The sequence below is a fragment of the Rhinopithecus roxellana genome, chromosome 20 (assembly GCF_007565055.1).
Source record: "Rhinopithecus roxellana isolate Shanxi Qingling chromosome 20, ASM756505v1, whole genome shotgun sequence".
Taxonomy (NCBI): Eukaryota; Metazoa; Chordata; class Mammalia; order Primates; family Cercopithecidae; genus Rhinopithecus; species Rhinopithecus roxellana.
In genome coordinates, this window is record NC_044568.1 from 13,145,980 (window position 1) to 13,633,566 (window position 487,587).

Consider the following 487,587-nt stretch of genomic DNA (forward strand, 5'->3'; position numbering starts at 1 on the left):
TGGCAGGCCTCCTTGAGCTGCTGTGAGCTCCACCCAGTTCGATCTTCCCAGGGCTTTGTTTACCTACTTAAGCCTCAGCAATGGCGGGCGCCCCTCCCCCAGCCTCACTGCTGCCTTGCAGTTAGATCGCAGACTGCTGTGCTAGCAATGAGGAAGGCTCCGTGGGCGTGGGACCCTCCCGGCCAGGTGTGGGATATAATCTCCTGGTGTGCCCATTTGCTTAAAGCACAGTATTGGGGTGGGAGTTACCCGATTTTCCAGATGTTGTGTGTCTGAGATCCCCTGGCTAGGAAAAGGGATTCCCTTCCCCCTTGCGCTTCCCAGGTGAGGCGATGCCTCGCCCTGCTTCAGCTCTCGCTGGTCGGGCTGCAACAGCTGACCAGCACCGATTGTCTGGTGCTCCCTAGTGAGATAAACCCAGTACCTCAGTTGAAAATGCAGAAATCACCTGTCTTCTGTGTCGCTCGTGCTGGGAGCTGGAGACTGGAGCTGTTCCTATTTGGCCATCTTGCTCCGCCCTTCTATTGTTGCTCTTAATAGGAAATTATGGAAGGTTTTTCTCTATCTTTTAGGTAATTGGCCTAGGAAACAAAGGTTCTGTATTTTACAAAGATAATTCTCTCGGTTTTATGTTGTCTTTATTAGGTTTTTATGATTTAAGAAAACTGAATCGTCTCTATTAAAAAGAGTTAAAGTTTTTCTACAACTATAAGTTTCTGTATTTACCTTTAAAGTTATTTAATTGACATTCTGTTTAAATGAATGATCATTATTTCTCAGTGACCTGCAATCCTATTTTGATCAAGTATTTTAAACTGTTGGTATTTTTGACAAACTTCTCAAGATCAAATTCTAAATTGTCTTTTCTTGACCTCAAATTAGTTTTGAGAGTTTCCAGATGGGCCTTTAGAACACATTAAAAGGATTATCTCTCCTTACAGAAAGAGAGACGTGAAACCAAATGGGCTTATTTTATTAACTTATATTTTCAAATAATAAGTAATGCTAAACCTTTTTGAGTTATATTTGTATAAATGTCTTATTAATATATGTTCCAGAAATTGTATGAAATGTATATAAATCCAATACTCTTGTTATAATGCTATTAGTCATAATTCTACTTATTATCTTAAAATGTTGTATGCTACAGAAATAACCAAATCTCCTTATAAATTGCATCATTATTATAATGAGTTCTCATCAGATCTTCAGCCATGGCTATTTTAAATCTTACCATCCACAAAGAGTTCATTGTTTAACTCTGGTACTTTTCTAAAAGCTATTGCAAGCAACTGTAAACCTAAAGTATTTTCATCTTCAAGGAGATTCATGGAAAGGATTCTGACAAGTACAGGTTTCTGGTAACTTTAAAATGATACCATTAAACTGGGTGAGAATTCAGAACTCTAATGAATAAACTGATTGGCTTCACGAACTGTTAACTCAACACCAAGCAGAACAAGAACTAATTGAGTACCAAGGAAATGATTTGGCAGAGTTTCATGCTAAATTAGTCAGTACTGAAATTATTAAAATATTGAAGGTGAATGAGCCCCATAAGATTGATCCAAGTCACATTACCTATGGTAACCTATTTAGTAAACAGTGTTATGCACTTGAATTAGAGAAACAAAACTGCTATTTGAGAGGATGTAAATCCAATATTAAGCATCAACTCATGAAGAACCTGCCTTGTCATTTCTAAGTCCTTAAATCTTCCATCATTAAAAGCTCTGGATTCTTTGGTTCACCATGGAGTAAATAAAATAATACGAATTATGGGGAAAATGGTGGAGTAACTATTCTAAAATTGCTAAGTGGTTTATAATCAACATTGAGTTTGTCAAACTCATAATTCTGATAAGACAATAAATACCTCAGGTGACACATTTCTGGCATCTGCTGAATTATTTGAACACTTTCAGATGTATTTCATTCAATTGCCACCTTCAGTGCTTGTTTCTTGGTGATATAGAAGCTTTCCCATGCAGGAAGGCCAGTGCTATAATAGTAGCTAAAAGATTATTGGAAAATGTGTTTTTCTTAAGGCATTCCTGGAAAAATCTCCAGTGATAGAGGCACTTGTTTCACTAAATAAGTTATAAAACATTTAAATAAGATATTACAAACCAAATGGCATGAAACAAAGCTAATTAAATTGACTGAACTGCCTTGTCCAAAAAGTATTACAGTTGACCTTGATGATAATTAGATCTATCCCCAGTTGAAAACGCAGATTGCCACCTTATAAAATAGTTACTAGAACCCCAATGCCCCTAATAACAGAACCTCATATGTCTTACAAATTCTGACATGCTCTTATAAACTGTGACATGACCCAATATTGCAAGGCTTTAATACGTTATGCCAAAGTATGTTTTCACCAGGTAAAACAAGCCCTTTATGACCCACCAAGTGATAATGACAAGACCTTTTACCATCTAGAACCCAGAGACTGGGTCTTTTAGAAGAGAGACTAATGGAAGAGTGCCCTTGAACTCCATTGAAAGGTACCATACCGAGCCCTTCCTTACAACAAAACTTCAGAGTTGGTCAGAAATGGTGGCATATGCCTGTAATCCCAGCTACTTGTGGGGGCTGACTCCAGGAGTCTGAAGCTAGCCTGGGCAACATAGGAAGACCCTGTCTCTTGAAAAATATCAAAAATTTCAGGACCTCAAGTCTTGGATCAAGATCTTTCAACTCAAGAGTGTTGTCTTAGTTTGTTCTCTGTTGAAGAACTGAATACCTGAGACTTGGTAATTTATAGAGAAAATAAGTGTATTTATTACAGTTCTAGAGAAGCTGTGAAGTCCAAGGGCATAGTGCTGGCATCTAGTGAGGGCCTTCTTGCTGTATCAAAGCATGGTAGAGGACATCACACCCTGAGAGGGAAAGGTTATGTCAACTCAGGTCTCTCTTCCCCTTCTTATAAAACCACAAGTCCCATAATGGGGGGCCCACCCTGATAACCTTACCTAATTCTAACTAACTCCTTAAAACCTCACCTCCAAATACCATCTACATATGAATTTGGGGATTCAGTTTCCAAACATAAAATTTGAAGGACACATTCAAACCACAACAAGGGCCACTCCATACTCTTTGGACTGTACATCTTTTGATATTTTCAAGGCAAAGCTGACGAGGAAATATTTTTCCCCAGAAGCAGATAGAATCCTAGACATGGAAAGTTTTTTCTAGATCATGGATCAAGACGTCTCTCCTCTGTCACCATGAAACCTTCATCCCCTTTCCTATTTTCCCTGCGTTTCTTTTAGGTTTATTCATGGCAAGATAATCCAATAATTAAGATTTCATAATCAGTGTTGGGGGGGCGTCCAAGATGGCTGAATAGGAACAGCTCCAGCCTCCAGCTCCCAGTGTGAGTGACACAGAAGACAGGTAATTTCTGCATTTTCAACGGAGGTACTGGATTCATCTCACTGGGGCTTGACAGACAGTCGGTGCTGGTCAGTGGGTGCAGCCCAAACAGCAAGAGCTGAAGCAGGGCAAGGCATTGTCTCATCTGGGAAGCACAAGGGGGAAGGGAATTCCTTTTCCTAGCCAAGGGAAACTGAGACACACAACACCTGGAAAATCGGGTAACTCCCACCCTAATACTGCGCTTTACCAAGGGTCTTAGCAAACGGCATACTAGGAGATTATATCTCACATCTGGCCCGGAGGGTCTCACACCCACCGAGCCTCCCTCATTGCTAGCACAGCAGTCTGAGATCTAACTGCAAGGCAACAGCTAGGCTGGGGGAGGGGCGCCTGCCATTGCTGAGGCTTAAGTAGGTAAACAAAGCCGCCGGGAAGCTTGAACTGGGTGGAGCCCACTGCAGCTCAAGGAGGCCTGCCTGCCTGCCTCTGTAGACTCCATCTCTGGGGACAGGGTGTAGCTGAACAAAAAGCAGCAGAGATCTCTGCAGATGTTAATGTCCCTGTCTGACAGCTTTGAAGAGAGCAGTGGTTCTCCCAGCACTGAGGTTGAGATCTGAGAATGGACAGAATGCCTGCCCAAGTGGGTCCCTAACCCCTGAGTTGCCTAACTGGGAGACATCCCCCACTAGGTGCAGACTGACACCTCACACCTCACACGGCTCGGTACACCTCAGAGACAAAGCTTCCAGAGCAAGAATCAGAGAGCAACGCTTGCTGTTCAGCAATATTCTATCTTCTGCAGCCTCCGCTGCTGACATCCAGGCAAACAGGGTCTGGAGTGGACCTCAAGCAAACTCCAACAGACCTGCACCTGAGGGTCCTGACTGTTAGAAGGAAAACTAACAAACAGAAAGGACACCCACACTGAAACCCCATCAGTACATCACCATCATCAAAGACCAAAGGCAGGTAAAATCACAAAGATGGGGAAAAAGCAGTGCAGAAAAGCTGGAAATTCAAAAATCAGAGGGCATCTCCCCCTCCAAAGGATGCAGCTCATCGCCAGCAACGGAACAAAGCTGGATGGAGAATGACTTTGACGAGTTGAGAGAAGAAGGATTCAGTTGATCAAACTTCTCAGAGCTAAAAGATAAACTACGTACCCAGCGCAAAGAAACTAAAAACTTTGAAAAAAGAATGGAAGAATAGATAACTAGAATAACCAATAAGAAGTCCATAAACGAACTGATAGACATGAAAACCATGACAAGAGAACTACACGACAAATGCACAAGCTTCAGTAACCGACTCGATTAACTGGAAGAAAGAGTATCAGTGATTGGAGATCAAATGAATGAAATGAAGGGAGAAGAGAAGTTTACAGAAAAAAGAGTAAAAAGAAATGAATAAAGCCTCCAAGAAATATGGGATTATGTGAAAAGACCAAATCTACAACTGATTGGTTTGTCTGAAAGTGACAGGGAGAATGGAACCAAGTTGGAAAACACTCTGCAGGATATTATTCAGGAGAACGTTCCCAACCTAGCAAGGCAGACCAACATTCAAATTCAGGAAATACAGAGAATGCCAAAAAGATACTCCTCAAGAAGAGCAAGTCCAAGACACATAATTGTGAGATTCACCAAAGTTGAAATGAAGTAAAAAATGCTAAGGGCAGCCAGAGAGAAAGGTCGGGTTACCCACAAAGGGAAGCCCATCAGACTAACAGCAGATCTCTTGGCAGAAACTCTACAAGCCAGAAGAGAGTGGGGGCCAATATTCAACATTCTTGAAAAGAATTTTCAACCCAGAATTTCATATCCAGCCAAACTAAGTTTCACCAGTGAAGGAGAAATAAAATCCTTTACAGATAAGCAAATGCTTAGAGATTTTGTCACCACCAGGCCTGCCTTACAAGAGATCCTGAAGGAAGCACTAAACATGGAAAGGAACAACTGGTACCCAGCCATTGCAAAAACATGCCAAAATGTAAAGACCATCGATGCTAGGAAGAAACTGCATCAACTAACGAGCAAAATAACCAGTTAATATCATAATGACAGAATCAAGTTCACACATAACACATAACAATATTAACCTTAAAAGTAAATGGACTAAATGGTTCAATTAAAAGACACAGACTGGTAAATTGGATAAAGAGTCAAGACCCATCAGTTTGCTGTATTCAGAAGACCCATCTCACATGCAGAGACACACATAGGCTCAAAATAAAGGGATGGAGGAAGATCTACCAAGCAAATGGAAAACAAAAAAAGGCAGGGGTTGCAATGCTAGTCTCTGATAAAACAGACTTTAAGCTATCAAAGATCAAAAGAGACAAGGCCATTACATAATGGTAAAGGGATCAATTCAACAAGAACAGCTAACTATCCTAAATATATATGCACCCAATACAGGAGCACTCAGATTCATAAAACAAGTTCTTAGAGACTTACAAAGGGACTTAGACTCCCATACAATAATAATGGGAGACTTTAACACCCCACTGTCAACATTAGACAGATCAACGAGACAGAAAGTTAACAAGGAGATCCAGGAATTGAACTCAACTCTGCACCAAGCAGACCTAATAGACATCTGTAGAACTCTCCACTCCAAATCAACAGAATATACATTCTTCTCAGCACCACATTGCACTTATTCCAAAATTGACCACATAATTGGAAGTAAAGCACTCCTCGGCAAATGTAAAACAACAGAAATTACGACACACTGTCTCTCAGACCATAGTGCAATCAAACTAGAACTCAGGACTAAGAAACTCAATCAAAACCGCTCAACTACATGGAAACTGAACAACCTGCTACTGAATGACTACTGGGTACATAACGAAATGAAGGCAGAAATAAAGATGTTCTTTGAAACCAATGAGAACAAAGATACAACATACCAGAATCTCTGGGACACATTTAAAGCAGTGTGTAGAGGGAACTTTATAGCACTAAATGCCCACAAGGAAAGCAGGAAAGATCTAAAATCAACACCCTAACATCACAATTAAAAGAACTAGAGAAGCAAGAACAAACACATTCAAAACTAGCAGAAGGCAAGAAATAAATAAGATCAGAGCAGAACTGAAGAAGATAGAGACACAAAAAAACCCTTCAAAAAATCAATGAATCCAGGCATTGGTTTTTTGAAAAGATCAACAAAATTGATAGACTGCTAGCAAGACTAATAAAGAAGAAAAGAGAGAAGAATCAAATAGACGCAATAAAAAATGATAAAGGGGGTATCACCACTGACCCCACAGAAACACAAACTACCATTGGAGAATACTATAAACACTTCTACACAAATCAACTAGAAAACCTAGAAGAAATGGATAAATTCCTGGACACACACACGATCTGAAGACTAAACCAGGAAGAAGTTGAATCCCTGAATAGACCAAGAGCGGGCTCTGAAATTGAGGCAATAATTAATAGCCTACCAACCAAAAAAAGTCCAGGACCAGACTGATTCACAGCCAAATTCTATGAGAGGTACAAGGAAGAGCTGGTACCATTCCTTCTGAAGCTATTCCTATCAATAGAAAAAGAAGGAATCCTCCCTAACTCATTTTATGAGGCCAGCATCATCCTGACAGCAAAGCCTAGCAGAGACACAACAACAAAAAAAAGAATTTTAGACCAATATCCCTGATGAACATTGATGCAAAATTCCTCAATAAAATACTGGCAAACCAAATCCAGCAGCACATCAAAAAGCTTATCCACCACGATCAAGTGGGCTTCATCCCTGGGATGCAAGGCTGGTTCAACATATGCAAATCAATAAATGTAATCCAGCATATAAACAGAACCAAAGACAAAAACCACGTGATTATCTCAACAGATGCAGAAAAGGCCTTTGACAAAATTCAACAGCCCTTCATGCTAAAAACTCTCTATAAATTCGGTATTGATGGAATGAATCTCAAAATTATAAGAGCTATTTATGAGAAACCCACACTCAATATCATACTGAATGGGCAAAAACTGGAAGCATTCCCTTTGAAAACTGGCACAAGACAGGGATGCCCTCTCTCACCACTCCTATTCAACATAGTGTTGGAAATTCTGGTTAGGGCAATCAGGCAAGAGAAAGAAATAAAGCATATTCAATTAGGAAAAGAAGAAGTCAAAATGTCCCTCTTTGCAGATGACATGATTGTATATTTAGAAAACCCCATTGTCTCAGCCCAAAATCTCCTTAAGCTGATAAGAAACTTCAGCAAAGTCTCAGGATACAAAATTAATGTGCAAAAATCACAAGCATTCTCATGCACCAGTAACAGACAAACAGAGAGCCAAATCATGAATGAACTCCCATTCACAATTTCTTAAAAGGGAATAAAATACCTAGGAATCCAACTTACAAGGGATGTGAAGGACCTCTTCAAGGAGAACTACAAACCACCGCTCAATGAAATAAAAGAGGACACAAACAAATGGAAGAACATTCCATGCTCTAGGATAGGAAGAATCAATATTGTGAAAATGGTCATACTGCCAAGGTAATTTATAGATTCAATGCCATCCCCATTAAGTTACCAATGACTTTCTTCACAGAATTGGAAAAATCTGCTTTAAAATTCATATGGAACCAAAAAAGAGCCCGCATTGCCAAGACAATCCTAAGTCAAAAGAACAAAGCTGGAGGCATCATGCTACCTGACTTCAAACTATACTACAAGGCTACAGTAACCAAAACAGCATGGTATTGGTACTAAAACAGAGATATAGACCAATGGATCAGAACAGAGCTCTCAGAAATAATACTACACATCTATAGCCATCTGATCTTTGATAAACCTGACAAAAACAAGAAATGGCAAAAGGATTCCCTGTTTAATAAATGGTGCTAGGAAAATTGGCTAGCCCTAAGTAGAAAGCTGAAACTCGATCCTTTCCTTACTCCTTATATGAAAATTAATTCAAGATGGATTAGAGACTTAAACGTTAGACCTAAAACCATACAAACCCTAGAAGAAAACCTAGGTAATACCATTCAGGACATAGGCATGGGCAAGGACTTCATGTCTAAAACACCAAAAGCAATGGCAACAAAAGCCAAAATTGACAAATGGGAACTAATTAAACTAAAGAGCTTCTGCTCAGCAAAAGAAACTACCATCAGAGTGAACAGGCAACCTACAGAATGGGAGAAAAATTTTGCAATCTACTCATCTGACAGAGGGGTAATATTCAGAACCTACAAAGAACTCAATCAAATTTACAAGAAAAAAACAAACAATCCCATCAAAAAGTGGGTAAAGGATATGAACAGACACTTCTCAAAAGAAGACATTTATACAGCCAACAGACACATGAAAAAATGCTCATCATCACTCGTCAGAGAAATGCAAATCAAAACCACAATGAGATACCATCTCACACCAGTTAGAATGGCAATTATAAAGTCAGAGAAAAACAGGTGCTGGAGAGGACGTGGAGAAATAGGAACACTTTTACACTGTTGGTGGGACTGTAAACTATTTCAACCATTGTGGAAAACAGGGTGGCGATTCCTCAAGGATCTAGAACTAGAAATACCATTTGACCCAGCTATCCCATTACTGGGTATATAGCCAAAGGATTATAAATCATGCTGCTATAAAGACACATGTATACGTATGTGTATTGCAGCACTATTCACAATAGCAAAGACTTGGAACCAACCCAAATGTCCATCAGTGGCAGACTGAATTAAGAAAATGTGGCACATATACACCATGGAATACTATGCAGCCATAAAAAAGGATGAGTTCGTGTCCTTTGTAGCGACATGGATGCAGCTGGGAACCATCATTCTCAGCAAACTATCGCAAGAACAGAAAACCAAACTCCGCGTGTTCTCACTCATAGATGAGAATTGAACAATGAGATCACTTGGACACAGGAAGGGGAGCAGCACACATCCGGGCCTATTGTGGGGAGGGGAGAGGGGGGAGGGATAGCATTAGGAGATATACCTAATGTAAATGACGAGTTAATGGGCGCAGCACACCAACATGGCACATGTATACATATGTAACAAACCTGCATGTTGTGTACATGTACCCTAGAACTTAAAGTATAATTTAAAAAAAAGAAAGAAAGGCATACAAATTTGAAAGATAGAAGTAAAACTGCTTGTATTAATAGATAATATGATTGTGTGTGTTGGAAATCCTAAACCATTTAATAAAATTATCTACTAGAAATTTTAAAAAAATTCATTATCAATAACTTCTGCAGGGAATTTAACTGAATGTTGGATATGTCATGTTAAATTTATATCCTACATGATCTTAGAAATTCTCTGATTCACCAGTAACAAATTTCACTAGTATCCCAAATTTGACTGTGTTCAAATTGCACATCTGGTCCTTTCTGTGGGGTTAGGTTTTTAGATTCATGTATTCAGATTCCTTGTTTAAATCTGTGAGTAGATAAAATTGACAGGATTTTGCAGTAAAAGTATGCCAAAAATTGAATGAGAAAACAAAAAAAGGATAACTTGACAGTTTATAGACAAACCTGGAACTCTAAACCCTTAATTGTCAGTTGCGTGCAGTCATGTAATGTTTCAATAATGGAATCTTAGACAAATATTACTAGTGCTTCTTGGTGACCACCTAATGCACAAGTATCCCACAGGGGACTGTCCGTTGTGCCCCTCTAGGATGTACTTTTATCTGTGTGAGATTTAACAACCAACCATGTAAGTGGGTAATTTCATGTCTCAATAAGTGGAAAATAAGGGGCCAATGTGTATTAGGAATTCTAACAGTATCACTGTCATTCCATAATCAACTGACAATTAAACATTAGTCTGCACCTTTAAATTTGCACTATAGAATAAAGAGAAATTTGCCAGCAGGTAAAAATTCCTCTAAATGGGCATCTTTTGGTAAAATCCTCCTTCCCTGGTTTGGTGTAAAATAAATAAAGTTATGATTAGAAATCTATCTTAAACAGTAGCTATTATAGCTGACTCTACTGCAAAATGCTATGGTAGCCCAGCAAATTTCTTTAAATTCTGTTGCTAAAGTTGTTTTAGATAACATGATTGCTTTTAACTATCTGCTGACTGAACAAGGTGAAGTGCAGGTGATAGCTACACCTCCACTGTGCTTGAATAAACATGTCTAATATGGTAGAAACTCAGTTGCAAGAAATCTATAAATAAGTTTCTTGGTAAAACAAGTACATTCCTCTTCTGTGTCATTTTTGATTTATTTGATTTTGATTGGTGTGATTCATAGTCTCTTAATATTATCTTCATGATGCCATCATAATAGTCTCCCTGGCATGCCATATTCTCTCAAGACTCTTAAATGTTTGTATGCAGCCAATTGTTATACATCAAATGGTCTCGCTCTGGTTAGAATAATGAAAACATGAAAAGAACATAAAGAATCATCCCACTGGTGACATTATGAATTGTGAATTCCATGCTGAAACCAAACAAGCTTATTATAATAATTACAAAGAGTGGTGTCAGTATACAAAATTGTGGTCAATCCCTCAAAATTGGGAGGCTGGACAAGGGGAACATGTATTAAATTGAATTAAATTTAGGCTATAGCTGTCTTTATACATAGTGAACAACCTAACTTAAGCTTATATTCTTGTAACAAAAACTGAGTCTCAGTCAATCACAGCAGCCAAGCTTCAGCCAATCACAGGCTGTCAACAGATTACACCATGCCCAAATAAGGCAAATACCCAACTGTAACCAATTGAGCTGTTCCTGTTCTCCCTTTTTCTGTATAAATACTGCTGTCCACATTGCTGGGTGGACTTCTCTGAACTTCTGGTTCTGAGTGAAATCCAATTCAAGAATTACTTTTTACTAAAATTAATTCTGTTGCATTTAATTTGTCTGAATTTTTTCTTGTAACACATAAAATAAACCAAAGAAAACACCATAAAGCAAACTATAGAACAAGAAAGGGGAGAAGGAGGAAGAAGGAAGGAAAGAAGAGGGAGAGAAAAATAGGCAGTAGCGGTGACAGCCTTAAAAACAGAAAGCACAACATAAAATAGGTCGATCTAAGACACAGCTATTTTCTCAGTAGTGTCAATAGGATAGCAATGTTTCAAGTAAGCTTTACATTGAAATTACACACATCCATTGTAAAATTTAGTCCTTGATTTCTTTACCAAAAATCTGCATATTTAAATTAACAGATGTGGAATGGCCATATAGACTATGACAGGCTTCCCTTGGCCCCCAGAGACCCCAGTGGGGCATGCAAGGTCTAGTGACGCTGTCTATAAGGCTAAGGCCCTACCTGAACTGAAAAGCTCAAAATTTCCACGGTTCCATATGGGTCTTACAAGAAAAATGTGCATAAAAAATGAGTGCCCTTAATAAAAAATATTTATAGACATCCCAGGCTCTCCAGCACTTGAGACAAACTCAAGGTCAGCAAGGCCACCTTCTAATCCAGTAAAAATAAAAAAAATAAAAATAATAAAATTAAAAAAATTAAAACGTAAAAAATAAAAAGCAAGTTTATGACCAGATATCTCTGAGTAATAATACTCCTGGCCCCAGCTTCCCACATTCCAAAGACCTCCTCATCCTGCAAAGATAAGTTCACCTCTCATAGTGCATGCTGTCAGCACCCTTCCTGCAACTCCTGGGCACTCGCCCTTTCCATATGGGCCAATGGCTTCTTACTACAAGCATCTGGACAGTTCCCAAGGGTTTTCTCTGGCTATAGGAGCATGCTCAATCCACATAAGGGGCAGGACAGAACTGTCAGGCAGTTAATGCCTCAGGCACCAACTCTGTCAATGAAGAATGGGAGTGGATGGGTAATGTCCCAGGTCATATCCCTTGAGTAGATAATGTACATGTAGGTATAATGCAGTCTTCCAGTGATCCCTAGTGGGAATAAGTAGCAAGCTAATCATTTTGCCCCTGTATTGTCTGTCTTCCCATCCTTGTCTTACTTCCCACTTCCCTTCTGGTACATCTTGAGTCATCTCCCAAATAAATTGTTTGCTCTAGAATCCCTGTGTCAGGACCTGTGGGAATCCCCACATTAACATACTTTTTTAAAGAAGGAAAAGATTCAAAGATTGGATCACAATGTACAGTCCAACTATATGTTACACATAAGATATTATCTAAAGCAAATTTCGTAAAAAAAAAGATTGAAGTAAAAGAATGAGCAAGACATTCCAGGTGAAACAAACAAAAAATGACAGAGTATAAGTGAGGTCACAAGTGAAACAATGAATGTTCAACCTTAGAAACACTTCAGATAGCATTCTCTAATTGCAAAGCAACAAAGCCAAGACTACTAAGAATGCACCAAAAAAGAAATTCACTGTGCCTGAAATAGCACTGTTTTTGGATAAAAGAAGAAAACCGGCCAGGCGTGGTGACTCATTCCTATAATCCCAGCACTCTAGAAGCCTGAGGCTGGTGGATCACAAGGTCAGGAGTACCAGACTAGCTTGGCCAAGATGGTGAAACCCCGTCACTACTAAAATCACACACAAAAAAAATTAACGGGGTATGGTGTCAGGTGCCTCTAATCCCAGCTACTCAGGAGGCTGAGGCAGGAGAATCACTGGAACTTGGGCAGCAGAGATTGCAGTGAGCTGAGAATGTGCCACTGCGCTCCAAGCTGGGTGATGGAGTGAGCCTCCATTGAAGAAGAAGAAGGAGAAGAAGGAAGAAGGAGGAGGAGAAGAAGAAGGAGAAGAAGAAGAGAAGAAGAAGAAAAGAAGCAAAGAAGAAGAAGAAAGACGAAGAAGAAGAAGAAAGAAGAGAAAAGAAGAAGAAGAAGAACAAGAAGAGGTAGACGGAAAAGGAGGAGAGATTAGGATCGGGCGAGGAGGAGGAGGAGATGGGGAGGAGGATCGGAAAGAATGAAGGAACGAGGAGGACATTCTTAGGACGAAGCCGGAGGGCGAGGAGGAGAGGGGAGGAAGGGAGGGGAAAGAAGGGGAAGAAGGGGAAGAAGTCCACATCAAAATTTAGGGTTATCTACAACAATGAAAAAATGTGCAAGAGAACTTATAGAATAAAGTAAAAACAATGCATATGGTATTTTTTTAATTATACTTTTAAGTCCTGGGCAGAATGTATTATACATGTGCAGAACGTGCAGGTTTGTTACGTAGGTATACATGTGCCATGGTGGTTTGCTGCACCCATCAACCCATCATCTACATTAGGTATTTCTCCTAATGCTATCCCTCCTCTAGTCCCCCACCCCCTGACAGGTCCCAGTACGAGATGTTCCCCTCCCTGTGTCCATGTGTTCTCATTGTTCAACTTCCACTTATGAATGAGAACATGTGGTGTTTGGTTTTCTGTTCTTGTGTTGGTTTGCTGAGAACGATGGTTTAAAGCTTCATGTATGTCCCTGCAAAAGACATGAACTCATCCTTTTTTGTGGCTGCATAGTATTCCATGGTGTACGTGTGCCACCTTTTCTTTATCCACTCTATCATTGATGGGCGTCTGGGTTGGTTCCAAGTCTTTACTGTTGTGAACAGTGCTGCAACAAACATATGTGTGCATGTGTCTTTATAGTAGAATGATTTCTAATCCTATGGGTATGTACCCAGTAATGGGATTGCTGGGTCAAATGGTATTTCTGATTCTAGATCCTTGAGGAATCGCCACACTGTCTTCCACAATGGTTGAACTAATTTACACTCTCACCAACAGTGTAAAAGCATCCCTATTTCTCCACATCCTTTCCAGCACCTGTTGTTTCCTGACTTTTTAATGATAGCCATTCTAACTGGCGTGAGATGATATCTCATTGTGGTTTTGATTTGCATTTCTCTAATGACCAGTGATGATGAGCTTTTTTTCATATGTTTGTTGGCTGCATAAATGTCTTCTTTGGAGAAGTGTCTGTTCATGTCTTTCACCCACTTTTTGATGGGGTCGTTTGTTTTTTTCTTGTAAATTTGTTTAAGTTCTTTGTAGATTCTGGATATTAGCCCTTTGTGAGATAGATATTGCTATAATTTTCTCCTATCCTATAGGTTGCCTGTTCACTCTGATGGTAGTTTGCTTTGCTGTGCAGAAGCTCTTTAGTTTAATTAGATCCTATTTGTCAATTTTCACTTTTGTTGTCATTGCTTTTGGCGTTTTAGTCATGAAGTCTTTGCCCATGCCTATGTCCTGACAGGTATTGCCTAGGTTTTCTTCTGGGGTTTTTATGGTTTTAGGTCTTATGTTTAAGTCTTTAATCCATCTTGAGTTAATTTTTGTATAAGGTATAAGGAAAGGATCCAGTTTCAGCTTTCTACATATGGCTAGCCAGTTTTCCCAGCACCATTTATTATATAGGGAATCCTTTGCCCTGGCTTGTTTTTGTCAAGTTTGTCAAAGATCAGATGGTTGTAGATGTGTGGTGTTATTTCTGAGGCCTCTGTTCTGTTTTCTTGATCTATATATCTATTTTGGTACCAGTACCATGCTGTTTTGGTTACTGTAGCCTTGTAGTATAATTTGAAGTCAGGTAGCATGATGCCTCCAGCTTTGTTCTTTGTGCTTAGGATTGTCTTGGCTTTGTGGGCTCTTTTTTGGTTCCATATGAAATTTAAAGTAGTGTTTTCTAATTCTGTGAAGAAAGTCAATGGTAGGTTGATGGGGACAGCATTGAATCTATAAATTACTTTGGGCAGGATGGCCATTTTCACAATATTGTTTCTTCCTATCCATAAGCATGGCATGTTTTCCCATTTATTTGTGTCCTCTCTTATTTCCTTGAGTAGTGGTTTGTAGTTCTCCTTGAAGAGTTCCTTCACATCCCCTGTAAGTTGTATTCCTAGGTATTTTATTCTCTTTAAAATGTATATACTATTAAACTAGAAAGAAAAACAGTAAGTTATATAAACCTCCAAACATTTTTAATACACAATAATAAACAAAATGAGGAAATCAAAGCTAAGGAGTAAGTGGATACACAAGCAAAAATTAGTCATTTTAAAACATAAAAAAACTGACAGGCCGGGCGCAGTGGCTCAAGCCTGTAATCCCAGCACTTTGGGAGGCCGAGACGGGCGGATCACGAGGTCAGGAGATCGAGACCATCCTGGCTAACATGGTGAAACCCCGTCTCTACTAAAAACTGCAAAAAACTAGCCGGGCGAGGTAGCGGCGCCTGTAGTCCCAGCTACTCGGGAGGCTGAGGCAGGAGAATGGCGTGAACCCGGGAGGCGGAGCTTGCAGTGAGCTGAGATCCGGCCACAGCACTCTAGCCCGGGTGACAGAGCGAGACTCCGTCTCAAAAAAAAAAAAAAAAAAAAAAAAAAAAAAAAAAAAAAAAGAATCTAATAAAGAAGAAGAAAATATATTTAAAAATAAATACAAAATACCAAGTGATGGTGAGGAAATAAAGAGATAATTCAAAGGATCATAATCATTTTAATTAATTTGATGTAAAGACTGGGACGAAATAAGTCCCTAGGAAAGCATCATCATGCTGACCCAGGAAAAGGCAAGATTCTACACACACTAATTTTAGAAGTAATTCAGAAAGTAATCAAAGAGCTAGACACCCAAACTGTAGAAGACTCAGATGATTTCACGAAGGAAAATTACCAAACCTTCCCAGGACAGATAACTACTACTATTTAAACGGTTCAGAGTCTAGAAGAATATTTTCAGCTTCTTTTTACAAAACCGGGAAAACTTTGACACCAAAATCTGAAAAAGATAGCATAGGAAAAAGAAAAAAACAGAGCAAATCTCACTTATGAATAGTCATGCAAAAATCTTGAATAAAATATCAGCACTTAGAATCTGGCAGCATACTAAAAGAGTAATATACTAAGATTTAAAAAGCAAAGATAGTTCAACATCAGGACTCACTACAGTCACAAAACTTAGAAAAACAACATAATCATCTATACATTTTTCTCCCTAAACATTGCTGGTAAAGGTATTGAATAAAACACAATATTCAAAAATACAAAAAATAGCCAGGCATGGTGGTGGGCACCTGTAATCCCAGCTACTTGGGAGGCTGAGGTGGGAGAATCTCTTGAACCCATGAAGCAAAGGTTGCAGTGAGCAGAGATTGCACCACTGCACTCCAGCCTGGGCAGCAGAGCAGGACCCTGTCTCAAAAAAATGAATAAATAAAGAAGAAAGAAAAAAGAAAAACCTATGTAAAGAAAAGAGTCATTATCATGTATAATAGTGAATCACCAAAGCATTCCCTTTAAAGTTTGGTATAAAATAAGATGATCACTGCCACTATTTAACATTGTTCTAAATGCTTTAGCAAGATACAAAAATGTGATAGCTAACACTGTTAAGGGGAAGAAAAAAATCATTATTTGTATATTATGTGATTATATAACCATGAAACACAAGAGGATCAATGAAAAAGCTATTAGAAAAATATAGAGAACGTAGTAAAGTGTATATTTAAATTTTATATGCAGATAACAATATCTTTCTATATACAAATAATTCAATTAGATCACATAATGAAAGAAAAATCTCATTTGTAAGCAGAAGTTTAAAAAGATAAGCTATCAATAGGAATAAACTTTAAAAGGTGCAGAATCCATAAAAAGAAAACTTTAAGGCACTAAAGAGAAACATGAAAGAAAACGCAAATGAATGGAAATACAACGGTGTTCTTGGAAGGAGAATTGCGCATTGTAAAGATGTCACTGCACTCTAAATCAACCTATAAATTGTATATAATCTCAATAATGTATCAATAGAAGATTTCTTGAATGAGTAAAGCTCATTCTAGAGAACTATAAAGCTACAGTAATTAAAATAATTTGCTCCAGGTGCATAAAACAGACAGAAAAGAATAGTGAGGCTAGAAATGAATCTAAAGACATATGAAAATGTATTATGTGACAAAGGCAGCAGCTCAAACATTGGAAAAAAGATGGATTCTTTTCAGTAAAAGGTAGTATGACAACTGCCTTGTCATGTGAGGAAAAAAATCCAGATGCCTAATTCACTTCTTACCCCAAAATGAATGTTGAATAGATGAAACATTAAACCAATCAAACATTTAAACATCAAAAATAAAATTAAAACACTAGCTAAAAACATCAGGTAATTTATTTATTTAATATTGGAACAGAAAAGACCACTCTAAGCATGATAGAAGACCCAAAACCCACAAAAAAATTTTTTCTAATTTGATTTCATAAAAATATAAAATGTCTGCACAATAAAATGACCAATACAAACAAAGTTTAAAAACTGGAAAAAGAATTTGTGACACATACGCTAAATGGCTAATGTTGTCTAAGAAATTCTTACAACTTAATGAGAAAAGTTCAATAATCCAATAAGCACATGTACATGAAATATGAAATACGCAATGTGGTTCACAGGGTAAATATATATAAAACTTTTAGGAATGTGCAGAACATGACATATAATTATAGAAATGTAAATTAAACCACTAAAAAATACCATTATTTTCACCTGTCAGATTGACAAAAATAGAAATGCTGCTAAGGATATGGAGGGAACCTTCATCCTCAAATACTATCAAGTGTTTAAATTGACACAAATGCCATACAATTTTCCAAAAGTTTACATGCATATAACCTTGACCCAGCAATTGCACTCTAGAAACATATCCAAGAATTCATCCTGGAGATATATTCACATATATGCTCAAAGATACATACACAAAGGTATCTACTTAAGAATTATTCCTAAGAGCAAAAACTGGAAACAATTCAAATGTCTTACGATGGAATTTTTTTAAGGTGAAATATAGAACTACAATGTAAGTAGTCTTTACAAAGAATGATATATTTCCCATTATGCTGATATAGAACTATCCCCATGAGATATTGAATTTGAAAGAAAAAATAAAGCAAGGTGCAGAACAGTATATATTCCATATTCCCATCTGTTCATATATCTTTGAAAGGAACTAGCACAGATGATGGATTCTGGGAAGGGTAGAAGGCTGAAGATCATGTACGGAGGGAATCTTATTTTCATTCTATATGCTATTATATGGTGTGAATTTTTTACTCCATACCCACATAATTTCAAAAAACTAAACACTGTTTAAGCAAATAAATAACAAAAAGAAAGTCTCTTTGAATGATCTGCAAAGTAAATTAAGAAAACAGTTCCATTTACTATGCCATCAAAAGAATAAAATACCCATGAATAAACTACACCAAGGAGGCAAAAAACTTATGCACTGAAAACTACAAAACATTGCTGAAAAATTAAACACCAAATAAATTGAAAGACATTCATCTTCATGGATTGGAAGACTATTGTTACGTTGTCAGTACTATCCAAAACAATCTACAGAGTTAATGCAATTCCTGCCAAAAATCTTAGTGATATTATTTGCAGATACAGAAAAGTCCTTTCTAAAATTACATAGGATCTCAAGGGACTCTGAAGCATCAACACAATTTCGAAAAAGAAGAACAAAATTGGAGATCTCACACTTCCTAATTTCAAAACTTATTACAAAACTATAGTAATCAAAACAGCATGGTACTGGCATAAAGACAGACATATAGACAAAGGGAATAAAATATAGGGCTGATAAGTAAACTCTTGTATAAATGGTCAAATGCTTTTCAATAAAGGTCATTCAACAGGAAAAGGACAGTCTCTTCAACAAATGATGTTGGAAACACTGGATATCTACATATAAGACAATGAAGTTAGATCCATATTTTACATCATGTATCAAAATGAAGTCAAAATGGATCAGAGACCCAAATATAAGAACTAAAACTCTAAAACTCTTGGTAGAAAACATGGAGGAAATGCTTTATGACATTGGATTTAGCAAGTATTTCCTGGATATGATACCAAAAGCACACAGGCCAAAAAAAAAAAAAGTAAAACTAGATAAATTGTATTACAACAGAATACAAAATTTCTGTGCATCAAAGGATATAATCAAACGAATAAAAGGGCAAACTATAGAATAAGTAAAAATATCTGCAAATCATATATCTGATAAGGGACTAGTACTCAGAATACAAAAAGAACTGCTACGCAACTCAAATGACAATCAAAAAGAAATAAACCAATTTAAAAACAGGCAATGTTATTTATGGGACCTAAAAATCAAAACAATTGAACTCATGGAGATACAGAGAAGAAGGATGGCTACCAGAGGCTGGGAAGGGTAGTGGGAGGGTCAGGAGAAAGTGGGGACAGTTAATGGGTACCACAAAAATAGTTAGAAAGAATGAGTATGACCTAGTATTTGATAGCACATTGGGGTGACTATAGTCAATAATAATTTAATTGTACACTCCTACATATCTAAAAAAGTATAGTTGGATTGTTTGTAACACAAAAGATAAATACTTGAGGGATAAATACTCCATTTTACATGATGGGATTATTATGCATTGCATGCCTATATCAAAACATCTCATGTACCCCATAATTACTGACACCTACAATATACCCACAAAAATGTTTTAAATAACATAAAATAAAAATAGGCAAAGGACTTGATAGACATTATTCCAAAGATGATATCCAAATGACCAATAAACTTATGAAAAGACGTTCAACATCACTAATTATTAGGGAAATGCAAATCAAAACCACAGTGAGATATCACCTCACACCCATTAGGATAGCTACTATTTTTTAAAACCCCACAGAAAATCACAACTCTTGGCAAAAATATGGAAAAAAAATAGAATCTTGTTAGTAGAAACATACAATGGTGCAGCTGCTGTGGAAAACAGTATGGCAAATGCTCAAAAAATTGTGGTCCCATAATTCCACTTCTGAAGATATATCCAAAAGAAGTGGAAGCAGAGTCTCAAAAGTATCTGCACATAGATATTTATAGCAGTATTATTCACAATAGCCAAAAGGTAGAAGCAACCCAAATGTCCATGAACAGATGAATGAATAAACAACGTGTGGTATAGGCATAAAATGGAATATTATTCAGCCTTTAAAAAGGAAGGAAATGCTGACACATGCTACGGTATGAAGGAAACTTGAGGTCATTATGATAAATGAAACAAGCCCATCACCAAAAGACAAATGCTATATAATTCCACTTATATGACATACCTAGAGTAGTCAAATTCACTGAAACAGAAAGCAGAATGGTGGTTGTCGGGGCTGGGGGTAGGAAATTGTTGTTCAACGATAGTTTAATAAACAGTGTTTCAGTCTTGCAAGACGAAAACGTTCTGGAGATCTGTTGCACAGCAATATGAATATAGTTAACACTATTGAACTGCACATTTAGAAATGGTTAATATCTTACATTTTATGTTGTGCATTTTTTACCACAAAAAAATATTTAAGTAAGTCTCCAGATCCAAGGGTTTTATAAGTAATTTCCTTTCTTTCTAGGTCCAGCAAAATATCATTGTTGCCATCATCATCATCACCAACATTTCTTGAACACTTACTATGTATGCATTACCTTATTTAATCCATTTAACAGCCCCACAAAGTTATGTAGTGTTTTTTTATGGAAACAGAAGTCAGACGAGTTATGTAACTTGCCCCAAATCAACAATTAACAGTTTAGACGTGGGCCCAGCTCTATCATTCCGAAACTTAATGCATCCAAACAACCACTGCTCCTGTTTGACCACTCCTCCTTCTCTGGCTCCCAGGAATTAGGATGTGGGGTGGAAATGAGAGCAGGAAAGGCAGGCAGGAAATACCCAGTTGTTTTTGTTTTTCAGGCACTTCCACTTTCAATGGTCCCACTGCATCTTAACCCTGCCCATCCATGGGAGGTTTCAGGTGAATTAAATCAGACACGTGTGGCAGCCCTGGGGAATTAGATGAAGGTCTTATTGTATTAGTCATTTTTCCTGTCATCTCGAATTAGTGTCATGTTAGCTTAATGCAATACTAACACGATACAGAAATGTTAGCATATTACAGACTACTCAGTGTGTCAAGTAAGAACTTTATTATATTACTCTGCCATTGATATTTCAAAGAAGGAAGAAAAACATGGGTGTGCCCGTAAAACAGAGTCAGTTAACGCCGAATCCAAGGAAAACCCCCACTTTGGAAGTTGAACTGGAGAAAGGGTGAGGGAATATATGAGGTTATCTGATTCTAAGATCTCTAATAGAATACATATTAAGGGAATGCTAATATAAGTATCTTCTGATAATGCAACAAGGAGGATAAATTCCTTCTTCACTGATATTTTCAACTTGGTGCCCTCTTCCCTAAATCATTGACAAAGAGCGGTTCCAGAACTGATGGGTAATGAACCCCCACTTTGACCAAATGTTAGAGCTTCAGTTCTAATATGAAGTCTAAACCTCTGCTAAGTGGATAACACATTACTGCTGGGTACATGGCAGGGGTTCTTACCTTTTTTTGTGGGGGGGGGGGTGACGGAGTCTCACTCTGCCGCCCAGGCTGGAGTGCAGCGGCGCAGTCTCGGCTCACTGCAACCTCCACCTCCCAGGTTCACGCCATTCTCTTGACTCAGCCTCCCGAGTAGCTGGGACTACAAGTGCCTGCCACCACACCCGGCTAATTTTGTTTTTGTGTTTTTAGTAGAGACGGGGTTTAACCGTGTTAGCCAGGATGGTCTCCATCTCCTGACCTCGTGATCTGCCCGCCTCAGCCACCCAGAGGGCTGGGATTACAGGCGTGAGCCACTGCACCCAGTCAATTTTTTGTATTTTAGTAGAGACGGGGTTTCACCGTGTTAGCCAGGATGGTCTCGATCTCCTGACCTCGTGATCCGCCCACCTTGGCCTCCCAAAGTGCTGGGATTACAGGCGTGAGCCACCGTACCTGGCCAGTTCTTATCTCAATAGATTTTCCGGGTTCTAGTATTGACTTTCAAGTGATGATCAGATCCCCCGAATTTGTATGTAAAATTGTGCATGTGCAAATGGCTTTTGTTTTCTTGGCAAAGGTCTGAAGATTCCGCGATCCGGGGCCCCCAGCCGCCGCCACGCCACCCCCCCGGCGGCTGGCGGACCCATGAAGGTGAGCCCAAATAGTGTGGCCCCTCTGAATTAAAGGTGGATCAGGAAACATTAAGCTAAAGTGAGACAAGGAGTTATTCTAGAAGGCCTGGGTACTAGTCCTAACTCTGCCATTGACTTCCTGGGTGACATTAAATCACAACTGCCTTGAGGACTTCGTCCAAGAAGTAGGAATAATTGTAAGTATGTTACATACCTCACAAGGTTTTGGTGAGAAATAATGGGATATTATATTGAGAGGAACCTCAAAAAGGACAAATAATCCTTCTAAAAAGCAAACTATTAGACCAGGCATAGTGGCTGATGTCTGCAATCCTAGCACTTTGGGAGTCCAAGGCAGACAGATCGCTTGAGTCCAGGAGTTCAAGACCAGCCAGGACAACATAATGAAACTCTGTCTCTACTAAAAATACAAAAACTTAGCCAGGTATAGTGGCACATGCCTGTAGTCCCAGTTACTAGGGAGGCTGAGGCAGGAAAATCACTTGAACTCGGGAGGTGGAGGTTGCAGTGAGCTGAGATTGCGCCCCTGCACTCCAGCCTGAGCAACAGAGCGAGATCTCGTTTCAAACAAAAAAAAAAGTAAACTCTTAAGACTTCCTTGAAAAATTATCATCAGCTTTCAAGAAGGAAATATTCTCATGTACAGATCATACAGATTTCTTGTTTGTTTTGTGTTTTGTTTTTCAGGGTTCTCTATTGACCAGGCTAGAGTACAGTGACATGATCATATCTCACTGCTGTGTCAAACTCCTGGGATCATTCAATCCTCTCACCTCAGCTACTCAAGAAGCCGGGACTACAGGCACGTGCTACCACACCTGACTAAGTTTTTAATTTTTAGTAGAGACAGGGTCTCACTATGTTGCCCAGGCTGGTCTCAAACTCCTGGCCTCAAGTAATCCTCCTGCCTCGGCCTCCCAAAGTCCTGGATTACAGGTATGAGCCACTATGCCCAGTCTATCAAATAGAATTCTATAAGGGCCCTCTTGTTTTTCTCAAGGTAACAAATCTTTGGTTCTTCTACCTGTGGGGACATAGACACAGCACTGAAACTAATTCCTGATGGAATAACCTAGTCTAAGATCCAAACAGAAAAAACAATTACCAGCCACTCTGGCCAAGAGAGATCAAGGCAATTTCTCAAAGTGAGCCCAAGGCTCCGCAGGCATGCCAGGGAAGGATATTGAACAGAAGGCAGTGCGGCTCTACTATAAATGTGCAGTTCCCCTTAATTAAAAATCTATTAGCAAATTTCCTGATAGGCCGTTGGTATTTACAAATATAAACTAATAGCTATTTATTAGAATGTTTATTCTAAGGCCTTCAAATGAGTTTTTCCTTGTAGTGTGATAATTGTTCAGATGGCTTCCTGCTGATTTAATTACTTCAATTAGCGAGGATTCTCCGAGATGCGTTTCCCTCAGCTTTGGATCCTCTGTGTTGTTATCACAGGGGCCTCATTGATTGTAGCTTGAGGGCCAAGCTGTATCTGTGCCACCCACCACCAAATATCAATGTTGAAATAGTTAAGTCAGTACGAAGAGAAAGTAAAAAGAAATCAGGCCCGCACATTTGTTTTCCACCCCCTTCTTCAGAGACAGAGGATGCTACGGATCCCACACCACTAGGCTGAGTCTCTTTTGGCTCGAAAGGTTGGGCTTGCTGTGTTTAGTCATCCGTATTTTCACCTCTTGCCACCTTGTCATCAATGCTGCACTTTAAAAGGTTAGAAGCCCAGTGGAGAAGTATTATGGCTGACCAAAAGAGCACTAGGCTTAGTGCCTGACAACCTGAATGTGGTGGTTCACATTCAGGTCCGCCAATTCTTCAACATACGAAGAGGTGGTATCTAATTGCCCTCCCCTTGAGTGTGGGCTGGGCTTAGTGGCTGTCTTCTAAAAAATAAAATGTGGCAAATGTGACCCTAATTCCTCTACCTTCAAATCCCAACTTGTATTTAAAACAAACAAACAAACAAAAAACAGGTCAGGCGTGGTGGCTCACACCTGTAATCTCAGCACTTTAGCAGGCTAAGGTGGGAGGGTTGCTTGTGACCAGGAGATTGAGAGCAGCCTGGGCAACATAGCAAGACCCCATCTCTACAAAAAAAATAAAAAATTAGTTGGGTGTGGTAGTATGTGCCTATAATCCCAACTACTTGGGAGACTGAAGCAGGAGGATTGCTTGAGCCTGGGAGGTCAAGGTTGCAATGAGCCCCGATTGTGCCACTGCACTCAGCCTGGGTGATAGAGTGACACCCTGTCTCAACAACAGAAAAAAAGAAAAGAAAAAGAAAAAATATTCCAAATGTGACAATGTATGACAGGATCATAAACAACATCACAGCTTTCCCATGCGCTGTCTCTCAGGTTATCTGTTCTGAGTGAAGTTAGCTTCAGTATCATGAGAAACTCTGGAGAGGTCCATGCAGCACAGACTCGAAGCCTGCTGCCAACAGTCATGTAGCATGCCATCTTGGAAGTGCATCCTCCAGCCCTAGTCAAGCCTACACCCTGACCAACAGCCTGACGGCCACCCCCATTAGAAACCTTGAGCCAGAACCACCCTTCTGTTCATCAGCAAACATTTACTAAGCTCTGGCTATGTGCTAGACAGTGTTCCAGGTTCTAGGAACACAGCAGGGACAACTCAAAGAAGGTGCCTGCTTTCACGGCAATAACATTTTAATAGAGTAAACTAATAAACAGATAAAAGCAAATGGAGTAATTCTGGAGAGTGATAGCATTGAAAAGAAATTAAATAAGATCATAGGATAGAATCTACACGGAGAGGCCAGCAGAAGTCTTTCCAAGGGGTGACACCTGAATTGAGATTTGAAAACATGTAAGACCTGGAAAAGAGCATTCTGGATACAGGGAACAGCAAGGGCAAAATCCATGAGGCAGAAAAGAGCTTGGGAATTAGCACGGTGGTGAGCAAGGAGATAGTGCTATGTCATAAGGTCCAAGAAGGTGTTGGGGGGACCAGAACCTGCAAGTCTTCATACGCCAACAGAAAGAGCAACTCTAGTTCCAGGGGAAATGGGAAGTCCATGGAGGGTCTTAAGCAGAAAGGTGCAGAACCCAATGTGCATCTTTCAAAGCTTGCTCTGACTGCTATGTAGAGGTGTGCTGCAGGGTGGGTGTATTAGTCTATTGTTGCATTGCTATAAAGAAATACCTGAGACTGGGTAATTTATAAAGAAAAGAGGTTTAATTGGTCCATAGTTCTGCAGGCTAGACAGGAACTCCTGCCTCTCTTGAGGGTCCTGGGTACATTTCCACCTGGAGCAGGAGCAAGGGCTATATGACCTCTAGAGGACACTAGGTTTCCAAAGTTCTTCTGAAAACAAGAAATTCTTGCATCTCTTTTAATATCCTTCCTCCTTCTGCTTCCTTTATATTATGTTGCTTTTGAAAATGTTTGCTCTCGGACACTTTGAAGCTCTCAATAATTGGTGCCTTGGGGTTAGTCTGCACAGGGTCTGAGTTTCAGGGCCAGCTGTGAATGGTCTGTCCCTCCTGGACCTGCCTTTTTGTCGTCAGTTGTATCCTTGATACCCATTAACTTTCCCACACAACACAAGTAGCTACCAGGCCCCACCTCCAACTTTGGAGATGACATCTTGACATGAGATATGGTGGAGAGACAGAGTCAATCCGTATCAGAGGGCAAAAGTGAAACTCTGAGATTGGTTAGACTCAGTGGTTCACTCAGGAGGTCAAAGGCCACAGCTAGTCTAGGGTGGAAGTAAGGAAGATGGGGATAAGAAACAGATTTGAGCTAAGTTTTTAATGTAAAATGGATATGACTGCTGAGGGATTGGACTCTGGGAATGAAAGAAAAGGAGGAATCAAAGAGAGTTCTGATTTGAGACCTGAGCAACAGGAAGGAGAGTGGAACTAGTGCCTGAGATGTTGAAGATTCAGGTAGGCACAGGCTTGACTCCTACCTGTATGACTTGGGCCTCAGCTGGTTCCAGCACCATGGTCAGTGAGGCCAGGCTTATGCATCCCCAAGGACCAAAGAAGGTCAATACGCCATATAATGCTTTATAATTTGCAAAAAGTGCTGCAAAATACGTTACTTATTTGAAACCCACAACAATCCTATGGGTTAATCAGGTTACTGTTTATGTCTCCATTTCACAGATAAGGAAAACTGAGCCTCAGAGAAGCTACGTGGCTTGTGTAACATCACCAGCTACAAAGAAGCCATACAGGGATTCTTAAAGAGGGAGCTGCATGTTGTCTCCTGCATGTTCAATGTCCTTTGATCCTGCCCACTAAATAGCAGTGGAAACCTCCTCTCACTCATCCACCCACCCAATCATTTTGACAACCAGATGCATTTCCAAGCTCCTCCGGGGGCGGGAGTGGTAGGGAGGGAGAGAGGAGAATAACACACACACACACACAATTTGAAAGAAAAAATAACCTTATCCATCTGCTCCCTCCCTGAATTAATTTGTTCATGGAGCACTTCCTCTTGGCCGGGCACTTGCTTGATGTTGAGGTTACGGAGAAGAATCAAACCCAGTGCCTAACCTCAAGGACCTCTTAGTCAGGTAAGGAGCTTGAAATCCCTGCAATATCTAGAGAAAAAATTTACAAAGATTTCCTAGACCTGCTCTCATGCAAAAAACCTACAATGTGTCACATGAATTCCTTCCCGCTGATGATAAACAAATATCAGAAGTCTGAATACACAAACACACCACACAGAAGAGGCTTCTGGAACCTCGGGCAAAATATTATAATATTTTCATGGGCTGCCCAAATTCTAAGCATTAGATTTGATGAACAGCTTTATTGAATTTTGTGGATAAATATTTAAAGCCTTCAAGGGCTTGTGTAAATCACACCTAGGCAAACGCACTTGCTCACAGCACCATCTGCTGGTAGCTACTTGTGTTGTGCAGGGAAGTTAATGGGTATCCAGGACTCAACTGGGGACAAAAAAGTAGGTCCAGGAGACAGGCCATCTGCAGCTGGCCCCGGAACCCAGATCCTGTACAGATCAACCCCAAGGCACCAATTTTCGGAAGCTTCAAAGCATCTGAGAGGAAAAACGAGATGGTGGAAGCAGAGGGAAGAGAATATAAAGGAGATGCAAGGATTTCTTGCTTTCAGAAGAATTTTGGAATCCTAGTGCCCTCCAGAGGTCATATTGCCCTTGCCCCTGCTCCAGGTGGAAATGTACCTAGGACCCTTAAGAGAGGCAGGAGTTTACAATCCCCCAGGGTACAATCTCTCAGGGTCTTCTGTTACATGGCTTATAATACTTTCCTGACACTTATCATATAGAGAAATATTGCACAGCTCTTTTAAAATTATGTCCTAAAAGTATACTTAATGGCATGGTCAGATTGTATAGTGAGAAAAAAAATTACAAAACAGAATGTGTGTGTGTGTGTGCGTGTGTATGTAATCAAAAGGGTATGCACCAAAGTATTCACAACGGTCATCTGTAATAGAATAAGGATAATTTTTCTTCCTTGTGTTTGTCTGTATTTTCCAAATTTTCTCTAATAATGCCAGGCACAGTGACTCATGTCTGTAATCCCAGCCCTTTAAGAGGCCAAGATGGGAGGATTGCTTGAGTCCAGGAGTTCAAGACAGCCTGGGAAATATAGCAAGACCTATCTCTACTGAAAATTTAAAAATTAGCTGGGCATGGTGGTAAATGCCTGTAGTTCCAGCTACTCAGGAGGCTGAAGTGGGAGGATCACTTGAGCCCAGGATGTTGAAGATATAGTGAGCCATGATCTCAACACTGCATCCAGCCTAGGGGATAGAAATGTCTTATAAAATAAAAATAAATAGCAATTAAAAAAAAAAAGCCCTAATGAGCATGTATCCATTTTCTGAAAAGAAAAAGAAATTTTAAGGAAAAAATACTACCCCAAGAATAAATTATTTCTTCTCTTTCTCCAGCTGTGTTGCCAATTTCCTTTGGTTGTATATTTGGGGTAACTAGGGTAATATTAATAAAAATGCAATAATAATAATAATGATACATGAAAACAGCAGGGTCCCTGGTGAGGGCTCCACCCTCGGGCCTGTGCCCACAGATCTGAGTGAAAGCAGGCACTCCTGTTTTTGCACCAAAATATTGCATTTTCCAAGATCGCTGTGTTCCACCACACCCTCCATCCTGTACCCATATAAACCAGAGACCCTAGCCGGCACACACACAAGTGACTGAACATCAAGACCAGCAGACCAGCAGGCCAGAAACAGTGGAATGACGCCGCAGAGGAAGAGAGAAGAGGAGGAACATACGTCTAGACACTGAGGGGAGTTCAGCTAGGGGAGGTTGGAGAAGAGTCCAGCTGCTATGTGGCCCGATTCCAGGGGAAGACCACCTTCCCACTTCCATCCCCCATCCAGCTCCCCATCTGTCTCACTGAGAGCCACCTCCACCACTCAATAAAACCTTGGACTCATCCTTCAAGCCCATGTGTGATCTGATCCTTTTGAGATACTGGGCTAGAGCTCAGGATTCTTTCAGGTTACAGAAGGCTGTCACACTGGCCCTCTGCCCTTGCAATAAGGCAGAAGGTTCATTGAGCTGATTAACACACAAGCCGTCTGTAGACAGCAAATCTGAAAGAGCTTTGTAACACACACCCACTTGGGCTTCGGGAATCACAGACACCCACCGCTAAAATCTGCCATGGGGCCAGAGCGCAGTAGTGCTTACCTCAGCCTCTGCACTTGCCCATCTGCATGCTCCCCCTAGGAGTTTGAGCTGCTGCAGGGTGACCAGGCAGGTGAGCCACACCCCTGTCACACACCGTGCGAGGGGAATCAGGGAACTCTCTTGTTTCAATAACTCACAATGGAGCATTTATTAGTGAATGTAGTGGATATGAAGCTCCTAGCTCAGTGTGTGGCACATAGTAAAAACTGAGCTATTATTATCATTACTACAACGTATTATCAATAGCCTTCCCTAAAATATATAGAACACTGACCTCAAAAAGCTCACGGTTTTAAGAGGAGAGAGAAAAATAATATATAGAAAGTATCTAATAACACAAGAAAAAAGTGACATTTATTAATCAAACAGAAAGTAATGCCCCTCAAACCTCAATTCTAGGTGGACTCTTTTGGTTACAAGAAAAAGATCCACTCACCTAGCTCATCTGAGAAATGTCCTCAAAGGTATCTCAAGGAACACACAGGTAAGACCCAAAGCACAGGTAGGCCCCACAGGAACCAGAATTGGGAAGCCAAGAAGAATCAAGGTTCCCCTTTTTCTCAGCTTCAATTCTTTCTTTCCTCACCTCAACTTCTTTCAATGTATCTGCTACATCCTACTCTCTTACTAAACTGCATCCTCTTGCACAGAGCTTGTTGTTGCCACTCCCAAGCTGTCCCTACTACCCTCTCCCTGTGCACAAGAGCTAACCAGCTCAGTTTCTGTCTTTCCATTCTAAATTTTTGAGCGGAGAATGTAATTGACCTGGTTCATCACATTCCTGCACCAGAGGATCCAAACCATTTATTACTGGCTACCCCCTGGATGAATTATCCTTGGATCAGGTACTCAACTCTGGTGCAATTGACTTGGTAAGAGGAATTGGGTCACATGGTACGAAACATTCCACTGCAAGCATTCAGCTGGGGTTATGGGTGAGGGTATGGGCACAGAAAGCAATCGCATTTCTGGAATGACATTTCAAGAACAGCACTCATTGATTTCCATTTGTTTTTCAAGGTTTATTTCCTATCTGTCCTCATAGACCTGCTCTTCTGTGAATGTTTGATGCTTGATTAGCAATGAAGAAAATGTCTTTTGTCACAGGTCAGGTTTCCCAGGCAGCAGATTAATCTGCTTAATTGGTTTTTTTGTTTGTTTTTTGTTTTGTTTTGTTTTTGACATGGAGCCTCGCCCTGTCTCCAGGCTGCAGTGCAGTGGCGCAATCTCAGCTCACTGCAACCTCTACCTCCTGGGTTCAAGCGATTCTCGTGTCTCAGCCTCCCAGGTAGCTGGGACTACAGGCGCATGCCACCACACCTAGTTAATTTTTTGTATTTTTAGTAGAGACAAGGTTTCACCATGTTAACCAGGATGGTCTCAATCTCCCAACCTCGTGATCCGCCTACCTCGGCCTCCCAAAGTGCTGGGATTACTGTGGCATGAGCCACTGCTCACGGCCTAATCTGCTTAATTGTTAATCTGCTCTAGCAGAGGTACCATATCTGGTATAGTGGCTGCAATGAGGGCTACTGTATGGTTGAAGTGGCAGTAGTCCTCTGCCATCATCCAGAATCCATCTAATTTCTGCAAGGGCCAGATTTTGCAGAGGCTGGACTTTTGCATTCATCTGGATTGAAGATATGGCAGGGACCACCATCTCTGCCATCCTTCAGTAGCACTAATTTCTCCATCCCCCTTGGGATGAGATATTATCTTTAACGGACTGGCTTTACATGCATTAGGAAGTGAGAAGCAGTTTCAGAGCATTCCACTTGCCTTTCCCCACTATGATAACACCTCCCCTATAGGCCAAGGGCCAAAAATATGAGTTAAACAAGTACGAAGAATGTCTGTCCCAATTACACATTTGAGAACCTGGGACATGACTGGGTGAGTCCATGGACCTCATGGAACCATTGTGAGCTGAACTGTAGCCAGGACTTCATTTATCACCTGGTTTCCCCACTCTAACAGGGGGGTTATGATGGCACTTTGGGCCTCCGGGTGTCAACGTCAATTAGGTTCCTGTGTCCAATAATCCTAGAAATATTTGGGCACACCCCATTTCCCTGTATACAGCTACTCAAGTAAGTGTCCATCAGTAAATGTGGGAAAAGCCTGGAGGAATCATTACTGTTTGTACTTGCTGTGATGTTGCAGGGTCTTTCCTCCTGAAGAACCGGCCTTTCACTGGGTTTCAGGTTTGAAAACTGTCCCATCTCTAGCAAACATGGGCAAGGGATTGATCCTTATTATTGGGGGTGATTATTCTCAGCATCCTGATTATTCATCCCTGATTCCTTTTGATTGTACAGATTGAGCAGCACTCTTGTTGCCCCGGAGATGCCATTGTCCATAACCATTCAAAACTCTCTGCAGGAAGGGTCTTCCTGGTTGCTCCTGCATACTTCCCAGTCATTATGGTAAACGTCTACCTGACGGTTAAATGTCACCATCTGGCCTCTAAAATCCCAGAGTGCTAACTTCCCCATTGCTATTGGTAAGCCCAGTTCTGTTATGGCCTTTCCTACATTTAGCCTTGACCTGCCAAGGAGCCAACACTGTGCTTCTAAGCGATACTGGTGTCCCTCTTGCCAGCACACTTAGTTTTTTATTTTAGTTTCAGAGGGTACATGTCCATGTTTGTTACATGGGTAGATGATGTAATAGTGGGGATTGGGCTTCCAGTGCACCCATCATCCAAATATTGAACATTGTTTCAAATAGGTAATCTTCCAACCCCATTTTGCATTTCCCAGTGTCTATTGTTTCCATCTTTACGTCCACGTGTACCCATTGTTTAGCTCCCACTTATAAGTGAGAACATGCAATATTTAATTTTCTGCTTCGGAGTTAGTTCACTTAGGATAATAGCCTCCAGCTCCAACCACGTTGCTGCAAAAGACAGGATTTCATTCTCTTTATAGCTGCATAGTATTCCATGGTGTATAGGTACCACATTGTCTTTATCCAACCAGCTGTTGACAGACACAGGTTGCTTCCATGATTTTGCTACTGCGAATAGTGCTGTGACAGACCTACAAGTGCAGGTATCTTTTTTATATAATAATTTATTTTCCTTTGGGTAGATATTCAGTAATGGGATTGCTGAGTTAAATGGTAGCTCTATTTGCAGCTCCTTGAGATATCGCCATGGTGTTTCCCGTATATATTGAACCAATCTACATTCCCACCAACAGTGCGTAAGCATTCCCTTTTCTCCACTTCCACGCCAACACCTGCTGTTTTTTTAACTTTTTCATAATAGCCATTCTGACTTCACCAGCACATTTCTTATTTCCTTACTAAATAGTCTATCTTCCAAACCTTTCCATGGCACATAATAACCTGCAAGACTTTCTGGCCTTAGTCTGAGCCTTTCAATCCTATTTCCACCATCTTGTACATAAATCCTGGCATTTCCACCTCTCTTACCATGGGTCATCACTTTTTCCATGTCTCTAAAAATCATCCTAGTAGCAGGTCCACACCATCTCCTGGGTAACTTCATCATCTTCTGTTGCCTTCTCAACAATTCCATCATCTGCATAATCATTTTGCATTAAATTCCCTCTTTTTAAATACTTAAGGTGTTTCTGCTTTCCTGGTTAGACATAAGTGATTCTCCATTCAGTATCTCCAAATCGAAACTCCCTGAGGGAAGGAACCGTCTGTTCTCCATCTTGAGGCATCTAACTAAGCACCCGACATTTAGTTAGTGCTCAGTAGAAGTTTGATTAATTTACTGGCCCATATTTACATGGAGGATAATTTCTCTAGTTACAAATATCTGCCACTTGTGTAGTGAAAGGCAATTTCTTTAACATAAAGATGGTAAAACACTACCCCTTGAAATAAATAATTAGAAATATCCCTGTTTTCAGTAGAAAGGAGCATTTTAGATTACTTTTAAAGATAATGAACTGGCAAACCCTCCTTCCATTACAGTTGTGTTTATATGCCTGTTTTAGTCATTAGCAGAAAGTTTCTTGCCAAAACTCCTGAAAATCAATTTCCAAAGTCACCCCCACAATATAGGCACAATTTCCTCTTCTCTCCCATCCCTGTGACTATTACACAGTGTTTGTCTTTCCACCATCAAGTCTTGAACTACAGAAAACCTTAGCCATTGATTTCCAACCCTTTTATTTTATAAGTGAAGATGCAAAAAGATGCAAGGAAGATAAATGATTTGTCCAAAGTCACAAAGTTAGGAAAAGCCAGGACTAAAACTTAGGTTTCCTGACTCTTTGCATGGTTTTCTTCCCACCACCCAGCCTGCCCACCTTCCTGGAATCACCAGAAAGCGGTTACAGTATTGCAGCTTAGTGAAACATCAAAGAAGACAATCTTTTCATCCAAGCCTCTGGAAGTCCAAGCTATGTCAGTGACACTTTGAGAAGTGTACTTTTGATCTGTTCAATATATATTTACTGAATATTTCAATTACCACATATTGTGGTAATTCACTTTGGATACAGAGTGGGGAAATGGGGGCATTGTAAAGAATAGTAGTGGTAAAAAGAAGAGAAAAATAAGAAAAGGAGAAGAAAATGGAGGATGAGGAAGAGTGGTAGAGGAAAAGGAAGAGAAGTAAACATGTGGTTTCTGCTCTTGTGAAGCTTTGAGATCAGAGCTTATGTCTATAGAAGCATTTGGAAAGTAAAACTTATCAAAAAAAGTCACACTAGAACACAGAAACCAAGGGTCAGTCTAATTCAGGGCTCAGCAGTCTATGTGCCACGGACCAAATCCAATTTGCAGCAGGTTTTGTACAGCCTACAAGGTAAGGTTTCTACGTTTTCAAGGAATGTAAAGCACACACACAGAGAGAGAGAGAGAGAGAGAGAGAGAGAGAGAGAGAGAGAGAGAGAAAGAGAGAGAGAGAGAGTTGACCCAGAACCTAGGTGGCCCACAAAGCCTATAATACTTATTATTTTGCCCTTTTACTGACTCCTGGTCTAACGTCGAAGAAATACAGATTGAGCATTTCTAATCCAAAAATCTGAAATCCAAAATGCTCCTAAATCTAAATTTTTTTGAGCACTCACATAACATCACAAGTGAAAAACTCCACATCTGACCTCATGTGATGTATCACTGCGAATACTTTGTTTCATGCACAAAATTACTGAAAATATTGTATAAAATTATCTTCAAGCTATGCGTATAAAATGTATATAAAACATAAGTGAATTTCGTGTTTGGACTTGGGTTCCACCCCCAAGATACCTCATTATGTATATGTAAATATTCCAAAATCCAAAAGAAATTCAAAATCTGAAACACTTCTGGTCTCAAGCGTTTCAGATAAGGAATGCTCAACCTATATTGAGTATTCATTGGATTTGCCTTCCCAGCATGCATTTCCCTCCCCCCTTCTCAGACGTATCTTCTAGATGAGATGAGACTGGCCTCACCTCTACCTCCACTGTGAAGCATGAGTCTACTTAAACAAATTCTCCTTCCCTGTTGTAACATTCAGGAATAGGTACATGGCTCCACTCTGGCCAATGTACTTCTGAAATCCATAGAGGGAAAGAAGCTCTCTTTCTCTCTGGAATTGGAACCGGAAGGGTGTAAGCCTGAGCCACTGGAGTCCATAATGTGGAGACAAAAGGGCTTAAAAAAACGAAGCAGACCAGTCCTGGTAATGTATCCGGAATTAGTTCCTTCCAGTGGGTTCTCGGTCTCACTGACTTCAAGAATGAAGCCACAGACCCTCCCCGTGAGTGTTACAGTTCTTAAATATGGTGTGTCCGGAGTTTGTTCCTTCAGATGTTCAGATGTGTCCCGAGTTTCTTCCTTCTGGTGGGTTTGTGGTCTCGTTGGCTTCAGGAGTGAAGCTGCAGAGTGTTCACATTGAGTGTTACAGCTCTTAAAGGTAGCATGTCCAGAGTTGTTTGTTCCTCCCAGTTGGTTTGTGGTCTCCCTGGCTTCAGGAGTGAAGCTATGGACCTTCGCAGTGAGTGTTATAGCTCATAAAGGTAGTGCGGACCCAAAGAATATGAGCAGCAGCAAAATTTACTACAAAGAGCAAACGAACAAACCTTCCACCATGTGGAAGGGGACCCAAACGAGTTGCTGCTGGCTGGGGTGGCCAACTTTTATTCCTTTATTTGGTCCCGTCCACATCCTGCTGATTGGTCCATTTTACAGAGTGCTGATTGGCCCGTTTTTACAGAGTGCTGATTGGTGCATTTACAAACCTTTAGCTAGACACAGAGTGCTGATTGGTCCATTTTTACAGACTGCTGATTGGTGTATTTGCAATCCTTTAGCTTGACAGGGAGTGCTGATGGGTGCATTTACAATACTCTAGTTAGACAGGAAAGTTCTCCAAGTCCCCACCTGACCCAGAAGTCCAGCTGGCTTCCTTTCTCAGAAACATTGTTTCACTTTTTTGCTTGTAGGTTCCTGTCACTTGCAACCTAAACAGTCTTCAGAAGGCAAGAAATCATGATAAATAGTATCTATTCCGTCCCTTAATCAAGAAGGAATACTCAGGGTACTTTCCTAAATCTTGTATTATTCTGGAAATGTTACCAACCAATGGACCCACTGCATAGAAGCCAATACTATGGCATAGAAGCCAATACTGTGACGTGCATAGAAGCTGATACTATGGCACCAGCTTTTGAAAAAAAGAAAAAACTTTATTGCAAGTCGACTAGCAAGGAGACAGGAGGCAATGCTCAAATCTGTCTCTCCGAGCTGGGATCTGGGAGCAGACTTTATAGGCAGAGCATAATTATGCGGGAGACAGGAAAATGCAACAAGGTGTGATTGGATGGGCCATGCAAAGAGGCAGTGGTGGAATCTTGGCTCTTAAGTCTATATTGCTACAAAACAGGGCCCCCCTCGTTTCTTAATTTGGTCCCTGTTCCTCGATCTGAGCACTTAGGCTCCACATGTGATTGATATTTTTGTTGCTGCTAGTTCTGGAGTCATGAATTGGGCATGCTTTGTTCATCTGGCATGCACACCTTATGTGACTTGCAACCTGTAGGTCCACTGCACTTAAAAACTGTTCATCACTTTGCTGCATTTCATTACTGACAAAGCTGAACAAGATTAAACTGGTCCTGCAGTTCCAGAAACTGCTAAGTTGTAGACCAATGGAACTACAAGGTCCAAGATTTCTTTCCTTTGTGTTACCTTTATACACCACATCACGGCACACCTCCAAAGCCTGCTGATACCTCAGAAGCTGCACCATTAAAAACATTCATCAATCAACCCCTGGTTCCAGTGAACTTTACTTGGATCCTCCCCAGTGCGTACGTAACATTTGCAAAGTTCTTTGAAATGGGAACAATTCTGAAGATTTTATTCAATTCTCCAAGGCTTACTTTGTAGTAGTAGCAGCATTTTCACATTGTAGCAATGAAGCACTGTTTTCTCTCCTGGGAATTCGTTCTATTATCTAGGGTTTTCACTGCCAGATACTTCCTCATTTGTAACAAGATTTTGCCTTTCTTAATTTCAGACAACATTAGAAAATTAAAGCTGGAAAAGACTAGCAACCATCAACTCATGTGTTTCCCAAAGTATGGGACACATAACACTGGCGGGTGTCAAGTTAATTCCAGGCATAACGCAGACATAGACATGGCATTAAATACTTCTGAAATGTCGTGTGTCAAAGTTATATTCCCGCCTCAATTTTCTTTCCCTCTGTTGATTATTTTAAAAAAGGAACATCTTAGCCTGGTGTTAATATATCTTTAGTGACTCTAGACTTACTAATCTCCTTTTTTCCCATATAGAGAGCCAACCTCAAACCTCACCTTCAGCAGGCCACAGTATCTGGCTAGAACTTCCTCATTTTGTTACTATGTAATTACTTTCACACTTACATTCTATTTACAGAAAAATATACTGGTTTTCCACTTATAATCGTGATATAAAATTCTTTTTAAATAAAATATTTATGTTTTAAATGAGGCTATTTAAAGAATATATTAAGTACATTGCCCAGGTGTTTTACAAATTTGACAAAAATTTAAGATGAGTAATTTAGTCTTTGTAATCATTGATTTAATGCAACTCCTTTCTTTTTTTTACTTTTTTTATTTTTTTTAATTGTTTGTGGGTACATAGCGGTTGTATATATTTATGGGGTACAGGAGATGTTTTGATACAGGTATGCAATATGAAATGAGCATATCATGGAGAAAGGGGCATCCATCCCCTCAAACATTTATCCTTTGAGTTATAAATAATCCAATTACATTCCTTCTTTTAGAATATACAATTAAGTTATTAATGACTATATCACCCTCTTGTGCTATCAAATAGTAGGTCTTACTCATTCTTTCTATTTTGTTGTACCCATTAATTATCCTCACCTTCCCTTCAACCCCCACTACCCTTCCCAGTCTCTGGTAACCATCCTTCCACTGCCTATGACCATGAGTTCAATTGTTTTGACTTTTAGATCTCACAAATAAATGAGAACTTGCAATGTTTGTCTTTCTGTTCCTAGCTTCTTTCACTGAACATCATGATCTCCGGTTCTATCCATGTTGCTACAAATGACTGGGTCTCATTCTTTTTTACACCTTAATAGTATTCCATTGTGTATATGTACCATATTTTCTTTATCCATTCATCTGTTGAGTTAAAACACTTTATTATCAGAGGGCCATATAAATCCTTATCTTGTTTTATTTCATTTTAGTATATTTTGCCTTTCATCATGATTCCCCCTCCCATTCCCTTCCACTTCATAATGGCACTCACTTTAATGTGTTTGGCAAATGTACTCATATTCGTATGTGCCTTTGGAAAAATAAATGGCATTGTTTTATGTTCATTTTTATGTACATACATGGAATTTTGCTATAGATCCGATTCCGGTGCTTACTTTTTTCTTTCAATGATGTTCTTATGAATTATTTACTTTCATTTCTTGTAACTGTAGCATAATATTCTACAGCGTGCATCTACCATTTTTTTAAATCTAGTCCCCATTAATGAACCTCTAGGTTGCTTCTAATTATTTCTTGCCCCCAAACAATGCTGTAGTGAGTATCCTCATATAAGTTTCCTTGCACACTTATATGCCATTGTCTCTGAAGTTTTACCCAAGAATGGGATTGCTAGATAATACAATGCTTAATTTTACTAAATGCTACTGGTTTGTGCTAAGAACATCTGGATACGTTTCAACTATCAAAGAAATGCATACAATTTTCCAATTCTCAACATTCTTGTCAACATTTGTTATTCTTTACATTTTTAATGTTTACAAATCTTACGGGCATAAGGTGGTGTCTCCTTGTTGTCTTAATCTGTATTTCTCTGATTGAAAGTGAGGTTGAGCATTGGTTCACGTACTTGTTATTGATAGAGATTTCCTCATCTGAAAGTTACCTGCTCATAATTTTTTACTTTTCATCTTTCATGTTTCTTGTTCATTAAAAAAAAAATAGCTCCTTGTGTATTCTAGATATTGACACTGTAAAAAGTATCTGCCAACCCGTGTCCCTCAGTTGGCTATCTATGTGATATCCTTTGTTAAACAGAAATCCTTAATTTTTGTTTCTGCTTTCCTACCCTAAATTTACAAAGATGTCCTCATAGGTTTTCTTCAATTATCTTAATATTTCACCTTTCACATTCATGTCTTTAATCCATCTGGAGTTAAGTCTTGTTTATGATGTGAGTTAGAAATCCAGTCTTATTTTTTTCCACATACAGAAGTCAGCAAGTTTCCCCAAAACATCTATTAACTGATCCATCTTTTACAGTCAGTTTGTGGTATCATCTCTGTCATATAAATTGTCCCATATATACATATGTATATACATATATAGCAATTATTCATAAGTCAGAAGAGAGTAAATCTAAAGTGTTTTAATGTCTTTGTATTATCCTAGAAAAGAACAAAATAACAATTTTCAGATTTTAACAAATTAAAAATTCATGATATAACTGCAACATATTGCATAAATAGATATAAATTCTAGACTAATAGTAGGGGTAAAATAAACTACTGTATTGATCCAAAAGAATGCAAGAAAGGAGATAAAAATACACATACAACATATGGAACAAATGGAAGTCACATAGTAAGATTGTCAATCATTACATTAAATATAGATGGACTTGTCATTCCAATTAAAGACCAAATCATTTCAACTGGATATGGTTTTAACAGACAAATAAAAATTGTATACATTTATAGAGTACAGTATGGTATTTTGATATATGTATACATCATAGAATGCCTAAATCAAGCTAACTGACATGCGTATTACCTCACATAGTTTTTTGTGTGTTCAGAAGACTTAAAATCTACTCTCATAGTAATTTTTAAGCGTACAATACATTGTTATTAACTACAGTCACCAGGTCATACAAGGAATCTCTTGACTTACTCCTCTGGTCTAACTGAAATTTTATACTCCCTAACATTTCACCAATCCTCTCCCATTTCACGGCCCCTGGTAACCACCATTCTACTCTCTCCTTCTATGAGTTCAACTTTGTTAGATTCCACATACAAATGAGATCATGTGGCATTTTTCTTCTGTGCCAGGCTTACTTCACTTAACATATGTCCTCCAGGTTTATCCATGTTGCTGCAAATGGTAGACTTTCCTTCTTTTGTGGCTGAATAGTGTTCCACTGTGTATACATACCATGCTTTCTGTATTAATTCATTTGCCAATTAACAATTAGGTTGATTTCATATCTTGGTTGTTGTGAATAATGCTACAATGAACACAGGAATGCAGACATCTCTCAGACATACAGACTTCATTTCTTGTAGATACATGCCCAGTAGTGGGATTGATGAATCATATGGTAATTATACTTTTAATTTTTTGAGGAACCTCCATAGTGTTTTCCATAATGTCAATTGGACATTTTTAAATTGTTTACAAAAGGATATCTAAAACGAAGAATAAAGAAAGTTAACATGATTTTCTGCCCTTTATTTTTAAAAGGGCAGAAAAAATACATCATACAAGCATTAAATTTTAAAATACATTAGTATCAGACAAAGTAGACTTTAAGGCTAAAAGCCTTATTATAGTGATAAAATTTTCAATTCTTCCCAAAGATACAGTAACTAGAAATTTGCATGCGCCGATAACATAGCCTCAAAACATATAAAGCAAAATTTGACAAGATACAAAGGAGACAAGTACACAATCACAGTGAGAGCTTACAGAACAAACAATTGAAAGAATAAGCTTTCATTGATGGCTTACAGAGCAAACATACAAAGACCAATAAAAATCTAAAAGATTTGAACTATACAATCACAAAATTGACTTCATGGACTTCTATAGAACATTGCAGCCAATAACTGCAAAAAAAATGCATATTTGATATGGCTTGGCTTTGTCTCCACCCAAATTTCATCTTGAATTATAGTTTTCATAATCCCCATAAGTGGTGGGAGGGCCCGGTAGGAGGTAATTGAATCATGGTGACAGTTTCACCCATGCTATTCTCATGATAGTAAGTTCTCACAAGCTCTTATGGTTTTATATGGGGCTTCCACCTTTGCTCAGCTCTCATTCTTCTCTCTCCTGCTACCATATGAAAAAGGATGTGTTTGCTTCCTCTTCCATCATGATTGTAAGTTTCCTGATACCTCCCCAGCCATGTGGAACTGTGAGTCAAATAAACCTCTTTCCTTTATAAATAACCTAGTCTTGGGTATGTCCTTATAGGAGCATGAGAATGAACTAATACTACATTATTTTCAAGAACATATGTATGCTTTTTTGGAATATTTACAAATACTGATGGTCCATAAAACAAGTTTCAAAAACATGTCTAAGACTTTAAATCATTATCATATGTTTTCTGTTCCTAATTCAATCAGGCTATATATCAAATATAAGTGAAAAAGAAAGGAAAATACATGTATTTGTAAATCTAAAAATACACTTTTATAAAGATCCATAGGACAAAAAATTACAACAAAAAGTTATACACATTTTGGCTGAATGATAAAATGATATCGTTCTGAGCTTCAGATAAACTCATGCCTTAAGAAAAATGTATAGCTTCTTAGAAAAAGAGAAAGATGGAAAAAGAGCTAAATATATACATCAGTAAGATTTTAAAATAACAGAGGAAGTCTAAAACCATATAGAAATGGAAGTTAACTAAATAAAAAAAAAATCAACAAATAAAACCAATGAATCCCAAAATTAATTCTAGGAGAAACTACTAAAACTAATAAACCCATATGAGACTCCAAGAAAAGTGGATAGAAGGCACAAAGAAAGTCAGAAATTAAAAATCAGATGTCACTACAGATCCTATTAAAGTTGAAAAGATCATAAGGGGATATTATGATTTTATACCAATAAATTTAATTGATGCAAAAATACGGAACCAACCTAAATGCCCATCAACCAATGAGTAGATAAAGAAAATGTGGTATATACATCATGGAATACTACTGAGCCATAAAAAGGAATAAAATAATGTGTTTTGCAGTAATTTGGATGGAGCAGGAGGCCAGCATTCTAAGTGAAGTAACTCGGGAATGTAAAATCAAATATCGTATGTTCTCACTTATAAGTGGGTGCTAAGCTGTGAGGATGCAAAGGCATAACAATTATATAATGAACTTTGGGGACTTGGGGCAGAAGGATGGGAAGGGATGAGAGATAAAAGAATACATACTGGGTACAATGTACACTGCTCAGGTGACAGGTGCGCCAAAATCCCACAAATCACCACTAAAGAACTTATCCATGTAATGAAAAGCTACCTCTGCCCCCAAAAGCTCTTGCAATAAAATAAAATAAAATTTAAAAAATAAAATAAATTTCATTGAAATGCACAAATTTCAACAAAAACTAACATAAAAAGAGGTGGAAATAGAAAATGTGGATAGTCAAACATTCAATTACAGAAAATATTCATTTTCAAATACAGCCATTAGCCTAAATCACAGAGAAAAGACAAACTGATGATCTCTGGGCTAACTCATGTTACAGACATTTTTTATGATCCTAATTTTTGGTTAACTCTGAATGACTTTATACTAGCATATGTTCCTCAGTTGACCACAGATTCCACCTTCTGTTTCACTGATTGAAGTTACCTTCTGATGCCCTTATGTATTTCGGTTTATAACCCCAGAAAAAAAACTAAAAACCATTGAAATTGTTCTAATTTCAAATGGGTGCATAAAAAGAGATCTAACTAAGTAGGAGTCAAACGATAAGAATACATGGAAACAGGGAGGAGAACATCACACACCAAGGCCTGTCAGGGGGTGCGGGGCTTAAAACTTGAATGATGGGTTGATGGGTGCAGCAAACCACCATGGCACATGTATACCTATGTAACAAACCTGCATGTTCTGCACATGTATCCCAGAACTTAAAGTAAAATTAAATTAAATTTAAAAAAGAGAGAGAGATATAGCTAATGCTGCTTTTCTAAACTTACCAAATTTAGACATTTACAAGTACCTCCAAAGGAATTTTTTTCGTTTGGGGGAAGTTTTGAGGTATGACATAATTATTATATGTCACTGGACCCATCTGCATGTCAATAGACTCCTTCCAGCTATGATACTTAACCATAGTTAGCCAAACTGCAGTGATTAGAGGGAACAGTCCTCCAAAATTCCCTTTATTTCTTTTTTTTTTTTTTTTTTTTTTTTTTTTTTTTTTTTTTTTTGAGATGGAGTCTCCATCTGTCATCCAGACTGGAGTGTGGTGACACGATCTCGGCTCACTGCAAGCTCCGCCTCCAGGGTTCACGCCATTCTCCTGCCTCAGCCTCCTGAGTAGCTGGGACTATAGGCACCCACCACCACACCCGGCTAATTTATTTTTTTTTTTCATATTTTTGGTAGAGATGGAGTTTCACCATGTTAGTCAGGATGGTCTTGATCTCCTGACCTCGTGATCCACCTGCCTCGGCCTCCCAAAGTGCTGGGATTATAGGTGTGAGCCACCGCGCCCAGCCTTCCCTTTATTTCTAACACCAACTATAAGTTTGGTAAATTCCAAAACTACCCTCAGCTTTTATAATTCCCCAGAAGGACTCAGAGAACTCATTGAAAGCTCCTATATTCATGTTGATGGTTTACATGGAAAGGATACAAATTTAAAACAGCAAAATGAAGAGATACCTAAGGAAGAATCTGAGGGGTTTACAAAGGGGTTTCCGTTGTCAACTCCTTGGAGTCAGGATGTAATACTCTCCCAGTATTGATATGTGTCAATATGCAAGGAGTATTGCCAACCAGGGAACCATACCCAAGCCCCAGAGCTCAGAGATTTTACTGAAGCTTCATTGCACAGGCATAATTGATCAATTGATTGTCCAAGTTGCTGAATTCAGTCTCCATGTCAACTGATAACACGGGATCCAAACCCCTACTTTTGACCACACGACTGGTCTTTCTGGCATGGCCCACACCTGCCCTAAGACTATGGGTATGGCTGGCCCTACCCTAAGATCTAGTGTGGCCACCTACCATTCTAAACAATTACACTCTTGTCAGGTATAACGTAGAATACCTCCCAGAAGCTGAAGGCTAAGCCAGACCTCTCCTTAGTCAAGGCCAAATTCTTTACTACACAGTACTGACAAATAAATGATGATCCTTAATTCAATCTGACTCCTCCTCTGGAGTCAGATCTATCAACCCATTTATGTATAGACAGGACAGCTTGCAAAGGGGCCAGTTTCAATAAAGGGGCTATAAAAAAGAACAGAGAAACCAAAATGCAAAGTATTACCATCTCACTGTATTCGACAGGAGACCTTGCCTCATGATTCTTAATATTACATCCCTGAATAACTCACTTGAGATCCCAGCTGATTGGCTAAGGTAATGTCAGCAAAATAAAAAGGTTAAGACACACTGAAAGCTCACTCTGCCTCTTCCTATTAACCGCAGTTTTAGCATTACTTTCCTTCCCCAGCAATCTATGTGGGGAACTGAAGAGATCTTTACTACAGAATAAGCAACTTTATACCTTTGTTTCATGTCTGACACCTTTCAGAAGAAAAAAATAATAATGTAACATGTCTCTTCTATTTAAGTTGCTTGACAACCAGACTACCCAACCACAAAGAGATCGTGGGTGTCATAGAAACGAGCCTTGGGATTTTTTTATGGTACTAGTCACATAATATCCTTCAATAAAATGGTCATTTGCCTTTTAAACATCAAACTTAAAAATTCTTATTTGTCAGTGATTATATATTCTCTGGAAACACTATTATGAAATTCTTTGAACAGGAAGCACTCTTTGTGAATTTAAAACATGATTTACATATGGGATTTTTAGGAGCATAACATGATACACAGTAAGATCCACCTTGCTGATTTGTTTAGCACACCCTTTTTTTCATAAATGGCATAATGGTAACATTTAGCCCAGGTTGTGTTTGAATTATCACAGATTGTGAATTAAAGGCATCTCTGTTTGGCATAGTATTATGCACGGTGAGTGCTAAATAAATATTTGTTGTATTGAATTGAATTTGTGCATGCTCTATTATACATTCATGTTAAAGCTCACAGAACTTGAGATAAGAGGCTAATGGGCTGAATGGGTAAAATGAGTTCAATTGTTCAAATCCAGGAATCTACATGAAAAGATACTAATTCATCTGCCATGTGTTTTGTTGAGGAAAAGCACATTTGATCAGCACTGATAAGACAATAGAACAAATCACAGAGCCTGTGTCACTTTTTTTCCAAATCCACAGTAACATATATATTCATCTTGTCAGATTGCTATATAAATAGATGAGGTAAAACAACATGGCATTTGTTGTACTTCAATTACTTTCTTGTATAATGTCAAGAAGTAAAAGCTAACAAACCATAACTTTTCTTGACATTTCCTCCTCAAGTGACCAATGATGGATTTGCCTTTAAAAAGCATTCATCATTTTAAAGAAGGGTAGAGACAGTAGATTTCTTTGTGTTATTTTTTTTCCCATTTTTTAAGCCAGTGGTTAAATTGAAAAGCCCAGCTCTCCTGCAGACGGGAACCAAACCTGGTTGATAAGATTACATGTTTCTAATCCTGGGGGATGTTTGAAGTCATCCAAGTAGAGAGGGCATTTGCTGTCATAAATGGTCCAGAGATAGAACTGAATTCCCAGAGAGGCCAAGAGGCCACCCTCACCATCACAGCCCCCTCCTTTCCTCTGCCTTCAACCTACATTCCCATTAAACAGTGTACACTTTGCCAAGCAAACCTTTTTATGTGGCCAGATCTGACAGCCCAGCATGATTTTTAAGAACACTGGCATTTAAGTTTGAGGTGCATAGTTTCAAATACCATTTCTACCATTTACCAGCTCTGTGACCTCGCTAAAATTACTTATGTTCTCTAAACCTGTTACGTCTTCTGTAAAATAGAGACAATAATATATTATTCACAGAGTTATTGCAAATGATCAAATGAGATAGCATGTTTAAAGTACTCACTGCAAAGGCTGCTCAAAAAAGAAAATGCACCGATTAGCAAATACGTTGTAAGCTTTATGAAGGCAGGAAAAATGTCAGGTCTAGTCACCATTTCTATCCTCAGAGCCTAGTACAGAATTTGGCCTGTAGGTGCTCAGTATTTGTTGAAGGAATGAGTATATGTATATTATTATAATGTTGATTTTTATCATTAGTGTCCTTGGATGCCAGGGATCGGTGTATTAAAATAATAATTATAGTTACCATAAATTAAGCATTAATAAGTCTAGACACCTATGATTTCATATTTGTTAAATCATTTAATCATCACAACTACCCTAGGAGATACGTGCTATTATTGTTACAATTACATAAATGAAGAAATTGAGGCACAGAGAGGTTACATAACTTGTCCAAGATTACAGAGCTAGTGTGGAGTGGAGCAGGGATGTAAGCCCAAGTGCAAAGCATTAAATTATACTCTGCCAGGAAGTAGAGTAAGTCATTGTTCAAATAATAATGGTAATATACTTCTTCTTGTACATTAGAAGTGATAGTTATCTCAAGTTTTTCTTTTATTTAACATTCACAAAGACCCTGGGAGATAATCATAATTACCCTCATTTTCCACATAAGGAAAATGAGGCACAAGTTGGTTAAACAAACACCCAAGAACTCAGAGTTAGAATGTGGCCCTTCTAGGATTCAAACCCAGGCCTGTCTGATTACAAAGATATGCTTTTTAAGCACTATGTTTTAGAACACAGTAGGATAGTTTGAGGATGAACCTTGAATTCCAGTTTTTTCAGATTTCCTATTGTGCTAGATATGGCAAAGATTGCCACCTGTTCACCAATATGTTTCCTTTTCTTCCTGGGCACACAGCTAGACTACATTTCCCAACATCCTTAGCAATCGAGTGTTGCCATGTGACTGATTTCTAGCCCATGAAACATGAGGGGAAGTGATGCATTTTGCTTCCAGGCTTGACCTCTAGATTCCCTCCACACTTGTTTCTCCTTGCTCCTTCCCTTTCTCTGCTAAATACAGAAGAGTATGACCAGGTTTTGGAGCAAGGGTCAGAAAACCATGTCCCAAGACCCAAATTCAACCTGCCACGTCTTTTTGTAAGTGATGTTTTACCGGAACAAAGCTAGGCTATTAATTCATGTGTTGTCAATGACTGCTTTTATGGTACAATGGCAGCATTGAATAAAGGTGACAGAGACATTATAACTTGCAAAACCTATAGCAATTATGATCTGGTACTTTCCACTGTAAAAAAAAAAAAATGTAACTTCAGCTCTAGGGAATGGCAGAGCCACAAGATGGAAGGAGCCTGGGTCCCTGAATAAACCTGCCAACATGAAGCAGTTACTAAGTAAGAAATAAATTCCCATGATGAGTTATTACATTCCTGGGTCTCTTTATGAGAGCAGCTGTCCTACCATAACTTATTTGCAGGACATTCTAGTTACAGAAATAATTACTTCCTTCCACATTCAATAGGAATCACCTCTTTGGTTTCCCAGAATGAACCAAATTTCTTCTCCACATCATGCAATTCTTATTTCTCACCACCACACTCAGTAATGCAGCCACTTTCCCCCTTTCTGAGAGCATAACACACAATCATCTCTATTGCACCCAAGAGAGACCTGCCAACGTCAATGTTCTATCTGGTATCCCAACTTATTGGTAATTTTTTGGTTTGTTTGACTTTTTTTTTTTTTAATTTGCGGTTTCAAAATTCCAAAGAGAAACAGAATCGCAGCACTTATCCAATAATTCTGTCTGTGCTGAGAAATAGGATTCTGGCAAGCATAGAAAAAAATATATTTTTATTAGTATGTCCAAATCTAGAATGTAATAAAACAGACCTTTCAGAAGAGGAGAGAAAAAAAATCCTTAGCAAAGGGAAGGAAAGCCAAGAGCAGATTACTTACTGCTACAGAATCCAATATTGCAAAGCCCTTTTTTTCTTTTCTATGCCACATTTTTAATGTCTCTGTGAGCTCAGTGTGCTGTGGCTATCAATCACAGGAAACTACTGACATTGTGAAACTGCTTTTAAGATATACAGAGTTTTCAAAGCCAAAGTTGTCCGAAGAATAAAAATCTTCAGATATTGTACATTTTCAAAAATATCTATTTGAACACCAAGCTGAGTAATGACCAGCTGTCTTTACTCTGTAACTGTTTGACAGAATGCATGAATATTGTTTTGTAGAAGACATTAAACATGGGAAACAAAAATTTTGTATGAGGATTGCCAGTTCTGCTATGGTCAATGCTGTGCCCTGAATGTTTGTGCTCTCCCAAAATGTGTATGTTGAAACCCTGACCACCAAGGTGATGGGATGAAGAGATGGGGTTCCTGGGAGGTAATTAGGTCATGAGGTCAGAGACCTCATCTATGGGATTAGTGCCCTTATGAGAAGACACCCTGAGAGCTCATTCCCCGTTTCTGCCCGGTAAAGACACAGAGAGATGTTGGCCATCTGCAACCCAAAAGAAGGTTCTCACCAGAAATGACCGTGCTGACATCCCGACTTTGGACTTCCAAGCTTCAGAACTGTGAGAAATATGTTTCTATTGTTTATAAATCCCCCGGTCTATGGTGATTTGTTATAGCAGCCGACATGGACTCAGAAAGTTGGTCTTGGCTGGGCATGGTGGCTCATGCCTGTAATCCCAGCACTTTGGGAGGCACAGGAGGGTGGATCACGAGGTCAGGCGATCGAGACCATCCTGGCTAACACAGTGAAACCTCATCTCTACTGAAAATCCAAAAAATTAGCCGGGCGGTCCCCTGTTGTCCCAGCTACTTGGGAGGCTAAGGCAGGAAAATGGTGTGAACCCGGAAGGCAGAGCTTGCAGTGAGCCGAGATGGCGCCACTGCTCTCCAGCCTGCGCGACAGAGTCAGACTCCGTCTCAAAGAAAAAAAAAGAAAGAAAGTCGGTCTTTCCATGTGTGGGAAGCCAAATCCACATTGATGCTGAGGCACTGAGAGTGTACAAATCAGAATCAAATTAATTTGGGAGTAGACAGCGTCCTCCAAATTTTACTTGGATGCTCAGGAAATTTTGATGTTTGTCAGGAATATGTGGATGTAACTCCATATGTGGATATGAAGTCAAGTCTGCTGATATGGACTAGAGCCTGTGAGAATTTGCATTCTCTTCTTGGTGGTCCAGGAAGACCACCTAGAAAAAATATATTCTCATCATCAAGGGTTACCATCAATATTAATCATTCTTTCATTCAATAAATGTTGAGTTACTACTATATGCCAACCATCATTCTACACACTGGGAACATGATGGTGAATTAAACAGAATAAATTCCGTTCTTCACATGGATCACATTCCAGTCGGAAAATATAGAAAGTAAATAAATAAATTATAGATACTGAAACAGAGCAATATTATACAGAACACAGTTTCTGACGACAATACAATAAAATTCAATAATGAAGAGAAAACCAGAGAAACTTTATCTGTTTGGAAATTTTGAATGTACAAATATTATAAATTCATGGATCCAGGAAGAAACTGCAAAGGAAAGCAGGAAACATTTAAAACTGATTGCCAATGAAAAACACTACTTATCAGGACTCACAGAGTGGGATTAAAGCAAATATATATATATAGTATGAAATTTAATGAGCTAAGCATCCAACATACCCGAAAATGATATTAGGAATAAAAAGGAAGCCATAAATGCAGATATAGCAACATTAGACATTAATAAGAGTATACTATAAAAATTACGCCAATAAATTTGAAGATTTAGATAAAATGCGTTGGGCGTGATGGCTCACACCTGGAATCCCAACACTTTGGGAAGTCAAGACAGGAGCATGGCTGAAAGCCAGGAGTTTGAGACCACCCTGAGCAACACAGCGAGACTTTGTCTCTACAAAAACTTTCAATATTAGCCAGGTACAGTGGTGCACACCTGTAGTCTCAGCTATTCAGGAGGCTGAGGCAGGAGAATCACTTGAGCCCAAGAGTTAGAGGCTGCAGTGAGCTATGATTGCACCATTGCATTATAGCCTGAGCAAGACAGTGAGATCCTGTCTCTAAAAAAGAAAAAAGGAAAAGAAAAATTAAATTAAATGGACAAACTGCTAGAAAAATATAACTTGCCAAAAGCAAGTCAAGAAGAAAAAAATTAAATCAAATAGATTAATGACATTAAAGAAATTGAATAAGTAGCTAAAATATAGCCACAGAAAGAAAAATGTTAGATGGTCTTGCAGATGAATGCTACCCAACCTTCAGAAACATGTCATACCTTTCTTATGTAAATTTTAGGGAATGCAATAATGGTAATAATAGCTAAAACTAAAAGGTTGGTTGCTATGTTATGAACACTGTTCTAATTGCTTTATTTATTTTAACTGTTTTAATCCTCAAAACATACTTTAGATGTTGGTATTTTCATTTTCCTCATTTTCAAATTAAGAAACTGAGGGGCAGAAATTCATGTGGAGGTCAGAGTGGAAGCAGGTATGAGAGGGTCTGGCAGAAGAAAACATGGCTGCCAAAGTGTTTGAGACCATCAGCAAGTTTGACCTGGCCTTAGCTGTTGCAGGAGGCCTGGTGAAAGGAAATCTGCCTCATATAATGTGGATGCTGGGCACAGAGCTGTCATCTCTGACCGATTCTGTGGAGGACAGGACATTGTGGTAGGGGAAGGGACTCACTTTCTCATTCCATGGGTACAGAAACCAATTATCTTTGACTGCCCTTCTCGACCACATTGTGTGCCAGTCATCACTGGCAGCAAAGATTTACAGAACGTCAACATCACACTGCGCATCCTCTTCCGGCCTGTCGCTAGCCAGCTTCCTCGCATCTTCACCAGCATCAGAGAGGACTGTGATGAGCGGGGGCTGCCATCCATCACGACCAAGATCCTCAAGTCCCTGGTGGCTCACTTTGATGCTGGAGAACTAATCACCCAGAGAGAGCTGGTCTCCAGGCAGGTGAGCAACGACCTTACTTACAGAGCGAGCAGCCACCTCTGGGCTCATCCTGGACGACGTGTCCTTGACATATCTGATCTTCAGAAAGGAGTTCACAGAAGCGGTGGAAGCCAAACAGGTGGCTCAGCAGGAAGCAGAGAGGGCCAGATTTGTGGTGGAAAAGGCTAAGCAGCAGAAAAAGGTGGCCATCATCTCTGCTGAGGGCTACTCCGAGGCAGCTGAGCTGATTGCCAACTTACTGGCCACCGCAAGGGACCGCCTGATAGAGTTCCGCAAGTTGGAAACCGCGGAGGTCCTCGCATACCAGTTCTTACGCTCTCAGAACATCACCCACCTGCCGGCGGGGCAGTCCATGCTCCTCCAGCTGCCCCAGTGAGGGCCCACTCTGCCTGCACCTCCGTGGGCTGACTGTTTCAATGACTTTTTTTTTCTTTTTCTTTTTTTTTTTTTTTTTTTTTTTTTTTTGAGATGGAGTCTGGCTCTGTCGCGCAGGCTGGAGTGCAGTGGCGCGATCTCCGCTCACCGCAAGCTCCGCCTCCCGGGGTCACGTCATTCTCCTGCCTCAGCTTCCTGAGTACCTGGGACTACAGGCGCCCGCCGCCACACCCGGCTAATTTTTTGGATTTTTAGTGGAAACGGGGTTTCCCCGTGTTAGCCAGGATGGTCTCGATCGCCTGACCTCGTGATCCGCCTGCCTCGGCCTCCCGAAGTGCTGGGATAACAGGCTTGAGCCACCGCGCCCGGCCAGCTCCGATGACTCTTAACACCGCCTTCCTTCTGCCCCCACGCCAGAAATCACTGTGAAATTCCATGACTGGCTTAAAGTGAAGAAAGTAAAAGTAAAATCACTTCAGATCGCTTATTAGTCTATCAAATGAAACTAATTCTTCTCACATCCATCTACTTTTTTATCCACCTACCTACCAAAAATTGCCAAGTGCCGATGCAAATTGGCTTTAGGTCCCAATTTGGGGCCTGCTGGAGCTCTGACCTGGGCACCAGCATTTGGCAGCACGCAAGCGGGGCAGTGTGTGATGGACCAGGGAGCACAGGTGTCCGCCTGGGTCCACGTGTGTCCTCCGTCCTGTCGCTGATGGAAGATTTGCAGATGAGGGCACATGCCGCTCAAATGAGAAGGCAGGCCTCCATCTTCCCAGTGGTTCCTGTGCAGATGCCACTGAAGAGAGGTGCCGGGGAGGGGCAGAGAAGAAGTGGTCTGTCTCTTACCATAAGGCTGATTCTCTTTAACTGTGCGACCAGCAGAAGCAGGTGTGTGTGAACTGGGCACAGATTGCAGAATCTACCCCTGTTGAGGTGGGTGAGCCTGATTGTTGCCCCCTAGGGTCCTAAAACTTGAATGGACTTGGATAGTGAGAGAGGAGGCCTGGATCCAGATGTGAGTCCTGTCAAAGACTTCCTCTCTACCCCCCACCTTGGTCCCTCTCAAATCCCCGGTGGAATTCCAACTTGAAGCATTGCATCCTGCTGGGGCTGAACGTGCCTGCCAAAGACGTGTCCCCGCGGAAGGCTCCCTGGTTCACAGACTGCCCATCTCAAGGGCTCTGTGCCTGTGCTGGGAAGGAAACAACCACAGGAAGGAAACAAATGTGTATAAACTGCTGTCAATAAATAACACCCAGACCTTCTGGCTCAAAAGAAAGAAAGAAAGAAAGAAAGAAAGAAAGAAAGAAAGAAAGAAAGAAAGAAAGAAAGAAAGAAAGAAAGAAAGAAAGAAAGAAAGAAAGAAAGAAAGAAAGAAAGAAAGAAAGAAAGAAAGAAAGAAAGAAAGAAAGAAAGAAAGAAAGAAAGAAAGAAAGAAAGAAAGAAAGAAAGAAAGAAAGAAAGAAAGAAAGAAAGAAAGAAAGAAAAGAAAAAGCAAGGAAACTGAGGCAAAAAAGATTAGGTTTAGTTGCTATAAGTAGCTAAAATAAGAAAGAAAAAGGGAAAAAGCATCATTTCACAAGACTAGCAGATAGAACTCTGACATGAAAACCAGACAAAGACAATACAAGAAAAGAAAATTATAGCTTAAACTCACTTACAAAAGTATTAAAATTCTTTTTTTTTTTTTTGAGACAGTCTCACTCTGTTGCCCAGACTGGAGTGCAGTGACATGAGCTTCGCTCACTGCAACCTCTGTCTCCCAGGTGCAAGAGAATTTTGTGCCTCAGCCACCTAAGTAACTGAACTACAGGCACATGCTACCATACCTGGCTAATTTTTGTATTTTTAGTAGAGATAGGGTTTCATCATATTGGCCAGGCTGGTCTCAAACTCCTACCCTCAAGTGATCTGCCTGCCTCAGCCTCCCAAAGGAGTGAGATTGCAGGCATGAGCCACCACATCTGCCCACAAAAATTCTAAATAACACATTAAACCAAATCCAGAATTGCATAAAATATTTATTCACATTATGATCAAATAGGATTTATCCCAAGAATGCAACTTTGGTTTAACATTTTAAGAATCTGCTAGCATAATCCATCACATTAACAAACCAAAATATATGATAATCTCAATAAATGCAGAAAGGAAAGAACTTTTAGCAAACTTGAAATATTAAATAGAAAGAAAACTTCCTTACAATTTAAGTAAGACATCTGTCAAAACCCTACAGTGAACATTACATCTAAGGCTAAAACATAATACACATGATACACATGTGGTCTCCTTAAAAGAAGCAACAAAGGTGGCTGTTACCCCCTTACACTTAGTATTCTACTGAAGGTCCTAGCCAGCATAATATAAAAGGGAAAACTTATTTTTTAAATATAAGGAACAAGAGAATAGGAAGACAAGCCACACACTGTGACAAAATATTTGCAAAAGCTATATCTGATATTTAAAGACTGTTATGCAAAACATGCAAAGAGCTCTTGAAACTCAACATTAAGAAAATGAACTACCAATTAAAAAATGGCAAAAGAGCTGTACAGACACTTCACCAAAGAAGATATACAGATGACAAGTAAGCATATGAAGAGATGCTCCACATCGTATGTCATTAGGGCAATGCAAATTAAAAGAACAATGCAATGCCACTATACACCTATTAGAATAGTCAAAATCTAAAAGACTGATAACACCAAACACTGGCCAGGATGTGAAGCAACAGGAGCTCTCATTCACTGCTGGTGGGAATGCACGATGATGCCACCACTTTAAAAGATGGTTTGGCAATGTTTTATAAAACTAAATATGCTGTTACTATGTGATCCACTAATTATACTCATTGGTATTTACACAAATGAGTTGAAAATTTAAGTCCACACAAAAATCCACACATAGATGTTAATGGCACCTTTATTCATAGTTGCCAAAACTTAGAAGCAACCAAAATGTCCTTCAGTTGGTGAATGAATAAACCAGCATTCCAGAGGAAGGAATATTATTCTATGCTCAGAAGAAATGAGCTATCAAGCCACAAAAAGACATAGAAGAACCTTGAATTATAATTCTAAGTCAAAGAAGTCAACGTAAAAAGCCACACACTGTATGATTCCAACTATATAAAAGGCATAACTATGAAGACAGTAGAAAGATCAGTTGTTGCCAGGGGTTAGGGAGGAGGGAGGGATGAGTAGGCAGAGCACAGAGGATTTTTCGGGCAGTGAAACTATTCAATATGATACTATAATGGTGGATACATGTCATTAATCATATGTCTAAACCCATGTAGTGTCCACCACCAAGCTGAACAGTAATGCAAACTGTATAGACTATAGGTGATAATGATGTGTCAGTGTAAATCCAGAGATTGTAAGAAATGTACCCCTCTGGTGGGAGATGTTGATTAGTGAGTGATATGGTTTGGCTGTGTCCCCGCCCAAATCTCATCTTGAATTGTAGTTCCCATAATCCTCACATGTGGGAGGGACCTAGTGGGAGGTAATTTAATCATACAGGCAGTTATCTTAATGCTGTTCTTGTGATAGTGAGTGAGTTCTCACAAGGTCTGTTGGTTTTATAAGGGGCTTTCCTGCTTTTTGCTCAGCATTTCTCCTTGCTGCTGCTATGTGAAGAAGGATGTGTTTGCTTCCCTTTCTGCCATGATTGTAAGTTTCCTGAGGCCTCCCCAGCCATGCTGAACTTTGAGTCAATTAAACCTCTTCCTTTTATAGATTACCCAGTCTTGGGTATGCATTTATTAGCAGTGTGAGAACAGACTAACACAGTGAGGGAGGCTGTGTAGGGGCGGGGGAGCAGCGGAAGTGTGGGAATTCCGGACTTTCCACTTGGCTTTTCTGTGAACCTAAAACTTCTCTAAAAAGTAAGATTCATTTAATATATATATATATGAGATTAACAAACAAGCTCATTTTTCATAGACAATATGATTATCAAGGTAAAAAAAATCCCAAGAGAATACACAAATTACTGAACCATTAAGAAAGTTCAATAAAAATATTTGATACAGGTCAATATTCAAACATAAATACCATTCCTATTATAAGATACAAGAAATCCATATAACCAATAAGTGATTAACATCAAGACTATAGACCAGGTGTGGTGGCTCACACCTGTAATCCCAACACTTTGGGAAGCCGAGGCAGGTGGATCACTTGAGGTCAAGAGTTTGAGACCAGCCTGGCCAACATGGTGGAACCCCATCTCTACTAAAAATACAAAAATTAGCTGGGTGTGGTGGTGGGTGCCTGTAATCCTAGCTACTCAGGAGGCTGAGGCATGAGAATCACTTGAACCCGGGAGGCTGGGGTTGCAAGTGAGCCAAGATCGTGCCACTGGCACTCCAGTCTGGATGACAAAGTGAGACTCAGTCTCAAAAATAAACAAAAAGAAGACTATATACTGATGCCAATAAATCAATAAGAATAAAACTCAATAGAAATCGTCACAGTATATGAATAGGCAATTCAGAAAGAAACTTAAATGACTAAGTCTCATTATTAATCAGGCAAATGAAAATTAAAAGTAAAATGAAATATTTTCACATGCATCAGAATGAAAAAAATCTAATATCAAATATTGGCAAGGATATGGGGAACTAGAAAATCTCAGGCAGGGAGTAGATTGATAGATTTTTGAAAGAAATAATTGGTAAAAACCAGAAATTTTGCATCGAGGTGTTAACCTTAGAGAAACTCTTGCACAGGTGCAAGGATATAGTTTATAGTATGTACTACAATTATTGCCTGACATATCAATCTTCTCTACATCATGATATGAAATGGATAACCCAGGCTTTCCTTGCCTTCCAAGAAAATGTTCTGTGTTTCAGTTGCTTCAATTATTTGTTTTTCTTATAGTAGGATTAAATCTGTCCAAAATTGATACCCGGGTGCTTTCTGCCTTCTCTCTTCCATAGGCCTTCTCCCTTTTCTGCGGGGCTATTATTTGAAATTATCTAATACAAGCAACCAATACTGTGATGCTTATGCTAATTTTATAAGCCTTTGCATCTGCGTAGGCCCTACCAGGTCCTGTTCCTAACATTGTACTGTTTTGTATCTGCAAGGTGTATTCATGGGCATACGGATAGAGGCTGTATTCAGTACAGGGCTTTCAAACCAGACTGCACATTAGAGTATAAGTAGAGAGTTATAGTTGTTTTTTTTTTTTTTAAGTAACACTGGTTTTCAGGCCCCAGTACTAAGATTTTGATCTAGGTGGTCTAATTGGGATACTCTGGAGCTAGGGTATTTATATTTTTTTAAACTACCCAGGTGCTTTTAGTGCTCACCAGAGTTTAAAAACCACTTTCCTGGACTGCAAGGCCTCAGATGCAGATACAAAACAGTACAATGTTAGGAACAGGACCTGGGAGGGCCTAGGCAGATGCAAAGGCTTATAAAATAGTGTGTCTTTTCCTCTGCAATAGGCAGCCTTGCCATCTGGCTTAGCAGAGAGTGAGCATAGCCACATGTTACCAAACATGAATTTAATGCTTTTCAAAGAACTGGTATATATTTAACAGGAAAATACTACTGAACAATATTTAACCTTTGATCTAAAAATTCCTTTGAAGGATTTCTCAAATCATCAGCTTTGGGATATTAAAACAATCAGAGGTTATTAACAAAGATCAGTTCTAGTGTTTTCGTGTCTACTTGATTTAAGAAATCGGTAAACCTGAGAGTAATTAGGATAGCCACTAACAAACTTCATTTATAAAGTACTGAAATCCTACTTAGGAAAAGCACAGATGTGCTTCTGGGAAGTTGTGTCCACTTGGGAAAAGCCCATCTTCCTATTCTGCAAAGGAACGTGAAGGTGTTTATGTTGAAATGATACCGACATTTATTTATTGAGATAGAAAAATCTTAATGACACTTTAAGTTCTTTTTTTTTAAAAAAAAAAAAAGCACATTGCAATTACATGTGCACTATGATCTCATTTTTAAGAATATTTTATTGATGCTTGTATATTCATCAAAAGTAAACAGTAGTTATTTTTTATTTTTTCCTACAATAAGCAAACGTGTTACTTATGTTTTAAAAGATAATTTTCAAAAATAGGTAAATCATAACTGTCATATAGATATAGAAATGAACCTGTGTTAAAGAGTTTATTTTACTCATACTGAGGGAAGTAGAGAGATGTTATATCCAAATAAAAGGTTAAAAAAATGGCACAAATTTATGGAGAAAATAAATGTTGAAAAAAATGAACAGAGGGAGGAAAAACTGATTTTTCCACAAGGGCAGAAAAAACCAACCAAACCTACTAGATAGAACAGAATTTGCATGTGTATCATTACCTACAACTTACAGAATTAGAAAATAGAGCTAAGACAATAAATGGTTAAAAATCACATAATGACGTATTTTTGTATGTGTAATAAATTATTTTTAAGAAAACAGTCACAAAAACAAGGGTTTCAGGACAGCCTTAGATCCATGTTTCAAGGCTACCACTTTCTAGTGGGCAAGTTCCTAAATTTTTTCTTTGCTGTTGCCTCAGTTTCCTGATCTGTAAAATAGGCTAATAATCCCTACCACACAATCTTCCTCTGAGGATTCAATGTAAAGAGCTTACTGGTCTGGCACACTGTGAGCACTCAATGCGCTGATGGTATAATCTAGTGAAGTACAATGCCTGGCACATAATGGTTGCTCCATCAAAATTGAATGGATGAATGAAGGAATGAAAATATGGATTCAGCTACTGCTTCCATGATGGCACTGGAAGGCTTCAGTGTTGTCACCAGCATGGTATCAGTCTCACCACTGCTTGGGTCCCAGACTGCACCACAGCCCCTCAGAAGACCTGGGTCCCCAGATTACCTTTAGTGCCAGAGGTCTGACTGCAGGCAGCTCCCCAGCAGTGGAAGAATAGAACCTCCATATTAATTCTTTCTGGGAAACTTTGCTAATTTGTAGCAGCTGGACAGTATTCCTTATTAAGTATTCCTTTGTCAGCATACACATCACATCATTTTACTACAGCGGCAGAAACTCAGCTTCAAATTCAATACAGAAAAAAACACCTGGATCTCAGTCTTTCAATGGCTTTAAGGCGACCAGAAGTGCCTGCTCCTGAGTAGACCTCTGGGCAAGATGTTCCTGCCCTTTGGGACGTACAACTGGGCTTTCAGCTATGATGATGCCCTCAAGGATTCTACACCTAGGACTCGTCCTTCATCAGACATGGGCAGCATCCTCTGGAAGTCAGTGATTCCAGATAACAAGTATCAGCACCCTACCAAGGTAGATGACCCACCCATGACACTATCACTGGCCATTGACAGTACAGACAATGTCCTGCTGGTGAAAACTAAATCTATCCATTCATCAGAAATTATTTGATCACAAAACAGACCCAGAAGAGCACTTAACATTTTGAGCAACAGGCAGGGCTAAGAGATCTTGGCCACATACCCTCCAAGAGGCTAACCCTCAAGAAGACCAAGCACCTTTGAGTGACAGAAGCACTCCATGAACTAAAGCTACAGAGTGGGGAGATAACGAAAGAAGAGAAGCTCAGTGTATCAGCCCAGTCCATCCAAGCAGCACTCCCCACTCATCCCCTAAGCAGAAGCCCAAAGGCCAGTCCACTGTGGTTCTTTCACATCTTTACCTGGCCTAAATCCAGCACCATGTATTCTGAAAGTGGAGGTGAGGAAAGAAACTGATCATATAAATGGAGCCTCCTTGGACCAATATCTCCAGAAGTATGATCTGGGAGATTTTGCCAGCCAGAGATACAGAGGAACCCAGAAGCCCTCCCCTTCCTCCTGCCCAGTAGAACTGATCTATGACCAGATCACCTAAATAGCTGAAGATTAAGAAACCTTCAAGTCACCCAAGATAAACATCTCAGTGATGGAAGAGAAGAAATAACCACCAAGGACCCATAACCTCAAACCTTATGACTTGAGTATACTCACATCCACTGCTTTCTAGAGCTCTTTCTATTCAAGTAGCTCTGGATAGAGGGTATCTTGTATTCCACTCTCTTTTACCCTGGATCTGATATACAAAAGTTATATTTTTTTCTTAAAACCTCTTAAACTGAGGCTAGAGCTAGAGACATCACTACTTTTTTATAAACAGTACAAAACTTGTCTTTATTGCGTGGAAGAATCATTTAAAGACAAATGCATAAGAATAACTATAAATATGTTAATGGGTACACAATATTTAAAGGTAAAATTTGTGACATTAATGGCATAAAAGGGTAGTAGAGTTATAAAGGAATAGAGTGCTTGTATGTGATTTAAGTTAAATAAGTAGCAATATAAGGTAGATTATCATAACTTCAGAATGTTATATAAGACATACAGAAAACAAATAGCAAAATGGCAAAAAGTAAGTGTTTCCCTATCAGTAATTACTTCAAATGTAAATGAATTAAACTCCCCAGTCAAAAGACAAAGAATGGAAGAAGTGGGGGAGACGTGAGAAGTAGGATCCAACTATATGCTGTCTATAAAAGATGCACTAAGGACAAAGATAGGTTGAAAGTGAAAGGCTGGAAAAAGATATTCAATAAAAATGGAGGTCAAAAGAGAGCAGGAGTAGCTATACTGATATCAGACAAAATATACTTTGAGTAAAAGCTGTTACAAGTGACAAATAAGAACTTTATATAATAATAAAATTGTCAATTCACAAGGAAGCTACAACAATAAAAAACATATATGCACCAAACACCAGTGCTTCAAAATATATGAAGGAAACATTGACAGAATTGAAGGGAGAAATAGAGAGCTCTACAATAATAGTAACAGATTTTAACACCCCACTTGCAAAAATGAATAAAACAGCCAGACAGAAGATCAATAAGAAAATAAAAGACTGAAACAACACTTTTGACCAAGTGGACCTAATAGACATGTAGAGATCACTCCACCTAACAACAGCTGAATACACACTTTTTAAAATAAACATGGATCATTCTTCAGAATACCCCATATAATAGGCTGCAACACAAGTCTTAATAAACTTCCGAAGATTGAAATTCTACAAAGAATCTTCTGATCACAACAAAATGAAACTAGAAACCAACAGCAGAAGGAAAACTAGAAAAGTCACAAATATGTGGAAATTAAACAATATACTCTTAAACAACCAATGAGTTAACAAAGAAAAAGAGAAATTAGAAAATACCTAAGATGAATGAAAATGAAAACACAGCATAACAAAATTTATGGGATGCAGTGAGGGCAGTGCTACGAGGGTAAGTTACAGTTGTAAACACATTTTTAAAAAGAACAATCTCAAATTAACAACCTAGGCTGAGTGCAGTGGCTCACATCTGTAATCCCAGCACTCTGGGAGGCCAAGGTGGAAGGATCACATGAGGTCAGTAGTTTGATACCAGCCTGGGAAACGTAGTGAGACTATATCTCTACAAAAAATAAAAATAAAAAATTAGGGCCGGGCGCGGTGGCTCAAGCCTGTAATCCCAGCACTTTGGGAGGCCGAGACGGGCGGATCACGAGGTCAGGAGATCGAGACCATCCTGGCTAACACAGTGAAACCCCGTCTCTACTAAAAATACAAAAACTAGCCGGGCGAGGTGGCGGGCGCCTGTAGTCCCAGCTACTCGGGAGGCTGAGGCGGGAGAATGGCGCAAACCCGGGAGGCGGAGCTTGCAGTGAGCTGAGATCGGGCCACTGCACTCCAGTCCGGGCGACAGAGCGAGACTCCGCCTCAAAAAAAAAAAAAAAAAAAAAAAAAAAAAAATTAGGCAGGCATGGTGGCATGCACCTGTAGTCCTAGCTACTCATGTGACTGAGAAAGAGGATTGCTTGAACCAAGAAGTTCAAGGCTGCAGTGAGCTAGGATCGTGACACTGCACTCTAGCCTAGCAAGACCCTATTTCTAAATAAATAAATAAGCAAATGACCTAATTTACACTTTAAGAAACTAGAAAAAAAGGAAAAAAAAACACGAAGCTAGAAGAAAAGAAACAAAGAAGGTTATGCCAGACATGGTAATCCCAGTACTTTGGGAGGCCAAGGCAAGCTGATTACCTGAGCTCTGAAGATTGAGACCAGCCTGGGCAACATGGCCAAACCCTGTCTCTACAAAAAAAAAAAAAAAAAAAAAAATTATCCAGGTGTGGTGCCACATGCCTGTAGTCCCAGCTAATTGGGGGGTTGAGGCAGGAGCATTGCTTGAACTCAGGAGGTAGGGATTGAAGTGAGCCAAGATTGTGCCACTGCACTCCAACCTGGGTAACAAAGTGAGACTCTGCCTCAAAAAAAAAAGAAAGAAAGAAAGAATAAAGATTAGAACACAGATAAATAAGATAGAGAATAATAAAGCAATACATAAATAAAATCGAAAATTAGTACTTTGAAAATATCAATAAAATTGATAAACCTGTAGATAAATTGACTAAGAAAAAAGAGAGAAGACTCTAATAAACAAAATGAGATATGCGAGAGGGGCCATTACTACCTATCTTAGAGAAATAAAAAGGACTATAATAGTATTAAGAGCAATTTTACAACAACAAACTGGATAACATAAATGAAATGGACAAATTTCTGGAACACACAACCTACCACGACTAAATCATGAAGAAATAGAAAATCTGGATATGTCCATAATTAGTAAGGAAATTGAATCTTTAGTCAAAAACCTCCCAACAAAGGAAAGCCTAGTATCCAGAAGGTGTCTTCTGGTGAACTCTACCAAACATTTAAAAAAGAATTAACACTAATTCTGCTCAAACTCTTCCAAAAAAATGAGAGGGAGGAACCCTCTAACTCAATCTATGATGACAGCATTATCCTGATATCAAACCAGACTCTACAAGAAAACTATAAAACACTATCCCTTATAAATATTGATGTAGAAGTCTTCAATAAAATACTAGAAAGCCAAATCCAAGAGTGCATTAAAAAGATTAAACAACATGACCAAGTGGTTAGGCAAGGATGTTTCACCATATGAAAATCAATCAATATAATATACCACATTGAGAGGGTGAAGAGAAACAAACACATAATTACTTCAGTTGATGTAGAAATAACACAAACTGACAAACTGTGTTGACAAATTCAACACATTTTTATGATAAAATGCTCAACAAACTAGGATTAGAAGGAAACATCCTCAACATTACAAAGGTCAAATACGAAAAACTCACAGTCAACAATATACTCACTGGTGAAAGACTAACAGCTTTTCCTCTAAGATCAGGAACAAGACAAGGAGGCCCATTTTCATAACTTCTATTAAGCATAGTACTGAAAATCCTAACGAGAGGAGTTAGGCAAAAAAGAAATAAAAAATATCCAAATTGAAAAGGAAGAAGTAAAATTTTCTGTTTACAAGCAACATGATCTTATATGTGGAAAACCCTAAAGTTTCCATTTAAAAAAAAAAAAAACTTTAAGTTCTGGGATATATGTGCAGAACGTACAAATTTGTTACATAGATATACATGTGCCATGATGGTTTGCTGCACCTATCAACCCGTCATCTAGGTGTTAAGCCCTGCAAGCATTAGGTATTTGTCCTAATGCTCTCCGTTCCCTTGCCCCCCAGGCCCCAACAGGCTCTGGTGTGTGATGTTCCCCTCCTGTGTGTTCTCATTGTTCAACTCCCACTTATGAGTGAGAATATGTGGTGTTTGGTTTTCTGCTTCTTGCTGGGAATAATGGCTTCCATCTTTATCCATGTCCCTGCAAAGGACATGAACTCATTCTTTTTTATGGCTGCATAGTATTCCATGGTGTATACATGCCACATTTTCTTTATCCAGTCTATCACTGATGGGCATTTGGATTGGTTCCAACTCTTTGCTATTGTAAATAGTGCCACAATAAACATACGCGTGCATGTCTTTATAGTAGAATGATTTATAATCCTTTGGGTATATACCTAGTAATGGGATTGCTGGGTCAAATGGTATTTCTGGTTCTAGATCCTTGAGGAATCGCCAAACTGTCTTCCACAATGGTTGAACTAATTTACACTCCCACCAACAGTGTAAAAGTGTTCCTATTTTTCCACAGCATCTGTTGTTCCCTGACTTTTTAATCATCACCACTCTAACTGGTGTGAGATGGTATCTCATAGTGATTTTTATTTGCATTTCTCTAATGACCAGTGATGATGAGCTTTTTTCATATGTTTGTTGGCTGCATAAATGTCTTATTTTGAGAAGTATCTGTTCATATCCTTTGCCCACTTAGTGAACAGGCAACCTACAGAATGGGAGAAAATTTTTGCAATCTACCCATCTGACAAAGGTCTAATATCCAGAATCTATAAGGAACTTAAACAAATTTAAAGTTTCCGTTAAAAAAAAAAAAAAAAAAAACAGGTATGGTGGTTCATGCCTGTAATTCCAGGAACTCAGGAGCCTGAGGCACAAGGATAGCTTAAGACCAGGAGTTCAAGACCAACCTGGGCAACACAGCAAGGCCAGGCACAGTGGCTCACGCCTGTAATCCCAAAATTCTGGGAGGCCGAAGATGGTGGATCACCTGAGGTCAGAAGTTTAAGACTAGCCTGGTCAAAATGGTGAAACCCCATCTCCACAAAATATACAAAAATTAGTCGGGCATGGTGGTGCATGCCTGTAATCCCAGCTACTTAGGAGGCTGAGGAAGGAGAATTGCTTGAACCCAAGAGGCAGAGGTTGTGGTGAGCTGGGATCACGCCACTGCACTCAGCCTGGGCAACAGAGTGAGACTCCGTCTCAAAAAAAAAAAAAAAAAAAAAATCAGCAAAGTTCCAGAATACAAAATCAACATGCAAAAAGCACCTATGTTTCTACACACTAATAATGAGTAATCTGAAAAAGGAAACTATTAAAACAATTCTATTCACAATAGGAGCAAAAAGAATAAAATAAGAAATAAACTTGGCTGAGCAGGCAAAAGACTTGAACACTGCTATAAAACATTCCTGAAGAAAGCTAAAGAAGGCACAAACATTTCTGTCTTTGGCTTCTGTCAGCAATGTTTTGCCCAGAAATAAACTTTCACATATATGGTCAGATGATCTTTGACAAGGGTGCTAACACCATTCAATGGGGAAAGAACAGTATTTTCTTTCTTTATATATAATTTTAACTTTTATTTTAGGTTCACGGGGTACACGTGCGGGTTTGTTACATGGGTATATTGTGTTACACTGAAGTTTGGGGTGCAAAGGATCCCATCGCCCAAGTAGTAAGCATAGTACCCAACAGGTCATTTTTCAGCCCTTGTCCCCATCTTACAGTCCTTCTCTTATAGTCCCCAGTGTCTATTGTTCCCATCTTTATAGTCATGTGTGCCCAGTGCTTAGCTCCTACTTATAAATGAGAACACACAGTATTTGGTTTTCTAGAACAGTCTTTTCAACAAATGATTTTGGAAACATCCGTATAAAAAAAAAAGAAGTTAGACCCTGACTTTATGCTATATACAAAAGTTATCTCAAAATGGATGAAAGATCTAATTGTAAGAATTAAAACTGTTAGAAGAAAACATAGGAAAAAGCTTCATTACATTGGCATTGACAAGGATTTCTCAGGTATGACATAAAAACTACAGGCAACAAAAGAAAAACGAGAAAAGTCGGACTTCATTTAAATTAAAAACTTTGTGTATCAAAGGGCACTATCAACAGAGTGCAAAGGCAATTCATAGAAGGGGAGAAAATATTTGCTAATCATATATCTGTAAGTAATTGATATTCAGAATATCTAAGAACTCCTACAACTCAACAACAAAAAATCAGCCTAATTAAAAAATGGGCAAAGTACTTGAATAAATATTTCTCCAGAGAAGATATACAAATAGCCAGCAAGCACATGAAAAGCTGCTCAACATCACAAGTCATTAGAGAAATGCAAATCAAAACCATAATAGGATACCATTTCACACTCATTAGGATAGCTATCATAAAAGAAAATTTTAATGGAAAACAATTAGTGTTGACAGGGATGTGGAAAAATGGAAGCCTTTGTGCATTGCTAGTGGAAAGCAAAATGGTGCAGCCGCTGTGGAAAATAGCATGGTGGTGCCTTGAAAAAAATAAACATAGAATTACCATATGATCCAGCAATCCCACTTCTAAACACATAACCAAAAGAATTGAAACAGGGACATGAGCAGATATTTGTATGCCCATGTTCATAGCAGCATTATCTACTACAGTCAAAAGGTGAAAGCAACCCGAGAATTCATAGACACGTGAATGGGTAAACAAAATGTGGTGTACACATACTATGAAATGTTACTCAGCCTTACAAAGGAAGGAAATTCTGACACATGCTACAACATGAACCTTGCTAAGTGAAATAAGCCAATAACAAAAGGATAAAGATCGTAAACGTTTACTTATATGTGGTTCCTAGAGTAGTCAAATGCTTAAAGATAGAAAGTAGAATGGAGGTTGCCAGCGGCTGAAGAAAGGAATGTAGAGTTATTGCTTAATGGATACAGAGTTTCAGAAGGGAAGGATGAATTCTGGAGATGAATGGGGATGATGATTGCATAACATGGGATTGTATATGCCACAAAATGCCACAAAATTCTACATCTAAAATGGTGAAAATGATAAATTTTAGGTTATGTGTATTTTGCCACAATAAAAAAGTGTTTATTGACTACATTCTTTTTAAAAATATTTTCAATATTGTATCCAGATTTTTACTTTCCCAATCACAGTGACCATTCCCATATTTTGCTCACTGTATCTCCTCTTGAGTTAGGTTCTGTTTAATTTGCACTCTATTGATGAATGTTTCTTTTTTGATTTTTAATTTTTGTGGATACATAGTAGGTGTATATATTTATGGGGTGTATGAGATATTTTGATACAGACATACAATGCATAATATTCACATCAAGATACATGGCGTATCTGCCCCATCAAGCATTCATCCTTTGTGTTACAATCCAATTGTACTCTTTTAGTTATTTTTAAATGTACAGTAAATTATTCTTGACTATAGACACCCTGTTGTGCTGTCAAATACTAGATATCATTCTTTCTATCTAACTATATTTTGTACCCACTAACCATCCCCCCAACCCCCAACCCAATACCCTTCCCTCCCTCTGGTAACCATCCTTCTACTCTCTATCTCTGTGAATTCAATTGTTTTAAATTTTAGCCCCCACAAATAAGTGAGAATATGTGAAGTTTGTCTTTCTCTGCCTGGCTTATTTCACCTAACATAATGACCTCTAGTTCCACCATGTTGTTGAAGATGACATGATCTCATTCTTTTTGACAGCTGAATAGTACTCCATTGTGTATATGTACCACATTTCTTTATCCATTCATCTATTGATGGACACTTAGGTTGTTTCCAAATCTTGGCAATTGTGAATAGTGCTGCAAACATGGGAGTGCAGATATTCCTCTGATGTATGGATTTCCTTTCTTCTGGGTATATATCTAGCAGTGGAATTGCTGGATCATATGGTAGTTCTATTTTTAGTTTTTTGGGAATCTCCAAACTGTTCTCCACAGTGATTGTACTAATTTACATTCCCACCGACAGTGTATGAGGGTTCCCTTTTCTCCACATCTTTGCCAGCATTTGTTATTGCCTGTCTTTTGGATAAAAGCCATTTTGACTGGGGTAAGATGATATCTCATTGTAGTTTTGATTTGCATTTCTCTGATGATCAGTGATGTTGATCACCTTTTCGTATACCTGATTGCCATTTGTATGTCTTGTTTTGAGAAATGTCTGTTCAGATCTTTGGACCATTTTAATGAGATTATTAGTTTTTTTATGGAATTGTTTAAGTTCCTTATATATCCCAGCTATTAATGTCTTGTTGAATGGATAGTTTCCAGATATTTTCTCCCACTCTGTGGGTCGTCTCTTCACTTTGTTGATTGTGTCCTTTGTTGTGCAGAAGCTTTGTAATAGATAAGTATTTCTTCAATAGAGGCCTATGGATTCCTGAAGGGGGCTATGGATATATACTCAGCCCTCACATATCCCTATGATATTTTAAGTGGTGTTTTACAAGTATTTGTAAATAGTAAACATTTTACATCTGACTTACCTGGATATCCACCTTTGACCTAATTCTCCCTATACAATTTCTGTGCCTGAGCTGATGTTTGGGCACTATGTTAGTAGTGATCTATCAAAGAAAAAATAAAGGCAGACTGCTTCACTAAAAGACGCTTTCAACATGAAGGCCAGTGGGGATATGGCAAGCTGTGAGGTGAAAGTTCCACAGTAGTTAGGATGGAGACATGTTGTGTGGGGACCAAGTCATTACTCAGCCCCCACGAAAATGAAAGAACCCTGATCTGAAAAAAAAACTAGAGCATGGCAGTGTGGCCCAGATTCATTCTGTATGTGACAGTGTGGTTTCTGCAAAACTATTTTTTCTATCATCTTAAATTAACATTGCTAATTACATGCCTTAATTCATAGTTTTTTTTTAATGTGAAAATCTATTTTAGGTTTATATGAATGTAAGCCATAAACTTAAGGAGTATATAAAACAATTTAATATTTGCATTTGTTTATACTTATGTAGGTAATGTTATAATAAAACCATTTTTAATTTTTTAAACGATGGAAAAGGACATATGAAGATTTTGCAACTTGCATAGAAACCAGCGGACAGCGAGTGATTCAGATACAATATTTATAATTGCATTATTAGATTTGAAACTCCTTTAAATTTGAAGAGTCTGGATTTAACTGACAAGGAAACATGTGAGAAGCAATGGAAATGGATTGTAAATGTCAGCATCATGTTTGATCATACCAAGGTGACCTTAAAATGCCATCTTATCCACTTTAATTTAACAAGGCTGATTTCCTAAAATATCAAATATTTGATATAACCAAGAATATATATTGAACTACTGGAACAAATAGCTAGAAGATATTTCAGTTGTCCCACTTGAAAAAAGCAAAATGTAGGCAAACTCTTCTCAACATGGGTGGTGGAGAAGGAGGTGGGGCAGTCCTCCTTAACTGGCAAGTTTTATCTTTCCTCTTCATTGAAAGCGGGGAAAGCCAACCTTACCCAGACAAGAAGAATGTTTTCTTTTACAGGATTTAATCTAAGCAGCCCTGTTCCCCGCAAGTACCTACCACCAGCATGTCATTCCTTTATTCAGACACCACAACAACTCTTCCTTTTCTTAAATACAGTTTCCCTGGGAAGAACTAACACATTAAATTCTCAAAATCTTAATGGAAAGGCTTCAATCAAATTGCTTTCTTCCCTGAAAAGATAAGCTAGATATATAAAAGATGGAAGGAAGGAGCTAAAAATAAATAAGTAAAAATTGTTTAATTACCATGTATTGAAAGCCAATTCCTTACTAGACACTATAGGAGCTTTACGTGCTGTTTCTAATTCCTACAACTCTTTCAGGAAAGTTTTATTTGCCCATTTCACAAATGAGGAAACTAAAGTAGAGAACTAAAATAACTTGCCCAGTTACACTAAGGGGAGGAGCCAGGATCTGAACCCATATCTGACTCCAAATCCTGTATTCTTTCCCCTACACCTTCAGCACCGAAGATAAATTCCTTCTGTATCACGGTTTTGCTGAGAAAGAAAATCCCAGTTGGGACATCAATCCCGGTCACCTGGACTTCGTCCCTAAAAGTATGTCTGAAATGGGCCTCAATGAGGAGAAAATTGTAAGATCACCAATCCTGTATCCTTTGTATCTTTAAGGGTGACACTACCCTATCCTGTTGTTTATTATTTTATTGTTTTTTGTTTACTATCTCAGCTGGGAGGGCTGGACAAAGGGAGCAGTTTTCACTTGGCCCTCCCCATTACAATTGCTCCTACCCCACGGTTTAAGGACTCAACTACAGAGCATGTCAGTCCTAGTTATACATCTGGGGACCAGGAAGATAACCACTGCATGAGAGGTAGGGGTCTGCAGATGCAGTGGGCTCCACTTATTACCTGGTCGTCATATACCCCCACTCTAGAAGGAGGATCAAGGTGACACTATAGATCTCTGGGTGACAACATCCACTTGGACACTAAGGCCAACATTCCTCATAATGTTTGGGTCCCCTCTTTCCCCAATGTACAGTCACTCTAGTTAGTGACTGTAGGCCCATTTGGAGAAGGACTGGGAGAATCATTTGCATGTATGCCTGCCATGGTGTTGCAGAGTCTCTTCTTGGAAACCTGATCTGTCCTTCAGTCAGTGCATTCTGAATCTAAAAACTGGCTCAGATCTGAAATCTTTATAATAATATAATAACAATAAGCAAAAAATCCTTATTGTTTTTTATTGGAGTCCTTGCCCTGAGCCTTATTCTGGTCATCCATCATGATTTCTTCTGGCAGTACAAGCTGATAGTGCTTATGTTGGCTCCATATCTGCTTTGCCTCCAGGGATGCCATGTTTTATGCACAGTCTCCCTAACTCTCAGAGGTCCTATACTCCAACCCCTGCCAATACTTCAACTGGTAGTCACAATGATCATTGCATTCACCCAACACTTAGCAATTGTCACCTAACTCCATTGTTCAGTTGATCTGACTTTCGCCACACTTCTCAAACACCTGATGCATGGCACTGAGTAATGCATTCCTTTCCACTCCATCCCATTTCATCATTGGTAAGAGTCTTAATAACCAACCCTACCACCTTGTGCCACAGGCTGGCTGTGCTCCACCAACAACTAGTAATAAAATCCTCAATGCAGGCCAGATGGTAAGCAATCCAACTCCCGTGCCCTATCTTATTGCCTGCCTTATCAAATCACTCCTAGCACCAACTGTCATAGGTTGGGTTCTCTGGAAGCAAATGCTGGAACAGAGTTTGACATGCAGAAATGATTCATGCAGGATGAACCCCTGTGGAAAGGAGGAGAAGGAAGTAGGATGGGGCACAGGGAGAAGTTGAATTGCAATGCAGGCTCATTAAAACTTGGTCAATATATAGCACTATGACCAGAATTATATCACGGGGGAACCAAAGTAGCCAGGCCTTTTCCCCCTGCCATGATCAGTCGCTGGACATTGGCCACCTCAGGAAGGGTGTGTCATTGGGTAAGAAGGCTTTCTGCAGCTTAGGCAAACCCTGAAGAAGTTGGGAGCAGAAGCCTGTCTATGGACAGTATTCCCAGCACCTCCTGAAAAAAAAAGAGTTCTTCCTTCAAAAATATCTGACTGATGTATCTTTGTGTGCATTACAAACATGCTGCAAAGCAAAAGACAACTACTACATGTAATATAGTCAAATATAATACTGAATAGAAGAAGCCAGACTGAAATTAGTATATACCATAAGATTCCATAAGGTTCCGAAGTCAGGCAAAACTGATTGAAATGTTGGAATTCAGAATAGCTTTCTCTTTCAAAAGGGCATGTGGACTGGAGGAAGTCCAAGGAAGGTTTCTGGGGTGCTAGTCCTGCTTAACTACTTAATCTCATGCTGGTTGCATGAGTGTATTCACTTTGTAAAAATGCATTAAGCTCTCCAGATACAAGTTGTGCCCTTTTTAAATACTCATATTGTTTTTCAATAAAGCATGCTTATCAAGAAATAAAATGAAAGATTAAACATTATATTTCAAGGCATGGAAAAATACATAACAATTTCAAAACCATGATGATTTTTATTGCCAAAGTATAAATGTTGGGGTTTTTTTTAACATTTTAAGAGAATAATAGTATTACTTATATGTGGATATTGCAAAAATCTTTTTTATAAATTTATTAAATACTAAGCTATTGCAAAAACCTTGACGGTGGTCCTTGAAAGACTGAAGTTGTTGGACAGACTTTAAGCAAAATGTAACATATTGCCTTTCTAGAATTCTCCTCTTAATGGTGTGGATGATTCCAACATGCAGCCATGCTCTGTTAAAAGCGCTTCTAACTTCTGTTAGAAGATGTGTGTCTGATTCCTAATTCTGTTTGTCACTTAAAACTGGATATCATATGATCTCAGCTCATCTCTTTCGTGGAGGAAATACAAAGCAAAATATCAGGACTGGCAGATCAATCCACTGAACGTTCTCTTCCTTTTATGGTTTTGATTTTTGCAAACCCCTGATAGCAAAACCATTTCTTTGTGAATGTTTATACCTGTTTGTTTCTCTGTCCATTTCTGAATGTCATGGGGAGATATGCAAAATGTGAAGAGAAAAATACTCACTTCAAACATCCTATTTTATTTTTACCATTTCAGGGAAAAAGAATGTTCAGAGGCTCCAAGAGAGAACACGGGGATCAACAGACTGTGCACTTTGGCTGAAGTCCCTAAGACACACACACACCCCTTATTCCCCAAGTCTTTGGTCATTGAATTTGACCAAGATAACTTCACCTAGGCTTGGCACAGTGGTTCATGCATGTAATCCCAGTACTTTGGCAGGCCAAGGTGAGAGGATTGCTTGAGGTCAGGAGTTTCAAACCAGCCTGGGCAACGTAGTGAGACCCTTTCTCTACCAAAAAAATAATAAATTAGGCATGGTGGTGCATGCCTGTTGTCCCAGCCACTGGGGAGGCTGCAGCAGGAGGATAACTTGAGCCCAAGAGTCCAAGGTTACAGTGAGTTATGATTGAGTGGCTGTGCTCCAGCCTGGGCAACAGAGTGAAACCCTTTCTCAAAAAACAAAGTATAGGCTGTCAAATCTGACAGCTCTGGATCTGGTCCCCAGCTCTGCTATTTACAAGCTGTATGGCTCTGAGCAAAGTGTTCAAATACCACACGTCAGTTTCTTCATCTGTAAAATTGAAACAATAACAATATCTACTTCAAAGGGTTGTTGTGAGATATAACAAGGATAATGCAGATAAAAGGTTTGGTGAAGTACTTGCAAATAATGACTGATACGGTTTGGATCTGTGTCCCCACCAAATCCCATGTCGAATTGTAATCTCCAGAGTTGGAGGCGGGGCCTGGTGGGAGGTGATTGGATCGTGGGGGTGGTTTCTTTTGAGTAGTTTAGCACCATTCCCTTGGTGTTCTTCTCCTGTTAGTCAGTGAGTGAGTTCTAGTAAGATCTGGTTGTTTAAAAGTGCATGGCACCTCCCCCAACCTCTCTCTTTCTCCTGCTCTGGCCATGTGACTTGCCTGCTTCCCCTTTGCCTTCTGCCATAATTGTAAGTTTCCTGAGGCCTCCCCAGAAGCCAAGTAGATGCCAGCATCATGCTTCCTATACAGCCTGCAGAATCGCGAGCCAATTAAACCCTCTGTTTTGTTGTGTTGTGTTGTGTTGTGTTTTTTTGAGACAGAGTTTCATTCTTATTCCCCGGGTTGGAGTGCAATGGCACGGTCTCAGCTCACTGCAACCTCCACTTCCCAGGTTCAAGTGATTCTCCTGCCTCAGCCTCCCATAAACATCTTCTCTTTATAATTACCCATTCTCAGGTATTTCTTTATAGCAGTACAAGAACAGATTAATACAATGACATGCAGTAAATATGTCTGAGCTTCTCACTATGTTCCAGGCACTTATGAACCACCAGGGATATGATAATGAGTGGTTATAATAAATGCAGTTCTCGCCTCCATGAGATGTATTTCTCATAACCTCTAATACAATAGGGAGTGCTGCATATTCAAAGTAAGAGAGATAATGGCTGCAAATCATTCAACATGCTGGACCATAATACAGATGAAAGAGTAGCAGAAGATGAAGACAGAAGGCAGCGGCCAGATCCCAAGCAAGCTTGCAGATTATGCTAAGGGGCTTTTATCCTGCAGGCCAAAGAGAGCCATTGAAATGTTTTAGGGAAACTAATTAGATGGTTTTGAAAGTTTATTCTGTGCTGTAGAGGAACGTTGAATGTGGTTAGAACCAGAGGTAGCGGTACCACTTAGGAACCTGTTACCTTGCAAGAAATGATAAGGACCTAGATCAGCAAGTGGCAATGATGATTTAGGGAAAGGAAAAGATACTTAGATGGACATACAGGAAGAATGGACAGGATTTGCAATAGCTTGAATGTAGACCAGGGGGGCTTAAATAAAGGATGTTCAATAGTTAATCTCGCACCTCACACCCATTTGGATAGCCACTATCAAAAAACAGAAAATAAGAATTTTTTGTGAGGATGTGGAAAAATTGGAACACTTCTGCACTGCTAGTGGGAGTATAAAATGGTGAAGATTAAAGGAGATAAATTACCATCAAGCCAGAATTTTATATACAGTGGGAAATACCTTCAAAAGTGAAGATGAGGATGAGGTGGGAGGACCGCTTGAGCCCAGGAGTTCATGTCCAGCCATGAACATGGTCTCTCACATAATGAGACCCTATCTCTTACAAAAAAAAGTGAAGTCTATATTTTTATCTCGGTGGTCATTGCAAGGGTTTATTTATGCTCAAAATTTCATTAAGATATATAATTAAGATTTACACAATTTATTATTCGTACATTATATCTCAATAAAAAGGTAAAAATAAAAAAGAAAAGGAAAATAGTGAAACTACTATAGAAAGCTGGGTGTGGTGGCTCATGTCTGTAATTACACTTTGGGAGGCCAAAGTGGGAAGATCGCATGAGCCCAGGAGTTTGAGACCAGCCCAGGCAACATAGTGAGACCCCATCTCTATTTAAAAAAAAAAAAAAAAAAAAAAACTGCTATAGAAAACTGTATAGAGGTTCCTCAAAAAATTAAAAATAGAATGACTATATGACCCAGCAATTTCACTTCTGGGTATATGCCCAGAAAGGGTGAAAACAGAGATCAGAACAGGTATTTGTTTACTCATGTTCATAGCAGCATTTGGCAATAGCCACAAGGTGGAGTCAACCCCAGTGTCCATCAACAGATGAATGGATAAACCAAATGTGGTATATACAGACAAGGGAATATTAACTGGCCTTTAAAAAGAGGACATTTAGACATATGCTACAAGATGTCCATATGAAGACATGTTAAGCAACATAAACCAGTCACAAAAGGACAAATACTATATGACTCCACTTACATGAGGTACATAACACTGTCAAATTCATAGAGACAGAAAGTAGAATGGTGGTTACCAGGGGTGGGGGAATTGGAAGTCATTGTCTAATGGGCACAGAGTGTCTGTCAGGGAAGAGTTCTGGAGATGAATGGCAGTGATGGTTGCACAAGAGTATAAATGTACTAATACCACTAAACAATACACTTTAAAATGGTTAAGACGATCAGTTTTATGTTATGTTTATTTTATCATGATTACAAATTTTTAAAGAAATATTTATTTTAGGCTGGCCACGGTGGCTCATGCCAGTAATCGCAGCAATTTGGGAGGCTGAGGTGTGTGGATCACAAAGTCAGGAGTTCGAGACCAGCCTGGCCAACATGGTGAAACCCCATCTCTACTAAAAATACAAAAATTAACCGGGTGTGGTGGCACATGCCTGTAGTTCCAGCTACTCAGAAGGCTGAGGCAGGAGAATCACTCGAACCCAGGAGGCGGAGGTCGCAATGAGCCAAGATTGTACCATTGCACTCCAGCCTGGGCAACAGAGTGAGACTCGATTTCAAAAAAAAAAAGAAAGAAAGAAAAAGAAAAGAAATATGTATTAAAAACAAAAAAAAAAGAATCAGCCAGCTGGGCACAGTGACTCATGCCTATAATCCCAGTGCTTTGGGAGGCTGCAGTGGGAGGAACGCTTGAGACCAGGAGTTCCAGACCAGGACCAGCCTGGGCAACATAGCAAGGCCCTATCTCTACAAAAAAAGAAAAGAAAAAAGAAAAAAAAAAGTCAGTGAAAAAAGGAATTGATCCCAAGTTACTGGATAGATCCTAGTTTTATTCTCCAAAATAGAAATCTGGAAAGAGGAACACATTTTTCACCTGGAAATTGGAGGAATCCCTGAGATGCTAAGTTCACATTTACACTTACCATGTGTCTGAGGTATCTGTGCAGCATCCAGAGAATCAGACAGAAAAAGCAGGGCAGAGGGGGCCGTAATAAAAACCTATTCAGTCATTGAGGCCATGGTTGAGGTTGTGAGAGTGGCTGAGATCATCCAAGCAAAGTGCCAAGAGTGAGAAGAGGATGAGAAAGAAGCCCAGGACTGGGCCTAGTGGCTCACACCTGTAATCCCAGCACTTTGGGAGGCCAATGTGGGTGGATCATTTGAGCCCAGGAGTTCAAGCTTGTTTCTACATTGCTGATTCTCTTGAGTATGGCCAACAAAAGAAGTTTATGAAATTGGTTTTGGGGACACCACTTTCTTCTGATTTTCTTCCGCTTGTGCCACTGGGTCCCTCTTTCTCTCCTCTCCCTTTAAGCTTCTGTGTGTCTTTAGGCTCTCCTCTCCCTCCTCCTCCCCCTTCTCCTCCTCCTTTTTCTTCTTCCTCCTCTTCCTCTTCTTCCTCCTCTTCCTGCTCTTCCTACTCCTCCTCCTTCTTCTTCTTCTCCCTTCTTCCTCCTTCTATTTCTTCTTCCTCCTTCCTTCTCCTCCTCCTGCTGCTGCTGCTGCTGCTGCTGCTGCTGCTGCTTCTGCTTCTACTTCTTCCTCCTTTTTTGAGATAGGGTATGGCTCTGTCCCCAAGACTGGAATGCAGTCATGCAATCTCAGTGCCACTCCACCTCCCGGGCTCAAGCAATCTTCCCACAGCGTTTCACCGTGTTGGCAGGCTGGTCTCAAACTCCTGAGCTCAAGCGATCTGCCCGCCTCGTCCTCCCAGATTCTGGAATTACAGGTGTGAACCACTGCGCCGGCCTTTGCCTCTTTCATTAGGACATTTGTGACTACATTTAGGGCCCACACTGATAATCCAGGATAATCTCCCCATGTTAAAATCCTTAGTTTTTTCATATATTCAAAGCCTTTGCCATATAAGGTAACACTGATAAGTTCCAGGGATTCGGATCTGATATCTCTGGGCCTGTTATTCAGCCTACAGCGGTCTTTGACAAAAGTTTTTCAGGTTTCTATGAACTGATCTGATGTGGCCCTCAGTGTTCAGGACAGGAACTTATTTACTTACTCTTATTTCCCTTAAACTATCTAAGAAGTAAGTAAAAATTAGAAGTAACACAAAACTGGGGAAAAAAAGAAACTTGCATATTATCCCAAAGCAACATCCATTAGCTTAGAGGGGCCCAGAGTTTATGATGCCCACAAAGTCTCTTTCCCTAAAGTAAATGTTTCCCCAACTCTAACATTCATACAACACTTTCAAATTATTGCCTCAATAGAATACCACCTATATTCTGCATAACACTATTATTATTTACATAATACTTTCATTAAAGGTACTTTCTTTTTAACCTAAATAAACATGGTTTTAAAGAAAATGTTATTTCACTGTTGAAAGGGGAACATGGATATCACCTATCATAAAATACAATGCAAACTAAATATCCAAAATTCCAGATAGATACTGTGGCCTGCGAAGGCTTTGAGTCCGAGGCCTGCTCTCGTCAAACGGAAGATTTTGGCCAGATGCAGTGGCTCGCGCCTATAATCCCAGCACTTTGAGAGGCCAAAAAGGAGGATCACTTGAGACCGGGAATTTGAGACCAACCTGGGTGACATACAAGATCCCATTGCTACAAAAAAATACTTTGTTTTTAAAGGAAGATTTTCTGCTGGGCATGGTGGCTCACAACTGTAATCCTGGCACTTTGGGAGGCCGAGTTAGTTGGATCACTTGAAGTCGGGAGTTCGAGACCAAACTGGCCAACATGGCAAAACCCCGTCTCTACTAAAAATATAATAATTAGCCAGGTATGGTAGCGCATGCCTGTAATCCCAGCTACTCGGGAAGCTGAGGCAGGAGAATCACTTAAACCCAAGAGGTGGAGGTTGCAGTGAACCAAGGTCGCGCCACGGCACTCCAGCCTGGGCGACAGAGCAAGACTCCATCTCAAAAAAAAAGGAAGATATTGCAGGTGGTAGATGTTAAACTAGCACTCCCTGAGACTTTCTCCTTAGTATAACCAAGAGTGAAAGACAACTGAAAAAGGAATGACTATCTCTCCATTTCAATGTTACAAAACTCCCTGTCTACCACCTCAAATGTGCACCACTCATTCACCACTTAAAATGTTCACACTGTAGACTTTAGGAATCCTTGCTCCTAGCAAAAAACGGGGTTCTGCAATCCACCCAGCTCACCTCACCTTGAGTTCTATCCTATCCTCATCTCCTGTGTCTATCTCTGAGAAATAGAAATTAAGAAGCAAATTAGTTATTCAGTTCCTACATCCCCACCCTCTGAACCTCAGTTTCCTTGTCTGAAAAATGGGGCTAATAGTAGTACCTTCCATAGAGTCATTGTGATAATTAAATCAGTTAAATATATATGTATTAGATACAATAATATATAATATGCAATTATAATATGTAATAATACATAATATATAATTGTATATGTAATTATATATAATCATAACATAATTATATATGTAATTATATATAATCTTAACATACAATTATATATGTAATTATATATAATCATATATAATTATGTAATGATGTATAATCATATATAATTATGTAATTATATATACCAATATATAATTACCATATTATTGTATTATTGTAATTTACAATTATTTATATACATAAATAATTCATAAATATTATTTATTACTGTATATAATATATAACATTATATACTATGTTATGTTTATTATATATTACATATTATATATATTTCATATATACAACATTTAGATTAATGTCCAATACATAGTAAATGCCATGTATCTGCTATATTAATAACTATTATTATTATTCCCATCAATTGGGCATATAAATTTCTTTTTTTCCCCAAAAAAATTGTGTTTTGCCTTATGCTAAGCTCTGTGGGGACCAGAAGAGGAATAAACCTTTGTTCTTGCCTTTAATTAACTTATAATTTTATCAGTGGCAAGTGAATAACACACCAAAAACTAAAAATAAAACAGTTCTATAGCAATTTTTTTAAAGCCTATGCTAGAAGCCAAAATCACACTAAGGGCAGATCAACACTGACCCATGGGCTGTTCTCTTTTCCATCTGCCTCTGCAGATCCACGCTGTACCCCGTCTCCCTGCTCTGTGCCTCCAAGGATCTGACCCCTGTGGTCTGCAACACCCCAATGCCTTGTGCTCTTCTAGTTAGAGCCAGCCAATGGGAGGCACCAGCAAGAAATGGGATGGTGAGAGGAGAGAAAGGTTAAGATATTTCCTCCCCATTTCTCCCCTCCATAGAGCTGTGCCTCCAATAGTGGCTGCCTCTTCTCCATGGCTGCAAGCCAGCCCAACTCCTGTCCCTTTATTCCTTCCCCTCACCTCTTCAGGATTCCGGCTGTTGCTGGTTTCTGGAGATCTCAGCATCCTTTATTGGTCCCTCAGCTCTTCCTACACCTCTGTGAAATAGTTCCTTCATTGAATCTCTTCAGTCAAATCTTTTGAAGGAAATTCTGCTTCCTGCCAGGATCATGACTGATCCAAGAACTACAGGGCAGCAGTAACCTGAGAATTATCTAATTACTCTAATGACTCGGAACACGGGTGCTAAGGAACATTAAGAATTTGATGTGTAAGATGATAGAATGATCCAGACTTGCTCTATTTGTCAAATTATCCTGTAGTAATAACAGTGATGACTGCCGTGTTTTGAATATTCATTATGTAGCAGGCACTTTATCAAGTCCTTGTATCCTTGGCATGCCTCGTCTCATTTAACCTTCCCCCAAACCAGTAAGTTTATTAACTTTTTTTTTTTTGAGACGGAATTTCATTCTATCACCCAGGTTGTAGTGCAGCGGCACCATCGTGGCCGACTGCAGCCTCGACCCCCACCCAGCTCCAGTGATCCTCCCACCTCAGCCTCCTGAGTAGCTGGGACTTCAAGTATGCACCACCACACCCAGCTAATTTTTTAATTTTTTGTGGGGGTGAGGGTCTCACTACATTGCCCAGGCTGCTCTTGAACTCTTGGACTCAACTGATTCTCTTGCCTCAGTCTCCCAAAGTACTGGATTACTGGCATGAGCCTCTGCGCCTGGGTTAATCTTAATTTTAAAATAAAGAAATGGAGATAGAGAGAGGCAGGGTTGCAGGGACAGGGTATGCAGCCTCCCTTCTGCTATGGTGCTGCTAGATGTGAGACATCATAAATATCAGAGAACTAGGAGAAAGAAGTACCTTCACTGCCTTTTATCCTGAAGCACATGATTGCCTGAAATTTTTTTAAATATATTGTCCTCAACAATGTGTTATTTTCCAAAATTCCTCAGATTTGCTCTCTCAACTATTTTAGAATATTTGAGTTAAAACAAATGGGCAGGAGAAAAAAATGCATATATATTATATATATATATACACACACACACATAGTTTTTGAAAACTGATTATATCATTTAAAATCATTATTTGACTCAATTTGCTAATGTGATTACCCTATTTCTTTCTAGGTAGCTTAACACTAACATGCACTGGTGTAGCCCTCCTTTGCTGGCAGGGTTCTCTCTCTCTCTCTCTCTCTCTCTCTCTCTCTCTCTCTCTCTCTCTCTCTCTCTCTCTTGCCTTTTTCCCCATACCCACCCCACTCCCCTGGCTCTGGACTTTACCCTCCAACTACCTCCTTTTCCCCTAAAGAACATTTTGTCTCCTATTTTTTTCAATTATTGTAACAAAGGCTTTCAAGTAAAGCAAACAGTGCTGTTTTCTTCTCAAAGCCAGCTGTTCCGTGACACAAAGTAACAGTGATACTAAACATTGCTAGCAATTGTTATGAAAATGCATTTCCCTGTATCCTGTTGTCATGGCAGCTAAAGATCAAGACATGCCTGCTACAGACAGCAATTTATACTGATTTGAAAGACTGTTTGGGGAGAAACACTAAAATGTATAATCGAATGCATTTGAAACCGTGGCCCGACAAAGTACAATATCAGTTATTCAAATAACATTTCTAAAGCAAAGAACATCATTTATTTCAATCAATGTTGTGTTCATTATCTATGCTCGCGGAATTAACTTTAATTTCCAACGCACTGGCAATTTTATTATTTTTCTCTGCATTCAGAATCCTCCTATTACCTTTGCTCAGGCACTGACCAGCATAACAGACAGCAGCACCCAGTTACGTTGTGAGACCCAGAGCTGCTATAGCATTTTTTTTTTCTCTATGGCTTCTTTGTTTGCTGGACTGGGGGCATCCCTTAGGCAAATTTCTCCCTTGGACAGTAACTGCTTGAAATATTGAAGCATGACCAATTCTCCTTCATGCAGATTGTAATATCACTGCAAGATACTGTACCATATACATCACGTTTTTGCTTCTCCATGACAGAGGGGAAGCAAAGTACAGGAATAAGAAAAATGGAGGTTGGATGATGCCAAAGACAGACTATAAAGGGTTTAGATGTAAATAATTGAGTACAAAATACCACTTTTATTAACAATTTGGATGGTGGTTCTTGTCCCTAATCCTTTTTATTGGTTATCCCTCAAAATCACCCAGGGAGACGCCTGGCATGTGGCAGGCAGGGAAACAGAGGCATGGGCGGATTAAGAGACTATGGTCACAAAACAGATCAGTAGCCGAGCCAGAATGAGAACTCAGATTTCTGACATTCCTGAGCCATTGTTCAGCCAGTGGCCTCCTGAACATGGGTCTAAGGAATTTCATTGAGATTGTCTAAAGCTTAACTGACTGCCACCCCTCCAAAAATAATTAGTTACACTACTTTTCCCATAGCCGTGTAATGCACACTAACATTTTAGCCTTGACCTTATGAAACTGACTTTCATTTCACTTCAGGATGGTCACAGATTTCATCCTCTCTAATCCTGCCCCTTTAAAATTGGCATTTGCATGCCAGAAGCAGCTAGTAGCCTCCCATAAGGTCCAGCTTTCCCTCTTAAACTGCGCACTCAAGTCAAATGTATACATCCACACTTAGCATGGGATACTGCATTCATGTAAATCACCAGTTCACTGTATCTCCCCTCATTCTTATCCCAGATTTCACAGGACCTTGTGAACCTGGTCACATAGTTGAAAAAGGAAGCAGCAAAAAGTGTCATTTACAGACTACATCTGTGCATTGCACACTATTCCAAGTATACTGCACATTATTTTATTTTTTGAGACAGGGTCTCACACTGTCACCCAGGCTGGAGTGCAGTGTGGCACAACCATGGTTTACTGCAACTTCAAACTCCTGGGCTCTAAAATCCCTCCCACCTTAGCCTCCCAATTAGCTGGGACTACAGGTGTCCATCACCACAACGAGCTTTTTTTTTTTTTTTTTTTTAGAGATGAGGTCTCGCTATGTTGCCCAGGCTGGTCTTGAACTCTTGGCCTTGAGCAATCCTCTCACATCAGCCTGGGGTTACTGGAGTGATCCACCATGCTCAATTATTTTATTTTATTCATATATTTATTTATTATTTATTTATTTATTATTTATTTATTTATTTATTGAGATGAAGTTTCACTCTTGTTGCCCAGGCTGGAGTGCAATGGTATGATTTCAGTTCACTGCAACCTCCTCCTCCTGGATTCAAGTGATTCTCCTGCCTCAGCCTTTTGAGTAGCTGGGATTACAGGCGCCTGCCACCATGCCTAGCGAATTTTTTGTATTTTTAGTAGAGACAGGGTTTCATCATGTTGGCCAGACCGGTCTCGAACTCCTGACCTCAGGTGATCCACCCACCTCGGCCTCCCAAAGTGCTGGGATTGCAGGCATGAGCCACTGTGTCTGGCCTTAGCTGATAATTTTAAATAACACGCTAAACTAAGTTATTATTCAGTTCTATAGATGAGGAAACTGAGGTACCTGGAAGTTAAGTAATTCATCCAGTGTAATACAGCTAGTAAGTGGCAAAGTCAAGATTTGAACACATTTGCTTGGCTCCAGAATCTGTGAGCTCAACCACTATTGTAAGTTAAGCTGCCTCTGGGACACAGAGTGGTTAAGAGTTTAGGCTCTGGGACCCAACAAATCAAGGTCCATATCCCAGTTGCACACAAGACCTTGGATAAATAGCTTCACTCAATTCCAGCTTGATGGGTTATAATAATTATGGCTAGATTTGCTAAATCAAATCATTGGCACTGTACCTGGCACATAGCAACTTTCTAAAAACATTAGCTGCCTGCCATTGTTAAGAAATGAACAAGTTCAGAGAAAATGAACCAGGAGGTCTAGCCCACAGTAGAATCGTCCAAGGAGGAAATCGACATGGGGAAAGAATGCATTTCCCTACGCAGTCCTATCCCTCCCACTAAAGGGTGGGCCAGAATAGAAGGAGAAAAATGAAAGAAGTGGGATGGTGTGACAGAGGAACAGAGAAGCTTTTTCAAGTAAGAGAAGGCTGTCTGTGTTTTGAACAAATTAAGAGAAAGAAGGTGAGTCAACACAAGACTTGCTCTGTGGATGAAAGACACTCTAGTGAGCTAATTTGAAGCAATGGCTTCCCAGGGTGATTGAATTAAACAGTCTCTTCAGCCAAACAACCAGTTCTAACTGATTTTTTATTTTTACCAAGTCGTTAGTTGCCTGAATTAAGCAACTAACTCCTTGGCGCAATGCGATCATTTTTCCTCTCTATCTTTATCTACTCAAAGACAGACGAGTTTAAATTTCTCTTTCAGGAAAGAAACATTCTCTCATAGGAAACCATAAAGCCAGAATAAAGCTCCAATTTCCATGTGGCCAAATTCCCAACATTAGGAGTCATGAAATCACTGATACTGAACATTCTTCTAGGATATCTTCTAATCACTGATACTGAACATTCTTCTAGGATATCTTCCAGCATAAAATGAGTATCTTACAAGACCCCCACGATCTAGAAATTTTCCTGTGGTTCTAGTCTAATGTTAACCTTACTGTTTTCCTGAAGTCCTGCTCTCTCTCTCTCCCTCTCTCTCTCTTCTTTAAGGGACAGGCTCTCACTCTGTCTCCCAGGCTGGCATGCAATGGTGCTATCACAGGTCACTATAGCCTCAACTTTCTGGGATCAAGCAATCTTCCCGCCTCAGCCTCCTGAATTGCTAGGACTACAGGTGTGCACCACCATGCCCTGCTAATTTTTTTTAAATTTTTTGTAGAGACTAGGTCTCACTATGTTGCCCAGGCTGGTCTCAAACTCCTGGCCTCAAGTGACCCTTCCACCTGGACCTCCCAAAGCACTGGGGTTACAGGTGGAAGCCACCACACCTGGCCACAGTCCTGCTCTTTAAGAAATTAGAGAAAATATAGGTGCTGAAGTCTGATCTAACAGTCAAAGACCTGAAGACTAAGACTCAAAGAACTGAGGTTGAGTCCAGGTTCTGCTACTCACTGCATGGCCGAAAGCCTTGTCACCTCCCTTTATGTCTGGTGTCTCATTTATAAAATGACCACTTATCAGCTTTAGGATTCTATGATTTTTGTGAACTCATTCTATGAGAAAGATATTCTTTGATCAGTAGATACTGTCTATCGCATGATTTATTATTGAGGGGGCATCATTTTCATGGTTGGTAGTTTTATATGATAATCACCAGTCCCTAGGAACTTAGAATAATTTCACCATCAAAATTTTCCATTATAGTGGCATTATAGCTCTGTTTCAACAAGCTTGCTCAAGTAACTTTTCCATTGCAAATTCACATGATAATAGCATTATAAATGGCATCTCCAAAGACTTCAATTAAAATTGATTTGTCATTGTAATCTTAGCTAATAATGGTATGGTAATGGCATTATAATGAGGAGATCAAAGACTTACATTCAAATTATTTTGGCATTGTTATCCTATATTCTAAACGGCTTTGAATAGGCTGTTCTATACATAGATTTGAAACTGTTGTGTCACAGTGATATGAAAAGCTAAGAGACTAGGTAATGGAATCATTCACTCTTTTTCTCCAAAGCCCAGCTTGGAATTCCTTCTACCCTTTTCATCCCCTGTAAAGGTGCAGTTCAAACAAAGCTTCAGTCTAATTCCCCCTATCCAGCATCATAGGGCAAAAGAGATTGAGAGGATGCTAATGAGTGTCTAGAAATGCTGCTCTCAGCTGAGGCTGGAGCCAGCACAGCTCACCCTCCTTAAGTAGATGCTGGGGCCTGAGTGCTCCTCTGCTCTGGACTGAGGCTGGGTCATACTGAACTGGTGGACATAAACCAAACCTGAGCTAAGGGGTCCTGTTAGGATAGACAACACTTGTGCTCCTTCACAAGTGGTCATGCCTGTAATCAAGATCCTGCAGCATCTCAAGTTTACTGTCTCTTGTTTCTCTCTTCCCTTGTGGCTTTGCAGTAGTGACCCTTTTTTAAAGTCATTTACTTTTCCTTCTTTCCAACTTTTATTTTAGGTTCAGGGATACATGTGCAGGTTTGTTACACGAATGAATTGCATGTTGTGGGGATTTGGTATACAGATTATTTTGTCACCTAGATTAAGTAGAGTACCCAATAGGTAGTTTTTCGATCCTCACCCCACCCTCTACCCTCGAGTAGGCACTAATATCTATGGTGTCTTCTTTGTGTCCATGTGTACTCAATGTTTAGCTCCTATTTATAAGTGAGAACATGTGGTATTTGGTTTTCTATTGCTGTGTTAATTTACTTAGGATAATGATCTCTGGTTCCATGCATGTTGCTGCAAAGGACATTTTATTGTTATGGTTGTATAGTATGTCATGGTGCAATGTACATGCACATTTTCTTTTCTTTTCTTTTTTTTTTTTTTTTTTTTTGAGATGGAGTTTCACTCTTGTTGCCCAGGCTGGAGTGCAGTGGTGTGATCTCGGTTCACGACAACCTCCATCTCCTGGGTTCAAGTGATTCTCCTGCCTCAGCCTCCCAAGTAGCTGGGATTACAGGCATGCACCACCACACCCAGCTAATTTCATATTTTTAGTAGAGATGGGGTTTCTCTATGTTGGTCAGGCTGGTCTCAAACTCCTGACCTCAGGTGATCCAACCGCCTTGGCCTCCCAAAGTGCTGGAATTACAGGCATGAGCCACCGTGTCCTGCCACATGATGCACATTTTCTTATCCAGTCCACCACTGATGGACATTTAGGTAGATTCCATGTCTTTGCCATTGTGAATAGTACTACAATGAACATATATGTGCATGTGTCTTTGTGGTAGAACAATTTATATTCCTTTGGGTATATACGCAGTAATTGGACTGCTAGATCAAATGGTACTTCTGGTTTTAAGCTCTTTGAGAAATCACCAAACTGCTTTCCACATGGCTGAACTCATTTACATTCCCACCAGCACTGTATAAGCATTCCCTTTTCTCCTCAACCTCACCAGTATCTGTCACTTTATGACTTTTTAATAATAGCCTTTTTGAGCTGTGTGAGATGGTATCTCATTGTGGTTTTGATTTGCATTTTTCTAATAATTAGTGATGTTGAGCATTTTTTCATATGCTTGTTGGCCATGCGTGTGTCTTCTTTTGAGAAGTGTCTGTTCATGTCCTTTGCCCATTTTTTAATGGGATTGTTTGTGTTTTGCTTGTTAATTTGTTTAAGTTCCTTATAGTTCTTGGATATTAGACCTTTGTTGGATGCATAGTTTGTGAATGTTTTCTTGCATTCTGTAGGTTGACTCTTTACTCTGTTGATAGTTTATTTTGCTGTGCAGAAGCTCTTTGGTTTCATTAGGTTCTATTTGTCAATTTTCATTTTTGTTGCAATTGCTTTTGGAGTCTTCATCATCCAATCTTTGCCATGGCCTACATCCAGAATGGTATTTCCTAAGTTTTCTTCCAGGATTTTTATAGTTTTAGGTTTTACATTTAAGTCTTTAATCCATCTTGAGTTGATTTTTGAATATGGTGAAAGGCAGGGGTCTCCAGTTTCAATCTTCTGTGTATGGCTAGTCAGTTACCCCTGCACCATTTATTGAATAAGGAGTCCTTCCCTCATTGCTTGTTTTTGTCAACTTTGTCAAAGATCAGATAGTTGTAGGTGTGTGACTCTATTTCTGGATTCTGTAACCTGTTCCATTGGTCTATGTGACTGGTTTTGTACCAGTACCATGCTGTTTGGGTTACTGTAGCCTTGTAGTATAGTTTGAAGTTGGGTAGTGTAATGCCTCCAGCTTTATTCTTTTTGCTTAGGTTTGCTTGGGCTAGTCAGGCTCTTTTTTGGTTCCATGTGAATTTTAGAATACTTTTTTCTAATTCTGTAAAAGAGTCATTGGTAGTTTGACAGGAATAGCATTGAATCTGTAAGTTGCTTTGGGCAGTATGGCCATTTTAGCAATATTGATTCTTCCTATCCGTGAGCATGAAATGTTTTTCCATTTGTTTGTATCATCTCTGGTATCTTTTTTTGGTTTTGTTTTGTTTTTGAGAAGGAGTTTCACTCTTGTCACCCAGGCTGGAGTGCGATGGCACAATCTCAGCTCACTGCAACCTCTACCTCCTGGGTTCAAGTGATTCTCCAGCCTCAGTCACCCAAGTAGCTGAGACTACAGGCGTGCACCACTACACCGGCTAATTTTTTTGTATTTTTAGTAGAGACGGGGTTTCACCATTTTGGCCAGGCTAGTCTCAAACTCCTAACTTCAGGTGATCCATCCGCCTCAGCCTTCCAAAGTGATGAGATTACAGGGGTGAGCCACTGCACCTGGCCATCTCTGGTATCTTTGAGCCGTGTAGAGATCTATCACCTCCCTGGTTAGCAGTCTTCCTACATTGGTTTTTTTAGGGACAGGGAGTCAGGTGGATATTGTGAATGGTATTGTGTTCCTGATTTAGCTCTCAGCTTGGATATTGTTGGTGTGTATGAATGCTATTGATTTTTGTATATTGATTTTGTATCCAGAAACATTGCTGAAGTTGTTTACCAGATCTAGGAGATTTTGGGCAAAGACTATGGGGTTTTCTAGGTATAAGATCATATTGCCTACAAACAGAAATAGTTTGACTTTCTCTCATCCTATTTAGATGCTTTTTATTTCTTTCTCTTGCCTGATTGCTCTGGCTAGGACTTCCAGAACTATGTTGAATAGGAGTGGTGAGAGTAGGCATCCTTGCCTAGTTCCAGCTCTCAAGAGGAATGCTTCCAGCCTATGCCTGTTTAGTATGATGTTGGCCATGGATTTGTTATCAATGGCTCTTATTTTGATGTAGTTGTGACCCTTGAGGGCATTGAGTTGGGTTGAATCCTTTGGCTTTTGGCTGACTGGCTATGAAACCAGATGTGTTTATGGTTGTTTTTGTGTTTACTTGTTTACTTTGACAGAGACTTAAATGAAATGGCAAGGAATATAGACTCAGTTCATATTTACTTTGCAGAATATTGTATGATTATAATATTATTCTAGTTTAGAGAATATTATTATTTTGGATGACACTATAACCAATAATCAAGTAGTTTTTACTACATGACAGAAGCTATCCTGAACACTCTAAATAGAGTTGATTCTCATTATTCAAAGTAGTTATGTTCTATAAAGTCACCACAGACACTGAATTAATGAATACTGAATCATTGCTCCTAGAGGAAACACAGAGTTAAGTTCCTGTTAGTCTCTAATCAAAACATTTTGACAGCTGATCAATACAGAACATTGTTTCATGGGTGTTTCCATTTAAAGACACCTTATTTAGTAGATATTGTTAATTCATCCACATTGAACTAATGACCAACAGCACTACAACTCATACCAGAATGAAGCTTATCTAATAAATCTATTTTCTACATAAGAAACACAACAGCCTCCTGGTGCATAGAAACAATAGACAGCACTTGAGCATGATGCTTGAGGGCTATTTTCAATGGCAAAATCTTTTTTTTTCCATGTTATTTAATGAAATAACTCAGAACAGTAAAACATGGAGCAGACAATGATGCTTTGCAGCAAATTTGCACCTGTTTGGACAACAGATTGAGGTCAAGACCCCTTTGAGTTCAGAGAATCTCAGCTTCTCAAAGTTCTAGCTAACCAGTGCTGGGAAGGGAAGCTACCACAATTGATGAGAGGAGCTGGATAATAAAATAAAAATAAGGACACTCAAGATGTATTTACCCTTTAAGACAGGTATTCAAAAAGCATAGTTCTTTAATTTCACTTCTGTCCGTATTTAGTCAACTTCCACCCTACCTGGCACTTAAAGATGGCTATCTAGATTTATTTCAAAAGGTGAAAGTGGAAGCAAAATTGATTTAAAAGTATTCTTTTTTATTATTATTATACTTAAGTTCTGGGATACATGTGCAGAACATGCAGATTTGTTACATAGGTATGCATGTATCTATTTCAGAACGTGTTATTGGTCTATTCAGAGATTCAACTTCTTCCTGGTTTAGTCTTGGGAGGGTATATGTGTCCAGGAATTTGTCCATTTCTTCTGGATTTTCTAGTTTATTTGCGTAGAGGTGTTCATAGTCTGATGGTAGTCTGTATTTCTGTGGGACCAGTGGTAACATCCCTTTGTCATTTTTTATTGTATCTATTTGATTCTTCTCTCTTTTCATCTTTATTAGTCTGGCTAGCACTCGATCTGCATTGTTAATCTTTTCAAAAAAACAACTCCTGGATTCACTGATTTCTTTTCTTTTTTTTGAGACAGAGTCTCGCTCTGTCACCCAGGCTAGAGTGCAGTCATGCGATCTCAGGATCTCAGCTCACTACAAGCTCCGCCTCCCGGGTTCACGCCAATTTCCTGGCTCAGCCTCCAAAGTAGCTGGGACTACAGGCGCCCGCCACCATGCCCAGCTAATTTTTTTGTATTTTTAGTAGAGACTGGGTTTCACCGTGTTAGCCAGGATGATCTTGATCTCCTGACCTCGTGATCCTCCCTCCTCGGCCTCCCAAAGTGCTGGGATTACAGGCATGAGCCACTGTGCCCAACCAGATTCACTGATTTTTTGAAGGGTTTTTTGTGTCTCTATCTCCTTCAGTTCTGCACTGATCTTAGTTATATCTTGTCTTCTGCTAGCTTTTGAATGTGTTTGCTCTTGCTTCTCTAATTCTTTTAATTGTGATGTTAGGGTGTCGATTTTAGATCTTTCCTGCTTTCTCCTGTGGTCATTTAGTGCTGTAAGTTTTCCTCTAAATACTGCTTTAGCTGTGTCCCAGAGATTCTGGTACATTGTGTCTTTGTTCTCATTGGTTTCAAAGAACTTATTTATTTCTATCTTAATGTCGTCATTTACCCAGTGTCATTCAGGAGCAGATTGTTCAGTTTCCACGTAGTTGTGCAGTTTTCATTGTGTTTCTTAATCCTGAGTTCTGATTTGATTGCACTGTGGTCTGAGAGACTGTTTGTTATGATTTGCATTCTTTTCCATTTGCTGAGGAGAATTTTGCTTCCAATTATGTGGTCAATTTTACAATAAGTGTGATGTGGTGCTGAGAAGAATGTATATTCTGTTGATTTGGGGTGGAGAGTTCTGTAGATGTCTATTAGGTCTGCTTGGTTCAGAGCTGAGTTCAAGTCCTGAATATCCTTGTTAATTTTCTGTCTCGTTAATCTGTCTAATATTGACAGTAGGATGTTAAAGTCTCCCACTATTATTGGGTGGGAGTCTAAGTCTCTTCATAGGTCTCTAAGAACTTCCTTGATGGATTTGAATCCAGGTGCTCCTGTATTGGGTGCATATATATTCAGGATAGTTGACGCTTCTTGTTGCACTGATCCCTTCACAATTATGTAATGTCCTACTTTGACTTTTTTGATCTTTGTTGGTTTAAAGTCTGTTTTATTAGAGACTGGGATTGCAACCCCTGCTTTTTTTTTGCTTTCCATTTGCTTGGTAAATCTTCCTCCATTCCCTTATTTTGAGCCTATTTGTGTCTTTGCATGTGAGATAGGTCTCCTGAATAAAGCACACTGATGGGTCTTGACTCTATCCAATTTGCCAGTCTGTGTCTTTTAATTGGGGCATTTTGCCCATTTACATTTAAGGTTAATGTTGTTATATGTGAATCTGATCCTGTCACTATAATACTAGCTGCTTATTTTGCCCATTAGTTGATGCAGTTTTTTCATAGTGTCTACGGTCTTTACATTTTTGTATATTTTTGCAGTGGCTGGTACTGGTTTTTCCTTTCCATATTCAGTACTTCCTTCAGGAGCTCTTGTAGAGGAGGCATGGTGGTGACAAAATCCCTCAGCATTTGCTTGTCTTTAAAGAATTTTATTTCTCCTTCACTTGTGAAGCTTAATGTGGCTGGATATGAAATTCTGAGTTGAAAATTCTTTTCTTTAAGAATGTTGAATGTTGGCACCCACTCTCTTCTGGCTTGTAGGGTTTCTGCAGAGAGATCTGCTGTTAGTCTGATGGGCTTCCCTTTGTGGGTAACCCGACCTTTCTTTCTGGCTGCCCTTAATATTTTTTCCTTCATTTCTTTTTTTTTTTTTTTTTTTTTTTTGAGACGGAGTCTCACTCTGTCGCTGGGGCTGGAGTGCAGTGGCCGGATCTCAGCTCACTGCAAGCTCCACCTCCCGGGTTCACGCCATTCTCCTGCCTCAGCCTCCCGAGTAGCTGAGACTACAGGCGCCCGCCACCTCGCCCGGCTAGTTTTTTGTATTTTTTAGTGGAGACGGGGTTTCACCGTGTTAGCCAGGATGGTCTCGATCTCCTGACCTCGTGGTCTGCCCGTCTCGGCCTCCCAAAGTGCTGGGATTACAGGCTTGAGCCACCGCACCCGGCCTTTTTCCTTCATTTCAACCTTAGTGAATCTGATGATTGTGTGTCTTGGGTTTGCTCTCCTTGTGGGGTTCTCTGTATTTCCTGAATTTGAATGTTGGCTTGTCTTGCTAGGTTGGGAAAGTTCTCCTTGATAACATCCTGAAGTGTGTTTCCCAACTTGGTTCCATTCTCCCTGTCACTTTCAGGTACACCAATCAGACGTTGTTTTGGTCACATAGACCCATTTTTTTTTAAGGCTTTGTTCACTCCTTTTCATTCTTTTTTCTCTAGTCTTGTCTTCACACTTTATTTCATTAAGTTGATCTTCAATCACTGATATCTTTTCTTCTGCTTGATTGATTCGGCTATTGATACTTGTGTATGCTTCACAAAGTTCTTGTGCTTTTTCAGCTCCATCAGGTCATTTATATTCTTCTCTAAACTGGCTATTCTAATTAGCAATTCCTCTAACCTTTATTCAAGGTTCTTAGCTTCCTTGTATTGCATTACAATATGCTCTTTTAGCTCGGGAGGAGTTTGCTATTACTCAACTTCAGAAGCCTACTTCTGTCAATTCGTCAAACTCATTCTTCATCCAGTTTTGTGCTCTTGCTGGTGAGGGGCTGTGATCTTTTGGAGGAGAAGAAGCATTCTGGATTTTGAAATTTTCAGCCTTTTTGTGGTGGTTTTTCTTCATCTTTGTGGATTTGTCTACCTTTGGTCTTTGATGTTGGTGACCTTCAGATGGGGTTTTTGAGTGGTCGGTTTTTTTGTTGATGTTGATGCTATTGCTTCCTGTTTGTTAGTTTTCTTTCTAACAGGCCCCTCTTCTGCAAATCTGCTGGAGTTTGCTGGAGGTCCACTCCAGACCCTGTTTGCCTGCATGTCACCAGTGAAGGCTGCAGAACAGCAAAGATTGCTGCCTGCTCCTTCTTCTGTAAGCTTTGTCCCAGAGGGGCACCTGCCAGATGCCAGCCAGAGCTATCCTGTGTGAGGTGTCTGTTGACCCTTGCTGGGGGGTGTCTCCCTGTCAGGAGGCACAGGAGTCAGGGACCCAGTTGAGGAGGCAGTGTGCCCCTTAACAGAGCTGGAGCACTGTGCTGGGAGGTCTGCTGCTCTCTTCAGAGCCAGTAGGGAGGAACATTTAAGTCTGTTGAAGCTGCACCCACAGCCGCCCCTTCCCACAGGTGCTCTGTCCCAGGGAGATGGGAGTTTTATCTATAAGCCCCTGACTGGGGTTGCTGACGTTCTTTCAGAGATGCCCTGCCCAGAGAGGAGGAATCTAGAGAGGCGGTCTGGCTACAGCAGCTTTGCCAAGCTGTGGTGGGTTCCACCCAGTCCGAACTTCCCCAGGGCTTTGTTTACACTGTGAGGGAAAAACTGCCTACTCAAGCCTCAGTAATGGTGGACACCCCTCCTCACACCAAGCTCAAGCATCCTAGGTCAACTTCAAAGTGGTGTGCCAGCAGCAAGAATTTCAAGCCAGTGGATCTTAGCTTCTGGGCCATGTGGGAGTGGGATCTGCTGAGCAAGACCACTCGGCTCCCTGACTTCAGCCCCCTTTCCAGGGGAGTGAACGGTTCTGTCTCGCTGGTGTTCCAGGTGCCACTGGAGCATGAAAAGAAACTCCTGCAGCTAGCTCGGTGTCTGCCCAAATGGCCACCCAGCTTTGTGCTTGAAACCCAGGGCCCTGGTTGTGTAGGCACCCAAGAGAATCTCCTGGTCTATGGGTTGCAAAGACTGTGGGAAAAGCATAGCATCTGGGCTGGAATGCATGGTTTCTCAAGGCACAGTCCTTCATGGCTTTCATTGGTTAGGGGAGGGAGTTCCCTGACCCCTTGTGCTTCCCGGGTGAGGTGATGCCCCACCCTGCTTCAACTTACCCTGTGTGGGCTGCACCCACTGTCTAACTAGTCCCAATGGGATGAGCCAGGTACCTCAGGTGGAAATGCAGAAATCACCCGCCTTCTGCGTTGATCTCTCAGGGAGCTACAGACCCGAGCTGCTCCTCTTCAGCCATCTTGCCTGGGAATCAACAGCAAGATCTTTAACAAAAGCGCTAAAATGCAAAAGGAAAAAAAAAGGCACTAAATAGACATGAAACGAACCTGTGTTTATAGTATGAGAGCTAAAACAAGAAGATAGAATGTTGCCTTGTTCAACTTCATCTAGGAACATGCATGTATGTTGAGCAACTCAGCTTTTTCACTTCTCTGCAAATGTCCATGAGTGACCACAAAATTGCCAGAGGTATTCATTTAAGGGCTACCAATAAATTTTAGCAAGTAGGAGAATTCATGAATGCAGAATCCATAAATAATGAAAATTGACTGAATAATAAGGTATTTAATCTTTACACCAACCCTGTAATTTAAGTATTATTATTATCCTCATTTCATAGATAAGGAAACTGAGGCACAGAGAGACTAAGCAATGTGCTCAATGTGCAGTTTTAATTCAAATTCATTGATCTGGTTTTGTTTCTTTTTAAAACTAAATAAGTCACTGCTTGGTATTTAGTGTAGGGGCTTTTTTTGTGTGTTTGTTTGTTTTGTTTAATTAAAGAGATCAATTCAGAAAAAAAAATAGCATGGCCCTAGTTTTTGGATGGGAGGAAGGATCTGGGGACCTTAAATTTTTCAGGCCTTTTAATCAGGCCAGGTTGGAGAACAAACAAGCAGAAGATATAGCAGACACTGCCAGTGCTAACCCAAGTCCATCCCTACCCGCTCTCTCCTGATTGAGGGCCAAGCCTCTGTGTGACTCTGTGCTGAGGATAATGCCTCCTCCTCCATCCCAGGGGATGAATCTCAATTAATATAGGCCATATACACAGAGGGCCAAGCCTCTGTGTGACTCTGTGCTGAGGATAATGCCTCCTCCTCCATCCCAGGGGATGAATCTCAATTAATATAGGCAGATCTGAACAATTCCATTTCCCTAACCAAACTAGTTTAGGCAAGAACATGTGTTGCAATTCTAGCCAATGACAAGCAAAGGAAAATACACTGCAGGACTTCAGAGAAAGGTTTTCCATTCTAGAAGAGATATCTGAGAAGAAACGGTTTCTTCTCCTGCCTCTGAATGTCACTGTATGAGAACATGATACTGGGACCCACTGCAGCCACCTCATGACCATGAGGAGACAAGCTAGAATGGCAGAGTTGAAAGATGTACCCTAGAAGATGTCAATGAAGTACAGAATTAAACAATCCTAAAGACACTCTGCCTCCAACCCTGTGGCCATCTGATATAATGAACCCCTACCTGTTTAAGCTGCTTTTAGTTGGGTTTTGATTCATAGAAATTTTAGGTATCCTAATGGTATCCTAATGAAACCCTGTCTCTACTAAAAATACAAATAAAAAGTTAGCCAGGCGTGGTGGCAGGCGCCTGTAATCCCAACTACTCAGGAGGCTGAGGCAGGAGAATCGCTTGAACCTGGGAGGCAGAAGTTGCTGCGAGCCAAGATCATGCCATTGCACTCCAGCCTGGGCGACAAGAGTGAGACTTTGTCTCAAAAAAAAAAAAAAAAAAAAAGGATCGCTTGGAAATTCATTAGAATGGAGAACTGGATGTCATTAAGTCACAGAAATTGTACAGACAGAAACACAAAGAGATTGAATCCTGTTTAAGAAGAGTAACGTACTGATTGCTAAGAGCTGCTGAGAGGACATAAATGGCCAAGGAAACTTTCCCTATTCAAAAACATTTTGTAATCTAGTTTGCTGAGAAAACCAAACATAGCCATTTCAAGAATTTATGTGCAGAGAAACAGTAACTTCCATTTAATTCTACCAATGTTAATGCATGCAATACATGTGGTAGGGGGTGTGTTGATGAATTAAACATACTCTCTATCCTCAACAATCTTTTGGAGAAAATTAGACTGACAGGTAATTATAATTCAAGAAAAATTGTGGAAAGATGTTCTGGGAGAAAGATAAGTGAGAGAGTAATTTCTTTTGACAGAACCAGGAAAGCCTCATGTCTCTCCACTTAAAATTCTTCAGTGGTTTCCAATTGCTCTTCATTCATTCAGCTAATATTTATTCAGCAATTACTCTAGGGAAGCACTGGTCTAGGTGCTGGGGACAAACCAATGTGCAAAGTCCCTGTTCTTATGAGCTTACATTTAAATAGGAGGGAGATATACAATTAACAAATGAGTCAATATCTATTATGTCAAGGTGATAAGTGTTACTGAGAAAAAGCAGGGTACAAAGAGTGGAGTGCTAGGTTTTAGGGTGCTATTTTGTTTAATTTTTATTTTTAGTTCCAGGATACATGTGCAGGATGTGCAGGTTTGCTACAAAGGTAAACGTGTGCCATGGTGGCTTGCTGCACCTATCCACCCATCACCTAGGTATTAAGCCCAGCATTCATTGACTATTTTTCCTAATGCTCTGCCTCCCCCCGCCCCACCCCAGACAGGTCCCAGTGTGTGTTGTTTCCCTCCATAAGCCCATGTGCTCTCATTGTTCAGTTCCCACTTATAAGTGAGAACATGCAGTGTTTGGTTTTCTGTTCCTGCATTAATTTGCTGAGGATAATGGCTTCCAGCTTCATCCATGATCCGGCAAAGAATATGATCTTATTCCTTTCTATGGCTACATAGTATTCCATGGTGTGTATGTATCACATCTTCTTTATCCAGTCTATCATTGGTGGGCATTTGAGTTGATTCTATGTCTTTGCTATTATGAATAGTGCTGCAATGAACATACGTATACACATATCTTTGTAATAGAATGATTTATATTCCCTTTGGTATATACCCAGTAATGAGATTGCTAGATCAACTGGTATTTCTGGTTCTAGATCTTTGAGGAATCACCACACTCTCTTCCACAATGGTTGAACTAATTTGTTTTCCCACCAACAGCATAAAAGCATTCCTGTTTCTCCACAACCTCACCAGCATCTGTTGTTTCTTGACTTTTTAATAATTGTCATTCTGACTGGCATAAGATGGTATCTCATTGTGGTTTTGATTTGCATTTCTCTAATGATCAGTGATGTTGAGCTTTTTTTCATATGTTTATTGGCTGCATGGATATCTTCTTTTGAGAAGTGTCTGTTTGTGCCTTGCTCACTTTTTAATGGGGTGTTTTGTTGTTGTTGTTGCTTTTCTAGTAAATTTGTTTGAGTTCCTTGTAGATTCTGGATATTAGACCTTTGCCAGATGGATAGATTACAAAAATTTTCTCCCACTCTCTAGGTTGCCTGTTCACTCTGATGATAGTTTATTTTGCTGTGCAGAAGCTCCTGAGTTTAACTAGATCCCATTTGTCAATTTTTCTTTTGTTGCAATTGCTTTTGGCAATTTTAAACAGGATGGTGAGAAGCTGCCATTTGAACAGACAGCTTCTGAAGGAAGTCAAAAGTGAGCCACATGTGGATATCTGGGGAAAGTGTTCCAGGAAGGAGGAACAGTAAGTGCTAAGGCCCTGACGCAGACAATCCTGGCATACTAGAGGAACAGAAGCAGGTCAGCGTACCTGGAACAGCATGAAGGATGGGAAATCTGTGGGAAGCGAGACCAGAAAAGCAGTCGGGGCAGAGCCAAATTTACCATGAGGTTAATGAAGCCGTGACAATGTGCTCAGAAAGTCATAATCTGTTATAATCTGCTAAAGTAAGATATTTATTTTCAGCCTCGGAAAGTGGCTCACACTGGTAATCCCAACACTTTGGGAGGCTGAGGCAGGAGAATTGCTTGAGGCCTGGAGTTCAAGACTAACCTGGGCAACATAGTGAGACCCCCATCTCTACCAAAAATGTAAAAATTAGCTGGGTGTAGTGGTGCATACCTGTAGTCCCAGCTACTCAGGAGACTGAGATGGAAGGATCCCTTGAGCCTAGGAGGTCGAGACTGCAGTGAGCCATGTTCATGCCACGGCACTCCAGCCTGAGCCACAGAGCAAGACCTTGTCTCAAAAAAAAAAAAAAAGATAGGTTAGCCACAATCAGTTAAAAAATGCTGTTTCTTTCCACTCTGCCTTCTCCATCATATTTCCCTCCATGCTGTGTCTTTAGAGAAGCTGCATGTATTTGGGACACCAGGCTAAGAGGAAATTCTATTGGTGATATATTTGGTCTGGGTTCAGGGGGATATGACATATTTATGTGGATCACGGTCACTCCCATGACTAGCTGTCTTTCTGTAGGAGTAGCTCCCAGGATAACTTCTGTAGGTCAGCACCCAGAATGGTGACCCAAAGATGCAGAGCCAGATGTCCAGTGGGAACAGAAACTCAATCTACAGAGCCCTGGTCTGGAATTCTGTGAGGAGTGGAGAGTACAGAAGCAACATGGTATTAAATCCACAGAACCAGAAGTCATCTTTAGAAAATATTCCCAACATCTGATGTGCAAACTCATAAGTAGAATTTGCACTTCTCATTGAAACTTAATCAAAATGGAAGTTCTCTCCCATTGGGAACATGCCCAAGACTGCAGAGACTACAATGATAAATGCACTTCTGTTGATGGAATCTCAAGAAATAGAGTTTATCAGGCAAAGGCGCAAACCAGAGGCAATGCTACAAACAGCAAGTCTATCTGTGTACAAAGCCACCTACCATCAATAATAAAAAACAAATTTCAAACAATCATCCTAGAGGAAAAACTGAATTATCTTGCTATTCTCTCTATTGAACATATTATAATATCATTGTCCTATGGAGAGGCAATCAGAGAGTATGCAGACAAAGAATGTAGCGGGAATGTAACAGAGGGGGTTTTCAGGCAGTTCATTAATAAAAAACGTTGTATTCTTTTTCTGGATTTTGTGAGGTTTCTGGTATTTGTCAGCTTTTCAGTTTTTGTAATATGTGGTGAGTTCTTTCCTCACACTAAAAATACATTCACTTTCAAGCATTACTTTGTACTTTGAATTTTGTTGTATTTATCTTAAAGAAGGCCCTCAAATTGTTTCAGCTTCAGGTCTCAGAAAACCTGGGTCTTTCCTGAGTCAGAACCATTTTGAAGGCTTATGAAGCACGGTGCCAGAAGCCCTGGGACAGTTCAGTGGTGATTCCTAGATCTGGGGATTTCACAGACCAGTAACATTTCCAAAAAAAAAAAATTTGTTTTTGTTTTTGTTTAAGACAGAGTTTCACTCTGTTGCCCAGGCTGGAGTGCAGTGGCATGATCTCAGCTCACTGCAACTTCCGCCTCCCAGGTTCAAGTGATTATCCTTCTTCAACCTCCAGAGTGCTGGGATTACAGGCATGCACCACCACATCCCGCTAATTTTTGTATTTTTAGTAGAGAGAGGGTTTCACCATGTTGGCCAGGCTGGTCTCGAACTCCTCACCTCAGGTAATCCGCCCACCTCTGCCTCCCAAAGTGCTGGGATTACAGGCATGAGCCACTATGCCTGACCTCCAAAAAAATTTGTTTTGAAGGGATCAATATTTGATTGCTAAATGTAAAAGTAAAAAGCCAGATAAATGAATACTTAAACCAATCATGTCTGTAGTGGAGATGATTTTATTTTTTAAATAGTTCTTACATAGAAATATAGTGAAATATTTACGGATAAAATTATACAATGTCGGAGTTAAGTACAGTGGCTCATGCCTGTAATACCAGCACTTTGGGAAGCCAAAGTGGAAGGATCACTTGAGTCCAAGAGTTCTAGACTAGCTTGAGCAACAGAGCAAGACCCCACCTCTACAAAAAGTAAAAATAAATTTGAGCATGGTGACACATATCTGTAATCCCAACTACTCAGGAAGCTGAGGAGGGAGGATCGCTTGAGGCCAAGAGTTAAGGGCTGTAGTGAGTCATGATTACACTACTGCACTCCAGCCCAGGTGATAGAGCAAAATCTTGTCCCTAAAAGAAATAAAATTAAAAAGTAATGTGTACACTTAGTTTTAAACTAATCTAACAGGGGAAGGGGGATGGGAAGGAGGTCAGATGAAACAACATGGGTCATCTGTTGATAATTGTGGTTATTGTGTGCTAGGTTCATGGGAGTTTATTACACTACTCTACTTTTGTGAATGTTAGCAATTTCATAATGAAAGGTAAAAATTAGCTTGATCTAACATACCCATAATTTCATAAAAGACATATGAGCACTCCAAATTTCTGGAGGCCATAAAGTACCATCCATTACAGTGAATAAGTTTAACCTGGTGAAGCACTATACTGTGCTTATTTTTGTTTTACTGTTTCACAGTCAATCCACAGAAATTCATCCTGATCTGTTCAGGAATAATCTACGTGGGCATGGGGTCAAATTGTCAGCTTACTCTCAAATGATTCAGAAAAAAAAGTTATTTGAATTGTACTTCCAATCCACTGTAAGTTTATGGTGTGTGTGTGTGCGCGCACGCGCGTGCGTGTGTGTGTGTATGTGTGTGTATGTGTGTGTGTATGTGTGTGTATGTGTATGTATATGTGTGTGTGTGTGTGTGTATCTGTGTCTGTGTGTGTATGTGTGTAGCAGATCCAGGGTTGAATGTTGTGCTTTTCCTATACACATTCACATTACTATGTATGTCACGTAACCTGCCTGCACCCTCAGTTTCTTTACCTGAAAAGTAGGTATAATAATATATACTTTGGCCAAGGGTGGGGGCTTATGCCTATAATCTCAGTACTTTGGGAGGCCAAAGCAGGAGGATCACTTAAGGCCAGGAGTTCAAGACCAGCCTAGGCAACATAGCAAGACCCCATCTCATTAAAAAAATTATAGTTAGTTGTGTGTGGTGGCACACACCTGTAGTCCTAGTTACTTGGGAGGCTGAGGCAGGAGGAACTCTTGAGCTCAGGAGTTTGAGGCTACAGTGAGCTATGATCACATCACTGTACTCCAGCCTAGGTGACAGAGATCCTGTCTCTAAAAAAAATAATAAAATAATAATATGTACTTCACACAGTTTAAGAATTAACACAGTTTAAGAATTAAGTAAAACAAAAACTCCTTTTGCACAATGTGTACATTCTACATATTGCTGTGGCCAGGTTGAAGTACACTAGTGTGATCAAAGCTCACTGCAGCCTCATTCCTGGGCTCAAGTGATCCTCCCACCTCAGCCTCCCAAAGTGCTGGGATTACAAGCGTGCATCACCATGTCAGGCCATTGTCTTTTTTTAAAAGTTTAAGTTTTGGCCAGGTGCCAAACTTAAGTGAGCAGTGGCTCACTCCTGTAATCCCAGCACTCTGGGAGGCCAAGGTGGGTGGATCACCTGAGGTCAGGAGTTCAAGACCAGCATGGCCAACATGGCGAAACCCCATCTCTACTAAAAAATACAAAAATTAGCTGGGCATGGTGGCATGTGCCTGTAATCCCAGCTACTCTGGAGGTCAAGGCTGGAGAATCACTTGAACCCAGGAGGCGGAGGTTGCAATGACGAGATCGCGCCACTGCACTCCAGCCTGGCTGACAGAGAGAGACTCCATCTCAAATAAATAAATAAATAAATAAAGCTTGAGTTTTGAATGCATTTCCTGTACAATGATGGTAGAAGCATGAATTGGTACAACCCCTACAAAGGACAGTTTTGCAATACCTTCTCAAATTATACATGCCTTTGCCTATGGCCCAACAATCCCAGTTCCAGAAATATATCCTATGATAATCTTGCATACATGTGAAATGACAGATACACAAGATATTCATTGTAGTATCTTGCTTTTAATTACAAACACTGGAAACACCCTTAATGTTCATCTCTAGACTAATTTAAATTACGCCATCTTCATACAATGCAGCTGTGAAAAAGAACCAGGAAATTGTATACCAATATGAAAAGATCCTGCCGGGCACAGTGGCTCATGCCTGTAATCCCAGTACTCTGGGAGGCCAAGGTGGGCAGATCACCTGAGGTCAGGAGTTCGAGATCACCCTGACCAACACAGAGAAACCCCATCTCTACTAAAAGTACAGAAATTAGCTGGGCATGGTGGCACATGACTGTAATCCTAGCTACTCGGGAGGCTGAGGCAGGAGAATCGCTTGAACCTGGGAAGCAGAGGTTGCGGTGAGCTGAGATCAAACCATTACACTCCAGCCTAGGCAATAAGAGCGAGACTCTGTCTCAAAAAAAAAAAAAAGAGAAAAATAAAAGAAAAGACCCCTGATGTAAATTGTTTAGTGAAATACATAGAATGTAGAACGTGTATATAATTTGCTAACTTAGGGTTACAAAAAGGAAGGAAAAATAAGAATATATGTTTGCTTAAATACAATGTAAGAACATGTAATACACTAAAAAAAGAGGTTCTTGTTTTCGTTTTTTGATTTTAAGAAATGGGAACTTTGAAGATGTTGACTAAGGTTGAGACATTTTGCCATATAGTTATTTATGCTTTTATTTTAAATTGCATAAATGCATTCAAAAGTTAAGTTTTTAAAAAAAAAAAAACGGCCTAGCATGGTGACTCACACTTGTAATCCCAGAACTTTGGGAGGCTGAGGTGGGAGGGTCCCTAGAGCCCAGGAATGAAACTGCAGTGAGCTATGACCATGCTACTGCACTTCAGCCTGGGCAACACGGCAAGATCATGTCTCAAAAAAAAAAGACAACGTGCGTAAAAAGAGCACTCATGGTACATGGTACAAAAATAAAGGGAAGTTATTATGATACTTACTCTTACTGCCGTCGTCTTAATAGCATTATCCTGTAGACCTGTACTGTCCAATACAGGGGCTACCCAGCCAGATGTCGCTATTCAGCATATAAATGCTACCAGCCCAGCCGGGCGCGGTGGCTCAAGCCTCTAATCCCAGCACTTTGGGAGGCTGAGACGGGCGGATCACGAGGTCAGGAGATCGAGACCATCCTGGCTAACACGGTGAAACCCCGTCTCTACTAAAAATACAAAAAACTAGCCGGGCGAGGTGGCGGGTGCCTGTAGTCCCAGCTACTCCGGAGGCTGAGGCAGGAGAATGGCGTAAACCCGGGAGGCGGAGCTTGCAGTGAGCTGAGATCCGGCCACTGCACTCCAGCCTGGGAGACAGAGCCAGACTCCGTCTCAAAAAAAAAAAAGAAATGCTACCAGCCCAAACAAAGATGTGCTGTCAGGGAAAAACACATCCCGGATATTGAATACTTGGATGAAAAAACTGTAAAATATCACAGAAGCCATTTTTACATTGATTACATATTTAATTGAAAATATTTTTGGTAGACTGTGTTAACTACAATATTATTACAATTAATTTCACCTGTTTCTTTTTACTTTCTTAATGTGCCTACCAGAAAATGCTAAATTGCCTGTGGGGTTCACTATGTGGCTTGTACCATATTTCCATTAGAGAGTACTGCCTTGTTCCATCACATGCTGGAACTCACACATGAGAGATATTTCATCTATGTTTGTTAAGGTAGTGAGTGAATAAATATCCTGTGACAATCTCATAGTGTTGATAAGAACACAGAGGAGAAGATTTAGTGCTGTTCAGATTGCTGTTTTTTTTTTTTTTTTTTTTTTTTTTTTTTTGAAATGGAATCTCATTCCGTCGCCCAGGCTGGAGGGCAGTGGCCCAATCTCAGCTCACTGCAACGTCCGCCTCCCAGGCTCAAGCAATTCTCCTGCCTCGGCTCCCCAGTCCCCACCCAGAGTAGCTGGGACTACAACCGCCCACAACCACGCCTGGCTAATTTTTGTATTTTTAGTAGAGACAGGGTTTCACTATGTTGGCCACGCTGGTCTTGAACTCCTGGTGTCATGTGATCCGCCTGCCTCGGCCTCCTAAAGTGCTGGGATTACAGGCGTGAGCCACCACGCTCGGTACCGACTGCTTCTTTACATTACCCCTGAAACCAGAAGCAAATTCTCCTGTCAGGGCCACCTAGTTGCTGTCATCATAGATATACACAGAGAACTTTAACAAATTTCAATGTTCTCTCAATTACAATCAGCAATTACCCAGTATGAAGCTTACGTGTTCACTTCTTTCACACCGGATTGTTGGGAGTTGTTGAAGCACAGCTGCCAGTAGAAAATGCTCACCTTCCTCTAGAGGTTTGTGAAAGCAGAAAGCACTTGCAGAATCCCATCCAGAAAAATATTTTATTGTTCAGTTCAGAAAATGAATCCATCTTATAAAACTCACAGTCACCACACACATTACCACATTGCAGAGTCATATGGTGTAGGAGAAAGAATACCAGCTTTGGAGTCAGATATGAATTCAAATTCAGGCACTGTATTAGTTTGCTAGGGCTGCTGGAACAAAGTATCACAAATTCAGTGGCTTAGACAACAAAAATGCATTGTCTCCCAGTACTGGAGGTTAGAAGCTCAAAATCACTGGGTACAGTGGCTCACACTTATAATCCCAACACTTTGGGAGGACCAAGCAGGAGGATTACCCGAGACCAAGAGTTCAAGACCAGCCTAGGCAACATAGCAAGACCTCATGTCTACGGAAAAAAAAAAAAAAAAAAAAAAAATTTAATTAGCCAGGCATGGTGGTGTGTACCTGTAATCCCAGCTACTCAAGAGGCTGAGGTGGAAGGATCACTTGAACTCAAGAGTTTGAGATTACCGTGAGCTATGGTCACACCACTGCACCCCAGCCTGGGTGACAGACAGAGGCCCTATCTCTAAAATAAGTAAAATAAAATTTAAAACTTTAAAAAGGCAGTTCAAAATCAAAATGTTGGCGGGTTTGTTCCTTCTGAGGACTATGAGGAAAGATTCTGTTCTAGGCCTTTCTCCTTAGCTCACCAATGACCACCTTCCTCTGTCTCTCCACATCATCTTCCCCCATGCATGTCTGTTTCCAAATTTCCCCTCTTTATGAAGACACCAGTGACATTAGATTAGGGCTCACGTTTAACGACTTCATTTTAACTTGATTACGTCTGTAAAGACCCTGTCTCCACATAAGGTCACATTCTGAGATCCTGGGGGTTAGGACTTCAATACATGAATTGGCGAACACCATTCAGCCCATAGTAGTCTCCATCCTTACCAGTTGGGTGACCTTCACTAAACTTCTCTAAGCCTCAGTTTCCTTGCCTGTAGAATGAGGATAATAATAGGTTCCTGCTAAACTCGCATTGAGAATGGGAGATTATACATGTAAAGCAGTTAGTTAAGCGGATAACCCTGGGACTGCTGGTGTCATCTTCACCACCACTTGGAGACTCCCTGTTTGAAAATGAAACCAACTGCACTCCAACCTGGGCAACAGAGAGAGATCCTGTCTCAAAAAAAAAAAAAAAAAAAAAAAAAAACAGAGAGAGAGAGAGAGAACTTGGCCGGGTGCGGTGGCTCACGCCTGTAATCCCAGCACTTTGGGAGGCTGAGGCGGGCGGATAACGAGGTCAGGAGATTGAGACCATCCTGGCTAACATGGTGAAACCCTGTCTCTACTAAAAAATAGAAAAAATTAGCCAGGGAGTGGCGGCGGGCACCTGTAGTCCCAGCTACTCGGGAGGCTGAGGCAGGAGAATGGCGTGAACCCGGGAGGCAAAGCTTGTAGTGAGCCAATATCGTGCCACTGTACTCCAGTGTGGGCAACAGAGCGAGACTCAGTCTCAAAAAAAAAAAGAGAGAGAGAGAGAACTTACAAAGCAGCTCTTATACCCATTTCACAGGTATAGGAGCAGCCTAGATTACTTAGTAGAAAAGCAAGGATTTTATATCATCACACCTTTCTAACTACAAAGAACATCTTGCCCCTTTATTAAACTCTGCTGATCTCAGGGCATGGTGGCAGCTTCATGAAACAGAGGCTTTGTTGTGAGTATCCAAAGGATTCTGAAAACACCCTGAAAGATACAGAATGCTCTACCAATGCCAGACACCATATAAAACCAAAAATCGACTTCTCAGATCATTATGTAGCACCCCTACTGGAATTGGTAACCCCTAAATTCTCTCACAGGCCTGAATTTCTATTATTCTATAGGCATACAGTATACAACTCTAAAGAAAAATCCCATAATCTATTAAATCCTGCTTCTTCCCGGATACTTTCACTTCTAAGCAACAATGATTTCAACAATAGAAGGGATTTATCAACTCCTATAATGAAAAGATCTAAAAGTCGATTGTAGCCAGGCATGGTGGCTCACATCTGTAATCCTAGCACTTTGGGAGACCAAAGCAGAAGGATTGCTTGAGCTCAGCAGTTCAAGACTAGCCTGGGCAACACGGCAAGACCCTGCCTCTACAAAAAAATTAAAAATGAGCTGAGTGTGGTGGCATGTACCTGTGGTCCCAGCTACTTGGAAGGCTGAGGCAGGGGGATCACTTGAGCCCAGAAGGTTGTGGCTACAGTGAGCTGTGATCATGCCACTGCACTCTAGGCTGGGTGACAGAGTGAGACCCTGTCTCAGAATCTTAAAAATTAATTAATTAATTAAAAGTAAATTGCCACCAAGATCCGGTTTTCTTCTGTCTCTCAGTTCTGCTTTCTGCAGTTCAATTTCATCCTAAGACCAGCTCTCCTTGTCCGTTTGCAGGCTGCAAACCTGCCTCTTCATATACAACCAAAATGTTTAAAAAACTCTTCTCCCAGAATTCCCTGAAAGCATCCTGAGATTCATTCTGATTGGACAGTGTTAGGTAACATGCTCACCTCTGTACCAATCACTGTGAAATGAAAATCAGGATGAAATGTAGTGGTTGGTTTAGTGGGTCGTGTACTATACCAGAGGAACCTAGCAAGGAGTCTTTGACTTCAAAATTGCCAAGTAGAAATTAGGGGCTGTTAGAAAGAGGGAAGGAAAAGATGCTCGAAAAGCATTAAACATGTGTCTATTGTGTCTCTTTGTGTTCCTATGTGTCCACTATGAAGCCTTTAGGTTTTGGCCCTTCCTATCCCACATATCTGATTTGCAACTGGTTTGGAGCTTCCAGAACACCCTGATCCAGCCCCTAATTAGCTCGATTGCACTATATTTTACCATCTAGATTTCCGTTCACTGAGCACATCAATCCTCCACTTACTCATTTATGATTCAAATTAGTAAGACCCTTTGAATAGCTTAAATCTCTCCACAGAACAAGCTTGTCTGTTATCTGGAAATATATGGTCACATGAACTTATTCAAAACACAACATTTTCTCATTATAATGAGACATGATTATTAATGGCAGAGTGCCCATCAGAAATGAAACTAATCCTTCATTTTGTTCAAAATAAATGTGCTCAAAAAGGTACAGAGATGGTAAAATTAATTTGAGGGTAATCAATTCCTGAATTCTAAATGAACATAATTATGTAATCATTAAATTATTTAATGGGCTTCATTAAGCTTATTTCTGGCTTGGGTGTCACATTTTTTATCCCAATTAGCTCAAGTGCTAAAATTAATTCTTTATTACCAGTAAGAGCACTAATCCAAGTCAGGATGAACATAGCTGGGGTCTGCGCAGCTCAACCTAGAGACCAAGATAGGTCACCCTTACCCTAACAATGGGGTTCACAGTGTCACTACAAATATAGCAAACCAAGGTTTGAAGAAATAGCACAGGCAGGTCAGGTCCATGGCAAATGTCTGACCTGCTTCCAATCAAACAGGACATTGTTGGATTCAATCGGGGGAAAGCCTATAAAAAAAGACTCCCAGAAGAAACCTACATGGAAGCCACATCAATGCCATCACCAAGAATGCGCCTCTGCGCCTCGGCATTACTTAGAACAGGAGAAATCTGGGTGTCTCACAAACCTGTGTTCAAATCTCAGTTTTGCTAGCGGTAAACTATGGGACCCAAAGCAATTTATGCAACCTCTCTGAGCCTCTGTTTCCTCATCTGTAAATGGGGATGATGAAGTAAGTAAGTATGTCTCAGCGCTGTTTACAAGGATTAGCAATAACGTGAGACCAATGGAACAGAATAGAGAACCCAGAAATAAGGCCACACATTTACAACCATCTGATCTTTGACAAAGCTGACCAGAGAACGCAATGGGGAAAGGACTCCCTATCCAACAAATGGTGCTGGGATAACTGGCTAGCCATATGCAGAAGACTGACACTGCACCCCTTCCTGACACCGATACAAAAATTAACTCAAGATGGATTAAAGACAAAATCTTCTTATAGTTTTAAGACTATTTAAAGCTATTAAGACGATTTTAAAACTATTTTATAGTTTTAGTAAAACCTAAAACTGTAAAGCCCTGGAAGACAATACCATTCTGGACATAGGAAATGGCAAAGAGTTAATGATAAAGATTTAATGGTGGCCGGGAGTGGTGGCTCACGCCTGTAATCCCAGCACTTTGGGAGGCGAGGCGGGCAGATCACGAGGTCAGGAGATCAAGACCATCCTGGTTAACACGGTGAAACCCCGTCTCTACTAAAAATACAAAAAAATTAGCTGGGCGTGGTAGCGGGCGCCTGTAGTCCCAGCTACTCCGGAGGCAGAGGCAGGAGAATGGCGTGAACCCAGGAGGCGGAGCTTGCAGTGAGCCGAGACTGCACCACTGCGCTCCAGAATGGGCGACAGAGCGAGACTCCATCTCAAAAAAAAAAAAAAGAAGAAGATTTAATGGTAAAGACACCAAAACGAATCGCAAAAAAGAAGCATTTGACCAATGGGATCTAATTAAACTTAAGAGCTTCTGCACGGCAAAAGAAACCATCAACAAAGTAAACAGACAATCTAAAGAATGGGAGATGGGGAGGCCGAGACGGGCGGATCACGAGGTCAGGAGATCGAGACCATTCTGGCTAACACGGTGAAACCCCGTCTCTACTAAAAAATACAAAAAACTAGCCGGGCGAGGTGACGGGCGTCTGTAGTCCCAGCTACTCGGGAGGCAGGAGAATGGCGTAAACCCGGGAGGCGGAGCTTGCAGTGAGCTGAGATCCGGCCACTGCACTCCAGCCTGGGCGACAGAGCGAGGCTCCGTCTCAAAAAAAAAAAAAAAGAATGGGAGAAAAATTTTGCAAACTATGCGTCTGACAAGGGTCTGATATCCAGTACCTATAAGAAACTTAAACAAATTTACAGGAGGAAAAAAACCCCATTAAAAATGGGCAAAGGAGCCGGGCACAGTGGCTCAAGCCTGTAATCCCAGCACTTTGGGAGGCCGAGGCAGGCGGATCACGAGGTCAGGAGATCGAGACCATCCTGGCTAACACGGTGAAACCCCGTCTCTACTAAAAATACAAAAATATTAGCCGGGCGTGGTGCCGGGCGCCTGTAGTCCCAACTACCCGGAGGCTGAGGCAGGAGAATGGCGTGAACCCGGGAGGCGGAGCTTGCAGTGAGCCGAGATCGCGCCAGTGCACTCCAGCCTGGGCGAGACTCCGTCAAAGAAAGGAAAGGAGGAAGGAGAAAGGAGAAAAGAAGGAGAAAAAGGAGAAAGGAGAAAAAGGAGAAAGGAGAGGGGAGGGGAGGGGAGGGGAGGGGAGGGGAGGAGAGGAGAGGAGAGGAGAGGAGAGGAGAGGAGAGGAGAGGAGAGGAGAGGAGAGGAGAGGAGAGGAGAGGAGAGGAGAGGAGAGGAGAGGAGAGGAGAGGAGAGGAGAGGAGAAAAGAAGGAGAAAGAAAAGAATTACCCATCAGATACAAATCAGATACAGTGTTCACTATTTGGGCAATGGGTACACGAGAAGTCCAGTCCCCACCAGTGCGCAATATACCTATGTAACAAACATGCAATGTACTCCCAATTTTAAAATAAAACAAGTTTAAAAGAAAGAGTATGGGGTCTAGAGGCAAACTGCCTGTATTCAAATAAAACAACCAATTTCTAGCCACGCGACTTGGGACAAGAAAATTTCTCAAAGCCTTGATTATCTCATCTAAAATTGAGGATGATAATAGAACTGAGTTGTGATTATTTAATTATGTAATATATGGAAAGAGCGACTTACAGTAAACACTCAATACATGTTCTCCATTACAATTACTGTTAATTATTAATAGCAGTAGTAACATCAAAATGCAGGACACTATCAGATATGTTTCCTAGACTTTAAGAAAATAGAGATATTTAAAGTCAGACAGAAAGACAGAGCTTTTTCATTCATTGAACAAACATTTTTTGGCACCCAGTATGTGTCAGACACTGAATTGACATGTGTCACAGGAGAAATATTGCGGAATTTTTCTTTTTTTTTTTTTTTTTTTTTTTTTTTTTTTTTTTTTTTTTTTTTTTTTTTTTTGAGACGGAGTCTCGCTCTGTCGCCCGGGCTGGAGTGCAGTGGCCGGATCTCAGCTCACTGCAAGCTCCGCCTCCCGGGTTTACGCCATTCTCCTGCCTCAGCCTCCCGAGTAGCTGGGACTACAGGCGCCCGCCACCTCACCCGGCTAGTTTTTTGTATTTTTTAGTAGAGACGGGGTTTCACCATGTTAGCCAGGATGGTCTCGATCTTCTGACCTCGTGATCCGCCCGTCTCGGCCTCCCAAAGCGCTGGGATTACAGGCTTGAGCCACCGCGCCCGGCCGGAATTTTTCAAGCTTATTACACTAAATGGCCTTTTATACCAACCAAGTTAGAAAATGTTTCCCAACATGTTCTCAGGAGGTGGTGACAGAAAAAGGCCATGGGGACACCTTCCAGGTGAGAAGCTACCTTCCCTGTTCATACATCAGATCAGCCCCAGGTCACGGTTAGAAATGCAAATGCGGGGCTCAGTGTCACAGCCAGCGTGGCCTTTCAGTAACTTGACATAGCCACACCAGGGACCGAGCGCCTCTGTGTTCCAGAACAGGCTTTGTTTGTCTTTCCATATTACATCCATTATGGATGTCTGACATTGAAGGGATGCTTCAAAATTAAAATCGCACATAGAAGCTTAAAAAGCAGTAGTTGACCTCTTCTTTCTCTCTCTTTCTTTTTCTTATTCTTTTTAAACTATTTTTTGTTTGTATGTTTTTCTTTTTTTTAGACTGTCTTACTCTGTCGCCTAGGCTGGAGTGAAGTGGTACAAATCTCAGCTCACTGCAACCTCTGCCTCCCAGTTTCAAGTGATTTTCTTGCCTCAGCCTCCTGAGTAGTTGGGACTGCAGGTGCATACCACCACACCAAGATAATTTTTGTATTTTTAGAAGAGACAAGGTTTCGCCATATTGGCCAGGCTGATCTCAAACTCCTGACCTCAGGTGATCCACCCACCTCGGCCTCCCAAAGTGCTGAAATTACAGGCATGAGCCACCACCCCTGGCCCTTTTTTTCATGTTTTAAGAGCCAGAGCTGCTGTTGGAACTCAAATGAGATTCCCTGAATTAAATCAGATGTAGATCTTAGATGGGCTGGTCCATCCTCATTCATCCTCATACTTGGGAGAAAAGCAAGGGCCAGATAGACCTTACCTCACACAGGCTAACCCCTCCACTAAAGCCTCTGTGTTCTGAAAGAAAGCTCTTGACCTGTGTTGCCAACAGTCACAGCTACCAACATTAATTAAACAAACATTCTTTAGCAAAGCAGGCACTAAGCACTTCATCCAACCTGTTCTGGGACTTGATGAAATCCCAGCCTTCTGACCTTTCAAGTGCTCTAATCTTTCGCTGTATGAAAGTTTATTCAATGCAGATTACAGCAAGATTTTACAAATTGTTGGTTAGAATCATTATGATCAGAAACCTTTTAGACCAGTGGCTGGACACAGGACTGATGAGGGATCCAGTTCCAGTTCAGATGCCATCCCTGAAGGTACGAGCTACAAACCTCGCCAAGTTCATGCAAACGAGAGGAATGACTCTGAGCTACATATTTTAGCCCAAACTGCATATCTGAAGCTCAGATTTAACATTCAGCAGACTAATTAACAGTCACTAGATTTGCCAGTAAAAATCCATTTTTGATACCGTGTGCTAATTAGCAAATCTTTTACTGGTGATCTAGAAAAGACAGAAGAAATGTTGCAGTAGCCACCTCTGTCTGGAGTCTGGTTCCATGTGATAGAGTGGCAGCCATTCACTGCAGAGTGTACATGCTGCTCGTGTGTCACCTGACCACCAAGTACACTAACTGGCACATGCCTTCTCTCCCACTAATCATGCTAAGGTATTCTGAGGCCCGGCGTGGTGGCTCATTCCTGTAATCTCAGCATTTTGGGAGCCCGAGGCAGGCAGATCACTTGAGGCCAGGAGATCGAGACCATCCTGCCAACAAGATGAAACCCCAACTCTACTAAAAATACAAAAATTAGCCAGGCATGGTGGCATGCGCCTATAGTCCCAGCTACTCAGGAGACTGAGGCAGGAGAATCACTTGCGCCCAGGAGGTGGAGGTTGCAGAAAGCCAAGATCACACCACTGCACTCCAGCCTGAGCTACAGAGCGAGACTCTGTCTCAAAAAAAAAAAAAAAAAAAAAAGAGAGAGAGAGAGAGAACAAACGAACGCCCTCCCTCAAACCCTTTTTAAGGGTCCTAATTCCATGCATGAGGGAATCACTCTCAATGACATAATCACCTCCGAAAGGCCTCACCACTTAACACTATCACAGTGGCAATTACGTTTCAAGGCATGAATTTGGGGTGACACATTCAGACCTTAGCACTGGATCACTCAGAATTAGAATACTGTGTTTTTTTCTCCTTTTCCATTTTCGTATGTAAATACTCTGGCTGCTGGGTGTGGAGGCTCACACCTGTAATCCCAGCACTTTGGGAGGTCAAAACAGGCAGATCACGAGGTCAGGAGTTCGAGACCAGCCTGGCCAACATGGTGAAAACCCATCTCTACTAAAAATATAAAAATTAGCTAGGCATAGTGGTGGGCGCCTGTAATCTCACCTAATCGAGAGGCTGAGGCAGGAGAATCGCTTGAAACCGGAAGGCGGAGGTTGCAGTGAGCTGAGATCCTGCCACTGCACTCCAGTCTAGGCAACAAGAGTGAAACTCTATCTGGAGGTCGGGCGCGGTGGCTCAAGCCTGTAATCCCAGCACTTTGGGAGGCCGAGACGGGCGGATCACGAGGTCAGGAGATCGAGACCATCCTGGCTAACACGGTGAAACCCCGTCTCTACTAAAAATACAAAAAACTAGCCGGGCGAGGTGGCGGCGCCTGTAGTCCCAGCTACTCGGGAGGCTGAGGCAGGAGAATGGCGTGAACCCGGGAGGCGGAGCTTGCAGTGAGCTGAGATCTGGCCACTGCACTCCAGCTTGGGTGACAGAGCGAGACTCCGTCTCAAAAAAAAAAAAACAAAAAAAAGAAAAAAAAAAGAAACTCTATCTGGAAAAAAAAAAAAAAAAAAAAACTCTGGCTTATTTCATACCTGTTCTTATTTGTGCATTTTGGGGTTTTCAGTAAAAAAAAAAAAAAAAAAAAAAAAAAAAAATCTCCATTGGAGATGTTGGCATGTGCCATTAATTTAAAAGTTATATAGATTGCCACTTTTTAAAGTGTGGCTGGACATGGTGGCTCACACCTGTAATTCCAGCACTTAGAGAGCCTGAGGCAGGAGAATCACTTGAGCCCAGGAGTTCAAAACCAACCTAGGCAACAAAAGTGAGAACCCCATCTCTACAAAAAAAAAAAAAAAAAAAATTAATTAGCCAAGTGTGGTGACATGTACCTGTTGTCCCAGCCACTTGGGAGGCTGAGGCAGGAGGATCATTTGAGCCCAGATGGTCAAGGCTGCAGTGAGCCATGATTGTGCCACTGCACTCCAACATGGGTGACAGAGTGAGGCTCAGTCTCAAAAAAGAATAATAATACGATAAAGTATGAGAATCTGACAAATTACATGTGACACTAAAACTCTCACTAACATTTCACCTAATAATTAGCAAATTGTTAGTGATACTGTTAGTATAGATTTGGTGAGACCAAGACTCCAACAGAGCTCAATATAAAGCAATATACATTTTTTGGAAGGTACTTTAGAAATATGTATCAACAACCTTTGGCAAAAATGTTTATATCCTTTGATTCAGTAAATTCACACCTTTGAATCTATCTCAGAAAATGTTTAGAAATGTAAGTAAGGATTGGTCTATGGACATGTTCATCACCCTCATTGATAATCATAACAAATTAGAAACATTTCAAATATCCAGTAATAGAGAACTTGGTAAAAAAAAAAAAAAAAAATACATGGCACATAATAGAGTCATGTGCACTCATTAAAATCATGTGATTTTTTTGGCTGGACACAGTTGCTCACGCCTATAATCTCAGCACTTTGGGAGGCTGAGGCGGGTGGACCACCTAAGGTCAGGAGTTTGAGAGTAGCCTGGCCAACATGGTGAAACCCCGTTTCTACTAAAAGAAAAAAAGTAGCCTGGCATGGTGGCACACGCTTGTAATCCCAGCTACTCAGGAGGCTGAAGCAGGAGAATCACTTGAACCCAGGAGGTGAAGGTTGCAGTGAGCCAAGATATGCCATTACCAATCTGGGCAACACAGCAAGACTCTGTCTCAAAAAAAAAAAAAAAAAAAAAAAAAAAACCTGGTTTTTTGTTTTGTTTTGTTTTTGAGAAAGAGTCTCGCTTTGTCGCCCAGGCTAGAGTACAGTGGCTGTGATCTCAGCTCACTGCAACCTCTGCCTCCTGGGTTCACGCCATTCTCCTGCCTCAGCCTCCCGAGTAACTGGAACTACAGGCGCCCACCACCACACCCAGCTAATTTTTTTTGTATTTTTAGTAGAGATGGGGTTTCACCGTGTTAACCAGGATGGTCTCGATCTGCTGACCTGGTGATCTGCCTGCCTTGGACTCCCAAAGTGCTGGGATTACAGGCGTGAGCCACCCCGCCCAGCCAAAAAATTCCCGGTTTTAAAAAAATTTATGACACAAGAAAAATGGTCATGAGATTTTTATATGAAAAAATCAACACATAAAACTACAAACATGGCATGTTTCCCATTTTATACTAATAATTTGTATACACATTGTTTACATAATTTTTTTGAATATTGATAGAAAATATACCAAAACACTAAGTGACCAATCTAGAAATATTGGTCATCTCTATTTTCTTCTTATGCTGCTCTCTATTTTCCAAATTGTCTCCCATGACCATGCATTCTATCACTTTGTATACATTATGTTTGTACGTGTGTACACATGTGTATGTATCCTGTCATCTTTAAATGTTCATCTCCTTTGATGAAATCATTCTAGGTCAAAAAACACATCCTAAAAAAAATAAATAAGGGATGCAGACAAAACTTTATGCGTCCTGAAGTCTTATACTGTGTTATTATGAACAAATAATATTGTTCTGTGGATAAATTGTACAGACATTTTTATTAACAAAGGACTCTGGTTAAATAGAAACCCAGATGATAGAGAATAAGTGATTTCTTCATAAGACTGCTGAATTTGCTGAAACATATAAAAATTACACATCTTAGAACTCACTGAGGCCCCAGAGATCATCTACTCCAGTGGTTTCTAATATTTTTTAACCACAGAATCCTTCCTTTAAATAAAATCTTAGGAGAATCTTCAACACATAAAACTGACATCATAGTGGCTGCTCTGATTGAAGTGAGAGAGGCAGATCTGGGACTCCACCCATTAGATCTCTGCTCCGAGGAACCAAGGAGATCTGTGGAATACTGTTTGAAAACTTTCAAAGACTGGGCAATGTAGTGAGACCTCTTCTCTGCAAAAAAAATTAAAAATTAGCTGGGTGCAATGGTTTGTGCCTGTGTTCCCAGCTGCCAGAGAGACTGAGCAGGAAAGATCACCTGAGCCTGAGCCCAGAAGTTCAAGGCTGCAGTGCACTATGATTGCACCACTGCACTCCAGCCTGGGTGACAGAGTGAGATCCTGTCTCAAAAAGAAAAAAGAAAACCATTTGAGGCAAGATAATTTATTGGTCCACTCAAATGAATTTATATTGTTTAATTTTTTTTTTTCTGTTTAACTATTTCAAGCAGATAGGCAGAAACTTGCTTCAGGAGGAGTTGATGTTGGAAAGCACAAAGCTGAAGTTGCCTGAAAGATGCTTTTCCCCCTGGACTTTGTAAAAAGCCCCTTGATGAGGTTGCACCAAGTGTAGCAAGAGGAAAGTATCAGGAAAGTGTCCCCCAGACTGGGAACAAGAGCAAAGTCAGTGGGTCCAGGGCCTCAGCCCCTGTTTCCTGAGGTGGTTAAGCCTCAAGGAGGTAGGGCTATGAGTTGCACCCAGGGTGCTGGGGCAGTAGGCGGGGCATCATCAAAGTCAACAAAGTCCCCTAGCTGCACACATGGCACCTGAAGGGGACCACAAGGGCTGGGACAAAGACCAGTGGTGTGAAAACCTGAGCAGCCCACTTGATGTGTGTGCATTCTGGGAAGCCACAAGCTTAGAACAGAAAATGAGGAACGCTCCAACAAGCAGAGCAAATTCCCCCCCAGTAAGCAAGACAGGGGCTCAGGGGCTCAGCAGCATCAGAATCAGATCAATTTCTCAGATCAATTAAAAGAAAATCAAGGAAATGGTGTCTTTGCACACGTGAAGTCAAGTATGGCATGACGAGTTCAACCTCTTGTGTTACAGACGTGGGGGTTATTTCTTACCCAAGGTTCCATGTAGGGCAAGTCGGAGGGAATGTCAGGCCTGGAACCAAGCTCCCCTGATGCTCCCATTGGCTCAACGAAGCTCATGAACAGGACAAGCATTTTTTAAAGGAAGGAAGGAGGAAAAATATGTGGTAGGCAGAATAAAGCACCTTCACCCTACCGCCAGTAGCCATGTCCTGATCCTAGAACCTGTGACTCTGCTACCTTCTATGGCAAACGAGACTTTGCAGCAATTCAATCAAGGGTTTTGTGATGGAGAGATTATCCTGGATTATCTGGGTGAGCCCTATGTAGATACAGTGGTCCTTATGTGAGAAAGAGGGTGGGAGGAGCATCAGAGAAGTCAGAGTGATGGGAAGGGGATCCTGAGCCAAGGAATGCAGGTAGCCTCTAGAAGCTGGGAATGGCAAGGAGACAATTTCTCCCCTAGAACCTCCAGAATGGAACACGTTCCTGCAGACACCTTGACTGTTTTAGTCCAGTGAGAGTTCCCACCTACAGCACTGTAAGACAATAAATTTGTTTAGTTATAAACCAAGAAGTTGGTAAGCGTTTCTTACAGCAGCAAGAGAAACCTGATACAGAAGGGAAGAGGTGGGGAGGGGAAGAAATACGGAAAGGGAGGAAAATGAGGAAGAAGAAAAGTCGATCACTTCTCTCTGGGGTTCAGCAAATGTGAGCCTCTCCAAGGTGACAACTGCATGTTCCTAGCCCCCAGCCTGGAGCCTGTGCTCAGTTCGTAGTAAAGCATTGGGTCCTTTGAATCGGGTATTAGCAAACATGTACACAGCCCTCCTGACTTTACCATACAGTGTCCTAAGGGCTTTATTTACATTAACCAGTTTAGTCTTCACAACAATACTATGAGGTAAGTGCTATTATTATTCTTATGTTACCGGTGAGGAAACTGAGGCAGTGAGATTCTCAGAAGTTTGTCCGAGGTTTTGCAGTTATTAAGTGGCAAAGCCATGTTCAAAACCAAGCAATTCGTATAATGTGTATTGCTGTAACCTCTGAACCAAGAACAGAGGAAGGAAATGAGGGGAAGGGGGAAAAGACAAAGTATTTTTTCCTCCAATGTTTCCCAGTGTCTGCCTGGTTTCAAGGGAAGTCTCCGTACGGTCCCACTTCATCCAACAGGGCAGGGAGTACACAGGGTAGACCTCTTAATTCCAAGGGCTCTACCACCAACACCAGCCAGCATATGCTGCTTGGTCCAGCTGCTTGCCAGAGACCGAAGAGACCCCAGCACCCAGCGCTAATGAGCATGTAGAAATGGATGGGTCACATATAAACCAATTACAGCTGGCAGCCAAGTCTGGGGAAATCACTTTCCCTGGAACCAATTGGGAGCCCTTTTTGGAGATAAAAGGGATAGCACGTTAGTCTCTGTGGTCAGAAGCAGCTTTCATGCATTTCACGGAGCAAAGGGAATCTGAAATGTTTTGAAACGGGAAAATGGGGTACAGCCAAATTGCTCAGTCTAGGCATTTAAAGGGTCTTTAGTGTGACAGTCCATGCAGGACCTAGTAGCTTATTCAAGCACGCAGGTAGAAACTAACATCTGTCCGTCTAGAATGTATGTGTGTTATCGTCCCTGCATGCTTCCACATATATTTAATACTTTCATCATTAAAACATCCCATCATGTACCTATGGAAGTGAGGGGTATGGAAAACCTGAACTACTAAAATTTCCAAATAAACTGAAATTTCATTATTTGCAATTAGTTAAATCTCCTTTTCCAAGTAAGCCTTTTTATCAGCAGCCATTTCAGGAAGTTGAATACTAGGACCTTAGGTAAAAGTCTATGTTGCAAATCATTTAATCAGAGAATCTTATACTTGGAAGAAGTTTAGAGGTCACTGAATCTAACCTAAAGGTATAGCTAGACTAAAATGTTTTGGGGAAGCTTTGGGGAAAATCTGGTTCAGGACAAAATTTGGGGGTTTTTTGTCTAGGAACACAATGCCTGTAAGAAGTGGTCAAATGACCTGTACTTGAATCCAACCAGTAATGGGGAGCTCACTACTAAATATGATTTAATTCAATTCTGTGTTTCTCTAACCCAAAGAAGAAAAAAAAGGCCTGTCTTACATTAGACCCACTTCTACCACCTTGAATATCTCTAATGAGGTCCTAACTCCGTGAAGACTGATTGGCTTTCAGAGGTTGTCTCCAAGAGGTGCCTTCACTGACTCAGCAGACTCAAGGACAGCAGTGCAGCCATCAAAACACACAGGTGGCAACGCACAGTGGTTTGTGCCTGTAGTCCCAGATGCTTGGGAGATTGAGACGGGGGATCACTGGAGCCCAGGAGTTCAAGGCTGCAGTGAGCTATGACTGTGCCACTACGCTTCAACCTGGGTAATAGGGCAAGACCCCATCTCTAAAAATTAAAATTTTTAAAAGAATACACAGAGACACATGCATATACACTCACATAATCTTCTTACTGGCCTGACATCTCTGCAAATGACCAATCCATTACAATATCAAAAGAAGGGAAAGAGATGAAAAATAGGAGAAAGAAAAGAAAAAGGAAGGAAGAGAAGAAAATGGAAAAGAAAGAAAAAGAAGAGCGAGGAGGAAGAAGAAAAAAAGAAAAAGGAGGAGAAGGAAAAAGAGATGGAATGGTGATGCCGTTTCATGGAAGTGTGGGCTCCAGCTGTTTTGCCCTCTAGAAGGGGAAAGTTATGTCTGAAAGTGTTGTCACTGTCCACAGACATTCAAATGAATACCTTTCAATCTTTTTTAAAAAAATCATTGTAGAAAGGTAAATGTTGAAAACATTTACAATATACTGCCAAGTGAAAGGAGGCTACAAAATATGTAGGGTATGATTTCATTTCTCATGATGTTATTAATTCCTATCTACAGACAAAATACATAGTATGTATCAATAAAGGTAGATTCATCTATATGTGTAGCGGCTATCTCTGGGTGTAAAACACAATGATCTGAGTTATACACACACACACACACACACGCAGTCATGCCTCACACAAGGACATTTCAGTCAACAATAAACTACATATACAATGGTGATCCCCTAATTTTTTTTTAATGTACCTTTTCTTTCCTTTTTTAAATTATTGAGACAGAGTCTTGCTCTGTCCCCCAGGCTGAGATACAGTGGCATGACCTCGGCTCACTGCCAATCTCTGCCACCTGGGTTCAAGTGATTCTCGTGCCTCAGCCTCCTGAGTAGCTGGGACTACAGGCACACACAACCATGCTCAGCTAACTTTTTTGTATTTTTAGTAGAGAGGGGATTTTGCCATGCTGGCCAGGCTGTTCTCAACCTCCTGACCTCAGGTGATCCACCAACCTCGGCCTCCCAAAGTGCTAGGTTTATAGGCGTGAGCCATCACACCCAGCCTACTGTACCTTTTCCATGTTTAGATACACAAATACTATTGCGTTATAATTGCCAACAGTATTCAGTAGTTTGCAGCGTAGGAGCAATAAGCTAGACCATATTGCCTAGGTGTGTAGTGGGCTCTACCATCTAGGTTTTTGTAAGTGTACTCTGTGATATTCATACTATGATGAACTCACGTAATCACATTTCTCAGAATGCATCCCCATCATTAACCAACACAGGACTGTAAAAGTGTGTGTGTGTTTAGTATTACTGTTGTTTTCCGTATTTTCTGCATTGATTAGTATTGCTTTCATAAACAACTTATTAAAAACTAATTTAAAAATAGAGGATGGGTACAGTAGCTCAGGCCTGCAATCCCCAAAGGAAAAAAAAAGGAGAAGGAAAAAAGAGATGAAATGGTGATGCAGTTTCATGGAACTGCGTGGCCTCTAGCTGTTTTGCCCTCCAGAATAGGGCTTTCAGACGCCTAGGCAGGAGCATCACTTGAGGCCAGGAGTTCAAAAACAGCCTGAGCAACATAGTGAAACCACATCTCCACACACACACACTACTCACAAATTGTAATTGGCCAGATGTAGTGGCATGCACCCATAGTGCTAGCTACTCAGGAGGCTGAGGTGAAAGGATTGCTTACGCCCTCTTTTGAGGTTTCAATGAGCTACCATTGTACCACTGCACTCCAGCTTGAGCGACAGAGGGAAACCCTATTGTGTCCGCAATTGGTGGGTTCTTGGTCCCGCTGACTTCAAGAAAGAAGCCACAGACCCTCATGGTGAGTGTTAACAGTTCTTAAAGATGGTAGGTACATCCAGAGTTTGTTCCTTCAGATGTTCAGATGTGTCCGCAGTTTCTTCCTTCTGACCGGTTCTTCACAAGTGAAGCTGCAGACCTTCACAGTGAGTGTTACAGCTCATAAAGGTGGTGTGTGTTTGGACGAACTGAGGCAAGATGGCGCAGTTCCGGGTTCTTCACCGTCAACTTCCCCCCCCCAAAGACACAGGTCGACTGCCCAGGCGCAAGCGACCTCCCACGGAGAAAAACCGGAACTGCCTAGCCACGCCTACTGCCCCCGCCCCGACCCGCCTATGTCCCGCCCACTGCCCTCCCACTCCCAGGCCCAGCACATAAAACCGCACCTACGGGCTCCCTGTGGGCCCACGGCAGGAACTTCCTCAGCCCCCACTCCTGTGGGGACTGCATTAGGAACCTCGCCCGATAGCTCCACCGGGCGACTCCCTTGGCCTCCCCTGCCAGAGAGCCACGGACCTCACCCCTCCCCCACAAAGCTAGCTGACCAAAAAATAAATGTGCAGTTTTGCTCCTAGCTTTGCCTACTCGCTCCTCCTTTAATACTCACCCTGGTGAGCCTAGAAAGCAAATCAGTTTCCTAGAAAGCAAATCAGTTTCCTAGAAAGTAAATCAGTGTGCACCCAGAGTGAGCAGCAGCAACATTTATTGTAAAGACTGAAAGAACAAAACTCCCTCAGTTTCCAACTGGCCAGAGCAGGTTACCACTGCTGGCTCAGGCAGCCTGCTTTTATTCCCTTATCTGACCCCACCCACATCCTGCTGATTGGTCCATTTTACAGAGAGCTGATTAGTCCGTTTTGACAGGGTGCTGATTGGTGCATTTACAAACATTGGCTAGGCACAAAAGTTCTCCAAGTCCCCACTAGATTAGCAAGACAGAGAGCACTGATTGGTGCATTTACAAACCTTGAGCTAGACACAGAGTGCTGACTGGTGCATTTACAATCCTTTTGCTAGACACAAAAGTTCTCCAAGTCCCCACTAGATTAGCCAGACACAGAGCACTGATTGGTGCATTTACAAACCTTGAGCTAGACACAGGGTGCTGATTGGTGCATTTACAAACCTTTAACTAAACATAAATGTTCTCCAAGTCCCCACCCAACTCAGGAGCCCAGCTGGCTTTACCTAGTGGATCCTGCTCAGGGGATGGGGGCGGAGCTGCCCACAAGTCCCCGAGCTGCCCACCAGTCCGGCTCCCTGCCCTGGCGCTCCTCAGCCCTTGGGCGGTTGATGGGAGGGCTGCCACAGAGCATGGGGTAGAGCCCATGGGGAGGCCCCGGCCACGTGGGAGTGGTTGGGCGGGTGGGGGCTTGGGCATGGCGAGCTGCAGGTCCTGAGTCCTGCCCGCGGGGTGGTGGCTGAGGCCCTGTGAGAATTCCAGCAAAGTGCCAGTGGGCCGGCAGTGCTGGGGGACCCAGCACACCCTCCACAGCTGCTGGCCCAGGTGCTAAGCGCCTAACTACCCCGGGCCTGGGCGCCCCGGCTGGCCGCTCAGAGCCCACGCCCACCCGGAACTGGCGCTGGCCCATGAGCACTGCTCACAGCCCCCGTTCTCAGGCGCACCTCTCCCTTCACACCGCCCCTCAAGTAGAGGGAGCCGGCTCTGGCCTCTGCCAGTCCGGAGAGGGGCTCCCACAGTGCAGCGGCAGGCTGAAGGGCTCCTCAAGCCCAGCCAGAGTGAATGTCGAGGCCGAGGAGGCCCCAAGAGTGAGCGAGGGCTGCTAGCATGTTGTTACCTTTTACTATATCTAAATAAAATACAATAACAATAAAAAAGTATACTTAATACCTATCCAGTCTTGAGATTAAAACCTTCTACACTTCTAGTCTATTTTCTAAGATTCTTTTGAAATGGAAAAGTGGGGTATGACTGGTTGGTGTCATTTCTAGATAATTGTAGGATTTTAATGGTGCAAAAAGACTTCATGATGATCTAATTTATCTCTTTCATTAGAAACATTGGGAAATTGAGTCCTAAAAAGATAAATAACTGACTGGGCATGGTGGCTTATGCCTGTAATCCCAGAACTTTGGGAGGCCGAGGTGGGCAGATCACCTGAGGTCGGGAGAGTTCAAGACCAGCCAATCCCAGCACTTTGGGAGGCCGAGACGGGCGGATCACGAGGTCAGGAGATCGAGACCATCCTGGCTAACATGGTGAAACCCCGTCTCTACTAAAATACAAAAAACTAGCCGGGCGAGGTGGCGGGCGCCTGTAGTCCCAGCTACTCAGGAGGCTGAGCAGGAGAATGGCGTGAACCCGGGAGGCGGAGCTTGCAGTGAGCGGAGATTGAGCCACTGCACTCCAGTCTGGGCGACAGAGCGAGACTCCGCCTCAAAAAAAAAAAAAAAAAAAAAAAAAAAAAAAAAAAAAAAAAAAAAAAAAAAAAAAAAAAAAAAAAAAAAAAAAAAAAGACCAGCCTGACCAACATGGAGAAACCCCATCTCTACTAAAAATACAAAATTATCTGGGCGTGGTGGTGCATGCCTGTAATCCCAGCTACTCAGGAGGCTGAGTCAGGAGAATCCCTTGAACCCAGGCGGCGGATGTTGCAGTGAGCCAAGATCTTGCCATTGCTCTCCAGCCTGGGCAACAAGAGCAAAATTCCCTCTCAAAAAAAAAAAAAGATAAATAGCTTTATCCAAACTCACACAGCTACAGTGACTGGTGAGTCTCCTGCGAAAGCTGTAAGTACACAAAGTCAAAATAATTATTCCAAGAAATTTGTCAAAAATTGAAATCATTAGATATGTAGAAGAGATTGTCAGAGCACATCTTCCAGCTAGAGATGATGCCTAAAGTTTACAAATCTGCATGCATCATTTGAACAAGAAAGTCAAAGCTGTGATGACTACATCTAAGCCCTCAGACCAGGTTGGTGTCATGGGATTTAGCTCTGCCTATTGAAAAGAGGCCATTTCCCTGTAGCCAACATCGAAACACCCGTTATGATGTCCGTGTTGTTAGACTGCTCAGCAGCCCTTAGTGATGTAAGAATATGTTGTAGGCGGCCAACAACAGGGATAGATCCAATATAATCACTGCCCTCCAGAAACTACCCTGAAGTTTGCCCCTTGAGCATCAAAGGAGAGACATCAAAGACAGGGGGCTCCTAACATGCTGACTTCCCCTAAAAAGTTGCAAGCGAAATCTACAGCGCATGTATACACAGGTGACACCGATTCATTTCAAAATTTCTTTCTGGTCAACAGCAACTATAAAAACATAGTTATAGCATGCTAAAACTGGAAAGGATCTTGAAAACCATCCAGCCCAAGTCTCCTGGTTTATAGATGAGGAAATTAAGGGTCCTTCAGTTCTTAGAGTACATGTCCCTGACCCTGCTCAATCCTATCCCCACAGAAGGATCAAAATCGGCTCTTTTCCTAGGTTATAAATGCCAAAAGACAGGGCCCATGTCTCTGTTTGTCATAATGGATGGACGGACGGATGGATGGAGAGACGGATGGACGGATGGACGGATGGACGGACGGATGGATGGATGGATGGGCTTTCCCAAGATTACAGAGCATGTTAACATCACAGTTCAGACTAGAATTCAAAACTTCTAATACCATCCCAGTTATTCCCAATATTTCATAGTTGAACTTCGTTTATGCTCAGGAACAGTGTGAAAAATAATGATAATTCCCTGTGTCAACATATTGACCTAAAAGAACTGTTGGCTATTTCCAAAAATGAAATCTACCCTTAAAGGATAAAGATTTGCCACTCACTGGATTTTCAAAAGAAATATACATTTATGCATTCATTCAACAAATACTTTCTGAGCACCTATTATATGCCAAGTTCTGTGCTAGGCACTTGCTACATTTTGTTGGGATATTAGGATTATACATGATGTTATTTTCATGTACCTGTTTTCTAAGCATTCAATAATATAATATATTACACTTCTAAATGAAAAATCTTCAAAAGAGCACTCCATATGCTCTGGAATTTTAAACTTTTTGGAATAATAACAATATCTTGGGAGTATTAAGACTTCCAAGTAACTACTTTGGAAGATAAAATTTATAGTGATCTGTAAGTACTGGTTTGACTGTAGAAAATGGGTCTCATTATTTTAAACATATTCACAATGTACTGAGTGCACAATGCAGCAGCAAAACCTATTTCTTGCACTTGAAACCAGCCCTTCCTCACTCCACAGAAAGTGCCTCTATCACAAGGTGCCTGCTTGAAGCCAGCACAGAAGTGTTAGTGAGCATCACCAGGAACAGCAACTATTGCCATTGGGGGACCCCAGGCTATGGACAGAGTCATTCTTGTTCACAGAGATTCTGATAGCAGGAAAGAGCGTTCTTCAATCAATGGCTTGAGGAATAGATGAATGAATGAACAAGTGAATTTCAAGAAAATCAAAAGTGGTTGAAGCATGCCAGACAGGTCTCCTAACCCAGTGAACTCCCCTAATCTCCTAAAAAATAATCTCTCCTTGCAACTCTTCCTTGGCACCTGACGTTCCACCATTATAGCCCCATTACTTTATTTTTTTTATTTTTTTATTTTTTTTGAGGCGGAGTCTCGCTCTGTCGCCCAGACTGGAGTGCAGTGGCCGGATCTCAGCTCACTACAAGCTCCGCCTCCCGGGTTTACGCCATTCTCCTGCCTCAGCCTCCTGAGTAGCTGGGACTACAGGTGCCCACCACCGCGCCCGGCTAGTTTTTTGTATTTTTTAGTAGAGACAGGGTTTCACCGTGTTAGCCAGGATGGTCTCGATCTCCTGACCTCGTGATCCGCCCGTCTCGGCCTCCCAAAGTGCTGGGATTACAGGCTTGAGCCACCGCGCCCGGCCCCATTACTTTAGATTAGGGATTAGCAAACTACAGCCCACAGGCCAAATTCATCCCACTTTCTGCTTTGCAAATGAAGTTTCATCAAAACATAGCCACACTATTTGTTTATTGTTTATGTCTATGACTGTTTTCATGTTAAACAGCAAAGTTGAGTACTCATGCCAGAGATCCTGTGGCCTACAAAGCTGAAATAGACCATCCTGGCTAACACCGTGAAACCCCGTCTCTACTAAAAAATAAAAAAACTAGCCGGGCGAGGGTGGCGGGCGCCTATAGTCCCAGCTACTCGGAGGCTGAGGCAGGAGAATGGCATAAACCTGGGAGGCAGAGCTTGCAGTGAGCTGAGACCAGCCACTGCACTCCAGCTGGGTGATTAGAGCGAGACTCCGTCTAAAAAAAAAAAAAAAAAAAAAAAAAAAAAAAAAAAAAAAAAAATATTTTCTATCTGGACTTTTACCAAAAAAGTTTGCCAACCCCCTGATTTGTGTTTTTTCTTCTTTTTCCAGCTCCACTGAGGTATAATTGACAAATATTGTTTATATTGAAAGTGTTTCGTGTAGAGTTTTGATATACATATACATTTTATATTGATTAGCACAATCAAATTAATTACCATATTTATCACCTCACGTAGTTATTGTGTGTGTGTGTGTGTGTGTGTACAGAATTCTTAAGATCTACCCTCTTTGCAAATGTTGAGTATACATTATTGTACTGTGAACTTTTGCAAGGCAAAAGGAACAGTCAGCAGAGTAAACAGACAACACACACAGTGGAAGAAAATCTTCACAATCTATACATCTGACAAAGGACTAATATCCAGAATCTACAATGAACCCAAACAAATCAGTGAGAAAAAAACAAACAATCCCATCAAAAAGTGGGCCAAAGACATAAATACACAACTCTCAAAAGAAGATATACAAATAACCAACAAGCATATGAAAAAAATGCTCAACATCACTAAGAATCAGGGAAATGTAAATCAAAACTACAATGCGATACCACCTTACTCCTGCAAGAATGGCCATAATCAAAAAATCAAAACACAGTAGATGTTGGCCTGGATTTGGTGATCAGGGAACACGTCTACACTGCTGGTGGGAATGTAAACTGGAACAACCACTATGAAAAACAGTGTGGAGATTCCTTAAAGGACTAAAAGCGTAACTACCATTTGATCCAGCAGTCCCACTGCTGTGTATCTACCCAAAGGAAAAGAAGTCATTATATGACAAAGACACTTGAACACACATGTTGATAGCAGCACAATTCACCATTGCAAAATCATGGAACCCACCCAAATGCCCATCAATCAACAAGTGAATAAAGAAACTGTGGCATATTTATATGATGGAATACTATTCAACCATAAAAAGGAATGAATTAACAACATTCACAGCAACCTGGATGAGATTGGAGACTATTATTTGAAATGAAGTAACTCAGGAATGGAAAACCAAGCATTGTATGTTCTCACTGATACATGAGAGCTAAGCTCTGAGGACACAAAAGCATAAGAATGATACAATGGAAATGGACTTTGGGGAGTTGTGTGGAAGAGTGAGAGGGGGACAAGGGATAAAAGGCTACAAATATGGTTCAGTGTATACTGCTTGGGTGATAGGTGCACCAAAATCTCACAAATCACCACTAAAGAATTTACTCATGTAACCAAATACCACCTGTACCTCAATAACTTATGGAAAAATTATCTATCTATATATATATATAGATAAAAGTGGGGTACTGAACTCCCCCTACTATTATTGTGTTGCTACTTCTCCCTTCAGATTAATTAATATTTGCTTTCTATATGTAGGACCGCCAGTGTTGGGTGCATGTTATTTAAATTGTTACACCCTCTTAAAGCATTGACCCCTTTACAGTTATATATGTCATTATATAATGACTTTTGTTGTCTCCTTTTACAGTTTTTGGCTTAGTCATTTTGTCTGACATGAATATAGCTATCCCTAGTCTCTTTTGGTTTCCAATTGCATGGAGTATCTTTTTCCATTCCTTCACTTTCAGTCTATATGTGTCCTTGAAGCTGAAATGAGTCTCTTGTAGGCAGCATATTGGATCTTGTTGCTTTAACTCCCTCAGCCACTCTATGTCTTTTTATTGGAGAATTTAATTCATTTACATTCAATGTAATTATTGAGAGGTGAGGACTTACTGTTACCATTTGTTCATTGTTTTCTGGCTGTCTTGTTGATTCTTTGTTCCTTTCTTCCTCTCTTGCTATCTTCCTTTGTGATTTGATGATTTTCTGTAGTGAGATGTTTTGGTTCCTTTTTCTTTATGTTTTGTGTGTCTACTATAGGTTTTTGCTTTGTGGTTACCGTGAAGCTTACATTAAACAACTATGATTATAACAATCTATTGTAAGCTGATAACAACTTAACTTTGATTACACACAAAAACTCTACACTTTTACCCCACGCACACATTTGATGGTTATAATGTCACAATTTACATCTTATTATATCATGTATCCATTAACAAATTCTTGTAGCTGTAGTTATTTTTAATAGTTTTGTCTTTTTAACCTTTATACTGGAGTTAAGTATGCTGAATTTGAATACATTAAGTATTCTGAATTTGACTGTACACTTACTTTTAATGGTGAGTTTCATACTTTTATGTTTTCATGTTACTAATGAGCATCCTTTCATTTCAGCTTGAAGAACTTCCTTTAGCATTTCTTGTAGGTAGGTCTAGTAGTGATGAATTCCCTCAGCTTTTATTTGTCTGGGAAACTCCTTACTTCTCCTTCATTTCTAAAAGACAGCTTTGCCCGGTCAAGTATTTGGGTTGGCAGATTTTCCTTTCAGCACTTTAAATATATCATTCCATTACTTCCTGGCCTACAAAGTTTCTGCTGAGAAATCCACTGACAGCTTTCTATGGCTGTCATATAAGGAGTCTCCTTATATGCACCTCCTTCCTCTTACTGCTTTCAAACTTCTCTGTCTTTGAATCTTCCCCCAATATTAAGTGATTATTTTAAATGCACACCACGTGGTACAGAAAGCAACACTCTCTCCCATAATTCTGTGCATCTGGGACTATGGAAATATCACTGTCCCTGTCCCACATATTCAAATTACATTCTCAGGTCACAATAATAAGGCTTCCCAAAGTGGACCTTCCAGAAAAGCAAGCTATGTCCTCAGTTCATATTTTCCTGCATTGTAGCATGCACTAACAATCTATGCAAGACGTATACATTAGGCAATAAGGAGAGGATCCACCAGCAAGCCTTCAGCTGGTGACAGACATAAGATGAGAGACAAACACAAGAGATTAGCTCAACATATTGGCAAAAGTTTCTGTAACAACTTGGGAATAATTCTTTATTTCATTCATGGTGGAAACCCCACTGTTCAGTGCATAGATATTGATGAAGTAGGCCAGTGAGTTACAGAGCCACAAAGAAATGATGTCACCTTGGAGCTGAGGCACAAGATCCACGAAAAATCCTAGGATACCCTCTCCCTGACAGAAGCTTGCTATGGAGTCACAAAGTCTGCAGTACTTGAGTTCTCTGCCAATGAATTGTACCTCAGTGATCATATGGAAGGGATTTGTGATAAGGACAGCAGCAAAATGAGTGATTATCTCTCAAATTGCCTTCTTGATAGCTTGGTCAAAGGAATATGAGACTTCTTTCTGTACATTACCAGGTCCTAACTCCTCAATCTTGTCACACTCCTGGTAATGCTGTAAATTTTACCATAATCATATTTTCAAGGACTCCTGAACACAGCCTTGGAGTTGATGCTCACAGTGTGCTAAGGCCTTCCATTGATGCTTATAATGTGCTAAGCACAACTAAAACGACCAGGAAGCTGACATGCCACCCAAAAATATGTTGTCCTATTGTTGGAAAATCAGGCTTATTTCCCACTTGGATGAGCGCTTTCACATATATAAGCAACTGAGACTGGATGGTGAGACCAGAGGCCAAAAGCACCCGACTGGCTACATCTGCCATAATGGCACCTGAAAATGGGTCTGTCTTTGACTTTTAACAGTTTGACTATAATGAATCTTGGTGAAGTCTTCTTTGGGCTGAACCTGGTTGGAAATCTTTCAGCTTCATGTATCTGAATGTCTATTTCTCTCCCCAGACATGGGGAGTTTTCAGCCATTATTCATTTGTTGTTGTTTTGAGACAGGGTCAGGGTCTTGCTCTGTAGCCCAGGCTGGAGAGCAGTGGTGTGATCATGGCTCACTGCAGCCTCAACCTCCCAGACTCAATCAGTACTCCCAACCTCAGCCTCCTGAGTAGCTGGGACTACAGACATGCACCAACATGCCTGGCCAATTTATTATTTTTAATTTTTTTAGAAATGAGATCTTGCTGTGTTGCCCAGGCTGGTCTCAACCTCCTGGGCTCAAGCAATCCTCCCAACTTGGTCTCCCAAAGTGCTGGGATTACAGGCATGAGCCACCATGCCTGGCCCCATTACTTATTTAAGTAAAATTTCTGCCTCTTTCTCAATCTCTTCTCCTTCTTGATTTTATAATGTGAATGTTAGCTCCCTTGATGATGTCCCATAAATCTCATAGACTTTTTCATTCATTTACATTCTTTTTTCTTTTTCTACCCCTGACTGGATGTTTTTAAATGATCTGCCTTTGAGTCCTTTCTTCTTTCTTCTGCTCGATCAAGTTTGCTCTTGAAGCTCTGTTTATTTTTTTTATGATTTCTACCTCTTTCTTTTTTTTTTTTTTTTTTTTTTTTTTTTGAGACGGAGTCTCACTCTGTGGCCCAGGCTGGAGTGCAGCATCACAATCTCGGCTCACTGCAAGCTCCACCTCCCAGGTTCACGCCATTCTCCTGCCTCAGCCTCCCGAGTAGCTGGGACTACAGGTGCCCGCCATCACATCTGGCTAATTTTTTGTATTTTTAGTAGAGACGGGGTTTCACTGTGTTAGCCAGGATGGTCTCAATCTCCTGACCTGGTGATCTGCCCGCCTTGGCCTCCCAAAGTACTGGGATTACAGGCATGAGTCACCGCATCCAGCTGACTATTTCTACCTCTTTTTTAAACTCTCATTTTGTTAATTTACTGTTTTTCTGATTTTGTTGACCTGTCTGTGTTCTCTTGTAGCATACTGAGCTTCCTTAAAACAATTATTTTGAATTCCCTGTCAAACAATTTGTGTATCTCTATTTTTGGGGGGTTTGTTACTGAAAAAGTATTGTGTTCAGTTGGTGGTGACATGTTGCTTTCATTTTTTGTGTGTTTCTTCTTGCTTTGCATTGATGTCTATGCATTTAATAGTGCTATCACCTCCTCCAGACTTTGTTGACTGGTTTTAGTAGAAGACTGTCATTTATGGATGGGTATAAGGGCTCTAGCTGAGTGGGGTGCAGCAGTACTGCATCTGGTAAAGGCACAGCAACATAGTCTATCCAGCTCTGTCAGCTGAGGTCAGTGTTGGTGAAGATTGCAGGACTCCTCAGCATCCACAGCTGTGGGTGTCCACAACGGCAACAAGAGTTTTTGGGATCTTCAGTGCTGAATGCTTCAGGGTGCTCATGATCTATTTTTCTCCCACAGAGGAAGTCATGGCCAAAGCGCTCTCTGTTGGCACCAGCTCATAAGTGTGCTCACAGTAGAAGTGGCACCAATTTTTGATGCACAGTCCTGTGTGGCTGATACTGATAGCCACCACCGTGGTAGCACCAATTTTTGATGTACAGTTCTGTGTGGCTGATACTAATAGCCACCACCGTGCATCTTTGCTTCCAGCCAGCTCCAGATATCTCAGCTATGCCCATCTCCTCAGTGATCATTTCCATGCAGTTATTCTCTGGTTTTTGCTCCACTGTGTTGCTGTAGGTTCATAATTAGACTCTAGAGCCATCCCAGGTATATTTTCATGGATGGCTGTCTAAGTGGTTTTTATTGTTGTTGTTTGTTTGTTTTTTAGGGCATGGTGGTGCATGCCTGTAGTCCCAGCTACTCAGAAGGCTGAGGCAGGAGGATCACTTGAGCCCAGGAGTTGGAGGCCACGGTGAGCTATGATTGTGCCACTGCACTCCAGCCTAGGTGACAGAGTGGGACCCTGTCTCCTAAATAAATAAACAAAGTAGAATATATATATAATTAGGAGGGAAACAGTGGGTACAAATGGACATAAAGACCTGGAATGATAGACATTGGATGCTATAAAAGGTTGGAGGGTGGGAGTGGGGTGAGGGTTGAAAAATTTCCTATGGGTACAAGGTTTACTATTCGGGTGATAGGTAGGTACACTTAATGCCCAGATTTCACCACTACACAACATAAACATGTAATAAAACTGCACTTGTATCGCTTTTTAATTTTTTTAATTTTTTAACCAAAAGAAAAAACTTGAGCATGCAACAGGTTTTGGTGGGCCAGGGAGAACGTCACAGGGAAGAAAATGAGCACAGAAAGGAAAAAATGGGAGCATGGTAGATAGACTTCATCTACCTTGCAGTTCTGCTTGACCTTTGATTAAAATGGAGATGAGACTAAGGACTAAGAACTGTCAAGTTTTGAACAGTGAGAGTGTCAGACTTCAGAATCAAACCCAAACAGCTTTCTTTTCGATTAAAAGAAAACTCAATATTCTAATTTTTCTTCCACCTAACAGTTCCTCTGCTTGCACACATACCACTTCGCTTTCCTTTCTCTGTGCTCCGAAGAGTTAGAGAAATTGTTTTAGATTCCACCCATCCCAAGTTATGCACTTCTGATTTTTTTTCTCAACTGACCTCATTTAGCAGGGTGGAAGGCAGCTTTTCCTAGTCTATTAAGACTTCAATAAAATCATCCATTTCTAGTTAACTGGAATAGTATTCACATTTAGACCTGCATATTAATTGGCTGATAACGAGATGATAAAGCTGCTTTTCTCTGCAGGTGTACCAATCAATTTCAATGAAACAGAAAAAATGAGTTCTTTCTTGTTGCATCTGAAATTAAAAAGTGATTTATATTTTCTAATAAAGTGGTTTTCATTGATCTCCTTCTGAAAATGTATGGTTTCATTTGCACCCTTTTAAATTATAATAGTTTCCGTTTGTGAAAGAATGATTTTCCAATATCATTTCTGACTTCCAATTGATGATTAACTTTAATATGGATTTGAAGGGAAATGTTTGGAGGGGAGGTGTAGGATATTAAGAACCTCTATCTCTCCCAGACCAAAAAAGCCTGCTACTTTTTTAATGAACTTAATATCCTCAAACTACAGAATTATTTTTCTAAATACAGTGTTTTGTCAAAGGAAGTTATGTTTTTCCCCCAAGAAATCTATTTTTCTATTTCACAAGTTTCCTTTTGTCATAGAATTTTATGCCTGTGCCAATTGTTTTCCATTTTTGTTGTGTCAGCCTGGCTGCAGGGCAAATATGGAAAGGAGAGTTTTGTTTCTTTTTTCCCCCGTCACCAACAACAAATTCTTACTTGGAAATGCTCACAGAATCCTGTTGTTATCAGCTGAATTCTGACAGTGTGAAAACTGGCAGAGCAATTACATTTCACTTTAATTTAATATTATGGTCTTCTAAGCCATAATAATTAAGCAGCCATGAAAGGAAGCTATATTTAGAATGTGTGATGGAAAATTGCAAAGTCCAGGGCTGGTGTTGAGGGATCTGGGCCATCTCATTTCTCGGCCACCTTGAGGCATCTGGTTTCACACTCAGGCTGCAAACAGGTGTTGAGTGGAGTTAAGAGACCATGTGGGCATTAGACCTAATTTAAAACCGATACCAAAGGCTTTGTCTGTTTAACCACATAGGAGATGAATGTAGGCTGATACATGAAATCATGGATGGATGGATGGATGGATGGATGGATGGATGGATGGATGAACGAATAAATCAATGGATGGATGAATTCATGGAAAGGCATTTGCAGCTCTCATGTAAAGTTCACCTTTGTGATATGATTTGAGTGCCCCCTACACTCAAAAATATTTCCCTCCCTCTAAGTCTCACAGTGCATGAATATTTCCTAGTAGTCCCAGGTGTTTTTGCCTGGATTAAATATTTCCCTCTTATAAATTATTTTTTAATGTATTTTGAAGAGGCAAGACTTGGATGAGCAACATTTCAGTGTGCACTTGTTCATCACCTTCCTCCCCATGTATCAAGCTATTGTGGACTACAAAATGACAAGGGGCTTGACAGTAGAGCCAGAAACATAGCAAAAGATTAGAGAAAGTGCTGTGGGGGCCGGGCACGGTGGCTCACGCCTGTAATTCCAGCACTTTGGGAGGCCAAGGCAGGAGGATCATGAGGTCAAGAGATCAAGACCATCCTGGCTAACACGGTGAAATCCCGTCTCTACTAAAAATACAAAAAATTAGCCAGGTGTGGTGGCACGTGCTTGTAGTCCCACCTACTCAGGAGGCTGAGGAAGGAGAATCGCTTGAACCTGAGAGGCAGAGTTTGCAGTGAGCTGAGATGGCGCCACTGCACTCCAGCCTGGGTGACAGAGCAAGATCTGTCTCAGAAAAAAAGAAAAGAAAGAAAGAAAGAAAAGAAAAAGTGCTGAGGGGGTGGCTAGTGATGAAGAAAACCCCCTCAGTCCTGCAGAGCATCCTGAGGTTTTTTTAAATTTTGTTATTTCTAATTTTTGTAAGTACATATATTTACAAGGTACATGAGATATTGTGATATAGGCATTCAATGCATAATAACCACATCGTGGTAAATTGGGTGTCCCCACAAGATTGTTTGTGTTACAAACAATCCAACTATACTCTTTATTTTTAAACATACAATTAAATTATGATTGGCTATAATAATTTATAATTTATTATTGACTATAACAGTCACCCTGATGTGCTATCAAATGCTAAGTCTTACTCTTTCTATTTTTTGTATCCATTAACCATCCCCACTTCCCCACTACCACCCCCCACTATCCTTCTCAGCTGGTAACCATCTTTCTACTCTCTATCTCCATGAGTTCAATTGTTTTAATTTTTAGCTTCCACAAATAAGTGAGAACATGCAAAGTTCGTCTTTCTGTGCTTGGCTTATTTCACTTAACATAATGACCTCCAATTTCATCCATGTTGTTGCAAATGACAGGATCTCAGGATCTCATTCCTTTCACGGCTGCATAGTACTCCATTGTATATATGTACCACATTTTCTTTATCCATTCATCTTTTGTTAGGCATTTAGGTTGCTTCCAACTCTTAGCTCTTGTGAACAGTGCTGGAACAAACATGGGAGTACAGATACCTCTTCAATATATTGATTTTCTTTCTTTTGGGAATATGCCCAGCAGTGGGATTGCTGGATTGTATGTTAGCTCTATTAAGTTTTTTTGAGGAAACTCCAAACTGTTTTCCATAGTGGTTGAAATAATTTACATTTCACCAATAGTGTACGAGGTCAGAGGACCCAGTTTTTAGTCACAGTCCCAGATATAGTACTTTTCAGATCTCTAAACCAGCTCATTTTTACTCCTTTAAACTTACAAAAAATAATTTTCAAGACCAGCCAGTGCTGAGGATTGATGATTTCCCTCTTAGCTTGAAAATTAAAATGAGGGCCTGGGCATGGTGATGCACACCTGTAATCCCAGCATTTTGGGAGGCCAACGCAGGAAGATCACCTGAGGCCAGGAGTTCAAGACCAGACTTGGCAACGTGGTGAATGAAACCCTGTCTCACCGGGCGCGGTGGCTCAAGCCTGTAATCCCAGCACTTTGGGAGGCCGAGACGGGCGGATCACGAGGTCAGGAGATCGAGACCATCCTGGCTAACACGGTGAAACCCTGTCTCTACTAAAAAAAATACAAAAATCTAGCCGGGCGAGGTGGCGGGCGCCTGTAGTCGCAGCTACTCCGGAGGCTGAGGCAGGAGAATGGCGTAAACCCGGGAGGCGGAGCTTGCAGTGAGCTGAGATCCGGCCACTGCACTCCAGCCTGCGTGACAGAGCGAGACTCCGTCTCAAAAAAAAAAAAAAAGAAACCCTGTCTCTACTAAAAAATACAAAGATTAGCCTGGCATGGTGATGCATGCCTGTAGTCTTAGCTACTCAGGAGGCTGAGGCAGGAGTATCACTTAAGCCTTGGAGGTCAAAGCTGCAGTGAGCTGAAATAGCACCACTGCACTCCAATGTGAGCAACAGAGCAAGATCTTGTCTCAATAAAAAAGGAAAATCATGACAAAAATTAAAAATAAATGTAAAAGTAAAACAGAGGAGGGTTTATTGAGCACCTATTGTGTGCCATGCACTTTCCACACATTATCTAAGTTAGTCTCAACATAATCCCACTTCTATGCCCATGTTATAGTGGAGGACACTTTGACTTGAGGGAGACAATTTGTTTTCCCAGGGATACACAGAAAGTAAGGGACAGAGCCAGGATTCAGACCCAAATATACATGACTCTTCAAAGTCCACGCTACAAACTCCACTCCACCTCCTACTCTGTGTTACTATTAAAAATAAACACTTTTGGGAAACTCCACAAGGCAAATAATTCAATTTTTTTCAAAAAATAAATTGCAAGGGAAAGGGAGGAAAAATGAGACTTAAAAGACCTATCAATCAAATGCAATATATGTACTTTGCTTGAATTCTGATTCAAAGAGGTGAATTTACTTTTTTAAAAGAAAAAGGAGGCCGGGCGCAGTGGCTCAAGCCTGTAATCCCAGGACTTTGGGAGGCCGAGACGGGCGAATCACAAGGTCAGGAGATCGACACCATCCTGGCTAACACGGTGAAACCCCGTCTCTACTAAAGAATACAAAAAACTAGCCGGGCGAGGTGGCGGGCGCCTGTAGTCCCAGCTACTCGGGAGGCTGAGGCAGGAGAATGGCGTAAACCCAGGAGGCGGAGCTTGCAGTGAGCTGAGATCCGGCCATTGCACTCCAGCCCGGGCGACAGAGCGAGACTCCGTCTCAAAAAAAGAAAAAAAAAGAAAAAGAAAAAGGAGAGATGACTCAATCAGAGAAATTTAACCAGATATTTGATGATATTAAGTAATTATTGCTAATATTTTTGATTGATAGTAATACTCTGCTTGTTTTCTTAAACAGAAGAGTCATATTGAAGTTTTGGTGATTGAAGTAACATGGTATCTAAGATTGGCTTCAAAAGGATCCAGTGGAAGGCTGGGCATGGTGGCTCATACCTGTAATCCTCACACTTTGGGAGGCCAAGGTGAGAGGATCGCTTCATGCCAGGAGTTTTGAAACCACTTTGGACAACATGGTGAGACCCTGTCTCTACAAAAAAAAAAAGCGTCTGTGTGTGTGTGTAAAGAATCCAGTAGGGGCCAGGCACAGTGGCTCACACCTGTCATCCCAGCACTTTGGGAGGCCAAGGCAGGCAGATCACTTGAGGTCAGGAGTTCAAGACCAGCCTGGCCAACATGGTGAAACCCCGTCTCTACTAAAAATACCAAAAAATTAGCCGGGCATGCTGGTGCGCGCTTATAATTTAGCTACTCTGGAGGCTGAGACAGGATAATCGCTTGAACCTGTGAGGTGGAGGTTGCAGTGAGCCAAGATCGTGCCACTGCACTCCAGCCTGGTCAACAAGACTGAAACTCCATCTCAGCTCACTGCAACCTCCACCTCCTGGGTTCAAGAGATTCTCGTGCCTCAGCCTCCCGAGTAGCTGGGATTACAGGCACGTACCACCACGTCGACTAATTTTTGTATTTTTAGTAGAGATGGGATTTCGCCATGTTGGCCAGGCTGGTCTCAAACTCCTGGCCTCAAGTGATCCACCTGTTTCAGCCTCCCAAAGTGCCAGGATTACAGGCCTGAGCCATCACGCCCAGCCTCAAGGATACCATTTTTTTTAATCCACCTCCAAAACAACTCACTTAAGAAGAACTCATCGGCCGGGCGTGGTGGCTCAAGCCTGTAGTCCCAGCACTTTGGGAGGCCGAGGCAGGCGGATCACGAGGTCAGGAGATCGAGACCATCCTGGCTAACACGGTGAAATCCCGTATCTACTAAAAATACAAAAAAATTAGCTGGGCGTGGTGGCGGGCGCCTGTAGTCCCAGCTACTCGAGAGGCTGAGGCAGGAGAATGGCGTGAACCCAGGGAGGCGGATCTTGCAGTGAGCTGAGATCCCGCCACTATACGCCAGCCTGGGCGACAGAGCGAGACTCTGTCTCAAAAAAAAAAAAAAAAAGAACTTATCAGCGGTCTCCCTGGCACAAATCCGTTTCATGGAAATAATTTTTACTACTTTAATGATGCTTTCTGCCCTACAGCATACGACAATAAGGAATAATTAGCTCCACAACTATAATATGAAAAGGGTGGAATGCATTTAAATTGGAATTGATTTTTGTTTAGTCTGTATTTTCATGGGCAGAAATCGGGTTTCTCTCAGCCACTTCATTACAAAGGACAAGTTGATGTGGCTTTGGGGATGCTGGAAGTCCTCCTTTCCAAGAGAGGAAGGGCTAGAACTCACCTTCATCCTAGTTTGACTTTTCTTAAAGTTATTGTTTCCTCCACAGGTATGCCCTGAACTTGGACCTCAACATCCCACTGATATAATAAATGTCCCGTCTCAGGTGTGTACACCCCTTCCATCATTTATATGACTTAAGTCCTGCTCATGACTTAAGTCCTGCCCAGGGTCATTGGCCTCAGGAAGTAAATCTTTTTCTGTAGGTTCCTGAGTATGGGCCCCTGACACAATCGAGCACTTTAATACAGGCTAGTTTCTGCCAAGAATAATGACCAGAGAATAGATGGGTGGGCAAGAGTCATGGCCTCAGCTCTGCAAATTGTTTCTCTTTGTCTATCCTAGATAATAAAAATACTACCTTGGCTGGGCAAGGTGGCTCACGCCTGTAATCCCAGCACTTTGGGAGGCCGAGCGGGCGGATCACGTGAGATCAGGAGTTGGAGACCAGCCTGACCAACATGGTAAAACTCCATCTCTACTAAAATACAAAAAAAAAAAAAAAAAAAAAATTAGCTGGGCATAGTGGTAGGTAGGCACCTGTAATCCCAGCTACTCAGGAGACTGAGGCAGGAGAATTGCTTGAACCCAGGAGGCAGAGGTTGCAGTGAGCCGAGATTGCACCATTGCACTCCAGCCTGGGCAAAAAGAACAAAACACCATCTCAAATAAATAAATAAATAAGATAAAAATAAAAATACCATAATGTACAGAGCTCCTTAACTCAGCATATACAATGAAATCACTTATAGAACATTTTGAATGCCACCAATCCTCAAATCAGATTTTCCAGGAATGGGGACTAGGGCATCTGTATGTTTGTTTGCTTTGTTTTGTTTTTTGTTTGTTTTTGTTTTTGTTTTTGAGACAGAGTCTGGCTCTGCCACCCAGGCTGCAGTGCAGTGGGGCAATCTCGGCTCAGTGCAACCTCCACCTCCCAGGTTCAAGTGATTCTCCTGCCTCAGCCTCCTGAGTATCTGGGACTACAGGCGCACACCACCATGTCCAGCTAATGTTTGTATTTTTAGAAGAGCTGGGGTTTCACCATGTTGGTCAGGCTGGTCTTCAACTCCTGACCTCAAGTGATCCACCCACCTTGGCCTCCCAAAGTGCTAGGATTACAGGCATGAGCCACTGCACCCAGCTGGTATCTATATTTTTAAAGCGCTACAGTGGTGCTGATATGTAATTAAGATCGAGAGCCACTGACACAACAGTTCTCTACAACTTGCAAAAAGCTTTCACCCTATTCCCTAAGGGTTAAGTACTAATTGCCCCATTGCACAGATATGAAAACAGAGGCTCAGAGGTTAGTGACTTGCCCAAGGACACACAGTTTGCAAGTGAATTTATCTAGAATCCAACAGGAATGTCAGTCTCAAAGTCCTTTAATCCAGAATGAATGGAGGTTGATGTATACTCTGTGGCCAAAAAGAATGATGATTAAAGGCGATGTAGCCTGAGACTGCTTAACTGGGTTGCTAATGAGCTGGTGGTACTTTTAATTTATTTTCAGGTATTTTGAAGAATAATCCAGAACCTGTCACCCTTCTGAGGTGGTTCCTTTCACAAAGTTGCAGTTAGTGTTGTGTGTGGCCTTGCTACCTTGTCCACCCTGCTGATTATAGCAGGCAGGACATAGGACAGACCAATGACCTCTAAAAAGGCCACTTACAAACAGGTAGGTGGTGGATGATTTCTTGATCACACCCTGATCACTACCAATCAGCAGCTCATGGTAAACCTTTAGTAAGGCCTCTAGGGGTGGCAACTGGGGAAGGGCAGCAGAAGTGAATAGGCAGTAGCTGGAAGTCAGAAACAGAGGGAGAACCATTGGAAAGAAGCACACAGCAAGAGTCGTAAGTCCAACCACATCGCCAGATTAGGGGTAGCGGATGCTCACCGTAAGGGGTGACAAGATTGCCAGGTCATTATTGCTGCTTTGAATCCCGAACTCATTTTAGAGACATAGCTTGTGCAATTTTTTGGACAACTTTCTGTCTCCTTCACATTCCTAGGTATTCCTAAAATTAACTTCCCATGTCATCCTCCTTGCACCTGAAAAGTCCAGTTAAGGAGTGGCCATAACAAGCCATCCCCCCACTTGCTGAACACCTCAAAGGAGAATTCTTTGGCCTCTGTTCAAAGAAAGGTATCTGGGTGGCTTTGGACCTTCCCAGAATCCTCTGCACCTCAGAAACCGCAGGGCATCCACCATTGTCCATGACCACTGCCTGGTGGAGCGGCTCTGCATTCCTTTGCCTCTGTTGCCCTCTAGTGCTCGCTTCCTATAGTTATCTTTACATACCTTTTCCTTTTTGGTGCTAAGCTTAGGAATCCAAAATCTGGAACAAAAACTTCTTATAAGTTTATCTAGCTGGGCTAGGTGGCTCATGCCTGAAATCCCAGCACTTTGGGAAGCTGAGGCGGGTGGTTCACTTGAGGTCAGGAGTTTGAGACCAGCCTGACCAACATGGCAAAACCCCATCTCTAGTAAAAACACAAAAATTATCTGGGTCTGGTGACATGCGCCTATAATCCCAGCTACTCAGGAGGCTGAGGCAAGAGAAAGGCTTGAACCTCGGGGAGCAGAGGTTGCAGTGAACTAAGATGCACTACTGCACTCCAGCATGTGTGAAAAAGCAAAATTCCATCTCAGAAAAAAAAAAAAAAAAAAAAAAAATGTGTATCCATTACTTCATGGAAATTCATCTAGCAGTACCTATATGATATGTTCGCTTCTCTGTACGTATCTTAAAAGCATTTTAGGCCGGGCGCGGTGGCTCAAGCCTGTAATCCCAGCACTCTGGGAGGCCGAGACGGGCGGATCACGAGGTCAGGAGATCGAGACCATCCTGGCTAACCCGGTGAAACCCCGTCTCTACTAAAAAAATATAAAAAACTAGCCGGGCGAGGTGGCGGGCGCTTGTAGTCCCAGCTACTCCGGAGGCTGAGGCAGGAGAATGGCGTAAACCCGGGAGGCGGAGCTTGCGGTGAGCTGAGATCCGGCCACTGCACTCCAGCCTGGGCGACAGAGCAAGACTCCGTCTCAAAAAAAAAAAAAAAAAAAAAAGCATTTTAAAATCTTTCCATGCATTCATCTGTCAAATATTCACTGAGTGCCTACCATTGGACAGAAAGGCTCCCTTTTAGGTAATGGAAAATATAGTTCCTGCCCTCATGGAGACCTAGAAGGGGGGAGACTGACAGTAGATCTCATAAACAGATGTGAAATGACAATCGTGACCATGCTGTAAAGGACAGGTGCATGGAAGACCTGTTAGGGAGATCCGGGGGATTTCCCTGGAGAAGTGAGAACGGACTAAAATATGAAGGACCAGAGTTAGGATGTTAGGAAAAAAAAAAAAAGCCAGGGAGAGAAGCAAGTACAAGAAGACCTGTGTGTCAAAAAAGGAGTAGGATGCATTTGAAGACGTGAAAGCAAGCTCCTTTAGCTGGAATGTGAAAAGTAGGGGTTTGGGGCACCATGGGAGGATTGACTGGAGGGACAACTGAGGGACAGTCTTTATGTGGCCTGGTTGACCACATAAGAATTTTGTTCTTTAAAAGGGTACTCCCTTTGCAAACCCCCACCTTTTCTGTGTGGCAGACGGGAAATTGAAAGTACCTCTGGTTGCAAAAAGCATGGGAGTGTAACCATATAACTTCACTTCAGACTCTGATTGCAGGCCAAGTCTTCATTTGCATAGAAATGTGACCTTTGTAACTTCAGCCTCTGATTGGCTGCTTTCCACAACCAATCAGACTGATCGTGGATCACCACTTCATTTACATGAGGCGAGCACCAAGTGGCCAATGGGAAGCCTCTAGTGGGTATTTGGCCCAGAGAAGATTCCGTACTGGGGCCTTGAGCCGCTGCTCCAGCCAGCTCCGACACTGTGGAGTGTACTTTCATTTCAATAAACCCCTGATTCCGTTCAAAAAAAGAAAAAAAAAAAAAAGGAATTTGGTCTTTATTAAAAACAAAGAGTGCTTGATTGTCTTATTTTGTTAGAGAAGAAGGTAGGTGATCAAATTTGGGTTTTGGAAAGATCCCGCTAGTTTTGGGTGGAAGATGGATTGAAGCAGGACCACAGCTTTACAGGAGAAGAGGTCAAAGGCCATTATTCTTGTAGTCCTGGTGAAAGATGATAGTGACTTGGGCTCAGTGATAGCAGCGGAAGTGGAAAAAAGGAGATGGAGTCAAGATAGAGGGTAGTGGGACTTGGTGGTGGATTGCATGTGGTAGGATGGAGAATGACAGGGGTGTGTCAAGGATGATTCAGAATTCTGGTTTCAGTAACAGGATAGATAGTGATATCATTTCCTTTTTTGTCGTATTTTTTGTTTGTCTGAGGGTTGTTTCGTTTTGTTTTGAGACATGATCTTGCTCTGTCACCCAGGCTGGCGTGTAGAGGTTCAAGCACAGGTCACTGCAGTCTCAACGTTCTGGACTCAAGCGATCCTCCTGCCTCAGCCTCCTGAGTAGCTGGGACTACAGGCATGTGCTACCACTCCTAGCTAATTTGTTTTTAATTTGTTGTAGAGATGGGGTCTCACCGTGTTGCCCAGGCTGGTCTCAAACTGCTGGCCTCCAGCAATTCTCTCACTTCGGCTTCCCAAAGTCCTGGGATTACAGACATGAACCACCATCCTTGCCCTTTGTTTCCTATGATAGGGAACACTGGCAGAGAAACAGATTTCAGCGGGTGGAGGATGAGAAAGGCATGAGTTTGCTGTTGGAAAAAGTAAGATTAATGTGCCTTTAGGACATTCAAATGGCAGTATCAGTCAATGAATATAGTCAGTGAATACTTACTCAGCCGTTCATGTGTCAGGCACTACTCTGGGTTTTATCTCCCATAGAGTTTACATTGAGGCTCATCCCCTCACCTCTACTTAGAGCCCTGCCTGCCTGTCCTAGCCAGATAAAAATTATTGAGTATTCAATAAGCTGTTTCTTGGAGCTGGCTACATATGAGACATTGAGCTCGGTGTTCTGCTTGATTAGATGATTCCATAGTTTTTTTTGTTTTTCTTTTCTTTTTGTTTTAAGATTCAGGGCAGGCAGGGCCGGTGATTCACCATTGTAATCCCAGAACTTTGGGCCGAGGCCAAGGTGGGAGGATCACTTGAGGTCAGGAGTTTGAGACCAGCCTGGCCAACATGGTGAAACCCCATATCTACTAAAAAACACAAAAATTAGCCAGGCAAGGTGGCACATGCCTATAATCCCAACTTCTTGAGAGGCCAAGGCACCAGAATTGCTTAAACCCTGGAGGCAGAGGTTACAGTGAGCTGAGATCGCTCCACTGCACTACAGCCTGAATGACAGAGCCAGACTTTGTCTCAAAAAAAGAAAAAAAGATTCATGGATACATGTGCAGGTTTATTACAGTGATAATATTACAGTGATGCTGATGTTTGTGCTTCTAATGAGTCCATCACCCAAGTAGCAGACATAGTACCTGATAGACAGCTTTTCAACCCCTGCCCCTTCCCCTCCCCTTTTGCAGTTCCCAGTATCTATTGTTCCCATCTTTGTGTCTGTGTGTACCCAATGTTTAGCTCCCACTTACAAGTGAGAACATGTGGCATTCAGTTTTATGTCCCTGCATTAGTTTGCACAGGATTATGGCCTACAGTGGGATTCATTTTGCTGCAAAGGACATGATTTTGTTCTTTTTTATGGTTGTGTGATATTCCGTGGTATATATGTACCACACTTTCTTTATCAAATCTACCATTGATGGGCACCTGAGTTAATTCTATGCCTTTGCTAGTGTGAATAGCAAAGCTGCAATAAATGTATGAGTGCTGGAATCTTTTTGGTAGAAAGATTTATTTTCCTTTGGGTATATATCCAGTAGTGAGATTGTTGGGACAAATGGTACTTCTATTTTTAGTTCTTTCAGAAAGGGGGATTCCATTTCTTTTCTTTTTTTTTTTCTCCTGAGACAGGGTCTTGCTCTGTCACTCAGGCTGGAGTACAATGACACAATCATGGCTCACTGCAACCTGGACCTCCCATGCTCAAGCCATCCTCCCACCTCAGCCTCCCAAGCAGCTGGAACTACAAGCACAAACCACCACGCCCAGCTAATTTTTGTATTTTTTGTAGAGACTGCGTTTTTCTATGTTGTCCAGGCTGACCACAAACTCCTGGGCTCAAGTGATCTGTCTGCCTCGGCCTCCCAAAGTGCTGGAATTACAGGCATAAGCCACTGTGCCAAGCGGGAAAATTCCATTTCTTGCCTTCACTTATTGCCTCACTAAAATACTCTTTCCCAGTGGCCCTTTCTGACATTACTCAAAAACCAAACTGGATTATGCTGGATAGGGACCTTGTCATGAAGGTTATCTCTGTTTATCTGGACATCCTAGTAAACTGTTCACATCAGAAGCAGAGGAAAAACGTGCTCCTATTTTCTCATCTACTTAACTGATAATCTGACCTTGAGAAACATTTCTCCCTGCATATTTTCATGCCTTAAGATTCAAGGATTTTGAGAAGCTGATGAAGAAGGTGAGTGTGGTAGCTCATACCTGTAATCCCAGCACTTTGGGAGGCCAAGGCGGGCAGATCACTTGAAACCAGGGATTTGAGCCCAGCCTGGCCAATGCGGCAAAACCCTGTCTCTACTAAAAATACAAAAATTAGCCAGGCATGGTGGCACACAACTGTAGTCCCAGCTACTCAGAAGACTGAAGTTTGAGAATTACTTGAACCAGGGAGGTGGAGGTTGCAGTGAGCACTGCACTCCAGTTTGGGTGACAGAACAAGACTTTGTCTCAAAATAAAATAAAATTAAAAAGTAGTAGCAGAAGCTAATGAAGAAAATCCTGAGAGTTCTTAAACAGAGAAACCAGAAAAAGAGTCTTGAGGAAGACAGAAGTTTAGAATCTATCTAACCTGTCTTTCCCAAGGTTAATTCCATGGAACATTGGCTCCTAAAGACACCCAGAAACAAAATGATACTGTGAGTCAAAAAGTTTGAAAATCTTTCATGCTTTATTGTCCTCTTAGAATTTCATAGGGTACATTAAGACATTAAAGGATCTGCAAAGTGGCCAGGCAGGATGGCATACACTTGTAATCCCAGCACTTTGGAAAGCCAAAGCGAAGGATCACTTGAGCTCAGGAGTTTAAGACCAGCCCGGGAGGAAAGTTCCAAGATGACCGAATAGGAACAGCTCCAGTCTGAAGCTCCCAGCGTGAGCAAGGCAGAAGACGGGTGATTTCTGCATTTCCAACTGAGGTACTGGGTTCATCTCACTGAGACCTGTCAGGCAGAGGGTGCAGCTCATGGAGCAGGGTGGGGCATCACCTCATCCTGGAAGTACAAGGGGTCTGGGAATTCCCTTTCCTAGCAATGGGAAGGTGTGACGGACGGTACTTGGAAAATCAGGACCCTCCCACCCTAATACTGCACTTTTCCAACCGCCTTAGCAAACAGCACACCAGGAGATTATATCCCATGCCTTGTTGGGAGGGTCCCACGCCCACAGAGCCTCACTGACTGCTAGCACAGCAGTCTGAGATGGAAATGCAAGGTGGCAGCAAGACTATGGGAGGCGCATCTGCCATTGCTGAGGCTTGAGTAGGTAAACAAAGTGGCCAGGGAAGCTCAAACTGGGTGGAGCCCACCACAGCTCAAGGAGTCCTGTCTGCCGCTGTAGACTCCACCTCTGGGGGCAGGGCATAGCTGAACAAAAGACAGCAGAAACTTCTGCAGACTTAAACGTCCCTGTCTGACAGCTTTGAAGAAAGTAATGGTTCTCCCAGCATGGAGTTTAAGATCTGAGAACGGACAGACTGCCTCGTCAAGTGGGTTCCTAACCCCCAAGTAGCCTAACTGGGAGACAACTCCCAGTAGGGGCCGACTGACACCTTATACAGCCGGGTGCCCCTCTAAGACAAAGCTTCCAGAGGAACAATCAGGCAGCAACATCTGCCACTCTGCAATATTTGCTGTTCTGCAGCCTCCGCTGGTGATACCCAGACAAACACGGTCTGGAGTGGACCTCCAGCAAACTCCAACAGACCTGCATCTGAGGGGCCTGACTGTTAGAAGGAAAACTAACAAATAGAAAGGATATCCACACCAAAACCCCACCTGTATGTCACCATCATCAAAGACCAAAAGTAGATAAAACCACAATGATGGGGAGAAACCAGAACAGAAAAGGTGAAAATTCTAAAAATCAGAGTGCTTCTTCTCCTCCAAAGGAACGCAGCTCCTCACCAGCAATGGAACAAAGCCAGATGGAGAATGACTTTGATGAGTTGAGAGAAGAAGGCTTCAGATGATTGGCAATAACAAACTTCTCTGAGATAAGGAGGATGTCTGAACCCATCGCAAAGAAGCTAAAAACCTTGAAAAAAGATTAGACAAATGGCTAACTAGAATAAACAGTCTAGAGAAGTCCTTAAATGACCTGATGGAGCTGAAAACCATGGCATGAGAACTACGTGACACATGCACAAGCTTCAGTGGCCAATTTGATCAAGTGGAAGAAAGGGTATCAGTGATTGAAGATCAATTGAATGAAATGAAGTGAGAAGAGAAGTTTAGAGAAAAAAAAAAGTAAAAAGAAATGAACAAAGCCTCCAAGAAATATGGGACTATGTGAAAAGACCACATCTACGTCTGATTGGTGTACCTGAAAGTGATGGGGAGAGTGGAACCAAGTTGGACAACACTCTTCAGGATATTATCCAGGAGAACTTCCCCAACCTAGCGAGGCAGGCCAACATTGAAATTCAGGAAATACAGACAATGCCACAAAGATACTCCTCGAGAAGAGCAACTCCAAGACACATAGTTGTCAGATTCACCAAAGTTGAAATGAAGGAAAAAATGTTAAGGGCAACCAGAGAGAAAGGTTGGGTTACCCACAAAGGGAAGCCCATCAGACTAACAGCGGATCTCTTGGCAAAAGCTCTACAAGCCAGAAGAGAGTGTGGGCCAATATTCAACATTCTTAAAGAATTTTCAATCCAGAATTTCATATCCAGAAAAAATTAAGCTTCATAAGTGAAGGAGAAATAAAATCCTTTACAGACAAACAAATACTGAGAGACTTTGTCACCACCAGGTCTGTCTTTCAAGAGTTCCTGAAGGAAGCACCAAACACGGAAAGGAACAAGCGGTACCAGCCACTGCAAAAACATGCCAGATTGTAAAGGCTATCAATGCTAGGAAGAAACTGCATCAACTAACAAGCAAAATAACCAGCTAACATCATAATGACAGGATCAAATTCACACATAACAATATTAACCTTAAATGTAAATGGGCTAAATGCTCCAATTAGAAGACACAGATTGGCAAATTAGATAAAGAGTCAACACCCATCAGTGTGCTATATTCAGGAGATGCAACTCACATACAGAGACACACATAGACTCAAAATAAAGGGATGGAGGAAGATCTACCAAGCAAATGGAAAACAAAAATAAAGCAAGGGTTGCAATGCTAGTCTCTGATAAAACAGACTTTAAACCAACAAAGATCAAAAGGCACAAAGAAGGTCATTACATAATGGTAAAGGGATCAATTCAACAAGAAGAGTTAACTATACTAAATATATATGCACCCAATACAGGAGCACCCAGATTCATAAAGCAAGCCCTTAGAGAATTACAAAAAGACTTAGACTCCCACACAATAATAATGGGAGACTTTAGCACCCCACTGTCAACATTAGACAGATCAATGAGACAGAATGTTAACACGGATACCCAGGAATTGAACTCAGCTCTGCACAAAGCAGACTTAATAGACATCTACAGAACTTTCTACCCCAAATCAACAGAATATACATTCTTCTCAGCACCACATCACACTTATCCCAAAATTGACCACATAGTTGGAAGTAAAGCACTCCTCAGCAAATGTAAAAGAACAGAAATTATAACAAACTGTCTCTCAGACCACAGTGCAATCAAACTAGAACTTGGGATTAAGAAACTCACTCAAAACCACTCAACTACATGGAAACTGAACAACCTGCTCCTGAATGAGTACTGGATACATTGGGTACATAACGAAATGAAGGCAGAAATAAAGATGTTCTTTGAAACCAATGAGAACAAAGACACAACATACCAGAACCTCTGGGACACATTTAAAGTGGTGTGTGGAGGGAACTTTATAGCACTAAATGCCCACAAGAGAAAGCAGGAAAGATCTAAAATTGACACCCTAACATCACAATTAAAAGAACTAGAGAAGCAAGAGCAAACACATTCAAAACCTAGCAGAAGGCAAGAAATAACTAAGATCAGAGCAGAACTGAAGGAGATAGAGACACAAAGACACCTTCAAAAAGATCAATGAATCCAGGAGCTGGTTTTTTGAAAAGATCAACAAAATTGATAGACCACTAGCAAGACTAATAAAGAAGGAAAGAGAGAAGAATCAGATAGACTCAATAAAAATTGATAAAGGGGATATCACCACTGATCCCACAGAAATACAAAGCACCATCAGAGAATACTATAAACACCTCTCCGCAAATAAACTAGAAAATCTAGAAGGAATGGATAAATTCCTGGACACATACACCCTCCCAAGACCAAACCAGGAAGAAGTTGAATCCTGAATAGACCAATAACAGGTTCTGCAATTGAAGCAATAATTAATAGCCTACCAACCAAAAAATCCAGGACCAGATGTATTCACAACCGAATTCTACCAGAGGTACAAAGAGGAGCTACCAGAGGGAATTTTAGACCAATATCCCTGATGAATATTGAGGCAAAAATCCTCAATAAAATATTAGCAAACCAAATCCAGTAGCACATCAAAAAGCGTATCCATCATGATCAAGTTGGCTTCATCCCTGGGATGCAAGGCTGGTTCAACATATGCAAATCAATAAATGTCATATAAACAGAACCAAAGACAAAAACCACATGATTACCTCAATAGATGCAGAAAAGGCCTTCGACAAAATTCAACAGTCCTTCATGCTAAAAACTCCCAATAAACTAGGTATTGATGGGACATATCTCAAAATAATAAGAACTATTAATGACAAACCCACAGCCAATATCATACTGAATGGGCAAAACCTGGAAGCATTCCCTTTGAAAACTAGCACAAGACAGGGATGCCCTCTCCCACCACTCCTATTCAATATAGTATTGGAAGTTCTGGCCAGGGCAATCAGGCAAGAGAAAGAAATAAAGGGTATTCAATTAGGAAAAGAAGAAGTCAAGTTGTCCGTGTTTGCAGATGACATAATTGTATATTTAGAAAACCCCATCATCTCAGCCCAAAATCTCCTTAAACTGATAAGCAACTTCAGCAAAGTCTCAGGATACAAAATCGATGTGCAAAAATTACAAGCATTCCTATACACCAGTAACAGACAAACAGAGAGCCAAATCATAACTCCCATTCACAAATTGCTTCAAAGAGAATAAAATACCTAGGAATCCAACTTACAAGGGATGTGAAGGACCTCGTCAAGGAGAACTACAAATCACTGCTCAATGAAATAAAAGAGGACACAAACAAATGGAAGAACATTCTATGCTCATGGATAGGAAGGATCAATATTGTGAAAATGACCATACTGCCCATGGTAATTTATAGATTCAATGCCATCCCCATCAAACTACCAATGACTTTCTTCATAGAATTGAAAAAAACTACTTTAAAGTTCATATACAACTAAAAAAGAGCCCGCATTGCCAAGACAATGCTAAGCAAAAAGAACAAAGCTGGAGGCATCATGCTACCTGACTTCAAACTATACTACAGGGCTACAGTAATCAAAACAGCATGGTACTGGTACCAAAACAGAGATATAGACCAATGGAACAGAATAGAGTCCTCAGAAATAATACCACACATCTACAACCATCTGATCTTTGACAAATTTGACAAGAGCAAGAAATGGGGAACTAATTCCCTATTTAATAAATTGTGCTGGGAAAACTGACTAGCCATATGTAGAAAGCTGCAACTGGATCTCTTCCTTATACAAAAATTAATTCAAGATGGATTAAAGACTTAAATGTTAGACCTAAAACCATAAAAACCCTAGAAGAAAACCTAGGCAATATCATTCAGGACATAGGCATAGGCAAGGACTTCATGACTAAAACACCAAAAGTAATGGCAACAAAAGCCAAAATTGACAAATGGGATCTAATTAAACTAAACAGCTTCTGCACAGCAAAATAAACTACCATTAGAGTGAATAGGCAACCTACAGAATGGGAGAAAATTTTTACAATCTACCCATCTGACAAAAGGCTAATATCCAGAACCTACAAAGAACTCAAACAAATTTACAAGAAAAAAATCAAACAACCCCATCAAAAAGTGGGCAAAGGATATGAACAGACAATTCTCAAAAGAAGACATTTATGCAACCAACAGATACATGAAAAAATGCTCATCATCACTGGCCATCAGAGAAATGCAAATCAAAACCACAATGAGATACCATCTCACACCAGTTAGAATGGAGATCATTAAAAAGTCAGGAAACAACAGGTGCTGGAGAGGATGTGGAGAAACAGGAACACTTTTACACTGTTGGTGTGACTGTAAGCTAGTTCAATCTTTTGTGGAAGACAGTATGGTGATTCCTCAAGGATCTAGAACTAGAAATACCATTTGACCCAGCCATCCCATTACTGGGCATATACCCAAAGGATTATAAATTATGCTGCTATACAGACACATGCACACGTATGTTTATTGCGGCACTATTCACAATAGCAAAGACTTGGAACCAACCCAAATGTCCATCAATGATAGACTGGATTAAGAAAATGTCTCACACATACACCATAGAATACTATGCAGCCATAAAAAAGGATGAGTTAATGTCCTTTGTAGGGACATGGATAAAGCTAGAAACCATCACTCTAAGCAAACTATCACAATGACAGAAAACCAAACACCATATGTTCTCACTCATAGGTGAGAATTGAACAATGAGAACACTTGGACACAGGGTGGGGAACATCACACACCAGGGCCTGTCATGCGGTGGGTGGGGGGGGGAGGGATAGCATTAGGAGATATACCTAATGTAAATGACAGGTTAATGGATGCAGCACACCAACATGGCACATGTATACATATGTGACAAACCTGCACATTGTGTACATGTACCCTAGCACTTAAAGTATAATAATAATTATATATATATATATATATATATAAAGACCAGCCTGGGCAACAGAGTAAGACCTCATCTCCACAAAAAATCAAAAAGAATTAGCCAGTTGTGATAGCATGTGCCTGTAGTCCTAGCTACTCAGGAGGCTGAAGAAGGATTGCTTGAGTCCAGGATTTTGAGGCTGCTGTGAGTTATGATCGCACCACTGTACTCCAGCCTGACGCAACAGAGCAAGACTCCGTCTCTGAAAGAAAAGGGACACAAAAAATGTTTAAAGGTGAACATGTCTATTACCTTGATTGTGGTGATTTCATGGGTATATGCCTAGGTCCAAACTCATTGAATTGTATGTATTAAATATGCACAGTTTATTGCATATCAGTCATACCTCTATAAAGCTATTTTTCTAAGTTAAGGATCTTGACATAGGGATATTGTCCTGAATTTTCTGGGTGGGCCCAATGTAATCACAAGGGTCATTACAAGAGAGACCGCGGAGAGTCAGAGTGAGAGCAGGATGTGTGAAGGCTCCCACACACTACTGGCAGAAATTAAAATGTTACAGCTAATTTGCAAAAGTGACATTTTTCTCAAGTTAAACCTACATCTACTATATGACCCAGACATTCCACTCCAAGTTATTTACTCAAGAGAAAAGAAAGATTACAGGCACACAAGTGCTTGGACACAAATGGTCATAGTAGCTTCATTCATTCACAGTAGTTAAAAACTTGTGATGAACCAAATATTCCTCAATAGGTGTTAAATAAACAGATGTTAAGTAAAATAAAGATTAGTAAACTGTAGTATACCTATACAATGGAATAGTAGTCAGGTTTTTTAAAAGGGGCAAATAATTAGTACATACAAAACCATGGATGAACCTCAAAATTACTAAAAGACACACATAATCTGGTTTATGGTAAAAAGGGAGTATCAGTGGTAGCCAGGGCTGAAGGGAAGAAAGATGGCAGAGGGGCCTGGGGCAGCTTTGAGGATGATGTACACATTCTATGACTTGATAGTGGCAGTGGTTTCCTGGGTGTGGCAATGGTTTTCTGCATTTGTCAGAGCTCACTAAATTAAATTTTACATTGATGCAAGTTATTGTACATAATTATAGTTCAATAAAATTGATTTTTAAAAACCTAAAGGAAAAAAAAGAGAAATGGTGGCCATGCAGCCAGTCATGTAGCACACACCTGCCAACTTCAGCTTCTCTAAGTGTAGATTAACTCTCTTTCTTATTCTTCTATGGTAGATAACTTGGAAGATCAAGCAGCATGAAAGATCCCCTCGGATCATTGCCCCTCCTCACAGAGTAATAAAGTAACCTTCTTTGGAATGTAGCCATCAATAGCCAAATTGCTATAATGTATGCGCTTGTCTTCTATAAAAAAAGTTGTAATCATGCTAACATTTCTCTGTCTCTGCCTGGTTAAGTGAATCCTTAACTTCACTTTAGAATGCTGACCCCGTTCATTTGCAGTCCTTGTTTCCTGGGTGGCTATACTCAAGCTTTGCACTCAAATTAACTCTACACTTAGTCATATTTTCTTAATCTTATTATTAAAGGTTGACATGCACATATAACATATACATATTACATTATGTTAAGGGAGGAGACCACTCCTCATATCGTCTTATGCCAATTTCTGCCTCCAAAGAAAGAATAAGTAAAAACTAAAAGGCAGAAATGAAATCCACAGGCAGACAGCCCAGTGCTGCACCCTGGGTCTGGTAGTTCAAGATCAACCCCAGACCTAATCATTTATATTATCTATAGATTACAGATATTGTATAGAAATGCACTGTGAAAATCCCTATCTTGTTAGGATCTAATTACAGGTGCATGCAGCCCCCAGTCACGTACCCCCTGCTTGCTCAATCACAACCCTCTCACACGCACCCCCTTAGAGCTGTGAGCCCTTAAAAGGGACAGGAATTGCTCACTCGGGGAGCTCAACTCTTGAGACAGGAGTCTGCTGATGCCCCCAGCCGAATAAACCCCTTCCTTCTTTAACTCGGTGTCTGAGGAGTTTTGTCTGCGGCTAGTCCTGCTACATTTCTTGGTTCCCTGACTGGGAAGTGAAGGGATTTACAGATGGTCGAGGCAGCTCCTTAGGCGGCTTAAGCCTGCCCTGTGGAACATCCCCGCAGGGGACTCCAACCAGCCAGAGCCACGCGGATCCTGAGAACGCTCCGGGGTAGGCATTTGCCCTGGTAGGACGCCTCGCCAAAGCAGTGTGCGGCAGGCCCCCCTGGAGGATTGAAGCAGTGGCTAGACACCAGGAGGGAATGGGCACTGAGAGTCTGGACATCTAAAACTTGGTAAGACTAGTCTTTGAAACTTCCCCACTCTGTTTGAGTGGAAAGGTGGCCTGATCACTCATGGCGTGCCTTTATCGGCACTTTGGTTTTGGTTTTGACTTGGTTTGAATTGCTTGACAGGATTGGTCTTGGGAACTTGCCTACTCCATTTGAGTGGAAGCATGGCCGGATCACCCACGGTGTGACTGTACCAGCACTTTGGTTTTTATTTTTGATTTGACTTGGCTTGCTTGATACTTTGGTTTTGGTTTTGACCTGGCTTGGATTTCTGGATACTCTGATTTTGGTTTTGATTTTGGTTTGGTGCAAACTGTAGAAGTGTGTGTGTGCCCTTTTTACTCATTCTTTGTTTTGCAGTGTGTGTGTGGTGTGAGCATGGTATTTTGTCTCAAAGAAGCATAGGTCAGGCACAAATAAGCCCACCCTACTAGGAACTATGTTGAAAAATTTCAAAAAAGAATTTAAAGGAGACTATGGAGTACTTTGACACTAGGAAAACTTAAAACTTTGTGTAAGATAGACTGGCCAGCATTAGAGGTAGGTTGGCCATTAGAAGGAAGCCTGAGCCAGGCGCGGGGGCTCACACCTGTAATCCCAGCACTTTGGGAGGCTGAGGTGGGTGGATCGGGAGATCGGAAGATCAAGACCAGCCTGGCTAAGACAGGGAATCCCCATCTCCACTAAAAATTCAAAAAAATTAGCCGGGCGCAATGGCGGGTGCCTGTGGTCCCAGCTACTAGGGAGACTGAGGCAGCAGAATGGTGTGAACACAGGAGGCGGAGCTTGCAGTGAGCCGAGATCCTGCCACTGCACTCCAGCCTGGGTGACAGCGCAAGACTCTGTCTCAAAAAAAAAAGAAGAAAGCTTGGACAGGTCCCTTGTTTCAAAGGTATGGCACAATGTAACCTATAAGCCAAGGAACCTAGACCAGTTCCTGTACATAAACACTTGGTTACAGCTGGTTTTAGAACCCCCGCCCCCAACACACAGTGAGGTTGAGAGAACAGCAGCATAAGCATCTGGCAGAGGCAAGGAAAGACCAGCAGAGAGAGAGAAAGGAATGAGACAGAGAGGAAAAGAGGCAAAGACAGAGAGGAAGTACAAGAGGAAGTCAAGGAGAGAGAGAGAGAAACAAAGAGGCAGAGAGAGAGAAGAGACAGAGGCAAAAAAGAAAGTCAAAGAGAGAGAGACAAAGTCAAAAAGAGAAAGAGAGAGATATACAAGTAGTTAAGGAAAAAAAAGTGTACCCTATTCCTTTAAAAGCCAAGGGAAATTTAAAACCTATAATTAATAATTGAAGGTACTCTCCGTAACCCCGTAAGGCTCCAATACCACTTTGTTGTCAGTGTAAACAAGCGCATATCCCGAAAGCCCTGAGGACTTCCTATCAAAAATCCTTAATCCAGTAACCCACGGATGGCCCAAATGCATTTAATCTGTAGCGGCAACTGCTTTGCTAATAAAAAAAGAAAAGAAAAGAAAAAATGGGGGAGGGCGGAATTTATATAAAAAGAGTGTTATATGGTAAATTCTTGTCCTGAAATAAATTAACTGGTTGTTTAAAGAAAGAAATGTTTGTAATAAGTCAGAAAGTTAAGGCATGTCGAAGAATTGCCTGTAAAAGTGGTGAAAAATAAAAGGTTATAAAAAATTCAAAAAAATGTTGTGTAATTTAAAAGTAACTAGGCCTCCTGAATGTAAAACTATTGAAAAAAAAAAGTTTATGTGCAAGGTGTATAAGAAAAGTAAAATATACCTTTGGTAAAAGGATTATAAGGAGGCATAAGAATGTACATTTTTACCTACATTAAAAAGTTAAAAAAATATATTGTTTTGAAGATTTAAGCAAGTTTTAAAACGTTAATTGTAAAGAAACTTCTGTGTGTAAACATATTAGCTAAAGTTAAAGAAGTGTCATCCAGTTTTTCTGTGAACTGGACATTAAAGTAAAAGCATAACAAGTTTTTCTTAAAGCACCAACCTTCTCTTTAGCAAAAATTATAAAAAGTTAAAAGGAGTCTGTAAAATCTTACCTTATGGTCAAACATTAAAAATTAGACAAATATGTCTACAAGGTTTTATTAAAATTAGGTTTTACATTAATAACACACTAATATAAAGATAAAATTTAGCTTATCTGATATAAAAATCATACGAGAAGCATTGTTAAATGTAAAATGGTATTTGGCTTTCTTTAGTTTAAAAACTAATAAAAATAGGTGCTATAGGAAATTTCTCAGTAAAAAGGCACTAAGGACTATAAAGTCCACTGCCAAGGTCCTCACATTTAAAACAAAAGGTCAATTTCTTAAACATTATATACTTAGTTTATCTTCCACTTTCCTTTCTCTCAAAAAAAAAAAAAAAAAAAAAACTAAGTCTTTTAGCACATGTACCACCCCTAGAATTTCCAGTAAATCAGCCTGAAGATCACGTTCTCATCAAAAGGTGGAAAGAAGAAAAACTTGAGCCAGCCTGGGAAGGACCCTACCTTGTGCTGCTAACCACCAAGACTGCTGTTCGTACAGCAAAAAAGGATGGACTCATCACACCCGAGTCAAGAAAGCACCACACCCTCCAGAGTCGTGGGCCATAGTCCCAGGGGAAAACCCTACCAAACTAAAGGTAAGAAAAATTTAACTATTTTCATCTGGTCTGTTACTCTTTCTTCTTTCCTAGTTCTATTGATGACCATCTAGTTATTAACATAACCAAGTCAATTTCGCCTCAAACTATTGCATTTAATGCTTGCTTTGTTATACCCTGTGGGGACTTGCCAAGTCAAAGACAGCTTTCTACTTCAGAAAAGTACTTCTGCCCCTCCTGACTGTCCTCAGACTGGGTGTTAGTAAACTAGGACCATTTAATCCAGGGAGATTTTGATAAAGACCCCAGTGCCAACCAGAAGTCTTACCCCCCGATGTAGTTTTCATAATTGGTCCAACGTTCTGTGGACCACTAAAGAGCAAGGATGGACTGCCCGAACCTGTTTTTTTTAATTTTCTAAAACCATACATTCATTTTACTAGAGGATCACAGAAGTTAAAGACTTAGAATAAACTTTAGCAATTAAGAAAGGGTACCAAGATGCAAATGCCTGTTTAAAATGGATCAAATATTCCATCTGCACGTTAAACGAAAGCAATTGTTATGCTTGTGCACAGGGCAGGCCAGAGGCCCAGATTGTCCCCTTTCCACTAAGGTGGTCCTCCAGTCGACCAGGTGTGGGCTGCATGGTAGCTCTTTTCCAGGATTCTATAGCCTGGAGTAATAAGTCGTGCCAAGCTCTCTCTACTATATCCCAAAGTCTAGCACCCTGCGGGTCAGTCCCCGAAGGCCATCCAGCTTCCATCTCCCAACACTAAGTTCACTTTGTGTCTCTCACGACAGGGAGGAAACTTAGCATTCCTTGGAGACCTGAAAAGATGCAGTGAGCTTAAGAATTTTCAAGAGCTTATCAATCAGTCAGCCCTTGTTCATCCCCAAACAGATGTGTGGTACTATCGTGATGGACATTTACTGGGCACTCTGCCGAATAACCGGAGTGGCACTTGTACTTTAGTCTAATTGGCTATCCTTTTCACCCTGGCATTTCATCAACCAGAAGGAAAAAAAATAATAAGACTTCATAAAGCGAGAGAAGCCCCTTATGGGTCTTTCAACTCTCATGTCTATTTAGATGCAATTGGAGTTCCACGAAGAATACCAGATCAATTTAAAGCTTGAAATCAAATAGCTGCAGGATTTAAGTCAATATTTTGGTAGGTGACAGTTAATAAAAATGTAGATTAGATAAACTAAATCTATTACAACCAACAGCAACGAGGTTTTCATGAGTTAAACCGGCCTAAAATCTGGCCGAGACGGGCGGATCACGAGGTCAGGAGATCGAGACCATCCTGGCTAACACGGTGAAACCCCGTCTCTACTAAAAATAAACAAAACTAGCCGGGCGAAGTGGCGGGCGCCTGTAGTCCCAGCTACTCGGGAGGCTGAGGCAGGAGAATGGCGTAAACTCGGGAGGCGGAGCTTGCAGTGAGCTGAGATCTGGCCACTGCACTCCAGTCCGGGCGACAGAGCGAGACTCCGCCTCAAAAAAAAAAAAAAAAAAAAAAAAAAAAAAAAAAAAAAAAAAAAAAAAAAAAAAAAAAAAAAAAAAAAAAGAAAAACTCATGTCGGCCCCAGCCCTGAAGCTACCTGACCTGACAAAACTCTTTACACTCTATGTGTCAGAAAGAGAAAAAATGGTAGTTGGAGTTTTAACCCAGACTGTGGGGCCCTGGCCAAGGCTAGTGGCCTATCTCTCAAAACAACTAGACAGGGTTTCCAAAGGTTGGCCCCTAGGTCTAAGGGCCCTAGCAGCAAAGGTCCTGTTAACACAAGAAGCAGATAAACTAACCCTTAGGCAAAACCTGAATATAAAGGCCCTCCACGCTGCGGTAACTTTAATAAATACCAAAGGACATCATTGGTTAACAACTGCTAGATGAACCAAGGACCAAAGCTTGCTATGTGAAAATTCCAACATAACCACTGAAGTTTGCAACACCCTAAACCCCACCACCTTTCTCCTGGTATCAGAGAGCCCAGTTGAACATAACTGTGCAGAGGTGTTGGACTCAGTTTATTCTAGCAGGCCCAACCTCCGAGACCATCCTTAAATATCAGTAGACTGTGAGCAGCACGTGGATGGGAGCAGCTTTGCCAACCCCTGCCAAGTGACTCTGAAGAAGACGACAAGCCCTGCTCCAGTCACACCCAAAAACTGACTGGTCCATGCATGGCCAAAGCATGAGGAAACTCATCGCAGGACTCATTTTCCTTAAAATCTGGACTTGTACAGTAACGACTTCAACTGACCTTCCTCAGACTGAGGGCTGTTCCCAGTATATACATCAAGTCACTAAGGTAGGACAAAAGGTGGCTATGGTCCTATTATTTTACAGGTTATTATAAGTGTACTGGAACTCTAAAAAGAGCTTGTTTGTATAATGTTATTTTATACAAGTTATGTAGCCCAGGAAATGATCAATCTGATGTGTGTTATGACCCATCTGAGCCTCCCATGACCACAGTTTTTAAAATAAGATTAAGAACTGAAGACTCATAGGGGCTCATAAACGATATGAGTAAAGTGTTAGCCAAAACAGAAGAAGAAGGGGTCCCCAAACAAGTCACCTTAAAATTTGATGCCTGTGCTGTCATTAATAGTAATAAGTTAGGAAGGGGATGTGGCTCTTTTAGTTGCGAAAAAGGCTATGTGACTGAAAATAAGTACATTTGTCATGAATTAGGACTGTGTGGAAATGAACGTGGATACTGGTCTTGTGTCATTTGGGCCACTTGGATAAAAAATGAAAAGGATCCAGTCCACCATCGGAAAGAAAATAAATGGCCCTTCCTGTACTAAGGGACAATGTAAACCCCTTAAAGCTAGTAATAACCAATCCCCTTGATCCTCACTGGAAAAAAGGGGAGCGTATGACCTTAGGAATTGATGGGGCCGGACTGGATCCTCGAGTAAATATCTTGGTTCGAGGAGAAGTTTACAAATGCTCTCCTGAGCCAGTGTTTCCAACTTTGTATGATGAATTAAATGTACCAGTACCAGAAATTCCAGGAAAAACAAGAAATTGATTTTTGCAATTAGCTGAGCATGTAGCCCAGTTTCTCAATGTCACTTCATGTTATGTATGTGGAGGAACTGTAAGGGGAGATCAACGGCCATGGGAAGCCCAAGAGTTAGTACGTACAGACCCAGTTCCTGATGAATTCCTGGCTCAAAAGAATCACCCTGATAATTTCTGGGTCTTCAAAGCATCAATTATTGTACAATATTGCATAGCTAGAGAAGGAAAAGAGTTCACTCACCCTGTGAGTGACGACTTAGTTATCTGGTACAGAAACTGTATAATGGTACCACAAAAACAGTCACTTGGTGGAGTTCAAATCAAACAGAGAGGAATCCATTTAGCAAATTCCCAAAGTTGCAAACTGTGTGGACCCACCTGGAGTCCCACTGGGACTGGACAGCCCCCACTGGATTGTACTGCATATGTAGGCATAGAGCTTATGCCAAATTACCTGACCAGTGGGCAGGTAGTTGTGTTATTAGCACTATTAAACCATCTTTCTTCCTACTGCCCATAAAAGCAGGTGAACTCCTGGGTTTTCCAGTCTATGCTTCCCGCAGAAAGAGAAGCATAGCTATAGGAAATTGGAAAGATGATGAATGACCCCCTGAGAGAATCATACAATATTATGGGCCTGCTACTTGGGCACAAGATGGCTCATGGGGATACCAGAGCCCCATTTACATGATCAACTGAATCATACCGTAACCAGCTGTCTTAGAAATAATCACGAATAAAACCGGCAGAGCCTTGACTATTCTGGCCTGGCAAGAAACTCAGATGAGAAGTGCTATCTATCAAAATAGATTGGCTGTTGACTACTTGCTAGCAGCTGAAGGAAGGGTCTGTGGAAAATTTTTACCTTACTAATTGCTGTCTACACATAGATGATCAAGGGCAAGTAGTTGAAGACATAGTTAGATATATGACAAAACTGGCACATGTGCCTGTGCAAGTGTGGCATGATTTGATCCTGGGGCCATGTTTGGAAAATGGTTGCCTGTGCTAGGAGGATTTAAAACTCTTATAATAGGAGTTATAATAATAATAGGAACCTGCTTACTGCTCCCTTGTTTGCTACCTGTACTTCTTCAAATGATAGAAAGCTTGACTGCTATCTTAGTTCACCAAAGTGTTTCAGCACAAGTGTACTATATGAATCATTATCCATCTGTCTTGCAAGAAGACATGGGTAGTGAAAATGAAAGTGAGAACTCCTACTAATAAAATGAGTGAGAGTCTCAAAATGGGGGAATAAGGGAGGAGACCACCCGTCACGTCGTCTTATGCCCAATTTCTGCCTCCAAAGAAAGAAGAAGTAAAAACTAAAAGGCAGAAATGAAATCCACAGGCAGACAGCCCGGTGCCACACCCTGGGCCTGGTAGTTAAAGATCCACCCGTGACCTAATCACTTATGTTATCTATAGATTACAGACATTGTATAGAAATGCACTGTGAAAATCCCTATGTTGTTTTGTTCCGATCTAATTACCGGTGCTTGCAGCCCCCAGTCACATACCCCCTGCTTGCTCAATCAATCATGACCTTCTCACATGCACCCCCTTAGAGTTGTGAGCCCTTAAAAGGGACAGGAATTGCTCACTCGGGGAGCTTGGCTCTTGAGACAGGAGACTTGCCGATGCCCCCGGCAGAATAAACCCCTTCCTTCTTTAACTCGGTGTCTGAGGAGTTTTGTCTGTGGCTCGTCCTACTACAATGTAACATTTAACAGATGAGAAAACTGAGGCTCAGAACAGAGAAGTAATTTCTCCAAGCTGGTAAGTGGTGGAGCTACCGGCCATAAAACTGACAAATGCTGATAAGGTTCAGGACACACCACCCCAAAATATGACAATGGGAGACCAGAATATGCTACCCTAAATATGCTTTCTTGGCATAAGGATTATTTTAAGCTGATTGTTTTGGGAAACAGAAGACAAAGAAAATGATTAGAAGTTACCCTTTTAGGCCAGGCGCAGTGGTTCACAGCTATAATCCCAGGACTTTGGAAGGCCGAGGCAGGCAGATCACTTGAAGTCAAGAGTTCCAGACCAGCCTGGCCAATATGGCAAAACCCCATCTCTACTAAAAATATGAAAATTATCCCAGCATAGTCGTGTGTGCCTGTAGTCTCAGCTACTTGGGAGGTTGAGGCAGGAGAATCTCTTGAACCCAGGAGGTTGGAGTGCAGTGATCCGAGATCATGCCAATGCAATCCAGCCTGGGTGACAGAGTAAGACTCCATCTCAAAAAAAAGATAACTAAATTACAATTATACTTTTTATATTTTTTGTTTTTAGGAATAGAGACAGGGTCAGCCGGGCGCGGTGGCTCGCTCCTGTAATCCCAGCACTTTGGGAGGCCAAGGTGGGCGGATCACAAGGTCAGGAGATTGAGACCATCCTGGCTAATATGGTGAAACCCCATCTCTACTAAAAAATACGAAAAGTTAGCCGGGTGTGGTGGTAGGTGCCAGCAGTCCCAGCTACTCAGGAGGCTGAGGCAGGAGAATGGCGTGAACCCGGGAGGCAGAGCTTGCAGTGAACCGAGATCACGCCACTGCACGCCAGCCTGGGTGACAGAGCGAGACTCTGTCTCAAAAAAATAAGTAAACAAATAAATAAATACATAAATAAAAAATAGAGACAGGGTCTCACCATGTTGCCCAGGCTGGTCCCAAAGTCCTCAGCTCAAACAATCCTCCCACCTCAGCCTCCCAAAGTGCTAGGATTACAGGCATGAGCCACCTCACCTGGCCAATAATTACACTTTTAGAAATAGACTACACTCAGTATGTAAGCTGGGACTTAAATTAGGTCTTCTAAATATATTGTGTAATTCACATCATCTTGCAAAATTCCCTAATTTCCATGATGGCAAAAATAATTAGTAATTTAGTCACTGGGGGACCAGAGAGAAAGGCAGAGAGAGAAAGAGATTGAGAGAGTGTAAATGTGATGTATGTGTTCAGATGCACTTTGGAATAATTGTCAAATGCATTTGATGTTCAGCAACTTTTATTATTTATTTTAATTTTTTGTAGAGACATGAGTCTCACTGTTTCTCAGGCTGGTCTCAAACTCCTGGCCTCAAGTGATCCTCTTGCCTCAGCCTCCCAAAGTGCTGGGATTAGAGGTGTCAGCTACTGGACTGGCTGATGCTTAGCAATTTTTCAAAAGAAAGAAGGTAATCTTGGAACAAAGAAGAAGTATATAATTGTGTAACAGGAACAAGGTTATCGAAGTGTGAGCACTCCCAACCTTCTCCCACTGGAGAGTTCTTTGCCAAACTGCTTTCAGGAATTTCGTAATAAAGAATCATGAAAATGATTCTGCAGGAGAGGAGAGAGGAAGGAAGGAACAGAGTCTTACTTGCTTAATTCCTGGGGGTCTTTTTTGTTAGGGAGAATTAGGTAATGAGCCAAGTAGAAAGGAAACTTTCTTTTTAAATGGCAAGGCAAAATTGATCTACATAATAAAGAATGACAGGGGAATAGGGAGAGGTAAGAAACAGAAAAGCCACACGGGCTAGAAGTTGAGGATCAGTTTGAGTGGATTTGATAAGAAGCTCAAGGGCAGCTCTGGAGGTGAGAGAGTTGGGGAGGAGAAGGAAAGTAATTTTGATATGTTTTGCTATCGGTTTTGAAATGGATCCTGTTGAATGTTTTGTAAGAGAGGCAGAAATGATTGAAATTCCTTTTTAATTAATTTGGGTTGGTAGATTGTGGTTCTATGGCTGTGGAATGTAGAAGGATTACAGTTGCTTTTGACATTCCTCTGTTTTCACGTCCAGTATCTGCTACAGATGGATACTAGTCCAGGGCATTAACACCAAAAAACTGCATGCTACAATCTGGGACAATTTCACTAGAACAGTTTTCATAAGTATTATTAAATGGTAGGATTTGGGATGATTTTATTTTCTTTTTTGCCTATTTTTCTAAATTCTCTATAATAAACATGTATTACTTTTAATGAGAAAAAAATGCATTTATGCAATAATGGCGAATCAAAACTGAGTAAACTTTTTTTTTTCTGAATTTTTTTTTTTTTTTTTTTTTTTTTTTTTGGTATTTTTTAGTAGAGACGGGGTTTCACCGTATTAGCCAGGATGGTCTCGATCTCCTGACCTCGTGATCCACCCGTCTCAGCCTCCCAAATGAAGTCTCCCTGTCCCTACTCATTCCTCACCCCCTATGGCACCTGCAGAAAATATGGGAAAACTCCCTCCTCATGCTATTGAAAATGGAGTTTTTTGTTGTTTATTTTATTTATTTTTATTTTTAGACAGGGTCTCACTCTGCCACTCAGGCTGGAGTGCAGTGGTCAGATGACAACTTACTACAGCCTTGACCTTCCAAGGCTCAGGTGCTCCTGCTGTCTCAGCCCCCCAGGTAGCTGGGACTACAGGCATGCACCACCATGCCCAGTTAATTTTTGTATTTTTAGTAGAGATGGGGTTTCACCATGTTGCTTAAGCTGGTCTCAAACTCCTAGGCTCAAACAATCCACCCACCTTGGCCTCCCATAGTGCTGGGATCACAGGTATGAGCCACTACATCTGACTTAAAATTTATTATTATCTTGTGATGCTATATAGGCCAGGCACAGTGGCTCACACATGTAATCCCAGCACTTTGGGGGGCCGAGGTGGGCAGGTCACCTGAGATCAGGAGTTCAAGACCAGCCTGGCCAACATGGTAAAACCCTGTCTCTACTAAAAATACAAAAAAAAAAAAAAAATTAGCCAGGCGTGGTGGTGCTGCCTGTAATCCCAGCTACTTGGCTACTTGGCTACTTGGCTACTTGGCTGAGACAGGAGAATCGCTTGAACCCAGAAGGCAGAGGTTGCAGTGAGCCAAGCTCTTGCCACTACACTCCAGCCCGGGTGACAGAGCAAGACTCTGTCTCAAAAAAAAAAAAAAACTATATAAATTCAAGTTCTAACCACTCCTTGGAGTTACTCATCACTGAGTACTCCATGTGTATGTGCAGTGTTCATATCAACAAATTTCTCCTTGCTCTCTCTTGCTAATCTGTCTTTTGTCAATCTGATAGCAACAGGAGTCAGCCAAATGCCTAGGTGGATAGGGGTGGGTACCCGGTGAAACTCCACCTCCAAGGCAAAGACAGTTTAAAGCCTGAAAGCCAAGCTACAGGTTAAATCCTCAGACCAGACTGAGAACCTATCTTCCTGTTCAGCCTGCTTTCCACTGATTGGTACCCACCCTTCACCTATTTTACATACACCTACCTTTTCCTAATTAGTTTTCTACACTGTTGTGCCCACCTTTGAGTGGTGTCTTTGCTTTAAATTTCTTTGCATACTCACAAACCAGTCAGCAGGTACTCCCTATTCTGAGCCCATGATAGCCCCAGGCTCAGCCATATTAGGGAATTTTTCCCACCTTCAGGTAGGGGAACCACCCCCCTATATCACCTCTCCACTGAGTACTTTCCTTTTCCTTAATAAATTGTACTCCAGTCACTTTCCAGTATCCATGCACCTAATTCTTCCTGGATGTGAGACAAGAACTTGGACCCAACTGAGCTAAAGAGCAAAAAGACCACAACAAATCTAACTTTTAGGGGCCACAACTAATGAATCTAAAATAGGTAGAGGGAAAATGACCTTTTTTTCCTTTTCATACACTATCAAAGGGTGCCAGGGGAGAGATGAGACAGACAACCTGCCTGGGCTGGAAACAATTGGCCATAGGGCCCAGAGATGACCCAGTAGAGTTACCATTTTATGGGAAGAGACTGCTCTAATTATTCTCCATTCTCCTTCTAGCCCAGCCCTTACACACACTTTACCAGGTAAAGTACATCCTGGCCTGTATCTCTTTATCAAGAACAATGTTCTCAAGGTGAGTTGAGTACATGTATGTGACACAGTCTTATCATAATCAGTGGCTCATGAAAGCCATGGTGTGGAGGGAGTGGGGATATGTCTCCTCTAAATCAAGGGATGAGCTTGCATACCTTTAAGAAGGCTCAAGCATGATTCAGAATCACATCTCAATGGTCAGGCTCTACCACCCCCTAACCCTGAAAATCTATCTGTAATTGTCCAATGAGTTATTCTTGCCCTCTTCCCAGAAAAGCCAATGCACTGAGCACAGCAGTTGTTGCAGCAAAGAAAGAAAATAACCATGGGGCAGCCCAGCAAGAGGACAGGAGATAACGTTCAGCTCTGCCTCTCTAAGAATTCAGAGGCTAGGGTTTTTCAAGGATACTTTGGTAGGTGGCTAAGGAATGGGTAATGTTGACTGGTTGGGTTGAGAATGAAATCACCAGGGATCAAATCTGTCTTCTTGCATGGAGTCAGTTCCTGGGAGGGAGTCACAGGACCGCTTGAGTCAGTTTCTTGGTATGGGCTACCAGTCTGAGCGGTGCTCAGCTGGTGCATCAGAATGCAAGGTCAGAAAAAGATCTCAAACACCAGTCTTTGGTTTTGCAATAATGATGTTATCTATAGGAGCAATTGGAGAGGTTACAAATCTTGTGACCGCTGGCTATATGACTCCCAAACCATAATTCTAATCTCGTGGCCAATTTGTTCATTTCACAGAGAGGCAGTTGTGGTAGCCAAGCAAGGAGGTGGTTAGTTTCAGGGAGGGATTCTTATCATCTTCATTTTAAAGTTAAATTATAAACTAAATTACTCCCATAATTAGTGTAGCCTATGCCTCGGGATAAGCAATGACAGTTAGCTTGTGAAGCTAGAAGAAAGATAGAATCAGCTATATTAGATTTCTCTCACTGCCATAAAGTTTGCAAAGGCAGTTTCCCATCTCTCCTCCTGGAACTTGTTGACATCACTCTTTAGATTACTCTCCTCTATGGAAGACTGATGGCATGGTGACTGTTTTAAGTTCCTGGGGATGATGTAACAAAGTACTACAAACTGGATGACAACAGGAATTTATTCTCTCTCAGCTCTAGAGAGAGTCTGAAATTGAGGTGACAGCAGGGCCATGCTTCCTTTTAAGACTCTAGGAAAAAATCCTTTCTTGCCTCTTCCAGTTTCTCATGGCCTGTGTGTTAAAGAAAGAATTTTCATGACACTTGTTAAAGATGGTAAGGCAGACTTTATTTGGGGGAACTACTACAATGGGATTTGGTCGTAGGGAAGAAAGATTGGACTCAACTCAGGATACAACAAGAAAATGTGGGAATTTACAGCCAAGGAGCAAGTTGGGGATTGGTGAATGGAAAAATCACTGAGAGGAAACATCAGAGATAAAGGGGTAGTCTTCGTAGACTGACTCAGCAGATTCTTGCTGAAGGCAGGCCAGGGTAAGATATTGAGAGAGATATCAAGAATGGGAGATCTTCACTAAACTGATCCAGCTGAGCTAGACTACGCATACCAGATGCAGAGACCAAAGGTCAGGGCCTTGAGGGCTTAGAGGAGTGTGATCAGAATTAGGTCAAAGGAGTCTTTGTCATAACTGTTCTTTGGCTTGTAGCAGCATAACTCCCATCTCCGCCTCCATCTTCTCATTGTCATCTTCATCTATGTCTCTGTGTCCAAATCCCCTCATTTCTCTCATGAAGACACCAGTCAGCCAGGTGTGGTGGCTCATACCCATAATATCAGCATTTTAGGAGGCCAAGGCAGGAGGATCGCTTGACCCCAGGAATTTGAGACCAGCCTGGGAAACGTAGTGAGACCCCATCTCTACAAAAAAAATTTTTAAATTAGCCAGGCATGGTGGCACATGCCTGTAGTCTTAGCTACTTGGAAGGCTGAGGTGGGAGGATGACTTGTGCCTAGGAGTTTGGGGCTGCAATGAGCCGTGATCACACCACTGCACTCCAGCCTGTGTGACAGAGTGAGACCCTGTCAAAAAAAAAAAAGACACCAGTCATTGGATTTAGGGCTCACTCTCATCCAACATGACCACATATTAACTTGGTTACATCTTCAAACCCTATTTCCAAATTAGGTCACTTTCAAAGGTCCCAGGTAGACAGGAAGTTTGGGAGGAGATTATTGAATGCACTGCTGTGGTTAAAACCCCAGTCTTTAGAGCTCAGATTCCTATTCTGCCACTAACTAGCTATGTTAACTTGGGCAATTCATGCAACCTTCATAAATGTGCTGTCTCACCTGTAAGCTATGAATTTTACCTTCCTTGTATAGCTTTTGTGAGGAGAAAATTAGATAACATTTGTGAAGCATCTTTGAGCTCAATGCCTGGCACTTGGTAAATGTTCTGTGAGCAGAAGCCATTGGTCACCATCTCCCATCAATCCAACCCCTAGTCCATCGCTGGCTCCTTTGCAGCTTATCTACTCCACCTGCCCTTTACATGTTGGTTTTTGCAGAGTTTTGTCCTTGATAGATGCTCTTCTGCTCCAAGCAGTGCCTCCCCTCAAGGTATATGTGTGTGGGGAGAGGATGCAGGCACCTTATCTACTGCATCTTAGGAATGCCAGCCCCTCCAAATTATCAGACCCAGAGGAGCACTGAAGCGTGGCGGCAGTCACTCTTCATTCCTGCCTTGAATCAAGTCATCGCCTCTTGAAACCACTAGCTATGTGGGCTCTAGATTGATGCCAAGCAGCCATAAAATTAACCACACAATGCCATAGGCTGGACACCAAAACTCGTACCCTATAGTTCAACATTTAAAGCTAATCACTAGCCGGGCGCGGTGGCTCAAGCCTGTAATCCCAGCACTTTGGGAGGCCGAGACAGGCGGATCACGAGGTCAGGAGATCGAGACCATCCTGGCTAACACGGTGAAACCCCGTCTCTACTAAAAATACAAAAAAACTAGCCGGGCGAGGTGGCAGGCGCCTGTAGTCCCAGCTACTCCGGAGGCTGAGGCAGGAGAATGGCTTGGACCCGGGAGGCGGAGCTTGCAGTGAGCTGAGATCTGGCCACTGCACTCCAGCCCGGGCGACAGAGCAAGACTCCGTTTCAAAAAAATAAATAAATAAAGCTAATCACTAATCAATGTTATTTCATAAGCCAATGAGAATTCCTGTCAAACAACTTTGTATCCACCCACCCCTTGTTCCCTTTTGCCTTTCGAAACCTGACTGTAACCTAGGCTGAATGGAACACTGCCCAAGGCAACTCGAAAGTGTTTCCCGGGCAGCTTGTCCTCACGCTGGCTTCATAAAAATTTTTTTTTTTTTTTTTGAGAGGGAGTCTTGCTCTGTCACAAGGCTGGAATGCAGTGGCACGATCTCGGCTCACTGCAACCTCTGCCTCCTGGGTTCAAGCGATTCTTGTGCCTCAGCCTCCTGAGTAGCTGGGATTACAGGCACGTGCCACCACACCCAGATAATTTTTGTATTTTTAATAGAGACGGGGTTTCCCCATGTTGGCCAGGATGGTCTCGATCACCTGATCTCATGATTCACCCACCTCAGCCTCTCGAGTGCTGGGAGCCACTGTGAGCCACTGTGCCCGGCCTCAAATGCTTTAAAATTATATTTTGTGCCTCAGCTTCTTCCCTTACAACAAGGGCATTAACTGCCACACTGTGTTCTGATGACTCTGTTGGGAGGAAAATTCTTCCTCTTCCAAATTGGGTCCAGCAGATTGAGGCCTACAAATGTAACTGAGAAAGGACAGATTAACAAGGATTTTTTTCCCACTTGCATATGGGAGTTTCCATAATAGAAAACTCACGGAATAGCCCAAAGGAAAGGTTTGTGTTGTCAACTTAACAAAAGAGAGAGGTTTTCAGGGCTCCAATGAGGGAGCATGGAAGGTCCTAGTGGGCTTTTTGTTGCTAATAAATGGGCAATCTGTCTTCTTGACGGCTAAATCTGCAGGAAACTCCCCCAGAGTGGGGTTAATGGAGTTGTAATTTTGGGAGGCTCTGCTTTAGTCAGATAAGGGAAGTTCAGATAAGAGTTATTTCTGCACCTTTTGCAGGTCAAATATTTTCACCTTAAAATAACCTTTACAGCAACCCTGGAGGTCCAAAAGGGTTCCCACAACTCCCAAATGAATTCCTTAAGACTCAGCCTCCAAAGGCAAACTGCCTAGCTCAAGTCCCAGCTGTGTCCTTGAGAGCTGAAAGACCTGATTAACCCCTATATTAGTCAGGGTCTTCCAGAGAAACAGAACCAACAGAATATATGGAGATACGTAAGGGGAGATTTATTACGGGAATTGGTTCACATTATTATGGAGGCCAAGAAGTCCCATGTTATGCCACTGGTATGCTGGAGACCCAGGAAAGCCAGTGGTGTAATTCAGTCTGAGGCTGAAGGCATGAGAACCAGAGAGGCCACTGGTCTAAGTCCTGGAGTTTGAAAACCCAAGAACCAGGAGCTCCAATGTCTGAGGACAACAGAAGATGGATGTCCCAGCTCAAGAAAAGAGAGAGAATTCTCTACCTTGTTGTTCTATTCAGACCTTCAACAGATTAGATTAATGAGGGTGGGTCTTCCTGACACAATCTACTGATTAAAATGCTAATCTCTTCCAGAAACACCCTCCCAGGCACACTCAGAAATAATGTTTTACCAGCTGTCTGGGCATCCCTTAGCCAAGTTAAATTGACACACAATTTTTTTTTTTTTGAGACAAATCCTCACTCTGTCACCCAGACTGGAATGCAGTGATGTGATCTAGGCTCACTGCAACCTCTGCCTCCTAGGTTCAAGCCATTCTCCTGCCTCAGCCTCCTGAGTAGTAGCTGGAATTACAGGCACATGCCACCACACTTGGACAATTTTTGTATTTTTAGTAGAGATGAGGTTTTGCCATGTTGGCCAGGCTGGTCTCGAACTCCAGACCTCAAGTGATCTGCCCACCTTGGCCTCCCAAAGTGCTGGGATTACAGGCATGAGCCACCGCGCCCAGCCTTGACACATAAAATTAACCATCACACCCCCTGTACCCACTGTACTACAATGGGGTTTTATTGTAGGGGAAAGAGATTGGGCTTAATTCAGAATACAAGGAAATGTGGGAATTTACAGCCAAGGAGCAAGTTGGGATCAGTGAATGGATTAAAACTGCCTGTGTTTTAATCTGTAAAACAAGCACAGTGTGATGGTGAGGATTAAATGAGTTCTGTATGTATTGCATTTGGAACAATGCTCAGACATGGTAAGAGTGATATAAGTGTTTGCTATCATTATTTATATTTTGTTCCATGGGCACCTCAAACTCAACCCCTCTAAAACTCAACCCCTAATCTTCCCTTTAAACCTGCCCCTTCTTGTACCCTTTTTTTTTTTTCCTAGGATGCCTTCTAATTGGTATTCATGCTTCTAGCTTTATCCTTCCCAACTCCATCCTCTAAACAGTTACAAGGGTGCTCTACCTAATATACAAATCTACATTGTTCTGATTTACTCAAATCTCTCTGAAAATGACAGAAACCAAATTTAAACCATTGTAAACAAACAAACAAACAAACAAAACGAGTGAGTTTATTGGCTCATGTGAATCATCTGGGGAAGAATTATTCTGGCATGGCTGGATCCAGTTGCCCAAACAAGTTGATCAGGATGATGTCTCTCCTTCTCTCCACTCTGCTCCACTCTGCTTTGTGGCTTCATTCTCAAGCAGGCCCTTCCCAGTGGTTAAGAGTTTCCAGGGCCAGACAGGCGCGGTGGTTCACACCTGTAATCCCAGCACTTTGGGAGGCCGAGGTGGGTGGATCATGAGGTCAGGAGATCGAGATCATCCTGCCTAACATGGTGAAACCCCAAACCCCTTTTCTACTAAAAAAATTACCCAGGTGTGGTGGCATGCACCTGTAGTCCCAGCTACTCAGGAGGCTGAGGCAGGAGAATCGCTTGAACCAGGAGGCAGAGGTTGCAGTGAACCGAGATCATGCCACCGTACTCCAGCCTGGGCGAGAGACTCTGTCTCAAAAAAAAAAAAAAAAAAAGAGTTTCCAGGGCCAAATCCTACAATTGTATTAATTCCAAAAGAAGGTGAACGTTCCTTTCCTAATTGCTTCAATTAAAAGTTCAAAGATGGCTGGGCACAGTGGCTTACACCTGTAATCCCAGCACTTTTGGAGGCTGAGGTGGCGGATCACCTGGAGTCACGGGTTCGACAGCAGCTTGGCCAACATGGCAAAACCCCATCTCTACTAAAAATACAAAAATTAGCTGGGTGTGGTGGTGGGCGCCAGTAGTTACAGCTACTTGGGAGGCTGACGCAGAAGAATCGCTTGAACCTGGGAGGCAGGGGTTATAGTGAGCCAAGATTGTGCCACTGCACTCCAGCCTGGATGATAGTGACTGCATTTCAAAAAAAAAAAAAAAGTTCAAGGAAGACTCTCAGTGGACTAGTTTGGGTTTGTGCACCCGCCCTTGAACCTATCACTTTGACAGGGACTATGCAGTGCTCAGGCTGAAGTTTAAGAATGGGATCAGCCCCAGCCAATCATGTAAACAGAGAGTGAGTAAGGAAAGGGTTCCCCAAGAGAAAAAACGATAAGATTTGTTACTAAAAAACAGGATACTAACCAGCCAAAAGCCACTGATGTCCTAGCATCACTCTTCTGCCGAAAGACACCCCACTGCACCCATCAAGATAAACTCTCAAGCTCTCAATATAAAATACGAGGCACTTCACAATTTGATCCCTTTTTTTTTTTTGATACGGAGTCTGGCTCTGTCGCCAGGCTACAGTGCATGGTGCAATCTCAGCTCGCTGCAACCTCTGCCTCTCGGATTCAAGCGATTCTCGTGCCTCAGCCCCCCGAGTAGCTGGGATTACAGGCACGTGCCACCACACAGATAATTTTGTGTGTGTGTATTTTTAGTAGAGATGAGGTTTCACCATGTTGGCCAGGATGGTCTCAATCTCCTGACCTCATGATCCACCCTCCTTGGTCTCCCAAAGTGCTGGGATTACAGGCATGAGCCACTGCGCCCGGCCCATGATTTGATCCTTTTTGCTTGTCAAGCTTTACCTCCCTGTCCCTGTGCTGTGGGCACCTTAGGCTCCTATAACACTGTACATTGTGCCTCATGCAGTTCTTGTATCCAACTCCAGGTCATACATTCCCTTTCTGAAATACCCATCCTCTTTGTCTAATTCCAACTTACTCTTGAAAGCTCTCGGGTCTCACCTAGACTGGAAAGATCTCCCTGGACCACCCTGTTCCAGGCGGTACTCCCACAAAGATGGCACTTTATGAACATTTTATGAACACTGAGGAGTTTGGCATAGAGTAGTTGCCCAGTAAACACTGAATTAATAAATGAATACACGAATGAATGAATGATGAGTGACAGAGTGGAAACTCAACAAATATTTGTTGAATGAATCAATTGGTTAAAAGGAAAAAATGTATTGCCTCATGCAACTAAAAAATTCAGGGTAAGAGCTGAATGTATGAATAAATGGATAGATGAATGGATGGAAAGATGGATGGATGGATGGATGGATGGATGGATGGAATGATGGATGAAAAGATGGAAGGACTGATGAACAGATGGGTGGATGGATGGATGGATAATGGATGGAAGGATGGATGGACAGATGGAAAGAAAGATGGAAGGAGTGATGAACAGATGGGTGGATGGATGGATGCATGGATGGAAAGATGAATGGATAGATGACTGGATGAAAGGAAGGAAGGAGGGATGGATGGATGATGGATGGATAGATACATTAACTAATAAACCCCTCCTCTTCCAGCAATTTGGGAAGTTGGCATTTGCAGGCCTGTTTTTCCAGAGATTAAAGTTATATTTCAGTAGACATAAACCTGACCACTTTTACCAGGCACTCAAGAAATTCTGGAACCTCAAAGGGAGACAGAAGAGTGATCCTAGGCTCCAGTGGATAACTGGAATGTCCTTAAAAGGAAACTGAGTACTTTTTTCTGTTACAGATTAACTTCCCAGTAAATTGCAGCATGCCTGCCACAGCTGGAGGTGGATGAAGAATTCTGTTTTTAAAAGCCCTCAGAGAACTTGAATTTAATTAAATGAGCATTTTACTCCATTCCAAAAGGAAGCAAAACAAACCACCCTGTTTCTGAACTTCGAAGGACCTAAAGCTTCCTTCCTTTGATTTGGTAAAAAGCTGAGTGAGTTCTGCCCCTCAGGAGCTAGTGAAATAAGGGCAGCCCCGCCTCAAAGCCTCACCACAAGCTGCGAACTCTTTCCATAGAGTCCTGAGTGTGGACATTGCAAGCAGCTCTCACCAGGCACGATCCTGTTTTGCAAGGTAAATTTCCATTAGGAGGGAGGAGGGAGAAAAACAGAGTTGTCTTAAAAAAAAAAAAAAAAAAATTGAAAGGAGTTCCCAGAGCTTGGCCTATCCCCAGTAAGCTGTGAAAAGAGGCCCCAAACTTCCTGATCCCCAGCTGCAAGCCCAGGCCTGTTTCCTGGCCTGCAGCAAGCTTAGCACCCCTGGGACAGGGCAGGGCTTTGGGCCAGCTGACACGGCCCCCATCTCTTCTGCTCCTCCAGGCTCTGCTGAAGCAAAGGGAAACTCTGTAGTCAATTTCAGGCTGAACTGGCTTTGCTTCTTGGGCCTCCTTATTTCTTCCTCACTGCAGTTGCCTTATTGCTCAAAAGAATCTCCTTCAGTTTCTCAGGATTTTATGGCCAAAAGGAAGGTAGCTTACTGCTTCTCTCTCCCTCCCTCATCCCTCATTCCTCCAACTCCCTTCATTTCTTCCTTTCCTTCTCGCCCACCCTCTCCCCTTTTTTCTCTTCCTCCCTCTTTCCTACCCCTTTTCCCCATCCCTCTCCTTCTCTCCCTTCCTCCCTCCGTCTCCCTTCTCCTTCTCTCCCTCTCCCTTTCTGCCTCTCCCCGCTCTTTCATCTCCCTACCTCTTCCCTCTTTCTCTCCATCTCCCTCTCCTTCTTCTCCTCCTCCCTCTCTTCCTCTTTTCCCTCCCCCTTCTTCTTGCCCTCTCTCCTCCCTCCTCTTCTCCCTCCCTCCTCCTCCCTCTCCCTACCTCTTTCCTCTCTTTCTCTCCTTCCCCCCTCCTCTCCCTCCTCCCTTTCTTCATCTTTCCTCCCTTCTCTCCCTCCCTGCTCCCACTTTCCTCTCTGTCTTTTCCTCCCTCCCCCTAACCCCCCACCACAGTAAAAATAAAAAGTCCCCCAATGCATCACCCAACCTGCAGTGAAGCAACTCCAAGCTGACCAGTTACCTACTTCTCAATAGGCAGGTAGGTCCCAGTGAATAAAGAAAAATGGTCCTCACTATGCACAGGCTATAAAGGGACTTGTATTTCAGTTTAATCATGAGAAAGGCTCTCTGCTTTAAGTAGCACTCTACATGCAGTTCCCAAGCCAAACTGCTGGGACTCAACTGTGGGTTCTGCTCCTTCCTGGCTGTCCATACTCAGGCAAGTGACTTTATTTCCTCCATTTCCTCATCTATAAAATGGGGGTGGTTGGGATTAAACTGTCTGTGGAAAGTTCTCAGCATGGCGCCTGGCACAAAGTAACGTCTCCCTCGCCTCTGTTCTCACTCCTGTTCCACAGAATTACACCCACTCTTCTCTGCTGATCCTCTAATCTCACATCCCCAATTCTGTCTTTCAAATGTGTTGTGTCATCATTTATTTGCAAACATGTCTATTTAATTTCAAATGAAAACGCTTTTGAGTGGAATTAAAAACAAAACACATGCGGGGGAGAAAAGAAAGGCTGACAGACATGTTAGTAAACAGTGAAATATTTTTGAAAGCTGGATACAGATAGCTCAGATGCTAGAGGGTTGAAATGGACAGACTTTGGCTACGAAGAGATATGTGAATGTTAGCAGAGGGACTCTTTTGGGGGATTAAGGAATCAGGAACACAACTCTCTCTTCTTTCCTTCACACCAGGGCTCCATGCCCCACTTACTGGAGGACCAAGCAAGACCTTGTTGCTTTCGATTTACAGGATCCCAGTCAGATCCTGATATTTTCCATAGTTTCTTAACAACAATTCAAGTTAAATATTAAATTATTCATAGACATAGTGTGGAGTGAGCCAAGTGCAACATGTTGCTGTCAGGGGTGTTGGCTACTCTGCCAGCTGTTGAAAAAAGGAGAAAGAAAGAGAGCAAACTGAGATCCACACACCCCACACATTATGACCAAGGCGCCTTCTGAATTCAGGAAAGCCAGGCAGATGGGGATCACTGGATGCTCACAGCTTGGCAGCAGATATTCATTGGAGTCAGAACAGTCTGCTCTGAGGCTTGTCCGCATCCGGAAGTTGCAGGAAAGTTCCACAATATGTAAAGACTTCTTTTGTCCTCTCTGTGGGAGAGCTGGGGAAATAGGATTCCTCATAGACTTATCCTTCCCTCCCCTCCAAGGAGCAAAGGCTGCTAAAAACTTCTGAAGCCTGAATCCTAAAGTTGGAGGCTTTCTCTCTCTCCTCCCAGTGATCGGAGCTTCTCAGGGTTGGGATCGTCTCATGGTTCACGGGCCAAAGGCAGTTCCAGGAAGGTGAGGGTCCGACTCTGGAGAGAAGCATCTCAGCTCTTTGGCTCAGGGGTTGCATCCTTCAGCGGGGCATCCTTGCAGTCTGCTGCCTTGGTGCTGGTCTCCAGACCTGGCTCTCCTCCCTCGTGCTCTTCCCCAGGCTTCTGGGACTCAGCTGCCACCGTGGTGCTCTTGCTGGAGTGGCACCCCATCTCAGAGGGACCCAGAGGATCCAGTGCTCTTGGACGTTCCGGGAGGAGGAAGGTCTGTGCGGCTGATCCTTGGGGGCCGGCGTTAAATAACCATCCTCTGAGCACTGTTGAAAAGAGCCAGTTCCGTTTCTATGGACACAAGGAGACGCCCCCCTGTGCATAAGGAGCCCCCTGTTGGGTGGGCAGGGCCTGGAGAGCTGCCCTTCCAGCTAACCTGGCCAATTCCAGTCACTGTGCCCCATTCATTCCACCAGAAGAATTCCCATTTGTTTAATCTATAACTTACAAATCACCCCACCACCACTTCCTAGTTACCTGTAAACACCAGCCCCTATCTTCACATGCAAAACAAGTCCTGTCACTATGCAACGGACTGTGGCCTCCCTCTATATCTCAGGGCCACGTTCAGTTCCTGGGACTCACCCCCCACTTGGAGACCATCCTTTAACCTAGAATGCCAACTCCACCCAGTGTTGAGGAAGAGGGAGTCTCAGGACCGTGGACTCCCAGGGTTATCCAAACAGGTAAGTCATTAAAATAACTAGCTAATAGATGCTGGGTACTACTCTGTGCTAAGCACAGTTCACATCCATTATTTGTTTACAACCCTAAGAAGTAGGTGTATTATTTAATCTTCATTTAACACATGGAGACACTGAGGCACAGGGAGGTTGAGTAATTTGTCTGAGGTAGTTTCTAACAGCCAGCAAATAGCAGGGCTGTGATTTGAACCCAAGTCATCTGCTTTCCAACCTCTTATATTTTCCTTTTTTTGTTGTTGTTTTTGTTTTTGAGACAAGGTCTCACTCTCTTTCCCAGGCTGGAGTGCAGTGGTGCAATTATGGCTCATCGCAGCCTCAACCTAGGCTCAAGTGATCCTCTCAGCTCAGCCTCCCAAGTAGCAGGGACTATAGATGCGCACCACCATGCCCAGCTAAGTTTTGTTTGTTTTGTTTTTTTGTAGAGGTGCTGGGGATTGGAGGGTGGTGGGGTTGCTCAGGCTGATCTCGAACTCCTGGGTTCAAGTGATCTGCCTGCTCAGCTTCCCAAAGTGTTGAGATTACAGGTGTAAGCCACCCACTCTGTTTATCACTATGCTAATATTATCTATTTTAAAGACCCCATCAGGCTATCTTCACACACCACACAGATGTTATCTACTTCGTAAGCTGTCATTGGGACACACAGGTAAAGGTTTTCGCAGCTGTGAGCGATCTCTGATGTGAATACTTCCTGAGTGAAGCCTCGTGTTCCATGGAACTGGAGTTGGGAACTCGTGTGCTCTATAGTTGACCCTATGTTACATTCTGATCACCTGGCATTCCTTTTCCTAACTCTAGTAGGGGACTGATAATCCTGACCCAGCTCCTAGGAAGCTAGATGGAGGGTCAGGCAGGACTGTGAAGTGGCTTTTCTGAGAAGTACATTTACAATGATTCTTTGTGTATGCACACAGCAGTCAAAGGTGACATTGACTCAGATTCACTTGTGGAGGGCAGGTGCACACCAGCCTCGGACACTTCACACAGACCTTCTTGGTTACTCCTCACAATCACACAGTCCTCCAAGGAAGTATTATTAACCCCACTTTAGAGTTCAAATCACTGAGTCCAGAGTGGTTTGGTTGGTTACCCAGGGTCACAAACCTGGTAAGCAGCCAGCTCAAGATGCAAGCGCAGGTCCTGCTGTCTCCGGAGCCTGTGATCTTCCCAGTCCAATCCCCTTTCTGCCCCTGCCTCTGGTTGGTGCCATTCCTCCTCTCTGGGCCTGGGAATTCAGTGATCTGCAAGAATGCTGCAAAACTCCCCTATAAATCAGCTTTCTTTGAACAAGCTTCTTGCCAACAGGGCCTGGCAGAGTGACAATCCAGAAGACATTATGATGCTATTTACCTCTCCCACATAAATGCCAAAGTACACTTTGGGGCTGTCAGGGTGGAAGAGGGAGGTTTCATTTACCTTCCAATTAAGATGCCCCGTTTGAGGCAAAAACTCATTTGGATATTGGGATCCAGGGCCAATAATCCTCTTGTGCAGCCTCCAAATTAATCATGCTTAACCCAAGTCAGCCCAAGAGACAGGCAGCAGGAGCACCCAGGGGCCAGGTGAGAAACCCTAGGATTGTGCATGGACCAGTTTAGAGGTAAGGTCCATGGGATTAGAAGCGGGAGTCTTTAAAAAATGAATGTGGTAAGAAACCTTGGCTTGCAGCTGGGAGTGGTGGCTTATGCCTGTAATCCTAGCACTTTAGGAGGCCAAGGCGGGTGAATCACTTGAACCCAGGTGCTCAAGACCAGCCTGGCAACATGGTAAAACTCCATTTCTACCAAAAGAAATTACAAAAGTTAGATAAGCATGGTGGGGCATGCCTGTAGTCCCAGCTACTTGGGAGGCAGAGGAGGGAGCATAGTTTGGACCCAGGAGATGGAGGTTTCAGTGAGCCAAGATTGTGTCAATGCCCTCCAGCCTAGTAAACAGAGCTAGACCCTGCCTTAATTTAAAAATCTTTCTTTCTTTTTTTTTGTTTGAGACGGAGTCTCGCTCTGCCGCCCAGGCTGGAGTGCAGTGGCCGGATCTCAGCTCACTGCAAGCTCCACCTCCCGGGTTTACGCCATTCTCCTGCCTCAGCCTCCCGAGTAGCTGGGACTACAGGCGCCCGCCACCTCGCCCGGCTAGTTTTTTGTGTTTTTTAGTAGAGACGGGGTTTCACCGTGTTAGCCAGGATGGTCTCGATCTCCTGACCTCGTGATCCGCCTGTCTCGGCCTCCCAAAGTGCTGGGATTACAGGCTTGAGCCACCGCACCCAGCTGGAGTCCACATTTTTATTTTGCACTTGGTCCCACAGATTATACAACTCATCCAGGGTGTGTCGGGGAGAGGTGGTCACAGGCAAGACAAGGATTCTTCTTAAAGATTTTTAAATTGGCCGGGCGCGGTGGCTCAAGCCTGTAATCCCAGCACTTTGGGAGGCCGAGACGGGTGGATCACGAGGTCAGGAGATCGAGACCATCCTGGCTAACACGGTGAAACCCCATCTCTACTAAAAAATACAAAAAACTAGCCGGGCAAGGTGGCGGCACCTGTAATCCCAGCTACTCGGGAGGCTGAGGCAGGAGAATGCCGTAAACCCGGGAGGCGGAGCTTGCCATGAGCTGAGATCGGGCCACTGCACTCCAGCCTGGGCGACAGAGCAAGACTCCGTCTAAAAAAAAAAAAAAATGTGGACTCCTTGTTCGAAATGATTGAGAATTTCAAGACAGTGACAGCAAGACAGTGAGTGACAGCAGAACTTTAAATGAAGCACAAGGCCCACGAATCCAGCCCTGTCCACACCCAACCTCTTCCTCAACTCCCAGAAATGGATTCACCTCGGATGAGGACTGTGATTTGCCAGATCTGCTATCTGGCTCAGCTCAGGGTACACAGTCCTAGGAATAGAATGTGACCAGAAGAAAGGCAAGAACAGAGAAATGAGGTATGGGCAACCCAAAGATGGATGGGACCTCAGTAGATCACATTTTAAATATTTTCAGCTTTAAACTGCTTCCTTAGACATTACTACCTACAAAACACAGCACACATGCACGCACACACACACACACACACACACAGATCCACATTAAAAACACAAAAACTTCTTGGAAAACATACTGACCATGTCATATGTTGGCAAGGTTGTGGAGCAACTGGAACTCTCATATATTGCTAATGGGAACCATGATATGGTGCAGCCCCTACAGAAAACAGCTGGGCAGTTTCTTAAGAAGTATACATTTACCATAGGGCATTTACCTGTATCAGTGAGACCTGGATGCCATAAGAAAATACCACAGACTGGGTGGCTTACACAAGACATCTATTTCCTCACAGTTTTGGAGGCTAGAAGTTCATGAGCAAGCTGCCTGCAAAGTTCAGGTTCTGGTGAGGGCTCCCTTCCTGGCTTGTAGACGGCCCCCTTCTCACTGTATCCTCACATGACCTTTCCTCAGTACTTTTGGAAAGAGAGAGCTCTGATATCCCTTCCTCCTCTTATAAGGATACCAGTTCTATCAGATTTCTAGCCCATCCTTATGAAGTCATTTAATCTTAATTGCTCCATAAAGTCCCTTTGTGTATGCACACAGCAGTCAAAGGTGACATTGACTCCAAATACAGTCCCTCTCTCCAAATACAGTCACATTGGAGTTCAGGGTTTCAACATATAAATTTGGAGGTAAGGCCAGGCATGGTGGCTCACACTTGTAATCCCAGCAGTTTGGGAGGCTGAGGTTTGTGGATCACTTGAGGTCAGAGTTCAAGACCAATCTGGTCAACATGGTGAAACCCCATCTCTACTAAAAATACACAAATTAGCCAGTTGTGGTGGTGTGCACCCATAGTTCTGGCTTCTCGGGAGGCGGAAGTGGGAGGATCACTTGAGCCTAGGGAGTTCAGGCTGTAGTGAGCTATGATTGTGCCATGGCACTCCAGCCTGGGTGACAGAGAGACACTGTCAAAAAAGAAAGAAGGAAAGGAAGGGAGGGAGCGAGGGCGGGAAGGGAGGGAGGAAGGGAGGGAAGGAGGGAGGGAGGAAGAAAAGAAAGAAAATCAGATTTACGGTTTATTAAGAAAATTTGGGCTGGGTACAGTGGCTCATGCCTGTAATCTCAGCACTGTGGGAGGCTGAGGCAGGCGAGTCACTTGAACCCAGGGGTTTGAGACCAGCCTGGTCAAAATGATGAAACCCCATCTCTACAAAAAACATACAAAAATTAGCTGGGTGTGGTGGCATGTGCCTGCAGTCCCAGTTACTCCAGAGGCTGAAGTGGGAGGTCACTAGCATCTGGGAGGTGGAAGAGGTAGAGACTGCAGTGTGCCAAGATTGTGCCACTGCACTCCAGCCTAGGCTACAGAGTGAGACCCTCTCTCTCAAACAAAAAAGGGAAGAAAAGAAAATAAAAACGTTTAAAGATCAAACAACAAAAATAAATAAAAACCATTTGCCAGGAGCCTAGGGGGCTTATTTGCCATCTGGTCCTAGTACTCGAGATCATTTAAAATTCTCGTTCTCCTGCTTCTCACTCACTTACTCAAACAAACAAAAAACACTTGCCACTCATTTAGCTCAACAGCTCTTTATTGAACCACAAGGTACAAAGTTCCATTTTGGGTGCTGTGCAGTTTACAGAACCTTAACTCGTAATTAACGAGGCCTGAGTCTGGAGGCCAAGAGGGCTTGTGTGCACAGGGTCACCTAACAGCAATGACTGTAGGTCAGGAGAGTGGTCAACCCAAGACACCCTGCAGAAGGAGAACTGGGGACCTAAGCACCCAACCTCACTATCCTCCCTGCCTCTGGTCTTTGCCAGGTATACCATTGGCCAAACCCAGCTTGAAACTAGTAGGCATATAAGCCTTTGGTGGTGCCCATTTAAGTCAAACACACAGAGCCGGATGGAGGGTGGATACAAGACAGGTAGGACCACCCACATGGATCTGACTCTTGGTTTTTTGTTATTTATTTATTTATATTATTTTTTAATAGAGATGGGGGTCGCATTATGTTACCCAGGCTGCTCTCGAACTCCTGGGCTCCAGAGATCTTCCTGCCTCAGCCTCCCAAAGTGCTGGGATTTCAGGCATGAGCCACTGTGCCCGGCCAGTTTGTTTTTTGAAATCAGGTCTCATTCTGTTGCCAGGATGGAGTGCAGTGGAGTGATCAGGCATGGCTCACTGCAGCCTCGACCTTCTGGGCTCAAGCCATCCTCCTGCCTCAGCCTCCTCAGTGGCTAGAACTACAGGCATGCGCCACCACACCCAGCTATTGTGTGTGTGTGTGTGTGTGTGTGTGTGTGTAGACAGGGGTCTCACTTTGTTTCCTAGGCTGGTCTTGAACTCCTAGCATCAAGTGATCCTCCTGCCTCGGTCTCCCAAAGTGTTGGGATTACAGACATGAGCCACCATACCTGGAGCATCTTACTCCTGATTAAGGGGCATAGAATCTGCTGGATGAGGCCACATTCTTGCAGCAAATTATACTATTTAGCAGCATCAATAAGTCCTTTAATATGGAGGGTGTCACACTGGAAATAGGGGACGGGAGGGCTTCCTAGAGCAGGCCACATTTGAGCTGGACCTAGAAGGATGCACAGAATATCAGCTAGTAAAAGAGGGAAGGACACAGTGACCAAAATGAGCAAATATAAAATCCCTTCCTAAGAGTACAATTTAATTCTCTGGTCATTGATGGGAAGGCAGGTAGTGGTCATGGTTAAAAGCAGTTTCAGCATGAGAGGAACTTGGGTTTGAATACCACCTCTCCAGTGTATATGCTGTATGGCCTTCAGCAAGTTGCTTAACATTTTTTACTGTTTCTTTACCTGTAAGATGTAATTAATAATAACTGCTTCCTGGGGCCAGGCACGGTGGCTCACGTCTGTAATCCCAGCACTTTCGGAGGCTGAGGTGGGCGGATCACTTGAGGTCAGGAGTTCGAGACCAGCCTGGCCAACATGGTGAAACCCTGTCTCTACTAAAAATACAAAAATTAGCCAGGCGTGGTGGTAGGCATCTGTAGTCCCAGCTACTCGGGAGGCTGAGGCAGAAGAATCGCTTGAACTGGGAGGCGGAGGTTGCAGTGAGCTGATATTGCTCCACCCTACTCCAGCCTGGGCAACAGAGCCAGACTCTGTCTCAAAATAATAATAACTGCTTCCTGGGCTGTGCATGGTGCCTCACACCTGGAATCCCAGCACTTTGGGAGGCCAAGGTAGGTGGATGGCTTGAGCTCAGGAGTTTGAGACCAGCCCGAGCAACATGGTGAGATCCTGTCTCTACCAAAAATATAAAAATTAGCCAGGCATGATGGCACACACCTGTGGTCCCAGCTACTTGGGAGGCTGAGGTGGGAGAATCACTTGAGCCTGGGAGGTGGAGGTTGCAGCGAGCCAAGATCACACCATTGCACTCCAACCTGAGTGACAGAATGAGACCCCATCTCAAAATAAAATAAAATAAAATAAAATAAAATAAAATAAAAGCAATTAAAATACTTGCTTCCTGGGATTTTTGGAAAGAGTCAATAAGACAGAATCAGTTCATCTGCTATTATACTTCCTAACACCTGGGAGGGTTTGCAGGTACAATCCAGAACCAGAAAGAGAACTGTCTTACTCCCATCAATCATAGACACACTGTGACCTCAAGAGTTAAGTTGCCAATCAGTCCACAAGCCAGCCTCACAAGACCAAGTGTCCTCCTGCGACCGGTAGCCAGGTCCTTCCCCCGTGGTCTCTTTGGTATTTCAGCCTCTTTCCTTCTCTACACCTCCTGCTGGGGTCCCGACACCATCTTGCCCACGACTCCAGTGCCACCATTTCTAGCTCCATCCACTTGAGACCACAGAGGATCCTCACCCTCTTTAATGGAGACTCACTCTAGAAGAGAAATATGCCCTTTCTTACTAAAAAGTAGATCACATCTCATAACATCATTTTATGAATTTATTTTAAAAAACAAAAATAACAAAATTCTCCCTTTAAAGAAAAGTGTGAACAGAACAAGAAAGCAAAAGGGATAAAAATGAGTACCTTGCCTATCCTGTTCCATATATAAAGCACGAGTCCAGCACGTAGTAGGTGCTTAGTAAACAGTAGTGAGGTGTTCAGGGCATGTGCTTTGGAATAAGATAATCCAGATTCACGTTCTAGGGACATTACTTGCTAACTCCTCTACCTAAGGGCAATTAAACATTACAGGTCTCAGTTTCTTTGCTGAGAAAATGGGGAGAGTAACAGTGCCTACTTTGTAGGATTGCTGTTGAGGATTAAATTGTGAATCTAAAATCCTTAGTGCGTGAGCCAGGTATGGCAGCTTGTGTCTATAATCCCAGCTACTTAGGAGGTTGGAGTGGGAGAAATGCTTGAGGCCAGGAGTTCTAGACCAGCCTGAGCAACATTAAAAACATAAGAAACCCCATCTCTTGAAAAAAAAATAAAAATAAAAATGTAAAAATTAGCCAGGCATGGTGACAATGCCTGTAGTCCCAGCTACTTGGGAGTCTGAGGTGGGAGGATCCCTTGAGCTCAAGAGTTTGTGGCTGCAGTGAACAATGATCGCCTGGGTTACAGAACAAAACCCCATCTCTTAAAGAAAACTCTTAGTGTCTAACACGTTATGAATATTTTATTATTATTTACATACTTCAGCCTACCAAAACTCCTGTTTTCCATGGAGAAAGCAGACCTGTTAATAACTCTGCAGTTTCCAAAAACACTGTGATTAGCAGAATGAGAAAAATGCCATAAGAACTCAGAAGAGAAAGTCACTAGGAAGACTAATCTCATCAGGTGATGCCAGAATCCGGAGGTTGTAATCTAGGACTTTGCCCAGGCATGCTTTGGGGCACAGTGATGGGGAGAGAGCTGTTGCAAAGATGGGGCAAGAGTGGTCAGGACATGACTCAGACACTTTAAAGTGAAAGAATGGGAAATTGTCTGCCAGCTGGTACTTACCTTGGGCTGTCAGCGCTCCTCTGACTGATTCACCTTCACCAGGGCACCAGCCTGCAGTGGAGTAGCTGGGGCTGGTTCCTATTACTGACACCCACCACCCCTTGCCCTTCCAGGTGTTGCCCACAGATGACACCTCCTCCTCCTGCTCCTCCTCCTCTTCTTCCCCTGCTCCTGCTTCTCCTCTTTTTCCTGCTGCGCCTTCTCCTCATCCTCCTGCTCTCCTGCTCCTCCTCCTCCTGCTCCTCCTCCTCCTGCACTTCCTCCTCCTCCTGCTCCTCCTCCTTCTGCTCCTCCTCATCCTTTTCCTGGTCTTCCTCCTCCTGCTTCTCCTCCTCCTCCTGCTCCTCTTCCTCCTGTTCCTGGTCCTCCTCCTTTCTCCTGCTCTTCCTCCTCCTGCTCCTCCTCCTCCTCTGCCCTTGATATTCATTTTGACCAGATTACACCAGGACAGAGAGTCCAAAGGTTAAATAGGCACGCGCGTGTGCGAGCACACACACACACAGAGCTGGAACAATGACAGAGCGTCCTGGGGGAGCAGAGTGGGGGCCGGGGAGAGGAGGAGAAGAGGATTGCAGGAGTCACTTTCACAAATCGCCTCAAATTTCCACTGAAGGCATTATTTCCAAATGTTGCCACACAGAGAAACTGCCAGGATTAAAAGAAAACTTGAAGACGTTCACATAGAACTCTGCAACGCTTGTATCCATCACCAGGCCTGTCTGCCCTGGCGCCCTAAACATAGATTTATTTATTTACTTTTTTGAGGCAGGGTCTCACTCTGTCACCGAGGCTGGAGTGCAGTGGTGCGATCTCGTTTCACTGCAACCTCCTTCCGGGTTCAAGGGATTCTCCCACCCCAGCCTCGGAGTAATTGGGATTACAGGCGCCTGCCACCACGCCTGGCTAAATTTTGTATTTTTTGTAGAGACGGGGTTTTGCCATGTTGGCTAGGCTGGTCTCAAACTCCTGACCTCAAGTTATCCTCTTGCCTCAGCCTTCCAAAGTGCTGGGATTACAGTGCCTGGCCCTAAATATAGATATTTTTAATAAATCCTGTACTTACCCACAACGAGCTCAGTTGCTTTGCATTAGATCATTGTGTGTGTTAAAAGTATTCGTGTGTTACATTAAATGTGAATTCAGCAACGGCAGAGAGTTTTGTGTTTTGTTCTTCATTGTATCCCTTGATTGTGGAAAAGTGGCACATAGTAGGTGCTCAGGTTAATCGTTGTTAAATGAAGAAATAAATGAAATATAAACATATTAAATGGTCTACGATATTTGTAAGCGTTTTGGCATGTCTTCATTTAAAGAATACCAGGCAGCTGGGAGCCATAGTTTACACCGGTAATCCCAGTGCTTTGGGAGGCTGCAGGCGAGAGGATCGCTTGAGGCCAAGAGTTCAAGAGCAGCCAGGGCAACATAGAGAGACCTCGTCCCTACAAAACAAACAAACAAACAAACAAAAACAATTCCCTCAAGCCGCCCCTTCCCCTTCCACTGCTCAGGGAAGGCCTTCCAGCAGAGCAGAGCACGAGGTCGCTGGCACACACCCATCCTCCACCAGCCCTGGCCTCTGTAGAGCAAGTCAGCAGGGCAGGCTGTTTCTCTCATTCAGGGACGGTTTAGGGGGTGGCAGGAAGAAAGGGCTGCTGATAGGCGAAGGGCCTCCCTGGGTTTGAGAGAACCCCAGCCTCGGATAGTCCCAGCACATTTAAACCAGAAGCGGTGCCCAAGTGGGGTGCACTGAAAGCTGCTGGATGAAGGGAAGGATCCCTGAGCCCAGCACGGAAAACCGGAGGATGGATACCAGGCCGAGGGCTAGGGCCTGGCCGTCCCTCCGTGCCCCAAGAGAAAGTTCACCAAGTTCAGATCCCAGTGCCCTGCAGCGGGTGAAGGTGGTCCGGCTCCAGGCCGAATCTGGCCACAGGGCTGGACGCGCGTTGGAAAACCGCCCACGTGGGAAGCCTTGGCTGCATTTCCGCCCTGGACTGTGCTCCCGCCTGCCAGGGCGGTCTCTGCGCAGCCGCCCCGCGCCCACTAGGTGGCGCCTGCGCTCTAATGGGCGCTTCATAGGCGCAGCGACCGCGACCGCTCGAACCTGAGTCCCAGGATTCCGGGGACTGGAGGGCAGCGCTGGCAGCCAAGGTAAGATTCCTGAGCTCCGGGCGTCTCCCTGGAGCCTCTGAGGTTGGGGTGGACAGCGGGGCGGCCGCTGGGCACAGTTTGTGGTCTGCAGAGATAACCGGAGGAGTCGGGGCGGCAGCACGTGTTGTAGCTGGGGGGGGACCCAGAGACCCGCAGTCTCGGAGCTGGGCCTAAAGCAAGGCAGAGCACCAGGTCGCTGGCACGCTCGCATCCTCCCCAGCCCTCGCCTCCGAGAGCATGCCCGAATCCCCAAGCCGCGCGTCCTCGAAGCGGAAAGCAGCCACTGTCGCCTAGCGCCACTCCAGGGTGGCAGCGGAGTGCTGATAAGGTCCAGAGCACCACTTCTTAAACTTGTCTGCACGTTGGCGTTGCTTGGGGAGCATTAAAAAAATACCGATGCCCTAGTTCCACCCCCCCAGAGGCTCAGATGTGATTGGTCTGGGTGGGGGACCGGACATCTGGGTTTTAAAATGTTTGCAAGAGATTCCAGCTGGCAGCCAAATTTGAGGACCCTTGATCTAGGGAGCTGGAGAAAAACGGAGGACATTTGTTTGTTCTAACCCAGAATGCTGGTGATTCCCTCCTCCTCTTCCTCCAGTTCGCCCTCCTCCTCTTTTCTCATGTGCCTTTTAAGCAGGAAATGCCTCTGCCTTTGTACTGTCAAACCCAAGATAACATATTTACCATCCCCCACCCCCCACAGTAGGGCTGGTTCTGAAAGGGTTGAACTCAAAAATGGGCAGGGAACAGAAAGACAGCAGTGTGGAGTGTGAGAGAAGACTCTTGGGGTTTACGGGTAGGAAGGGGGTTCCTCCCCACCCTGATCCCAGAGAAGATCAGGAGACTGGCTGGAGCTGTCTTCCTCATTTTGGCAAACCTAGCTGATCAGGCAGTGAGAGGCCTTATGACAAGCAAGGGCCCTTTTATAACTACTGAAAATGAGCCCTTACATTTGTTTGTTTGTTTTATACAGATGGGGCCTCACTACATTGCCCAGGATGGTCTCAGACTCCTAGGCTCAAGCCATCCTCCAGCCTCAGCCTCCCAAAGTGCTGGGATTACAGGCATGAGTCACTGCGCCCTGCCGACCCCTTATATTTATGTAACAGCAGTGTTACTAGCATGGGCAGAGAATCCCCAGAGGCAGCCCTTCTTTCTGTGTGACCTTGGAAACTCACTGAACCATCCTCAGCTTCAGTGTTTGTATCTGCAAAATGGGTGTGATAACTCTTACGGTTGCCGTGGGAATTATTCACAATAAAAGCTACTGTTTACTAAGGGTTCACCCTGTGCTAGAGGCTTTCTGTGCAGGGCCACGTTGACTCCTGACCATAACTTCCAAGGTAGTACTATGAATACTGCATTTGATAGCCGAGGAAACTGAGGCTCAGAGAGGCCAGTGATCTTGCTCAAGGTTATATAATTAATTAATAAGAAGCATGTCCCATATTTGAACCCAGGCAGTCTGCTCTTGAGCGCAGGTGCAAAAGAACAATACTCTACTGTTTCCCTTGTTGACCAGGACAGCGTGCACGGGGCAGGTGCGTGGTGTGTCTTCACAAACACTAGCTATCACTGCTGTGAGCTGTGCACTTCCACTGAATTGACTCATTCGTTCATTTGAAATACATTTATTATTGAGAGCCTACTGTGGGTCAGGCAGTTTTCCAGATGCTAGAGATAAAATGTTAGTAAGACAGAATTCAGCCAGCCCCGAATGAGAGAAGCAGTAAGAAAGTACATTATTCACAAGTTCTGAATTTGCAAATTCGTCCCTGTAATCCCAGCACTTTGAGAGGCTGAGGCAGGAGGATCGCTTGAGGCTAGGAGTTTCAGATCAGCCTGGGCAACATAGCAAGGCTCTGTTTGCTTAAAAATTATATACATTGAATAATGTTTTAAAGAAATTTGCTTGTGGCCAGGCATGGTTGCTTATGCATATAATCCCAGTACTTTGGGAAGCTGAGGCAGAAAGATTGCTTGAAGCTAGGAGTTCCAGATCAGCCTGGGTAACACAGTAAGACCCCATCTCTTTATTTTTAAAATTATATAATTAAAGAATTTTTTTAAAAAATGTGTTTGTGGCCGGGTGTGGTGGCTCACACCTGTAATCCCAGCACTCTGGGAGACTGAGGTTTGAGCTTAGGATAGCCTGGACAGCATAGTGAGACCAAGGCTCATTTAAAATAAATAAAGAAATAAAAATAAGAGGAGAAAAGGCCAGGTGCAGTGGCTCATGTCTGTAATCCCAGCACTTTGGGAGGCCGAGGTGGGTGGATCACCTGAGGTCAGGAGTTCGAGACCAGCCTAGCCAACATGGCAAAACCCAATCTCTACTAAAAATACAAAAAATTAACTGGACGTGGTGGCGGGAGCCTGTAATCCCAGCTGCTTGGGAGGCTGAGGCAGGAGAATTCCTTGAACCTGGGAGGTGGAAGTTGCAGTGTGCTGAGATCACACCATTGTACTCCAACCTGGGCAACAAGAGCAAAACTCCATCTCAAAAAAATAAAAATAAAAAAAGAAAGAAAAAAAATGTTTGTGTAACTTCCAAATCAATATCCACGACACTTTCACAGTCATATATGGATGTGCGTAGAATAGTGAAAAAGTTGAGTCACCCAGCTTGCACATTTCCAGCCAAGGGCAAACAGGAGGACACGCTGCTTTCTTGTTTCAGCTCTTGTGCTATAAACAAGTGTTTTCCCTTTTGTGGTGTACTTAGTGCCACATTTTTTGCATGTTTGTGCGTTTTTGTATGCGATGTCGCTGTTTGAAATGGCCCCAAGTGTACTGTTGACGTGCTGTCTGGTGTTCCTAAGCATAAGAAAGCTGTGATGCGCCTTACAGAGAAAGCATGTCTGTTGGGTAAGCTTCGTTCAGACATGAGTTACAGTGCACTTGGCTGAGTTCAATGTTAATGAATAATATGTATATATATCAACTATATATATCAAATAAGGCATCTTTTGTATTTGTTTTTGGTTTTTTGAGACAGAGTCTCACGCTGCCTCCCAGGCTGGAGTGCCATGGCACAATCTCAGCTCACTGCAGTCTCTGCCTCTGTTCAAACAATTCTCCTGCCTCAGCCTCCCATGTAGCTGGTAGTACAGGCACATGCCACCACACCCAGCTAATTTTTGTATTTTTAGTAGAGACGGGGTTTCACCATGTTGGCCAGGCTGGTCTCGAACTCCTGACCTCAGGTGATCCACCCACTTTGGCCTCCAAAGTGCTAGGATTACAGGCTCGAGCCACAGTGCCTGGCCTATAAGGTGTCTTTAAACAGAAACACACATAAACCAAGGTTATGTGTTGATCTGCCAGGCAGAAGAAGGTGGGGTGAGGAATAGATGTTTCTGGCAGAAAGGTCGGCATGTACAGAGACAGCCAAGAGCTTGGCAAGGCCAGGGGACTCGAGGAAAGCCAGTGGGCAGGGAGTGTGGTGGTCAAAGGGAGTAGAGAGGCTGGGGCCAGGCGGCTCCGTGTCTTGTGGGCAGCTCATTTCATCCGATTAGCATGATAATCCTGGCAGGTTGGACAGGATCATTTCCGCCTTTGAGAGATGATGAAATTGACATTCCATGCTATTAAATGACTTGCCCAAAGTTGCACTGCTGGTAAGCAGCAACACCCCCTACCCCCCAACTTAATCTAATGTTGACCAGACATTTGTTTTTTGTTGTTGTTGTTGGTTTTTGGTTTCTTTTGTTGTTGTTTTTAAGAGACAGGGTCTTGCTCTGTCACCCATGCCTCCTGCAGTGGTATGATCATAGCTACTGCAGCCTCAACATCCTGAGCTCAAGGGATCCTCCCACCCAGCCAAGTAGCTGGGACTACAAGTGCACACCATCATGCCCAGCTAATTTTTTAAACAGGGTCTTGCTGTGTTGCCTAGGCTGGTTTCCAACTCCTAGACTCAAGTTTCTCCTGCCTTGTCCTCTCAAAGCACTGGGATTACCTGGCCAACATTTGGGTATTGATCAGAAATCTCAGGACGTGGGCTGGAGGTTTGGTTTGTTTTGGGGAGAAATCAGTAACTAAGTGGTGGTGAAAGTGATCAAGCGTGGGTGAAACCACATGGGATAGTGGCAGGGTGTGGAGAAGAAAATTTCTCATGTGCTTTAAAAAAGAAAAATTTTCCTGGTGACTGGGCGCAGTGGCATATGCCTGTAATCCCAGCACTTTGGGAAGCAGAAGTGGGAGGAATACCAAGAATTCAAGACCAGCCTGGGCACCATAGTGAGACCTCCACCTCTATCTTTAACAACAAGAAAAATGGAAAAATGGAAAAAAAATTAATCAAAAAATATTCCTGATATAAAGACATGAATGCCTCTGTGAAAGTCTTAGGTACTTGCAGAGGGTGAGAGTAATGACCATGGTCATAAAGATGTGGCAAAAGGAAATGTGAAGTTCTGATTCAAACTGCCCCCAGATACTAGGTCTGGGGATTGGCCTCTCGACTCATGGGGCATCTGCCTCTTGTCTCTGCAGGATAATGACCTTGAACAGGCATCAGCAAACTTTTTCTGTAAAGGTCCAGAGAGTAAATATTTTGAGCTTTATGTACCATAGGGTTTCAGTTGCAGCTGCAGTAAATTCTCACTAATGTCATCGATAGGTTCTTAGAAACTGGAACTTTAAGCAGAATGACGTACAGTAAGTCCTCGAGTAACGTCGTTTCTTGTAATGTTGGTGAGAAACTGTGACTGTAGCGTAAAAGCAGCCATAGATGGTATGTAAACAAATGAGTATGTCTGGGTTCCAGTAAAGCTTTATGGACACTGAAGTTTTAAATTTCACATAATTTTTCTGTGTCACAAAATACTATTCTTTAAACATTTTTTTCAACCATTTAAAAATGTGAAAGCTGGCCAGGCATGGTGGCTCATATCTGTAATCCCAGGACTTTGGAAGACCGAGGAGGGAGGATTGCTTGGGGCCAGGAGTTCAAGACCAGCCTGGGCAACATAGCAAGACCCCCATCTCTACAAACAAACAAACAAATAATATATAAATAAATAATGTAAAAACCATTCTTACCTCACAGGCTATACAAAAACAGGCAGTAGGCTGGATGTGGCCCATGGGCTGTAGTTTGCTGACTCTTGATCCAGAATAATGAGCCCTGAGGAGCAGGAGGATACTAAGTAGGTTGGGTGCAGTGGCTCATGCCTGTAGTTCCAGCACTTTGTGAGGCTGAGGCAGGAGGACTGTTTGAGGCCAGGAGTTCAAGGCCAGGCTGGGCAACATAGTGAGACCTCATTTCTATTTAAAAATTTTTTTTAATTAGCTGAGGCCTGGATTGGTGGCTCATACCTGTAATTCTAGAACTTTGGGAGGCTGAAGTGGGAGAATTACTTGAGTCTGGAAGTTCCAGAGCAGCCTGGGCAAAACAGTAAGACCCCCATATCTACAAAAAAAATGAAAAATTAGCCAGGTGTGGTGGTTTACCTATAGTCCCAGCTACTCGGGAGGCTGAGGTGAGAGAATCAATTGAGCCGAGGAGTTTGAGGTTGCAATGAGCCATGATCATGCCACTGCGCTCCAGCCTGGGCAACTGAGGGGGACCCTGTCTCAAAAAACAAACAAAAATTAGCTGGGCATGGTGGCATGCACCTGCAGTCCCAGCTACTGGGGAGGCTGACAGGGGAGGATCACTTCAGACCAGGGGTTTGAGACTGTAGTGAGCCATGATTGCACCACCGCACTCCAGCCTAGGTGACAGGGCAAGATGTTGTCTCTTTTTTTTTGTTTTGTTTTGTTTTTTTGAGACGGAGTTTCTCTCTTTTGCCGAGGCTGGAGTGAAATGGCATGATCTTAGCTCACTGCAACCTTCGCCTCCTGGGTACAAGCGATTCTCCTGCCTCGGCTTCCCTAGTAACTGGGATTATAGGCGCCTGCTGCCATGCCTGGCTAATTTTTGTATATTTAGTAGAGACGGGGTTTCTCCGTGTTGGCCAGGCTGGTCTCAGACTCAGGTGATCCACCTGCCTCGGCCTCCCAAAGTGCTAGGACTACAAGCATGAGCCACCGTGCCTGGCCAAGATGCTATCTCTTTAAAACAAACAAACAGACACACAAAACAAAAAAAGACAAAACAAAACAGACAGACACACAAAAAGAACACTAAGTGTTCATCTAGTTTGAGTCCTTACATGACCTGTGGATCTCCATTGAACATTCTCAGCCATTTCTTGAGTCCTCAGTAAAATGGAACTTCACATCTCCCTGGGCAACTCATTCCACTGACAGAAGTTTAAAGCTATGTCATAGTTGTAGTTTTCCCCAAAGCAGATCATGAGAAAAGGATTCGGGTGCCAGAAATTTATTTGGGAAATGATCCCAGGAAGCCCAGTGAGAGTGAAATTAACTGAGAAAGGGAGAAAAGCCAGTAAAAAAGGTGTTGATGAGTGAGTTTCCACTGGGCAATTGGGTCTTCGTCCCTCAGGGACTTAGAGAGACTATAGAAAATATTTCAGAAGTGTCCCACGAAAAGGCAGGGAGACTGGGGTATATCCTCGACTCCCATCCCTCATTATTGAGGGTTGTCTCACTGACTTTCTGCTGTGCACACCCTGAGGTCAGAAAAGGACTTAAAGTAGAAGTGAGAGGTAGCCCAGGGCATATGGAAATGTCTGCAGGTAACCTCGGGTGAGTTGAGTAGTACGGGTGGGGCACCCACAGTGTCTCCAACAAAGTGTTTCTGACTTTGCTTTCTAAGATGTGCAACTCATACGACAAGGGGTCTTGTGAGATGACTTTGGTGTGGCACAGAGAGAGACAGGGTACCCAAGAGCACAAAGTCTCAGAATAGGAAAGGGATTTTTCCCTTTTGAGCTGTCTCTTTGATCCTGCTCTGCCTGCCTCTCACCCCTGGGGCTGCCCTGTCTCCCCAGAGCAGGTGCTCCACCCACGCTGACCTTTCACTTCCTCCAACTTGTGGGACTGGGACTCTTCCTTCTGACTGCAGTCAACAGAAGTCTGGGCAAAGTACTAGAATGCTACTGTAACACTTGCTTGTCTCCCCTTTCTTTGGAAAGATAGCAGTCCTCCAGTTCAGGGCATTTAAGAGGCAGCAGTAAGTGTGACCATTTAATAACATTGTTAAAACTATAACAATCTAATAACATTGTTTGCTTTTATGTTTATCTTTACAGTTTCCACCTGTACATGGCTTTTCATGTATGGTAGTAATATAAGGTTTCCCTTAAAATACATGTATATAAATCATGTCTCCATTTAAAGAAAAATATTAAATAAGAGTATCGATGGTATGAGGATAGAATAAAATATAATAGGCCAGGTGCAGTGGCTCATGCCTGTAATCCTAGTACTTTAGGAAGTAGAGGCAGGAAGATCACTTGAAGCCAGGAGTTGGACACTAGCCTGGGCAACATAGTGAGACCTCATCTCTACAAAACATTTAAAAAATTACCTGGGTGTAGTGATGTGTGCCTGTAATCCAGCTGTTTAGGAGGCTGAGATGGGAGGATGGTTTAAGCCCAGGAGTTCGAGGTTACAGTGAGCTATGATTGTGCCACTGCACTCCAGCCTGGGAAGCAAAGCAAGACCCCAATTATTAAAACAAAAAAACATTTATAGGGCCAGGCGCCATGGCTCACGCATGTAATCCCAGCACTTTGGGAGGCCAAGGAGGGTGGATCACCTGAGGTCGGGAGATCGAAACCAGCCTGACCAACATGGAGAAACCCCATCTCTACTAAAAATACAAAATTAGTCGGGCACATGCCTGTTATCCCAGCTGCTCGGGAGGCTGAGGGGAGAATCGCTTGGACCCGGGAGGCAGAGGTTGTGGTGAGCCAAGATCATGCCATTGCACTCTAGCCTGGGCAACAAGAGTGAAACTCCATCTCAAAAAAAAAAAAAAAAAAAAAAAAAAAAAAAATATATATATATATATATATATATATATATATATATATATATATATATAAATAAAATACCCACCACTTATTGAGTACTTACTAAGTGCTGGATGCTCTCCTAAGCACTTTCCATACATCATTCAAATCATTTCATTAATCCTCACCAACATGGGTTAAGTACCATTTGAGGTAGGGACTCTTTGCCCCATTTTACTACTGAGCAAACAAGCATAGGGAAGTTAAATAACTTGCCCAAAGTTATATAGCTAGGAAATGATGAGCTGGAAAATAAAGCCAGGTGGTCCTACTCCAGATTTGTGCTCTAAATTGCAGAATTATGCTGCTTCTCATAAATTTGACATACATGCACACACACACGAAAAAAATGTGAAGGTGATATTTGAATAACTAAAGTTAGAGGAAAACTGCCCTAAAAGGTTCCCCTTTTTTATCTGTCTCCCTGTATCTACTGCCCTTTGGTTGCCATACTTTTTCTTTTTCTCTCTTTCTTTTTTTTTTTTTTTTAAGAAAGACAGGGTCTCACTCTGTTGCCTAGGCTGAAGTCCAGTGCTTTGATCTTAGCTCACTGCAGCTTAAACTCCTAGGCTCTGGCCATCCTCCCACCTCAGCCTCCAGAGTATCTAGAGGTATAGACATGAGCCACCATGCCCAGCTAAATTTTCTTTTGGTAGAGACAGTTCTGGCTATGTTGCTCAGACTGGTCTCAAACTCCTGGCCTCAAATGATCCTCCTGCCTCAACCTCCCAAAGTTCTGGAATTACAGGCATGAGCCACCACATGTGGCCTGGTTGGCATATTTTCTTTAGAGCCTCAGAAGATCAATCTGTTCCCTTTCAGTCACTACAGTTCTTCAGCTGTTTGATGACAGAGAACTGGTTGGCCTTCCCAGATCTTCTGTGCTCTAGATTAAACATTGCCAGTTCCTTCTACTCGTTTCTGTTGCATGTTCTTAGCATGTTCCCCCCGAGCACAGGACCTCTTCCTTGTTCTTGTTTCTTCAACATAACCTTAAAGTTGTTTTGTTGTCTTAGCTCTTTTTCTGCAGGTCTCCCACAGCTCATTCTGGGGGCTCAGGGTAGGGAGATTGTGATTGGGGTGACTTACATGGCAAAGGGCAGCTTGAGAGTGACATCAAAAAGTGGGGGGGCAGCTGTCAATCAGGGAAAACTCCCCTAGGGCCAGCAGTACAGTGGGCTGGAGGCTAGTGATCCCGGTTCTCTGCAGGCCAGAGATGAAGGTTCTTCAGTGCACTTGGAGCTAACCAGGCTGAAAGGGGCAGACTAACCAAATTCACCAGAGCCGGGTTAGGAAGCCGGGCTGTACATGTATTAAATCACAAGGGAGGCTGGGCACAGTGGCTCATGTCTGTAATCCCAGCACTGTGGGAGGCTGAGGTGGGTGCATCACCTGAGGTCAGGAGTTCGACACCAGCCTGGCCAACATGGTGAAACCCCGTCTCTACTAAAAATACAAAAATTAGCCAGGCATGTGGCTATTACAGGCACATGCCTGTAATCATAGCTACTTCAGAGACTGAGGCAGGAGAATCAGTTGAACACAGCAGGTGGACGTTGCAGTGAGCTGAGATCGCACCATTGCACTCCAGCCTGGGCGACAGAGCAAGACGCTGTCTCAGGAAAAAAAAAAAAAAAAAAAGAAAGAAAGAAAGAAGGAAGGAAAGAGAGAAAAAAGAGAGAAATCACAAGGGGAGAAGCAACTACAATGCAGTCTGAAACCTCATGTCAACTTGTCAGCACACTCTTTCTCTTGTGGGAATGTCAGAATCTAGTTAGAAGGTTGGTTTTCGTGGAATCAAAGCAAGGTGAGCAAAATGAAGGATTTTAATCACCAGGAGAGCCTAAGATATTTGTACTCTGAGGGATACAAGAGTCTAGAGTGGCAGCACTACTAGTATAATTCCCCCTTTCTGTGCTTGTGATAGAAATATCTGATCGATCACTGCATCTTTTCCTTCCTACTGCTCCCTGAACCAGCCCTAAGATTCTTAGCAAGAGAGTATTCTGGCCCTGTGCAGTGGCTCATGCCTGTAATCCCAGCACTTTGGGAGACCAAGGCAGAAGGATTGTTTGAGCCCAGGAGTTCAAACCCAGTCAGGACAATATAGTGAGACTACATCTGTACAAAAAAATTTAAAAATGAGCTGGATGTTGGGGCGAGCACCTGTAGTCCCAGTTACTTGGGAGGCTGGGTGGGAGGATGGCTTGAGCCTGGGAGATTGAAGCTGTAGTGAGCTCTGATCACACCACTGCACTCCAGCCTGGGAAACAAAGCCAGATCCTGTCTTAAATTAAAAAAAAAAAAAAAAAGAAAAAAAGGAAGAGTATTCCTGGAAGCTCCGGCCAGACCTCTGAGCTGCCTGTAATGCTCAAGGAGGTTTTCAGAGTTTCCACTACTCTGGACAACGTGGAAGACAATGACTCTCAAAGACTTGCTCTTTGGTTCTGCTTTTTCAGAGCTCCTCATACATCACCATTTCTCTCTACCTATGATTCCTTCAGCTTATGTTAATGCAATTGGCTCGTTTTTTGTTTTGTTGAGTCTTGATTTAATTTCCAGGCTTTGCTCTTCCAGCTTTGTCCAGAGACACATCCTGTCCTGTCCTTAAGGACTTCTGCAAATCAGTAATCACAGATGTTGTGTGCAGTCCACTGATATCTACTCTCCTCACATTTTGGGGTGGCTTACTGCATACCCCCAAGTAAGAACTTCTTGCAATCAGGAGGCAATTTGCTGGGGTGTTGAGGTTTGTTTCATTATCAAACAAACTGAGATTCCTACCCAAGTTCCAACACTTACTAGTTGTGTGTGACCTTGGATGAGTTGCTTAACCTCCTAAGCCTAGTTTTCTCTGCTGAAATACAGAATCAGCAGCATCACAATTTTAGACTCTTACTACTGTTATCACTCAGTTATGGCTGGGGCCTGGGGTACAAAAGAAAGCAACAAGTCAGCAGAGGAAATTTAGGTACTAAACCCAAGTCATCGAGTTTGCTGCTTTTTAGCATTGGTTATGCTTAACTAAAGAGTTAGGAGTCTTAGTATTTTGGAGCAAGCCGACCTTTTGCCAGCCTTAAAAAAATGTACATTATGTACATGGCCTCTCTTTCTACCCATATAGAGAAATGGACTTACCTAAAAGAAAAATAAATGCATACAGAGAATCGGTGGCATGTGGAGCTGAGAGAGACTTTGAGCTCCTGGAGGAGAGGTGGCCCCTGCCCTGTCTCACAGGGGAGACCCAGCTCTTGCCCTAGGAAGGCTGCTAGTGAAATTGGAGAGACACCATATTTAACCTCAGGGAGCCTGGGAGGAAAGCCATACAGTCTTCTTCGTGTGAGCTGTAGGTTCTTCTCTGCAGGCACTGCTGTGTCTGCTCCTTCTCTTTGGTTAATCAGCAGGCAGGGACAGAGAGGCTGTCATCATTCACAAGTCCATTACATCTGTGTCAATGCATATTATCAGGCCAGTTTCTGAGGATGTGACTCAGGAATCTGTTTCTGAAAGACTTTATGTATTTTTGGTAAAATTTAGATTTACAAAAAAAAAAAAATGAGACAATACTACAGAGTTCCCACATATCCCACATCCAATTTCCCCTATTATTATTATTTTTTTAAATTTTGAAACAGGGTCTCTCTCTGTCACCCAGGCTGAAGTGCAGTGGTGCGATCTTGGCTCACTGCAACCTCTGTCTCCTGGGTTCAAACCATCCTCCCACGTCAGCCTCCCAAGTAATTGGGACTACAGGCGCATACCACTATGCCCAACTAATATTTTTATTTATGGTAGACATGGGGTCTTGCTGTGGTACCCAGGCTGGTCTTGAACTCCCAGGCTCATGCAGTCTGCCTGCCTCGCCTCCCCAAAGTGTTGGGATTACAGACATGAGCCACAGAGCCAGTTTCTCCTATTATTAACGTCTTATATTGCTATGGTACATTTGTTACATTAACTGATATTGATACTTGATATGGTACATTTGTTACAACCTGATATTGATACATTATTATTAACTAAAAACATAGTTTATTCAGATTCCCTTAGTGTTTATTTAATGTTCTTTTTCTGTCCCAGGATCCCATCTAGAATACCAAATTACATTGATATCTTTTTTTTTAATACCAACAAAAATGGGCTTGAAACCACTATACATTTATTTGTTGTGTATCCTTAGTCTCCCATTGGCTGTGACATTTTCTATGAATTTTCTTGGTTTTGGTGACCTGGAGAGTTTTGAGGAATACTGGTCAGATATATTGTAAAATACCCCACTACTGGAATTCATCTCATGTTTTTCTCATGATGAGGGTTGTGGGTTTTGAAGAGGAAGACCACAGAAGTAAAATGTCATTTTTATCACATCACATCAAGCATCTGTACTATCAACATGACTTATTACAGGTGGCTAAGGTAGCATTTGTCAGGTTTCTCCACTGTAAAGTTACTTATTTTCCTCTTTTTCATAGTGTCGTCTTGGAAGGGAGTCACTGAGCAGCCCACACTGGAGCCCAGGAGTTTGGGACTAGCCTGGGCAACATAGTGAGACATCCATCTCTACAGGAAAAAAAAAAAATTAGCTGGGCATGGTGGCATGTGCCTGTGGTACCAGCTACTCGGGGTGCTGAGGCAGGAGAATTGCTTGAGCCCAGGAGGTCAAGGCTGCAGTGAGCTGAGATTGTGCCACTATCCTCCAGCCTGGCACAGCCAGACCCTGTCTCAAAAATAAATAAATAAAAATGTGAAACCCATGTAGGCCTGGATTCCTACCCCACTTCCATCACTTACTGGCTGTGTTTGATCTTGGATAAGTTGCTTAACCTCCTGAGCCTCAGTTTTCTCAGCTGAAATATAGAGCTAATATCACTACCTGCTGCTTAGGGTTATTAAGCAACAGGCACATAGTAAGTCCTCTATGAATAGAAGTTGTTATTGTTGTTAGTCTGCCATTCAGTTTCCTTCTGGATCTAACTCCTGATCCGAACACCACTTTTCAAGGTAACAAGACAACAGGCTTGTGTGGCAGATGTTCCTGCACCGAGTTACTTTCTCACTGGTCACCTTCTCTTCCCCACTGATCCAGCATTCTCTCCCCCACTGATCCAGCATTCTCTCCCATCTCGACCTCTCAGTCACACAGTACTTCAGCTAAACACAAGGCACACATCTGCACATCCTCATTCTTTCAAACCCACCTTAAGCACCACTTCCTCTGTGACACCACCCAAGAGAGCCAGGCAAGAAGTCCCCTCTCCTCCTAGGAACTGCCACAGCACCCACTCTACTGTGTTCCCTCATATTCTGCAGCCCTCATCACTTTTAACCCTACGTCAAAGCAGGGTGCACTGTCTTCTCCCTGAACAATTCTCATCTTTGTTCATCTTTCTCTCCCACCTGCAGACACTGGGCTCAGTGTAAGCTTGTGGACTTGTTTGCACCTGCGGTAAGTTTTGACAAGACAAAGGAAGTAGGGGAAATGCCATATCCTGAGTGCTAACTGGGCCTAACTGGGCAGCCTGTGAGGGCTGAACTTTGCAGAGGCTGAGAGGCTGACCCTAGGTCATTTCCACTATTTTGTATATATCCACATATTTTATTGTGGTAAAATACACATGACGTTGAAATTTACCATTTTAACTATCTTAATGCATTTTCTTTTCTTATTTTATTTTATTTTTATTTATTTATTTTTTTGAGACAGGGTCTTGCTCTTTTGCCCAGGCTGTAGTACAGTGGTGCCATCTTGGCTCACTGCAACCTCTGCCTCCCGGGTTCAAGCAATTCTCCCTGTCTCAGCCTCCAGAGTAGCTGGGATTATGGGCACATGCCACCACGCCCAGCTAATATTTGTGTTTTTACTAGAGACAAGGTTTCACCATGTTGACCACGTTGGTCTTGAACTCCTAACCTCGAGTGATCCACCCGCCTTGGCCTCCCAAAGTGCTGGGATTGCAGGCATGAGCCCCTGCGCCCAGCCTGCATTTTCTTTAGTTCAGTGCATTAAGTGCATTCACATTGTTGTACAACCATCACCACTATCCATCTCCAGAACTCTTTTTCATCTTCCCAAACTGAAACCATGTCCCCATTAAACAACTCCCTTTGCCCCTTAACCCCATCCCTGGCAACCACCATTCTACTTTCTGTCTTTGTGAGTTTGACTACTCTGGGTACCTCATCTAGGTAGAATTACACAGTATTTATCCTTTAGTGAGTGGCTTATTTCACTTAGCCTAGTGTCTTCAAGGTTCATATTCCATTATAATAGACTATGGTATGTATCTGCCACAGTGTGTTTATCCATTCATCTGTTGGTGGACACTTGGGTTGTATCCACTTTTTGGCTATTGTGAATAACACTGCTATGAACATGGGTGTATAGATATCTGTTTATGTTCCTACTTGCAATTCTGTTGAATATATACCTGTAATGGGATTGCTGGATCTTATGGTAATTCTGTGTGTCATTTTTCAAGGAATCACCATACCATTTTCAATAGTTTATGTACCATTTTACATCCCACCAACAATGCACCAAGGTTTCCATTTCTCCACATCCTTGTCAACGTTTGTTATTTTCTGTTTGTGTGTGGGTTTTTTGATTATAGCTATCCTATCCTGGTGTGAAGTGGTATCTCATTGTGGTTTTGATTTTTCAGTTTTCTAATGATTAGTGATGTTAAGCATCTTTTCATGTGCTTGCTGGCCATTTGTATATCTTCCTTGGAAAAATATCTATTCAAGACATTTGCTGATTTTTAAAATCAGACGGGGTTGTTTCTTTGTTGTTGAGTTGTGGAGTTCTTTATCTATTTTGGATATCAGTCCCTTACCAGATAACAATTGCAAGTATTTTCTCTGTGGATTGCCTTTTTAGTCTGTTAATTATGTCCTCTGAATGCACATAAGTTTTTAATTTTGATATCTAATTTATGTATTTTTTTCATTTGTGCTTTTGGTGTTGTATTCAAGAAATCATTGCCAAATCAATGTCATAAAGTTTTCCCTCTATATTTTCTTCTAAGAGTTTTATGGTTTAAGCTCTTATATTTTAAGTTTTTGATCCATTTCTTTTTTTTTTTTTTTTTTGAGATGGAGTCTTGCTCATCGCCCAGGCTGGAGTGCAGTGGCGCAATCTCTGCTCACTGCAAGCTCCGCCTCCGGGGTTCACACCATTCTCCTGTCTCAGCCTCCCGAGTAGCTGGGACTATAGGCGCCTGCCACCACGCCCGGCTAATTTTCTGTATTTTTAGCAGAGATGGGGTTTCACCATGTTAGCCAGGATGGTCTCGATCTCCTGACCTCATGATCCGCTCGCCTCGGGCTCCCAAAGTGCTGGGATTACAGGCATGAGCCACCGCGCCCGGCCTGATCCATTTCGAGTTACTTTTTGTATGTCATGTAAGGTTAAGGTTACAGCTTCATTCTTTTGCATGTGAATAGCATGTCTGTCTGCCTTTCGTTTCCTTCCTTCCTTCCTTCTCTCTCTCTCTCTCCACCCGCTTTCTTTCTTTTTTTTTTTTTTGGGAGTCTTGCTGTGTCACCCAGACTGGAGTATAATGGCCTGATCTCGGCTCACTGCAACCTCTGCCTCCTGGGTTCATGTGATTCTCCTGCCTCAGCCTCCTGAGTAGCTGGACTACAGACATGCGGCACCACACCCAGCTAATTTTTGTAGTTTTAGTAGAGACGGGGTTTCACCATGCTGGCCAGGCTGGTCTCAAACTCCTGACCTCAAGTGATCCGCCTGCCTTGGCCTCCCAAAGTGCTGGGATTGCAGGCGTGAGCCACCACACCTGGCCACATGTCTTTCTTTATGCAAATACTGCATTGCTTTGATTACTGTAGCTTTGTAATAAGTTTTGAAATCAGGATGTGTGAGTCCTCCAGATTTGTTCTTTTTCATGATTATTTTGGCTATTTGGGGTCCCTTGAGATTGCTTATGAATTTTAGGGTGGATTTTTCTGTTTCTGCAAAAAAGTCATTGAGATTTTGATAGCAATTACATTGATTCTGTAGATCGCTTTAGGTAGCACTGACATCTCAATATTATGTCTTCCAAGCCATCGTGGGATGACTTTCCATTTGCTTATGTCTTCTTTGACTTCTTTCACCAGTGTTTTGTAGTTTTCGGTGTAGAAGACATTCAACTCCTTGATTAAGTTTATTCCTAAGTAGTGTGTTCTTTTCAATACTCACATTCATTTTTGAGGCTCTTGATATATTTAAAAATGAAGAAATGCAAAACAGGATACTAGTATGGTAGTCAATTTGAACTGTTTGGTCCTTTCAGTGTGTCTCAGAGACGGTGTATATAGACAATGACAGTGTTATAAAGAGTCAAAAGCCTAGGTTTAAGACATTTCAAAAATGTGAGCCCCTACCCATTCACCCCACTGTGATTGTAAGAAAGGGTTTGGGGCTTCCTCTTCCTGGAGTGGGAATGGGAATTGCATAATATTCCCTCAGGTGAGCCCTCCTGGGGACCAGCAAAGACTTGTCATCACTGTAGGCCTAATCAATACATCTTCCCAGAAAGTGATTCTTCCCAGAAAGTGAACATTCAGGTGCCTTTAAAGCCCCAGGCGAGAAGACCCCAGAGCCCCAGCATCATGGAGACTGAAGCAGAAACAGTCACTCAGAGCTTCAGAAGAAACAGAGCCATCAGCTTGCCCATCCCCACTGTCCTGCTCACCCTGCGGGGATTTTGTCGTCTGTGTTTCTGGCCCACCTCAGTTTCAGTTTGAAGAACTGGGCTGAGGACAAAGGTGAGGGAACACAGTGTGACGGCCAGCCCTACTCAGGCATTTCCCCATACGCCAGAAAGCGTTTCAATGGCAGGCCTTTCCTCTTCTGTCACTCAGCGGTTTGGGGGCTTTCTTGCCCTCAGGATAGCTGGTGAAACTGTGTTCTTTTTCAGGCATTGAGTTTATTTTGCATCTTGTTTTTCTGGCCTCTGGGGATACATATGTGACACAGACACACAGGCACACACACCCACCTCTGTATCCAAATGTCTGCAGAATTCATAGGCACCAGTGTCTAGAGACAGTCTCTGTCTCCTTTTCTCTCTTCTTTCTACCTCCTACTCTCCCTGCTGAAGCCTGTTGTTGTCTTATCCCCAGCCGGAAGCCCCCCTCTGTCACAGAGCCAACTTCCCGGCCACTTGTTCCCCTCCAGCTGCTGCTCCTGCAGGCCCAGCCAACTCCTATTTCCATAGCAACCGAAACTCATTTTTCCATTTCTGCATTTCTACTTTGGAAGGAAACCCATAAGTCTTTTTTTTTTTTTATAATTGGGATCCCTGCAATATTTTTTCCAATTTAAAAAATACATGTAAAATTTATCACCATAACTGTTTTTTTTTTTTTTTTGAGACAAGGTCTTGCTCTGTTGCTCAGGCTGGAGTACAGTGGTATAATCATATAGCTTACTGCAGCCTCTAACTCCTGGGCTCAGGTGACCCCCCCGCCCCACCTCACCCCATCCCACCATGCCTGGCTAACTTAATTTTTTGTGGAGACGGGGTCTTAATATGTTGCCTGGTCTTGAACTCCTGGGTTCAAGCGATCCTCCTGCCTCAGCTTCCCAAAATGCTGGAATTATAGGTATGAGCCACCATACCTATAACCTTTTTTTTTTTTTTGGGACAGAGTCTAGCTCTTTTGCCCAGGCTAGAGTGCAGTGGCACAGTCTTGGCTCACTGCAGACTCCACCTCCCAGGTTCAAGTGATTCTCCTGCCTCAGCCTCCTAAGTAGCTGGGACTACAGGCGCCTGCCACCATGCCCAGCTAATTTTTGTATTTTTAGTAGAGACGTGGTTTCATCATGTTAGCCAGGCTGGTATTGAACTCCTGACCTCAGGTGATCCGCCCGCCTCGGTCTCCCAAAGTGCTGAGATTATAGGCTTCAGCCACTATGCCCGGCCATTCCTATAACCATTTTCATGTCTATGGTTCAGTGATATTAAATATATTCATAGTGGTGTGTAACAATCACCACTATCCATTTTCAGAATTCCTTTCATCTTGTAAAACTAAAACTCTGTACCCGTTAACTTTCTATTTTCGCCTCCCCGTAGCCCTGGCAACAGCCAATCTGCTGTGTGTCTCTATGAATTTGACTACTCTGAGTGCCTCATACCAGTGGAATCAGATAGTATTTGTTTTTGGTGACTGGCTGATTTTACTTAGCGTAATGACCTCAAGGTTCATCCATGTAGTAGCCTACGTCAGCATTTCCTTCCTTTTAAGGCTGAATACTATTCCATTGTATATGTTTATGTACCACAGTCTTATCCATTCATCTGTTGATGTTCACTTGGATTGCTTCTGCCTCTTGACTATTGTGAATGATACTACTATGAATATGAATGTGCAAATATCTTTTTGAGACCCTGTTTTCAATTTTTTTGAATATATATCCAAAAGTGGAACTGCTAGATCATATGGTGATATGGTTTGGCTCTGTGTCCCCACCCAAATCTCATCTTGAACTGTATTCCCATAATTCCCACCTGTGATGGGAGGGACCCCGTTGGAGATAATTTGAATCACGGGATGGTTTCCCCAATACTGTTCTCGTGATAGTGAATAAGTCTCATGAGATCTGATGGGTTTATCAGGGGTTTTTGCTTTTTCATCTTTCTCATTTTCTCTAACTGCCACCATGTAAGAAGTGCCTTTTGCCTCCCACCATGATTCTGAGGCCTCCCCAACCGTGTGGAACAATTAAACCTCTTTTGCTTCCCAGTCTCATGTATGTCTTTATCAGTAGTGTAAAAACAGAGACTAGTACAGTAAATTGGTACCAGTAAACTGGGATGCTGCTGAAAAGATACCCGAAAATGTGGAAGTGACTTTGGAACTGGGTAATAGGCAGAGACTGGAACAGTTTGGAGGGCTCAGATTAAGACAGGAAAATGTGGGAAAGTTTGAAACTTCCTAGAGACTTGTTGAATGGCTTTGACAAAATACTGATAATGATATGGACAATGAAATCCAGGCTGACGTGGTCTCAGATGGAGATGAGGAACTTGTTGGGAACTGAAGCAAAGGTGACTCTTGTTTATGTTTTAGCAAAGAGACTGGCAGCATTTTGCCCCTGCCTTCGAGATTTGTGGAACTTTGAAATTGAGAGAGATAATTTAGAGTATCTGCTAGAAGAAATTTCTAAGCAGCAAAGCATTCAAGAGTTGACTTGGGTGCTGTTAAAGGCATTCAGTTTTAAAAGGGAAGCAGAGCATAAAAGTTCAGAAAATTTGTAGCCTGACAATGCAATAGAAAAGCAAATCCCATTTTCTGAGGAGAAATTCAAGCAGGCTGCAAAAATTTGCATAAGTAATGAGGAGCTGAATGTTAATGCCCAGGACAATGGAGAAAATGTCTCCAGGAAATGGCAGAGACCTTTGTGGCAGCCTCTCCCATCATAGGCCCAGAGGTTGAGGAGGAAAAAATGATTTTGTGGATAGGGCCCAGGGTCCCCATGCTGTGTGCAGTCTAGGGACTTGGTGTCCTGCATCCCAGCCACCCCATTCGTGGCTGAAAGGGGTCAAGGTAGAGCTTGGGCCATGGCTTCAGAGGGTGTAAGCACCAAGCCTTGGCAACTTCCATGTGGTGTTGAGCCTGTGGGTGCACAGAAGTCAAGAACTGGGGTTTGGGAACCTCCGCCTAGATTTCAGATGTACAGAGACACCTGGATGCCCAGACAGAAGTTTGCTGCAGGGGCGGGGCTCTCATGGGAACCTCTGCTAGGGCAGTGCAGAAGGGAAATGTGGGGTTGGAGCCCCCACACAGAGTCCCTACTGGGGCACCACCTAATGGAGCTGTGAGAAGAGGGCCACCATCCTCCAGACCCCAGAATGGCAGATCCAGCTTGCACCGTGCTCCTGGAAGAGTCACAGACAACGCCAGCCTGTAAAAGCAGTGGGGAGGGAGGCTGTACCCAGCAAAGCCAGAGGGGCAGAGCTGCCCAAGACCATGGGAGCCCACCTCTTGTATCAGTGTGACCTGGAGTCAAAGGAGATCATTTTAGAGCTTTAAAATTTGACTGCCCTGATGGATTTCAGACTTGCATGGGCCCTGTAACCCGTTTGTTTTGGCCAATTTCTCCCATTTGGAACAGCTATTTTTACCTAATACCTGTACTCCCATTGTATTTAGGAAGTAACTAGCTTGCTTTTGATTTTACAGGCTCATAGGCAGAAGGGACCTGCCTTGTCTCAGAGGAGACTTTGGAGTGTGGGCTTAGGGGTTAATGCTGAAATGAGTTAAGACTTTGGGGGACTGTTGGAAAGGCAGGATTGGTTTTGAAATGTGAGGGCATGAGATTTGGAGGGGCCAAGTGTGGAATGGTATGGTTTGGCTCTGTGTCCCCACCCGAATTTCTTTTTTTTTTTTTTTTTTTTTTGAGATGGAGTCTTGCTCTGTCGCCCAGGCTGGAGTACAGTGGCCGGATCTCAGCTCACTGCAAGCTCTGCCTCCTGGGTTCATGCCATTCTCCTGCCTCAGCCTCCCGAGTAGCTGGGACTACAGGCGCCACCACCTCGCCCAGCTAGTTTTTTGTATTTTTTTAGTAGAGACTGGGTTTCACCATGTTAGTCAGGGTGGTCTCGATCTCCTGACCTCATGATCCGCCCGCCTCGGCCTCCCAAAGTGCTGGGATTACAGGCTTGAGCCACCGCGCCCGGCCCCGAATTTCATCTTGAATTGTGCTCTCATAAATCCCATGTGTTGTGGGAAGGGCCCATGGGAGATAATTTGAATCATGGGGGCGGTTCCCCCATACTGTTCTCTTGGTAGTGAATAAGTCTCACAAGATCTGATGGTTTTATCGGGGGATTCTGCTTTTGCATCCTTCTCATTTTCTCCTGCTGCTGCTACGTAAGAAGTGCCTTTTGCCTCCCACCATGATTCTGAGGCCTCCTCCCCTACCATGCGGAATCGTAAGTCCAATTAAATCTCTTTTCCTTCCCAGACTCACATATGTCTTTATCAGCAGCATGAAAATGGACTAATACATATGGTAATTTCATTTTTAATCTTTTGAGGACCTGACATACTGTTTTCCCCAGCAGGTATAGCTTTTTTACATTCCCACCAGCAGTGCACAAGGATTCCAATTTCTCCACATCCTCACAAATACTTGTTATTTTCTGTTTTTTTGAGCGTAGCCATCTTAATGGGTGCGAGTGGCATCTCATTGTAGCTTTGATTTGCATTTCCCTAATAATTAGCGATGTTGAGCATCTTTTCATGTGCTTATTGGCTCTTTATATATCTTCTTTGGAGAAAGGTCTACTCAAGTCCTTTGCCCATTTTGAATCAGGTTTGTTGTTGTTGAGTTGTAGGAGTTCTCTATATCTGCTGGCCATTAATCCTCCATCAGATATATGATTTGTAAATGTTTGCTTCTATTTATGGGTTGTCTTTTTACTCTATTGATATTGTCTTTTTATGGACAAATTAAACATTTTTTCTTAACATCCAATTTTTTAAAAAACAGTATTTTAATTAGGCTGGGTGTGATGACTCTTGCCTGTAATCACAGCACTTTGGGAGACCGAGGCAGGCAGATCACTTAAGGTCAGGAGTTTGAGACCAGCCTGGCCAACATGGCAAACCCCATCTCTACTAAAAATACAAAACTTCGTCAGGCATGGTGGCAGGCGCCTATAATCCCAGCTATTGGGGAAGTTGAGGCAGGGAAATTGCTTGAACCCAGGAGGCAGAGGTTGCAGTGAGCCGAGATCATGCCATGGCACTCCAGCCTGGATGACAAGAGTGAAACTCCATCTCAAAAAAAAAAAAAAAAAAAAAGTGTGTATATATATATATATATATATATATATATATATATATATATATAAATTTGCTGGGCATGCTGGTGCATGCCTGTAGTCCCAGCTACTTGGGAGGCTAAGACAGGGGAATCGCTTGAACCCGGAGGTGGAGGTTGCAGTGAGCTGAGATCACGCCACTGCACTCCAGCCTGGGCAACAGAGTGAGACTCTATCTCAAAAATGAAAACAAAAAAAATTATTTTAATTAATTTTTGTTTGCTAATTTTAAAAAATTATTTATTTATTTGTTTATTTTTACAAACAAGGTTTCAGTGGCAGGATCACAGCTCACTGCAGACTTGAACTCCTGGGCTCAAAGAATCCTGCCACCTCAACCTCCTGAGTAGCTGGGACTATAGGTGCATGCCACCAGGCTCAACTAAGTTTAGTTTACTTTATGTTATGTTATGTTATGTTATGTTATGTTATGTTATGTTATGTTATGTTATGTTATGTTATGTTATGTTATTTTTTGAGATGGAGTCTCACTCTGTCACCCAGGCTGGAGTGCAGTGATGTGATCTTGGCTCGCTGCAACCTCTGCCTCCTGGGTTCAAGCAGTTCTCCTGCCTCAGCCTCCTGAGTAGCTGAGATTACAGGTGTGTGCCACCACGACTGGCTAATTTTTGTATTTTTAGTAGAGACAGGGTTTTCCCTTGTTGGCCAGTCTGGTCTCAAACTACTGATCTCAGGTGATCCACCTGCCTTGGCTTCCCAAAGTGTTGGGATCACAAGTATGAGCCACTGCGTCTGGCCAGTTTTTTTTTGTTTGTTTTGTTTTGTTTTTTTTAAATATATAAAATTATATTTTTTTAATTCATTTTTTTTTTTGTTTGAGACGGGGTCTTGCTCTATTGCCTAGGCTGGAGTGCAGTGGCGCGATCTCGGCTCACTGAAAGCTCCACCTCCCGGGTTCACGCCATTCTCCTGTCTCAGCCTCCTGAGTAGCTGGGACTACAGGCACCTGTTACCACACCCGGTTAATTTTGTTTTTGTATTTTTAGTAGAGATGGAGTTTCACCATGTTAGCCAGGATGGTCTCGATCTCCTGACTTTGTGATCCACCCACCTCAGCCTCCCAAAGTGCTGGGATTACAGGCGTGAGCCACCATGCCCAGCCTAAAATTTAATTTTTAAAGTATATATTTAAGGGGCACAATGTATGTTTATAAAATGTAATGAATAAATCAGGCTAGTTGATGAATTCAGTACCTCACACACTTATCTTTTTTTGAGGTAAAACATTTGAAATCTACTTCTTTGGCAATTTTGAAATATACAATGCGGCCGGGTGCCGGGGCTCACCCCTGTAATTCTAACACTTTGGGAGGCCAAGTTGGGTGGATCACTTGAGGTCAGGAGTTCAAGATTAGCCCGGCCAACATGGCAAAAATCCCGTCTCTACTAAAAATACAAAAATTAGCCGGGCGTGGTGGTGTACATCTGTAGCCCCAGCTACTCGGGGAGCTGAGACAGGAGAGTTGCTTGAACCAGGGAGGTGGAGATTGCAGTGAGCTGAGATCGCACCACTGCACTCCAGTGTGGGCAACAAAATGAGACCATGTCTCAAAAAAGGAAAAATAGAAAAAATATATATATACACACAATGCATTTTTATTTATTGTAGTCACCATTCTGTGCAATATATCACTTAAGTTTATGTGTCCTGTGTAACTGAAACTTTGTACTTGCTATGGTTTGAATATTCCCTCCAAAAGTGGTGTTGAAATTTAATTGCCATTGTGACAGTATTACAAGGTGGGACCTTTAAGAGGTGATTAGGTCATAAGAGCAGAGGCCGTTTGAATTGATTCATGATGTTTTCACAGGAGGGGGTTAGTCGTCTTGGGAGTGAAGAGGATGAAGTTTGGCCCTGTTTCCCTTTCCGTCTCTTGCACTTACTTGACATTCCACCTTCTGCCACAGGATGACACAGCACGAAGGTCCTCTCAAGATGCTGGTGGTATGCCATTGGACTTCCCAGCCTCCAGAGCTATTAGCCAAATACATTTCTGTTCATTGTAAATTACTAGTCTGTAGTACTCTGTTATAGCAACATAAAACAGACTAAGACAGTATTATTTGATCATGTCTATTTTTGTTTTCTTTCCTGCCTGTGCCCATAATAATCTTTTAAAAGAAAATAAAATGAGCCACATCTGGCATAGTCAACTTGGACTATACAGAATTCCTAGCTCCCCAACTCCCTTGGTCCCTTAAAGACCCTTATTGCTTCCCTCCCCACCTCCATTCCCCTAACTCTTCATGGCTCCTGGCCCCGAAGCAGATTTGAGAAGTCTGTGTGGGTCCTTTCTCCCCTTAAATTAATGCAAGATAACATGGTGTTTTGCCAATTCAGAGAAGAGCAAGGGGTCTGAGGCACTGTTACATTGTATCAGGTGATGCTAACCAGCATCACCAGAGTTATCTGCTTATTTACCTTCCTCCTGCCTGGAGAGGTCAGAGGTTGCCTGAATAGGCATTATGTGGTCTTTGAAAGTGAAGCTCCCACTCTGCAGCTCCTCGGCAGCATAAATCCTAGGTTGGTTCAGTGAGATTTGATGACTATACTTTCAGTATGGTTGTTTGGCTAGCATTGTATATATAGGAGCCTTGAAGTACAAAAGGACCTGGGAAAGCTTTTCCTTCCCCTACCCCTCAAAAGATTTTCCTTACTGATCTGGTCCATCTTCGGTGGCAAAACTTCCACCATTGGCTGTTCATACCCTTGGGCTCCCAGATTGCTTTCTAATAAAACTGCAAAATGCATGTTAAGCTGCGGTCAGCTTGGATACCTCCACCCCTAGAGCTGTATATTGCACACCTTAAGTGCTCACACAATGTTTGTTGGATTGAACCAATGACTTAGCATAAAATGGTTCAGCAGATGACTTTCTAATCTGACATCTGGCCAGAAACACTTCTAGAAATGAGTTCTGTTTAGGCACTGTGGTATAACACAAAAATATATTTGGTCTTTGTCTCTGGTTCCTGGCACACAGTTCCTAAATCCCTGGGAATTTTCTGAATGGTAGGAGTATCTTTTGTTATTCATAATAAGCCCCTTTCCATTACACCTTAGTTTATGTTAGTGGGGTATCTTTTGGTTGGAATCCTAGACAGCCTCAGGGTATGGCTGGTCACCAAAAAGACCACACTGGAACTTTCAGTCCCACCTACTGACCAGCCCCTAGAAAGGGGCTGGGAGTGCGATACTGGAGAGTAAGCTTTGAAAACTCTTGGACAATGAGATTTGAGGAGCATCTGGGTTGGTGAACACTGGGAAGAGTTAGGAAGGTGGTGCTCCCAGAGAGAGCATAGAAGCTCTGTCTCCCCGCACTACACCTTGTCCTCTGCATCTCTTCATCTAGCTGTTTCTGACTTGTGTCTTTATGGTAAACTGGTAAACATAAGGAAAATGTTTCCCTGCATTCTGAGCTTTCTAGAAAATTACTGAATCTGAGGAGGGGGTTGTGGGGACCCCCTGAATTTATAGCTGGTTAGTCAGGAGTCCCAGAGATCCGGGACTTTCAGCTGGCATCTGAAGTGGGAGCAGTCTGTGCAACTAAGCCCTTAACCTGTGGAATCTCCAGGTAGTTAGTGTCAGAATTGAATTAAATTATAGGACGCCGGCTGGTGTTGGAGAGTGGTTGGCATGGGGGAAAAAACCCACACATTTGTTATCAGAAGTGTTCTGTGGGCAGAAACAGATCTTAGGAGACATATTTTAGCAAGAAGCATTTTTTTCTTTTTTTAATTAACCACTTTTTCTGATTATCTCTTCCCTGTACCCTACTCACAGCCCCATCAACATGGATAACTGAGAGGCATATGCAAAGTGCAGGAATCAGTTTCTAGTACAGCAGTTTGTTATTACAGTTGCTCAAGAAATATGTGTGCTGGGAAAATAAGGAGTGTCACTCTACACCTCCAAGGGGGAGACAGTGTTTGTCTAAACACAGGTCTTTGTCTCTACAACATGCTACCCCACCCACCCCTGCTGCCCAAGTGAGCTGGGCTTTTTGAGTCATTCGTGATGTGTTTTTTGAACACAACGAGGGGGAAGAGCTCCCACAGTCTGTTCAGTTCTTGCTACAAGAAATACAAGCTGGGTTTGACTGAATGACAAAAAGAAATCTGTTGAGCCAGGAAGCGTAGTAAATACCGTGACTCTCTGCAAATGTGCACAGCCCAAACAGCTTTTTCCAGTCTGGAAAAATGAAGAGATTTGTCTGTGCAAAAACCAGCCAAGTCTCCACCCCTCTCCCCCTTTCTACTGCTCCACCCCCACCTCCTGGCTAGGCCTCCCACCCTGCCCCAGACATTCAGTCATCAGCTTTCATCCTCTGTGACTTGCATTGCCCCAGGAAATAACATTGCCCAGGAGATAGACCAGCCTCTCCTAAGCATCTTTTAGGGATGTCTGTCTAGTTGGGTTTGGCCAGTCATCTCTGACCTTGGCCAGTGCTGGCTCACGGCAAAGTTGTTCATTAGGCAAAGTGGGTCTGGTGTCTTATTTCTTGTTTATTCCCTACCTTCTCCTTCCCACTCCAGTCTTCCCCCTTTTGCTTTGAAAGAACCTTTGTCCCATCCCTACTTCCATCAGGCAGTGTTTAGAGAGAAGATTTGTCAAAGATGAGATTTTAAAAGCATTTGCTCTCAGCTAGTACAGGGCATGGAGGTAGGATGGAAAACCTCCCAGGGACTGTCAAAGGCAACCAGTTCAGGACAATCTGGTGGGTACAGAGTTTCTAGATGGGAGGGACTTACAGGGAGAATCTGGTTCTGCACCTTGTCTTAAGATACATTTGCATAACAACTATGCAGTTTTCTCTTTGATGGTATGTTTTGGGAGGTGGTAGCTGACAAAGACTATGGAGCAATAAAGCACCCACCCAAGCCACTGGAGCAGTGGAGACAACACATCAAACCTGCAGTTCATTGTATTGGGAAGGGCACTGGAATTGACATCAGAATTTCCATGGGTTTGAACCCTGGCTCCTATGAGTAGGCATGTCTTATTCACCACTCTATCCACAGTGCCAAGAACAATCCTGCCAACAAAGGTTAGCAGGTACTCTTTTTTCCCCTCAAGTTGGGGGTTTGCCCTGTTGCCCAGGCTAGAGTGCAGTGGCATGATAATGGTTCACTGCCACCTCAACCTCCTGGGCTCAAGCAATCCTCTTATCTCAGCCTCCCAAGTAGCTGGGACTACAGGTGCATGCCACCATGCTTGGCTAATTAAAAAAAGAAAAATTGTAGAGATGGTGTTTCACTATGTTGCCCAGGCTGGTAAGTGCTCTGTTTATATTTGTCAAGTTTGTGAATGAATGAATGAGTGAACCGATAACCTTGGATACGTTTCCTCTTTGAGCCTCAGTTTTCTCCTCTATAAAAACAATATTTAAAAAAGTCTAACACCTACTCTGCCTACCTCACTAGATTTGTGTGTGTGTGTGTGTGTGTGTGTGTGTGTGTGAGAGAGAGAGAGAGAGAGAGAGAGAGAAAGGACAAAATGTATGAATGTTCTTTGTCCCCTGCACACTGGAATTTAAAAGTCATTTTGTCTCAGGCTCTGTGCTTTAACCTTGGTGTTGGTGTTCCCTATCGGGAGGAAGGACTATTTTCCAGTGTCCGGTAAACATTTAGTCCTCCATCTTATATTCTAAGTATCTTAAGGACAGGAGAACATTTATTTTACTTATTTATTTATTTATTTATTTATCCATGTATGTCAGGATCTCGCCCTATCATCCAAGCTGGAGTGCAGTGGCGTGATCTTGGCTCACTGCAGCCTCAACCTCCCCTGCTCAAGCCATCCTCCCACCTCAGCCTCCTGAGTAGCTGGGACTGCAGGCCTTTGCTGCCATGCCCAACTAGTTTTTGTATTTCTTTGGGTAAAGACAGGGTTTCATCATGTTGCCCAGTCTGGTCTCAAACTCCTAAGCTCAAGCGATCTTCCCACCTCTGCCTCTTTTTTTTTTTTTTTTTTTTTTTTTTTTTTGAGGCGGAGTCTCGCTCTGTCACCCAAGCTGGAGTGCACTGGCCAGATCTCAGCTCACTGCAAGCTCCGCCTCCTGGGTTCACGCCATTCTCCTGCCTCAGCCTCCTGAGTAGCTGGGACTACAGGCGCCGCCACCTCGCCCGGCTAGTTTTTTGTATTTTTTAGTAGAGACGGGGTTTCACCGTGTTAGCCAGGATGGTCTCGATCTCCTGACCTTGTGATCCGCCCGCCTCGGCCTCCCAAAGTGCTGGGATTACAGGCTTGAGCCACCGCACCCGGCCCCACCTCTGCCTCTTGAAGTGTTGGGATTATAGGCGTGAGCCACTGCACCCAACCTATTTTAAACGCTTTTAACCAATTGGTTTAAATTTGAGAATAAAGAATTTTAAGGTTCTCAGCCTCAGCTTATGGCTACTGCCCTGTTGGTCCCTTACTTGGCCCCAGAACCCTGGAAACCTTCCCAGGACAGAGCTTGCCTTACCGCCAACCACAGATCTTTATCAGGTACTGGGGGAAGTCGACCTTCAGATCTTTCCCATGCACTTGGCTCTACCTGAAGCATTCTCTGTGCTTTTTACCCGTCCAATTCCAGCACATCCTTCAGATCCCAGGTTAGACTCACTTCTTCCAGGATACATTCCCAGCTCCTCCTCTCTGCCCTCTCAGGTTAAGCTTCCTCCTCCACGCCCTTCCTCTTTGTGTCCTCTATCTGAGTGCTCACCCTTCTGAACTGTAGTTTCCCATCAGTGGTCTGCCTCCCTTTTAAACTGTGACCCCCTGAGGACTATGACGGTGTCTTCCTTGTTCATTGATGTAACCTCAGTACATATCACAGTGCCAGGTACCAAGAGGATATTCCACAAATAGGCATTGATTAAGCGACTGGCAACAGTGTGTTGGGGAGATGGGAGAAAGGGAGACAAGTCACAAAGGTCTCCGTAGGAGGGTATTGTATTTCCTGGAGTATGAGAAACAACACTTCGATCAAAATGGCTTGCATAACTAAGGATGCAAAGCTTTGGTGCATAACTTGCATAAACTTAGGATACAAACACACCCCCAGACATTCCTGGACACACCCTACAGTAGGCAGTCATTTGTGTAACACACTTACCCTTGCTCTGAAATTTCTCCTCTTATCATCTCCTTCCACTCATCTTTCTCATTTCCTGTATATAGGGATTTGCAAGACTAAAAGAATCTAACTGGCAGCAAAAAGGTAATGCCAGGGAAAGAGATTATATTGTCACCCCTTTGCTTAAGGTTTTTTTCCCTTCTTTCTCTGCCCGTTAGATTTCTGCACCCTTCCATTGTAAGGAAATTCTACTTGTCTTTATTATGGACAATTCCTGAAGATGCTTGAACTTTGAAAAACAGCTTAGTATGCGGTTCTGCCCACCCTTTGGAGTCCTGCCAAAGGTGTCTTTTGGCAAATAGCCCCCAACTCTGTGCCTCAGTTTCCCTCTTTTCTCTCACAGAGATGAGAAACAGAAGTTGTCCTTGAAACCTTTTTTTTAAAATAAGAGCTCCCCCACCCCTGACTTTTTTTTTTTTTTTAATTTTTAGAGACAGGCTCTCACTCTGTCACCCAGGCTGGAGTGCAGTGGCATGATCATAGCTCACTGTAGCCTTGAACTCATGGCCTCAAGCGATCCTCCCACCTCAGCTTCCCAAGTAGCTAGGACTGCAAGTGTGCATCACTATGCCCAACTAATTTTTTTTTTTTTCATTGAGATAGGGTCTCACTTTGTTGCCCAGCCTGGGGTCTCAAACTCCTGGGCTCAAATGATCTTCCCGCCTCAGCTTCTTAAAGTTCTGGGATTACAAGCATGAGCCCCCACACCCAGCCCTGACTAATTTTTGAATTTTTTTTGTAGAGATGAGGTTGCCCAGGCTGGTCTTGACTCCTGGTTTCAAGCAGTCCTCTTGCCTTGGGCTCCCAAAATGCTGAGATTACAGGTGTGAACCACTGCACCAGTAGAAGAGCTCCTTAAATATGCAGTTACTTGCTGGTCATGACCATGGAATGTGAAAGAAAGGAAGGTGTCACTTAATTCTTCTATGGGCAGGTGAATTTTAAGTTCTTAAGGTTGACTCAAATGTGGTCAGAGGCTCAAGTGAAAACTTGCCCTACCCAAAGAAAGAGTCCTGAACTGGCCTTGAAGAGGAGGAGGATTTCTGAAGCAGTTTAGAGGGTTGTTGGTAAGGACCCAACTGGCAGCAGACACAGCATGATAAAATCACAGAAACCTGGCGGGGCGCGGTGGCTCATGCCTGTAATCCCAGCACTTTGGGAGGCGGGTGGATCACGAAGTCAAGAGATTGAAACCATCCTGGCCAACGTGGTGAAACCATGTCTCTACTAAAATACAAAAAATTAGCCAGGCGTGGTGGTGGGCGCCTGTAGTCACAGCTACTCGGGAGGCTGAGGCAGGAGAATGGCTTGAACCCAGGAGGCAGAGGTTGCTGTGAGCCAGGATCGCTGCACTCCTGCACCACTGCACTCCAGCCTGGCGACAGAGTCTCAAAAAAAAAAAAAAAAAAAAAAAAAAAAATTCACAGAAGCCTGGAAGTGTTTTGTGAGCCCCAGGTACATCAGGTGGTCCTACTCTGTTAGGATGCTGGTCAAAGCCTTTCGTGTTGTGCCTTCATCTGACCTCCTCCTGGCTTCATCTGTCCACACCCTCTACCATACTACAGGCATACAGGACCCAATTCCTAGGTTAGGGTTGCAAACTGGGGATGCTTGGGTAACTTGGACACTAGACAGGCTTTGTTTGGCTCATAACATCATCTTTTGCAATTCTTTTTACTTAAATCAATTCCCAAATTGGGAGACTTCACGTAAAATCCACATCTTCACTTCTTTTGGAAAAATGAAAGATCTGGCAACAGAGGGTCACATTCGTCTATAACAGCAATCAGCTAGAGCCGGAAGTGAGTAGCTGCTGCCCCTTTCAGAGAGGACTTGCTGTCTCCAGTCCCCACCACTCTGGTCAGCTGCCTTTGATCATCTTTTTTTCTTTTTCTTTTTTTTTCTGTAGAGATGAGGTGTTGCTGTGTTGCCCAGGCTGGTCTTTTACCCCTGGCCTCAAGCAATCCTCCCGCCTTGGCCACCCAAAGCACTGGGATTACCACCAGGCCCAGCCTGCCTTTGATCATCTTACCCCCGCTCCCCTCCAGGACATTTGTGTTGCCTGCTGGGCCCCTAAAGGCACTTAAGTTTCCTGATATCTGCCTTCCGGAGGACCTTCTATCCCCTGAGCTCCTGATACATCACACACCTTTCCTGCCTGCCCCCATTGATGCTGATTTATCCAGTATTCTGGGGCTGGGGGCTGGGGGCGGGGTTCTTTCTGCTTTCAAGGGGATAAATTCCCATTCCATAAAGACATGCAAGGCCACAGGCTAAGGAACAGGCGGGGACCTGTTCTTTGCTTCCCAGATAACACACTCCCGCTTTAGCAATAACCTTCTGGGAATCATGCCCGTGACTTTTCTTTTTTCTATTCCATTAGTGATTTTCAAAGAGGAAGTTTCAGTCAGATAAAAGGAGCAGATGGCACTGTATGAGACCTCCTGCCGGGTAAATATTTTGGAGGAGCCAGGGCTTTTCTGTGAGTTGCTCCTTGTGCCTAGTAAGCTTTGATCTCCCAAGTTATCAAGGTGTGTTCTCCTAAGGAAGGAGTCAGGCCTTACTTAACCTTGATAATTAAAATCACTGTTCTCCTTGCCCTTCTTTCATAAACAAGAAAATTGGAACAGAGCTAAGAGAAGCTTTTTCATGCAGTTTAGGAAAGAATGAGCAATGGAAAAAGGAAATTGAGAGCTTTGGGGAGTTTATAGCAGAGAAGCATTTGAGTTTGAAATAGGAGCTGAGAATCCATATGTTTGAGAGGAAAGAAAAGAAAAGAACAGCCACACGCCCAGAGCTTCAAGGGGACGTGCGGAAATAGTTATAGGAAAGGGGGCAGGGAGGCCCACGTGGGTCTCCCTTTATCAGACCCAGATGGTCAGGCAACAGTTCTCAAGATGCCCGTGAAAAGGTCTAGAGTCTGCTGAGCTAGACTCACTGTTTTCTTAACTACCAAGAGGCACATGAAATCAGTGGCTGGGAGCTTTCCACCGTGTGCTCAGTGGTTCCCTGAGGCCCTCCTGGGGTCTGTGCCACACCAATTATACACAGAATGGGCTGCCTTAGGGCAGGACTTGGAAGTGAATAGGTCTGACTGGCTCACTGGGTAACTGTCCCTGCCTGTCAGCCCCTGCCAAACAGAGGCTGCCAAAAATCCCTCTGTTGCCTCCTGCCCCAGACTAACCTTGGAAGGCAGGAGACATTGGAAGGTCCAGGTTCAGCTCTCAGTTCCACCTGGCATAAATGACTTAGCCTCTCTGAGCCTCAGTGTTGGTGTCTTTAAAATGAGGGAAAAAATCATTTGTGAGATGCATGTAAGATATGTATGAAAGGGCTCTGCAAAGAAGAAAGCACAAAATGTTTTTCATTATTCATTATCCTTTTAAAAATTACGAACAAAAGTTTCAAATAAATGCTCAGGTAGGCAGAATAAACACTCATAACCCAGCTTCAAGAATTATCAACTCACGGCCAATTTTATTGTATCTCCACTTACTTTCTCCATCCCGATGGAAACTTACCCAATCCTCAGGTGTCCCTTTATGTACCCCTTTTCCCTTCCAGGGGACCACACCTCCTATCCCCACCATGTACCTGGTGCCCTAAACCTTCTCAAATCCATTATTACTGCGAAACTGTCATGACTGATAGTAGCTCAGGTTGTAAGCCCTGGGAGGTCTGAGATGTATTTGCATTTGATCAGACCCCAGTGTCTTTAGAGAGACTTCTAAGAAGTAAACTATGAAGCATCAGTCCCTGCAAGTAGCAGGAGGTGGTGAGCCATTAAGGGCCCTCCAAACCCTTAACACCGAGCATACGCCCTATAGGAATTGACTGGGTTCCTCCTCCTGTTGGTGCTTTTCTTCCATGGAGAGGGCGCACGGAGCAGAGAACACCAGTGAATTATGTCCTCTCAGCTTCTGGCTGCAGGGGAATCAGGGCTCTCCTCTCCTGGCATATACTCTACTGTTGACTTGAAGTCTGTGACTAAGCTGTGAATATGAGACTCAGGTCTATTCCCAAGTCCTCATGCAGTGGATAGGATGCAAGCTCCAGAAGCCAGGAGACCTGATTCAAATCCTGCCTCCACTACTTATATCGCATAGCTTCTCTGTGCATCAGTTTCTCTTCCTAATCTATAAAGCAGGAGTTATAATACTTACTTCACAGTTGTTGAAAGGATTGTATGAAATAATGTCATATTCCTTAGGATTCTTTTGGTAGCAGGTGATAGAAAATCCAATTCAAGACCAGACACAGTGTCTTATGCCTATAATCCCAGCACTTTGGGAGGCCAAAGCAGGAGGATCACTTGAGGTCAGGAGTTCGAGACCAGCCTGGCCAACATGATGAAACCTTGTCTCTACTAAAAATACAAAAATTAACCAGGCATGGTGGTAGGCGCCCATAATCCCAGCTACTCAGGAGGCTGAGGCAGGAGAATCACTCGAATCCAGGAGGCTGAGTTTGCAGTGAGACGAGATCACACCATTGCACTCCAGCCTGGGCAACAGAGCAAGAGTCTGTCTCAAAAAAAAACAGAAAAAAGGGAAATCCAATCCAAGATGCTTTTGAGCAAAACAGGCGTGCAGGGGCTCATCTTAAGATGAAAATTCCAAGGATGGACATGATGGATTTCCATTTCAAATGTTAGACTTGGACTCTTCTTACGTCTTGGCTCCATCTTCTGTCTTTTAACTTTAGTTTTGGGTTAATGTTGTAACAAGCTGACAGCATCAGTTCTAGTCCCTATATCCTTTCAGGTTTGGGGTGAGAGAGATTCTCTTTCCTAAGAGTTCTAGCAAAAGTCTCATTGACCCTGATTAGGTTCCATGACCATCCCTGAAACAATCACTGTAATCAAGGAAAATGAGATGCGCTTACTTACTTGAGCTGATGTCACTGCATCTACATGGACTAAGAGGGCAGGAGGAGTGGTTCATTACAGGGCATTGCAGGGGGTGTTGGGCATGGTTACCCAAATGAAGGTAAGGCCAGGCATAGTGGCTTACTCCTATAATCCTAACACTTTGGGAGACCAAGGCAGGTGGATCGCTTGAGGCCAGAAGTTAGAGATCAGCCTGGGCAACGTAGTGAGACCGTGTCTTTACAATAAAAATTAGCTCGGCCAGGTGTGGTGGCTCACACCTGTAATCCCAGCACTTTGAGAGGCCAAGGTGGTCTGATCACGAGGTCAGGAGTTTGAGACCAGCCTGGCCAATATGGTGAAACCCCTTCTCTACTAAAAATACAAAAATTAGCCGGGCATGGTGGCATGCACCTGCAGTCCCAGCTACTCGGGAATCTGTGGCAGAAGAATCGCTTGAACCTGAGAGGCAGAGGTTGCAGTGAGCCAAGATCGCGCCACTGCACTCTGCACTCCAACCTGGGTGACAGAGCGAGACTCTGTCTCAAAAAGAAAAAAAATTTGGGCAGGCATGGTGGCGTGCACCTCTAGTCCCAGTTACTTGAGAGGCTGAGGCAGGAGGATCACTTAAGCCTGGGAGGTCGAGACTACAGTGAGCTATGATGGTGCCACTGCACTCCAGCCTGGGTGACAGAGTGAGATACTGTCTCAAACAACAAAACAAAACAAAACAAAATAAAATGAAGATGAATAGATACTAATGGCAAAATGGAAGGTGCTTGCTATAAATGCTTTGTAAGCCCTCAGGCATATTATTGAAGATCATAAAGCAATAATTCCCTTCTCCTGTCTCATGGAGCATTTTTTTATTCCTTTTCAAATATGTTTCACATATTTAATCTCTTTGAGCTTCATAACAGTCCTATGAGACAAACAGGAGTACAGGTATTATCTTCCCATTTTTACAGATGAGGAAATCAAAGCACAGAGCAGGTGAGGACTTTGCCCATGGTCAACATGGCAAGGTAGTGTGGACTGTGCCTAGAGTCACACAGAGACACAACTGGCTCTGAATTCCCTGGCAGATCCACTGGGATTAGAAACTAGGACATTCAGGGTATGGGTTGATCAAGGCCTGCCCTGGGGTTTGGATCACCCACCCACATTTGTTCCTGAGTAAACAGTTTGGACTGATGGCAGTTGTGTATGTCAAGGACCCATTGTTGATGCCCTGGCAGGTGGCAAGGGAAAGAACTGGTAGACAGGAAAGACACTGGCACCCCAGGAACACCGTGACGTGACTGATCCCCTTTGCAACAGGCAGCTGGGTATAAGACTTGGTCTTCCTCGTCCCAGAAAAAAATGCCAATCAAAAATAAAACAAAAAGAAGGAGAGGCCGCGCTGGTTGCAGGGCTGATTCCTGGACTTCTCTCAAGGGAACTTGATCCTGGAGCCAAGAGCATCCTTTGCCAGGATGTGGAGGGAGAGAAGAATCCCCCAGTCAAATGGAGATGGTTTGGCCAGAGTCTCCAGCAACACAGCATCCTCTTAAGTGTTGCTGACATCTCCAAAGAGTCTTCCAAAAACCAGCGTCCCTCCTCTGCCTCCAGGTTCTGAACACATTGAGAAAGAAGACAAAGGAATGGCAGGGAGCCAACATACCACCTTAATTACCACTAAAGCTAGCATGGAGGTTGCAGCTGAGTGTGAGAACAAAATGAGCTTCCTGACTGAGCCTGGGAGAAGGATGGGGCTGAGCCGATCATTCCAGAGAGCCTTCCCAAGTCACCCACTCTGATCAGTTACTCCATTACTGTGGAGAGTGAGAGTGAAGGTAAAGAGGGGTATTTAGGGAAAATCTCTCCTTGTGCAAACCACAATCTGGAAAACATGTGACTGTGGCAAGGTATTAATCTCTCTGCACATCAGTCTCACTTCTTCAGTATCATGGGGATAACGACACTGAGGGTTCTGTGGGATCACGTGTATGATGGTCCTGGCATACAGTAATCGCTCAGTAAAGGCTGTTTTTGTGTGCAGTCCAGGTTCATGGCAGGTGGCCTTGCTTTCCTCCCCGGCACGAAGCCCGGGGCCCCAGAGTCCTGCTGGGCTTGTGTATTGCTCTTTCTCTCCAGCTGTAAAAATTCATGAGAATGTGGGTGTGCGGTGGCTTTCCAGTTTCTTGGCTTCTCCCCAGGCTGTGTTCTCCCACTTGGGGGCAGGGGGGTGGCAGACATCCTTTTCACAGTGGTGAGTGCTACCCCACCCCAACCCCCATGCCCTGTACCAGCAGAGCCTGGCTCAAAGTTCAAAGCCAGGGTGGCTTTGTTGAGTAATTTGGTGACATTGCCTGCCTGCCTGCCTACCATGCAGGGGTAAGTCTCGCTCTCACACGCCCATTTGCTAGGCATCTGCTGCCCTGTGTTTTGTGGTGTGGAGGATGGGAACAGGCTCACCGCCCCGACTGACCTGACCGCGGTGAGGCTCGGCTTCCTTCCTCTCCCCCGCCCTTGGGCTCTCAGTCCCACACACAGCCCCACTCAGTGAGGTTTCGGATCTGCTCCCAGGCTGGTTGGCGCTGACTCCATCTGGATCCACACCAACCCCTTCCTCCTGGGGGTTCAGAGTGTTCTTGGAAGGAAGCCTGGGAAGGGAAAGGCCTTCTCCAGCATTCCCCATCCAGTGGTTGGCTGACAGCATAGAACTGAGCTGCCAAGAACGTTGGAGTCAGACAGAACTGAGTTCAAATCCCTGGGTGACCTTGGGCAAGCTGCTCTCTCTGCTTCAGTTTCCTCATCTGTAAAAAATGTGACAGTAACAGGATCCGCCTCCTGGGATGATTGTGAGGATTCAGGGAGATACTAACTGTAATGCCCTCACCCCTACATCTGGCAGGTAGGAAGTGCTTAAGAAATGGTGGCCCTGGAGTCAGGGATCCCCTGCCTTCCCACGGGTGTACTCACAGGGAGGAGGCGAACGCCGTCTCCTTTTGCTCATCCCACCTCCCAAATTAGACCCCTGCCGTAGTTACTCTGACATGACCAAACTGGTTTGGTTTCCTGCAAACTCCTTTTGGACAAGGACTTTCTCATTTGTCTTATAACTCCCACGCCTGGTGTGGTCCTGGCACTTACACAGCACTAAATGTTTGGGATAAATAAGTGGAGGATAAAGGAGCAAACGAGTGCCCGGTGGGCAGCATCTGTTCAAGGACTGTTTTCTGAACTCCAGGCAGTTATTTCTGTCCCTTCCATTTTCCCTCTCTCCTTCCACCTGCCCTCCCTTCCTTCTCTCCTTCCTTCCTGTTGACCTTCCTTCTTCAGACCTCCCTTTCTTCTTGCTAAATGGAAAGAGCTTCCTCCTTTCCTTTTCTTGTAATATCCAAGCTGCAAGAGCATCCCTTGAGAGCCCTTCACCCAGCCGAGAGCAGCGATTCCTCTTTCAAATTGAGTCTGTCCCCTGACTCATTCATTAAAATGCATAGGGCATGTGACCAAACTGCATAATGAGTCTCTCATGAGGAAGGCTTGGAGGCAGGGAGATGCTGCCAACTGCAAAGGCAAATACTTCCCCACAGCTGTGGATCAGCCTCATTGGCTGTCATGCCCTGGGAAGGCTGGGGGCTGCCGTTCATCTCCAGTAAATCAGCCAAGCCCTGGAGAGCTGCAGCCTGGCTCAGGCTGTACGGTCTTGGAAGCTGTGTTGCTTTGGAGAATCCAACCCATAACCTTTTCTCAACCTTCTTCCACTCCCATTTCTAGTTTTTCATTTATTTAAATATACTTTTAACTCCATAGGTGATATGCAAATACATGCTTATCATGTAATATGCAAACATAAAAGAAAACCTCCTTTGATAATGTCTCTGTACTGCTACTTCTCTCAGAGGCAAACAACTGTTGTCACACAGCTCTTTGCCTTCTGGAGCCCTTGGGCTGCTGGGTGACAGATGCCCCATGAAGGTGATTTGGGAGCCCAAACACCCTTTTGCCCTCCTGAAGTCCTAGGCCAGTTCTCAATAAAAACAGTCAACATTCATCCGGCGTGCCTTCTCAGCTCCCTCCCTAGCAAGCTCTGTGTCTGTTATGTGTAACCCCTACCCACCCTAAATCCCATCCCTGCAGAAGAACCCCACTCTGCACACTTAGGAAGCAAACAGATAAACTAGATTATTTTCTGATTGAAAATTCAGATTTGACTATTTTCCAGAGACACCTGCACCTTTTTTTAATTTTGTTTTTTATTTATTTATTTTTCTGAGACAGTTTCTTACTGTCACCCAGGTTGGAGTGCAGTGGTGTGACTGACCAAGGCTCCCTGCAGCTTTAACCTCTCAACCTTAAGCGATCCTCCCATTTCAGCCTCCCAAATAGCTGGGACTACAGGTGTGCACCACCACACGCAGCTAATTTTTGCATTAGTTGTAAAAACGGGTTCTCACTATGTTGCCAGGGCTGGTCTCAAACTCCTGAGCTCAAGCTGTCCTCCTGCCTTTGCCTCCCAAAGTGTTAGGATTACAGGCATGAGTCATTATGCCCTGCTGCATCTGCACTTTAATATTGGATTCTTGAAGAGTGAGGGAGATATCAAAATTCAGTGACTCTCATCATTGCCTCTCAAGCACTAGAGCCACCCCTGTGTTCCACTTTTAGGTGGTGAGCCTCTCTGAATCTGCAAATTTGTATCACTTAGGTAACGACCTATTCAGCTAGCCATGTGGCCTTAGGAAAATCACTGACTTCTCCGAATCACATTAGCTCATCTTCAGAATGTGAATAATAATAGTACCCCCCTTTATTGGGTTGTTGTAAAGCTTAGATGGGATTATCCATTACAGCTCTAAGCACTATGCCTGGCACATAGCCAAGATACAATTAATGTTAGGGATTATCATCATCATTATTTTTACTCTAATCTGTCATAAACCAATTCACTCATTCAAGAACTATTTATTGAGCACTTGCTATGTGTCAGGCATTGTCCTTGACCCTGAGAGTAGGGCAGTGAAGGAGTCATACAAGGTTCCTGCCTCCTAGGGTCTTATATTCTAGTACAAATGTATAGCACCTTTCTGTTTGATAAGCACTTTCTTCCCCATTGTGTCATGTTGTTCTCCCTAACGCCTTTCAATGAGGCAAAGGTGGTATGATTGTCTGCATTGTACAGATAGAAAGCTGAGGCTTAGAGAATTAAGCTAATGGAGATAGCTGGAAAGTGGCCAGGTACAACTTGATGTGGGGTCCTCCTGGCTTCAGTTTCTGTGCTCTCTCATGATGGCCACTGATGATTGTTTTGGGGTATTGTAGTCAGGGGCAGGGAGGCAGCTCCCAGAGCCTTGAGAGCACTGACCCACAAGCAGGAGCACCAAAGAGAACCAGGGACTGGCTTTGGTTCGACTGTGAGTGTCCCAGTTAGTTCTGTCCATGAAGTCTGTCAATGACTGGGCCTAACAATGCCTCTGCGTGGTATCAGCCTTGGGGGCCTGGAGGAGACTTTATCTTAAGGAAAAAGTGCTTGCTTCAGTACGTGGCCAGTGGGGCCTGGCTATGACAGCAGGCAGCTCAGCTGTGGCAGCTCAGCTATCTGAGAGCACTTCCCCTTGGGTTCCCCGCAGAGCAGGAGAGAGGGTGTCTAGGCCTATGGGCTTGGTGACCAAACTGCATGGTTTCTGGTAGTGTGCCTGGAACTCCTGCTGTGCAAGATTTCCACACCCAGCATCCGCCTAGTCTGGGCTGGGCAGGGCAGGGCTGATCCTGTCTGAGAACACAGGAACTGGGAGTCTGTACCAGGGCAGGTGGCAGGGGCAGGCCTGGCAAAGACCAGGGGGAGAGGACACCAAGGGCTGCCACCGCACAGAGAGACCAGTGACTGAACATGTCTGGGCCAGGGGTGTTTCCCAGCCCTGTCACAGTGAAAACTCACCCCTACCCGGTGACCCCAGGTGACAATTCTGAACCTGCAACAGCAGTGCGTAACTGATAGTGTCACCTCTGCCTAATCCTCCTGGAAACACACACACACCCTGCTTTATTTCCTGTCTCTCAACGCCCTTCCTTATGGGTACTTCATACTAGTCCCAAGAGCAGGCTTTTGCTTTCTTTTTCTTTTTTTTTTTTGAGATGGAGTCCCGCTCTGTCACCCAGGCTGGAATGCAATGGCATGATCTTGGCCCACTGAAACCTCCACCTCCTGGGTTCAAGTGATTCCCTGCCCCAGCCTCCTGAGTAGCTGGGATTATAGGCATTCGCCACCACACCCCGCTAATTTTGTATTTTTAGTAGATATGGGATTTCGCCACATTGGTCAGGCTGGTTTCGAACTCCTAACCTCAGGTGATCCGCCCGCCTCGGCCTCCCAAAGTGCTGGGATTACAGGCGTGAGCCATAGCGCCTGGCCTTGTTTTCCTTTTTACTGAATCTAAGTGCTTAGGGTTATTCACAATCTTGGACTCATGACATTCTGTCATCTTCAGTTGGACCTTGTGCAACCTACATCTGGTAATTTGTTATTTATCTGTTTGTTTATTTCCTTATAATACAGTCACTCCACTGCACGTTCTTCCCTTGTGTTCCTCCCTTCCCATTACTTTGCCTTCCCTACCCTATTCTGAATCTTGAGTTCATCATTCCTTTGCTTCTCTAAAAAATAATGCTTTTTCAAATATTTTTCTACAAGCTATATTGTTTAGATTTGTTGTTTTTTCTTGCATAAAGGAATATCCTGGCTAGGTACAGTGGCTCACACCTATAATATCAGCACTTTGGGAGGGGAAGGCAGGAGGATCACTTGAAGCCAGGAGTTCAAGACCAGCCTGGGGAACATAGCAAGACCCTGTCTCCACAAAAAAAATTTTAAAATTTAGCTGGGCGTGGTGGTGTGTGCCTGTAGTCCCAGCTACTTGGGAGGCTGAGGCAGGAGGATTGCTTGAGCCCAGGAGACTGAGGCTGCAGTGAGCCATGATAGTGCCACTGCACTCCAACTTGGGCAACAGAGCAAGACCCTAGCTCTAAAAAAAAAAAAAAAGAAAACAAACAAGAATATCTTGCTATATGCAACCTTTTTGGGTATACTTTTTTCCTCATAATATTATGTGGCTAAAACTCACCCATAGCATAGCATTCAGCTATGGTCCACTTGTTGTCCCTGCTGTATTGCAGTTCTCCCTAGTATGTTTCATGGGAATTTACTGAATCTCCTGTTAGTGGACATTTGGGTTGTTACCAGCTTTCTGTGACTTTGAACATGCTAAGCTGATCATTTTTGTCTATGTCTCCAGGGAAACAATGTGAATTTACCAATTTACAATCCTGATAACAACAAGCATATAAAGATCCAATTGATCTGTATTCTCTCCAACAACTTGGGATATTATCAAGCTTCTTGTTTTTTTCCACCTGAAAGGGTATTAAGTGATATCTCATTGTGATCTCTCATGGTTATTGCCTTTCCAAATATGGCTTACAGTGGTCAGTTGGTAGAGCAGTGGGGGTCATCCTGCAAGGGGACTGTGTAGTTTTTTTTTTTTTTTTTAAGAGAGAGGGTCTCTAAAACTCAGGCTGGATGGAGTTCAATGTCACAATCATGGGTCACTGCAGCCTCAACTTCCTGGGCTTAAGCGATCCTCCCGCCTCCGCCTCCCAAAATGTTGAGATTACCAGCATGAGCCGCTATGCCCAGCCAAGACGTGAGGATTTAATGAAGCACAGAATGCTTGCAAAGTCTTTCCCAATTAGGACCATGTCATCATCTTATTCAACTTTGGGTCACCAATACCCAACACAATGCCAGATACCTCATCATTATCATCATTATTGAAACAACAATATGATAATATTAGGTTGGTGCAAAAATAATTGCGATTTTTGCTATAACATTTCTTGAGTGCTTATTAAGTGCCAGGTGCTATATTAACTGACAGCTTTACTTTTATTATTTCGTTTAATTATTCTGGAAACTCTGTAAGTTAAGTTCTATACCACCCCCATTTTGTAGATGGGAAACTGAAACTAAGTGTTTCTCCCAGAATCACACAAGTAGTAAATGATAGAGCCAAGATCTGAACACTGGCATCTGACACTTAAGTCCTTAGCTACAGTATTATAGGTGCTCAATAAATTCTTGAATGGAATAACTTTACTGTGTTATTCTCTTTTATGTTACTTATAACCAAATGCTTGTAACTGGATAATTGATAAAGAAAAGAAATTTCTTTACAGTTACAGAGGCTGAGAAGTCCCAGGTCAAGGGGTCCTATCTGGTGACAGCCTTCTTGCTTGAGGGGACTCTGAAGAGTACTAAGGTAGTCCAAGGTGTTGCATGGTGAGGGGGCTGAGTGTGCTAACATGTTAGCTCAGGCCTTTGTTCTTCTTATAAAGCCATCAGTCCCCACCCATGATAACCCATTAATCCATGAGTGGATTAACCCATTCATTAGGGCAGAGCCCTCATGATCCAAGTACCCTTTAAAGACCGTATCTCTCAATACTGCCACATTGGGGATTAAAGTTCAACATGAGTTTTAGAGGAGACAAATATTCAACCCATAGCACCTACCCATAACTAGAGATAGGGTCACACGCCATGGTACTTTTACTTTTTATCTCTTAACAAGTATATTTGAAATGCACTTACATTTTGATTATAAACATGGCTTAAAGGATTTAACTCAATCTATGATTGGTTATAATTTCTCAGCAATCATGCAGACTGGAGAACTCTCGCTGTGAGAGATACCTAACTCACAGATTATTCTCAAATGTCAATTCCTCCTTTATCAACAATTCCTCTAACCTCGCTCTATTGTTCGTTCGTTCTTTTCTTCTTCCTTCCTTCCTTCCTTCCTTCCTTCCTTCCTTCCTTCCTTCCTTCCTTCCTTCCTTCCTTTCTTTCTTTCTTTCTTTCTTTCTTTCTTCTTTCTTTCCTTTTCTTTTTTTTCTGTCTTTCTTCCTTCCTTTTTCTTTTTCTTTTTTTTGACAGAGTCTTGCTCTGTCACTCAGGTTGGAGTGCAGTAGTGTGATCATAGCTCACTTCAGCCTCAAACTCCTGGGCTCAAGCAATTGGCCCGCATCAGCCTCCCAAAGCGTTGGGATTACAGGCATGAGCCACCGTTCCTGGCCTGTTGTGTCTATTATTGACCTACAAGGGCAGAGATATTTGTATGCTTAATTTTGTCTGTATCTTTGATGAGTTTAGCACTTAATGTGTCCCTAGTACCTGTGACTGTGTGCGGCACAGGGAGGTAACTCAACAAATATTTATTAAATGAAGAAATAAATGCATGCTTGCAGGAATGGATGAATGAGTGAATGAATCAATGAATACTAAATTGAATAGTTAATGAAAATTGACTATATTATTTTGATTTGGTGGTATTTAAAAATTTTGGAACCAGGCTGGGCCCGGTGGCTCACACTTGTAATGCTAGCACTTTGAGAGGACGAGATGGGCAGATGACCTGAGGTCAGGAGTTCAAGACCAGCCTGGCCAATATGGTGAAACCCCGTCTCTACTAAAAATACAAAAATTAGGCAGGTGTGGTGGCAGGTGCCTGTAATCCCAGCTATTTGGGAGGCTGAGGCAGGAGAATCACTTGAACCCTGGAAGTGGAGGTTGCAGTGAGCCAAGATCGCGCCATTGCACTCCAGCCTGGGGGACAAGAGCGAGACTTTGTCTCAAAAAAAAAAAAAAAAAAAAAAAAAAAAAAGGAACCAACTATTTTTTCAGGTTTCAGACATTTCTGTAAACCAGTAGAAAAGCTGGGAGGCAGATGGGCATGGTGGCTCACGCCTGTAATCCCAGCACTTTGGGAGGCTGTGGCTGGCAGATCACCTGAAGTCAGGAGTTCAAGACCAGCCTGGCCAACATAGTGAAACTTTGTCTCTACTAAAAATACAAAAATTAGCTGGGCATGGTGGTGGGTACCTGTAATCCCAGCTATTTGGGAGGCTGAGGCAGGAGAATTCCTTGAACCCAGGAGGTGGAGGTTGCAGTGCGCTGATATGTATCTGCCCCACTCCAGCCTGGGCAACAGAGTGAGACTCCGTTTCAAAAAAAAAAAACAAAAACAAAAGAAAAGCTGGGAGACCTCAGATTTTGTGTCTATTATACCTAAGGGATGAAAGAGTCCTGACCTGGAGACCCGAAGCAATGGCTGCTTTTTCCTTTGTCTCTTGTAAACCAACATCAACAATGAGCAGGCCACCTCAAGTGTGACTCAATCAATGAGGCAGGAGGCATTCAAAACAAAACAGAAAACGCCTGGCAGCCTTAATATAGTGATTTTTCTAGCAATCTGCATGAGTATCCAGGCCCAATGCACCCCATTATATATGCAAAACATCTGACGTTTGTGTGACAAGCCCTTAACCCCTGGCTGTTATTCTTATTTCCAAACTGGGGTGCATCATTAGGTAAGTGCAGAAATCAGGAACCGTCGCTCCTAGTCAAGAGTCTGTGGCTCGGTTCTCAGAGCCAGGCCAAAGGCGTAATTATAGCTTTCCTCTATAGTGTGCAGGGCAGGAGGCTGATTTAATAAAGGAAGCCTACTGTCTGTCTCCAGCTTGTCTCTGACTCATGGAACGAGGGAGTCCCAGAAGCACTACCCACAGAGGGTGGGTGGTGAGCAGCTGAGGGTGGGAGGTGAGGGTGGCCGACTAGCAAGGCCTGGGCCCAGAGCCCTCAGAATGAGGAAACTCCCTGGTTGGCCAGGAGGAACCTGCAGCTGGAGCCAAAGGAAGTGAGGCTCAGACAGAGCAGCTGCTGTTCCAGCAACAGCAGCAACTGCCGCACCCTTGAAAGGAGGCCCCTGCCATGTGGACCCGTAAAATAAAATGGGTTAGTAATTTTCATATTCAGAATTGATTGGGGGAAACGATCGAATTACTTCTAATAGGGATGGCCACCTTTCTGTGATATACCAGGGTCTTTGGTTTCTTTTAGGGGCCTGGGTGGATGGAGTCTGGAGTGATGAGCGTTCTGTTAATTTGGTTTCTCACTTTGGCAGCTAATTAGGTCTTCACGACCACAGAGACAGTTCTGAGCTGGGAGTGGTTTCAGCTACACCGAGGGGGACAGCCCGCTCTGTAATGGATTTGTGTTCCACCTTAGATAGGTCACCAGAGGTCATCTTATCCTTCCTTCTGCCTCCAGCTGCTTTCTCCTTCCTCCCTTGACAATCAGCCAGACAGAGGCAACCTGACCTCTTCCTCCTCTGGGCAGGAGATTCAGCTCCACCCCTTCCCTTCCCGCTGAGTCACACACCTCCCAGTCAGGTGATCCTCCCCTGGGTCCTTCCGAGAGCACCTTGACCTATATTCCGTTCTCTCCATGACAGCAGACTCTTAAGAGTCCTGAGAGAAGGCCTGCCAGGCCAGCGGGCGTGGTGCCCTGGCAGCCCCAGACTGCAGACCAGGCGCCCCGGGCAGCGGGAGGGGGTGCTCCCACCCCAGAGGCCTGGAAATGGAAAGTTAGGAGGCTGGTGGCTGCGTGCAGGGCGGGGGAGGAGGAGGTGGGAGTTGAGTCAGCCAGGAAAGCTGACAGCCACTGGCAGCCGCGTGCTTCCTCCCCTCCCTCCCTGGGCTCCTCAGCTCCCTGCCAGGCCGTGACCAAGCAGGCTGCAGGGGATGAAGCGGTGAAGGGCAGTTGCCATTGTGGCTGGGCGATACTGCTGCCCAGGGGGAGAGGTGAGGAGTTGTGCAAATAATGGGATAAACCTACATGACTCACCCGGAGAATGTGAGCTGAAGAAAACTTCTCCCGCCACAAGGACCAAATTCCCATTCCCAAATTATCCACAAAATGTCCCCTACTTATTTTGTCTATGGGTTCTTTGTGCAGTTGCTGCCTGTGCAGTCTTTGTGTCCTCTGAATGTGAGGAGAATGGGGCTGCTATGGGAAAGGAAATTCAAAGTGATCTTTGGGTATCACACCTGTAAAAAGCGCTATTAACTGAAAATCACTGTTCCTTTTGAATTAGAAAGCACTCTTAATTTAGACTCATTTGTCTTTTTTTTCCAAAAGGCAGGGTCTTGCTCTGTTGCCCAGGCTGCTGGTATAAAGTGGCTGATCATAGCCTGGGACTCCTGAGCTCAAGTGATCCTCCTGCCTCAGCCTCCCAAGTAGCTGGGACTACAGGCATGCACCACCATGCCTAAGTTTTTAGTTTTTTGTAGGGACGGAGTCTCATCATGTTGCCCAGGCTGGTCTTGAACTCCTGGGCTCAAGAAATCCACCCACCTTGGCCTTGGCCTTTCAAAGTGCTGGGATTACAGGCATGGGCTGCTGCCCCTAGCCTAAGTAATTCTTTAGAATCTCGGTTCACAAATACTTAGTAGCCCTGTGACCTTGGCGAGTCACTATAGGCCTCCGTCTCCAATCTGTAATATGGGGATTTTTAAGATGGTATGAACATGAAATCAGATGATGTGCATAAAACAAGTTATTGTGTATAATTATGTGTAACTCTATAATATTTTCTCTAGATGACTAAGTCACTGCCCCCTACCATCTGAAAGTGTTGTTTGATTTGTGTAAATAGAAAACTGTAGCCTCTGGCTACATTAGGATTTACTGCATCTAACAAGCAGCCCCACATAGCTTGTTTACACATTACCAACAGGTTAGGTGTACATCATTTTATTCCTAAATATCAAGAAAAGCAAGTTTATCATAAGATGGATAAAAACCTGCTAACTGGAATAAATCTTTTTCACTCCAATCTCACATTTTTTCCTTTCTTTTTCTTTTTTTTTTTTTTTTGGAGACAGGGTGTCACTCTGTTACCCAAGATGGAGTGCATTGGTGCAATCACAGCTCAGTGCAGCCTCAAATTCCCAGACTCAAGTGGTCCTCCTGCCTCAGCCTCCTGAGTAGCTGGGACCACAGGCATGGTTCACACCTGTGAGCCTCTCAGAGGCACTTTCAGGGGCCAGGGGCGGGAGAATCTCTTGAGGCCAGGATTCAAGACCAGCCTGGGTAACATAGCAAGACCCCATCTCTGCAAAAAAAAAAAAAAAAAAAAAAAAAATTTAGCCAGGCATGGTGGTGCATGCCTGTAGTTGTAGCTACTCAGGAGGCTGAGGCAGAAGGATTGCTTGAGCCCAGGAGTTCAAGGCCACAGTAAGCTGTGATGGTGCCACTGAACTCCAGCCTGGGTGACAGAGTGAGACCGTGAGACTGTCTTTTTTTTTTTTTTTTTTTTTTTGAGACAGAGTCTCGCTCTGTCACCCAGGCTGGAGTGCAGTGGCATGATCTCAGTTCACTGCAAGCTCCGCCTCCCGGGTTCACGCCATTCTCTGGCCTCAGCCTCCTGAGTAGCTGGGACTATAGGTGCCCACCACCACGCACGGCTAATTTTTTGTATTTTTAGTGGAGACGGGGTTTCACCATGTTAGCCAGGGTGGTCTCGGTCTCCTGACCTCGTGATCCACCCGCCTTGGCCTCCCAAAGTGCTGGGATTACAGGCATGAGCCACTGCGCCTGGTCCTGAGCCTGTCTCTTAAAAAAAAAAAAAAAAAGTAGATTTTTATTTTATTTAGTTTTGTTTTTCTTTTTCTTTAAAAAAGAGACGGGGTTTCATCATGTTGCCCAGGCTGGTCTCAAACTCCTGAGCTCCAATGATCCTCCTGCCTCAGCCTCCCAAAGTGCTGGGATTACAGGTGTGAGCCACCACGCCCAGCTTTGCTTTTATTTTTAGAACAGTTTTAGATTTGCAGAAAAACTGAGCAGATAGCACAGAGTTTGATGAATAAGCAAATCAGTGAATGGAGTATCCCTTGATGGAGACCCTGATTTATTACCCAAGGCAGGTTGAAAGGGAACTCATCTTTGTGTGAGTTCTCTATGTGCCCAGCATTTATATATGCTCTTTACTTTATTCTTACAGCCAGCTTGTTAAGTAGGGAACATTAACTGCATTTTGCAGTGAGCAAACTGAGGCTCAGAATGGCTAGGAGACTTGCCCTAAGTCATCCAGCAGATGAGGGGGTAGGGCTAGAAAGTTCTTATCTATCTCATCCTAAAGATCACATTTGCTTGTTCCTCTGATTGAAAACTTCAAAGTTGTCCTCAAAATGTATTTTGTCTTGTATATACCTAACACTGGTCTCTAGTGCCTTATAGTTTTTAAAATGCTTTTGTACTGTTCTTTACCTTTTGTTCATGACAACAGCACAGGAAGGTGAGTAAGGCAACTTTTATGATTGCATTTCATAGAGGCAGCTGCTCGGACTTAAAACATTAAGCTTATATATGAAAAGGGCTGAGGTAGATTCAGGACTGGAACACAAATATGTTGATTTCCTATACCATGGCCTTCCCTTCTCACCAAAGCATTCCTCTGTTATAAATGACTTCATGCACAGGATTCTTGCTGGGCCTGCATAGGAAATACCTAGTTTGCTCTGATCATGGAGCTACTCCTCTTCCCTGAGTTGGCCAGGGGCATTTTCTAAAATCTAAACTTTGACTGCATTTAACTCCTTTCCTAAATATTTGGAGGAAAAGGGTGAACTCTGACATTTTATTTTTTCCCCCATGTATTTAACCAGCACAAGGATTTGGCCATTTTCAGTTAAAGAATGTCGTTCCTGATTATGGCACAGTTAGAAATTGCGTTGCCAATGTTGGAAACCCATTTCATGATGGCAGCAGGGCAGAGATTTCCACTCTGCCCTTGGTTGTCAGGCCACTATGAGTATACCTTGGAAGCAAGCAAATTCTCTTGGCTACTTCCCCTTCCTTGACAGCCCCTAGCTGAAAACACCCAACTCAACTCATCACCCTGGAGGAGAGATTCTTATTTTGTTAAATTATTGTTTTGTTTTGAAAACAATCCAAACCTACAGAAATTGTATAAGAAAGTTACAATGGGCTGGGTGTGGTGGCTCATGCCTGTAATTCCAGAACTTTTGGAGGCCAAGGCGGGCAGATCACTTGAGGTCAGGAGTTGAAGACTAGCCTGGCCAACATGGTGAAACCCCATCTCTACTAAAAAATACAAAAAATTAGCTGGACGTGTTGGCGGGCACCTGTAATCCCAGCTACTCGGGAGCCTGAGGCAGGAGAATCGTTTGAACCCAGGAGGCGGAGGTTGCAGTGATCTGAGATCGTGCCACTGCACTCCAGCCTGGGTGACAGAACAAAACTCTGTCTCAAAAAAAAAAAAAAAAGAAAAGAAAAGAAAAGAAAGTTACAGTGAACTTCTTTCTCTATACCTCCTAGATGAAGGGCTTAATTCATTTTAAAAAATCATTTAATGTAATTTTACTACCTTGAGTCCCGAACTCCTGGGCCCAAGCTGTCTTGCTGCCTCAGCCTCTCAAGTAGTTAAGATCATGACTGGCTAATTTAAAAAAAAAACTGTAGAGATGGAGGTCTCGCCAAGTGCCCAGCCTGGTCTTGAACTCCTGTCCTCAAGCGATCCTCCCACCTTGGCCTCCCGAAGTGTTGGGATTACAGACTTGAGTCACCATACACAGCCTCTTTAAAATATTAAGTTTATTTATTTCAGTAGGAATTATATTTGTTTGATTCAGAATTCGAAAGGATATATAGTGAGGTGTCTTCCCCAAATCCTGTCCCCCAGTGTCCAATGCACTTTCTAGAAGAAGTCAATAATTTCAGTTTCTTATGGGCCTTTCCAGAGATATTTCATATGTATGTATATAAATGTATATAAGCAAATATGGTTTTATGTGCATATTTTTGTTTTGCCTTTTTTTGTGGTAGCATACTCTTATTCTACAACTTGATTTTCTCATTTGAAATTATTCTGTTAATAATTTATTTCAGTCTTCTCATTTTTTAAAAATGATTTTACTGTATTCCATTGTATGGGTATTCCATAATTTGGTCAACCAGTTCCCTAAGGTGGTCACTTAGGTTGTTTCCAAACTTTTTTTTTTTTTTTTTTTGAGGTGGAGTCTCGCTCTGTCGCCCGGACTGGAGTGCAGTGGCCGGATCTCAGCTTACTGCAAGCTCTGCCTCCTGGGTTTACGCCATTCTCCTGCCTCAGCCTCCCGAGTAGCTGGGACTACAGGCGCCCGCCACCTTGCCCAGCTAGTTTTTGTATTTTTAGTAGAGACGGGATTTCACCGTGTTAGCCAGGATGGTCTCGATCTCCTGACCTCGTGATCCGCCCGTCTCGGCCTCCCAAAGTGCTGGGATTACAGGCTTGAGCCACCGCGCCCGGCCGTTTCCAAACTTTTGCTAATATTAACAATACGCCAGTGAATAACCTTTTATGCATGTTATTCCATAGGAGAGTTTGCAGCTTTTAATAGAGCCTGGAATCAAAGTTATACTATGAGACTATGTCCAGGATATCCTAGATTCAGGTACTTTGGAGAAAAGTCATTCCTTGTCTCTACATTCCTTTGATCTGGGAGTTGGTAACCTAATCTTCCATGCTGTGGGTCTTGAGTTTTCACTGGTGATATCTGTCTCTGGTCACATCAATGATAAGAACTTTTTTTTTTTTGAGAAGGAGTTTTACTCCTGTTTCCCAGGCTGGAGTGCAATGGTGCAGTCTTGGCTCACTACAACCTCCGCCTTCTGGGTTCAAGTGATTCTCCTGCCTCCGCCTCCCAAGTAGCTGGGATTATAGGTGCCTGCCACTAAGCCTGGCTAATTTTTTTGTATTTTTAGTAGAGATGGGGTTTCACCATGTTGGCCAGGCATCGAATTCCTGACCTCAAGTGATCTGCCCACCTCAGCCTCCCAAAGTGCTGGGATTACTGGCTCAGAACTTTTTTAAATGGATGATTTTTGTGTGCTGAATGGCCTGTTTCTCATTATTTTCCTTTGCATTGTCTCTGCTCAGCACATTGGTCAGTTAGTTCAATACAAATGGCATATGTGTCGCCATCATGAATCTAAAATGGTCTGGGATCTATCCTTCAATTTGTGTTCTAACCTTGAAGCCTCAAGTTAGAACACTTAAACTAGAATTTCAGGCTTCACAATGTTTGCATTTGAAAAATGAACCAAAGTTTCCTAAGTGTTCTGTTTGGTGAACTCAAAGAAGCATAGTAAAAGGTATAAACACCCCTAACAAAACATGATTAATGGATATTTCCCGAAGGACAGCTGGAAGCTGTCTGTGATCTCTTAAAAGTTAAGCAGCTAGGAACATCTTCTGTTTCTTTTTCAAATGAGGTCTTTTTTTTTTTTTTTTTTTTTTTTTTTTTTGAGACGGAGTCTCGCTCTGTCGCCCAGGCTGGAGCGCAGTGGCCGGATCTCAGCTCACTGCAAGCTCCGCCTCCCGGGTTTACGCCATTCTTCTGCCTCAGCCTCCCAAGTAGCTGGGACTACAGGCGCCCGCCAACTCGCCCTGCTAGTTTTTTGTATTTTTTAGTAGAGACGGGGTTTCGCCGTGTTAGCTAGGTTGGTCTCGATCTCCTGACCTCGCGATCCACCCGTCTCAGCCTCCCAAAGTGCTGGGATTACAGGCTTGAGCCACCGCGCCCGGCTCAAATGAGGTCTTATTACATGTATTTACTAGGACATATTTCAGATAAAAAAGTGAACCCCATCATTGTTAGCTGAGAGGAAAAGAAAAAAGGTTCATAATCTAGTTAAAGATGGAACTGCCTCAGACACACATACCTACACATACACATAGCACGATGTGCATATGGTGCGGTTATAGTGCAGAATCTAGCATCCTGCTTCTCAAAATGGCCTACCCTACATCTATTCTAGATTTTAAAAAGAAGGAGGAGGAAGAGGAATAGATCTCATCCTTGAAAACATTTAGAAAAGGTAATGTGTATGTTCATTGCGAAAGATACATACACAAAGGAAAGATGGCATCAAAACTTCTGAGCTCCAGGGAACTGGTTGACCAAATTATGGAATATAATAAAATCATTAAAAAAAAATGAGAAGACTCAAATGAATTAGAATGACTTCAAATGAGAAAATCAAGTTGTAGAGTAAGAGTACACTACCACACACACAAAAAGGCATCTTTACAATATGTAGTCACCCTCACCATCTAGAAATTCTATTTTGCATCTGTTTATTGATATAATTTTCAATAACCTGGGCAATATAGTGAGACCCTGTCTCTAAAAAAATAAATGTAGGCTGGGTGCAGTGGCTCATGCTTGTAATCCCAGCATTTTGGGAGGCTGAGGCAGGTGGATCGCCTGAGGTCAGGAGTTCAAGACCAGCCTGACCAATATGGTGAAACCCCATCTCTACTAAAAATACAAAAATTAGCTGGGTATGGTGGCGTGCGCCTGTAGTCCCAGCTACTTGGGAGGCTGAGGCAAGAGAATTGCTTGAACCTGGGAGGCGGAGGTTGCAGTGAGCCGAGATTGCGCTATGGCACTCCAGCCTGGGCAACAGAGTAACACACCATCTCAAAATAAAATAAAGTAAAATAAAATAAAATAAAATAAGTAAAAAATTAGCCAGGTGTGGTGGCACATGCCTATAGTTCCTGTTACTTGGGAAGCTGAGACAGGAGGATCATTTGAGCCCAGGAGGTGAAGCTGCAGTGAGCCATGATAGCACCACTACACTGCAGCCTGGATGACACAGCGAGACCCTATCTCAAAAATTTTAGTAAAAATAAATAAATAAATATCATTGGCACCTTGTTACCTGAGCATGGGCATGACAAGTTCGTTTATTTATGAAACCTTTACTGAGTACCTACTGTAGGCCAGGTATGGTCACAGCAGTGAGGACGTAGCAATGAATAAACAGAAGTTCTTATCCCTCGAAGCTTATGTTCTAACAGAGAAAGATATAGTAAACAGAAAAGTAAGTAAAACACAGTATATCATGTGGTGCTAAGGGATAGGGAGGAAAACAAACCAGAGGATACAATAGGGAGGGAGGGGTGAAGGGAGAGGACTACAATAAAGGAAGGCATCATTGAGAAAGTAGCACTTGAACCAAGTCTTAAAGGAGTGGAGATGATAAAGTTGGAGCCTTCCAAATAGTCATAAACTTTGCTTGTGGTATAATTTGAGGGTAAGACCATTTTATCTCCAAAATGTTCTTTTTACCCACTTACTGTGATCTCTAAAATTTTGTTATTAGCAATACACACTTTCAGGTTAAACTGCTAAAATAAAAATGTGCAGATACCAGGCCAATCACAGTGGCTCATGCCTGTAGACCCAGCACTTTGGGAGGTTGAGGTGGGTGGATCACTTGAGCTCATGAGTTTGAGACCAGCCTGGACAACATGTTGAAAGCCTATCTCTACAAAAAATACAAAAAAAAATTCAGCCAGGTGTGGTGGTGTGCACCTACAGTCTCAGCTACTCAGGAGGCTGAGGCAGGAGGATCACTTGAGCCCAAGAGGTGGAGGCTGCAGTGAGCTGTGATTACACCATTGCACTCCAGCCTGGATACCAGAGTGAGACCCTGTCTCAAAAAAGATAGATGATAGATAGATAGATAGATAGATAGATAGATAGATAGATAGATAGAGATATCAATTATTAAAACCTCTGTGTGGGGCTGGGTGCAGTGGCTCACGCCTATAATCCCAGCTCTTTGGGAGGCCGAGGCAGGCACATCACCTGAGATGAGGAGTTTGAGATCAGCCTGGACAACATGGTGAAACCCCGTCTCTACTAAAAATACAGAAATTAGCCGGGCATGGTGGTGGGTGCCTGTAATCCCAGCTACTCAAGAGGCTGAGGCAGGAGAATCGCTTGAACCCCAGAGGCGGAGTTTGCAGTGAGCCCAGATCGAGCCATTGTGCTCCAGCCTGGGCAATAAGAGCAAAACTGTCTCAAAAATAAAATAAAATAAAATAAAATAAAAAATAAAATAAAGAAACCTCTGTGTGAATATCTGATACTTTGGTAAGTTTTCTTTCTTTTTTTTTTTTGTTTTGTTTTTTTTGAGACGGAGTCTCGCTCTGTCACCCAGGCTGGAGTGCAGTGGCCTGATCTCAGCTCACTGCAAGCTCCGCTTCCCGGGTTCACGCCATTCTCCTGCCTCAGCCTCCCGAGTAGCTGGGACTACAGGCGCCCGCCACCTCATCCGGCTAGATTTTTGTTTTTTTTTTTTTTTTTTTGAGGCGGATTCTCGCTCGGTCGCCCGGACTGGAGTGCAGTGGCCAGATCTCAGCTCACTGCAAGCTCCGCCTCCCGGGTTTACGCCATTCTCCTGCCTCAGCCTCCCGAGGAGCTGGGACTACAGGCGCCCGCCACCTCGCCCGGCTAGTTTTTGTATTTTTTTTCAGTAGAGACGGGGTTTCACCGTGTTAGCCAGGATGGTCTTGATCTCCTGACCTCGTGATCCGCCCGTCTCGGCCTCCCAAAGTGCTGGGATTACAGGCTTGAGCCACCGCGCCCGGCCTACTTTGGTAAGTTTTCATGAGGAAAGAGAGTAAGATGATTAAGGAGAGGGGGTGTATGTGGGGATAACTGATCTCAGGATGTGCAGGGAGGAATAATGAGATGAGAGTCTGGATTGCCATTGCTGGAAAGCAGGGACTGAGCAGCTCCTTAAGAATGGTTCCTATCTCTCATGCCCTGCCCCATTGCCCTGTCCTGGGGATAATCCTGGGGCCTCAGCCAGTTTCTCCTAATCCTAGTGCTGAGTGAGGTGCATGGGGGCGCAGGAAACAGGCTGCTGTGTGGTTTAGTGATGCCTCTCCTGCAGGGCAGGGGTGTTTGGAGTTGTGCTACAGATAGTAGTATAAAAAGGGACACCCAGAAAGCAATTCTGGGACTCGTAGTTCAGCTAGTTTATAGTTAATTTAACAGCCCTCAGAAAAATAAACAATTCAGGAAACACTGAAAGTTTCCTTCTTAATCAATGCAAGAAAGCAGCATTTTTGTTTCTCCTACCTCAGCCTCCCGTATAGCTGAGACTACAGGCGCATGCCACCATGCCCAGCTAATATTTTGTATTTCTAGTAGAGACAGGGTTTCACCATGTCGGCCAGGCTAGTCTCGAACTTGTGACCTCAGGTGATGCACCTGCCATGGCCTCCCAAAGTGCTGGGATTACAGGTGTGAGCCACAGCTCCCGTCCTAAAATCAGAATATTTTGCCTAAAAATTTGGATTCCCAGTTTCTATTGAAAAATGAGAAATTCTAGCAATATTGAACTCTTATATCCAATACATAATAATCCCAGGAGCCGAGTAGAGCTATGCACTCTCCAGTTTGTTGTCACCAGCAGTCCCTGTTGCCTCATTCCTAGCTTGTGCCCATTACTGTCTGGTTCCTGTAGGCATTTGTTTGTGACTGGTGGCTTAAAGCTTATGTCTATAGAAGTATTTTTGAGAACTGAACTTATAGGAACAAAGATAAACCTAAAATAGAGAAGACAATCCAGTTTCAAAAGATGAGGTGAATGCCCTCAGAAATAATCTGCTTTCTTGGCTGGGTGCAGTACCTCATGCCTGTAATGTAATCCCAGTGCTTTGGGAGACTGAGGCCAGATGATCACTTGAGCCCAGGAGTTCAAGACCAGCCTGGGCAGCATAGTGAGACCCTGTCTCTACTAAAAACTTTAAAGAATATATTTTTTAAAAATGCTGCTTTCATGGGCTGGCACAGTAGCTCATGCCTATAATCCCAGCACTTTGGGAGGTGGGTGGATCACCTGATGTCAGGAGTTTGCGACCAGCCTGGCCAACATGGTGAAACCCTGTCTCTAGCAGAAATACAGAAAAATTAGCCAGGTGTGCTGGTGTGCACCTGTAGTTCCAGCTATTCGGAGGCTGAGACAGGAGAATCGCTTGAATCTGGGAGGTGGAAGTTGTAGTGAGTCAAGATTGAGCCACTGCACTCCAGCCTGGGTGATGGTGAGACTCCATCTCAAAAAATAAAAATGATAATAAAAAAATTTTAAAAACTAAAATATTCTGATTTTTAGATGCTGGCAACTGATTCAAGATAGTTAAAGACACGGTGTGGGCCAGTGTATGATCTCTGACATATACAGGTAATCTGGATGCAGCATGGAACATGACAAGAAAGTAGGCAAAGGAAGGACATCTGGTCAACCTGACAGTTTGAGAAGGTACACTTTTTGGGGAGCTGACCTTTTCCAAGTTGACCCCTTTGCCACGGTTCTGCCCCACCTATTTAACCAATGGATTATTTTGGAGTAACGTCTGAGTAGTCCTGGCAGAGTGGAAGAAAATGCTGAAGTGAGACTCATAGGCCTGGGTTCTAGTGTTGGTTCTCCCACAAACTCACTGTGCAACCTCAGATAAATCCCTCAGCCACTCTAGCTTTAATTTTCTCATCTGCAGAACGAGGGGGCTGGACTTAACAGATTTTCAGCATGTGCCCCACCAAGTGCAAGACATCTTCAGAGATGCCTGGGAGAGGCGGGGAAGGTGGGGAATCCCAGGGCTTGCAGGAGGGCAGCTGAGCCTTTGTTCCATTTTCTCTTTGGGATTTCTGCTTTTCTGTTTTACATCTCGGGCTTCTTCTGCCAAAAAAGAAAAAAAAGTCTTTTTGAAGAAAGAATTTCCTCACTTTAAAAATATTTGAAAATCTTTGGATTAGTTGATCAGCTCTAGTATACGGTAATTAGCAGAGGTTTGCAAACTCTCTGAGGCCTGCAGTTCATCTGAATGTTTAGTCTTTTCTCCATTTGCCTTATGTGCTTTTCTGCTTACACTTACCACTAACTTCAACCCCAGGCTGATGAAATGAACAAGTAGCCAACAGATACTGTGGGAAGATTCTGACTCATTATCCAGTTCAATAGCTTGTTTTGGGGAATTTTTTGTTTTGGTGAACATATATGTTCTTATTTCTGATATTATATTGCTCATAGGCAATGTAGTCATATTTGCTACTAAAAAACGTTCATATGGTTTGATACCACATTTCAACATTTCACAATGATCTGCAACTTCCAGGTGCTCTGCCACTTGAACAAGTCTGAAAATCACTCAACTGACCTTAAAAAAATTAGCTATAGGCCGGGCACGGTGACTCACGCCTGTAACCCCAGCACTTTGGAAGGCTGAGGCGGGTGGATCACAAGGTCAGGAGATCGAGACTATCCTGGCTAACTCAGTGAAGCCCCATCTCTACTAAAAATACAAAAAATTAGCTAGGCATGGTGGTGGGCACCTGTGGTCCCAGCTACTCAGGAGGCTGGGGCAGGACAATGGCGTGAACCCGGGAGGCGGAGCTTGCAGTGAGCCGAGATCACGCCACTGCACTCCAGCCTGGGTGACAGAGAGAGACTCCGTCTCAAAAAAAAAAAAAATCAGCCGTAATTTGTTGACAACTTAATATGCATTGACTTTATATGTATCATCTCTAAGATTCACATTATTAACCCTGCAGAGAAGGTATCTTCGTCTGTGTCTTACTGATAAATAAGGAAACTAAATCTAGGTGAGGTTAAAGACTTGCCTTGAACACACAGGATTCCAGCTTGTACCAGTCCTAGCATATTCTCAACCAGACAACCTCTAAATTTGCTTCTCGATTTGAGAAATCAGGTAACAGCAGGTCTTCTGTTTTAAGATGTCCTAAAATCACCTGCAAAACTGCTTTCAACTTTCAACTTTCCAGATCCTCTTATCTACTGAAGATTCCTTGAATGGAAGCTTGTTAACTCACAACTGTTCAAGTTGGTTGCCCTAATCTTAACTGATAAGAGGGCCCCTGAATTTAAGTAGTCCCTTCCGTGGCCTGAGTTGTTTCAGTGGAAATGAAAGAACTTCAGATCTAGGGGTGAAAACAGACTTTGGGGGAGAAATAAGTGGGTTTTTCAATGTTATTCCTGGACTTGGCTGAGCTGAGCTTCTCTCCTGCTGCAAAGGAAATTACTTTCCTTGTTTGTTGATCTACCTGTTGTTCTAAGTGTAACGTGTTCAGTTTCTCTAGTGGTAGATATATGCCAAGCATGTGTCACAAAGTAAGTATTATGGGCCATTCTTTTTGTGTTTAGCACTTTACTGGGCACGTGGTATATCCTGTCAATATTTTTAATTCCTATAACTGGATTTTTTTTTCCTTAAAGTTTACTAACAAGACAAAAGACCAGTACTTTTTGTTTGCACAATGTAGTGTTTTCGGAGAATGCTTATGAATATTATCTATAAGAACCAACAACGGGGCCAGGCATAGTGGCTCACACCTATAATCCCTGCACTTTGTGAGGCCACAGCAGGAGGGTCACTTGAGTACAGGAGTTCAAGAGCAGCCTTGGCAACATGGTAAGAGACCCCATTTCTACAAAAATAAAAATAAGCTGGGTGTGGTGGCTCACGCCTGTAGTTGCAACCTAAGGCAGGAGGATTGCCTGAGTCTAGGAGGTCAAGGCTTCAGTGAGCTATGATGGCACCACTGCACTCCAGCCTAGGTGATAGAGTGAGACCCTCTAAAGACAAAATAAAAGAAATTAAAATTAAAAATAAATTATGTGTGCTTGGTGGCATGTGACTAGTCTCAGTTATGTGCAGGGGGCTGAGGCATGAGGATTGCTTGAGCCTGGGAGGTCGAGGTTGCAGTGAGCCATGATTGCACCACTGCAATCCAGCCTAGGTGACAGAGCGAGACCTTGTCTCAGAAAAAAAAAAAAAAAGAAAAGAAAGAAAGAAACAACAGCAATGTGAGGCAGGCAGCATAGATGTTATGAGTCTTATTTCACAGACAAGAAAAAATTGCTAATCACTCATTCAGTTGGTTAGTAGTAAGCCTGGACTACAACTCAGATATTTCCACTTTTAATCCTGTGTTCTCTCTGTTTTACAAGAGTCTTGGCATTTTTTTTTTTTTTTGAGGTGGAGTCTCGCTCTGTCGCCCAGGCTTGCGCCACCACACCCAGCTAATTTTTGTATTTTTAGTAAAGACGGGTTTCACCGTGTTGGCCAGGATAGTCTCGATCTCTTGACCTCGTGATCCGGCCACCTCGGCCTCCCAAAGTGCTGGGATTACAGGTGTGAGCCACCGCGCCCGGTCAAGTCTTGGCATTTTTAACTGGAGGAGGAGAGTGGGTTCCATTTGACTTCCAGGATGAGCCTGGTTTTTTTTTTTCTTTTTTTGTTTTGTTTTGTTTTACAGAGACAGGGTCTTACTCTGTCCTTCTAAAAAAAGACTGGAGTGTAGTGGCATGAGTGTAGCCCGCTGCAGCCTCGAACTGAATTCCTTGGCTTAAGCAATTCTCCCACCTCAGCCTCCTGAGTAGCTAGGACTATAGCACGCACCACCATGCCTGGCTATGTATGTATGTATGCATGTATGTATTTATTTAGAGATAGGAGTCTTGCTTTGTTGTACAGGCTGGTCTTGGACTCCTGGCCTCACCTCCCACCTTGGCCTCCCAAAATCCTAGGATTATATATAGGTGTGAGCTACCACACCCAACCTTTATAACATATGATGATGATTGTGAGGAAAAGAGTTATTAATTACATTGCTTGAGAAAAATATCAATAACCACTGTTTTTTCTTAAAAAAAAAAAAAAAAAGAGGTTCCAATTGTAAGCAAGGCCTTAAAGTTTAGAGTTTGCCATAACAAAAAAATATGAACAAACATTTCTGAACCCACCACTATTTGGTCTCATTTCTTCTGTGAAGAGGATGGAATCTGGCTACCTCATTCTTCTGTGAGCATTATTATTATTATTATTATTATTATTTTATTTATTTTTTTTTTTTGAGACGGAGTCTCGCTCTGTCACCCAAGCTGGAGTGCTGTGGCCGGATCTCAGCTCACTGCAAGCTCCGCCTCCCGGGTTCACGCCAGTCTCCTGCCTCAGCCTCCCGGGTAGCTGGGACTACAGGCGCCGCCACCTCGCCTGGCTAGTTTTTTGTAGTTTTTAGTAGAGATGGGGTTTCACCGTGTTAGCCAGGATGGTCTCGATCTCCTGACCTCGTGATCCACCCGTCTCGGCCTCCCAAAGTGCTGGGATTACAGGCTTGAGCCACCACGCCCAGCCAATTATCATTATTATTATTATTATTTTGAGATGGAGTCTCACTCTGTTGCCCAGGCTGGAGTGCAGTGGCACAATCTTGGCTCACTGCCACCTCTGCCTCCCAGGTTCAAGTTATTCTCCTGCCTCAACCCCCTGAGTGGCTGGGATTACAGGCCTATGCCACCACACCTGGCTAATTTTTGTATTTTTAGTAGAGACAGGGTTTTGCCGTATTGGCCAGACTGGTCTCGAACTCCTGACCTCAAGTGATCCACCTGCCTTGGCCTCCCAAAGTGCTGGGATTACAGGCGTGAGCCACTGTGCCCGGCCAGCATTATTTTTTATTTGCTTTGTAGCACAAGTTTTTGATTGATTGATTGATTGCCTCTTACTTCTACAGCTAAATGAAGGGATTTGTTGATGACTTTCTTCCAAGAAAGAAAAGAGAAGTGTGCTGCAGTTTTCTTTCTCCCTTTAGTTTGAAGTTTTCAGGATAGGTGTTAACAGATGAACTTAGGTTACTTGAATGCCTCTTCTCTTTCCTGAGAGGTTGATTTTTTCATCTGGTTTGTGCCTAAGGCTGCCCCTTTGTGATAATGAGGCAAATGTTTGTAGCAGCCTAGAGAGTGGTCCAAAGAACAGTTTGGGATGCTGTCAACCTAGATGACACAAGAAGGACTCACCCAGATAATAAGAACATGGTAGCCAGGTAATTATTCAGTTCTGTGTCACTCAGAGCAGTACTTTTCCATGTTGGTTGCACAAGTAATTACAAAAAGAACTTTTAAAACCTAATGCTTCCATACTGATCCATCATCCCTAAGTCTCAGCAGGGTCTGAGCAAAGATAATTTTTAAGTTTCCTGGGAGATTCTATGAAGTTGGTGAATCTCCTAATCTTCTATTAGGGGATTCTATTAGGTTTTACTATTTTGCCAGTAATGGCCAAAATCGCAGTTACTTTTGCACCAGCCTAATAATATGGAGTTGGGTTTCAGAACCTCTGATAGAGGCTTCCAGTGTCTTGTTCAAAACTTGGTCGGATAACTCCAAATGGCAGCCAGTTTTTCTGCCAGAACAATATGGGTATGTTGAATGATTGGTTTGTTTTGTGTAAGATACACATGTATTCAGCACCTGTGTTCCAGGTGCTGAGAGTTTTTCAAGGAACAAGACAGAACCTGCTTATGCCTTAAGATGCTTTCTTTTTTAGTGGATGGAGACAAAAAGTAAATATATAAACAAGACTGTGGTAAGTGTTAGGAAGGAAATAAACTAGGAAAGTAGGAGTCAAAGAAGGCCTGTAATATGAGGAATTTTTGCAAGACTTGAAGAGGAAGAAGGAGAAGCTGTACCTAGAACCAGTGGTAAGGCAGAGGGAAGAGAAGGTGAAAAGGTTCCGAGACAAGGAGGGTGTGTTTGAGGAACAGACTGCAGGTGCTTTCAGTTATCTAGAAAGAGGAGTGGCAGATAATAAGCAAATACCAGGCTGACATTTTCTTTTCCTTTTTTTTTTTTCTTTTGGAGACAGAGTCTCACTCTGTTGCCTGGGCTGGAGGGCAGTGGTGCAGTCTCAGCTCACTGTAGCCTCCACCTCATGGGTTTAAGCAATTCTCCTGCCTGAGCCTCCCAAGCAGCTGGGATTACAGGTGCATGCCACTACATCTGGCTAATTTTTGTATTTTAGTGGAGACAGGGTTTCACCATGTTGGCCAGGCTGGTCTCAAACTTCTAACCTAAAATGATCTCCTTACCTTGGACTCCCAAAGTGCTGGGATTACAGGCGTGAACCACCATGCCTGGCCTGACATTTCTTATAGTTTGTGCAAATCACTTAGTATGTTCTTGCCAAACAGTACACACTCTGCAAGGGAAACACAAAAAGAAGCATCCTCCAGGAGCCAGGATAAGGTGTGCTGGACAGAGAGGGTTCTGCTTTACTAGTCAATAATTGTAAGGAAAAAGTTAGGCAGTCCCAGTCAAAATGGCGATTTTTAAAAAGACAAGAAACAACAGATGCTGGTGAGGCTGCAGAGAGATAGGAACATTTTTACACTGTTGGTGGGAATGTAAATTAGTTCTACCATTGTGGAAGAGGACGTGGTGATTCCTCAAAGACATAGAACCAGAAATACCATTTGACCCAGTAATCCCATTACTAAGTATATACCCAAAGTAACATAAATCATTCTATTATAAAGATATATGCACAGGTATGTTCATTGCAGCACTATTCACAATAGCAAAGACATGGAATCACCAAAATGCCTATCAATGATAGATTGGATAAAAAAGTGTGGTACATATAAACCATGGAATGCTATGCAGCCATAAAAAGGAACAAGATCATGTCTTTTGCAGGGACACGGATGGAGCTGGAAGCCATTATCCTCAGCAAACAATCTCAGGAACAGAAAACCAAATACCACATGTTCTCACTCATAAGTGGGAGCTGAACAATGAGAACACATGGACACAGGGAGGGGAACATCACACACTGGGGTCTGTTGGCGAGCGGCAAGTGGGGAGGGAAAACATCAAGAAAAATAGCTGATGCATGCTGGGATTCATACTTAGGTGATGGGTCAATAGGTGCAGCCGAGATCGCGCCACTGCACTCCAGCCTGGGCGACCCAAACCATGGCATACATTTACCTATGTAACAAACCTGTACATCCTGCACGTGTACCCCAGAACTTAAAATTAAAAAAAAAATTAAAAAAAAATTTAGACAGTCCTGTATGACACCATGATAAACAATGAAAAGGAAAAAATTCAATTAAATATTTGATATTCAGAGGATTTGTGCTAATCCCTTACAGAATACAGACTATTCATGTGGCAACAGCCACAGACACTCAATTCTCTGACGTAATTTTTTTTTTTGGAAACAGAATCTTGCTCTGTTGCCCAGGCTGGAGTGCAATGGCATGATCTTGGCTCACTGCAACCTCTGCCTCCCAGGTTCAAGTGATTCTCCTGCCTCAACTTCCCAAGTATCTGGAATTACAGGCGCCTACCACCATGCCCAGCTAATTTTTTTTGTATTTTTAGTAGAGAGGGGGTTTTCACCATGTTGGCCAGGATGGTCTCGAACTCCCGACCTCAGGTAATCTACCTGCCTTGGCCTCCCAAAGTGCTGGGATTACAGAAGTAAGCCATTGCACCCAGCCTGACATACTAATTTTGAGGTCTTTACCTAAACTTTCTGGAAGGTGGAATGTTTTTCAATTATCTGTAATGCTGGAGAAATCAAATATGTGCCTGTATAAGACCTAAATATTTCTTTCTTTCTTTCTTTCTTTTTTTTTCTGACACAAAGTTTCGCTGTGTCGCCCAGGCTGGAGTGCAGTGACGCAATCTCGGCTCACTGCAAGCTCCACCTCCCGGGTTCATGCCATTCTCCTGCCTCAGCCTCCCAAGTAGCTGGGACTACAGGCGCTGGCCACCACGCCCGGGTAATTTTTTTGTATTTTTAGCAGACACGGGGTTTCACCGTGTTAGCCAGGATGGTCTTGATCTCCTGACCTCGTGATTCGCCCACCTCGGCCTCCCAAAGTGCTAGGATTACAGGCATGAGCCACCGCACCCGGCCAAGACCTAAATATTTCTATGGATTTCATATTTTTAAAAATCTCCCCTTGGGAGGTGGAGGCAGGTAGATTACTGGAGGCCAGGAGTTTGGAGGCCAGGAGTTTGAGACCAGCATGGCCAACATGGCAAAACCCCATCTCTACTAAAAATACAAAAATTAGCTGGGTGTAGAGGTACACACCTGTAATCCCAGCTACTCTGGTGGCTGAGGCATGAGAATCGCTTGACCCTGGGAAATGGAGGTTGCAGTGAGCCGAGATCACGCCACTGCACTCCAGCCTGAGCAGTAGAGTGAGAATCTGTCTCAAAAAATGTCCCTTCTTTGTTTCCACTTAAGACTTTTGCTTAAATTGTGGAAGGTCACTAACTGCTTAACATCTAATGGTAACCAGAGATAAAGGCTATACTGATTTATTTTTGGCAAAATGTTCTCTAAGATCCTACTGCTCTTAATTTTTTTCAATCAAATAACCTAGAATTAATTTTCCTGGTTGGCATGTTGTTCCTCATCCTCTAAAACCATGGGGTTTAGTGCAAATAAAGCAACTATAAGTAATATGCATCCTCAACCATAATGTCCAAGAATTCCATAAATCTCCAAATGCTTTTACATAAGAGATCATAATGATGTCTTGATAAAACAGGAATGCTTCAAAACATCTTAATAAAAAAGATAACTTTCTCTTTTTTTTTTTGACAGAGTCTTGCTCTGTTCCCGAGACTGGAGTACAGTGGCACGATCTCAGCTCACTGCAACCTCCACCTCCCAGGTTCAAGCAATTATCCTACCTCACCCTTCCGAGTAGCTGGGCTTATAGGCGCCCGCCACCATGCCTACTTTTGTATTTTTAGTAGAGACGGGGTTCCACCATGTTAGTCAGGCTGATCTCGAACTCCTGACCTCAAATGATCCACCCGCCTCAGCCTCCCAAAGTATTGGTATTACAGGCGTGAGCCACCGCGCCTGGCCTGAGGTAACCTTTCTAAACAAGTCCCCCAACCTGAAAACAAGGGACACAAGAAAACTTTTGGAAGTGATGAATATGTTTATTACCTGGATTATGGTAATGGTATCACAAATGTATACGTATGTCCAAATTCAGCAAGTTGTAGGCATTAATTATGTGCAGTTTTCTGCATAGCAGTTAAACCTCAATAAAGCTGGGGAGGGAAGAAGAAATATAATTTTAAAAGTATTGAAGATTATATATTTTTACATTAAATTTACAAATCCACTTGCAAAGAAAACTCACTCTGTTATTTAAAAAAACAAAAAACAAAAAACCAAGATTGTGGTAATTGTTAAAATATTTATTTTATTCCTAACAGCAATATATGAGTTTTGTAAGCTCTTCCCATGATCCAAGTAGAAAGCTGGCTGATGAGATTGCAGAAAGGTGGTGACAGAATTATAAGCATGGCTATCAAGTAAGGAAAAACAAGTCATCTGGGCACGGTGACTCACACCTGTAATCCCAGCACTTTGGGAGGCTGAGGCAGGTGGATCACCTGAGGTTAGGAGTTCAAGACCAGCCTGGCCAACATGGTGAAATCTCGTTTCTACTAAATATAAAAAATTAGCCAGGCGTGTTAGCGCAGGCCTGTAATCCCAGTTACTTGGGAGGCTGAGGCAGGAGAATTGCTTGAACCTGGAAGGCAGAGGTTGCAGTGAGCCAAGATTGTGCCACTGCACTCCAATCTGGGCACCAGAGCGAAACTCCATATTGAAAACAAACAAACAAAAACAAAAAATAAAAACAAGTCAGGAAATGTCCAGGGAACTCCAATGCCATTTTCTCTTTTGTTGAACCTTATACAAGACAAAATGGATTTAAATAGCACCAGGAGGCTGGGTGTAGTGGCTCACACCTATAATCCTAGTGCTTTGGGAGACTGAGGCAGGAGGATTGCTTAAGCCTCAGAGTTTGAGACCAGCTTGGGTAACATAGCAAGACCCCATCTCCACAAAAAAAATAAAAAATAAAAAATTAGCTGGGCATGGTGGCAATGCCTGTAGTCCTAGCTATTCAGTAGGCTGAGGCAAGAGGATCGCTTGAGCTCAGGACTTGGAGGTTGCAACAAACTATGATTGCACCACTGCTCTCTAACCTGAGCAACAGAGCAAGACCCTGTCTCTTAAAAAAAAATTGCACTAGGATGGGTTTCTTCTGGAAATAAAATACCTGCAATGCCTATAAAACCAGTTGACTGGGGCCGGGTGTGGTGGTTGACACCTGTAATCCCAGCTCTTTGGGAAGCTGAGGCGGGTGGATCACCTGAGGTCGGGAGTTTGAGACCAGCCTGATCAACATGGAGAAACCCCGTCTCTACTAAAAATACAAAATTAACCAAGCGTGGTGGCGCATGCCTGTAATCCCAGCTGCTTAGGAGGCTGAGGCAGGAGAATCGCTTGAACCTGGGAGGCAGAAGTTGTGGTGAGCCGAGATCGCACCACTGCACTCCAGCCTGGGCGACAGAGTGAGACTCTGTCTCAAAAAAAAAAAAAAAAAAAAAAAAAAGCCTAATTGATTGGGAAAATACATGTTTACAGTTTACAGTTTCCATCAGTTCTTAGGCTAAGTGGTATAGGTCATACATGCTTTCTAAAGCAGACCAGGCCAGGCGTGGTGGCTCACACCTGTAATCCCAGCACATTGGGAGTCTGAGGTGGGTGGATCGCTTGAGGCCAAGAGTTTGAGAGCAGCCTAGGCAACATGGTAAAATTCTGTCTCTACTAAAAATACAAAAAAAAAGTAGCCAGGTGTGGTGGTGCACACCTGTAATCCCAGCTACTCGAGAAGCTTCGGCAGGAGAATCACTTGAACATGGAAGTTGGAGGCTGCAGTAAGCCAAGATCGTGCCACTGCACTCCAGCCTGGGTGACAGAGCCAGACTCTGTCTCAAAACAAACAAAAAACCCTATAAACATACCAATTACAGTACCTGTAAATGAAGGTTAAGTGTTACCAAATTAATAAAAATAATTAATTACTCTTTATTTGCTTTAGAAAATAATTTGCCTTGAGGCCAGAGGACCATATCTATCTTGTTCATTGTTGTATTCCCAGCCTCTACCGTTGTGCCTGAAACATCACAGATCCCCTTTAAATACTTGTTGAGTGAATTCACTTTTTAAATAACAGCCACATTTCATCCTTTTGATCTCTCCAAACTTGATTTAGATGCAACTTCTCCGGGAGTGCTTATGTTACCCAAAGAGAAACAGATACACAAAGAGAAGGAATGAGATGCTCGGGGATGTTTTATCAAGGAAACCAGCAAACCTTCTTTTTCCTGAAGACCTTTTAAGATTAGGACAAGCAGCTGTTTATAAAAGCAGAACAGTGTTAAGATTTGAACTGTCAAGTAGGATCATGCTTTGAAGTATATTCCTGGCTAACAGCAGGGGATAAACTAGATAAAACTTGGAGACTCTAAGACCTGTCCCTGATTAAATGGGCCTACGAGTGAGAATCTGAAGAACAGCTCTCTGGCTGAACGTATCCTTTGCATGTTGTTATTACCAGCGGCCTCTAGATTTGAGAACAGTGCTGAGTATGCTTTTAAATAATCTTTGAGGTACTTTAAGCTACCCATAGCTGAAAGCATACCTAGCCCTCATTTCTGTTTGCTTGAACAAGAGCCTGAAAAAGAAGTCTAAAGAGCTTTCTAGTGATATCCTTCACTCCTGTTCCAAAAAGAACCTGTGTTCTTCACCGAGTTAAGGAAATTTCACAACTCCTAGGGGCTAATGTGGAGTTCATTTTCACTTACTGCTGAATCAACTGAAGTTCCTTTCAGAGTCTTTTCCTACAGTGGAAAAGTATCTGAGCTCTTCAACCTACTATTCATTAGTGCTGAGAGACGAAAATCATGTTAGAGTCTATAATGTAATGGAGCATAAAACATTTAAGTTATGAACCTGCATAAAATGTGTAAAAGATGAAAAAAGCCTACTTTAATGTTTATCAGTACTTATTGATTAGTGAAAGAACATTTTCATTAATGCCTCGGCCTGTGAATGGATGTCAATAAAGATGAGTAAGAAGGTATTTCATATATGCACACTTCTTCAATATTTATTATATGTTTATTATTCATAATTTATTATTATTTATATGGGAATAATAACCTCTTCTGTAGCCAACACAGTACCTACCCTAGTATACATACATGGTGTATTTAAATATGTATTAATTAAGTAAATTATAACAAAGTCACAAAACTGGTGAGCTCAATATAAGAAATAACAGTGCCGGCCGGGCGCGGTGGCTCAAGCCTGTAATCCCAGCACTTTGGGAGGCCGAGACAGGCGGATCACGAGGTCAGGAGATCGAGACCATCCTGGCTAACACGGTGAAACCCTGTCTCTACTAAAAATACAAAAAAACTAGCCGGGCAAGGTGGCGGCGCCTGTAGTCCTAGCTACTCGGGAGGCTGAGGCAGGAGAATGGTGTGAACCCGGGAGGCGGAGCTTGCAGTGAGCTGAGATCTAGCCACTGCACTCCAGCCTGGGTGACAGAGCGAGACTCCGTCTCAAAAAAAAAAAAAAAAAAAAGAAATAACAGTGCCACTACAACAATCTTCAAACTTTAAAAATGATATACTATGTAACTAATTTTATGAATATAATTAAAATATATATTTTTGTCTCAACATGTTCATATGTTAGATTCATATATGTGGATTTAATGTTTACAATACTGTAACAAAGTTGGAAACTGCTGACTGGGAATCACTTTTTTTTTTTTTTTTTTGAGACAGAGTCTCACTCTGTCACCCAGGCTGGAGTACAGTGGCACAATCTTCTCTCACTGCAAACTCCACCTCCCAGGTTCAAGAGATTCTCTTGCCTTAGCCTCATGAGTAACTCAGATTACAGGTGTGCACCACCACACCCAGCTAATTTTTATATTTTTAGTAGAGATGGGGATTCACCATGTTGGCCAAACTGGTCTCGAACGCGCATCCTCAGGTGATCAATCTGCCCTGGCCTCCCAAAGTGCTGGGATTACAGGCGTGAGCCACCATGCCCAGCCTGGAATCACTTTTTTTTAAACCAGCTTTATTGAGACAGTATTTACTTGACAAAATTTATACTTCAGTGGTTTCTAGTGTATTCAGAGTTGTGCAAGTATCTCCACAATCTGATTTTAAAACTATTTCATTGCCCCCCAGAAGAAACCCTGTACATAGCTATTAACAATCACTCTCGATTCTTCATCCCCCTTCTCCCATGTCAGCCCTAGGCAACAACTGATCTACTTTCTGTCTACTTTCTTACTTTATTCTGGACATTTCATATAAATATAATCAAACAGTCAAGCCTTTTATATCTGGCTTTCATACTTTTTATTTTTTAATTTAATTTAATTTTTTGAGACAGAGTTTTGCTCTGTCACCCAGGCGGGAATGCAGTGGCTGTATCTTGGCTCACTGCAACCTCTGCCTCCTGGGTTCAAGCGATTCTTCTGCCGAAGCCTCCTGAGTAGCTGAGATTACAGATGCACACCACAACGCCTGGCTAATTTTTGTGTTTTTAGTAGAGACAGGGTTTCACCATGTTGGCCAGGCTGGTCTCGAACTCCTGACCTCAAGTGATCCACCCACCTCGGCCTCCCAAAATGCTGGACTTACAGGCATGAGCCACCACGCCCAGCCTAATTTTTTAAAAATTAAACGTCTTTGTGTAATAATTCTGCCTTCTGAGTTGGCTTTCTAGGGAATGTATCTAGCTTTTATCACTTAAAATTATGTTTTCAAAGTTCATCTGTATTGTACTATCAGTACTTAATCTTTTTTTTATGGCTTAATAACATTCTAGTTTGTGTATATACCATTTTTGTTTATCCAGTCATCAGCTGATAGACATTTGGGTTGTTTCCACTTTTGGGCTATTGTGAATCATGCTGCTGTGAACATTTGTATGTAAGTTTTTGTGTGGACATACATTTTCATTTCTCTTGGGTTGCTGGGTTATATGGTAACTATGTTTAACTTTTGGAAGCACTGTTTTCCAAAACAACCATCATTTTACATTCCTACCAACAATGTACCAGGGTTTGAGGGTTCTAATTTCTCTGCATCTTACACTTTGTATTAGTCTGTTCTCATGCTGCTAATAAGGACATACTTGAATAGGGTAATTTATAAAGAAAAAGAGGTTTAATGGACTCACAGTTCCACAGGGTTGGGGAGGCCTCACAATCATGGTGGAAGGCAAAGGAGGAGCAAAGTCACATGTTACATAGTGGCAGGCAGGAGAGAGAGCATGTGCAGGTTTTATAAAATCATCAGATCTGGTGAGACTTAATTTTTTTTTTGGAGGCAGAGTCTCGCTCTGTCACCCAGGCTGAAGTGCAGTGGCATGATCTTGGCTCATTGCAACCGCTGCCTCCTGGGTTCAAACGATTCTCCTGCCTCAGCCTCCCAAGTAGCTGAGATTACAAGTGCCACCACTATGCCCAGCTGATTTTTTGTATTTTTAGTAAAAATGGGGATTTCACCATGTTGGCCAGCGTGGTCTTGAATTCCTGATCTCTGGTGATGCGCCCTGTTTGGCCTCCCAAAGTGCTGGGATTATAGGTGTGAGCCACCACACCCAGCCTCATGAGACTTACTATCACAAGAACAACACGGGAAAGACCCACCCTCATGATTTAATTACCTCCCACTGGGGCCCTCCCACTACACATGGGAATTATGAGAGCTACAATTCGAGATTTGAGTGGGGACACAGCCAAACCATATCACGCTTATATTGTTTGTCTTTTTTATTGTAGCCATCCTGATGAGAGTGAAGTGGTATCTCATTGTGGTTTTGATTTGCATTTCTCTAACAACCAATGTGTTGAGCATCTTTTCATGTGCATATTGGCTATTTGTAGATCTTGTTTGGAGAAATGTCTACTCAGATACTGTGACCACTTTTTAATTGGATTATAATGTCTTTGTTGTTTAGTTATAAGTACTCTTTATATATTCTGCATACTAAACCCTTATCAGATACAGACTGTCCCTACCTTATCATGGTTCAACTTAGGAACCATGTCACCTAGGCTGGAGTGCAGTGGCACAATCTCAGCTCACTGCAACCTCCGCCTCCCAGGTTCAGGCAATTCTTCTGCCTCAGCCTCCCAAGTAGCTGCGATTACCGGCACGTGCCAACATGCCTGGCTATTTTTTTGTGTTTTTAGTAGAGATGGGGATTGGCCAGACTGGTCAACCACGCTGGTCAGGCTGGTCTCGAACTCCTGACCTCAGGTGATCCGCCTCGGCTTCCCAAAGTGGTAGGATTACAGGCGTGAGCCACTGCGCCCAGCTGACTTATGATTTTTTGACGTTGCAGTGGTGCTAAGGTGATACGCATTCAGTAGAAATTGTACTTTGAATTTTGAATTTTTATCTTTTCCCAGACTAGCGATATATAGTAGATAATCTGTCATGATGGCTCAACTTTCAGTCAGCCACATGATCACAAAGACAAACAACCCATACTGTATGGTGGGCTGTGTTGCCAGATGATTTTGCCCAACTGTAGGCTAAAGTCAGTGTTCTGAGCACATTTAAGGTAGGCTAGACTAAGCTATAATGTTCTGTAGGTTAAGTGTATTAGCTGCATTTTCAACTTAACAGTATTTTCAACTTACAATGGGTTTATCAGAACAAAACTTCATTGTAAGTTGAGGAGCATATGTATTTGATTTGCAAATATTTTCTCTCATTCTGTTTTGTCTTTCTTTGCACTTTCTTAATGGTGTCCTTTGACACTTCTATTTTGATGAAGTTTAATCTACTTTTTGTGGTTTCTTGTATGAAAGTTTTTAATTTTAATGAAGTCTAGTTTATATTTTCTTTTGTCATTTATGCTTTTGGTGTCATATGTAAGAAATCATTGCCTAATCCAAGATCCTGAAGATTTACTTCTGTTTTTCCTCTTAGAGTTTTATAGCTTTACCTCTTACATTTAGGTGTGTGGTCCCTTTTGGTTTATTGTTTTGTGTGGTGTGAGGTAGGGGTCCAACTTCATTCTCTAGTATGTGTGTATCCAGCAGTCCCACCATTGGTTTAAAGGACTACTCTTTCCCAATCTAAATGTCTTGGCACTTTTGTTGAAAATCAATTGACCATAAATGTAGGAGTTTATTTCTGGATTCTATATTTTATTCCATTAATCCATATGCCTATCCTTATGCCAGTTCCACACTGTCTTTTTTTTTTTTTAGACGGAGTCTTGCTCTGTCGCCCAGGCTGGAGTGCAGTGGCCGGATCTCAGCTCACTGCAAGCTCCGCCTCCCGGGTTCACGCCCTTCTCCTGCCTCAGCCTCCCGAGTAGCTGGGACTACAGGCGCCCGCCACCTCGCCCGGCTAGTTTTTTGTATTTTTTAGTAGAGACGGGGTTTCACCATGTTAGCAGGATGGTCTCGATCTCCTGACCTCGTGATCCGCCCGTCTTGGCCTCCCAAAGTGCTGGGATTACAGGCTTGAGCCACCGTGCCCGGCTCACACTGTCTTGATTATTATACCTTTGTAGTAAGTTTCCAAATTAGGAAGTGTGAGTACTCCAACTTTCTTCTTTTGACTGTTCTGTGGGTATCACTTTTGCAGGTCTTACTGAGGTAGGATCTAAACCTTAGTTTTGCAGTTTCAGGATCTTTTTTTTTTTTTTTGAGATAGGGTTTCTTTATCTTTTCTTTTTCTCTCTTTCTTTCTTTCGTTCTTTCTTTCCTTTTCTTTCTCTGATGAAGTCTAACTCTGTCACCCAGGCTGGAATGCAGTTGTACAATCTCGGCTCACTGCAACCTCCGCCTCCCAGGTTCAAGCAATTCTCCTGCCTCAGCCTCCCAAGTAGCTAGGATTACAGGCAGTGCACACCACCACACCCATATAATTTTTGTATTTTTAGTAGAGACGGGGTTTCCCCACATTGGTCAGGCTGGTCTCAAACTCCCGACCTCAGGTGATCCACCCATCTCGGCCTCCCAAAGTGCTGGGATTACAGGTGTGAGCCACCACACCCAGCCAGGTCTCACTCTTTCACCCAGGCTGGAGTGCAGTGGTGTGATCACAGCCCACTGCAGCCTCAACCTTATGGGCTCAAGTGATGCTCCCAGCTCAGCCTCCCTAGTAGCTGGGACTACAGGAACATGCCACCATGCCCAGCTAATTTTTCTTTTTCTATTGTTTTGCAGAGATAAGGTTTTACCATATTGCCCAGGCTGGTCTCAAGCTCCTGGGCTCAAGCAGTCCACCTGCCTTGGCCTCCCAAAATGCTGGGATTATAGATGTGAGCCAGCAAATCCAGCTAGTTTCAGGATCTTGATTGTATAAGTTTTCTCCAGAGTGAACAGATTAGCCGGGCACGGTTAATCCTCAAACTTGCAGGAAAATATCACAAATTTACATTGTCAGATATTCTTTTGGTGACCTAAACCAAAATGCTTATACAGGGAATTTTCCATTCCAAAATGCCAAATTAGTTACTAAAATAAACATGTCTGATAAACATGGAATTGGAAACTCAGGCTGAGGGGAAGATTATAGTGTAATGGTTACAAGTTATAGCCTTTGGGGCCAGACAGTTCTAAGTTTGAATATTGTTTCTGTCACTCAATGACTGTGTAACCAGGACAAGATTTTAGACTTATCTGTAAAATTTAGGCGTTGGGGGGGGGGCGCGGTATCCCTTTCTCAGCGGGCACGGTGGCTCACACCTGTAATCCCAGCACTTTGAGATGCTGAGGTGGGTGGATCATTTGAGGTCAGGAGTTCAGCACCAGCCTGGCCAACATGGTGAAACCCCGTCTCTACTAAAAATGCAAAAATTAGCTGGGTATAGTGGTGCAGGCCTGTAATCTAAGCTGCTCGGGAGGCTGAGGCACGAGAAGTGCTTGAACCTGGGAGGTGGAGGTTGCAGTCCTGGGAGGTGGAGATTGCAGTGAGCTGAGATCATGCCACTGCACTCCAGCCTGGCCGACAGAGTGAGACTCTGTCAAACAAACAAATAAACAAACAACAACAACAAAATCCCTTTCTCATAGAGTGGTTGTGAAGATGAAATGAAATAACAAAATATAAACCTTTAACACTTTGCTTGGGACTAAATTTCAGTAAATGTATCTATGATAGGGTGTTTCTTTCAAGGTGTGGAGTGCCACTCTGTCATAGCACAGGCTTTCTGGATACACAAATCCCTGTGTCCAGATAACAGGGCCTCTTTAATTGGAAAGACATTGGGTAGGAATGGAGACATTCTTTTTTTTTTTTTTCTTTTGAGACGGAGTCTCATTCTGTCATCCAGGGTGGAGTGCAATGGCAACATCTCGGCTCAACTCAACTGCTGCCTCCCGGATTCGAGTGATTCTCCTGCCTCAGCCTCCTGAGTAGCTGGGATTACAGGCATGTGCCACCACGCCCGGCTAATTTTGTATTTTTAGTATAGATGGGGTTTCTCCACATTGGTCAGGCTGGTCTCCAACTCCCAGCCTCAGGTGATCTGCCGGCCTCGGCCTCCCAAAGTGCTGGGATTACAGGCATGAGCCACCACGCCTGGCCAGGAATGGAGACATTCTTATTCTGGAGTGGGATTGAGGGACCTAGAGAGCGTAGCCACCGCTTGGCTTTAGACAGCCCATTGCCTAGTGGAAATGGTAGGCCAGTGTTGCTAGATTTTGATGTTGTTTGTGATATTGATTCTCACTAACTTCAATTGCAAAATGTAATATTTACTAATTTGACCCCTAAATTCTGAGATTCAGAGCCATCCTCTGCAACATTTTTCCAGAGTCCCCATATTCAGAAACCACAGTTACTGAGATACCTCCAAAATTTAAGACAGAAGTGAAAACCATTCACTGACCAGTGAAAATAAATGTCACAAGAACTTATGTACTTAACACAGAAGAACCCCACAGAAAATCTTTTCACAAAATCTGAGTCTAAGCTAATAAAAAAGTTTATCGATGTCTAAGTTCATAATGGCATATAAACATCAAAAAAGTAGGAAAGAAGGTTGTTAGGTAGAAGAATTGAGAAGTGTCAGCCCAGTAGTGAGGAAGGAGATAGCAAAAACGGAAGTTAAAAACAAAACAAAAACACAAAAACCAGCATCCTAGAGACCATTTATTATAGGGACAAATTTTGCATATTTTAGAGAACATTCACTGATTATAATGGCATACAATAATGTTGATAATTCTAGTACTGCTCTTTAATGACCAAGCCTAAATAATGTTCAGAGGGCTGCATTCAAGAAAACATGAACGTTTTTCATCAGATGATGGGGAGGCCGCTCAAGTTTTTCGTTTAAGTGGGGTATCATTCTGCTGTGATGTCAGATAGATGAGAGGTTACTGGCCTTAAATTTTTTTTTTTTTTTTTTTTTTTTTTTGAGACGGAGTCTCGCTCTGTCGCCCAGGCTGGAGTGCAGTGGCGCGATCTCGGCTCACTGCAAGCTCCGCCTCCCGGGTTTACGCCATTCTCCTGCCTCAGCCTCCCGAGTAGCTGGGACTACAGGCGCCCGCCACCTCGCCCGGCTAGTTTTTTGTATTTTTTAGTAGAGACGGGGTTTCACCGTGTTAGCCAGGATGGTCTCGATCTCCTGACCTCGTGATCCGCCCGTCTCGGCCTCCCAAAGTGCTGGGATTACAGGCTTGAGCCACCGCGCCCGGCCACTGGCCTTAAATTTGACTCAACAAGTTGAATTTGCAAACTAAAGCACTATTCAAATAAGTAGTGTGGGGGGCCCCAGAGATAAACTCTTTCTTTGCATTCTTAGTCTAATATGTGGTTGTTATAAGTAACCTTCAGGAAATCAAAGTTGCAATTGTAACCGCCCTTTCAGCAGGGTTTCCTCCCAGCCCTGTCAGTATCTCAGTTAAATAGAGGTATGTTGATCCACTCTGGAGGGCCTTCATGGGGAATATAAAGAATGAAACTACTTGGCAACTACCACTGTGTATACCGCAGCCATTCCATTCTGGCTAGGCATAAACAAGCACAGTGACACTCCTTAGCGGAGGCTGAAATTCAAGAGATTTCTGTCAACTGTGAACGTGAAATATCACGTTCACTGGATCTGAAATGGTCAACAGATTTGAACAAACATAAAGTAGGCCGACCGAAGTTCAAACATTTCTTTTGTCTAGCTAACGTTTTCATATGGATTTTAAATTTTTAATTCGGTAGAAAGCTAGCTAAGGACCTGCAAGGAGGAGACCCTTAGAATTTTACAGCCGGAGGACGTTTGGAAAACTTGTGCAGCCTATTCCTTTTACAGAAGGCAAAACCGAGGCCCTGGGACACGCTAGGATTTGATGTAGGTCACTCAGTTAATTCGTGATGGATGGAGAGGGAACCCAGGTGTCCAACACTTCCTTAGGCTGGCGGTTTTCCAGTACATCCCCTGCTCCTAAACCAGTATCACCCTCCCCCACGGCTCGCTCGCTCTCTCTTCTTAAATTCTTGCGTTTATTTCTCTCTCCCTTCGTAACTGTGCAATGGAGAACGGGAGCCTGAGCCTGGGGAAGACTGGGTTGCAGCCGCAGCCTAGGTGCGCGCTCTCCCCTGGCTTGCGGCGTGGAGCTGGGTCTCCGCGGCGGGCGCCGGCCACGGCAGGTGCTGGCACCTGGGCTCAATCGCTGCATCATCGCGGCACCCTCCGTGCTCTAGATTCTACAGCACGGGCGCGTGACCCCCCGTTTCCGCGCGAAAGGAGAACGTGGGGCTAAATCCACGGCTCCTTAAGAAGGACGTCTTTGGAAACCCTCGCCCTTCCTCCGCGGACCCGGGCTGCCCGAGAGATGCCCTGCGTGTGAGTGACCTCGGCGCCGACCCCGCCACTGGTCAGCTCGCGACTGGGGCGTGCCCTGCCGGGGCCTGACGTGGCGGCGGGACCGCGGGGCGGGCGGCTCGAGGGGAGAGGCCGCCGCGAGGGCGCGGCCTGACGTGGCGGCCGCGGCGGGGCGGCCGGGGGAGTCCGGGCCACTGCACTGCCCCGCGCTCCGGCCAGAGGGCGCCCGGCCCCAAGCCTTCCCCGCCCCGAGGCCGCCCAGGGCTCCGGGAGTAACCGCGCCAGCGATTGGGTCGGCGGCGCGGCGGGGCCATGTTGGAGCTGAGCGGCGACCCCGCCTCTCACCGCCCTCCGCCCTGGGTCGGGCCGCGCCAGGAGGGAAGGGCAGGGGCGAGGGCGATGCTCCTTCTCGGGAAGCCCAACGCTGCGGGAACCGCGGCGGGAGCGGCGGCGGTCACGGCCGCCCCTCCGCGACCGGGCCAATCAGCGGCGCGGGCACAAATATGCAAATAGCGCGCCGGTGCTGCCGGAGTGCCGCTCGCAGGGGCTGGTGGGGTCGCGCTGGGGGAGTGAACTGAGCCAATCAGGCGGGTGCGTGGCGGCGCGGGGGAGGCGGTGCCCGTTCACTCCTCCCTCCTCTCCCTCCCGGCCCCGCGCTGACAGGGGGGCCTGGCCGCGCAGCCGGTAAGTGCCGCCGACACCGCCGCCCGCCGCTACCACCCACCGCCTCGGGCGTGGGGAAGAAGCCCGGGGGCACAGCGGGGTAGCGGCCGCTGCTCAACTGGTGGGGTGATGCGGGGGCGGGTCGTTGTCAGCCGGGTGGTCGCCTGAGGCCGCCCCCGCCCGGCCAGCCGCGTGTGTCAGTCTCAGTCAAGGCGGGGGGCGGCGGGGGCACCTCAGTCATGGCGAAGCGCGAGAGTCAGCGAGCGGCGGTGAGTACGTGCAGCCGTCGCTGCCGCCGCCGCTCGGCCGGAGGCGGGGGCTCGGGGCAGGCGGGGCCGCGCCGCTGCCTGAGGTGAGGGGCCGGAGCCGCGGCCGGGGCCGGGGCCGGCCGGGCGGGCGGGCTGGCCCGCGGGGAGGCCGGGGAGGGGGCGCTGCCCGCACGTGCGGCCCAGCCAGCCCGCGGCCCGCCCCGCGCCTGTCATGGCTGCGGGCTGCTGCCTCTGTCCCCCGGCCCGCAGCCCCCGGGGTTGGGACTCTGCCGCCGTGCCTGTTGCGTCGGGTGGAGGTGAGAGCCGGGCGGCCAGGGCGTGGGGAAGGCGGGCCCCCTTCCCCGCCCAGCGCGAGGTCGGGGCTTCCCCCGGGTGGGTTCCCTCCCGAGGGTCGGGCTTCCCTCCATCCTGCAGCCTCTTCCCCCGCCTGTGCCGTCTCGCCTCCGTGACTCATGACAGGGCGTCCCGCGCGGGCACCAGATGTCCCGAAGCACGGGACGCCCCGGCGCTTTCCCAGGCCTTGCCTCACGGTTCCGACCGCAGTGCCTTCCCCGCGATCCTTCACCCCGAATGCCGCTCCCCGTCTGCAGCGTGGCCCAGACCCCGCAAGCCCCCGTGTGTGCGGCCGCGGTCGTTTTCTGGGTGCCTGGGTGTGGGACGTGCGGGGTGGCTCCAGGGCTCTCTGCGTGGACATCCAGCCTAAAGCCAAGCACGACCCGGAAAGCCCGGGTGTCTCACTGGCTGTCACAGCTGCCAGCTCAGACTGGTGTCTGTTTGTTCTCATTTTTATTTTTTTAATCTTTTTTTTTTTTTGGCGGAGGGGTTGGTTTGCTTTTTTCTTTTTTTAAAGACAAATAAAACTTTTCAGAACAAAGTAGATGAGAATTTTGTTGTTGTTGTGATATTTAAGTGTTACAGTTACTTTCCTGAAAGTCTGGGATTTGACGCTGTTATGACATTTATGTGAAATATTCATACCTAAGAATTCCCCTGTATTAAATAAAGTTATTTTCATTAATAAAATTACTATCAGCATTTAGTTTCTCAATTTTGCATGCTACTTTGCACCTTTTCCTTTTTTCCAGTTCTCCTTAAAATCTCCATTTCTACTTAACCAGCTATGGTCTTAAATGAAAAGAAGGCTTATCTTGTGTAATGTTAATCTCTCCCTAGACTCCAGATAACTGTAGAGGTAGTTTTAAAAGAACCACTAGGTCTGCAAACACTTGCATGTACAAAAGCTGAATTTAAAGGAGGATTCTACATTGCAGAGGGAGGAGTTTGTTTTTGTTTTTTGCAATGCAAAAGGATGATCATAGTGTTTTTCTTTTCTCTTGGGTTTACAGAATGTGAATTTAGAGATACTGTGTTGTAACAGCAGGCCGCAGAGCCTTATGTTCGATATTTGATAAGTATTTGTTAAATAAAAGACTTCTATTGCTCGAAGCAAGTTCTATCTGTATTGTATCTTCAAATACTTTCCGTTTCTTATCCTTCTTCTTCTTTTTTTTTTTTTTTTTTTTTGGTATTGAGACAGTCTCTCTCTGGCACCCAGGCTGGAGCGCAGTGGCGCCATCTGGGCTCACTGCAACCTCTGCCTCCCAGGTTCAAGCAGTTCTCCAGCCTCAGCCTCCCCAGTAGCTGGGATTACAGGTGCACGCCACCACGCCCGGCTGTTTCTTCTATTGCTTTAAAAATTTACGTTACATAGTTATAGTTTACCACAAAGTATTGGCAGGTCTGTGTCCTTGGAGAGTTTCCTATAAACTGCAGACCACATAATTTAGACATGAAGTCTGTGTTACAGACGTGAAGTGTATTGGGAAGAGTGGTTGCCTCCCAGTTTTGGTTAAGGGTAACTGTTATTCCTGAACAGTTTCAGGTAAGTATGTATAGTATTATAATTAAAAACAACAACAACAAAAACCCTTGTGATTGATTGACAAGGAGATTATATCCTAAGGGCACAGGAAATAACATAAGATAAAAGCAATGCTAGTCAAAAACGGTACTAAGTTAGGTGTGTGAGCAAGCTGCTTTAATCGGGGGCTGCTCTAATAGGGAGGCTGATGCAGGAGAATCACTTGAGCCAGGAGTTCAAGTACAGCCTGGGCAACTTAGTAAGACTGCATCCCATTTCTATTAAGAAAAACAAAATTATGATGCTTTTATAACCAGTAAAATCCTCTTTTTCGATAGAGTGCTGGCTACGGAGAATCGGGACTTTGTCACTTAACTGTGTAGATAATATTCAAGTTTCTTGACATCTGTGAGCCTTAGTTTCCTCCTGTATAAAACTTTGTTTCCTCCAGTTTTACTATTGTAGGATTCTAAGTATCCCATGAGGTCTATCCTCTGAAATCAAAAACTATTATGGGGTGGGCAGGTATGAATACAGATAGAAAACGGTGTCCATGGAAAAAGCCCATGACGAGTTAGGCTTAAGGAAACCATAGGATTTTCAACTTGAAAGTATCTTTTAGAAACTTTTAACTCCAAACTTATTATCTAATGCAACCAAATGCTTTCTACAAGGCACTGTGCTAGACCTTCCTGGTTTACCTCTGGAAACAGGATAGAGCTGAAGGATGGGCTAAATACATGAATTTAAGAGGCAAGAACTGAAGTAGGAATACAGATTATAAAATAAAATCCATTGAATCTATCAGTAGTAAAATTTTGGTACATGTGAAAAGTTTAGACTTTCTAAAGATGTGTTTGTTGATCGAAATGTCATAGAGGAAAAAGCTTACCCCCCATAAATAACAGAAGAAAAATGAAATCCTAGAGAGTCTATAAAGAAAAACTATGACTGAATTAATCTACTGGAGAAATTTCATCAGGTAATGAGTGAATAAAAACACAGGTAAGAATATGGAAACTTGAGGCAGTTGGTCAGCATAAAAACTAATGGAAGCATGTTGTAAGTGCTTGGAAAACTTCGGAAGCCAAAGTTGGAGTCAGAAGAGATTTATGGATACTGATGAGATAGAGTTATTTTAACCTTTTAAATTCTTTGAAGTTGTCTTTACGTGAGATATACATTTCTTATATGAGATTTAGCTTTTTTTACACTTATTTACGTTGTAAATTTAAGTTGCCACATTCCAGTTTTATAACTGTTCTCTAGCACTTTGCGCCTCTGTTTACTTCCTTATTTGGGCTTCACTCCCTTTTCCACCTCTTGGAATTTTACCAATCTGTGAATACTCAGGTCAAATTCCACCTTGTGAATAAAATCATATCTTGTCCTTGTAGCTCTTAGGGATTTCTCCTTCCCATGAGATCTTTAGTATTATTTGTCGCACTCATTTGACATACCATGTACAACTTCCTGACATTTCATCTGTTGAATTGTCTTTAAGCTTTCAGAAACACTTTTTGCTCCTTTCTTTTAGAAACAGTTGTAAAGCTGATCAAGTGACAATGGGAGACCCAGAGAAGGGGAAACCACTTCGAACTGTAATTTATTCTCTGGACTCAAAGTAATTCACATCCATTTATTCATTAAACATATATATTTTGAAGTGCTCCCTTAATTTATGATATATATATAAAGTGCATAATAAGTGATCCCTGCCTTCATGGAACCTACCATCTAGCAGTGCAAACACATAAAGAACAAGTAAATAAACAAATGTAAAATTACAGCTTATGATCAGTGAAAGAAAAGAACAGAGTGCTGTGGTGGAGAAAATGGGGAGAAATTAACGTTGTATGCTCAGAGAAGGCTTCCCTCAGTTGGTGATACTAAGTGGAAACAGTAAGAAGACAGGTCAGAAGATAAAAGAGTTTCTTGCAGGAGAGAAAGATATATTTGAAGGCTATGACACAGGAAAGAACTTAATATTTGAAAGAAATGAAAAGTTCAGGGTGGCAGAAGCATAATAATAAGGCAGAAAACCATATGAGCTAAAATGAGAGATAGAAAGCAGATTATACAGGGCCTTGTAGGGCATATTAAAGACTTACAGGTTTTACTAAAGACATTGCAGTCATTGAAGATTTTGAATTGGAGAAGTGTAATCTACATTTTTAAAATGCTACTTTGAGAATGGATTGGAGAAAGGCAAGGGTAAAAGTAAAGATACTGTAATACTACAGTAGTCCAGGAAAAACATGGTGGTAGCCAGATTATACCTATATTTTAGAGAGGAGATGGTGAGGTGTGTGGAGGAGGAACAACTGACAGATTCATGATGGATTGGATGTGAGAAGAAAAGTGTCAAAAATGATTTCCTGGTTACTGGCTTGAGGAACTAGATAGATGGTGGTGTGTGATTTACTGAGATGAAGAAGATGAGGGAAAGGAAAGACTTGGCAGGAAAACAAGTTTTTAACACCATCCCTGGACAAGTGCTTCAGAAGAAGTCTGCCTTTATCTGAATGATAAGCACCTTAGAATAGGTTTAGCTGAAAGTGTGATACCATACAATGACATGTTCATATTGTGTTGAGAGGAAGAAGTAAGCTTCATATTTATGTTAGAAAAACTGGTGAAATGATCTTTTTTAACAGTGCACTTCAGTTTTTGAAAGTTTATTTGAATATTTTTATAATACAGATTTTATTAAATATGAAAGTTTGAGGGAAATAAACTCAATACAATATTGAATGGCTATATATAGTATTGGGTGATGGTGCAGAATACAGAAGTTTTATAATCTTGATATTCTCAGGAGAGTAGCATTCTTTTCAGTTATTAGCTTGTAAGGGAGCCTGATATTAAATTTATAGTTTTTAATGAGGCTTCTCATTTAATGGTGCTTCTAAGTAGAAGTTATAGTTCAGTCATTACTAGCTATTATTTACCAAATAGCTGTCAGATGCTGATGTTTCTGTTATAATTTGGCATTATGAAGTTAACCAAGCAAATACTAAGTTTGGTGTTTGTTTGATTTTTACTATGTTTCAAAACATTTTAAAACTAGTAATTTTAAACATTGTTACTGCTATAAAGGGACATAGTTTGAAACCAGAAAACAGATGACCTTTCTTGTGTAGTGGTCATTTCATATTAATGTACCTACTAACTAGCAGCAGTATAAAGAATATTCAATTTTATTGGAAATCAGTAACTATGATTCTGACAGATAACTGCTAATATATCTGGTTTTGTAAGAGGAAGGAAAAAATGGTATTTTTTGATTCTGTCTTTGCAGTGTTTATCTTTAAAATGGCAATCAAATAGTCACTAAAATTTTTTTCTTCAATTTAAGGAACTGAGTACGTTTACCTAAAAAAAAAAAATAGGAATTTAAGATTACAGACTTGGTGTAGTCTGTTTTACAGTTGAAGCAACGGAGTTACAGAGAAACTGCGTTGCCTGAGGTTTCTAATGTTAGGGAATACTTTATTTCATGGATTTCATAATTTAGTGAATTCACTACCTATTCCAATATATGAACACGCTTATTCTGCTTTGGTGAGTATTTATTGAAATCAGTATTGTTATTGGCACCCTGAAAGCTTTCCTTATATTCTTTTCTAGTTATTCCCTTTCTGTATTCCTAGGGTGACCATTATCTTGATGTCTAAAATCCATAGATTAGCTCTGCCTGTTTTAGAACTTTATTAAATTGAATCATATAATATGTGTTCCTCAGGTCATGTTATTTTTGTGAGGCTAATCTGTGTTTTTCTTTTTTTTTTTTTTTTTTTTTTTTTTGCTTTGGGGGGGTATGGAGTCTTGCTCTGTCGCCAGACTGGAGTTCAGTGTTGCGATCTCGGCTCACTGCAACCTCTGCCTCCCAGGTTCAAGTGATTCTCCTGCCTTAGCCTCCCGAGTAGCTGGGATTACAGGCACCCACCACCACGCCCGACTATTTTTTTTATTTTTAGTAGAGACAGGGTTTCACCATGTTGGCCAGGATGGTCTCGATCTCTTGACCTCATGATCCGCCCACCTTGGCCTCCCAAAATGTTGGGATTACAGGTGTGAGCCACCACGCCTGGACTAATCTGTTTTTCTATATAGAAGAGTTTATTCATTTTCATTGCTGTTGATTCTAATGTATGATGGATTTTTTTAGGTTTGCACTATTATGAATAATACTGATTCTTATACCTGTCTTTCGGTGCACATGTGCACACATTTCTGTCAAGTATGTATTTCTGGAAGTGAAAAAACTGGTCGTAGAAATATGTATGTTCAACTTTAGCAGTAATGCCTTATAGTTTTTCAAATTTATTGTTCCAGTTTCTACTCCTTTTAGCAGTGTGTGAGAGTGCCAGTTACTTCACATTCATTTATATGATTTGATTAAAATACTGCTATATTTGAAAAATTTTGTGCTCTTTTTTAATCTCTGAAGATGAGTATTTGATGATGAATAGCTACCTCTGCCTAAATGAGATACAGTATAAAGGAATATGAGATAACAAATATAAACATTTTTAGTTCAAAAATGAATACCCATGTTGTGCCTGTTGGATTATAGCAGATTCTAACAGAACCCAGTTTTATGTTCTTGAAGATAAACGTCAAGACATACAGTGTCTTTTCTTGATCCTTAAAAAAGTTTAGTTTTTAAAATAGAATGCACTTTAGGGAATATGGTGTGTGAAGAATGATAAAATACATATCTAAACCTTAATCAAAGAAATCTTATTGAATTATAGAGATTAAGAGAAAACTTTTATCAAGATAAACTTGATAGCTATTAGGTGGAATGCACAGAATACTTTGAAATAAGTTCCTGGGGAAGAAGCGGGGGGTGGGGAAATATGACAAAGATCTGTATTATTTTTGAGATTAATAGAAATTTGTCAGTAATGACCAGAGTCCCCAGGCCTACTGATAGGGGATATACATCATAAGTAGAGACTTAAGCTATTACTTTCTTAGTATTCCTTAGGTTGACGACTTCAGGAAGGGCACTAAGAGGCTAAATGATCTTAAGGTAGTGGGAAATTGGGTTTTATATCTTTATTTTATGCCATTAGTAAGAAAAAATTTTAAATAATTTGTGGTATTCTAAGAAAAGCAGATTTGAATTTCTCAAAGATTTGAGTGAAATCACATTTGGAGGATATAGTAGTGAAGATGTGTCAGGTTTGACTGAATTTGAAATGCTAAGTAAGTGGATTTGGTAAACATGAAATCACTGCGTAGAAACTTACATCTAGTATTAAACTACTTTAAATGAATCAGAAAAAGAAGGAAAGCCATAGGGAAGAAAATTCAAGGTATGGTTTCATAGAAGTGAAAATTTCCAGGAGGTGAAGGGGTTAATTGAACTGAGTTCAGAAGATTCTTAAAGCACTCAAAGCCTAAGTGGTATGTAATAAATGGGGACACATAGACAATTAGAGGCTTCATATAGAAGACAGAATTTGTGTTTAGCTTTTGTTGTCTCTTTGGTTAGTGATAACTTTTCTTAGTGGTCAAAGATGGATTGAGAGAGCCGTTTGGATTTGTCTAGGAGGTTGTTAGTTACCTTTGAAAGTACACATTTATGGGGACAAACTACAGAGTACAAGAAGTTAACAAGTAAATAGGTATTTAGAAAATGGAGGCAGCAGATCACTTATTTTCAATATTTGGCATTTGATGGAAGAATAGAAATAGGATGATTTGGTGTTTACATTTGTGTTAAGGTAGGGAAAGTTGGTCTGCTGATGCTCAAAGGCAGAAGAGAAGCAAGCAATTGCAAAGAGGCAGTTAAAGATCCTGGAAAGGGGGACTGTGAGAGAGCATAAGTCTCTTTGAAAGGCTAGATGGAATGTTTTTTTGAGGTAAACGATCTGTCTTTGAAAAAGAGCCATGTTTTCTAAGAATAGCTGGAAGAAAAAGGACATACATACAAAGATAGATACAGTGCTTCCTTCTGAAAAGATGGTTATTTAGTAAATTTCAGCAGGAAAATCTCAGAAAACAAATTGTCCTTAGTTAAAAATGGGGAAGTTAGGACTAAAGGCTTGAGGGGAGAGAACATAAAATAGCTACAGTGAGATAGCCTAGTAACAGGGGAATATATTTTAAAATTTCTAAGGCAAAAGAAGGGCCATATTGAAGGTAAAGTGTATAAATTAATATTAACCTTGTATTAATAAGGTGCTAGTCATATAATAAATACTACAAATATAAATAGTCAGAAAATGTTAATTTAATTGAACCAAGGATTGACAATAAAATTACAGTGGTGATGGTAATACAGTATGGTAGGTTGAATGAATGAAGAAAGTCATAAGAGTATTGAAGGTGATAAGAGAACAGTATTGGAGATTATTTAAGGCAAAATAATCTGAGGAGGTCTGGAGAAGCCTGTTGGTCATGGGAAAGTTTAAATGACTGTATGCTCTTGGGAAAGCAGAAAAGAGGTGCTGGAGGTGACTGGTATGAGAGGGAAAGCTACGTTCAGTTAAGCACTTACAACTGTATTTTGAGCATATTCTTTCAAAATCCTGTGACAACTCTGCAAAGTAGGTGGTAATGATAATCAACCTGAGTCGCAGTCTTTAACTTTTCTATTTAAAGCCTTCGAAAATAATGCATTTGGGTGATACAGTGGCTCACATCTGTAATCCCAGCACTTTGGGAGGCTGAGGTGGGTGGATTGCTTGAGCCCAGGGGTTCCACACCAGCCTGGACAACATGGCGAAACCCTGGCTCTACAAAAAGAAAAAAAATACAAAAATACAAAAATTAGCCAGGTGTGGTGGTGCGTAGTTCCAGGTATTCCGGAGGCTGAGGTGGGAGAATTGCTTGAGCCCAGGAGGCGGAGGTTGCAGTGAACTGAGATGGACCACTACACCCCAACGTGGGCAACATCAAGACCGTGTCTTTAAAAAAAAGAAAAAGAAAAATTCTGCATTTAAGTTAATTTTCTATTTTTAATATTAATTGAAATTTAGCATTAGAGTAAATATTTAGGCCAAGTGTGGTGGCTCATGCCTGTAATCCAGGTACTTTGGGAGGCTGAGGTGGGTGGATCACTTGAGGCCAGGTGTTCGAGACAAGCCTGACCAACATGGCGAAACCCCATCTAAAACTAAAAATACAAAAGATTAGCCGGGTGTGGTGGCATGCGCCTGTAATCCCAGCTATAGAGGTTGCAGTGAGCTGAGATCACACCACTGCACTCCTGCCTGGGCGACAGCACAACTCTGTCTCAAAAAAAAAAAAAATTTAGACTTGATTTTGTTTTTGTGTAATGTTCAGGACCACTTTGATTAAACAACTAGACCTGACTCAGTGGCAACTGGGAAATTTGTCATCTATTTTCAGTGTCAGCCCAAAATTGGTTACCCTCAATCAGTTTTTATCATGATTAGAGATGAGATTGTATTTGTTTGAGACAGAGTCTTGCTCATCTCAGGTGCTGGAGCACAGTAGCATAGATCATAGCTCACTGCATCCTCAACCTTCTGAGCGCCAGAGATTCTCTAACCTCAGCCTCCCAAGTCGCTGGGACCACAGGCATATGCCAACACACCTGGCTAATATTTTAAAAATGTTTTGGAGAGACTGGGTCTTGCTATGTTGCCTAGGCTGGTCTCGAACTCCTGGGCCGAAGTGATTCTACAGCCTTGGAATCCCAAAGTGGAGATTATGTTTTTAGAAGTTTTCCTTTCTGTGACATGCAAAGCAAGACTAAAAAGTGAGAATGCCAACAAAGTAAATAATTTAGTAAATGGCTATCTGCAGAGGGAGATGTTAGTAAGCAAGCATTAGATGAGTGCCATTTAGCTTTGTCCTTTTGCTTATGTCCTTTGGTTTAAATTATTTTAAGCCAAAGATTTCTTTGTTTTTTAAAAACCTTACATGAAAGCTCAATTTGTAAAATAAAACCAAAATATTCAGGATGAGATCTTATTGGGAGTAAATGGAGGGAAAGAAGGCCTAAGTCCTCTCTTCCTTTGAATGGTTAAAGATTACCCAGTACTCCAAGAAGCCCAATTTGAAAACACAGAATGTTTACGCAGTGCTTTATGTGTATTATTTTACAGTCATTTTTTTGAGACCAGTACTGTTATAATCCCCATTTACAGATGAAGAAACTGAGCTTCAAAATGATTAAGTGTCTTCCTAGGATTACATAGCTGGTAAGTGATGAAGTCAGGATTCCAGCCCTGCCATTCTGTTTCCAGAGCCTGTAAAACTGTGCTATAGGATCCCTTGTAGAATTCCTTTGTGATGAAAGTAGGATTCTTTCACTGAGGGACACGTGAGAATTAAAGTTTAAATTGGATTACTGGGGCTTTAAAAAATTTGTAAAAATATCCATAGCCAAGTTAATCATTTTAACTCTTTTTAAGTGTACAGTTCAGTGGGGGCATTCTTAAAGTCATGAAAATGATATGTTGTTGCTTAATGCTTTTGAATCTTTTTTTTTTTTTTTTTGAGGCGGAGTCTTCCTCTGTCGCTCAGGCTGGAGTGCATTGGCCGGATCTCAGCCCACTGCAAGCTCCGCCTCCCGGGTTCCCGCCATTCTCCTGCCTCAGCCTCCCAAGTAGCTGGGACTACAGGCGCCTGCCACCTCGCCCGGCTACTTTTTTGTATTTTTAGTAGAGACGGGGTTTCACTGTGTTCGCCAGGATGGTCTCGATCTCCTGACCTTGTGATCCGCCCCTCTCGGCCTTCCAAAGTGCTGGGATTACAGGCTTGAGCCACCGCGCCCGGCCTTGAATCTTAACTTTTAGAATAATGTAAGGATTGAGGAGTTTAGTTATTTTTTTATGTCGTGGCATTATTGAATTCCTAAAAGCATATGAGTATTTACTATGTGCCAGGAATTAAATTAGTAGATGTTAGGGATACAAAGATATTCAAATAAGAACCAACCTCTGCACTCATCTTGTTTAGTAGGAAAAACAGACATGTAGACCAAGAATGATAAAATAGTGTGTAAAATATGGAATAAAAAAAAGAGTGTATAATAGCTTGAAGTGTTTGAGTGTGTAAAGACTTCCCAAAGATGGTACCTGAGTTTAATCGTGAAGATATTACTTTGTTAAGAGGAAGGCTGGTGGAAGGGGTGATGGTGTAGGCATAGAGAACATATTAATGGAGGTGTGAGAAAGTTTGTTGAATTCAGTCTACATTTCAATGTGGTGGAAACATAGATTACCTATGAGAGTAGCAAATAAGAGTGGAGAGGCCTTGATAACTTTAGGGAAGGAATAAAATAAGTATATATGTTGAGAGGGCAAAGATAAATTTAGGTATCATAAAATATGATATAGATTGGTATAACATTTTTAAATTTTTAAATGAAAATACATTCAATACTATTAGATATAGCAGGCTTGGATCTTGGTAATATTTCAGTAAGTCGACAAAGAATCTTAATCTATGTTTTTAATTTTATAGGTTGATGAGAGGGAAATAGATAATTTTTGAGTACTTAGTATGTTTTAGGACTTTGAATATATATATTTTTTCTTCTTTGAGATGGAGTTTCATCATGTCACATCACCCAGGCTGGTCTCAAACTTTTGGGCTCAAGAGATCTGCCTGCCTTGCCCTCCCAAAGTGCTAGGATTATAGACGTGAGCCCCTGTGCCCATCCCGAATATTTTCTTTCTCAACTCTGCAACCTTTCTAAACCCTGTGATGTAGATGGTCCAATGAGGAAACAGACTGAGGTTTGTTTGTTTTTTGTAGAGATGGGACTGTGTTGCCCAGGCTGATCTCGAGCTTCTGGCCTCAAGCAATCCTCCCACCTGAGCCTCCCAAAGAGCTGGGATTACAGGCATGAGCCACTGTGCCCAGCTTAGACTGAGAGGTTTTAAGAACTACTCAACGTTACACAGCTTAGAATTAACAGTTAGAATTTGAATCCACACCTAAGCTCCTTCAGCTATGTCATGACTGGCTCATATTTGCCAGATATTTGTCTAATTGATTGGTGAATCTAATTTATTTTCTAATTAAACAGTCGCATGTTGTCTTAGTCCATTTTATGTTGCTATAACAATACCAGACTGGTTAATTTATACAGAAAAGAAATTTATTACGGTTTTGGAGGCTGGGAAGTCCAAGGTAAAGAGACCTGCATCTGGTATAAGATGCCTTACAAGCATTCACAAGAAGGCCCTCTGATGCAAGGCCTTCTGCTGCATCATCCTGTAGTAGAAGGCAGAGGGGGAAGAGAGCAAGATGAGACCGAATTTGATTTTTTTGTAACAAGCCCACTCTTGATAACTAACCTACTCCTGTGATAACATTAATCCATTCATGAGGGTGGAGGCCTCATGACCTAATCACCTCTTATTAGGCCCCACTTCAAAACACTGTTGCTTTGAGAACTGAGTTTTCAACACCTAAACTTTGGGGGACATATTCAAACTATAGCGAGTGTATAGATAATGCAGTTGGATTATCAGAAACATGTCAAGGATACATAGAGCAGAGTTACAGATGGGGCTTAATAGAGTAGTATACACATAGAATACGTGGCATTAAAGCCCCTTATGTGGGCTTTCGTAATGATTTTATTTATTCATTTTTATTTTATTTTACTTTATTTTATTTTGGAGGCAGAGACTCGCTCTGTCGCCCAGACTGGAGTGCAGAGGTATGTTCATGCCATTCTCCTGCCTCAGCCTCCCGGGTTCATGCCATTCCCCTGCCTCAGCCTCCCCAGTAGCTGGGACTACAGGCCCCGCCACCACGCCCGGCTAATTTTTTGGGTTTTTAGTAGAGACGGGGTTTCACCGTGTTAGCCAGCATGATCTCGATCTCCTGGCCTCATGATCTGCCTACCTAGGCCTCCCAAAGTGCTGGGATTACAGGCGTGAGCCACCACGCCCAGCCTCGTAATGATTTTACATATTTTACATTAATAGAACACCTAAGGATTTGCTAATTAGCTACTGAAAATAATTTAGAAGGATACTTCCGGATAAATATTACAAGTTGGATTATTTTTCTTTTAGTTTCTAATTTTTGCTAGGACTCATGCTGTTACATGTTAAGGTCATATTAGACTGAAAAATAAAAGAATGAGGGCAGTGATACTCCCACAATTAATGTAATGACCTTTTTCAGCATTTAAAAACTTTTTCCTTATTCTTGCCCATTACACAAACATTTTTTTTTTTAAAGGGATTTTAGGCGTAGAACATTATGAATGATCTCCTGAAGTGGGGGGAAAAATATCATGATATCTTTTGTAAATTAAAAAAAAAAAATTTAATTAAATCTCAGGTAAGTTTTTGTTTTTAGATATGGAGCTTACTGCTTCATAGCTTTTTTCCATTTATTCTATAATCAGGATGAAGCTTTCTTCCCAATGAAGCTTATGTCTGTGTTTTGGTTAGGGTAGTGGTGGTCTTTTAACTCTTTTCTTGGGAGACTATGAAGGTTTTAAATTTCTGAATATAAATATAGAAAATAACCCAAAGTGTAGAGTATAAGACACCTTTACAAGCATCCAATTAAAACCTGTCATTGATGAGGAAACAGGGCCAGAGTTGAATATGTTGTCACATACTCAGTTACTATCAGAGATTAGAGTTTTGGTCCCTGATAAGAAAACAACAATTCTATTAAGTTTTAATTTATGTTTTGGGGTAGTAAAATTTCTCTCTTGGAACCTTTTGTCCTACTTTAAAAATGTCTATTGTGGCCTGAGCAACATAGTGAGACCCTGTCTACAAATACATATATATATATATATATATATATTTTTTTTTTTTTTTTTTTTTTTGAGATGGAGTCTGGCTCTGTTGCCCAGGCTGGAGTGCAGTGGCGCTATCTTGGCTCACTACAACCTCTGCCTCCTGGGTTGAAGCAATTCTCCCGCCTCAGCCTCCCAAGTAGCTAAGACTACAGGCACCCACAATGCCCAGCAAATTTTTGGATTTTTAGTAGAGACGGAGTTTCATTATGTAGGCCAGGCTGGTCTCGAACTCCTGACCTCATGATTCGCCTGCCTCAGCCTCTCGAAATGCTGGGATTACAGGTGTGAGCCACAACGCCTGGCCTACAAAATATTTTTTTATGATTAGCCAGGCATGGTGGCACATGCCTTTAGTCTCAGCCACTCCGGAGGCAGAGGTGGGAGGTTCACTTGAGTGCAGGAAGTCAAGGCTGCAGTGAGCTATGATCATACCACTGTACTCCAGCCTGGACAACAAAACAAGACCCTGTCTCAAGAAAAAAAAAAAAAAGTTCATTTAGAATTGTAAGTAATGATTAAGTCAATTAAGCAAAGATACATTATATGTCCATATAAAAGAATTACTTTCAGAATACTTTGGTTAGAAGTTTTCTAAGCAGGTTGAGCGCAGTGGCTCACGCCTGTAATCCCAGCACTTGTTTTGTTTGTTTGTTGTTTGTTGTTGTTGTTTTTGTTTGTTTGAGACGGAGTTTAGCTCTTATTGTCCAGGCTGGAGGGCAATGGTGCTATCTCAGCTCACTGCAACCTCTGCCTCCCGGGTTCAAGTGATTCTCCTGCCTCAGCCTCCCGAGTAGCTGGAATTACAGGCATGCACCACCATGCCTTGCTAATTTTGTATCTTTAGTAGAAATGGGATTTCTCCATGTTGATCAGGCTGGTCTCGAACTACCGACCTCAGGTGACCCGCCCGCCTCAGCCTCTCAAAGTGCTGGGATTACAGGCGTGAGCCACCGCACCCGGCCAGTCCCAGCACTTTAGGAGGCTGAGACAGGTGGATCACCTGAGGTGAGGAATACGAGACCAGCCTGACCAACGTGGTGAAACCCTGTCTCTACTAAAAATACAAAATTAGCTGAGTGTGGTGGAGGGCAGCTGTAATTCCAGCTACTTAGGAGGCTGAGAAGGAGAATCGCTTGAACCCAGGAGGCAGAGGTTGCAGTAAGCCAAGATTGCACCATTTTATTCCAGCCTGGGTGGCAAGAGCAAAACTCCATCTTAAAAAAAAAAAAAAAAGTTTTCTAAGCAGTATAGGGCTGGATGAAAATTGGGTCACAGTTTGGGATTTGCTATCCAGACATCTTGTACTCTACCTTTTTAAAAATAGCTAAGTATACTGCCAAAAACTAGATTCTATAATATTTCATCTTCATGAAAAAGAAATAGTACGTGGGCCATAATATACGTATAATGGAATGTTAGCCTTAAAAAGGAAGATACTCTGACACTTGCTAGCTACAACATGGAAGAACCTTCAGGACATTATGCTAAGTGAAACAGACCAGTCACAAAAAGAGAAATCCTGTATGATTGTACTTATATGAGTTGTCTAGAGTTGTCATGTTCATCGAAATGACAGTAGATGGTGATTGCCAGGAGTAAGGGTTAAGAGAAGTGGTGGGTAGTGGGTATAGAGTTAAAATTTTATGGTTGGGTGCAGTGGCTCACACCTGTAATCCCAGCACTTTGCGAGGCCGAGGTGGGAGGATCACGAGGTCAGGAGTTTGAGACCAGCCTGACCAAAATGGTGAAACCCTGTCTCTACTAAAAATAAAAAAAATTTAGTCAGGCATGGTGACGAGTGCCTGTAATCCCAGCTACTCAGGAGGCTGAGGCAGGAGAATCGCTTAAACCCGGGAGGTGGAGGTTGCAGTGAGCTGAGATCACACCATTGCACTCCAGGCTGGGTGAGAGTGAGACTCTGCCTCAAAAAAAAAAAGAAAGAAAAAAATATATATATGATTAAAAAGTTCCAGAGATTGGTGCACAACAATGAGAATATACTTAACACTACCGAACTGTATACTTAAAAATAGTTAGCATGGACTTGGCTCATGACTGTAATCCCAGCATTTTGGGAGGCCGAGGCAGGTGGATCACTTGAGGCCAGGAGTTCAAGACCAGCCTGGCCAACATGGCAAAACCCCATCTCTACAAAAAATACAAAAATTAGCCAGGTATGGTGATACATGCCTATAATCCCAGCTACTTGGGAGGCTGAGGCATGAGAATCTCTTGAGCCTGGGAAGCAGAAGTTGCAGTGAGCTGAGATCGTACCACTACACTCTAGCCTGGGGGACAGAGTGAGACTGTCTCCAAAAAAAAAAAAAAAAAAACCAAAAAACAGGATGGTCACTTTTGTTACACGTATTTTACCACATTAAAAAAGGGTTTTTAATGGGCCATAAACTCAATGTCCAAATAATCATTGTTGCTACCTTTTTTTAAAGTTTTACAAAAGATTTTTTTTTAAACTCAGTTTCTGCCTTATGTAGCATTCCCTCTCCCTCACCAAAAAAAGTTTGTCATTTTCATAAATAAATACTTATTATCTGATACCGTGTGCTACTATTTAGTAGATACTAACGATACATCATATAAAAATTACTGACTTAAATTTTATGGTGAGTATAGGCTTTAAGATATTATGTAAACTATAGAATGTTAGCTAGTACTAAGACAGAAAAATAAAACAAGGAAGGGGGAGTGAAGCATCGGAGGGGAAATGATGACATTTTAGAAAGGGCAATCAGGAAAGGCCTCACTAGGAAAGTCACTTTTGAGTAAAGAACTTGCTGTAATGAAGAATGGTGCATTGAGCAGAGGGAACAGTAAATACAAAGTCCTGGAAGATCGTACATTCCTGGCTTTCAAGATTGTTTTTAATTATAGGATCCATATGACAAAATGTGCTACTTTAACTGTCAAGTGTACAGTGCAGTGGCATCAACTTCATTCGCAATGTTGTACAACCATCACCACTACCTGTTTCCATTTTTTTTTACCACCTCAAAGCACTGTACCCATTACCAAATAACTTCTACTCTCCCCTTCCTCTAGCCCCAGTAACCTCTAATCTAGTTTTATGTACCTTCTGTCTCTGAATTTTCCTATTCTAGGTACTTCATATAAGTGGAATATTTGCTTTGTGTCTACCTGCTAATATCTCTGAACATAGTGTCCTCAGGGTTCATCCATGTTGTAGCATGTGTCAAAACTTTATTACTTTTTATGGCTGAGTAAGATTCTATTATAAATATCTGTTGATGGACACTGTTTTCAGCTTTTGTCTATTGTGAATAATGCTGCTATGAGTGTTTGTGTACAAGTTCTCTATTTGAGTCCCTATTTTCAATTGCTTTTGGTGAATAGTATGTACCTAGGAGTGAATTTGCTGGGTTATAAGGTAATTCTCTGTTTAACTTTTTAAAATGTTTTGTTATTTAGGCCAGGCGTGGTGGTTCATACCTGTAATCCCAGCACTTTGGGAGGCTGAGGCGGGGGGCTCACCTAAGGTCAGGAGTTCGAGATCAGACTGGCCAACACGGGGAAACCCTGTGTCTACTAAAAATACAAAAAAATTACCTGGGCATGGTGGTGGGCACCTGTAATCCCAGCTACTCGGGAGACTGAGGCAGGAGAATCGTTTGAATCCTGGAGGCAGAGGTTGCAATGAGCCAAGATTGCACCATTGCACTCCAGCCTTGGTGTCAGAGTGAGACTCCGCCTCCAAAAATATATATATATATATAAAATTTTCCTTTGTTTTTTGTTTGTTTGTTTTTGGTTTTTAGAGACAAGGTCTCACCTTGTCACCCAGGCAGAAGTGCAGTGGTGCAGTCATAGCTCACTGCAGCCTTGGCCTCCTGGGCTCAAGCAGTCCTCCTGCGTCAGCCTCCTGAGTAGCTGGGACTACAGGCACACATGTACCTGTCTGGCTTGTTTAACTTTTTGAGGAACCACCGCACTATTTTCCACAGTGGCTATACCATTTTACATTCCTACCAGAAATGTATGAGGGTTCCAATTTCTTCACATCTTCTCCAACGCTTGTTTATTTTTTATACCATTCCTAGTAGGTGTGAAGTGATATCTCATTGTGATTTCTATTTGTGTTTCCCTAATGACTGATGTTGAGTGTCTTCATGTCCTCCTTGGACATTCCTGTATCTTTTTTAGTGAAATATCTAATGAAGGTCTTTGTCCATTTTAAAATTGGGTTGTCTTTCTGCTATTGAGTTGTAGGAGTTCTTTAAAAATTCTGGATATTAAACCCTTATCAGATATATGATTTACAAATACTTTCTTGCATTCTGTGGGTTGCCTTATCTTCTGCTACCTTTGGGTTTCGTTTGCTTTTCTATTTCCTTAGGGGTACAATTAGGTTATTAATTTAAGATGTATCTTTTAAAAATATAGTTGTTCACAGGTATAACTTTCCCTCAGAGCACTCCTTTCACTGGATCTGATAAGTTTTGCTATATTGCGTTTCAATTTTCACTTGCCTAAAGGTATTTTCTAATTTTCCTCGTTATTTCTTAGACCCATTGATTGTGTGCTGTTTAATTTTTACATTTTGTGATTTTTCTAATTTGGCTTCTGTTACTGATATTTAGGTTTATTCCATTGGAGTCAGAGAGGACACTTTGTATACTTGTAATATTTTAAAATGTTTGAAGAATTGTTTTGTGGCCTACCATATGGCCAGTCCTGGAGAGTGTTTCATCTGTACTCTGGAAGAATGTATATTTTGCTATTGTTGGGTAGAGTGTCTGTATATGTCTGTTAGATCTAATTGGTTTGTAGTGTTGTTCAAATCCTCTTTTGTTATTGATTTTCTGTCTGGTTGGTCTATTCATTATTGAAAATGAGATATTTAAGTCTCTGACTATTGTAGAACTTTCTACAATTATATTGTAGAATTGTTTGTTTTTCTCTTCAATTCTGAGTATTTTTACTTCATAAATTTTGTGGGTCTGTTGTTAGGTGCATGCATATTTATAATTGTTATATCATATTGGTAGGCTGAGTCACTTTCATCAGTGTGTAATGTCCTTCTTTGTTTCTTGTAACCTCTCCCTCTCTCTCTCTCTCTCGTACCCAGCCATTTTTTTATTTCAGGCTGAAGTGCAGTGGCACAATCATAGTTCACTGTAACCTCCAACTCCTGGGCTCAGGACATACTCCAGCCTCAGCCTCCCAGTTAGCTAGGACTACAGGTGTGCACTATCATACTGGCTAATTAAAAATATATATACATTTTTTTGTAGAAATGGGGTCTTGCTGTATTTCCCAGGCAGGTGTTGAACTCCTGGCCTCAAGCAATACTGTCACCTCAGCCTCCCAAAGTGCTGGGATTGCGGCAGGTATGAGTCACTGTGCAAGGCCGTCTTGTAACCTTTTTTGACTTACAGTATTTTGTTCGATACTAATATCCCAGCTCTCTTTTGGTTACTATTTTTATGAAATATATTTTTTCATTTCTTGTTTTTTATTCTCCTGTGACTTTGTATTTAGAGTGAGCCTCTTGTGAACAGTATATAAGATGGATTATGTTTTTGTTTTCATTTTTATCCATTCTGCTAATCTCTTCCTTTTAAGTAGAAAATTTAATTCATTTACATTTGAAGTAATTATTGATAAGGAAAACCTACTTCTGTTATTTTGCTTTTTGCTTTTTAATGTCTTGTATGCTCTTTGTTCCTTAACTCATCCATTACTGCCAATTTCTTGTATTTAGATCTTTTTTTTTTGTAGCATGCCATTTTGATTTCTTTCTTTCCTTTTCTGTATATTTTTTAGTTATTTTCCTTAATGGTTATGTTGGGGATTATAATTAACAAAAGTTATAACAATGTATTTTAAATGCCAAGTTAGTTTCAGTGGTATACACATGCTTAGCTCCTAAACATCTGTCTCTTCACCTTTGTGTTGTTATTGTGAAAGATTACATCTGTCTACATTGAGTGCTCATTAACAGAAATTTAAAATGGGTTATTTCTTTGCCTTTAGCATCATATTTTTTTAAAAAGCCATTACTTACCAAAGGTACAATTATGCTGGCTTTTATATTTACCTATATAATTACCTTTAGCAGTATTCTTTGTTTCTTCATATGGCTTCAAGATATTCTCTAGTGTCCTTTCATTTTATCCTAATGGATTCCCTTAATCATGTCTTTTAGAGGAGCTCTACTAATAACAAACTCCTTTAGCTTTTATTTATCTAAATGGATCTTAATTTCTCTTCATTCTTAAAAAAATAGTTTTTTGCATAGAATTCTTAGTCAACAGTTTTTTTCTTTCAGCACTTCAAATATTTCATGTCAGTGCTTCTGGCCTTCATGGTTTCTGATGAGAAATCTACTTTTATCTTGTTGAAGTCCTCTTTTACTTGATGAGTCTTTTTTCTCTTGCCACTTTCAAGATTCTCTTTGTCTTTTGACAAATTGACTATAATGTGTTATGATGTGATCTCTTAGAATTTATCCTCCATGGAGTTTGTTGAGCTTCTTGGATGTGTAGATTAATGTCGTTCATCAAATTTGGGGAGTTTGGGGCCATTATTTCCTCAAATAGTCTTTCTGCCCTTTTCTCTCTCCTCCTCCTCCTGGGATGCCCACAATATATATTTTATTCTCTTGATGTTGTCTCATAGGTTTTTTGGACTCTGTTCACTTTTCTTCTTCATTTTCCCTTCCCTCCCTTCCCCTTCCCTCCTTCACTGTTTTAGATTTAAGTTGGAAAATGTTTGATTCTTGTAATAAGCAATACAAAATTAAAACTCTCCTTCTTCTGCCTTCCTTCCACACCTATGCGTCTACTCAAAGGCATTGCCCCAGTAATTCTTTCTTCTCTCTCCTGTAGTCCCAGCTACAGGAATGCACCATGCCTGGCTAATTTTTTTTTTGGTTTTTTTTGAGACGGAGTCTCACTCTGTCGCCCAGGCTGGAGTGCGGGGGCCAGATCTCGGCTCACTGCAAGCTCCGCCTCCCGGGTTTACGTCATTCTCCTGCCTAAGCCTCCGGAGTAGCTGGGACTACAGGCGCCCGCCACCACGCCTGGCTAATTTTTTGTATTTTTTAGTAGAGACAGGGTTTCACGGTATTAGCCAGGATGGTCTTGATCTCCTGACTTCGTGATCCGCCCGTCTCGACCTCCCAGAGTGCTGGGATTACAGGGGTGAGCCACCGCGCCCGGCCTTTTTTTTTTTTTTTTTTTTTTGTAAAGACAAGGGTCCCCTCCCCTTCCCTTGTCCTGTCCTTTTCTGACAGAGTCTCGCTGTGTCACGCAGGCTGGAGTGCAGTGGCACAATCTCACCTCACTGCAAACTCCGCCTTTCGGGTTCAGGCGATTCTCCTGCCTCAACCTCTCCCAAGTAGCTGGGATTATAGGCGCCTGCCATCATGCCCAGCTAGTTTTTGTATTATTATTTTTTTTTAGTAGAGACGGGGTTTCACCATGTTGGCCAGGTTGGTCTCGAATTCCTGACCTCAGGTGATCCACCCACCTTGGACTCCCAGAGTTCTGGGATTACAGGCATGAGCCACCAGGTCCAGCCTCTTCATTATTTTTTCTTTGTGATCCTCTTGTTGGAGAATCTGGTAATTTCAATCCTTCTATCTTCAAGTCTTCAAGTTTGCTGATTATGTCTTCAGTTTGCTCAAATCTCCTGTTGAACCATGATAATGCACTTTTTATTTCAGGTATTGTACTTTTCAGCTCCATAATTTCTATTTTGTTACTTTTAAGATGTTCTATTTCTGTATTGATATTCTTATTTTGTTCATATGCCATTTTCCTGGTTTGCTTTCATTCTTGGGCCATGGTTTCCTTTAGCTTTTTGATCATGTCTAAGACACTTGATTTCAAGTTTTTGACCATCAAATCTAATGGACTTTCTTGGGGACAGTTTCTGTCAACTTTTTTCTTCCTTTGGATGGGCCTTCTTATTCTTTGTATGCTTTGAGGGTATGTGTGTGTGTGTGTGTTTGGGGGCGGCGGTGCACATACACATGCGTGTGTGTGTGTATGTATGTGAGAAAACCAGACCATTTGATACTGTGATGTGCTAACTTCAGAAATAAGATTTACTCCCTCCCTTAGCATTTGCTGTTCTTCATTGTTGAAGTCTGGAGTCATTTGTTTAGACATTTTTTTTAAACTATTTTCTGTATTGACTATATTGGTTGTTGTCTGAGGTCACTGAAGCCTCTATTACTTAGGTTTGTGTTTAGCCAGTGTTTTAATACAGATTTCCTTGAATGCTAGGTGTATTTTGTTTTCAGCATTCTCTTGGTTGTTGTAAATATTGACTGTTTTCCAGAGTTCTGATAAAGTTGGTTCTGACACTTCCTGCTTGTTTTGGGTGTTTCTGTGGAGAGACAGGTATTTGGAGCTGTCTACTCTTGTCATTTTGCTGACTTCACTCTCTCATGCTTGGCTTTTTAGTGACCTGAGGAGGTGAGCAAGGGGGTGAGCAAGAGAGAAGTACAACCAGAGATGAGGGCAGAGAGCTGTTCTGGTGGTGGTGCAGGGCCGTGCTTAGAAGTCATAGTAAGGATTTCAGTTTTTCATGTGAGTGACATAAAGAGTCATTGGAGGGTTGTGAGCCGAGGAGTGTCCTGAATTAACTTGCATTTTAATGAGATCACTGTTTTGAAACAGGGCAAGATAAATAGCAGGCTGTTAGTTGCCAATCAAGTGTCCAAGATGAGAAGTCAAGTGGTTTGTTAGGTAAATGGGTCTAAATTTAAGGTAGAGATTTATAATTAATAGATGTAAGTTTGGGAATTGCCAATATAGAGATTTTATTTAAAACCTTGAGATTGGATGAAATCACCTTGGAGGTGAGTATAGATAGAAAAGAGAAGAGGTTGGGGTCCTCCAACGTTTGTAGATTGAAATCTGTAAAAAGAGAATGAGAATAAACGCTCAGAAAAGTAGGAGAGAAACAAAGTGAATATCATATATAACAATTGAATGAAGTTAAGTGTTTTAAAGAGGACTCCATGATAACTACATCAAATGCTGCTGATAGGTAGTGTTAGATGAGAAGTGAAAAATGACCCTCGTATTTACTTATGTGAAGGTCAGTATGCTCTCAGGTCAGTTTGGTGAGATGATGGGATTTCAAGAGAGATTTCAAGTGGATTCAAGAGAGAATGGCAATAAATAAATTGAAGACAGTAACCCTAACAGATTTCTCAAGTTTATTGTAAAGAGGAAGAAAGAAGGGGGAGGAAATTGAAAGGATAATAAATGGGATCAAGAGAGGGGATATTTGAAGATGAGAGAAATAACAGCTTGTTTGTATACAGATGAGAATGGGACAAATTGATGACTCAGGAGAGAGAAGAAAGAATTACTGGGGTAATGCCTTTGAGTAGACGAGTAGGTGGGGAAGGAAGGCAGAAGGAGGAGAGTTTTAATTTTTTATTGCTCATTACAAGAATCAAACATTTTCCAACTTAAATCTAAAACAGTGGAGGAAACTTTTTAAAAGTAATATCCTTGTTTTTTGTTTTTGTTTTTGTTTTTGGAGACAGGGCCTTCAGGCTAGAGTGTAGTGGCTCAGTCATGGCTCATTGCAGCCTCAATCTCTCAGGCTCAAGTGATCCTCCCACCTCAGCCTCTCAAATAGCTGGGACTACAGGAATGCACCATGCCCGGCTAATTTTTTTTTTTTTTTTGGTAGAGACAAGGGTCTTATTTTGTTACCTAGGCTGGTCCTGGGCTTAAGCATTCCTCCCATTTCGGCCTTCCAAAGTGCTGGGATTACAGGTGTGAGCCACTGCACCTTGCCAATTTTCAGATTTATTTGTGATATGATTGAGGAAAGCTGATCAGAAATACTTCAGCTTGTAGGTAGGAGACACAATTATTCTGGCATGTGAGTATCTGTATGCTAGCTGGTAAGGTGCCCAGGAAAAGAGAGATCAGATCAAATAATGAATATACAGCTGAATAGAAAGAGTACACGTCCTTACCTGCTTTAATCCTTACTGGATACAGAGTTAATCAGTTCTTGTTACCTTTTAAAGGGCTAGCCTTAAATAATTAAGGGACAATATTGAATTCATATTAATTTTTTTTTTTTTTTTTTGAGATGGTGTCTCGCTCTGTCGCCCAGGCTGGAGTGCAGTGGCCGGATCTCAGCTCACTGCAAGCTCCGCCTCCCGGGTTTACGCCATTCTCCTGCCTCAGCCTCCCGAGTAGCTGGGACTACAGGGCCCGCCACCTCAGCCGGCTAGTTTTTTTTTTATTTTTTAGTAGAGACGGGGTTTCACCGTGTTAGCCAGCATGGTCTCGATCTCCTGACCTCATGATCCGCCAATCTCGGCCTCCCACAGTGCTGGGATTACAGGCTTGAGCCACCGCGCCCGGCCGAATTCATATTAATTTAATGTTAATACCCTTTCAATTGATATTTATTACTCAAAAGTATCTGGGCTTCCTAATTTTTTGATAAAAAGTAAGAATTCTAGATATCCTAAATTTAAATTTTCAAATTTCACTAATGTTTTACTAATATTTCCTGAGCTGTGACTTTCTAAATCTGACTCTTCCTCAAACCAAACATCACTTACTATTATTACTGATTTAAAAACATCTTGCTTTTGTGTGGAAAACATTTTAATATGCATTGTATCACTTAATCATTGTATCAAGTATGTAGGATAGTCAGAGGGTTTTTTGTTGATTCTTTAGTTTTTATATTCTTCAGGTCCCTAATAATAAGGAGCTTTGTGGATGATACTATGCATCTTCTAGAGAAGTGGTCCTCAACCTTTTTGGCACCAGGGACCGGTTTCGTGGATGGGGGTGGGGAAGTGGGGGGATGGGTGGAGGGAGATGATTTCAGGATGAGACTGTTCCACCTCAGGCATGAATTAGATTTTAATAAGGGAGCACAACCTAGATCACTTACGTGTGCAGTTCACGATAGGGTTCACGCTGCTATGAGAATCTAATGCTGCCGCTGACGTGACAGGAGGCGGAGCTCGGGCAGTAATTCTAGCCAACCTGCTGCTCACCTCCTGCTGTGCAGCCTGGTTTCTAACAGGCCGCGCACCCATTCCATCTGCAGCCTGGGGTTTCGGGACCCATGTTCTAGAGTTATCATTTGTGACAGAGTCAGTAAAAATCATTTCAGTTAAATTTTGAAGTTTTAAATTTTGATTGATTAAAATGATTGCTGTAGCTTACCCCTTCTCAAAAAAAAAAAAAAGATTTTTTTCTTGAGTCATTTAAAAATATATCTACTCTAGAGTTCTTATTTATTTTAAAATTTTTCCAGAGCATACTTTTTACATTACTAGCTTATTTTAACATTGTCATAAGTTTCAAAGTTGTATTGGATAGATAAAATATTTTCTTTGAGAAGACACAGACTTCCACTGTAACTTAAATCATCCAAAGGAATTTCACCTACTTAATTTTTACTCAGAAAGATCTACCTTGCAAATACTTGCCAAGTAAAATTAGTTGGTAATTAGGTTGAATAAAATCAGTTGATTTTTTTTTTTTTTTTTTTTTTTGAGACAGTGTCTCATTCTGTTGCCTAAGCTGGAGTGCAGTGGCACAATTATGGCTCACTGCAGCCTCAACCTTTCAGGTGCAAGCAGTCCTTCCACCTCAGCCTCACAGGTAGCCGAGACTACAGGTACACACCACCATGGCTGAGTAGTTTAAAAATTTTTTTTTGAGACGGATGTCACGCTTGTTGCCCAGGCTGGTCTCAAACTCCTGGGCTCAAGTGATCCTCCTTATCTAAAAGATATAACAGAAAATTAGAAGTTTTGAAATAATTTTACTTATATAATTTTTATTCTTAAAGTAGCTTTACTGAGATATAATTCAGATACCATACAATTCATTCATCTAAAATGTATATTTAGTGGCTTTTGGCATACTCAAGAGTTGTTTATCCATTACCATGGAACCAATTTTAGAGCATTTTCATTACCCGCAAAAGAAATCCCATAACCTGTAGCTAACACTCACCAATCACCAGTCCTTCTACCCACCCACCATGCCACCAGCTCTAGGTGACCACTAATCTATTTTCTCTATATATATACTTGCCTACTTTTGACATTTTATATAAATCGAATCATATAATATGTGGTTTTTTGTCACTGACCTCTTTCACTTAGCATAATGTTTTCAGAGTTCATCTATGTTGTAGCATGTATCAGTACTTAATTTCTCTTTATTGTTTTTGTTCCTTTTTTCTAGGATTTTGACACTTCATGACCTGTCATTATTTAGAGCAATAATGAATATTGATCTGTTTTGGATTAGTTGATGACCTTCGGAAATGATCCAATAATATCTACTATAGAGAAGCTGAATATACTCCATTTGGAGTGAACAACCGGATTGTTACAGAATTTCCAAGATGACAGATCCAATGATGGATTTTTTTGATGATGCCAATCTTTTTGGTGAGACCTTAGAAGGCTTGTCAGATGATGCATTTGTACAACCAGGGCCTGTTTCACTAGTTGATGAATTGAATTTGGGTGCAGAATTTGAACCGTTGCACATAGATTCACTGAACCATGTTCAAGGTACTCCAGCACATCAGAAGATGACTGATTTTGAACAGTTAAATCAATTTGATTCAATAAAATTTCACCACGTTAATCAATCTTTTGGTAGCCCAGCTGAACATGTGTTATCTCCACACTCTCAGTTTAATTGTTCTCCAATCCACCCCCAAAACCAACCCAATGGTTTGTTTCCAGATGTATCAGATGGCAGTCCAATGTGGGGCCATCAGACATCTACTAGCATTTCAAATCAAAATGGATCTCCTTTTCACCAACAAGGACATTCACACTCTATGCATCAAAATAAAAGCTTTGTGGCGCACCATGACTTTGCCTTATTTCAGGCCAATGAACAACAAACACAGTGCACTTCACTACGCTCACAACAAAACAGAAATAATCTCAACCCAGGGCAGAATTCTCTTAGCCAGTCTAAAAATTTTATGAATGTTTCTGGTCCACATAGAGTCAGCGTTAACCACCCACCACAAATGACTAATGCATCTAATTCACAACAGTCTATTTCAATGCAGCAATTTTCTCAAACGTCGAATCCTTCAGCACACTTTCACAAGTGTAGCAATCATCAAGAAGGAAATTTTAATGGACCTTCCCCAAATATGACTTCTTGTTCTGTCAGCAATTCACAACAATTTTCTTCACATTATTCCTTTTCCAGTAATCATATATCACCAAACAGTCTACTTCAGTCCTCTGCAGTTCTTGCACCTAATCATACAAATCAGACTTTATCTGATTTTACTGGAAGTAACTCCTTTTCACCTCATAGAGGAATCAAGCAAGAATCTACTCAGCATATCCTAAACCCCAATACATCATTGAATTCAAATAATTTCCAAATATTGCATTCGTCACATCCTCAGGGTAATTATAGCAATTCAAAATTATCTCCTGTGCACATGAACTTCCCAGATCCTGTTGACTCAGGAACTCAAATGGGCCACTTCAATGATCATGTAGAAACTAATGGCTTTTCATCTTTAGAAGAGAATTTACTTCATCAAGTGGAATCTCAAACTGAGCCATTCACAGGACTTGACCCCGAGGACCTCCTTCAGGAGGGTCTTCTTCCTCACTTTGATGAGTCAACATTCGGACAAGATAATTCAAGTCACATTTTAGATCATGACCTTGATCGGCAGTTTACCTCGCATCTTGTAACACGGCCTTCTGATATGGCTCAGACTCAGTTGCAAAGTCAGGCTCGGAGTTGGCATTCATCATTTTCTAATCATCAGCATTTACATGACAGAAATCACCTATATTTACAGCGACAGGTATGTAGCTCTTTGCTTTTATTTTGGAGATTTGGGGGTAGGGTGGACTGTTAGTCATTGGGTTAATATTATATGAGACATAGTCAGGATTTCTCAAACTTAATAATTCTATTAAGTGAACATACATATTTTGATACAGGTTTATATTGTTTTACAAGTCTTATATTGAAAGTGATTCACTGATATGCTCAAAGCAATAGATTAACTTCTGTATTTAGAAAATTTTAAGGTGTTAAGACTTCTTTTGTGATGTTTATGAATACCTTTGAGAGAAAGTTATTTTATCAAAAACAACTTAATAATCATAATTAAAAGGGAAAAACCAGACTGGGAAAATTTTATTGCAAATACAGTCGACATTGAGTTAATATTCCTATAAAAAGCTTTATAAATTGATTAGCAAACTTTTAACATCTCAGTTGATAACTAGATAAAGCATATAAGCTGAAATTCACAAAAAGGAAATTAAATTAGTAAACAAAACCAGAATAATATGCAGCTTTAATAATAACAATTCAATTTAGAATGGTTTTATTTTTACCTGTTAGAAAAATATTTTAAATATTAATGCTTAATGCTGGCAAATTTATGGTGAAATTGGTACCTACATGGCTTTGTTAATTGATGCAAATATTTTGAAAAGCAATTTGGTACTAGATTAAAGAGTATAAAAATTCTCCATTTTAATAACCCAAACATAGCAGAAGTATATACCCAAAGATATTTATCTTAATATACTTACAAGGGACAGCTGAAAAAAGCAATAACTCATTATTGTAATCATGATAGACCATAGGCACTAAAAAGATTTTGAACACTAACATTGAGAGTATGTTAATGATGGAGAAAAGAGCATAATTCAAAATTAAGATCACAGTAAAGCAAGGTTAAGAGTGTGGCCTCTGGTACCAGCCTACCTGGTTTAGAATCATGTGTCCCGCTACTTACTAGCTCGGTGACTTTGACTTAGATAATTTCTGTGTGTCTCTTTTTCCTCATCTTTAAAGTGTGAAATAATAATAGGATCCAGCTAATAGGGCTTTGGAAAGGATTAATAGATTTATAACATGTACACATGCTTAGACTATGCCTAGCATATAGTAAGAAATAAATTTTTTTTTTTGAGAGGGGTTTCTTTTGAGACAGGGTCTCATTCTATCACTCAGATTGAAGTGCAGTGGCACTATCAGGGCTTACTGCAGCCTGAACCTCCCTTGGCTCAGGTGATCCTCTGGCCTCAGCCTCCTGGGTAGCTGGGACTATAGGCACGTGCCACCATCCCTGGCTATTTTTTTGTGAAGTTGTGGTCTTGCCATGTTGCCCAGGCTAATCTTGAGCTCCTGTGCTCAACCAATCCACTCTCTTCGGCCTCCCAAAGTGCTGGGATTATAGGCGTGAGACACTCTGCCTGGTCTTAAGTGTTTTTATTAATTACACTTTTTTTCATAGTAGTATGAAAATATGTATATGGGCCAGGTATGTTAGCTTATACCTGTAATCCCAGCACTTTGGGAGATTGAGGTGAGAGGATTGCTTGAGGCCAGGAATTCCAGATCAGCCTGGGCAATGTAACGATACTCTATCTCTACAATAAGTATATTTTTAAAAAATTAGCCAGGTATGATGGTGCACTCCTGTAGTCCCAGCTACTCAAGAGGCTGAGGTGAGCAGATGGGTAGGTCAAACCCAGGAGTTGCAGGCTGATCACACTACTGCCAGTCTAGGCATTAGAATCAGACCCTGTCTCTGAGAAAAAAAAATTTGCATATGAAAAAATACCAGAAGAAAATAGGTTTAGTTAGTGCAATTACACCTTTCTTTCCCTTATTTTCTACAATTTTATCATGAATATATTACTTTCATAACAAAAAATTAATGTAATATTTTATGTTTTTAAAAATTCTCTTGTTAAATTAAGGATTCATAAAATGCTTCAATACCTTGGTTACCTGTGATATTCAGTGGACAATGAAATGTACCAAAGTTCTTGAAATTAAATATTTAGGGATCCATTTTTCATTTTAAAGCCTTGAAGTATTTGAAAAAGATTAAATCTGTGTCTTTCCCATTGGGTTGATTTTAGTTCTATTTCTTTTTTCCTTTCTTGAGAAGGAGTCTCACTCTGTTTCCCAGGCTAGAGTGTACTGATGCAATTTCCGCTCACTGCAACATCTGCCTCCCAGGTTCAAGTGATTCTCCTCCCTCGGCCTCCTGAGTAGCTGTGATTTACAGGCGTGTGCCACTCTGCCCAGCTAATTTTTGTGTTTTTAGTAGAGATGGGGTTTCAGCATGTTGGCCAGGCTGATCTCTCGTCTTGAACTCCTGACCTCAGGTGATCCACCCACCTCGATCTCCCCAAGTACTGGCATTACAGGTGTGAGCCACTGCGCCCGGCCACTTTAGTTCTATTTCAGAACGATATTTCAGCACATTTTTTGAAATGTCTAGGGAGATGTAGAAATATTTAAAAGACATTTATAAACCCTCCATCTCCCCCTCTTTTTGTGACATGAGTTGAGTATTGTGGTTTTGCTCCCTCTACTGGAAGAAGATCAAGCATCTCAGAAGGACCCTGGGAAAACTCTCCACTGGTTGAACTTAGGTGCATCTATCTACTTTGTATGTAGGTTTCTGACTAGTTTGACCAATCATTTTTGTCTAGTGTATACTTGAAATTATGAGAGCTTATTGATTTATTTTTACACATTTTATTCTTCTAAGACATGTTATTTTGATTCATATTTTGTTGTTTTTGAATTAATGCATTTCTAAACATGTTTCCCAGGCTTTAAAAAGTAGTAAGGACTCCTTTTGATAGATTTGGAGTGAATGGAGGGTAATAATAAATAACTAAAGCAGTCTCTAATGCTAGCATGTAGATAGAGAGCACTCCATCTGAGATAAGTTATTTTCAGACCTGCCTTAACCAACCTTTCATAAATTATCTTATTCTACACTGATAATACAGTTTTAAGTCACTCACTTTTTTGTTTCAGTTTTTTTGTTTTGTTTTGTTAACTTGTTCTTTTTTTCACATGTCCAAAAACTGACAAAGGGCAGTTTGTTTGGAATACTTTTTTCATTTATTGAAAGTCTGTTCTTGGCCGGGAGCAGTGGCTCATGCCTGTAACCCCAGAACTTTGGGAGGCCAAGGTGGGCAGATCACCTGAGATCAGGAGTTCGAGACCAGCCTGGCCAACATGGCGAAACCCCATCTCTACTAAAAATACAAAAATTAGCGGGGCGTGGTGGCGCATGCCTGTAATCCCAGCTACTTGGGATGCTGAGGCAGGAGAATCGCTTGAACCCAGGAGGCTGAGGTTGTGATAAGTCAAGATTGTACCATTGCATTCTAGCCTGGGCAACAGAGCAAGACTCCATCTCAAAACAAAAAAAGAAAAGAAAATCTGTCTCAACCAGGTGGCATGGTTTACGCCTGTAATTCCAACACTTTGGGTGGGTGAGACAGGAGGGATGACTTAAGCCCAGGAGTTTGAGGCTGCAGTGAGCTGTGATTGTGTTGCTCCACTCACCAGCCTGGGTAATAGTGAGACCCTGTCTCAAAAAAAAAAAAAGGAAAAAAAAAACCCTCTGTTTTCAAGTTTCCTGTTACTTCTTAAACAGTGATATTTGGTATTTGTTGATTGTAAGAGTGAAAAAGAGAGATGGATTGGTAGAGAGGATTCTTATGATTATTATTATATGTTGCATATCAGTTTTATATGTACTGAATTATAGGTCACACATCCTAAATATGTGAAATGCAAATTATTTAATATGTGGAATTTATGACAGATTTTGACAGAGCATAGACTTTTTTGCCTATATAATTTTTGGTATGTTCTGTATAGTTATGATTAATAAGGAGTTTTTATGTTATTATGATGCCTCCACAGGTTCTATGGAAATAAATTTTTTTCTGGATTCTTTATTGGGCTTCTTTAACTCTCTTAATTGTAGTAATTTCATTTTAGACTAAATTACCATCACTACATGTGTATAGAAGTTAACAGATTTAAACATAATGAAGTGGCATAATTTTTTAGTTTATGAAAAATAATTTTGAGGTACATTTTGTTGGAGCCAAAACAAGACATTCTTTAATCTACTGTTTAAAAAACCATGGATGACACTCTATTTAGAATTCTAGAAAGCTTTAGTGAGAATGTTGAATATTTAAAGAATATTTCTAAGCCTTGTTGTTTTCTTTTTTTTTCTTTTTTTTTTTTTTGAGATGGTCTCACTTTGTCACCCTGGTTGGAGTACAGTGGTAGATCTCAGCTTACTGCAACCTCTGCCTCCTGGGCTTAAGCAATCCTCCCACCTCAGCTTCCCAAGCAGCTGGCACCACAGGCACACACCACCATGCCCCACTAATGTCTATATCTTTTTATAGAGATAGGATTTTGCCATGTTGGCCAGGCTGGTCTCAAACTCCTGAGCTCAAGTGATCCACCTTAGCCTCCCAAAATGCTGGGATTACAGTTATGAGTCACCGTGCCTGACTCAGCCTTGCTTTTTTAAATTTCCCAACTGTAGCGGGGTGATCGTAGGTATCACTTCAAATTTCTCAGCGTACCCTAAAGTCTGTGGCAATTGTTAACAACAGTGAATATTGCTGATTTGACTTTAGAATGTTACTGCTTAGAAAAGAGAGAAGAGCCAGGACACAGTGGGAGGAGAGGCCAGAGGGAGATGGAGAAGAGTGGGGTTGTCGGGAGGAGGAAGAAAAAAGAAAAAAAGTGAGAAGCTCTAACAAGTGTTTCCAAATATAAGTATGTACAAGACATAACATAGGGAAAATACTAGCTTATTTATCATCTCTTGATTTTTGGAGCAAAGGAATTTTGAGAGACTAATACTCTGAACTTTTTATTGCTCTCATGACAAATATTTTCTGCTGTCTTTATAACAGAATCTTTAGTTTTTGTCTTATTTGTGAAGTGGGAATAACATGGAGCACTGTGATCTCTCAATGTTTGTAAATTAAGTTTAGTGTAAAAGTTCTGTATAAGTGAAACATGTTATGAGGGATGGCAGAACTGGCATTCAAAACAGGAAACAGAATTTTAAGATGTACTCATATGTAATGTTTTGTTGCCTTTTGTATTTTGATAGATTTTGTACTTTTTTTATTACCTTGAATTATTATTTCTTTTCCTGAAGGTAGAGAAATTTACATTACTTATAAACTTAAAAAAAAAAAAAACTTTTAAAAGAAAGAGAGGTTTGAGCAGCTCATAGAAGGCTTTTTTTTTTTTTTGGTGGGAGACAGGGTCTCTGTCACTCAGATTGGAGTGCAGTAGGGTGTGATCATGGCTCATTGCAGCCTCTATCTCCTGGACTCAAGCAGTCCTCCTGCCTGAGCCTCCCCTGTAGTGAGCCACCAAGCCTATCTAAATTTTTTTATTTTTTGTGGAGGCAAGGTCTCACTTTGTTGCCCAGGCTGGACTCAAACTTCTGGTCTCCAGCAGTCCTCCCACGTCAGCCTGCCAAGGTGCCTGACAAATTTAATAAATGGGTGTCATAAAAAAAATTGGTCCATATCAAAAACAATGTAAAGAATAAGTCATTTGTAATATTATTACCAAAAGATAATTGATTTGCTTTAATGCGACCCCCAGAGCAAATGCCAGAGAAAAGGCAAGTAGGCAAGGCAAAAAAAAACTTTATTTACAAACCAAATGTGAGGGAGGGGCGAGGTTCACCGGCCTCCGGCGATGGAGGCCGACAAAGTCGCTCCGGCGTTCTCGGGTGAGGTTCCTAGGTCCTCACAGGAGCAGGGGCCAAGGAAGTTTGCTCCAGCGTTCTCGGACGAGGTTCCTGGGTCCTGCGCAGGAGCAGGGGCTGAGGAAGCCCGCTCCGGCGCTCTCGGGCGAGGTTCCCGGGTCCCGCGCAGGAGGAGGGGCCGAGGAAGTTCGCTCCGGCGCTCTCGGGCGAGGTTCCCAGGTCCCGCACAGGAGGAGGGGCCGAGGAAGTTCGCTCCGGCGCTCTCGGGCGAGGTTCCCAGGTCCCGCGCAGGAGGAGGGGCCGAGGAAGTTCGTTCCGGCGCTCTCGGGCGAGGTTCCCGGGTCCCGCGCAGGAGGAGGGGCCGAGGAAGTTCGCTCCGCGTGCCCACTGGGAGCGGCTTTTACGTCCTGGGCCCGGGAGTGGGAGGGCAGTGGGTGGGATATAGGCGGGTCGGGGGCGGGTCGATAGGCGTGGCTAGGCGGGTTCCGGTTTCTCTCCGTCGGAGGTCGGGTTGCGCCTGCGCAGTCGACCTGTGTCTTTCCGGGGCGCGGGAAAGTTGACAGTGAACACGAACCCGGAACTGCGCCATCTTGCCTCCGTTTGTCCAAACAGTCCAACCTTTATTGATAATAGTGATAAGGGGCGGCATGGTCTGTCTGGCTACTTCCTGCTCTCAAAGGACGTCGTTAAGGTTGGGGTCTATGGTTGGTATTTGGACGTACGGATGAAGAAGCATCTGGTTGAAGGTGACGCGCGTGATCTCTTGAACTTTGGCTCGGAGAAATTTGATTAAAACAGGAGCGAGACATAAGACAAAACAGAGGATTAGTATGGGAATTAGGAACGGGAGCATCTGCTGTATTACGGGCAGCAGCCATACCGGTGGTCCGGGGGTGAAGGGGGTATTGTAGGTTTTTAGTTCTGCTTTAATCCTGTTTAGGGTTTGGATGTTAGTGTCCACTAGGCCTGACTCGTTTATGTAATAGCAGCATTCTTCTCCTAAGAAGAGACATATTCCTCCTTTTTCGGCAGTAAGTAAATCTAATGCTCGCCTATTTTGTGCTGCTACCTGGGCCACTGAGGTAATTTGATGCTGCAGAGAGGCCAGGCTTTCAGCTGAAGCCTCTATGGCCTCTCGTATTTGAGCTGCTAGAGATTGGGTAGACTGTACCGATTGGGCAAGTGCCCCAGTTCCAAGCCCTGACGCCACTAAGGAGGCGGCCAGGGAGACTCCGATGACTAGGGGAAGGAAGACAGCCCGTTTTTGGAGATCATTAGGAGGAGGGTTAAATTGTACGACGAGTTCAGCTACTTCTGCTTTACTATATAAGGTTAAACTAGGTACTAGGGACACTGGGACACAAAGGGATTGACCAATGGATGTGTGATTAAGGACCTTGAAGAGAGTTTTGTTGCACCAGAAATAACCTCCGATGGGAGCCGTGTGGGTCTTAGTGGGTGGCTGGGTGTAGTTACACCAGGAGGTGTTTGGGGTAGAGTAGCAGAAAGGAAGGATTGGACTTTCTGGGCTTTGGTATAGTGGGACTTGGAGTAAGAACGGTTTTTGGGAGGTGCCTATGGAGTTAGCTGTAGCCTTGAAAGCAGTAGGTAAAGGGACTGCCACTAAAGGGGCTCTTTCAAGGGCCGCACAGAGGAAACAATGGGAGAGATTTGTTAGGTTGGCTGCCCGTGTTAGGTTTAACCCTTGACGGACTAGTTTTAACCATGAGAAGGGGTCCTTATTGGAGGAGTGTAATTGATCTTGTAAGGCCTGTTCTTCTGCTTGTATGGCTAAGGTTAAATTCTGTAGGGCTTGTATGTTTTGAGGAAGGGATTTTTGCTGGACAAGTGTTCTTTTTATCAGGAGAGTAGCCATGGGATATGAACTAAGGATTGTGTGGCCTGTGTAGAGTCCACCTTTGACTCCGTCTGCCCATCGGGGGTCCCATGGGTCTTTGATATTTAATTGGTATTGAAGGGGGGTTCGTTGATTCGCAGTGGTGAAGAGCGCAGTGGGTTTCGTCTGTCTCAAGGTTGCATAATGGATCTTACAATAAATATAAGGGCATCCTAGGTTCTTTTGTTTCCAGTAAGTCTTACAATTGTAATGTGTCTGATCGTGCAGGAAGCAGAGAGCCTTAGCTCCAGCTGCACTGCAACACGATAGGGTGAAATTTATAGTAAGATGGGGTTGGCAGCCTGAAGGGGGGCAGTCAGCAGTGCCTTGTAGCTGTGAGTGCTATTTATTTTTGTGTGACCAAGTTTCAACTATAGAGAATCTCCATATGAAAGTTGGGTTAGTAATAGAGATTGAAATGCGAGAAAAAGATAGTAATATAAGTATGAAATAGTACTTCATCTTCAGTGTAATCACAGGGTACACCCTGTCACTGAAGATGTTCTATAAAGGTAAGCGGGAGAACCACTGTGATGGGCTATTTATTATCTGGAGGCAAGTAGGGATCTGGGGTAAGATATTGGAATTCTGTTATGTTTATATAGAGTATGGCGACAAATTGGGATAAGCGCAAGGGGTCAGGGAACGTGTGGTGGTTGGGAGAGTTTGGTGAATTTGAGACGGGTAGGGGTAAGTCTAGTAGATGTCCACTGATTGTCTTCTGTGGGGGCCTTTTTAAATTGTGATATATGGACCCAGTGCGTGTGTCCTAGAAGTTTGGCTGCTGTGTATGTGGATAGGAGGACAGTATAGGGGCCTTTCCACCTAGGCTGAAGATCTTTGGCTTGGGTATCTTTTAAGTATACTTGGTCTCCTGGGCTGAGAGAGAGATGTGGGCTATAGGTGTCTGTTAGAGAGGGGTGTGCTAGTTCTGCATGTTGTCTCAGGAGTTGTCTCAAGAGGGTGAGGTATGGGAGATAAGTTGCCAGCGGGGAAGAAAGGGTGGGTAACTGCTGGAGGGTGAGGGGCCGGCCGTAAACTAATTCAAACGGACTGAGGCCTGTTGGACTCCGTGTGGCTGCTCGCAGCCGGGTTAGGGCCAGGGGAAGGAGAGTTACCCACAATTGTCGAGTCTCGAGGGAGAGTTTGGTGAGTTGCTGTTTAATGAGCCCGTTGGCCTTCTCTACTTTACCAGAAGACTGAGGTCTATAAGGGATGTGGAGTTTCCAGGTGATGTGTAGGAGGGCTGCCACCTGTTGGACTACCTTGGAGATGAATGCTGGGCCATTGTCAGACTGAAGAGTGAGCGGGAGGCCAAACCTAGGAATAATGTGTTCAGTGAGTGTGGAGGCAACTATATTGGCAGTTTCTCCTGTAGTAGGATAGGCTTCTATCCATCCTGAAAAAGTATCAACGAGGGTTAAGAGATATTTGAATTTTTTATGCCTTGGCATGTGGATAAAGTCAATTTGCCAATCTTCGCCTGGTTGGTGCCCTCTGAGTTGATGGCTCGGGTGGCGGTTGCGCAATGCACCTTGAGGGTTTGACTTGAGACATGTGGAACACTGTCGGTTGATTATAATTAGGTGTTTCATGAGTGTGGGGCAGTGAATGAGGGGGCTTAGGAGGTTATATAAAGCTTTGGGTCCTATGTGTAGGGAATTATGTATGTCTTTTAGAATGGTGTGGAGTTGAGTTTCAGGAATAACTAATTTATTATTGAGGTAAATCCAATTGTCTGCGGCTAGTTTGGCTGTTGGATCTTGTAATAGTTTGGTCTTTTCCTCTTGGGTATAAGTAGGGGTATATTGAGGAGAGAGAAAACAAATAGAGGGAAGCGTGGGAGTGGAAATCCGGCTACCGACTTGGCATTGGTGTCGGCAAAGTTATTGCCAGCCGCCACCAAGTTAGATGGAGTCTGATGACCTTTACGGTGTATAATGGCTGCTCTGGAAGGTGCTGATAAAGTGTCTAGCAGTTTGAGTATCTGTTTTTTGTTGACTATAGGGGTACCACTGGTGGTTAGGAACCCTCGCTCTTTCCAGATGACAGAGTGGGTGTGTGCAATCAAGAAGGCATACTTGGAGTCTGTGTATATGTTTACCGTTTTTCCTCTGGATAGGAGGAGAGCCCTGGTTAGTGCGATAAGTTCTGCCTGCTGTGATGTTGTTCCTTGTGGTAAAGGCTTAGCTTCTAGGACAGCAGAAGATGTAACTACCGCGTGTCCTGCCTGTCTGTTTCCTAGAGAATTTATAAAAGAACTGCCATCTACAAATAGGGTTAACTGTGAGCCTTCCAATGGCTGGTCATGTAAATGTAAGTGACTAGGTGGTTGGGCCTCTAAAAGTTCTGGACAGGAGTGTTCAGTACTAGGTTGCTTGAGAGGGTCAGGAAGTAGGGTTGCTGGATTCAGAGAGGAACAGACTCCTAGGGCAATGGTGGAGTCCTCTATGAATAGGAGGTGAAAGAGTTGGAGTCTGGACGGGGTTAGATGGCTAATACTTCTGTGGGCAATAAGATCTTGAAGGTGGTGAGTAGAGAAGACTGTTAGGTTACCACCCCTAATAAGTTTCTTTGCTTCTTGGGTTAGAAAGGCTGCTGCTGCTAGGGCCCGAAGACAGGGCTGCCACCCTTGTACAGTGGGGTCTAATTGTTTAGATAGATATGCCACGGGGCGGTAGGTGGCGCCTATAGATTGGGCTAAAAGACCCACTGCAACTTTTTGTCTTTCATCTGTGAAAAGCTGGAAGGGGCATTGGAAGTCTGGGAGTGAGAGAGTAGGATGTGAGAGAAGGCAGTTTTTCAGGTGAGTGAAATGTTTATAGATTAACTTTGGGTTAGACAAAGGTCCTTGGGGAGTCTCCTTGACAGCTGCATATAGAGGCTTAGCCAAGATTCCGAAATTAGGAATCCAGTGTCTGAAAAATCCTACTAGGCCTAGGAAGGATTGAATTTCCTTAGCGTCTTGAGGAGGAGAAAGATTTTGTATTAGAATTAAGCGGTCTGTAGTAAGTGAGCGCGTCGTAGGCTTGATCTCAATACCTAAATATATGACACATTGTTGTGCGAGTTGAGCTTTGTGTTTGGATATTCGGTAACCTTTGGATCCTAGATGATTAAGGAGGATCACAGTGTCTAAAAGAGAGTCCTGTCCCGTGGGACTACAGAATAAAAGGTCATCTACATATTGGAGAATTTTACTATTGGTAAGATGATAGGAGGCTAAGTCTTTTGCTAGGGCCTGCCCAAAGAAATGGGGGCTGTCTCAGAACCCTTGGGGAAGCACTGTCCATGTCAGTTGGGTGGAGGTATGGGTGTCTGGGTCTTCCCATGTAAAAGCAAAAAGAAACTGACAATCTGGGTGCAGGGGAATAGTGAAAAATGCATCTTTTAGATCCAGTACAGTAAAGTGTGTTGTATTAGGTGGAATGAGAGAAAGAAGGGTATGGGGGTTGGGAACTACCGGATGGGTGGGACAAACAGCTTCGTTGATAAGACGAAGATCCTGCACTAACTGAAAAGTTCCATCTGCTTTCTTTACAGGTAGGATTGGGGTGTTACAGGGAGAATGGGGATGAGGATGTGTTGGCTGAGCAACCTAGTAATGATTGGTTTTAGTCCTCGTAAGTGCTGTGGAGAGAGAGAGAACTGTGGGCGGGTTGGAAACTGAGATGGTTTCTTAAGTTTTGTAAGTATTGGTGGATGATGGTCCGCCACGACAGGAGTGGAGGTGTCCCACACTTGGGGGTCGATAGGAATAGGGAAATCGGGGAAAGGGTTAGTAGGATTGTTGGAGTCATTTGAGTTAGTCAATACTAGAAGCAGATGGTGGGTAGGATGGGGGGGCGCTAGTAGGGATGGAGATACAGGCTTTCAGTTGACTTAAAACATCTCGGCCCAGTAGGGGAGTGGGGCATGAAGGGATAATGAGGAACGAGTGTGCAAAATAGTTGTTGGCCAGGCAGCAATTAAGGGGTGGGGTTTTTTGAGGGCTGGATGGGGAGCCATTGACTCCTACAACAGAAATATTGGAGGGAAGGCTAGGCCCTTCGAAAGACGGCAAAACAGAGTAGGTAGCCCCGCTGTTGATTAAAAAATTAATTGTCTCACCCGCTACCAGGAGAGTTACCCACAGCTCGGCGAGGGTGATGGGGGTCCCCGAGTCCCGGCACCTTCAGTCATCATCCAGATGTAAGAGCTGGAAGGAGCTCCCAGGGTCCTCAGAAGGGACATCACGTTGAGGTGCCATGCCCGTTTTCAGGGTGGGGCAGTCAGACTTCCAGTGCCCTAGTTCATGGCATGCTGGACAAGGAGTTGTTGGCAGACGAGGGTTAGGACACTTTTTAGCCCAGTGTCCAGCTACTCCGCACTTGTAGCACGGCTGCACTGGCTCAGACGGTTGGGGACTCTGGGGACATCTATTAGCCCAATGCCCTGGGTTACCGCATTTATAGCAAGCCCCTTTTATTGTCTTTGAGCCTCCGGGGATTTTGCTCTCCAGTTTTGGGTTACGGCTAGGCTGCAAAGCAGCAACTAAGGCTTGAGTCTGGAGCTGTACCTTCTGCCTTAGGCGGGCCTGTCGTTGGGCCTCAGCCGTTTCCTCCCTTGCATTATAGACCTTGAAGGCCGACTTGACTAGGTCTTGAATAGGAGTTTGAGATCCATCCTCTGCCTTTTGGAGTTTTTTCCGAATATCCGAGGCCGATTGTGAAATAAAATATGCTAGAATAGTGGCCCCAGCTCGGGAAGCTGGGTCTAACCGAGTGTATTGAATTAAAGCCTCAGTTAGCCTGTTTAAAAATGTGGCCGGGTTCTCATCTGGACCTTGAATAATTCCTTTTAGTTTATTGAAATTTACTACCTTATTTGAGGCCACCTGCATACCAGCCAGAAAACATTGAGTCATCATATCTCGTCTTCGGCGGCCTGGCTGGCCTACTTGATAGTTCCAGTCTGGGTCTATAGAGGGGACTGCTTGTTCCCCTAGTGGGAACTCAGGGTCTGTAAGTGTAATTGGTTGGCATGCTGCCTGGCGGCCACTAGGATGCGCTTTTGCTCCTCAGGGTTTAGAGTAGAGGTAAGAATAACCTGGAGATCATGCCAGGTTAAATCGTAGGCCTGGCAAAGGTATCTAAATTCTTTGGTATAAATTGTGGGGTTGGCAGAAAAATCTCCTAAGCGTTTTTCAATCTTTGAAAGATCTGCTAGTGAGAAGGAAACATGAACTCTAACTACGCCCTCTGCTCCGGCCACCTCACGCAAGGGTGCTAAGACCGTGGGGGGGGATTGGATAGGGTGGGAGTAGGAGCGGGGGCAGCTAGGCAATCTTTAGAGCGGGTATGGGCAGAGATAGGCGAGCTAAGATGACCAGTTGGAAGTTCCGAGGAGTCGGAGGGAAGTGTAGCCTCAACAATGGTGGGAGGGGCCGAGGAGGGAGGCGGAACAACCGCCAGAGCAGGAGGGGGAGGTGGAGCTGAAAGAGGAGGTGGGGCCGAAGCGGGAGGGTGAGGTGGTGGGGTATACGGTGGGAGTGGAAGGGAGGGAGGGGAAGTAAGGTCTTCGGGCAACTCAGACAGGAAAGATGACTCCTCTTTTTCGGACTTTGTTAGGCCTGCGTCCTTAGCCAACATGACTTGATCCAAGGAACACTGGCTACACAGGTCCGGACGAGAACGCAAGGCCAAAATCCCTGTATATAATTAATTTCGGACCACTTGCCTAAGCGTTGACAAAAACTACTGAGGTCGGCTAAAATGTTACGGTCTAGAGTGCCCTCAGGCGGCCATTGAGACTGCTTGTCTAATTTATATTGTGGCCACGCCACAGTGGAGAGGAACACCAGTCGCTTTCGCCTGAGATCTTGTTCTAATTGCAAAGTTTTGAGGGTTTTTAGAAGACACCCTAAAGGGGAGTCTCTAGGTATTTTGGATTGGGGGTTTCCCATTGCCTTCCTCTCGCCAATAGGTGGAAACGAAACCAAACTCTACCTGGCTACAAAGCGTCCTTTGGAGCCACCAGAGACCGGTGAGAGGCTCCTGGAGCCGGAATGGAGATTACCTCCAGGCGGACGTCTCCGTCCTGGACGGGCCTCCCATGGAACGGAATGGAGTTCCTTTGGGCAGACGTCTCTGCCTTTGGGAACTTCCCTGGGTCACCTGGTGACCGGAAAAAAAAGCCTTGGGCCTGCGCAGGACTTCTGGCCAAGGGATATGAGAGGGAGGCAGAAGGTACTCACCCCTAGGAGACTTGGAGGTGGGGAAGGCGATGTCCAGGTCCTCATCCGTCTGGGGCGTGGAAGGAGGAGGCTCCTCGGACCTTGGGGGCCCTGAGGAGGGGTCTCCTCCCGGGTTTCGGCACCAGCTGACTTGCTTTAATGCGACCCCCAGAGCAAATGCCAGAGAAAAGGCAAGTAGGCAAGGCAAAAAAACTTTATTTACAAGCCAATGTGAAGGAGGGAGCGAGGTTCACCAGTCTCTGGCGGTGGAGGCCCATGAAGTCGCTCTGGCGTTCTCCGGCGAGGTTCCTAGGTCCGCACAGGAGCAGGGTTCAAGGAAGTTCGCTCCGGCGTTCTCGAATGAGGTTCCTGGGTCCTGCGCAGGAGCAGCGGCCAAGGAAGCCCGCTCTGGCACTCTCGGGCGAGGTTCCTGGGTCCCGCGCAGGAGGAGGGGCCGAGGAAGTTCGCTCAGCGCTCTCGGGCGAGGTTCCCGGGCCCCGCGCAGGAGGAGGGGCCGAGGAAGTTCACTCCGGCGCTCTCGGGCGGCTCTCGGGCGAGGTTCCCGGGTCCCGCGCAGGAGGAGGGGCCGAGGACGTTCGCTCCGCGCGCCCGCTGGGAGCGGCTTTTATGTCCTGGGCCCGGGAGTGGGAGGGCAGTGGGCGGGACATAGGCGGGTCGGGGGCGGGTCGATAGGCATGGCTAGGCGGGTTCCGGTTTCTCTCCGTGGGAGCTCGGGTTGCGCCTGTGCAGTCGACCCGTGTCTTTCCAGGGCGCGGGAAAGTTGACAGTGAAGAACCCGGAACTGCGCCATCTTGCCTCCGTTTGTCCAAACAATAATCACTGTTGCTGTTGTGTTATATAAGATTCCAGTGAGATCTCTGGTTTGTCCTTCTCCTATTTCTCATATACATGTTTTTTATTTTTTATTTTTCGTTGAGACGGTGTTTCGCTTTTGTTGCCTAGGCCAGAGTGCAGTGGTGCAATCTTGGCTCATCACAACCTCCACCTCCCAGTTTCAAGCAGTTCTCCTGCCTCAGGCTCCCAGATAGCTGGGATTACAGGCATGCGCCACCACGCCCAGCTAATTTTGTATTTTTAGTAGAGACGAGGTTTCTCCATGTTGGTCAGGCTGGTCTCGAATTTCTGACCTCAGGTGATCCACCTGCCTCAGCCTCCCAAAGTGCTGGGATTACAGGCGTGAGCCACCGTGCCAGCTGATACTTTTGAATTTTTAAGAAACAAAATTAAGATCATATAGTTCACACTTTCTGTCAAATTGCTTTTTAACCTTCCAGTTAATATGTTGCATACATTTTTCATGGCATTAAGTATTTTTCTAAAAATGGTTTTGAGTGACTGAATAATTTGTAATGGTTTAGCAACCATTGTAATGTTGCTAAAGTTCCATATAAAAGTAACGTTATTACTGAGATCTGGAAAAATCTTAAGGTGATTAAAATATCTTCATATTGTTATTGTATATGTTACGGTAATAAATGAATTTAAAGTAGAAGCATAGTAATAAAAAATTATAATAGGTAAGACGTAGAGCATTTACATTGTGCCAAGCACTGTTCTCAATACTTAACATATGTTATCACATTGATCCATCACAACCATCCTTTTATTTGGGTATGATTTTTTTCCTTCAATTTACATGGTTGGAAACAGAGATACAGAGAAATTGAGTAATAAACCCCAAGTCACACAGCCAGTAAATGGCAGTACTGGCTTCAAACCCAGTTTGACTCCATTATTTCTGGTCTTAACGACTTTCACTTTACTTCAAAGCCTATTAATACATTGTAATATTTAACAATAATATACTAACTGATTTCTTCCCTCTTCTGTGATTGAAAAATTAATTTATTAAGGAAAAAACTGGCTTTAGAATCTTTAAGTGGCAAAGATCATGCCTCTCATGTTTTCTGGCTATATTCACAATAGTTTATCTATTAGCAGAGGAAAAGCCAATGCCAAAAGAAAACAAAAAAACTCAGCTAGGCCAGGCATGGTGGCTCACACCTGTAATCCCAGCACTTTGAGAGATGGAGGCAAGAGGATCACTTGAAGTCAGGAATTCAAGACCAGCCTGAGAAACCATAGTGAGATCCTGACTGTACAAATATATATTTTTTTAATTAGCTGGGAGTGATGATGTGTACCTGTAGTCCTAGCTACTCAGGAGGCTGAGGCAGGAGGTCACTTGAGCCCAGGAGGTTGAGGCTGCCATGAGGCAGGATCGTGCCACTGTACTCCAGGCTGGGTGATAGAGCAAGACCCCGTCTCAAGAAACAAACAACAACAACAAGAACAACCAAACCTAAAAAGTGTTGTTTTTTGGATTTTTTGGGGTGTTTTGTTTTGTTTTGAGACACAGTCTCGCTCCATCACCCAGCCTGGAATGCAGTGGCGCAATCTCAGCTCGTTGCAATCTCCACCTCCCGGGTTTAAGCGGTTCTTGTGTCTCAGCCTCCCAGGTAGTTGGGATTACAGTCATGTCCCACCACACCTGGCTACTTTTTTGTATTTTTAGTAGAGATGGGGTTTTGCCATGTTGCCCAGGTTGGTCTCGAACTTGTGGCCTCAAGTGATCTGCCTGCCTCGGCCTCCCAAAGTGCTGGGATTACAGGGACGAGCCACCACTCCCAGCCATGTTCTGACATTTTTTATAAGATTATGTGTAAGATGATAGCAACACATGCCCTAAAGGTAAATCCAATAATTACCTTCAAATATTTTGAAGGACTGTATAGGTTATTATTAGGCCTTGTAAGTAGAAGTCACAGAAAAGCAGATTGTCATTTAATTTAAGGAAGAAGTTTGAAATAAATCTCTTCACTGAAAGCAGGGAGATGGAATAGCTTAGATATGTCACAGAAAGAATTTCTGTAGCAGGTGGAAAATGGACTAAATTGGAAGGTTATTTCAGCTCTTTAAGATTCTATGGTGGTAATTTTAGGTTTCATTATAGGACATAACATTCATATTGTCTATTTAACTCCTGAGTGGCAATTACAAAAGATGAAGAAAGGTGTAAACACATATGACAAGTCCTCCACTATCCAGTTATGTCAGGAAACTATTTGTTATAGATGAATACATTTTCCAGATAGTTGAAATATATTTTAGCAAGACTCAAAAACTTCAATTACATGGATCTTTTCATTCCACCCCCCACCCCCCGAGAAGGTAATGTTGTTGGTGGTAGAATGCTCTGTTAGAACACGATGAAGATAATTTTAAAGGGAGGCCTCATATGTTTACATTTTTGACAGTTATTCTTAATACCTCCAAGAATTACCCTAACTTAAGTAAGACTCGATTGAAATACATTAGATATTTGAAAATCATCTTAAGCAGCAACAGTTAATTTTATATATATTAGTTATCATGAAAGAGAAGAAAACCTATATAAAACTAAAGCGAAGAATTTGGTGTAGTTTGCTCACACCCAAGCTATTTGCTGTTTTTTTTTTTTCCTAAGGTACTTTAGTTATAGCGTGCTATTTTTAAAAATGGTACCTTTTCCTAAGTCAAAAAAGCCTCAGATATATGCACAATTAAAAAACTTGTCACTCTACTTTTACCCTAAGCAAAAAGAAGAAGAATGACTTATAAAATATTTAGATTGTCTTCTTGAATAACTAAAACTTTTATAAGGTACCATCCCCCTATTTTTCAGAATTTGTTTAAATCTTTATGCATTTGGCATGGTATTACTTATAAAAGTTTCAGAATTCCTAATTGTCTGACTAAGGCAAACATAAAATAGAAATTCTGTCTAGGAATTTCTTTCAGTTGTTTTTTCACTTAAAATGGACTAGTTCTTGGTTTTGTTATTTCTGTCAGATCTTCTGTATTAAAATGTTCTCTTTTATCTGGGAAATTATAGAATATTAGCTAGTTCTGAAATACATCCTAGTTATTAAACTATGTAGTATATTGTAGAAGAGTTAAGCTTTGTACTGCCTGTCAGGAATCAGAGTAACAGAAATTCCAGTTGTTAACATTAGCTTTAAGGCTATTGACCTCTAGCATGCATACTTAGGGGTAAGAGGTGAACAGAAAGTAAATTCCAGGAGTGTGGAAAACCCAGCTGTTGGTGAGAAATTTGTGGATTAGTGCAGTAGTATATGAAGAATGTAAGACCGAAGCCAAACTTCAAAATAGGTCTCACAAAATTTTGTTGGGTTTAATTGTGTTTAGGAGGTACATTCCCAGATACCTTAGGGCTACTCAGTCACTTATTTATCATTATTGATATATGAAATTTAAGAAAATTTGTTAGGACCTACAGAGTCATCAAATTTGTTCCTATTATTGTAACATTAATACAAAGCTATTTTGAAATACTTTAAGTATGGATAACAAGTTTTCTCTATTTGGGTAATTGGACTGAAATGATTTTAAATTAAGGAAATGTTTTAATACAATATGGTGTGGATATAGTTAGGAAGTATGGACTGCAGTTTCTTGTTAAATAAGATCTGGTCATTTGTTTTGGTCACCTATGCAAATACCTTGCACGTTTACTATGCAAGGAATACCTGACAAATTATGGAAAGAGGATAATCTTTGAGAGCTGTTTTTCCTACATAAGTATGTGTTTGTATGCCTGAAAACAGTACAGGTTTACATTGACCATTTCATGGATTCATATAATTTTTGACCTGGACATGGTTTTACTCTATCCTCATATGCAAAGAGTAAACAGGGTTAGAAAGATCATGACTTGCTTGCTGTCATATAATGAGTTAGCATGTTCCTTTCATAGATCAAACTGTGTAGCGTTCAAAGGTGGTCAGAAATGACAGCAGTACCCACACTATGGACAGATACATATTTAATAGACCATATTATAAAATACAGTTGTACTTGGTTGTCTTTGATTATTGAGAAATAATTTTTAGTTTTGTATGTGTCAATTTTAATGTCTAAATTTTTAATCTCTGTGTTTAGTGTTTAAAAATGTAACTTTACTGTACCTTGTCAAATGTAGGTATAAATTGTATACACATGTCAATGACTGAATTTTAAATAACATCTGTGTTTTAGAAATGTTGCCTTTTTAGCACTTCTATTTGTTCAGTATTTACTAGATGTCTGCCATTTATGAGAAACTATGCCAGGCACTGAAGTTGCAGAGATGATTAAGAGAAAATTGTCCTACTTTCCTATTTTTCTATATTATAATTTCAGAGATGTTCTCTTTTCATTTCTGATGCATTTTCAGTTGAAAGTGGTTTCTAGCACTTTCTCTTAGCCCTCTAGCTTAGTGATTTGTAATGAGTGATTTGCAAACAAAAAATTAATTTTCATTTTACTTAAAGAAGGTGTTCCTCTAAGTTTCTAGCTTAGCTCTTTGTTTCATGGCATTTGACAATCTGTAATTATTTGATTCTTGAAATACATATTATATACATAATATAATGTGTATCATATATACATATCATATATAGCTGTCTAAAGTCCAATTGCTTTTGTAAATGACAGTGTCAAGAAAGGGAACCCTTCTCTTTTTAGCTTCTACTCTACCTAAATTTATTACAAATTATTGCAAAACTCTTACAAAAATGTGCTCTGGGATTCAACTTTTATGAGTTTTTTTGTCAAAAAAAGGATTATTGGTCACTTAGATATTGTTAGAAGATTATATTGTAAGATAAATTTTCTAGGATTTTTTTCTCCTAATTACATTAAGTGAAAGTAAGATTTTGGAAGTAATTTTTAAAAATAATATAGGAAACATTGAGTATACTTAGAAATAGAAATAGTAATAACATTTGCTTTATTACTGTTTTTTTTTTGAGATGGAGTCTCACTCCGTCACCCAGGTTGGAGTGCAGTGTCGTGATCTCGGCTCATTGCAACCTCTGCCTCCTGGGTTCAAGCAATTCTCCTCTCTCAGCTTCCCAAGTAGCTGGGACTAAAGGCGCCTGCCACCACGCACCGCTAATTTTTGTATTTTTAGTAGAGACGGGGTTTCACCTTGTTGATTGGGCTGGTCTTGAGTTCCTGACCTAAGGTGATCCGCCTGCCTTGGCCTCCCAAAGTGCTGAGATTACAAACATGAACCATCGCACCCAGCCTGCACAATATTTTTAAAAGTGGTTTTACTCACGTTGAGTTTTTTAGTAGTACATTGGTATATATATAGATAGATAGATAGATTAATATACAAGTTGGTATTACTTTTTAGAATTTACAAATGAAGTATTTGAGGCGTTGAGAGGGAAAGTGACCTAATATAAGATAGCTACTAATGGTTTAATAGAAACTTGGCTCTAAATTTATTATGCATTCTGTGATACCTAACTGCTTTTTACTTACAACAGCAAAAACAACAAACGTTCATAGAGCACCTGTTATGTATTAGGTTGGTGCAAAACTTTCAGTGGCAAAAACTGCAATTATTTTGCACCAACCTATCAGGTATTGTGCTAAGTACTAAAAGTACAAATATAAAGAGACTATTTTTCGGGGTAGAGGGGCAGATAGGGTCTGGCTCTGTTATCCAGACTAGAGTACAGTGGTGCAATCACAGCTCATTGTAGCCTTGAACTCCTGGGTTCAAGAGATCTTCCCATCTCAGCCTCCTGAGTAGCTAGCATTGCAGGCATGGGCCACCATGCCTGGCTTTTTTAAACATTTTTAAATTATAGCTGTGAGCCACTAGGCATGGTGCTTTGGGAGCACCAGCACTTTGGGAGGCTGAAATGGACAGATCACTTGAGCTCAAGAGTTTGAAACCAGCCTGGGCCTCATGGTGAAACCCTGTCTCTACTAAAAATAGAAAATTAGCTGGGCATTTTGGTGCATGCCTGTAGTCCCAGTTACTCAGGAGGCTGAGGTAGAAGAATCGCTTGAGTATAGGAGGTCAAAGCCACAGTGATCTGATATTATGCCCTGCACTCCAACCTGAGTGACAGATGAGACCCTGTCTCAAAACACATAAATAAATAAAATAAAATTTTTTGGTAGAGATGGATCTCGCTATGCTGTCCAGGACAGTCTTGAACTCCTGGCCTCAAGCAGCCCTCCCACCTTGATCTCCCAAAGCACTGGAATTACAAGCATGAGCCATGGCTCCTGGCTAGAGAGGCCTTTAAGGCTAGATCTAAACTGGTATTTTTGTTATGTTACAAGAAAAAAGGGAGCTCCAAGTCAGCTTCAACAATGTTAGAAATGTCAATATTATGAATTTCTTTAAAATACCTGTGTTATAAGTCTCATTTTTTCTAACCTTTCATTTTGAAAAAATTTCAGCTTACCAGAAAGGTGAAAGAATAGTACCCTTTACATATATTCACTAATTGTTAATTATTTTGCCACATTTGCTTTCTCTCACTGTTTTTATTTCTATTTTTTCTTTGGCTGAACTATTTGACAGTAAGTTGCAGACATCATGGAGACGTTGCCCCTAAATATTTTAACATGACTCCCCTTAGAATGAGAACATTCGCCTCCCTGAATATAATACTTTTACTACAACCAAGAAATCTAACATAAAATAACATTATATACTATATAGTCCAAATTTAGAATTTTTAACTTGTCTCAATAATATTCTTTAGAGAGATATTTGGTTTGAATTTCAGGATCCAATCAAGGGTCAGGCATTGCATTTAGTTGTTATGTCTCTTTAATCTCCTTTAACCTAATACAAGTTTTTCCTGTGCTTTCTGTTGTTCCATCCTAGCATGACATTTTTTTAAAGTACAGGTAGAAGCCGGTTTTATTCATAATTCAGGTTAAGCAGTTTTTTGTGTGTTTGTGAGAATGCTGTGTAGATGGTATCTATTGGATCACATTAAGACACACGATGTTAGTTTGTCCCATTATTGGTGATGCTTGGTTTTCTCAGTATAGGTATCCTTTCACCTTTGTAATTAATTGTGGAGATTTTTATATAAAAGAGTTAGATTCATGGATTTTTTAAAAAATCAGTTGTAAAAATCAGTGCATTAAAATCAGTGTGCTATATAATATGTTATAAAAATGTGTTTATAAAAAATGTGTTATAAAAATCAATGTGTTAAAAATCAGTTATAACCAATTGCTATCATTATTCTTTTTGAATATTTGGCCAGAGGAAGCCCTATCAAGCCAACTCTGTGCTCTTTTAACAGATGCTCATTGATCTCTAAGTATTTCTGGTGCAAGAACTTTGTAATTACCCTGCCTTAGACCTGGAATGAGCTATTTCTTCAAGGAGCTCATTTGCTTTTTGATTGACCTTGTAAAATGCATCTTGGAGTACTAGTATTTTGTAATTTCGTGTGTGTGTGTGTGTGTGTGTGTGTGTGTGTGTGTGTGTGTGTATGTTGGAAGCTTGTTAACCACAAGTTTCCAGAAATTCTGATTGAATTTCAAAAGTGCTTTGTCAACATCTCTGATTTTGTTTAGGCCCTTAGTATTTTATTTAAGTTAAACTGATACTGAACAAAAGGGTTTAAGTTTTTTTAAGTTGGATACAAATTTTTGAGAACATACTATGTGCTAAGCACTGATATTTTAAGACAGCTTTCTGAATATTATAGATGAATTCAGAAAATTTTTGGAACACTTATCATAAATAATACACTGTGTTAGGCATTCTGCTTTTTTTGCAACTCATGAAGGAAGTAAGGCCCATATAACAAATATGCGTAACAAAAGGTAGTCCCAATGCATGAACCTCTAAAATAATGTGTATTAAGGCAGCAGTACAGACATAGATAATTATGTAATAATTGTTGGTAGATACTAAAATATCAGTTATACTTTTGTGTTTCTCCTTTGAGGATTGGTAAGATTTTAAATCTATTAATGAAAACAATTTAGTTGAAGTTTCTATTGACTGCCTCGTGTATGAAAAGATAGACATATGACAACTACAAAAGTAATACATGTCCACTGAAAGTATTCAGAAAACAGTTTAGAAAGCACAAAGGACCAGACGCAGTGGTTCATGCTTATAATACTAGCACTTTGGGAGGCCGAGGCAGGTGGATCACTTGAGCTGAGGCGTTCAAGACCAGCCTGGGCAAAATGGCAAAACCCCATCTCTACAAAAACTACCAAAAAGTGTAGCCAGTATGGTGATGCGCCCTGTAGTCCCAGCTGCTCAGGAGGCTGAGTTGGAGGATTGCTTGACCCCAGGAGACAGAGGTTGCAGGTGACAGAGGGAGACCCTATCTCAAAACAAAACAAAACCACACACACACAAAGCGGGAAAGTACCCCCTCATCCCACCAATTAGAAATAATCACTTTTTATGTTTTGGGGATATATGCTTTTAGTTTTATACTTCATAACCATTTACCTATTTGTTTTCTATATTAAAATTTCAGCTTTATGGAGGTAAAATTGACATATAATAAACAACATATTTAAAGTATAGAATTGGGTAAATTTTGACATATGTATATACCAGTGAAATTAATATCACAGTGAAAATACAGGACATACTCATTACCCCCAAAAGTTTCCTATTGCCTCTTTGTAATTCTTCCTTCCGTCTCCTCCTCCCCGCACCCAGACAACCGCTGATCTGATTTCTGTCACTGTATGTCCATTTTCTGGTATTTATATATAAATGGATTCAATAATATATATAGTTTGTGTGGCTTCTTTTATTCAACACTGTTATTTGGAGGTTCACCCAGTCATTGCAAGTAAAATAATTCATTCACTTTTATTGTTAGAATAATACTTCATTATATGGATCTACTACAATTTGTTCATTCAAGTGATGATGGATATGATTTCCAGTTTGGGGTTATTATAATGAAGATGCTATGAAAATTTTTGTGTAGTCTTGTGAAGACATATATGTTTATTTCCATTGGGTAAATACCTGGCAATGGCTGGGTTTTTAATAGGTATATATTTAACTTTTTTCTAAAGGAAAATATTTTTCTAAAGAGATTGTACCATTTTACATTTCCTCTAACAGTGTCTAAGAGTTCCATTCGCTCTACATCGTTGTCAGTGCTTGATCTGATATGGTCAGTGTTTTTAACTTTAGCCATTCTGATAGGTGGATAGTGGTATCTGATTGTGGTTTTATTTTATATTTCCTTAATGATTCATGATATTGAACTTTTTTTTCATGTGCTTGTTGCTATCCATATATATCCTTTGGTGAAGTCCCTGTTTAAATTTTTTGCCCACTTACAAAATTGGGTTGTTTGACTTGTTATTGTGTTGTAATATTCTAGTTGTCAGATATATATTTTGTAGATATATTTTCTCCTAGTCTGTGGATTGCCTTTTTTTTTTCTTAACGTGTTTTGAAGGGCAGAAGTTGTTAATTTTGATGAAGTCTAGTTCATTACTTCTTTTTAAAAATAAAATTGTGTGTTGTTTCATATTTAAGAAATCTATGCCTGCCTAAGGTCAGTGAAGATGTTCTCTTATGTTTTCATGTAGAAGTTCTGTGTTTTTCTTAAATATTGGTACAGTTCACCATTGAAGCTATTCAGAAATTTTCTTGGTGGGAATATTTTTAATTATAAATTTAATTTCTTTAATAGGTATAGGTCTCCTTAGGTTATGTGTGTCTTTTTGAGTGAGTTTTTGGTAGTTCGTGCTTTTCAAGGTATTTTTCTCATTTCATTCAAGTTGTTAAATTTATCAGTATAATGTTTTTCATAACATTTCCAGCCTTTGAGTATCTGTACAATTAATTATGTTCATTTCTGATAATGGTAATTAGTGTCTTCTTTTTTTTCCCAATAGGTATGGCTATAGGTTTACCAATTTTATTGAATGTCATTGATTTTTCTCGTTTTTCTGCTTTATAGTTAATTGATTCTGCTATCTTCATTATTTCTTTCTTTTGCTTACTTTGTGTTTAATTTACTTAAATTTGTTATTTTTTTTATGCGGAAGCTGACATCATTAAGATCTTTCTTCTTATTCTGTTATAGGCATTTGATGCTATACATTTCCCATTGTGTTGTTTTAACTGCATCCCACAGATTTGTATTATGTTTCATTTTTATTCAGTTATTCAAGATAGTTTTGAATTCCTATTTTAAGTTTTGAATTCCCTCTTTAATTTCTTCTTTGGCCCATGGATTATTTTGAAATGTGTTATTTAGCCTGGGCAACATGGCAAAACCCAGTCTCTACAAAAAATACAAAAGTTAGCTGGGTTTGGTGGCATGCACCTGTAGTCCCAACTCCTCAGGTGGCTGAGGTGAGAGGATCACTTGAGCCTAGGATGTTGAGGCTGCAGTGAACCAAGATCATGCCACTACAGATTGCAGTCCAGCCTGGTTGATGGAGTGAAACCCTGTCTCAAAAAACAAAAAGGAAGGAAATGTGTTATTTAATTTATATTTGTTTTTAGAGATCTTTCTAATTTAATTCACTTGTAATCAGAGTACATAATTTGTATGTTTTAAATTTCTTTACATTTATTTAGACTTGTTTCTTTTATGTGTTTTACATTTGTTTACATTTATATAAACTTTTTTCTGTGGCTTCTGTTAATGGCTTTACATGTATTCTTTGCTCTGTTACCTACTTTGATACTAATGTAGTCATTTCTGTTTTGTGTTTATATTAACATGGTATATCTTTTTCTGTCCTTGTACATTTAACCTATTTATGTATTAATTAATTAATTTTTAAGACAGAGCCTCACTATGTCACCCAGGTTGGAGTGCAGTGGCGCGATCACGGCTCTCTGCAGCTTCAATGTCCTGAGCACAAGCAGTTCTCCCACCTCAGCCTCCCAAGTAGTTGGACCACAGGCACGTGCCACCATGCCCAGAAATTTTGTTTTGTTTTTTCTAGAGATGCAGTCTTACTTTGTTGCCCAGGCTTGTTTTGAACTCCTTTACATGCCTGATAATGTTTGAATAAATGCCAGATGTGAATTTCACCTTGAGTAATGGGAAATTTTGCATTCCTCTAAATATTCTTGAGTTTTGTTCTGGGATGCAGTTAAGTACTTAGAAATCATTTTGTCCTTTTGAAATACACTTTTAAGCTTTTTTAGCCGGGATCAGCACAATCTTTTGTATAGGGCTAATTTTACTCCCTTACTGACAGAATAGCCTTGTGAGTCCTCTACCTGATGACAGTTAAAGTTTTTTACTGTGGCTAATGGGAACATGCTGATTTTTTTCTGGGTTTAGGGTAATCTTTTCACAGACACTTGCTGATCACTACTCATCTAGAACCTTTAAAGGGCACCCTCTGAAGATCTCTGGAGGTCTTTCTCCCTGTTCTATTCTGCAGTTTGCAGTAAGCTGGGGCAGTAGTAGGTCTTAGTTCTCTTGTCTCCTTTCTCTTAGGAATTGCTATCCTGGGCTACCTGATGTACAATATCTAAAAACTATTGTTTCATATATTTTGCCTTGTTTTTCAGTTGTTTCAAGCATGAGAATAAATCTGGTCCCTGTTACTCCATTTTGGCCCTAATCGGAAGACATACATCATTTTAATGACTGCATAATGTTTCATAATATGGAAGTGTCATAATTCTTTATTCTTCTTTGACAGTATGATAAACATCTTTATAGATACATTGTTGTGTATAACCATGATTAGATTCCTAGAAAATAAGGCAGATGTACATTTTCAAAGCTTTGGTATGAACTGACAAGTTTTCCTTTGAAGATTTGTAGAAAGCCATAACTGCTTTTGAGCAGTTATACTCAAGTTCATGGCTTTACATATATTTTCTCATTTAATCTTCACAATAACTCTGTGAGTTAGATCTTATCATTTACTGTTTTTACAGATAAGGACATGAAGCATAGGATGGTTAAATGGCTTGCTCAGAGTCATACAGATAGCGGCAAAGCAAGGATTCAAAGACAGGAAGCAGGACTCTGGGGCCCATACTACCATCTGTCGCCTTAGAATGTGGGGATATTGAAGCTGGAAGGAACCTACAACCATGTATCAGTTTCTACTGCTGTTGTAATAAGTTATCACAAACTGAGGTGTCTTAGAACAACACGTATTTATTATCTTACAGTTCTGGAGATTAGAAGTCTGAACTGGATCTCACTGGACTGAAATCAGGATGTCAGCAGGGCTGCAGTCCTTTCTAGAAGCTCTAGGGAAGAATCCATTTTCTTGGCCAGTTTATAAAGGCTGCCCACATTTTGTGGTTTGTGGCACCATTCTGTCCTTAAATCCAGCAATGGCTGGTCAAGTCTCTCTCACATTGCATCACCCTAACTTTTTTTTTTCTCTCTCTCCTTCTTCCACTTATAAGGACCCTAGTGATTACATCGGGCCTACATGGATAATTTAGGATAATTTCCCAGCTCAGCTGATGAACAACCTTCATTCAATCTGCCACTTGAATTATTTGCCATATTACCTAAAATACTCACAGGTTCTGAGGATTAGGAGATTGATACATTGAATAATAAGGCCATTATTCTGCCTACAACAAGCCATAAAGGTCAATTAGAAGATGCTCCTTTAACAAAATAGTGAATTAACAAGGGACTGATTTATGGCTTTATGACCTCATGACCTCACATTATGAAAAGCCTATTTGAGTACCTTACTTTTCTGCTCAGTTTCTTCTCATGCTAGGAATTATCTAGTGGTATAGAGTGAAGTGATTTAGAGTTGGGTTACTTGAAATTTATAGTTCCAGATTTCTCAATAGTACATATTTGAACAATTTAAATAAACTGAGCAATTTTTGAAAAAAGCAAAATTGTCATTCATTCAGCAGTTATTTAGTAAGCCCCATCCTGGTCCTTTGTACCAGGCATTGTGCTGAGTACTTTTTATGTGATCACATTTTATCCTCACAACAATCCAATGATGTTACTTGTGACATTTATTTATTTATTTTATTTTATTTTTATATATTTTTTTGAGAAAGTCTCACTCTGTCGCCCAGGCTGGAGTGTAGTGAAGCCATCTCAGCTGACTGCAGTCCCTGCCTCCCGGGTTCCAGTGATTCTCCTGCCTCAGCTTCCCAGGTAGCTGGGATTACAGGCATGTGCCACCATGCCCAGCTAATTTTTGTGTTTTTAATAGAGATAGGATTTCACCATGTTGTCTAGGCTGGTCTTGAACTCCCGATCTCAAGTGATCTGCCTGCTTCGGCCTCCCAAAGTGCTAGGATTACAGATGTGAGCCGCTGCGCCCGGCCGACACCTTAATATATACATGAAGAAACGGGGTTCTAGGTACTGTAGCTTCTAAGTCACAGACTTAAGGCTTGAACCCAGCTTTGAGAAAAGTAGGTATTAGGAAAATATTTTAAAAGTAATGATTTGTTTGTAGGTCTGGATCTGAAGGGAAAAAGAAGAAAAACACATGATTTTGTAATATATACTCCAGTATTTTTTAATTAATGATGATTCCTTGCATTAAGCCTTTTAAATTTAGAACTAGAAGGAGCCTTAATCATTTAATAATTTGTAATTTTTCAGTTGGAGAAACTGAGACACAAATATAGAATCTATATAAGCTTTTTAGTGGCATAATCCAAAGAGGTTTCCTAATCCCATTTTCTGTTGCTCTTGTTATTACATAACTATTAATCCATTTTTATGCAGTCTTATTCCTAATTTTTGTTGGTTTCAAGGAAAGAGTACAAATGAAAGCTCTCATACTGTGTGCCTAAATATTTGAAAATTCAAAATCAAGCCAGTAAACTATGTTCTTTCCTTCATCCTTGATAAATGGAAGCACTGATTTGAATTTAGCATTCTTGGACTCTCTGGAGTTCTACCTCCAGAATCTGGCAGAAGCAGGCTATTCTACTCTATTCTACTTGTCTTTCCAATCCTGGTTCCATCCTATACCCCAAGAGGCCTCATGAATACACATGAACTTCTCAGGCTATGTATGTAAGTGCCATTTTTTTCTCTCCATCTCTTTGGCCTAAGCATGCACATACTGGCAGTAAAGTTCATCCTTGAGAGAACACACATAGGGAATAGGCTCAGGCAGGTTCTGCAAGTGGGTATGAGACTGCTGGGGCAGAGAATTTCAGAGTGCCAGGGACCTAGAGCATGTGAAGGCTGACATATCCTTTTGACTCCAGGAGGACTATGGCGAAAGAACCAGACCCTCTAAATTGTGAAGCCCAGGAAAGGAACACATCTTTTCAAATGTAAAAGCAGGTGTTTTCTTCATGAACAATGACACAGATTTGTGAAGTTAGTTGGTGAGAGATGTGGATAGTTTGTCTATGACCAGAAGCATGATTTTCTCTCTATGGAAATCAACCTGTACTTTGGGCTCCGTATCCTCTGTCAATTCAAGAATTTTTGGTTTATTAAATACTACTTACTGTTTTTGTTGGGGTTTTTTTTGTTTGTTTGTTTGTTTTTGTTTTTGAGACAAGGTCACCCAGGCTGGAGTGCATTGGTGTGAACATGGCTCACTATACCCTCAAGCTCCTGGGCTCAAGTGATCTTCCAGGCTCAGGTGATCTTCCTGCCTCAGCCTCCCTTGTAGCTGGGATCTCCCAGTTAGTTGGGCATGGTGGTGTGCCTAATAATTTTTTTATTTGTTGTAGAGATGAGACTCTCACCATCTTGCCCAGGCTGGTCTTGAACTCCTGGGCTCAAGCAATCGTTCTGCCTCGGCCTCCTGAAGTGCTGGGATTACAGACATGAACCACCTCACCTGGCCTTATTAAATACTTTTAAGAATTTATGGATGACTGTAGTTTTGAAGTTTTCTTCAAGGCAAAGCTATGTATGTTCTTGGGATTCTGGACTTTAAATTGAAATTGGGCCAGGCGTACTGGTTCACACCTGTAGTCCCAGTTACTTGAGAAGCTGAGTTCAGAGGATTGTTCGAGGCTAGGAGTTTGAGGCTGTAGTGTGCTATGATCCTGCCTGTGAATAACCACTGCATTCTAGCCTGGGCAACATAGCGAGACCCTGTTTCTGGAAAAAAAAATGAAAAAATGAAATTGTCCTATGAATACATATGTGTGAATCAGAGTCAATAGTTAAGATTTTGCTGTTTTTGCTTTATTTGTATATATGGGATAGATTTTGTTGTTTTTGGCGATATATATGATTTAAAAGTAAATTGCAGTCATCATGAGGCTTTACCTCTAACTATTTTATTAGACATCTCCCAAGAATGATATTCTAGTAATTAAGCATGGCATACAGATTTTTATATATTTTCTCATCAGCATGGTACCCTTTGAAGAGCAGTGGTCATTATGAGTTTCTCTAGAAAGTTCTTGAATTGTTACCTTACTTTTTTTTTTTTTTTTTTTGATACAGAGTCTTGCTCTGTCACCCAGGCTGGAGTGCAGTGGTGCCATCTTGGCTCACTGCAATCTCCACCTCCCAGGTTCAATTGATTCTCACGCCCAGCCTCCCGAGTAGCTGGGGTTGCAGGCGCCCACCACATGCCTGGCTAATTTTTTGTATTTTTAGTGGAGCTGAGATTTCACCATATTGGCCAGGCTGGCCTCAAACTGCTGACCTCAGGTGATCCACCTTCCTTGGCTTCCCCAAGTGCTGAGATTACAGGCATGAGCCACCGCCCCCAGACTTACCTTTCTTTTTAATGTGCTTTCTCAATTTAGTTTTTCCTTCTGGGAAAACTTGGTTAAAACTGGGGTAAATGGAAAGGATTTGCATAATTTGAGGACAGCAAGTTTGATACTAAGGATCTCCTTAAATTTATTTTATCTTGAGGGGAGAGAAATATGACAGGAATAAACGTTTTGAAACTTTTAGTGATGTATTTAGGGGAATTATAGAGACAGTACTTTTGAAGGGGAGACTTATTGAAATGTAGAGAAGGGGTATATTTAATTTTCAGACTGTGGATTTCTTAAGTGCGTATCAGCGCCACTGTGATCTCTATTAGTGATATGATTATTGAAACAGGCATCTATTTATTTATTTATTTATTTATTTATTTTTTAATTTTTTTGAGATGGAGTCTCGCTCTTGTCGCCCAGGCTGGAGTGTAGTGGCGTGATCTTGGCCTACTGCAAACTCTGCCTCCCGGGTTCACGCCATTCTCCTGCCTCAGCCTCCCGAGTAGCTGGCACTACAGGCACCTGCCACCATGCCCGGCTAATTTTTTGTATTTTAGTAGAGATGGGGTTTCACTGCATTGTCCAGAATGGTCTTGATCTCCTGACCTTGTGATCCGCCCACCTCGACCTCCCAAAGTGCTGGGATTACAGGTGTGAACCACCGCGCCCGACCTGAAACAGGCATCTCTAATAAGTATGAGAGCTACGATTTTTTTTTTTTTTTGAGACAGAGTTTAGCTCTTGTTGCCCAGGCTGGAGTGCAGTGCTCCGATCTCAGCTCACCACAACCTCTGCCTTCCAGGTTCAAGCTATTCTCCTGCCTCAGCCTCGTGAGTAGCTGGAATTACAGGCGTGTGCCACCATGCTTGGCTAATTTTTGCATTTTTAGTAGAGATGGAGTTTCTCCATGTTGGTCAGGCTGGTCTTGAACTTCCGACCTCAGGTGATCTGCCCGCCTTGGCCTCCCATAGTGCTGGGATTACAGGTGGGAGCCACTGCGCCCAGCTGAGAGCCACAATTTTTTAAGTTTCTTTTTTTGAATTTTAACTTTTGATTGAAGGTGGGAATAAGTGAAACTTGTCATGTAAAGTTTTTTGGGAACCGTAATTATAGTGGTATAGTAATTTGTATGGTATACTTAAGCAAAAATTAGAGTGCTTATATAGAACTTATATATAGGAATGAGCAGACCAGTGTAAATATTAGAAAAGGTTAAAACTAAGAGAATTATTTTTAGTTAAGTTTCTGTGTAAACTATATTTTTTTTGGAATAGCTCAGATATACTTTTGAGGACTTCATCTAGACAAATCAAAGTGCTTTTTAAACACGTTTCCTATATGTAACACAAGTTTAATGTCTCAATGTGATATTGAATGAGTTAATATCTAAAGCACTATTTATTTAGTTGATAGTAATAATCTTCAAAATGTTATTGAGGGATGAGTATCTCTGATTAAAAATAATAAAACAGGGCTGGACCCGGTGACTCACACCTGTAATCCCAGCACTTTGGGAGGCCGAGCTGGGCAGATCACCTGAGGTCAGGAGTTTGAGACTAGCCAACATGGTGAAACCCCAGCTCCATTAAAATTACAAAACTTAGCCAGGCATGGTAGTGCATGCCTGTAATCCCAGCTATTGGGAGGCTGAGGCAGGAGAATCACCTGAACCTGGGAGACAGAGGTTGCAGTGAGCCGAGATTACACCACTGCACTGCCAGCCTGGGCAACAGAGCAAAACTCCATCTCAAATATTTTTACTATGTATGATTAATTAAGCGTGCACACACTGATGGCAGTTTTCTGGTAGTTAATGTCATAGTATTTGCTTTTACTGCAAAACAATTGGTGGATTTTTAAGGCTTTATTTTATTTTATTTTATTTTATTTTATTTTATTTTATTTATTTTTTGAGATGGAATGTTGCTCTGTCACCCAGGCTGGAATGCAGTGGCTTGATCTCGGCTTACTGCAAGCTCCGCTTCCTGGGTTCATGCCATTCTCCTGCCTCAGCCTCCCGAGTAGCTGGGATTACAGGTGTCCACCACCAGGCCCGGCTAATTTTTTGTATTTTTAGTAGAGACAGGATTTCCCCATGTTGGCCAGGATGGTCTTGGTCTTCTGACCTCGCGATCCGCCCGCCTCAGCCTCCCAAAGTACTGGGATTACAGGCGTGAGCCACCATGCCCGGCGGCTTTATTTTTATTTTTATTTTTGATACAGGGTTTAACCCTGTCACCCAGACTGGAATGCAGTGGCTTAATCACGGATCACTGCAGCTTTGACCTTCCAGGTTCAAGTGATCTCCTCATCCCAACCTCCCAAGTAGTTGGGGCTACAGGCATATGCCACCACATCCAGCTGATTTTTAAAAAAAATTTGTGGAGCTCGGGATCTCACTATGTTGCCCAGCCCAGGATGTATTGTTTACTTAATGATTTTATTCTTCATTGGTTAGTCCAATTTATTTTACCTTCAGAGGATAGTCTTTTGGAGATACTTCATGAAAATTGACATCTGGAAGAAGAGTATTGATAAGGACTCTTGATCTGGGTCATTTGATACAAATTTATCTTGAATGCAATTTTTGTTGTTTCAGTAGTATGTGTGAGTTACAGGTTTGTGTTATAGGTGAGCCAATTTTTTTCCATATTTCTGAGTTTTAGAAAAACACTTCACTAATCAGACTTTAATACTTAAATCTACATAGGAATTTGAGCTAAAAGGAGGAAATCCAGCCTAATTAAATTAAAAAGTACATTTAATTTTTATAATTATTTTAAATGAGATTTCATACATATTCTTAATTCTTTTTTTATTTATTTATTTATTTATTATACTTTAAGTTCTAGGGTACATGTGCATAACGTGCAGGTTTGTTACATATGTATACTTATGCCATGTTGGTGTGCTGCACCCATCAACTCGTCAGCACCCATCAATTCATCATTTATATCATGTATAACTCCCCAATGCAATCCCTCCCTCCTCCCCCCTCCCCCCTCCCCATGATAGGCCCCAGTGCGTGATGTTCCCCTTCCCGAGTCCAAGTGATCTCATTGTTCAGTTCCCACCTATGAGTGAGAACATGCGGTGTTTGGTTTTCTGTTCTTGTGATAGTTTGCTAAGAATGATGGTTTCCAGCTGCATCCATGTCCCTACAAAGGACGCAAACTCATCCTTTTTTATGGCTGCATAGTATTCCATGGTGTATATGTGCCACATTTTCTTAATCCAGTCTGTCACAGATGGACATTTGGGTTGATTCCAAGTCTTTGCTATTGTGAATAGTGCCGCAATAAACATACGTGTACATGTGTCTTTGTAGTAGAATAATTTATAATCCTTTGGGTATATACCCAGTAGTGGGATGGCTGGGTCATATGGTACATCTAGTTCTAGATCCTTGAGGAATTGCCATACTGTTTTCCATAATGGTTGAACTAGTTTACAATCCCACCAACAGCGTAAAAGTGTTCCTATTTCTCCACATCCTCTCCAACACCTGTTGTTTCCTGACTTCTTAATGATTGCCATTCTAACTGGTGTGAGATGGTATCTCATTGTGGTTTTGATTTGCATTTCTCTGATGGCGAGTGATGATGAGCATTTTTTCATGTGTCTGTTGGCTGTATGAATATCTTCTTTTGAGAAATGTCTGTTCATATCCTTTCCCCACTTTTTGATGGGGTTGTTTGTTTTTTTCTCGTATATTAGTTTGAGTTCTTTGTAGATTCTGGATATTAGCCCTTTGTCAGATGAGTAGGTTGCAAAAATTTTCTCCCATTCTGTAGGTTGCCTGTTCACTCTGATGGTAGTTTCTTTTACTGTGCAAAAGCTCTTTAGTTTAATTAGATCCCATTTGTCAATTTTTGCTTTTGCTGCCGTTGCTTTTGGTGTTTTAGACATGAAGTCCTTGCCCATGCCTATGTCCTGAATGGTACTACCTAGATTTTCTTTTAGGGTTTTTATGGTATTAGGTCTAACATTTAAGTCTCTAATCCATCTTGAATTAATCTTCGTATAAGGGGTAAGGAAAGGATCCAGTTTCAGCTTTCTACTTATGGCTAGCCAATTTTCCCAGCACCATTTATTAAATAGGGAATCCTTTCCCCATTTCTTGTTTCTCTCAGGTTTGTCAAAGATCAGATGGCTGTAGATGTGCGGTATTATTTCTGAGGACTCTGTTCTGTTCCATTGGTCTATATCTCTGTTTTGGTACCAGTACCATGCTGTTTTGGTTACTGTAGCCTTGTAGTATAGTTTGAAGTCAGGTAGCATGACGCCTCCAGCTTTGTCCTTTTGACTTAGGATTGTCTTGGCAATGCGGGGTCTTTTTTGGTTCCATATGAACTTTAAAGCAGTTTTTTCCAATTCTGTGAAGAAACTCATTGGTAGCTTGATGGGGATGGCATTGAATCTATAAATAACCTTGGGGAGTATGGCCATTTTCACAATATTGATTCTTCCTATCCATGAGCATGGTATGTTCTTCCATTTGTTTGTGTCCTCTTTTATTTCACTGAGCAGTGGTTTGTAGTTCTCCTTGAAGAGGTCCTTTACATCCCTTGTAAGCTGGATTCCTAGGTATTTTATTCTCTTTGAAGCAATTGTGAATGGAAGTTCATTCCTGATTTGGCTCTCTGCTTGTCTGTTACTGGTGTATAAGAATGCTTGTGATTTTTGCACATTAATTTTGTATCCTGAGACTTTGCTGAAGTTGCTTATCAGCTTAAGGAGATTTTGGGCTGAGACGATGTGGTTTTCTAAATATACAATCATGTCATCTGCAAACAGGGACAATTTGACTTCTTCTTTTCCTAACTGGATACCCTTGATTTCTTTCTCTTGCCTGATTGCCCTAGCCAGAACTTCCAACACTATGTTGAATAGGAGTGGTGAGAGAGGGCATCCCTGTCTTGTGCCAGTTTTCAAAGGGAATTTTTCCAGTTTTTGCCCATTCAGTATGATATTAGCTGTGGGTTTGTCATAAATAGCTCTTATTATTTTGAGGTACATTCCATCAATACCGAATTTATTGAGCGTTTTTAGCATGAAGGGCTGTTGAATTTTGTCAAAAGCCTTTTCTGCATCTATTGAGACAATCATGTGGTTCTTGTCTTTGGTTCTGTTTATATGCTGGAATACGTTTATTGATTTGCGAATGTTGAACCAGCCTTGCATCCCAGGGATGAAGCCCACTTGATCATGGTGGATAAGCTTTTTGATGTGCTGCTGAATCCGGTTTGCCAGTATTGAGAATTTTTGCATCAATGTTCATCAGGGATATTGGTCTAAAATTCTCTTTTTTTGTTGTGTCTCTGCCAGGCTTTGGTATCAGGATGATGTTGGCCTCCTAAAATGAGTTAGGGAGGATTCCCTCTTTTTCTATTGATTGGAATAGTTTCAGAAGGAATGGTACCAGCTCCTCCTTGTACCTCTGGTAGAATTCAGCTGTGAATCCATCTGGTCCTGGACTTTTTTTGGTGGGTAGACTATTAATTGTTGCCTCAATTTCAGAGCCTGCTATTGGTCTATTCAGGGATTCAACTTCTTCCTGGTTTAGCCTTGGGAGAGTGTAAGTGTCCAGGAAATTATCCATTTCTTCTAGATTTTCTAGTTGATTTGCGTAGAGGCGTTTATAGTATTCTCTGATGGTAGTTTGTATTTCTGTGGGGTCAGTGGTGATATCCCCTTTATCATTTTTTATTGCATCTATTTGATTCCTCTCTCTTTTCTTCTTTATTAGTCTTGCTAGCGGTCTGTCATATTTGTTGATCTTTTCAAAAAACCAACTCCTGGATTCATTGATTTTTTGGAGGGTTTTTTGTGTCTCTATCTCCTTCAGTTCGGCTCTGATCTTAGTTATTTCTTGCCTTCTGCTAGCTTTTGAATGTGTTTGCTCTTGCCTCTCTAGTTCTTTTAATTGTGATGTTAGAGTGTCAATTTTAGATCTTTCCTGCTTTCTCTTGTGGGCATTTAGTGCTATAAATTTCCCTCTACACACTGCTTTAAATGTGTCCCAGAGATTCTGGTATGTTGTATCTTTGTTCTCATTGGTTTCAAAGAACATCTTTATTTCCGCTTTCATTTCGTTATGTACCCAGTAGTCATTCAGGAGCAGGTTGTTCAGTTTCCATGTAGTTGAGCGGTTTTGATTGAGTTTCTTAGTCCTGAGTTCTAGTTTGATTGCACTGTGGTCTGAGAGACAGTTTGTTATAATTTCTGTTCTTTTACATTTGCTGAGGAGTGCTTTACTTCCAATTATGTGGTCAATTTTGGAATAAGTGTGATGTGATGCTGAGAAGAATGTATATTCTGTTGATTTGGGGTGGAGAGTTCTATAGATGTCTATTAGGTCCGCTTGGTGCAGAGATGAGTTCAATTCCTGGATATCCTTGTTAACTTTCTGTCTCGTTGATCTGTCTAATGTTGACAGTGGAGTGTTGAAGTCTCCCATTATTATTGTATGGGAGTCTAAGTCTCTTTGTAAGTCTCTAAGGACTTGCTTTATGAATCTGGGTGCTCCTGTATTGGGTGCATATATATTTAGGAGAGTCAGCTCTTCCTGTTGAATTGATCCCTTTACCATTATGTAATGGCCTTCTTTGTCTCTTTTGATCTTTGATGGTTTAAAGTCTGTTTTATCAGAGACAAGGATTGCAACCCCTGCTTTTTTTTGTTCTCCATTTGCTTGGTAGATCTTCCTCCATCCCTTTATTTTGAGCCTATGTATGTCTCTGCATGTGAGATGGGTCTCTTGAATACAGCAGACTGATGGGTCTTGACTCTTTATCCAGTTTGCCAGTCTGTGTCTTTTAATTGGAGCATTTAGTCCATTAACATTTAAGGTTAATATTGTTATGTGTGAACTTGATCCTGCCATTATGATATTAACTGGTTATTTTGCTCGTTAGTTGATGCAGTTTCTTCCTAGCCTCGATGGTCTTTACATTTTGGCATGTTTTTGCGATGACTGGTACCGGTTGTTCCTTTCCATGTTTAGGGCTTCCTTCAGGGTCTCTTGTAAGGCAGGCCTGGTGGTGACAAAATCTCTAAGCATTTGCTTATCTGTAAAGGATTTTATTTCTCCTTCACTTATGAAACTTAGTTTGGCTGGATATGAAATTCTGGGTTTAAAATTCTTTTCTTTAAGAACGTTGAATATTGGCCCCCACTCTCTTCTGGCTTGTAGAGTTTCTGCCGAGAGATCTGCTGTTAGTCTGATGGGCTTCCCTTTGTGGGTAACCCGACCTTTCTCTCTGGCTGCCCTTAAGATTTTTTCCTTCATTTCAACTTTGGTGAATCTGGCAATTATGTGTCTTGGAGTTGCTCTTCTGGAGGAGTATCTTTGTGGCGTTCTCTGTATTTCCTGAATTTGAATGTTGGCCTGCCCTACTAGGTTGGGGAAGTTCTCCTGGATGATATCCTGAAGAGTGTTTTCCAACTTGGTTCCATTTTCCCCCTCACTTTCAGGCACCCCAATCAGACGTAGATTTGGTCTTTTTACGTAATCCCATACTTCTTGCAGGCTTTGCTCATTTCTTTTTCTTCTTTTTTCTTTTGGTTTCTCTTCTCGCTTCATTTCATTCATTTGATCTTCAATCGCTGATACTCTTTCTTCCAGTTGATCGAGTCGGTTACTGAAGCTTGTGCATTTGTCACGTATTTCTCGTGTCATGGTTTTCATCTCTGTCATTTCGTTTATGATCTTCTCTGCATTAGTTAGTCTAGCTGTCAATTCTTCCACTCTTTTTTCAAGATTTTTAGTTTCTTTGCGCTGGGTACGTAATTCCTCCTTTAGCTCTGAGAAGTTTGATGGACTGAAGCCTTCTTCTCTCCTCTCGTCCAAGTCATTCTCTGACCAGCTTTGATCCGTTGCTGGCGATGAGCTGCGCTCCTTTGCAGGGGGAGATGCGCTCTTATTTTTTGAATTTCCAGCTTTTCTGCCCTGCTTCTTCCCCATCTTTGTGGTTTTATCTGTCTCTGGTCTTTGATGGTGGTGACGTACTGATGGGGTTTTGGTATAGGTGTCCTTCCTGTTTGATAGTTTTCCTTCTGACAGTCAGAAGGACTGTCTGTTGGTCTGTTGGAGATTGCTTGAGGTCCACTCCAGACCCTGTTTGCCTGGGTATCAGCAGCAGAGGTTGCCGAAGATAGAATATTGCTGAACAGCGAGTGTACCTGTCTGATTCTTCCTTTGGAAGTTTCCTCTCAGGGGTGTACTCCACCCTGTGAGGTGTGGGGTGTCAGACTGCCCCTAGTGGGGGATTTCTCCCAGCTAGGCTACTCAGGGGTCAGGGACCCACCTGAGCAGGCAGTCTGTCCGTTCTCAGATCTCAACCTCCGCGTTGGGAGATCCACGGCTCTCCCCAAAGCTGTCAGACAGAGTCGTTCGCGTCTGCACCGGCTCCCGCTACTTCCCCTGTTGGTCTTCAGCTGTGCGCTGTCCCCAGAGGTGGAGACTACAGAGACAGGCAGGCTTCCTTGAGCTGCTGTGAGCTCCACCCAGTTCGAGCTTCCCAGCGGCTTTGTTTACCTACTTAAGCCTCAGCAATGGCTGGCGCCCCTCCCCCAGCCTCGCTGCTGCCTTGCGGATAGATCGCGGCAGACTGCTGTGTTAGCAGTGAGGGAGGCTTCGCGGGCGTGGGACCCTCCCGGCCAGGTGTGGGATATATTCTCCTGGTGTGCCTGTATGCTTACGGCGCAGTATTGGGGTGGGAGTTACCCGATTTTCCAGGTGTTGTGTGTCTCAGTTCCCCTGGCTAGGAAAACGGATCCCCTTCCCCCTTGCGCTTCCAGGTGAGGCGATGCCTCCCCCTGCTTCAGCTCTCACTGGTCAGGCTGCAGCAGCTGACCAGCACCGATTGTCCGGCACTCCCTAGTGAGATGACCCCAGTACCTCAGTTGAAAATGCAGAAATCACCGGTCTTCTGTGTCGCTCGCGCTGGGAGTTGGAGACTGGAGCTGTTCCTATTCCATATTCTTAATTCTTTTAAGAAAGGAGTGAATGTTTTAGAGACTTACTTTTCATTGAAATTATTTTGTGGAATTTGAAATCCCCAGTAAGATCAAGTTTTTAAAGTTTATATCATATATATATGAATGTGTGAATATACGTATGCATATGAATATATGTGAGACTATATATTAGCTAACTTTTTGTTTTAGGATGCACATCCTTTCACCAATTAGTCAACAACCATTCACCTTCATAATACTTTCTAAAAGCTGTTAAAGTCAAAATGATGTAGTCATTTAAAAATATCAGCTTCTATACTAACACTTGAATCAATATTAATTTATATGTTGGTACTTTAAAAATAATGTAGCAGTGCAAAAACAGAAAAGTATAGAAAGTAGTTTACAAACATCAGAAACCCACCACCTAGGTTTAACAAATGTAATATTTGTTTCTTTTTTTTTTTTTTAAGAAATAAACATTATGGCTAACCATTGAAAACCTCAGGCCCATTGCCTTTTTTTCCAAAGCAAACCACTATTCTGATATTGTCTTATTTTTCATTGTCATCTTTTCAGTGTGTTTCTGTAATTTCATCATAATGCTATATATCCATAAACATCTAGGAGAGAAAGGGGAAGGAATAGGGAGGATGGTTATATCTGTAACAGGTTATTTATTTAAAAGACAGAGATTTGAAGCAAAAAAAGGTAAAGTTTTGGTAACATTTATTCACATTTAATGAGTGCCAGTTTATTTTCTCTGTCTTAGAAATGTTATATAATTAAACATTAACAACAAAACAAAATAGTAGCTTTGGAGTTAGGCAGCCTTGGGTTTAAAACTCCTTTCTAATGCTAAGTACAGTGACTCATGCCTTTAATCCCAGCATTTTGCAAGGCCAGAGTGAGAGGGTCGCTTGAGGCCAGGAGTTCGAGACTAGCCTAGGCAACATAGCAAGACCCTGTCTCTACAAAAAATACAATACGATACGATATGATACGATACGATACAATACAATACAATACAAATACATCTCCTTTCTGCTATTTAACAGCCATATAACCTTGGGCATGTTTGTTAATCTTTCCAAACTTTAGTGTCCTCATTCATAAAATGTGGATAATATTGGTACCATCCACATAGATTGTTTTTCATATTAAAATTATGTAATCCGTGCTTAGTGTGGTACCTGGCTAATTTTTTTTTTTGAGATGGAGTCTCGCTCTGTCGCCCAGGCTGGAGTGCAGTGGAGTGATCTTGGCTCACTGCAAGCTCCACCTCCCGGGTTCACGCCATTCTCCTGCCTCAGCCTCCCGAGTAGCTGGGACTACAGGCGCCCGCCACCACGCCCAGCTAATTTTTTATGTTGTTAGTAGAGATGGGGTTTCACCGTGTTAGCCTGAATGGTCTCGATCTACTGACCTCGTGATCCTGGCTAATATTTTTTGAGTGTCTATTATGTTCTAAACTCTTTACAGTATTCTATTTAATCTTATCTCTGTCAATCACTAAAAGAGATAGATATGGCACTAAAAGAAAGGATACATATGTTTGTGTTTGTGTAGTGATTTGTGTCTTAGACTGTATTTGTTATGGTTTTTGAAACAAGGTCTCACTCTGTCGCTCAGTCTGAAGTGCAATGACATTTTCATGGCTCACTGCAGCCTCAGCTTCAAGCTATCCTCTCACTCCAGCCTCCCGAGTAGCTGGGACTACAGGTGCACACCAGCACACCCAGTGAATTTTTGTTTTTGTTTTTGTTTTGTAGACATGGGATTTCACCACAGTGCCCAGGCTGGACTTGAACTCCTGGGCTTAAGTGATCCTCCCAACTCAGCCTCCAAAAGTGCTGGGATTATAGACATGAGCCACAATGGAGTGGCATTTAAAAGATATTTAGATGTGTGCTATGTAGAAGGCCTTGGATATTGATAAGGTTTAACTGTGTCCCCACCCAAAATCTCATCTTGAATTATAGTTCTCACAATCCCCACATGTCGTGAGAGGGACCAAGTGGAGATATTTGAATCACAGGAAGAGTTTCCCCCATCCTGTTCTGGTGATATTGAGTTAGTTCTCACGAGATCTGATGGTTTTATAAGGGGCTTCCCCCATGCTTGGCTTTCATTTTCTCTCTCCTGCCACCATGTGAAGAAGGACATGTTTGCTTTCCCCTTCTGCCATAATTGTAAGTTTCTTGAGGCCTCCCCAGACCTCTGGAACTGCGAGTCAACTAAACCTCTTTCCTTTATAAATTACCCAGTTATGGGAAGTTCTTTATAGCAATGTGAGAACAGACCAATACAGTAAATTGGTACCAAAGAGAGTGGGGCACTGCTGTAAAGATATCCCAAAATGTAGAAGCAACTTTGAAGCTGGGTAACAAGCAGAGGTTGGAACACTTTGGAGGGCTCAGAAGAAGACAGGAAAATGTGGGAAAGTTTCAGACTTCCTACAGACTTGTTGAATGGCTTTGACCAAAATGCTGATAGTGATATGGACAATTAATTCCAGGCTGAAGTGGTCTCAGATGGAGACGGGCAAATTGTTGGGAACTGGAGTAAAGGTCACTCTTGCTATGCAAAGAAACTGGTGGTATTTTTTCCTGCCCTGGAGATCTGTGGAACTTTGAACTTGAGAGAGATGATTTAGGGTGTCTGGCAGAAGAAATTTCTAAGAGGCAAAGCATTCAAGAGGAAGCAGAGCATAAAAGTTTGGAAAATTTGCAACCTGATGATGTGATAGAAAAAAGATAACCCATTTTCTGGGGAGAAATTTGAGCCGGTTGCAGAAATTTGCATAAATAACAAGGAGTCAAATGTTAGTCACCAAGACAATGGGGGAGATGTCTCCAAAGCATGTCAGAGACTTTCATGGCAGTTCCTCCAGTCACAGACCCAGAGGCCTAGAAGGGAAAAAATGGTTTCCTGGGCTGGGTCCAGGGCCTCCCTGCTGTGTGCAGCCTTGGGACTTGGTGCCCTGTGTTCCAGCCATTCCAGCCCTCGCTAAAAGGGACCAACGTACAGCTCAGGCTGTTGCTTCAGAGGGTGCAAGCCCCAAGTCTTCGCAGCTTTCACGTGGTGTTGGGCCTGCAGATGTGCAGAAGTCAAGAATTGAGGTTTGGGAACCTCTGCCTAGATTTTAGAAGATATATGGAAAGGCTTATGTCCAGGCAGAAGTGTACTGCAGGAGCAGAGCCCTCATGGAGAACCTCTGCTAGGGCAGTGCGGAGGGGAAATGTGGGGTCAGAGCTCCCACACAGAGTCCCCACTGGTGCACTGCCTAGTGCAGCTGTGAGAAGAGGGTCATCATCCTCCAGACCCCAGAATGATAGATCCACTGACATTTTGCACTGTATGCCTGGAAAAGCTGCAGACACTCAACAGCAGCCTGTGACAGCAGCCTGGAGGGGAGCTGTATCATGCAAAGCCACAGGGATGGAGATGCCCAAGGCTGTGGGAGCCCACCTCTTGTACCAGCGTGCCCTGGATGTGAGACATGAAGTCAAAGGAGATCATTTTGGAACTTTAAGGTTTAATGACCCTCCTATTGGATTTTGGACTTGTATGGGGCCTGTAGCCCCTTTGTTTTGGCCAGTTTCTCCCAGATGGATTTACCCAATGCTTGTACCCCCATTGTATCTAGGAAGTAACTAACTGGCTTTTGATTTTACAGGCTCATGGGGGAAGGGAATTGCCTTGTGTCAGATGAGACTTTGGACTATGGACTTTTGATTTAATGCTGAAATAAGACTTTGGGGGACTGTTGGAAAGACATGATTGTGTTTTGAAATGTGAGGATATAAGATTTGGAAAAGGCCAGGGGCAGTATGATATGGTTTGGCTGTTGCCCCACCCAGAATCTCATCTTGAATTGTAATTCCCATAATCCTTACGTATTGTGGGAAGGACCAGGTGGAGATAATTGAATCATGGGGGTGATTTTCCCCATCCTGTTCTTGTGATAGTGAATTCTTATAAGAGATGATGGTCTTATAAGAGGATTCCCCCTTTGCTTAGCCCTCACTTTCTCTTTCCTACCTCTACGTGAAGAAGGTATGTTTTCTTTCCCCTTCCACCATGATTGTAAGTTTCCTGAGGCCAACCCCAGCCTTGTAGAACTGTGAGTCGATGAAACCTCTTTCCTTTATAAATTACCCAATCTCAGGCAGTTCTTTATAGCAGTGGGAGAACAGACTAATACAAATGCCAAGTGAAGACTTGGAGAGGGAAAATCCACAATAAGAGCCATGCCAGATTAAACTGGTTTTGAAATGGAACAAAACAATGTTGATAATGACTAGGTGGAGAAGGTCTACAGACAGTGGAAAAATTAAAACTAGAATTCAGAAGATGTATATTTCAAGAGTATCAACAACAAAGTGATAAGTGATAGTTGAATCTATGAGACAAGATAATTCAAGAGGAAGGTGTAGAGGGAGAAGCCAGGTGCAGTGACTCATGCCTGTAATCCCAGCACTTTGGGAGACTGAGGCAGGAGGATCACTTGAGGCTAGGAGTTTGAGACCAGCCTGGGCAACATAGCAAAGTTTGTCTCTACAAAAATAAAAAATTAATTAAAAAATTAGCTGGGCATGGTGACACACACCTGTAGTCCCAGCAGGAGGCTGAGGTGAGATGATCTCTTGAGCCCAGGAGTTCAAAGTTAACATGAGCTATGAGCTATGATCACACCACTCATTGCAGCCTGGGCAGAGCAAGACCCTGCCTCTAAGGGGGGGAAAAAAAAAGCATAGAGTGAGAAAATTAGAGTTTTGGCCAGAGTCTTGGGGAACCTGCATTTGTGAGGCAGAATGAATAAAGAAGAACCAAGGAATTAAAGAAAGATAATCAGATTTAAGGCTTTGTAATGTTCCTGAATTCATAGAAACATTTCAGAAAAAAGTGATGAGCAACAGTGACAAAACTTAAAAGATATTGAGGAGGGTAAAAACAAAAGATTATTGAATAGCTATAAGAAGTAACTGGTAACCCTAGAAAAAGAACTTTTTGTATATTATGGAGGAACAGGAGTTAAATCAATGGGAATTTATAAGTGGTAAGAAAATCAGGATATCAGCTATAGTCTACTGTTTTGAGATGTCTGGTTGTGAAAGGAAAAAAGAGAGTAATCTTGAATATTAAAATGTAAGAAAAGTAGAAATGAGTGTTTCAAATGTTAATATTTTCACCACTCCCAAAAGAAATCCCATATCTGTTAGCAGTCATTCTTAATTTATTCCTTACACCGTAAGCCCTAGGCAACCACCAATCTACTTTCTGTCTATGGATTTGCCTATTCTGAACATTTCAAGTAAATGGAGTCATGAAATATGTGATTATGATGGGCTTCTTAGCATAATATTTTCAGAGTTCATATATGTTGTAGCATGTAACAGCACTTCATTTTTAATTACCAAATAATATTCCATTGTATGGATGTGTACCACATTTTATTCACTTATTAGTGATGGATATTTAAGTTGTTTCCACTTTTTGGCCATTATGAATGATGCTGCTATGAATGTTCCCATCCAGGCTTTCTTTTCTCTTGCGTATATTCCTAGGAATGGAATTGCTGGATTATATGATAATTCTTTCTTATGTTTGACCTTTTGGGTAAATTATATTTTTCTAGAGCAACTGTACCATTTTGCATTCCCACAGGTAGTGTATAAGGGTTCCAATTTTTCCATACTTGCCAATGCCTGTTTTTATGTCTTTTTTGTATTGTAGCCATCTTGTATAAAGTAGTATCTTGTGGTTTTGATTTGCATTTCCCTGATTGCTAATGATACTGAGCATTTTTTCATGGGCTTATTGGTCATTAGCATATCTTTTTTTTTTTTTTTTGGAGATGGAAGCTGGAGTGCAGTGGTACCATCTCAGCTCACTGCAACCTCTACCTCCCAGGTTCAAGCAATTCTCCCGCCTCAGCCTCCCGAGTAGCTGGAATTACAGGTGCTTGCCACCATGCCTGGCTAATTTTTTGTATTTTTAATTTCTTTCTTTTTTTTTTTTTTTGAGACGGAGTCTCGCTCTGTCACGCAGGCTGGAGTGCAGTGGCCGGATCTCAGCTCACTGCAAGCTCCGCCTCCCGGGTTCACGCCATTCTCCTGCCTCAGCCTCCCGAGTAGTGGGGACTACAGGCGCCGCCACCTCGCCCAGCTAGTTTTTTTTTTTTTTTTTTTTTAGTAGAGACAGGGTTTCACCGTATTAGCCAGGATGGTCTCGATCTCCTGACCTCGTGATCGCCCGTCTCGGCCTCCCAAAGTGCTGGGATTACAGGCTTGAGCCACTGCGCCCGGCCTGTATTTTTAATTTCATTATATTGGCAAGGCTGATCTTGAACTCTTGACCTCAGGTGATCTGCCCACCTCAGCCTCCCAAGGTGCTGGGATTACAGGCGTGAGCTACGGCACCCAGCAGTGTATCTTTTTTTAGAGAAATGCCTATTCAGATCTTTTGCCCATATTTAAATTGGGTTACTTATTTTTGTTACTGAGTTGTAGGAGTTATTTATATATTTTAGATACAAGTCTCATCAGATTTTTTAAATTGAAAAAGCGTGACATCAGATACTTGATTTGGAAATATTTTCCTTGAGTTTTTTTATGTAAAAGATCATGTCTTCCACATAAAAAGATTAAATATAATTTTACTTCTTGCTTTCCAATCTAGGTGGGTTTTTTGCTTTTTCTCTTCTAATTGCCCTGACTAGAATTTTCAGAACAATGTTGAAATGGCAAGAGTAGATATCCTTGTCTTGTTCATGATCTTAGGGAAAAGCATTCAGTCTTTCACCATTAAGTACTGTATGATGTTAGTTGTGGGTTTTTATTATGTTGTAAAGATTTCTTTTTATTCCTAGTTTGTTTTGTGTTTTCATCATGAAAAGGTGTTGAAACTTTGTCAGATTCTTTTTCTCCATCACATTTAGTTTTTATTCTTGATTATTTTAGTTTTTATTCTTTATTCTGTTGATTTTCAGATCATATCAGATTTTCAGATTAGCCTTGCACTCCTAAAATAAATCCCAATTGTTGATGGTATGTATCTCTCTCTCTCTATATATATATATATAAATATGTGTAAATATATATATATGTATGTATGTGTGTGTGTATGTGTGTGTGTATATATATATATATATATTCCTGGGTTAGGTTTGCTATTATTTTGTTGAAAATATTTGTGTCTGTATTAGCAAAATGTACTGGTCTGTAGTTTGAATTTATGATTTATACTAGTGTTTGCTGTGTTTGTATTTTGGCTTTAATGGGTCATCCTGGATAATTGCATTAAACTGAACAATTAGCAAAATATTTTTATAGCCTTTTATCAGACTTTAGTGCATTTGTAGACGATGCAATTTTTTCCATGTCTTAAAGGATGATAGCAGAGGTATAAATGAAGATATATTTTATTCAAATATTTGAGATCAACAAAATAGACTGAAAACTAATGTTGACAGTATATGTGACCTGTAATCATTTAAGTACTTTTGTATTTGTTTTTTGCATCTATATTATGGGGATATACTTTAATATTACATTTATTATCTCTCAACCTCTTATTTAAAATACTCCTGAGTATTCTAAAAATGTCACATTGAACTGTGATTTTCCCCCAACCCTACCTCCCAAACTAGAACAGAACCAACAAACTTCTGGTCCACATTGGTCCCCAGATTGTTCTTAATACCACCTTTCACATTGAAGAACAAATTGCTGATTAAATTTCTAAGATTATAGCAGTTTACCATATGGCTTTCTTTCCAGATGATAGAGGTGGGTGGAGACAAACCTAATTTCTTTCTCAATTAAAAACGTTTTATATTAGAAGAAGTAAAATGGGTTTTGAAAGATATAAAAGAGTTGTTTTTGTCTACACTGAGAATCAAAAATGTTATAGTTTTGCTACCCAATCCATTCAAGCTCATTTTCTGCTAGTTCTCTGTGGACTCTGAGAATGAGCCTTTAATACGTTAAGCTTTATCATGATGCGCCAAGAAGGAGGAAATACAAGCCTGCATCTTAGAATTGTACATGAATCTGAGTGTTCTAATATCTCACAATTTCCTGGAATATAACTTATGAAATTTTTTTCTACACAAATATTTCACTTGTTCTGCCTTTGGTTATGCTTATCTTCCCCCCTTGAATACCTTATTATCTCATCATTATAAAAATTAGCTTATTTCTTGAGAACACTTTCAAGTCTTCTTTGCCCCTCTAGTTGATATTTATTTACCATTTTCCCCATATCTCTGGTGTTTTTCCCAGAAAGTCTGTTGTTGTACCTCTATGTAATAGGTTATTAGCAAATATTTTCTAAATTGAGTGTCTGCCACTAACAACAGGTTATAGAAATTAGTATAATATAATCTAATTTTACTTTGTAGTCAAATAATTAAAACTAATAAAAGAAGAGTTATTAAACAGATAAGTCAGGGTAAAGTTAATCCTGTTATATATGTCCACTTCATAAGTACATTTTAAAATCAGTTTTATTGAGGCATAATTTACATACAATGAAATGTACTCATTTTAAGTGTAATCTGATGATTTTTGACAAATATATGCAATTAGGTAATCATTATCACAATTAAGACATAAAACATTTTCATAACCCTAAAAAGTTCCTCATGCTCTGTTGCAGGCAGTCCTCCTCCCATCCCTGGCCCCAGGCAATCACTGGTTTACTTTCTGCCTCTATAGATTAGTTTTGCCTGTTTTCAATTTCATATAAATGGAATCATACTGTATCTACTTTTTTCTTTATGGCTTTTTTCACCATGTACATTATTTTAAATAAAATGTACATTATTTTAAAGATTTATGTCTTGGCCGGGCGCGGTGGCTCAAGCCTGTAATCCCAGCACTTTGGGAGGCCGAGACGGGCGGATCACGAGGTCAGGAGGTCGAGACCATCCTGGCTAACACGGTGAAACCCCGTCTCTACTAAAAAAAATACAAAAAACTAGCCGGGCGAGGTGGCGGGCGCCTGTAGTCCCAGCTACTCGGGAGGCTGAGGCAGGAGAATGGCGTGAACCCGGGAGGTGGAGCTTGCAGTGAGCTGAGATCCGTCCACTGCACTCCAGCCTGGGCGACAGAGCGAGACTCCTTCTCCAAAAAAAAAAAAAAAAAAAAAAGATTTATGTCTTTTCATGTATCAGTTCATTTCTTTCTCATTCTTTCTTTTTCTGAGATATAATTTACACACAGTCAAAAGTCACTCTTTTTAGTGAACAGTTCTGACAGATATATACAGATAAGTAACTACAACAGTAATCAAGATAGTGAATAGTTACATCAGCCTTCAAAATTTCTTCATACCCTTTTGTAGTAGCCCCTCCTTCAACCACCACTGCTCGCGGCCTCTGATTTGTTTTTTGCTCCTATAGTTTTTCCTTTTTGAGAATGCTATATAAACGTTTTCATACAGTTTGTAGCCTTTTGAGTCTGGTTTCTTTTATTCAGCATAAGGCATTTGTGATTCAGTCATGTTGTCCAAGGCAGTAGTTTGTTCCTTTTTATGACTGATTAACTTTCTAGTTTATAGATACACCACAGTTTACTCATATGCCTTTTGATGGACACTTGGAGTTTTTACTAATTTTTGCCTATTATGAGTAATGCCTGTAAGAACATTCAAGTTCAGTCTTTTTGTGGATATATGTTTTCATTTATTTTGGGTAAATATGTCAGAATGGGGTTACTGGGTCACAAGTTTATGTGTAGCTGTATAACAAATTGCGACTTTTCACAAGTGGCTGTACTCTTTCACATTCCCACCAGCAGTGTATGAGAGTTCCAGATTTTCCTTTCACTTTAGTTCTTGGTATTGTCAGTCTTTTTAAATTTAGCTATTTGATTAGATGTGTATTTCTATCTCATTATGGTTTTAATTTGTGTTTTACTGATAGATGATGTTGAGTGTCTTTTCATGGGCTTATTGACCAAAAATGAGTGAGACTCCATCTCAAAAAATAAAAATAAAAAACCAGTCAATGTCTTTAACATGGCTAAGACCTATAAAACAGGTGCATGTGCCTGCACACATGTGTGTGTTTATATGTTGTGTTTGGAACAGGGAAGGAGAGTTGAAGTAGGAGTTCGAAGATCCAGCAGTACATTATAGAAAGAAGTCTAATTGTGTAGGACTAAGCCACATATAACAGACTCCTGAAAACAGATGAGTGAAGAAGTAGCATCCAGAAATCTAGGAACAGGTACTATTTAGAGACTTAAATAACAGTCATAGGATGGGACTTCCAGGGTAACTACTGGGATTAAGGGAAAGGAATAAATATCAAGATATTAACCTAGATTTAGAAGTCTAGTGGTATTAGCTTCTTAGTATGAGAATGGAAGCCTAAAGAACATTAATTTTGTTTTAGGCAGGTTTATTGAAAACTAATTTATATCCAGTAACATTCATCTTTTGCATTGTATAGTTTCGTGAGTTTTGAAAAATGGGCACAGTTCTATAACCTTACCATAATCAAGATATAGATTATTGCCATCATCCCCACAAAATTCCCTCATTCCCCTTTGCAGTCAATCTTTCCCCTAACCCTAGACCCTGGCAACCAATGATTAATTTTTTCTTCGCAATTTTGCATTTTTGAGAATGTTGTATGGATGGAATCATGCAGTATGTTGTGTTGCTAGTCTGACTTCTGTTTAGCATAGAACATTTTTGTTGCCTGTATCAATAGCTTTTTCTTTCATGTTACTGAGTTATATTCCATTATATAAATGCACCACAAATTGTTTATGTATTCACAAGTTAAAGGGTATTTGGGTTGTTTTCAGGTTTTTGTAATTATGAATAAAGCCTCTATAAACATGTATGTACAGCTTTTTTTTGTTACCATGTGTTTTCACTCTCTTGGGTAAATATGTAAGAGTAAAATTGCTGAGAGTCATATGTTAAGTGTATGTTGAACTTTATAAAACAATACAAAACTGTTGTCCAAAGTGGTTGTACCATTTTGCATTCCCACCAGCACTGTATAGGAGTTCTGTTGCTCCCATATCCTCTCTAGCAATAAATATTTATTTTTAAAATGTTTTAACCATCTGGCCGGGCATGGTGGCTCATGCCTGTAACCCCAGCACTTTGCGAGGCAGAGGCGGGCGGATCATGAGATCAGGAGATTGAGACCATCCTAACACAGTGAAACCCTGTCTCTACTAAAAATTCAAAAAAATTAACTGGGCGTGTTGGCGGGCGCCTATAGTCCCAGCTACTCGGGAGACTGAGGCAGGAGAATGGCGTGAACCCAGGAGGCGGAGCTTGCAGTGAGCCGAGATCACGCCACCGCACTCCAGCCTGGGCAACAGAGCAAGACTCCATCTCAAAAACAAAAAAAAAAAAGATGTTTTAACCATCCAAATAGATGTAGATTGATATCTTATTGGAGCTTGAATTTGTATTTCCCTAATGTCTAATAATCTGAGCATCTTTTCTATTGTTGATTCATAATCCATTCATCATCTTTGGTAAAGTGTCCATTCAAATCATTGGCCCATTTTTAAAATTGGAATCTTTGTTTTCATATTTATTGGGTTTTGAAACTTACTTGTATAAGGAACATTAATCTTTTTTTTTTTTTTTTTTTTGAGACGGAGTCTCGCTGTATGGCCCAGGCTGGAGTGCAGTGGCCGGATCTCAGCTCACTGCAAGCTCCGCCTCCCGGGTTCACGCCATTCTCCTGCCTCAGCCTCCCGAGTAGCTGGGACTACAGGCGCCCGCCACCTCGCCCGGCTAGTTTTTTGTATTTTTTAGTAGAGATGGGGTTTCATGGTGTTAGCCAGGATGGTCTCGATCTCCTGACCTCGTGATCCACCCGTCTCGGCCTCCCAAAGTGCTGGGATTACAGGCTTGAGCCACCGCGCCCAGCCAGGAACATTAATCTTAATCACAATAATGAACACTAACATTTACCGAGTGCCTACGTGTCAGATACTGTTCTAAAATCCTTTAGTTGAATGATTTCATTTAAATTCACAGCAACCCTGTTAGATTAGATACTATGATTATCCTCATTATACAGATATTGAAACTGTGCTAAACATTGTCTAAGTTTTAGAGCTACAAATTGAATGTGACCTTGGCTTATAAATAACTAATATACTATAGTAATATTACTGTTATAAAACAAATATTACTGTTGTAAAATTACATATAGTAAAAGTGATATTTAAAGTGAATTTTTGAATAGATATTTGCTAGGCTACCTTTTGGAGAAAGGGCACTCTTGACAACCAGAACAGTAAATTCAAAGTTTTAGGTAAAATTTGTCTAAGAAGGCTGGACACAGTGGCTTATGCCGTAATCCCAGTGCTGTGGGAGGATCACTTGGGCCCAGGAATTCAAGGTTCCAGTGAGATGAGCTATGATCATGCCAGCGCACTTCAGCCTGGGCAACAAAGCAAAACTCTGTCTCTTAACAACAACAACAACAAAAAAAAGTCTAAAAAAACTGAACTTAGTTCAGCATCACAAAGTAAAACCCAAGACTGGGTGCAGTGGCTCATGCCTATAATCCCAGTACTTTGGGAGGTCAAGACAGGAGGATCACTTGAGCCCGGGAGTTTGAGACCAGCCTGGGCAACACGGTGAAACCTTGTCTGTATAAAAATACAAAAATTACCCAGGCATAGTGACTCATGCTTGTACTCCCAGCTACTCAGAAGCCTGAGACAGAAGGATCACTGCAGCCTGGGAGGCGGAGGCTGCAGTGAGCCGAGATCGTACCTCTTCACTCCAGCCTGGGTGACAGAGTGAGACCCTGTCTCAAAAGATAAAATTTTAAAAATAAAGTAAAACAAGTGTTTGAAAATGTAACTAGAGAGAGATGATCGTGTTATTCAGAAACATGAGTATAGATTTAAACATTGTATTTCAGTTTTCTCTTCTTCACATTTTGGTTGTAGGTTTTAAAAAATTTCCTTTCTTCCTGCTCCCCCGTTTTCCCATCACTAATAACATTGGTTAAGGTAACTCTCAGGCCTCTTTCAGCATTTCGTAGATTTCTCCTCATATTAAAGGAAATAGGCAACATTATATTTCTCTGTTACTGTTTTCTTAATGAAATATATCTGGAATGTCACAGTAATATAATCAAGAAAATAATTTGTTTTTAGTGTCAAGACATTATTGCATTAAGAGAACAGTTGGTCTTTTCCTTAAATACCTGTAAGAATGATTGTTTAGGCCGGGCGCGGTGGCTCAAGCCTGTAATCCCAGCACTTTGGGAGGCCGAGACGGGCGGATCACAAGGTCAGGAGATCGAGACCATCCTGGCTAACATGGTGAAACCCCGTCTCTACTAAAAAATACAAAAAACTAGCTGGGCGAGGTGGTGGGCGCCTATAGTCCCAGCTACTCGGGAGGCTGAGGCAGGAGAATGGCGTAAACCCGGGAGGCAGAGCTTGCAGTGAGCGGAGATCCAGCCACTGCACTCCAGCCTGGGTGACAGAGCAAGACTCCGTCTCAAAAAAAAAAAAAAAAAAAAAAGAATGATTGTTTAGTCAGATTAATGATAATAAGATTACAAAATGTTCTTCAATGTGAGTTTTAATATTTTAATGTAAATTTTCTTGAAGTATAATGTACATACGGAAAACACGCCAATTATAAGTGAACAATTTGATCAATTTTCAGACATTAAACATCATCAATATAACCAGTGTCCAGACCAAGAAATAAGATATTAGCACTATTTTAGAAGCCTGCTATGACCTAAAAGCCTGCTACTGGTCACTATCCTTGATCACCAAGGGCAACCACCATTCTGATTTATAACCTCATAGGTTAGTTTTGCATATTATTGAACTTTAATTATGTTGGACATATACCCGGTATTGGAATTGTTCAATCATTGGGTATATGAATATATTTTCTATTAGTAACAAATTACCACATATTTAGTCTGGCTTAAAATGGCACTCATTTATTATCTCATGGCTTCCTTGGGTCAGCTGTTTGGGTACAGCTTAGATGGGTTCTTAGGTTCCCACAAAACTGCAACCAAGGTGTCAACTTGGGCTGCAGTATCTCCTCTGAGGCTCAGGGTCTAGGCTTATGAGATTGTTGACAAAACACATTTCCTTGCAGCTGTAGAACTCTAGCAGCTTGTTTCTTCAAGGCCAGCGGAAGGCCTAAGTGCTCTCTTTTTTTCTAACTACTTTTTTTTTTTTTTTAAAGTTTCAGTTTGAGGTAATTGCAGATTTCATGCAGTTGTAAGAAATAATACAGAGATATTCAATGTATGCTTTTTTTTTTTCTTTTTTGAGATATGGTTTTGCTCTGTCGTCTAGGCTGGAGTACAGTGGCATGTCCTCAGCTCACTGCACTCTCCACCTCCCAGGTTCAAGCAATTTTCACACCTCAATCTCCCAAGTAGCTGGGATCACAGGTGTGTGCCACCATGCCTGGCTAATTTTTATATTTTTAGTAGAGATGGAGTTTTGCCATGTTGGCCAGACTGGTCTTGAACGCTTGGCCTCAAGTGATTCACTTGCCTCAGCCTCCCAAAGTGCTGAGATTACAGGCGTGGCCCACTGCGCCCAGCCTCAGTATATCCTTAATTCAGTTTCCCACAAGGGTTGAATCTTAACAAAACTATAGTACAGTATCACAGTCAAGAAACTGACTTGACTGTGAATCTGAGTAAACTTGATACAATCCACCAATCTTTATTTAGATTTCCCCAGTTTTCCATGCTCTCATCTGCATGTGTTTGTGTGTTTATTTTCATGAAATTTTATCACGTGTGTAGGTTCATGAAACCACCACCAAAGCCAAGATACAGTATAGTTCCATCACCACAAGGATGTTGCTCTTTTGTAACCAAACCTACCTCTCTCCTACCCTAATCTCCTATCCCTAACTCTTGGCAACCACTAAGTAGACTGATATAGGCACTAATTATATCTGTAAAATCCTTTCACTTTTGCCACATATCCTGTGGTATTCCAACATTTTTTACAGGTTCAGCCCACAATCAAGGGGAAGAGTTTCACAAGGGCATGGTTCATTGGGGGTTTACCTTAGAATTCTGCCTGCCACAATAAAATGATTAGCCTTGGTAGATACTAGAACAAGTCATTTTTGAAAGCAGAATATTTGATTTAATCATAGGATCCCTTAATATAAGTAGGTGACAAAGTAATGGGAAGTGCTTGGGAACAGTGCTTGTTGAACAGTACGCTTAGTTCAACAGGTACGTGTTAAATGAATATGAAATGAGTGAACCAATCAGTCTTCTAAGTTTTAAAGACAATGATCAGATCCAATCTAGGATTGCAGTTTTCTGTAAATTATAGGGCAATTTTAGAGCTTTCTAAGCCAAACTAAGGTTTTAGGTGAATCATCTCCAGTGAAATTGTTTTGTTTTTTTCTCGTATATTTGTACCTTCAATTTTCTTGAGTTTAAGATTTATGTGTTAATGATTAACATACGTCTTCAGAAAGAAAAATATAGAATAGTGATTGTCGAAGGTAGGTAGGCAGGAAAGATGCTTCTCTCCTCTCAGAATTTCAGAGAGAATTTACTAGTCCATGCCATTCCACTCCTTTCACTCCCAGCTAAGTGTTGAGATGGGTTACTGTGGTGAATGTGTTCATTGTGTGAAAAATAAGGGAGAAGAGAGAAAAGGCTGAGATACACTGGCAGACTAGTATAAAGGAAAGGTTATGGAATTTGGCTAAGACTCCTTCATTTTGAAATGGTAATGACAAGTACCACTACCACCACTATAGCCATTTCCTAGGAGTTTGGAAGAATTAAATGAGATAACATTTAACAGATTAAAGTCCTCTGTAAACTATCAAACATTGCATAAATGTTAATTTTCATCTGTAATCCTGTGTTCTGTTTTTAATTATAGTGGGATTTGAGTAACATTTTTTACTCAACAATACACAAACAAATTGATATTTGTGTAGTCTACCTGGTCTTTATTCATTGAGGTTGCAGTAGAAAATCAGGTTCCCAGTGCTCCTCAGGCTACTTTAAATAACTAGGAAAGTATTTTATATCAGGACTCTATTATGCTGTTATGGAAGGTAAGATAACCTAATTGCATGTTCTTGATTATTTTAAATATCAACACTTTTTTGTAGAATCTTAGAATTGAATCCCAGAATTGAATGGGACTAAGCAGCCTGTCTAGTGCAACTCATTCTGTTGTATGAATATTCTAGCTTTTTTTTTTTTTTTTTTTTTTTTTGAGATGGAGTCTCGCTGTGTCACCTAGACTGTAGTGCAGTGGTGCAATCTCTGCGCTGCAACCTCTGTCAGCCTCCTGAGTAGCTAGGATTCTCCTGCCTCAGCTCCTAAGTAGATAGGACTACAGGCGTGCACCACCATGCCCAGCTAATTTTTGTATTTTTAGTAGATATGGGGTTTCACCGCGTTGGCCAGGCTGGTCTCGAACTACTGACCTCAGGGGATCTGCCCACCTCAGCCTCCCAAAGTGCTAGAATTACAGACATGAGCCACCATGCCCGGCCTCCCTAGCATTTTTGGTTTGAACTCTTTCTGTGATTAGAATTACAGAAACCCTCTCCCTTCCTACGTAGCCAATCATATTTTCTCAAGTGTATCTACTCTCCAACCATGGGTTTATTCAATAGTACTCCACCCTGTTTTTCCATTTTTAGAGCCTTCCAAAAGCAATATGAACAGTGTTGGAGAGGAGGTGCTAAAGGGAGGGAACATGCTGATGAAGAATATTAACTATGATTCCCTCTGCATTTTACTCATTGGTGATAGTTTTGTACTGTCAAGTTATAAATTTCTTTCTGAGAGACTACATGTCCATTGTTCTAACATCAAGTAGCACCTGATTCATAAGCCTTCAATTTTTTTTTTTTTTTTGAGACGGAGTCTCGCTCTATCGCCAGGCTACAGTACAGTGGCATAGTGGTGCGATCTTGGCTCATTGTAACCTCTGCCTCCCGGGTTCAAGCGATTCCCCTACCTCAGTCTCCCAAGTAGCTGGGATTATAGGCTCCTGCCACCACATCCGGCTAATTTTTTGTATTTTTAGTAGAGATGGGTTTTCACCGTATTGACCAGGATGGTCTCAATCTCCTGACCTTGTGATCTTGCCCACCTTTGCCTCCCCAAGTGCTGGGATTACAGGCGTAAGCCACCACACCCGGCCTTAATATTTGTTTAAAGAACTGAACTTCTTTCAAGCCTCAAAAAGTAATTTCTTTCCATGTGATATTTTAAATGGACTGTCATGCAGTTCCTCTTCTTGTGTCCTTTTTCTCTTAAGTCAAACATGCTCAATTTTTAAAAATGTGTGTAGGAATATTGAATCTTGTCACATAGATGTGTTCCTCTGTACAGATGGAATGGGAACGCCTAGGATATTTAAGGAAGCAGTTTTCTTAGTTCAGATTTCCTATAGATAAGTCTTTGATAGCATGGAATTATTGCCAATCCTAGTTTTCATTATTTTATAAGTTTTATAAAAATGTAAAAATATTTTTAATTGGAATTTGCATTTGAATATAGCAGATTAAGATCTCTTTATTTTGCCACCAAACTTTTTTTTTCATTGAGAAGCAGTATTCAGAGTTAGCCAAACTGCAAAGTTAGCACAGTCCCAAGACTGTCCTCACTTCTGACACCAACTACAAGTTCTGTGGGTTCCCAAAAGTACCCTCAGTTTTAATAATTTGCCAGCAGGACTCACGAAACCCACTGAAAACTGTTATAGTCATAGTTACACTTTTATTACAAGGAATCTCCAAAATAGGACAGACCAATATAATTATCGTGTTGAATGGCATTAAATGAAATGGAAGCAATTCACTGACCTCTTAGAATAGTGTTTTGGGCCAGGTGCGGTGGCTCACGCCTGTAATCTCAGCACTTTGGGAGGCTGAGGTGGGTGGATCATGAGGTCAGGAGATTGAGACCATCCTGGCTAACACGGTGAAACCCCTTCTCTACTAAAAATACAAAAAATTAGCTGGGTGTGGTGGCAGTCACCTGTAGTCCCTGCTACTTGGGAGGCTGAGGCAGGAGAATGGTGTGTGAACCCGATAGGTGGAGCCTGCAGTGAGTTGAGATCGTGCCACTGCACTCCAGCCTGGGCAACAGAGCGAGACTCCATCTCAAAAAAAAAAAGAGTAGTGTTTTGAAAACTTATTGACTGGATTTCAGTATATGTGTCTATTTATAAATGTTTCTAAATATATATATGTAGTGGTGTGTGTGTGTGTGTGTTTAGTAAGATATAACCAGTGTTTCACAAAACACTCATCTACTTCATTTATAAAGAATGTTGGTTACTATCCACTGAATTGAAGGCCCATAATGAGATTACAGCTCTTAGTTCATAAACACTGTCTTAGACAATCAGACCATTGAGAATAATGATGATCGGCCATTACTAGAAGAAATAAACTTAAAATTGTAGGACCTGAACAGATAAGATCTGGAGAGAACTTGAGGTACAGAGTACTCACTTCTACACATAGGACAGTTTCTAGATGAACAGACTAGAAAGTATAGTTTGTGCAAATGTTGTAGGGAAACTTATTGTTAAGATATAAACCAGTATATTGGTCATTTTGCTTTGTAGATGATTTCTCACACCTGCTTAAGATAATTTTTAATTCATCTTTCCTCTGATCTTTACATGGCTAGTTCTTTCTTTTCATTCAAAATTCAGTATTAATGGTACCTCCTCCAGGAGACTGAACTTATTCTAAAATGATCGCCCTATCACCTTCATCACAGCATCCTCTTTTCTTTCTCTGTATAACCTTTACCCTTGCCTGATGTTTATCCTATTTGCTTACCTCCCTTTCTTTCTTTTTCTTTTCTTTTCTTTTTTTTTTTTTTTTTTTTTTTTGAGACGGAGTCTCGCTGTGTTGCCCAGGCTGGAGTGCAGTGGCTGGATCTCAGCTCACTGCAAGCTCCGCCTCCCGGGTTTACGCCATTCTCCTGCCTCAGCCTCCTGAGTAGCTGGGACTACAGGCGCCCGCCACCTCGCCCGGCTAGTTTTTTGTATTTTTTTAGTAGAGACGGGGTTTCACCATGTTAGCCAGGATGGTCTCGATCTCCTGACCTCGTGATCCGCCCGTCTCGGCCTCCCAAAGTGCTGGGATTACAGGCTTGAGCCACCGCGCCCGGCCTTTTTTCTTTTTTTTTTTGAGATGGAGTTTCGCTCTTGTTGCCCAGGCTGGAGTGCAGTGGTGCAATCTCGGCTCACTGCAACCTCCGCCTCCCAGGTTCAAGTGATTCTCCTGCCTCAGCCTTTTGAGTAGCTGGGATTACAGGCATGCGTCACCACGCCTGGCTAATTTTTTATTTTTAGCAGAGACGGGGTTTCTCCATGTTGGTCAGGCTGGTCCCTTTCTAAAATGTTAGCTATATTAGAAAAGAGACTTTTTCCTCATGGCTGGGCATGGTGGCTCACACGTATAAACCCAGTACTTTGGGAGGCCAAGATGGGCAGATCACTTGAGGCCGGGAGTTAGAGACCAGCCTGGCCAACATGGCAAGACCTTGTCTCTACAAAAAATACAAAAATTAGCTGGGTATGGTGGTGCCTCAGGAGGCTGAGGCACGAGAATCACTTGAACCTGAGAGGCGGAGGCTGCAGTGAGCTAAGATCGTGCCACTGCACTCCAGCTTGGGTGACAGAGCGAAACTCTATCTAAAAAAAAAAAAAGAATTTTTTTTCCCCTATTGTTTTATTCCCAGCACTTAACAGCAGTATCTGGTGAACAGTATGTATTCGTATAATATGTCTGCGTGAGTGATCTAGTTCATGATCCTCTTAAGCCAAAAGAGAATACATTTCTCATGGGGAGACTAGAGTACAGCATAATTACTACCTCCTTTGTTCTATAGACTGTATTTCTGTTTGTACAGTATTAGGATTGCGTTTGCTCTTTTGGGCCAGCTATTACACTATACACTCATTTTTTTTATAAGGCATCTGCCATTTATTCTATACAGTCATGTGCTGCATAACAATGTTTCGGTTAACAATAGAAGCATATACAAATGGGGGTTTCATGATATTTTTGCTATACCTTTTCTATGTTTAGATACACAAATACCATTGAATTCTAATTGCCTAAAGTATTAGGTACAGTAACATGCTATAGAGGTTCGTAGCCTAGGAACAACAGGCTATACAGTATCTAGGTTTGTGTAAGTATTCTATGATGTTCATATAATGATGAAATTGCCTAATGACAGATTTCTCAGAATGTATCCCCATCATTAAGCAATGGATGGCTGTACTTAAGTAGTTGTTTTGTGTGTACACACATGCATACTCGTGTAGATTCAGCTTCATAAGATTTTTAAATTTTATTTTATTTTTTTTCTTAGAGATAGGATCTTGCTCTGTTGCTGAGACTAGAGTGCAGTGACGCAGTCATAGCTCACTCCAGCCTCAAACTCTTGGGCTCAAGGGATCCTTCCGCCTCAGCTGCCCAAGTAGCCAGGACTACAGGTGCCCACCACCACACCCAGTTTTTTTCTTTTTGTGGAGATGTGGTCTTGGTATGTTGCCCAGGCTGGTCTCAAACTCCTGGCCTCAAGCAATCCTCCTGCCTTGGCCTCCCAAAGTGCTGGGATTACAGCCATGAGGCACCGTGCTGGACCATGAGATTTTTTTTAAAATTAACATTTCTAAGTATGCTCATTCAACTAAGAAGGGAGTGTCTAATTAAGAACTAATGGTAGGGTACCTGAAGAGATATTAAGCTGAAATAAAAAGTCAGTAGAAATGTAGGAGATAGCACCAGTTCACAAATTTAAATTGGAAATATTCAATTAGAGAGGTTTAGTGCAAGCTGAAGAAGAGCCTGTTGGATGAATTTTGGAAGGGCTCAGTTGACATGCTTAGGATTTCTCTTCCTTTTTTTGGGGGGGAGGGGTGCTGGTGAGGTAGGGGGGTATGGTCTTTCTGTCGCCCAGGGTAGATTGCAGTGGTGTGAAACAAGTCTCACTGCAACCTTGACCTCCTGGGCTCAAGCAATCCTCCCACCTCAGCCTCCTGAGTAGCTGGGATTACAAGTGTGAGCCACCAGGCTCAGCTGCTTTTTAAATTTTTTTGTAGAGATGGGATCTCGCCGTGTTGCCCAGCCTGGTCTCGAACTCCTGGGTTCAAGCAGTCCTCAGCCTCCCAAAGTGCTGGGATTACAGATGAGAGCTACTGTGCCTGGTCCCCATAGATGGATTTTTATTGAAACCACTTAACAACTCTATGTCTTAAAATTTGATCCTGTTACTTCTCTCTATATAGTCATTTATTGATTCCCTAATTCATTCAGCATATATTAATATATATTCATGTAGACAAACATGTATATGTATTTTGAAAATAGAAAATTTCACTTTTTGTTTTACTTAAAGTCATGTTTTAAATTATTTTTAGATGTTTAAAGTCTTATGTTTACAGATTTAGAGGTACAAGTACAGTTGAGATACATAGATATTTGAATAGTGGTGAAGTTTGGGTATTTAGTGTACTCATCACCTATATAGTGTACATTGTAACCAACTGGTAGTATTTCATCCCTGACTTTGCTCCCACCCTTCCACCTTTTTAGAGTCTCCAGTGTCTGTTGTTTCACCCTGTATGTCTGTGTATACCCATTGTTTAGCTCCCACATGTAAGTGAGAACATGTAGTTTCCATTTGCTTCTTAACCTACTGTAGTGTGGCTTCCATCTCAGCAACTTCCATCTTGACCATTAAACTATTCTTACCATAAAACTGGAATCTCTTACAGTACCAGAAAATAAGGAAGTGCTTGAAATACGGTGGGATTATGAACACAGGAACCAACTTGAAGGAGCTGTAAATGGCCAAAGTTAGGACAGTTTGAACAAATAAATAATCATAGTGTCAGATTATAACCCATAGAAAGAAAGTAATAGCAGCCGGGCATGGTGGCTCACGCCTGTAATCCTAGCACTTTGGGAGACCAGGGCAGGTGGACCACCTGAGGTCAGGAGTTCGAGACCAGCCTGGCCAACATGGCAAAACCCTGTCTCTACTAAATATATAGAAACATGAGGCCGGGCACGGTGGCTCATGCTTGTAATCCCAGCAGTTTGGGAGGCTGAGGTGGGCTGATCATGAGGTCAGGAGTTCGAGACCAGCCTGACCAACATGGTGAAACCCCATCTCTACTAAGAATACAAAAATTAGCTGGGCATGGTGGCATGCACCTATAGTCCCAGCTACTCGGGAGGCTGAGGCAGGAGAATTGCTTGAACCCAGGAGGCAGAGGTTGCAGTGAGCCGAGATTGCACCACTGCACTCCAGCCTGGGCAACAAAGCAAGACTCTGTCTCAAAAAAAAAACAAAAAACCCACAAAAATTAGCCAGGCATGGTGGCGGATACCTGTAATTCCAGCTACTTGGGAGGCTGAGGCATGAGAATTGCTTGAACCTAGGGAGTGGAGCTTGCAGTGAGCCGAAATTTATGAGTCTATACTGGTACAAATGAATGAATAAATTAAAAGGGAGAAGAGACAGCTCTTGTTTAGAGTGGAATTCCAATTTAAAATGTGGAAGGAATTATGAAAATATAAACTTTCCGTTAGGCAAATACCACAGTAATGATTGTTACGGGCAAGAATCAATGAATGCTAGAATTACTGGGCAGATGTATATGGGAAACAGGATATTTGCCTAGTCTCAAAATATCTTCCCATAAAATATGTATTTATTATTAAAAAAAAGATATTTACATGGAGAAGAAATTGGCAGACACTACTTTAACCAAGTAACCAAGGGTAACATCACCAATAATAATAAGACACTGATATATACTCCCCGATATGATGTACTGAGAAGAGCACAGTATCACATCACAGCAATAACAATAACAATACCTAACATCTCTCAGTATTTGGATGCCCGACACCATGCTAAAGCACTCTACAGCATTATCTGTTAGGTTTCACAAGAGCCCTATTAGGTGAATACTATTATTATCTACATTTTACAGTTGAGGAAGCTGAGGCCCCGATAAATGATGGAACCAGAACCCAGGGCTGACTGGCTCAAAAACCCATTCCCTTAATCGCAGTGTTATGCTGAGAATAGCTTTTAGTATTGGGGATAATTTATGGACTGATGAATTCAGCATATTTAATGTTTTCAGCAAGTGGTGAACTTGGTGAGGTTTTGTGATTTGATGTTTTAAAAATATACTTTTGACTTATTTGGAAGCAACAAGTTTGCTTGAAAAAGTACTGCAAACTAATGTAAAATAGATTAAATACTATTTGTTTTTAGATCAGGTATGACCTTTTTCTAAACCAATAATATTTTATCAATTATTCTGGCCTTTTTATCAAAACCACTTAGTACCCCTATGTCTTAAAGTGTGATCCTGTTCTCTCTATATAATCATTTACGAATTCCCTAATTCCTTCAGCATAAAGTCTAGATATTTTAACATAACCTATGACAGTGTTGATATTCTAGTCTGTTATATTTTAGTCCTTGTTGCTTATTCTCCCATAGGCATCTACTTTCCTTGTCATGCCAAACTACTTGTTATTCCAGAATATAAAATTTTAAATTTCTATATTATATAACATTTCAAGTTACACAGGAGTAGAGTATCCATCTCCCAGCTACCAACAGCCATCAATTTATATGGCTACTGTTGCATCTGTTGTACTGCCCTCTAATGAACATAGCCACCCCCTCCATGGATATTTTTGAAGTACATCTTAGTCTTATCATTCATCTAAAAATACATTGATTTATACATCTAAAAGACAAAAATTTGGGGGAGTCGGTTTGAGGTTTGTTTTTTACTTTGAGACGGGGTTTTGCTCTGTCACCCAACCCAACTTGCGTACAGGGGCTCATCATAGCTTACTGCAGCCTCAAGCTCCTGGGCTCAAGTAATCTTCCCACCTCAGCCTCCCAAGCAACTAGGGCTACAGATGTGCACCATCACACTTAGCTAAGTTTAAATTTCTTTTTAAAAGATTGTGTCTTGCTATGTTACCCAGGCTGGCCTTGGACTCCTGGCCTCAAGTGATCCTCCTGCCTTGACCTCCCAAAGTTCTGGGATTACAGGCATGAGCCACCATGTCTGCCTTAGATTTTTGTCTTTAAAACACAACTGCAAAACCAGTTTCACACCTAAAAAGATAACCATAGTTATTATATAATCAGAATATCTGGTCAGATTTTCTGTTGCTCCAGTTGCTAAGTAAATTTGTTTTTACAGTTGACTGGTTCAGGCCAGTATCTACACTTAGAAAACATATAAACCAAATGCAGTGCTCCACGTGTTGCATTTTCTTGAGGTCTTTTAAATTTCTTTTTTTTTTTTTTTTTCTATTTTGTCATTCCAATTAGTCTTAAGTCTCATTTACTCTGTGGTTCCCTTTTTTTTTTTTGTTTGTTTTGTTTCTTACAATTTCTTTGTTGAAGAAATAGAGTCCTTTGTCCTATGGAGTTTCCTACACTCTGGATTTTACTGATTACATCCCCATTTTGCTGATTACATCTGGATTTTGTTGATCACATTTAACAAGTTCCTTTTTCCCCTGTGCTTCCTGTAAGCTATATGTACATTTGTATTTAAAAAAGAAACAAAACTTGTATGAACACCTACTATTTGGACTTTTATGTGAATGAATAAAATAAAGCTTAAAATAAAGCCAATCCTTAAAAAGTGTTACTGTGTCAATGCAAATTAAGATTATGACACTTGAAAAAAAAAGAATGTCATGGTTATCTAAAAGTATAAACCTAAATACTACTGCAAGTCACAAGACGAAAATAAACCTTTTAATTTGTGAGCATGGCAGTTCACAGATGTGAAGAAAGTGAAGTGAAATAATTGTTCCACTTCCATGAAAACCTCTGAAAACAAATCTAAGGGTAAAATTCAGAAAACGACTGACATTATAATTTGCTCTTGGATCAGTTTTTTCTCTTTTCTCTTTAAGCATGTCTTTATTGATAGTTTGAAGAAAAAATGTTGTATGCATTAAATAAAAATCAAAAGAAGCCACCATACTCATATTTGACACATATTACTAAAATTAACTACAAATCTGTTGTTTCTAGGTTGATTTCATATGAATATTTAAGTAAATAATTATTATGCTTCTATTTTTAAAAGGAGACTAAAAACCAGCACACCAGTTTACAATAAACAATTTAAGAGAAGTAAAATGCCTTATTAAATTATCTTTATAATACCAAATTACTTTAAGATACTTTCCTTTTGACTGCAGAGCTTTTAATTCTTTCCTTTCTTGGCTTCCATGGCACCACTGTCTCCTGATACTCATCTTACCATTCTTGCATTTTCTTGTTGTTTTCCTTCAATAGCTCCTCTTCATCTGCTAGCTCCTGAAACTTGGTGTTTTTGGGTTTCACCACTGGTTCTCTTATGTTATTCTACATTGTCTCTCTAGGAAGATAAACTCATCCTTGCTCAAGGCTTGCTATCTTTCTTCTGTTTTATGTCCTCTTCCATTGAAACTTCCATCCACCTAGTCCTCTAAGCCTAAAGCGTTAAGAGTCTTCCTCTCTCTTGAGAAAGGTTGGGAGAATTTTAGCTACATGCAGTTATATCTCTGTTGTTGAAAATTTATTGTTCTGTGTTTTATTTTTACTAAGGAATTATATCTGGGACTTTGTATTTCTTTGTATTTAAAAAATATGTCAAGTAGGGCCGGAAGCAGTGGCTCACACCTGTAATCCAGCACTATGGGAGGCCGAGATGGGCGGATCACGAGGTCAGGAGATCGAGACCATCCTGGCGAACATGGTGAAACCCCATCTCTACTAAAAATACAAAAAAAGTACCTGGGCGTGGTGGCGGGCACCTGTAGTCCCAGCTACTTGGGAGGCTGAGGCAGGAGAATGGTGTGAACCCAGGAGGCGGAGCTTGCAGTGAGCTGAGATCTGGCCAGTGCACTCCAGCCTGGGTGACAGAGCAAGACTCCATCTCAAAAAAAAAAAATGTGTCAAGTAGAACATTTCTTTATCTAGATATGCACGTGTGTGTGTGTGTGTGTGTGTGTGTGTGTGTGTGTGTGTGTGTGTACATAACCTTCACCACCCCAGCCTGCCAGGAGAGGAACCTATTCTCTGAATGTACAGTGGTCATGTGATCATTTTCCCCTTCTCTTTTTGAAAATTTATAATTTCTACTTATATCCACACACTAGTGATTCAGTAGTTTTATTAATACAACTAAAATATTGGAAATGGAGGAATTCCCCAATATGACTGTTGGGTATACATGTGAAATTATTTCACCAGAGGAGAAAGGACCTAAGTCCCCACTCAGACTTTAAAACCTCTAATTTCTTTCCCAAATCTCTTTGCTTCTTTTCCTCGTGAAGGAAAAGGCGAGTAACAGGTAGTGTGAAAAATTTCTAATTTTATTAGAGGCATGAAGTGCATGCATAAGGGTCTGACACCATCCTCTTCTACTCTATTTGTTTTTTTGTTTTTGTTTTGTTGTTTTTTTTTTTTTAGTGGTTCTCTGGACCCTTTAAATGTATATCATGACTTGCTATTAGGTCATGATCTGTCTTTGACAAACACTTATAGTATAAATCTTTGAGTTTCCCCAATACTGAAATATGATATCTAGTGTCTTCCATATATTCCTTCCAGGTGCTATCAAAATAACATATCACGTATGATATCATCTCTTGTACATTTGGATACGATATTAATACATGTGCCTTTTATGTATTTTTTTTTTGTTTATATGTTTGTTTGTTTGTTTTGAGACACAGTCTCGCTCTGTCGCCCAGGCTAGTGGCGTGATCTCAGCTGACTGCAACCTCCGCCCCCTGGGTTCAAGTGATTCTCCTTCCTCAGCCCCCTGAGTAATTGGGATTACAGACATGTGCCACCATGCCCAGTTAGTTTTTGTATTTTTAGTAGAGACGGGGTTTCACCGTGTTGGCCTAGCTGATCTAGAACTCCTGACCTCAAGTGATCCATCCACCTCGGCCTCCCCAAGTGCTGGGATTACAGGCATGAGCCACTGTGCCCGGCCTATTATCTTAATCATACAAGCTCATGGGGGAGCAAGGCCTGTGACTTTATTTTAAATTTTTAAATACTTTGTATTTTGAAACTATCACACTTACAGCAAAATTGCAAGTGTAGTACAAAGAAATTATTTTACTCCATTTGAATAGGGTGCAGACCTAGTAATCCATCATCCCCAAAGACTTTGGTATATGTTTTCTACAGATCAGAACATTTCCTACATAACCACAATATAACAAGTAGAAGTTAATAAAGTAGGAGCTGTGGGGACTGAGAAGAGGAAGAAAACACAAAATACAATTAAGTAGATTTGACAGAATTTGATGACTGCTTAGATGGGGGAAAAAGGGCAGAAAAACCATAACATTGTACGTTTGTGTGTATGAATTGGGAAATGACCAACATTAAAATGTTCAGTTACTTAACAGCTCAGTTGATACTCTGTGGGAATATGGTTTTAAAATGCTGTATTCTAGTAGCAGAGGAAATATTTGATCATAGATTCTCTGCTGTCTGCTATTAAGATTTATTAAACAGTTGGGATTCTGAGTCAGGTAATAGGATCTATTGAAAAACTTTATAAGAGAAGTGAGTTATTTTGGAAATCCTCCTAGGTTCTGTGAATAGTGTCAGTGAATTAAGGGTAATGGAAGAGAACAGCAGGAGAATCCACATCTTACATTCCAGACCTGACTTCTCTCTCTCATGATCCAGTCCCAAATTTCAAATTGCTAGAGATCTCCATTTCAAACTCAGTATGAAAAGAATTAAACTTATTACACACACATATACATTCTTTTTCTCAACTAGGTTTCCTATTTCTTTTCCTTTTTTTTTTTTTTTAAGACAGAGTTTCACTCTTGTTTCCCAGGCTGAAGTGCAGTGGCGTGATCTCGGCTCACCGCAACTTTGCCTCCCAGGTTCAAGCGATTCTTCTGCCTCAGCCTCCTGAGTAGCTGGGATTACAGGCATGCACCACCAGGCCCCACTAATTTTGTATTCTTAGTAGAGACAGTTTTTCTCCATGTTGGTCAGGCTGGTCTTGAACTTCTGACCTCAGGTGATCCGCCCACTGCGGCCTCCCAAAGTGCTGGGATTACAGGTGTGAGCCACCACTCCCGGCCTTCTTTTACCTTTTCTTGGTCGAGAAGCCAAGTACTGGCTCTTCCTGCTCCTCAGCCATGCCTCACCTATGTCTAGTTGATTTCTACACTTTTGAAAGGGCACTGGAAAAAATAAAAATCCATCCTAGCCTTATTATTTGGTATCTCTGCAATTTTGAGAATGTTACTACTTTCCTTTGTCCTCAAATTAATCTCTGTAAATTATGATAGTTGAACCAAACATGATTAAAATATAGTGGTTAAGAGTGGTTAAGAGTGTGGTCTCCCTAACAAGACCCCTTTGTCTTTTAATCCCTGCTCCACTGTTCAATAGCTGTGTGATCTTGGGCAAGTCACTTCTCTATCCCCCAGTAACCTCATATATAAAATGGTAATAACATTAGTACCTATCTCACTGGGTTGTTTTGAAGATTGAGTCAATATATAGGAAATACTAGGAATAGTGCCTGGTACATAGTAAACACTACATTTTAGCTCCTATTATCATAATGATTTTTGTAATTGTTTGCTCTCTCAATTCCATTCTGTCACTTTGTAATGCTACTATCAAGAGTATTTCATTACCCGGCCCCTTGTCTCCATCATCACTGTTATTACCCTATTATTGATCAGGATTAAATTAGTTATTAAATGTAAAATACTTAGAATAATCCCTGGCACTTAGTAAGTAGTCTGTAAGTGTTATCTCGTTATTGTTATTATTTTCACATTGATGACGTCTCAAGTCATATCCTTTCCTTGTCCTTACTTGTCCTCTGCCTTTAATCTCTCATGCCGTCCAGATGGGTCTTTCTGGAGCCCTGTTCAGATAGCGTTGTTTCTGTTTTGAGGCCTTTGGTACCTAAAAGGGGCGGAGGGGGGAACCCAGTGTCGTTTTATAGTGATATCAGATGACTAACCAGGACCAACTGAAAAAATAGCATTGATGAAAGAGGTAAACTTGAATTTTGAAGCAGTGAAATTTTGTTTTAGTGATTTAAGGGCATTGCTTACTAAAATAGAATCAATTTTTATAGAAAGAAAAGTTGTACTGATGTTCAAATTCAAGTTGACTTGCTACAGAACTAAACCTACAGTTTTACCTGAAAAACTCATCAGTTCAGTTAAAATAGAAGGTGAGGAGGAAAGGTCAGAAAGGTTTTGAGTTTTTTGTGTTACGAAAAATGTATTCGTCCATGTTAAGACGATGAAACAATTTTAACATTGTTAGTAATCTTTATAAACCGTTCTCATTTGTTCATTTCAAAATTTTAAGCCTCTTTTTATAATTCAAATGAAAATAGCTTCATTTCTGTATTTTCAAAATAACACTGTTAGCTTTTTGTTAGAAAAATAATAAGAAGCCTTATCTAATTTCTTAAACTTGTTTTGGGTTCATTTGCATGACCTGCTTTTTAACCCTTTGCTAATCTTCAGCTATTTCATATTTTAAATATTTTAGAGTATCTTTGAGAAAAGTATTTTTCTCCAATAAAAACTGCTTTGGATTTTGTTTTTTGTTTTTTGGTTTTTTTTAATACTGATAGCCACATAATGCCATTTCACCACAGTTTTAGTTCTCAGGTGATTTTTTAAAATCAGATTTTTATGTATATTTTTTAAAACTTTACTGTAGGAAATGGCAGAGTGAGAGTTAATGTGTTACATGGAGGGAAGAACAGTCCATTGGGGGTTAAATTGCAGAGTCTAATGGAATAATAACTGGTAGCACCATCTGCTGGCCTACTTCCGCAGAAGGAGTCAGTATTTTTAACGACATCTCTAATATTCATGCTGATGCATTTTGATGCTTTGTGCATTCATTTCTTTCTGTGCTTTGTTGGAATCTGGCTATCTGCTTACAGCTATTGAGGAAACTCAGCTTTTTAGGAGTGTTTACAGCCTTTTTCATGTCTAAATAGGATGAACAGTAGATATAAACTTGCTAAGGCAGAAATGTGTTGATAAATCAAAATGTGTATTTGTGGAGGGTTGTGCATCTCTTGGTTGCAGCTTGCTAAATAGGCCATTTAGGAATCTTCTTTCAATGCTTTTTTCTTGAGCACTGCCTGGGGTGGTGAAAAAGCAGAGGGCAAGCCTTTGTCTGACGCCAAAAATGTCTTCAGTGAAGAGGCCAAGAGGAAGGGTAAGTGAAAGCCTGAATGAGTGGGAGGAGGAGGGGTTCTTTGGGCTAAAAGGCTAATGGGATTGAATAACCTTCCTTATTACTGGCTGCTGCTACGGGAGTCGTACTGCATCGCCATCTTGAGCTTGTTGCTGTTTTCTCGAGTCTTGGTTATTTGTTATAGCCTGTAGGCCTTAAGGTGGCATTTTAGAGAGCAATTCTAAACCCTCCTTCCTTTCCCAGTGCTGCAGCACTGCTATGAAACCTTTGATGAGGCAGGTATAGAAAAAATATCCAGTGAAGCACACTGGAATCAGCATGAAAATGTGTTTGGAAATTCCTGATGGTTTTTTCCTTTGCTATAGTCAGAGGCATGTTTACGGGTAAGAACATAACAAAACTGTGATCTAAGTATATGTGGATGAATGCGTGTTTGAAGAGGAAATTCTTTTTAAAATGCTCTTGATCTGCTTCCTGTGATATTGCTAAATATTAATAATTTTAATGTAAAACTATAAAACTTGTTTCTTTCCCAAATTGCTTGAGCAAAATAATTATGATATAGAAAAAGAAAAATAATTTTCACATTTAACTCTTTCATGGGAAAACTAAAACTTTCTCTAATTTTAAGTATGAGAATGTCTTTACTAACTAGCTATGTTGCTGCATTTAAATATTAAATGAGTTCAGGTTCTAGTCGTAAAGCAGAGGCTTTATTTTTCTAAAAGTCATAATAAACTGTGTGGAGTAATTCTAAATTAAAATTATTTAAAAATTTATTAATGTTCAGAATTTTGGAGGGAAGAGGAAAGAAAAGACTTTTATTCCAAATACAGAGACTCTTTATGGGATAAAATTTGAATCAACTATCTTTACAGGACAAAACTTGAATCAACTAACCAAGAATGCTATGAAAATACCAATGAATCTATATTATTATTCTTTAACCTTCATTTTTAAAAGTAGCAATTGAGCTGTTTATATCTGTACTAATTTCTTGATAAGCAAGATGTTTTAATTTAAATTTGTTTGTAGCTCTCACATATTTGCTAATGTAATTTTACCTTTGTGACAGTTGTTTTAGATATACTTTGGTATATTCTATAAAAAATATTTTTATTTCTCTAGCCTCCATCTTCCAAGAAGAGCGATGGTTCTGGGACATATACTAAGTTGCAGAATACCCAGGTGAGGGTCATGTCTGAGAAGAAGCAGAGAAAAAAGGTGGAATCAGAAAGCAAGCAAGAAAAGGCTAATCGTATAATATCAGAGGCCATAGCAAAAGCAAAGGAGCGTGGGGAACGCAATATTCCACGAGTAATGAGCCCTGAAAACTTTCCTAGTGCTTCAGTTGAAGGAAAAGAGGAAAAGAAAGGTAGAAGGATGAAATCCAAGCCAAAGGACAAAGACAGCAAAAAAACAAAAACGTGTTCTAAGTTAAAAGAGAAGACAAAAATTGGGTAAGTTGGTTAAGAAATAAATTTAATTCCTTTCAATGTTTTGTTAAAGTTCTACCTGTCTAACCATCTACTTTTGATTTGAGTATATTTACTCCCATATTTGAGTTTTAAATTGTTGTCTACCATGTGTGCTTTATTTCCCTGCCGAATGAATTAGATAATATTTCAGGATCTCCCAAATTTTATGGTTCTATGAATGTAGAATGTAGCTTTTTGTATGTTAATATTATTAAAAGGGACTTAAAGTAGTAAAATATTTCAGCATATGAATCAGGAAAAGGATAAAAACAAACAAAATGAAATCCATATTGCTGTGCCAGTTTCATATTCACTTTCTTTACAGAGCATGCATTGTAATTCTTTATAAGATTCTTTATCTCTTGGTTGTACTTGTGCCTCACTGAGCACCTCATAGTTTGGAAACATGAAATGTAATATTTTCTTAGAAAACCACAACTTTGGACTGAATGAAATGGCAAAAAAAAAAAAAAAAAAAAAAAAAAAAAAAAAAAAAACACTAATACCATATAAATCAACAATAAGTACCAGCCAGTTCTTACTGATTTACTTCCATACAGTCTGATTTACTTTATGTAATAAAGAGGCCAGGTGAGGATTACTGCTCCAAGAGAATTATAAGGACAAAGAATTGCTCTAGGAGGATACATTAATCCTATGTATTTTTTACTGCTTATCCGAAACATTTTCAAAAGATAAAATACAGTAAATGTTATAATTTGCTTTATAGGTGTATTTGCTTAGCATGCAAGGGTAAGCATAACTAAGCCAACATAGTTTAGAATTGTTTTTTCAGGACTAGTTGTTTTTGAGGACTTTATGTGGAAATTTTATATAAAGTGGTCAATCTGATTTTTCTCTTTTTCACAAAAAAGTCCACAATAAAGAATGTCTTTATTGTGAAAATCTTCATTTGCTCAGAAATTGTTGACATGTTATATAGATATTTAGAACTAATGCAATTTTATAAACCAAATGAATTGTTAGCATTTTGAATGCAACCACCAAATTATTTAGTTTAGTCCTTATGTCATTTAGGTCCAAACTATTAAATAATATGGGCTCTCTTGTTATAATAGTTTAATAATAATATTGATTTTGCATTTTATTTGCAGACAGCTAAAATGAAATTTGAAAGATTTCTACTCATTTTATTTTTTTTAGAGGTTTTAGGTATGAAAGTAACTTATTTTTCTAAAGCTCTGCCCAGTTTTAATTCAGGAAATCCCATATTTAGTCTTTTGCTGCACTAAAATTTAATATAATTAAGGGTTTCCAGTTTTAACTTGTTCAGAGATCTAGACAGAGTAGAGTACTATTTGGAAGAGTAACGTTTTGAAAAGCAATGCATAAAATGAGGAAATTGGTTTGATAAACTGCAAAAGTTCTACTAACTGTTACTTGCTTCAAACTTGGGAAAAGGCAAAAGATACCAGAAGTAAATCTAGTTTAAGAAAAAATATTGTCCATAAGAGAAAACTAGAAATAATTAAATTAGAGAAAAACACAGATTTTTAGAAAAGTGAATTAATATGGTAAGGGGAGTAGTAACACTGAAGCGGAGTACTGACTCGTTTTGTGATATCTGTATTTTTGTTAGAAGTAGGTAAATTATTCATAGTAAATTATTTTAATATTGCACAACATTGATCAATTCCTTTTTCTAGAGGTAGCAAATTCTAGAAAACAAAATAGATAAGAATTGTACTAGAAATGATCTTTTTTCTGTTTTGGCTAAATACATGGTAAAATATTGAGTAGTTGCTAGAAAAGAAAAATTGTTGAAAATATAGGCCTTTATGATAGAGGAATTTATAAGTCCCAGGCAGATAAGTAGAATTGAAGTTTGTGTATGTATTAAGCTGTTAGAGTAAAACTATCTTAATCATTTATATCAAAGACAAAAATTATTGTCATGTTGGAGGAAAAGGCATAGTTGGAATAAATGAAATTCATATACAGTCCAGAATTCCAGTATTAGCCAATTGAAATATTTCATTACTGTGCCTTCCAATAAGCCACTATACTTTGTAATTTTGAATTTGGTGAGTTTTAAATTTTTGGGTGAAGAATCATTCAAGTAAAATTCAGTTGCATCATTTCAACTAGCACCATTTTATATTAAACATCTCATTTAAAATTTTTTATTTTTCTATTAGGAAAATTGGGCTGTTCCTAATATCAAATTATTGCTATTAGTTAATTTGGAAAGCAGTGCTACTTAACAAACAGCAGTGTAAAATATAAATTTTAAAAGTAATGGCTGGACGCATCGGCTCACGCCTGTAATCCCAGAACTTTGGGAGGCCGAGGCGGGCGGATCACGAGGTCAGGAGATCGAGACCATCCTGGCTAACACGGTGAAACCCCGTCTCTACTAAAAATACAAAAACAAAACAAAAAAATAAAAAATAAAAATACAAAAACAAAATTAGCCAGCCTTGGTGGCAAGCACCTGTAGTCCCAGCTACTCGGGAGACTGAGGCAGGAGAATGACTTGAACCTGGGAGGCGGAGCTTGCAGTGAGCCTAGATCGTACCACTGCACTCCAGCCTGGGTGGCAGAGCGAGATTCGGTCTCAAAAAAAAAAAAAAAAATTTTTTTTTTAAAGTAACTAAATTTGTAAACAATAATTTATGGTTGATGTCATCAGGATTGGTGTTTATTTATCCATATATGTGATTTGATGTAATCTAGGAAGACTAATCTGAAGAAAAGCAATACTGCCCCTACTGTTAATGTGCTTGAAACCTTTTCCTTGTCACTTTTATAGACTAACTTTTTTTCCAATGCAAATAATAGAATGTTCTTTTCAGAGCACTTTCTTAGAGTCTCATTTCATTTTTACAATTCTGTGAGTTAGACCAGGCATGCAGTGTGATAATGGGGTTAAATTCTTTGGCTCTGGAGTCAGTTGCATTTGTTCAGATTCTAGTTTTATCACTTACAAGCAGTGTGATCCTGTACAAAAAGCTAACATCCTCATGCTTTGGTTCCTCTCTGTAAAATGGGGATAGGATAGTACTTGCCTCATAGTGTTATTTTGAGGACTAAATCAGTTAATAACATATAAAATAGTACCTAGAATATGCTTAGTGTCCAGTAAATGTTAGTCATTATTGTTTTCTGAAAACAAATAGCATAGCTATTTAAGGAAAAAGCCAAGACCAGGAGCCACACCCCTTCCTTCAAGCCCATACTCATTCAGCTACCTCAGTTCTCTCCATTAAGGCTCTGTTCCTAAATAAGATCAGCTTAAAAATTAGGCAGGAAAACACAGTTGCTACTTGTTAAGGGGAATAATAGATTAACTTATTAATGGCTGTTTTGGCATGACCATGCCTCTGTTGATCAGGTTAGCTAAAGTAGCATTTAGGATAGATAAATATAGTTTGAAATGTGCCTGGAGTTTGAGGGAGTTGCTCGTGATTATGTGGAAGGGTGTGAGTTGAAATGGCAGGTGCAAAATGAAGGGTGAGGTAGGCCTGGAACACTTTTATCTGCTTAGGTGTTTTTTGTGATCTTGGCAGTCAGGTTCTGAAAGCTGCCTTTCATACAAAATAGTGAGTATCCTTCAGTAATAGTAGGTACATAATAGATGCCCCATGAATGGAATGGGATGAATTTTATGGGATGGATGGATGGATGGATGGATGGATGGAAAGAAGGTTAAATATTAAATGACACCAAAGGATTGAACTTGATCTGTTAAATTGAAAATAGAAATGGAGGCTACTCCATTCATAAAACCATAGAGATATAACTAATAGTTTAGTAATAGTAGAGAGTTAGGATGAATTTACTAATTTATTTTAGAATCTAAGACTTCCAGTAGAATTTTCTTATGGCCCTGTTTGGTTTTAGATTATGGAATGGGATTTCACATGATTTAATAGAAGTATTTTTAAACCTATGATTTATTACTTTGACATTTAAATTATGTTTCCATGTTGTCATCAGTTGAAATTTACTTCTGTTATAGATTATCTGGCTGACATAACTAGAATGCTTTTGGTTACTTAAAAATGTTCTCATAGCCCTGTAAATTTAATCAATTATTGTCCTTTATGATTAAACTCTTTTCCTTTTTGTATTAACCATAATTATCCTTTGTATGTGTTACAGGAATATTAGTTGTCAGGTACTACAAATAGCTGTTAGTTAAAACAGAACATGTCTAAATTTGGAGATACTTATCAGACTCTAGTAGGAATTAAGTATAAGTCATGTTATGAAGAAAAACAATAAAACATTAATTTAGATCTCAAAATGATATTGTGTCTGTGTTTGTAATCTTTTGAACCTCCAAGAAGGAGGAAAATAACATTTATTAATTATGTGCTATCATATATATATACACATACATGTATAGGTGTGTATTTTTTTTTTTTTTTTTTTTTTTTTTTTTTTTTTTGAGACGGAGTCTCGCGCTGTCACCCAGGCTGGAGTGCTGTGGCCGGATCTCAGCTCACTGCAAGCTCCGCCTCCCGGGTTCACGCCATTCTCCTGCCTCAGCCTCCCGAGTAGCTGGGACTACAGGCGCCCGCCACCTCGCCTGGCTAGTTTTTTGTAGTTTTTAGTAGAGACGGTGTTTCACCGTGTTAGCCAGGATGGTCTCGATCTCCTGACCTCGCGATCCGCCCGTCTCGGCCTCCCAAAGTGCTAGGATTACAGGCTTGAGTAACCGCGCCCGGCCGATAGGTGTGTATTTTTAACAAAAGTAGCATGTATGTCCACATGTATGTCTTTACAGAGACGTTCTTACCTATATAATAAAATCTAAGGGAAAAATAAGATGAACAAAATCTGAGGGAAAAATAAGACGTATCATTAGAAATTGTCACTTCATAGTTCTTGTTAATAAAGTGACATATGAGGCCCTGCTTGCAAGCTTTCCAAATTAATAGGAATTTTGAAATAATATGTGCTCAAATTAAATATATATGTCTTGTTTATTGGTGTATGATAAACCAAAGAGTTGTCAAAATGCATGGTATAAATTTATTATGAATGTTTTATTATTAGGCATACCATTAGTAGTCTCCGTGTAAGTTCTACAGTCTTTTTAAAGCCAATCTGATAAAATGTTTTGCAGATTTTACTGCTTGCATGTAAATTACAACACTTAGTAAAAATCTGAAACATCTTTATCCTCAGAAAGAGTTGATATGTATGTAACTTATTATGAATTTCAAATAAGATTTGCAGTTTCATTTTTAAGAATGGTACCTTTATATAAATCATGCTAGTAAGGTTTATCATTGACAAATAGATGTACCATATTTTATTGAATCTAAAGTGTCACTGATTATACAACAGACACACCATTAATTTTATGTGTCAGTAGAACACAAATATTGCCAGTTAAAACTATAGCATGTCATTGATTATTAAATGATTCCTGATTGCAGAGATGTTAATATGTAAAAAACTATATATATCTTTTTCTTTTTTCTTTTTTTGAGACGGAGTCTTGCTCTGTCGCCCTGGCTGGAGTGCAGTGGCGCATCGCTGCTCACTGCAAGCTCCGCCTCCCGGGATTCACACCATTCTCCTGCCTCAGCCTCCCGCCTAGCTGGGACTACAGGCGCTCGCCACCAAGCCCGGCTAATTTTTTTGTATTTTTTTAGTAGATACGGGGTTTCACCATGTTAGCCAGGATGGTCTCAATCTGCTGACCTCGTGATTCACCCTCATCGGCCTCCCAAAGTGCTGGGATTACAGGCATGAGCCACGGGCCCAGCCAACAATGCGTATCTTCTAAGAATTCAACTGTGCAGATAAATGTATTGGCTGATTAATACTTAGCTAACAACTTGGATCCTTATTTCTTACTTACATTAAATACCTCAGTAAATGCAGCCTTTCTGAAAAAGGATGTCCAGCTTTAAACAGGAAGTAATAGTCCAAGTTCCCAAAAGCGTATAACACAATATAACTTTAGCATATTTAAGGATTACAGTTTTAACTCCCTTTTAAAACTTGCTTGTTTTTCTAAGATGAGTTTAAGCTTTGGGTCTTGAGTTGAACTTTAAATGGGCATCATTTCACTGAGTTAAGAGTGTGTGTGTGTGTGTGTGTGTGTGTGTGTGTGTGTGTGTATGTGTTTTGAGTTTATATTTGAGGACTTAAGCCTCAGTACCTTTCACTGGGCTTGCAAAGAAAAAATAATGTGACACTGTATTTTTGCCTTTTTTCTTCTCTTATGATGAATTGGATGTATTAATTACAACAAATGGTCTAATTGGGTAAGATTCATTGTTTGTCCAATTATTGCAATGAGAGAATCAACAGGGGGCAATTACAGATTGATGCAGTATAGAACACAGCTTGTCGCACAGCAAGTACTACTAACACTTGGGCAGGATTGAAATAAGTGCATAAATTACATCTGAAAATCAAATATAGGCATATTAAATACAAACATTGTGGTTTTCTGCTGCCTATACTTATCAAATGAATTTACATTTCAAATTCATACTTTAGTTTGAAATTGCCCTTTGCTGTCAGAAACAACCCATGTTTTGATATTTCAGTTTTTTCCTTGCCTGAGTGTATCTGTTGCTACATTTTGCTAACATTGATAACATCCTTTTAATGTTTTTAAGAACAAAATTTGCATAAAGCTTTTTATTGTTAATTTATTCTGTATCATGTTGTTGCTTTTCTTTGGGGATATTTCTCCTTAAACTAGCAAACTATCAGTTTATTTGAAGCGTGTATTTATAATGAAATTTTATTTTAGAATTAATGTAGTAAACTCTTTGTAATCCATGATGGAAGAATGGAGTGCTCTATAGCAATTGGGTATTTTGCTTAACTGATTTTATTTTTTCTACTACTGAAACATCTGATTTCCTTCAGATAGCATTTATGGCTATCTGTTGTCATTGTGTAGATAATAGATATTTCTGGTTTTATGAAAGTCAGGTAAATTTTAATATTTAAAATTTACTAAAAGATAATATAGTTTCATATTTCTCTTTAGAGAGTCACTAAGTTTATTGATATTAAATATCTGTTGACTGGTTGAAGTATGTGTGTCATTTTATTTCAAAATCAATAGGATATGTTGGAAATCATAATCTAGGAATAAGGGGATCATCTTTTGGAACTGAACACTGCCTGTCTGTATGGTGGGACCAATACCTACCTGCCTTGCCTATCTCAGAGTTTTTCTCAGAATCAACTGAGGTACTGTAGGCAAAAGCACTTTACAATTTTAAGGGTTCTATAAATATAAAATAGTTGTATCATCCTGAATATTTGTTCCTAGAGTTTTCTATACTAATTTTTACTCTCTGAGCCAGTGGTTCCCAAACTTAGTAGAGCACCAGAACTCTTGGGGAATATTTTTAAAGTCATATTGGAGTCCTCGTTTCTAGATCAGAATCCTGGGTTTGGGACCCACAAAACTGTTTGGGTTATTTTTGTCTTACTTTTATTTTGAAGTAATGTCAGAAGTACAAAAATAAGTCAGAGTTCCCTTAAGCTCTTCACTCACCTTCCTCAAATGTTAACATCTTATGAACCTAGCACAATTATCAATACCAGGAAATAAACATTTTAATAATCCTATTAACTAATCTGCAGACCTCATGCAAGTTTTGTGAGTTCCCTTTTTTTGTTGGCCAGGATCCAATTCAGGATCCTACATTTACTTTTGTTGTCATATCTCCTTAGTTTCCTTCAATTTAGGATAACTCCTCAGACTTTTTTCTTCTATGATGTTTTCATTTTTGTAACATACTGGCCAGTTATTTTGTAGAATGTACATCAATTTGAGTTTGTTGGGCATTTTCTCATAAAGAATCTGTATTTTATTTTATTTTTGAGACAAGAGTCTTGCTCTGTCGCCCAAGCTGGAGTACAGTGGCGCGGATCTTGGCTTACGGCAACCTCCGCCTCTCAGGTTCAAGCGGTTTTCCTGCCTCAGCCTCCCAAGTAGCTGGGATCACAGACACGTGCTATCACGCCTAGCTGATTTTTGTATTTTTAGTAGAGATGGGGTTTCACCATGTTGGCCGGGCTGGTCTTGAAATCCTGACCTCAGGTGATCCTTTCTCCTCGGCTTCCAGAAGTGCTGGGACTACAGGCGTGAGCCACCACGCCTGTCTAGAATCTGTATTTTAAATAGCTTTCACTAAGCTTTCCCCAAATGTTTGGGCACTGCTGATCTGATACCAGCCTAATTAATTATGCCTCTTTATATATTACCCTAGATGCCATTTTAGAATCTGTAATAAATTGGTAAGATTTATAGTTTTCAAGGTTCATTGTAAATAACCCTATTTCTAAAATCTCTCTCTCTAGATAGATAGATCATTTTCTGTAAAAAAAATTTATAATATTTTAGAAATAGGGTTTTACTTTGTTTACCAGCTTGGCCTAGAACTCCTAGGCTCAAGTGGGAGAAGTCCCACTTCAGTTTACCAAGTAGCTAGAACTACGGGGTACATACTTATACTCTTTTCTTTCTTTCTTTCTTTCTTTCTTTCTTTCTTTCTTTCTTTCTTTCTTTCTTTCTTTCTTTCTTTCTTTCTTTCTTTCTTTTTTATTAACTCAGGATTACTGGGTTTTTTTAATCTAATTTTAAAATGCCACCTGAATTAACCCAGAATTATATCAGCCAAAAATGATTTCAGAATTGACTTTTTTCCTATCATGGATATGTACCCTTTTTAAATAGAAAAGGCATGTGTAATGTTTTGGACTTAGAAGGTTTAGTAGGGAAATACTATATATCTGAAATATCTTTTACAAAGTTAGAACCTGAAAACGATTTTTGCATGGGTTGTTAAAAATGACTAATGAATTCATGATACTATTCCAGACATGTAGAACAATGTTGGAAGAATAATACAGAATATATGGAAAATAAAGTGAAAGTTGCTTTTTTGTTTTTAAGTAAAATTTTCAAATAATTAGTATAACAAAAGGCTTATCTAAGGTGTGATGGGAAACATTTTTATAAGGGCAAGTGTTTAAGATTTATTTGGTGGTTAGTATTTATTTATTAGTATTTTCTAGAGATTTAGGTAATATTTATCTATAAAAATAATGTTTAAGCAGCTTGGTCCTTTGTCCTTAGAGAATCTTCATTTAATCCCCTTATGCTATTGTAAAAGAATAGCGGAACCAGATCATAGTCATTTGTAAATTTTTTTTTTTTTTTTTTTTTTTGAGATGGAGTCTTGCTCAGTCGCCCAGGCTGGAGTGCAGTGGCCGGATCTCAGCTCACAGCAAGCTCTGCCTCCCGGGTTTACGCCATTCTCCTGCCTCAGCCTCCCGAGTAGCTGGGACTACAGGCGCCCGCCACCTCGCCCGGCTAGTTTTTTGTATTTTTTAGTAGAGACGGGGTTTCACCATGTTAGCCAGGATGGTCTTGATCTCCCGACCTCGTGATCCGCCCGTCTCGGCCTCCCAAAGTGCTGGGATTACAGTCATTTGTAAATTTAAAAAAATATTTAAATATCTCTGCCTCTCCATTTCATTGAAGGTTTTCTTCATTGGGATTTGAGTCTTTAAGCAGCCACATAAGATAATGCATCAGAATGTGCATTCACATAATTCATTTAGCTTACCAAACATTGAAAAAATACCTTTTTAAGCAATATATGAAGGGTATTAATAGGCCATAATTTCCATTTCGTGGGAGATTGTTATTTAAGCAGCTACACTCTCCGTGTGTTGTTCTCATCTACAAACTAGTTGAAAATACACACTTAAGTTGGAGATTGATAGCAAGTAGGAGAAAGTATCAAATATGTGTTTTTACTACCCAGTTTTATTTAGTATTGTCCCTTACTTTGCCATTTAAAAATCATCTGCACCAGTGCCTTAGGATGTAGCAAATATTCACAAGCAAAGTGATGGATACCTTTAGGAGGAGGTTCTCACTGGGAGAGGCATGAGAGGGGGCTTCTGGGAAGCTAATGTCTTGTTTCTTGATCTGGAAGCTGGCTACACAGATATTTTCTGTTTGAGAAAATTGATTGAGCAGGACTCTTATGGGTGCACTTTTCTGACTTTGCATTACACTTTAATATTAGTAGACTTGCACTGATAGGTTTACGGAAAATGAGAGATTGGATTGGAGGCATATTGAAGTTGTAATACCTAAGAGATACCCATATGTATATGTCTAATAAGCAATTAGTTATGTGAACATGAAGCTCGGGGAAAAGATTTGAACTAGAGATAAGAGATTTGAGGATCTTTAACTTCTAATTGGTAGTTAAGAATAGATTAAATGAAAACTCTCAGGGACAGACAGTATGTAGAGAAGGAAGGCGGCTGAAGACAGAACTGAAGACAGAGAAACCAAAGTTTAACAGGCTGGCAGAGAATAATTGTCAATGACTAAATCCTACGGAAAACTAACATTCAAGGTGTAGATGCAGGAAGAAGAGCCAAAATTTAGTAAAAGCAAGTTTAGTGAGAACTAGAAGACTCTCATGTCAGGGAGCCAGGAAGGGGGCCAAAAGGAAACAGTTACACGTTAAGACTTAGTTACAGGTTAGGATTTTTTTTTAAAGTTCCGTTGGATTTGCATTTTAAAAGTCTTTTGAGTCCTTAAGCATTAGGAGTTTAGGCTTTGGAGTGAGGCATACTTAGTTTCTGTCTCTATTCTTACTATTTATGTGACTTTGAGTAAGTTATTTAACTTCTCTAAGCCTCAATTTCCTCTTATAAAATAATAGTACTTCACTTTTAAAGTTATATGAACATCAAGTGAGAGAATGCATGTAAAGTCAGCACAGAGGCTGACTCATAGTAAACACTGAATAAATGGAAGCTATGAATATTAAAAGTAGTTGTAAGAGTTGAGATTATAGTGGGTTGAGGAATGAAACGGAAATGACTCTTTTGAGAGCTATGGATACAAAGGAGGAAGAAAAAGATCATATGGAATCTAACAGTAAATATAGCCTCAAGGGAGATTTTTATTTTAGGAAAGGAACTAGAGCAGGAAAAGGGACTAGAACAGAGAGGAAATAAACAGTGAAAGTGGTGAGAGGGAATGATGTGTAACTATGGTTGGTTCCTTAATGCTCCTTCAGAATATCTTTATATTTCTTCTGATTTCCTGCTTCCAACTTAAGCAGTTTTTCTTACTGTTATTTACTTTCTTCACATACTCAGAAGAGTGCAGGTGAGACACCAAGTAAGAATTACCATTATTCTGTTGAATGTGGTAATCATACCAATACAAGAATAATATAGGGAGAAAGCGTTCTATAACTTTTTCTTGCCTCAAGTCTAGTCATCCAGTCAATAACCAAGTCCTGTTGGTTCTGCTTCCACAATAAAAAATTATATCTTTATTTACCTCTTCATCCACATTCCCACAACCCTAGATTACACTCTTTATCTCTCCCCTGAATTGTCATTTGCCTTATCACTGGTTTCCCTGCCTTGCATTTCACTTGCTTGTCGTCACATTACCCCCTTGCTTATAATTCTTATGTCTTCCAAATGCTTTTTTTTATTTATTCAAAATAACTCACTGCCTGTTCATTAAACATTTGTTGCCAGTGATGAACAAGACAGATTCCTTTTAAATTCTTGCTCTCAAGAGCTTAAAAGATGCCCCTAAAATGTGAACTCTTTGTATGTCATACAAGGCCTTCTGTGATCTTCACGCTTTCTGCTTATCCAGCTGTCTGCCACTTCCTTCTGGGGTACTCTGTGTATTCCTGTCATGCTATTACCATTGCATGTTCTCCTCTTCTGTGGTATCTGTCTACCTGGATTGTATTCTACCACTTTCACTACCTGTTAAACTTCTTTTCATCATATCAAATGTTATCTTTTCTGTTTACAGAAAAGGGGCTTTAGCCCCCTTTACTCTTCAATAACCGTGAGCATTTCTTCGTGTTCACCTTGCATCCTGTGCTAACCCCCACTTTGGCATTTTAGCTGTGATCATAGTCTAACTATGACACTTTAAGGTTAGGAACTGTGTCACTATATTTTCAAATCCTAGAGCCTAGGAAAGTGTTTGGCATAGAATATTTAGAAGTTGTTAGCATTAGTTGAGAAGTTACTATACAATTTCAAGACTGTGCTGAAAGCTAGTATGCATTATGCCACTTAATTATCAGCAACAGTGGATGTAGTTATTATGATATCCCTATTTTCCAGGCAAGGAAACTAAGGCTAAAAGAGATCAAGTAATTTGCCCAATGTCTCACAGATAAGTACATGGTGGAGTCAGGGTTTAAATCTTGACCCTGTGTTTTCGAAGTGCATGCTCTTAACCTCCAAATTCTCCCACATTAATAAATAGTTGTTGAAAGAATTCTGATATCTTTTTGATAAATCATATCTGAAAGTATTTGGGAGATTTTCCATTTTTATTTTACAGATATTTAAAATAGTACGTTGCTGATTAATAATTACCGTGATTTAAAATCATGCCCCTGCATTTGTTGAAGCAGATAAGTAAATGTGAGAGTGATGTATTTATACCTCTCATCAAGACAGAAAAAAACCACTTTCATTTTAGATAGCTCCATCTGATGTGTGTATGAGTAAATATCAATATATATATAAATATACATATATAAAGGTATACTGACACACACATGCTATGGGAATATAAAAAATAATACTTCTTATGCTTAGGAACATGCAGTACAGATAAGCCTTAACATAAATTAAAGAATTAAAGAACAACTAATTGTTAAAGTACCTTAAGTAATTGTCTTTCTCCTGTAGAGTAGAAGGAAGTAGAGGCTTTTAACAAATAGGGGGATTCAAGGATAATAAGTGGATTTGAATTTAATAAGAGAAAAAAATCTGTCATTCCAAATCTGCAAGATAATAAATACAGTTGTATCACCTCACATTTTTCCTATGAAAAGTATAGTCTTAAGCCTAAAAAACAAATAAGACTTGACTGCCTTTTTTTTTTTACCCACTAAATTTATTTATTTGTTTGTTTGTTTGCTTGCTTGCTTGCTTGCTTGCTTATTTATTCATTGAGATGGAGTTTTGCTCTTGTTGCCAGGCTGGAGTGCAATGACGCAATCTTGGCTCACTGCAACCTCCGCCTCCCGGGCTCAAGCAATTCTCCTGCCTCAGCCTCCCAGATAGCTGGGATTACAGACGCCCGCCACCACACCAGGCTAATTTTTGTATTTTTAGTAGAGACAGGTTTCACCATGTTGGCCAGGCTGGTCTCGAACTCCTGACCTTTTCCCATCTGCCTCGGCCTCCCAAAGTGCTGGGATTACAACGCATGAGCCACTGCGCCTAGCCTACTTGACTGCCTTTCTGTGTTTAGAAGTGCATTAATTGTACTTTTAAGTACATTAATTATACTTCCAAACGTATAATTGGATGGTGTTTGTTCCATTAGAATAGAGTTTATGTTTTGAAAATGTCAACATGGATTTCAGGATAATTATCATCCTTGGTTGGACATGCAAGTGATACAAAGTGGAAGAAAGTTTATCATGACAATCTTAATTTAATCAAATTTAGGAAAATTCAAAGAATTCTTACTTTCCTTTTCCTCTTGAAACAGCAAACTCATTATTACATTGGGTAAGAAACAAAAAAGAAAGAATGAGTCTTCAGATGAAATATCTGATGCAGAACAGATGCCACAGCATACATTAAAAGATCAAGACTCTCAAGTGAGTATTATAATTTTTTCTGGAAATGAAACACTGTTAGAATGATTTAGTTAGCATAATATTGCCTTATAGATATTTACATTTTAGTTTAGAAGTATAAATACATTTTGTAGTATGGTAGAAGTTGTAAGGTAGCATTATTACAATATGTCCTGGTAATATTACCATAGAATATTAGATGTGGGAGGAAACTAACATATCCTCTCCAAACCCCCATTTTTCAGATAATGAAACTGAAGCCCAGAGAGGTTAAGTAACAATACAAAGTCCTTGATGGCTTTTAGCATGGAGGAGTATTTAATGATGTTATCCTGTGCTTATAGAATTCTTTTGAATGAACATGATGGACATAGTAATTTTTTAAATCACATACAAACGACAGAGCAAATGGATCGAATCATTCCTAGAAATAATTCCTTTGGTCTGTTTCTGTGAAGAAAAGATAACTGACTATATTAAAAATCCCCTAACGTAGACGGAAGAAATACTATGCATTTTGCCTTCTTTTTTTTTTTTTTTTTCTGAATAGGTGGATATTCAAAATTACTCTGTGAAGTTAAAATTATATATAGTGAAGGTCATAATAATTCAGGCCACCCTCTGATCTCTAATAATTAAAGTATGACTGTAGGCCGTAGGGGTGGTGGCAGTTGTGAATTATGGGGCCAGAAAGCCCCTGAATGGCCTTTCTTCTTCCTTATGCAGCTTCTTATCCAATGGGAGAGTAGTGGCTCAAGGCTCCTGGGCTGCTGCAAGAGTTGAGGTAAGGGCAGTGACTGAAGCTCCTAATATTACATGGCCTGGCTTTTTCATCATATGTTATCCTTAACTTAGGCAAACTTATATTTAACTTATTCCATATGATTACATTTAGTTTAATTTTTGCTGAAATAATGCTGGCCATTTTTCCGTTATGTAATTTCCAAACAATGAAATGGTAGGCTAGGTCAACATGAACATTTCTTCCATGTTTTTCACTGTAGTATTAGGTTGTTTTGACAGGTGTATTGCTTTAATGCACACACAAAAAATGGTGAAGGTAAAAATATTTTCTAATAGTTATAAATCTATATTATTGATATATTTGATTGTGTAATTAAATAAATGATGGAAAAATCCATGTAGCTTTCAACCATGTTGGAAACTAATTAAGGTTTGGAATCAGTTAGAAATCTAAAAATGTGATTTGGTATTTAATTTTGTTACTTTTAATCTTAATAAAGAATATTACAGTTGTCCAACTATATTTAGAGACCTAAATTACAAAGAAAAATGCCCCTGCAACAGATTATACTATTAGGACTATTATAGGAAACAAATGCAATGTTAAAATAATGAAGTACTATATTAGTCATTTAAAACATGCTTCTGACCTCCTATGTGAAGAGCTATGGACTGATCTGTTGAAGCCTTTAAGACTTAAGAAGCTAAAAATAAGAAATTAGAAGGGACAATTTATCAAGATTTCCAATTGTGCTTTAAAAAACATGGAGAAAGAAAGCCAGAAAAAGCACATGCCAAAAATGTAGACGTCAGATTCATTTTTATGTTTTTAAACTAGTAGCGACGTTGTATGGCAGGTAATGATAATTGGTGAGAATGATACCTTATTTGGCTTTACCTAATTAATGTGTAACTATATCCTCTAGTGGAGTATAATTTATGGTAAAATCTTCTATAATCTCAATTCATAGACTTTTAAATTAATCTGTTAGACAAAGTCTTTGTAGGATGAGGGAACAGTTTACAATAAGTAACCTTCATTCTATCTGAGTGCACTTTTGTGAGCTTGAAAGAGTCTTTGAGGTCACTTACTTGCTATTTACTAAAAACTAAGTGAGTTGTCTCTAAGTACTAATAGATGTCTAAATGACCAGAAAGGAAACTAATGCTGAAAACATCTAACAGAATTTTCTAAAAATGTGCTGAATTATTCTCAAATTTCATTACTTAAAAGTCACGCCTAATGAGACATTGATAATATGTCACAGTTGTTTATTAATTAAAACTATTCTTGAACGTTAAGATCTATATGGTGCCCATAATAGAATTCTAAATATTCTTTTAGCCTAGTGTTAGTAATCCATAGAATTCACCCCTCCCACCCCTCCCAGAGAATAGTAAGTAATTCATATCCTTTTCAAAATAGGATGAAGGAAAATTGGGTTTCTATTAGCCCTTTAATTAGGATTTTTATATGTCACCAGGCTGTGTTACTTTGAGGTTTGAAATGTCAATGTCTTCATGGCCAAGAAACATTTGACCCATCCTAATGAGGCATGGTGTTATGTAGTACATTTGACTGACCATATGAGTGCCTTTCTTTCTCTCAGTATTTTACTACTCACAAGAGAAAGGGGCAGAGGCATGAATGCATGCATATAGTTTGTCACCACACTGTAACAGTGACTCAGCTATTTTCGTCATGGCTATGAAGGTAAATTAAAGACCTGCCAAATAGAAGACAAGCAGAAACCAAAAGAACTTACAGTTTACTTTGCTGGTTCCATTTTTTGGAAGTGTCATGAAGTTACTAAATATATAGAAGAAACTGGACTAGAAAAAAGAAGAGAGAGATTTGCCAAATGTTAAGCAATTGAACAGTTGGTTGAGATGCCACTACCCCCATGAAACGTCTCCACCCCATGAGATTACAAGGGAAATTTAAAACATAAATCTAAGTCATTTGGGATTTTGAAACCAACCTGAGTTTTTATCTTTATTGTGGAAACACTAAAAGAGATGTAACTTTGTTTTTGTTTTTTAAGTTCTCCTTGAAATATAAAACTTTTGAAAAAATATTAGATATTTAGGGAGGTAAGTAAAACCATGTATATATGATTCCAGATTTAAAACTACTTAGATTATTTAAAAATTATCTTACTACATGTAATACCTTGTAAAATGCTTAATTTTGTGTGATGATAGTGATGTTTTTTATATTTAAGGAAAGCTACTAAAGTTAGTGAAACCGTTTCTTCTTTCATTCACAATTATTTGGTAGATTTAACGCTTTCTTACTTTGTGCATTTCTTTTTAAATATTTTATGTTATTCTGCTTTAAACACAGTTTCACGTGTTTTGGCAAATACTATTGAATTTATTCTTCTAGATTTATACCCCCAATTCTATACCCAGTTTTCATCTGATACACTTTTTACGTTTTGGACTAAAACTGTGAAATTATTAATAGTTTAAATATTTATTGCCCAAGGTATGAAATAGTTAAATAAAACAGATACCTTTTTATTCTTAACAGTTTCTAAAGATAAGTAATGTAGTAATGAAGGTATTACTAATAAAATATATTTTGCCCAACCTGTGAAATAATTTTTTTAAAAAAGAGGGATCTCTTTATTCTTAATGATTTCCAAATTAACATAATAAAAGTATTACTAATATTTGTTGTTTGAAATTGTAGAAAGTAGAACTGTAGGAAGATTGTAAGCCTGTGGCAAATGGCAAATTATAATCTTCCTCTAATTAAAAACAAAACAGGAAAAGATGAGCATTGAGTGTCATGTTGAAAATTTAATATACAAAACTGCCAACTCTAGGGGTAATTATTTTTAAAAACTTCTCTTCAAAATAAATTATATAAATCTGATCCTTGTGGTTCGTTACAGAAAAGAAGATCAAATCGACAAATTAAAAGAAAAAAATACGCAGAAGATGTAGAAGGGAAGCAATCTGAAGAAGAGGTTAAAGGTTCTATGAAAATAAAAAAGAATTCAGCTCCTTTACCTGGTGAACAGCCTTTACAATTGTTTGTGGTAAGCATATTTGGAATTATGACTGCAAAACGTTTTAAACCAACATAAATTCTATAAGGTACTTCTATTGTTTTTCCTCCTAAAAATTGCTCCAACTTAATCCTTCTGGATTCCATATTATTAGTTGAGTCATTCAAATTAGAAACCTAGGAATTCATCCTCTCTTCGTTTTCCTTTGCCTCTTCATCCAGGTTGTCACTACACTTTCTACCTCCTAAATATATGTTCTTGAAATTCTATCTTTTCTGCAGAATATTTCTAAATTATAAGTCTAATCACATTGTTTTTCTACTGAAAACTCCTCTAATAGTTTCCTGAACCTTACAAAAATAACGATGCCTTTTTAGCAGTGTATAAACCCCTTCGTCTGGATTTTCTGGCGTTGTCTCCTGCTACTTCTCCATAAGCACTCACTCCTCTGTTTTATGAACACATTTGCCTGAATGCCATATGTACTTCCCTCGTCTATAATTTTTTAAGTCCCTCTTATATGTATTATGAGCCAACCGCTCAGTCACTAGCTGAGTACCTTGGTAAAGTACTTATTTAACTATGCCTAAATTTCCTAATCTGTAAAATGGAAATGATAATAATGAAGATAAAAGATTCAATTAATATATGTAAAATGCTTAGAATAATGACTAGCACATTAAAAAGCACAATATGTTTGCTATAGAGATAATGCAGGTGATGAAAAGGACAATAACTATATTTTTTTCATTTTTGTATTTCTAACATGTAACATAGTGTCTGGCACATATGCTGTATAAATATTTGTTGAATTATAGTATGTTCATCAACATACAAAGTGGCAACTAAAAGATCTTTCAAAATGTGTTGTCATTATTTCTTTCCTCCCTCCCATAGGAGAATCCGAGTGAAGAAGATGCTGCAATTGTAGACAAAATTCTATCTTCTAGAATTGTAAAAAAGGAAGTAAGTACTGGTACATTACATTTTACACTTCATATTCTGTGGCCTGTTTAAAAGAGTCACCATTACTGATTTTCTTTTCTTAGATATCACCTGGAGTGATGATTGATACAGAAGAATTTTTTGTAAAATACAAGAATTAGTAAGTATTTTGAGTTAGAAAAATAAAAGAAAGATGTTGATTTACATATAAATTACTTTATTTAATAAATTAAAATTACGATTTTCATTTTATCCACATTTTTTATGGTAATTTTTATCATTTATGCTTGTATAAATCAAGAATCATTAAAAAGTGAAAAGGGCTCATTTGAAAACCTTTCATGTTAAAATTGAATGATTTGGCTAGGCGGGGTGGCTCACACCTGTAATCCCAGCACTTTGGGAGGCCAAGGTGGGCGGATCACAAGGTGAAGAGATTGAGACCATCCTGGCCAACATGATGAAACCTCATCTCTACTAAAAATACAAAACATTACCTGGACATGGTGGCGCGTACCTGTAGTCCCAGTTACTCAAGAGGCTGAGGCAGGAGAATCACTTGAACCCAGGAAGCGGAGATTGCTGTGAGCCGAGATCGCGCCACTGTACTCCAGCCTGGCGACAGAGCGAGACTCCATCTCAGAAAAAAAAAAGAAAATTTTGTTTATTTTCCAGAAAATGTTAATTATTAACATCAAAATGCAAGAATCTTTATAAAATATGCTTTTATAATTTATGGACAGCATTCATTGTATTGTTGAACTTTTCAGCTTTTATTGTTTTTATAAAAGACATTTCTAATCTACCTATAGTCCCAGCTATTCTGGAGGTTGATACAGGAGGATCTCTTAAGCCTAGGAGTCTGAAGCCAGCCTGGGCAACATAGTGAGACTCCCATCTCTTTAAAAACAAATTTTTTTTTTCCTGATCTTTAGGTTTTTATGTCAGATGTACACAATGAGATGATTTGACCTTAAAGTTTTAAATTTTAATTTTGGATGTAGGGTCAGTTAACTCATAAGAGTTGCTAACTGGGGAAAAATCACTTACTCTTCTTTTTATGTATTTTCCAACTTTTCTTTGTACCTCCATGAAAGCGTTTTAAATCACATTAGTTTCAAAACAAGTTAGCTTTCTGATCACAACAAAACTGTTATAGGGAAGAAAATAATAGATAAATCACATCTTGCGATTAGACTTTTGATCATTTTACTGTTCTGTTGCTATATGGCAAATTGTATACCTTTAGACTATGACCTCCTTAGCATATAGTGATCACAATTACTTTATTTTAGAAATGATATGAATTCTTTTAAAGTTAAATGATGAACTACCTATTTGTAAAGTTGAAGAATTATAATAGTTTACATTGGATGTTATTTAAAATACATCTTAAAATGGTTATCTGTATCATTCTAATATATTATTTTTATAAAAATTTTAGCTCCTATCTTCACTGTGAGTGGGCCACAGAAGAGCAGCTTTTGAAAGATAAAAGGATCCAGCAGAAAATCAAACGATTCAAATTGAGACAAGCACAAAGAGCACACTTTTTTGCAGATGTAAGAAAAAAATAAATAAGACTACTATGTGTTGGTCTCTGAACACATGTAGCATTATTTATCAAAAATTACACATTATTTTAATTCTTAGACTTCCAGTGTTGATATTTGAATACAAATGCTACCTACATACAGTATTTTTCTATTCTCAAAATTAGGTTGGAAACTGTTTGAAACAAGAACACTGATAATTCGGAATGGTAGATCATGCTTGTATTTTTTAACTAGCATATATTTCAATACTTAGAGTTGAATGTGAATATGGTAATATTACCAAGAATATATCAGCAAAGTTATTCAAGTGGAGGAAGTGTGATAATCTAGCAAGTAAATGGAAAATAAGATTTTTCAGTACATGAAATATATTGCATATTTTCTATACCAGCTTCATGTATGTGAACAGAACCTCACTGGAAAAATTTACCTGTATAGGCCTGACTAAATGGTCTGATGTTCTTTCCTGGTCCAGATTTTCTAATAGACTTCTTTTAGAGCAGCTTTAAGTTCTTAATTTGAGAATTTTAAAAACGTTTTCTTCTAAACAAAATAGTCACGAAAATAGTACAATGAATTCCCACATTTATTTTAACTAGATTTCCAAAATGATAACATTTTACCATGTTTGCTTTATCATTTGTATTCATTCTCTCTGTCTCTCTGTCTCTCTCTCTGTCATACACACGTCTTTTTCTAAACCATTTTAACATTGCAGACACTTTAGTATATATTTCCTAAAAACAACTATATTCTCTTTCATAAAAATAGTAGAACTAACATCGATGTAGTACTATTATCTCATCCACAGACCTTATACATATTTCACTAATTGTTCCACTAGTGTTTTTATAACAAAATGTGTGTGTGTGTGTGTGTGTGTGTGTGTGTGTGTGTATGTGTATGTGCGTGTGTATTTTTATCTGGTCCAGAGTCTAATCCAGCAGCACAAGTTACATTTAGTTGTAATATCTCTTTTAGTCAGTCTCTCTTTGTTTTTCATTTCTTGGACATTTTTAAAGAGTACAGCTCATTAATTTTGTAGAATGCCCCTCAATTTGGGGTTGTATGAGTTTCCTCATGATCCAGGTTAGGCATTTTTTAAAAGAACACCGTAGAATTGATGCTCTGTTCTTCTAGTGAATGATATAAGATGGTACGTGATACCTCTCTACCCCAGTACTGGTGGTTAATCACTAGATTAAGGTGGTATCTGCCAGATGTCTTCACTACATAATTACTATTATTCCATTTGTAATTAATTTCACATCAAAAATGTGGGCTGGGTATGGTGGCTCATGCCAGAAATCCCAACACTTTGGGAGGTCAAGGTGGGAGGATCACTTGAGGCCAAGAGTTTGAGACCAGCCTGGCCAACATATGAGACCTCCATCTCTATTAAAAAAAAAAAAAAAAATTATTCTAATGACCTGTCAGTTTGTGAATGCTGGGAGGTCCTCCCATCACCTTGAATATCTCATTTATTCACTGTGATCTAGAAATTCCTAATAAGCTGAAGATTTTAGAATTAATTAATAATCATTAAATTTTCATTAAGACTAATTAGGGGAGAGTCAGTGAAGAATTTTAAGTAAAGGAACGATATATAAGATTTATATTTGAGAAAGATTACTCTGGGGACATTGTGAAAAACAGATTAAAGGGAGGTGAGACAGTAGTTGGGGTTATTTGTAAAGGTTCAAGTATGAAGTGAGGATGAGGAAGGAGGAACCAATCTCAGAGTTAAAAGTAGAATCTGTACAAATTGGTTACTTACTAGATGTAGAGGGTAAAGAAAAAGAAGGAATCTAAAATGACTTCTTCATTTCTGACTTGTGTCACTGAGCGTGGGCTATGTAGAGGAAGCTCTGTTACCATTAACCAGTTAGATAATGCAGGAGGAGGTATGGGTTGAAAAGTAACTGAGTGCAAATGAGTTTGAGATACCTCAGTCAAGTTTACAGTCAGCTCAGTAAGTGGGTCTTGAGCACAAGAACCATCAGGTAAAGATAAAGCCTGTGTGAGACAACTGAGAAATGAGCATACAGTGGGATGCATCTTCAACTCTTGCAACCTAAGGAAAAGAGTAAAGGAAAGGTATAGAGGCTGCTTTCAGGAATTTTTTAAAGCACGTATCTTCTAGAGTACCTTATTTTTTTAATACTATTTGATTGGTTTTATTATTTATAACATTATTCATGATATCCTAGCTATCATTTGGAAATGAAAATGGAAGAATTCCATTTATTGGACATTTAATTGAAATCAAACTTACAAGGTCTGTAGTGAAGTGCTGGTAAATTTGTCCTTTTATCATTCCACTTCTTTGTCCGATGTCAATTAAGTTACCTTTTAATTTTAGATGGAAGAAGAACCATTTAATCCAGACTATGTTGAAGTAGACAGAGTGTTAGAAGTCTCTTTTTGTGAAGATAAGGATACTGGTGAGGTAAATATTTTGTAAAAATATTTTTTAAGTAAGAAAAATCTGAAACTTTCCACGTATTAAGACCTAGTACTTTATTCTCTGTTTAAACTATTTCTTACTAGTGTCTTTTTCAAAATGGTAAAATGAAAAAATTTTTTTACAGCCTGTTATTTACTACTTAGTAAAATGGTGCTCATTGCCATATGAAGATAGTACTTGGGAACTGAAAGAAGATGTAGATCTTGCCAAAATAGAAGAGTTTGAACAACTGCAAGCTTCAAGGCCTGACACAAGATGTTTGGTAAGAATCTGTTTTAGACAGCCTTATGAAATCTTAGCACTTGTTTATGTAAGTTACGATGTAGCTAATAATTATGTAATGTTTTACTTTCATTTCTTTCTTTTTTTTTTTTTTTTTTTTGAGACAGAGTCTCGCTCTGTCGCCCAGGCTGGAGTGCAGTGGCGCAATCTCGGCTCACTGCAAGCTCCGCCTCCCGGGTTTACGCCATTCTCCTGCCTCAGCCTCCCGAGTAGCTGGGACTACAGGCGCCACCATCTCGCCCGGCTAGTTTTTTGTATTTTTTAGTAGAGACGGGGTTTCACCGTGTAGGCCAGGATGGTCTCAATCTCCTGACCTCGTGATCCACCCGTCTCAGCCTCCCAAAGTGCTGGGATTACAGGCTTGAGCCACCACGCCCGGCCTACTTTCATTTCTTTTAAACAGGCTTGTTACTATGTGAGTCTAGTTTTGGGAGCCAAAGCTAAAGGGGGAGTTTATATGTGAAAAGACAGGAGCAGATTCCTTTTTGATTAGCACAAAAGTGAGGAAAGCTGCCCTGATAAACATGGAGATGTGACGTAAGAGAAGGAAATGAATTAAATATTCCATAGAAGAGATCATATTGTTTTATAATAACTATTTTCTGATCTTCCTAATATTATTTTCTGGTCTTCTTACTTTATTTTCCAGTAATGCCCATAGGCTGTTAACAAAAGCATATAAGTTTACCCCCATTCCTTTTACCTTCTAAATGCTGTTCCTTGAACCAGAAAACAGAAGCATCACCTAATTCAGAGAGGAGTGGGTCAAGGAATGTTGTAAAAGAAAGATTTTCTTTTGGGGTGGGGACTATGCCTTGGTGGTAACATTAAGCCTCATTGAATAAGCTATGTCTTTAGATCAGTGATTCTCAGTCACAGGTGCATATCAGAATCTCTTCTGGAGCTTTTCAAAAATTAGAGATGCCTTAGATATATGTTACAGACCTTGGTAAAGGGGGCTCAGCCAATAGAATTAATCCCCTTAATTAATGTAAAATTGATGACAACAAGGCTAGTCTGTCATGGTTAAATAGGAGATTTTGTTTTGTTTTCTTTTCTTTTCTTTTTGCCAGTATATTGCTGTTAAACAAAATAGCATGTAAGTCATGTAAAGTATTTTGGGATTCTGTAAATGAAATTTTTCCCTGACCCAAACTAATGAATCATTAATGGTGATTGGATTGCTGAAAAGAAGCTGCGCAGAATATGATCTAATGCAGAAATTATTTTAAGCAGCAATTAAAATATATGTTAATTATTTTAATGCTCATTGGCTACCACTTAAAAAATGTTTTCTTTAGCAAACACTTACCTGTATTAAGTAGCAGCAGAGCTTCAATAACCAGTCCTGTTCTCTGTATACTGATAGCCCTGTTTGGTTTTCCATTTACAATTACCATACACTTACCTGATGTTTTAAGAAAAACTCTCCTGAACTGTTTTTCCTGTGCTCTCAGGGTAACACAACAATCAACACAAAAGACTTGTGTGACCCCAAAATATGTGGGGAATTCTTCTGACCAGCAAGCAGTCAGTTCTGCAGTGGACGCCAGCTGGCTGTCCTCTAATTCAGTTCTACCTAGCTCTAATTCACCATCTACCCAGATGTAGCATCAGATCCCACATCTTGAGGGTTCAGTCCCACAAGACTGCCTCCTCCTTTCCACCAGTCACAAGTCCAGGGGCCTTCAGAACTTCTCACTGACTGGCTTCAAGTTAGGGTTCCCATTACCCACCACTTTGGGTTTGATTAATTTGCTAGAGCAGCTCACAGCACTCAGGAAGACATTCAAGGTTTGGTTTATTCCTAAGGATATTTTAAAGGATACAAACAAACAGCCGGAGGAAGAGAGACATAGGGCGAGGTCTGAGTGCAGGAGCTTCTGTCCCTGTACAGTTGGGGTTTGCCACTCTCCTGGCATGTGAATGAGTTCTTATTCACCTTTCTGTCAGTCTCCACATGTTCAGCTCCCTGGAAGTGTTCAGCTCCCTGGAAGTTCGCTAAACCCTGTCCTCTTGGGTTTTTATGGAGGCTTCATTATATAGGCATGATTGATTCAGTCATCCAATGGCCATTGGTGATCAACTTGATCTTCTTCCCTCCCTTCCTTCCTTCCTCCCCTCCTTCTCTCCTTTTCTTCCCATTCCTCTCCTTTCATTCTCCCCTCTAATCATGCCTTTGTCCTTCTGGTGACCAGCCTCACCTGAATCTATCAGTCAGCAATATTGGCACACAAACAAGCAGCACTTTGGAGAACCCAAGGATATCAGGAGTTGTATGCCAGGAAATGGGAGTGAAAACCAAATATATATTTCACAATATCACTCCTGATAATTCTTAGAAGTGTAATTTTGTTGATTAGTAACAGTATAATTTTAAAGCAGAAGACAATAAGAGACCTTTTGCTTGTTTCTCAGAAACTTATTTCTCCTACTGAGACCCTACTAATTTGGGGCCAGGATAATGTTATTTGAATTCCCATTCAGGAATCTTCAGAAAATTTGTGTCTTATGTATCTGTATATATAAGTGAATAAAATTATTTTACATACAATGTTTCTTTTGAAAGAAATGTTTTGTACCATGAATATCAAAAGTTATTTTGGATGCTATTATAAAATTGTTATTGTTTTTTAAAAATATATTCATGATTGTTGCCATAATGTAGACTGCAATTGACTTTTGCACATTGATCTTGTATTATGCAACCTTGCTAAAATTACTACTTAGTTTAGCTTTCTTGGTAGATTCCACAGGATTTTCTACATAGACAAATCATGTCTTCTATAATATAAATAAAGACAGTTTGTTATTCCTTTTCAATCTTGATGACTTTTATCTTTTTCTTGTTTGATTACACTTGTTAGTGCCAGCAGTACAGTGTTGAATAGAAGTTGTCACAGAGGACATCCTTGCCTTATTCCTGATCTTAGGGGGAAAGCAGTCAGTCTTTCACCTTTAAGTGTAATGTTAGTTTTGGCTTTTTCATAGCTATACCATAACAGGTTAAGGAAGTTCCCTTCTATTCAAAATTTGATGAGTTTTAATTAGGAGTGGATGTTGAATTTCTCAAATACTTTTTCTGCATCTACTGAGAGTATCATATTATTTTTGGTTTTTATGTTTTATGTTTTTTTAAATAGAGATTATGTCTGCCTGTCTTGCCCAGGCTGGTCTTGAACTCCTAATCTCAAGTGATCCTCCTCATTTGGCCTCCAGAAGTGCTGAGCTTTCAGGCATGAGCCACCACAATTGGCTGATTTTTATTTTTTAATCTGTTGATCAACACTGATTAATTTTCTGCTTTAAACCTACGTTCCATTCCTGGTTTAAAAAAAACAAAAAAACTACTTGGTCATGATCTTATTGCCCTTTTTATATATTGTTAAGTTCGGTTTGGTAAAATTGCGTTAATATTTGCATCTTTGTTCATGAGGGATATTGGTCTGTAGTTTTCTTGTGATTTTGTCTGATTTTGGTATCAGGGCTTCATAGAATGAGTCAGGAAGTATATCTTCCTCTTAAATTTTCTGGAAGAGTTGTATAGAATTAATCTGACCTTTAAATGCTAGGTAGAAGTTAATCATAGCACTACACTGTTATACCTCTTAGGGTTATTTTTAAACCAATGCTTTTTGCCATCAGTATGATACATGGAAGATTTAAACAGTATTCATTCTTTGTTTTTCCACAAAGGACCGTCCTCCTTCTAATATTTGGAAGAAAATAGATCAATCCAGGGACTATAAAAATGGCAATCAACTCAGGGAATATCAACTAGAAGGACTCAACTGGCTCTTGTTCAATTGGTACAATAGGTATGTAGTATATCTTAACAAAAAAAATTTATTTTTTTTAATGTGTGCCAAAATGTGTCAAGTAAAGTAGATACGGATGTTGCTATATTGTTATTGTTATGAAGTCTTCATTATTTAAAGTGAGGTTACCTCAGGAAAATATGTAAATTACAATTTAGGATTCAACTACAATTGTTTTCTTTAAATGTATACCAATCAGAATAGAAGAAAGTTGGTATGTTGATTAATACTTAAATTTGAAATACCTTTCTAAGAGTCCTAAGACATCTTCTGTGTTATATAATGCTTTTCAACTTATCGACCCATACATACTACTTTCTGCCAACAATCAGTTCGAATTAGTGGGTTACGAGCAAGGTATACTTACAGGAATTAAAGCTCTATCATTTAATGTAAATCGTCAAAGAAGTAGGTTGTCAGCAATAGATAAGGAATGGAATATAAAATATGAGAACCTAGTAATTAATTACCCCATTTTTATTATTTGTTTTCCAAGGTTTTCAAAATGCCTTACAGAATGTCTTACATTCTTTTTTGAGGTGAAAAGATAATTGCAAAATAAGTAAAAAATGGTACTGCAATTGAGAAAGCGTAGTAGTTACATATGCAAAAGCAAATAAAGGCCCTACTATTAGTAAGAATAGCAAAATGTGATGATGCCTTTATTTAGAATAATTTTTAATCATTTTTACTTTTCACGTGAGTCTTCTGAGTTGTTATGCTTAAGTGATGGTGAGTCATGGACTCAGTTGATGGAAAGAGGCCTGTTATCCCCACAGTGTTCTTTTCCCTGATTTATATTTTCCAAATGTTAATCATCATTTTTCCCATGAGAACCATGTAGGAAAAGTAGTTGACAAAACATTTTTTTAACTTGTCTTCCCTCATCAGTACCCTTTTCCATCTCCCACATTGCCTGTTTTAACCTTTCACCACTTTCTTGAAGCCCTTTGTTACAGTTCTGCCCCCTTCACACTCTGTATATGACTGCTTCATAGAGAAACCCAGGGACGGTAGGTAAATTCATCCAAGTTCTTGCTTGCCTTCATATCCAAGCCTACAGATGTGTTAATATAATATCTTCATCCATAGTTATTCTTTTTTTTTTTTTTTTTTTTTTTTTTTTTTTTTTTTTTTTTTTTTTTTTTTTTTTGAGACGGAGTCTCGCTCTGTCGCCCAGGCTGGAGTGCAGTGGCCGGATCTCAGCTCACTACAAGCTCCGCCTCCCGGGTTCATGCCATTCTCCTGCCTCAGCCTCCCGAGTAGCTGGGACTACAGGCGCCCGCCATCTCGCCCGGCTAATTTTTTGTATTTTTTAGTAGAGACGGGGTTTCACCGTGTTAGCCAGGATGGTCTCGATCTCCTGACCTCGTGATCCGCCCGTCTCGGCCTCCCAAAGTGCTGGGATTACAGGCTTGAGCCACCGCGCCCGGCCCATCCATAGTTATTCTTACCACTGTCCTCATGTATCAGACATGCCATCTCATCTAGTCTTCTTAGAACCTTAGAGCCTTACTTCAATCACTTATCGTTCTCTTTTATATCTCCAGGCCATCCCTGAAGACTGTTGCCATCCCTTCAGTCTATGAATAAATTTGGGTTTAAAATAAACCTTCTATTGGCTCTGCTTCTCGCTCTGTCTTTCTCTCTCTCTCTCTCTCTCTCTCTCTCCCCCTCTCTCCCTCTCTCTCCCCATTCCCCTCAGCACCACCACCACTGACCCCACCCCGACTCCCCTGCATTCTCTGAAACTTTTAACTTTCCAAATCCATGGAATATTTTTCAGCCCTAATTTGCTCTCTGCTGCATTGGTTAGTAGTTGGTACTCCTTCCTTCTTTAAATGTTCCCCCCACTCTGAACCCCAACAGCTTCCACAGTGTGACTCTCTCCTAGCTCTGCAGTACCTGTGACTATTCCTTTCAATAGTCTGCTGGTTCTTCTTCCTCTGCCTGCCCTGTAGATACTGTGTTTGCCTGCCCTTGGTTCTGTCTTAACTCTCTTTTCATATTACATGTTTGTTCTCTCTAAGCCATATTCTATACTCCCCGTGCCTTCACGTAACAGTAATATTCTAATGGTCCCATACTTTTATCTCTAAGGTCTTGAACTCTGGGCCCATGTTTTTATTTGGCTCTTGCTACCTGAGTGTCTATCTCAATGATTCTTTAAACACACTAGAGTAAAAATTAATATTATTTCCTGTTTCTTCCCCATCAAAATTGTTCTTCCTTTGCTTTTTCCATCTTGGTTAATGATAACACAATTCCTTTAGTCACCCAGACTGAAATCTGGCTTCACCCTGTACCCCATACATTGGTAACTAGGTCCATTTCATTCTAACCCACAATTAATTCTGGAAAATTCTCTCCCCTTAGCTTCTCCTCTCTTAGACCAGGTGCCCACACTTTCTTCCCTGCACTTAATGGTGCTTTCCCAGTTACTGTCCCAACTTCTAGTCACCTCAACCTCTAATATCGACAATAGCACCAGAGTAAACTTTAAAATACAAACCTAATCTCACTGGATTTGTTTGAAGCATGCCAGTAATTTCCATTGCATAATAAAATGGCAAATGTCTTCTGTGTATGACCCTGCTTCCTCAATAATCTCTGCTCCTTTTACCTTCCCCTCCAAACCATAGAAAACAACTTTTGGTCCCTCAGTTCATCATGTTCTTCACACTTCTGCGCATTCACTATACTCTCTGGCAAAAATCCTACTCATTACTGACCTCCTTTCTGAAGGAGGTCTTCTTTCATCTCTTCTAGCCAGAGTTGAGGCTTAATCTTTCGAGCCTCCATAATAAACCATACTGATGATTCTTAATTGACCAACATATCATAATCATCTATGAAGCTTATTTTTGAAATTATAACTTATTTTATCTTATTTCATACACATTGAATCAGAATGTATGGGGGGGGCCTGAGTATCTGTTTTTTTTTTTTCAAGCTTTGTAAGCTCTTCTGATGTGCAGCCACAATTGAAAACCAGTGCTTTATCTGTGCTTCAGTGATAGCACATTGCATGACTATTTATTTATTTGCATGTCAGCTTCTGTAATAGATACACACCCCTGAAAGGCAGATAACATGTACTATTTGTTTTGTCTTCTCATACTGTCCTTAGATATAGAAGGTATTTATTAAATGATTCCTGAACAAATAATATATTGAGTTGGCCTTGCCCTTCCCTTTTCTTTTTTAAAAAATCAAACATCTAATGGGTGGTATCCTTATTTTGGAGCTACAGAAATCTTTAGGTGTCCCTTTGCAGGATTTTAATAAAATTGTAATCTTAAGCCTACTGTGCACTTAAGCAACTTGTACATTTTTATAAATGCAACTATTTTATTTGATCTTTGATTATCTTTGTATATTTATCTTTAAAGTATAGAAAAAAACCCAGTGTATGCATGGATAATATATTTGTTTATTTCAGACGAAACTGCATTTTAGCAGATGAAATGGGTCTTGGCAAAACTATTCAATCAATTACATTCCTCTACGAAATCCTTCTGACTGGTATAAGAGGACCTTTCCTGATTATTGCTCCACTTTCTACTATTGCAAACTGGGAGAGAGAGTTTCGTACGTGGACTGACATTAACGTTGTGGTTTATCATGGGAGCCTGATTAGCAGACAGATGATACAACAATATGAGATGTACTTCAGGGATTCACAGGTGTGTTATTATTTTGTTTGTTGTTTGAAAGGTCAGGGCTGAAAAAGATAAGTATTACCTACCAATTATTTTCAAATTTAGGGTACATTTAGTTGCCTATCTAGATCTTAGTTCAAGCTCTTTTATTCATCATTTTTATTTTACAGTAAATTTGAGTAGCTGAAGAGAACAATGAGAAAAGTCAGTTTAATGCTCTAGTTAACTATAATGAAGTATGCAGATTTAAACAATGCACAAGTTTCATTGTAATTCTTAAGTTTTCAACTAGAGTAATAATTTTACTAATTGTTTCTAAATGCACATTAGATTTATTTTTAGAGTAATAACTGTCTCTGATCATTGTCCAGCTTTTTTCCCATCATTTTAAAAATTTAAATCTTCATTAATACCACAGGCTTAAATGCCTGTTGAGTTGAGACCATAGGTTCTCTTTCATGTTCAATGGATTTTTATTTTAGATATTTTTTAAAATGTGGTTTGTTTTGCTTACCAAAACAGGTATACCTCCATCTTTTTCTCCTTAGGATTGATTATTTCAGTACTCTAGTGGTTTGATGATATTCCTCTCTCCATGTATTTTAGAGGAGCATTTTCTGTTTTACTTTGACCACTTACTCTTTAAGAAGGGATTTCCTATCTCTTCTAAATACATAATCATAAAATAAAGGGATGACAACTTAAGAATTTTCTAGCAGAAAGTTAAGACTAGAAAACATAGGCCAGGCATGGTAGCTCACACTTATAATCTTAACACTTTGGGAGGCCGAGGTGGGAGGATTGCTTGAGGCTAGGAGTTCCAGATTAGTCTGATCAACATATCAAGACGCCATCTCTACAAAAAAAATATTTTGAAAAAAAGAAAACGTGAAATGCCAAGTCATGGTCTTGAATGTTCATATGAATCATTTTATTAAAGTATTAAGAAATAATGAAATCAATAAACACAATTCACAAAAAGGGTACTTTTTAAATGGAAAATGGCACCCTACATTAAAAGCACCTTCGTATTTTTTCTTTCACTCATTCTGTTGTTCTAAAAGGATCATTTTAACACATGACCAGATTATGTGATATGATAGAGGTTGAAATAAGATAATGTACATAGCCTTCTACTTTTGTCTCCCAATGATAACTATTTTCTACCTGTTTGAGCCCAAGAGTTTGAGGCCGCAGTGAGCTATGATCACACCACTGCACTGAAGCCTGGGTGACAGCAAGACCCTGTCCCTAAAAAAAGGAAAAGAATCAAACTATAATCTAATTAAGGTATCATGGACTCCAAAGGTGCAAAGGTGACTATTTTCACTTGAAGAATAATTAATTATATAGGTGCTTAATTTCATATAAATGTCATTGTTTCAACCTTGGAAGTAGGAAGCAAAATGAGGAACAGGAACAAAATCAGTTAATTTATCCATTTTCAAACTCTTGGGCTTAAGTGATCCTCCCAAGTAGCTGAGACTACAGGAGTGCGTTTCCACATCTGGCTAATTATTTTATTTTTTGTGAAGATGGGGTCTCAGTTTGTTGCCCAGGCTGGTCTTGAACTCAAGTAATCCTCCCACCTCAGCCTCCCAAAGTGCTGGGATTACAGGCAGGAGCTACTGCACCTGGCCTAGTGTTTTGTTTTTCTTACTCATATATTTGTAGAATTTTAGAGCTGTATGTTGTCATAAAAATTATTTAATTTGGCCGGGGCGCGGTGGCTCAAGCCTGTAATCCCAGCACTTTGGGAGGCCGAGGCGGGCGGATCACAAGGTCAGGAGATCGAGACCATCCTGGCTAACACGGTGAAACCCCCTCTCTACTAAAAAGTACAAAAAACTAGCCGGGCGAGGTGGCGGACACCTGTAGTCCCAGCTACTTGGGAGGCTGAGGCAGGAGAATGGCGTGAACCCGAGAGGCGGAGCTTGCAGTGAGCTGAGATCCGGCCACTGCACTCCAGCTTGGGTGACAGAGCGAGACTCCGTCTCAAAAAAAAAAAAAAAAAATTATTTAATTTGACATTCTCATTTTTTACAGAAAGCACAACTAATACCTTGAGACTTAAAGAGATTTTTAACAAAGTTACAATTTTAATGTATGTGTCACATGAGTTTGGCATAAATATGATAGCCAAAAACTTGGAAGATCCTTGATATGTAATAAACTGATTTGTATATATTAAATATTGTATTTTTATGATAAATATTACAAATTCTAGATATATGTTACCCAAAGAGTTTTTAAATTTCAAAAGATAAAGATGTCTCCTGTAATGAGATAAATAGATCTGTACTTCAAATATAAAAATAACTTTCAGAGTTAACTCTTTCTAATATATTTTCATATAAATTAAATGAATATTTAACTTCTTTTTTTTTTACATTATCAAATAGCTTGAAATAACAGTAGTACTAAAATTATGCTAAAATTTTTCTAAATTGCCCTGGGGAAAGTAATAGAAGTGATAAACTAATAACCACAAACATTTATCGAGTATTTACCATGTGCCAGGCATTATGCTAAACAGTTTACAAATATTTTTTCACTTAATCCGTAAAATAGGCAGTATTATCTCCATTTTACACATGAGGAAACTGAGGCTAAACAAGTTGCGTAGATTGCTGCAAAATCACAGTACAAAACTAGGATTAATAAACTCAAACCAATCAGATTCAAGAGCCCTTGTTATTAAACACTGTGATATCAGCTTCACTGAATATATTATATCCCAGGTTTTTAGAGCTGCATAAATGTCATAGATTTATAATTTATAACTATTTTAATAATATTCTACTGCAGCTATTATTCAACTTAATGGCCAGTATACACAATTAATATTAACTAATCTAAAATTAATTAGGTTAATATTTATTAAAATCTATGTCAGAATACCCAACTGTTCTTATCCCTTCTTTTCACTTAATACCCAATAGCTTATGTTTTCAACCTTGTTTAAACACTCTCTTCACTTAGATTCCAAGACTTCATCCTATCCTACATCACCACTTATTCTTTCTCAACCCCCTTTATTGGTTCCTTCTTGTCTTCCCTGTATCTAAACTGTGCGGTAACCCAGGACTCAGTCTTCAAACTCTTTTGTATGTATACTCATTATCTCACAGATTTGATTCATACACGTAACTTTGAATACCATCTGTACTGCTGAAATTCCTAAGCCTGTATCACCAACTCTAAACTCTTTCCTAAATTCCAGAGTCATATCCAAATACCTACTTAACTCTACATGGATATGTCTAATAGAGGTCTCAAAATTAAAACATACAAAATCAAAATCCAAAACTACTTCTTTTTAGTAAATAACAACATGAACTTCCAGTTGTTCAAGCTAAAATTTTTAGAGGTAAATTTGAGGCCCTACTGTATCTCACTCCATACTTAACCATTGGAAAATCCTGTTGGCTCTGCTTTCAAAATGTATCTAGAACTGACCACTTCTCTGAACTCCAGTGAAGAGATCTTGCTTGTATTACTATGGCAGCTTTCTAACTGTTCTCCGTGATCCTGTCCTTGGCCTCTTCAGACAGGTTTCATCACAACTGCCAAAGGGACTTTTAAAAAATATATGTCAAATCAGGACACTTCTTACAAACCCCTTCAGTAATGTCTTGCTCAGAGCCAAAGTTTGTATTAACAGTTTTCAAGTCCTGCAGTTGACCACATCGCCTCCGCCACTCACTGGGTTTCAAACACTCTGGCTTTCTATTTGAATGCTATTTGAATGCTGTCAAAGATACTCCTACCTTAGGGCCTTCCTACTTACTGCTTCTTTTACCAAGAATGCTTTCTTTTATAGATCTCTAGATACCAACATGACTTCTTCCCTCATCTTTAGATCTTTCCTCAAATATCACATTGCACTAATGGTCTCCCAACCACTCTACATAAAACTGCAGGCCGGGCGCGGTGGCTCAAGCCTGTAATCCCAGCACTTTGGGAGGCCGAGACGGGTGGAACACGAGGTCAGGAGATCGAGACCATCCTGGCTAATATGGTGAAACCCCGTCTCTACTAAAAATACAAAAAACTAGCCGGACGAGGTGGCGGGCGCCTGTAGTCCCAGCTACTTGGGAGGCTGAGGCAGGAGAATGGCGTAAACCCGGGAGGCGGAGCTTGCAGTGACAGCCTGGGTGACAGAGTGAGACTCCGTCTCAATAAAAAAAAAAAAAACTGCAGTGGTCACCTCCAACCTTATACTTCTTATCCCACATCCTTGTTTTATTTTATTCCACAGTCCTTATCTCTAATTTACTTTTTAAAAAATTATTTTCTTAATAACTGTGTCCTGCATTTGATTCAGTAGAATATAAGTTGTAATGGGATAATTATTTTTATCTGTTTTGTTTACTGCTGTATCTCCAGCAACTAGAACAGGGTCTGGCACATGGATACTCAATATCTGCTGAATAAAGTATTTGGATGGCTAATTATTCGCTCTTTATTTGCTGTTATATTTGTGAACTCATTGGTGTAAGTAATAAGAACTAATACTGAAATCTCATTAGCCAGATTTTATCATGATTTATTTCTTGCCTAAAATTATAATTCTTAAAAATTATCATTAAACATTTTACCAAGAAATACTCATTTGGATACAGTTATTAATAACATAATTATGTTGGCATAATTTTTAACATTATTGAACACAGCAATATAATACAGTTTCAATGATAAAAGTTTTCATTGTAGGGGAGTGTCTGCATATATAAAAATTTCATTAGAAATGTTTTATAACAGATGTTATCAGATACCATTTGACAGGAATAAAAAATATGCAATTAAAATATTCCAGCAAATAATTATATTTGATCATTTCTAGGGGCGTATCATTCGAGGAGCTTACAGATTCCAAGCTATCATCACCACTTTTGAAATGATTCTTGGAGGCTGTGGAGAGCTTAATGCAATTGAATGGCGATGTGTGATTATTGATGAAGCACATAGGTTAAAAAATAAAAATTGTAAACTCTTAGAGGGCCTGAAACTCATGAATCTGGTAAGTAACTTAATATTATCATTATGACCATTGAGTTTATTAGATGTATAGTAAAAGGTCATAAAGTTAATGCTAAAAATTTTTCTTTTTAATTTTAGAGTATAAGTACATCTGAATCCTATCTATGATAATTTAGATTTTTTTTTGGCCTTAATTTGTAAGAAAAAGATTCTGTTTCCTACGACTTCAAATTTTTTAGCTCTTTCCTTCAAAAAGCATTAGTAATTAATTTTTAAAATAAGACCTCTACAGAGTATGTACTATTTAAAAGAAAATAAGACCATAAGTTTTTGGGGTTTTTTGTTTGTTTGTTTGTTTGTTTGAGATGGAGTTTCTCTCTTGTTGCCCAGATGGAGTGCAATGGTGCAGTTTCCACTCACTGCAACCTCTGCCTCCCGGGTTCAAGTGATTCTCCTGCCTCAGCCTCCTGAGTAGCTGGGATTACAGGCATGTGCTACCATGCCTGGCTAGTTTTGTATTTTTAGTAGAGATGGGGTTTCTCCATGTTGGTCAGGCTGGTCTCGAACTCCCGACCTCAGGTGATCCGCCCACCTCGGCGGACTCCAAAAGTACTGGGATTACAGACGTGAGCCACTGTGCCCGGCCAAGACCGTAAGTTTTAAGCCATAAATTCCTTAATAGAAAGCCCCTTTACCAAAGTTGTATTATTCAGATCATTTATGATAAAAAGTCCTACACAATTCTACATGTTTAACATATGTTGGTTATAATTAATAATGAGATTTCTTATGGTCATCTTTTTGTTAGTGTGTTTGCTTCTTTCAAATGAAAACATTTTTTAAACATTTTGATTTTTAATTAAGATCACATAATTACTACATGAGCACTTGAACAAATAATTCAAATACGAAGAACCACATTCTGTAAAAACTTAAAGTGTTCCTTTTTACTCCCTGTCTATCTATGCCACACACCCAGTTCAACACCTCATACCAGTATGGTTTCCTGTTTATCTTTCTAGGCCATTTGCTACCATATACATAATATGCAGATTCACAGATGCATATACAAATATTTAGCATAGGAATTTAGAGGTTTTGTCAAATAAAATTTTAAACAATTTGTACTACCATTAAAAATATTCTATGTTCATTTTCTTCTTTTATATTATGTTTAATTTTTAAGGAATTCTAGTTTCAAAGCATACTTCAATTAGCCCTTTACATTCTTGTATTGTAACCTCAGTGATTTGATAATTCGTTCATGTTTGAAGAGTTAAATGATGATCATCCAAATTATAAATAATGAGCACTCTTTGGTATACAAATTACCATACTAAGAATGTTTGAGACGGAGTCTCGCTCTGTCACCCAGGCTGGAGTGCTGTGGCCGGATCTCAGCTCACTGCAAGCTCCGCCTCCCAGGTTCACGCCATTCTCCTGCCTCAGCCTCCCGAGTAGCTGGGACTACAGGCGCCGCCACCTCGCCCGGCTAGTTTTTTGTAGTTTTTAGTAGAGACGGGGTTTCACCATGTTAGCCAGGATGGTCTCGATCTCCTGACCTCGTGATCCGCCCGCCTCGGCCTCCTAAAGTGCTGGGATTACAGGCTTGAGCCACCGCGCCCGGCCAACGAATGTATATTTGATACCAGTCTCTTTCTTTTTTTTTTTTTTTTTTTTGAGACGGAGTCTCGCTCTGTCGCCCGACTCAAAAAAAAAAAAAAAAAAAAAAAAAAGAACGTTTGAGTACAAAAGAAAAAATGCCCTCTTTATTAGAATGTTGATTTCTTTTCTTCTAAAATTATTTAGAATTTTTAAAGGCATGAATAGCATACAAAGTGAAGTATTTCAGAATGATACAGAGGTTTTAAAAAGTGATTGGGAAAGTACGTTCCTGAAGATTTGTGGGTAGAGATGTAGTTTTTTGAGTTAACTCTTGAAAATTATGAGTTTGGGTACCGTGGCTCACACCTGTAATCCCAGCACTTTGGGATTACTTGAGACCTGGAGCTTGAGACCAGCTAGGTAACATAGTAAGACCTCATCTCTACAAAAAAAAAAAGTAAAAATTAGCCAGGTGTTTTGGTGCATACCTGTAGTCCTAGCTACTTGGGAGTCTGAGGCAGGAGGATCCCTTAAGCCCAGGAGTTCAAGGTTACAGTGGCACCACTGTAGTTTATTCTAATCATTGTAATTATGTTGTACGTGTAACGCTGAACTATGATGGCATCACTGCACTCCAGCCTGGGTGTCACAGCAAGACCTTGTCTCTAAACAAACAAACAAACAAACAAAATACATATAGAGAGAGTCAGAAAAATATTTGCATATTGAACCTTTGATAACCTAAGTCAGCTTTCATATAATTATAATACTGTGATGTTTGATGTGAATTGTTCTCACTTTATGTAGGAACACAAGGTGCTTTTGACTGGCACACCTCTCCAAAATACAGTTGAAGAACTATTTAGTCTTCTTCACTTTCTTGAACCCTTAAGGTTTCCTTCTGAAGCAACATTTATGCAAGAATTTGGGGATCTGAAAACAGAGGAACAGGTATCCTATTGCTCTTTGTAAATACATTCATCACATTTCTTATCATTGTAATTATTTTGTATGTGTAATTAAATGCTCACTTATGTTATATGTATTTTTGTCATTTTTCATTCAGGTACAGAAACTTCAGGCCATCCTGAAACCAATGATGTTGAGACGATTAAAAGAAGATGTGGAAAAGAAGTTGGCACCTAAAGAAGAAACCATCATTGAAGTAGAACTTACTAATATTCAAAAGAAATACTACCGGGCTATCTTGGAAAAGAACTTTTCTTTTTTATCCAAAGGAGCAGGACAAACTAATGTACCTAACTTGGTCAATACCATGATGGAGCTCAGGAAATGCTGTAATCATCCATATCTTATCAAAGGTAGCTAAGAAAGATTATAACAAATACATTTTTCTTGCAACAAATACTAATGAATAAATAAACAGAACACACTACAGCTGTAGTGGCTGTTATGACTCTCTACTGTGATAGTCTAAGGAATTACAAGTGTTACAGAATCAGAGGCAATGTGAACTACTTCGTTACAGTGACTGATGTTAGCACACCAGGTTATGACAGCAGCAGTTTGTTCAGTATAATTTCGGCTAGAATTTGTCTGCTTGTTTAATCCTCCTCATGGGCAAAGACAGCAAAGCCCATTTTTGGGGCTTCTGCATTTCCATTTTTTTCCTGGTTTCTTTCCAGTCTAGATACATCAGTTAGTGTTTCAGTTCTTGTGCTGTAATAATGTTACTTTTTAAGATCTTATCAGGTTCTCTCCCAGTGTTCTCTCTGTACAATATTTGGCTTTTTCACTTATTCTTGGGAATATACCCCTCTCTACTCACTTCATTCAAGACAGCTGGTCTCTTGTAGTTATAGCACTCTCTTATGGCTAGACAGGCTGAAGAAAGGAATACAGAGAGCCTCTTTAATTCTGATTTGGATTATCTGAAGGAAGTATGCATCAAGGACCTGTAACATGGCTTTCATTTTAATTTATTCTCTTCTTTCTTATTCTGTGTTTTTTTTTTCTTTTGTTTTTGTTTTTTTTAAGATACAGTGTCACTCTGTCTCCCATGCTGGAGTACAGAGGTGTGTTCATAGCTCACAGTAGCCTCAAGCTCCTGGAAACTGATCCTTCCGCCTCAGCCTCCTTAGTAACTAGAACTAGGCATATACACCACCATACCCAGCTGATTTCTTTTTTTTCTTTTTGGTAGAGATGGGGTCTTGTTATATTGCCCATGCTGGTCTCAAACTACTGGCCTCAAGAAATCCTTCTGCCTTGGTCTCCCAAAGTGCTGAGATTATAGGCGCGAGACATTGCACCTAGCCTTAATTTTTTCTTGTTTCCTTGTTTTGATGCCTAACAAGATGCCCAGATCAACTATGATCATCCTTCAGTGATGACCACTATTATGATTGCTGTTTAAATATTAGATGTTTAAAAATATATGTGTTTACTAGCTGAGTTAGGATCACAGTTTTATTTTTTCCCTAATAGCATTCATTAAACATTTAGCAAACATAAATTTATACAAGGTATTATGCCAGGTGTCTGAGGAGATAAAAAGATGTTTAAGACATTGTTTATGTCCTCAATGGAATTACGGTCTGGTATTGGTGAAGGTTCAGCAACAAGCATAAATAATTCTAATAAAAGCAATGTACATGCCATTAGAAAATTACGTTACAAAAGCACACAGGAGCACTAATTTTGATTAAAAGGAAAGCAATTGGGAATTTCCTGTATTTGTGCATTGCTATTACCTTCTCCTATTTCTTTGACAGGTGCTGAGGAGAAAATACTTGGAGAATTTAGAGATGCATATAATCCAGCTGCTTCTGATTTTCATCTTCAAGCAATGATCCAGTCTGCTGGTAAATTGGTCCTTATTGATAAATTGCTTCCCAAAATGAAAGCCGGAGGTCATAAAGTACTCATCTTCTCTCAGATGGTTCGCTGCCTTGACATCCTGGAGGACTATCTCATACATAAAAGGTAAAGCATACTGTAATCCACTGAATTATACTGTGAATTATGCTAAGTTTATGCTATTAAGATTTGTGCAGCACTGTAATGTAAATGAACTTTAATCATATCTTTCTCTTATCCTATATTAGAATAATGCATTCAAATTTATAAGTAAAGATTGTTTAGGATTGTGTGTTATGTTTTCCTAACCTGCATATGTTGCAATATTAGATGTGCCTGAGGAGTCCAATTAAGAAAAGCTTGCAAATAAATATTTGATTTGTTGACCCAGGAATGGGTTTAATAATGTGCATTTTACTTAATAAACCTTGTGGATGAAACTTTAAATAGACTTATATTTACAGCAGTCATCTTCAAAATTGAAAAAAGTGATTCAAGAACCTTTGGATCTATTTCATTGTTATAATTAGAGCCTTAAGCTGTGGGACTTTTATTATATACTATATAAAATTTGTTCATGCTTTCATATTTTCTGATTTGTTTCAATGTGTGTTTTTTGTTTTGTTTTGTTTATTGGTACATCACAATAAGATAGTGTTAAATGTTGTCTAATCAGGCGGGGTGCGGTGGCTTATGCCTGTAAGTAATCCCAGCACTTTGGGAGGCCGAGGCGGGCAGATCACGAGGTCAGGAGATGGAGACCATCCTGGCTAACATGGTGAAACCCCGTCTCTACTGAAAAAAAAAAATACAAAATATTATTCAGGCGCGGTGGTGGGAGCCTGTAGTCCCAGCTACTCGGGAGGCTGAGGCAGGAGAATGGTGTGAACCCAGGAGTCGGAACTTGCAATGAGCCAAGATCGCACCACTGCACTCCAGCCTGGGCGACAGAGCGAGACTCCATCTCAAAATAAAATAAAATAAAATAAAGTATTGTCTAATCAGTATTTAGGCTATAATAGGCTAATTATCATAGGATAGTTTATCAGACCATTAGGATTCCATCTGATAGTAACATATTAATGTAAAAGAGAATCAGAAATTTCAGCTGCAGATTTTTTTGTTTTGTTTTTATTTATTTTTTTATTTTTGTTTTGTTGGTTTTTTTTTTTTTTTTTTTTTTTTAAAGACATGATCTCAGTCTGTTGCCCAGGGTGTTGTGCAGTGGTGTGACCGTAGCTCGTTGCAACCTCGAACTCCTGAGCTCAAGCAGTCCTCCAACCTCAGCCTCCCAGGAAGCTGGGACTACAAGCATGCACTACCACACCCTGCTAATTTATTTTTGATAGAGACAAGGTCTCACTATGTTGTCCAAGCTGGTCTCAAACTCCTGGGCTCAAGCAGTTCTTCTACCTCAGCCTCCCAAAGTGCTAGGATTATAGGTATGAGCCACCGCATCTGACTTGCAGATTTTAATTCAATAGATTTTAACCCATATAGATAAGTAAAGGTCTATACTGTTTTATATTATTAGAGATTGTGTAGTTCATTTTTATTTCTCATTTTTATTTCTGGTTCCATTTTTAATGTCAGTGTCCTACTCTTTAGCCTCATTTTAAAATGTATATTATTCTCAATTTTACATCGTGTGATATGAACATTAAGTTGCACTGTTCCCAAAAATAGTAATTCTTACATTTTTTAAATCTCCTTACATGGAGAACTTATACAGATAAAACTGTACTTATAAATTTCTATTGTAATAAATTTCATGGAAAATTCAGAGTTTTTTTTATTGTCATAAGAAACATTATTAGAAGTCTTTCGTCCGTTTTGCAGGTACCAGAGATAATCGTGGAGTGACTGCTAAAACTCTAGTAAATCATATGTAGAAATGTGTCATATGTCATATATATACCACTTAGAGTCCAAGCTCCTAAATTTTTATCTATTTTATTTTTATTGGATATCTTGCAGTTTTTGAGTTTTGTATATGTTAAATGGGGAAGGATAAAGGAAGTTAAAAGATAATTACTTTGCAGTAATGACTATAAAGAATTCAACAGCATTCCAGTGTGTTCTTAATAGACTGCAATATAGAAGCAAGTATGTCAGTTAAGAGTATTATGGATTAAGGACAAAAGAAACATTCATAGCCTTCTTGTATAAAGTCTTTGTGAAAGTATTTCTTGCAAGAAAGTGATGTATTATGGTGAGATCAGCAAAGCAGTTTTTAATAGACTGCCTTTTGTTATTCTGACTTCTGAAATAAAATTCATTGTAGTGGTCTTTTACCTATACATCCAGGAATTCAGAGGTTTTATATCTTTATATTTGTTTTTGTTTTCTCCGTAGCACCAACACCAAAAAGTATAAAGTCACAGAAACTAATTGAGATGATATTGCTCCTTAATTTTAGAGAAAACATAATGCTGCAGGAAAACTGACTTTCCATTTGATAGAATATGTCTTCAATTTTATTATAATTATTTATGTAAATTTATTCCATTTCATTCCATAGATATTTATATGAGCGAATTGATGGCAGAGTCAGAGGAAATCTTCGGCAAGCTGCTATAGATAGATTTAGTAAACCTGATTCAGATAGATTTGTGTTTCTCCTGTGTACCCGAGCTGGTGGGTTGGGCATCAACTTAACTGCAGCTGATACATGTATAATTTTTGATTCTGATTGGAATCCTCAAAATGATCTTCAGGTAAATAATGTTCTTGGCTAACAAGAAATGCATTTTTTAAAAAAGTAAAATTGTGTAACTGTTTTTGGTAATCCACATCTTGTATTTTTATCTGGACAAACCAATGTATGTTTCTCTGTAAAATATCTGTGCCAAATAAAATAGGTGAAATTATTTTAATTGTTATGATAAAAGCTATCATGACAAAAAATTTTTACTTTTTTATATGTCTCACTAACTTATAAAATTTGTCTTACTAGCTTATAAAAAGTTATACCTATTTGAGTACAGTAATTTTTGTTTGTTTAGATATGAGGTCTCACTATGTTGCCCAGGCTAGTCTTGAACCCCAGGACTCAAGCATTTCTCCCATCTTGGCCTCCAAAAGTGCTGGGTTTACAGGCATACATCATCATGCCTGGCCTGATATTCTTATAGTTTAAATAATAATATGTAAATTTGAGAGAGACCTAAGCTCTAAGAATAATTTATTTGTAATAAAATTAAAATTTCAGAATTTTAATCCTTAAAAATAAGTACTCGCTTATTCTAATTTTATCTTGTAATCATAATATAGTATGCTTTTTTAATAAAATACTTTAGAAAATGAAGGCACACATATAAGTAATGACTATACTTGGACTACATAGAAATATAGAAATATTAATTACAGGGATTGAAGAGGGTCTAAATTTGCAGAAGGATATGAGAAGAGAACAAAATATAAAAGAAATTATTTTATTATTCATCATTGTCTTAATTGCATTGCAATTCATATTAGTACTTTTTTTTTTATATAAAACTAGTCAAGTGTAGTCATGAGAAGGGGAAAAGTAGAGTTCAATCTGTAAACGTGAACAACCCATTAAATAACTACCTGCAGACCAGCCATATTATTTTTTTTAAGTAAGCATAAAAACAAATATAATAAATGGTTATTGAGAATCTACATAGCTTAAAACATATTTTAAATTGCTCATTTATGTAACTATATGTAATCTACTTTAAAATATCAAAGGATTATCCAAAATCAATACAATAAGCCAGAGACCAACTCTTTCTGTGGAAGGCTCAATTAGTAGATATTTCAAGCTTTGTGTGCCACGTAAGATCTCTGTCACACATTCTTGTTTGTTTGTCATAATCCTTTAAAAAGGTAAAAAAGCCATTCTTAGTTGGCAGGCCAGATTTGGTCCACAGGCTGTAGTTTCCCAATTCCTATGTTAAACCCAAATTATAATTGTCTGCCTTTGAAATGCATGTTTGTGCTTATAACTGCCTACAGTGGATGTTCTAAAAGTTAATTTATAATAATAAAGTCACTTTATAGAACCTGAATGGAAAGTGGAAAAACTATCCTGAATCTCCCAACTTCTCCCTGTCACTTGTTTTTTCCTATTTGACTGCTAATGTAGATCCAGTCTTTACAGACTAAGATCATATTTGGCCTCTTGTGCTTCCTCTACACCTAGAGCAAAGTTGCCCATTTACAGTCCTGGGTTCCAAATAGCACATTCCTGGGTTCCAAATGGCACAAAATGGATGTGGATAGAGTGCAAATGTCAACAAAGGTCATAACATCAGTGCCCCTATTTATTTTAAAGCCACATTTTATGATTTAATTTGTCTGAAGATAATGGAAAGGTGATTAGTAATTTGGGAGAAAAACTAGATTCTATAGAATATCTGGAGTCAATATTTATCAAAAAAAGTTTAAGTTTAGTAGGAACTCAGGATAAAATATGAAGCCCTTATGTGATCTCTGATGTCTCCACTTTTAACATATATGCATATTAATTAGTTTGTCCTTCATTTAAATAAAATTTAGATATCCAGAGTTATTTACCTTGGGTGGTTCCCCCCCCCCAAAAATGACCCAGCTTAGAAAGAAATCATACATGACACAAACAAGTGGAAACACATCCCATGTTCATGGATGGGAAGAATTAATATTGTGAAAATGACCACACTGCCAAAGCATTCTACAAATTCAGTGCAATCCCCATCAAAATACCACCATCATTCTTCACAGGTTTAGAAAATACAATTCTAAAATTCATATAGAACCAAAAAAGAACCTGCATAGCCAAAGCAAGACTAAGCCAAAAGAACAAATCTGAAGGCATCACACTACCTGACTTCAAACTATACTATGAGGCCATAGTAATCAAAACAGCGTGGTACTGGTATAAAAATAGACACATAGACCAGTGGAACAGAATAGAGAACCAAGATATAAAGACAAACACTTGACAGCCAACTGATCTTCGACAAAGCAAACAAAAACATAAAGTGGGGAAAGGACACCCTATTCAACAAATGGTGCTGGGATAATTGGCAAGCCACATGTAGGAGAATGAAACTAGATCCTCTTCTCTCACCTTATACAAAAATAACTCAAGATGCATTAAGGACTTAAACCTAAGACCTGCAACTATAAAACTTCTAGAAAATAACATTGGAAAAACCCTTCTAGACATTGGCTTAGTCAAGGATTTCATGACCAAGAACCCAAAAGCAGTTGCAGTAAAAACAAAGATAAATAGCTGGGACTTAATTAAACTAAGGAGCTTTTGCATGGCAAAAGGAACAGTCAGCAGAGTAAACAGACAACCCACAGAGTGGCAGAAAATCTTCACAATCTATACATCTGACAGAGGACTAGTATCCAGAATCAGAATCTACACAACAAACTCAAATCAGAAAAAAAAAAAAAATTCCATCAAAAAGTGGGCTAAGGACATGAATAGACAATTCTCAAAAGAAGATATACAAATGGCCAACAAACATGTGGATGCAGTGAACAGGGAACACGTCTACACTTCTGGTGGGAATATAAACTAGTACAGCCACTATGGAAAAACAGTATGGAGATTCCTTAAAGAACTAAAAGTAGAACTACTATTTGATCCAGCAATCTTACTACTGGGTATCTACTAAGAGAAAAATAAGTCATTTGAAAAAGATATTTGGACACACATGTTTATAGTGGCACAATTTATATATAATATATATATATATAATGTATATATTATATATGATAGAATACTGCACAGCCATAAAAAACAATGAATTAACAGCATTTGCAGTGACCTGGATGATGTTGGAGACTATTATTCTAAGTGAAGTAACTCAGGAATGGAAAACCAAACATCATGTGTTCTCACTCATAAGTGGAAGCTAAGCTATGAGGACACAAAGCGTAAGAATGGTACAATGGACTTTGGGGACTGGGGAGAAGAGTGGGAGGTGGACAAGGGATAAATTACTACAAATATGTGCAGTGTATACTGCTCAGGTGATGGTTGCACCAAAATCTCACAAATTACTACTAAAGAACTTACTCATGTAACCAAATACCACCTGTACCCCAATAACTTACAGAAAAAATTACCCAGCCTAAATAAAATACAGTGAAAAAATTGTTGATAATGTAATTGAAAAAAATTTAGAAATTGAGGGTTAGACTTTAAAACTTGAGTGGTAGCTCACACCCGTAATCCCAGTACTTTGAGATGCCAAAGGGGTAGGATCTCTTGAGCCCAGGAGTTCTATTGGCCAACATAGCAAGTCCTCATGTCTAAAAAAAAAAAAAAAAAAAAAAAACTTCAGTTGCCATAAACTATAAAACCTGTTCATAGGTTTTGTGACCCTGCTTAAAAGTATATTGACTACACTTCCATTAAAACATAATAAGGCTGGGCATAGTGGCTCATGCCTATAATCCCAACACTTTGGGAGGTCGAGGTGGGTGGATCACTTTAGGTCAGGAGTTCGAGACCAGCCTGGCCAACATGGTGAAACCCTGTCTCTACTAAAAATACAAAAATTAGCCGGGCCTGGTGGCAGGTTCCTGTAATCCCAGCTACTCGGAAGGCTGAGGCGGGAGAATCACTTGAACCCAGGAGGCGGAGGTTGCAGTGAGCCAAGACCGCGCCCCTGCACTCCAGCTAGGGCAACAGAGCGACTCCATCAAAAGAAAAAAAAAAGTAGTCCTTTGTGAATTTATATTCTTTGATATTTAAGCTTATAAACCTAAATTTTAACTTATTCCTGATTGTGAGATTATTTCTTACTGTGGTAAGCTCTTCCTTAATTTCTAGAAAAAGATTAATTCAATAAAAATGTTCTAAGAATTCTTACATGTGTTTATATGCCATACATATAGTTTACTATTAAATGCCTTTTAAGAAAATAAATATGTAACTTTTCATTTTTATAGGCCCAAGCTCGTTGCCACAGAATTGGTCAGAATAAAGCAGTTAAAGTCTACAGACTGGTAACTCGTAACTCATATGAGAGAGAGATGTTTGACCGAGCCAGTTTGAAACTGGGCCTAGATAAAGCTGTGTTACAGAGCATGAGTGGAAGAGAAAGTAATGTTGGTGGTGTATGTATATTTTCTTTTTCACTTGAGATTTTTGTGTGTTTTTGCATTTAATTTTACCTCCAATAGTGTGTCATTTAGTTTTGGTCCATGCAGAATACTAAACACATTTGTTTTATACAGAGAGACATTTTCAGGACAGAGCTATGTTTAGTTAATACTTTTGAATCCTTTTCTTTCTGTATAGCTCCAGAGCTTATGAATTCTAAATGTATTTTCAAGATAGAAATTCTTTGCTTTCTTTTTAGGACATTTATATGACGGCATAGCAAAATAGAATTTGTGTTTATATAAACAGTTTTCAAATTTTTTTTTAGTTTCAAACTACTAGCATTGGCTTTGTCTTGTTATAAATGATGACATTTTGGCTTTTTTTTTCCCTCAAGGTTCTTGCCTAATATCTATCAATAATAGGATCCTAGTACTGGGCTGGGCACATGGCTCATACCTGTAATCTCAGCATTTTGGAAGGCTGAGGTAGGAGGATTGCTTGAGCCTAGGAGTTTGAGACAAGCCTGGGCAACATGGCAAGACCCTGTCTCTATAAAAAAATAAAAATTAGTTGGGCATAATGGTGCATGCCTGTGGTCCACGTTACTTGGGAAGCTGAGGCGGGAGACTCACTTGAGCCCAGGAGGTCAACTGCAGTGAGCTGTGTTTATACCACTGCGCTCTAGCATGGATAACAGAGCAAGACCCTGTCTCAAAAAGAAAAAAAAATAAAGAATCCTAGTATTTAAAAGAACCTTGAAAGATGTTCCCGACCCTTAGGCCTTGTTTTAAACAAAGCCATTCTAGGCAGATGGGTAATTCTTGTTTTAACAGAGCAAAGAAGAGTCAACAACTTCAATATATTATTTCCGTGAATTCTCTCTCATGCGCATCCCAAACCCAAATGCAGTTTAAGCATGCCTCTTATGTTCTTTGACATCCTTTAAGAATACTTTCTCATTTTATGAACTTTAAAAAAAAACTATTTTTATGGAAGTTAAATTCTCCTTAGATTCAGCAGCTTTCCAAAAAGGAAATAGAAGATCTGCTTCGAAGAGGTGCTTATGGTGCCATTATGGAGGAAGAAGATGAAGGCTCTAAATTCTGTGAAGAGGATATCGATCAGATTTTACTACGTCGTACAAAAACCATTACAATTGAATCAGAAGGACGTGGGTCAACATTTGCCAAGGTAACAGTTAGTGCAATTTTGTTAACATAGCAGTGATGTTCATATCCTAACTACTGAAAAAGTTTAATTGTCTCTTACACCAAATGTTTAAACATACTGAATTAGCCTAAAAGCAGTAGGTAATGTATTTTCCTTCATTTTTTTCTGATCCCCTATGTTAATTTCACATGAACTCTTCTGATCCTTGTGAAATATAATAAATGTAATAACTAGAAATAGTTCTAAGTATTAGAGTAGAACATATGAAATCAAATTTAGAAACTAAACATCTGTATACCAAAGGCAGAACAAAGTATAACTAATGTAAGAGGTTAAATCATCTTACATCAACTTTCATAATTTAAAGAACTTAAAGGAGAGAAAGAATTTCCAATTTCATTTTAAATACTTAAATCTGGCTGGGTGGAGTGGTTCACATCTGTAATCCCAGCACTTTGGGAGGCCGAGGCAGGTGGATACGTGGGGTCAGGAGTATCTTAAGTCTTAAGGGGTAAGATGAAATTTGTATTTTGGAAGGAAACATTAATAACTCTATTAGGTGAAAATATTTGTAAAGTTTACTAATTGCCTTTCTATTCCTTTTTTCTTTCTTTTTTTTAATTTTTTTTTTTTTGAGACAGAGTCTCACGCCGTCACCCAGGCTGAAGTGCAGTAGCACGATCTCGGCTCACTGCAACCTCCGCCACCATGCCCGGCTAATTTTTGTAATTTTAATAGAGACAGGGTTTCGCCATGTTAGTCTAGTCTCGAACTTCTGACCTCAGGTGATCCATCCGCCTTGGCCTCCCAAAGTGCTGAGATTACAGGCATGAACTACCACACCCAGCCATATCCCATTTTTCTTTCTCTCTCTCTCCTTTTTTTTTTTTCCAAACCAAGACGTGGTAAACCTCTCTTCCATTCATCTGAATAGTTTATTATTGCAGTATTCTGTCTCACCTGCACTAATTGCAGAAAACTACATGCAAGTTTTCTCTTTTCCACTGAACTTCCTTTCTACATTTCCCTTCTTCCCCATTCCCCTCTCCGCATTCAATCCAGAAGTCTTTCTTTATCTTTATCAGTAATATTGTGGTATAGCAGGAAGCACAGGTGCTGTACCAAAAGTAATGATACCAGCCTTCAAATGGAAACTCGCTTGCGTTCATTTAGCAGACTAATAAATTCTTGTGTCAGGTATTTTGCTAAATGCCAGGTATACTATAATGAAAGGATTATAGTTGCTGGAAAAAAAAATAAAGTAGGAGATGATTAATTCTGTATGTTCTGAATAAAGAAAGCCTTTGCAAAGAAAAGAACATTCAACCTAAGTCTTGAGGGAATTGCGAATTTCGTTGTTTTACAAAGAGAAAGAAAAAGCCAGCTAAATGAGTCATATGTTGCTAAACTACAAGGAATATTTCAGGAATGTGACATAGGCATGTATGGATACAAGAGATGAATTACGTGGAGATGAAACAGTGAAGGAGTTAGGGAAGTTGAACCCCAATTGTGAAGGGCTTTATGTCCCATTTTGAGGAATTTGAAATTGATCCTAAGGCAGTTAAGCTTTTCAAGTCCTTCAAGCAGAAATTGGACATAATGCAATCTGGTTTAGAAATTTAACTCTAGCAGCAGCATGGAGAACAAGTTGGAAAGGGGAAAGACTAGAAACAAGATTATTTAAGGGGCTTATGTAGAAAATAATGATGGGTGGACCAGGGTCATGGAGACCTACTTGAATCAATAGGAGTTGATGACCAGTTAGAAATCTTTAGAAGGAAGAGTCAGAAATGACTTGAAGACTTTTTGCTTAAGTAGCTAGGAGGGTCATGGTTGTCTTTAAGATAGAGAAGGACATTCATATGGGGAAAACAAAGTGTTGGAGCTGTTGTATTTATTACATTTACAGGATCCAAATGGAGGTGTCTAGGAGAGTTGCCTGGGACACAGATACAGATTTGGAAATTAGTAGAGAATAAATCAGAAAAAAGTAGTTCCTTTTGTTTCCAAAAGGAACATTGCAGAAGTAAAGTATAAGACTGAGAACTAAAACTGGTCATGATTGAGTAGATATACCCCGGCTCTAGTTTTTTTCCTGGGAAATCTTACTTAGTTTTGATTCCTTTGTTCTGTACTCTTTGTACAGAGATATTTTTCCTTGTATCTGAAATCTAATTAATATCAAAAGGTATTGGTCATGGTTATTGTCCTTGTTGATTAGGCCAAACATAAAGATACTGTCCTTAAAGTTGTTGTTGTTTTGTTTTGTTTTGTTTTTAATTAATGAAGGCATATGCAAAGCATTTAATGAGCACATGTGATTCTTGGCTTCCTCATTTAACATGTTAATGATAATGATCGTGGAAAGTCAGAAAAACAGGGTTTGAATTCTGACTCAATAAGCTGAGTGACCTTGAACAATTAACCTCTTTGAGTCTTACTTTAAAGAGGAGGTCATAATAATCATAGTTGGCCTTTCCCACTTTACTATACAGTGCTATCTAACTTTTATTTTACTTAGAGAATTCAAGTATACTCTTAATGCTTTGAGAATTGAGAAATGCTTAAACATTTAAATATCTACTTTAAATCCTCACACCAGAAAGTAACTATCACATTTGAGAGCTGACAAGGTACCACAATGCTGAGGAGAGTTGAGAGTTTGCTCTAGTTGTTTTATAATTTGTTCATTTACCAAATAATTTGTTCATTCCCATAGTTGTATGGGAATGCTATTAGATACTGGACATTTGCCAAAATGGAATATGGTGTAAAGTTAGTAGTATTTTACACTTTTTCCTGGGATCCAAAGACTTTAGCTCTGCTCAACTGTTTTCAACAATTTGAAGAAATAACGTAATTCCATTCTGTATTTCTTTGCATTATCAAATAGTGTTTAATAAGGAGCTACATATATGGATCAGGGTCCTTGTGAGACTTAGTACATATCCATCAAATAGAACTCATTATTGATAACTTCATTTTTGAGTGATGATATCCCCTAAAACTTGTTTTGAGAGATTTTTATAAGGGGAGCCAGGTGGGTCCTAGAAACAGAAACATTTTTAGTCTGATTTTTAAAAATTAGATAGAGAACAAAATACTTTGAATTACTTAATTTACGAAGGAATGAAAACCATCTAAACTGTGCTGCAGATGGACTGCTTATTTGTAAGGGCCTTTAGTTGGCACCTTCTGCCTTTCTACCACTGTCTGTCATAGGAAGATGGATTTTGCAATTTAAAAGTCTTCTCTTGCAAATAATACAGAGGTTTAATGGTGGAAGGAATGCATTTTAAGAAGAAAAATTTAGGGGGAACTAGGATATTAGGATTTAACATTTGTAAGGAGTAGCATCTTATTTCGGTAGGTATAATCGCTTGTCACAATCCTTGAGAATCACGTAAGTCATCTTGTAAATAGGTTACATGTCAGTTAGCAAAAGTCTGTTGGATTATTTAGAAATTTAAAATTGTTTTATTTGTAAATTAAATTCATCATTTGTCTTATAATGAATGTAAGAAAAGCTATTTAATTCTGAAATTTAATTTCTTCCAGGTACATTTTTAAAATTATCGATAGTTATATGATAGCAGAATAAAAATTATTATATACTGTAGCATATAATTTTTTTTTAGATAATCAACCAAAAAAGTAACACACTTTAAAATCTCATTGTGTCCTTTCAGTTACTTCATGTTTAATGGTTCCTTATGGTTTTTGGTTTTTTGTTGTTGGGTTTTTTTTGGTTTTGTTTTTTTTTTTTTTTTTTTTTGAGACAGATCTCACTCTGTCACTCAAGCTGGAGTGCAGTGGTGCAATCAACGATTCACTACAGCCTTGACTTCCTGGGCTCAAGTGATCCTCCTGCCTCAGACTCCCATGTTGCTGGGACCACAGGCACATGCCACCATGCCCAGTTAATTTTTTGATTATTTAATACAGATGGGAGTCTACTTTGTTGCCCAGGCTGGTCTCAAACTCCTGAGCTCAAGCAGTCCTCCCACCTTACCCTCCCAAAGTGTTGGGATTACAGGCATGAACCACTATGCCCAGCCTGCTTTTCATGTTAAATGTTCTACAGTTCATGTAAAGCAAATACTCATTTACGAGATTGGTTAAATCTCAAGAGGCATGTATCACTGAAACTGTAGAACAGAATAAAACCCTATGAACTTCATTCAGTAAACTTTTCACTATTCCTGAAAATTGATGTGTTTATAATAATGAAGGTATTAAAGTATCATATATCCTCAGTTGTGAGAAATTTGTTCTGAAATAGTTAAGGAATTACTTGCATGTAGTTAGATGTGTGTTCCTCATACTCATTTATACCGGTTTGATGAATTGTTATAACATACTTATTTTATATAGCTGATGATAGCTGTGTTGTTTTATCAAACTAGTCTTTGTTCTTTCAAGTTGGATATGAAGGTCAGGACTGGTGGCACATGCCTGTAATTCTAACACTTCGGGAGGCCAAGGCAGGAAGATCACTTGAGGCTGGAAGTTCGAGACCAGCCTAGGCAGCAAAGTGAAACTCCATCTCTACAAAAAATTTAAAAATCAGCCAGGCAATCTGGTGTGAGAGGCTGAGATGGGAGGATTGTTTGAGCCTAAGAGCTAGAGGCTGCAATGAGCCATGATCATACAGCTGCACTCCAGTCTGGGCAACAGAGTGAGATCTTTTCTCTTAAAAAAAAAAAAAAGTTGAATATGAGTTTTATATAAGAGTGTCTCATACTATTTTGCCACTATACTATTCTGTTGCCGCTGTAACAAATTATGACAAAGCCCACGAGGTTCATGGCTTAAGACAACACAAACTTTTTCTTTTATAGTTCTAGATGTCAGAAGTCTAACATGAGTCTTACAGGGATAAAATCAAGGTGTCAGTAGGGCTAGTTCATTCTGGAAGCTTTAGAGGAGGATCCGTTTCTTATCTCTTCCACTTCCTAAGACTGCCTGCATTCCTTGGCTTGTGGCCACAGTACTCCCATCTCTGCTTCTGTCGTGTCATATCCTTTTTCTGTTCTAGAGTCAAATCTCCCACTGTCTCACTCTTGTAAGAACATTTATAATTACATTTAGGGCCTACTTGGATAATACAAGCTATCTCTCTGTTTCAAGGTCCTTAACTTAATCATATCTGCAAAGTCCCTTTTCCATATAAGACAAAACTCACAAGGTTCCAGGGATTAGGATGAGGTATCTTTGGGGACCATTATTCAGTTTATCATATTCATCAGTTCAAAAAAATACAAAATTAGTTTTTCAGTAGTTTTATAATATTAAAGCTATAGTTTAGAGAAAGCAAAAAAAAAAAAAAGGAATTTAAATTCATTTCATTAAAACATTTGTTTCCATCATTTCTGTTTAATAAATATGCCAGCAAAATGCATATTTGAAACACAGTATTTAACATTTGCTTTATTTTATGTAAGCATCTTAAAAGCCAAACCTCAAAAGAATACTAGTTGGAATGAATGAGTACATTTATTACTTGGTAAGCAATAACATGAACAGAATCTGAAGTTCAGCAAGAGGCATTTAGCCTTTTAATTTTTGGTGTTTTAGACTTTTTTTTTTTTTTCTTTTCTTTTTTTTTTTTTTTTTTGAGACAGATTCTTGTTTTCTCACCAGGCTGGAGTGCAGTGGTGCAATCATGGCCCACTGTAGCCTTGACCTCTCAACCTCCTGGGGTCAAGTGACCCACCCACCTCAGCCTCCCAAGTAGCTGGGACTACAGGTGTGCACCACCACACCAGGCTAACTTTAAAAGAAATTATTACAGAGATGGAGTCTCACTATGTTGCCCAGGCTGGTCTTGAACTCGTGGGCTCAAGTGATCCTCCTGCCTTGGCCTCCCAAAGTGTTGGGATTTACAGTGTGAACCACCATGCCTGCCCTGGATGTTTTATAAAGTTTAAGCGACAAATACAGACAGTATTCAGCAGTTATCAACTCATGCTAAACTTGTTTCATCACCACCTCCCATTTTTTCATATTGTTTTGAAGCAAATCCCAGATATCATCACCGCCTTTACATGTTTCAGTATGTATCATTAAAAATAAAGACTTTTAAAACATAAATACAATACTATTACCACATTTAAAAATAAAATAAAACATAATTCCTTGCTATTAATTATCTAGTGCTTAAACTGACAGTTATCTTAAATGTAAAAAATTGGCTTGTTTGCTTTTAACACTTGTATCTTTTTAATGTGGGATTTTTCTGGGTCTTTTAAATTTTATCAAGACTTTTTTTTTAATTAAGATTTTTACCTTTTGTTTGTATCTCTGATAATTGGGCATTATCTTAAAACCATTTACCTGTATTCTCCTTTGAAAATCATTTTATGCGACCATTTTCTTCTATTTATTTTTGTAAAAATTGACATGCATTTTTCAGGCCCTTAACACATTGTGTATCTCCAATGCTTCTTTCACTTTTATAAAGCATTTTGATGACATTTTTTGATGAGGCCTATTTACAATGATTTAAGTTGTAAATAATGGTTATTAGACTACAAGTTACAGAGTTGAAGTGTTATCTTTAAAGTTTCTTCCAACTAAAAGATTTTATAATTTCCACAGTATTTATGAAAATAAATCACTTGTATTTTCTTCTTTTGCTCCTCAATATTTTCTTAAATTTTTACAGTAGTTAATGCAGTGTTTCTGTGGTAGAGTTTTTCTTTTTTGTGTGTTTTTGGGAAAAGAGTGTTTAAAATGACAATGATTTATTTTCCTTTATTTCCCATATCCTGTGTATATTTCCTTTAGGAGGTATATCTATCTGAAAATGTGATGAAAATAAACTAGAAATAGACCAGAAAGTTAACTCTGTAGTGCAGGCAGATTTGGAAATTCTTGTTCTCTAACCTAATTTCTTAATGATCTTGTAGTGTTTTTAGAAACCGTACCTCCATTCTATGTAGCCTCCTTACCAGAAAGATTCAATCCTTACTTACCAAAAATGTAAGAGTTAACCAACAGTAATAATTTAATTCTGCTCCTAAACTTCAGCCTGTTTGCATTAAGCCTTTACCTTAAGCAGACACAGTGCTATGTTTCAGACCAGTGAATTTGAAACACCCTTTCATGTATGAGTATATGGGATCCAAATTCTATCCATAGTAAATGTGAGGAGATAATGTTTTAAGTGTACTTTGATAGATTTTTTTCCTCTACAACTGCCGTTATGTATTTCAGGCGAGTTTTGTGGCATCTGGAAACCGGACAGATATTTCTTTAGATGATCCCAACTTCTGGCAAAAATGGGCTAAAAAGGCAGAAATAGATATAGAGGCCATCAGTGGCAGAGTAAGTATTTTTATCCCTCTAAAATAAACTTGCTTTTGGGATACTTTGGCAATAGTATTGTAATATTTTAAGGTGTTCAATTATGCAGTTACTAAAATAAATTTCTGCATATGCAAATTGAAGTAGGGTAGCAGAATGAACTGAGTGAGGTACTCCTTCAATTTAATATCTATTATCTCCCATGATGGGTTATCCTACAGGGAAAGTTTAACTTTTGGATATAATTTACATTTTTAAAATTATAATATGTTTAAAAAATTTTTTTAATGTCTTCAAATCATGGGTTACATTTATTTTCTCTTTAATGTTTTCTTAGTGTCAGAACCCATTCATGATCATCTAGTAAAATGTAAATAAAAGGAGAAAAAAAGAGTCAAGAAAGTGGCATTTTTAAAACTATCTTATGACTTCTCTTGAGCTAAGGCCAAAATGCTAAAATTGACTTTATGAAACTGATAGTAGTAGCATAACTGCTTATTTACTAAGACACACTTGTCTAATAATTGCATAGAAATCAATGTTTTTGAGTCTTACCAGTTATCAAAATAACAGCTAGATGATTAAAGGAATTTTATATTAAGCACTGATGCATTGGATCTGTTTTGATAGGTAGCCTTTTAAAATTGAAACCTTTACAATTAGGAGTAGCACCACTACCATCCGTAATTATTATTGTTGAATGCATTTTGGAAATATATGTAATTCTGTGTGAAACAAGTAAACATGAAAAGGTAATTATAAAAATATTATTGGCATATGGCATGTTCATATGCCTAAACAAGTAGTGGGGTCTGTAAAACACTGTAAAAGTTCATAAGTGAGTTTAGTGAATTAACTGGATGGAAGATAAATATGCCATTGAGCCTTCCTAAATATCAGTACTAACAGAAGTAGAAAAATATAATGCAATAGGATATCTACTTCACAGTAGAAAAAAAATATATAGAATACTTAAGAATATACCTAAAGAAAGCTGCATTTGATTTCTGTAAAGTGAAATTTGGTTGGGAGATGTGTCCATTGGGAATATTTTAAGCATTTTAACAGTTCATTTGTAAACATAGAAATTGTAATGTATAGATGTAATGCAATGCAAATCAGAATGTTAAACAATTTTTTCTTATAACTAGACAAAATGTTAAATTTTTATTGGAAGAATATTTAATGCACTCTTAGGAATCTGTCCTACAGCAATAAGCATACATGTACAATGATAATATAGTACAATGATATTCATTGCAACATTTTCTGTTATAGCAAAAATTTAGAAACTAAATTTTCTATATGGGAGCAATGGTACATTCATACTGTCTAATGCAATAATTGAAAATAATTTAAAAATAATAAGAATGGACATTCTTATGCACCATCTACTGTGGACTAACAGCTCCAAGACAGAGAAAGAGAGAGATGCAGAATGATACTTACAATATGATCTCTATTTGTGATTTTTCAGCAGTATATATTGGTAATTACATCCTGGTGGGTCAGAAAGTAGTAAACAAATATATAAGATAATTTAAGGAGTGAGGAAAATAAAGCAGTAAGATGGAAGAGAATGCTGGAGAGGTAGAATTACACTAGGTAAAGTGATCAAGGGAGGTCATTGCAAAAGGTTTATCTGCACTGAAACTTGAGTGATGAGAAAGAGCCAATACACTGTAATGTCAGGAAAAGCTTTGAGGCAGAGGGAACGGCAATGAGACACTGGTGGAAATAAGCTTAGTGTATTCTAGAAGCAGAAATACATTATGGCAGAATGTGAAGAGTTAGTGAGCATGGTGGTAATAGGTGAGGTCAGAGACTGAAGACATGGGCCAAATCAACAGGGCTTTGTAGATTATTTTAAGGAGTTAAGGATTTTGTAAATAAACTTATGTAAGCATATAGTCATTTAATACTTGTGCAGTAACATTTTAAAGTTTATACTTTTGTAAAAAATTAAAGACTTTTCTGAGAATGTACAATAAAGACTAAAATTACCGTATGTTAAAGTATCTAAATATATTAATACAGCTGGGCACAGTGGCTCATTCCTGTATAATCCCAGTACTTCAGGAGGCTGAGGCAGGAGGATTGCTTGAAGCTAGGAGTTTGATACCAGCCTAGGCAACATAGCGAGAGACCCTGTTCTCTACAAAAAAAATTTAAAATTAGCTAAGCGTGGTTGTGCATGCCTGTAATCCTAGCTATGAAGGAGCCTGGGGTGTGAGGATGGCTTGACCCCAAGAGTTTGAGGCTGCAGTGAGCTGTGATTGTGCCATTGCATTCCAGCCTGAGTGACATCAAGAACTTGTCTTTTAAAAAAACTTTAAAAATATATATATATTAATATAAAACAATAGTTTAAAAAGTATGGTACTGACAGAAAGATAAAAAGCAAAGAATAAGATAACAACAGAAAAAGATCAAAGTATAAGTTTATGAAATATACAAATAGTGCTAAAGAAAGATGATTTAATAAGTGGTGATTAGGATATTGTATTGGCATTTGGGAGGAGCGTTAATAATCCTATGCTCTGTACCAAGTAAACTCTAATTTGTGATAAAAAGTTTTTAAGTTTTTTTTTAATCAAAACATGAAAAATAGAAGTTAGATTTCTTTTCACAAATATTTGGGTGGGAAAACATTCTAAATTCGAAATTACAAAGGAAGTGATTGGTATATGTATACAAGACAGAATTATGTAATGGAAAAATGAAAGTGCAGTCAGACTGGTGACACTATTTGTAGCAGACATGTATATGAAAGTTAATGTTTCTATTATATAAAAGCTAATGTAAGTTGATCAAAAATGTATCAAATCTCAAAAGATTTGGGGAAAAAGACATTTGAAAATTATGAAAAAAATACAATTAGTTGTTTTTTGTTTTTTTTAAGGAAACTGGAAAGGGAAGAAAGAGGAAAAGGGACAACTCTTTCTTATGGAAGAATGCCATTTAGTAAATGTAGAAGGAATGCAGGAAATGAAAAATCACAATGAATCAACTATAGTAATAATTGTAGCATATAAGATCCATCAGTGAATTCTAAAATTAGTGGGTAAAAGTTTGAGACCCAAGATATGTATGTTTCTTCAAAGTTTATCTTCCGAAATACTTATTAATTCCAAAAGGAAAACTAGTAACTTCACAGTGGAGAAACTTGGCAAAAGTTAACATCACCTATCATAGGACATCATATGCCCCCTTAAATATAATGTACTCCATACATATTATGGCATACCAGGACCTTTATGATCTGGTCCTTGCCTTCTCTCCTACCATTTTTCCTCTTGTGCTCTAGGACATAAGCATTTCCTGAACATCTGATGCCATTTCAGGTCCCTTGCTCTTTCCTCTGCTTGTAATGCTGTCTCTTCCCTGACTGCCTGGCAAACTACTCTTAATTCTTTAGTAAGTCTTTCTAGTATCACTACTTTGTGACATTTTCTGTGACTATGATACCTCTTTATCATAAAAAATTTCATCCCGAATAGCATTTATTTAGTGACACATTTGTCTGTGTAACTAAAACTTTGGATTCCTTATGAGTAGAAACTGTCTTACTCATCGTTATACCACAGCCCATAACATAGTGCCTAGCTTAGAGAAGTTTCTCAATAAAAATAAAAAGTATGTTAACTTAAATTGTTTTGAATGAATTAAACTGAATTGAACATACTGAGGGTGATGCAATTAACTGCCTTGTGTTTTGTGTATTATTATAAGTCTTTTGGAAAGCACTGTAAAATTTTCATAACCTTTGACCAGTATTTCCATTTCTGGATACTTCCCTTCTTTTGAATTTGTCTTTAGAATAAACTTTGGCATTATTTATTTTAAAAATTAAGAACAATCTAAATTATGAATTAGGTAAAGAAAAATTATAAGGCATAAATTCAGTTTAAAATATTTTTATGATTACAATGCTGTTACATTAATATGCGAAATATCAAGTTCTTTTTATCCTATGACTATAATGTCATAAAATTTTACATGTGTGGTAGCAAGAATTCTAAAGGAATGTAAGAAATTCTAAGTTGACTGAATAGGTTGGTGAAATTGTTAGTAATTTCTTTTTGTCTGTGTTTCTGTAATTATTGTTTGTACAAGGTGAAAATGTAGAACACTGTTATAAGCAAAATCATAAAAATACCTTCAAGTAATAGCTGTTCTGTTTTACAGAACAGCTTGGTTATTGACACTCCAAGAATTAGGAAACAAACAAGACCTTTTAGTGCCACAAAAGATGAATTGGCTGAATTATCTGAAGCTGAAAGTGAAGGAGATGAAAAGCCCAAACTCCGGAGACCCTGTGACCGTTCCAATGGCTATGGGAGAACCGAATGCTTTAGAGTTGAGAAAAACCTGCTAGTTTATGGGTAAAACATTGTTTTTAATGCTTGCTCTAAGTAGTCTGGTATGTAATGTTACAGAAAATATATACTGGTTTTGAGTATATTTTTTATCTTCTTAGAATCATTAAAATTTACTTTTAAAGTACACTTTCTGTTTTTAACATATATGTAATAGCAGAATGATGAAATTATCCTTATTTAAATTGTCAAAGTATCACTAAAGTCAAACTTCTTGTTCTTAAATTTGCACATCCCGTAATACGAATTAGATGTTACCCATTATTGAATAAAATATACTAGAAATTACTGTACCATTCCTCTACATTCTTTGCATAGGTAGGGAAGACTTAATTAGCAAAAATGACAATTTTTTTTTTTTTTTAGTTTTTCGTGTCTTTTATCTATGAGTTATATTTTTCTCTAGAACTTCACTCAATATCAATGTAACTATACCCTTTTTAACCAGGTGGGGCCGATGGAGAGAGATTCTATCTCATGGCCGTTTCAAAAGGCAGCTAAATGAACACGATGTAGAGATTATTTGCCGAGCCCTCTTAGCATATTGCCTTGTTCACTACCGAGGAGATGAGAAGATTAAGGGTTTCATATGGGATCTCATTACTCCAACTGAAGATGGACAGACACGAGAGCTACAGAATCATCTAGGTAAGAACATTGTTTCATTTGCTTTTAAAATTTATTTTTAGTTATATAAGTAATACTTAACATATTCTCCTATAAAGTATAGAAGCATTACAAATAATATTAAGGAACCTTAACCTTCACTCCCAATTCAAGTTCCAGCTTCAGAAAATGCCAATGTTATCAGTTTGGTGGATTTTACATTTTGTTATCAAATACGTATCTGTTTCGAATTGATGACCCAACTAAATGTCTTAGAGGTCTTTCCATCTATGCTCATATAGATCTGTCTGATTTTTTAAGTTCTGCTTAGTATTCCGTAGTATGGATATTGCATAATTTATTTAATATCTCCTTTAATGATGGTTATTTAGGTAGTTTCAATTTTAGACAATTAAAAAGCAAGTTTCAGAGAAGATCCATGTACCCTCCTTCTTGTGCATGAAAATAAATCTTTCACTAAAGTAGATATCAAAAATGGAATGATTAAAGTATAGCTTATATACATCTTTATTACCTAAAATGTGGTCTCTGGGTCAACAGCATCAGCATCTTCTGGAAGCTTCTTAGAAATGCAGAATATTAGGCCTCAGATTTATTGAATAAGAATCTGCATTTTAACAAGATCCGTAGGAATTAGTGTACATATTAAAGTTTGAGAAACATTGATATGCATTTTAAATTTTCATAATTCTTTTAAATTTTTGTTTATTATTTGAGACAGGGTTTTGCTGTGTCCCCCAGGCTAGAGTGATGCAAACGTGGCTCAATGCAGCCTCGACCTTCTGGGCTCAAGCCATCCTTCTGCCTCAACCTCTTGAGTAGCTGGGACCACAGGCATGTAGCACCACACCTGGCTTTTAAAAAATTTTTTATATTGTAGAGTCAGGTACTGGTATATATTCTGGTATATATATATTCAAGACCTGGTATATATATTCAAGACCAGGCTGGTCTTGAACTCCTGGGCTCAAGTAATCCTTCCGCCTCAGCCACCCGAAGTGCTGGGATCATAGACGTGAGCCACCATGCCTGGCCTAAATTTCCATTATACTTTAATTTGCTGTCCAAAATGGTTATGCCAATTTACAGTCCTATCAGAGGTATATGCTAGTACTTTTTTCTCCTCAGCCTTGCTAACAGAACATTCTTTTTTGCATAAAATAATTATTTTACAGCAGAAATTTTTCAGTAAAAAATAAAAAGAATTACTATACCCTTAAATTTGTTACAGTGTTATTCTCTTTAATCAAAAAATATCTATTGAATGCCTGGTGTGTGTCTTGTGCAAGGTGTTGAAAAGATAAGAAGAAACAAGATAGACAAGATCCCTGAGCTCATGAACCTTACCTTCTAACCAGGTAGACATAGTAAGAATGTACATTAGTTACAGATTGTGGTAATTACTGTGAAGTAAATAAACTATTGAGATGGAAAACAACAGAAAGCACCCATTTTAGATAGGGTGGTCAGGGTAGGCCTATTTTAATAGGAGACGATGAATTTAATTAATGTGAAGACCTGAGGTAGATGGAAGAATCACACAAATGTAATTTCATTCTTTCTTGAAACTCCAGTAGAAAAAAGTAAGGCACTAAGCTTAGTAAATTCTACAGAACAAAAGACTTGGATTCCTCAATAAATAAATTATCGGATTAGGAGTGAATAGAGAGGTATCTACCCCGGTGATTCTCAGCCAAAGATGATTTTCTGCCCCAATCCCACCCCTACCACAGGCTGTCACAACCTTGAGCGTGTTATTGGCATCTAGTGGATAGAGGCCTGGAGTTCACAGATAGCACCCCGCCCCCCCACAATGAAGAACTATCCTGCTCAAAATATTGTAGTGCCAAGAATGAAACCCTGCTATAACCTAAAAGAGATTGAAAAGTTATCAACCAGTTTCAGTGTGGGGTCTGGGGACTTTATTTTTATTTTTATGTTTTGGGACAGGGTCTCCTTCTGTGGCCCAAGCTGGAGTGTTGTGGCATGAACGCGGCTCACTGCAGCCTCAACTTCCTGGGCTCAAGCAATCCTCCTCCCCTGTAGCTGGGAGTACAGGCGTGTACCATCACACCTGGCTAATTTTTTTTTTTTTTGTAAGAGATGGAGTCTCACTTTGTTGCCCAAGCGTGTCTCAAATTCCTGGGCTCAAGTGATCTTCCTGCCTCAGCATCCTAAAGTGCTGTGGAGGTTTTATTTAGATCCTGATTGAAACAACCCAGAGTAAATGTTTTATTATCTTTATTAACTAATTAGACTTTAGAATACCGAATATTAAGAAGCTATTATTGCATTCCTTAGGGCTGATAATAGTATTGTATTATTTTAATGGAGGCTTTATCACTAAACAGATACCTCTGTTAAATTTAGATATCACTAAATATCTTTTAGATATTGCTAAAAGATACCTTTGATATTTATGAATGAATTGATTGATTTCTTACATTTACTTCAAAATAATATGAAAGATTGGGGGTGAACAGAATTGGCCATGAGTTGATAATTATTGAAGGTGGATAATGGGACTGTTGTATATACTTGTATTCTATAATTTTAAAATAAGCATAAACTCTCAAAAATGGATAGAGAATGGGAGAGTAAACAGCAACAAGATTTTGGAAGCTGGAGGCAAATATATTAGTGGTAACTGATTTAACCAACCTGAGAGAGCTGAATCTTGGGTCAGCAGTGGGAAAGGCAAACTGCTTTGCTTTACAGATTTCCCAGATGTCTTAGGAATTTGTGACATCAGGAACCTCCGGAAGTGGATGTGAAAGGATAGAGGCTTTCATTCAAAGCAATTTTAAAAGGGCCCTAAATACCCTCTTCAGTTCCATGTAGCCAGGACGAAAATGGACTCAAAATTTTTTTTCTGGAAAGAGTAAAATAGAAGTCTGGGTTGCACTGGTAGTTGAGTTGTGGAGCTGCTAAATAGGGATTAAATAACTGTGTGCATACTGGTTTTGATTCATTGCTCGAGAAATAAAACTAAAAGGCTTGCCCCAAACCTAAAGATAATGACAGGAAAAAAAACACACACACACACAGCCAGTTACCCTTCAGTGAGCCCACAGTCGCTATGCTCCATCCCTTCAGTCTCCCTATCACCTTTTTTATTTGTCACACTTAAATAAGAGCAAACACAGCCAAGGATTATCAGGCATCTCAGGAAAGTCTCCAACATGAAAGAGAGAGCCAAAAAACCATTGGCTGGGCACGGTGGCTCACCCCTGTAATCCCAGCACTTTGGGAGGCTGAGGTGGCCAGATCACTTGAAGTCAAGAGTTCAAGACCAGCCTGGCTAAAATGGTGAAACCCCGTCTCTACTAAAAATACAAAAAGTAGCCAGCCATGGTGACACATGCCTGTAATCCCAGCTACTTGGGATGCTGAGGTGTGAGAATCGCTTGAACTCAGGAGGCAGAGCTTGCAGTGAACCGAGATCATGCTACTGCACTCCAGCCTGGGTGACAGAGCGAGACTCTGTCTCAAAAAAAAAAAAAGAAAAAGAAAAAAAAAAACATTAAAATGAACTTTAAGGAAACAAGGATCGCAAAAAGGAGGACACCTTTTCTTTAACTATCATTAATATCTTCAAAGATACTTCAAATATACCATGACTTCGAAAGAATAAGGTGCTGTAAAAACAGTGAAAGCAGAAGCCTATAAATTGTAACAACATATAATGAAATGAAAAAGTAAAAAGAAGATTGAATGATGAATCTGGGAAAATGTTGTTAGGAAGAAAATTGGAAATACAGAATATCTACAGATTTCATTAGGAAAATTCAAGCATGTGTATTTTTAAGTATGTACTGTTTTCAAACCAACAAGGGAAGAGAAGATTGGAATACAGAACTATTTATCATTCCAGCAAAACACAGAAAGAAGGAAAGTATGATTAAAAATAAATATATAAACATATGTATGCAGCCTATGTATATTTTCACCTGTTAAAAGAGGAAAATTGTTAGATGGGGGGAAATAAACATTTTTGTACTTTAAAGAGATATTATTAAACACCAAACAAGCTTAAAAGTTTATTTAGTAAAAACTATGCCATGCAAATACTAAACCGTACAAAATGTTGTAGTACCATTAACATAGAACAAAGTGAATTTAAGATAGAACGTATCAGTTGGAATTTAAAAAAAAGGGACACTACCTAATAATCAAAAAGAATCCATAGAAGAAACTATAACGAGTATGAACTTATATACATCTAAAATAGTCTCAAAAGGTAAAGGCAAAAAAAAAAAAGAACCTCTGCCAAAATTATAAGGAAAAGTGGACAAATCCATATAGTGCTTCTATGTACCATTGTAGTAGAGTACCCACCTGGTATAAAATGGCAAGGAAAAGGTAAATGAGATACAAGAATTGCAGGAGGAGTCAAAACTGCATTATTAATAATTGTGAAAAATTACAAACAAAACAGCTCAAATATGGAAGATTAATAAATATGAGGTGGTATAGTTATGTAATAAATTATTATACAGAAACAAAAATAGATGAATTAGAGCCTTATGAGTCAACCAGGATATAGCTTTTAAAAGTTCAGAGTAATAAATAAGGTATGCAGGCTTATATTTATAATATTATATCTGAAAACTTAAATACTAAATACTTATCCAAGATAGGTAATAATACTATAAACATGCATGGAATGGAAAAACAAATTCAGTGTAGTGGTAATCTCTGGGAAGGAATGAGTGAATTTGATAGGAGAGGACTACATAGGGACTTCAAGTATCAAGTATGTATTACTTCCTTTAATAAAAAACTAAGTGTCTGTGACCAGCCTGGCCAACATGAAAGTTAGCCAGGCGTGGTGCCGCATGCCTGTAATCCCAGCTACTCGGGAGGCTGAGGCAGGAGAATCACTTGAACCCAGGAGGCAGAGGTTGCAGTGAGCCAAGATCACACAGCTACACTCCAGCCCGAGCAACAGAGACTCTGTCTCAAAAAATTAAATAAGTAAATAAACTAAGTAAACATGGAATATGTGAACATGAAGAGAGTGGCAGTACTTTTTTGTAGTTTTTAAATATTTCACAACAAATAACTCAAAGAACCAAAATGAGTTTAGCTGTCTTGAACAGGATGGCTAACCTAATCTATCTAAATCATTTTTGAAAAGCAAGAGTGGAGGGCAAAACATATCTTTTAGTATCTAGGAAAGCGAAAGTAAAGCAGAGGGCATAGGCTTGATCTTTTGGGTTTTACATTTGTAAAAAAAAAAATCTGTTTTGGAACAAAAAGGAAATCAGAATAATTAATATGAGACGTAGAATTGTTAGTTACTTGGGGGAAATATGTTTTCATATGTATAAAACCATCATCTTGATTTGTGATTGGGTCAGTATTGTTACTAGTATTTTAAAGTTCTCTGAAAAGACCTCAGAAAGTCTCCAGAAATTTCTTGCATTGAAACAATCTTTCAAATTGCAAATTTTTATAGAAATTATTCCTAATTTTACATGTCCTTCTTATTTTAACAGGCCTATCAGCTCCTGTACCCAGGGGTCGAAAAGGGAAGAAAGTAAAAACTCAAACAAGCTCATTTGATATACAAAAAGCAGAATGGCTTCGAAAATATAATCCCGAGCAGCTGCTTCAAGATGAAGGCTACAAAAAACACATAAAACACCACTGTAATAAGTAGGTAGTAGGGTATTTTAAACACAACTCTTTAAATGTTTACTGTTCTGAATTTGTTAAGCATGCTGATTTTGAGTACAGCGACATCATGGTCTAGGGCCAATCTTAATCTTAATTTTACAAGGTATCCTTCAAACAAATCATGATACCTCTTGTGTCATTGTTCTCACCAACAGATAAATAAAACTGGCCTCCAAATGAGCTCATTATATCTTACTTGGATATGAAATAATGATGATTATGAAGATTTTGGAGAAGTTCTTTATATATATGGTAGTAATAAGATTCATTTAATCAGAAGTAATTATTATTTCATTATTTTAAAATCTGTACACAAATTCCTTCCTAATTTTAACCCCATGGCCAAATATTTTAAACGATTAATATCTTTATGCCTTTTGATTCATTTTCCCTTGTTTTTAGGGTTTTGCTTCGTGTGAGAATGCTGTATTATCTAAAGCAAGAAGTTATTGGAAGTGAGTGTCAGAAAGTATTTGATGGAGTTGATGCAAGGTAAGTTAAACAATTTTTATTATTTTTGTTTGCTTGTTGTCTTGCCCAGGCAGCTTCAAGCTCCTGGGTTCAAGCGATCCTCCTGCCTCAGCCTCCTGAGTAGCTGGCACTATAGGCACACCACCACACCTTGCTTAAATGATATATTTCTTTTATTTATTCATTTTTTTTGAGACAGAGTTTCACTCTTGTTGCCCAGGCTGGAGTACATTGGCATAATCTCAGCTCACTGCAACCTCCGCCTCCTGGGTTTAAGCAATTCTCCTGCCTCAACCACCTGAGTAGCTGGGATTACAGGCATGTTTCACCACGCCCGGCTAATTTTTTGTATTTTTAGTAGAGGTGGGGTTTCACCATCTTGGCCAGGCTGGTTTCGAACTCCTGACCTCAGGTGATCCACCCGCCTTGGCCCCACAAAGTGCTGGGATTACAGGCGTGAGCCACCATGCCCAGCCTATTTTTATTTTTCAATAACATGATGAGGCAAAAATTATATGACCAGAATATTGGTTATTGGGCGGGTCCTTAGTCTGTGAAGTTTATAAGGTGGAAAATCCATGAAACAGGGAATTAACCCTTGCCAATTTGTTACCTTTCTTTTATTGCTCTCATCTTGGCCGTCACTAGAAGTCACAACGTTACAATAGTAGTAGTAATATTAAGAATGCTATCTAACCTAGATGCCATTAAAGCAGACACGGATTTTTTATTTGTTTGTTTGTTCATTTATTAATTTTGAGTCAGAGTCTCACTCTGTCACTCAGTCTGGAGTGCAGTGGCATGATACGGACTCACTGCAACCTCCACCTCCCAGGTGCAAGCGATTCTTGTGCCTCAGCCCCCTGAGTAGCTGGGATTACAGGTGCCATCACACCTAGCTAATTTTTGTATTTTTAGTAGAGACGAGGTTTCACCATGTTGGCTAAGCTGGTCTCGAACTCCTAACCTCAGGTGATCCACCTGCCTCAGCCTCCCAAAGTGCTGGGATTACAGTTGTGAGCACCACACCCAGCCCCAGACACAGACACTGATTTAATTCATTGATTCCATTCATTCATTCCAACAGAAGTACTTTTTGAGTACTCACTAAGCACCGGGCACTGTGAAGCACTAGGAATAGAAAGACAAAACACAGTCTTGATCCCTAAGGAGTTTATGGTGTCAGTGAGGAGGAAATAGATAAAACTATACTGCAAGGTAATAAATGCTTTTGTGTATGTATAGAATACCAGGGAGGTGCTACTAGAATTTTCTATTTCTAGTTTCGTCTTACCTCTTATTACTACAAGTAACCTTTCCCAATTTTCTTCTCCATTCTCTGTAAGCATCTGATTTATATAGCTCACTCTGCATAAACCTATTACTCAACCCCCCATTCTCAGCAAATGATATTCCCCCAGCTTTGTAGAGAAATGTAAGCAAGCCATAAAGCAGAAATTCCCTCAGCTTCCTGCCACCAAATCTAAAATTTAATTTTTCTGTACTCAGTCTTCTTCCCTCTTATTACAATTAAAGAAGTTTTATGGTGACTGACTTCTATATCCAACTATGATCCATTCAACACCCTGGTTTCTCATTTCCTTGACCTTTATCTACAGTTACCTCTTGTTCTCCCCACTACAGCTGCATAGTCACCTGGTCATTCACTTGATCTTGCTATCACCAGTAACAGCACTTATTTAATCAGAATTTTGACAGTGACATCCTTCTTTCTAACTCACTTAACTTGGGTACTTCTCATTATAATTCTCTAATCTCATCAGGATGTCCCCACATCTTACCACTTACTCACTAGCCATCACCACTTTCATGCCCCTCCTTTCCTCATTATTCAACATAAATTCTATAGTCTAGCACTCTACTTGCTAACTAAAATCCTTATCTATCTCCTTTCACCTGCCTTTCCTTCTGTTCTAGATATCTGTTACAACCTCACCTCAGGTTAATCCCAGCTAGCCATTTACTTCTTGCCTGCACCTAAGTAGCTGAACATTTGTGGAGAAAATCAAGCAAGTCATGCTGAATGACTTCAAATTTGTGAGCATAGATCCCATTTTAAAAGAGATTAAACATCTACTGTTTAAATGTTGTGGCTAGTCAATTCATATTCCTACTCTTTAAGAGAACCATTTTGTACCTCTCTTCTCAAACCATCTTTCCACGCTGCAGCTGCCACCTTCCAATAATGACCTTGCTACATATTTCATGGAAAAAAGTAGACACAATCAGATGAGAGCTACCTTCAGTTTTACTTGCATATATGTCCACCTATTCCTTCAAGATACAGTAGAAATGTCCCTCCTCCTAAGGCAAACCTTGTGCAGCATGGAACTCGTTTCTCTTAACTTTGGAGGACTTTACTCTTACCTTTCTGGGACTTTACCTTTCTTTCTTGGATCTTTTTTTCTCTCTCTTTACTACATCATTCTTTTGGCATACATGTATGCCTTAATATCAGTCACTTAAAGAAAGGAGAAAAACCTCTCTCAATATATGTTCTCAGACTCCATTTCCCTAATCCTCTTCACAACAAACTCCTTTAAAAAGTTGCCTGTATTTATTAGCAAGATTAACCAAGAAAAGAAGAGAGAAAATCCAAATCAGCTCAATTAGAAACGAAACAGGAGATATTACAACTGACACCATGGAAATACAAAAGATCATTCAAGGCTACTACGAATACCTTTATGTACGTAAACTAGAAAACCTAAAGGAGATGGATGAATTTCTGGAAAGATACAACCATCCTAGCTTAAATCAGGAAGAGTTAGATACCCTAAACAAAGAACAAGCAGCGAGATTGAAACGGTAATAAAAAAAATTACCAACAACAAAAAAAAGCCCACGACCAGATGGATTAACAGCTGAATTCTACCAGACATTCAAAGAAGAATTGGTACCAATCCTTTGACACTCTTCCACAAGACAGAGAATCCTCCCTATATCATATTATGAAGCCAGTATCACCCTGATACCAAAAGCAGGAAAGGATACAACCAAAAAAGAAAACTATAGACCAGTATCCTTGATGAACATAGACGCAAAAATCCTTAACAGAATACTAGCTAACTGAATCCAGCAACATATCAAAAAAAGGTAATCCACCATGATCAAGTGGGTTACATACCACAGATGGTTTAACATATGCAAGTCAATAAATGTGATAAACCACATAAGCAGAATTAAAAACAAAAATCACATGATCGTTTCAGTAAACACAAAGCATTTGACAAAATCCAGCATCCTTTTATAATTAAAACTCTCAGCAAAATCAGCATACAAGAGACATACCTGAATGTAATAAAAGCAATCTATAACAAACATACAGCCAACAATAATACTGGATTGGAGAAAAGTTGAAAATATTCCCTCTGAGAACTGAAACTAGAAAAGGATGCCCACTCTCACCACTTCTGATCAACATAGTACTGGAAGTCCTTGCCAGAACAATCAGACAAGAGAAAGAAAGGGCATTCAAATTGGTAAAGAGCACGTCAAACTGTTGCTGTTTGCTGATGATATGATTGTATACCTAGAAAACCCTAAAGACTCCTCCAAAAAGCTCCTAGAACTGATAAAAGAATTCAGCAAAGTTTCAGGATACAAAATTAATGTACATAAATCAGTAGCTCTCCTGTACACCAGTAGTGACCAAGCAGAGAATTGAATCAAGAACTCAACTCCTTTTACAATAGCCGGGAAAAAAAAAAAAAAAAAGAAGAAGAAAAAAAGGTACTTAGGAATATACCTAACCAAGGACGTGAAAGCTCTCTACACGGAAAATTACAAAACACTCCTGAAAGAAATCATAGATGACACAAATAAATGGAAACACATCCAATGCTTATGGGTAGGTGGAATCAATATTATGAAAATGGCCATACTGCCAAAAGCAATCTACAAATTCAGTGCAATTCCTATCAAAATACCACCATCATTCTTCACAGAACTAGAAAAAAACAGTCATAAAATTCATGTGAAACGAAGAAAGAGCCTGCATAGACAAAGCAAGACTAAGCCAAAGAACAAATCAGGAGGTATCACATTACTGATTTCAAGCTATACTATCAGGCCGTAGTCGTCAAAACAGCATGGTACTGGTATAAAAATAGGCAACACAGACCAATGGAACAGAATAGAGAACCAAGATATAAAGCCAAACACTTGACAGCCAACTGATCTTCAACAAAGCAAACAAAAACATGAAGTGGAGAAAGGACACCCTATTCAACAAATGGTGCTGGGATAATTAGCAAGCCACATGTAGGAGAATGAAACTGGATCCTCTTCTCTCAGCTTATACAAAAATCAACTCATGGACTTAAATCCAAGACCTGAAACTATAAAAATTCTAGAAGATAACATTGGAAAAACCCTTCTAGACATTGGCTTAGGCAAGGATATAATGACTAAGGACCCAAAAGCAATTGCAGTAAAAACAAAGATAAATAGCTGGGACTCAATTAAACTAAGGAGCTTTTGCATGGCAAAAGGAACAGTCAGCAGAGTAAACAGACAACCCACAGAGTGGGAGAAAATCTTCACAATCTATATATCTGAAAAAGGACTAATTATCCTGAATCTACACAACAAATTCAAATTAGAAAAAAAAATTTCCATCGAAAAGTGGGCTAAGGACATGAATAGACAATTCTCGAAAGAACATATACAAATGGTCAGCAAACATAGGAAAAAATGCTCAATATCACTAATGATCAGGGAAATGCAAATCAAAACCACAATGCGATACTGCCTTACTCCTGCAAGAATGGTCATAATTAAAAAAATCAACAGATAATAGATGTTGGTATGGATGTAATGAACAAAACACTTCTACACTTCTGGTGGGAATATAAGCTAGTACAACCACCATAGAAAACGGCGTGGAGATTCCTTAAAGAAATAAAAGTGTAACTACCATTTGATCCAGCAATCCCACTACTGGTTATTTACCCAGAGGAAAAGAAGTCATTGTATTAAAAACGTACTTGCTCACACATGTTTATAGCAGCACAATTTGCAGTTGCAAAAAAATGTGGAACCAACCCAATTGCCCATCAATCAACGAATGGATAAAGACACTGATATATATACATATGATGGAATATATACATATATATATATATATATGATGTAATACTACATAGAAAGGAATGGATTAACAGCATTTGCAGCAACCTGGATGGGATTGGAGACTATTATTCTCCAATATGGAATGGAAAAACCAAACATCATATGTTCTCATAAGGGGGAGCTAAGCTATGAGGATGCAAAGACATAAGAAATACAGTGCACTTTGGGGTCACAGGGGGAAAGGGTGGGAAGGGGGTGAGGGATAAAAGACTACAAATTGGGTGCAGTGTATACTGCTCGGGAGATGGGTGCACCAAAATCTCACGAATCACCACTCAAGAACTTACTCGTGTAACCAGATACCACCTGTTCTACAAAACCCTATGGAAATACAGAATTTTTTTAAAAAAAGAAATTCGTCTAAGGTTACCCAGATAAAAATGGCAGAGCAAAGATTCAGACAACAAAAAAGGTTGCCTATATTTACTATCTCTACTTCTTTATCTTGCATTTTCTCTTTAACCTATTCCAATGGATCTTTCTTCTTCACTGTCTCACTAAAGTGGTTCTTAACACAGCCCCTAATGACCTACAGTGTGATCAACTCTCTAAATTTACTCTCCGTCCTCCGTAAGATGCTGTCTTCTGTGGGCATTTGTGTTAACTATACCCATCTGGTTGTCCTTTTTCTCACTACTCTTTCCTTTTCATTCCCTCTTGCTAGCTCTTATTTCTCTAATAGATCTCTAAATACTGGATTAACCAAGAGCCCTGTCCTCAGCTCTCTTACCTTTTTCCTTAGGTGAACTCATGCAGCTTCATCATACCCAATATGATCTATAAACAGGTAAATCTGAAATTTACATATTTCTCCTAGACCTCTTTCTTGAGTTTTAAGCCATTAGTCAACTGCCTCCCAACATTTCCACTTAAATAACTAATTAACATCTTACTTTCCCTGGCTTTTCCAAATCTCCTGTCTTCAGTCCTTTCTCTTTTCCTTCCCATGTACAAGTCTTCTCCATCCTAATAAATGTACAACCCATTGCTCTGTTGTTATTCTTGATTCCTCTCTTCCCTGTTAGCTTGACAAAATACATGCCAAATCTTAGTACCTTTCACTATCTCCTCCGCCAAATCCCTAGTCCAAGCCACCATGATCTCACAGACTTTTGCAGTGGCCTCGTAAAACTGGTCTGTTTGCCTCCACTTTTGCCTCTCTAGGCCTGTCTTTCACACAGCAGCCAGAGTGGTATTTCTAAAGCAAAAATCAGGTCTTGGCACTCCTTAACACCCTCCAGATGTTTCTAATTTCTCTTAGAGTAAAATTCAAATTCCATATGACCTACAAGTGCTTCCATAACTCTGTACCACTTTCTTCACTGTGTCCCTCACCGACCATGCTCCAGCCACAGTGGTGGTTGTGTTTTGCCAATCTGTCAAGCTCATTCTATGCTGTTCTTCCTGGTCCAAATATTCTTTCCCCAGGTCTTCCACAGAACCGCCCCTTCAAATTACTCGGATCTCAACTCAAGTATTCCCTTCTCAGATAGACCTTCCCTGCCAACCTCAGCTTAAGTAGCCCACCAGTCATTCACTACTATTTAACCTTCTTTTATTTCATTTATAATGCCTACTACTACTTAAAAATTACGTTAGTTTATTTGTATGTCTTATTTTATTACAATTTAAGCTGCTTAAAGGTAAGAATCTGGGACGTCGTAAACACTCAGTAAATATTTGTCAACTAATTGGCTGCTTTCCCTTAGCCTGACTGGATCTGATCCACTTGTAACTTTCCCAGGGACTGCTCTCTGTGGATTGTACCTTCTTTTTCCTCTTTCATTAGTTTCCCCCCTTTTCCTTCTCATTTGGATTTTAACATGTTTATATCTCCCTCACCTTAACTTACACATACACATGCGTGTGCACACAACACTTAATGCTTTTGGACCCAAAATATCTTCAAACTACCATATTATTACTCTCTTGATTTGACCGCCAAACTTACTTTAGGGGGTTCACAGTGACCAGTCCTGTAATCCCAACATTTAAAAAGGCCATGGCAAGTGGATCATTTGAGCCTGGGAGTTTGAGATGAGCCTCGGCAACATGACGAAACCCTGTTTCTACAAAAAGTAGAAAAATTGACTGGTTGTGGTGGTGTATGCCTGTAGTCCCAGCTACTCTGGAGGCAGAGGTGGAAGGATCACATAAGCCTAGAGCGGTCAAGGCTGCGAAGGCTGCAGTGAGCTGTGATTGCACCACTGCACACCAGCCTGGGTGACAGAATGAGACACTGTCTCCAAAAAATAAAAAAAGAAAGAAAAGAAAGAAGCATCGGTGTTCGTTGTCTTCTTTTTCTTCCCTCCCATTCACTGTGCAGTCTACCACAATGCAGCTTCTAGCTCTTCACTTCAGATGTTCACTGATATTCTTGCTGCCAAATTTAATGGATATACCATAGTGCTTACCTTACTTTACCTTTGTTGACCACTTCCTTCTTTTTAAAATGCTTCCATGGTACCATTCTCCTCTGGTTTTTCTTTTTACCTTTCTGCTTGCTGCTTTTCAGGCTTGTTTTCTGTCTCTTAGAGTTCGAGGAATCTTCACATAGGCCTTCTCTTCTTGTCACTTACTCTTCTTGGGTGTTCTCATCTTTGTGGCTTCAATTTTTGTTTCTGTGCTTATGTCTTTCAAATCCCTGTCTGTAGCCCATGTCTCTCTTCTGAACTTTAGATCCATATTTCTCCAATGTGCCATGATTAATTACTCTTCTCTCCAGGTCTTTGCATTCTTGTTATAACATTCTTTCTTCCTTTTTTCCATTCTCTCCCTCCTTCTGCTCAGCCGACATTGAGTCAGCCTTTCATGACCTCTTAGATCTGAGTTAGGCACATAACCAGAGTACCCTGCCACAGCATTCATCACACAATATTGCATGTCCCTCTTTACAAGGGCTTGTGCATGACTATCTTTACTATTGCCATTATTGGCATGTAGTGAATGCTGTTTAAATATATTTTGAGTGAATGATCTACCCTGGGGAAGTTAAAGGAGACTTTATGCAAGAGATGACACAAGTTAGTCTTTAAAAACGGAAATCAACAACACCTAATGTGCATGCAGCACTTAAATTTGAACCATGAGTTTTTTTTGTTGTTGTTGTTGTTTTTGTTTTTTTTTTTTGTTTTGTTTTGTTTTTTTTTGGAGACAGAGTCTCGCTCTGTCACCCAGGCTGGAGTGCAGTGGCCGGATCTCAGCTCACTGCAAGCTCCGCCTCCCGGGTTCAGGCCATTCTCCTGGCTCAGCCTCCCGAGTAGCTGGGACTACAGGCGCCTGCCACCTCGCCCGGCTAGTTTTTTGTATTTTTTAGTAGAGACGGGGTTTCACCGTGTTAGTCAGGATGGTCTCGATCTCCTGACCTCGTGATCCACCTGTCTCGGCCTCCCAAAGTGCTGGGATTACAGGCTTGAGCCACCGTGCCCGGCCCTGAACCATGAGTTTTATATACTGATTGCCTTCTCCTCTTTACAAGCAGGAAAACCTTCCACCTCAGATGGTAATCACAATGTTTTGAGCTTAGAGTGCCACCTGATGGTTGGCAAAGGGAGCTATCTGACCCACTTTTTTTCTCCTCTGGGATTCTGTTTCCAGTGTTCTTTCCTCTTTCCTTCATATTTCAGGGCTAATGCTTTGTTTAATCCTACTTAATAATTCATTCAAAAATAAATATCTCTTTTAACCGTATTTCTCATTTCTTTTTAACTTTTTCCATATCACAAGAAAATCATTCTTTTTCTCTATTTTTCTAAACTGAAGTCAATTGTGACCCTTTTGTTTTAAAGCAAAATTAGATATAATAAGGTGTTCATTTCGAGTGCTGACAAATTCCTTTAAGAATCTATAGAAAGATCTCTTTATCCACTTCCTTATATTTCTTGAGTTAAAAATTCTAGTAAAACATTTGTGAAAAATAAGTAAATTTGTTTCCTTTTTTTTATTATAAAATTTATAAGTATTTCCTTTTCACTGCTAGTGTCTTCTATCTCACCTATATTTTGATTACACATTGGGTTCTTGTCCTAGGAACATGTTGATCATTTGTTCGTTTATTTTTATATAAAAATTTGAGTTTCCAAAGACAGCCAACTTAAAATCTAACTTTTCCCACAGAACTTAATTGTCAATAGGAAATTCCCCATTTCTATAGGTCTTTGTTAAGACAGATGAAATTCTACTTTGTATAATTTATATTGTTTTATATCTCTGGTTATTTGAAAATTGGTAATTTATGAATACCAAATAGAGAAATTCTCGACTATTCAACTTTTTGTAGTAATTTATCCTGTTCAATCTCTATCCATTGTCAAATACAAGCAAGTGTGTGTGTGTGTGTATATATATACATATATTTGTGTATGTTTATATACAAATATATATTTGTGTGTATATAAATTGATACTTGTTAATCATTGTCAGACATTAACTGTATTCTGTGCTAAAGAAGACAATGACTTGAATCACTGTGGTAAAGAAGTGAACATTTCAGTCCTTCTATAGATGACGTGTTTTTAGACATGTTATATATATAACTTGCTGAAGCTTTCTGGGAAAATAATAATTTCAAGTGATGAGCGAAGAATAAGAAAATTATATTTGCAAAATTGCCAGTTCTGTGGTTGTTACTCATAAAAACAACCAGTCTACCAAATCAAATCATTATGGGTTTATTATTTTACTTTTTAATAGTCTATTGTGATTTTATGGCATTGTGTTATTTATTTACAACATCAAAACAGCATTTGAGTGTTTCTTGTTTTTTTGAGACAGCGTCTCACTCCCATGGCCCAGGCTGGAGTGCAGCAACATGATCTTGGTTTGCTGTAACCCCAACTTCCCAGGCTCCGGAGATTTTCCCATCTCAGTCTCCCAAGTAGCTGGGACTACAGGTGTGTGCCACCATGCCCAGCTAATTTTTTGTATTTTTAGTGGAGATGGGGTTTTGCCACATTGCCCAGGCTGGTCTTGAACTCCTGGGCTCAAGTGATCTACCCGCCTCTGCCTCCTAAAGTGTTGGGATTACAGACATGAGCCACTGTGCTTGGCCTACACTTGAGTGTTTCAATCAAATTATGAATCAAAAATTTGCTATTACAGGGCATTTTCAGCGTGGTTTTCTTAGCAATAGTGGTCTAGAGGAGACATTACTTGTTCTGCAGCCTAAAACAATTCATTTACCCTTTAAGGGCCTCAGTTTTCTCACGTGCGAAATGAAATAATTGAACCACATGATTATTGCCAAGTTGTTGGCTGACATAGTCTCTACTTCCAATAGAACCCTTTGTCTCTAAATAAAGAAAATCAGTGAAAGAATATGATGCTTTAAGAAAATTGTATAGTAAACATTGTTGAAACTTATTTCTTCTCTTGGGCTTAACAATGTTCGTTTATTTTATGTTATCTTTGTTATTGCACAATTTTGTAATTTTAATTGGTGGCAATTATGAATGATTAAAAAATAATGAAATCCTAAGCTCTCTCTTGAAAGCCACAATGCTTTAAAAGCTGGGTAAAATTTTACCTCCTTTTTGACTCATTTATAATAATTCATAATGCCATATTATGATTTTTTTACAGTGACATTGATGTTTGGGTACCAGAACCAGACCACTCAGAAGTTCCTGCTGAGTGGTGGGATTTTGATGCTGATAAGTCACTCCTTATTGGAGTTTTTAAACATGGTAAGTAAGAAGTAAGGTAGGTGGGATCCCTTTCCATGTATAAGGCAATTCTGTCAGTTCTCAGTTCATTGATTTCCACTTAAACAGCTTTATTCCAGTAACACCTATGTTATATATACAGAATTAAAAGCATACACTACCAGACTATGTCAGTCACCACATTTCCTCATGGGAGGGTGGCGTGTGTAACCTACCCTTCCTGGATGTAAATCTAAGACAACTTCCTCTCTCAGGAAGAGTTCCTATGTGAGATATGTTTGTGTGTTTGTGTGTGTGTATAATACAGTTTATCCTATTTTTCATATTAACTGATAAATGTAACTGAAATTTTAATTTAGTAGATATCTATTACCAGATCATTTAATGTTTGTGATAATTTCTGGAAAACATACTTAACTTATAGCATTTTAATATCCCTTTAGTCCAGAAATATCATCCACTGTAAATAATGAGGAATGCTTATATGTATACACCTTTCTTCTTTTTATCTTTTTTTACTTTTGTAATTGGTGATGTTTTCAGGATATGAAAAATATAACACTATTCGAGCAGACCCAGCATTATGCTTCTTGGAAAGAGTGGGAAAACCTGATGACAAAGCAGTTGCTGCTGAACAGAGAGCAAATGATTATATGGATGGGTATGTGTGTTTCAGAGTCATGAATTTTCTATATGTCTCTATTCAATATCAGCATATTCTGTGTCACACTATTTATCTTTAAATGATGTAGCAGTAAGGGAATTGGAGTTTACAATCTGAAAGAGCTAAAGATACACTAATAGGTTAGCACTTATCTAACAGAATGTGATCGAGGAAGAGGTTGGACATGCACCACACCCATTCTTTAAGTGAGTTTTTCATTTTTTTCATTTTAACAGGTATATCATGGCCACTGAGTTCATAAACTTCTAGGGGCATAGAGGGGAGAAAAAGGCAAGAATGTTATAGTTGATGAGTCACATGATGACGTTTATTACATAGTCATCCCTCAATATCCATGGGGGATTTTGGCATCCAGGACACCCTGCAGATACCAAAATCCAAGGATATTCTAGTCCTATATATAAAATTGCATAGGATTTGCATTTAACCTGTGCACATTCTCCTGTATGCTTTAAACTATCTTTAGATTACTTATAATTCCTAGTGCAGTATATATGCTATATGCTATGTAAATTGTTGCTGTATCGAATTGTTGAAGGAATAATGACAGAAAAGTCTGTACATGTTCAGTACAGATGCCATATTTTTCCAAATATTTTCTTGAGACAGGGTTTTGCTCTGTCATCCAGGCTGGAATGCAATGGCACAATGACGTGTCACTGCAGCCTTGACCTCACGGGCTCTAGTGATCTTCCCACTTAGTCTCCTGAGTGTCTGGGACCACAGGCACATGCCATCATGCCCAGCTAATTTTCTTCTATTTTATTTTTTGTAAAGATGAGGTCTCCCTGTGTTGCCCATGCTGGTCTTCAACTGCTGGGCTCAAGTGATCTCGCACCTTAGCCTTGGCTTCCCAGAGTGCTGAAGTTATAGGTGTGAGCCATCATGACCAGCTTTTTTCGCATGTTTTCAACCTGCAATTGGTTGAATTTATAGATATGAAACCCACACATACGAAAGGCCAGCTGTACCTGTTTTAAGGCCTTATGTAATCTTTCTTTTCTTACCCAAAGAGAAAAGATGCATGTTGAGGTTAATAAAAACACATTTAAAAGCGAACTCGCGGCTGGGTGCACTTGCTCATGCCTGTAATCCCAGCACTTTGGGAGGCCAAGGCAGGTGGATCACTTGAGGTCAGGAGTTCGAGATCAGCCTGGCCAACATGGTGAAACCCCGCCTCTACTAAAGATACAAAATTAGCCAGGTGTGGTGACGTGCACTGGCAGTCCCAGCTACTCGGGAGGCTGAGACACGAGAATCTCTTGAACCCGGGAGGCAGAGGTTGCAGTGAGCTGAGATGGTGCCACCGCACTCCAGCCTGGGCAACAAGAGCGAAACTCCGTCTCAAAAAAATAAAAATAAAAATAAAAGTGAACTCGTGAGTAAGGGTACATTAGAGCTAGCTTTCCCCCTGTTTGCTATATAACAGCCTTCCTGCTGCATCTTGGACTCTTCTGGCTAGAGAAGAGATACCAGTCTGACCTTTAAAACAAACTAAAACCCTCCAACAAGACTTTGTTTGTCCTATCAAGTGAACTCTTAAGTCCATTACAGTAATTACAGCATTTGTTTGTATTTTAACAGGGATGTGGAAGATCCAGAATACAAACCTGCCCCAGCCATCTTTAAAGATGATATAGAGGTATGCATTGGATTATATTTTTAAATCCTCAGTTTTAGATATTCTTTGGTTTCTTGTGTGTGCTTTTTCTTTTGTATTATTTTTTGTTTTTGTTATACATAATTCTTCTGTTCCTCAGATTAGCTAAGTAAGTGATCAACTTGGGTTGACAAACATCCCAAATAATCACTCAGAATTCACCTGATCTCCCCTTCTAGACAAGAGAGGGACTGGCTTGGACATGTGGATGGAATGGGGCTTGCCCACCTGCTCTACTTCTTAGAGCTGAGAAACACAGTGTCCAAGAGCAAAATCCCAAAGGAGAGTGAGAACTAGATACTAAATATATACTGCAAGAGTTAGAAACTATACCTACATGAAGAGGTTTGAGATAGAGGGTAGAGCATCAAGGACTTTTGAGTTGCCAAAGCATAGGTCTCAGTACTCTGTTTGTAGAATGTCAAAAGAAAGAAGATGAAAGTACAGAAAATAATCTGTAGAGTGGGAAAAGGGATGTTAAAAGAGATGAAGAATGTCTAATATTGATGAGAATGTGGTAAAAGGCTAAATGACGCTAAAGCTATCAGGTAGGATTTGCTGGACTTGGTAGCTAAGGGGCTTTGATGAGGGCATGAGACAAGGCTTGCTTCAGTGTGTGGACAATGAGAACCAAAATCCTGTATAAGATCAGGAGTCTCAAAGGCCAGTAATTACTGACTAACAGCACAGAGAAATAACAAGGAAATTTATCTCATCATGGACTTTGGGTAAGAAAAGTATTGTTTCCCTTGAGAATTTGTAACCGTAGACCCACCTTCTCTTGAGTTCATGGTTTGTCTTTTACTTTATCTGTGTGGTCCAAGAGCCCTCAGTGTAATATAAAAAAGGATCAGTCCTTGACTGGTAATATATCTAGGGTGCCAAGTAAAAACAAAAAGCACCTGGAAGAAACAGTTCAACCCAGACTATGCATGAGTCCCAAAGATGAAGCCCTCCATTAAATGAAGTAAAAACCCCAAGTTTAAAAATAATTGAGAAACCATTTACCATGAGTGAATGTTAGCATGCAATAAAGAATAAGATTCGACCCCTGAGAACTTCTGATATATCTGTTGAAATTTTTAAAAAATCCTATTGAAATTTTTTAAAGTAAATTTTTAAATGATTAAAGACATTAAAGAAAGAACCAGGAACAAAAGACAAGATATGATTTTAAAACACTAGGAAGATGTGAAAAAGATGATATTTAACTTTAAAAGTGGAAAAAGGCTGAGTGCAATGTGGCTCACGCCTGTAATCCCAGCACTTTGGAGGGCAAGGCGGGAGCATCACTTGAGCCCAGGAGTTCAAGACCAACCTGAGCAATATAATGGGACCCCATCTCTTAAAAAAGAGAAAGAAAAACGTGGAAAATACATTTATTGATATGTAAAACTGAACAAACAGAGTAAACATTCTCCTGGAAAAGCAGATTAGACACAGTTCATGAAGGGAGAAATGATTTGGAAAACAGATGTGAAGAAATTATCCAGTATAGCATAATGGATTTGTCTGGACCAATCAGGAGAGATAACCCAAATAGTCATTTGAACAGGGAACGTATAATGTAAAGAATTATTATAATACAGTGATAGATTAGTAAAAAGTAAAGACTACATTAAAGAATATAGGAATAGCATATAAAAGCAGCATCTACCACTCCTAGGACTCAGATAAAGCTCCCAAGGAAGAGTCCCATCCCTATCAGGGCCAAGATCCAGACTTTGGTAGGAGGATATGGCCGTGTCTCACTGGATGGCAGAAAAGTTGCCAAACAGCTACCCTTTGAAACTGCCTGTAAATCTGCCCTGTAAGGTTGCCAAGGAAGATTTTCCTGGGAAAGTGTCCCACTGGAAGCACTCTGCTCACAATACCACTCAAGAGGGAGGTTGCTGGGAAAAGCTGCTAAGGGTGCTAAAGAAACCGCTCAAATTGACCAGGCACAGTGGCTCATGCCTGTAATCCCAGCACTTTGGGAAGCCAAGGTGAGTGGATCATTTGAGGTCAGGAGTTCAAGACCAGCCTGGCTAACATGGTGAAACCCCATCTCTACTAAATATACAAAAATTAGCCAGGTGTGGTGGCGCATGCCTGTAATCCCAGCCGCTTGGGAGGCTGAGGCAGGAGAATCACTTGAACCCAGGAGGCAGAGGTTGCAGTGAGCCGAGATTATGCCACTGCACTCTTGGGTGATAGAGGGAGACCTGTCTCAGAGAAAAGAAACTGCTCAAACTGTGGGGGCTGGGCATTGGGGAAGTGGCCTTGCTATGGGAACTAAGCAATGGAAGTGCTCACCAGAATTAGGACGGAAAACCCTTTAACTCCTACAGTGTCTCTCCAGTTTGCTTTACTAACAAAGCTTTATATCATGCTGACTGACAGAGGAAAAACTATTTAAAGAGCTATTTAACCATTTTCTTCGAGCAGGTGAAAAAAAAAATATGAGAGGAGCTGGATGCAGTGGCTCACGCCTGTAATCCAGCACTTTGGGGAGGCCAAGGAACAGACATTGCTTAAGCCTAGGAGTTCAGGGCCAGCCTGGGCAACATAGTGAGACTGCTTCCCTACAAAAAATAAAAAAAGATGACACTTGCTTGTAGTCCCAACTACTCAGGAGGCTGAAGCAGGAGGATCACTTGAGCCCGAAAGGTTGAGGCTGCAGTGAGGTGTGTGCATGCCATTGCACTCCAGCCTGGACAACAGAGTGAGACCCTGTCTCTGAAAAAAAAAAAAGGAAAAAAGAAAGAAAAATATGAAAGGCAATAAATTTGGAGCAAAGAGACTGAAATCAATAACCAACACAGTGGAATATATATTAAAAAATTTAGAAACAAGGAGGATAGCATGATAACGTCTGGCATGTATCGAATAGGTATTCCAGAAGGAGAGACTAAAGAGAATAAGAAAGAAGCACCATAGCAGCTGAGAATTTTTCAGATGTTATGAATACATGAATCCTCAGTTTCAAGAAATACAGTAAGTCTTAGCAGGATAAATAAAACTAAGTCCATTCCAAGAAACATAACAGTGAAATTGAAGATATACCAAACAAAGAAAAGATATTAAAAGCAACCAGAGAAAAAGAGAAACCTACAAAGGAATTATGATTCTAACTTCAGGCTTTTTTAAAACAACAATAGAAACTAGTAGTCATTGATATAAAATTGCTAAAGTTATGAATATAAGGTGATACTGGAATAGCTAATTAAAGATGCTTTGTTGACAAAAACTGGATCTACAGCACAAGCAAACTGCTTGAGGCTGAAAAGGAAAAGACTTGTAGCTTACCTAATAACCAGATATGAAAATGAGTAAGTTATCTAACAGTTGGTGTAAGAAAGGGGAAAAAAACACACTTAGTTAGCAATAAAACCTAGGGCATACTCATAGAGGAAGGCTGGAGGAAAAGAAACTAGCTTAACAGTAATCATAGGAAAGGAAATACTTTTAGTAAATAATTGTCTAATTGTCAAAAGCAGTAGAGAAGTGTGAAAGGATGAAAACTGAGAATAAGCAATTAAAAGTTTTATTTTTGCTAAATTAATTATTTAACATTCCATGGGGGGGTGGGAAACAGCTCTCTATTACAAAGAAGTTTGATTCTCTTTTCTTTTTTTATATGTCTCTTGACCCAATTACCCTGTGACAATTTTCTATTTTCTTTTAAAAGGATGATGTTTCCTCACCAGGAGATCTTGTTATAGCAGATGGAGGTAAATTGCACTTAACTTCTATACTTAGTATTATTGTAAATTCATATTCTAATCATACTATGAGATCAATAAACTATTACAGTTTTATAATGTTTCATATATAAACATTTTTATTGACTGCAGTTGTAATCATTATAGGACATACTAGTTGACTGGGAATTTAACACTACTTTTAGTTGTTATAAAATCTGTAGGCAGTGACTCACTGAGCTTTTATGGAATATAGGTTTTGATGACATTATGACTTGATAAACTTGTATGTGAGATTTCATCATTAAAGTGTTGATCCAATAATATATTCAACTTCTTTTTCATTGTATGTGTACATTAAGAGTCATTCTTTATCACCTAGTTTCTACAAAGCTTTTCTGTGCCAGGTCTTGCTTCTACTTCCATCTGATATCAAGATAGAAATGCACTGTCACAAGAGTACACTCAATCCCACCAGCATCCCAGAGGAACAGTGCCTCACCCTGCCATAGTTCAACTAGGAATGAAAAAGTAGTTTTTGCTTAGTATGAATGATTACAGCTTGATTATGGTATAGATAATTATACTATTACACCTTGGAAATAGAGCATTAGAGCCTACACTTACTAGGTGGATAAAACTTAAAAGTTACATCATTGTCATCTTGAATTTTAAAAATGTTTCTTCCCAATGACTTAAAATATTTTGATTCTAATTAAACTGAGATAAACTTAATACAGAAGGCTTCCATTAGAAACGTTTGCAATATTCAGTGTCTCATGGATTCACTTTGGCTTTTAGTTTATTTAAGTTAAAGCCTTGAATATTTGCCAGCCAGTGTGATATATACTAGACATGCAAGAGTTGTATTTGCTGTGCAACTCTTTATTCCACTGTATTCTACCTACTTTGAACTGCTCTTAAAGTTTGTTGTAATATTTCCTATAGCTATTGTTAAAAGAAGCTTTTATGATGAGAAATGTGGTTGTTTTTTTCCCCACATAGATTGAATTAAAAAATTTTAAAGTAAAGTTGCTACTTTTGTGAGCTTCATACAGTATGTGTTTAGTTACTATTACTTATTTAACTATAGATGGTCAACTGATGGAGGGTGATAAAGTATATTGGCCTACTCAATCAGCTTTAACCACACGTTTGAGGCGTCTCATCACTGCATACCAGCGTACTAATAAAAACAGACAAATTCAACAGATACAACCAACTTTCTCGGTGCCTACCAGTGTAATGCAGCCTATTTATGAGGAAGCCACTCTTAATCCTAAAATGGCAGCCAAGATAGAAAGACAGCAAAGGTAAGACAATAACACTAAATTTTTAATGCATTGTGTCTAAATATAGCTGTCCATTCTGAAGCCTATCTGGGTACAATTTTCACACTTTGTGGAAAACATACATAGAATGTTGGTCAAAGCAAACTGCCTTGTGCATGTACACACATATACTAACACATTTATGTATGTATAAGTGTGGTCAAACTTACAAAGATTATTGTGTCTTATAGTTAACTAACCATACTTTAATCATTTATTTGTCATGTTTAGGAACACTGAGGTATTTAAAAAATAAATAAATAACTGGGCACAGTGGCTAATGCCTATAATGCCAGCACTTTGGGAGGCCGAGGTGGGAAGATTGCTTGAGCTCAGGAGTTCCAGACCAGCCCCGGCAACAAAGCGAGACCCCCATCTCTACAAAAAAAAGGCAAACATTAGCCAGGTGTGGTGGCGCATGCCTGTGGTCCCAGCCACTCAGGAGACTAAAGTGGGAGTATCACTTGAGCCCAGAAGGTCCGTGCTGCAGTGACATGTGATTGTGCCACTGCATTGCAGCCTAAGTGACAGAGCAAGACTGTCTCAAAAAGCAGAAACAAGTGAAGGTGTAGAGCAAACTCATAAATTGAATCATTGGCCGGCCGCCATGACTCACACCTGTAATCCCAGCACTTTGGGAGGCCGAGGTGGGTGAATCGCTTGAGGCAAGGAGTTCGAGACCAGCCTGGCTAACCTGGCAAAACCCCATCTCTACTAAAAATACAAAAATTAGCCAGTGTGGTGGTGTGCACCTTTAATCCCAGCTACTTAGGAGGCTGAGGCATGAGAATCACTTGAACCCAGGAGGCAGAGGTTGCAGTGAGCTGATATCACACCACTGAACTCCAGCCTAGCCTGAGTGACAGAGTGAGACCATCTAAAAAAAAAAAAAAAGAATTATCAGTAGAACAAAAGTTTATGTTAACTAAATTCCATTCTATCATATTTTACATTTTATATCCAGACTTTTATGAAATATAAAAATGTATGGAAAGCATACATTCCTTTATTCAGAAGACAAATCCTTGGAACTACTGAAGTCAAAGGGAACAAATTGCAAGCGACCTTGTTAAAAAGACAGGCAAACTTCTCTCATTCCACAAGCTTTAACTTCTTGAATAGAGTACATGGGAAAGAATAGCTATCTTTGGCATAACCTGACTTCCTTGTTACCCGTGTCCTTGGATGTTCTCTGGAAGATATATTGTTCTTTTGATAAATTGTTCATTTGTTGTTTCATTTGTAGCACATTGATCATACTTAAAATTTAGTCTGACACTTAAGATTTTAGCTATCTTAGTCGTAATTTTCAGATACTACTGACTCTGTAAATGAACTGTTTTTGGTAACTGTTTTTGGTATCTGTTGTTGCATAACCAAGTACCCCAAAACACAGTGCTTTAAAACAGCATTAATTTTTTATTTCTCCCAATTCTGTGAGTTGACTCAGGTACTGCTGCTGCATTGTATGCTGTTGGCTGGGTTTCTGAGATACCTAGAAGAGCCAAAGAGCCACAGTAGCCCCACTCATACGACTTAACAGTTGGTGCTAGCTGCCAGCTGGGAGCTCAGATCCCAAGAGTGACCATTCCAAGTAGAAAGGCAGAAGCTGCAGATTTCTTATGACGCAGTCTCAGTAGTTACAAAATGTCATTTTTGCCACCTTCTGTTGGTCAGAAAAAGTCACAAGGCCAGCCCAAATTTAGGGAAAAGGGAAATAGATTCAACCTGTTAATGGGAAGAGTGGCAAAGCATTTGTGACCGTCTTTAATCTACTACAAATTTTCCCTCCATCTGTTGAATCGGGATTAATCTTCCTAAAATATTAGTTTTATCATAATATTCGATGGCTCCTTATTTAGTATAGATAAAAAGTATTAAGTTCTTAAGCCTAAGTTTGAAGGTCTCTTCATTTTTGGTTTTAACATGCATTTCTAACTTTATCCACTTCTTTTCCCTCAGCCAGAGTGCCCTACTTATTCTTGACTTCATACCCTAGCCTATATTGTTTCTGTCACCTGGAACACCCTTTCTACCTGTTTATTTCACACCTAGCCCATCCTTCAGAGCTCAGCATATGGCCCATTTCCTCGAATAATTTTTTTTTTTCTTGAGACAGAGTCTCCCTCCGTAACCCAGGCTGGAGTAAAGTGGCACAATCATGGCTCACTGCAGCCTCTGCCTCCGGGGTTAAAGCGATTCTCCTGCCTCAGCCTCCAGAGTGGCTGAGACTACAGGTGTGCATCACTATGCCTCACTAATTTTTGTATATTTAGTAGAGACTGGATTTCACCATGTTGGCCAGGCTTGTCTTGAACTCCTGACCTCAACTGGTCCTTCTGCCTCCGCCTCCCAAAGTGCTGGGATTACAGGCATGAGCCACTGCACCTGGCCTCTTCTATTAATTTTTTTAACCAGTCTAGCTCACAGTATTCTATTTTTTGTACTCACATAGCAACTCATCTAAGTAAACTACTTGTTTGTCACAATAATATTAAGATATTGTAATGAAATTCATCTTTTCCTTTCTATGTCTTTCTCAATTGTATCTTCTTGGGAGTGGGCACTCTGTCATATTTTTTGTCCTGTGTAGTCTCTCAATTAATCGTTTTTCCCATTTTTATTCTTATTACGCAGATTGAATGACTTGGGTTTCCCAAGCTAACTATTTTTACATCATAATTACATTAATCTTCTTAATGTATCACTATGATAAAAATGGCCCATTTACATTTTTCAAAGGTCTTTCCAATATGTTTTTTCTCATTTACACAACAATCCTGTGAGTTAAGCAAGGACAGGGTTCTACACATGCACTGAGGTTTGCAGATCTATGGTGCATGATGATAATATTACCATTTCAAAGCATCAGGAGCTTTCAACTGAAAGAGATTACTTTTACCCAGGCATTTAGGGCATTTCATAATCTGACCCAAACCCTATCTGGCTTTGTCCCCAATATAAGCCATATCCTTGTCAATCTGGAACACTCATCCTTCCCCTACAATATGGAGCACTCCCTCTTTGCTTTCTCTGTGCTTTCTTCCTAGCTTTCCCTAACCGTAGCCTTGTCCCATCTGAAATGCCTCTTACTCTGTGTTGCCTTTCTTGATTGTCAAGTCTGAACTAATCCTTCTATCTTCTGTGTTCTCCTGAAAATTTTGGTTTCTTTAACTCATACAAATATAAGCCATTACCTTATACTATAAATGTGTTTGATCTTATCTTTTTCCTGAAGGGCAGGATCTTCTTACATGATTTTGTATCCTGTGCTTATTTTCTCACATAGTAAAAATGCAAAACACTATTATTGTCTGAAGGAATAGTGTATACTTTTAAAAGTATGTTGGGGACACATGTAATCAGGACCTCCTGAGGCTGTGTTACAGGCACACATCCTTAGCTATTAAAAGTGATTTTAGTTTTTCTTTTTTTTTTTTTTTTTTTTTTGAGACAGAGTCTCGCTCTGTCGCCCAGGGTGGAGTGCAGTGGCATAATCTCAGCTCACTGCAAGCTCCGCCTCCTGGGTTCACGCCATTCTCCTGCCTCAGCCTCCCGAGTAGCTGGGACTACAGGTGCCCGCCACCATGCCCAGCTAATTTTATTTTTGTATTTTTAGTAGAGACGAGGTTTCACCGTGTTAGCCAGGATGGTCTCGATCTCCTGACCTCGTGATCTGCCCGCCTCAGCCTCCCAAAGTGCTGGGATTACAAGCGTGAGCCACTACACCCGGCCCATTAAAAGTAAATTTTTTTTTAAAAAGTATGGTTGGATAGATGAATTAACTAGCATTTTAAAATGTTTTACAAGGCAGCAATCTTGTATTTAATCCTATAGTGTTAAGTACTTGAAATGTTTTAAGTTTGTATTATAGTAATTATATTTAGTATTAATATTAATTTTAGTGACCAGTGTGGTTTTTGTTTTAATCTGACTCAAAACAGATGGACAAGAAGAGAAGAAGCTGACTTTTATAGGGTTGTATCTACATTTGGAGTCGTTTTTGACCCTGACAGAGGCCAGTTTGATTGGACAAAATTTAGAGCTATGGCTAGGCTACATAAGAAAACTGATGATAGTTTGGAAAAATATTTGTATGCATTCATGTCCATGTGTCGGAGGGTTTGTCGTCTTCCGTCCAAAGAAGGTATGTATAAAATTTCTTTTTTTTCCTTGTTTCGGTCAAAGAAGCAAAAATCACTAAAATTCAGAAATTTCCAATTTGTCTCTTTTATGTGAAATTTCAATACTATCTAATTCAACTTGTCAATAATTTGTTAGAATTGTAAATAAACTAGCTTAAAGATCCTCTATTCTTTAATCCTGCTATTAAAATGAGATCTAAAGAGAATAAAGGTATACATGGAGTTTTAAGAAAATAGGTAGAGTTTAGTGATAGATTTATGATTAGGAGGTGGTGGAAGATAAAGGATTGCTTTTGTTAAACAGAACTAACCTATATTTTCAGTCCATCTTAGAGGAATTGCACTAGAGGGTTTATTTACCTGAATAATTTTGCAAGGAATGAAGCCCCCACTTGTAAGACATTTTAAAGAATTTTCTAGAAAAGATCTCCCAGGGCCATCTTCACAGAAGACTACTAAGCAGAGGTGTTGATGCATTCAACTAAGGAATTGTTCTGGGATGCATTTCATTGTCTTCAAAGCCCAGAGACATAGCTCATCCTGTCAACAGTTCTTCTCAGTAATGCTATGTCATGAACAGTTGTCTCCATTCTTTGTTGTGTATGATTTCTGACTGCTAAACCCAATGGCCTGCTATTCCTGTTTTATAGTAAACAGATTTCCTTACTTGTTTTAAATTATTTCCTAACAGATTTTTTTGTCAGTTCACTGAATGGAGTAGCCAATCTTACTTGATTACTAGGTAATTCAGAGTAGATTTCAGTCTATTCTTAGGTCTACTGGAAAACCATAAATGAGTTTAAAATGACAGATAAAGCAAAATATTGTGTCATTTATAGTTGGCAAGAGGCCCTCATTTTTTAAAAATTTTCTTAATTCCCATCAATGAAATAGTGATATGAATATATTTATCACTTTTGATTCTAGTTTTAAAAGGGAAAGGGCTAATTACTAAATAATCTTTGACAATGTAGGGCTTCCTCAGAAATGTGAGTAAGGATATTTGAGGCAGGGGCATGAGGCGGTGGTGACCAGGCTCAGGCCAGGACCCCACTCCTTCCAGTGGCACCATGGGGAAGGCCGTGGGCAACCCAAAGCAGGCACTGCGCTGCGTGGCCAAGTCGTGGACAGTCCACATGGAGGTGCATCAGCACAGAGGCAGCACTGCAAAAAAGAGAAAAAAAAAAGACATAAAGCTGAGTGTTAGAAAGATACTCACCAGGCTGGGCACAATGGCTCACGCCTGTAATCCCAGCACTTTGGGAGGCCAAGGTAGGAGGATCACTTGAGCCCAGAAGTTTGAGACAAGCCAGGGCAACATAGGGAGACCCCATCTCTACAAAAAAAAAAAAATAGCCACGTGTAGTGGTGCATGACTGTGGTCCCGGCTACTTGAGAGGCTAAGGCAGGATCCAGGACCTAGGACTAGGACCCAGGAGGTCTAGGCTGCAGTGACCCATGATGACACCACTGCACTTGATCTCGAGCAACAGACCTTGTCCCTAAAATAAATAAACAGAAAGTTTACTCACCAAACATAATACTGTGTTTGGTGATTACACGTGGACTGTTTGATGAACCCTTTCTGACCAGGAATATGTAGGATTCTATTGTTGACACAGAATTAAAGGTTAAAGACCCATAGCTCATTGATTTGAGTGCATGCACTATTGCACTTCACATCTTCCAGCAGAATGAAGATGGCCCTAGCAGTGAAAATTTGGAGGAAGAGACAGAAGATATAATTGTGGCAAATCACGGGGTTCTGCCTGCAGCCAAATCCCATGGACTTTGGAACAGCCTAGTGTCTGATGTGGAAGTCAAATCACACCTTGATTATGTGATTACAACCTTACCATTTTCAGACAAGAATGTCAACAGCAGCCTCAGCACCTGGAACCAGGTGGTGCTGCTGCAGGGTCCTCCAGGAACTGGAAAAACATTCCTATGTAAAGATTAGCCCAGAAAAGTTGACTATTAAACTTTCAAGCAGGTATTGGTATGGCCAATTAATTGAAATAAATAGCCCTAGCCTCTTTTCTAAGCAGTTTTCCAAAAGTGACAAGCTGATAACTAAGATGTTCCAGAAGATTTAGGATGTGATTGATTATAAAGATGCTGTGGCATTTTCACTGATTGATGAGATAGAAAGTCTCACAGCCACCCATAATGAAAGCCATCAGGCGCCATTGGCATGGTCAACGCTGTCTTGACCCAAATTAAATTAAAAGGCATTTTAATGTAGTGGTTCCAACTACTTCCCAACATCACTGTGAAGACTGACATGGCTTTTGTGGACAGGTCTTCTATCAAGCAGTGTATTGGTCTGCGCTCTGCAGCAGCCATCTTCAAAATTTACCTTTTTTGTTTGGAAGAACTTGTCAAGTGACAAGTCATATACCCTCCTCAGCAGCTTTTAACCCTCCAAAAGCTGGAGATGATTGGCTTCATTGAAAACAATGTGTCAAAATTGAGCTTCCTTTTGAGTGACATTTCAAAGAAGATCAAAGGCCTGCCTCCATGGCCAATTCCTGAGGAAACTCCTTTTTCTGGCTCATATACTGTATGTCCAGGCTACACCAGGCTTTCTCTCTGGCCATGGACAAGCAGTTTGAAGAGATGAAAGAAGCTTTCAGCTTGCATTTGGTCCTGAGCTTCCCATTCTATAGTTTTATAGTGGAGAGCACACAAATAGTAAGTAATACCACTTGCCTCACAACAGCCACCACTCTGGAAATCCTCTCTATAAAAATTTGCTTAGATCTGTCTACAAGCCAGAAACCTACAACACCAACCTTTGTTATAAGTATTATATTTACTTTAGTTTAAAATGCACATTAGAAGACAAACAGCTTGTCATTTTAACTGTTTTTAAAAGATAAATTCAAATGTTTAAAAGATAATTCAAATGTTAATTTGAATGTCTCTTTAGTTAAGAATTGTCTCAGTGTGGCCAGCGCAGTGACTCACGCCTGTAATCCCAACACTTTGGGAGGTCGAGGTGGGTGGATCACTTTAGGTCAGGAGGTTGAGACCATCCTGGCCAATATGGTGAAACCCCGTCTCTACTAAAGATACAAAAAATTAGCTGGGTATAGTGGCACGCACCTGTAATCCCAGCTACTCGGGAGGCTGAGGCAGGAGAATTGCTTGAACCTGGGAGGTGGAGATTGCAGTGAGCTGAGATCGCGTCATTCCAGCCTGGGTGACAGAGTGAGACTCCGTCTCAAAAAAAAAAAAAAGAATTATCTAAGTGTGTTTATTTCCATCCTGCTTCCAACTGATGGATGCAAAATGCTACACAAGTTTGTTTTTTTTAAAAAAGGAAGATTAACATAGGTATTGTAGAAGAAGGAGAACTGTATCACCCTAAGTAAGCATGTAATCATAGCATTAAAAAATGAACATATCATTCAAGCTAGAAGGCGGCAATGGCTTTATGATGTCAGCTTGATTAATGCAAAAATGGCTTGGAGACTTTTTAATGGATAAGAAAAACCTATTTCTATGTTAATAGAAATTGAGAGAAAATTCTAGGTAACTGTTCTTTTATAATAATCAAACATGGTCCCATTTGCAGGAAGAGTGCAGACCTGCAGTGTTCAAGTGAGATACGTGCTGGATATCCCTCATAAACCAGTGCAGGCACACATGCATTGCTTGGATGTTCCCATTGTTTTGTTGGTTCAATAACATTATTCATATCTCAGGCCAGACATGGTGGCTTATGCCTGTAATCCCCACATTTTGGGAGGTCAAGGCTGGTGGGGCAACATGGTGAAACCCTGTCTATACTAAAAATACAAAAATTAGCCAGGCATGGTGGCGGGCACCCGTAATCCCAGCTGTTCGGGAGGCCAAGGCACGAGAATCGCTTGAGCCCAGAAGGCGGAGGTTGCAGTGAGCCAAGATCGCACCATTGCACTCCAGCATGGGTGATAGAGCAAGCCTTTGTCTCAAAAAAAGAAAAAAATAAAACATTATTCACATCTTAAATGATGATTCATGTTAATATAAGAAAAATGGGGCCGGGCGTGGTGGCTCAAGCCTGTAATCCCCAGCACTTTGGGAGGCCGAGACAGGCGGATCACGAGGTCAGGAGATCGAGACCATCCTGGCTAACACGGTGAAACCCCGTCTCTACTAAAAATACAAAAAACTAGCCGGGCGAGGTGGCGGCGCCTGTAGTCCCAGCTACTCGGGAGGCTGAGGCAGGAGAATGGCGTGAACCCGGGAGGCGGAGCTTGCAGTGAGCTGAAATCTGGCCACTGCACTCCAGCCTGGGTGACAGAGCGAGACTCCGTCTCAAAAAAAAAAAAAAAAAAGAAAGATAAATGGGACAATAATTGGTCTATGTTAAATAATATTAGTTTTGCTTTTATGTCATATTAAAATAAATTTCAGTTGCTTCTCTTAGCCTTTTGGCTAAGATCAAATGTAAAATTGATTTCATATTAATGCTTTGTTAAAAAAATGTGAGTGAGGTTGAGGTTCTACTTAGAGCATTTCTCAAATTTCCTCACTTTACAGTGTCCTTAATGTCTCAGTAATTTTTTTCACAGCACTCAAGGCTAGAAGAATTACCTAACATTTCTGTCTAATGAATAATTAGGTCTGACAAGTCAATAAGTATTTATGTCCTCACAATCCAGTAATTATTTAAAAACACACTGAAAGAAAAAATAATACTTCTTTCTTTCTTAAGTAGCCATAATTACTAATCAAATGTGTGCACTGGTTGGGCACTGTATAACTTTTCAAATCTTAGAAGTAGACTGTGTACTTCCCACCTCGTTTCCTGCTCCATGTTGATTTTTGCATGGTCCTTGATTTTTTTTCAAATTTTTTTGTTTTGAACTACTTTTAAAATTACAGAAGAGTGCAAAAAATGTACAAGGAGTTTCCATCTATCTCTCACCCTTCCTCTCTCTCTCTCTCTCTCTTTTTTTTTTTTTTTTTTTTTTTTTTGAGACGGAGTCTCGCTCTGTCACCTAGGCTGGAGTGCAGTGGCGTGATCTCGGCTCACTGCAAGCTCCACCCCGGGTTCACGCCATTCTCCTGCCTTAGCCTCCTGAGTAGCTGGGACTACAGGTGCCCGCCACCACGCCCGGCTAATTTTTTGTATTTTTTTAGTAGAGACGATGTTTCACTGTGTTAGCCAGGATGGTCTCCATCTCCTGACCTCGTGATCTGCCCGCCTCAGCCTCCCAAAGTGCTGGGATTACAGGCGTGAGCCACTGTGCCCGGCCCTTCCTCTCTTAATGTTAACATTTTACCAGAGTAATTATAGTATAATTATCAAAAGAGGAAATTAACATTAATGCCATTAATTAAACTACTTATTTTAGTTTTACCAATTTTTCAACTAATGTCCTTTTTTGTTCCAAGATCCTACAGTGTATTTGCTTTTTCTTTCTTGTTAGCTTCCTGCAGTCTGTAACAGGTTCTCAGCTATTCCTTATCTTTAATGACTTTGATACCTTTGAAAAGTGTTGATCAGTTATTTAGCTGTGTATCCCTCAATTTGAGCTTGTCTTATGTTTTTACGTGAGTGGATTGAGGTCATGCATTTTTGGCAAGAGTGCCACAGAAATGATGTGTTCTCAGAATGTAATTCTGGGGGATTGGTGATGTCAGTATGTCTTATTACTGATGATGTGGACTTTAATTGTGTGGTTAAGGTAGTTTATGCCGCATTTGGCCAGCGTAAAAATCCTGTAATTAACAAATATCTTAAGCTTCACAAATCTTGTTTCTTCTGAAACTTTCACCCATTGATTTTTAGTATGTCTACAGCAGTTTTTTCTGTGGAATTCTGTAAGAAAGGATGTTTCCTTCTCTCTCGTCTGTTTAATAATCAGTTATTTATTCATATCAGTATGGATTCATGGATACTTATTCTATAGGTTACAATCCAGTATTGTCTTTATTTATTGCTCAGATTGTTCCGTATTTGGCATTAGGAGCTGCTTATGTTGGTCCCTGCATTATTTCAGCAAGCCTGTATTTCTTGAGTACTTCCCAAGTGTCAGTAACCCACTTTTGCAAAGGCATAACCTTATCAAAGGGGAGGTAGCATGAGCTCATGTTGAAACTGAACTATCTCAAGCTAGTAATTTGTGCAGTATTTGAAAGATGTGGCTGTGTTTCCCTACAAAATTTGAGAAAGCCCTTGTTGCCCCTGTGAGTTCATTCCAATGTCCTGTTCCCTTTTGCAGTTTGAGATATGCCAGCTTACATTTGTTTATGGAGTATCACTTAACACAAGCTTGTCCAGCCCATGGCCCAGGACAGCTTTGAATGCGGCCCAACACAAATTCGTAAACTTTCTTAAAATATCATGAGGTCGTGGTTTTTTTTTTTTTTTTGCAATTTTTTAAAGCTCATCAGCTACCATTAGTGTTACTGTATTTTATATGTGGCCCAATACAATTCGTCTTACAATGCAGCCCAGGGAAGCCAAAAGATTGGACAACCCTGAACAGTTCTAATTTATATTTATAAGTGAGTTTGAGCAAGTGTTTGTGTCTTTAAGACAAGTGTTATTAAATGCATAGGTCATAGGGAATTTCTTAAAAGAAAATTCCCAGTTCTATTAATGTACTTCCAAAATAATCTTATGTTTTACATTAACATCCAGTGTTTTATGTTACATGATTTTTAGTACTTATTTTTAAAACTTTCTCCTCACTGGAATTTCAGAATTTCAAAATCCTCACTGAATTTCTCCTCACTGAAAAATTCTAGGAACAGTGATATTACATGGAGGCACATTTTAGAAATGGTATTATTATAAATATATAAAGATGTGTTTATAATGATTTATTTATAGAGGATTTTTGAGATTAATATTTTTGTTCTTGTTTCAATATGTAGAATTGGTGGATCCAAATATTTTTATCCAGCCCATCACAGAAGAACGTGCTTCTAGGACTTTGTATCGCATTGAACTTCTAAGGAAAGTACGGGAACAGGCCCTTCGACATCCACAGTTGTTTGAACGCTTAAAGCTTTGTCATCCAAATCCAGATTTACCAGTCTGGTGGGAATGTGGCCCTCATGATAGGGATTTGCTTATTGGTGCTGCCAAACACGGGGTGAGCCGAACAGACTATCACATTCTTCGTGATCCTGAACTCTCATTTATGGCAGCTCAGAGGAACTACAGTCAAAGTAAGATAGCTCATTCAAGGACTTCTACCCCACTTTTACAGCAATATCAAGTAGCACTTTCTGCTTCTCCTCTTACCTCTCTACCTAGGCTCCTAGATGCTAAAGGTATTATTCTAGAGGAGATGAAAGTTAAAAGTGAAAACCTTAAAGAGGAGCCTCAGTCTTCTGAAGAAGAATCTATGTCTTCTGTGGAAACCAGGACACTAATAAAATCTGAGCCTGTAAGTCCAAAGAATGGTGTTTTACCACAGGCTACTGGAGACCAGAAATCTGGTGGAAAAAGTGAAACAGACAGACGCATGGTTGCAGCCAGAACGGAACCCCTAACTCCAAACCCAGCTTCTAAGAAACCAAGAGTCCACAAAAGAGGATCGGAATCCAGCTCTGATTCTGACTCAGATTCTGAGAGATCATCCTGTTCTTCCAGATCATCTTCTTCCTCATCGTCCTCCTCTTCTTGCTCCCACTCTCGATCAGGCTCTAGTTCTTCTTCATCTTCATCTTGTTCTTCAGCATCTTCTTCATCCTCCTCCTCTACCTCTTCCTCCTCCTCCTCCTCTTCATCTTCATCAGAAGAAAGCGACAGTGATGAAGAGGAAGCCCAAAAACGAGGTACTATGCATAAAATAATTCTACATTTTTAAGATAACTTTTCTTTTTTTTTTTTTTTTTTTTGAGACAGTTTTGCTCTTGTTGCCCAGGCTGGCGTGCAATGGTGCAATCTCAGCTCACTTCAACCTCTACCTCCTGGGTTCACGCGACTCTCCTGCCTCAGCCTCCCAAGTAGCTGGGATTACAGGCCTGTGCCACCATGCCCGGCTAATTTTGTATTTTTAGTAGAGATTGGGTTTCTCCATGTTGGTCAGGCTGATCTCAAACTCCTGACCTCAAGTGATTTGCCCACCTCGGCCTCCCAAAGTGCTGGGATTACAGGCATGAGCCACCAGGCCCGGCCTAATATAACTTTTCAAGTGAAAATGAAAAGAACTTGCTTCAGGTAACTTAAGGATGTTTAAAATTATTTGCTTAAGGTGTTTTTTTTGTTTCTTTGTTTTGAAACGGAGTCTTGCTCTGTCGCCTAGGCTGGAGTGCAGTGGCATGATCTCAGCTCACTGCAGCCTCCGCCTCCCGGGTTCAAGCAATTCTCCTGCCTCAGCCTCCTGAGTAGCTAGGATTACAGGCACCCACCACCATGTCCAGCTAATTTTTGTATTTTTGTAGAGACATTCCCATGTTGGCCAGGCCAGTCTTGAACTCTTGACCTTAGGCGATCCACCTGCCTTAGCCTCCCAAAGTGCTGGGATTACAGGCATAAGCCACTGCGCCTGGCCTGTTTGCTTAAGTTTTATATATATAAATTTTCTTAGGAAAGCACTATTGAGAAGAAAACTAGAGTTACTGATACAAATTCCCTATTCAATATTCAAGGCATTGCAAAGTAATCAAGCAATTTAATTAGAAATTTTATACAATAGTTTTATTTCTTTGTGATTGTCTTAAATTAAATATTGTATTTTTCCCAGGAACAAGTTGATTAGTGAACAAGTAAAAGATAATATTATATAGCAGTCACCAAGAGTCTTAGACCAATGAGAATATCATAAGCCATTTGTCAGCCATGACAAATGCTTGTCAGCAGAACAATGTTTGGTGGTCCCCTTCTGCAGAAGCCGTTGCAGCAGTCCACCAGTTCAGGGACAAGAAAATGAGCCCAATTAAACATGAGCAGGAGCTGGGGTCTCTTATAACAACTCCGTAGGCATAACTTTCAGGGTTGCCGCAAGGAACATGCCCAGTTCTAAGAGTTACAGGAGTCACCTCATCAAGAGAATTATGGTATCCTCATCAGGTATTTATAGTTCTGCCAATCCAGATGAAGTCTACCAATCAGGAGTTGTTTTCAAAATAATGAGTAATGAAGTCAGACGTAGTGCACACCTGTAATCCGAGCTACTTGAGAGGCTGAGGCAGGAGTATTGCTTGAGTCTAGGAGTTCTGTCCAGGCTGTGCGACACAAGACCCTGTCTAATAATGATAGGTACTTTTTTTATATTCTAGGTGATTTTCTTCCCTTTTTTTATCATTTGTTTTTACTTCTAACATTTTCGTTTTCAGATGTTTCTGAATAATTATATAAGATATTTCTATATAAAACTATTTTATGTAGTCTTTAAAAAATATGATTATAATTGTTCTTAGCAGAAAGTACTACTCACATGAAAGCCTATGATGAAGAAAGCGTCGCATCACTGAGCACTACGCAGGATGAGACTCAGGATAGTTTTCAGATGAACAATGGGACACCAGAGTCTGCTTACATTTTACAAGGTGGATATATGCTGGCAGCCTCATATTGGCCAAAGGTAAAGAAATAATTTCTTATTGGGATAGGTCATTTCTTAGTATTTTTCTATATTGCTTCAATGGTAGGTATTCTTACTATGTGGAAAAACAGGTCAGTGTAAAATGTAGGATAACATTTTGGTGTTAGCTTCAAAAGTATAAATTACTACTATCAAGTAAATAGTTCTGCTTTAATGTATATGCTTCTCAACATAACTTTAGAATATTTAGAATAAAAGATAATGAATCCTTACTTTCAAGTTAATCTTAAAGTGCTTCTTTATGAAATAGGTGCTTTTGACTGAGTCTCCTTGAAGAAGTTTACTGTTGCCAGTTGTGACCTAGAAAGAAAAGTTCATTTAAATACATGTACATTCAGTGGAAGAAGAAAGATTGGATTAATAAAATTTTTCTTCCTTTTTTTTTTTTTTTTGAGTCTCGCTCTGTCGCCCAAGCTGGCTTGCAGTGGCACGATCTTGGCTCACTGCAACCTCCACCTCCCAGGTTCATGCAATTCTCCTGCCTCAGCCTCCCAAGTAGCTGAGATTACAGGCATCCACCACCCTGCCTGGCTAATTTTTGTATTTTTAGTAGAGACAGGGTTTCACCATGTTGGCCAGGATGGTCTCGAACTCCTGACCTCAAATGATCCGCCCGCCTCAGCCTCCCAAAGTGCTGAGATTACAGGTGTGAGCCAGTGTGCCCGACCAATTTGTCTTCCATTATGTGACTAGACTAGTGCTGGAATACTTAACTTTAAGAATGAGATTGGAAATGGGAGAATGGAGGGCTTTTCTCCTCTTCTGTTGTTAGGTTGTTTGAACTTTTTATTAGGAGTTTCTATTACTTTTTAATTATAACAACAAACATAAAACTATCTTTGTGGTATAATTTTTTGTCTGTCTGTTTTTGAGACACGGTCTCACTCTGTCACCCAGGCTGGAGTATAGTGGCACAATTTTTTAATTTTTTTGCAGAGACGGGGTTTTGCTATGCTGCCCAGGCTGGTCTCAGTCTCCTGGCTTCAAGCAGTCCTCCCACCTTGGCCTCCCAAAGTGCTGGGATTACAGACAGGTGTGAGCCACCACGCCTGCTTATGGTATAATATTTTTGAACTTCACCAAAGGGAATCTGTACTCAAATAACTTGTTGCAGAATTGTAATATATATATGTGAGAATATATATGCATAGCACATACACATATATTGAACTAGGGTTAAATCCATAAAGACTCTTGAGCTATTTGATCTCCAAAATTCTGATCTAATTATTAAAATTATACTTTGATGTTGCACGCTTTTCTAGGATCGTGTGATGATCAATAGGTTGGACAGTATTTGTCAAACAGTTCTGAAAGGAAAGTGGCCTTCAGCTAGAAGAAATTACGATGCTAACACAGTGGCTTCTTTCTATACCACAAAACTGCTGGACAGCCCTGGAGCAGCTACAGAATACAGCGAGCCCAGTGTACCCACTCCCCCAGGTGCCGGTGTTAAAGAAGAACATGATCAGTCAACACAGATGTCAAAGGTGAAGAAGCATGTACGAGAAAAGGAGTTTACAGTGAAAATCAAAGACGTATGTGTATTTTTATTGCCCTAGGGGCCTGATTGCGATTGCGGTGTGCAGCATGCTTTTCCTGCAAATGGCTGCCTGCTCTTACTCTTCCTTCCTTCACATACCTGTTTCTTGGTATTTGGATTATTTTCTTTATGATATCCAGGTTATTAAACTTGAATGTTCTACTAGAGGGATCGTCATTAAATAATGCTTTTCTCCTTATGCTTCTGAAAATAGTTCTAATCAAAATGCTTTCTTAAACAGTGTGACAATTTCTAATTGTTTCGGTTCTTTTATATAGTATTTAAATGATATGTCAGTGTACTTTCTGTTTTAAACATTTAGCATGCCCTGTTAATCAGTAATGTTTCATTTTTTAATAATTTTTGAAGCTTAACTTCCTGCTGTCTAAAACATAGGTAATGTCCTCCAAAATGTCATATGACTAATGTACATAGAGATGTATGTCTAAAGTTGAAAATGTTACAATGTACTAGTCACATGTAAAACCTTGTTTTGCTCAGAAAAATGTGTAGAGTACTTGTATTTTTTTCATTCAAGATAGAAAATTTGGTGTTATTATAGAAATTGATTTAAAATGTTTTTATTTGATTTATGAATAAGAAATGAACTTCTTTGATGTTTCAGGATTTTTACTTCATTTTTTTCCTCAGTAAAAAATTTTTTTCTTCAGTAAAAAAAAAAAAATTCCTCTTAATACCCTGCAGTAAGATTTTTTTTTTTAAACAGTTTTCTGTCTTAATAATGGTATTTATTTAACAGGAAGGTGGTTTGAAATTGACATTTCAGAAGCAAGGGCTTGCTCAGAAAAGACCATTTGATGGTGAAGATGGTGCTCTGGGGCAGCAACAGTACCTCACTCGGCTTCGAGAGCTTCAAAATGCATCAGAGACCAGCCTCGTCAATTTCCCAAAATCCATACCAGTATCAGGTGAATATGCAAGTAATAATTGTCTTATGAAATATTTTCTGTCATGTCCAAATCTTTTATAGATGCTTGTAACAAAAATTTATTTTTCCTTCGTTGCTGCCTCTTAAGCCTATAAAGTAATCAATATAATTTTAAATCTTAATAAATATTTTTTGGAAGTTTTAACATGACATTTTAAAGCATAAAGGGCAGTTTTCATTTTGGGGCCTTGAGTAGTTGGGTGGGACCATCATTTTGTCAAGTTGCTTCATACAAGTAAAAGTTCAAACTGCATTTCAGTATCACAGATTAATGGTGATTGGTAGAAGAAGTTAAAAGAGAAGTTTTAAAAAGACTTTAGAAATTGTACAGTCCAGGCATCTACAGGATACAGGTGTTGTTTATGACTAATCCCTAAAAGGTAATCATTCATCCTCATGGAATACTTATAGAAACAAGGTTCCTTAATTAGCCCTTTTTATTGTTGGGCAGCTCAAATTGTCAGAAAATTCCTCTATTTGGAAGTAAATTTTGCCTCCTATAGGATCTTGTTAATTATCGAAGTTCTATCTTTAAAAGGCAATGCATAATTAACCTAATCCTGTGTCTACATGATAAATTTTAGCATTTTGAAAGCAGTTATCAGATCTCCCCTCCAAACTGTCTTTCTTCTAATCTTTTGGCAATTTGAATCAACAAATATTTATTAAATACCTAATTGATGCCATGTGCTGTGTACTCTGTAGGCATTGAGGAATACATTAGACATTGGTTTTAGTTTTTGTTTTGTTTTGGATTTCTGTAGAGATAGTGTCTCACTATATTGCCTAGGCTGATCGCGAACTCCTGATCTCAAACAGTCCTCCCACCTGGCCTCCCAAAGCTCTGAGATTATAGGCATGAGCCACCACGCCCAGCCTGTTTTTGTTTTATCTTAGTACTTTAATTTATCTGTGTTATTCTAAAAGTGTGATGTCAAGAACCGAGAATGAAAATTAAAAAAAAAAAAAATTGAGAGGCTGGGCGCAGTGGCTCACACCTATAATCCCAGCACTTTGAGAGGCCGAGGAGGGCAGATCACAAGGTCAGGAGATCGAGACCATCCTGGCTAACACGGTGAAACCCCGTCTCTACTAAAACTACAAAATTTAGCTGGGCGTGGTGGCGGGCGCCTGTAGTCCCAGCTCTTAGGGAGGCTGAGGCAGGAGAATGGCGTGAACCTGGGAGGCAGAGCTTGCAGTGAGCCAAGATTGTGCCACTGTACTCCAGCCTGGGTGACAGAGCAAGACTCCGTCTTAAAAAAAAAAAAAAAAAAAAATTGAGAATGATACTCAAGATCAGCTGAGTCTTAATGTGTGGACCACAACATACTGATCTCCTAAAGTACTAGTTGTCAATTCAAGCAGATGAGTGTCTTGAATTTCCTTTATACCTTCTTTGTGCATAAAGCTAAACACTGTACTTCAGTATTCTAAGTCTAGTTGCCAAGCAATACATGCTGTATTATGAGTGTTGTCTTGAATTGATCACTATTTCCAAATGCTGCTATTACCACTTCTTAAATTATAAATTAGTTTAGCTTCATCAGCATCAGTTTGGTCTCTTGTGGATTCATTAACCATTCAATGTAATTCTCCAATTAGTAGACCTTTAGACATGTATGAATTACAGTTCAAATATGAATCAGCAATGCCTCTATTACTGAAGAATAAATCCCCCAAATTATGCTTTACAATTACAGTCACCCAAGTTATGCCTTACAGTTAACAATTTTGTTATCAAGGAGCCTTTTTCTTTTTTCCACCAGAAAATGGTAACAAATGGGGAAGATAAGCTATGGGCTCTTTTGCCCAACTTAAGTGGGGCTTAATAATACCACTACTCTTACTGTTTAAAACTCCACTATAAAGTGAGATTGATACTTCTATTGCCTGAACATTTTATTGCTATTGCAGCTGAAGATTGTATAGCCTTTGCCTCTAAGTAATTCTTTGGTAAATAATACTGTTTTTAATAATATCAATAGTAGGAGTCTGGCATGGTGGCACATGCCTATAATCCCAGAACTTTGGGAGGCCGAGGCAGGTGGATCACCTGAGGGTCAGGAGTTCAAGACCAGCCTAATTGACCTGGTGAAACCCTGTCTCTACTAAATACAAAAAAAAAAAAAAAGCTAAGCTTGGTGGCGCATGCCTGGATTCCCAGCTACTCAGGAGGCTGAGGCAGGAGAACCCCTTGAATCCGGGAGGCGGAGGTTGCAGTGAGCCAAGATTGGGCCATTGCACTCCAGCCTGGGCAACAAGAGCGAAACTCTGTCTCAAAAACAATAATAATAATAATATCAATAGTAATTATGCCAAGTGTGGTGGCTCACACCTGTAATCCCAGGACTTAAGGAGGCTGAGGCAGGAGGATTGCTTGAGTCCAGGAGTTCAAGACCAATCCTGGCAACATAGCAAGACCCATCTCTGAAAAAAATTTAAAAGTTAGCTGGGTATGGTGGTATGCCCCTGTAGTTCTAGCTACTTGGGAAGCTAAGGTGGAAGGATCACTTGATCTCAGGAGGAATACCTGAGCCATGGTTGTGCCACTGCACTCCTAGGTGACAGAGCAAGACCCTATCTCAAAGAAAAAAAATAATAACAATAAAGTAACATGACTTTTGTGGCTATACAAAATATTTAAAACCTCAAGTATTCATCCTAGATACAGTTATTATCTAAGCATTTTATCTCATCCATCTTAATAATTGCAAATATGAAACCTAGATCTTTCTTCCTATGTTACTTTTGGGAAATCTGTTAACATTTTTGAGCCTTACTTTTCCTGTTTGTGAAATGAAGGGTGTGGGGATGAGAGAGATGATATTGTTAGATGGATTAAATAAAATAATATATATATATAGTGGCCAATAAAGAGCTTGGCACACAATGGGATGCCAAACAGATGTTAAAATTTGGTACTCATAGGTTTTAGAATTAGATGTTTAACAGATGCTATTATTACAATTCTTCATTTTCCAAAGGCTGTGCCTTTTGTATTCTTGTGTAATTACCCCCTGGAAACCCTTGAGTAAAGATACCAGATGTAATGTAATTTCATTAATGAAGGAGAGTAAAATAGCATAGATTATAACAAGAAGACAAAACTGAAGAGCTCATTCCAAAAACTACCTGGAATAGTGAATAGAGGATGGCAGAACCAAGCAACCTGGGGTTTTTAATTCTGTCATTTACTGGATATTGTGACATTGAGCAAGTGGGTTAATGTTTCCATCTCATTTATAAAATGAGCTTAATAATCCCTCTCTATTTCTGTTTTGTTTTTGATGATTTGAGATAGCATTTCTAAAGCTTAGTACAGTATCTGGCACTTAAGCATTCAATACAAAGAAGCTATTTTTAAAATAGTGTTATATGCATCTAAAATAAAGACAACACAGACTTCAAAGTTGAATCTTACATTTGGATTCTGGCTTAAATGAATTGCTAATGTTTATTAAAATCAGCCTCAGAAATAAGTCAGGGTAGTATATAATTAAAATGAAGAGTTAATCAAATAGAATATGTTTGTAAATGTACACTTTGGTAGAAACCAGATGTTTTTTCCATAGATAATTATATTAAGTACTTCTGGTTTTTATATAGTACAGGGATTACACTAAAGGTAAAGTAAAAGAAATGTAAGACACTATCTCCTCCTTTTAGTTGATTAGTAGACAAGACACGCACATTAAAATATTAGACAATACATTCAATATTTTGCTACATAGAACATTATAGTTAATAAACGCTGGAAAAGGGGAAAGTCATTGCTTTCTGGAAGCTTAGCCAGAGTCCTGTAGAAGAGGTGGGATTGAACAGGATTTGATAAGAGGACAACTAAATAATTGTCTTTCTAGAAAATAGGGTTGTTAGAAGGGGTAAAAGAAGGGCAGGGAATAGCATGAAACAGACTGGATGTCAGGAAAATGGTGTGATTTTGTGATGAGACCTTGCTAGTGTGTAAATTCTTACTGGGACAGATGTGTAGATCAAATCTTGCTTAGGAAAGCTGAATCTTAAGTTATGGAAAGCATCAGAAACAGACCTAGGACAGGGGTCAGAGGTTGAGAATCATGTTGATTCAAAGCAGTTCGTTTGTGTTAGAATAGGAAGACATGAGAAGTATGAAACAGAATGGTACTTACCATATGAACTAAGTACCTTTTTGAAATTGAGATGGGAGGAAGGTTATGACTTCTGCGAAGTTACACAGCTCCCCAGAAGGCAACACCTTATTCAGGAATACACAAGACTTCCTCAATAAATTATCCTTGAATGATTGAAAATGCATTTTTCGTTATAAACATGTAAACTATTTTAAACAAGCATCTCACCTTTAATAGTATGTCCTTTTAATAAGAGAATTCAAGATTATGTACTCTTTAAGAAAAAGTATTTTATTCATCTTTAAACCATCATACTGCCTAGTACATAGCTACTTAATAAAATATCTATTAGAAAAATTGATGAATGCACAGAACTGCTTCATTCATACCCCTTACAGACATTTTTGTTGAGTGCCTACTGAAATGAGAGAAGTCAGTTTAATTTGGTGACTAAAAAGTTACTTATATCTTAAAGAAAATACCTTAAGTAGGTTGGGGCAGGAATGGACTATGGGAAATCGAAGAACTATTTACTCATGAAAAAAAGAAGCACAAGAGAGATCAGTCTTTTAAAAGTTTTAACGTTATAAAATAGACAGTGTTTTTTTTTCTGAGACAGAGTCTCATTCTGTTGCCCAGGCTGGAGTGCAGTGGCGTGATCTCGGCTCACAGCAACCTCCGCCTCCCGGATTCAAGTGATTATTGTGCCTCAGCCTCCCAAGTAGCTTGTATTACAGGTGCCCGCCACCACGCCCAGCTGATTTTTGTATTTTTAGTAGAGACATGGTTTTGCCGTGTTGGCCAAGCTGGTCTTGAACTCCTGACCTCAGGTGATCCACCCACCTTGGTCTTCCAAAGTTCTGGGATTACAGGCATGAGCCACTATGCCCGGCCAAAAGTTAAACATTTGTTTGTTTGAGTTAGGCCATATTTTTAAGTTTAGAAAAATCTGGCTGGGTACAGTGGCTCACTTGGGAGGCTGAGGCAGAAGAATGGCGTGAACCCGGGAGGCGGAGCTTGCAGTGAGCCGAGATCATGCCACTGCACTCCAGCCTGGGCGACACAGCGAGACTCTGTCTCAAGAAAAAAAAAAAAAGAATGATGTAGAAAAAGATATTTGGCACAAAAAGCAGAGACAAATGATTAAAAAAAAAAAAGCTTTTGAAATTATAGGAACTAACGGGTTCAAAGAAAGGGGAAATGTTATCTTAGGAAAATGTTATCCTAGGAAAAAGGCATGCTTCCTTCTCCAAGGAAGGAAGAGAAGATGTGTAAATATCGGGAAAAAAAATAGAGAAGACCGGTCAAAAATTGAAAGAGGCCTAGGTTGTAATTCTTCAGGTTTTTAAATGAGAAGTGGGGATGATATTTTTAGTCCAAAAGTTTCTACATTAAAGATGTATAAAATAAGAACTAACACTTACATATATTTAGGAAAGGGATTACTTTCAATTTGTTTAAGAACTAAATTTGTGTCACCATTTTGCATTTTTAATTCAATTAGGTACTTCCATTCAACCAACCCTTGGTGCCAATGGTGTGATATTAGACAACCAGCCTATAGTCAAAAAAAGGCGAGGAAGGAGGAAGAATGTAGAAGGTGTTGACATCTTCTTTTTTAACAGAAGTAAACCACCTAATCATGTAAGTAAAGCAGTACTTGAAAACTGACCCAGGCCGGGCGCGGTGGCTCAAGCCTGTAATCCCAGCACTTTGGGAGGCCGAGACGGGCGGATCACGAGGTCAGGAGATCAAGACCATCCTGGCTAACATGGTGAAACCCCGTCTCTACTAAAAATACAAAAAACTAGCCGGGCGACCTGGCGGGCGCCTGTAGTCCCAGCTACTCGGGAGGCTGAGGCAGGAGAATGGCGTGAACCCGGGAGGTGGAGCTAGCAGTGAGCTGAGATCCGGCCACTGCACTCCAGCCTAGGTGACACAGCGAGACTCCGTCTCAAAAAAAAAAAAAAAAAAAAAGAAAACTGACCCTTGGGTTCAAAATTCAGTACTAGTAAATATACATATTATTGTTTTGTGAATATTTTATAGACTATTAATAAGAAAATTAGGGCTGGGCGCCGTGGCTCAAGCCTGTAATCCCAGCACTTTGGGAGGCCGAGACGGGCGGATCACGAGGTCAGGAGATCAAGACCATCCTGGCTAACACGGTGAAACCCCGTCTCTACTAAAAAATACAAAAAATTAGCCGGGCGAGGTGGCGGGCACCTGTAGTCCCAGCTACTTGGGAGGCTGAGGCAGGAGAATGGCGTAAACCCGGGAGACGGAGCTTGCAGTGAGCTGAGATCCGGCCACTGCACTCCAGCCTGGGCGACAGAGCGAGACTCCATCTCAAAAAAAAAAGAAAGAAAGAAAGAAAGAAAGAAAGAAAATTAGAAGTATGCCATATAGTTTTAGATGATATCTTAGAATCTTAGCACTGTCCAAGAGTGATAAAAATTTTAAGTTTAAAAGATTTAGCAGAATTTTTAGCAACAACTTATTTTTTCTCTTCAAAAATAATTACTTTATTGAATCAGTATTAGAATGATAAAGTATGGAAATAAAGATTCCATTTGGTGTTTTTTTACAGGTTTCTTTAGGCTTAACCTCCTCACAGATCTCCACAGGGATAAATCCAGCATTATCCTACACTCAGCCTCAAGGAATTCCTGATACAGAAAGTCCAGTTCCAGTTATTAATCTTAAAGATGGAACAAGACTTGCAGGAGATGATGCACCAAAGAGAAAGGATTTGGAAAAATGGCTTAAGGAGCACCCAGGTTATGTGGAAGATTTGGGAGCTTTTATTCCTGTAGGTGACACCTTAAAACTCTTGTTATATTTTATTGCTATGAATTGTCAGATCTATCATGATGAAGCATAAATTCTCATCCACTTATGCTAAATATGTGCTCTGCCTAAGACCTAGGAGAATTAGCAGGAAAAAATAATTACCATCCTTCCCATGATACAATACAATGTTATTTTCCATTTTTCCGTTCTGCATTCAATGAGTATTTAATAATAAAAATTACTTCCAATATAGAGAACCATGTTAGACCCAGTGAAGGCTGCTAAGGTACAAAACTTCCAATCCTTTCTTGAGCAGTTTATTTTAAAATAATAATGATTATAGTAAACGTGTATTGAAACTTAACTATGTACCTGCAGTTATGCTGACATACTTATGCACACAACATGCATTACCTCATTTAACACAATAACTTGATTATGTGGCATTGTTATAACTGTTTTTTGTTTTTTTGAGAGAGTCTCGCATTGTCACCTAGGCTGGAGTACAGTGACATGATCTCGGCTCACTTCAACCTCTGCCTCCCAGATGCAAGCGATTCTCCCACCTCAGTCTCCCGAGTAGCTGGGACCACATGCCCAGCACACCACCATGCCCAGCTAACTTTTGTATTTTTCATAGAAACATGGTTTCACCATGTTGGCCAGGCTGGTCTCGAACTCCTGGCCTCAAGCAATCCACCTGCCTCAGCCTCCCAAAGTGCTAGGAATAAAGGCATGAACCACTGCACCCAGCCTGTAACTGTTTTTTAAATGAAATTAAGACACTAAAGTTTTAAGTAAATTGTCCAAGTCCACTGAGCAAACAAACTCTTAAATCCAGACTCCAAACTACTCCTCTTAAGCTCTTCTTCAAGCTATGAGTATATCTTCTATGCCTCTCCAGATGCACAGTGAGTTTATGTTAATCAAAGATGAGGCTGGGCATGGTGGCTCATGGCTGTAATCCTAGCACTTTGGGAGGCCGAAATGGGCAAATCACTTGAGTTCAGGAGTTTGAGAACAGCCTGCTCACAGGCCACCACATCGTTAATTTTTTCAGTTTTTATTTTGTAGAGACAGGCTCTCACTATCTTGCTCAGGCTGGTCTCAAACTCCTGGCTCAAGCGATCCTCCCACCTCAACCTCACAAAGTGTTGAGATTACAGGTGTGAGCCACCACACCTGGCTAAATATTGCAATTCTAAAAATAATGGGAATCCTGAGTTGAACACTGTAACTTCTTAACATGTTGAAGATAACATTCATTTATTTATTCAGTTAACAATTTTTTATTGAGTGATTAGAATGTACTACTTACTATTTTAAAAGATTGAGGATATAGCAGTAAACAATATAAAATCTTTGCCCTTATACCTATACTCTAGACTCTGAAGAATTCCCACACCTTTCTCTTTATCACTGCAAAAGGGCCTTTATTAACTTTTTAACTTTGTATATCCATTCATCATTTTACCTGCAAATATTTTATCATAATATTTTATATTACTTTATTGTAAAGATTTTGAAAACATATTCTTAAGGGCAGCATTTCTTACTCTAAAGATTATAAGATGTAATTTGTTGGCTTTCCCAAGGAAAAGCATTTTCCTATGTAAAAATCACCTTAATGATTTCTTGGATCTCACACTCTGTTGTAATATTTCTGTAGCTAAATAATTACAACATGGTGGAGAGTATACTATAATAAAGGTATGTATAAAGTCTCATGGGAACAGATGTAAGAAAAATTAACTCTGCCTAGGCAGAGTAGTTTCTGAAGAAAGATAAAGAAAATAGAGCTGATATTCGTCTGGTGGATGAAAAAAGAGTAAGTAGGCATTGACGAGGTTAACACAAGAGGAGGATGTTCTAGGAATATAGAATTACTAAGAAGATGGCCAGGTGTGGTGGCTCACGCCTGTAATCCTAGCACTTTGCGAGGCCGAGGCGGGCAGATCACCTGAAGTCAGGAGTTCAAGACCAACTGGCCAACATGGTACCCCATCTCTACTAAAAATACACAAATCAGCTGGGCATGGTGGCGGGTGCCTGTAGTCCAGCTGCTCGAGAGGCTGAGGCAGGAGAATCTCTTGAACCGGGAGGCAGAGGTTGCCGTGAGCCAAGAGCAAAACTCCATCTCAAAAAAAAAAAAAAAAAGAAAAGAGGATATGACTGTAAGGCATATTCATAAAACAGTGATTAGTTTAATATTCCAGAGTATGTGGAGGAGTGAGTAGGGTAATAGTAAATGAACAATGAACAGAAGAGGTGAATTGAATAGGTTTAGGCCATGATGGGACTGGTATGCTAAGCTGAAGAATTTGAGCGTTGGTTTCCTGAAAATATTTTTAATTGGCTGGAAATACCTGCAAAATTAAGCCCTGTTTTGTTAATAGTTATATAGAGAAGTAGCATGGTTTGATGGGATGAGTTTTTATTTTTATTGCTAGATATGAGTTGTTGGGTTTTTGTTTGTTTTTGTTTTGAGACAGGGCCTCACTTTGTGCCCAGGCTGGAGTGCAGTGGCACATTCATGGCTCACTGAAGCCTTAACCTCCCATGCCCAAGCAGTCCTCCCATCTCAGCCCCCACAAATACTTGGGACTATAGGCATACACCACCATGGCCAGCTAATTTTTTGATTTTTTGTAGAGACAGGTTCTCGCCATATTGCCCGGGCTTAACTTTTTTAACGTATAATTTGAAGAAAAGATTGATGTGATACTTTTTGTTACAATAATGTTTGGCCAGGCACCATGGCTCACATCTGTAATCCCAGCACTTTGGGAGTCCAGGACAGGAAGATAGCTTGAGCCCAGGAGTTCAAGATCAGCCTGGGCAACGTGGCAAAACTTTCATCTCTACAAAAAATAAAAAACATTAGCCACGCATGGTGGCACACAGCTGTGGTCCCAGCGACTTGAGAGACTGAGGTGTGAGGATCACTTGAGCCTGGGATGTCAAGGCTGCAGTGAGCTGGGATCACACCACTATTCTCCAGCCTGGGCAACAGAGCAAGACCCTGTCTCAAAAAAAATAAATAAATAAATAAAAAGTTTAGGTATTTTAAAAATGTAAATAACCAAAAGGTAAATGCTATTAAATTTCTTGGATCAGCTCATTTTAATATCTTGAATTGTTTTGCACAGTTAAAGACTTTAAAGATATGTCTTTATCTATATATTTTAGAGAATGCAGCTTCATGAGGGAAGGCCCAAACAAAAAAGACACCGTTGCAGAAACCCCAATAAACTAGATGTGAATAGTCTCACTGGAGAAGAACGTGTTCAACTGATTAACAGAAGAAATGCTAGAAAGGTATTTTAATGTTTTTTTCTTAATCTTTTTTATTGATTTCAATATTTAAGAGATCTCCAGAACACCTTATTTCATTATTCAGTAGTGTTTTCTAATAGACCTGGAAATGAGTTGAATCTCAGATTCTGAGGGAAGACATGCAGTATAATTTTATGCAGTCTAATTTCAAATCTCACTTCATTAGCTAAGCTATTACATGAAATAAGCAAGTCATTTAACACATCTATGCCTAAGCAGTGCCATTGCATATAGTTTTACACTCATACAAGGGTACTACATCAAAAGCAGTCATTCTCACCAGGGGTAGTTTCACCTCTCAAGGAATATTTGGCAGTGTCTGGAGACATCTTTGGTAACCACAAGGAGAGGATACTACTGGTATCTAGTGGGTAGAAGCCAGAGAAGCTGCTAAACCTCCTACAGTACATAGGACAACCCCCACAATACCAATTTACAATGTCTGTACTGTAAAGTTGAGAAATTCTCATCTAAGAAGACACCATTCACATAGCCGCCATACATTTATTTATTTATCACTGCAGTTTTCTGTCAGATGACCTTAACATGTCTTTTTCTATCAAAATCAGCATATTACATAATTTCTGATTGATGAAAACAGAATATCTTAAAGGTACCTTGTAGACTAATGCCACCTTTGTGGCTTATCTTCTTTTACTGAATGATGAATGATAGAGTGGAGATTTTTCAGAAATAGACTTACATAGATTTCTTGTTTTATGTTTGGATTAATATGTTTCTCTTTTACCTCACAAAATAAACAATAGAAACTTGTGACACTGTTTTGTATATGTATAGCTTTGACACACTTTTTTAATTCCGATGAGCAAGCAACAAAATAAATAGAAAAGAAAAAATGGCGTCAGTGTAAGAACATCACATTTCTCATTGCGTTATTTTTCTCATACACTAAATTATGTTACATAGGTCTGGTTGTGATTTACTGTCTGTTAAATGCACTCACTGTTAGGATAAAAATACCCAAAAACATTTGAATTTCTCGTAAGAAATATTGGAATTAGAAGAAAACTATTTTAAAATAACAGTTGTTTTAATATTGTTGGGTACACCAACTCTTTAAAGTTAATGTTAATTTTTCCCACAAGTTCGTAGAGACAGCGTATTCAGCTTTTGTTAGTATTTTAAAGTATGGCATACATGTCTTAAGGAAAGAACAAGGTGACATTTCAGTAGCATTTTACTTAAATTTGTGCTTGTGTAGATTTTGTTACAAATCCTTCTACTTCATCTTATACCAAAAATTCACATTGCTAAATATTAGGAATGAGTTTGTCTTAGCCAATTTTAAGGAAATGAAACAATTTGAATTTTTACTTGTTAGGTTTGATATTAAACATTCTAAATTTTATTTTTAATTGTTATAATTTCATGAGAGGTTTGTTCATGTTCCTTAATTTGTAGAGTTCCTAATTGTCTTGAGTCTCTCGGGTACAGGCTTAAGGATTGATGAGTTATTAAGGAAAAGAATCTACCTGCTAAATCCCCATAAACCCCCAAGAGGGCCTCCATTTTCAGTAGAAGCTTAATGAAGGAGATAATAAAAAAGAGAAGACAACAGAATTACAGAGACTAAGTAAATATACTTATTTCCTTAAATGTACTTATTTAAATATATAAATAAATATAAGGAGCCGGGGGTGTGGTGGTACACACCTGTAGTCCCAGCTACTCAGGAAGCTCAGGAGGGATGATTGTTTGAGCCCAGGAGCTCAAGGCTGCAGTGAACTATGATCACGCCACTGCATTCCAGCCTGGGCAACAGAGTGAGACCTTAAAAAAATGTGAGTGAGTCTCTTTAAAAAAAAAAAGAAGAAATAAATACCGTATAAGAATACTTATGTCGGGTGCAGTGCTCGGGCCTATAATGACAGCACTTTGGGAGGCCAAGGTGGGTGGATCACCTGAGGTCAGCAGTTCAAGACCAGCCTGGTTCAATATGGTGAAACCCCATCTCTACTAAAAATACAAAAATTAGCCAGGCATGGTGGTGAGCACCTATAATCCCAGCTACTCAGGAGGCCGAGGCAGGAGAATTGCTTGAACTTGAAAGGTGGAGGTTGCAGTGAACCAAGTACGTGCCACTGCACTCCAGCCTGAGCGACAGAGTGAGATGCTGTCTCAAAAAACAAAAAAATACTTGTAGGTAACATAACTGATCATATTAAACCCTGTCTGTATCCTATCAAGATATAGTATTTAATCATTCAAAGTGGTATAGAAGAAGAAATTATTCAAGAAATGTCTTTAGTCTCTAAAGGGACATTAACATTAAATTGGTAGGTAAAAATCATTTCTCCAAATGTAATGTTTTTCATTTAAATTTCAGAATACTATTTTGTCTCAGTGTCATATTACATTTTTTTCCAAATTATTTACTTATGATTGGTTAATTATACTTCACATATGAAAGATATGTATAATTTTATACTTTTAGGGTGTCAATATATATAATCGATAACAGTATTGGTTTCTGAGACCTAGGTTTGTATCCTGGCTCTAACATGTACTAGCTAACTTTAGGCAAGTTATATAAATTCTCTGAGGCTCAGTTCCTTCGTTTGAAAAACAGAAATAATACTATCTCCAAAGGAGGTAGTGAGAACTAAAATAAATTATACATTTAAAGTACTTAGCACAATACTTGGCATATAATAACTTATGTTTATTATGTGACAGGCATTATGCTAAGGCACTTGAATTGTCTCATTTTATCTTTATAAAACCCTATGAGGGAAGTATTATTGTTATCCCCATTTTACAGATCAGAAAATTGAGGCTGAAAGAAATTTACTGATTTGCTCAAGTTCACATAGCTGGTAAGTCTAACTCTAGAGGGTGTACTTTTAACTAGGCTATACTGCCTGTCTAGCATGGTAGTTATTCATTTTACTATTCTAGTTATTCTACTTAAAATATTTAAAATTTACATTATCACATGTTTATATATTACATCAGTAGTCCATATGGGTCATGGTGGCCCTTTTTAATATAATCATAAAGATTATCTAAGGTGGTTCAAAAAATATGTATTTTAAGGAAATAAACTCTGTAGCGCATAGAATAAAAGCAAGCAAGAGTTTTCTGTGTAATAGTGTTTTAGTATTTAACAATCTGTTTCTAATTTGCAGGTTGGAGGTGCATTTGCTCCCCCTTTGAAAGATTTATGTAGATTCCTAAAAGAAAATTCAGAATATGGAGTAGCTCCTGAATGGGGAGATGTTGTTAAGCAATCTGTGAGTATTTTATGAATACTAACTTATACATTATTTTCAAATTAGGTGCCATTCAATTATATCTTAGATTAATTATAATTAATAAAATATTCCATGAACTTGTGAGAGCATTTTTTCAGTTCTCAATTTTTATTTTGCAGTACACGTTGCAAATTTCTCAGATGCTTCTCAGGTTAGAACAGAGAATCAATAAATAATGATTTGTTTTTACATTAACCTCTAAGATACCATTTGAATGATGCCACAAAGAGTAATCAAATATATGAGCAAATATATAAGGATAATTGAAAATAAACTAATAGTTCATTAAGATTCTGGAAAACTGTGCAATTTTTTTTTCTTTTTTTTTTTTTAAGACAGGATCTCTCTCTGTTGCCCAGGCTGGAGTGCAGTGGTACAATCTTGGCTCACTTCAACCTTTGCCTCCTGGGTTCAAGTGATTCTTATGCCTCAGCCTCCCAAGTAACTGGGACAACAGGTGCCACCAACACACCTGGCTAATTTTTTTATTTTTAGTAGAGATGATATTTCGCCATGTTGGCCAGGCTGGTCTTGAACCCCTGGCCTCAAGTGATCCACCCACCTCAGCCTCCCACTGTGCTAGGATTACAGGCCTAAGCCACCATTCCCAGCCTAGGCAACTATTTTAAAAACTATATCTTAGGCCTAGTGCAGTGGCTCACCCCTGTAATTCCAGCACTTTGGGAGGCCGAGGCGGGTGGATTACCTGAGGTCAGGAGTTCAAGACCAGCTGGCCAACACAGAGAAACCCTGTCTCTACTAAAAATACAAAAATTAGCCAGGCATGGTGTTGTGCACCTGTAGTCCCAGCTAAGGCTGAGGCAGGACAATCACTTGAACCCAGGAGGCAGAGGTTGCAGTGAGCCAATATTGCACCACTGCATTCCAGCTTGGGCAACAGAGGCAAGACTCCATCTCAAAAATAAATAAATAAATAAAATAAATTAGATCTTAGAAGAACATCTAAAAGGAGTAAAAGTTCACAGTATATTAAAAGCAGTAGTATTTAAGCTCTTGGGATAGTAAAGCCTACACATATGCTAATGGTCAATAATTAATAGGTATTATTCTTACAGGTCTCCAAATGGAAAGGGCAGGCTATAAAACTAAGTTCGGTGTGATTCTACTTTTTTGTTTCAGAAAGGGAGGTGGGGGGAATTATAGAATGTGTATAATTGCACAAGGAAAAAATAGAACACATACTGAAGTGTTAGCCATGGTTATCTCTGAATGATGAGTTGATGGATGATTTTTTTTTTTTAATTTTTTGTTGTGTTTTCTGCAGTGAACCCTGATGCCTTTGTAAAGAGAAAAAATAAGTTGATTCAATTCAAAACAAAATTAAACAATAGGCGAATGAGTCTTGTCTTAAACCACTATCTAGAACTGCACTGTCACAAACAGTAGCCCCTCAGTAGCCACAAATAGGCACATGTGGCTGTTGAGTACTTGAAATGTGAATTAACATTAACTGTAAAATACACAGTGGTTTTGGATTTTGAAGACTTTGTTGGAAAAAAAGAATGTAAAGTATCTCAATTTCTATAGATTACATATTGAAGTGACAATATTTGGATTATGTTCTATTAAATAGACTGTGTTACTAAAATTAATGTCACCTATTTCTGTTTTACATATTTTAAATGTGTCTCCTATAAAATTTTAAGTTACCTATATGGCTTACATTATATTTCTATTAGATAGTGCTGGTCCAGGGATTCTAAACTCCTAAAACTTCTGAGAGTTCTGGGACCCAGAAAATCATGGGAGAATTACATGAAAGTAGCATAGATTGTTCTCTGTTGTCCTGGACTTTATGGTTCCCAATCTGCAAGTGCTACTGCAGGTGATCTTACCCCCTTTGAGTATCCTTTTGAGCATGGCTCTATCTCCTTTATTCCCAAAGTGGCAGCAAAATAATTCATATGAAGCATCTTACTTTAACCTTTCACTTTCTCTATTCCTTCTTTATTGTTCTTTCCAGTTAGAAGGGAGCCACTTCTTTGGTCTTCTAGAACAAGCGATGATGTGAAACATGTAAGGGTTATGGAAGTACCCATGAAACAATTTTTTTGAACCTTGTATTTTCTAGAATTATACTACAATCTTATGTTTTACAGGATGGAGGAAGGCTAAAGACCTCTTTACTCACTTACTCTGTGATAAAATGAAAAGTGGAAGAGCTGTTTGAAGCTACCACTTATATAAAATTAGGTTATTGCTATTATAATTGATTATTTAATATCAGTACAGAATAAATTTACAAATAATTGCCTTTTTTCATGGTTATTTGTGTGATAAGCTAATAGCTCTTTATTCTCATGTAGGGATTATTAATGAATATATATTTCTTCCAGGGATTTCTTCCAGAAAGCATGTATGAACGTATTCTCACTGGTCCCGTGGTGAGAGAGGAAGTAAGCAGGCGGGGGAGACGGCCTAAAAGTGGAATTGCAAAGGCCACAGCAGCAGCAGCAGCTGCTGCATCTGCCACCAGTGTTTCAGGCAATCCTTTGTTAGCCAATGGATTACTTCCAGGTGTGGATCTCACAACTCTTCAGGCCTTACAACAAAACCTACAAAACTTGCAGTCACTGCAAGTAACTGCAGGGTTGATGGGAATGCCTACTGGCCTTTCTTCTGGAGGAGAAGCTAAAAACATGGCTGCTATGTTCCCCATGCTGCTGTCAGGAATGGCTGGATTACCAAATCTATTGGGCATGGGAGGACTCCTGACAAAGCCTACGGAATCTGGGACAGAAGACAAAAAGGGAAGTGACTCTAAGGAGTCAGAAGGAAAAAAAGAAAGGACAGAGAGCCAAAGTTCAGAGAATGGTGGAGAAAACTCTGTGTCAAGTTCTCCTTCCACGTCCTCTACTGCTGCATTAAATACAGCTGCAGCTGCCAACCCATTAGCTCTTAACCCACTATTACTATCTAATATACTTTATCCAGGGATGCTTCTCACTCCAGGCCTTAATCTTCATATTCCAACTTTGTCCCAGTCCAATACTTTTGATGTACAAAACAAAAACAAAAATAGTGACTTAGGCTCGTCTAAGTCTGTAGAAGTAAAGGAAGAAGATTCCAGAATTAAAGATCAGGAAGACAAAGGAGGAACTGAACCAAGTCCTCTCAATGAAAACAGCACAGATGAGGGTTCAGAGAAAGCTGATGCTTCATCTGGATCTGATAGTACATCATCGTCATCTGAGGATTCAGATTCTAGTAATGAAGACTGATTCCCAGACTCTGCACTTAAAATATGAATGAACTGATTTTGGATTTTTTCTTTAATAGTTAATTGTAAATACCCGAGTGTTGAGTGCATCAATAACTTACTGACCGAACATTTCAGTTATTTGTTTAGAAGTGCAAACTGCTTTCAGAGACGTTTTGCATGTAATATTTCTTAAGATTCATAAGTTTCTGAACTCGTATGTACTATCAAATACATAAAGGTGTAAAATTACAACAAAAGGCATTATAATTTTGTTGGGGGTTAATTTTATGAAAATTATGCTCAATAAGAGTTGTATATTTAATATATTTGCAGTGAACACAGAATACTTTATGCATATTACTGATTTAATTTGAATATAGTTTTACAGCCTCCTTGACACCTATAATTTACAGATCAAAACTCAGCAATAATTTGGGCAGCTAATGAATGTCATGAAAGCTGTAGAATCTACATCACCATCCATTGCTTTAATTACATGAAAATGCTCTAGTGTTGTGATGCACTGCTGATGTTTCCAATTCAGGTACAAGTATGTTTTAAAGAAGAAATAAGTTTCCCAATCAGCCAATTTAACTGGCTACCTGTTACCTCAGCTGAGTTAGTTTAGGAAGTTTACATTCGTTTCTAATTCTATACTTGTTTTCAGGGGTTTTTTAAACACATCCTATATATCATGTTAATCTGGCAAGAAATATGACTTGCTTTTTGCTGAGCTTAATTCAGATATCAGTAAAATTAAGTCATAAAATAATCATGTGTCATGTGACTTTGGCACCCTATAGACATACTTAGTTTTAACTTTTCAAAGTTTGGCCTCCTATTAGAAATAATCATGTCTCAGATGAGTAATGTCTGTTTCCAGGGTTCAGAAAAGGCAAACTCATGAAATGCCACTGAAAAGAACTTTCAACACAGCATACTTCATGTAAAAGAAATTGTTTGTTTGCTTTCTTTGTGTAGATTTCTATTTGTGTTTTATGTCATGGAAATATTCCAGAATTAACAGATAATAGTGGTAAAGTAATATGCAGATAGTCTAAATTCATTTTGAGTTTCTAGGTGTAAGCAGACAATGTTGCCCAGAATCAGTGTTGGGTTATCAGTTTATATTAAATATACTGAGTTGCCCATTTTGAAAATGCACTTTGAATAATCTCAAAAAGACGTACAAGTTATACCTACAAACCACAAAAGTGAAGCCCAAGGCTTCTGTTCAATTTCATAGAATGCTTTACCATGTAAAATTTGTCTGATATTTGATTTGTGATACAATTTCTCCTACTAAAGCTGCTATTATTCTGACAAGGTAGAGGTCCAGGTTCACCTTCATATATCATACATATTTAAAACAATTAGTACTGAATTGGACATAAAAATATTGACATTCTAAGGAGAGATATATGTTAGCATTTTTCTGGTACTCAAGTAAGTTAGTGGTAAAGTCTGCAAGGGTGTAAATTTAGGGGGAAAAAGTATCCCAGTTCTCTCCTGCAGAAAAAATACTTTCAGTATGTTTTGATAGAACTGTTGCTTTGTCATGAGTTAAGCAATTGTATCAGGTTTTCCAAGACCTTTACCAGTAAATTATGTTTCTGTATGTAAAATAACCCCTTATTAGAGAGACAGTGTTATATGTATTTACAAAATTATATAAGTTCCATTGGGATTGTATTGATTTTGTATTTTCCCAAAATAGTACTTTGAATTGATAGTCCTTTATGCAATGTCTTAGCAATAGTCTCTATGATGCCCATCCAGGAGAAGTGGGTAGTAATTCTTCATCATGAAAATGATATATTACATATTTAGTATCTTCCCTTTGCAGTATTGCACTTTTGTTTAACTAGAATACACCTGAGATAGCCAAAGTTTTTCAAACAGTTAACTTAGTTTGCCAGTGAAGTATTTCAACACCAACCACATTTCCCTTCCTCCCTCTAATTCTACCCACATGATCTTTATTCCTTCCTTTCCCCAATTTAAAAAAAAAAAAAAAAAGGAAAAAAAAATCTCTAGATCTTGTCACTAAAATCTAATTTATATCAAATTTATGAGAGAAAGTATTTTCCTAATTATGGTCAAATAAATTTGGTTAACATCCTAGTGATTCTCTTTCTATGTAATAAGGCAATTACAGTTTTCAAAGCATTAAGTCTAACATAACTTTAAACATTCTCTTAGGTTTCAAGACACTTCTATTTAATATTCATTGGGGAAAAGTTGTCCAGCTATCAGCTAAGAAAACACATGCAAATATGGTTGTGTAAAGTTAAGGGTTATAAGGAAAAAAAAATCAGTAGAATTACATAATACTAAAGTTGCAGTTGAAAGGATATCCAAGTATGTGTTGGTAGTTACTAAAGGAATTATAGCTGTTATTGCCTTGTATTTATAGACCTTGTTTCAGGTTTTATGATTCAAGTCTTAGTCCAATCTTTCTTTTGGACATTTGCAATATTTACCAGTTGTGTTTTGTGTAGTCTAAATTTGCTTTCTGTAGTTGAGCAAACGTCTTAAAAAGTCATTTGTAATTTATTAAATTACTTTCTATGATGTTCTATAGAGCAAATGGAAGTTTAATTATTTTTTATTAAACATATTCTTTGACTACCCATGATGTCAGCCTCTGTACATGAGAATACTTTTTAAAATTGAATTTTATATAGAATTTATCTTATTCTAGTTACAAAAGACACCATAGTTGTAAATCTTTAAAAGGAAAATATACCTTGGAAGAATTTTTAAAACAAAAATTGGCTATAATTTTATCCACAGTATTTTAAATGCTGTCAATTTTTCATTTTGATTTAATTTTATTAATATTGTTCATTGTTGATATTGGTGGTTGCGAAAAAAGAAAAAGCTGCTTCTTGGGCATTCAAATTATTAAACCCCAATTTTGCAGCCCAATCTCAACCTCATGCTGAACCTTAAGTATTATTTTCTTAAGTTTTTGGACTTTTAAAAAATTCAGAAATACTCAGAGATATACCTCACCTCTTTAAAGAAGTCCATTTTGGAAATCAATAATTATTTTTTTCCTTTAGTCTTAAGAGTGTTTCCTAACTCATTGCCATTGTTGGTAGTGTTCTTTGTAAACATTAAAGAAAATAGTTTTTCCTCTTATTTACAAAACTAAAACAGTGGAATCTCATACTCATTTAACCTGAACACATTCAACTACACTTTCATGTTTAGAAAACCTTGTCTTCATTTTTGTACAACATAACATATAAACACAAACCAACTGCTTCATCTAGTACTCACCCAGAGAAACAGTAGTCTGTTCCAGTGTTGGAGGAAGAATTGCCTATGTTGGACGTTTTTGAGAAGAGATACAATGTATAAAATGATGTATTCTGTTGTTTTGTGAGCTATATGAGAGAAAAGAGTGAATTTTTTTTTTAAAGATAAGGTCTTGCTCTGCCTCACCTAGGGTGGAGTGCAGTGGTGCTATCACAGCCCACTGCATCCTTGACCTGTTGGGCTCAAGCAATCCTCCCACCTCAGCCTCCTGAGTAGCTGAGAATACAGCATGCATCACCATAGCCAGCTAATTTTTCTATTTTTTGTAGAGATGGGGTTTTGCCATGTTCCCCAGGCTGATCTCAAACTCCTGGGCTCAAGCAGTCCACCCATCTCGGCCTCCCAAAGTGCTGGGATTACAGGCATGAGCCACCACACCCAGCCAAGTATGATTTTTGACTACACATAATATTCACTTTATACAATAAACTTAGAACTTAATCTCTACATAAGCTATTTACTTTAAAATTCAGAAAAGCACAAAAATATTTAAATCATCCATAAACTAAAACTACCCAGAGATAAACATTGTCAGTAATATACTCAATCTTCTGTATATCTATGTAATTTACAGGTAGTGGGTTGAGTAGTGTCATTCAGAAACTAATGTCAACCTAGAACCTGAGAATGTGGCCTTACTTTGGAAATCGGGTCTTGGCAAATGTAATTAGTTGTAGTCATGCAGGATTAGGGTGGGCCGTAAATCCAATGACTAGTGTCTTTAGAAGAAGAGCAGAAGATACTCAGAAACACTGGGAAGGCAGCTTTGTGATAAAGGAGACCAGAGGGATGTTCCTACAACTAGGGAACACCAAGGATTGCCAGCAACCACCGGAAGCTAGGAGAGAGGTAAGAAGCATTCTCCTTCATAGCTTCCAGAAAGAACCAACATTGCCAACACCTTGATTTGGGGTTTCTAACCTGAACTGTAAGAATAAATTTCTGTTGTTTTAAGTCACCTAGTTTGTGGTAATTTGTCAGGGCAGCCCTAGGAAACTGATAGCTTTTCATATTAACTCAATGTTTCATGCTACATAATTTCTACCTGCTGTAGACTTTGAAAAAGAAGAAAAAAAAACTTGGTGCACTGCCCTTAGTATACTGATCTATGTCAAATAAGAATCCTGCAATGTAATTTTTAATACATAGTATTGAATCATACAGATGTAATTTATTTAATCATTACTTTAAAATGGACATTTGGGGCCGGGCGCGGTGGCTCAAGCCTGTAATCCCAGCACTTTGGGAGGCCGAGACGGGCGGATCACGAGGTCAGGAGATCGAGACCATCCTGGCTAACACGGTGAAACCCTGTCTCTACTAAAAAAATACAAAAAACTAGCCGGGCGAGGTGGCGGGCGCCTGTAGTCCCAGCTACTCCGGAGGCTGAGCCAGGAGAATGGCATAAACTCGGGAGGCGGAGCTTGCAGTGAGCTGAGATCCGGCCACTGCACTCTAGCCCGGGCGACAGAGCAAGACTCCGTCTCAAAAAAAAATAAAATAAAATAAAATAAAATAAAATGGACATTTGGGTTTATGTAGACATTTTTGCATCCATCCCTAAATAATTTGCTTAATTCCTAGAACTGAAAATACTTCTCTGTTTTTAAGGATTTCAGCTTATGTTGCCACGTTTTATAATGAAGCTACTAGTAGCTATTTATACTAACATTAGAAGCATACTTTTTTTGCATGCTCACTCCCAAATCTTTACCAATGCTGTGTATTGTCTTTTTAAATAATCTTTGCCAAATTAATAGGCATAAATTACATTTTGATCTTTAAAATTAACTTATTGTTCTTTTTTCTTAGCTAAAAAAAGACATGCATATTATAAAAAATCCAAAGGGAGAGGGGAAGCACAAAGTAAAACCCCCATAATGCTGAAATTCAGAGATAATCATTAACCTTTGGGTAATTTTTCTTTGTATATACATAATATATATTTTAATAACAATGGAGTTATACCATACATACTATTTGTAACTACTTTTTTCATTGACTATATCATGACTATCTTTCCATGTCATTAAAGACTCTTCCACAACATTATTAAGGGCTTTCTAATATTCCAATATATAGATGTATTATAATTTAATACCCAATTATTAAACATTTAGATATATAATATTTCAGTTTGGGGCTATTAAGGTGTTTGTAGTTAAATATTTGCATATATTTATGACTCTTTCATTAAATATTTAGGCAGGAAATAGTTGTGTTTGAGTCTTAGAACCAGTAAGATTGTTCTATTTTATACCGCAACAGCAAAGCGAACAGGATATGTAGGATGCCTGCATTTATAATTAATTTAAATATACATTATGAATTATTCAGTTCATGTATATCATATATATGCATGATATATCACAGGCATTTTTTTCCTGTTTTGCATATTATGCAAACAGTAGATATAAGAAAACTGACTTTACTAATACCAGATAAATAGACTTTAAAACAAAAGAAAATTGCTAGAAATAAACATTTTATAATGATAGAAAAGGCCAATCTACCAGGAAAATATCACAATTATAAACATATATGCACCTAACAACAAAGCTGCACAATTCATGAAGCAAAAACTAACACAGTTGAAAGAAGAAATATACAATAAAACAAGAATAGTTGGAGACTTCAATATATCCTTTAGATAATGGATAATGTAACTTTCAATAATGGATAGAGCAACTAGGCAAAGAGTCAACAAGAAAACAGAAGACTTGAACAACACTGTAAACCACCTAAACCTAAAAGACATCTATTAAGCATTCCACTTAACAATAAAGGAATAGACATATTTCTAAAGCACACATGGAACATTTTTTAGGATGGACTATATGAAAGACCATAAAACAAATCTGAAATGTAAAAGGTTGAATCGTACAAAGTATGTTTTCCAAGCACAATAGAATAAAATTAGAATTCAATAATGAAGCTTAGAAATTCACAGTTATGTGGAAATTAAACAATATACTCTTGAATAACAAATGGGTCAAAGAAGAAATCTCAGGGGAAATTAGAAAACATCTTGAGAAGAATTAAAACAACATTGCAAAACATGAGATGCAACCAAAGCAGTGCACAGTGGGAAATCTATGTTAAGGAAAAAAGTCTCAAATCAACCTGACTTTCCACCTTAAGAAACTACAAAAAGAAGATCAATCTAAACACAAAACAAGCCAAAGTAAGGAAACAATAAAGATTTGAACAGTAATTACACAGAATAGAAAACAATAGAGAAAATAATAACAAAAGTTGATCATTTTTGAAAAAATCAATGCTATGGTTTGACTGTGTTCCTCAAATTCATATGTCGATTGGAGGTGAGGCCTTTGGAAAGTAATTAGGATTAGATAAGGTCATCAGGATGGGGCCCCCATGATAGGACTGATGGGTTTATAAGACTAGAGAGACCTAAGCTGACATAGCTGACATGTTCTTGCCCTCTTGCCATGTTATGAAGCAACAAGAAGACCCTGATCAGATGCCAGTGTGATGCTCTTAAACTTCCCAGCCTCCACACCTACAAGACATAAATTTCTTTTGTTATAAATTAACCATTCTGTGGTATTTTGTATAGTAACAGAAAATGGACTAAGGTAATCAACAAAGTGACAAAACTTCAGACTGATCAACAATAAGAAAAGACTCAAATTACTTGAATCAAAAATGAAAGAAGAGACATTCCTACTGACCTTACAGGAACATAAAGGATCATGAGGGAATATTATGAACAAGTGAATGCCAACAGATTAGATAACCTAGATGAAATGAACAAATTCCTAGAAAGACGCTACTGAAATTAAGTCAAAAAGAAATACAAAGTCTGAATAGAATTACAGTAAGTAAAGAGATTTAATTACTAATTAAAAGCAAGCTTCCCTTGAACCTTTTGTAGTTTATGAGCCTGATGATTGGGTGTTCACACATATATGTGACATGTGACCCCTTGAACCTTGTTACCACGTGGGCGCATTACCCATCTGACATGAAAAAAAAGCAGCTTCCCGTAAAGAAAATCTGTGTCTTCACTGGAGAAAAAGTTAACACCTATTCACGAACTCCTGTAAAAAAAAGAAACAGGAAGTGCTCCCCTACTTGTTTTATGAGGTCAATATTACCCTGATACCAAAAGTAGACAAAGACATTGCAAAACAACTGCTGTCCAACATTCCTTGGCTATAGGCTCAAACAAAATGCCGGCAAACTGAATCCAGCAGCATATGAAAAGGACTATACATCACAGCCAAGCTGGATTTATTCAAGAAATGCAAGGTTGATCGATGTATGAGAATTAATCAATGTGATATTAATAGAATAGAAAACACATGATTACCTCAACAGACGCAGAAAAATAATTCACAAAATCCAGTACCCTTTCATGATTAAAAAATAGAAAAAAAATTCAACAACTAGAATTAGAAGACAATTTCCTCAACCTGATAAAAGACATCTATGTAAAACCCACAACAAATACCATCCTTAATGGTGAAAGACTGAATATTTTCTCCTAAGTCAAGAACAAGACAAAGATGTTCAATCCTGCTACCTTTATTCAACATTCTTTTGAACGTTCTGCCCAGGACAATAAGGCAAGGAAAAGAAAAAAAGACATGCAGATGGGAAAAGGAAGTAAAAATATATCTGTTTCAGATGATATGATCTTGTATATAGAAAATCTTAAGGAATGTACTAAAAAAACAGAAAACATTATTACTAGAGAACTAATAAACAAGCTTAGCAAGGTTGCTGAATATTACAGCAATATACAAATATCCATCGTATTCCCAGCTGGCTTCTTTGCAGAAATTGACCATTGTATCCTAAAATTCACATGGAAATACAAGGGAGTCAGAAATAGACAAAACAATTTTTTAAAAAGAACAAAGTTGGAGTAGTCACACTTCCTGATTTCAAAACTTACTGCGGGTGGGGGGGGGGGGCGGGGAGTCGGAGCAAGATGGCCGAATAGGAACAGCTCTAGTCTCCAACTCCCAGCGTGAGCAACACAGAAGACCAGTGATTTCTGCATTTTCAACTGAGGTACTGGGGTCATCTCACTGGGGAGTGCCAGACAATTGGTGCTGGTCAGCTGCTGCAGCCTGACCAGCGAGAGCTGAAGCAGGGGGAGGCATCGCCTCACCTGGGAAGCACAAGGGGGAAGGGAATCCCTTTTCCTAGCCAGGAGAACTGAGACACACAACACCTGGAAAATCGGGTAATTCCCACCCCAATACTGCGCTTTAAGCAAAGGGGCACACCAGGAGATTATACCCACATCTGGCCGGGAGGGTCCCACGGCCACGGAGCCTCCCTCATTGCTAGCACAGCAGTCTGCGATCTAACCGAAATGGCAGCAGCGAGGCTGGGGGAGGGGCGCCCGCCATTGCTGAGGCTTAAGTAGGTAAACAAAGCCACTGGGAAGCTCGAACTGGGTGGAGCTCACAGCAGCTCAAGGAAACCTGCCTGTCTCTGTAGACTCCACCTCTGGGGCCAGGCCACAGCTAAACAACAAAAGGGGAAGCAGCAGAGGCCTGTGCAGACGCGAACGACTCTGTCTGACAGCTTTGAAGAGAGCAGTGGATCTCCCAACACGGAGGTTGAGATCTGAGAACGGACAGACTGCCTGCTCAAGTGGGTCCCTGATCCCTGAGTAGCCTAACTGGGAGACATCCCCCACTAGGGGCAGTCTGACACCCCACACCTCACAGGGTGGAGTACACCCCTGAGAGGAAGCTTCCAAAGTAAGAATCAGACAGCTACACTCGCTGTTCAGCAATATTCTATCTTCTGCAACCTCTCTGCTGATACCCAGGCAAACAGGGTCTGGAGTGGACCTCAAGCAATCTCCAACAGACCTACAGCTGAGGTTCCTAACTATTAGAAGGAAAACTATCAAACAGGAAGAACACCTATACCAAAACCCCATCAGTACGTCACCATCATCAAAGACCAGAGGCAGATAAAACCACAAAGATGGGGAAGAAGCAGGGCAGAAAAGCTGGAAATTCAAGAAATAAGAGCGCATCTCCCCCTGCAAAGGAGCGCAGCTCATCGCCAGCAACGGATCAAAGCTGGTCAGAGAATGACTTTGACGAAATGAGAGAAGAAGGCTTCAGTCCATCAAACTTCTCAGAGCTAAAGGAGGAATTACGTACCCAGCGCAAAGAAACTAAAAATCTTGAAAAAAGAGTGGAAGAATTTATAGCTAGAATAATTAATGCAGAGAAGGTCATAAATGAAATGACAGAGATGAAAACCATGACATGAGAAATACGTGACAAATCCACAAGCTTCAATAACCGACTCGATCAACTGGAAGAAAGAGTATCAGCGATTGAGGATCAAATGAATGAAATGAAGCGAGAAGAGAAACCAAAAGAAAAAAGAAGAAAAAGAAATGAACAAAGCCTGCAAGAAGTATGGGATTATGTAAAAAGACCAAATCTACGTCTGATTGGGGTGCCTGAAAGTGAGGGGGAAAATGGAACCAAGTTGGAAAACACTCTTCAGGATATCATCCAGGAGAACTTCCCCAACCTAGTAGGGCAGGCCAACATTCAAATTCAGGAAATACAGAGAACGCCACAAAGATACTCCTCCAGAAGAGCAACTCCAAGACACATAATTGCCAGATTCACCAAAGTTGAAATGAAGGAAAAAATCTTAAGGGCAGCCAGAGAGAAAGGTCGGGTAACCCACAAAGGGAAGTCCATCAGACTAACAGCAGACCTCTCGGCAGAAACTCTCCAAGCC

General features: G+C 40.4%; 1 protein-coding gene, 1 long non-coding RNA gene, 1 other non-coding gene and 2 pseudogenes across 17 annotated transcripts; 4 read left to right on the forward strand and 1 right to left on the reverse strand.

Annotated features, from left to right (window-relative positions):
• Positions 1–50,019: 50,019 nt before the first annotated feature.
• On the forward strand, positions 50,020–50,847 carry LOC104665712 (annotated as a pseudogene).
• A 120,477-nt stretch (positions 50,848–171,324) lies between these two features.
• Positions 171,325–182,599, reverse strand: LOC115895260. The gene is made up of 3 exons (XR_004055469.1): positions 182,487–182,599; positions 177,650–177,728; positions 171,325–174,099 (listed from the first exon to the last, which is right to left on the reverse strand). It is a non-coding gene; the product is annotated as an uncharacterized LOC115895260 (long non-coding RNA).
• A 1,954-nt stretch (positions 182,600–184,553) lies between these two features.
• Positions 184,554–480,142, forward strand: CHD9 (chromodomain helicase DNA binding protein 9). 15 transcript variants are annotated; one of them, XM_030924809.1, is made up of 40 exons: positions 184,611–184,634; positions 240,272–240,418; positions 287,469–289,083; positions 359,807–360,138; positions 373,691–373,802; positions 377,429–377,575; positions 378,443–378,511; positions 378,595–378,650; positions 379,935–380,052; positions 382,409–382,495; positions 382,638–382,775; positions 386,492–386,613; positions 390,056–390,299; positions 395,122–395,298; positions 397,671–397,814; positions 397,930–398,185; positions 399,599–399,809; positions 402,205–402,400; positions 406,602–406,769; positions 407,770–407,949; positions 415,150–415,260; positions 419,428–419,624; positions 420,067–420,266; positions 425,747–425,906; positions 426,330–426,419; positions 437,133–437,236; positions 437,759–437,876; positions 439,485–439,542; positions 443,231–443,273; positions 444,337–444,556; positions 448,519–448,721; positions 455,596–456,504; positions 458,092–458,255; positions 459,542–459,814; positions 460,580–460,748; positions 466,382–466,521; positions 467,468–467,689; positions 470,860–470,988; positions 474,156–474,260; positions 476,639–480,139. In XM_030924809.1, the coding sequence occupies exons 3-40, from the start codon at positions 287,632–287,634 to the stop codon at positions 477,521–477,523; spliced, it is 8,709 nt and encodes a 2,902-aa protein (XP_030780669.1). In that variant the 5' UTR covers positions 184,611–184,634; positions 240,272–240,418; positions 287,469–287,631; the 3' UTR covers positions 477,524–480,139. The 15 variants fall into 15 exon arrangements, with proteins under 15 accessions (XP_030780677.1, XP_030780672.1, XP_030780669.1 ...); XM_030924815.1 differs by lacking the exon at positions 184,611–184,634 and adding an exon at positions 229,186–229,246 and having other exon boundaries at positions 459,542–459,766; positions 476,639–477,523; XM_030924814.1 differs by lacking the exon at positions 184,611–184,634 and adding an exon at positions 229,187–229,246 and having other exon boundaries at positions 458,095–458,255; positions 476,639–480,142.
• On the forward strand, positions 449,790–451,548 carry LOC104658313 (annotated as a pseudogene).
• Positions 480,143–484,717: 4,575 nt separating the features above from the next.
• LOC115895361 lies at positions 484,718–484,820 on the forward strand. The gene has a single exon (XR_004055562.1). It is a non-coding gene; the product is annotated as a small nucleolar RNA U13 (small nucleolar RNA).
• Positions 484,821–487,587: the final 2,767 nt, after the last annotated feature.

Coding starts and splice junctions, on each gene's coding strand:
- CHD9 (XM_030924812.1), top strand. CDS start 287,632: ATGACAGATCCAATGATGGATTTTTTTGATGATGCCAATCTTTTTGGT. Junction 378,651..379,934: donor TTTGTAAAATACAAGAATTA/GTAAGTATTTTG, acceptor TAAAAATTTTAG/CTCCTATCTTCACTGTGAGT. Junction 402,401..406,601: donor ATCCTCAAAATGATCTTCAG/GTAAATAATGTT, acceptor TCATTTTTATAG/GCCCAAGCTCGTTGCCACAG.